The 490,106-nt window shown below is 36.4% G+C and overlaps 3 protein-coding genes, 2 long non-coding RNA genes and 1 pseudogene across 14 annotated transcripts; 5 read left to right on the plus strand and 1 right to left on the minus strand.

Moving 5' to 3' along the window:
- Positions 1-19,191: 19,191 nt before the first annotated feature.
- LOC148651328 (poly(rC)-binding protein 3) lies at positions 19,192-421,374 on the plus strand. Of its 10 annotated transcripts, none has more exons than XM_088601449.1 (16): positions 19,203-19,745; positions 169,962-170,070; positions 202,351-202,421; positions 329,090-329,185; positions 390,335-390,494; positions 393,058-393,081; positions 393,177-393,209; positions 393,972-394,088; positions 395,321-395,452; positions 399,233-399,361; positions 401,140-401,283; positions 410,893-410,934; positions 411,461-411,536; positions 413,915-413,967; positions 414,410-414,579; positions 417,044-421,374. In XM_088601449.1, exons 3-16 carry the CDS (start codon positions 202,393-202,395, stop codon positions 417,399-417,401), a joined length of 1,563 nt encoding a protein of 520 aa, XP_088457575.1. In that variant the 5' UTR covers positions 19,203-19,745; positions 169,962-170,070; positions 202,351-202,392; the 3' UTR covers positions 417,402-421,374. The 10 variants fall into 10 exon arrangements, with proteins under 10 accessions (XP_088457583.1, XP_088457582.1, XP_088457575.1 ...); XM_088601452.1 differs by lacking the exon at positions 202,351-202,421 and adding an exon at positions 370,351-370,381 and having other exon boundaries at positions 19,204-19,745; XM_088601459.1 differs by having other exon boundaries at positions 19,223-19,745; positions 420,913-421,374.
- On the plus strand, positions 194,702-195,515 carry LOC148651329 (uncharacterized; annotated as a pseudogene).
- Positions 421,375-423,910: 2,536 nt separating the features above from the next.
- Positions 423,911-437,378, minus strand: znf830 (zinc finger protein 830). Its single transcript, XM_088601460.1, has 10 exons — positions 437,206-437,378; positions 436,612-436,708; positions 436,292-436,394; positions 436,034-436,070; positions 435,698-435,897; positions 431,523-431,613; positions 429,667-429,730; positions 427,971-428,051; positions 424,956-425,032; positions 423,911-424,778 (listed from the first exon to the last, which is right to left on the minus strand). Exons 1-10 carry the CDS (start codon positions 437,331-437,333, stop codon positions 424,598-424,600), a joined length of 1,059 nt encoding a protein of 352 aa, XP_088457586.1. The 5' UTR covers positions 437,334-437,378; the 3' UTR covers positions 423,911-424,597.
- Positions 437,379-437,404: 26 nt separating this feature from the next.
- LOC148651331 (uncharacterized) lies at positions 437,405-442,165 on the plus strand. Its single transcript, XR_015925724.1, has 4 exons — positions 437,405-437,509; positions 440,535-440,709; positions 441,270-441,363; positions 441,892-442,165. It is a non-coding gene; the product is annotated as an uncharacterized LOC148651331 (long non-coding RNA).
- Positions 442,166-443,726: 1,561 nt separating this feature from the next.
- On the plus strand, positions 443,727-448,309 carry LOC148651332 (ATP-binding cassette sub-family A member 13-like). The gene is made up of 4 exons (XM_088600291.1): positions 443,727-443,894; positions 444,605-444,728; positions 445,210-445,343; positions 448,033-448,309. The coding sequence occupies exons 1-4, from the start codon at positions 443,796-443,798 to the stop codon at positions 448,219-448,221; spliced, it is 546 nt and encodes a 181-aa protein (XP_088456417.1). The 5' UTR covers positions 443,727-443,795; the 3' UTR covers positions 448,222-448,309.
- Positions 448,310-461,590: 13,281 nt separating this feature from the next.
- LOC148651333 (uncharacterized) lies at positions 461,591-463,012 on the plus strand. The gene is made up of 3 exons (XR_015925532.1): positions 461,591-461,724; positions 462,205-462,319; positions 462,415-463,012. It is a non-coding gene; the product is annotated as an uncharacterized LOC148651333 (long non-coding RNA).
- The last annotated feature ends 27,094 nt before the right edge of the window (positions 463,013-490,106 follow it).

Genomic DNA, 490,106 nt, shown 5'->3' on the forward strand with positions numbered 1-490,106 from the left:
CCTTAAAAACTATTAATCACATTTCCAGGGACACCCTGACACATTGAACCAGACTCATCCCTTAATAAATTGCCAGGCATCCCCTTAAATGGCAAGGTGCAGTTTATGTCCCTTGTCTCCCTGGAGACATACTGGCTTGCTTAATATGTTGCATCCCTGAGCATCCCATTTCAAACTATAATCTTAATTACTCAACATCTCTACGGAAACTATGGAAATGCAATTTAAATCCAGGCACACATACACTTTAGTGGAGAAAATTCTAAATTCACTATGGATCTATCATTCATTACCTAAATCAATTTCATGGCTTACTTGCATTTTCTTTCATTAACTCTTTAATCCTTCAGTCTTGGCTTTAGGACTACAGGCTAGCTGCTGATGCTAAAGCACAAGACTGAAACAATTACTGCTGTGCTCTCTAAACTCTTTACAGTTCATTTTTACTCCTAACTCTCTCCCAGAAGTGCAGGAGCTTAGACACTGCATCAGTGTCCTGCTCCTGACTGCTGTTATATCCTAATTGCAGATCCTGTGGAAAGTTCTATTATCCAAAGGGCCAATCAGATGAATCAATTTTTTACCTCTGAAATTTCATTCCACATGATTCTTATCAGCCAATTAAGACAAGTGGGTCCAATTTACCTCCAACATAAAGAGTTTTTCAACCAAGCCTCAGCTGGCACCATCACACACCAACAAAACTTTGGCCTGACTGTGAAGTTAAAAATGTTTTTAAGCATGAATCTTTTTTTCCAATCTTACTGTATGTCGGATTCCAGTCCAGGTTTCAACCAAATCATGTTGCTCAGTCAGTCTAACTTCAAAAAACAATTTCCATATCTTTCTCTTTAAGATCACTGTATTTCTAACTTCCTCCTCGACTCTCTTATGCTAGTCAGTTTGTTAATTTTCTTGGAAGGAATGTCCTCTTGCACATTTTCGGACATTTGTAGGTGTTAGAGGGAAGCACTCCGTCTGCCCTACTGTATATGCTCATTTTAATACAGCTGTCAAACTCACCATAACCCGCCTTTGTTCATTCCTTATTGGATGAATGTTTATTTGGGTTTTTGACAGGATTAACTGTTCTCCTCTCCCTCACATGAAACAATCTTCAGTCAACCTTGGTGATACAGTCAATTCTTTACTTTTGAAGGACGTTAGTCATGGTTTCAGGATGTGTCATTGGTGGGTTTTTTGGTGTAATTTCAGAGTAAATGGTTCGTGACAGGAAGAAGAAAGAAGAGATGAGCAGGCAGCATGAAAGACTACAGTGAATTCTGGATTGGATTGACCTTAAGGCTTTATTTATGGCCAGGAGTTTTTTTTAATCCTTAACATAGCAAAGAATGATTATTAACATCAAGAAATTATGTACACTGAATGTCCAATTTTCCACTGTGTACAGCTGTGGAGTTGCCTAGTGTACTTACTGTGCAACACATAATTTGCCAAAGAGGAAAATAGGGATTTGAGAATTTCACTGTGTTTCTCAGAGGTTACAGTAGTGTGATCAAGTGCTAAGCAACCACTAGTCTTTGTGTGAACGTTTCTGCTGTATTTTTATATGTGGCAGATAATTAACTTTCTTCAACATTTACTTCTATCACAGGTTATTCAATATGTGCAATTTTAGCTTTTTGCCATGGATTATAAACTGTTGTTATTGTTGTTTTGGTAATTGTAGTCTGTGATTTATCTCTATTTTCTCAATTGAGGACACAACTTCTTGTTGCTTCAGAAAAATTATGAAGAGATGTTGAAATGCAGTACAAGTTTTTTTATAGATCTTGTTCTTTTTATTTTTTCTATCATGGAACCAGTAATAAACTGTAATCTGCAATGAACACCAACAGTCCAATTGGAAGAGCAAAAGTGAAAAGTAAATAATGTGTCAGCATTACAATGCTGGAAATTAGAATTTCATGTAACTTATTATGAAAATAATTTAGTCTGAATTTGTTAAAGCTGTTTTTGGGTTGTTAAGTCTTGATAATTTCACATTGCAATATTCTTGGCAAAAACAGTCCCATACTATGGTTTCTAACTTCTTAATTCTTTCTTGACTTTTGATTAAAACCTGTGAACCTATGTGTTGTTTAAGCATGGAAACACTTTTGCACATATAGTACAAAATACAAACATGCATTTAATGGAAACCGATAGGTGGAGTTCTAGGGCAGTGGTTCTCAAAGTTCTATGATCTCAAAGTTTTAAAGATCTGTGGACCACTTACACCAAGTCACAGATGGGTGGACCATCTATGCCTACGTCTACTTCTTACCCTGTAAAAATCATCACCTATTAATGTACTAAAAATAACGAATATTAAATTAAATTTGATGAAAAGTACTAACATCACATGATAGAATCAACTCTCTGTCTGCAAAATAATGAACCAACACTTTTGCTAACTGGAGTAGTTCTTTAGATTTCTTGAAAGCTTTTTCTTGTCTTGAGGTCCACTTCCACTCAGCATCCTTTCTAAGGATCTCATGCAGTGTTGACAGCAGTGTGGAGAGATTTGGAAGATAGCAATTGTAATAACTGAGTAACCCTAGGTAAGCCTTGAGCTCTGTAACATTCCTGGGTGATGGGGCCTCCCCTATAGTTTTAACTTTCATTTCTAGAGGATGCAGTCCCTTGGCGTCCACTTTGTGTCCTAAATAATAGACTTCCTTCTCCAGCAGTGTGCATTTGCTTCTTTTCAGACGCAATCCGGATGCTCTTCTTCATTTGCTCCTGTTACGAGAATATCTTCTAAATATACTGCAACCTTTCGTATGCCCTGCAACAAGCCTTCCATCATTCTCTGGAATATTGCCGGCGCAGAGGATACCCCAAAAGGCAGTCAGTTATAAGTGAACATTCCCTTATGTGTGTGTATTATCAAGTATTTCTTCGATCCTTAATCCATAACTATTTGTTGATATGCATGACTCATGTCCAACTTTGAAAATTGCTGACCCCCTGACAAAACTTCAAATAAGTCCTCCACTCTTGGTATCGGGTACTGCTCTAGCGAAGAGACTCTATTGACAGTCAGTTTATAATATCCCCAAAGTCTAATTGAACCATCTGGCTTCAGAATGGGTACTATGGGTGCGGCCCACTCCAAATATTTAACAGGAGCAATAATTCCTTCTTTGAATAACCTGTTGATTTCAGCTTCTACTCTGGGGCGCATTGCGAAAGGAACTGATCTGGGGCGTAAAAACCTATGAGTAGCGTCGGGTGCAACATGAATTTTAGCAAGTTCCCAATTCGTCTTTAAATACTTCCTCGTTCTTTGCTAGAACTTGTTGTAAGGTCAACCTCTCAGCTTTCACATGTTTAATTTCTCCCCAGTTCAGCTTTATTTCTTCCAACCAACTTCTTCCTAGTTTGACCAGAACCTTCTACTACAAAGGGTGGTAGTATTTTCAGTTGCGCGTTGTATTGCACTTGCACTTCAGCTGCACCCAGCACCTTAAAGCTCTCCCCAGTGTATGTTTTCAATCTGAGAGATGTGCTTTTTAATGTGGGCCTTTCAGCACCTTTCCAGTTTTCTTTTAAATTTGTAAGATTCATTAATGTGACACTGCAACCCGTATCTAGTTCAAATGTAATCTGTTTTCCATTAATTTTCAAATCAACCATCAGTGGTTTCACTTTCGCATTTCTATCTTGCACATTGTACATGGAAAAGGCACCCTCTGCCCTGTCTGTGTCTGTGGTTACGTGGTGCAAGTGGTTTCCAGAAGTTTCACTGCGTGTGCTATTCTTTTGCTTTTGCTCTTGGTTTGTCTTTGTCCATTGTTTCTGCTTATTTAGGCATGCCTTCGCTATGTGACCTTTCTTCCCACACACATAACATTTTTCTTGCTTAAATCTGCACTCGTATGCAGCATGTTTTCCTGTACAGTGGTAGCATTCTTTATTTGGTGAAGCTGTCCACCTCTCGTGCTTCTTTTGGTATACTGCGGGCAGGCTGCGCTGCCCCCTTATACTGGTGCAGGCTGTAGTGGTAGCTTTAACTCGCAAATACTGCATATTTTTGTTAGTCTCTTCAATGACCTGCGCTATCTTTAGTGCATTTTTAAATGTTAAATCAGTCTTGGACAATAGCCTCCTTTGAGTCCGGTCATCATTTAATTCCACACACCAGTCTATCCCTGAGCATTTGTGAGAGGGTGCTGCCATACAGTAGTTGCAATCCTGTGCTATTTTACACAACTCTGTCACATACTCAGCTATGGTTTTATTTGGCCTCCTTGTGCGTGAATCAAATTTAAATCTGCACGATTTCACTCGGTTTGGGGTTAAAGTGATCTTTTAGTAGTATAACTAGATCTTCAAACGACTTACTAAATTCCTCATTAAACTGTACATCTGTGCACCGACTACGCTGATGAGAACTGCTCTTTTTTATCATTGTTTTCTATTCTGTTAGCAATAAAGAAATGCTCCACTATCTCACAGTACTCCTCCCATGTTTGAACATTCTGATCAAACGCAGCGAGCGAGCCTATTGTCCCCGCCTACCTGATTCTGCTGTCCACCTCGTCCGGAGAATGTTGTCAGTAGAAGCCGTTGTTTTTGTCTGAAATGCTTGGATTCACGCTTTAACTTCCATCCTCGTTGCCAAAATATGTTGTATCTTCACATGATGAAAAGAATGATACTGAGGCAGGTGTGGAACAATGAAATATACAGTATATTAAACTAAAGTTTGGTTTTACAGAACATGATCATTTCCGGTTCCGGTCGAGAGGGAACGCTGGCGCGTTTGGATGCCGCTCCTCTCACCAGTTTTTCATTTTTATCTACTTATTTATGTTTTTTTTTCCTTTCTCTTCTCGGTGACAGTGATTTCTAATTTATCTATTTTCATCCGCTTTGCGTTATCCGCTCCACGTTACAAATTCACAAATGCGACTTCCACTTGCATCGTGAATTTGCTCAACTGACGACCTTCACCACTTGCTACCACCTTCTCTGGATTTCCTTCCGTCTTGATTCATCGATCATGTCTCTGAGATACACTGCACTGCAACTTCTTCAACTAAAACAAAGCTACTTCCTGGTGAAAGACACATTCGATTATTGCCGTTTTACTAGGATTTTACGACTGAGTCGCTACATCCATTGCAGCACAGGACGCTTTTTTTTCGTTCGTCTGCCAGCGGAGTCTCTATCCCTGCCTTTCGGCGCACGACTGTAAGTCCATCACGTACCGGCGCTGTCCTCAAAAATTTCCTCTCACTACCGCACTTGGAGCGCACTCCGCTTCCCCCTGAATCCCCGAGACTGGCCAGAACAGCGCTACTCAACACCCGCTCCATAAACAACAAGGCTCTTCTCTTATGTGACATCATCAAAGAAAAAAAAAACTGGAGCTTCTGTGCTTAACCGAAACCTGGCACAAACAAAACGATGGACTCCTGTTCAAACAAATAGTTCCCCCTGGATATGGTTTGTTTGACCTTCCGCGTCTTTCAGGTAGAGGCGGGGGCATTATTGTTATTTACAACCTTTTTTACAGTCTAAGTCCTATTACTATACCTCCTCCCTCTTCTTTTGAGTGTCTTGTTTTAAATGTTTCTATCCCCCAATCTACTATTATTGCCACAGTTTATAGACCACCCAAACCCAGTGGAGCCTTCTTAGGTGAGTTTGCTGATTTTCTCTCATTCTTATGCCTTAAGTTTAAAAGGATCCTTATTCTAGGGGACTTTAATAAACACATCGATTCAACCTCTTCCAGTCTGGCTAAAGACTTCCTTTCTCTTTTGGGATGCTTGGATCTTACTCAGTTTGTTTGTACCCCTACACATAACAAAGGACACACCTTAGATCTAATTATTGCAAATGACTCCTTTGTCTCCCACTGCTCTCCCCTTGATCTAGGCCTCTCTGACCACTTAGCCATTCTCTTCAATCTGGAATTACCTGTTTCTAACACCTCCCCCACTCTGTAAATTTCCACAACTGGCGATCAATGGATCACCCAAGGTTTCAAATTCTGTTCTGTCCTCCTTATCCTGTTTCTCTTCCTCTGACCCTCTAGAGGACAAAATACAGTTACTTGACAGTGCTCATTTATCTACCCTTGAAACCTTTGCTCCTTTAAAAACTCGAACCATCTCTTTCTCTCGCCCTGCCCCCTGGTACAATGACCATCTGCGATCCATGAAAGCAGCCTCTCGCAAGCTTGAATGTAGGTGGCATCTTTCCGGCCTAAATGTACATTATCAGGCCTGGAGAGATTACTTATCTGATTATAAGGTTACTATAGAGTCTGCTAGATCCACCTACTTCTCTCACATAATTGAAAATCACCCCCAGACATCTTTTCACCACCATCAACAGACTGCTCAAGCCAAACTGCCCTACCACATTACCTGCCTCATCACAACTTTGCAACACATTCTTAGATTTCTTTAGTTCTAAGATTGACAACATCCGGCATCACATTCTCTCCACTACGCATATCATTTCCATACCTCCTCCCTCCTCATCCAACTTCCCTGGTTCCCTTCTCTCCAGCTTCTCTCTTCTTGACTCAGCATCCCTCAACAAACTAGTTACACGCAGGAAACCCACCACATCTATTTTAGATCCCATTCCCACCACTTTATTCCAGTCCTATTTCTCTTCTCTCTGTCCCATTGTCCTCAATATTTTACATGAATCCATGAGCACTGGCGTTGTACCAACGGTCCTCAAAACTGCTGCCATTATCCCCGTGCCAAAAAAGCCTAACATGGCTCTCGACAATCTTAACAATTTTCGCCCCATCTCCAACTTACCCTTTCTTTCTAAAATTCTAGAACAAGCTGTCACACTTCAGTTACATAACCACCTCATGTCAAGCAACCTTTTTGAACCTATCCAATCTGGCTTCCGTCAACTTCACAGCACAGAAACTGCCCTGATCAAAGTCACCAATGATCTTCTAATAGCTTCTGATTCTGGTTCTCTTTCTATACTCATCCTTCTTGATCTCAGTGCTGCTTTTGACACTGTTGAACATAACATCTTACTTTCTCTTCTTGAGACAGTGGAGTTTCTGACACTGCCCTCTTAATGGGTACAGGTCTGAAATTGGTCTTGTTAAGTCTGGTGTCCCTCAGGGCTCAATACTGGGCCCCTTGCTTCTTCAGCATTTACATGTTCCCTCGTGGTCAGCTTTTAAGATCACATGGCCTCAGGTTTCATTTTTACGCAGACGAAACTCACATATACATCGATACCAAACCTGACACTGATGTGGCTGTCTCTATTCTATCTAATTGTATCTCTGATATAAAATTTGGATGACTCAAAACTTCCTTAATCTTAACTGCGACAAGACTGAAGTCATGCTTATTGGTACCCCCCCATCAACTTCATAAAGCCAGTCCTGTAACCCTATCTGTAGATGGCTCTGTACTTGAGCTTCAATCAAAATTGAAAAACCTTGGGGTTATATTTGATTCTGGCTTAACATTCGACCCATATGTGCAGCATACTGTCAAAACATATTTTTTTCACCTTAGAAATATCTCAAGACTACGCCCTTTGCTATCATTAACTGTGGCTGAAAAGCTGATCGACACATTTGTATTCTCTCGAATTGACTACTGTAAAGCTCTACTCGCTGGGGTATCTAAATCTACTCTGAACAAACTGCAGTATGTCCAAAATTCAGCAGCCAGAATCCTGACCAGGTCTAGTGCAAGTGTTCACATTACTCCTATCCTGGAGTCCTTGCACTGGCTTCTGGTCAAATTCCGTGTAGACTTTAAAATTCTCATGCTCACCTACAAGGCTCTGCATGGCTTGGCACCTCAGTACCGGTCTGAACTATTATCGCCCTACTCCCCACCTCGCAACCTCCGCTCTTCAAATTTTGCCCTCCTTACTGTCCCCCAAGCCCATCTACATTGTATGGGTGACAGGGCCTTCTCCTGTTATGCCCTCAAGCTCTGGAACTCTTTGCCCAAGGATATCAGAGAGTCACCTTCTCTAAACTCCTTCAAATCCAGACTCAAAACCCTCCTTTTCAGACAAGCCTTTACTTAACTGGTTCCATTCTTCACCCCTCTGCTCTTCTTAGTACCACCATCCATGGTCTCCTCTATACAGTATATAGTGTCTTATCTTGTGTACTCTTCTTATTTATTATTATTGTCATCCTGTAAAGCGCTTTGAGAAGCCACCTTTAAAGGCGCTATATAAAACAAAGTTTATTATTATTATTATTATTATTATTATTATTATTATTATTATTATTATTAATTATTATTACACTACCGATCCAACATCTTACTCTCACGCTAGCTCTATTCAACTGTCCTGAAGCTCCCCAGTTCTTCCCGGTTTTTTCCTTCGCTTTCTGGTGCCAAAACTATAACAGCCGGGTCACTCCTACAACTTAGGAAAATGGGGTAGAGCCATCTGATTGACTATTACTTGTCATTCCAAATAATACTTATTTATATATATATATCACTTTACTACAATGGCAACCTCATTAGAGCAGATCAGGACACAACTCCAGAACAGTGAGATAAAAATAAAGAAGAGAGAGCGACAAAAGTGCCAGGTGGGAGACGTTTGGTGAACTAGTTAACACAACACAAGAAAAAAGCACAAGTTACATTATCTGTATCTATTGTGAAGCACTTTACAAAAATGACAGTCACAAGACTAGGCTACATTAGTCTGTTTATAACAAGGAATCTGGATATGCTGTTTCAAATAATGTAGATCAAATGAATGTTCGAATATTGTTTGGTGTAATTTCTAATGGAGGACGTGGTCCGCCATAACTCAGGGTTCTTTAAAACACAAAGGCAACAGAAGGGTCCAGCCCAGGAGAATGAATGGAAACTTTGCCCTTTCGGCAGACCCTCAAGCCAGCCAAGTCGACTAGACTGGTGTTCGCCCCATTACTGACATGCCCAGTCCCCTTAATGGCTGGTGAAACCCTGATACCTAGAATCAGCACACAACTCCCTCCACCCACATTTTACAGCTTGTAGTTCTTAACAGTGCTCCTAGGGGGAGCCCCTTCCTAGCGAACACTACAATATTCTGACCTCTGACTTAAACAGCGTAGACTTGCTTTTTAAGATGATTAGGTCAGCCTGCGGACCACCTTGCACATGCTCCGGACCACTGGTGGTCCGCGGGCCACACTTTGAGAACCACTGTTCTAAGGAAGAAGCTGGGGGTGCTCTGCCCTTCCCTCTATCATTCAATTTTCTCTTCCCTGTTTAAACCATAACCACACTAATGCACACGTCTAAAGTTTTGAATTCAAGTCTTTTGAGTTCGGAGCTCTAGACCTGTAATGGATCGCATACCTATTCTCTGCCATCCTCTGACCAACTTTCTTTCCTCCAGTACCTTGAAGATTCTCTAGTTGTTCGTTTTCTCGTTCGACCTTGGTTCCAAATTAATCCACCTCTCCAACATTTCTTCTCCCATCCAGCCTCCCACATTATGCCACTCCACTGCCAAGGATCCGCCGTCTCGTCTTTGAAAGGACCGGCCTCTTTCAAAGCTCGTCAAGTCGCTCTTCAACAGATCTATTTCTGTTTCATCTCAGTCCGACCGTTATGATATTTTTCTCTACTCTAATATGATTCCATCCCATACGAAACAGTTCTTCCTTCTCCCTCTACTGTTGTTTCCTCAGCTCTGCCTACTGCAAAACGGGCAGCTCCTACTCCTTCCCTCAGCTCTCCAGTTCCGCCTCCTCTTGCTCCTCGTCCATTGAGCTATCTAGTACATATTATTTCTAGTACATATTATTTCTCTTCAAATTTCCCAGCAGGTTTTTCAGATCCTCGAATCCCCTTCTCGCTCTCTTGCCGGCATGAAGTCCTATCTGCTTGAAACTTCCCTCCTTTCAGCTCCGCCTCCTGCTTCAGCCCTGCCTGTCTCTCCCTCTACCCGACCCCGTGTCAGATTTCATTCTCAGCACAGCTACCGCCATAGATTCTATGGTGATCTCAGGCCATCTTAGTTTCTGCTGCCGGATCCTTGATGGGCAAGATGTCTCATAGGAGGTAAATGAAATTGAGAGCACTGAATGCAATTACTCAATAGTGTAATCTGGAGATCTCGCCGTTGCTCTAAATCCTGGGACCCACGTCTTCTCAAGTTTAACTCTGGGCAAATTTATTCTCTGTTTTCAGGAATGTCAGCTGTTCTTTTCACCTTCTTGAGCACCAGGAGTGGACTACTACTCCTGATCTTTGTTAAGGTGGTTCTTTGTTTTATGCCCAATTAAAATTTAAGACTGAATGAATTTGTAATTTAACCACTCTTCCTGTCCTAAGGTATGGTCCTATTTGCATATTCATGACTTAGTGGTCTGGCCCACTCTAGACTCAGCTGTCCTGCTGCTCTTCTCTCTTCCATGTTCATGCACCCATTTGTATTCCCAACCTGGAACGTGCCCTTCAGGATCTTCCCTCACCTCTTGGCTTGTTTTAAATTCCATCTTATTCTTGTCCCAATCTTCCTTCCTCTACTACCAAGCCTAAGATGATTGCTGCCTTGATTCCAGCTAAGCTTTGAAAGGTTTTCTCATTGGCTCCTTCCTTGAGCCTCCTCTTAGTCATACTGGATCACCCCTTTTGGTATTGCTTCTCATAAACTTTCCAGCAGAAAGCCTTATCACTTTAGATAAGATTATATTTGCAGCTCACCTTCCTCCTGACAAGCTCTCTCACTTTCAGATTTCGAAATTATTACTAAATGCAACTTGCTATCCTAGTTACGGCATTAAAATTACACTATTCACATTATACCTCAAGGCAAATTTTTCTCCCATCTTCTTGCTTTCTACAACTTTCTGTCTCAATGCCCACATTACTTTATCATCTGACTCTCGGAAGGATATCATTAAGTGGGTTTTTTACTCGGCCACTGGAACTGCCTCTCTGTTGGTGACCTGTCTCTTTTCTGCAGTCTTGCAGTAATATTCAATGCTCAATGTTTTTTTGTAACTTCTGGCCCTCTCAAATCCAGGATCTACCTCCCCTTCACCAGATTCTCTGTATTCTGTTTTCCAGAATTGAATGTTTGACTCTGTGACCTCATATTCCAGCTTCTCACTTTCTTTTCTAGGCTTCTAACCTAATCCACTTTGCTGCGGATATTTCAGTAACCAGGTACATGTTTTCTCTTCAGCTATGAGTTTCGATCTCCAACGCCGGTCTCAACCCTCAGTTTTACTCTCCTTGTTCCTTCAAAATTGGAGCTGCCACCAAAATTGCCAGAGCCATCTTGGATATTCAACTTATTTAAGCAGTGGGCCATTCATTCTCATCTGCTCTCTACCTTCACATCAACACCACTCTCTCAGGAATTTCAGCTACTCATAATCTATTGCTAGTATGCCTAGAGTGGGGGTGTCTGTTACGCCGGGGCCACCAGAGGTTTTCCCCTCAATTGGCATGAAGGGTTTTTTTCCTCTCCACTGTGTGGTCAGGCTCACACATAGCCTCTTCACCTTCCTCTTCTCTTCTTTTATCTTGCATCTTTAATTATGCATTGGCACACACTTTGTTTGTCCTCACCGGTGGTGGGAGAGAAAGTGTTGGGCCAGGTCCCATCTTTGGGGGGTACTGTAAGTGAAGCTCACTTGCCCGACCTCAGGATGGCAGCTCCACCTTGACCCTTTCTGGGGAGGTTCTCAAGCGCGAGCCAGATGGTGTCCCTGGCCACATTATTCTCGGTAACTCTAACTTACTATTTCTCATTCCCTTGGTCCCCTGAGGGCTCATCCTGGTTGTGAGGTAACGCCTCAAAAGCGACTCTCAGCTAGTCAGGGGACTTCTTACGCTTCCTTCTCGAGCAGCTTTCTATTCATTCTCAACCTCTCGAGCAGTGCTTCTCAAAGTGATTCCTCCAGTCAGGGGTCCTTTCCCTTCCCCCTTGAGGGATTCATTCCCAGTCGTGAGGCAGCTCCTCTCATGCAACTCTCATCGAGTCAAGGGGGTATCTCCTCCTTTCTATCACCTGAAGGCATAGCCTGGATTTGAGGCAGCGCCTCTCAAAGCGACCCTCAAGGAGTCAGGAGAGTCTTCCTCTTCCTTCCCTACCCCCAAGGGCCTAGCTCCCGGTCGTGAGGCAGCGCATCTCAAGCGACTCTCCGCGTGTTAGGGCTGTTCATGTTTTCATGCCCCGGAGGCTGCTGAGTCAGCCAACCTACTAGGTCACTTGGGTTCCCTAGACGGTCTGGATGCTACTTTTCTTTATTTTACTATCCCCTGCTTTTCCCCTTGAATTACTATCCACATATCATTACACTGTTTATCATTTTATACTCAGCATATAAAGGAGGAATGTAAATATGTTCTAACATTATATACATATTTCACAGCCTCTAAAAATCTAGTGTGTGTTTCTAAAACTCTAGTGTGTTTTATTAGTTAATTAATAATTAGGACTTAAGATACAGTTTATTTATTCAGCACTTCAGTTTATCTACTTACAGAAAAACACATTAGAAAGAGCTGACTGTTTTACTGCAGGCTCCTTTTCTGTAGTGTAATTTACAAATTAAACAACAGATTTTGATGAAGGAAGAGAAGATGACTTAGAAACAGGAGAGTGAACAGAAAAACAGACCTGAAGAGGAAGAAGTGAAACACAAAGGCCACTGGCACAAAATCAAATAAACACAAGCTTTTCTGCAAAACTTTACTGTATGTGGGAGATTTTCAAAAACATAGTGAACATGTAATTCAGCAAAAGCAGCATCGGAAGCAGAGGATTTTCAAATGGAATCCACATAGTTGAAAATAAATCATTGAAGTCTTCAAAGAGCAAATTGTACAGAACAAATGCTTGATCCCTGCAGGTTGCTTACATCGCAATTGTTAAAAACTAAATAATAGGAATCAATTTCCGGAGAAAATAATCTGTGTACATTCTTCTGGTCATGTTGAATTGATTTTCCATCGTATTCAGCTCTGCTAGAACACCATGATAAATAATGTTAAAATATGTACTGTAGCTACTTTATACTTAACATTGTTACTTGGTAAAGCGCCAAACAAAATATAAGTTTATCCATTTCCCTTTCAACATCTAAATGTTTATTTATATCCCTAAGACACTTTACTTTATCCTTTACTGTTCTATTGTTGTTGTAATGTTGAGAGACTTAATTTATATTGGTCTCTAATGAAATATTATGCTTTATCTCTCTCTCCGCCTTGTGCTTGCAATGCATTGTATTCATTTTCTTTATTTGGGTCCTGTTTTTCTAATTGTTTGGCAAAGTGCTTTCTCCATATGTTTTTGTTAATCGGTATAGTAGCCTTTTTGGGCCACTGTTTTCGAGCTTTGGATTAGCTTATTCTAGGGATGAATCTTGCATTCTTCGGGTAAAACAAGCACACTTTTGTCACTCATTCTCTACTGATTCAATATGTCTCCTATCCATTTCTAGTTCTCTTAAGTTCTGTCTCACTCTTTGATTGCCTGCCCTATTGAAATAGTTTTTTTTGACACTGCAGAGTTTAAATCCATACACTAAAGCATAAACATATTATGATTATAGCTCCTTAATGATTCTCTTGCTTTTATTTCCCTTGTTCAATTTCAGTTGTTTGAAAAGAGTAAGCCAGCTTTTCCGCTTTTCCATTTCATTTTTATAGTCAATGTCAAAGTCAATCTTGCCAAACCAACCAGATATTTAGACATTATGTGGTACACTCAACATAAGAGATGGAAAAAAAGATACAAAAAGAGAAAGAAAAATCATACTGTAAATAATACACATTTCAAATACAAAATACAATATGATGCTACATTACACCTACTATACTGTAGAATCCACAAATTTACCAATAAATCATTTAACGAATACTTTACAGCAGTGTTAAGAGAATGAATAACCTTGGGGCACATGCTCTTCCAGAACGTCTCTGTTCTGTGTTTGATACATCCTAATCTTCTTCTCGCTGGAAGGAGCTCAAACAGGAAAAAAGCTAAGTTGGAGTGGTCACTGATTACCGTCAGAGTTTTTCTCTTTAAACGATGTTGAGTATATGGAAGCAACAGATGGTAAGTCACAGCAAGTTATTTAAGAAGCAGTGTGGACCACTCTATCCAGCTGTTTCCTCTCTTGACTAACACTTTTGCGACCAACAAGCCTATGCTACTAACACTTTTAGTAGCATCCTTGATGGTTTTCCCCAATCAGTATGAGTGAAATTAACATTGCCTATTATAACCACTTTTGCCTTTGGAAATACATCCCTGATTTAATTATACAGTATAAGACTGCTTTATAAATAATATCAGAATTAGGAAGTCTATAGATTGCTTCTAATTCTATGCTCTTTGAATGATTTTTTAATTTGATCCATATACTGTAGATTCTAAGACCCTTGATTCATTTAGTTCAACTTTCACATTTCAAAAAGTCCTTTTACATATATAGTGCTACACTTGCACCTCTTCCATCTATCCTGTCTCTTTAGAATGTAGTGTGTCAACTAATAAATGTAGTTGTCACCAGCACTCTAAGCACATACCCAACCGTCATGGTAAAAGGAAGCATGGACAAATTTGTGACAAAATTTAAACTTGCCTTTGACGCAAGAACAAAGAATTTATTGAGCAAGGGCTGTGAGCTCTTTCTTTACCAGACTACCCACTGACCCTTGCTCTGTGCAACGGAGCAGCATCCACAGAGCAAATTTTTTCCAACAGACAATTAAACTTGACATTTTACTGTAATCTTCAACTGAATGTTTCACTTTACCTCCAGGTTCTATGAACCATATTAACAATAAATGAATGTGAGTAATAACTGTACAACCCTACGGTGATACTTGAACACATTCTACTACTCTCTCAAAGTTTCTGTCTTTACTGGAATAAGAAAATAATAAAACAGCCCAAAGAACATTTTTAGAGTAAGCCCAGGTAAGAAATGTTAATAAAGACAAGACACATGTGGCTAAAATAACATCATAATAAAGGCAGTGCAATTAATTTTGTCTAATGCAAATTATGAGGGCACAACTGGTCCAGACCTAGAACTCAAGAACAAAGGAGAAATCGTTTGTGCTTGACTTTTGGGAGTCTGTATGACTCCAAAGCTTTTTTTTAAATTGATGTCAGTAAGCAGTAAAGCTCAGCTAGGCTTTTGTTTAGTTCATATTAGTTTGGTTTTGATGGTGACTGTGTAACCCCCGTTTGTAACTAAAAATTCACAGTTAAAGCTTAAAGCTTGTGTTTGGGGTGTGTCTATTTGCCAGGGACCAACCTAAAATGATTGCCTTGTTGTGACCCACCCCAGGTGGCATCAAAAAATATGCAGATTATTGTCCATCGCAGGGCAGACACATGGACACAGAGATGCATGCATCCATGCCTACGGACAATTTTCCCAGAACCCAGTTAACCTTCCAGATTTCAGACTGTAGGAGAAAACCAGAGCACCCAAAGCCAAGCAAACACAGGCAGAACATACAGTATACTGTAAACTCTATGCAGGATTGAACCCAGTGCTGCTAGGGACCAATGCTCATCACTGTTCTGCCGTGCTGCCCTCAAAATGAACAATATATCTTAAATGCAGAAAATGTACTTTAACTTCAGCTACCTTTGTTATTAATATTCGATACCTTCGGTATTGTAAAATGTTTGTACTCTATTGTACTGTATATCTCAATTTAGCTGTTTTGTTTATGTACCAGGGTTACATAGAATATTCAAGCTTGATGGTTAGCTGTTGTTTTCAAGTTGCTTTTTTCCCCACTGTACATTTTAGAAATATTAGATATTATAATATGATATATTATGTTTCAGGTACATTATGCAGAGCTGAAATGTGAGTCAATAAAGCCAATGTAACCTGAAAAGCCACCAGGTGTCTTTGTTTGAAAACACAACTAGGCAGAGAACTGGACGAAGCTGATACTGACAGTATAAAATGCACTCTGACACTTATCAGGAGCTGCTGTGTTAGCTACTGTAGCTTCATTTGTGGTCTGTAACAGTGTGCTTATAAAAATAAATCTACAGTGGTTTTTAGCGGCACTTAGTGGCTAAGGAAGAAACTGTAACACCTTGAGGGAGGGATAGTGTATTGTGAGGTTCCCAGTCCTGGTTCTGGAGGCCCAGACATTTAATTGCAACCGAGACTAATAACTAATAATATAATAGACTAATAATTCGACTGTAACTATACTAAGTCGAACATGTGCAAATGTTTGTTTCTACTGAGATGTTTCTGATTTTATTTCACTTGTGAAACACAATAGTTAAAAGGCAACCTCCAGCAGGTTAAAAGCCTGAAAACAGTCAAAAGAGTTCAAATTATTATGTTAATAAGTGGTTCAATTGCATAGTTGAGATCTTAGTAAGAACAAAACTAGCAGGTGTGTAAGCCTTCAGGATCTGCTGAGAACCCTTTTTATGTATAGTAGTTTATTGGCAGTCAGGACCTCAGTTTTCAGATCTCATCAATACTTGCAATACAGTGTCCCCAGTCACCATACTGACCAGACCCAGCCTCCTTGCTTAGCTTCTTAGGTCTGTCAAGATCAAGCTAAAAAGAAACAATACTGCTGCCAATTAAAATAAATAATATTACATGACCATTACATTTATTTTAAGTTTTAATTGTATTTTTCATAATTTCTGTATTTATTTTATAATTTGGACTCTAATAAATCAAATAGATTTATCACCCATCTTGAGTCATAACCATGCCTAGCACTTTTTTGAAAAAAAAAAATGCCTTAAAATAACTAATTGATTCACATAATGCTAAGCAGATGAAGCAAAAGGACCCATGCTACTGTTAGTGGTACAGTATGCACTACTGAACAGATAATGCATGAAATTGTGACCTGAGATCACCATGTTTACACCTTTTATAAATTAATTAGATTATCGTCATCCACCTGTGACAGATGGATCATCACTATATTTGAAGAGCAAAACCTTAGAAAAACAAGCTTTGTTATTGTTATGTAAAATTATTAAAAGAATATACAACACAACAGAGCTACTGGCAATACAGAGCACAAGCAGAAAAATGTAAAATGTGATGGATGAGAATGTCTGCTTCAGTATTGTTAAAATGAAAGCAAGGGTATACAGTAAGTATGGCAGTAAAAAAGGTAGAACTAACATTGTCTAATGATGATGCTGACGTGTGGCCTGAAGGGAATTCTTGTGTAACCTATAACCAGTATTGCAGATGTAGGGCAGTATGCACAAAATAGAAGACAGGAGACTGAAAGTAATTTGAGACAAAGCTTACTAGACCTGCTGTACAAGCAAATGGGGACTTGGTGCATTCTCACACACATATAGGTTATTGTGGGGAGAAAAGTCCTCTGAAAGGACTGGTTTCTCTCCAGTCAGCAGAACACCCCAGAAGATGAATTGTGAAGTGGCCAGTTACAGTACTGTTTCAGGATAAAACCAATATGGAAGACACTGAGTCAATATCAGGCACCAAATGTCAAAGCTTCTGACTTCAAATTTGTCTCATCATTCTCTAACGAAAGATTGTCTGCTGTATTTCAAAATATAGCAAAATACGATGGAGATTTGAGAAATTATTTTAATTTCAGGAATAGGTTTGAAAACCCATAGTCTAAAGTCTGAGAAGACTACAAAGTCTTACTCTAGCAGCTGCTAAATCAGTGGTATAATTTAAGCACTGCTTACTGTAAGTACGGAGTGGTTAATTAATGTCTAGCAAATAAATGAACAATCCTTCCCAAGTTTAATTTTCTGGGAGTCTAAACTCTAAATGTTCATAGGGGAAGTGGTTGTGTGTTAAAGATAAAGAAAAGGAATGCCTATAATAACTTTGTTTAGATAGTTCTTCCATTCAATGTATTTTCTTCTTGAATATTCCATTGCTTCTGCGTGTATCAAATGCAACCTACCAGAGTGGCATTGCAAATGACCCCTGAAAAGGTTCCTCGAAGTTTACCTGTAAGGAAATGTGATGACATGTGTTAGTGCTGACTGAGTATTCATTAGCATAGAACAAAGGCATTCTGTGGGCTCAGTACCTTTGTATGACACTGAATTCAGGTTTACAAAGACAACCGATGATTACTGTATTGTCTCGATCGATCAAACAATATACTGTACTGTAGAACGATGCAAAATGTACTAGTACTGTAGTAAGAATACCAACTACTTATTTAAATAATTCCACTATTTAAAAGCAGAATTACAAAAAATAGACTTCTTGTTTCAAAACTGTTGTTCCAATAACAGGGATTTTAGTCAGTGCTCAGTTTTCCCAGGTGAAATCCAGATACTTCATCCTAAGGAAAGATGTACAGTACCCGAAATCCAGCAGAGGGGGGCAGAGGTAACACGCCTGGGGTAGTTAATAAGAATGGTGTGGCAGGGCAATTTTGTGAAATTTTGCCATAGTGCGATGTGAAATATATAGAAATAATGCAGGAATACATGCATTCATTCATTTTCCTATTCAATCACTATAATCATTTCTTCCTCCTTTAAAATGATCAAGTGTTTTGTGATCTGAAGCCTTAGAAAAGTAGGTTATTCAGCATAGAAGAATAAGATGAACTACAGCAAGTACCAAGAAATTCGATTTAGAAACAGCTAAATAAATTAACCAATGACAAATATTCTCACATAGCTGGGAGAATATTAGTCACTGGTATATAAAAAGTCGCTCAGGGAAGGTTGGAAATGCATACACATAGACAATTTATTGGCAGGAACGTATGTTACAGTGGCATTTCTGCAAAAAAGGCTTCTAACCATCTTTCTAATGACTACTCCCTGTAAAAAATAGGAAGCAAAAATAGATACATACATTATCATTGACATTTTTAGAACTCAAGTCTTAGGACTGAACAGAATGAGAAAATCGCCACGCTTAGAGCGAGGAAAAGGCAGGGGACAAAGCCTATGAAAATGAATAATTAATTATCTGTAATTAATCGATTCCTGTTAGATCCCATCCGCTTTCTAATTACAAGGTGGAGAAGATTTTTTTTTTTTGCTTCTTTTGGTTGCAATTTTCTAGTTATTTTACACTGCACCACCGAAGTCTAGGTTTAGGGGAGGGGGAGGAACAGCATTTTGTGAAATTACATTGCTGGCGTCCTTTTCTATATCCAGTCACACTTGGTTTTTACCAGGCAAGCTTTATGAATGCAGCGGCCGGAAGGTGCTTCAGTGTGAGGAGAAAAGTAGCTGACAGGCGCTGCACCGTTCACAGCTCTCGGTCTCCGTGACGTCAGCGTGTAGTGTTGTGCCGTGGAGATGCAGCTGGGTGCTTTGGACCACTTTTGTGAGAAGGGAGAAGAAAGCGACAGTACACGCACGGAGAGCAGGAATAGCAAACACAGGCTTGGACAGCAACATCATTTTCTACCTTTATTCTGCTACGGCTACCACTGTCTCTACTACTGCTTCTGTCGTGGGCTTTCTTGTCAGCAGCAGGAGCTACTGGATATATATTCTCAGCAGACGACGCAAGACTTTGGATTACTCCTGTAATATTTTTAAACGAAACAAACCAACTCGTTTTTTATTATAATTATTATTATTTTCGTTTACTCTTAGATCCATTATCCCTGAACATTTTTTACTGACTGACTACTTCTACCCTTTTGATTTTTATCTCCCCGTTTTCCCTCCCGCTTCCAAACCCTTGTGTCTGTGTTTTAACAATATCACACCTTCGCTAAACCCTCCTCTTTGATCCCACCCAACATCCCCTGTTTAAGGTGAGTTTTGTCTTTTCATCACTTTTTTCCTTGTGTGTGTGGAGCAGCTTTTATGAGATGTTTTTAAAGCAGAAATCCCGTCATGTTTCTTGCAAGCCTTCCTTTTTTTGCGTTTGCAGCCTCAGCATCATTCAGTCCTTATCCATCAACCCCGGAGGTAGTTTTACTGTAGCGAAAACTCTCGAGTAATCTTACTACTGGAGCTCTAGCTAGCAGTACTCACATCTTTAATTATGCGAACATAGTAAGCATTTAATATACCGCAGTTTGTAGCTGCGAAAGAAAAATAACGGCGTTATGGAGTCATGTGCAGTATGTTTTCGGTAATGGTTAGCACTTAGTGCAGAAGTGTCAGGATGTCTTATTTACAAGGCTTAATGGTGCAGAACTGATTAAGTTTGTCTGAAAGGCACGTCGGATTAAACAAATACTGAGATTGAAAAACAATTTAAATCGTTGCCATATTAAGCTTGGAAACAGCCTTTTCAGACCATACACTTAGTCCATTGCAGCTTTAGGGTTTTCAGGAGGTGTTTTCATAGTAATAGAGGCTTGCTAAGTTTTTCACCAGTATTTTTGAATGCTGGAAGATACTTTACTTAGGTCCAGTCAAACCTCCCCTTTAAATGACTATCCCATATATATTTATATTACTTTGTGTTTATTAATGGAGGTCTCTCGCCGTATCAGATTGTACAATTGGTTAAATCTAATCAAAAGGTACAGTATGCTAATATGCATTGAAAAAACATTCTAGATTTACACATTTTTATTCTTCAGTTGCCAAAAGGTCCCACAATATGAAGTTTAAAACAACAATAATGTAGAGATACAAAAATTGTGTGGATTTTTCTTCGAGCATTGCTGCTGTTGCGCAGAATGAATTCTAGCAATCCAAAACCATCTCAAGTGCCGCACAAGTTACTCTTAGACTCGTCTAAAACCCTATTCTCAGATAAAATTACTGTTTTAAAAATCGTGAAATTATTTAACAGGATTCTATGTTCAACCAGATTCTAATGCATTTCAATATATTTTGCATGAAGATGTTTATTCTTATATAGTATAGTATAAGTGTAGTTACACTTTTTATGTCATTGCTCTAAGCACTTGAGAGATGTACTGTAACTGCAAGTATTTTACAAATTGTCAATGGGCTACTCAAAAACTAGTTAGTACTGTAGTAAATATGTATTGTGTTATGTATTTTATAGGTACATGTATATAAATAATGTTTTTGAAAATAATTATTTGTCATATTTTTAAAAAAGTATTGACAAGAGAGACGTACCTATTTCTCCTGGGTACAGTATAAACAATATTAGATTTTTTTAAAACATATCAGGATTGTTGAATAAATGCAGTAATCTATAAGCTTGTCACGTACAGGACAATCTAATGAACAAAATTACAATTAAACTCGGCGACGACCAACTGTACATCGCTGAACAATAAAGTAAGAGTTTAAAGCTAAAAGTATGAGTACAACACCTTGTGGTTAATGATGACGCGGTGAATGATCGCTCCGTGTACTTAAATGTAAAGTTTTTTTTAAAAAAAGGATCTGTGACATAGTACCACAATGGTAATTACTCTGTCCTAAGAACCATTAGATTACAGTTTCAATGAGGTGGGAGTGGGTGTGTGTGGGGTATATAGCCTTAAAGGAGTACTGCTTAAGGCAGCATTGAATGTATTCCAGTCAGTAATAACTAGCAATTATTCGGAAACTATTGGTATTGTTTCCTATGAGGGTTTGCCTGAGTATATTATTTTAAATTTAGTCCGCTATTCCTGCTGTTTTCTGTGCTTTAAAATCAAACCAGATAAGTGAGGGCGTAGCGAGGAACATTGTGGTGCATTACAATGAAAAACATTCATTATTTCTTCGAGGGACACAGAGTAAAACAGTTTGCATTTTAACGCAATTAAAAAAGTATTAATACTTGGCAAAAGTGTATTTTGTCACGTTGGGTGAAAGACAAACTATTCCATCAGACACATGTGAATTCAGGACTGTACACCTTAAACCCTTCATACTGACATGTTTCTTGAATTCTGCAATGTTTAGTGCTGAATAAGCTTTTCAATAGCTTTTTAAAATGACATTAATTTGACTGTCATTCAAAGATTACTAGCTACTAATTTATTTGGCAAATTTATCCAAAGCAACTTAACGTTTGCAACCCTTAGTACAGCTGTGTATTTTAATGAACCAATTTGAGTGAAGTACCTTGTTCAAAGTCATAACAGCAAAGCCTCACCTGAGATTTAAATCCACAACCTTCCAGTTATACAGTAAGTGTAGAACCTTAACCACTGATCCATTGTGCTGCCAAAGAACCTCATCGCCTTTGTATTACTTATAGAGCACTCTCAAACCCCTGTGGTAATATAGTTTTCCAGAATTTAGCATTGTTTTTTGTTGAGGATAACAGTTTCTGAAAGTTTGGGCCCTGGTGCTTTGTGTGACTATAATATTACACAGCTTGCATCTCTGTTTTTATGTTTTTAACATGAAGTCTATACTTTAACTACATTACCACTTCCAATAGTACTTTCCAAAATAACTACAAAGCTAGATTAAGGCACTTGAACTAAAAAGCAAACTGCTGAAGCAATTTTAATGATATCAGAGTCTGTCTATGGCACTGTTGTGATTGAAATCAGTAGTTGTAGGTATTATTATTAGAAAACAACAGTAGATGAACTTATTCCATGACATACATGTACTGAAATTCTACACTTTATTAGTCCTAAAGGGCTGATATTTGGCCTTGAAATGTTAGAAATTCATATTCAAAAATTTTCTCAAAATTGAACCGTGAATTACTGTAACAATTGATCTTCGAAACTACTGTACAGGTTTGGGGTGTTGGCATTTTGTGTTTCTTCTGTGATGTCAAGGGAATGGTATCAGGGGAATGTGAAAGAGCTTTTAAGTTCAGGGTATAGATAGATCCACCTTTGGCAGTAATCACAGCTTTGACCTTGTTTTTGACATCTACCTATAAATTTTGACAGTCATGTGGTCCCAGGTTGCATTGTTCTTCTGTAAGTACATGCTTTAGCTCAGTTCAAGGTTTCAAGGTTTTTTGGTCTTTCTAAATTCACACTTACAGTAGCTAATGCTTATTTGGACCTTTTTTTCTGGAACTGGTCTCTGCATGGACATGTTATACAAGACTGATGGGTTGCCGTCATAATAGTGCGTTGTCTTTCTAGAACAGCTGGAAAGGCATTCACTACTAAATTGTAATAATGCAGATTATAATCTATTGTCTTTATTTGGATTAAAAACTATGAAAGAAAGTGAAAGAAAATATTCCACGGCATTTCATTTATGATATGATTAATTACGTTCTTGGAGAAATGCAGCAGTGTTTTTGAAGTTTTTCCAAAAAGCTGCAAATACGGTATGTACAAGGTTTATTTAGGTTGATCTGTCGGGGTGATGCATCATAAGCAGTCTAACAAATGCATTGAGAAAACAGGCAAATATGATAATAAAATAAAGTGATACATTCTTAGACAGTTATGCTTCAGAGTAAAATAAAATAATGGATACATTGTAATACTACTATTATATTGAATACTGTATACTGATGAAGGTCTCAGTATTAAACTTTACAAATAAATGGTGTGATACCCATTTTTATTTTTTAATTTCAGATAAATCAAGGATCCACTTTCTAATATGTTTCTGTTAAAAATAACTATCTAAATTATTGTGCTTTTTTCATTCTTTTAGTCATTGCTAGGGTTTTAAAGGTTAATTTGGAACACTCCTAAGCATATGAGGTCTGAAAGAGACAGCTTGTAATTGTCTGGCACCTGTTTCAGACAGGAAATGGGCAGTGGTTCTGACCACAATGCTACGGTACCCACAATATAAATTATTTTATTGCCAAGTTACCAGAGTTACAAAGATTCCTACTGATCATAGCAGCAGTGGTGTGACAGCAATGTGTCAGTAGAAATCACCACAGGTACAAATTCACTACGGTGTCAAGAATATATGTTTGGGTTGAGTTAGATCTTTCAATATTTCTTATGATGTAGTGTTTAGCAACATTTATGCACTGCTGTTGTGATTATTCACATACAATGCCTTTGTATTCTTTTAATTAAGTCAAATTTTAAGATAGGGCATCAGTTTTCAAGGGAATTTTATATCTATTTTAAGCATATTGTACCAGCCAGAATGGCTTAGTGAGCTGGAAAAAATATAATGCCTTATAAGGGACAATTTTTTCCATTGTTCTGCAGGAGAGATCAAGTCTGTTCTGGTACTGTATATTAATTAAAATGCTGTTGATATATACTTAATATTCTGATTAAACATGTTTCAGGTACCAGAACTATTACTTTGGCCCATTTATTTATGAAAAACACTTAGCAGTTTACGCTGAGATGACATTTACTGTACATCTTCTAGAAATATATGAAGAAATTAAAAGGCAAAGAAAATGCTAAGGTATATAAATAAAACATCAGAATTTCAATCAAGGGATGCTATTTTACAATTGCATAATGCACTGGTATGGTCTCATTTACTGTATCTTATTTTGTACAATTGTGGTCATCAGATTACGGAAAAGATATTGCTGCACTGGAATCTGTTCAGACAAGAAGAACCAGATACATTTCAAGGCTTAAGGGAATTTCCTTCACAGACAGGCTGAAAGAACTGAACCTTTTTAGTCCTGAACAGAGAAGACTATGAAGGAACTTGATACCAGTATTCAGAATCCTCAAAGGCATTGACAAATTCAATCCAGTGAATTAGATCAATTTGAGCAGTGAAACAGGAACCAGAGAGCAAAAGTGGAAATTACGTGGAAGAGCATTTAAGACCAAGGACAAGAGGCACTTTACTCAAGTTGTTGTGCGAGTTATGGTTCAAACTACCCAGACATGTTGTTGAAGCTAATGCCCTGGTTTCTTTTGAGAAATAACTGGAAGAAATCCTTGGATTAACTAACTGCAAACTATCAAATGGGCTCAAATAGGCTAAATGGACTGAATGGCCTTCTGTCATTTGTAACTTTTGAGAACTTTGGAGTTCTCAGCTGGCCATCTTTTGCACTGCACTGTGCCCTTAGAAAAATGTTTAAAAAATTTAAAATACAGCAAGGAATGTTTATTTGTTTAAAGGAAAATATCAGCCAATGATTCCAGTTGCCCTGTTTGTTAATTCTTAAATAATTATTAAACTGACAAAAACAGAATATGTGAGTTGTAGTTCTAATAGTTGAGATCTTTTATCTCCAGATCATCATATTATTATACTGGTTTTATAAAGAACAATACCGTCATTGTACATTTTTCATTGGACTTAGTTAAAAAAACATACAATAAAATTATATCAGTCCCCATACAGGAGGGAGAATCATTCTCATATTTAATTTTGCTAGAAATTTGTTGTAGTTTGATATTGCATTATTGACATTTCTTGGCCTTAACAGTTCCAACTCAAAACTGACATTGTACAGGAAAACAAAATTCTAGTGTAGGTGAAATGTAGTGGAATCACCTTCCGGCCACATCTCTCCCAGCATGCTGAGCTATAGCTGGAAAACAGCTGTGGAAAGGATGGGGCATTTAATTAAATGTGATGTTGTGTTACTCATGTAATACAGTACCAAAGCACCCTTGCAGAGACTTATTTGCATTTCATTTGCATTGTACATTGTTTACCTGTTCAGTGCATTTATGAATAGACAATATGTACTGTAGATTAACGGGTAGAGGGAATTTTAGTAGGTAGAATATATATACTGTATATATCGGTAAGAAAGTGGCATTCCAAACTGATTGACATGAAAGTAAATGACACAATGTGGTTTACTCAATGACTAGTGTCTTATGTTCCTGTGACAGAGCTGTCAGTAGGTGAGTTCTTGCACTCTGAGGAATGATATGATAAAGCTTGTTCCAGTCAGGCTCACGAGCTGCTGCAGTAGTCATGGCTTTCTGTGAGGCCACTGCACTATCATTGTCCCACTTTAACCAGATTGTAACACCAGATTTAACACCAATCTCTACTCTAGACCATTGTGTGAATGAAGAGGTGAACTGATAAATCGCAAGAAAAAAAACATTGCTTCACATTTGCAGCTGTTGTTTAAAATTAATTTTAAATTCTGAAGATTCTGAAAAACCCACAGAAATGCAAATTCCTTGGTTTCTCTCATATACATTAGTTTATTTACATGTACAGTATGTAAAGTGTTACAAAATGCAAGATTAGCATCTCTGATGATAATTTCTAATCTTTTAAATATCAACCATATACACATATGAAATGCATGATATGGATATATTTTCCTTGGTTTTAAAAATTGATCTGTGAGATGGGTGTATTTATAGATTTAGTGAATGTCCTTGGTTATTTTGTAGACTAACAAAATGATACCACATATATTCCTGCATGTCCCGGTTTAATGTATATTTGCTTTTGCTAAGCAACCATTCTACAGTATATATATAAAGGTGCAGTAGTCAAGTTCAGCAGTATGGTCATGGAAATTACATGTATTAAAGAACAGTAAATTACATACTGTGAGTTAATAAGCTTGACTTTATTAGAAACATGCTTAGTATGAAATCAAGGTGCTTTGGGATTCTCTGTGCTACTGCATTATAATAAGGGTAGTTACTGAATAGTGAGTTCTGTACTATTAATTGTAGGTAATCAGAGTGTATTGACCTCTTTTGCAGCACTGGTGGTTTCTTAGAAATAATACTAGTTATTAGTTTCACTAATAATGATTATAGTGAAATCCAGTGCATTTTGTAACCTTAGCACTGTGTATAGAGAGATATGAATCCATTAAATATGATATTTCCAAAAGTGGAACATTCAGAAGAGTTTTATGCCAAGAGTATTACACTATTTTACAGCCATTCATGTACAATAACTCTTAAACATAATTTAAAGATGATGATACCATATGTTCTACCCTTAATTTTGCTTCAGGTTTAAGGCTGTATTTTTTATTCTCTGAACTGTATCCATTCATAGTATTTTCAAACACAAATGTGAAGCAATAATAGTTTGATTTGTCTGCATCAGAGGGCGCTTTCAAAGATAATTTTTCATGCATGTTAAAATCTTGTCATGTACTGTAATCATGATTACAATGTACCCATGTAATGTAAAGCACCAATGTAAAGCTACATTTTAAGGTTTAATCTGGAGTCTTTTAAAGGATTTCTCCCATCCTACTATTTTTTTCATTAGCCTTCCTTTATGTTTCAATTTGGAATATTATCCCTTCTCTTGAAGGCCTTGTGTCGGGCTCATAAAATATTTCCTTGAGAAAACTAAAATATTTGCGACACCTACATCAAATGTGTTCATACACAGACTCCATTTACCAAGAATGAAAACAGTGAAATGAAAAATTGTCTTTAATATTATGTTGTTTTACATTTACCCTAGTTATTGTGTTTATGAAGATCAATTTACAATAGTAAGAGAAAAAAGGTCTGAAAAGGCTAGCAAGCTTTTAAATGCCTTTTGCCTCCCTTGTGGGTGAGAGTAAATAATTTACAATCCTCCTGTCCTGAAGCACGTTGTTACTAAGACATGCATGAGTGACCTGCAGACAAGCAGCTTTCAGACTGTAGTGATGGAAGGAGAGGATGGCAGCCAATGTGTCCACAAAGCCTTGCACTTTGATAAGTTGGGGATGATATATTATTTTACCAGAGATGAAAGCAGTTAACAGTCACAGAGAATTTATATTGGTGGTATAAACAATGTATTTGCAAAGTATTGGCGAGTAGTATTGCAGACTTTGCATCAGTGATTCTGTAATATGATTTACTCTATAAGTCACACTACTAGAATCTGCAACAAAATAAATATTATCACTAACTCATAATAAATGCTATGTTTTCATTATTGGTTATAGTTCATCTGTGTATGTTTACTTAATCCACACAGTTATTCTATTATTATGTATTTCATCTCACAAAGTAATTGGTTCTTCTCAAGAAATTCATGTTTATCACAATGTGTGTGTTTTTTTTAAATATCTACACTTAGTGTTAGATTAAAATGTGGAAATGTCCATGATAACATCACAGTGTTGAGGGAAGAGGAGCTTTCCACTGCTATTTGACATGAAAACCCAAGGGACACATTCTCCCTCTGATTCTGAATGTGACCTCCTGCATTGGTCTAGAGCTGTAAGTGCACAGCTCAATAGGAAAGAAAGGAGGGTTATAGATTTAATATCCTGGGCCATTCATCACTGGGGTTTTGGCTTAATGAAGACATTCATTAATTCTGTATAGTCTTTTTTTTTAAAGACATGAGATTTGTGGGGATGCAACATTTTCATTTTAAAGTGCTGATCAAATCAACAAAACTTGATTACAATGGAAATTAATTTGACATTTCATCCACTACACTAGTACAGATAACTATTATATTTTAGTTATTTTCTTAAAATATTTTTTTACTCAGCATTAGCAGGACTACTTGGATCACACTGTCCCTTCCATCCATTGCTTAGGTAGGATATATAAAATATATGACAAATCCATTGTTCATAATAACTTACATTTTCTGACACACAAACATTAGGGTGCTAAATAAACTTAATAAAGCTTAATAAACACTATTATATCTGATTTGATCATTTTATCTGATTTTATCATTATCTGACAAAACTGCCATATAATTTTACTTAAATTCTTACACGTAAATCTCTTCCTTCATTTATGAAATTAAAAAGCCACATCACCATATTTTGTGCTGGCAGATTTTAGAAAGACAAAAAAGACATATTGAAGCTTTAAAGCCTAGAAATGTTTATTTAGTGTTTCATGGCGTGGAGTTAGATCTCAACACAGATACAGAACAATTCCATTCATTTTCTAACAGGGCAGGATACAATCTGGATGAGACTCCACTCTATTATATGTTTACTATTGCTGCCTTGCTGGCAGCCTGGGTTCAGTTCCAGACATGAGGTGTTATCTGTGTAGTTTGTAGGTTCTACCCATGTTCACATGGGTTTTCACCAGGTGCTCTAGCTTCCTCCTACAGTCCAAAGACATACAGTGCATGGTATGTTAATTGGCTTCTGGGAAGATTGCTTCTGGTGTCATTGTGTACGTGTCTGTGTCTGTGTGTATCATGTGAGGGATTCAGGGTGTACTCTGCCTTGTGATGTTGTAGGCTCCAGCTCCCCTGCAACCCAGTATTGGATAAAGTGGTTAGGAAATGGATGCATGGACGAACATAGTAGGTATCTGCATTTTAAAATTAATTTTGTGCATCAGCTCTTCAAAACCATCTCTCTGACCTTGCCACATAATACTGTATATAACCATGATATCCTCAGCAGCCCAGGAATTAAATCTTTGATCAATGTGAATTGGATGACAGTGTGAGTCAAACGCAGTCCATGTTAACAATGCCTGTTCCCCACCAGATGGTAATGTACAGTATGTCATGAAGAGTATAAAACTGCAGGTTAAAAGGCAATATGACACATGGCACTTCATTCCTGTATTGAGCTTTTGACAATTATGTTTGCTCCAAAGGTGCTTGTATTGGAAATTTGTCTGTAACTGAAGTTTCTATATCTTTCCATCCATTTAAGTGTTTGATGAAGGCATAGAATTCTCAACTCAGCAGAAGAAGATTTCAGAACTGTGTGATATCAGTCAACTCTTTTCTAAGCAAAGGTGAAATATTTTGAATCTGATTCTAATTATATCTTGAAGTGAGTCTGTCCATTAAACTTTCTGGATAGATCCCTACAAATAATGCCATCTTGGTAAAATTTATAAAAAGCCACCACTTAGAGAAAGAACCAATACCATGTTACGGCATCTTTGACTCTCTTATGTTTTAGTTCTGAATACAGTATTACATATTGCAGTGATGCCTCATAATTTCCCTTGCAGAGGTGGTGGTGCAGGAAGACAGGCAGGAGATGGTAACTGGAACTCACTAGTTTTATTGCCCCTTTCTTGGTACTGCAATGTCACGGCTGAATACAGCCACACACATGGTGATTTGTCAGAACCCAAGCGCAAGAGACCAGAGAGTGAAAGGTGAAAGGTGGTAATGAAATAATTCATTACTGGCTGGTGGGGCTTAATCAGCCAAGGCTGGACAGTAATGGGAAAGAAAAGAGAGGAGTGACGGTCCCAGAAGAAGCCGGCTTACTACTGTACATCCCTGGCGAAAAGAAGGGAACAAAGCCCATCAGTCGGAAAAGGGGAATCTTGTGTAGTGAAAGAAACCAAACAGCAAGATCCCTGAAAAGGGAACCCGACGGGCTTGAAGGGCAGCGCTTTGGATTTCCAGGGGTACACGTTGGCAATGCGGTGACCAGTGAAAAGAATATGTACAGAATGGAGAGCAGGCTTGAATCTGACATTACTGCATCACACAATGCAGACAGCAGGCAAGGAGCTGAGGCTGGTGCACTGGGCAACATTGGAGCTAAGTCTGCTGTGCAGAGCGAAGGCTCTTAGAGAAGAAAATGTGAGCCCTCGTGAAAATGCAACCGTTTCCCAGGACAACTGTCATAACAGGTACACAGCATGCTTGTCACTGAGAGAGGAGAGGTAGGCACGAAAAAAAGAAGAGGAAGAAAGTTACAGGTGCTACTCCTCAGCTTAGAGGTTTGGTTCAAAACAGTGGGAGAGGGAAAGGGGCCCTACCTATTTCTAGAGGCAGGGAGAGGGGAAATGAGTCTGCAAAAAGAGGGGAAGGAGGTCAGGCTTCAGAGGCATGGAGACAGACAGCTTCCAGGGGTGGAATACTATACTGCCCCCCCCCCCCCCCCTCAGCTCCCTTCTCCCTGAGAGTGACTTCAAATTTGCAGCAGTGGGATGGCAGTCTCCTCTGTCAGTGGGGATGGTTTAAGTGCTGAGGCAGTGGAAACATTGAAGACCAGGAACACAGCAAAAGGAGAGGCTTCTCACTCAGTGCCAGCGGTCTGGGCTGCAGGTGGTGGTGCATTTCTGGTGCTGGTGCTGTCTGGCAGATGAATTAAGACTACAAAACGAACTGTGGGGCACACCTGCATGAACTGCCCCTGGTAAGGGGCCTTCCAGTTCTGGAGAGGACAACTAGATGGCCCCAGGGCTACAGACAGACATGGTAGCTGGTCTGGGATACAGACAATGGACTCTTGTACGACTGACTGGCAACCCAGGAGGACCAGTGGAAGCTGAATATTCCAGTCCTTTTGATGTGCCTCCATGATCAGGGACAGTAGTTGAAACACTTGATCAGGCTGTTGCCCTGTGGGTGTGGTAAGGACTGAGTCTTCCAAATTTCAAGGCATTTGCACATGGCCTAGAATAAATGGGACTGCTTTTTCAGAATGCAACTTCTGGGGGATCCTTATGCTTCCTGGTCTGGTAAAGTATATGTTTCTGGCCAGCATGTGAAATGATCCACTGCAACCAGCACAAAGCATTTCTCTCTGGGGGTTCTCGGGAGACCTGAGCGAACAGTTCCAAGGACTCATCAATCCAGGGTGATGGATAGTAGTCCTTCCTGCTGACTGCATTCAGCTTGCAGTAGTCCACACAAAACCCTCAGCCGCCATCTTTCTTCGGAACCAGCACTAAAGGTGATTTCCATGAGCTGTATGATCTATCATCCCGTGCTCTATAATCTCAGTCTCTTGCATCTCTGTTATGGTGCACTTTACTGCGGTTCTCTTTGCTGGTATCAGGTGGCAAGTTCGTTGTGAGATTGGGCGTATGTCTGCAGTCTCAATGTGGTGCTGTACCATGTTGGTGTGGCTTTGGTCCTGCGGTGTCACTGCAAATACATGGTGAAACTTCTGCAGAAGCTCCTAGACTCACTCTGTTGCAGATTTTAGGTCAGTATTCTTCTTCCAGACTGCCATGATCACTGACCTTCTGGTGTGGTCACGTGGTGGTGGCGGCTCCATTGCTCACTCTCTTCCAGGCTGGTATTGGGTGGCCAAATGGGAGGCCTCTTGCAGTCAGTCAAGTCAAGTTTGTAGCTTTCACATCCAGAGCTGAAGGATGGGGGAGGTCTGAGGTACTGTACATGGCACCAGTGGGACTGTTGCAGGCAGGGGGAAAGAGACCACTCCTCAATGAAGAAACAATCACACTTGGGCCCTGTGGAGGAAGTCCAACCCCAAAATGCAAGCTTCCTGGACCCAGCTCCACATCCGCTCATACATGTACTCTTCCTCTTCTGTTGCTGTACAGAAAGGAGCTCTGGGTGTACTGTGGTGGCTCTGGAGTCCATGTCCAGCAAGGCCTGGCATGGCTTCCCCTCTACAAGGACAGATAGATGATAATAGAGCTGGGTGTCAGGGGTCTCTCTTGGGGCAGAGCTTAGTTTGGCAACCACACAGGCCTCTGGATCAGCTGGCCTCTGGTGAAAGTGCAGTATGCTTACTGAAAATCACTGCCTCTAGGCCTACTGGGGCTGCTAAATGCTTCTGGTACTCAGATGGTCAGGGGGTTAGGCTATATACAAACAGGTGAGTCTCCAGATGTACTGTGCTTCCCTGGGAAACTGAGAATAAGCTCTGCGGTTGAGGTACAGTAACAGGTCAGTTGCTAGTCTCTCCCCTCTATGATGGACTCAGTGGTCAAGCTGCTCCCAAGCCACCAGTGCAGGCACTGTGCCTCAAAACCACCAATGCTAAGACTGCCTGACATCTTCAGGTGATATGTCTAGGTACGGTATATACCGTGGGCCTCCCCTTCTGCACATAGGGCCAGCTGGACTGCCATCTCCGTTTTGGGCCAGGTATTTAAGTGAGTGGCCAGCTCAAACTTGGTTTTAAGGGCTTGCTACATACAGTAATTTGTCTGCAGTAACGTTCAACCATGAGCTGCGTTGCTCTGCTTCTAGAGTCACTTGGGAACCCCAGAAACAGGGCCTGCTCTCCTGCTTTCACAGTAAGACCTGGCAAATCATTTTTGCTGTGGCGACTGTCACCATGCTCTTGTCCGAGCTGTGCCAAATTTTGCTCTTTCCCTGCTTTGGTTACTCTAGGTCTTGGTTCGTCTACTAATCCGTGCAGTACCTCAGTTATCAGCAACCTAGATAACTCCTGAACCTTTGCTTCTGGGCTTCTTTTATTCAGCTTATCTTTTGCATTCAGCTCTTCCATTAACTCTGCTATTGCTATCTTGCACTCCAGTCAATAAAAGACAGCTGTTCCTGTCCTTCTGGGTTCTTGTTGTTAGATAACTCCTTTCCATTATTTTCTTCTCTTGCACACAGCCACTTCTCATTCTTGCATCAGGTGAGGCAATGGGAATCCCACTTATCTGACACCAATGCAACAATCCTCCCTAATTTCACTTGCAAAGGCAGTAGTGTAGAAAGACAGGTAGGAGATGATAACTACAGCTCACTAGTTTAATTGCCCTTTTCTTGGTACATAGGCTTGCTTGTTACTGAAAGAGGAGGTATAGGCAGGAGGCAAAAAGAGAGGAAGAGAGTAACGGCTGCAACTTCCCAGCTTGGGGTTTTGGCACAAGAGCGGGAAAGGGAAAGGGGCCTTGCCTATTTCTTGAGGAAGGTAAAAGGGAAATGAGAGGCTCCTAGTCAAACTGCTTCTGGGGATGGGATGCTGCAATATGTTTAACCGAACACAGGTCTATCTCATAGTGTAAACAGAACTTTTTCCTTCACTTAAAATTATGCTGAATGGATGTTTAATAGTTATTTTAATTAATGAAATGAAAAATGCTACGTGTGCGAAGTGCTCCAATTCCTCATTAATGTCTACATAGAACACTGCTCATAAGTTCATAGTACTTAAAACATTAAATCACTTGAAGGGGGATTAATCGTGTGTGAAATTTTGTATATTAAAAAATGCTCACATGATGGAGTAGCAAAAATATGTCATAAAAATTGCAAGAATTATGTACTCAGTTCTATAGATAATAAATCAATTTATTTAGATTTAAGAAATATATTGTATGCTTGGCTGCCACCTGTGTATATACTGTACTGCCTCTTCCTCCAATTTAGCTTATCACTAACACACCCACTTCCAGCTGCCTGCTGTTTTGCTTTTGACACCAATGCAATGCTCATGGGGTGGTAGAGAGGGTCTGACTCTGGCCCAGTGATAGCCCAATCACTGAGTCCCGAGTATTTGGAGTTACCTAATTAAAAGGTCAAAAGGTCAGGAAGAAGGGAAACTTTTGGAAGAAGCTCTTCTGACTGACAGGTGAAAGATATTTTAGATGTCATGCTAACTAACCATCCTGCCCTGTCAGTATTAAATTTGTATCTTAACAATCTACTATTGTCAAATTAACTGGCAAATTACATTTATTTTTACTGTGAAGTAAAAGCACAAAATCGTTGTGTAGATTGTGTAGACTAGGGCCTTGTTTAAATGTGAATACGTGATGAGGTGGTTGGGAGTTAATGGAAGAGCAGTTGGAGCAGTTTGGAATCTTGTGAGGAAAGAATTTGGAGAAACCAGCGTACTTCCTAATCTCTTCCCAATCTTCTGTAGTCTCTTGCTATTCAAGCAATTACCATACAAATTTTCATTTATACAAAATTTAGTAATTCCTACCTGTTTTTTCATTTTCATGAGCTGGGCTCTTGTAAAACATCGTCGATATTCTTCTTGTCCTGTGTCCTCTCGGATAATGATATAACTACTGTACTGTAAATGAGCAAGAGCGTTATTGATTTCCAAGCTTTTGTTTGTGCATCAGCTAATGACTTTAAGCATGTTGCTCAAATAATTAATCAGGAATGTTATTATTTTCATACTTAGATATATTCTGTGCTGTATGAAAGTGAGGTTTTTGTATCTGAGTGAAAAGTTTGGGGTTCTGGAGCCAATTGAAGATTATATCATGAGAAGTAATGGAAATTTAATTTCCATTTAGATTAATTTTCCAAGCAGTTTTTGAGGAACAAATTAAACTTGTAGGACAAAGTTTTACTGTATATTGTTTTTCTTTGGTACTTCAACTTGTTTGTATCATCCTTGCATTGTGCCTCTAATATCTATCACACTCTATTTTTTGTTTGGATGTCTTTGTATTTTTGGGTTTTGTTTGGGGAATTTGTGTCTTCTTTCCACTTGAAGTCTACTTTGTAAGTAAATGACACTTATACAGTACCTTTCACTGTATTTTTAAGACTTGTGTTGTTTTTGTCAATGCTGACTGTCACATGCATTTATTGTACCCTAGATGATTCTGTTAAATATGACAAATTTCATTTAGAATTTCTCCCCAGAATTCAGTGACTTTTTGTTTAGGTGCTGTTGGACAGACCATTTTAAACTGTTGAGATAGCATGCTGTATACATTACCTTCAGGCTTGTAATTATTGTTTAAAAAGTGGAATGCTGTAAATGTTAACAGACTATTTTCATTAAAATTACATACCTTAATATCCCCCGAGAGTGTACTTATTAAATTTGAATCCTAGAAAACAATGTGATATAGTACAGTAGATCTACAGTAAATGTTTTTTTTTACTCTTCTTCACTGTTAATTCCTTACATAAGAATACTAATTTCTACTAATACTAATACTAATACTACTAATACTAATAATAATAATCATGAAGTGATTCAAGCACATGGAATATCTTCAATGTCTTAATTAACACAAAAGAACTGAAATAGTTCTTCTGTCATTATTAATAAGATAGGTTTACACTAGCATGTGTTATTACATTTTATTAATATCACATTGTATATTACAAAAATGGCAACTGCGTGGAATAACAAGTATCATAGACTAAATTAATAGCAGTCTAAAACAAGATTTGAGGGAGGAGAGCATGTGTTCTCCAGGAGACCTATAAGGTAGAGAGGAGTACGAAAATTGCTGAAGTTGAAAACACAAAGCTGGACTCTAGAGTTTCTCCCCCATTTGGGAAATTCGGTATTTTCATTTTGACACTGTACTTATCAGAATAATAAGCAGAATAATAAGCAGTAGGGGCCTGTGTATCTGCTCTAGAAATAAACAGAAGTAATATTTGCACAGAGCTAAGTGCTTGTCATTTAAAGAGCTTGTAAATATTTCCTGTCACCTTTTAAGACATTTATTTTGCTAAATTGGGTCTTTAATTGCACCAGTCTATTAGAGTGATCTATGAATGCACAAGGTGTGACGAGAGGAAATGCCATTTCTCTTGTCCTTCACGTCAAGAAATGTGTCAGAGTGTCCTGTGACACATTAAAATCAAATTGCGTTTATTTAATTGGGAGCTTACACTTTCTGGAGTACAGTGGTTGTGCCACTAGCCAATGTGGCTTGAATTTCAATTACTAGGCTTCTGTCTTTTCTTTTTTTACTGTGATTCACTACACGGACACTGCAGATGTGTACCTATTACAAAGAGTGCAATAACATAAGCTTGACAGGATAAGGCATGCAGTAATGCAGTTATGTATCACCTATAGTAAGTCCATTAGCTTAATGGTAAGCTAAAAAAAGACATAAAATTTAAAATGGATCCATTAGCAAATGAGTGAAAGGGCACTGTAGTTATTTTTCTTTTGTGAATGTGAAATGCAAAGGTGACAGACAGTCCAGTCTGAGCTTCTTAGCTTGTATGCTGTTCAGTACTTTTCTAAAGTGTATAACATGATCCTTTTTTACATGAACTTTTGGCCATACTGGCTGAAACAGTTGTATTTGTTATATGTTTAAGGTTCAAGAATATGTACTGTACAGCATGTACTTTTAAAGGATAAACAAGTATTAATGGCAGAAATGCAATATATTGAAGAATTTCCCACTACCATTACAGTCTGGATTTTTATTGAACATGCTACGGCTATGCACTACTTTGATTCTGGTGTAATGCAATCCAGTAGAATAGGTGGGAGCTGTTGACTTGATCAAATGAGGTGAAAGGATACAATATTATCCTCTGAGGGACATCAAAAAGTTACAAATGTAATTGGTTCGCATACTCAATTGCCACATCTTAATGCTTTTAAGTACTGTATATATTATATAATTAAGTAATAAATTAAAAAGACTATATGATGTTTCAGATGGTTTCTCCTTTTGAGAAAGAGATGAACTTGAGTTGAATCTTAATAGCATCTGTTGCTGTGATACAGACAGCCCCTGCTGTTTTCAAACTTTTTAATGTGCAATGCTATAACACTTTTATAAACTGTACACCTCCTTATTTTGGAGCTGTAGAACCACAAATGTCTGGAAACCAATTTTTATCCAGAATGTATTTTTACTTGTCAGTTTCTACTGGTATCTTGAATCTTGAATTTCAAAATCAGAAAATCAGGATGCAGAATAGGTACTGTAGCTCATACATCAAAACATCACCAGTGCCCAGAATGCATGATAAATTGATAAGCTCTGGAAGCAGATTTGCTCAAAAGCCAGCACTGACACAAGAGTTTCTCTTATTTTTTTTGTTTTTTTCCACTCCTGTAAAGTGCTCCTGTCACTAACAATACTGAGCCTACTTAGTTTACTTTTGAATTGTGCAATGAAACTGGTGTCTGGGTTATTCACAGCTTTGACATTCTTTAGATTAGCTGTGATTTTTTCAGAATGCACCCAGAGAACTACTTGTCTAAGTTAAACCATTGCCCATCAAGGCGGCAGGTCTATGCCTGGGCTTTGGAAACCCAACTGGCATGTGGAAGGTTACAACAGCTGACAAATATCAGTGCTGATGTCAAATGCAGGCAATTCCATCACCTACTTCAAGCAAAGTCATACTATTAAACATATGTTGTAATCAGTTCCATAACAAAATGCATGATTTAAAAAATCAAAAGCAAATCATATGTCTATTATAAATCCTAACCCTAACTCTAATCCCCCCTTTATACATGAGCAAAAATAACTTGTCAATATGTGTTTATTCATCTTTTAAGAAACTGGAATACAACTCGTTGGTTTAATGGAGAAACTAATTGCTGCTTGGTTGAACACAGAAAAAGAGTCTAGATATGTACTCAGGTCAACATTCTTATGTTGATCTATTTCAAGATGCAATCACTGTAACCTTGTTTCTTTGATATGAGAGTTTCCACTTTCCAGAATTATTGCACTGCTTCTTAAAACCGTAGGTTTCTGCCTTGTAGAAATAAGACTCTAGGTGTAGACTACACTAATAGTTCATCCTTATTTACTGTAGCTGTTTTAAAGTACTTACTGTATATATACAGTACCTTACAATTTAATATTAAGTACTTTAACTTAATTCACATTGATTTTTAAAGCTCCTGAGTACATAAAATTTATTAAAACTTATAAAATTCATAATAAAGGCTACCAAATGTTTCAATTTGTCTAATTTTTATCTAAATGTTATGTTCTACTAGGCAACTTTACACAATTTAAAAACATAAATGTTATTTAACAGGTAGTTTAGGAACTTAACTTTAAGACTTCTGGTTTGGACAGAATTATAATCATGTTCCATTAATTATAGTAATCTTGACAAATGTACTCAAAGAAAACTAATGACAACTACCCAGATCTGTGCACATAACTAGATGGACTGCATCAAGGCATTATTTCTTTCTTTCTCTAATTCTTGCTCGAATATTCAATGAACTTTCATGGCTGGTTCACATTCAGTGAAGTGGTTCACTTTTTTAAGGAAGGAGTGCGTTTTGCTTTCAAATTGATTCATGCTTGCTCACATTTTATAAATCATTTAAAATTGCCCTCCACAATGTAATGTTTTGAAAAGCAATCAAATCATATAAAAGTATGTGTGAATCCTAACATAAACTGAAATTAATTTAATATTACTGTATATTGACTGGTATATGTGATCCTGTGAATTATATTGTATTTTTGGTTCAGATTGTTTTCATGTTGAATTTGTCTGCTATTATCAACATCACAACTAATAATAGAATAACAGAGTAATTAATATTCTAACAGAATATTAGAATATTGTAAGGTGCAACACTAAAAACCCTTGTTAATTTTTTCCAATCATTGTGAGAGAATACAGTGGAGTTCTTTACCATTGTTACTCAGGCTGGAGTGTTTCACTGCTAGTCTCCCTTGCAGGAAAAAATCAGAAGTCTTTACAGAAGCTGATTCTCTTGGGAATGTTGGTAAGCATGGCAACAAACAATATGAGCAGAAAAAAGTCATACACAACATTTGTACTATCTGTAATAGGATGGGAAAATACTGTAGTAGAACATGTAATAATCTGAACACAGTGGATGTGAATTACTTTAAACATCTCTACTAAATTACATTATTTAAATGCAGAACTTACTCATTTTCTTATACATTTCTCTTATTCCCAAAACATTTCAGTGTTCATTTCTTAACCATCTGATGCAGAACCTCTCCTTATTGGCTTCACAACAGGGAATTAATCCCATAGTCACAGTGTATCGAAAAGTAATTTGATTGCACACTGAATACAGCATGAGACAGTAAACTAGATTCCATTTCAACTGCACATGAATATACTGTAGACCATAGAAATCTAAAGACTGGATTATGCAGGCAGGGAGAGGGAGTTGTGCAATGCAGTATTGTCACATAGCAAAAACCTTTATTATACTGTATGTAAAATATTAAATGATTCCCCACTGGCATTCACCTCATCACTGACATGAATCCCAGATCACCTTAACCTTATCATCTTTCCAATGTTATGATCAGTCTATGCAAACTATTATGTGCATAGTTTTGTGGTACCCCCAGCACCCTACAACTCACAACTGGCAGCCTAGTGAAACTAAGTAGGTATGGACCTGGTCAGTACCTGGATGGGAGACCTCCTGGGAAAATCTAAGGTTGCTGCTGGAAGTGGTTTTAGTGGGGCCAGTAGGGGTTGCTCACTCTGCAGTCTGTGTGGGTCCTAATACCTCAGTATAGTGACGGGGACACTATACTGTAAAACGAGTGCCGTCTTTCGGATGAGATATAAAACTGAGGTCCTGACTCTCCGTGGTCATTAAAAATCCCAGGACATTTCTCGAAAAGAGGAGGGGTTTCACCCCGGCGTCCTAGCCAAATTTCCTATTGGTGGCCTGTGACCAATGACCAATCATGGCCTCCTAATAATCCCCATCTCTGAGTTGTCTTCATCACTCTGTTCTCCTCCCCACTGATACCTGATGTGTGGTGAGAGTACTAGTGCACTATGGCTGCTGTTGCATCATCCAGGTGGTGCTGCACATTGGTGGCGGTGGAGGGGAGTCCCAATTAACTGTAAAGCACTTTGAGAAGAGCTTCCAGAAAAGCACTATATACTGTAAGTGTAAGCAATTGCAATTATTATTATTATATTATTTCATTCAGCTATTTGGAATATTAACTTTCTTTCAGAACCTTAATAATATCCTCAAAAAGACACCCCCTGAGACTGTTTCTTGTTCCTTGTATTGCGGACACATGCTCGAAGCATTCTCAACCCTCTGCATGCCACAGAAATAAATGCTGGTGAATAGCAAAGTGAAACTACCAAGGGAAAAGACTGGTCACTGCCTTAGTTTGCCATATTTCTGCAGCGGTAGAGATAACAAGTGACAGAATGTAATGTAACATTCCAGGGCACAGAGTTAACTCTAAGAAACAGGTAGGTCTTTCTCTACTGTGGATGTATTTTTGTGGGTTCTCAAGCTATTTCCCCTTTCTTCCTATTTCTTTTATCAATCTTCTTTTTTTTTCTATTTCATATTCTACTTCTTCTTCAGCAGTGCTTTATGCTAAGCATCATTATGTTTATTGAAATATTACAATTGAATATAAAGAATGTGAAGGATTATGGGCATATGGAACAAGCTACCCAGTCATTTTGTTGAAGCTACTACTCTGGCTTCTTTCAAGAAACAGCTGGATGATATCCTCAGATCAATTAAACTTACTACCTAACAAGTCAAAAGGGCTGTATTGCCTCCTCTTATTTGTAACCATATGTTTAAAAATTAAAGAAAGGTTACAAATGACAAGATGCCATTTGGCCCTTTTATTTTCATTGGTCATAGGTTGATGATATTACATTCCTCTATATTTTTTTAAGATTCAAGACTCCCACAGTCCTCTGTAAAAAAAGTGTCTCCTATTTTCTGTCTTGAATGGTCCTAATTGCTACTGTATATTCACTTGTGTGCCTGGATCCATGCCTAGTTGCTGATCTTAGTCTGAGTATGACATTGGCTTTAGACCAAGAATACGTGTAGTTCCTATCCTTTGTTTAGCTTCTTTCTTGTGTTGCAGAGAAAATCAAAACTGAACACAGCATTCCAGGTGTTTTCTAGTTAATGCGTTATAAAATTTTATAACGTGGCTTTCCCGTGATTTAAATTCTACACTCTTAACTTTGTATTAATACATTTTTTGGCCCTTTTTAGTGCTTTCTCCATACTGTTCAGCAGAAAAAAGTGATGAATTAATATTAATTCCCAGATTTTTCTCATATTTTTCCTTTTCCAGTTCAATACCACCCACTTGATAAATGAAATGCATGGTTTCCTTCCTGCATGCAGTACCTCATACTTATCCTTGTTAAATTTCACTTCTTGGGTGTCCTCCCAGTCCTGAATATTGTCAATAATTCCTCTATTTGTCTATCCAATTTTTCTAAAATGACCCCTTTTATTGTTTGCTCTGCTAATACAATTTGTCACTCTATGTGACTATGTGACAACTTTTATATCATCTGCAAATGGCGTAACTACTTGTGGTCATTAAAAAAATAAGCATTTTTTTACAAAACAGCAGGGGTGTTAATGATGTTCTGGCTACATTCCCATTCCCTATAGTATAGCTTTTTCATAATGGTATACCTGAGCTGATGTGAGTTCGGCTCTTTTCACACAGCTCAAAATGCAAAATGCGCTGTAGGCATGATCAGTAAACACAGGCGGACAGGGACATGGTGTACATTTATAATCTAGACCATAGAGAAAGAATTCCATGGTCCCATTTTTGTTTAGAGAAGAAATTGGTATATGTTTTAATTTTAAAATAGAAAAGGCTCAATGTAGCATACCACACTACCAAAATGTAGAGTGCCACACAATACCACACTACAAATGCAGAGCAGTCACTTGGAATTTCACAAATACAAATAAGTTAACACTTGCTCCATATGAATTAGTGCAATACAGTATGTGCTGTGGGACAAGCAAGCCATGAATTCCATGTTTTGAACTTGCAGCGTTATTGTGTTTAATGTTAATTGCCAAAACTACATAGGCATCACATATCAAATGATCATGTTAGCCACAGTACACAGTAAATAATCAACACCTCACCACAGCTCAGTTTTACAGAAAGGCTTGCTCTACCATGAAGACTTGGCTCATTTCTGACATTCAGCATGAAAAGGCCACTAGAGTCCAGATGATTATTACAGATTAGGACGAGCTGTGGTTCTAGAACTAATTTGGATGGTACCTCAATAATAATTGATCGTTAAGTAGTTCGTTCATACCCTAATTACAGCAGAGAAGAGTTGGATCTGAATTACAAAGCTGTTTTAAGTTAACTTAACTCGTTGAGGAAAATGACTACCCATCTTTAAAGATAAACATTGGAGGAGCCATCATTTTAAAGAGGAATGAGCATATGAGCTGCTGCAAGGGTGAAGGAGGGTGGGATATGAAAATAATATTTATATGTAGGCAAGCAAAAGTGAGCGGGACTAGGGATCAGCCTCCTCCCAAACTTTTGTTTTAAATTCAATATATTCTATAATTACAAAATCCATCCATGTTGGAACAACTTTATCCAGTCCCGTGCCATGGGGTATGTCAGATCATCGCTGGCAAGCAACTGGTGACAAGGTGGATCCTGGCAAGGCCAACAGGTGCGAGGCCATCACAGGGTACACACAGACACAAACAAACACACCAGGGCCTATTTTCCCAGACATCAGAACATGCAAACCCCACATAGGTAGCACCCAGGAATTAACCCCGGAACCCCAGCACTCCAAGGCGGCAGTTCTAACCATTATGCTACTCTGGCCCTGTTTCCATAATCTTAATTTTATATTTTTTATAATTATATTTTCATACTGTTTTATATACTAAAGGTATATCTGTGCCTTCAGACTGATGAGCTTTTAATGCTTACTTCTAGTAAGGTCTGGTTATTATTTAGCAATAATTTATCCATCTCTTTTAATCACGCTGATCTGATTGTCACGTACGAAGGAGTATTTTCTTCTTCAGGAATCAGCTTGTTCCAGTCTGAATCTTTAATTGAAATTTTCAGTGGATACAAGATATCCACACCCAGAAATATCCTTTGTAGCACTATAGGCATTAGAATAAATACATTATATGCACAATTCTATTTTTGTATCTTTATTTATTTTTCAGATCTGTTTTTAATGAATGAAGCGTAGAGTAAACAGAGCAGCTTGCTGTTTAAGCTTTTGAATTCAAATGACTTTGATCTGCAGTGGATAGAAGTAATATACTAATGCATAGTTATTTCTGCCTTTGGAAAAATAAATTTATTTTTGATAGATACTAAATTAGGCAGAGACTGGCATTTATAGGTGAGCCTTTTTTATATTAATGAATAAAATATTTATGACATGTGATCATTGGACAGGCAGTAAATTAAGGCATTAATTTGGTTAGAAAGGAGCAGGATTCTTATTATTCAAAATTTAAAGAGCTACTCCTTTCAAAATTCATGTGGATACTTGGGGATTTCAATATTTCATGAAACCTGAAAATATAATACTGCCACACACACAATTGTAGGAATCTTTTACTTGCCTAGAAATATATATTTAAGAACCTTTTATTTATTTATTATTTATTATTTAAGACACCTGAAGAGACCCAACAGTCTCCTGTATGGAGGGAAAGTAAAATGAAAGACAGGGGTTAAAGAATAATAGATTACTGGCCCCCGAGGCTAATCAGCTCTAGTCTGTCAGTAAAGAAAGAGACACAAGACAAAAGCGTCAAAAGAAATGTCTGTCCACATCAAAGACAAAAAAAGGGAGAAAGGCTGGGAGAAAAGACTTCAGAGAAACTGATCACCTTAGCCTGTCGATCAGAACAGAGGAGCTCCGGCTCTCGGGGTGTCGCTCTGTCAGCTTCAGAGTGAATTCGTAATGCCAAGCTCCCGGAAAGAGGGGGCCACATGGCAGAGCCTCGCTAAATAGTCTGTAGTCCAGGCAGATGGACTAACAGACTAACATGGAAGGAAATTACAAGGGGAAAAATTAGAAATACTATACGATGATCGACAGAGAAAAGGGGGACAGTGGATAGAGTCCAGGGTTCCAGGACGAAAGCCATGAGACAGCATGTAGAGTTCAGTACAGGACAGAGTGAAGACGTGGAATGGGAGCTGCAGTGCAGGCTGGGGTGGCGCTGCAGGCTGTTTGAAGGTGCAGGCTGTTTCAGGAGAACGGTAGGTGACAATGAGTCCTGGAGTTTGGGAGCCTCGGCTCTCAGGTGTAACGGACACGGACTGGAATCCGTGTCAGATCTTATAGAAGACCCTATGCGATGCGGTAAGAGCTGGAGAAAACAGGAGGCGTGGTAAAAGGGAACACACAGGGGTTTAATAGTGCACAAAATAATAGTGACAGTCCGTGAGACAGTGTACAGGGGAAGACAAAACGGCATCCAAATCCAAACAGGTCCAAGGGGAGGTCAAAGCACAGTCCAGGAGTCCATCAACTAGAAATCCATCCTGGGACGCGACAAAGTTAAAATCCCTGGGAGGGGGGAGCACACGGACAAACGAAACATGGAGGTCCAAGGGTGACGGGGTGAGATCCTCCAGACCCCGGGCTCAGGAAACGGGAGGTGTCGGGGATGAGGCCTATGCCCTCAGGAGACGGACGTAGGGTTTCCTGGTGCTAGGTGGGCCTCGCGACATCTTACCCTAATGATGAGCCCCGAGGACTGGAGGAGCTGGTCTTTAAATAATAACACTAAAAGGGTACACCTGGAGAGCTAAATCACACGAACAATGAGAGCAGTGGAGCGCCCTCTAGGGAGGGATGTCGGGCGTGACATCAGGGTGTCACCCTCTCTGCTTCAGAGTGGACTCCTGCTGCTGAGATCCCAGGAAAAGTGGGCCGAACGGGTCTGCCATTCTAGGGAGGGATGACAGCCCATGAAAAGCCACTGAAGCTTAAGCCCTACAGCCTGGAAAATAATGGAGAGAGTGGAGGCAGTACCGCAACTGCGGAGAACAGTGGAGTCAGGAATAAATAATAACGAAGGCCCACCAAAGTGGTGCCTCATCATTAAATAGAGAAACAAAGCAATTGAATATCAGTAGATCAGTAGAAGGAGATCCTGAAAACCCTTAGCCCTCCCGAGAATGTAGATGTTTCCCAGGGCAACCATGGGCCAAGAGACACTGCGGGACAGTGATCATAACACTTCGCTGCTGTATTGGTGAAAATTATGAGAATCTGTACAAAAGCAAAAACAATTTGTTCACTTACCTGCCATAGCTTCATTTTAGCAAAGCTCATATTATTCTTTTAAATATTAATATAGTTTTAATACAGTTTTAACATTTATTGTTACACAATTATAAAGAATCACTTTAGACCTCTAAATTAGTGCTACTCAAGTCTTTGGTTATTGTTATTTGGTAGCCATGTTGTTGAAACTAATACCCTGGTTTCTTTCAAGAAACAGCTGGATGAGATCCTTGGATCAATTAACTACAAACTACCAAATTGGCTAGATGGGCCTCATCATGTCTGTAACCATTCTGTTATTCTATTTTATTTTCTCTGCTGTCTTAACCAAACATACTGTAGCATTGTTCTGTTTGAATCTGGCATTGTTAGTTTGTTCTGTGCAGCACACCAAAATACAATCCAACAATATTTACTGTACATATGAAGTGATGCTGGACATGGCGGTTTATGTTAGGGTTGTCAGAAGACTTGATGGCTCTACTAATTCATATAGCATTTTGCTTGTCTGCTGTCACACTGTATTTCTCCTTGTCTTAAATTCTGGAGTCAATGGGATTGTGAGACTCTACAGGAGGTTTCGTATGTGTAAGAATCAAACTTATCGTGGGTGATTTCAAATTTTATATTAATGTCAAGAATCCATACCTGATTTTTGACCACACTAACCACTCTTAGTTTGTTTTGTATAATAATGATCCAGTACTGTTGCAGTAAAGCTACTGGTAAAAAAAAAAAAAACATACTGCAGCATACAGTACATGCAATGCAGGTGCACATCCCGAAACAGCTGTAGAAGTAAAATGAACTTGCTTAGGAAGAAACATTTATCAGAGCATGGTTGGAAGATGTGTGTTGGGAGGGGTGATAACTGATCTTCTGGAAGAGCAGAAATATATAACACCCAGGGGAAAACTATATACCATATACTGTATATTGCTTCATATTCATTCATGTAATATATAAAGTAATGTCTCATGAACTAATTTCAGCATCAACCAAATTCAAAGGGATTTGTTTTGTTGTAAAATGAAGAATGCTTTTCATGGATCCAGTGCAGTAAACACCTTCTATTCCTCCCTGCCATCACTACAGTAACTGAAACTGTCTGGCTCTTGAGCTCTGACAAGACAAGGCTCTGAGGTGGTATGACTGAAGACATGCCTTCTGATTTGAGTGCAATTGACTGTAAGAAATGGAGGAAAGTAATCTAATTCTCCCCAGTTGGGTCTCCAGAGTGTAAAAGACCTCTGCTGATTAAAAACCACAGTGTTAACTGATTGCCTTATCAAAGCTGTTGTGAAAGAAGCCTCTGCTTAAGTTAAGGTCAATACATACCTTCCTGCAGTTGTCAGGTGTTTGTGTGGGTTTTTGGTAATCCAGACTTTCTTTGGGGATTTCTCTATGTTCGCTTGAAAAGGAGTATTGTAAAACTATTATTTCCTTAGATTCAGTATTTTATGACTATTATTCTGGTGTATTATTATGGCGGTGCTCGATGGGGCAAGCTAACATTGGCATGGCAGCCGGCCTCTGTTCCACCCACTTGTCTCTTAGAGCTGGTTGCTATGGACACCGATTGAAAGAAGACCCAAATCACCTGGAGGCAATTACCATCTCACCTGTCTGGGTGAATCGGTGGGACTGCTCAGACTGTGCTCTGGGCTCTATTATAGAATTTTGCTTTTGAGGCTCTTGAGCTTTGTAGTCCCTTATCCGTACCTTTGATTTGTCTTCTGTGCCTTGCTTTGGATTCCTGACCTCACTTTGTTCTCTTGACCATGATTCCTGGATCTCCCCTTGGCTTTGTTTACTTCTCCCTGTGTTCGACCAGAATCGCCTGATTCCTCAGATTGAACTCTCCAGCGCTACTACTTCACACCTGTCTGACCATCCCATCTGGTTTGTCCCGTGTGCCTTCACTTGTCTCCACCACAGCAGTGTGCCTACAGCTCCTTAAATGCTGTCTGGCTTACTCATACTGCAGCCCCTGTCAGTGTGCTGCTCACAGTTCCCCTGGGTTTCACCTGCCTTTCATCCAGCAAGTGGGTTCTACCATACAACACACAATCCATTGCTAGGCCGTCGAGCAGTGGAAGTTACACTAATCTTACAAGATTTGATTGCTGTTTGAAACCGGAGTGTCTGATAAGTCTTGTGGCAGTTTCTAATCTGACACCAGAACCTCAACAGAGAGGCAACTCTCTACAGTATAATGGAATCTTGGAAGTAGCAATGTCAGCACCTGTATACTAAATATGAATTCTTCCACCTTTATCTCTGATTAAATTAAACATACAACTCTCAGTTTATCTCAGTCAAGCTTTTTCAGAACAAAAACAAAAAATCTGTGTTATTTTTGCCAGGGTGGAGAGGTGGCTCTTTGGATAAGGATCTCCTGAGCAAGGCCCTTAACCCCAGCTGCTCCAGGGGTGCCGTACAATGGCAGACCCTGCGCTTGGACCCCAGGCTCTCTCCCTACTGTGTGTCGTGTCTGTGTCTCATGGAGAGCAAGCTGGGGTATGCAAAAAGACAATTCCTAATGCAAGAAATTGTAAAGGGTTAATAAAGTGTTGTTATTATTATTATAATGCTGTGCATTGTAGCAGTTGCAATTATTTTTTTTTTAAAAGTCTTTATAATCACTGATCAGTGTGAAAGTCACAAGCTAGGGGTGTGTCTAATCATCATTAGAAGCATTTAAAGGTGGACATCCACAGTGCATGATGTTCACCTGGGGCAAACCCACACAAAAATCAGGAGAACATACAAACTCAGCCAGCAGTCCAGGAACTGAACTTAGACTTCTACCCCTGAAAGGCAGCAATGCTAGCCACTGTGCCACCATTCCACCCTACATTGTTTTTTAAATTTCTGTTACTTGTAACATGAAATCAGTGGTCCAATGTGATTTTTTTCCAAACACATTTCCTTTGAAACCTATAATTTGAAGTTGAAATTGAGCATATAAATGCATTCACCTTTATCTCTAGGAGTGTGTTCTTTCCACAGCTGTTTTCCCTAAATAGTTATTTCTTGTGTCCACTGACTACACTGTAAAAAAGCAGGTAGTGTTTTATATTTTTAGAAATAACACCTTCCAATTTTTGTGAAATAAATTAGGATATACATACTGTTATATAAGAGTGCAGCATTATGGCACAGTAACAATTAATAGGTTTATTCCATGCTGAAAAAAAGAAGAAAGAGAACACAACATTTCGGCTGTGGAGCCTTCTTCAGGTGTGAGAGAGACAGGGCAGTAGGCAAAGGTAAAGTAGCGGTTGAACAAAGGTTGGGAGGGAGGAGGATTGAGAGGCGGGAGCAGGGGACAGAAAGAGAGGCCAATCAAGAGGTGTGAAGTCAGAATGGGTGCGGAGAGGTGTGAAATGAAACTTCCATTGAATGGAGAAAATTTAAAAGAACTGTAGTCTGTCGTTAAGAGAAGGGAGAATGTGTGATCCTAGCCACCGAAACTAAAATTATTCTGCAGCTAGGATCACACATTCTCCCTTCTCTTAACGACAGACTACTGTTCTTTTAAATTTTCTCCATTCATTGGAAGTTTCATTTCACACCTCTCTGCACCCATTATGACTTCACATCTCTTAATTGGCCTCTCTTTCTGTCCCCTGCTCCTGCCTCTCACTCCTCCTCCCTCCCAACCTTTGTTCTCCTGCTACTTTACCTTTGCCTACTGCCCTGTCTCTCTCACACCTGAAGAAGGCTCCACAGCCGAAACGTTGTGTTCTCTTTCTTCTTTTTTTCAGCATGGAATAAACCTATTACTTGTTCCTTTGTAGCCTACGCATGCTGACGCAGCTACCCACCTGAACTATTATGGCACAGTGGCTGGCATTGCTGAATTGCAGCGATGGAGCCCTGGGTCCAATTCCAGGACAGGGGCCATATCTGCTTGGAATTTGTATATTCTCCCTGTGTCCATTTGGTTTTTGTCTTGGTGTGCTGGTTTCCTCCCAAAGGCTTAAGACAAACTAATAGTTTAATTGGCTTCTAAGTAAATTGGCCCTGGCATGATTTTGCCTTTGTGTGCCCTGCAATGCACTGAAGTCCTGTCTAAGGTGTATAATGTAATGCTTTCCAGGATAGGCTCTAGCTTCCCTGTGACCCTGAATTGAATTGAAATGGTTAGAGAATGGATGGATTTAATAAAGCAGAGTAAAAAAAAGAACAGCAAAATAGTGCAATGCTGCACTGCTTGAAACAGCAAATAAAAACATAATTTAAACTATATATCTATATAAACACTCAGGAGAAAGCAAAATAAGATTAATAATTTGAAAGCTTATTGTTATTAATTCAAAGCCCTTTTATATAGTATAGTTAGGTGGAGGTGTAATATATAATATTGCGTGTTATAATTTGTATTTCTTTAGAATAATTGTTTTTGTAATTGCAGAACTTGTTTTCAGTGTATACATGTACTTTTGTCATCAGTATGCTCAGGCTCAGTGCTCACATTGAAGGACAAGGGACAGTTTGGAGCATGCTGGAGGACTGTCAGAATGGCTGGTCATGAAATTCCCATAGTTCCATTCATCCAGTGTTTTCATTTGCCTTCAGGACTGCTGCAGTACATTTCTCTTCATGTGCCTTTCCATCCTGGTAACATGGCATCATTCCCAGGTAGACTGGCTCTCTTTGCCCAGTGGCAATATACTGTATGAAAGGCTTTGGCTGTACTGTGCTAATTAGATGCTTACAGTCAGCTTGCAGCTTTTTTCCTAAATTAAACATTTATATTCCTTTAAGAAGCTCCCAAAAATAGATGATTTAGCACACCATATGGTGCCAGACCCAGGAATAGTTCCTGTGTAGTTCTGTGCCATTTTCTGCCATCGTGTGTGTAATTAGCAAGTAGTAAGGTGTGGACCACATTCCACTGTAAAGTGTTTCAAAGGCTCAGTGAATCTCCACTGGAGGAGAGTTCAGATGGAAGAATCACAAGACAGACTTTTGATCTAGGCTGCTTCTAGTCTGCTTCTTTTTCTGTTGCTGTTCTATCAATAATCCATTTGTGGACTGCTGTAAAAATTTAATAAATGTGCAGTTCTTATATCAGCACACATGCCCATGCACCATGTGTTAATAAACACAAGAGAGACTATTTACAGCATTAATGATATCTTTCTTAGCAGTAAAAGGTTGTCTTAGTCATCATCATCCCTATAATATCTCCTACTATTTTTATTATGTAACGTTAGTGATAGTTGTATAAACATAATGTTCCAGATAGATAACCTCTAAAGCATTGCTTGGCTGTGTTTAGGGCCAACCAGTTGCTGCTAACCTTTTTGGTACTATAAGCAATGCTTGGAAGATGTCAAGAATGCTTTGGCACGACCTGAATACTTTTGGGTGGGATCCCCTATGAAATTAGCTCCTGCTGTTTACAATCTGAGCCATGATTATTTGTGGGAATTGCCATTAAGGGTAAGACCAGATTCATACTGCTAAGTTGGTTTTGAAATTAAACTGAATGCATGCAGTAAAACTTAATAGTAAATGTAATACAGATATGTCTGCTTTTCTGTAACCCTACGTGATGGGAAATGCTATAGGATAGGGTGCATAGGGTATTTCACACATTATGATGTGAGTCCTTTGTCTATGAAGAACAAAAAGTAGTGAATTGCAATACAGTAGCATCTTGACATTTGCAATGGTTCTCTGCACCAAAACCTCGTGAATGGCCAAATTGAGATAGAACCAAGTCCACCTCTGTAACATGTTTGATTAACAGACATAAGAAATCAGCAGCCATATAGCCCTGCAACTCACAACTGGTGGCCCACTGAAACTAAGCAGACATGAGCCTGGTCAATATCTGGATGGGAGACCTCCTGGTAAAAACTAAGGTTACTGCTGGAAAAGGTGTTAGTGAGACCAGCAGGGGGTGGTCAACCTGTGGTCTATGTGTGTCCTAATTCCACCGTATAGTGAGGGGGACACTATACTGTAAAAGGTGCTGTCCTTCGTATAAGATGTAAAACTGAGGTCTTGGCTCCCTGTGGTCATTACAAATCCCAGGGCATTTCTTGAAAACAGTAGGGGTGTAACCCCGGCGTCATGGCCAAATTTAACAATCACGGCCTTCTAATAATCTCCATCTATGAATTGGCTTCATTACTCTGTTCTCCTCCCCACTGAGAGCTGGTGTGTGGTGAGTGTTCTGGTGCACTATGGCTGTCGTCTCATCATCCAAGTGGATACTGCACATTGGTGGTGGTGGAGGGGAGTCCCCATTACCTGTAAAGCGCTTTGAGTGGAGTGTACAGAAAAGCACTATATATGTGTAAGCAATTATTATTATTATTATAATTAACCCTCCCCCACTGATTAAAGCACTAATGCCTTGCCTTTAACTACACTACATCAAACAACAGTGATTACAGATATAGGACTCAGCTTAAATAAACAACATAAATTTGTCCTCTGTGTCCAGCAGATGCTTGCACGTTCTCTCTCTCTGTCACTCCCCAATCCACCTACACAGAAACTGGAGTGTTTGTTGCAATACAGAAATGAGATGCTGGGTATTTGGGTACTTGGGCAGGGGGCAGGGAAAGGCTCACTAGCTACATTTGTCTTGCAGTCTTGGTCTGATGTGCGTCTAATTTGAAAGTTGTGCCTAACTGTCTTCGGCTCAGTTTCATCCTGCTCTGCCGTTCTTCTATCCAAGACCCCATCGGCCAGAACGAATCACAAATAAGCACATTTGCGAATGTTAACAGATGACGAGACCCTACTGTATAGTATTGTATACTGGATGCAGCAAGGCTTGAAAATGTGTCCAGTAAGTTGCCATTGTTATTATTACTAGTGACAGTTGCACTGATAATACAGTTACAGAAATGGAATCCATATGTTTAAAGCTTTTATTTAATTTGTTGAATGTTTTCTTGCTGCAAAATAGAAAATCTTTCATAGGTGTAAAGAAATGTACACAAAATAAACAGACATGGCATAGTGATAGTAACTTAACTCCTCAGCTGCCAGTCCTGTTACAGATCATGGCAGTCAGTAAGGTAGCTTATCTGAGCTCCTATGGAGGTACAGTATTATAATCTTTAAATGTTCCTTTTCATTCCTGCAAATACTGTATGAATGGGACTTTATTTCATCAGAGACATAAAATGAATTATAGAAGGCAATCTGAAAGAATCATAAAGAATTATATTGAGCATTAGATCAGAGTTTTAGTAGTGAATGTACATTTGACATTAATGATGTAATGAATGATTGAATTTCTTTATAAAGGGATTAATGGCTAGAAGTGAAGCTGGCTAAACTGCTGGCAAACTGGACTGACAGGATCTAGGCCAAAATGACCTCTAAACAAACACCAATGCATTCCACTGCTTTTAAACAGTATCTGTATTGTGTTGTTGATATGATTTAGTCATATGTTAATTGATTTATTTTTATTTATAGTATGAGGCTGTCATGAAAAACAGTGAAGACATTTAAATATTTTTATTGTCTAGGCTAAATCAATATGAAGTTAGAGTACTCCATAGGGGAACTGTAATGTTTAAACAGCCCTCTAGATAACAAGTGGTGGATATATGTTTTGTTCTGAAAATGAAAAATACACTGTTGTGGAAAAGAGTGTAGTTATATTTAAGAAAGCAGGCGAATATTGGTTCAACATAATATTGGTTCACAATATTCTGTTCAAATTTCAATTTTATTATTAAAAATGTTTGACTGTGTGAAACCATGTTTGTTAACCTTAATACAATATTTGTAGGTGATTTTTTTAATTTTAGAACATCCAGTTTGCATTCTGTTTTGGGATCATTCGACTTCTGAGAAATTGTATGAATTGTATAAATTGTACTTTTCTCAGACTGTTGTCAGAGGTGCAGCAAGTAAAGAAAGTTAATTGCCCAAGTTGAGTTCTGTGATCTATGTATTGCCTTGTTATTAGACAGATTTAAAAACACCATCTTTTATACTGTAATGTAGTTTTCATAGTACATCATCTCATGGAGCTGTACAATAAAGTAATGAAAGAAAAGAGATAAAGGTTCATACAAATTAAAACAGTAAATTAATATTAAAGTATTAAATCATATTAATATATAAAGCTAGAGCAGAAAAGTACATTTAAAGACAGGATTTTTAGGGTGCTAACTGACTTTCAAAACCTGATATAGGCAGTCCTGCACCATCATAACTGAAAGTCTGGTTTCCAAGTGTTCTGAGCCTTCTACAAGAAACTGAAGGAAAGCCAGAGCCCAAAGGGTGCAAACAGGGTATAGGAGTATAGGGAGTTACAAGTTCACTAGTGTAGTCAGGAGCCAAGCTGTTCAAACCCTTAAAGGTGAGCAGTATTTACAATACTTTTCTGAAATCCACAGGGAGCCAGTACCAAGTGACATACTGTATACTCTTTTTAGTTTGTTTAAACGATGATGCCCCATGTGGCTGGGAATGATTGTTCCAGCACTATCAAGTAATGGGTAACCACCACAGACCCACACGTGCTGGGTTTCCTACACAATTGCAGTGTTGCCAGCAAGGGATCCACTGCATGATGAATTGGATTATGCATGCATTCGTGCAAACACTACAGGCAACTGAAAGAGTGGATGATCAAAGAAAAGCATGCAAGGGTCATACAGTAGCTGTGCTTGGTTAGATGATTCCAAACTGGGAAAAAATAAAATGAGATTAATATCATGTCTTTTGTTTAATAACAAGATACTAACCAAAACCACTTTAATATAGCTCTAATTAATTGACATATTAACCTAGGTTAGCTAATTTTGTTTGTTTTAGCTGCCAAAGCATTACAATATCACAAGTCAGAGACATACCATAAACCCATAGATTAATTTCTGAGATTGTCAGAAATAATTCCAGATGAAAAAATGAAAGAACATATCTAATCATCGAAGCAAAACTTGAATGTGATTCTTGCTTGTACTGTATATATCCAGCTTCTTGGATATAAATGTATATATCAGTTCTTTAACATTGCGTAAAAAGCTTTTGTAGTCCAAAACACTGAAAGAAAATTAATTTAAAAGCCTTGGAAAGTCACCTACAACATTGTTCTGTGCATACTTCCTACTTTACATAATTAACTAAGTGTTTTGAATTCTATATTTTGCAGACATACCTTTACTGTAAAATATATGAGTTTTCTAACCAAACTGATAGTGGTTACAATTAGACTCCATTTCAATTCAGCCTTTGAGGTATGCAGTGTGTTAATCTACAGTCATGCCCTAATTCTTTGTTATATCTTTTTCTTCAAATCACAGAAAAGTCAAGTTTCAAAGTCTTCTATTTTGTCTCTCCTCCCTTTGGGTACAGTACATCTGTGGCTAAAGATCAGAACATCCCTCATGTGTCACAAGTTGAGGACTGGCCTAAACTCATCTATGGTTTCACATATATCATAGTTTTTCAGTGCAAAGGGCTATCTGCACCCACCCCCCATCTTAAGTAACATAAGTGTTTGGTTCCTCGAGTCTTTAGGTAACCAGAATCTTCTAAAAGTCACAAGTGATCCTTTCTTGCGTGAAAGAAAGGAATTACTATTCATGATATTGCAGCAATCCACTCTTTTTTGCCCTGGAGAAGGGACAGGGGAGCAGAATTGCAGGCTCACCAGAGTTGATTGTCATTTAATGCTTAACAGGTACAGTATGTGTGCTAATCATAAAGGGAAGTAGACATTAAGGGAGAATATAGCAGCAGAAGCTACAGTAGCTTCTGAGGCAGAAAAAAAAGGAAAACACCTTTCAGATAAAAGGAGAGAAATAAAATAATGATGAATGGAAATAAAATAAACAATATTATTAAAATAATTTAAAAAACAAATACATCATACACTTGAAAATATACGGTAAATAAATTAGAGGATGACCTTTTCGCAAATTTTTAATGAAATCACTGTACATTGTAGTATTCAGTAATAAAATGTACAACAAGTAAGAAAAATAATGAAAGCACTTCATACGAATTACAATTTTCAATTAAAAAGCGCAAGATGATATGCAGAATTTGCGACTCGTGAGCGAAAGCAAAGTGAGGCTTGAAATGTAAAACCGACTCCTGATAGAGACTGCATTACGCTCACTCCTCTTACGTTACCTCGAAACTTTTATAATGGGACACACAGGAGGTTTTTACTTAAGGGGAAGTGCAGTATGTATGAAGTATGTGGTTTGATTTATCTACTTTAGCTAAGGGAATGTTAACCTATTCGAGAACACGCTACTTACGCACGGTAACCCCCCTGACTGACAATTGCGAGTCATACGCGGAGGGAAGGCCTGGGTGCAAGACTTGTTGTAAGGTACATATTTAGGTGAGTGAAATGTAGGAGATTAGCATCTCCCTTGCTGCAACAGGAAGATACTCCTCCCTTGCGACTGTACATTACAGTTGTGTAGTAAGGGGAAATGAGCTTTATGGCATTGTATACTTTGGATTGCTGCTAAATATTCCCAGGTTTGGGGCATTAAATGGATTCATAGGCAAAAGGGAGTATTAGCATGGATTAAGATGGTTGTACTAGTGAAATCTACTAATTACATTTCTCACTTGTGGCATTTCACATTAGGTTCTTCTTTCCTCAAACCTTCCAAAGCTGTTAGATTCTGAGCTTGTTAAAAGTGATGGTGGCAGGGCAGAAAGTGATCAAGGTGATGTACCAGCGGACTAATGATGTGTGTTTTATGATATGAATTTCAGCAAAATGGTCAATTGGAAGACAGCGGCTAATTGACAATATGGCACCTAAACAGAAAAAAAATGTTTATGAAATTAAGCAAATTAAGTATATTTGCTTAATTAACTTGGCACCTTTCAAAGCATCAGAGTAACAAGACAATTCATTAAATGTGATACATGTATATTGTGGCAAAGGTCATCTAAAACTTTAAAATGGTACAATTAAGTTATTTTTGTTTGTTTCTGGGTAGAATTCATACCACATTTGTTTCCCCTGTTCTTTTATTCTTCAAAAAACTCCAGAAAAATGCATCTCATTTTTTCTTAGTGTCTGAAAAAATTCTCTTTCTTCTATGACCCAAATCTGTCTATATTTTATTTATTTATTTTTTACCAGATAAAAGCACCAAACAAGAGCTCTATTGTACAGCAGACAACACTTTCAAGCAGATCAAGTGAGTTTGCCTCAGTAAGCAATTCTGTAAATTTTAATGAGCTCCACATGTCATTTGAACTCTGTAGGGTACAGTCAGAAGCAAAATTGGCTATACCTGAAGTGCTGTTGTATGCTTTAATGTAACAGTGAAAACTGCAGACACGAAGCTCACACTGGTACCACCGGCACATATTTGCAACAGCCGAATTCTCTCAAGTGCTTGATTTTCAAAAGCTGCAACAAGAAGCAACCGGTTTTAACTGGAAAACTATGGGATGGCTGTTAGATGGCCTGGCAAAACATTTGGTTTCCACAGAAATTCTTTTGCACATAAGTTGACATTGGTTATGTTTTTCTTTCTTTTGCTCTCTGTCATCTCAGCTTAAATTCTCATCAGAAAATTTAAGGGTTTTTAAAGGTAAAGTACTGTAACTGACAAGTCCTGTCAATCTTTACAGGATCATATACTGTATATATACTTTACTGTAGTACTGTAAACAGCAATTGTAAAGTAAGATTTATCAGATCAAGGCACTGTATTTCATGAGGACAGAACAATCAGCTCTAAAACTGTTAGCATAGTATGAGTGCTGGTGCAAGTTTCATTCTTGTTGAATCATAGCATGCTTTATTTTTTTATTTGAATGGAAGTGATACATCTTCAAAGCTTTTCTGCCTTGCTGCTCTGGCTTGGGTATAATGTGCCCAAAATGGGGCCTCCTGAGTGTCTCAGCTGATAGAATTTTTTGCTGAAGTACAGGTTGAATAGCTTGCCTGGGGCCTTGGGCCTGGGACATGTGACTAGCTGACTGAGAACAGGGTTCCCCAAGTGGTAGCATGCAATTGGCTGAGTGCCACTAAGGGTGATGTGGGATTAATTGACCATGGCTCTCATGGCAGCACAGCAACCCTTGCAGCATCCCAGGTGCTTGCAGGATTGTAGTGCTGTTGGTGAAGGAAATATATCTCTTCTAGATGGCACTGAACCTCAAGTACAGCGCTGTGTTGGTTGTAAAGCCTTACAAGATATACACCTCCAAGGTGGGAGGGTCAGTCTACATTTCTTCATTATAATTAATAACAATTGCTTACACTTACATAGTGCTTTTCTGGACACTCCACTCAAAGCACCTGGATGATGGAACGGCAGCCATAGTGCACCAGTACTCTCACCACACATCAGCTATCAGTGGGGAAGGGAACAGAGTGATGTAGCCAATTCATAGATGGGGATTATTAGGAGGACATGATTGGTAAAGGCCAAAATTTGGCCAGGATGCTAGCATTACACCCCTACTCTTTTTGAGAAACACCCTGGGATTTTTAATGAGCATAGAGAGTCAATACCTTGATTTAACACCTCATCCAAAGGGCGGCACCTTTTTACAGTACAGTGTCCCTGTCACTATACTGGTGCATTAGGACCCACATAGACCTCAGGGTGAGTGCCCTCTGCAGGCCCCACTAACATGTCTACCAGCAGCAACCTTAGTTTTTTCCCAGGAGGTATCCCATCTAGGTACTGACCAGGCTCATACCTTAGCTTCAGTGGGGTGTCAGTTGTGAGTTGCAGGGTGATATGGTTGCTGCTGGGATTCATTCATTGTCTACTGTGTGTGGCTGCCAGGTTCATGTCGAGCTAAGATGTGAAAAACAAATGATCAGCAATTCCAAATCCGGTAAAAATATAACATGCCAAATCATAGAAAACATAAAATGATTTGTGATTCAAAATTTATGAAATGCACAAAGCATCCTTAATTTAATAAATAGACAACAAAATGTTGTGTCTGAATAGAAAGAAAACGCCCAACCACCTTGTCAATACTTATAAAATAAACAGACCATACCAAACTATCCCTACCAAATAGTTTGTAACCACCATTTCTAGCAATTTAATGTGAGCAAAAATCTCTAAAGTTTATTTTTAATTAAAATCCTATTAACACATGAAAAAGCAACAACAAAATCCTTAATCATTTTCAAATAGGATGAACTTCGTGTGACAAAATGAAAATATAACACTTTACAGTTGTCTCACAAAAAAAGAAAAATATGTGAACATTTTTTTTTACCTTTCTATTTGTGCTTCCTGCGTGCCTACTTATTCTCTATTGGTCCTGGTACATGTATAGTGATAACTTTTAGGAAGAGAACTTATTTACTAGTTGCCTAGAATCTCTCTGTAATCCTTTTCTCAATGCAATAATGACAAATTTGAAATGTATTCCTTGTGAGAGCATTCTGAGCAACTCATGCAAGACATACAAACTCATACATTTTAAAGCAAGATATTTGAAAGGGGGTAAGGAAAAGATTGAATGCCTGCCTTAGATAAAGCGTGTTATCTTTTTATTGATCTAAGTGTCTTGCATATCCCTTTGTGTGGTCTCTGACTCTAAAGCCTTATTCAAGAAGTGCCCTTTCTCAAGAACCAGAATTGGAGCTATTATTTCCCACAACTCCAAAATTGAAAGGTGCTGACGCCAGTGCTATCACACTCATTTTCAGCTGTGGTAATCGGAAGGTACTTGTCTAGGATATAGTTGCTGTAGAGCAGAGTTTGTCAGGGTGAGTCGGATGTTAGATTACCTGGGGATTTCCGCTGCCTACATTTTATTGATTATTTTATCTGTACCTGCAGATCAGTGTCCTCTAGTATGGTTGCGCCTTACTTCTTGATTAAAAGGAATCTGTGTAATTCCCTTGTAGCAATAAATTAATTAGCACTGTATCCAATTGTTGCTCACTTTGTGCTGTGCTACTTTTGAGTCTTGTATTATGGCATGAGTTTATTGTTAATTCTAATCAAACAATTGTTTCAACTAGGTTGTGGCATCTTAAAAGTCTGTTGTACAACTAAATAATGCATTTTTATGGCTCAGCATACAAATGTAACAGATATCCCATAAGTCTTTGTGTTAGCAGATGGGAGATATTATTGCTATAAACTAGCATTTCAAAATGGTAAATTCCAGGCATTTATGCAACCTCTTTGTGAAGAAGATTGCATGTTTTAAAGTATTTTAAAGCATGTTATGATACAGAATAGCAAAGCAGCCATTATAAATAGTCTGTCACATCTTGCAAGACATTCTTTAATAAAATCAGTAGCAGAAAGAGGAAATAAAAGCTTATCCAAAAGCTTTAATGCATATAGTTAATTATTTGTCCTTATGTGAATAGTAAATTTAGGTAGAAGATGATGCTGTCTATTGGAGACACATGAGTTGCTGGACAGAGAAGAAAAGAACACAATCATAATCTGTATCAATTAAGTATACTGCACACATATTGTAGTTAAACAGGGAAGAGACAGAATCAAGATGATATGCGGTCATTTTGTTTCTTCCCAGCATTCTAGTTCCAGTGGATCTCAGTAAGAGGGTGAAGTGATGTACTGTATGCTACAGTATTTGAGCCAGCTTTGATTGTATCATACAGTACCTTGCCTTGTGAGCAAATGAATGCTCTTTCTTGGTCCCACCTCCACCCTGCCCCCTCCCCAACACACTCCCCCCTTTCTCCTTTACTACTCTCCTCCTACTCTTCTATCCTTCTGCTGCCAAAGCCATTACCATTTGAACTCAGTCCTGTCCCACCATCCATTAGCCACTAATGCTTCATTAGTGTGGGCCAGCTGAATTTGATCCTCCCCCGTGTCCGAACCTAAGCTCTCATGGCATGAGACTGGCCCTCTCATTTACCCTTAATGTACTCACCCACCCTGCCCACTTTCTAATCAATACCCTCCTTTGCAACACAAATTCAATGGCTGCATTATGACATTCGAGATGGAGACATGAATTATTGAACATTCTGACTCTGAAGGGAACGGAAGTGAGCTACACGTGAAGCTGTCACCAAGGACGTGCTGATCTAAGGAATTGCAGTCTCCTTTTCTTCTATTTTAAGGTTGGATGGTTTCTCAGTAAAATCACTTATCAATAAAAAGAACTGTATCTCACGTTTTCTGTTTCCATGCCTTTTTGGGGGGAGGGATTCAAAAAGGAAAATGCCAGTTTGTTGAAGCTGTTACTGTTCTTCAGAGACTGCAGCAGTAAGAGCACCAGCAGTGACAATAAACAACGGTGTCTTTATATACACTTTTTCCTACTTGTATTTTGCATGGGTACAGCTTTTTCAATGAGGATCTCGAAAACATCAGAATCCAAATTGCTTTAATTTGTCAGCTTGACTCAACTTTGCCATTTAATAAAGGCTGTTTTACTTAGAAAAATAATAATGGCCTTTTAAGCCTTTACTTGCAAACCAGCCATTTGGTGTGGCTTTTTTACTGGGATGTGTTAATGCTTTATACTCCATTATTGGTGCTGTTTGACATTCTCAAACAAGATTTCATTTGAGTTTAGTACTAACCTTAAGGCTATTAATTTCCCTGCTGTTCAGCTTAAAGGTTACACCCCCTTTAATAAGTGATTCCTCATAAAAGAACCTCTTTTTGCTGCAGCTTCTGCTTCAAGGTCAAGGCAGAGAGCTGACCTCCTGATAAGGTGTTGAATCTGACAAAAGAAAAAGGAAATTTGGTGGCCACAGCTGTTTTGAGAGCTTAGAGAAAGTTCCTTGCAAGTGTCATACAGAAAAAAATATACATTAGCATCTGGCTTATAGATTGTTACCCTTTGTTTTTTTTAAATAATTTTAAGTGTTTGAACTTTCGAACGTGGCTCTCCCTAAAAGCATCCTGACACTGGAATGTAAAGGAGGTTATTCAGCTGTCCCGCTGTCACTGGATGGTTAGCATTGCTGCCTTCCACCTTGTGAATGTCATCCCCCCTCTTAGGCTGCCAGGACAAAGGAACAGATGGCACAGTCCTTCAGCATCTCTCTAATTGTAGGGTTTACCATTGCATATTAACAGAGATTAATGCAGATAAGAAGGGTGTTACCCACAAACACACTCATGCTTTTGTCTATCAAATGAATGAAGCAGGAGTAGTTATTTGATAGATTTTCTTACCTTGCACAGTAAAAAAAGCATTTGTGTATGTGATTGTCTTAACATTCATTATAGCACAGTGTGATTTTCCTCGTGGAACATGCTAGAGAGAGCACGGCAAGGCGAAATGTGTCAGCATGAACTGCAAATGATTTCTGCAAATCCATGCAACTAATACTATACATTACGTGCACTTTGTATATGCAATACTTTATGTATTCAGAATATAAACTTAATTTGAATTTAAGTGCTGTGTCTTGGCTACAGTGCACTTACAGAATAATAACATGGTATTAACGAATGTGATCTTTTTCAGCTGGTGTTGTGCAAACATTTCTTTTCATGTTCTTTATTTATAGAGATAGAGTAGTGTAGCATAGTAATATAATAACAAGGCTGGAGACAGGTGAACTCTTTTAAAATGGTTTACTTCTGACATAACATTTGAACAGTGTTCAAAAACCATAATAAATCACTAGAATGCAAACTATTTACTGGAAGTTCAACTAAGAAACACATGGGAGTAAGCAGACTTTTGCTGTTTATTTATTAATTATTTTAGTTAATAAAGAAAGGACAGTTTGCACTCAAATTTGACTGTTTCTACAAAATATCAACAGATAAAAAAACAGAAAAGGTCTTAATGATTGAAAAGTACAGACGTGTGTTTACATAAAGTATTTTAACTATGAATAGAGAAAGCCTTTAAAATATGCATGGGATAAAATAGACTGGCTGAATGTTTTAAAGATATTTTAAAAGCAGACATATAGTTCTGTACTACAGGTACTAGGAAACATTTTTTGCACATGACTGGTAATAACAGATTACCAAGTCATATTTCAAAAGTAGGCACACTGGGATCTTTCAAAATCACCTATATTCTATGTAGAATCATTACAAACAGGTTCTGATAAACTGAGGGGTCGGTTCTTGACCTTGATTGTTCTTCTGTTCGTATCCTGGCCTGACAGTATTAACACAGCCAGAATTCTTGGTACATGTTTGAATTCTACAGTTGTATTGTGGAACATTATAACGTTAATCACTTTTCTGTGGCATAGAATTTTTCTGAGAAAACCCAGCACTAACAGGGACGGACAGTACTGGCCATAATTGATGAAAATATGCTTTTTTTTACAGTGTGATATTGGTGATATTGATCACAATACATAATTCATAATGCATTTCTCATCATAATGCATTTTGTGTCTACTTGTTTGGCATTCAAGATCATGGGACACAACTGAGGGAAAATCAAAGTGAAAGAAAAAAGTTAAGCCATTGAACAGAACAATAAAAAATCCTCACTATTAAAATCAAATGTGATATGAAAACATTTAAAATTATTGGAGTATAACAGGCACTGGTGCAGGTTTGGTCCTCATGGTTGCTGCTGATTGTCATTCTTGGGATGTGAAACTTCAGTTCCACATCAACTGAATATGCAATCATTCCAAATGAGCTGTCCTGTCAGACATTAAGATGCTGATGATTGGGATTTCTTAGCACTGTGTTTAGAAGCAACACCTATTTGTATTACAGAATTTAGTACAGCCTGCCTGATGAGTAGTTTTATCACAACATGACATCCAAATTGTCAAAATATTGCAATTGAAATATTAGTAGATGTTAGAAATACACAGTTATTCCATTCTGCAGATTTGTGTTGATTGTAGTAACTTGGTCAAAAAAACTGGTTGTACATTTTCTTGGATCAAGCTCATATAACATTACAGGTAATTTCCATATATTAGCCACATCAGCTCATTAGGTCAACACTTATTGTTTTTTTCCATGGCATAAAATGGACAAGAGTGTATCAGACTCCACTCACCCCCCACCATATGGAACACCAGTCCATCTCAGAGATAACCCCAAGCAATGCTCGTCCCCATTTATACAGCTATGTTATACGAGCATGGAGCCACTGAGTAAAGTACTTTCCAAACCCAGAGACATATGCAGTACAATACACACCGTGACATATCCTTCCAGTCATCTGAAAACAGGTTTTTGTCAGATTACTTTCCACGAAAGAATAAATACAAAGTAAAGTAATTATTAATCACCTAAAGCATCGGTGCAGCCATCTTGTCCAGTACAACAACAGCTGCTAACACAGTATAAGGCTTTTGTGGCATTGAACGTCAGTCTTACATTTCATTGCATTAGGGTTATCATGGAAATGTGTCATGCAGCAAGTGTGAAAAAGAAAAGATTTTGGAGGAAAAATATTTTTTACTTTTGGGAATCACAAACATTTTTTATTATATTGTTTTTTGTAAAAGTCAATGCTTTTATCCGTATTCTTTAAGCTTGACTTATTATCCCTGCCATTGAAAAGACAAAAAGAAATTCCCCACAGATTATGATTTAAGTTCATTTTGTTCAATGCACTAACAAGCTTAACCTTTGTATTATCCCCTATATTGGCATTCTTGCTCCTGCATATCCTCATTATATTGTGATGCATTGTGACCTTCAGAGAATTAACCACAACCACAAAGGCCTGGCTTAAACCACAATTTGCATTTCTTCACCATCTGAGAACTAACCTGAAAAATGTATCTGTCTGTGTGTGAGTTCATGTATTGCATGCCATACCCAGTAAAGCAAAGCATTAATAGTAGTAATAATAGTAAAATGTGAAGTGATAATAAAGATGATAATCAATCATGCTCTTTTTTCTTGTGGATTTCTTATTACACAGTTCAGTTGCATTGTAATCCCAAGATGCTGGATGTTGCATTTTCAGAAAAGCCTCAGATATCCACTTCCTAAACATAAATTTAAGGTTTGCTCCATTAACTAAAAAAACACATGAAAGGATTATGTTGGTGAAATTGACCAGAGAAACAGATCAGAGTTTCTCTGGTCAACTACATCTCTTGCTTGTACAGTAAATAATGTACACAGTATGCTTACACCTGCAGACACTAAAAGTCATTTTTATGTATGATATTAGAGTTTTAATAACTTATCTTGTTATGTAACCTACCAATCATTCCTATAAGATGTCATCACCTACAGTACCTTCCCTTTGGCTAGAATAATCCCTGATACCCAGTGCTGTTTCATCCTCTATCTCCTGTTGTGCATTCAAGAGGAGGAACAATGACATCAGAGTTCAAATGTGAATGAATTTAAAATGAATTAAAGCTCAGATGGATTTTGAAAACAATCACAAATCACACATAACAATACTATGTTTTGTGTATGTTTTTGTTTCTTCTCGTCTTGCATTTTTTGCTTCATGTGAGACCAATTTTTACTTGGCAGCAAGGTAAGACAACATTATTTAGAGCAAAATCCTGCATAATACAGACCACTTGATATCTCATCTACTCACTTTGTGGAATTATGGACATAAAATACCTTGTGTTGTTTTTTCCACAGAGGTATAAAAATATATTTATAATTCATATACAGTACTTTTGCAAAATCATTCAAATGGTATCCCAATTTTAAATGGAAATGCATATACAGGCATATACATTTTTAAACCTAATATTCCAAACCTGAATGATCAAAGTCTTCTAATGGTAAGATAGGTTACAGTAACTTTCACCAAAAATTAAAGAGAAAAATGTTAAATACATTGATTGCATAAGTATGCAGACACGAGAACATGAGAATATTTGGCTGAAGCACCATTGACAGCAATTACACCTTACTTTGGGTAAGTTTTTACCAACTTTGTACTGAGCTTTCTGCACATTTTGTCCAATCTTAGCAGTTTTGCTCGATCTCTCTGAGTTTGCTTGGGGATTGGTTATGAACTTCAGTTCTCAAGACGTTCCACAGATTTTCAGTAGGATATCCCTTTTTATATTCTTATTCATGAAGTACCAATTTTATCTTGTCTGACCAAAACACCTTTTGCTTTTGCATGCAGTGTCAGTAAGTGTTTTGTTGTAAACCCCATGTAGGATTTGAGATGTTTTTTATTCAGTTCCATTGAAGTCCCTTTTGATATTCTTGATTCTTGACTTAATGGACATTATCTTCCATCCCAGCCACTGTAACGTCACCTTATGCTGCCATTTCTAAACAGTTTCCTCTATGTTTGGAGGGACAGACCAATCTATGCAGTGTCCTGAAAACTTTATTTTCTTAATGATTGATTTCACAATGCTTAAAGAGATGTACAGTATTTGAGACGTTTTGTACCCTTTTCCTGATCTGTGTCTTTACACAACTTTATGTCTAACCTCTTTCGAAAGCACCTTGGTCTTCATGCTTGAATCTTCACTTGAAATCTACTACCTGACTAAGGGACCTTACAGAGATGGGTGTATTTGTTCTGAAATCATGTGAATCACTATTTCTGCACACAAACAGAGGCCATTCAGCTGATTGTGTGGCTTATTAATGTGATTTGGTGCATCTACATTATTTTTGCTTTTTCACTGCAAAGGGTTTGAATACATATGTAGTCATGACTTTTGTTTTTAATAAAATATCAATTATCTTTTTAAAATATATTTTTTATTGTAATTACTAGATGTACAGTAATTGTAATGATTTGGATTGTTTTCTTAAGATGTCTCAGGAATGATAATGAATATGGGTTTTTCAGGTCAGGATAATTTGCAATATTAACTTCATTAGTTTTAGACACAGATATTCAAGTTTAATTGACATTAATATTGTCCTTTTATAAAATGTATGTATTATAAAATGAGAATGTCAGTTTAATATTATGAAGTGAAGTCTTACAGTCTCCTTTATACTATCTGTATATTGCAGGTAGTGCAGTGGTTAGCATTGCTGCCTCATAGCACTGGGGGTCTGGGCTGAATTCTGGATCTGGTGTGCTTTCTTCTTGAAGTATGTATGTTTGCAAGGGGTTTTGCTTGGTGCTCTTGTTTCTTCTCACACTCCAAAGACATTGTGATAGGTTAATTGGCTTCTAGGAAATTTGGCCCTGGTGTGAGTGTGTGCATTTTTATATCTTTGTGTGCCCTGAGATGGACTAGTCCCGGGCGTACCCTGGCTTGCACCCATTGCTTTCTGGGATAGGCTCCCCTGTGACTCTGTGTTGGATAAAGTGCTTAGAAAATGGTGAATTTATTTGTCCATCTATCTGAATTGACAGCAGCATGACCATCTTGAAGCCTGCTGTCATGAGATCTTAGAGACTTAGGGCTTAGAGACTAACAAGTTTTCCAATATAACTTGGTAGACAAGTATGTACAGTAGCACTCTCCCCTCTGGACCAAAATGTCAAAACCAGTACTGTGAAAGAGGACACGGAACTGTAGTAGGTTTAATCCTTTAGATGAACTGATAAGCTAAGGCCCTGATTAGTTGGTTATTAAAATCTCATGGCACTGTGCATGAATATAGTTAACCCTATGGTCCTGGTTAAATATAACTCTGAACTTGTACAATCAGGCCTTGCTAAAGTTCCTCCTTAATTCCATTGAAGAAATTAGTCACTTTTCTGCCTGAACAGCTATGTTATGTAACTGCTTGTGTAGAATGACTTTTTACATTATACACAAATCCTGTACAGTATGTGCCAATCAGGTGAGAGTTGCACTTAAATGGTGGCTTCCTCCCTATATGTGAAGAGCTGAGAAATCCTTTGAGATGAAAAACACTACAATGTATCAATACAATTAATAAAAATGTGTAGAGTATACAGATGAGATCTTAACAGCTGCTACGAGAGGCATTACGATAACTACTGAGAGCTAGCCCCATCCTGATTCATAACTGAATCAAAAAGCAAATGATACTGAAAACTGAGCATGTTTCTGAGAATATTAGCTACAGCATGTTGAGATGGCAGCTTTGCACACATGCAGAGATGGTAATGCTATTCCTGTTTATTCAAAATATACCATCCGCAAAGGTTCACAGGAGAGAGATTCACTGCTCTAACAGGCTACTGAATCAGAAACCCAGAACCGATGATCCAGTCTCCACCATCCCAGATGAAGACAATATCTCCAGGTATGGCACAATGCTTTACGACATACAGTAGTTCCACCAGGAGCTTACAATGTCATTTGCCAGTAATATGCAAGTCAGAGCGTGTTCCCAAAAAAGCATTAATCTATGAGTAGCAACGCCATGAAACCACAACATAGTCACTTTAGAAGATTGCAGTACAATGGCATGAACCCATAAATAGACTTGGCCCACAGCACAATAGTAATATAAGAATGATACCTTAGTTAGGATTTGAACCCACAACCATCCCATTATAGCCCAAAAGCTCTGAATCCTACTCCATACTGTTGCTTCTAAAAGCAAATGAAAAAATTTTACGGAGAAGTCCAAGTAAGGCCCTTTGGCTTGTCCAGGCCCTGCTGAAACCGCAGTCCCTGCTGTTATATTGTATGGGCATTGTTTCAACTTCCTTTGCAGACATTTACTAACAGTGCTCCCAAGGATGCTTGTTTAGCAAGATACTTCCTTCCTTCCTGCACAATCTCAGTAATCACCTTGACAAGTATACACGACCAACCTGGTCTGGGATAGTCAAAAAAGCTTACAACAACTTTTTTTCGTGCTTAAAACAACTGTTCACTGTTTGCAGCTTTGGAACCTCAGACAGTGAACAGTTGACAGGCTATAGGGATCAGCAAATTCTCTCAGCACTGAGAGAGTATCATTATCTACCTGGTTGTAAATATATAAAAACATATACAGGCTTTATCCTGAGGTGTCATTACTGTAAGTACTCCTGTTACTATGAGACTACATTCCTGGTACAGTACACAGTGATGGGTTCAGCACCACCTAGTATAAGTGTTTTTTCCATTGCCATACACATGCTGATGGTCCCACTTGCGTACTCTATCATTTTTAACAAATGGTATGAACTGATATTAAATTTTTTTTGGTATAGTTGAGTGCAAGACTTTATAACTACCAGGAATGTGTTAATCTTTAAAATATTGGACTGAATTTAGCAAATTATTAGTCATATTTAGTTTATTTTGCAGCAATCAATTGCCATTAAAGTAGTATAATAAGTGTAATAGTAAACTGAATTGCTTATTTTAAATGGATTAAGTGGATTTTGAAATGAGATTTCTAAACTTACAACTACATTTCTTTGCGTCTTAAACATTTAATTATCGTAGGCCACATTTCATTTTTGACAGCAGGAGGTCAGGCTGGCTTGATAGATGTGCATCAGTCTGCAGTGGACAAAATTATTTTGAAAAGAAAAAGCTTTATTTGATGGGTGTGGAGATTATGCTGCTTCATCATCTCTTGAGGCAGGGTTGAGCCATGTTGATTCACAGAAACCCACAACATGTGCTTTGTTCTCTCTCTGGGTTGCTGAGATTTAATGTTAGTTTGAGGCAAGGTTATATGAATTGTTCTTTTAATTCACATGTGATGCCCAAAGTGTAATTGGTTTCCAAAACCAGTTTATTGTTGACAGGTTAAGAGAACATTAGAAATGATCATTTCACTTGACAAAGCTAGAATTTATAAATGTAAATTTCTATTTAAAATACGTTTGGACCGACACTACTTTGTGAGGAATCCTTCAGAGGACACCTTGGGCTTGAAGGATGAATGCATTAATATTTATATGAAAATTAAAATAATTTGGAAAAACATTAAAACAGTATTTAAGTATAAAAACACAAGCAATTTAAAATGTATGTTCTTTTCAAGCCTAAGGATCTACAATTTTATGTTCCATCCCTCAAAAAAAGTTCAAAATAAACTACATACATCTTTCCAAGCTCACTTACTGTACTTGAATACTTTATCTGAATTATGCCCATTTATTCATGTACTTTATTGACAGTGTTTATTTACAACTCAGTGATACTTAGCAGTTTTGTGAATTTTAAAAACAACATATCAACTGAACTGGAGACTAGAGTTCAGTGAATCTACTGTATGACCACAACAGGAGGAGATGGAATGAATCTTGCATCTAGTCAGTTAAAGCGGAGTAAAATGACAACATCTAAACATTGTCCTGCTTATGCTGGAATTGTGAATGCTAATAAGATGCTACATCTCAGAGGAGACTTCTGAATTGTACTGCTGCTCAAAACAAAGAGTCATGGTAAACATAATGGGAAGAACTGTAATACGACTAAAGAAAGAGTGGGAGCAGGAAATTATTTTATAAGCTTTTCTTGCTTGGTAACCTGAGCTCTTGAGGGAATAGTCAAATTAGTCAGTAAGTCTAATGACCCAGTTCATGATTGGTTCACTTCACAAAAGTCTTAGCATTGTCTGGGACACAGTGGAAATTTTATGGGTGGGGCAGGCAGTGGTGTGTGTATGGTAAAATTACAGACAAAAAAGAAGAGTTTTTTATGCTGATTGGCAATGTGTATTGCTTTGTACCTTACCTTTGTGCATTGGCCTTAACTAAACAACTAAAGGCAGGTTTAGAGTCTATTGATTAGAACCTGTAACACCCTAGGGTCCTGGATGTATTTTCTTGGGCATCTTTTTGGAAGCATGATTTACCATCAGAAACACTATTGTGTCTATGAAGTCACAATTGCAAGTGCAAAAAATAACTTATTTCCCTTTTTTATCTACTTTATATCTGTCCAAGGTTTTTGCTACAGCCAAATCGTTTTGCTCAGGCAGTCTTAGTGTGTTTTCTAGTTCCCCCTCCAAAAAGATCTGTTTTCCAGACAGAATCATTTCCTTAAGGTCCTGTAATTAAATACTTGAATCTGGTGTTTTCCTCCAGAAGTGTCTGATCCCATCAGTTTACTCTTTCCACAGTTGTGTTAAGGCATTCAAGCTGGCCCTCAATATTTCTTTTTCATTTAACATTATATTAGTGATATCTCTATTTACCCTGCTCCTCGGGGTGTTACAAAGTACAAATAGAATACATGTGAGTAGCCAAACTAAAAAAACACAAATGAATGCATCTGTCTAAATAGGAAATGCTGGCCCAGAGATTTAGTTTTGATCACTAGGATGGGACCCTGTCTGCCACAGGGCAACATACAGTACATAGCATAGTATGGTAACAGTATGGCTGCTACTTTTATCAAACTCACTTCAAAAGTCGATTTACCTTGTGTTTTGTCACCTTGTTAAGTAGATAATTAATATCTAAGCTATGTGATACAGAAAGAAATTTAGAGTGTGACTGAGCTACAGTATAATACGTTTCCCAATTGTTGTTTTTGACATGTGGTATCATATTGACATACTGTATGCTTTATTTTTAAATAATTCATGCACTAGCTGTGAAAATTGGTCTTGTTATCTGAAAGGGAAACTAAAATTAAACTTGAGCCTAATTTGTTTAAGAAGCAGTCTGACCATCGGGAAACCATCTGATGGTTTCTTGCTTTATTAATCTCTGAGAGCAGTGAATGTCTGTGGAGGAGTTCATGGAATTCTACTGGAATGGGGCTCATCCTCCATGAAGGCCTTTCAATTGGATTGATATTTGACAACTTTAAAGGCTAGTCCATATTATTAATTTCTTTGTCACAGAAGAAGCCAGTCAAATAGCAGCTTTAAGCAGAATGTAGAGTGTAATTGTAGAATGCAATTTGTATATTCTGGAGCAATTCCTGAGTGTCTGTTGAAAATATGGTGATTGTTACACTACATTTGAGCATATATGGTCTTGTCTGGGATGCGTGCAAATAATCATTTGTATCTTGGAAGTATTCCCCTCTTTCCTGCTTATCTTATAACACTTAATGCTTCACCTATCTTTGAGTTTAAATTTAAATAAAAGTTTCTTCAATTTGTCCTTACAGTCTCAAAGTGACATCTATTATACCATCAGATTTTACTTCATATGGGGATTTTATATCCTCCTGAACCTATTGTGATGTGAGTAATGTAAAGTCTTTGAAGGTTGTCCTTGAGGAAGTGAACTAGTGCAGAAGAAGGTAACTTAGGTTAGAAGAAACTTTCCTTGTAGTGTAATGAGCAGTATTGTATCTGAGAATGAGCTGTCAGGATAGAGAATATTTATTACTAACTCCTGTCAGGATGGCTATCATGCAATATCTCTTTTTACTGTGAGAAAAGAAATTGAGAAGATTTGATGCCTGATAATCTGTATTGCTTTTTTCCCTCTATACATTTTTTGTTACCAGCAATGAGAAAATCATATTTTAGCATTTTATTCCAGAACATTTTGTCACTTGTGATCTCCTCAGTAATTACTTTTATCACAGTTGTCACTGCTGAAAATCTCCTGTAATCTCAATTTATCTTGGTATTTGATATCAATGTGTCTTATCTTGAGTTACATACCACCCAGTAGATTCTGCCCACAGTGGAAATGAAGTACAACAAGCATTGTCGATCAAGTCCGTACTAACCATGTTGGTTTAATATGAGAACAATGTGGAATGTGGAATGTGTTTGTTTTTATGTGTCTTTAAAAATTCTATTATTCAGGAAGCTTACAGAAGTCTTGAGCCTCAAAACACAATGATTCATAAACAGAGTTACATTTATGTCAAGTTAAAATATGTCAGGTGCATTTGTTTTCTTCCATGAGGATGTCATCGAGTATCTTTCACAAATGTAAGATATTTTTCAAGTTATGTATACATCCAATAAGCTGTCCAAAACCGTATAACAGTTGTACTGTATATAATACACCAGTCAAAAACGTATGAGAGGGTTACATTAAAGTGGCATAGTCCTCCTCCCTTTGGTGGCAATAGAGTATTGAAATTTTGGCTTCTCTTCTTTGTTTTACAAGAACAGCCATTATACAATAAGGATTTTCAATCAAACAGGAGACCATGTCACATCTTTTTTTAACAAAACGTGAACGAAGGCCTCCTGAAATTAAAAGGAAATATAAATATTAAACATCCCTTAAATATTGATATTTGTTTCCTCTATACACAGTAGCCTGACGATAGGTGGTATTTAAGAACAATCCAGATAACAAGTACTGTAAATGAAATCTTCAGTATCTGTAGATAAATACAATAATGTAAATTTGTTGATTAAAGAAGACTGTTATATACAGTAATATATACATACAATATTAATTAAAGCCAGAATTTCAAATAGAAATAGCTACTTTTAAAAAATAAAAATATGATCCAATTACTGCTTCAAAAACCTATACTTTTTATAACTATGGTTCTGGATCAATCAGATTTAATTTGCTTTAGCAGTTATGATGATCTTATAATTCTAAATGCTTTCTGGAATATCATAGATATAATTTCTGCATATCACGTTTTTGGATGATACATCAGTCCAAACGACAGACAATACACTTTGTATCGGGTACATACGGCTTAAGTATCCAGTTTTATTCTTAGTCTGGATTTCATAATGTTCTTTAATTATGAATTATTCTGTGGAAACATGGTTTATCTTGGGAACTGCTTCTCTTAAATGGATGTCTACTGTGCCACAGTGTCTATGTATGTTTTCCCATAATAAGGAAAGATATCCAAAAAGAAATACATTAAGGACCTACAAATTGGATTTCAAAACAAAGTTAATGTGATTGGAAGACAACTGTTCAATCATTGACCCTTTTTTGTAATGCTATGACAATTTATAGTAACAGATTGCATAACATGTTAGTTCAGTTATTATTGATTTTTTCCTTTACTCAATTTACACTTATTGCTCCTTATTGTGTGCTATAATGCATGAAAGTGGTAGCTTGAAAGTGTATGACTCCTGTCACAAATAATCCCTGACTGTGAGCACAAATAAAAAGTCTATATGAACACATGATCTTTAAAATGCTGTATATAGCAGGCATTTGTCATAGCTTTCTTCAATGTGTGTTTTGAAGCAACTTCTTGCTTGGATAATGTTATAGTTATCTTAATTTGGCCTTTTAAAATACAGTTATTGCCATACATGATGATATTCTTTTGTAATTAATCCTGAATATTCTTTTAGAAGATTTTCTGAGTGTCGTTGACACTTATTGTAATATGTCACAATCAAAATTGCATTTCATTTTTACATATAAACACATAAGAGTGTTCATTTTTCTGTTTCCCAAAACTGTCAAAACTAAATTTGGAAATGCTTGTAATGACTATATGGTGATGGTTGTGGCAACAGCAGTTTTCTATTGACTGTAGTTTTGTTCTTTATCTAATTTTCACATACACTTTTCCTAGAATTTGCTTCCCAGATATTCCCTTCTCTCCTCCAGTGCCCATTCTCATGTTCTTTCTTTTGTCCTCATTACCTACTGTACCACTTGGCCTCACCTTACTGCTCTCACCCTCATTCTCCCCACACACTTGGAGAAAACAAGTTATTTTGTTATTTATTATGTTATTTTTCTTTATTCTACTTTTCAGCATGGAATTTAGCTCTACTTTTTTGTATGCATGGCCTGTTGGTCATACTGCCATAAATGAAATATTGTACTGAACTACATTATGTTTACATTATTTTTCTTTATTATAGTTCCCAATAAAACAGAAACAGTCACCTGCATTACACATTGATATTTTTGTTATCTCTTTGGCTTATAATGTTCATATTTCACCCAAATGTTCACACTGAAAAAGCACTAGGATTACGAATATCATCCTAATTCATACAATGTACAGTAAATACAAATAAATACATGAATATTACTAGTGAACTTTGTACTGAATGTGGAAATTTATGGGTGCATAGCTTGATACTTCAAAAGCTTTTGAAGCTGATCTTGTTTGTATGATGATCAGAGAAAGGCATCTTCTTCCCCCCTGGGAAAACACTGAAGAAGTTTTGCTTTTAAAGCATGCATACTGAACTAACTTAGCTCTGGTGAATACACTCAGTATTTAGTCTACAAAGACACAAACACAAACTACAAAGACACAGACACCAAAATCTCAGAAATAAGGAATGTACAGTCAAGTAAAGTCAAAATTAATGTTAATTAAACAAATTCCTATTAGAATTTCTGTTAAAGTAAATGCCCATAACAATACAATTTGGGTGAAGTTATAGCCTTTATAAAAATGTACACCTTGAATGCACACAAAATGCCACAATTCGTATGCTAATAAACCTAAACCTACACAGAAATATTCTAATGTTTTTTAAAAAGAGAAAATGCCCTTTGTGTATAAAAAGCTCAGAACTGAGCCTTCAGAAATGCAACTCATTAGCACGGTGGATCTGCTGAAAGACATAACAATGGCTAATTAATAATGAAATCAGGCATCACAGTGTTTGCAAAATTTGTTTAAGTTTAAGGATTCAGTGTGGGCTTTACTAATGAAGAGATTGTGTTTATTTTTATTTTGTATTTCAGAGTTTCTCAAAATGTCTTATGTTTTGAGCAGGGCTTTTTTCTCACACTCTCTTTTTTTTATAAATTATTCTGATTTACATATGAAAGGATCCCAGAAAAGCTCATCACTCATAAATACTGCCACATCAAAAGCCTGAATGAATATATCATTTCAGGGTTGCTTCAGTAATTTATACACCATTTCCTATGGGTTTGAATGGAATAATAACATGTGAGTTTTTATTTAGCAGACTTAACACTTCAAAGGAAGTAAGTAACATGATAACCTTTCTAAAGGTTATAATGATGCCCATGTATTATCCTCAGAAAGGTCTGGTTTAGCTTTATTAGCGTAAAAAAGAGAGTTTGGTACGGACAGAGAAAGTCCCTGTAGAGCTTATACAAATGGAAGACAATATATTTAATATTTGTAAATATGTCAAAATGTGCTAATACACTGTATAGTGGCTATGAAAAGTATTTACCCACCTTGGACTCTGTCACATTTTATTGTGGTACAATATGGAATCCTAATGTAAATAATTGGAATTTTTTGCCATTTATCAACACATAACACTCTATAATGTCAAAGTGAAAACAAAACTCTAAGGTCCTCCGTAATTAATTAGAAAGATAAAAAAACAATTGCATAAGTATTGCTATGAAACACATACTGTAAATAGGCTAAAAATAGGCTATGGTTCAACCAATTGTCTTTAGAATTCAAATCATTCATTGAATGGTGTCCACTTGTTTGAAATTAATGTGTTTCACCTGGGTTCAGGTTAAATACATCTACATTATCTCTGGGAGGTCCCACAGTTGATGAGCACAGCTCCCAATAAAAACTACATTATGAAGACAAAGGAACATTCATAACAAATCCAAGATAGAGTTATGTAAAAGCACTAATCAGGGGAAGGGTATAAGACAATTTTCAAGGAATTTAATATCCCCCAAAGCACAGTAAAAGTAATAAAGTTGAGTAAAGTCCATTATCTAAAGAAATTGAGAAAATATGTCACAGCAATGAATCTGTGCAAAATGGGGCATCATCAAAAACTGAGTATCCAGGTGAGAAGAGCATTAATATAACACCAAGAGGCCAATGAGATCTCTAAAGAAATTACAGTCTTCCACGGCTGACATAGGATAATGCAATTGATGTACTGTACTGTCTATGGCATCAACAGGCCAGGTTAAACACAAATCTCTGCTTCATGGCAGAGTGGCAAAATGAAAACTGTTGTTGAAAAAAATGCACGTCAGATCTTGACTGAAATTTACTAGAAGGCATGTGGGTCATTCTGAGACCAAGTGGAAGAAGGTTCTATGGTCTAATAAGACCATAGTTGACCTATTTGGCTTCAACACTAAGCTCTGTGTTTGGTGCAAGTGTAACATCGCACATCATCAAGATACAAAGCAAAATGGATGCAGCAAAGTACAGAGGAATACTGGAGAAAACTTGCTGTAGTCTGCAACAGGGATGTAAGAGAAGATTCATCTTCTAGCAGGACAATAACCCAAAACATACAGCCAAAGCCACACAAGAGTGGTTTAAAAACAAAAAAAGTCCTACAGTAGCGCATTAAGTGCCTCAGTGAAAGCCTGAACCTCAATCTAAATGAGAATCTGTGTCAAAAGTTGAAAATTGCTGTTCGCAAATGGTCTCTATACAACTTAAAGGAGTTTGAGCAATTTGGAAAAGAAGAAAAGTGCAAAAAATGCAATGTCCAGATGTGCAAATCTGGTAGAGACTCACAGCTGCAATTTCTGCCAAAGCTGTATCTCCCAAATTTAACTCAAGGAGGCTGAATGCTTATGCAATCATTTACAGTATTTTCTGTTTTATATTTATAATTAATATACTGTAGGAGGATCTGTAGAATTGTATTTTCACTCTGACATTATAGAATGTACCGTATTGTGTTGACCAATGGCAACAAATACCAATTAAATACACTATGATTCCATATTGTAACACAATAAAATGTGAAAAAGTCCAAGGAGGTGAATACTGTACTTTTGATAGCCATTGTATTAATTGTGAAAATGACAGAAATTAAGGACAAAAATATCTGAAACATCATACAATTTAAAAAATAAACCTACAAATAGAAAATGATTTTTTTTCAAACACCACAAAAAACATTATCCTTGGACAAGCATGAGAATACTGAGATGAAAGGCTTTATTGTTCATCGGAGACAAATGCATATCAAATCCTGTCAGTAAGAACAGGAAGCAAAATTTGAAATTGATGTTTTATGACCATAATCTTACAAGTAGTCACTGTTTTCTTGAAGCATAATTTCTGCGTTCTCTGCTTAATGTCCTCAAGTATTAGAAAGAAGATGAATGACTGATGATACAAAGTTCTTTGCTTGTGTTATGATCTCCGTACTGTAAATAAAAACAAGCAACCTACCGCATCATTGTTTTTTACCAAAATGATTTTCAAAGGTTTTATTCTCTGCATGTTGTGGTCTGTGTAGTCATTATCTGCAGTCAAAAGGATTTGTAAATTCCCAACAGAATATGGTTCCTGTCAAAGAGGAATACATGTTAGAAGTTATTGGCATGTCATTATCTTTCCTCGTGTTCTAGGCATGAACAGATTTGCTAAGGCATCAAGAACTCAGTCAGGGATGCTATTCTACCAAGAAACTACCAAGCATGTTTTCATGAGAATCACTTTAGTCCTTTAGGAAAGGGTCTGAAAAGATCAATAAGTAACATAGTTTCAGACAGAGCAGTGTGGTCTGAAAGGCAACTTTTAATTTAAGATCCTAGTTTCTTAAATGCATCAGTATTTGAAAATATGATTTATATAGTTATGCACGGTTCCTCTACATTGTATTTAATACAAAGTAAAGAAAGAAGAATAAGTATACAATAAAGCTTTTATAAACTATTTTGGCAGTTCTTAAATTCACATTGTATCAATTCTATACATACATACAATACTGTACTGTACTATACTGTACATGAACACCAGACACAGAATAAAATGGAAATTTCTAGAAGTCAGAAATACTTTAGGTAACAGTAATCAACCAATGCTTTGCCAAATATAGATACCTCTATAAATTTAGATACCTCTATAAGTTTTAAGTATATTTCTTGATATTTTAGTACAAACATAATTATGCTTTTTTAAGTACTGTACATGGTTTGGTGCTGTTTTGCCTGTCATCTCCCAACCACTTTTAATTCTTGTAATGTGCCCAGTGATAACCAGGTGTGTCTTTCTCCAATCTGATGTCAAAACCTCAAAATCCTAACACCAGTACATATACAGTAGATTGTAAAAGTCTGGGGAAAACTGAGGAAAGTGCAAATGTACTGTACTAATTGATTGCGCCTAGTTTCATTGCCTTATACCATTGGTGTTGGGATTTCAAAATTTAATGTTATGCAGGATCAAGGGACTGTGAAACGAACCTATTTTTTATTGCACACAATTGTGTAATTTAAAAGCATATCATGCATTTTGTTATGAATTACATTTGTCAGGCAAAAGCCTTAAGATAAGGCAGAAAACACCTGTATTAGGCACATCCCTAACTACAGTTTGAGATTAAATGGGACATACTGTACCGTAGAACATGTGTCATACCTTGATTGTCACATAAACAGCATATATACTGTATATATTTACACTGCATTCAATTCACACAGCAAATACAATCAAATATCAATTAAATTAGAATCAAACTGAATTAAAAAATGAATTAATTAAAAAGATGCCAGCAGGAGACTTCTAATGCATGTCAATAGCTCAATTAATCAATTTTGGCTTATTTAGTCACTTTACACTATTACACTATTAATATTACACTATGATACATACAGTATGGTAGAAACATGGTTTAGTAAGTAGAATGGCTACGCGGAATTTAAAGAAATACTGCCAATGCTGTATTACTTACATTAACAGTACAAACAAGTGCTCCAACTTTGTTCCAAAACCCTTTTGCCACTTGTACAAGTTATTCTAGTCAGCTAGCCATCTCTCATGGATAATGTAACTTACTGTATGATGGCAGCAGCCGAATGAGTTCTGAGGTTCAGAAATACTCAGAGTTCAGGTTTCAGAAATATTTTGTCCCTTACTGGGCAGCACTTCCCTTCCCACCACCCTGCAGCATCACAATGGCTCAAAACGTTCTGGATTAACTCCATCTCCAGTTTTAAATCCAAGTGAGATGCTTTTTACATGCTGAAAAAAATTATGCCAAAATACCCAAGAATAGACAATATCTCAAATTATTATACAAAGACTTTGGTCAGCTGAATGGGTGGATGTCTTCACATACTGTAGACTCAAAAGGATATACTGTACAACCAAACACTTACATTTATACTCTGAAATGTACTTGAAGTGAATAGTTCCCAGGCCTTATGGTCACTTCACATCACTGAGATGAACACAAAGCATGTTTATGTTCTAATATGATGAAATCTTTACAGTAATGACCCAAAAATAAACCCTATATTTTAACTTTATTTATTCATTTTGATCTCATGGGAACAAATACAAATTGCTCTACTATAAAACAAAAATAACAGTTTTTGTTACGCATTCCACACAAGCACTGTGTTTAACAAACACTCACGCATCACTATTTTAGTTCCCCTCTTTCCTCACTTCCCCGCTCACTATTGCAGATTCTCCTTGAGTCTACATTTCGTATTTGACCTTCTAGCTTGCCCCTCGTTTTCGATTTCATCTTGCGTTTTGGATTGTTGCTCTCTAGTAGTCTTTCTCATTTTCTGACCTTCTTGCTTGTTTCCCGGTATATGTTTTGCTTAGCGATTTGGATTGGTGTTCTCTCTCTCTCCTGAGTCCTGCACAGGACCCATACTTCCTAACTGCCCTTTGTAACAGTTTTGATTTAGCCGTGTCAATAATTTTGGAGATTGCTGTACTACTTCCAATCCAATAGTAAAGGATGCAACATCTATTTAACCACTATATTAAATATGAATTGTTTAAACATCAGTGGTACAGTAGGTGTAACGGATCAGAAAATTTCAAGTAAACTGGGCAGCATTACATCCCATCCTACTTTTCTGAGACTGCTACTGAAGATATAAGCCTATGACACTTTTAAAGCCCTTAATTTCAATTAAAGGCCAAAGTGTAAAAATACATCCTTATCTGGGCCTAAAATAGCCATAGATTTAGGATCACAGACAAATGGAGTTAAGAACTTTGCCTCTTTAGTGCATGGAATAAGCATGTTCTCTTGTAGTTCTCTACTACAAGTACTACTATAGGGTCTGATAAGACAGCATCATCTAGTAAATTAAGCTTTCATAAACTAACAAGTTTTTTTCAGTTCAAAATTGTGGTAATCACCTACCTGACTAAATAATGTTTTAGTACCATTCAACAGTATTGCACTTTGGTTGAGCCAAAAGAAAAATACAACATTGAGGTGACAAATTTGCAAACTTCAGGGGATATGGTCAAAATAACATGGTAATAATTTTCTTAGAGAACAACCAAAACCACAACCACATGATCATATTAGTGGTAAATACTGGCAATATCACAACAGCAATGCACTTTTGTGATGACAGCAGAACAACAAAGTATTGTGTCAAGGACAAATTTGTAGACAAAGAATTGCAAAATAAAACTGTAAAGTTTATAACACTTCAGTAAAAATTGTACTCAGATGCTTAAATATAGAGATAAAAAGTTGTGATCTCTCAACTATGAATTTTATGCCAAATTGTGCTGCAATTGAATGACCACATTATTATACAGAATTCCAAATGATTAAAGATCCATGAGAAAAGTTTAGAGCTCAAATTCAGTGTAACGTGTCTCTTAAATAATAAAGTCCAAACAATGATGCACAAGTTGCAGAAAATGAAAAATGTAAGTAATTATTTTTCATTTCCCCATAATGAAAATTCATTAAGCAATCTATGTTTTGATAATTGTATGATATACATAATATTTTAGAACCACTAAATGGAAAAAACAGTCAACTCAGTATTTTCTTTGTAATTAAAAAAAATATCTTATTATCTTTCCATCCAGATTAAAATGGATGCTAAAAATATTTTTTAGAACCTCTTGTACATGAATAGTATTTTTTCTAGAAATCGTATGAAGCTTTAATATTATTTTTCCCAAGCTAAGGTTCTGAAAGAATGAGGACAGCCAGCACCACTGCTTACCTTTACATAAATCTACTGTATACAGTACATATATCAGGTTTGTTAATATTGTGCAAACATCTTCAACTCCTATTGTTTTTTCTAACTTTTATTTGCTTGCTGGGTAAAATAAATGGTAAAAGTTCAGTAATAATTTTGATCTGGCATCAGATCATTTGTATCTTGAGATGAAAATTATAGTCTTCTGGTGTCTAAGTAGCATTACATACTGTAAGCCCACATTTGTAGGTATTGAGTTCCATTTGTTTAGTTCATTAATTATACTCCTAATTGATTTTTGGGGGTTTTGCTTTGTGTTTAAAAAAATATTCAGCAGTTTATCAATGATGAACAAATAGTCTGTGAAACATGTTCAGTCAAATATACTTACAATGCAGTGTCCTGTTTTAAGGGTTGAATATTACAGTTTTAAAGTAAATTAAGCAGTTGTTTTTTTATCAAATGCACCCAGTAGGTTATGACAAATACATACTATAGACAGTGGTTAATAAGACAAAACACAAAAAATAAATTGTAATTAAATGTGTGTTGTGTATTTTCAAACTTCAACTTGTTATTTAAATAAAAGCTGTGAAAGGAATAGCAGTTATTAATAAAAAATGAAAAATAGTTTCATGGTAAAGAATATATCAGCACATAGCCTCTAAATTTCTTCATGCCATAAATGAACAATTAACTGAAAGTTCATTTAGACAAGACAATGCTGGTATACTGTACATTAACATTTCGCAGCAATTCTGAATTACAATGTGATAACGTATATGAAAAGGAATACTGAACATAGCAATAGCATAACTGTTAAGGACAATTACTGTACATATACAGTATTTATACTGTAAATATCAATGTTCAAATGTATTCATGTCTTGAAAATCAATGCTGGAAATGTAATCCTCTCATCATTTGGTCACAAAGCCTTTAAAATGTAGAAGCTTCAGAATGTCACCTTGATTACCACTATTTATTAAAGGAGCTGAACACAGAAACAGTACCATTTCATTATAAGCAGTATCAGAGAGGTAACTATGTGAAGATCAAATGTATGTCAGGGAATTGTGCTGTCCTGATTGGTGTGATCACTATAAAAATTGTAAACATTATTCCTGTTTTGACTGTGGTGTTTATGTTCAAGATACTCATAGCTAATGGGATGATTGGCACTTCCCTAGAAATATATTTTTTCTTCAAGTAGTATTTTTCTTGCCAAATGTAAATCAAAATAATATAGCGGCTTACATCCAAGGACAACAATTGGAAATATTTAAAAAATGGCATCTTCAGTTTTTCCAGTGCTACCATTTGTGGCTGACTTCATCCATGACAACACAAAAAAATGTGAAGATACCAAATAGCAATGAATTGACTCCAAACGGGACCACATAAGGTGGTTGGATACAACACAAATTTAGTCTTATTAGCGATTTGTAGTATGATTATTATAGGAAAATGAATGTTATGTTGAAATAAATGTGATCCCATCTGTGCAGAATAGAAATGGGTCTGTTCTGCTTTAGATTTAGTTTGCATCTTACTGAGTTACTGTAGATCTACATTAATCTCTATAGCTAGAACTGAGGGATAGACTGAGACCAAAGTTTACCAGTGCATTTCATTCAAAACTAGTGCTTTCTTTCAAGAATCTTGGTTGTAAATGGATTAGAATAGAATAATACAATCGCATAATAATAAAAACCATGAAATGCAACTTATTGACCAAATAGTTAGGCAAAAAAACCCTAATGCTGACTTGTTTGTTCATCAAAGTACTCTAGAACATTTATATTATGAACTGAAAGAACGCAAGTCACAAATGCAGTCCAGAGAAGTTCTGCGTGAAGGGAGAATTGAATATGCCTCATGAGAAGCTTAAAAACCTGTTAAAAGGTTACAGAAATTCAATCTTCAATGTTTTTAAAGCCAAGGGAGAGTTCACAAAATACAAATTGCCAAGATAAATAAAGAGTTTTTTTTAACATCATACATTTTGAAATATGCATAACTGTTTCACAAATTGTATATTAATACACATAAATATTAAAGATATACAGTAGATGTCTTTAGATTTCTGAATTGAAAAATATGGAATACACTTGCATTTTCAGCCTAAATACTTATAGTGCATGAAGGATAGGAATGAGTTTGGAGGTCACTGTATCTGCAAAGGATCATGCTAAACTGTCTGTGCATTGCAAAATGTACAGTAGATGAAAACAAAGATAAAATAATATAGGATTATTAATATGTGTATAAAAATACTATATATCGCCAAGATCGTTTACACAGAACACAGGGTATAGACCTCAGTCCTGATCAGTAAGAGTTAGTTAGTTCAAATAACCTTGTGTTGGTTGAGTGAAAGGTAGTTAGGCAGTGTAAAGTTAGAGACATAGATCATTAATTTTAGTTTGGAAAAGGAGACTGAAGGGTACTGTGTAATAGTAAATGTAGAATTTTCATGGGGGTGCAACAACTGGTGAATACCCTTATTTTAATATAATATAATATAATATAATATAATATAATATAATATAATATAATATAATATAATAGAACACACAAAAACAAAGAGTAAAACAAAGAGTGAAAGCTGGATGGAACAAGTGGAGAGAAATAACTGGAATAATCTGTGACAGGAAAATTCCTAGAAAGTTAAAGTGCAAAATGTACAAGACTGTGATTAGACCTGTACTACTATATGGAGCTGAATCCTTGGCAGTTGGAAAGAGGGAAGAGAACTTGATGAGAAGAACTGAAATGAGGATGTTGAGATGGATTCTGCAGATTTCAATGAAGGATAAGATCAGAAATGAAGAAATCCGTAGACGATGTAGGGTGGTGGATGTAGTTGAGAAGATGCGAGAGGTGAGGTTACGGTGGGATGGACATATCATGAGGAGGGACGTTGAGGAAGTAACAAAGAGGGTAATGGAATTTGAGGTGGAAGGTAACAGGGGAAGAGGCGGGCCTAGAAAGAGATGGATAGATTGTGTGAGAAAAGATATGGAGGTATGTGAAGTGAGTGAGGAAGATGTGCTCGACAGAGACAAGTGGAGAAGAGCAACCGAAGCAGCTGACCCCAGGACAGTCTGGGACTAAGGCTGTGAAAAAGAAGAAGAAGATAATATAACACACAAAATGCCTTCTGCTTTCCAGCAACATCTGGTTTTGGATCACACTAATTATTTTGATCACTATCTTGTGTTTTAGAATTAAACACTATCTCACAAAATCACCACAAGAGTACTTCTTTTACACAATTAGTGTTGGAAGAATTTCTCTGGTTCTTTCCTATTCTCAAATTACTAAAAATGTGAAAGGAAACATTAAATAAATTTGTTCTTAAAATTAAAATATGTAAGTGGTATGTGTGAAATATTTTCTAAAGATTTTTAAAATAGTAATAAATAAATATTTTGTATTGCTTTAAACTAAGACTTAATTAAGAGTTAATTCATTTGCTATCTTTTGCAGTCTTGGGGTTGGACAATTGTTGTCTTGGAAGATATCCAGTCTTTTCTGGAGACTCATTTAATTCAAAGCAAACTGTGTATGCTATCTAGTCTGTTCATTGAAAGTTCTCTTCAATGCTCTCCATTTTTCTTTCTTGCTCTTATACCTGGATCCTAAAGTGCTAGATTTCATCTCCAAGATATTCTCTTTCCATCTGGTTTGAGTGAAGGCTATTATTTTCTAAGAGCTGATATTGATATTGCATTTCTTAATTGTTTTTATCATATCTTTGAAATACTGCTTCTGTTCTTTTCTTGAGTGATTATTTTGGATAAGCTGGAAGAAGAGAACCTTCTATGAGAGTCCAGAGTCTGACATCTGGACATCATGAACCTACCCAGTGGAGGTGATGAGGAGGTTTAATGCCTTTTGTACCTGCTCGAGAAAGATACTGATAGTAAGGCATCTTTCCTTCCGCTTGATATGGAATCTCAAACAGTTTGTGCAACCGCAGCACTGTTCAATATCTCTTGTATGTTGTTCGTGTTTCCACCCCACGTAGGAATTTTGTGAATTTACTGGCACAATGTTTAGATGGAACAGTAAATTGTATGAGTTTTCGTTGATTATTAGGAATAAATCAGCAGAATGACAAGGAGTCTTCACAAGGATTCACAACACCCAGAATACATTTATTGATACATAGACTGTACAGTAAAAACAACAAGTACATAAAAGCATTAAAAATATCACGATACAGAAAAGATACATAAAAACATAAAAACAAGGAAACTACAGTACGTTTAGTATACCATTGGTTACACTTAGTTCCTAATCAGTCTAATTTACATAATCAACATAGAGGTGCTTCTAAGTAACTACTGCTACTTAATTTAATTGATATTAATGTGTTAATACACCATTTTTTATAATTGTGGAATCATAACTCCCCTGCAAAAGGATAGGGAACAGCTGACTGGATCCATTGCAGCACCGTCTAATCCATGCTTTACTGACTTGGTGCCACTCCAGTCTTTAGGCAACTCAAGGTATCGGGGAGAAGGAGAGATCTGCTGTAGACTCATGCTGGTTGTTTGATCCAGGCACACAAAGATTGTTAAAAATATTTAATATCACTTAATTCTAAGTGAAATAATAGCTCTTATAGACCTTGTCTCTACACCCCATATGATCATGGTAGTAATGACTGCATGACAGACAATCATGTATGGTAATTTTTTAATGTTGTACTCTGTAAAAACCTCTACATTAATATAGGGATGCAAGGAGTCAAAGCATAGTTCACTAAAAGTTTGAGATTAATTTAATTTGTGATGAAAATGGCCAAGGTGCATTCCCTTGTTATTCCAACCTTTCTGCTTTTCCTGAGATGTCACATGCAACAGCAGGTGTCTAAAATTCACTCAAGCCAGATTAGAAGTAATAAACCCAGACCAGAGTCAGATTTCTACACTGAAGTTTGAGTTTGACACAGATTTTAGATTACAGGCTGCATCTGTATGTTAACAATTGTCTGCACATCAATTCCTGTCAAGGCACATACTGTACTACAGCATCAGCAGCATACTAGAGTTTGATTTTAGTTTAAGACCTGAGGTCTTCAGAGGTGCTTAGGGCCGCTGCCCTCTAGCAGGAAGATTTTCATTTTAGTTTTCTTTTATAGAATTTGTATAGAGAATTTTTATAAAGAAATATTGAATATAGAATTAGGACACAGCTTTCTTTGACTCCTGTTTGCACATCAAAGGAATCCATTTAATGGTGAATGGATCCATTACAATGGGTTACTACTTGCATATCATCATAAAACAGACAACATACGGTGATGATTTCTGGAAGACATCCTTTCTTCAGGACGACCCTGCAGAGTGCCTTATGATTCACATGAGGTTAACACCTTTGTCAAGTCAAATAATGCTGAGTAGAGAGATAGGCATTGCTCCTGAAATCTTCCTTGTGCTTGGATTGTAATGATCGTCTTGGTCATGAATGCAGCTGTCCTATCACTAATGATGAGGCAAACTGTTTTTAGGGCAATGTGACCTTTATCGAATGCCATGAAGACTAACATTAATAGAGGTCCCATACTGGAGCAGCTTTCATATTCCTAAACAACTCTTTAGATATTTGAGGTGATGCATCTTCTTCAGCCTGTTCTGCCAATGAGAACTTGATGGCCAAAGTGCTGATTCTCAGTATGGAGGATGTAGGAATCCTAACAGGCCTTCGCAGTAACCAGATCAGCTCTAGGATTGAAGGAGCCCTTCCATATTTCACCCTTTCAATGTTCACCTGAAATCATTCTTTGTTCAGGTTTCATGACAAGAACATTGGAAGGGACTTTAGAACCCTAATGTGAGCTATGCCAACTATAAACTTGTAAATATTTTGGCTCTGTGGCTAAGGATCTGAGCCCGAGGCTGGAAGGTTGCTGGTTTGTATCCCGCGGGCGGCAGAAGAATCCTACTCCTTTGGGCCCCTGTTCAAGGCCCTTTACCCCAGCTGCTCCACAAGTGCCGTATAAATGGCTGACCCTGCACTCTGACCCCAAGCTTGTTTCCCTGTCTGTGTCTCATGGAGAGCAAGTTGGGGTATGCCAAAACAGACAAATTCCTAATACAAGAAACTGTATATGGCCAATAAAGAGATCTCATCTTATCTTATATAGAGCAAACAGGGACAGGTTGAGGCTTAATCATGAATTATCTTGCTTACATACGGTACTAAAGTGTAAATAACTTTAGAAGAATTTAACAAAAAGTCTTGAAAATTATTTTCTCATGGCTGAAAGCCTCATTGACTCCTTATATGAAGTTTAAAGTAACATGCCATGTTGTTTTTCTAAATATATTAACAAAACGTCTGTACCATAGTTGTATAGGACAGTGGTTCTCAAACTGGTACGCGGAGCGCCGCCAGGTGATACATGATATGACCCTGGAACTTTGTTGTGTGCACTAAAAAACTGGGACAGGTTTTTATATTTTCTATTTTAAGAAAATTAGTTTGTGTCGAATACGCAGCCTACTGTGCGTACAACGATACAGCGCGCGCTAATACTTGAGTGGACACAAGAGCTACTATGTAATTCTACACCATTCTATAGGAATGCATGCTACGAACGTAAGTGACCAATTGTATTTTAAAAAAGTTATCTCCAGCAAACGGGGAGACAGAATAGTCTGCGTGATTTTGAAACAATGCCAATGAGGTAAGCACAGGAAAGCATAGAAATGCGTACTACTAATGCTGGCAATCTTGTGAGCACAGGAACGCGTGATAACAGAAAAATATGTAATAACTGTTCTAGGGTAATTTGAGAAAAATACACCGAGCGTCTGTTTCGCTCCCATGCGCATGAAATACAGACTTATTTTAACTTCAGAGACGTACTCCTGAAACGGAAACTGGGAAAATGCAAGCTTTTGCGGATTGCTAAAGCAGGTAAGCCCCACACTACTTGTGAAGAACTTTGTTTGCCATTGGCAAAAGAGCTGACACGTATTATGTGTGGAGAAAAAGCTGCTAAACAGCTCGACCTGCTGCCCCCTCCGAATGACACAATGACTCATAGAATTATTGATATGGCGGATGATATCGAAAGTACGCTGATAGAGCGCGTTAAGATGAGCAGATGCTTTTCACTGCAATTAGATGAGTCTGTGGATGTCGTTGATTTGGCCAATTTGCTCGTTTATGTTAGATACGAGTTTGAGGGTACTGTACGTCCCATGAGGACTTTCTGTTCTGTAAGCCGCTACCAACAGGAACTACAGGAGAGCACATATTTCAGCTTCTGAATGAATTTATCGAAGAGAATGGCATCAACTGGATAAAATGCGTCGGAGTTTGTACAGACGGTGCTAGAGCGATGACAAGCCGACACAGCGGTGTAGTTGCATGAATTAGGTTGCTCCAGAAATGAAGTGGACGCACTGCAGCATCCACCTTTGCTGTCAAGAAAATGCCTGACGATTTAAAAACTGTTAAGACTCTTTTGTGAATTGTATCAAGGCTCGACCAATGAATTCACATCTGTTTTGCTCGACTAAACAGGCTCACTCCTCTCACTGAAATAGTGCTTTTTTATTATTTTTAATAATAAAATTCTGTCAAGTGCTTTGAGAAGCCACCTTTAAAAGTGCTATATCAAATAAAGTTTATTATTATAATATTTATTATATGTGTATGTGAGTGTGTGCTCATGCTGGTCATGACTTGTAGATGACTTGTAGGTGGTACTTAGATGCTTTGGATTGATCAGGGATGGTACTTGGTCCATAAATTTTGAGAACCACTGGTATAGGATGTTTGTTTGAAAAGTACATTCACAAGGAAGCACTAAATTTAAATCCCTGAGATAATATGTAAGACTTTTGTTTTAAATGTAAATCCCACTGCAAAATTAAGAGATTTAAGTTTCAGTTTTATTCTTTTGTCTGAGTTGTCACTAAAAAGTGAGGTTGCGATAAAAATAGAAAAATACATAAACCTATAAACTGTTTGAAATGGAAATTTGACAGAAGATAGAGTATTGTATTGGCTGTGTGATTGCAGTACAGTATGTAAATAGTGATTGTGTTTATGTTATGCAGAACTGTACCGTTTTGCCTTCAATTACATTAATTTGATCATTTTATGTTTTTATGATGTTTTTATTCTACTTTATTATATTTACAGTAAAAGTAATCTAATATACTGTATGCACCAATACACACAGCAGAAATTTTCAAAAAGCTGGTTACACACAAACATATTGTTCTATTTTGTTCTATTCTATCTTTCACATCATTATATTTGTTCTTATGAAATCTCTTTTGATGTTTGTCCTTAATTTATTTGAAATATGTTAAAATGACAAAAATGTTTCTTAATGCATATTTTTTAGATGGGAAGCAAACTGGTGTTGCATAGGCCTCAGTGTAAAATGCTTTATGGATGTTAATAATCATTATAATTGCTTGAATTCTAAGGACTTTGAATCCCAAAGGATTCCAAAGCACTTTACATGTGGGAGGGGGCCTACTTCATTCACTACTGCTGTGCCACACCTAGCTGGGTGCCTCACAGAAGCCATTATACATAAGCATATCCATTATGCAGCAGATCAGATGGAAATGTGAGAAATTAATTCCGCAGTTGAATTAAGGATCCAATTAGGCTGATGTTGGATGAAACACGGGTGGTTTCCTTTTTTAATTTTAAAGGATAACACAGAACTTAATTCCAAATGTAAAAAGTAAAAACACCATTTTACTTCTTCAGGTGTAAGTGTTAGGCTAGGTTGAAGCTTTGTCAACTGCTGTTGGATGAGCAATGTCATATCTCCGTAGACATCAATCAATGTGTAGAGAAATCTATACCAAAAAGTATTGCACTAACAATCACTGCAAGAGCCCTATTATTAGGAGAATTATTTAACGGTTTGGTAGGATATGCAGTATCTTATACTAATCATCAGATATTATCAGATATGTATTTGTCTAAATAAAGTATTTTAGTAGCATACAGTACATAAAGCATTTGTTATTTTCTCTCACTGTGTTCATTCTGTGACAAAATGTTTTTGTAAACTTCAGAATATTGAATATATCAATAAATATGGGTGAGACAGTTCCTGAGGTGGCTATGCATGCCCAGGCCATTATATTACATCTATCAAAGTTTCTGCTTTGTAGTATTCTTCAGATTTGTGACCAGTAGCATAGTGCTTTTTCTTCTTTTTTTATTTTTTAGAGTGGAATTACTGTAACTTTTGCTTGTTCTTTTGCAACTCATATCCTGGCCCAACACTAACCTGATCATAATGTTTTCAGACCTGTATGTAGATTTTCGTAACTAATAATAAAACGACTGCCATCTCTTGGGGAATCCCAGTCACAGTCAGCCAATGATATGACCCAAAGAAAGTCTTCACTTTCTGTATTCACTTCCTCCTTATTTCAAAACTCATTATCTTTGCAAGTGTTTGATTTTGTGGATGACACCCTTTGGAACTCAAAATTTCAGTCACTTAAAGTAATTAATTTGTTTTGAGCTTGAATTGTTAAAATTGTTTCAAGTGGAATAGTACCTCTTCCCTGATTATTTTCTGTATAACCATCAGTGCTATTTAATAAAATCTACATTTGTTTTGCATGTTTTATAATACTGTACTATAAAACATAGATCTCAGGTTTGGGTTCTTGTTTTATGTTTTTGTGTAGAAAATATAGAGGATTTGTTTTTCTACATTACATGCTATGCAAGTAACATAAATATGTTTTTACATATTTTCATATTTTTTGTTTTAAAAAAATGTTTGAGGTTGTGGCATTGCCATGGGTGTCACGCCCTCTGCAGCCAGAGGGCGCTCCTTCTCTGTCCTGTCCCTAGTTTCCGGTCTGCTGTCCTTCCTGTCCCTCTCTTTCCCTTGGGCTATATATTTCCGGGTCTTGCACTCTGTCCTCGCTCAGCATTGACGTTCGGATGTCCTGAGACCCGCCTAGCACCAGGGCGCCCCACGTCCGCTCCCTGAGGGCATAGGTTTCTATACGGCATTCCTGAACTCCTATTTGCACTATGAGCCCGGGCCTTTTTCCCGTCTCGCCGCTACGCATATGGGTCTTTTTCCGCTCTCCTGCTCCCCACGGTTAGTCCCTTTGGACGTCCGTGACAATGGGTGCCTTTAGCTTAAAGACACAAAGGGACAATGGTTGGATAACAGTGTGCAAAGCATTTATCTCTACTTTGAGATACACAGATTAAATACAATCCTTCTCAGGAAACACGTTTTCAATGTATCACATCAAGGCTGTAATTTCCTAATAGATATGTTGTATCTTAAATACTTTTAATGTCAGTAGGTATTACATTGAAGGACACTTTGGCTGAAGCATACAAGAAAAGGGATCAGAAACTGAGTTCACTCTTAGGCCCTGATTTCAAAAGGAAAGCAAGCAGAAAAAAACCTTAGTTCTAAAAGGGTTTTTGTCATGGTTTTTCTGGCACAAATCTCTCAAGTCTTTTTGAATGTAATGAAAACAAACAGTGCAGGAACTGAGACCTTTTAATCCTGTCAAAAATAATGTACTCTCTTAATGAAAATGATAGAAATTGACTGATTCTATGTTATTAATGTAATCACTTCTAAATCCTCTTGCATTAAAATATTACAATTGTCAATATTCCTATAATTATCAAATGAATAAAATTTATTTAATAAATATTAGGATGGATAATTACCCCTATACATGTCTGTAGATATATATACTCAGATAAGAGTCTGATTTTCTAGAGGTATGTTACAGATACCTTGCTTTGACTTGCAGCATGTACAAGGTTGTGCATATCTGTCATTTCTATAATAAGATAATGATTAATAAACATTTTGTTGCATCCCAGGGTCTTGAAAGTCATTCCCCAATAGCTACCAAACCAAAAAAATCAGGACCATAGCATCAGTTTGCTTATGGAAAGCATCTTTGTAAATTCCTATAGCTGTAATTGTGTTATTTCATAATGATGCTTTCTTTTTTACTGTGTAATGAGGTACTGTACCTGTCATGTAACCCATGATAGGTTCAGTACTGAGGAAGAGAGGAGACCTCCAGACTGTCTGCTTGTGTTAAGAGATCCTGACAACTCCATGAACTGCATACTGCCTAGGAAACACTGCTTGTGTGGGTGTCTATGCTCTAAAGACCATAATATGCTTTTCTTTTGGTGCTGCCATCACCATTAGAAAGTACCTCTGCCACACTGTCATGACAAGTAAGTAGAAAGCTTCTGTCAGTCCATTAACTAGTGCAGTATAGGGATAATTTGTGGCTGAGAGGGAGGCAGTATAAGATACTGTATACACTGATGCAGATTTGAAGAAACACTGGGCAACAAGCCACTGCTTTACCAAGCAGTCTGGGTCTTCTGGTGATACTGTATGTCAACTCTGTTTCAGTGTCAAATACCCAGTATTGATACTTGATACAGATGCAGCCATTCAAAATGCGTGAGGTATTTCTCGGCATACCCCGGTGGGCGTGTCGCGGTATCACGCGGTATCACGCAGTGTCACGTGGTTAATCGCGCGTCATTTGACGCTCTGCCGGAAACTATCCGGCGTCACCTTGTAAAACCGCCAGGGGGAGCTTAACCTCTCATGTACAGCATTTGAGCCTTTAATTTTGAACTGTGTATTACAGCATGTTAATCATCAGTCATTAAAATGTTGGTATATTTTATGAAAGCAAGATTGCTCAGTTGGACAAAAGTACACAACCTACCTTTATCAGAAATATTTATGCATCAAAGCCTTTACTGAAGATATTACTAATAGTATTAATAATGGATGACTTTGGACAAGCTGTATACTCAAAGTATAACTTCTTTAGCACATTTGTACAAGCACTTGGAATCTGTACAAGCCATACTTTGTCAGGCATTTTGTTTTACTTCAACGGGCATAAAAACTTCCTTGCTTTTAACAGGGCGTTTCATAATTTCTAACTACGAAAATGATTTAAAATGCGACACTTATCATTCAACTAGAGCTCAAAATATCACAAGGATCCTCAAGAGCACAGCAAAGAGTGTATTAAAAGACACTTGTATTTATCAACGCTTTCTTTTCCATATACCAGATTTTATGGAACCACTTCAGAAGGGTGTCAGCCAGTCAGATTCCAGGAATCGGTACTTTAAAGGAAAAATACACACCGGTATTCCATTTCCCCCTAACGATTTTAAGCATCGAAGTATTTAACTAGCATGTGAAATAGCGTGTGAAAAAGTGGTAGTTTTAAGCTTTTCTGCCAATATAATATGGAATCGCGTATCTAAAGAATTTAATAACAGTATGATTATATTCGTGTACTGCGACATGGCTGTGTAGGGCTGTTTCGCCTCCCTGTTCATGCGAGTTGTCTTGTAGCCTACTGGTCTACGTGCCTGACTAAAAACTGGCAGGTTGTGTGTTTGAATCCAGCTGGTGCTGGACTTTTCTTTTAACAAACATTTCTTCGAAAAAATAGAATAGCGATATTATGGACAATCAATTGACTTTTATATTTCAAAATATCACAACATGATCGATTTTAAGTCATTTTTGATAACAATGAATAGTCACCTTCTTCCCTTCTGACAGCGGTTCCTGCTTCTATTGTGTGTGTGTGTGCAATAGAATAAATTTTTATAGAGAAATGGAGGCTGGACAGTATGCGTTACAATATAAACATTTATATTGATTTAAATCGTGTTCTGATTTAAATCGCAAACGCATGTTTAATTATGTGTTTTTTAATCATAATCAGGCTAATGCATTTCTACATTTTCTGTATGAACCAGCTTAGAGGTTCATACAGAAAGACAGCTTGTGTTTAAATTGAGTGTAAGGTAATTTATGCTTCTAAAGTCATGGTCAGCATTTATTATTGTACTGTGCTGTAAACTTGTTCTGTGCCTAGTCACATTATTTTATAGCGTTGTTATTGCGTTATTAAATCCGGTGGCCCTGTGTGTTAGTTTCCTGACTCCCATGTCACATGGTCTGTGATTGAATCCCATGGAACTATGACTTTATTTTTTAACAAACATTTCTTTGAAAAAATGAAACGTTTCCCTTGGTCAGAGATTAAATAAAACCTCACTCACACCAAACAAATTTATATTTCTAAATATCACAACATGATCGAATTTAAGTCTTTTTAATAACAATGAATAGTAACCTATGCGTTACAAAATATACATTTATATTGATTTGAATCGCGTTTTGATTTAAATCGTAAACGCGTGTTTAAATATATGTGTTTAAAGGCGATATACTGTATAAAAGCGCTGATTCCTATGGAGTGTGTTCCGCCGGGGATTCAAAAAATTTATTTTAAATAAGCTGATAAAGCTTAGACTAACTGTATTCTAGCCTGTATTACAACAGAACATTGGACAATGCAACGTAAATTGCAAAAATGCACTTGGAATCTGTCCAAGCCCTCCTACAAAAATTATTTAAACTGCGACACTGATCATTCATCTCTAAATAAACTTTATTTTATGTAGCGTTTTAAGCGAATAGGTAATTAGATTGCTCATAAACCTAAAACAACTAATAATTTAACTATATGTGCAAACGTTTTATGATATGTTTCTGTTGTGAATGTCTGTGGACACGTGCTGGCTGGACAGGAGGCTCCACTGCACACAGAGAGGGGCGGGAGGAGGGGACAAGCCGATATGTACTCTTAGAGTTTGATTAATAGGGAATATAATACAAAAATATAGTACTAGAAATAAGATGCACTCTACAGACATTCACAACGGCGACTGTCAGAAGATAGGACACCCGCTCAGGCACCCGCTGAATGGAAAAGGGGCACTTTAATGTTCTGTATGGCTAATACTAAAGCCAATACTGGCTCAATACCCTCAATGGGCTTTGACGTGCTAATGCGTTGGTTTAACAGTCCGGGAGTGGCAAGCTTCCAATGTCAACTCGACTCGATTGGAAGACAATGAACGTATTTTAGCCCTAAATGAATTAATAGCAAACATGGTTTACATAAAATACATTTTTCCAAGAAAGTTTATAATAATACGATCTATAGTTGAAATCTGAGCCTAAATATAAAGGAAAAGCATTTTCAGAGAGCAATCACGCTGTGTTTATGTAGAAAAAGCGATTAGGTTTATGAGCAATCTAATTACCTATTCGCTTAAAACGCTATATAAAATAAAGTTTATTTAGAGATGAATGATCAGTGTCGCAGTTTAAATAATTTTCGTAGGAGGGCTTGGACAATTGCATTTTTGCAATTTACGTTGCAATTTAGAGCTTTCTGGCAAGAGGAGACACCCAAATTATAATGTAACATAACAACATAAAAACAATAACAACAATAGTGGCTGGGCAAACGATTTTTTTTATCGAAATACAAAATGAGATACTGTATAATGATGTGCATGAACAAAGGTGTAATCATAGCCAAATTAAATGTAATGTAGCTCTCTGAAGGCACCAGTTCTGTAGGGTTTGGGCATTTACTGGGACAATTATTAATTGTAGCAGTAAATCACAAAGTTGATTCTTTTGATGGCTTTAGAATCCAACCATGCGACATAACTCAAACAACGCACACACACAGGTACTAATACACGAGGATACATTTATTAATACATAGAATATGCATGTAAACCTAACAGATCTTATCGAGAGGGTTATCAGAAAACAAAAGGTATATATTCAGTCAGTTACAAAGAGTTACACATCAAGAGGACATACGTTCAGTATATCATTCATTTAGACCGTTTCATAAATGAACTTGGTTATAACTTCTACATTAGATACTCAAAACAAGTACATAACTCTTAGGAATTAAACTGATATCAACTGGTTGGGATAACAATTGAATTCTCGAGCTGTAATGCATTGAAGTTAAATACTCATCCAATCTCTGGGGATTCAGATCTCCTGCGGGCACAAAGAAACAGTTGCAGGCTGTTGCTGTCCAGTCGCGCTCTCTGGCTCGGTGCCAGGCTGTGCTGTGCGGCTTGCGACGGTGCGCTGCAGATGCTCACTGGCCGGCTAGTTAGTGTTGGCTTTAACTAGCAAAGTTTGTGCACAGGAGAAAAGATGACTGTGGGTCCCAGCAAGTCAGGAAGAGGACCGGTTCGTTCCTGATGAAGAGCTAGTTCTGAATAGTGATTCAGCTGTCCACAGTTCCAACCTGTTCACGAGGCCTGCTGCTGATGCTAACCTCGGGTGGATCCTCTGGTTACTCTCTGGCAACCTCCGCTCTAGACTCTTAGAACAAAGGAAAGTTCTGGCACTCGGACACACTGGCCGTTCCGTGGTTGTCTGGGTTGAGTCTCAGGATGGTCAGGAGGCGCACTGCGAGAATGTCCTGCTCCTGGGCCGTCCTGCCCTGGAATTCTCCTTTGAATTCCCTTTAGAAAAGTCCACAGAATTCTCCACTGAATCTTACTGAATCTCTCAGGCTCTCTGTGTTGCCTGTTTTTACCTGGAGGAACTTCAGCTCATTGATTGGCTAAAAGTTCCATGGGCATCAGAGTCCCACGTGGGTTACTCGTCCCTACCAGTCCCTGATTGGTTGATCAAGGTGAGATATGAGTCACTTACTCCTGACACTTAGGAATGCAATCCAGATGTCCATCTGGCACTCCCTAGACAGATAGGCGCCAATGGATGACCATTGATCATGATAGCCAGGCTTAGCTAAGTGCATCCCCCTTTGGGAGCTGTCCCTTATCAGAGGAAACCTTAAATCAGCCTGCATGAATAGTTTCTCTGTGGCTGCACCACAGAGATGAACAGAGATGGGGCCTCTTTGGGAAAGCTCAGAACACTTAATTCTTTCTTATTAATAAGCCTCGCCGCTACAAAGGTATACTGCAATTTTCCTTAGATACGCGATTAATGCTTCGTAGGAGGAGGCACTCTTTTCCTCTAGTCTAACAGTCTGTCCACAAACAAAACATTCCTGTTAGACAAGAGGAATTGAAAAAAAACAATTTTGTCAATGAAAACCGGTGTGTGTGTCTCTCTCTGCTGGATGTCCCTCTCACTCTCTGCTGAATGAATAAAATAAATAATATTGAAAACGCGTTTGCGATTGTCTGGTATTTAATTTGGTCCCTTTTAACTGTTTTTCGATCTACTGTATTGCTTTGAGATGCCACTTTTAAAGGCGATATGTAAAATAAAGTTTTTTATTATTGTTATAGAAAAACATGATCAGATTTTCCCTGGTTCAAAAAAAAGATCTAAAGTGCTACACATAACTTTCTTAATTCGATGTATTTAAAGCAGTGAACTACTGTAGGTGTCACATAACATTCAGAAATACAATCACGTATTTGACAAATAAAAACGATTACAATCTAATCCTTCCACGTTTGATCCCAAAATCCCAAGAAATATAAATCTTGACGGGTAGAAAGCTATGCTAGAAGTTTATTAAGATACTTAGAAGACAAAGATACTGTATCAATTTATGTTGCATTAGCCTGATTATGATTAAAAAACACATATAATTAAACGCGTTTGCGATTTAAATCAGAACACGATTTAAATCAATATAAATGTTTGTATTGTAACGCATACTGTCCAGCCTCCATTTCTCTATAAAAATTTACTCTGTTGCACACACACACACAATAGAAGCAGGAAGCAGAAGCAGGGACCGTTGTCAGAAGGGAAGAAGGTGACTATTCATTGTTATCAAAAATGACTTAGAATCGATCATGTTGCGATATTTTGAAATATAAAAGTCAATTGATTGTCCATAATATCGCTATTCTATTTTTTCGAAGAAATGTTTGTTAAAAGAAAAGTCCAGCACCAGCTAGATTCAAACACACAATCTGCCAGTTGTTAATCAGGCACGTAGACCAGTAGGCTACAAGACAACTCGCATGAACAGGGAGGCGAAAAAGCCCTACACAGCCCTGTCACAGTACACGAATATAATCATACCGTTATTAAATTCTTTAGATACGCGATTCCATATTATATTCCTTATTCATCAAATTCTAAAAGTATGCTTGTTGACTCCGGTATCACGTTAGTTAAAGACTTCGATGCTTAAAATGTTTAGGGAGAAATGGAATACTGGTGTGTATTTTTTTCTTTAAAGTACCAAGACCAGCTATATACTGTATGTTTATGTTCCAAAATTAATATCGTTTATGGCCTTCACACGCGTTACAGTATGCTCCTATTCTATTTATGCTCAGCTACTAAGATTTCCCTTCAGTGGTAAAATTCAATATCTACAACGGGCACAGTAAAGACGTTTACAATATGTCTTTCTACGACAGACCAGCGGACCACGAGTGCCCCTGTCGGTCAACCAATCACGTACCGCGGTACCCAACGTCATCTTGCATCATGATACGCGACACCGCAGCCAATTACCTGCGGTACGTGTCTGTACCGCGCACTTTGAATGGCTGCATCTGTTCATACTGTCTGCTCCTTTAACCTTGCATTATAATGCCTTTAATGTAGAAAACTCTGATATAGAGTTACAACGAGATCTAGATAATTCAATATGTCTACTTAAAAATGCCAAAAACATTTCACATTATCAACTGTCCATACAAATTAAATGTATTATCTTATTTGAATTACAATAGTAATCTCAACGAACAAAGGGTGTAGTTCTAAAATGATATACCAATTATCTTGGTTTTTGTACTTTGAATGTACTTATCCTACCTATACAGTATATACAAATCATGCATGGCTTTACAGACAAACTTTTGCTAAGCATAAATTATTAATGTAAATATACTGTAGCAGTTGCATACCCTGGCCTGGACATTTGGCACACAGAGATGCTGGAGCTGGGTGGGTGGTATGAGGGCTAATACTGTATGTACAAGATAGCACACAGGAGTACTTTGTAGCTAGGAAATGAAGGCTTTGCCTCAGTTGGTGAGTATTTTGGCATCTGGCTACCTCCTGCAAAGCGTCTCTCATGCCATCTTTTGCTACTTCCTTCAGTTGCTCTGTAAATGGTAGAGCCCTGTGTCCTACCCTAAGCGATTTACACTAAGCGATTTACACTTATATTGTACCTACAGTATTTATAACAAATATTATGGAGGGAAATACCCTCCTTTGTGAAATGATCTTTTTGGTGTAGGAGTATTACCAAAACTGTTCCTCCCTGTTTAAAGACCTATTGTGTTGTAGGCTCTTTATTTCCCCTGGGATTTACACTGTGCCTAGAGCTAAGCAGTATCGCTAGCCTTAGTGTTTCCAGAACATCTTGAGAACCTACTGAAACTGCTAGTTTCATTACAATGCCATTATTATATGGACAGTAGATACAGTGGCATTTAAAGTCTTCCCCTTGGACTTTATTGTGTTACAATATGGACATATAATTTATTTAATTGGGATTTTTTGCCATTGATTAACACAAAACATTATATAAGTGAACAATTCTACAGATACATAAGTATTAATCCCCCCTGAGTCGATATTTGGTAGAACCACATTTGGCAGACATTACAGCCATGAGTCTCTATTAGCTTTGCACAACTGGACACTACAGGTTTTGCTCATTCTTATTTTAAAAATTGTAGAAGTAGCTACAACTGATTGTAGATTTGTAATGCACCCCTAGCTTTCCAAACTGCTGTATACTGCTATTGCTGTTGTATCCTGCACAGTATACAGTACAACAGTTGTGTGTTGAATGTTGATGGTGCAATGGGGTTTCTTTGAACAAAAGAATAAGGTGAGGAAGAAGTCTCTCAGTCTAAACCACTTCATCTTCCTTCTGAAGAAGACTCCAGGGCACAACCAAGAAAAAGAGGCAACAATTAATTGACATATGTTTGTTAACCTCTTTGTAAGTACTGTATACTCATACATACATTTGAAAGCATATAAAATATTATATAACAGGTATTTGGTAAGTACTAATTTGGTAGCCACTTATCTAGTAATGAAATTCAGTTTATCACAGTGGTGCCAGCTGAGCTGAGAATGAGAGAGTCCATTCAACATGATCCGAGGCATTTACTAAATTAATTTCTCTGGTAACAAATTCCTGTTATACAGTCACTGATAAAGTGACTTGCAATGATAAAGGATTTTTCTGGTCAATGTTTCTGTAAGGAACTCAGCAGATTATTTGCAAAGCATTATCAAACTGTGTTGATAAAGAAGTTTAAAGAAGTGCGTGAAAATCTCTCACTAATAGCCAGCTCCCTGGCCAAGGAATGAGGACTTAACCGAGCAGCTGGAAAGGTAGAGGAAGGATGCATGAAGTGAAATGTGTGAACAAAAATGATTTGGGTATTATATACAGTATATATTGTATATACAGTATATCGTTCAAGAAATGACATTGGGAATGATTATGATTTAAAATAGTTGGGGAGAAAGGCATGGTTGTCATTATCCCTCTCAAACTTTAGTTTAGAACTTTTGTTACTACAATCAGTAGTTTACAATGTTAGAGAACACATTTCCGATTTGTTTCTGCAGATCAGTCAGGTAATTAAGATTTATATGTGGTAGAAAAAAAGACTTCCTTTCATACAAAGTTGTCATTAAAGCTGATTAGTCAAGTAATGGCCTATATTAATTTTTAATGGCTGGTAATTTGCAGAATTTGATTGTTTGCCTTGACAAAGATGACTATAATATCATTTGCTTCAACAGTAGTTTAATTATGTCTGAAGTAATCTAATGTTTAGTTTTAATGCTTTTTTATTTTGTATTATTAGATCTGAAAAACCTTATTAGACCCATTTAAAGCAGGCCTGTGTAAAAGCACTATTCCCTACAAGACTCCTTTATCTTATGGTATTGAGATAATATACATTTCAACTTCTTGCCGATAAGAAAGCAACTAACATAAAAAATTAATTCATGTATTTCCATTAAATATACTTTGTTGTGAAATATCTTAAGTGTCCCTTAATAAGTTTAATGCTCTATGTGAAGAGGCAGTAAAGCATATATTTGTATACCTTATTGTATAAACAGATTACCACATAGACATTTTCATATCTGACAGGTCACTGAACAGTTCAGTTTTCTAACCAAAACTGGTCCTGCATCAACTAAGGTGGTTGTCTAACTTATATATTTGATAACCCTTTTAGAATCCTTTTTTTCTGGGAATCACTGCACCAACTGAATTAATTTTTTTTAGTTTCATTTGTTGATGTCTTAAACAGGGTGGCACAGTGGTTAATAATAATAATAATTGCTTACACTTATATAGCGCTTTTCTGGACACTCCACTCAAAGCGCTTTACAGGTAATGGGGACTCCCCTCCACCACCACCACCAATGTGCAGCATCCACCTGGATGATGCGACGGCAGTCATAGTGCGCCATAACGCTCACCACACATCAGCTATTAGTGGGGAGGAGAGCAGAGTAATGAAGCCAATTCATAGAGGGGGATTATTAGGAGGCCATGATTGATAAGGGCCAATGGGAAATTTGACCAGGACGCCGGGGTTACACCCCTAATCTTTTCGAGAAACGCCCTGGGATTTTTATTGACCACAGAGAGTCAGGACCTCGGTTTTACGTCTCATCCTAAGGACGGCGCCTGTTTACAGTATAGTGTCCCCGTCACTACACTGGGGCATTAGGACCCACATGGGCCGCAGGGTGAGCGCCCCCTGCTGGCCCCACTAACACCTCTTCCAGCAGCAACCTTAGCTTTTCCCAGGAGGTCTCCCATCCAGGTACTGACCAGGCTCACACCTGCTTAGCTTCAGTTGTGAGTTGCAGGGTGATATGGCTGCTGGTTAGTACTGGTGTTTCACAGTGCTAGGGTACATGGTTCAAATTTGGACCTGGGGTGCTATCTGCATGGACTTTATATGTTCTCCCCGTGTTCAGGTGGGCCTCTTCAGAGCACTTCAGTTTCTATGCAGAGTTCCAAGATATACTGGTAGGTTAATTGGCTTCTGGGAATATTGACTGGGTGTGTTTGCCTGTGTTTGTGCCTGTGTATGCCTTATGATGAGCTGGCATCCTGTTCAGGGTGTACCCTGCTTTGAGCCTGTTGAAGCTGTTAGAAAATGAATGGATTTCTTAAAAAAATGTGAATTATATTTTCCCCTGAGGAGCTGCTGCAATAATATTTATTGCAATAATATAACCCTCATCGGGTCACTAACCACTATTTGAACGTTGACATATAATGCAAACTGCTTCAGTTGAAAATCTACTATGCTGATTAACTCTAAACGTAATACAATAGCTATACCAAAAAGATGCAAAGAAGTCAAAAGGGACTCTTGTTAAAATTAAAATGGCCCCCTGAATGCCATCTAATTTTGTTGTCAACACATATTTAGTACTGCATTTCTTCAAAAAAAGTTTAGAAAATTGGGGCTCTTAGTTCTCTTAGCTCTTAGCTCTAAGTTGCAAAAATTAATTATCTTTATTTACAGTGCAGGGAACATAAACCAATACAAACAAAAGCCTAGTTCCTGTTTGAGTTGCAGTTAGATGTCTTGTGGTCCCTCTCTATCACACCTAGACAGACTCAAAACAAACAACTCTTGAAATACATTTTCTCCCAGAGACTCTTCACAAAAACTCTTCCAAACATACAGATCTCCCTCTGAGACTACTTTCAAAAAGCTTTCCAAAGATTCCCAAAACCCGCAGCTCCAAAGCTCCTTGGTCAGTCACCCGTCTTCCTCAGGTAAATCATGCACTACAGAGGATCTGATCTCTGCCCCCCAAACAGTAGATGATACCACCCGTTGGAATCTTTTGCTTCCTGCTTTTTAAACTGTCACCTGACCAATTTTCTTCTAGTAACTGGTCGGATGGCTAAGATCAACTTGATTATGAGCAGTGTAGTCCCGAGAAGGGCTATTATTTGTTTGAGCCTACTGCCCTCTCACATTAGCAAGAAAAAAACATTTTGGACAATTAATTCCTTACTTGATAGTATCATTATAGTAACCATGCGTTTAATATCTATTAACTGACATTCCTTTGTGTACCACGATGCCTGGCTGACTGCCATTATATTCTCAAAATACAAGCTGCCACTATCTTGGGAACTGTTCTACCAACTGACCTGGAACATGGTAAGTTTAATCAACAACCACAGCTGTTTCTGTTTTGCACCTCATAAGATGTTGCAATAATTTTCCTGCCCACACAGCATCATGAAGTGTTTGGCAAAATGTGACCCATAATTTAGATTACTCCTTTTCAAAATCTTTTGTCTAGTTTGGTCCTAACGTGATTGACATCATCAACATAAATAGGTGATAATCCAAATATGACAATGTGGAGATTCTGCACAAGCCAAGTTTGCAACTTGACTGCCCTTTTATTATCTGGTCAGTATGCAACCTGTATCACAAACTGTTCTTGTTCAAAAACTGTTAGTCCAGCTATATACAAATTTCATAGGTACTGTATCATCCTGGGAAAATTGCAGGTATACAGTAGAATGGTGCTTGGGAAGCTATCTGACCTGACTGATGTTCTTTACACTATTTTTCAATTCAATTCAGTTTTATTTGTATAGCACTTTTTACAATGGACATTGTTACAAAGCAGCTTTACAGATTTCCGGGCCTGAACCCTCAGAGGAAAGTAAAAATCTCCCTAGACTAAAGTAGGAAGAAACCTTGAGAGGAACCAAGGCTCAAAAGGGGTTGCCTATCCTCCTCTGGCCCTCACCAGGTTAAATCAGAATTAACACATACTGTATGAGAGTCGTCTGTATTCTATTACATGGTGGGAAAAGTACAATCATGTATAGTAATGTCCAATAGTGTCCCGAATGTTCAATTGGTTTCCTTCAGTTGGGATTTCTCTGGGAAGGGCTTTGTAGAGGATCAGCTGTTGATTTTACGACCAGCAAAAGGAGCTGGATTCTATTTAATTCTGAACCATAAAACTGGTTGTACTCAAAAACTGTCGCTTAACGTCAAACTACGTACAATATCACAATTATAAGTATCATCCTAGGCATTTTATAACTGCCTCTAACAATAATGTGGAAAAAACTAACTGTTTTACCGAGATATTTTATAACAGACTCCTTTGCTGGTTCTTTACATATAATTGAAAATACAAATCATTATTATACTGTATATTCTTTCATTGCCACTAATAAGTGCTCCATAACTACCGTACTGCCACATTGTAAATATCACTCTAGTAACAAAGCATTTAATAACTGTTAACAGACATCCCTTTGTGTACTACCATACCAGGATGATTGCTATCTTAAAATAAAATCTGCCACTATCTTGAGAACTATTGTACTGTAGACTGGCAGCAAAGCTAAACATGCTGATCAGTGCTCAGAACTTATTTACCTTTTTTATTTCTATATAGGATAAAATCAAGACAGGTTTGGCCACAGAGTAATATCATATATTTTAATATGTTGTACAACTTTTAAAATGTGGAGAATTTACTTGAAAAAAAGACTGTCAAGGCACTTACAGTATATATACACTTCTGTGTTATTTTTTTTACTTGTTGCAGAGTCTGGTCACTTCTGTTTCAAAAGACTCTCTTAATGGTCATGCTTGAAATGCCCTGTGACATATGATGATTTTATTTAAAAACAGATTTTGAAAAACATTAAGTTGATTGCAAATACATGCACCACAGAAGAAAATACACATCAAAGAAAGTGGACAAAACATCCTATAATACCAGCAACATAAATAATCACAAATCCTAAAAGAATTGAAGCAGGGGAGTACTGTACAGTACTAGTGTAACGTACTGTAAATGTGGCAGAGTCAACACTTGTAACCAACGTGAGTGCTATGGCAACCTTCCCTCTTGCTAGTCTACTCATTTTGCTTTAATGTGAATGGATTCTCTTCTTCCCTAGTGGCAGCTGATAACATATCCTAACAAGATCTATTCAGTACCTCCATACAAACCCTTAGAGCAAACCAGAATTCCTAACCTTTGGACATACTGTCCTCTCCTCCTGGTCCTACCTTCCATAATTCAGATGGAGCAAATCGGTTCCTTGGAGAGTTCCTCCTGGGTGGTGGCAATCATATGTGAAAGCTAACCATGCTGATCCTCTCACATGTCTAAACCAACCACAGTGTCCAAACCTAACCAGCAGCCACATCACTCTGCAACTCACAACTGGCAACCCACTGAAGCTCAGCAGGTGTGAGTCTGGTCAGTACCTGGATGGGAGACCTCCTGGGAAAAACTAAGGTTGCTGCTGGAAGAGGTGTTAGTGGAACCAGTAGAGCGTGCTCACCCTGTGGTCTGTGTGGGTCCTAATGCCCCAGTATAGTGATGGGGCATATGGAGGCGCCATCCTTAAAATGAGACGTAAAACCAAGGTCCTGACTCACTGTGGTCATTAAAAATCCCAGGGCATTTCTCGAAAAGAGAAATCTCTTATGGCCCTTACCAATGATGGCCTCCTAATAATCCCCATCTATGAATTGACTTCATTACTCTGCTCTCCTCACCACTGATAGCTGATGTTTGGTGAGCGTTCTGGCGCACTATGGCTGCCCTTGCATCATCCAGGTGGATGCTGCACATTGGTGGTAGTGGAGGGGAGTCCCCATTACCTGTAAAGTACTTTGAGTGGAGTGTCTAGAAAAGCGTTATATACGTATAAGCAATTATTATTATTAATTAACCTAATGTATCTACTGTAGACTGCAAACAAGAGACTTGTTTACCAACTAATGGGAAGCTCTAAAGAGATAGGAATTAACCGGGCAACTCTTTGAGCCTATTTAAAGAGGTTGCTAGCCAGCAACAACCTCAGCAGAGTGATATGTTGCTACCATATTCAAATGGCGCACTTTTCTGCACAGAGCTTTTCCGATCATTCTAAAAGCATGACTAGTATGATCAGAAAAACTTTTTCTCTTAAAAAGAGCAGTTTCACGACAATGAGTGAAGTAATCAGTCTTTTATTTCTCCAGTCAGCTTTGACCAGAGGTTTTTGTACTGTAATAGATAGTAAAGGAACAAGTAGTAGGTTTATTCTATGCTGAAAAAAAGAAGAAAGAGAACACAACGTTTAGGCCGTGGAGCCTTCTTAGTGTAGATGATGATGTTTGAAGCAGACATCTTCAACTTCTCTTTTAGTCATGTGTTTGCATTGTAGGTTTGAGGTTTGCCATGTTTTTTCATGCTCTATATCGACAGATCACCATGTGTCCCCATGCATCATGCTGTTTTTACCACTAAGTTCCATTACATTTGGCAATATTTTAATGAAGGTGAGATATTAGCATATTTCTTGCTAAATTTATATTCTAATATTTCAAAAACTTTCTGACAGAGTGGACACGAGACGTTTGGCCACATACTGTATGATCAGATGAATCTCTTTTACACAGGGACATTTTCACATGAAAAGCTACATTGCATTTGAAAATGTTAAGAAAGTATTTCTGTAATACCACAGGGACAAGAGAAATTACCTCTATGTCATTTTTCAATCATTATGTTCTGTAATATTTGGAATTGACAATGTGATTATCACAAGTTCATTATCAAGGTATGAGTTGTGAGATAAAACATCTAATTTTCAACTAATCTGGTACTATATATGAATATTTTTATTTGACTGCAATATTTGAGGCTGTTTTCAAAACAAAGTTTTAGGGTTGCAGAAGTACAGTACCACAGTGCAAACTGCACTGTATTTTTGTTTGTCAAGAACCCAATCTTCCTTCCTCAGTGATTGAATTTATTAATTTATATGGGAACAAAAGGAACATGATCAAGTCCATTACTTTTTCATGTTAATAAGGTAGCTCTTGATGAAATTCCAAGGGTTTTAGATATTGTGTATAAGATTTAAGTTTAAAAAAACAAGATGATGACCTCTATTTCATTAAAACATTTAAGTGTGTTAATTCTCTCAAGTTTCTTTAGAACACATTTAATTTAATCAAGTGTACTTGTATTATGACCTCAAATGTATTTTCAAACAACAGACTACAAACTTTCTTGGTATATTCTATTATTTTATGATTTTAAAGTTTATCAATATAATATACATGGGGTAAACAAAATAATGGAAAGACTACGAAAAAAGGCTCATATTGGGAAGTAACTAAATCACTATTAAAAATGATTTTCTATACGTTTCATATTAATCTTAATACTAATTACCAATGTTTTTCCACTATAGAAGATGTCTTAAAAGCAATACTTATCAATTATAAAGCAACAGAGATCTACCAGATTTTCAGAGGTTAAATTGTTGGTGCTTGAATTACAGGTGCATAAGTAATGCCACATTTGCCACAGAAATGTCAAAATTATTTAATGTGTTAAAGGGAAACAGTGCTGAAAACCATAATGGAATATTGCCAACCAAGGGAAAACAGTATAAGAAAAGAGGAACAGTGGTCACAAGTTAAAGCTCACCAACAGGGATAGATGGACATTTGTAGGCTGCAAAGGAACAAGTAGAGGTTTATTCCATGCTGAAAAGAGAAGAAAAGAAACACAACATGTCGGCTGTGGAGCCTTCTTTGCGTGTGGACACGGCTATTGTGTTTTTTTTCTTTTCTTTTCAGCATGGAATGAACCTTTACTTGTTCCATTTAATTAGATGACATTTATCAGGATAGCTGATAAAATCAACAGCCTCAGTAATTAACACAGAACTGAATCTAGAACACAGAACCTCCTCACAAACTGTACACACAAGCCTCACAAACAAAAACTGTATGTTTTGAGCTCCACAAAGCTCATATTTATAGTAGGGCTGCTATTCAGAAACTGTTTGTACACGTACACCAGGTTATGTACAGTAATGCAAAACCTGGTGTAGTGAAAACTTGACATAAGCAGTGGAAGAAAGTAATATGGTCTGGTGAATTTTCTTTTACTCTTTTTCTTACATCTGGATGGGTTTAAGCTTGGAGAAAGCCAAAGAAAACTTTCAACCAACACTGTTCCCAACTATTAAACATGGTGGTGGAGCAGGTATGGTAGGGACAACCATCTCATGGGACTCAATGGATCTGATTATTACTTTGCTTGGTAGAATTAAGCCCAAGGAATATGTAACCATTTTCGATGACCAGGTGCACCCTATGATGCAAACATTGTTTCCTCAAGATATTCCCATATTCCAATATGATAAAGCCCCTACTGTATAAACACTGCTAAACTGATTCAAGATTTAAGTCAAACACCTCCCGTGGCCTCTCCAATCACCACATCTAAACATTATGGGTACCTTTATGGGAATTTCTAGAACACAGAGTTCCAGAGTAGATTTCTACCTTCTTCATCACTCAATGAACTGGAGGCTTTCTTTCTTGAAAAATGGTCCAGTATCCCACTAGAAACAATGCAAAATTTCTATAGCAGTATTCCAAGAAGGACTGAAACTATTCTGAAGACAAAGGGTGGCTTCACTCTTTAATAGTTGATGAATGTTCATAGTTGATGTTTCCTTTACTGTTTCCACCCCCTATATTTTCATTATTTTAGGTTGTGGTATTTTATATTATGGTATAAATTCAATGTAAACATACACATCATGCCCCTCAAAAGAAAGAGGTTTTTTGAAATACTGTTCATTATCATCTCGTGTGGGTTTAGGAGAATTATTGAGATTTGCACTTTCTGTAAGGTAGTACATGTCAATACAATCATTTGATCGGATAGTTCTAGGAGATGTATAGTAGGGTTTGATTAGTGGTGCATTTGATGGTATTCCCTATTGTTTAAGGAATCTTTACATTTTTGTACTTAAGCTCTTATTTGTGCCACTTCATCTGAGATTTCTATACTTTTTTATGAACATACACTTTAGTGCAGATCACCAGACCTAAGGTGGTACTGTTTGTATTATTATCAATCTGTCAACTGCAAAGAAAACTGCATACCTAAAGGACATTACATTTAAATGTTTGCAAGTAGATTAATAGATTATCACAGGGATAGTTGAATAATTGTTTTCTACATTTATATTTCACGTAAAAGACAGATTGTGATATATTTAGCAAGACTGTGGGTGTAGTCACCAAACATGTGGTGGCTAAGGAAATCCAAAAGGATTCGGGCCAGTTACAGTATTTGGCAGATGAGTAGCAGAGACCATTTATTAACAAATTAAAACAAAGAAGACAGGCCTATGGAAGCATGGACAAGCCAGCCACATAAATAGTGAGCAAAGAAAGGGAGTGTGAGTCCATCAAACAGGAAAATAACAAAATACCACAATGCTCATTCTCATGTGGTCATCACATACATTATCTTTGCCCTAAATTGTGTATTTTCCATAGTAAAACTGCCTTATCAGAGTCTGCAGAAAGAAACTTTGCTGTTGCAGTATTTTATCTTGTTCAGAAAAAGCAGATTCACATTAATTCAGAACAATGCTGTTAGCACAACCCTGTTATCTCCTAAGTAGACATCACAGTAATAGCAGAGCCTCTTGAATGAAATCTTCCATTAGAAAAGTCAGAAAACCATATCATTCAGTAGTGTTGCTTACAACTCTTGGCATCTTGGTACTGAATACTGTTTTCTCCTGTCTCTGAAAATACAGAAACACATGCAGAATATCACAGTGTTATTTGTTGAGTAATGTCTTGGTAATCAAATGTAAAACAGCTGTACCTTGCTTTGATAGGTATGGTATTATGTGTATCTGGTCTGATGGGAGTTTGGAATGAAGTTCTAATGATTGTCTTGTAGCTGAGATGGCAACAGAGGAAAGGAACTAATCCAAAAAGTGTTAAATCCTTGTGGATATAATTGGCCTGTTTTAATAGAGACAATATTTGAGCTGCATTGTCGGCAGCACTCATTACTTGTTAGAGTCTTGGTCCGATGGATTCACTGTAGTTAGTGGAGAGCTGTAAAACCTAATGTTGTCTGCAATGCAAGTTTCATCATATTTTAAAACATTTTAGCCAAAGGGAATGCACTAGGAACGACTAACCATGAACATAGGCCCAGATCTATAATTCTATGTTTGGAAGTTCAGTTAGATCCTAATAAATGTGAGAGCGTGCTAAAACATGCAGAGTATATTTGGTGTAGCTATTTGGCTAAGGAATTTGACAGCCTCAACCTAAGGATCACTGAGATAGGGGGTTGCTGCAGAAGTATAGTTGGGGTGGTGGTAAGGGTGGTAAGAGAAATGGACTACAATATGGGAAGCCCTGGGTGTGAGACTTACTGTAACTGTATATAAGCAAGTGAGGGGTTATACAGTGTATATCTATAGTCTGTATATAAGACATTTGAGAAGTTAGGACCTACCCTTCTTTCCATATTTCTATTATAACTTTTTATAATTCCCAGTTATTGCTTCATTTTTGACTATGGTTTTGCCATTCTAACTACAGTAGCAAAAATGTATTGGAGAAGTAAATTGGCTGAATAATTAATGTAAAGTTCTACACTAGTAATCATCCACTGACAAAGCAGGGCAGAACAGAAGTGATAAAATGCTTCTGCTCCTGTCTTTGAATAGCTGATTTTTATTCTCAAGACATACTTTTAAATATTCATAAATCCTTCAAAACTTTGACTTAGAACATATTTTTCCAAACAATATAGAATGTGAAAAGAACATGTACAGACAACATTTTTTTTATAAAATAGTTTAGTTTTTAATAATCAAAGAGATTGTAAGGGTTTCCTGACTATTAATCAACAAAACTTTTATCTGCTCTGCATTATGTCGTACTCATTCATTTACACTGACATTTGTGATCACCATCAAATGCATTTGTAGCATTTACTGTACTGTAGATCTACTCACAAATGGCATTGCTACTTAAACCGAATCAAATGCAGTTGATGCATTTGATTATGATGGAATAAATGCTTGCAGGATCAATTTGCCAACAAGCATTTCCTTACAGTGGTACTGTATATGGAGTTATTGAACAGAAGTTTGACAGGATGTAAAACTGTAATCTCACACATCTGATCCCTTACATAAACATATTCACCCGCTGAGCACCTCGTTGTACACATCTTTTCTTGCATTCTGTCTCTCACTCCTGTGTTTCCTTGAGGAAACAATGTTTTCTATAACTTATTTTTCTCTCTCCTGTGCTTGTCCCAATCCTCATTTATGCTGTTACCTTTAGGAAGCCCTCTGGCCATGGATGCACACTCTGCCAAGATAGTGTGAGCACAAAGCATGAGTATCTCGGCTGATACAGCCACAGGTTCCCAACACGGGTGCAGTGTTGGCCTTTGTTTTCCCCACCACTACAACTTACAAGGGTCATCGATTTAGATGTTATTTTTCGTTAGAATCCTTACTTTAAGAACATTCATTTAACTAATATTTTTTTCATTTGGGGGTTCTCAGGGGAGGCTGACAAGTCTGAAGGGTATTCATAAAGAAATCCGTAGGGAGGCAAATGTCCTGAGCCGGGTGGTCCATCCTTGACAAAGACTAGACAGAGTTAAAAGCAGGAGCGGGATCCGGCGAAGTGTCGGGGGCATAAAGAAGGGTAACGGGGGCCAGGCGCTCCAAGCCCTGGACCCAGATAGTCGGGACGCCATTGTGAAGCCTATGCTGTTGAGCACCTCCTGGACTCGCTGGCAGGCAGGCTTCCAGGCGTTCATCTTCCAAAGCTGAGCCTGGAATAATGGGAGCGTCTGGGTTTTAAAGGGGAGACTGGAACAGGAGGCAGGTGCAGGAGATCAGGTAAACAAGGAATTGCTGGAGTGTCCTTAAAAGGAGAGGTTTACGATCATGACACTCACTGCTGATTCCTATTCTACTTCGTTAGTGCAGACAACTTCAGACTGCTCTTTCTGGGTCAGTGCAGTGTCTTCAATATCCCACCACATTCAAGGCTGTTATTTCCACAGTATGGCAAGTTAATGCCAAACATTAAAATATAAGGTATGCTATCCCTTAATATTTGTTGACTTTTTATATTAATTAGAATTTGAATTTGACTTAACTGCTGAATTTTTAATAGGCTATAAAAATGCATTCCAGAATGCAGCATCAAGCAATCGAGAAATTGGTTTAAATACTTTTTTCGATTACATATTTGTTTTTTGTCAAAACAAATTTATTCCCCTTCTACAGGATGTTGTATTTTTCATTGGTATGACTTAAGATAGCACATAATCACATCTGATTAACTGCTGTATACATGCAAAGCTCTCAGGTTTATTCAAAGTTCATCACGCTGAAGTGGCAAGTTAATGCAACACTGTTGATCAGGATAAAATGTTCCTGATGTGATCAGAAAATGCAATGTATTGTGCTTGTATTTTAATTTAATTTCTTTAGTATATTTCATTTCTTTTCTATATAACAAACTTCTTACTTATAGATATGCTGAATTGTATGCTGCCTACCTTGTTAAACAGTGGAAATCCTTGAAATGATGCATAAAGACGATTTATATTTTAGTGTGTACAGGGTCCATAAAGTGACAATATCCATGATAAGAAATGTCATTGGTACACAATTATGAAAATGTGTATTGATTGCGAGTTTTTCCTGATCCCTTGAGCAATGTAAAATAGTTTGTGCACCTAATACTTCTCTATTCGTCCATGTCATTGTGTTTTTTAACTTTTCTAAAAATATTTTTCTCATTTTTCTGGGAATATCTGATACAGTAGTGTCTCAAATTATAATTTTCTGATTGATTTGATGTTGAATGACTCATGCTTTAAAATATTAAGTTATAATATTATATTAACTTGTAAATTGATTGTAATTATTTTTATATTCGAAAAGCTTTAACTTATTCATTAAACTTATTTCTAAAAAACAACTACAGCCATAGACACTTAGTTGAGCTGAACAATATTGTAATACCAAATCTATGCAAGTTAATTATCTCAAATATAATTTTTTTTAACTAGTTGAAAATACTCTTCTTTTTAAAACTGCTGTGCTGGAGACCTCTTCTGTGAAAAGATTGGAGTCCAGCTGGGTTTTAGATCAAGCTACAAATTTCCTTGAGTCGACTTCTTTATTTTAAAAAGGAAAGTCTTTTTTAGGATTGACATGAGCTTTTGAAAAGAAGAAAAGCGTCTTGGGCTACACAAGCCCTGATTAATTTCCTTAAATTTTGCTTGAGGTTCCCGGAGTAACTTTGATAAAAGCTTGTCTATGATTAATTAATTGAGTGGTGAGTTATGTGGCTGTTCTGCCAAAGACTGCCAGCGGTTATGTGGAGGCGTTTTTCATACAACCATTGACATGAGGGATGGTCCCTTTGGATGTCTGGGGCACTTGCATTATTTGGCTTTAAGCAGGGAGATTCGTTGTGCATTTTAAGCTCTACGTACAGTTTAAGAAACAAATGCCCTCAGGAGGCTTGGACACTTTATAATTCTATTTAGTTTAAGAGTGAAGAAGGGAATCTTCCTGGAATGATTGTACTATAGTTCATTTTCACTGAAAAATGGGTAAATGTTTCTGGCTATAATTCTGAAGTCATACTGTATGTCAGTGGATGGATGTTCTATTACAAAAAGCACTCCTATCACGGGCTGTGAAATTCAAACAAGTCTGTGAGGCTTTTAATACATACAGTATTGTTTCATATCAGTGGATTGCGATAGTAGTGTGATTCAAGATCAGTTGAATCCATTTTTTATTAAAAGATATATTTCCTAAAATCTATGAAGCACTGTTCATCCCAAAGGATGTAAACTGTTCTTCATATTGGAGAGGAAACATTTTTTCACTGCTGCAGTGCAGCACCCATCTGTGTGATGCATGGTAGTCATTATGCACCAACAACAATGCTATCTGCACATCAGTAGGTCAGGTGAAAAAATGAGAAATTACTTCATTAATTGAATTAGTGCAGAATTGTAGGTGGAACAGATTTTTCAGGACCACAGTGGAATTTACTGAGGACATTAGGGTAACATCCCTACTTATACAAATAGGGCCACTGTTTTTTTATGACAAAGTTGTCAGGACAGTTTAGTGTTTTATCCCAAGGTCTACATGATCTACAGCACAGTGTTTCTTGTTACCATACAGGCACATCTGTTTGATACATTTGGTCAAGCGGGAAGGTTCTATGAGAACCACATACAGAAACAATTTGGTTTTCCTGTAAGTGGTATAAGAACAACCTGGCATTAAAGCTTCTAAGATGTCATGAGATGAGACTATAAGGCAGTTAATCTTCTGTTTACTGTACTTTTAACTGCATTGTAAAGTGTTGGGCCAAGCTGGAAAAGCCTTTTTCTTCTTTGAAGAGTCTGAACCATACTAGCCATACCAGCCTTAGTATTCTGAACTCTTCAGATGCTGGTCTGGGATATTCTGCATGGAGTTTTAAAAATAAAAAAGCTAGGGAGAAGGTCAAGCCCATATTTATATATGAACATCACAATTCTTAGCTTATTCACGTCTGCATTTTATTTTGCTTGATACTATTTCCCTTGCAAGAGACAAATATTACTGTACACATCGCAAGACTCATTTCTCTTTCAACCTTCTCGAAAAGGAAACTAAAACATAATTCTTCCTTCAATGAGCTAGCCATGGAATTCCAGCCTGATTCAGATGCTAAATATCTTCTGGAATTCTGTACTCCTCAGAACTCAATCTACAATCCACTATTGCCTCATTCTCAAGCAATTGTAACTCTATAAGTCTGGCCATGACCTACATCTCTTTTCCAGGTATGTTTTTTCTCTATGTTAGCCACAGTCCAGCCTTTGCTTCACTGACTCTCAAAACAACTCCCGCAGCTCCCGGAGCTCCCTCCCAGAGCTTCAGTGCAAGCATAACCCTGTAATCACAGCTGTTTTATTTGATAAGATGGTTAGAGAATGGACAGATGGAAAAATAAAAAGGAAAAGAGAACCTGTTTCAAGAGACAAGTTTTTGCTCTCTATTTCTTCACAGTCCGTAGAAGACAATTTGATTGATGATGGTTACCATGACTTTCTCCCTTTGCCCATCCTGATGATGTTGCACGACTCTAGGCAAACAGAGTTGGGCTACAAGTTCCCTCTAACTTCACTCTTGCTTGTGTTGTGCCACCTTTGGCCATGACATACAAATGATCAAAGTGTGAAATGCCTGGCTGATTTTCCTATTTCTATTAATTTTTCTTATACTGTATGACTCATCAATCCTATCCCAATAATTGTTGATCAAGAAGAATTAAAAGATAGTTACTGGCTACTGGTTTTTGAAACATCCTCCGAGATGTGCTAAGACTTTAGTGCCAAGCACACCTCTTATTATACGTGTAGAATCGGAGTAGCGTCCTCCTCTGCTTACTGTATTAATGAATCCTCATCATTTCAATAAAATTCCTGAGATACTGATTTTCTAAACCCTATTACCAAGGATACAAAAGACCACCTAAATACGAGTTTTCTATACACTCTGAATAGTGTGCAGCCTCTTGGCTTTGAAAAATGTCTCAGATTCTCCTTTGGACTTTTCACGGCTACTTAGTGATGAATAATTTATAATCATCGCCAATATGTGTGTGGAACCTAAATCAGAAATGTAGCTTCCATGCAGCACTGATGCTGACTCCTCACCACCTTCACTCAAAACAATATTCTTCAGAGCACCTCTGTCACGGGTGTCTGAAAAATGGGACAAACCGTGGAGAGGCAGGAGAGCAAAAATGACCCTATGCGTAGCGGCAGAACAGGAAAAAGGCCCGGCTCGAAAGTGCAAAGAGTTCAGGAGTGCCGTATAGAAACCTATGCCCTCAGGTAGCGGACGTGGGGCGACCTGCTAGGGTGGGTCTCTAGACATCCAAACATCAATGCTGACCGAGGGGAGAGAGCAAGACCCAGAGATATATAGCCCAAGGGAAAGAGAGGGACCGGAAGGGCAGCAGGCAGGAAACTAGGGAGAGGACAGAGTAGGAATTATTTTATATTTTATAATATACTGTAGTATAATATAGGTAAATATAATTATCTGGTTTCTATGGTTACTTTTTCACGTTTTAAAGTTTTACAGTTTATGTAAACCTATTTTTTTGTTTCATTTAATTGCTGATAATACAGTAAAATATACTGTTTGATTAAAATCCACTACATTTTTTAGACTGTATTCCATACAGTATGTATAATATGTATTACTTTTTTGTTGTTTTTGTAAAAAAATAATTTAGTATGCCACCTTAATACGAAATTATACTGAAACAAACAGAAAAAAATGCAGCATAAACTAAAATTAATGTTGAAAACATACAACCTGGAACAAATTCTCTTTGCTCTTGGAAATAAAACCAATATTAAAGCCAAATGCTTTCACAGAAAACAGGCTTTTCTTGAGTGATTATTATGAGAAAACAGTTTTCAAATGCAATCTAATTAAAAAAGCAAAAATAATGATCACAATCATGAAAACTTAATTTAAAAAAGAATAATGTACTGTAGTAGACACACAGAAAAAACATATTTGGTAGTGCTTGTTCATCATTTTTGCACAATTCACTGTCATGTCAAAGTGGAGGTATTTATATCTTCTATGCTGTACATCTATCCAATAACATAGGAAGAAACAATTACATGCTTCCAGATGTTTTGTTATTTGAATAATGATGACTGAGGAAATGTAGCTCTAGAATTAGCATATATATTTTTTAAATTGCTCTGTAAACATATTTAATTAATTTAATTAATTTAATTCACTGGCCAGAACAAAAAAGTTGTATTATATTAAACTAGCTGTAGCCTTCCACATTTATTTTTGGTACTAAATTATTAAGACATTTAAAATTAGAATAAAAAAAGAATTGTATATTATTATACACTTACAGTAACCATGTATTTTGCTTGGACAACATGACTGAAATTACCTGATAACTAATAGACAAGGAAATCAATACTAATCAAAACACAGGTCCTTTACCTGAAGTACAGTACATGGGAAATCCAGTATTGGTATTTTGTTTAGCAGTAAAAATATCATAATTTTTTCAGTTTAGAAAAAAAAATTAAAACAAAAATAAAACCCACATGCATATGAACATAACCTGTTTGCATTTCTATACTACAGAAAATAACAGTTCCCCTTGGCTGTTTTTACTAGTTCAGTAATATTTGTGCCAAAGGGAAATGTCCTGTCACAATAAACAAGAGTGAGACAAGAGTGTTTCACATCAATACCAGCCATAAAAAAGACACATACATTTATTTTGCAACAGTAACACAGAATGTAAATGATTCCAAAAAGGGCATGTACGAAATGTGCTAATTGTGTTTTGTACTGTAGCTATCTTTCATAAAACTGTGGGATTGTTTTGTCCAATGTGAATTTAAGTCAAGCTGTCACCCTGGAAAATGTAAAGCATGAATTACTGTCATACTGGGAAGGGTGAAGGACAGCTCTGTTCTGAAGTTGTAAAAATTTCCAGACAATCTTAAAATATATTTTACATCAAAAGCAATGCATTGAATCTGCTATTCCCCTATTTTTGTAAATTAACCCTAATTGAATTATTCTATTAATTCTATATTATCTTGCTAACAAATTGGAGAAAAAAGGATAGTATAAAGATTTTATTAATCATGATTGTACTTGTGCCTTGAGTAATTAAAACATTAGTATTTTATCCAAGTTTTGTGTGACATAAAATTCTATCCTTAATTACATTAATTTTCATCTTGCTTAGTGGGCCTATTGCCTATTTACTTGGGTACCCGTAAGTTTTAACGTATCACATCGTCTTGGTCTCCTAATATGACTGAATCATCTTCTATATCACAAAGTACACAATCTTTGTTGACTAATCCCACCGTTCCTGCTTGGGAATGGTTAGCTGTTTGACGTGTCAAACCCATGACCCATTGAGCTCAACCTGTACTTATCCACCTACATGTAATTGAAGTACTAGTGAGGCTCCAATAAAGAAAGGGATTTAATTCCAACCTTGGCCAAGTCCCTCATGGCAATTATGAAAGGCAGAAAAAACAAAAAATATAAAGACTATGATCCTAGAGTGTATCAATTTAAGACTTTAAAATATTAATACATTTTTTAAAAAATATTTACAGATTCAGAGTTCAGAAATGGACAAAGCGAAGACCTCCACATAAGCGTGTATAGTATAAAATGACAAAGGGTACTTTAAAAGCAATTGAATTTGAAGTTTGTGTAAGTTTACATTAAGATTGTGTGATCCATTCTGTATTTTATAGATAACCACTGGAGTGATTGCTGTAGAGTTAACATGAAAGATGTCAGCCACTGACTAACATTACACTAGTCAGTATAAGATAATGCAAAGGCATAGACAAGTTTCTGAAGATTAGACAGACAAGAAGGATCTGGTTAACACAATACAGTATGTGAATATAAAAACATGTTTAAATAGCACTGTGAATATGATGTTCAAAGCTATGGGCTAAATTGTAAAGCATGCCAATGTTTCTTACTAGAGTGAAGTTAATAATGGTTGTTAAGTGATAAACCTCACATTTAACAATCTGATGCTGAAAACCCTCTTTATAACCTCTGTTTTATTAGAAAATACTATGCTATAAAACACAAATGTTTCAGTATCTTAGTTAGAGGAAAGCTATATTTGAGTATTGTCAGCTTTGAAATGAAATCAAGTGCAATGATTATGACGTACTGTATATGAACAAATACTGTAGTTTGTAAATGAGTGGAACAAATATAACCCCTGAGACCATATGATCAGTGATAAAACTGTGCCTTATTGCAAAAGAAAGACTAAAATCAATGGAGATAAGTGACAGAAATTGCAAGAATATATGATTAACAGTGTGAAATGTGATTAACAGTTTCAAAGGCAGGGCTCAGATCAACCAATACAAGAATGGCCAGGGCACCAGAATACAAAGATAACAAATCATTCATTTTTGTATGGTGCTTTGAATGTTATATAAATTGAAATGTTTTATACAGTATAATTTAATGCTACAGTATACACTTTTGTAACCCAGGGATTGTAACACCATCCAGAATCAGAATTGAAAATGTTTTATAGATAGAAAGGTCATTCTGAGCTGTTTGTTTTTTCAATAATGGTTTGGAAGCAGAGGAGACCACACCAGAGTTGGTTTATCACCTCAGAAAAAGGTTGAGAGCTACAGTACAGCACATGATCAAAGATAACAAAGCACTCAAAGATAATAAAATCCATTAGCATTCCAAAAGCTTTGCTTAATTTCAAGAGTAGACATATTTGATCTAATTGCACAAATTTTTCACTGAAAAAAACTCATGAAGTTATTGTTATTTTAGTTGTAATCAATGATAATTATAGATATTCAATTATATTTAACTAATGTCTTAGATTATGCTATTCACTACCAATTGATTTGGAATAGTATGCATTTTTAGCATTTCATAAAGATGGTCTATATAGGATAGATATGGTTTCCAGGCCTCAGTAAATACAGTTGACTCAATTTCCACTTGTGTTCAAGTGGATAACCTACAGACATCATAGACTGCAGCTCATCATTATAACATGGATAAGGTCAGGAAAAAGATACACAGCATGCTTACATACTGTAGGTGCTACTGTACATGGTTTAGAATTTCTTACAATGTAATATTACTCAACTCCATCAATTCATCCAATGTAAATCAATCATTGTTGAGATGTGGTTGTAAACTGCTCATAAATCTCCCCTAAATGTACAAAGTTTTACGTTTGTAAAGGTGATCTGATGTCTGGATTTAACAATGGGAAACCAACATTGAATAACACAGCCAGATTATCAGAAAAGGTTCAAGCAGAGTAAAGTCCAAGACTGAGATAAAATAAATTGATTGGAGACTAAAATTATTAACAGAAGTCAGAATTACAACTGCAAAGGAACAAAAGGGAAAAAGATGATGTATTAAATTAATATTTTACTCAGGGTTTATCCATTCACTTTTAACAAAACTCTTACAGCTGTCTAGCAAGATAGGGTTAAATTAATTCCTATTGATAAAACTGTTCATATAACACCCATCCATACATCAATAATAAAATGAAAAACCAAATAATCCTAGAACAGTATATCTTACTTCAATTACGTGCAAGGCTATAGAAAAATAATTTGAAGAAAAACAGATTTATATGTTAAAAAAGATTCTAAGGTATAATCCACATGAATTCAGAAATGGAAGGTCTTGCTTAACTAACTTGTTAGAATTCTTCCATATGAACAGAGCATATGATATGGTATGTTTAAAGTTTCAGAAGGTATTTATACATTTCCTCATAAAAGATCAATTCTAAAATTGCAGCATTCAAGATAATACTTTTACTTGGATTTAGAACTTTTTTAATTGAGAGGAAACAGAGAATACAGATAATAATACTATAATAAAATTCAAGTTTTGATGGAATTAGTTGGAAACCACAAGGATCGGTATACTTTAGTACCACTGCTCTTTCTAATTTATCAATGACTATTTTTTGTCAACAGTAAACTAATGAAATTACCAAAATATGAGGACTGGCAAATGCTATATAAATGTGGTATGTCTGTTCTGTATAAGTATGCTAAGATTTTTGTTAAGCTGAGACTTAATTTCAATACTGGACAAAATCCTGGCAGATGACTTTTAATGGTGTGTTGACAAGTTCAGAGTTTTGAATATTAAGCATGGTACTGTATGAATTTAACCTCAGCCAATTCCATTCCAGAACAAAGGTCATCCCATCTTCAGTCAACCAGCTGCATCTCATGAGATGCTGTACATGTAGATTGTACTTACTCAGATCTTTGACATCCTTACTAAGGCATACAAAAATATGGGCTTAATACTCAAAAGACTAATGAACAGTTCCCAGCTCTGGTAAATCAGATTTATGGGGAGATTCTGGAGAACATACATCTCTCACAGGTAAATGATATCATGATATCAGCAAAGAGATAAATGTGCAAGTGCAGACTTTGACTGGGGAATTAGGTGTTTGCACATTACAGTATTAAATCCAAACCTAAACTAAAGCTCTATCAAGTCTTGATTGCCACCCTACTCTTCAAAGCTGAGACATGGACAACATGTTAAAGGCATCTCAAAGTTCTTCACTACAGAAGAAGGGAGATGCACTAATATTACTGTTGTCTCTAAGCAAACACAGAGAGCATCAAGCCAGTGACAATCAAACAACAACTTCACTCATCTTGCCTTGTACACCACATGTTCAACTCTAGGCTGCAAAAAGATGTTTTTTCTTTGAACTCAGATGTGGTGTACATTCAACAGGAAGGCAGAGAAAGTGCTTCAATCATGCCCTCAAGGACACCATGAGAAAGGGTAAGATCACTATTTACTAATGGGACACTACCTCTCAGGAGTGCTGTGTGTGGAGGAAAAGTCTGTAGCAAGGACCTCAGCACTTGAAATGATACAGAAGATGGAAAAGCTGATGAAAAAGCATGTCATAGGCCGGATCAACAACCTGGGACCATCCATCTACTTGGGACATGTGCAAAGTGCCACACAATCTGTCTATTTGGAATGGCCTTATCAGCTAACACAAGACCCATACAGTAGATAAGACAATCATTGAAGACAATCGTCCTTGTTTAAGAAGGATGTCAAAAGAGTTGGATAAATTTAATGTTTGTATCATCCCCCCCCCCCCCCCCTTTGTATATCCCAATCAGGAAAGGGCTAAACTAAACAAAAAATTCCATACATGCTTAACAATGCTTTCTCTGGGTATTAGCATTCAAATTAGAATATCAATTCTGGAAGATCCTCTACACCAAATTTGGGTTCTGCTACTTCTCACATTCTAAGTGTCCCACATGACTGTGTCTAAAGTAGTTTTCAATTTGGATTGCATCCAATACTGCAGAGGCTTGAAAAAGAAAGTGAAAGACAGTGCTTTTCAAAAAATTTTACTGGAGATACAAAAAGAAAAGAAGCAAATGTCCTTAATGAATAACTTGTTTCTTAAACTTGAACATTTCACATACTAAAAGTTTGTACTTATAATTAAGGGCTTACATGTTTAAAATATTGATGTTTTACCGGTTTAATATTTTAAATAAATGATGTGAACTTAAAACATATAAAATTAATATGCTCTTAAAAAGGTTTGACTATAAAAAAACTCAGATGTACTGTAGTAACATCTCCACTAAATTTGAATAATATGGATACTTGTAAGGCACCTTTGTCTATTTTAAAAATAAATGCTAGTTTCCTCCTCAAAATGAAACATAAAAACTATGTTTGCTATAGTCCAAAGCATCATAAATGTAGGAATGTTCCAAGGCAACTAAATTGGATCTTATTTAAAATGTGAGGCTGTTGCTCACTGCTAAGCTTCAAAAGGCAAGAGTAAATGTCAGTTATGCTTGCACACAGATTACTGTCTCAAAGAAGCCCATGTCTGTATTTTGTAGTTTTTTTTGTGTAAATCTCAATTAGACTGATAATGTGGATTATTCTCCTTTCCAATATACAAAAATTGTAGTTTAAATAATAGTGCACATAATGATGACACATTTATTTGCTTTTTACATATTTAAGTCAGATACTCCATTAAAGATAATGTAAAACGAAAAATTTAGATGGTGCAGTTGATGAAATTAATGTATTCTACCCTATATAGAATTAATATCTGTCATTTATTTCTTTAAAGTACTAACTTAAAAAAACGTATATAAACGTATATAATATACGTCTAATAAAAACGCATACCTTAGACATATAAATGTGGTCAGCAATTCGTCTAGAATGAAATTCTAATATACGTCCATTGTTATACGTCAATTATACGTCTATGATTAGATGTTCATTATACATAAATGGTTGGAGTTTAGAGGTCTATTATACGGATAACTTTAGAGGTCTATTATACGTATATGGTTAGAGGTCTATTATACGGATAACTTTAGAAGACAATTATACATACAATATATGGTTAGAGGTCTATTATACGGATAACTTTAGAGGTCTATTATACGTATATGGTTAGAGGTCTATTATACATATATGGTTAGAGGTCTATTATACGGATAACTTTAGAGGTCTATTATATGTATATGGTTAGAGGTCTATTATACAGATAACTTTAGAAGACAATTATACATACAATATATGGTTAGAGGTCTATTATAAATCAAAGATAGGTTTTACAGGTGTAGAAACTAGTAAATCAAGCCAATGATTTGGTTTAGAAATTAATTCTGAAAATACACATTCACACCTGAAAAATATGTATTTCAAATTATACATTGTATACAATCAATCAACAATCAACATATGGGCAGTAATCATAAAAAACACAACTAGTCTTAAACTTCAGCTACAAATTCTGGTAACATGGCAATATACAGTATAGTAATGACAAACACAAACTAATTAACACACTAACTCAAAACCACATTTTGATTTAAATCTAAATTTTAAAATGTACAACTTCTATATTTCGAAGAAAAAAAATATTACAATGGAAGTTAAGATGAGTTTTGTCCACCATTTACAAACCCTGTCTAATTGTCCTAACAGTTAGAATCAGAAACCTATTATTTTCAGTGTCCAGATCTCCTGGCCCCCTGCCTTGCATATGCATTCTTCAAGTAACGCATTGCGTGCTCCTTTATTTCTTTTTCTGTCGATGTAGTGTGGGACTTCAGCACCGCAGCTAGGAGAAAATTATATAATATTACTACCCAAATAAATGATGATTAATATCTTCTTTAGTATAATCTAAAAAATGAACTATTAAGGTTTACTCAGCTCAAAGCTAAAATAAACGTATAAAATTTGGCTTGCATCATAGCAGTTGAGCAAGTCTGTCCTAATTAAAGAGTACCCAAAGTTTGAAACTACAACATAGAATAAGAATAATTAGAGAAATGGAAAAACTATTTTGTGTCATCTTCCCCATTCACACTATTTTTATGTGCAATTTTTTGCATATTCACATACTATTTTAATCAAAATAATATTAAGTAAGATCTGTATGTATTCAGATAGTATTATTATTATTTATACTTACTCGTCAAAAGAGGATTGCTGAGATATTTGCGGATAAATACTTCAATCTTCTACGATTGAAAAACGTGTCCAAAATGGTGACCAACAAATACTAGCAATGCATTGTGGTATATAACCGGAAAATATGCTGGGTTAGATATTTTCTCAACATTTATTAATGTTGTCAATATTATGGTTGAAATTTATGATTGATAATACATCGCGGCTATGTGCCCCCTGCTATGTGCTGATGTGCAATTTTAACTCATGCAGTTAGTAAGGATCGGTCACTGTTGTATGGTATTTTATATAATGATATTATGGAAAAGGATGGGGACAGGTCTGGCATCACGGGGGGAGGGAGGAGTGTCGCCCCTTCAGTTTTGGGCAAAAGGATTTACTTAACTTAACTTGCGCCCTAAAAAAAATAGTTGTACTTTGTCAATGGTCAGACAACACTAATTGACACTAACAGTCACTTGGACTGTTTGATGTGCAGGATGGCTATCCGTCCAGGAACGGCACATATCAGTGTCATTAGTGAGTGTCAACATTACGATCCTGTTTGCTCAGGTGGACTGATTCCTTGCAGTAGTTTATCCTTATACTTAAAATCGTTATATAACTAGGACTAGTTATGGCAGTCTGTGCTTTTGTTAGTTTTACAACTATTTTTTCTTAACGATTCAGAACCTCCGTCAATGTAGCTGCAAAAATTAACGCTTGTGGTACTTTTCGCTCCAGGCAATACAAACCGCGAGTGACGAAAAATGTGAAACTGAACTTCATCGCAAATACCAGATTGCTAGTCGTTATCTTCCATCATGAAGCACTAATCAATGGCATAGCTGCAAGATTTCATTTGGGTAGCTGCACCGTACAGCTCCGTTTCAACCGAAATATCACCCCCCCCTCAGAATTTCAGACACCCCCCTACAGATTTTTCCCCGGGCACTGCGCACTGATGGGGGACGGGGTGTCCAGGAAATGATATCAACTTTTATCAAGAAAATAAAAATAGAAAATCTATAGGCACGCAAACATTTTACAGGCAGGTGGCAAGACCCCCTCCGCAAAACCCTTGTATGCAAAGCTGTCCCTGTGGGCAGTGATTCGTTGAATATACGTATATATACGTCGCCGCGACGTATAATCAACGTCAAATTGCAACCGTAAAATCGACGACATTAATAAACGCATATATACCATCGAAAACACATCTAACACAGTGCCTGAGGCTTTTTACTGTATATATTGTGTGTGCCTCAACTAGGAGTAAACGGCAATCTGCATAGTGTACGAAGTAAATTATTTTCACAGTAATTCATTTATTTACTATATTTATTACTATATTATACACGTGTAAATAAAGTAATTACTGCGAAAATAACGTATATATACGTATAGCCGTATTTTTGTCGTGATATATACGTATATTCGACGAATCACTGCCCACTGGGCAATTAACTTACCAGCATGTTATTGGACCATGGGACCTGAGCACACGGAGGAAGCCCACATGAACAAGGAAGAACATGCAAACTCTAAAAATATAGCACACCAGGTCTGAAATTAAACCCATAGCACAAGCGCTGAGAGACAGAATACTAACCACAGTGTCACTGTACTGTTCACTAGTGAGGTGGAAGCATTGGAATGATACGAAGGTCAACACTGCACCAGTTGGACACCAATGGTGAAGAGGAATGGAGAAACCCATCACTGTAATAGCCAGGGTGACTGGGATATGGGCACTATGAAATGCAAGGGCTGTGAATGCAAAGATTAGCAACTTGAAGTTGGAATAGGGGCAGCACCTATAGTATGGGGTCAGTGAAAAAGAAAATTGGGGAAGGGTAGAGGACAGAAACCTACAGGAGCTGGGGCCATAGGTACAATGGTTTGAATCCTCAACCAGTAACAACAGGAAATGGGGTGGGGGAGAATAAAGGGAGTGGGTTGAGGAGAAAAGAGAAGGGGGGGACAAAGTGTCCACAGATTATTAGAGTTCTAGGGATGGTAAACAACATCAGAAGAACTGAAAGAAAAAAGCAGACAGCATGTCAGAAGTAGACCTGTTTGTTTTCCATACAGAATTTGAGATTGAAGAATTGCTTGTTCAAGAAAAGCTGAATGTATGAATTGTATGAGATTTTAGTAACGTTGAGTTTGAGAGTTATCGGAAACCGATAATTATTTATATACAGTATATGGGAGATTAGAATTGGACTTTTTTTAACTGGTTAAATACCACCATTAGTCCTATAATCGAGGATAGTTCAATTCATGTTAAGTCATATAAAAAAAGAAAACACCTTAATGATGCTGTCCTTGAAGTAATTTTTACATTTATTTTTATTTTTTGCTAGATTACCTATTTAAGTCCAGAAACTAGTTTCTTATATGGAGTTCTACTTTTTTACATTTTCATAATTAAAACAAATAGATAAAAATAAAAGCTCTCTATTTGAATGTTGATTCACGTGTTTAAATAAGAGATTTTGTATGAATGTCACTATTAACTACTATGTAACTATTTTTAACTATTTTATAATCAGCAGTATCTATAGTAAAAATTTAAGTACAGAATCTCTTGTCTTATTTTCTGTTGGTACAAATGCTACTGACAAGAACTAATTTTATTTTTAAAATCACAATTTTAAATTGATGTTTCAGAGTAAGGAAACTGTTCTGTGTTTTGAGTTTATATATTAGTCTTTTATTCAACTTGCTTAGACGCTTGCACATCCTTTTAAAGTAAGTAAATTATCTTAAGATAGATAGAATTACCTAAGGATAAGTTAGAAGTATCCATAAGATGTGAGAGATGATGCATATTAAATGAATCCCAGAGTCTGATGTAGGATTTTACTCATTTGTATAATTATCCATAGGCACCACTAGAGAAAGAATTGACGTCAAGTGTCTTCAATATATTTAAATTCCAGGGGAATTCACAGTAATAGACTGCAGTTGCTTGTATTGTATTTAATCAATCCCCTCTGTAAGACCATTTATTAACAGCGGAAGGTTTTTTTCTTTAAAGAGAATGGTTGAATCGCTCCATGATTTCTGCAGGCTGAGGTGCTGTGATTTCACTCATACTGTAACTAATGAGAAGCAGTGCCTAAGATCATGTCCTGCATTAATAATCTTATTTGTTCCATATTGCATCCATAAACAAAAAAGAAACAAATATATAACAATTTATATTATAACATGAGAAAAGAATACTCACTTTATTGTCCCACAAATTAGTGTGATAGTATAATAGTTATAAGTCATGACAGAGCTCCCAGAGATCTTCATTGACATCCCAGGCATGCAGGAAAGAGGTCACTTATTCTACTACTTTCCAAAATGCAGATTAATTATAAGGTATTTCCTAGCTAATGACTATGTTTTCAATTACAGAGAACTTGAACATTTACTCAAAAACAAAATATCTGAACATCTTCAGTGTCAATATTTGAACGTTTTACTTTGATATGTACGACAATTCAATGGAAGCCCATTTCCGCCAGGGAGTAAAAAAAAACGTGCTATGGTATCTTGCAATTCCGACATTGTATCTCAGAATAACAAATTTATATCTCTCAATTGCGACTTCAAAACTCAGAATTATGACTTCATATCTCACAACTGCGACTTCAAATCTCAGAATTACGACTTTATTTCTCGCAATTGCAACTTCAAATCTCAAAATTATGACTTCATATCTCACAACTGCAACTTCATATCTCACAATTGCAGCTTCAGATCTCCTCATTCCGACTTCATTTCTCATATTTATGACTTTATATCTCGCAATTTTGACGTCACTTCTGGTGGCAGCAATGAACGTAACCAGGCCAGGTTGCTCATCTGGCAAAAGAAGCCCACCATGGCGTTATAAAGTACCTTCTTGTGTCTCCTTTTGGAATGCTATGTTTAGAAATATAAATTGGAAATTAGTTTGGACAATTGCTGATAGATACTGTCTTACAAACAAAGTTAAATAAATTTTTATTTAAGATCATAGATTTTATCCTGTTAAATGGACACTTTCTAGATTTAAACATAAACAAGATTACGTGTATTTTGTAATAATGAAAATGAATCTTACATTTGTTTGTTTGTATATATACAAAAATTTTTGGATAGATTTTCAAAATGTTGTTGTTAAACATTTAAAGGTAAATGTTAAATTGAAAGTTTGATATTTTATATTTTGTTAGATCTGATTTGGATAAAGGAATTTTAATCTGTTAATTATTTTGGCTAAATACTTAATCCACAAAAGTGAATGGTCTACTACTGCTCCCTCTATTAATGCTTTTAAAGTAGAATACCCTTTTTACTTAAATTCTATTAGAAATTTAACGAATCAAAAGGTGAGACATACAATGGAAAAATGTAAAAAGTATAATTTTCAGCTTTAATATAAAGTTTAAATAAAACCTTTTTAACAGCCCACTATCCACTATGGACGTACTATGGAAGCCTCCTTGGCGGAAATGGGATACCATAAAAATTAGTGTAATTGATTTTTATCAGGGCACTTAACAAGTCTTTAGGCCTATATCTCCTTTACTATTTATGAATATAGTGTAATGGGATGGCTGACATACAGGTTGTACGATCCGGTTGTAATGCAGTAACCACAGCCCTCCTCTGCGCATAACAGGGATGTTGGCTGCTGGAGCTAAAGAAGGTCTTTTTTAGCTCAGCAGCCAAGACCCAGGTTCAAGCCCATGCAGTGAGGGATGAACGAGGGTGGGAGCGGCAAGGACACAAGCCCTAGAAACCGAATCCGTTACAATAACAAAAGGAGAGAGAATGCGGGCTATTTGGAAGTTGCAAATGTGAGATAAAAAGTAGTAATTCTGAGATAAAAAAGACGCAATTGCAAGATATGAAGTCGAAATTCTGAGATTTTAAATCACAATTGCAAGATATAAAGTCGTAATTATGAAAAATAAAGTCATAATTCTGAGATACAATGTCTCAATTGCAAGATATAAACTCGGAACTCTGAGATAGAATGTCGCAATTCTGAGATACCATAGTGAGGTTTTTTTTTCACCCTGGCGGAAAAGGGCTTGCATACATTTCTAATAACAATTTAAACAAAAATATCAAGGTTGACTATAACACTTCCCAAATAGTTTTCATTCCGTGAAGATGATTATAGCATTATAATCATAAACAAAAATGTGTTATTTTCTATGAAAATAAATTATCTCATCTGAGGATTACAATACAAAACTATGTATTTCTGTTTTTTTCTTTACACATATTGATTTTAACAATAGTGAACAACTGACTTAAGCTTGTCATTCATTAGAAGAAATCAATTTGTAAAACCCTGTTCCTAAACGCTTTTAATGAAGGTTTAGAATCACTGTTGTGTTCTGTATTGAGAGTTTCTCTATATATTATGAAATAATTATGAAATAATGGCAGATATGTAAAACACTCCATTGTCAAGGGGCTTGTTAAAATATGTTCTGTGATAGTTGTTGATTGCTTCTTACTTTCAAATGTTTTAGGAATTTCTAATACATTTTTATGGTTTCCGAGCTGTGAAGAAGATACTCTATTGATTGTATGCTAGTGTTACTTGCTTTAACACAGAAGTGATCTAGAACTCTGCTGAGAGAGATCAGCTTCCTCAAAACTGTTGTAGTACATTTGTAGTACTTAATTAAAAATCATGTTCTAACAAATTTAGCCTGTTCTAAAAAATTACGAAGGAGTGTGTTTTAATGTTTTTTTTTCATACCTTTTACCTAAAATTATAATTGATGGTGAGAACTGTATATCCCAGTATTTAATTAAAGTCTTTAAAAAGACTTGACATCTTGTAAGACTCTGTGGTGGCCTGGGACTGGGCTCCTCAACCCAGTTACTGATACAGCTATGGGTCCCCAACACTCTTACCCCACCCCCCCCCCCTTCAGAGTGATCGTTTGAAAAATGTCCCTTTAGTTCATGTTTTTTTTCTTATCTGGGGCTTCCTTGCGGAATTTTTCATCACCCGTTCAGTTGTACCACACATCAGCAAATACTAGCTCACTTCTGGTTCTATGTCTGTGCTAGTGCAGATGACCTTAGAAATTCAGTCTTCTAATCTGCACCTGCTTGCCTCTACTGCCAAATATTTGCTGAATTATATTCTATCATCTGCACCATTCACACTTTTCATCCACACCAAGTTACACCTTGCATGTACAGAACTAAAAGCTACAGAGCTCTCTTCCAAATAGCTCGACCATTAAAGAAATATCCATTGTGTTTTGGTGCTACTTTAATCCTTTTTGAGGATTTGACCTTACAACCTCAGCCAAGCATGGTAACTGTTACACCGCAGAAAACCAGGGACCGAGGCAGACAGGTTTCACAGACATCTGCTCTTTACTGTGCATAACTCTCAACTGACACAGAACTGCAAAAATCTGCCAAGGCACCTAAGTGGCCTAAAGTGATAACCCCCAAACCAAAAGTGCAACAACATCGTAAACGCCAGACGAATGCTGTGTGAGACATAACATTTCTCCCTCTTCAGAAAACACAGTTCTTCCAGACAATGAAAAGGACTGCTGGAAAAAGGACTGGCAAAAACAATAAAAGCAACTAAAGGTCAGTTATAAAGTCTTTAAGCAAGACTAGTCTGGACCTGACTCTGGTTGGCTGTGAAGAAGGGGCTATGGGCTGCTCTCCCACAGGAATGGATTGCTCCATGGAGAAGTCGACCTTGCCTGGGAGTCCAGCAGGGGCAGCCTCAACCTCAACAACAGGGTGTGTGGGTGATGTCACTCTGCTGAGGCAGCCGGCATGCAATCGTGACCCATCATAGAGACAGAATGTGGTGGGACCCAACTGCTCTGTAACCTGTAAAGGAGAAGCCCAAAAAGACTAGAGCTTGGGCTCCCGATTGTCAGTGGCGATGACCGCCTGAGTTGTGACTGATCCTGTTGAGGCTACTCCTGGCCATTTTGAATGTAGGTTATAGGCCACTATGAGGAAGCACTGATGGGACAGGACACGGTGTAGTTCCACACAGATTCCCAGCTGGAGGTGATCTCAAGGTTTGGCTGGCCAGTTTAGGGGCTGAAGGGGAGGCAGAGGAGGCCCTCCTGTTTTCCTGCTAAGGAGGCAGGCCTCACAGTTTGTGACCAGTGCCTCTGTCGTGGTCGATTCCTGGCCACCACACCAGATCCCGGCACTGTTGCTTGATTTGAACAATGCCCAGATGGCCTTCATGTGCCATCTGCAGAACAGATGCTTGGAGACTGGTTTGAACACCCATGCAGGTCCCCGGGGCAACACAGGAGTCATTCCAGCAAGAGAGCTAATCTCTGATGCAATGGAAGAGGCTCAGTTCTGCAGGGTTCTGTTCTGAGCCCTTCTGTAGTTCCTGGAGAGTGACTGTGGCCTGAAGTGGAGTGTGGAGCATCTGAATGAGGTCGGGCTCGAGTGTGTCTGAATCAGGGCCTCCAGGCAGGTTAGGAAAGGAGTGGGACAGTAGATCTGCAACTACATCCTGGAGTGAACTTTATTGTAAAATTGTATTTCTTGAGCCTCTCAGACCAGCAGTCTGAGTGGTCGATGCCCTGTTCCTGAAGTGGCAAGCAGTGTGGTGAGGGCCTGGTGGTCTGTCCGTAGCGTGAATGCTTGACCATACGCAGGCCATCTCGCTCCTCCATTGTGTACTTCTGTTCAGTTGGACTGAGAGCCCAGGAGGCGAAAGCGATAGGTCGCGCCGCCCCATTGTAAAGCTGGGACAGTACAGCTCCCACGGTGGTGCTGGAGGCGTCACAGGTAACAAAGGTGAGGCTGGAGAGGTCAAAGTGCACTAGGACAGGCGGGGAGGTGAGCTGAGCCCTCAGGAGATGGATGACATCAGAGCAGGCAGGAGTCCAAACCCAAGGGGCATTCTTTTGCAATAGCTGACGCAACAGCGCTGTATTGGCTGAGTAGTGTGGCAGAAACCAGAGATAGTAGGCAGTCATCCCAAGGAAGGAGGCAACCTGAGCTGGTGTGGTAGGTTCTGGGATGTGCCGAATGGCCTCAATTTTGGACTGTAGCGAGGTGAGGCTGGCAGCTGTAAGGCAAACACACATTTCACTCCATTGAGAGTGAGGTGGTGGTGGAGCACCTTGTAGAGGCAATCATCATAGCTGGTAAGGGTTGGGCCATGAACCACAATGTCATCAAGGTAGATGACTGCCCCAGGGATTCTGGCGAAGATAGTGGACATCACTTTCTGGAAACAGCTGGGGGAGGAGCTCAATCTGAAGGGCATCCTTGTGTAGCGGAAGACACTGATGTGTGTGACGACAGCTGTCAAGTTCCAGCTATCAGGGTGGAGAGGAATCTGGAGGTACTCTAGCCCTGTCGAAGGTCCAATTTCATAACTGGGACTGGGAGAGTTGAGAGTGGCTGAGCTCCTGTTATCAAGCAGAGCGAATCTTAGGCAAGTAAAAAAGGTCCAGTCCCAGGAGGTTGGTGCCGTGGCAGGATGCATGGAGTTTGAAGGCAGAGAGAGAGCTGGAGCCATATTGCACTGGTAACAATATCAATTTTAGAACAGCCATAACTGCAGAAGATGGTGGACAGTGCTGAGAGAGGCAGGTGAGAGAAAAACTGCTCCACTGTTGAGAGATTCAGAATAGAGACTGCAGCCCCAGTGTCCAGCAGCAGGGGAATACACATACTGTCCAACTCAACAGTGCACGAACTTTGAAAGCTCTGGACACTGTGTGAACTGTGGTGGGAGCAGAGGACAGTGAAGCTGAAGTTGAGTGCCAAGAGAGGGCCGGCGCCAAACAGCAGACCTTGACAAAGTGATTATACTTGCTGCATCGTTGACACTGATGCCCTTGAGCAGGGTAGTTCTGAACCCTGGTGTCATGAGAGGGTGAACTGCAATTTCTGCAGAGCCTGGGAAGCACCTAGCCTCCATGTGTGCAGCACGTCTGTGTCTTGTGTGAGAGAATCTGGGCTGCTCGGCCGCTCCACATGGCCGGTGGTGAGTGTGGGAGAGGGAGCTGGGGAGCACACTAGTGTAGAGGACAAGGCAGCAGCGCCCTCCATTTGAAACACTATTTGAATAACCTTGCATTTGCTGTTTTATTACTTTAATGAGAATTTCACCAATTACTGCAAGGACGTTGTTAGAAGTGTGAGAAGTTCTGCTCTGTTCTGTAAATAATGCCTGAGCACACCGTTGTTTTTTTGCACTCTTGTCAGAGACAGACGTCTCTCATTCTTGATGTTGCTAAAACTTACCTTTCTTGTGTCATTCTTGTACCTTTCTTGTATCATCCCTCATCAGTAAGGCAGTATTTTGGCAGTATTGGCCTTATAGACAGGGCTGTCATTTCCACAACCAGGTGAGTTAATGCCAAGCACTAAAATAAAAGTACACTATCCATTTGTATTTCTTGTAGAATTTAACTGACCTATTGAAATGTTAAAACCAAAAACATTTTTGGTTAAAACCAAAAAACATCTGTAAAGCAGACTGAGTGAGAAAAAAAGTAAACCATGTAAACAGTATGTATTCAGTAAGATCAACAACCTATAGTTATAAGAAGCCCTTTATGCATAACCATAATTTAATATTAAGGGAAGGAGTCACTAAAACAATATTATCGGCACCCAGAATCTTACAAATGTCATATTGTTATTTTATTGGAATAAAATGAATTGTGAAATATATAGCAAAATGGTAAAATTGTATTAATTTACATATTATTTTAATTGGTCTACTGTATAATGTTAGTCCATTGTGGTATCTGATATTATGCTGGAATCACATATCCCTTGGTACCATCTCAGAGTTGTCAAATCCGCTTTGTATAAGCATGCCCTAAGTGAAAAGGGATTGGTTTTGCCTCATTACTTTTTAAATTCAGGTCTCCTTTTTCCTGTATCCCCCCTTTTGTACCCTGTTTAAAGTTGGGCTGAATGTCTTACAAAACTCTATAAAAAATGAATTAAAATAAGGTGATGGGTCTGAAAGAACATTAGGCCATATTAATGAGTGTAGCTGCTGAAGGAGAAGGGAATTTAAGAGATGATCCATGACGCTGTCTCTTTTGATTTGATTTTGTGGGTTCTGGAAGTGACGTTTTGCTTTTAGAATAAAATTACCGGAATACTTTAAAGAAAAGACACAAGGCATACTGCTTGAGAAAGACATAAACAGTGTCTATGCCATGACTAATGTTTACTAGGGAAAATCAAATTAGACTTACAGGGCCCATCTGTTGTACTCCTGCCCTGCCTTTATCACAAGCCTTCTGTTTTACAAGAGTGTTTCTACTGTAGAATTAGAATCCAGCGATTATAGAGGCAAGACTGTTTCACCAATAAAAGGTTAGAGTTTAGTACAAGCTGTCTGTTGCTCCAAAGTGTGTGGTGTTGAGCTGTGTTTATTGATTAAATCTAGAAGAGGAATATATTGTAGGCTATAGATTCATACTTGCAGGGGATTAACATCAGCTGATTACAGTGCCTTGCGAAAGTATTCGGCCCCCTTGAACTTTTCAACCTTTTGCCACATTTCAGGCTTCAAACATAAAGATATAAATTTTTTATTTTATGTGAAGAATCACCAACAAGTGGGACACAATTGTGAAGTGGAACGAAATCTATTGGATTTTTGAAACTTTTTTAACTAATAAAAAAATGAAAAGTGGGGCGTGCAAAAGTATTCGGCCCCTTTACTTTCAGTGCAGCAAACTCACTCCAGAAGTTCAGCGAGGATCTCTGAATGATCCAATGTTGTCCTAAATGACTGATGGTGATAAATACAATCCACCTGTGTGTAATCAAGTCTCTGTATAAATGCACCTGCTCTGTGATAGTCTCAAGGTTCTGTTGAAAGCGCAGAGAGCATCATGAAGACCAAGGAACACACCAGGCAGGTCCGTAATACTGTTGTGGAGAAGTTTAAAGCCGGATTTGGATACAAAAAGATTTCCCAAGCTTCAAACATCCCAAGGAGCACTGTGCAAGCGATCATCTTGAAATGGAAGGAGTATCAGACCACTGCAAATCTACCAAGACCTGGCCGTCCCTCTAAACTTTCAGCTCAGACAAGGAGAAGACTGATCAGAGATGCAGCCAAGAGGCCCATGATCACTCTGGATGAACTGCAGAGAACTACAGCTGAGGTGGGAGAGTCTGTCCATAGGACAACAATCAGTCTTACACTGCACAAATCTGGCCTTTATGGAAGAGTGGCAAGAAGAAAGCCATTTCTCAAAGATATCCATTAAAAATCTCGTCTAAAGTTTGCCACAAGCCACCTGGGAGACACCCCAAACATGTGGAAGAAGGTGCTCTGGTCAGATGAAACCAAAATCGAACTTTTTGGCCACAATGCAAAACGATATGTTTGGCGTAAAAGCAACACAGCTCATCACCCTCAACACACCATCCCCACTGTCAAACATGGTGGTGGCAGCATCATGGTTTGGGCCTGCTTTTCTTCAGCAGGGACAGGGAAGATGGTTAAAATTGAGGGGAAGATGGATGCAGCCAAATACAGGACCATTCTGGATGAAAACCTGTTGGAGTCTGCAAAAGACCTGAAACTGGGACGGAGATTTATCTTCCAACAAGACAATGATCCCAAACATACAGCAAAATCTACAAAGGAATGGTTCACAAATAAACGTATCCAGGTGTTTGAATGGCCAAGTCAAAGTCCAGACCTGAATCCAATCGAGAATCTGTGGAAAGAGCTGAAAACTGCTGTTCACAAACGCTCTCCATCCAACCTCACTGAGCTCGAGCTGTTTTGCAAGGAAGAATGGGCAAGAATTTCAGTCTCTCGATGTGCAAAACTGATAGAGACATACCCCAAGCGACTTGCAGCTGTAATCGCAGCAAAAGGTGGCTCTACAAAGTATTAACGCAAGGGGGCCGAATAATTTTGCACGCCCCACTTTTCATTTTTTTATTAGTTAAAAAAGTTTCAAAAATCCAATAGATTTCGTTCCACTTCACAATTGTGTCCCACTTGTTAATGATTCTTCGCATAAAATAAAAAATTTATATCTTTATGTTTGAAGCCTGAAATGTGGCAAAAGGTTGAAAAGTTCAAGGGGGCCGAATACTTTCGCAAGGCACTGTAAGTACTCACCTAACAATTAGATGTAATGTGTCTGATTAAGGTAAATACAATACTTTTATGATTATTACATAATACATATTCAGCCTGTAGTATATGCTATAGTGATAAGTATTAATTGAAGAAGAATTTTCTTTATTTTATATTACCCCTGTTATGGTACATCATTTCAAAGAACTGTAAATGTCATCTAGATTATGTTTGGTGGAATATACTCTGAACTAAAAGTAAAACATCTGGTATTCTGGAAATAGCACCAATGTTGAGAAACATGTTAAAAGAAAAAAATCTTAAAGAAGAACAAAATTGGTGTAATGTAAATTGCACTTAGTTTAAAAAACACATCTGTGTGCTACAAAATCAAAAGAAAATGTTTAAACACCATTTAAGCCTCCTAAATTCGCATCTTCTTCATAACATCTTAAAACTTAATTTTACTGTTTTCTTATTCAGATAAAAGAGGTGCAAGGTATGTTTAGAATGCTGATAAATGCTTCCTGGTCTGTGTTGTACATTCCACATTCCAACATCTTCCTGTGTTGGAAGGTGGAATTGTAGTTGTTAAAAACAGAGGTGTGAATTATAACGATAATAATATTTTGCATGTGGTGCCTTTAAAATGAATCATTTTGAAACAGCTGATGATACAAATTAAGCATTTCACAATAAAATGTGAAAATTACAAAGCCAAAAAACAAAGGTGATACAAAAACAAAAAATTAGAAATAAAAGTCTGTTTTCAGACTAGATTTAGCAGCACCGTATGTGGCAGAGTCTCTGATTTATTTTGGGATCATGTTCCAGAGCTCTGGGGCACAATGACATGGGCTCTGCAACCCACAGAGTGCAGAGAAATAATGGTAGCACTTACTAAACCAGAATTAGCTGAGCAAAGGTTACGTGGAGGGCAGTAAACAGAAAACATATGGCTAGATACTGAGGAGCCACACCACATACCACATGGTCCTGAAGCTATAGTAGGAAGAAGGATTTTAACATCTGCTTGAAACCTGACAGGAACGCATTGCAAGAAGTCCAAGACAAGACTGATGTGATCACTTGTGAGTGACCTAGTCAGTATTGCAGAATTAATCAAACTGTAAATTATGTATACTGTACTTTTTTAGAGATTTCTGCATGAAAGCCATTATAATGTAAATATTATCAGTCTCCAAGTAAGCAAACACATGAATGCCTGGAGATAATTATAAGATGAAAAACTTTTCTCTTTACAGTATTCTGCACCTGAGGTTCAAGAGGCAATTCAGGAAATCAGGTCATCCCAACTCTTTCTTCTGAATTCATACTTTTGGATTAAATTTGAACAATTTAACATAATCTGTAAATTGTAAAAGTACTAGCTTTCTATCACTGATAGGAGGAATCAAATATCATAGTTTCAGACTAATCATAATAAAACATGCAAAATATTTTGATTTAGGAGATGTATCAGAGGCATTATGCACTTTCCAAAACTAGTCAACAGTTGTGATTTAAATTTAATACATTCCCCATACATCTTTTGAGAAAAGATCTCTTCATAAATGCTACATAAATAATCTCTTCATAACTGCTAAACAATACATTATAATCATATGAATAATGTTTATATATAGAATTTATAGTATGTATATATAGTATATATAGTACATAGTTATGTATATACAGTATGTATAAAGTATGTATGTCTAGTAAAAAAAGTAGTGCGTTGTAAAAATAAGACTTGCAGTTTTCAGTAATTCAGTAAATAACAGTATATTTTGTAAGCTAATAGTTGTGAGACTTTGAGGTAACAGTTAATATTTTTATGTATACAACCTACACTACACACATTCAAAACAAATAATAAAAAAGACTAAAATGGAGAAAAAAAACATTTTAATCATTAAGTTCTTTAAAATTTTTGCTGTGACAAACCTAATTTAATTATAATAAGTGCACAAAATTAACTCAACAAGGTACACAATAAGTTAAGTGGCCTTTGTGTGCAAAATAGTTACTTAATTTCAGAATACACCTAACTCTGTAAGGCCCATCAAGTACTGAATTTCAAGCAAAGATTCAAACATGAAGAACCAAGAGCTTTCAAAATGTTTGTATAAACACACAGATCAGGAGAAGGGTATAAGAAAAACCCTATATACAGTATCTGAGAATTGTGAATTAAATTATTAAGAAGTGGAAGACAACCAGACACTGCCTATTTCAGGCAGTTCTTTCAAACTGAATAGACGGGCAAGGAGGATACTTGTTAGACATGCCATCATAAGGTTAACAATGACTTTGAAAGAGTTAGATACAGTAGTTCAGTGGCTGAGATTGAGGATCACTCAGACAACACTATCCCTACTGTCAAGCATAGTGGTCGCAAACGTAGGTTATACTGTAGTTCAGCTTCTCATCAGCAGGGACTGGGAACCTTGTCAAGACTATGGGAACATAGATGGAGTACTGTCAAGAAAGCCTGCTTCAGACTTCAAACTGGGACAAAAATTCACCTTTCAGCAGGACAATTCACAAAAACTACAATGGAGTGGATTAAGAATAAGAAAGTGAATGTCCTTAAATGGACCTGACTTGAATCCTATTGAGAATCTGTGGAAAGACTTGAAAACTGCAGTTTCATAAGCAATCCTCAAGGAACTTGAGAACCCTTAAGCAAATCAAGCAAGATGAATAGCCAAACATTGCATTAAACAAGTGTACAACTTCAGTAGAGATTTGCCCTTAAAGGCCTGTAATTTCTGCCAAAGATGCTTTTACCAGATATTGAGTTCATTGATCTGAATATTTATGCAATCAACATATTTAGTTTTTTATTACATTTACTGTAACATTTCTTACAGTACGTGTCTTATAAGTCTTTAGTTTGAGCATTTGGGTATTTAATAAAATATTAAATTTAAAAAGATGTGTACAGTACAGTATGTACTGTATCATTATACAATTTAACAATATAGGATGCCACAGGAGGGTTCTGTTTACTTATTGTATTGTGTCTAACTTTACTCCCATGCAAGTACCTTTAAGAGGTTCAACAAAAAAGCATGTTGCATTATTCACCAATTGCCCCATAGAACAGCCTAAATGATCAGTGACCTGTAGTTAAACAGATGGTGCTTAATGAACTGTAGTTAAAGTGTTCAAAAAGTCACTGGGCTCATTGAAGAAAAAAATTCAATGAGAGGTTCACTATAAATTATGAGCACAACAAGACCACCAACATGAAATAATTTAGAGAGGCCAGTAAACTCTACAATTGTGTGGATGTCTGCATGCCAGAATGTGGTATAGTAAATTGTTATGGAGCCTGTCCTGGAATCACAGGGTGTGTGAAGGCACTTCATCTTGGATGGGACTCCAATCCATTGCATGGCACAGACATGCACAAAGTAGTCACCTACATAGAGACAATAATTAATCAAGCCCAAGAGCTACCACACAAGTAAGCTACCTTCCATCTAAACAGGTCCTTATATTTCTAACATTGTCCCTTAAATTGGTTGATGACAACATATAAAATAGACACAAGGCATGACACAAAGATACAATATGACTGAACAATTTAAATTATTGTCAATTCAAACATTTTATATGTGCAAATGATAATGGAAATGAGTGATGTATATGCAGAAGTCTGATTTTTGATTTATGCACATCTAACATTTTTATAATGTATTTTTTAACATTGAAGTGATTATATTATATTTTAGAGTCAATATAAAAAGTCCTTTTCATATAGAATCTTGAAGCACTTCTCACAATATAAAATATGGCAAAACTGTTATATTTAGGTCTGTATACATCTATAAATTAAATTAGGCTAGTAATCGTTCCCCACCACTTTATTACTATGTGTATATTACATATTAGATAACCAAACTGTTGATTTAATCCTATCATCAGAGGGTACTTTCATCTTTATGATAGTGTAGGAGCTGTTTAATAAAACAATGCACCTTTATTTAGTACTTTGGAAAAGTAAATGTATACAGTTGTTAAAAAACAGACAACTGATTTGAAACAAGTGTGCACAGCAATGTACAGTTTGATTTTTTAAACCAGCCACTATGTGGCCTTTAAAACAAACACAACAGTAAACTTTTGAACAGTGATCTTAAACTTGGAACATAAAAAAGCAACACTGGAAAGAGCAGCTGGAATTAGTTTTTAAAAAATTGTCCTAATGGTTTATTTTCATGCATGGATTCTCTTCCTTTTTTATCTTATTACACCATTTTAGGAATATCAGCTTTGTAAAGTCATTAGGAAGGAGGATAAAGACAGTGTAATAAATACCCGCCATATGCAGCAATGGTTTTGCCATTTTGTAGATAGCTTTTTATTCCAAAGAGCCTGCTGTGATGCACCCGTTTCTTTTAAGTGGGTTCCTGCCACTGACTGCAGGAGGCAGGAAAACACAATCAAAAACCTCAAATAAAGCCATAGAAATTAAAGTTTCCAGTTAAAATGCAGAAATAAAAAGACAACAACAACAAAATGATCATACAAAAATGACTCTGAGGTATGCTAAGCTGCTAAATGTTTCTCATTGACAAGCTTCAAATATTCCTGTCAGTTCTTTTCCAAATCATAGCAATAGTCCCAGGCTACTATATCAGAAGTAGTACAGTATTGCATATTATCTTACACAAATACTAAATGTTGAGTATTAAATATTGAACAAATTAAAATTTATGTAGCAGACGTCTATAGATTCACCTTTATACATGTTAAGCTGAGTGAGCATTGTTTTTTTCTAGTCTGAATTTCTAAAAAGTTTCTTTCTCTTTTTATTCAATGTTATACTATAATAAACTAAACATTATAATAACTTTTGATGGATTTTTTTTTTATTTTCATATATAAAGAGACATTAATAATAAATTTACTCAATAACCCAGACAAATTAAGGACAACAAAATTGTTGTAGTTAAACAGGACATGTTTTATGCATCATGCCACCTTTGTTTACCGAACATTTCAGTTATTCAAGCACATCTTTGAATTTTTACACAATATTTTTAATAACAGCTGAATGCACACATAACACATTACGCATTCTATAGGTGTCTGCAGAAGGCCTCATTGGTTTAAATGTGTATTCAATCTTTAATTTATTTTGAAATTATGTATTTTTTATTTACTAAATAAGGAAATTATTGTATTATTTTATAGCATTCACATTATCAGTGAAATTATGAGTGTGTTATATTTGGATATTTCATCTTAGTAAGCCTTTTAATGCTAATTGTTATCACTTGGCATAGGTATTTAACCTTTTCTTCATATTCAAAACTTTCAATATAACTTTCATTATATGCAGATAAGCTTTTCTATATCACTTCTTCACATATCCTTCTAGTTCTCTTCATAGCATGCTAATTCCTGTAGTTTGGCAAAAATTTAAAATCATTAATATATTTTATTCATACAGTATATCTACAGTAATACATATTGCCTTACCCATTTATTTAAATGTATCTTCTCCATTGCATAAGGTGTCATCATAGTCCTATAGCTATACCTCCTCCCTCTTCTTTTGAGTGTCTTGTTTTAAATGTTTCTATCCCCCAATCTACTATTATTGCCACAGTTTACAGACCACCCAAACCCAGTGGAGTCTTCTTAGGTGAGTTTGCTGATTTTCTCTCATTCTTATCCCTTACATTTAAAAGGATCCTTATTCTAGGGGACTTTAATATACACATTGATTCAACTTCCTCCAGTCTGGCTAAAGACTTCCTTTCTCTTTTGGGATGCTTTGACCTTGCTCAGTTTGTTTGTACCCCTACACATAACAAAGGACACACCTTAGATCTAATTATTGCAAATGACTCCTTTGTCTCCCACTGCTCCCCCCTTGATCTAGGCCTCTCTGACCACTTAGCCATTCTCTTCAATCTGGAATTACCTGTTTCTAACACTTCCCCCTCACGCTCTGTAAATTTCCGCAACTGGCGATCAATTGATCACCCAAGGTTTGCAAATTCTGTTCTGTCCTCCTTATCCTGTTTCTCTTCCTCTGACCCTCTAGAGGACAAAATACAGTTACTTGACAATGCTCTTTTATCTACCCTCGACACCTTTGCTCCTTTAAAAACTCGAACCATCTCCTTCTCTCGCCCTGCCCCCTGGTACAATGACCATCTGCGTTTCATGAAGGCAGCCTCTCGCAAACTTGAGCGTAGGTGGCGTCTTTCCGGCCTAAATGTACATTATCAGGCCTGGAGAGATTACTTATCTGATTATAAGGTTACTATAGAGTCTACTAGATCCACCTACTTCTCTCACATCATTGAAAATCACCAAAACAATCCCAGACATCTTTTCTCCACCATCAACAGACTGCTCAAGCCAAACTGCCCCACCACATTACCTGCCTCATCACAACTTTGCAACACATTCTTAGATTTCTTTAGTTCTAAGATTGACAACATCCGGCATCACATTCTCTCCACTACGGATATAATTTCCACACCTCCTCCCTCCTCATCCAACTTCTCTGGTTCCCGTCTCTCCAGCTTCTCTCTTCTTGACTCAGCATCCCTAAACAAACTAGTTACGCGCATGAAACCCACCACATCTATTTTAGATCCCATTCCCACCACTTTATTCCAGTCCTGTTTCTCTTCTTTCTGTCCCATTGTCCTCAATATAATACATGAATCCTTGAGCACCGGCATTGTACCAACGGTCCTCAAAACTGCTGCTATTACCCCAGTGCCAAAGAAGCCTAACATGGCTCTCGACAATCTTAACAACTTTCGCCCCATCTCCAACTTACCCTTTCTCTCTAAAATTCTAGAACGTGCTGTCACACTTCAGTTACATAACCACCTCATGACAAACAACCTTTTCGAACCCCTCCAATCTGGCTTCCGTCAACTTCACAGCACAGAAACCGCCCTAGTCAAAGTCACCAACGATCTCCTAATAGCTTCTGATTCTGGTTCTCTTTCCATACTCATCCTTCTTGATCTCAGTGCTGCCTTTGACACTGTTGACCATAACATCTTGCTTTCTCGTCTCGAGACTGTGTTTGGAGTCTCTGACACTGCCCTCAAATGGTTTAAGTCTTACCTCACTGATCGCTGTCACTTTGTCTCTCTCAATGGGTACAGGTCTGAAATTGGTCTTGTCAAGTCTGGTGTCCCTCAGGGCTCAATACTGGGCCCCTTGCTCTTCAGCATTTACATGTTCCCACTTGGTCAGCTTTTAAGATCACATGGCCTCAGCTTTCATTTTTACGCTGACGATACTCAAATATACATCCATACCAAACCCGACACTGATGTGGCTGTCTCTATTCTATCTAATTGCATCTCTGACATAAAAATTTGGATGACTCAAAACTTCCTTCATCTTAACTGTGACAAGACTGAAGTCATGCTTATTGGTACCCCCCATCAACTTCGTAAAGCCAGTCCTGTAACCCTGTCTGTAGATGGCTCTGTACTTGAGCTCCAATCAAAATTGAAAAACCTTGGGGTTATATTCGATTCTGGCTTAACATTCGACCCACATGTACAGCATACTGTCAAAACATCTTTTTTTCACCTTAGAAATATCGCAAGACTACGCCCTATGCTATCATTAACTGTGGCTGAAAAGCTGATCAACATATTTGTATTCTCTCGAATTGACTACTGCAATGCTCTGCTCCCTGGGGTATCTAAATCTACTCTGAACAAGCTGCAGTATGTCCAAAATTCAGCAGCCAGAATCCTGACCAGATCTAGTGCAAGTGTTCACATTACTCCTATCCTGGAGTCCTTGCACTGGCTTCCGGTCAAATTCCGCGTAGACTTTAAAATCCTCATGCTCACCTACAAGGCTTTACATGGCTTGGCACCTCAATACCTGTCTGAACTTTTATCGCCCTACTCCCCACCTCGCAACCTCCGCTCTTCAAATTCTGCCCTCCTTACTGTCCCCCAAGCCCGTCTACATTGTATGGGCGACAGGGCCTTCTCCTGCTATGCCCCCAAGCTCTGGAACTCCTTGCCCAAGGATATTAGAGAGTCACCTTCTCTAAACTCCTTCAAATCCAGACTCAAAACCCTCCTTTTCAGAAAAGCCTTTACTTAACTGGTTCCATTCTTCACCCCTCTGCTCTTCTTAATACCATCTTCCACGGTCTCCTCTATTGTTATTGTTGTATTGCTGTAATTATAATTGTGTCCTGTCTTGTGAAATTTTCTTATTTATTGTTGTAGTCTTCTTATTTATTGTTATTGTCATCCTGTAAAGCGCTTTGAGAAGCCACCTTTAAAGGCGCTATATAAAATAAAGTTTATTATTATTATTATTATTATCACCACCATGATGACAGGATTGAAAATTGACCGCCATTAAACATGCGTTCATGCAACAAGAATAATATTTTAGAAAATAATACAACATTCATTAAAAAGTAAAAAAAAAGAGAATATCATAAGAAAACAAGAGGATTAATCATTCTTATTGTGGTAGGTGATAAATACATTTACCTTCATTAAATTTCTTTTTTGGGTAAATTGCCTTATGCATATGCATAATGTTGCTTTGAAGTAGCAGTCATCTTATGCCTTTCCCCCATAGAAACTTTGATTACACATTTGCACTATAAAGAACTTTATTAGCTCATTAGCTGTTACATGTGGCTTAGGATAGTGAGTCAGACTTTTAATTTCTTTAAAGTTGAAAATTAGTCTTCATGATTAGGTACTGTAGGTACAGTAGGTCCCTTTTCAGGCCATGGGGAAAGGGAGGCAAGGGCCATGATTTTTCTTTGACCATCCGACACTGGAGGTGGAGGTGATGTAGACTTCATGATTAATAAACTCAGAATTGCTGTTTAGATGTAAATGGTACAATATGTACTGTATGCTCTACACATTCACCATGTTTTCAAATAGCATATTAAATTTTAGCATCTTACTGTTGCCCCTATGAACTAAAAGCCTATTGTAGCCTAATAATAGTCAGCAATATCCATACAATTTCCAATATACTCTATAGTGCCTTGTGTAAATATTTAGACTAATTAACTCAATGTTTGGTTGAAGCACCTGTGACACCAATTACTGTCGCAAAACCTATCTGGTAAATCTGAACCAAAAATAATTTTAACAGGCCTGCTCAAGACAATTCACTTTCTTTAGCTTAAACTAATTCTCTTGTGTGTTTTGTCTTGTGGTTTGGATCATTGTCCTGCTTCAGTTCTTTATTCAGTTCTCTTCAGTCTTCAGTCATTTAAGTCTTTAAAAGACTGAAACAGGATTTCCTCTAGTACTTGCTCCTCCTGAATGTTTCCTTCAGTCCTAATAAGCTGCTGAGGAGAAGCATCCCCAGAGCATGATGCAGCTACCATCATTCTTTACTGTATGGATGGTATTGACTGAGTGATGCACTATGTTGGGTTTACGCCAGATAAATACAGTGTAATTACACCCAAAATTTCCAATTTTGTTTCATCTAACCACAAACCTATCACCACATGTTTGCAATATCATTTAAATGCTTGGTCACAAAATACATGTGGGATGTGAAATGAGTTTAACACACAGGGCAGCTTTGTGGAGTGACGAAGATCTTGTTAACTCATGTTCAATTTCTCAGCCATTGTATGCTCTTTAAAAAATGTTGTTGGCCTCACAGAGGCATCTCTCACCAGTTTCCTCCTTGTCTTGCTGCTCAATTTTGTAGGGATACCTGGTCTAGGCAGTGTCTGGGTTGTGCGATGTGCCTTCCTTCTCATAGACTTTAATATTTTTATATTTATTGTATTCTCCTGATCCGTGTTTTTCAATTATTTTATGTCTAATTTTTTTAAAGCTCTTTGGTCTACATCGTTGAATTTTTGCTTGAAATTTACTTCCAGCATAAGAAACCTTACTGAGATAGGTACATTTATTCTGACTTACTAAAGGGTTTTGAATATTTACTGTATGCAAATGTGACTTTCCCATTTTTCTTTTATATTAATTTTCAGTTAACTTCTTTTTTCTTTCTATGGTAAATTCTGACCTTGGGTGCCTATCTGTGCAGGCATAGCTTGTTTTCTCGGTGTTGCACAAGTTTTCTCCAGTTACACCCAAAGTCATGTGGTATACGTTTGATTGATTAAATTGTCCAGGAGTTTGATCCCTATTCTTAAAGATGCAGCAAACTCTGTACCTTATCTCTTTACTCTGCCCAACAGTGGCTATGGTGTCTTTTTTCCTTACTCCCATAATTGGTTGTGTTTTATATAGATTTTCACCAGTTAGAAAGAAATACTTTTATGCAATTACCATTTCAGGAATGTGGATAAAGGATTAAGTAGATCTCATAATCCATTTGTGACTCTTTTCTTTTTTCTTGAAAGCAAAAACTTTAATTAAAAAATATACATTGGAACCTATGTAGTGAAAGAAGCACTTTTATAAAGCTGTACTGATATTCTGAAGCTTTACATCTACTGTGAACTTCCTGCTTTGACAGATTAGGAGCAATCAATGGAGGATTGAAGTAATCAAAACGTACAACAAAAATCAGAACTTTAATTGGCGAAGAACGTTTGAAAACAGCAAGGATTTGAGAGAAAACAAAGAAAGATAAATTACATTTAAATTCAGTTATTGAATAATCTTCTCATCTTTTCAGTCACACAAACATGACTGTTTATCAAGAGTGTATTTGTATTTTGTAGCATGGACTCATATGAATGGATAATATCCATTTGTGTCTTTCTTCCGACTACTACTTCAGCATTGCTTTTCCAGTCTTAGTTTTAGCAATTCATACTCACGACAATAAACTAAGAATTTATTTGAGCATCACCTCTTCTCTGTTATCCTGGAATAATCCCTTAAAAAGACAAGTTCTGACAATTTTCAAGAGAAAGTTTCTCAGACTCACAATTCAGATGTGAAAGTTATGCAGCACTTAAAGTCTGATTATAAAAATAAATATAAAACCAAAAACTTGATCTTTATTTTCTGATGCTTTAGTTATTACTCAATTGTGCTAAAATGGTGAATTGCTTTATCTACAGTATACTGCACCTTAAAAGCATCTTAATTTATCTTAATTTCTGTTTTATCCTGGCATAAGGAATATTGTGGCCATTCTAGATTGCTTGAAGCACTTGTGATGTATTTTGTGTAGTTTAATGTAATATAGTATTTTAAGGTCTGGTCACACTTTATCTTAAATAATCCTTGTGTGATGTAGCATCCTTGTGTTGCAATTTGACACTGATTTTCAGTGATGCAGGGTTTCGTCGGCCTGATTTGGCACTCTGTCATTCTGCTTTGACCTTGGAACCCTGCCTGATCTGCCTGCCTGTCCGTCTTGGTCAGTTCTGAAATGTGGTCTGGTTGCTCCTATGCATTCTGGTCAGTCTATTATTCTCTCTGACTCTCATCAGCCTTGTAAACTGTCTCGGATTCCAGACAGATTCGTATAGATTCCCGGCAACGGAATACTTTCTTGGAGCCCTTTTAGTCTGGTATGCTCATTTGGGTTCTCTCAGACCCCTGTCAGCCAGATTTGGTTTCTCATCAGCCTGTTATTTTCTCTCAGATACCTGTCAGCTTGCCATACCGATATTCTGAAGCTTGGTAAACTATCTCAGATTCCCTTTGGCTTGACCCCCCCTGTGTCTGCCTGGCCCTGAATTCTAATTGAATTGCTCATTAGATTTTGCTTTTCCTCTGTATAATTGCATACAAGTATATGACAGGTCAGGTTATATTTTTAACATGCCATATATCACACAAAGATCGGCTGGAATTTTAATTGCGCATGAATTGATTAGATTTGTGTATCACTGTGATTGCATAATGAAAACACACGTTTCTCACAGTGCAGTTAAAACCTTTCTATAGGGATAGATAAAGAAAATATTACTGACAACATTGTAGATCTTTTTGTAAATTTGGTTAATTTCTTTTGAAAATCAAGCAGTTTTTACTTCAAGATATAATTAAAAGAAATTATACATTGTCTGGCTGTTATATAAAAAATGCAAGTGTGCACACTTCTTGTTTTACTGTGAAGGTGCAGTGTTGGCACAGCTCTCTAACATCTGCATTCAACTTACAAAATTAATGAACAGTGTTAGGCCACCTGAGAAACTAGATTGGCTAGCTGAAGTCAACCCTGCTGTTAAAATACTGCATAAAGCATTACTTAAGCTCTATAGAAAATAATGGAGAAACGCAAGGCAGTCTCCCCTTCAAAACACTAACATTCTACAGCTAATGAATGAAAAATAACAATGGGATGAAACAAAATAAAATTTGGAGCTAAGAGATGCTGGAGATCGACCTGTTTTTTACCTAATTTGATGGGGATCTGAACCGACAAGCCAAAGTGCAGGACTGGCAAAGGTTTTCAGTAAAGACTACCCTAAAGACTAGATCTAAATGTAATGTAAGGGCAGTGTCCATGTACAGGAACTACTGACCAAATGAGCCTCACACATTATTCTTTGTCATACTGTATGTGGAGTTCTCCACAAGGTGACCTTGCATGTGCGCATCTTCACTGTGCAACTCCCAACCAAAGCTGTTTAGGTTGGAAACTGTTGAAAAACAGGCAGAGTAAGGAGAGGAAAAAGAAAGGTGAGACAACTTAATAAGAACTGAAATATTTGCTTTGAAAATCAGCCCTCCCAAGTGTAGGACAAATGATCTGGTCTTGTTTTTCATAATACTACAGAACTGTTTCAGAGCTCCATTAAAAAATACAAATATAAGGGAAGATTGATTTCTTTCTACATCATAGTATTGTGCTATAATTTGTTCTTTGTCTTGGTTTCTGTATGCTTCATTTTCAGATAAAAAGTGCCTTTGTTGAAATTGTTAATTGGATGGCAGGGTATCAGGAAGTAATTAATACGGATAGGAACATGAGATCCTTTTGGGTATTAAAATTACAGTCTTCCTAGTCTTCCTACTACCAAAGATTCTGTGTGTAGTTTGAGCTTTGTATCCCAGAAAATCCAAATTAGCTGACTGTTTCTATGACTCCCATAGTAATTGCTCAGTTTTTGGTTTCTGGCTTTGGTTGGCCAGGCTTGCCTTAGGTTTCCATGATGTAGCTCCAAACACTTCTTTAGACGTCTTCTTTAGACATTTAAGTGTTTCCAGTGTATCAGTTTAGAGCAGCATCATTCCTATAATCAATGTTATTGGGGCACAGGGGTTGGAGGCTTGGAGTGTTGCTGTTGATGCACTCAGTGGGGGTGAATTAATTGGCTGCTTCTACAGTGTTTGCAAATCAGGAGGGCTGGCAATCACTGTAGAAGCAGCAAATGAAATAAAAAAAATTTAGATAAAATTCAAGACTGAACAAACACCTGGCAGATGACTTTTAATGTGTGTAAGTGTAGGGATTTTCATGCAGGTAGCAATAACATACTGTATATTAGAAACACCTAAAAGAACACACAGAGAAGAAGAGGCCACTGATGAAAAAGACTTGATTGTTTATGTTGACATATCATTTACATCTTTTAGAAAATGTGGGGAAGTAAATCAAAAGACAAATTATGACTATAAATATAATTTAAAGTGTATAATCTGTCCAGACAAGAGCAAACAGATACACTCTGGGGCTTAAGGGAACATTCTACACTGATAGGCTGAAGGAAGTGGTTCTTTTTAGTCTCGAACAGAAAGGTTTGCAAGGGTGCTTGGTGCAAGTATTGAAAATCCTCAAGGGTATTGGCAAAATCAGCCCCAGAATGATATACAAATCAGAGGACACAAGTAGAAACTTTGTGCATTTAATTCCAAGAACACAAGGCACATTTTTACCCAAAATGTTGTGGGTGTATGGAACAAGCTAATCATTCACTTTCGTTAATGTCAATAACCTGACTTCAAGCAATGGCTGAAAGAGATCATTGGATAAATTAATCCCAAATACCAAAAAATATTAGATAGGCAGAATGACCTCGTAGACCATTTGTTGTTACTTGCTAACGAAAAATTATACTTTTTTGTACTAATCTACAAAATTGGCATCTGGCTGGAAACTATTTTAAACAGTGTGCCTGTTGTCTGATGAAAATCAGGAGCTGGATGAATTTCCTTCCATGTGATAAACAAAACCCACAGTGCCAGCTCTTCAAAACAATTAAAACTAAATGTTTTAACATGAAACTGTAAATCTTAAAATACTGCATACACTACATTGTTTTTGTGTTTTGAACTTTTGCTAACTATAACTGAAGCTACTGTATGTGCCTCACAAGACAGTTGCAAGAAAAACATTCTCATTGCATGACAGTTAGGTGTATAAAATATAAAAATGTATTTTTATTTCTCTGACATACAGTATTGTCCAGTGCAATAATAAGCTCTTACACATAGAAGAGTAATGGAAGCCTTTCTCTGAGCAAGCTGTGTTTAGAGTATGCTTTAAAGTGCTTAATGAGATAAACTCTGTCATTATCAGCAGCTCCATAGCAAAGAACCCATAACCCACAATTAAGGGTTGGGTGATATATTTTGTTTTCCTGTAGGCTATATCACAATAATTTAGATGTTACAGAAGGTATATGATAGATACAGTATCACAGTGTTGTATTATTTTGATCTACAGTAGGTTTATTATATTAACAGTATATACTGTATGTAACATTATTGTAACTGTGAACTGTGTGCAGAGGGTGACCAGAACAACATTCTTAAGTACTTTTGTAAGGTATGAGAAGTATATCTTAAATTATTCATAAGGAATTAATGTAACATAATGCCATATATCTGTTACAAAACACTGACATTGGTAGAGAGCTGAGGTGCTAAAAAGGGCAGTATACAGGAACACAGTTATACATTGGAACAAACCTATTCCAAAGGAAACACTGGCATTTTGCAGGGACTACATTATAAAGGCAGGAAATGTACGATACAGTATATGTTTTTATTTATAGGACCATTGTTGCTTCCAGTCAGAAATTTTATTTTATAAATAAAATGGTTAGGACACAGTACTAATACCATATAGTTGTGATACATAATACAGATGGTAATTATCAATGTTATTTTTTGTCATACAGTAGATCATAGACACAATTCACAGCAAAGTATTTTTAAAATGTTAGCAATTACACAAAACAATGCTTGAGAGATTCTTAGATCTTCGCACACGTAAGACTAGATAAATCGCAAGCAAACCTAATCTGCACAAATATTAAAATGAATTCTACTTATTTATCAGTCCTACTGGTATCTTCAGTGATGTTTCATGTTCTGTTATTGCCATATCGTGAAAATATGTTGCCCCATGATATTAAGATCAGCAAAACAAATGACATATCATAAATGTATGACCATTTCACTGCTACTCACAGATAAGACAGTTATTAAAAAAGTTTGGTAGAATGTGAGAATTAGATAATCTTTTCTTGTATTTTTTCCCTCTTATTGTATTCTTCTCTCCCTTATAAAAAATGTTTTTTTTCTTCTATAGACTAACAATTCCTAAAAAAACTGCACATCTCCTGATTTGATTGAAGTAATTATTGGCTTAACTAAAGCAATTTAACAGTGTTCCAGCTTTGCAGATGATGCTAATTTAAAGAGACCTACATGTATAAAACCTACAGGAATATAGGGTCTATATCAAAGAAACCTAAAAGATAGTATTGGCTATATGATTATAATGCCATAGTTTGTTTCTTTCATAGGTCCCACAGTAACTCATTATAGTACTTCAAGATGACATATGTTTTAAATTTAAGCACTGGCCTTGCCGGTCACTTGACCTTAAGCCACTGAAATGCTACATAATGATATATAATACAATTGTTATAATACCATAAATGTCACGACCGCCAGGCAGTTAAGACCAACTCTTAAGCGATCTAATCAGCACCAGCAGCGGGTGATTATTAACAAACGCCGCCGCACGAGTTAACCCACCTGCACACACTCCACCGTGCGGTACGCAGTGCTATTTATACCATCTTAACCTGCTTCCCACTGCTCGGTATTGAGTCTACTCCTTGAGAGCTCTACCTGGCGTTTTTCCCGTATCTCGTTTATTCTGGTTATTGGACTCCCCTTCTGCCTTTTCGACTTTGGACCTCGCCTCTCACCTCGGACTGTTTGCCACCAGTGTACTCCCTGGATTCCGACTTACCTTACACCTTTTGACCACGACCTTGCCTCTCGTTTTGTATTGTTCACCTGCCTCATCTACTACCCGTGCCTGCGTCTGCACAGGATCCTTGTATCTTCCCACCAGGGATTCCTAACAGAATACCGAGCCCAAAGATGGATCCCACGGACGCACAAGCCTTTCGCTCACTTTTCAATCGCCATTCCCAACCTCTCACCCAGCTTCAATCTTCGCTCCACATTCTCTCCAACCACGTCGCTAGCCTTCCGCCCTCCCCTGTCTCTTCGCCTCTAGCACCGACCACTGCTCCGATCCCCGTGACCCCGCCCACCACTCCCGTAACCTCACCGTTTGTTCTTCCGGAAAGATATGACGGCAACGCCGCGGGCTGTAGGGGTTTTATTCCGCAATGCTCCTTGGCTTTCCAGTTGCATCCTGAGCGTTTTTTTTTTCTCCCCGGGAGCAGATCGGTTTAGCCCTTTCCTTGCTCACCGGCAAGGCTCTGGACTGGGCAGCTGTGTTGCTTGCTAGGGGAGATTTTCAGTTTGTTGATTTCCGGCTTTTTGCTGACCGGCTCCAGGCATGTTTTTCTCCAGTCAACCCGGACCTGACTAATCTCTTGCTCGCCTCACTTCATCAGGGTGATGGATCTCTGAATGATTATGTGGCTGAATTCCAAGCCCTCGCCACGGAGTCTGACTGGAACCCTGAAGCCCTGATTTGCCTTTTTTCTAAGGGTCTCTTTGAAGAACTAAAAGACCACCTGGTGCTCTTGCCACTTCACAGCCGCTCTCTCAAGGCAGCGATTGCTCAGGTTGCTGAACTGGACACCCGCATTCGGCTGCAGAGAGCAGAGAGTCATGCTGGAAGCAGTCCTGGCCGTCCCGAAGGTACTACCCCCACAGTGCCCACTCTGCATCATGCACCCCTTTCCTTGGAGGAAAAGGAAAGGCGCCGTCGGGAGGGACTGTGTCTGTATTGCGCTGCACCTGATCACCTTCTCTCTGCTTGTCCCTTGAGACCCCCGTTTCCCTCTCGAACCCTTCCGCAGCCTACTGTTAGAGTCAGTAGTGCTGTTTTTTCTCAAACCTCGTCTGGGCCTTTATTCCCAGCTGAAATTTCTTGGACTGACTTACACCTTCCCCTTTTGGTTTTTGTTGACTCGGGGGCAGCAGGGAACTTTATAGACGCCACTTTTGCTAAGAAGTGGGATATCCCCCTGGCTCCGGTCTCACCCCCGATCTGTATTCAAGCTCTGGATAGATCCCCGATTGCGCCTGGACAGATTACCTGGCATACCGTTGCTCTGTCTCTAACAGTTGGTGCCACTCATGTTGAGGAAATTTCACTCCTTCTCCTGGACTCACCTGCCTACCCGGTAATCCTGGGTCTTCCCTGGCTCAACAAGCACGATCCCCACATCTCCTGGGACAAGAATGAGCTCATTGCCTTGAGCCACGCACGTCATGTCAACTGTTGTCGTCAGCCGGTTAAGGTTGCTGCTGCAGTAACCTCTATGGAGGAGCACTCTACCATCCCACCCCAATACAGGCATCTGAAACAAGCCTTTGATAAGCAGAAGGCTCTTTCGCTTCCACCCCACCATACCTGCGACTGTGCTATAGAGTTGCTCCCTGCAACCCTTCCACCCAAAGGACGGATCTACCCTCTCACTCAGGCAGAGAATCAGGCTTTGCAAGATTATATTAAGGAGGCTCTGGAGTCAGGATTCATTCGTCCCTCCTCTTCTCCAGCCTGTGCGGGTTTTTTCTTTATTGGGAAGAAGGACAGCTCCTTGCGGCCATGTATTGATTACAGAGGACTGAACTCCATTACGGTCAAACATCGTTACCCCCTGGCTTTAATTCCAGCCTCTTTGGAGTCCGTACGGAGAGCCTCCATCTTCTCGAAGTTAGATCTACGGGGGGCTTACAACCTAATCAGGATACATGAAGGGGACGAGTGGAAGACGGCCTTTATGACCACCCATGGACATTATGAATATCAGGTGATGCCTTTTGGTCTTGTTAATGCCCTGGCGGTCTTCCAGTCATTCATGAATGACATCTTTAGGGACATTATTGGGAATTTTGTTTTGGTTTACCTGGATGATATCCTCGTCTTTTCTGCCAACCCTAGGGATCATGTCCACCACGTCCAGGAGGTGCTGACTAGACTCATTGACAACAAATTGTACACCAAGCTTGAGAAGTGCATTTTTCACGCCTCTAAGATTCACTTTCTGGGTTACATCATTTCCCCCCTTGGTGTAGAGATGGACGCTGCTAAGGTGGCGGTCATCAATGACTGGCCAGCTCCTCGTAATTTAAAGCAAATTCAACGATTTCTAGGTTTTGCCAACTTCTATAGACGTTTCATCCGGAACTTTAGCTCCGTCGTGGCGCCTATCACAGCTCTAACCCACAATCGACCAGGCTTGGGTAAATGGAACCCGGAGGATAACCAGGCTTTTTACGCTTAAAACAACTCTTCAGTTCGGCACCACTTCTACAACACCCGGATCCCTCTCAGCCATTCATTGTGGAGGTTGACGCCTCAGCCTATGGGGTTGGGGCAGTCCTCTCCCAGCTCCACGGGGATAAGCACATTCCACATCCCTGTGCCTTCTTTTTGAGGAAGCTCTCCCCCGCCAAGGTTAACTATGATGTCGGTAATCGTGAACTCCTAGCTATCAAGGTGGCCCTGGAGGAATGGAGACACTGGTTGGAGGGGGCTCATCACCCCTTTGTCATTATCACGGCCCATAAGAACCTGGCGTACATTCAGTCTGCCAAACGCCTCAATTCCCGTCAGCCCCGTTGGTCTCTTTTCTTTTCTCGCTTTAGTTTTGTTATCACCTATACGCCTGGCTCTAAGAATGGGAGGGCTGATGCCCTCTCTTGGCTCCATGATCCCCCGGATCTGGACTGCACACCTGAACCAATCATTTCATCTAACAGAATCCTCGGGGCGATCCACTGCTCTATTGAGGATCAGGTCAGACGTGCCCTCAACGGAACTACAGTTCCTTTGTGCTGTCCCCCGGATAAGCTTTTTGTACCGGACAACTTGCGTTCTGCTGTTCTGCAATGGGGGCATGACTCCCGGTTTGCAGGCCATCCCGGATGCAGACGCACTATGGACATGCTCACCAGGGATTTCTGGTGGCCGGGTTATCATCCTGAGGCCAATGGTCAGGTGGAATGGACCAACCAAAGCCTCCTTACCTTTTTGAGAGCCTTCACCTCTAACTCGCAGGATGACTGGTCATCACTACTTCCCTGGGCAGAGTATGCCCATAATTCTCTTACCTCCTCCTCCACAGGTCTCTCTCCCTTCCTCTGTTCACTAGGTTATCAACCCACTCTCATCCCTGTCACCCCTCCGGACACGGCTGTGCCGTCGGTGCGTCAATGTATTTCCAAGCTGCGGAGGACCTGGAGAATGGTGAGGACAGCTCTCACCAAGTCAACCCAGCGCCAGGCCAAATTCGCAAACCGACACCGCAGACCAACCCCCCGTTTTCGGAGAGGACAGTTTGTTTGGCTATCAACAAGGAACCTACCTCTACGTCTGCCTTCGAGGAAGCTGGGGCCTAGGTATATCGGCCCCTTCAGGATACTCTCCCGGATCACCCCGGTTACCTTCCGTCTTGCACTTCCCCCCAACCTCAAAATCCACCCGTCTTTCCACGTCTCCCTCCTGAAACCCTTCTACCGCTCACCTCTTGCGGCTCCCCAACGTCTCCCGCCACCCCCGCGTCGCGGTACCCTTCAGTATCTGGCCAACTGGGAGGGTTATGGTCCCGAAGAAAGATCTTGGGTTCCGGAAAAAGGATATTTTGGACCCTACATTAATCAGTGACTTCCACAGGGACGCCATGAAGGGGGGGTACTGTCACGACCGCCAGGCAGTTAAGACCAACTCTTAAGCGATCTAATCAGCACCAGCAGCAGGTGATTATTAACAAACGCCACCACACGAGTTAACCCACCTGCACACACTCCACCGTGCGGTACGCAGTGCTATTTATACCATCTTAACCTGCTTCCTACTGCTCAGTATGGAGTCTACTCCTTGAGAGCTCTACCTGGCGTTTTTCCCGTACCTCGTTTATTCTGGTTATTGGACTCCCCTTCTGCCTTTTCGACTTTGGACCTCGCCTCTCGCCTCGGACTGTTTGCCACTGGTGTACTCCCTGGATTCTGACTTACCTTACACCTTTTGACCACGACCTTGCCTCTCGTTTTGGATTGTTCGCCTGCCTCATCTACTACCCGTGCCTGCGTCTGCACTTTCCCACCAGGGATTCCTAACAATAAAAGAGATGAAGGAAGTGATGTGCTACCAAGATACTACTAAACTTGTGTGGCAGAATGGCCATAGTCTGTGACAGCTGAGCATAGGGGAAGATGTGATGGGAAAAGTTTGCTTGAAAATGATACCAGAGCATATCCTGTAGAGTTTTCTATGTAGAGTTAAAATATTTTATATGAGAAGGATTAAAACGCAATAATGTTTTCTTGCTAATTTAAAGTCTACTAATGTGGAAAATTAATAGATTCCCAAAGTCATGTATAAGTATCTAGTCTATTTCTTGATACAATGCATTATAAAACCATTGCCGTTCACTAGCGGAATTCTAAGTGCAAGTTAAAAGTAATTATGGAGTATCCGTTGCTGTTAAACACAATGCCTTTCTTTCCATTTAAATTTTATTTGACATTTGTAATGTATACTGCACTTGTGAAAAAATCACATGCCATCAAGTAAATTACAGAGGAGAAAAATCGAAACGAAACAACCTTTTGATCCATTGTTTTGATGCTTCTGAATGGGTTTAATAGAAAAATTAAGAACACATTCTTTAGTAAAAGTTACTTTGAGACTCATAAAATAAATAAAAAAATAATTTTCAGCATGAATACGAACTGAGAAAACAGAAAAGTTACCACTCACTAGTAGCAGCCAAGTGTTCTTAATGCTGTCTTTTTTTGATCCTAGTGTGTTTGCTCTGCCTACCATTGTGAAGCTGAATTCACCAAGTCTTGGATCGTTCACTCACTAATAAAGAATGTCAGTTGAGATCAGACCATTGTGAGGGTTTCTACTCTACTGTTAATGTACTGTTGCAATAGTAGTAAGCTACCTCTTTGAGCCAGTACTACTACCATTTCCTAGAATGGCCTGTTCTATTTATAGCCTATATAAATATTGTGTAAAACTAGCCTGGCTTTAGGTTTTAAAATCTGACAAATATGTGCATGGAGAAATACGGATAAAGACTCTCTTTTTTTGTTACCTTGCATTTTTAGTGTCTCTTTGCCATTGACATTGCAAATTCTTTTGTGTTTTCTTTTTCTTTTTCATGGCTGAGTCATTGGTTACCAACATTGGGAGGTGTAATTCTGCCTTAATGCACTTATGCCTGTACTGGGAATATTGATCTGTGCAGAAATGTTGGCGCCAGGCTGCCTCCATTTCAGCTTCTGTATTAGGAAAAGGAACAGAGTGTCCCAGAGAGAACAGGACTGTGTGGGTAAAGAAAGTGATTGTTAATCCAATTTCATGATTGCATATTATACAGACACTGCCTGCTTCTGATAGTAATAGCTCAGAGGTATGATTTCAGGGCCACTAAAGTCTCGAAAGTCATATTGTGAGGACATTGTTCCACAAGTGAGATTACTTTTTAAATACTGTATTGTTGCCAAAAAATTTTTGGGAATACTGTTCTAAATATAGATTTTTTTTTGTATTGTATCAATATTGTATTTTGTTTTTAGGTTTTGTTTTTGATTATGTTTTAAAACAGTCAAGGAATTGAGTCAAATGTGAATCCAAATACATACAAAGATTTGTGATGGTGTTGAACAAAGTGTCAAATTATAAGAGGGGCGCTTTGTGATAATCATTTAAATCATAAAGCTACTATCAAATGGATGAGGGGGATGAGATGGATGATCTCATTCTTAATATTTTTACATCTTTTTTTTATTTTCCCATTTGATCGGAAAAAGAAAAAATACAATTTATTTTATACTGCTCTTGAGAAAGGTGGTGCTACTGTTAAAGTAGCACAGGGGATTATGAGTGGCTCATCTGGTGTATCCAGTCCTAGTGCCTTGAAATTGTAAGATCACTTAAGATGCCCCATAAAATATTCCCGGAGGGATTAAGCACTGTGTACCTTGAGCCCAGAAAATCACCAAAATTCATCCAACAACATATCAATAGATGGAAAAGAGCAAATGTTAAGTCACTGTGTGTGGAGTGCACACTATACAAATTAAGAACATGTTTCCATCATTTGGGTGATAACATGTTGTGACACCTGTTTGTACTAAGATGGATGAAATATCTATATACAGTAGTTTTAAATGCTAGAGTAAAATACACAGTTTTTTTTCTAATGATAATCTGTTGTTAAATCTTTTCAGCATCATTGGTTTGTGTGTGGCATTTTGTCTCCCTTTTTCCTGTGGGAAGAAGGAATAGAAACCATTGTAAACAGTGCCTCTCATTATGATGGGAAAGCACTTGAACTAACTTTTCTAATTAGTTTACCTTTCTCTCCACGTCCTCATGCACAAATGTCTCATAATACAGTTAGGAATTGGAGGAAAAGTCAGTAATACATTAAAAATAATCACCTAAAAATAAACACTAAATTAAATGATATTTTACTCTTTTATTAGCCTTGAGTTTAGAAAAATCATGTCTTAAATCTAACCAGTGCAGATTTTAACTTTCACTATGCTATCTAAGGGTATTGACAGAGGTTAACTTGTGCTGCTTATTCCATCATAACATGGTTTGCATTTAATAAGTTTCACATATCTTAATAAAGAATAGAGAAATATAACACACACAAGTCAAAATGGAAAGGCAACAGGACCAACAGGACAGTACCTACAGCACATGTATTTTTTCTCCTTCTTCAATGGTGTGTACAACATACTGTATACTGTAACACACAATGTTTAGAACAATGAACATTGGTGTGAAATAAGTAATAGTGTGGTTGTGACCTTAAGACTGAAAAATCAGAAGGCATCTCAATCAAGATTTGATTAATTTAAACAATCTAACAAGTTAAACCTCATTGCATATTGGCGTAGTGTGTTTTAGATCTGTGATGTAGGCTGCAGATGACTTGGGTGGCAGTGGGGGTGTCTTTATTAACTATTAATATCAAAAGTAAAAAGCATTTACTATATTTACAATAATTTACCATTTGAACTGAACACACAAAAAAAAAACTGAGCCAAAGTTCCTAGTTCTCCTAAATACAAAGAGAGTAGCAGAAAACTGTAAGGTTCACTTGACCACTGAACAACCCCAGATCTCATTTATCCTCACAGATTAGATTGGAACGGATTGATTTGTGTGACAATATAAAGCATTGATTTGTTGAATTTCATGTAAAAGGCCAGGAGATGCAGCTGAAAAGCTCTATAATGCAGTCTGTTACTTTAGCAGCTTTCACTTTGTAGGCTATTGGTAGGACTGAACAACACAATGCATTCAGTTTTATATATTCTTTATAACAGAACATCATATCAGTCTTGGGTTACAGATGAATTTCACATTGAAAGGATCATTGGGTATTCAATTGTAGAAAATGGAAAACTGCTAAGATGCCTAATTTGTAAATGCTGAGCTCTGCTCTCTTTTCTTGCACAGCCATCTATACGTGATATTAAGTTGCCTTATCTAACTCAGCAGGTCCAATATCTATAAATAGTGTATAAAGACATCATAAGCAGTTCAAAGGCTCAATGCTTCCAATTTCTATATGCATGTCATGTTTGTTATTATAACAAAACAGTGTCATCATCTGAAAGCCTTATATAATAATTTATACTCACTGCAAAGCACAAGCATACAGTTTACAGTTTCACCTATTTTAGCTTCCTCACATTGGTCTCCCTGTGGATTTTAGAAAATACTGTTTCTCACTTTTAAGATGAATGATTAGGTTCTCTCTCATCCTAGCATTAATCCCGCATCAGCAGGGTCCGCTTGTCAGCACGCCCGTCTCCATTTGGTGGTTTGAACCAAATCTTTGAGCTGACGTTGCCATTAAATGCGACTGAGAATACTCCATCCGGCGCGTTGCTCCACCTGCCGTTGGAGGGATGGGGGGAGGGTGGGTGGAGAACGAAGTAATGTAGCCAATTCATAGACGGGGATTATTAAGAGGTATGGGAAATTTGGCCAGGACACCGTGGTTACACCCCTACTATTTTCAAAAAACACTCTGGGATTTTTCATGACCACAGAGAGTCAGGACCTCGGTTTTACGTCTTATCCGCTCATTTTACCTGTCACTATACGGGGGCATTATGACCCACATGGACCGCATGGACCCCTGCTGGCCTCACTAACACCTTTTTCAGCAGCAACCTTAGTTTTTCCCAGGAGGTCTCCCATCCAGGTACTGACCAGGCTCACACCTGCTTAGCTTCAGTGGGTTGCCAATTGTAAGTTGCAGGGTGACATGACTGCTGGCTTGAATGATTATGTTCTGACTAATGTTAATGTCTTAATCACCTACAGGTGGTTTGTGTTTTTTGGTACTGTCCTTCTTTTCCAATATGAAGGTCCGAAATACTGGATGATCTTTCGTTTTTTCTTCTGTTCTTTTCTGTTGCTTGAAGTCTATGGCATAATTTCACAGCCCATGTTAAATCTTGCAAATTAATCAGTGCTTTAAAATCTTAAAACTTACTTTGTTACATTAGCTTTTAATTATGATATTTACTATATTAAATGGCATATTTTACTTTTATGTTTCATTGTTTTTTATTGCTAAGTAAAAAACAGTAAACGGTGGTAAAACACCTAGAGATTATGTATTACGAAAGGTGCTATATAAACTAAATGGAACAGGTAATAGGTTTATTCCATGCTGAAAAGAGAAGAAAGAAAACACAACATTTCGACTGTGGAGCCTTCTTCGGGTGTGTGATCTAAGTAAACACCCAAAGAAGGCTCCAGAGCCAAATCATTGTGTTTTCTTCCTTCTGTTTTCAGCATGGAATAAACCTATTACTTGTTCCTTTTCAGCCTACGCATGCTTACGGATTAGATTGGAACGGATTGATTTGTGTGACAATATAAAGCATTGATTTGTTGAATTTCATGTAAAAGGCCAGGAGATGCAGCTACCTACCTGAACTACTTAAACTAAATGCTGTTGCTCTTAATTTTCTTCTTTTAATTATGATTCTCGAACAACAGGCAGTGGGACTCTAGAGCAATCTGCTAAGCCATATCGTTGAACCTGATATACCAGGGAATTATTTGGAAATGTTTGAGTTAGGCCTTTGTGATATTCATAAATTTTAAATTCCTCTTGAGAGGTTTAATGCTGCCCAAGATAGTGAACCTCCCACTCTCTGCTGAATTAGATTATTCTGAAAACTCCATGAAGCTTGGAAACACTTATGTGGTTGATTATTTCTCACTCTTGTCATAATTAAACGTAATATTTGTGCTTATTTGTAATGCTTATATTATCTTATAATAAAAAGTTTATTTAAAACTTTTGAAAGTTTGAAATAAAAGTTTTAGTAGTTTAGTAGTACTTTTGAAAGTTTGAAAACTACAGGTAAGAGACATTTTCTGATAAAATCTGGAACTAATATTAAAAAAAAACATTTAGACAAGCCACATGGTTTACAGTGTACAGTTTAAAATCATCATTTTAATATCCATCCACTTATTTTTTAACTGCTTCATCTGATTCAAGGTCTCGGTGAGTCAGACCCTATCCGAGCAAGCAATGGGCAGAAGGCGGTGTACTGTACACTTTGGACAAGATCCCAGTCCATTGCAGTGCACACACAGACACAAACACACCATGCACTCATTTAATTTTCCCAGAAGCCAATTAACGTACTAGTATGTCTTTGGAATGTAAGAGAAAACAGGGCCATCCAGAGGAAACCCACGTGAAAAGTAGAGAAGATACAAAACAAACTCCAAACAGATAGCACTCTAGGTCCAGAATAGAAACAGGGCCCCAGTGCTGGGAGGCAGCAAAACCAACCATAGAGCCACCATGGTGCTCCATGTTTATATGATTTATTTTTAATTATTAAGAGAAAAAGTGCTTTTCTAGCTTAACTACCAGAAAATTCACTGCTTCTTTATAGTGACTTGAGAAATCATATTCATCCTAAGGGTGCAAGAAATATTAAAGGGAGACAGTAGGCTTATGAAGACTGTGCTTATGACTTGCAGCTGCATTTATTGTCATTAATATTTTATAATGTTTTTTGTAATCATTCCCTCCCTGCTTCAGTGCCTGCATGTAGCCTGGCTGCTCACCACAGGAAATATCCGTTTGTCATTTGGTCTAAACCCCTGAGGTGCATCTTCAGTGTGGTCTACTGATAGATAAACTCATGCTAATTGTTGGTCTTAATTAGTGAGTTGGCTTTTGACTGTGTAGAGAAACAAAACAGAAGGTATGGCAAGATCTGGAGGCAGGAGCCAGGGTTCACAATTCTTGAAGTATTTTGAAAATTCTGATTCCAAACGTGACAGGGTGCTATCTTGTTTCAGTAAATTCTTTCTGTATAAGGGCTTCAATATATTTCTTTTGACTGGTCCTCATTAGTAGTTTTAACCTCTTTGTTTGTTTTCCCATTTCCTTTGGGTTCTTCATCAATAGCAAACATTCTTATCAAGCAATAGACTCGATTACATTATTCTGAAACATCCCAGGGACATACTCCAACAAGTTATTTTAATAATATTTGCTCAAATTTCTTTTAAGCTAATGAATTATCTCAAATTATCTGCATCATACTATGTTCACCCACTGTATTAATTAAAGGCCTTACAATAGTAACACACTATACAGTACTACAGTATGGCCCATAGGGTACATACTTCACAAGCAGAGGTAATGGAAACCTTTGCTTGTCTTGTAAGCTAATGTGTAAAGATACTGCCTATGAACCTGTTTAATGAGACCATCATTTTAGAATATGTATATCATGCTTGACTTACAAGCAGAAGGTCGAATGACCAGCACAGATGGGGAGTATGTAATTTCCAGTACCACAGAAACTTAGAATTTGGGATCTTGAGTTTTGGTTAGGTTTAGGTTTTATTACAAAGAACATTGGGGTTCTTATATATAATGGGAATTGTCAAACGGATATAAAAGTTGACTATTCACACTTCCCCTGTCATTCACTGGGAGGACACTCTGCATTTAAGTGCAAGATTAAAAAATAGCAGAAAATTCACAACAGTAAAAGCATGGACCTGTTCTACTGACTCTTACAAGTACCATTTTTTCACTATCATCAAAAGAACATAATGTAAGGATGTTTGAATGTTTTGGTCTTAAGGAAAGGACTATAGTGATTAATGCAATTGATATCTGAAAGCGATAGTCCTTCATCTGGTTCCAGTGCATCTGGGTTCTTGTTGAATGGGGATGAATGTCTGCTCAGTTAATCCTTTATCTACTCATCTGAGTGAAGACCACAGACAGATTAGACACATTTTAGGAACCCCAGGAATGACCAGACGTTACTACTAGTAGTAGTGGTGACCAGTAGTTTTCTTTAGAAACAACAAAGAAGTATGTGGAAGAGAAATTTTATGTATGAGGGGCAGGAGAGAGCAATAGTTATCTAAGAACTGAAGGGACCTGTATTTATATATTAGTAGAAGTACAGTATTTGACTTTTACTTTATAAATATTCAATGTATTGTTTAACTCTTGTCAAATTATATTTTACAGGCAGGCTCGCCACCTGTGGGGGGTTATTGGGTTTATGAAAACAGCCCTGTTTACTCCTACAGAGTTTTATACCTACTTTAGAGTAATCAGGGTTAGAATCCAGTGAAATAATCTAGAAAGTATCATGGCTGGTCTCTGAGAGCACAAATAATCATAAAATATACAGTAGTAGATTTTGAGAGACTTTGTATCATAGATACAGAAGCGCATTACTGCCACCAAAAAGAGCATGTGCATTATTACGTAATTACATGATACAACATATTTATAATTTGACTGCATGAACAACTTACATTACATTGTTGAATGATAGCACGAACAAAATACCAATATAGCTCAACTGCACCTTTCACTTTATTATTTGTGAGGATGGCCAACACTGGGGAATTTGTGAAGGTTTACTTCTGATTGGGTTTAGCCATAATTAAATTTATCACTTTTTAGCTCATACAAACAGAATCATTATAAGAATAAGGACACTAACTCGTAACCTTAAACATGAAACAATCTACTGAAGGAAGCGCTATGATTATTCACTGAATGTGACACTTTCATGCATTCAGATAATTTTTTATCACATAATTACAAGATAATCATCAATAATTACATGATAATTTTAATGTACAGTAAATATGTCATAGAGAAATATTTTTTCTTTGTGGAAGCAGTGTGCTTCTGTACTTAAAGGTGTGTAATTGTTTTGCTATAAGCTACAGTATTGCCTGTTTATTTTGTTTCTGTACAACCAAATTGTAGAAATTAACTAGCCGCATGACCATGCTTAGAATACCCTGGCCATGGGATTGTGTGATTTAACTTGAAGCTTAATTGCTTCTATTCCTAATTGCTTATATTCATTCTTGTGTCAGGAACTGATTTCTAACTCATATTTTACAATATGTGATTTTACACCCAATATCTATTATTATATTTATCACAAGCTCCTATTTCCAGGTCTCGGTATCATGTGAAAAACAAATTTCTCATTTATGTTGTGTAAAAGCAGACCAAGCTATCAAAATAAATAATATGTGAGTTAGAAAAGGCTGTTCTGAAGCTTTGCTGTAGAACATTAATTTATTTTTTTATCCATCACTTTGTATATTATCCTTCCCAGTGAGCTCAAATTTCCTTTGCAATAAAATAAATGAAAACTCTTTGTAATTGGTACTGGGAATGTTAAGGCCACAAGCTACATATGGGACTAACACTATACAAATCTATTGTATGTGTCTAATAATAGTCTCTATTGTTCCTGTTCCAAAACACATTGCTCTCAGAAGCATTTTTCTGTCCCTGACATACAGGTTGAATGAAATAAGGAGTTTAAGTTAATCTGCTTGTAACTAAAGCAGAGGTCAAAATACATCAGGCCAGTACTTCCTTTTATTTGTTTGGAGTCAAATGCTATTCATCATCTGTAATTTATTATCCAATACATGTGTTTGTTTCTTTGATTCAGTACTGAGCAGATCTCCTGCATTCACTGATTGATGCTTGCTGTGTTGCAGGATGGATTTTGATTCCAAAGTTTCTGTAGCAAGGCAATAGCTTTATTTATCTGTTCATTCATGCTTTAAGCATAACTGAATTGGCTTTCCTCTTACACTATTGTATTACATTGTTATGTCCTGGTCAAGATTTTAAATCTTTCGGTCCCCACTCTCTTATCCTTTTTTCTCACAAATGCATTGGTGAGTTTGGTAATAATTATTACGGTAAAGTATTTGAAGAAATGTTCTTAGCTAAAATTTAATTTCATTATTTGTTTACTGCATGTGTGTAGCATAGAGGCAGAACAAATACCCTGTGTTTAAATATGACCAAATCTACACAAGCACAAATATGACTTACTGTATATGTTGAGCTTTGAATGGATCGTAGTATATTGCATATACAGTACTAGTAGGTGGGCATTTGACGTTCAGTGGCATGCAGTTCTCTACGAGTTAAATCACAGTAATGCATGTGGAATATGTTTGCATATTTATACATGTTTGTATGTGGAATATGTTGAGAGAGTTTTTAGCTTCCAATAGTCTTAAAAGACTTCTTGCACCTTCACTATGGCTACATCTTCAGTAACATTTTATGAATACAGGAATGATGAAGTTTGTCTATTCAGGCAATGTCTGCACATCACTTATAGGCTCCTTTTTAACAGAGCTACATATTCCAAACATAGATAAATACTGTGTGATGTCTTTTTCATAAATTAATAAAAAATCTGGGATACATAATAAGTCTTTCCTGTGATAGGGATACTTCCAGTCATCCTATGGAATTGTTCATTGTGCTTTGTTTATCTAATGTACTTCCCTTTGATAAAATTCAAATGTGCTTAGAATTAATCTGTTAAGAATCCATCATGTGCAGTGTATGCAGGAGAATCATGGGGAAATAATTTTAATTTGTTTGCATCTGGTCTGCAATTAGAGTGGCATGGTGGTGCAGTGGTTAGTATTGCTGTTTTGCATTGCAAGGACGCTGTGTTCAGTTCTGGACCTGGGGTGCTATCTGAGTTTGTATGTTCTCCCTGTGTTCTGGTAGAAAAATTGGCTTCTGGGAAAACTGGCCCTGATGAGAGTGTGTATACTTGTATGTATTAGAAAACAGATGTATTGGTGGAAGTGTAATGAAACGTTCTTTCACAATCCGGGGAAGAGTGAGGAAAACAAGGTGGAAAAAGTATGCAAGGGGGCTGGAAGGGAGCAGGTGCACAAAATCACCTCAAATGTGAAAGAGCCGGAGCGCCCTTAAGGGGGAGGGGCTACAATCATGACAGGAAGGTTTTCAGCTACAAGCATCTTTTACTTTCAGTCTATGAAGTTTATCACTTTCCTTTATACTGACAATCCTGGGGTTTATATGCACAGTAAGGACTTTGTTTCATATCAGGTGCATACAGTATCTAACACATTTCTGTTGCTAAAGCAAAAATCTGAATATACAGGTAGCACAACTTTAAAGGCTCAGTCAATCATTTTCTCACTATAAAAAATACCATGCATACTGAAGGTAGGAATATGTTTGCCCCAGGATTTCAGCATTCAAGAAAGTGTTTGAAAATAATTCACTTTACTTCTCAGTACAGAAACAAATTGTGTTTATGTAGAAGTATACAAATGCATGTCTGTACAGTACATACAGTATATAGCACATTCATCCATTTTCTAACCGCATTAACCAAACAGGGATGCTAGAGCCTATCCCAGCAAGCAACAGGAGCAAGGCAGGATGTACAGTACAGTACAGTACAGTACTCATATCTGTTTATATATATTTTAAAAGGGTCTAACTATGGTATCTTAAATTATCATCGCATTTTATGAATATAGACAATTATTGAATTATTATTATAGCATGAACTATTCAATACAATATAAACTGCCTTACAGTTTATAACAAACAGATATTCATACTGCCACCCACCATATAAATGTTTATCTCAAAATTTCCATTCACATACATTGTTTATTTTCCTAAACCAGAACTGCCTACAGTAGTATGCATTTCCAGAAACAGACACACAAAACTTGTATTATAGAGAAAATACATTATGACATGTCCGTGTAAACCCTGACAATGTTAAATTAGAAGAATTAGTTTGTATCATCTGCTGTTTATGGTTGTTTAATTTTGTACTTGATTTTTATTCAGTTATGCATGTTCTCAGTAGGCAATATGTTCAACTGACATCCCTAATCAGTTTTGCAGCACATAAATTATTCTGGAAGATTCTGAAAGGCTGACTGTGAGGAAATGAGGTTGGGAAGTGGTGGACTTCAGAGCATTGTGTGGTGTTAATTTACCTCTTCACTGGACTTCATAATTCAGATCTGACAAGTCTCTTCAGATGATACTCTTGTTTAAGTGCTGAAGCAACATATCAAACACCAAGCTGGATGTACTGTACATAACAGCCAAGAACTACAAAAATATTCAAAGCAGGAGTAAGAAATTGAATCCAAATAAGTTAAACCAACTTCTTTAATTTCTGTTGTGACTGCTAGCTTTCTTAGTAATAATTATCCTTCACTTTCTTTATTCAGTTGATGAACTTTTGCTTCAGCTGTTCCAAAAAGCCTTATTGTTATTTGTAATAGGTTTATTATTGCATTTATTCTCTATTGATAAAACTATTTGAGACTTGTTTGTGTTTGCACAAGTGTATTTCCTTAGGTCTTTAAATACATTGATTTCATCTGCATTAAAAAACAACAAAGAAAAGGGGCACACTTGATAATGTGCTTTTCAGGCATCATTTTAATTTAACCACCAGGAAATTTAGGCTATAAAATCATTTTTGGCTCATTGAGTTTCTATTAATTTTCCTCATCTGATTGTTGAAGCCACATTTCAATTGATGGTAATTCCCGGTTCTGCCAGCCTATTCTAAACAAGTGTTTCTGCATACAAATCTGTAATCAGGTTTCTTTGAATTTTTACATCAACTATTGTTGAATTTTAAATTGTCCTTTTGTGTGAAATTTATTGAGGAAAACTAAATTACAGATACTTAGTGGGCTTTTATCTTGGGAATGTAACCAGGGCGGTCTCAAAGGATGGGCGGGGCCTTGGGTGGTTGTTGTGTGTAGTAGTGGTGGCATACTCTACTAATCATCGTTGTAGCTAATGCTACCTGTTCGGTACCTTCAGGTGTCTCAATGCTAGCACCCTTGTCGTCGTCGAGATCACCACCTGTGTCCGTTTCTTCTTCGCTCCTGGTTTTTACCATGAACCTTTCCACAGCCCCTTTAAGATCCACATTTGCATCCTCCCTCTTCTGCTTCCTTTTTCTTTTCTCGCACCCACTGTAGTATTTTTTAAATCTGTCCCTATCTCTATTTGTGGTCACCCATTTTTCCACCAGCTAACCGTTTTTCAAAGCTAGTTTAATTATGCCACAATAACTTTTAGCTTGCAACTCATGGCCTATAATGTAGTTAGTGCCGGACTTGCCTCCATTTCTGAATAAAGCATCTGCTCTCCCACTAACTTTAGAGATTCATCTTGAGTTTAAATAAGAGTTTTGTGTGTCGCTTTACTAAAATATCTAAACATGTATTTATTTATATTTTTATTTATGTGTGAAACAGGATTGGGTATTGGGTATTGGGTAAGCACGGGGCCCTGGTTGGCCACCCCATTCACCCCCCCACCCCACCCTTTGAGATGGCCCTGAATGTAACAATGCCAACCCTTTCTCTATCACAAGTTGTACTTTTTTTAGTCACTGCCACCTGACAGTTCAGCATTTTAAGTGGTTCGTCTCTGCTCTCTTTTGCTGTCTGTATGCTCCTAGGGATCCTAGTTCTTTTCCTATGGTTCTTTCCCAAGAATACTGAGCAGACTCCATTCACCTTCATGTCTTCATTGATCTCTTTTCTGATTTACAACTCTTGCTACTCATCATGCTACTTATACAGCACATCTCTAACTCTCTTTACTAGGTAGAGGAGTATTCATATTCATACTGACTCAGTCCATGGTGTCCTGCTGTCTCCTTATAGTATCTGTTCTTACACCACCAGGCATAGAGTAAAAATGCAGTGCCAGTTCTATTCACTAGATTTTAGTTATGCATGTTCTCGTTTTCTTAGATCAGTAAGTATAGATGTATGCATGCTAACTCTGTGTTGCCTGGCTTTTCTCTTTCATCTTACATTCTCTCTTTTCACTTATCGTCAATTCTCAGTTACTTCTTTTATCAACCTTAAACTTCCATGTTCTGCATTCTCTGACTCACCCCACTGCTCCTATACTGCTAATTACGCCTCTCTCTAACAAATGTTGGCGTCTCTGACACAGCAGCAGCCAGTCTGTCATTTCCTTTCTTCTCTCTCAGGGAGTGCCCTTTAGTCTTCAGTTCTTAAGGCACAGAATGGACTAAGGACTCAATCTGCGGTGTGTAGACTCCTTCTCTTCTCTGTGGGAAGAAGACGTGCTGCTGTTTTACCTAACACTGCCTCACTCCTCTAGCTACTAATGTCTCCAGTCAGATTTGGTTCAACACACCAACCCTATTCCTTAAAAGCTCCTTCTCCCCCGTTATGCCTGGCAAATGATCAAGCAACCCACCTGTCCAAGATCTTTGATGCCTCTCAGTACAATATTCTCCATATCTTTTGCAACCTTTCTAGGTCTCTAATTCCTACAGACCTGATAGTCAGCCCAATCCAGTACTCACACTCCATCTCCGCTTCTGTAATGACAAAATATTTACTTAGGAATACTGAAGGCTTAACAAAGTATGGAAATTTAAATAATAACCTTTCTCAGTTGATTTCTCCAGTTCATTTTAATTAATATATCTCGGCTATATAGAGTATATTTTTCTCTGTGGGGTTCTTGTTGGACATGTTAAAATTTTCTGGGTTCATTTTTCTGAAATTGCTACTGTATTTGTTGTTTGTAGAATCAACAAGCAAGGAAAATGCTCCAGAAAGAAGGATTATTTTTGCACCAGTGGATTTAACATAACAATTCTGGACAACTTGACTACATCACAGCTCAGCCAACATCTGGTAAAAAAATTAAAATCTGTTTCTTTATTTCATTCTGTAAGGACATGCCTTTTCATTTTATAATTAAGCTAATGAGAAATTGGAATATGTATTTCTTACATATTAGGTTGATGATTATGTAGTACGAATGCATGACATTGCCAGGTATTCACAGACAAATTCTGCCTTTTTCTGTGTATTACTCAGTTTTAGCAAATGTGTTCTGTTTTAGGAACAGAAACAACATGTGAAAATGATGGAAATTACTTGATTTAAAGTGAGCATCAAAAGAAACCGCTTATGATTGCAACAAATGTGCAATTTATCATCAGGAAAGTGACAAAATCATTTTTATAGCAAATGCCCTGGCATTTTAATGCACACACATGACATGAATTTGGTAGGCTGATTAATATTTGTCATCAGTAGGGTTAATCAACAGGGGGTGTTCTGTGAGAGTCAGAAGCTACAGTCACTGGAAGCTACATTTCTGAGATTTGTGCTTTGCACCCAGCTACAGTTGATGTCTTTTGGGATTCTGTCCCATTCCTCTTGTAAAGCATGGACAAGCATATGCCTAGATGCCACTTGTCAAACTGTCACATTTTCATCTTTAAAGAAAGCTTTAGTAATACCAGAAGCATGGGGACATGAGTTATCTTGCTGTATCACATTGGAAACAGCCCAAACATTACAGGTCCCAGAACTTCATCAATGTACTGTAGCGCCATGCAGTCATGTTGTCAACAATTACTGCAAGTGACGTTCTGTAGTTATTACACTCCTACCTAGATCGTCATACCTGGACATCTCCATTAATTGTCCCGTAATCAATTAATTTGTCATACTCAACAAAAAAAGACATGGCACCAGGGCTGGCAAGTCTATCTGAAACATATCTATAGCACAAAGCTGTGTTCCTTTTTTTTAAGTATGTGTTGTTCTGTATGTTTCTTTATTATCATGAAGCTTGACATCCCAGTGTCCAGCCAAAGCTCACATTAATTATATTTTAATTGAAATAATTCCAAAACACTCAACAAATAACCAAAATACTGTAACGACCGAGGGTTTCGGTACGGAATGGAGCAGGCATGGGACTCAGGGACTCAGGGTTGAACAACACAGTTATTAACTCGATCAACACATTTATTAACTCGAACCAGGGAAAGGTACACACACAGGGACAGGGGTTACAGTGCTGCACCTACACTAACACACACACGAAGGGAAGAGGTTGTCTCCCAGCCTCCACCCCACTATATACAGTCCCGTAGTCCCTCCCTCAGGCACTGTTCTCAGCCTGCCTTAAGTGCGCATGGCTAAAGCGCCCTGTGTGGCGCTACATTGCCCCCGGCTGAAGAGTCGAGCGTCCTGCAGACCCCAAACCATCCCTGCAGGCTGCACACGCAAGGCAGGCTGCTCCACGGGCTCCTCCTGCTAGCCTCTCCGTCTGGGCCAGGGACCTCCGTCTGAGCCAGGACCCTCCGTCTCGGCTAGGGCTCTCTCTCCACGTGCTGGACCTCTCACCATGCCGCTCCATCCCGCTCCTAACACCAATGTAATGACTGTGGGTTTCGGTACGGAATGGAGCAGGCGTGGGACTCAGGGAATGGGGTTGAACAACACAGTTATTAACTCAAACCTGGGAAAGGTACATGCACAGGGACAGGGCTTACAGCACTGCACCTACACTAACACACACACTAAGGGAAGAGGCTGTCTCCCAGCCTCCGTACCACTATATACAGTCCCGTAGTCCCGCCCTCAGGCACTGTTCTCAGCCTGCCTTAAGTGCGCATGGCTAAGTGCCCCGCATGGAGCTACAATACATATACATATACATATACATATATTTATTTTCCTAAAATATTGAATGTACAAAATGTGATAAGCTTCATCTGATGCTCAGTATGAAAGAAAAACTATTTAAATATCAGTCTGATATAAAGAATGATGGTTTCTATCCTGATAAGTGTCCATGCATTGCTATGTTGATGTTTAGTGGCCAAGAAAAATCAGCAGAATTTGTCTTTTAAATAATACTATTTTAATAAGATTTTAAAAGATACCCCCTGATCTCAAATACTTTAAAAAACACTGAAAAGCAAATGACAATGGTTACTTTTTAAGTAAACATAACTGAAGATTTTAAAATGAATCTTATATTTTGTACCATTTGAGGAAATATGGATTCTTTTAAGATGTGCCAAAACGAAAGCAAAATGCATTTCACCATCTCGTATTGGCTACAACAGGACATGTGTAATTACGGAACAATTTGAACAACCTCAAGCTAATTTAACCAGAGTTGCAAGAGTTAAAAGAATGCAGAAAATACATGTACAATATCTTTGTTACTTCATTGGTAAGTGTAGCCTCTCTTCAGTTGTAATATTACAGGATAGATAGGCATACTCGTTAAGAGTGGAATTAGAAGCCTTTAGGCAGTATTGTTATTTAGCAGTGAAAAACAGATAAGGTTATTCAATTTATATTTATACCCTTGATAAATAAACATAATTTTGTGTGAATAATGAGGAAAGGTTCAACTTACCATTGCTTATGCTTTTATATCCTAGGTATTTGTTTTATAGTATGGGTTTTGTGCTGTGTAGTACAGAAAATGTATGAGACTCAAATGAGTTTCTAGCTCCAGTTTTAATCTGTTGTAAGTGTGAGAAAGCTCTTCCTTTGTAATTGCAAAATCTTAAAACCAGCATATCCCTTTTGCAAGAGGAATGAATGTGCCATGCATGTGCTTCAGGTGCAGTGCAGGTAAGCCCCAAGTAACTTTATCAATCAGGTTATATAATAAGCCCTACTTGTATTAATTCCCTATTCACTCTTACAATGCATTACTATACTATGCTAAGGTAAAAACAAATTGTAGTTTAGCAGAACGGTAAGTGATATTAACTCAATATATTATGATAACTGTTGGAGAACATACAGTAGCAAACCATTCCCACAGTTTTAGTAAAACTGAAAGAAAATTGAAAATGTCCTGTGGTAAACTTATTCATTATCCAAACACAGGTTTTCAGCTAGTGGAGTCTATAAAACTAGCATAAGCTTGCAGAAATAATGAAGAATTTAGTAAAGAAATTTTAAATTAGCTGAACTGTTAACTTGGATTTAGTCGTTCTTTCTGCTGGTGTTTGAAACTTGCTAATGGACACACTGTTTTAAACATACTGCAGACACAACCGAGAGGTATAACATATTTTTTATTCAGCCTATTTTCTAGTACAGATATAGTATTAGAATTCAAAACCCAGCTCTTATATTTATGATGTTATATGTAAAAATTATATTTAATAAAAATAATTCAATGAGACTCAATTGTCATTTTCAAATATGAAGTCAATAATATTTTAACAGTAATCCCCCTTTTTATTGGACTACACTTTAATGGACTTCGGATTTAACAGACAAAATGTGCTAAAGGGAATTTTTTCTGTAAAATCAGAAATGCTGGACTTTTCCTGCAATACCATTGAAATGCACATATAATAAATCAAAGTTAAAATAAGTATCACATCCATTTAAAATTAAGGAATATAAAAAATACACTATAGGGACAGATCTGTTGTTTAAAATGGATGCTGTTTGTGTTTCATATGCTTTAGCTAATTTTATACAGCATATTTACAATTCATTAAATAAGAGCTTGCATACAATATGTATGATTAAAAAACAATTTTCATGGAGTTGATTGCAATTGTTAAAAAATGTCAAAAGATATATTTTTTTCTTTTAAAATACTGTCGGACAGCACAGTGGTATAATGGTTAGCATTGGTTCCTCGCATTTCTGGATCAGGGATGCTACAGTATCTGCTTGGAGTTTTTGTGTTCTCCCTTTTTTCACATGTATTTCCTCTGGATGTTCTGGTTTCCTCCCTCAGACCAAAAACATACTAGTAGGTTATTCCGCATCTAAACTGGCCCTGGTGTGAGTGTGTGCTTGCACATGTTTGTGTCTGTGTGTGCCCTGCGATGGACTTGTGTCATGTCCAAGGTGTACCCTGCATTGTACCCATTGCTTGCCAGTATAGGCTCCGGCTCCCCTGTAACCCTGTATTGGATAAAAATGTTAGAAAATGAATAGTGTGTTTTTTGGATGAAGAACATAATTTGCGATTTAATGGACATTCAGCAATAATGATTCACCTTCTCCCATATTAGTACATTAAACTGACTGTGGGTTTTCTGTATTTAGCGTCAACACCACTCAATGCTTAATTCACAGTAGCTGCCAACTGACATACTTCCATAGTCTGTACAGTACCTACATCCTTACTTCTTTTTGTATTTCTCTGCCTTCACATATATAGTATTTATATTTAAGATTGCAAATGTAATAAAAACATGGTTATAGGCCTTTCCATTTGAACTAGTAATTTGGGTTACAGGTTTTAATTATATTAGAATTTAAAGTACAGTATTTGCCTATTTTCAAAAATAGAAATCACAATTTCGCTTTTTTTGTACTGGTTCTTTCATTTTGCTTTCCTATGTTAATACTTTAAAGTTAAGCACATTATAAAAACTGTTATTTATGAGTTTGTATAAGAATGTGAATTTGATGTCTTAAAGTTAAATTAATAATAAATGGGAAGTGTTTGTCTATAGTGCATTTCCATTGTTTCTCTAAAGCACTGACTAATGGCTATGACATTGATCAGTACTGTGGGTAAATTATCAACATCCCAGAGGATGTCTCCTTTTTTCATTTCACCTCTCCTTAACAGGAATAGACTTGCCAGTCATTTTGACAGAAAAATCAGATTTGCAAATGGAATGTATTTTGAAAATCGAATTTTTCCTTTTCCTGGTTAGTTGATCTGATTAGTCTGTTTCATGCAGGTGGAAAAGAATGCGCTCTGAGCACTCCAATTTTCTTTTTGAGGTATTCAGACAAATGACTGATTTTCTCATTTTAAAAGATAAAAATTGTTTCCAAACACCATGTATGTGTTCCTGCAAATTACCCATACTTTTGTATTTGTATACACTATTAATTATTATCCTTCCTAATTAGGATGATCAAAACTTGTATGAACTTTTAATATGATGCTATAATAATAACAATTATAATAGCTGTACTGTATATATTGCAATCAATTCCAAACACTTTTTTATGTGCTGTGGAGAATCTTGAGTATAGTAATATAAGACTAGTAAAAATCTTTTCTTTAGAGTTCAGGATGGGTTTGGAGCCCAGCTTGGTAGTTTTAATCCACTATTTGTATCTGGGAGATTCCCAACCATGGAGCAAAGTAGGCTGAGCTTTGCTTGTGATCAACAGAATTGATAGAAATGAGAAGTCCTTGACTCCAAATCACTGGTTAAGTGCTGGTATAACTGAAAATTCTCAGTAGAAGCTGTATTTGCCCTCCAGTAGTCACCAATCCCTACTGTCTGCATTTCAAGGTCTCATTAAGGAAAATTAACAGATGGCTGGGAATGCAATTATGCGCATGTCTGGGAGGAGGAGGAGGTGCCTGTGTGGTCTTCATCTATCCCACGGTAATGAGTATATTATGGCTGTTCATGTCAGGCTGCGTAGAAGTTGCCTATTTCAAATGTTATAGTAAAAAATGAGAAAGAACAATTGTAGATTTGAAGTTTAAGGAAGACATTATGTAAAAACGAATACTGTTATCGTGCCACAGCCAAGAGAAAGGTTTCTGTTAGCCAGAATGGCCTATAGAATGTATCAGTGTGTAACTGCATACTGTAAGTGCCCGCTTTTGGAAGTGCAAATACAGTAAAAATTGTAAAAGTGACAGCATAAGATAAAACAAACCCAATGTTAAAGCATTTAATTCCTCACAAGGTAAATTATGGTATTTTTCACTTCTTTTTTGTAAAACTGTAGTCAATTGTAATTAATTGTTCTGTACATACTGTATGTCAGATCATATAACTTACTTCATTCAATGGCAGCAATTTCATTAAAAAATATATTTTCACTTCTCACACATTTACAGTATGTATGTTTGTAGAATAATATGGATTTTTAACATTAATTAAATGTTTTTTTTGGCATTTTAATGAATTAGTAAAACTAGGGGTAAAGGGGTGTAAAATTTAGGATGCACCTAAGTACATATCAACTTCCGTCTCCCGGTATAGAGGAACTAAAAAACATACAGTAATGGCAACCTCGTTGGAGCAGACAGGACACAACTCCAGGTCAGTGAGATAAAAATAAAGAAGAGAGCTAGTCAGCACAACAGAAGAAAAAAGCACAGGTTACATTATCTGCATCGATTGTGAAGCACTTACAAAAATGGCAGTAACAAGACTAGGCTACTTTAGTCTGTTTAAAATAAGGAATCTGGATATGCCATTTCAATAAATGTTGATCAAATGAATGTTCGAATATTGTTCGGTGTAATTTCTAATGGAGCGGTTCGGACCTAAAAACTAAAACACTGAAGCGATAGGTGCTGATGGGGACAATGAAGAGGAGGTGGTCCCCTTAACGGCTGGTGAAACCCCAAAACCTATAATCAACACACAAGTCCCTCCTTCCACTTTTTACAGCTTGCAGTTCTTAACAGTGCTCCTAGGGTGAGCCCCTTCATAGCGAACACTACAATATTTTTTCCTCTGACTTAAACAGCTTTGAGAGCTTTTTAAGAAAGATGATTAGCTCAGCCCGCGGACCACTGGTGGTCCTCAGACATCACTTTGAGAACCGCTGTGCTAGGATATTTCCACAAATGAGACGTATAGGAAAAACTTGGTTCGTCTTGGCTATAATTTTTTGCTGAATATACCTCGATATTCGCGATAGTCAGAATGTTGTCAGTAAGAGTCCAACTGTCTTAATTTTGTTAATTAGGTGAAATAGTAATTGGTTCACAAACACAAACGTTTTGTTATTTACTGACTCACTCTTTCATCCTGGCATCTTGCAAAAAGCTAGAATTTTCATCTACTTGATTCCTGCCAGTAAAAGTGTCACGGTTTGGTGAACCCTAAATACAAGACTCTTGCATTGTGGATGGCTATGCTGCCAAGCGATTATAAAGGACCCTTTTTCCCCTGCCATAAGTTCTGTTTATCTCACCAGTATATGCACAGATCAGCAACAGACACTAGTATCATTTAAGTGCCCTTTTTTATTTTCTGTCTATACAAAAGTTAACAGACCAGCAGCCATATCACCCTGCAGCTCTCAACTGGCTACCCACTGAAGACAAGCAGAGTTGAGACTGGTCAGTACCTGGATGGGTGACCTTAGGGGAAGCTATGGTTGCTGCTGGAAGTGGTGTTAGTGGGACCAGCGGAGGCGCCCACCCTGCTGTCTGTGTGGGTCCTAATACCCGGCCATAGTGGCGGAGACACTATACTGTAGTGGTCGCCGTCTTTAAAAATGAGACATTAAACTGAGGTCCTGACTCTCAGTGGTCATTAAAGATCCCCGGGCATTTCTTAATAAGAGTAGGGAGTTATCCCAGTGTTTTCCCCCCTTGGCCTTTACTGTGGTCTCCAAATTGTCCCAATGTATGACTGGCTTGCACTTGTCCTGCGATGGACATGTGCGCTGTCCAGGGTGTACCCTGCCAAGTGCTTGTTGCTTGCCGGGTAGGCTCCAGCTTCCTGTGACATCCTATGGTATAAAGTGGTTTTGTCAAATGACATGACAAAAGTTAACACTGTCTATCCAATGCCCAGGGCACAAAATCGGCTCCAAAAGACATACATTCCAAACCAGCACAAATATCCAACTGGTGTTATTAAAGCAAATATCCCAAAATATTGCAGTCCAGCAGTTTTTTCCTCCATGTAGTTCCTTTTGTGGTTCTTAAGCATCTTTCCTGGTCCTGACCATCGCAAACAACATGGTTCCTCCATACCCCCCCCCCCCCCCCCCCGCATCCACCTTGATTTCTCCAAGTCTCTCCAAGTAGAGAAGGAGGAAGATGACACCGGAGCCTTCCTCAACTGCTGTAATGAATTGTCCTGTTTAATAAAATGTCAGTCTAGTACTGTTATGTCCATACCTTTATATGCATACTTTATAAAAAAGAAAAAAAATCGACTTTGTAATTGCATAGTGCACCCTTCTCCCTCCCTCCTTTAAATAACTGCATTTTAAAAATGAGATTTTAGACCTGAATTATGTGTTCTAGAAGAATATAAATTATTAATGGATGGAAATGAATTCATAATCTTTTTCCCATTAAAGAAGCTTTATGGGGTCAATAATTCAGATATCATTAGTCCTTTAAATCTAGTTTTTGCTTGTTATCAAGGACGTGCACTTTACACATCTTATCGAGCTTTTATCACTAATTACATAACCATTTAAGGAATAGTTAGCACGGGCCGTATGGAGTGGAATACACTGCTACTTAAGCTTATTGTGGTTGACAATTGCAATTTTTCATTTGGTAAAATAATTAATTTCTAATTATATTTACTGACTGAATGATGCCAGTGTCACACAATGTGCATTTCAATTCCATATGTAAAATCTAGTTAGGTAAAACATGATACCCTATTTAATTACCTTTTTAATTACCTTTTCTAACTTGATACACTATTTTTACCTTTTTTTAAATACCCAGTATGCCATATCCTTGTGCTTTACTTATCAAATATAGAACTTTTTTTAATACATTAATGCGGTGAAATATTGACATATTGAATATATGACTTATTCTTAAATCTGCCTCATAAAGTGTACATTATACAGTTTTTGAGCAAATATGAATTAAATTTGAGGTATGCGAGACCCCAGTTTATTAGACAACCTTTACTTAACTGAGTTGTTAAGCTTTTATCATTTTTAAATTCAACTTGAATAATCACCTCACTTAGAGGTTATTTAATAATTTTAACTAATTTTCTACTTTGAAACATAACATTGCAATTTGCATATACTTTTTAAACATCTTGTAGCTCTCTCTAAGAAAGTTTAGGAATGAAAGTAGGCTTGAAGAAAAGAGATGTGCACACCAAAGCCTCTGGGCTCAATGGGGCAATCAATCATTAATATGAATCATTTCCTGTTCCAGTGATAGCCTATTAAAGAGACTGCAAGCTGTGAAAACACAAATTCTGTCGCCAGAGTAATAACCACAAGGTGTAGTGCTAATAATAGCAGCAGTAAGGGATCTTGGCTTGTTCGAAGTCATACCACACAGTACTTACAGAGCACAATATTGTAGCAGTTGAATCAGGAAATTACACTGAGTGTGTTGAAAAAACTGAAAGATAGGCTGAATAAAACAGATGTTTTGACATTTATTTCACTAGAATGTATGTTCTAATATTGTGGAGCCCGAAGTCAAGCTGCCTTTTTACAGGTATTCTTATATCATGTCATTTGCCAAACCATGTACACCATATGGTGTCGCAGGAAGCCGGAGCCTACCTGGTAAGCAAGGAGCGCTAGACAGGCTACACCCTGAGCTGGACGCCAGTCCATCGCAGGGCAAGTGCAAGCCAATCGTACATGGGGACAATTTGGAGTACACTAAAATGAACAGTTTAGTTGATTAATATTTGAAACTGGACAACAGATTTTTTAAAGTCTTTTAAAGATTTCTAAAGCCATTGTTGCATTACTGTCATTATGTTTAAGTTGTTTAAGTTCTCTATTAGATTTTCATAAGTGTTTCAACTGTATTGTAATTGCATTATATATATACAGAAACACGAACATGTAGTACTGAGCTTTTCAGTGTAAAATGGAGCTGAAAATGGCAATCAAAATGGTATTAGTCCTAATAATATTAACTATCATTCAAGTTTATTATACATTGAGTGTTTGACATCAGCCAGAGACTAAAGACTGAGAATCTAGGGTTAATTTACTGGACTCTTTATTTATTAAAATGTTTAGCATTTCACAATTTTAAACATGATTCATACATAGGAATTCCTTTTTCACTATTTACTTTTGTCTCAGTTTATAACCAAACATGTTGGAGATGAAAACATCAGTTTATGATTATATCTTTATTATACATTTGATTGCATTTTAATTTGTTTTAGATTGCTAAATAAAAAGGAAATAATTTATGTCATCATAACAATTTATGATGTTTGGGATCTAGAGAGTGGTGGTTTAGATATTAATATATTTGTATGGAGGTACGATACATGAATGACCAGAAGCCATATCACCCTGCAGCACACAACTGGCAAACCACTAAAGCTAAGCAGGTGTGAACCTAGTCAGTACCTGGATGGGAGACCTCCTGGGAAAAACTAAGGTTGCTGCTGGAAGAGGTGTTAGTGGGGTCAGCAGGGGGTGCTTACCCTGTGGTCCATGTGGGTCCAAATGCCCCAGTATAGTGACGGGGACACTATAGTGTAAACAGGTGCTGTCCTTTGGATGAGACATAAAACTGAGGTCCTGACTCTCTGCAGTCATTAAAAATCCCAGGGTGGTTCTCGAAAAGAGTAGGGGTGTAACCCCAGTGTCCTGGCCAAATTTCCCATTGGCCCTTACCAATCATGGCCATCTATGAATTGGCTTCATTACTCTGCTCTCCTCCCCACTAATTGCTCATGTGTCCAGAAAAGCGCTATATAAGTGTAAGCAATTATTATTATTATTAATTATAATATGAATTAATTAAATGTTAATTTATTTATTTTTTCAACTGACACTTTAGTAACATCTGCTCTAACATTATACAGCTTTTAATGGAACTTAAAAGCATAAAGTGGTATTTTATATTGACACTTCTTTGTGTCAATCGGTCTCTGTAGATCTGCAAATCAATAGGTTTTGTTTTTAAAGCATGTATGCTTTAATTTTGGCATTTAATTTTAAGTTTTATTTATTTAAAAGGGAACTGGAATCCCAATTTCTTAGATCAGTTATTAAATCTCAGAAACGTTTTTGAGATCCATCAAACTGATTGATAGTATTGCAACATTTTACAAATTCACAAAATCCTGAAATTTGTGAAAGTACTGTATTGTCGCCATGTTGTCACAAACCTCTAGTCACCATGGACAACATAAAACTGTCCCATCCTTCTCACTAATCATCCTGCTCACTGTAAAAACAAATGTAATGCTATGTAAAAGCGAATAAGTACAGGTTGTGCAGTAAACATTTCATTGAAGAAATGTTCCAATGTGATCTGAATGCAGAGTTAACAAGTAAATTGTATTTAAGAAATTTATGGAATAAATGTTAAGACTGTAAAATTGTTATTAACTTATGTAAATAAACTTAAAAGCCTCTTGCCATTTCACAACAATGGAAGGCAGAACCATCTTAACAGACTTCTAATGCTGCTTATTGTATATAGAAAGTCACATTGAGTAGTCACAGACAGCCGTTTCTTCCTACTTAGGATCCATCATACCCTACCTGACATGCTTAACTCTGGCTTGTGAAACAGGGATGCAGTGACTTGCCAAATGTATTCAACCCCTTGTACAGTTTTTACACTTGTTACTTTAATGTTTTCAGCATGTGAAATAGAAATGGAAAAGTTCAATTTGCTAAGTTCTTACATCAATTTTGGTGCACATAATTACCTTAACAAGCCACAAACATAGTTCCTCTGATACCTGTCTATATAAGGTCCCTCAGTCAGGCAATGAATTTCAAATAAGAATTCGTCCACAAATACCACAGAGTTTTTAGAACAACTCATGCATGAAGTTGTATCAAGGTACAGATCAGGAATAGGGTGTAAAACAACTACATTTATGAGCCTTAATATCTGTCTGAGCATTGTAAAGAAGTGGAAAATCATTCAGACACAGCCTTGATCATGTTGTCCCTCTAAGATGAGCAGCCATGCAAGGCGGAAAATTGGTTAGGGATGTCACGTGAGACCAACAGAGCCACGGAGTTCAATGGCTGAGATGGGAGAAATAGTGCCTGAGTCAACAGTATTCTAGTCACTACACAAAGATGATTTATATTATGACATAAAGATGGCAGAGTTGAAAACTGATCTCAAATACAACATGGGGTTTACAAAAAAACATTTAAGTGACACTGAAAACAAGTGGCAAAGACAAAAATGGGACTATTCTCTCTTTATGCAAAGCATTACATCTGAGGCAAACCCAACATACTGCATTACTCAGTCAGCACATACTGTTAAGCATGGTGGTGGTAGCAGCATTATGTTATAGTTTTGCTTCTTATCAGTAGGGACTGGAGAACTTGTCAAGGCTGATGAAAGCATAGATGGAAAGTACTGACAAATTATAGAGTTAAACTTGCTTTTTTCCAAAAACTGACCCACCCTTCAACATAACAATGAGTTAAACCACATGGCCAAAGTTATACTTGAGTGGCTTTACACATGGCGCCGCCCAAGCAGGCAGCAGCCCAGCGAGCTCTCTTAAACGGATCTTTTTATCATTGTTTTTTTCTTCGTTTTTTCTTTTGTTACTGTTCTTAGTCCTCAGTTTCCCTCTCCACAATGTTCATGTACATAACCTATGATCCACAAACACTTTTAGACATCGGAACAAGATCCACAGGACTATCACTTAGTCTGGAAGATCTGGACTGCATCAGCTCACACGGACTTCTCCGACAAGGCCTGGAAACCACGGTATCACCTGAACAAGGTAACCAAGCCAGGAAGCATCACAAACGATGTGAACGAAAACAGAAACGCGGTAAGCGAGCTGGGCTACAAACAAGACTAAAGACCAAACATCCTTTGGTCCTTTAGTCTTGTCCATCCTTTACCAACCATTTTACTCGCCAATGTCAGATCCCTCGACAACAAACTCGATGATCTCAGACTGAGACTCTCCACACAACGAAAAATTAAAGAATGCTGCGCTTTTATTTTTACTGAAACATGGCTAACAGACAGTATTACGGACTTGGTGATACACCTAGACAGGTTCTCTGCCTTCCGCATGGACAGAACTACAGAGTTTGGTAAAACCAGGGGTGGGGGAGTGTGCATTTTTATTAACAACGTGTGGTGCAACAATGTATCTACCATCACGAAACACTGCTCACCTGCTCTGGAATTGTTAATGATCAAGTGCCGTCCCTTCTATCTGCCGGGGGAATTTACATCTGTTATTATCACCACCGTCTACATCCCCCCTGACGCTAATGGCAAAGAAGCGCTAGAGGTAGAGCACACTGCAATAAACAAACAGGAATCTGCACATCCTGACGCAACCTTTATCGTTGCGGGTTACTTTAATCAAACAAATCTCAAATCCGTTCTCCCAAAATACCATCAGCATGTCTCCTTCCCAAGGAGAGGAGAAAACACTCTGGACCATGTTTACACCAAGATTCAGAACGCTTTCAAGTCAGTACCTCTCCCCCACAGTGGAAACTCAGACCACATCACTCTCCTCCCAGCATACAGACAGCTGCACAGGCAAGTGAAACCAGTGGTCAGAATGATGAAAGTGTGGCCTGAAGGAGCTGAATCAGTCCTGCAGGACTGTTTTGAATGCACTGACTGGAGTGTGTTTAAAGAGGCTGCCACACAGGGATCATACACATACACCGACATACAGGAATATGCATTTTCAGTCAGGTAATGTGCTGACAATGTCACACTCACAAAAGAAATAAGAACTTTTCCTAACCAGAAACCATGGATGAACAGTGAGGTTCACATCCTAATCAAAGCAAGGGATGCAGTATTCAAAATCAGGCAATAAATCAGAACTAAGGTCAGCCAGGATCAATGTAAACAATGGTATTAAACATGCAAAAAACACACTCAAATAGGAATTAGAGGAACACTTCACCACCAATGACCCAAGGCGCATGTGGCAAGGTATACAGGCCCTCACAGACTACAAGAGGAAGAACATCTGTGCACCTGCCCATGATGCCTCCCTGCCTAACGAACTCAACACCTTCTATGCTCGGTTTGAAGCCAGCAACACAGAACCAGCCATCAGAGCTGCACCCTCCGCAGCTGATCTGCTGCTCCCACTCTCTGCAGATGAGGTGAGGAGATCTCTGCAAAAAGAGAACACACGCAAGGCTGCAGGACCTGACGGCATACCCAGTCGCGTCCTCAGAGCCTGCGCCAATCAACTGGCAGGTGTATTCACAGACATTTTCAATATGTCTCTGGCCCAAGCCATAGTCCCCACCTGCTTCAAGACAACCACAATCATCCCAATACCGAAGAAAACCACAGTGACATGTCTTAATGACTACCGACTGGTGGCACTAACATCTGTCATCATGAAGTACTTCGAGAGGCTGGTCATGAAGCACATTAAGGACACCATCCCAAACACACTGGACCGATACCAATTTGCCTACCGGTCCAACAGATCCACAGATGACGCAGTCTCCATTGCCATACACACTGCCCTATCTCATCTGGATAAAAAGAACACATACGCAAGACTACTATTCATCGACTTCAGCTCAGCTTTTAACACTATCATTCCAGAGAAACTAGTCAAGAAACTCAGTGCACTGGGTCTCAACACCACCCTCTCCAACTGGATTCGGGACTTTCTGACAGGCAGACCTCAGGCTGTCAGGCTTGGAAACCACACCTCCGGCACACTAACTGAGAACACTGGGGTCCCCCAGGAGTGTGTGCTAAGTCCATTACTCTACTCCATCTACACCCAAGACTGTAAGGCCAAACACAACACCAACCCCATCATCAAGTTTGCCGATGACACCACAGTTGTAGGTCTGATCACAGACAATGATGAGAGGGCCTACAGGGAGGAGATCAATCTCCTTACAACGTGGTGTGAAGACAACAACCTCACCCTCAACGTCAGCAAAACCAAGGAGCTGATCTTGATTTCAGGAAACTGCAAAACGGACATGCCCCTATCCACATCAACGGGACTGGCAATGGCAGTATTGCTGACCGCAAAGCCCTACAGCGGGTGGTGAAAACTGCCCAGTCCATCACTGGGGTTGCCCTGCCATCTATACAGGACATTTATGACAGACGGTGCTTGAGGAAAGCTCTAGCATCATCAAAGACCCCACACATCCCAGCTACAGACTGTATGACCCTTTACCATCTGGAAAACGGTACCGGAGCATTCGGGCCCAGACTACCAGACTCAGAGACAGTTTTTACACCCGCACTATCAAACTATTAAACTCCCAGCCTCTCTCACTCTCACCTCACCTCTCACCTATGATCTGAACCTCACAGTGCTTTCTTTCTTACCAAAAACTCACACATTGAAATCTACCTCTACCTTACATGTCAAAAAGCTCACTCCCCATAATTTCTATCCTTTCATTCTGTTGATGCATGTTTTTGCACATCTGATGTTGTTTTTGCACATTACTTGTTACCTTTTTGTTGTTTTGCACATTGCCTGTTGTTGTTTTGCACACTGCCTGTTGTCTCTGTCTTTCTTTTATTATACAATTGTATTGTTGTTGTTGGTTTTTTGTACTATGTATCATCCGAGAGCTAGCTAAATAGCATTTCATTATACCATATACCTGTATATGAGTATAATGACAATAAACTTGAACTTGAACTTGAACTTTAGAAAATTAATGTTCTTGAGTGTCATAGTCAACGTTCTGACTTGAGAGGTTGATCAAATCTGTCAGGAAGAATAGGCAAAAATTGTACCAAGCCAGTGTGCAACATTGGTTGGGAGCTCTCAAAAATGATGTTTGGTGCTAAAGCTGCTTTCTCAAAACATTGAGTTCATGGGTCTGAAAAGCTATGCAACCTATTTATTAATTTTTTTTTTCTAATATTTACTGTAAGTTATCTTATCCTTAGGTGTCGTTGGCTTCACTGAGTGTTTGAATACAATTTTAAGTTTTAAAAACTTGTGTATGCATCTTTGTAATTTCCCAAATTGGCACACCATAGTGAGGGTTTGAATACTTTTACGAGGCACTTGTAATATGTCTAATCAGTCACTCAGCATATGTCTAATGCTTGTAAGCCCAGATAGGTGTAGCAAAACATGATATGATAGTACCTTTACAACATAACGTCATAAAATATGTCTGTATACATTAAAGTAATATTTACTTTTATTATTTGTAGAAATATTTAGAAAAACATAATATTATAATTAATTGTTGGTTTAATTGATAAATGATGACGTAAAAAACAGGCTGGTCACTCTTCTTGTCTGTACTGTACATTGAACATGCAAATTCATCATTGTATATGGCTACTATATTTCTCCATGTGAAAGATAGGTTGGTCCGAGGACTTTTCAATGAACATATAACATAGTAGAGTTTGAATCTATTTTCACAAAGTTCCGTAAATATAAGTAGATGCAGATTCTTCAAGAAAGAAGAAATATCCATCAGCTTGAATTTGCATTGCCCCAACTATCCTGCACAATGTGTGCCTTTGGTCCTATTTTGGTAGCTTCAGCACTATACTCGATTACCCTAAACCATGGTATGTAATGCATTATAGACATCTAGTATGCCTAGTGTGAACTGGGCAAGTCAGCTGACCAGCGTCAAAGATTGATTTGCTTTCACAATGCATGACAGGAATGCATTGTTGTCTCGTCCAACGTCTTCTAGTCAAAACATGTTAAACCAGCAGCTCGAAACCTGATGTCAGAGTTATATTTAACTTGATATATCATTATCTCATTGTCAGAATACCTTGGCAGTCTGCTATGGACTTTATAGTAAGTTTCCAATAACACACTTCTGTTGTTTTATTTGTCTGCAACTCATTGTGATGATTCTTTTTACTTTAATTATCTTGTGTTCTCTTTTTAAGATGAACTCTGACTCTCGTAACAACTGCTACCTAAAAAACAATTTTAGAGCTAAAGTCATAAGGAAACATACACAATTACAAAATAATTATGTTCTAAATCATGACTGTAAATACAGACCTCTACCGCATTTAAACTGGGTCAATGGAATATCCATAATGGTATAACATGCTGTACTTTAATTAAAAACGCATTTTAATCCACTTGGTGGATAATTAATGAATGGACCATGCCTTGTGCATGTTTAAGAATAATTCATACCTATGCTTATTCTAGAAGGCTAATTTGCATCAGATTCACTGATGATAAAGTGGATGTAACTGTAAATGAATTCCTAGTATAACATGTAGATGTTCATTTTGACTAATTAGAAGCTAGATAATTTTAAGAAATCAGAATATATCAAAACAAGAGACCTTGTTGTTGCTATGAAATACATCATACCTACTGTAACATATTTCAGTGAAGAGGCACAACCTTGAAGGTTTTACTGTATATGTGATTTAAAAAAATGACATTTTCTGTAAAAAAATGAAATGAAATCATAAAGACATGTTTACACAATAATTATAAATATAAATTATAAAATAATTACCATTTTCAAAGTTCTTGCTCATTTTGATACTAATAAATGTCAGATAATGAGGGCATTTTAGAATCTTGTGGTGTATATTGCTTTTCTATATATCATTGTCTTTTTAAAAGTAATTAACAGGCCAAGGTATGGGTACATGCTGTACAGTATACAGTATATACTGTATATACGATCACAGTTATATAATCATTCTAGATTATGATTTCCAAAGCTGTTAAATTGAGATTTAATTTCTGAATTCAGATAGATTATACTAGGTTGAAGGGTGGCATGGTGGCACATTGGTTAGCACTGCTGCCTCCAAGCACTGGGTGTTACGCTTTCCACACGCGTCTCTGTCCCATCTTGCATTCCCACGTGTGCTGTGTTTAACAAACGCTCACGCCACAAGTAATTTACCTATCACCATTAACTCCCGTCACTATTTTTGTTCCCCTCTTTTCTCACTTCCCTCCCTGCTCACTATTGCAGATTCTCCTCGAGCTCCCGAGTACATGTTATTTCATTACTAGTTTGTATTCGGTATTTGACCTTTTAGCTTTCCCCTAGTTTTTGATTTCGTCTTGCATTTTGGATTGTTGCTCTCTAGTAGTCTTTCTCATTTTCTGACCTTCTTGCTCGTTTCCTGGAATACATTTTTGCTTAGCGATTTGGATTGGTGTTCTCTCTCTCCTGATTATTGCACAGGATCCATACCTCCTACCTGCCCATTGTTACACTGGGGTTCAATTCTGGACCTGTGGTGCAAACCGTGTGGAGTTTGTGGTTTGGTTTCCTCCCACAGTCCAAAAACATTTTTAAATTGGCCCTGACCCTTCTAGTGTGTGCATGCCTGTGTGAGCCCTGCTATTTAATTAATATTTAAGATATATTCTTTATAGTAATATTTGTAATATTTGTACAGCATTTTGTGAAAATACTGCAACATAAACCCATTTGTCAAAAAGGTCTCAACTAAATGCATCACATGACAAAAAAAAAGTCATCTTGTGCCTCTTGTCAAGCAGTTCATACAACTGCAGACTTTACAGTCTCCTTGATCTATATGGTGTAATGAAGTGCTATATTTTTATCAAAAAGGGGGGAGAAATCATCTGATTGCTGTCAGTATAACACCTAAAGCTAATGCTGGAACTGGCAGAGCGAGGGTTAGTTACAGTAGAGAGTGAGAGAGTGTGTATGAAGAAGATGGTACTGGGAACTGTACTGTATTTGACAATTGATGGAATACTTTCAGAAATTCTTGGGCAGAATTTGAAAGATGGAAGAGGGGCCATGTGCAAAGTGGTGATGATCATTCATTAGGATGAAAAAGAAATACTGTACATTTTGTAGGAAATCTCTGTGTTGTAAATAATTTGCATAGCATTGTATTTTTATTAAAAATATACACAGATACATGATACTTAAATAATAGACACTGTGTAATTGCATTTTAAGTTAAGTACAAAGATGTTCAGAAAATGTTCTTATTAAATTAAATTTCTAATAAAAATTAATATTAATCTTATTATTAATTATGTCTTCCTTTTGCCAGATGGCAGGTTTTGATGCGTGTTCCAAAAAACAGCAAAGAACTAGGACTGTATGGAACTATGTGGTTCCATACCGTATATTAAGAGAAACCTTTGCAGCATTTTAAATATATGCTGTATGCTGTGCTTATAATAACTCCCAGAACTTCAAACAGAATTTTACAGCTTCTAAATTTCTTTATACGCTGAGCAAGGAAAAAATGCCCCTTAAGTTGCAGAAAAATTATACTATATTTTCACAGATCGTGTCCAACTGGAGTACCGTAGATGTTATCAGTTAGCTAATGAGGGTTTAGACTTGTAATCTATCAAATACTGTTTCTGTCTTGCAGGTGCAGTGTAATTAAAATCATTCTGAAAAAGTGTAGCATCAATTACTTTAAAAAAAACAGCCTACATTGGCTTTTAGGAATAGGTAATTATTTAACATACAATACTGTAGGTCACATAAGTGATATACAAGTACACATACAGTACAGTATAATCTGAAAAATGTAGTAAAAGATATGTACAGTACATTTTCCATTTCTGAGATCATACTAAATCAAATATACTAACAATGAAGGACACTTACCTATAGTAAGTGAAGCAAACCATTCTACCAAATATGAACTGTACAGTACACCTTGTTTTGTTTGTTGTGTCATCATATCACAGGAGTAGAATTAAAGTACTCTTTTAATTTTACATGTGTATCTACCTACCTGTACTTGTACCAGTAAATGTAACTGTTATGTTAGTCCCTTATATAGTACACTACAGGTGAATGTATACCCCCGATGAAATGGGAACAAAAAATGATGTCTTGCTTAAAACAAAATCCTAAAAATGTCATGGTGAAATCATAGTAACATTACAAAGAGCAAAGGCATATTTGTTATTAATTATTGTTTAGTTCATTATTAATTCAGAAATATTAGTTTTAATTTGAGTCACATTTATTTACACTTCTATGTGTTCCTTTAAATAAAATCCACACAATTAAATACAAATCTTCAATAAACCTCTACTCTTTGGAAGTGCAATGGACTTCACTCCTTACCTCCTCTGAAGGTTCCCTGCTATCCTGGGGTAAAAATGGAGGGGACATAAGGTACAGACGTACAATATTGGCATGATCACAAAGGTTAAGCTTAGAGTGTTTTCTGTAGACCGATGGTCATTGCCCTTCATATACAGTATTGTAGAAAGGGTATAGAAGAATCTGCTGAATCTACCACTTTCCAATGTAGTGTCCATTATTAAGAAATGTAAGGATACTCTTATAGTGGCCACTCTGCCTGGAGGAGAACTAAAGGATCTTGCTATTGCGGGCTGTGAGACAAAGGGTTCAGGAGGCGAGATTCAGGAGATAAGGACTGCACCACAGTCACATTCATGACATGACTGGGGTATGTACACTTCCATGTGTTGGAGCTTAATTTCAGCCAGTGCCCTTTGCACACATAAATCAAATCTTGTAGCACAACCCATCTTGAACTTTCTATAAACACAAGCTTGATGTATACGTATTGCCTAATGATTAAGCATATTGATATTAGAGCTCTTAACTGTTCGAGTGCCGTGGTGTAACTAATTTTCTATTGTAAGAAATACCTTATTAATTTTTTAAACAGAGATGTAAAATGCACTTGAGCAGTACTGATACCGTATATTCTGTATATCTTTTGGATTATTTTATCTGCAGGTAAAAACATTATAACAAGAAAGTGACTTCTCCCAGATTTGCCAACAATAAATGGTTTGATTGAATTAATAAATGAAATTTACGTAATAAAAAAATAAACATTTTCACTTAAATTACAGATGAACAAATTTGTCAGATCTAGAACTAGGTGGGTTAAGTATTGTACATTAAAACCTTGGTCTGAGTTTGTTGAGATACAATATAACTGAAACTAGAATAAAGAATTTATATCTACAGTATATACTTTTTGCTTCCTTTGAATATAAATATTTAGGTTAGAAGTAAAATAAGTCTAACATATTAGGGCAACAGCATAGAATAGATTTTCATGTGTGATGTATACTGGTAAATTATAAAAGGATTATGTAATGTCATCTGTATTTAAAATTGTTTTATCTGTTCTAAAAAAAACTTAAAATGTAAATTACATGGATTCTGTTGTTTCAGGTAATCTTTTTGTTCAAATTTGAAATTGTAAGATGACTAAAACATTAATAGTTAAATATGTGCTTTAGTAGTTCATGCATATAACTTACAAAAAACATGTACTTTACAGTAAACCTTGTTCCCTTGCTTTCTGTTTCTAATTAAGAATAGGAAGAGAGAAAACAAAGCTTGTATTTTACTTGGTTGAAAAACTGTTTAGTTTATTTTGAATGCTGTTAGGGCTTAAGCCTTAAATACACATAGCTTCCTAATCACTAAGGGACATGTGAATGCATTATAAATAAGAGATTATTAGTGGTTTGAATTCCACAGCTTTAATTTAACTCATTAGAATATGGCCTAAGGTTTAAGGTTTATGCCCAACCTTTATTCTGCCTATACATGTCATATTCTTACAATTGTCACGAAATCATAACCACAACCAGAATTAAACATAAAGTGTTAAGTCCCCAACAAAAATTAATGGTCCCACTTACTGGTGTTTAAAGCAATGTGCCAAGTATGCACTAGAACCACAGCAAACATAAACTCCTTGGGAATTATAGATGAGAAGCTCTAATGAAAAAATTCAGCTTTTTAGCTGAATGTACTGTATGTGGCCATGTCTGTCTGTTTTGCTAATGGAGTCAGGGAACATAGCGCCTCATCCCTTTGTATGACGTGATCACACCTAGAGTGTTGTTTTACTATTAAGTTGAAGACAGCCATAAGTTCAGATATTTTGTTCCACAAACATCTAAAATTTCGCTGTATGTTAAAATCCCTGACCAACATATAAATTCAATTGTATTTAATTAAAGACACCATAACAACTACTTGAAGAATCAGTGATTTAAACTCAAGGTTAATTCTTTTGGCTATATTTTCCACTACATAGATTATAGTTGTGCATACACACAGGCATATTTTTGTCACTGATTAGAAATCATTCAATGATGAATAATAAGAAAAGGGTTTAATGGCTCAACACTGAAGTGCCAACAGGATCCTAGAGGTTAAAATTTTAATGTTCATCTGGAGTGAAGTACTGGTCTAACTCCAGGCTGAACTGCTTTGTAACTAGGAGTGAAAAATTAGAGAGTACACTATGTATCCATTTGAGCCAAGAAGAAATAAACCGAGAATCCTCAGTTTATGCAACGGCTACCCCTGATGGTGATTGACAGCCTGCAGACCTGATTGTTATCATTATTACAGTAACTGTACACATGAAATAGAGGTTTTGTTTATTAAGATAAGTGCAGTTTTTTTTTTCATTTTTTGGAGGTAGACGCATTCAGATAGTGTTATGAACTTCTGGCCTTTCCTTTTTAATGTGTCATCATTTATCAGCCATAATGATATGCACAACAATTTAGATTAACCAAGTAATTATATCGGGATTTTCTTTTTTTTTCATTTTTTAATTTGAAAAGTTTATATTTTTAAAGTATATTTCATAGAATTAGTGGGAATCAGCATTTTATCTGATGTGTCACATTTAACTTGTGTAGAAAGTAAGTTCTGAACTCTGCACTGTTTTTCTTGCTGTGATGCACTGTCAGGCACCTGTGTATTAAAGACAGCACAGTGTCAGCACTAGTGTATCACCACTGCTGTAAGATGGGCAGTCTCATATCAGCCTCTAGTGGATTGTTACTAAAAAACACAATTACATGAATATTAGGTCTGAATGAGGTGGGAAGTGGTGAGGGAGGGTTGAATAGGCTAATTTATTTTTGTGGAATTCTCATTCTTTTGCAACCGTTTGAGACTAAGCTAGAAAGTTTGGTGCTTGACAACTTTTCATAGCAGCTATCAACCAGTCTTGATGCTGTAGTGCTGCATCAACATAACCAGCTGTTAGTTCTAAACAGAAGCCTGCATGTACAGCTCAGTAAGAGCCATAGGGAGACCAAACTGTAACATTCTGTTGTACTGAATCTGAACTTAAATTAGTCAAGTTCTGTAACCTTTAGGCGTAACTTTTATAAGGCTCTGAATTAATAGAGACAGGCTAACAATTGAGGTTTAAGTGGCATAGTTTGTTGAAGACAGCTTTAAGACATCCTCCTCAAACCTTGTACTAGAATTGTGAGACTTAAATAAATGAACTGATCTTACTCTCAGCTCAAAAAAGTCCACACAAATAAAAGAACCCCCCAATTAATGCAGTATATGAAAATGTTCCTTGTTTTCTAATCCTTTTCATTGCCAGACCCTCAAGATGTAGCAGAGTATTAAGATGGTAAGTGCTGCCTCCTCAGAGCTCCAGTGTCCTTGGTTTGAACCTCAGGTATCTGGCTGCATTACAGTACATTTACATGCTCTCCCTAAATCTCCCAGAGCTAGGTTTGATTGACTATTTGAAATTATCCTCGTCTCTGATTCCCATTGTGTTTCATCAATGGTGAAAACATTTGTGTGCTCTGAGGTTGACCTTGGGCTCCATGTTTCTGGCTTGTTGTGACTCCCCCAGGAAAAGTGTCTTTCTGATAATGGTGGAATGGATAAACACCACAACACACCACTGTAAAATTTCTGATTCAAGTCACCGATAAATGTCTTGTCCCCTTCACAGCACATTCATTACAGTATAAAGTATAAGAGTATTGCTGTTCTATCTCTAAGCTTCAGGTTTTAAGTCTTTCCAGCTTGTTAAAGCTCTTTCTTTCACTGCATGGCTGTGCTGGGAAGAAGAGGCAGAGGTGCTAATTATGAATAGCTTGTGGGAGAAGGGTTTTTAAAGGTCTGTGAAACTGTCAAAATATGTAGACAAAGTGTACGAAAAAAAAATAATACAGCTAGGCTCTTTTTAAGAATATTTTCTCCTGTTGGTGCTGTACTTGAATGGATTGACTATTTTGTGATTTTTTGCTTATTACATCACATAAAACAAATATTATAGGAAGATGTTGTTTTCTAAAAAATATGATTATATATAACATATTACCTACTGTAGTTCATCTTTGTAAACTGAAACCTATTTTTTTGTTTTTCTGTCTTGATGGTATTGTGTCTAGTCTCTAGTCACCTCCTCTTTTGATAAAGTGCACCAACTGGCCTATAGCCACATTAATCTACAGCTGTTGGGGAAGTTGTCACAAAGTAATTTTCTTTGTTGGTTCATTGCAGGCAGCAGTAAAGTCATAACTGACTGCCAAATCATTCATCCACATTTGCAAAATTAGCATATAGCTTTGCTTACTGTATCCTAACAATATTAGAGATGTAGTGTTTCAGTGTCATCACTTGGGATTCCTGGACCATGGTTGTTATCTCAGTTGATGGATCTGTATTTTTTCAAGCCATTGCTATTCCAAATCCGCAACATGACACCAGTTTGTATATATGACTCTTTAATTGGTGATGTTTAGCCAATGCTGATACGGCTATAGTTAGCTTATCTGGATGACTGATCTGGCCTAAGAAATGTCTAGAGCTTATATTAAATAAGTCTTTCATTCTGAGAGCCTTGGAGGTCTGCCAGCTTTAAGTGTTTTCAGGCCATGTTGCTGAGGCAAGATTTGTTTCTTTTATATCCCAGTGTCATCTAAAGTAGCCAGAGAAGAAAGAATAAGAAACAATAGTTTATCTTCCTTGTACTTTCTTTTCAGTCAAGAGATATAGTTTGTCTCTCAGAATGATTTATTCTATATCTTATATAACATGTCCAAAGAAGGACATAAAATGAATAGGCTCAGCCTTGTCTCCTCTGCTATTCATACTTTGCATGGATATGGTGACCAAAGATATCCAAACGAGGCATCCATGGACGCTATTGTATGCCGACGATGTTATGATAGCAAGTGAAATGCGACACGGCCTCGAACAGCAAGTACAGGAGTGGAAGACGCGCCATGAACAATTCAGGATGAAACTGAACATCAAGAAGACAGAGTACCTGGAATGTGGTGATCAAACCAATGGCAAAATCTCAGCTGGTGGGGTCCAACTGAACAAAGTGACCCAGTTTAAGTATCTAGGCTCATGTGTCAACTCCGACTGCACTACCCTCCAAGACACCAAGACGCGAGTCAGCGCCGCTTGGATGAAATGGCGGCAGGTCACTGGAGTACTGTGCGACAAGAAGATCCCTTTGCGCCTAAAATCCAAAGTCTACCGCTCAGTGGTCAGACCAGTGGCCCTATACGGAACTGAATGCTGGCCAACATGAACAGGCACTCCATACGATGGAAACGAAAATGCTGCGATGGACCTTCGGCTTGACAAGACTAGACCATGTCATGAATGAAGAGGTGCAAAAAATACTAAAAGTCGCCCAAATCACTGAGAAAATGAGAGAATCATGCCTGCGATGGTATGGACACGTGCTCTACAGCAATGACACATCAATGGAAAAGACCACCCTCAAATTGAATGTGGAAGGCCGCCGGCCCCGTGGACGACCATTTACCCGCTGGCTGGATCGGACATGCACCTCGCAAGTCACTTGCCGAGACGCCGCAGGCGGTACGAAGTGGAAAAATCAGTGCAAACACACAGACCCCACATAAGTGGATAAATACGAAGAAGAAGAAGAAGAAAGAAGGACATAAAAATCAATTTTTCTCATGGGGTGATGCATATGTATGGAAATACAGATGCTTTATGTTTACATTATAATTTCACCTAAAACAAGAAAAAATTTGATTCTCTTGTCTTCATGAAAAATGTGGGCTTGCATAGTGCAGGTCTGTTATTGAAATTATAACAGTATAAAACCTATTTTTCTTTGTTCTTCCTGCTGTTCATGTGGTCACAACAAGCCATCCCAAAGGATTTCCTCTCAAATTTCCATTTATGTGATCAAACTAATCATTGAAAGAAAATGGACCGACGATAACAATTGATTGAAGCCTGTGGCACATTCATTAAACAAAAGTAGAGCATGGAGTTCCCTATATTAAAGAATGAAATAATTTTCCACAGGATGGTGGGGTGGATCACTGAACGGGATGTTTTGAAATGGAAATGCAAGCTACTGTGTTGTATTCATGTTTATTTCAGTTTTATTTTTTAATGAGAATCAGTACCTCATATACTCTTTGTTGCAGCACAGCTAATTTAGTTTCAAATTTCTATGTCATAGAATTAGTAAAAAAAAAATCTAAAAGATACAGTATCCATTATTTCAATTTCAATGCTTGAGGCATTTGTGTCAGATGTAACCCACTGAGGCTAAGCAGGTGTGAGCCTGGTCAGTACCTGGATGGGAGACCTCCTGGGAAAAAACTAAGGTTGTTGCTGGAAGAGGTGTTAGTGGGGCCAGCAGGGGGTGCTCAACCTGCAGTCCATGTGGGTCCTAACGCCCCAATAAAGTGACGGGGACACTATACTGTAAACAGGCCCCATCCTTCGGATTAGACATAAAACCGAGGTCCTGACTCTCTGTGGTCATTAATAATCCCAGGCTGTCTCTCGAAAAGAGTAGGGGTGTAACCCTGGTGTCCTGGCCAAATTTCCCATCGGCTCTTACCAAACATAGCCTCCTAATAATCCTGATCTATGAATTGGCTTCATTACACTGCTCTCCTCCTCACTGATAGCTGATGTGTGGTGAGTGTTCTGGTGCTGCACATTGGTGGTGGTGGAGGGGAGTCCCCATTACCCGTAAAGCTCTTTGAGTGGAGTGTCCAGAAAAGCGCTATAAAAGTGTAAGAAATTATTATTATTATTTATTCATTTCTCTCTGACACGGCTTTGATTAAAAGAATAATAATTCAGGCACACTGGGTTAAACAACCATTTCTTAACAATGACAATACACACACTGAACAACATGCAACATAAACATTCAAAATACAAATTACACTACTTATAAACCTTCTCAAAAGGTGTCCCAAAGGTCTACGTCGTGACCACCCAGAGAAACCCCAGACTGCTGCCAATTATTCAACTCTTAAATAATGCCTACAAAGGCAAAGATAAGATCAAGTTGCCTTCTAAACTAAACAAAATATGACTTAAAGATATATATCTCTCTCTGTAAACCCAGATGCTACAAAATGATTGAGAACCTACTATATTTCCCTATTCTAAAAATGCATTCACTAACCAGGAGAGGAATTCTTTATACAGAAAATCAGTTTCCTAAAAACAACAAAACAGCAGGTTCAAATAACTCGAATCTGAGTGGTCTGGATAAGGAACTCTTGTGTTCTATCTTCCTTTCCTTTCCGTGTCCTTCTATTTATGTATTTCTGTCTCCATTTTCCTCACTCTATAACAGCATGGTTTATACTGTGTTCCTAGACGGTTGATGACACTCTTAATTATTTACCATGAACTGAATTAACTAAGATAAACCAAAGTCAATTTTTATGACTGCTTCATCACTCAGTCTCACACCTCTACATCTCAGCAAACATCTCCTTGCTTTGAAGCTCCAGAGAACAGGACATGTTGACAATCGCCAGGTGTTACCCATTGTTACCCTCAAGATTCTGACAATATCTGTAACTACATATATATAATTTTGTAATGGTGGTAATAACTTGATTTGTCATTGTTATCACTCCCAAACCTCAGTTAATTACTTCCATTTCGGGTGTAATACACTCTGCAGCCTTTGAAAGTCTGTCTAGGCCAATTAGATGATGAGGCCATGAGTAATAAAATAATAAAAAAAAACTCTTGGTGTCATTGTGCCAAAACAACCCTATTAAGTTGATAACAAATAAATGCTGCAAAACAGAACAGCAGATAGTATTGGTGTGGGTGATATGGAGGATAAATTAATATATATATATAAATTCAAGTTGACAGACTTTTAAATGAGACAAACATATCATCTGTCCATATACTTTTATAAACATCAAGAATATAAAATATTAATATTATATTTCAGTATTTAACAGTTGACTTATATTACGTAAATCTGTTTGATTCAATTAACCTGAAGAGCAATCCTTTGTTCCGCAAATATCCTTTTTTAAGGGTGTGTTGTCAAAGGACCAGCATTGGCACATTGTCGAATGTAAATAAATGTATTCTACATTCTTACACATGGCGGAATAAGAAAGAACAAAAATCCCGTGGTGCTTCCATTTACACGTCACCAAATATGCGATACGAAAGGGAGCTAACAAATCCCCTTTCAACATTTAAAGTATTACACAGTATTCTCAGATGATTTCTCTAAAAAGATTCATCTTCTCATACCAAAATAAATGTTGGGGGCTACCTAATGGCCTTCTATTTTCAGCATGTGTTTTTGTTCTACAGCTGCTACACTAGCTCATCTGTTGAGATCCCTTCTGTCAGATGCTCAGCATTCTTTGCATTTACAATTGTTGGGTGATTCCATGGATTCACAGATGCTCATACAGAAATACAAGGTTCTGCCAGAATCCAGAGGGTATTTTCTAGAGAAAAGAGCTGAAAACATAGATAATTCATGGAGATGACTTCAAGCTGATTTGTAAATTAGGATTGTGGTTATATATTAATTTTCAGCCACTTTTGCCTCTGAAGTGATATTTAGCATCTTGTTGAACAGGATCTATAATTAAATCTTTACTAAAGATTTACTTGTATAGTGATTGATTGGTTTTTCTAGATGTCTGAGGTAAAAATAAAATATTGTTCTAAAGTCAGTTAATATACAGTATTTCTTGGACAATGTGAGATATTTTCTTACACAATCTAACACAATGCCTCTAGTACAATTCTGAACATGAGTATGTACCTAATCTAGTATTACTGGGTACATGATGGATTAATTTTAGCACACACAGGGAAAATGAACAGAAATGTTATACTGTTCAGAAATCCCCTTGCGATAATAGGAAGAAAAAACATCCAAGTAAGAGATTTACAGAGACAATTCAGTTTCCATTTGTGGTTTACTCTGGTTTGAACTGAGAAGGTGAATGGAATGAGTTTGTAAAGGTTTGAAAAGAGTTGCTCTTCAGAGGATTAAAAGTACTACTGCTTAACATCTAGCATGAACAAAAACGGACTATAAAATCCTCTGTAACTTTATTTTGTTGTATTTTAGTAAAAATGTAAGATTTGTATTATTTTGCTTTCCTTGTTACCATCACAATTTGACATGAATTTTCACTTTATTAACTCAGTTGGTGCAGTACTGTACATTTCTCTGTAGTTATTATCTGTGAATCTGTAATGTTGAAGAACAATGTGCTCTTCAACAAGTCAAACACCCATTTTAATATTTCATTATTAGTCCCTGACTCTCTTTTTTTGTTGTTATGCCACTAAATCTTTAAATTGAACTAAAGCCCAAGACAAACTTTTTTCATCTGCATGTGTAACAGGCACAGTTCTGCTCCTCTCTTGTGGGGATTTGATCACAGTAGCTCAGTGCATACACAGAACCACTTAGAAGCAATCTCCATTACACCAAAACACTGGATCTTTTGCTGTTGGAAATCTCTACTTTTAAGTTTCAAAAGGATGACATCACTTGTGTAACAATAGTGCCAACATTTATACTCACCCACTCTGTAATACCCAGCAGGGAAACACAGAAATACAATAAGAATCTATTCTCATAAGCTCTTCTCCACCTTCTTTACTCTTTTCAATGCTTTTCTTCTTTCAGCTCTGTGGATCCAACCATCACTTTTCCTCTTGGCTCCACCACTAACCTATCCTCCTCCTCCACCAAAATCTTGAACCTCATGCCTTACTCCTCTCTGTCTTACTCCTATTATATTTCTTCTTGAACATGCTCCAGTTCTTTTTGAGAAGCATTTGCATAATTTGTTGCTTCCTTTTTAGCTTCGCCATTCACTTTCTTGTCCAGGCAAAAGTCCTCTTTTGCCCAGACTGTTCTAACTCCCTCTTGGCCAATCTCCCTGCCAGTAGCTAACCAACGCCAGCAGAATTTTGATAGTAACCTTCCATTTTCCCTTCTTCAGTTTTCTCATGCAACACTATTGTTCCAGTGCCTCCACTAGTTCTCTATAGCTACTGTACACACATTCTTTACAGAACCCTTGTTAGAGCCTGCCAGTATTTGAATAATTCTCATCTTGTCTACCCTAAGTCTCTTAACTCTCCTTATAATCCTATCTCACCCCCTCTACTCCTTCTTTTCCATCTGACTTTCTGTATCTTCTCTTGGTTCTCCAGCTACAGTAGTCTATTCTGCACCTTTGTTCTTCAGCTTGGAATGAACTAACCACAGAAATCAGAACTGCTCATCACCTGCTCAAGGCACATCTGTTCTGAGTTGTGATCAATTAGTTCTCAATTGCATGCTTTAATAACTTGTACACTATGTTGCATAATTGCGCTTATCCATTGTAAACATGAAATGCATATCAATGTGGTGTTTACATTGCTGCTGTTTAACAACACTATCTCTATGCTGTTTCTTATTAATTCATTGTGTTTGCGCTGCTCTTCCATTACTCTGCTTGTGTTAGTCTTATTGTTATTTAAGTAATTTAATTTATTTTTTGTACTGTAAGTGTATGATTATGTCTTGTACTTACATTTAATGTAAATTGTTTAACAGATTGTACGGTTCCCTCAATAATGGAATATGGTAGGCAAATAAAAATAATCTATCAAATTACAGGAATGATTATTAGATTTAGCCAATTTATAGAACTGGCAGGGGTAGAACAGTTAAAAGAGACTTTCTAGCTGTTTATCTTTTTATGGCTTATCAGCGAGACATTATTGACTATGACCACTGCAATAAGCATAAAGGAAAAGTGAGGTAATTAAGCAGTAATGTAAAGACCTGCAAGGTAAATAAATCTGAAAAGCAATGCTGTTGAAAAAGTAGTGTTTAACATATATAGTATGTATATATAACATATAAAAATGTATCAGATAAATATTGCAACAGAAGGCATTTCTTTTTACTGATCAAAGTTAGCTATGTCATGCAGATGAGCCCTAATAAAAGAGAATCAGTTGTCCAGGCTGCTAACTTTATTTTTGCCAATAAAATAATTACTCTTTTAAAAGATCCATTCACATCAGCATTATGAATATGGAACAATTCACTCCCAATATTAATAATAACTACATTCTTTTAAAAACAAATAATAAACTAGAGAGGTGTTTCTTGTAAGACAGCTAAATATCAAAATATTTCAGCTTGCTGATTCACAGCTGGTATGTAAATTTTCCATATGTACTGTACAGTAGATATCCCTGCAGCACTCTATTACTAGGGCTACATCTTGTATTACATGGAACCAAACCTCCCTCAGATTTTTTGGAAACACAATAGATTATAAAATGTTATAATTACTGTATGACTGCTGTAATTGAGGGTCACAAGGCTTAAATTTAATAAACTGTTATTTGGTAATCATTGCATTAAAGCCTCATTAAATGCAGATTTATCAAGAAAATAAAAGCTTATTTGCCCAGTAGGAAAGGATGTGTAGTGACATTTTTTCATGCTCTGGATAGGATAAGATGTACATTTGTAAGAGACTGACAAATCAATTAAAGAAATGCATTGCTGAGTAAGTCTTAATGGGAAAATAACTAGCATGGTCCCTCCACAGTTTGTGAAGATTGAAAAATGTGGTTAAGTTTAATGATGTGTCCAGTTACTGTTCAGGTGCTGTTTTATTTCATTTTATTGCTCCTAAGAAATACACTTTTGGCTTGTCTGTTTAGACAGTTTGAGGATATTTCTACAGGATTATGATGACGATATCCTAGCTGATAGTGAAATTTGTGAATGGAATATTACCCATAATCAGCGGTTTGTTAAAATAGTTGTTCCTTTATTCTCAACTGTTCTTTAAATACTTTTTTTTTATGGGGAATTATGTCATCTGTTATTGCAGTTATCCAAATTAGGATAGTTTCAGTTTCAATTACTAATCTTATTTTCTAGCTTATGACATTTACAGCTGATATCAGTTGTGTGAATGTACACAAATCATATAAGTCACGTTTCTGAAAGGGAAAATTCTCAGGTTTTACTCAATATGTCTTTAGCTCAATTAATATTTGCCAGCACAGGGAAACACCCAGGTTTAACACTGGAAATACAATACAATTAATGTGGTTTGCTGAAATTGAGAGAAGAAAACTGCTCTTCATGCTTTTCTAAGATTCTCTTCCTGACTCAATCCCCTAGGAATTTTCAGCCTGAGGATTTAACACAGGAGGTCACAATTCAGTAGTAAGGTTGATTCTATAGACCTTTTTAAACTGCTAACAGCAACAGTCTTAAGAAAAGAGTTTAACTGTTCCAGTGTATTTTAAATAGCCTATTTAAAGTTCAGATGAATTGTAAACCAAAAGGCCCATGGTCCTCCAGGACTGGCTGTGCACTTGAGTTACAGTACTAATACTGTAGGTAGAATATTATGTCACCAAGAAATGGTTTTGTTTCACATATAGGTCTGGAATCTGGAGTCTTGTATCACAGAGAAGGGGCACTGTATGAAGTTCTGCACAGAGACCTGCTCTTGGTGAGTGAAAACTGTCTTTTTAAAGGCTGGTCTGAGTTTTCATCATGATGAAGAGAACTGAAGACTGGAAAAAAAAAGTTTACTGTTACATTTTGTTAGATCTATCTGGAAGTCTTATAAGGTGCACCTAAAATATATTAGTAATTGGTAATCATTATTCATTTTACTTATAAAATTATTTTTATTTTATTAAGATTTAAAACAAAAGTGGTTTGGGGAAAACAGGTTTACAGTATCTTCTTAACAGAGTTTACTGAATATCTCTGAAATTACTTTTAAAGACTTCTGTCATTATGATTCCAGATTATTTTCAAATAGCTCAGTATTATTTTGAGTTTTTTTATTTTGATTATTTATTAACCATAAGCTGGTAAGAAAAAAAACAATGTGTGCCAGTTTAAGCCATAAGGTCTGTACTTGTACTGTAATAAAACATTATCACCTCTCATTGCAGATGACTGGATTACATTTACTGGTACAGTACATTGTCTGAGCAATTCTTTAATTAGTTGCTAAATAGATTAAATTTTATCTTTGAGACTTTTGTATTTAATTTTTTATTTGATTATTTGATTTTTCCTAATTTTGTCCAATAGGTTGTAATCAGACCTTCAAGAGTGAAACATTCGATTTTAGAAGTAAAAAGTGAATTCTATTTCTTTTTTCATCAAACTTTTGGTGGACTGAAGATCTGCTCACTTGAGATTTTACTCTTTGTTTCACAAACATGTGTTGATTTTTTAAAATTGCAGATGCAGATCAGCTTCATACTTTGTGTTGTTTTGAAGAATGGTTTACAAATGTAGGTCATGTTTTCTAAAATGAGATTATTTCATGCAGGGAGCTGGAGTGCTTAGTCATTTTTATGTCCATTCATTTATATTCATTAAGCAATAAAAAGCTGATTTGTTCTACAAGAGGAAAACTGTGTTGCCCATACTGATGCCAGATCAAAGCTCTGAAAGCACTGTGCAGGAATGAATAAACATTTTTGGAGATGCCTAAATTGGAAATCTTTTTTATCCAAAGCTTTAATCTGTAGTGTAGCTTGTTCAGAAATATTTGGGATTTTGTTTAGCAATAACAAACAACAACACAAGATTAAAAATGTCATGAAGTCTTTCTAATATAGGATTGACAATAATATCCAAGTGAATCTTATTTTGAAACTAAAACAAACCAGGCATTTTACTGTATGGTATGTGTTTTCTTTTTGTTTTCAATTTTCATAATTGAGGCAAAATTGTTGCATTTTGTGACAGTATGCCATTAATCTAACTGCCATGGAACACTATATTCATTGTTTTGTAACAATATAAAATGCAATTGTTAAACAGAAGGCCTTGAGTTAGCATTTTTGCAGAAGGATTTGTAAAGCAACACAGACCAGCGAGGTCTATGGTTCTTTAAGGTATAATGAGGTCTGAAAGGCAGCAATATTGTGACAAACAGTGCTTTATTTGAAAGAGAACATTTTAACAAAACAAAAAAACATGAACCCTTTCTTCTGAACCCTCCCTCATCTGAACTTTCATTCCTCCTACTAAATAAAAAAGAAACTTAGACTCCTCAGTGTAACTGTACTGTACATTCAGTCTCTCTGACTGGCTCCCTTCCCTGGGTTGCAAAGGTAAAGATCTGAGCCCTGCTCCCAGACTGCAAAGTGAAGCATTTGCTTCCAGGTATTATATCGTTACCAGACTACACCAATGGCGTAATTAATGGAGTACCACAGGGACCTGTACTAGAATTTAATTGTAAAATCTGGAACACTGGTTTTTTAAAACATGGCTGTATGAAACCCTCATATCAATATATCAATTATCTACTAACTACCAAATGGCCTTCTTGTTTGTAACTTTTGTTAGATCAGACTGGTCAGTGGATGGTATACTGCACCCATTCTCCTGCAGTGATTTGTCATTTGTACAATACTGAAAAGTTGAAATCAGGTATTGTGCCTGTATCTACAGATAATAGTACTGACACACCCATTTCCAGAAGTGTTCTTCTTTCATTACTTAAATGTAATAACATATGTGACATTTGTAATAGCATATGTGACATTTGTAATAACATATTTGACAATTATATCTTTTAGATGTTTATTAAATGTACATTTTTCCTACCAAGCTGTCATTACTTATTATACTCCATAGATCTTTCACAAAGTTACTGCCAGTTTGTAGATTTAGATAAGCATAGTTTAAAATGATTATTTCAAAAATAACCCTTGACCTGAAATGACATGACATGTATGGTCTAACGTACTATAGTGAGCTTTTTTATCGTAAAACAGTACAGTAAGTAATCTAGTTAAAAATATTAAATGTAGCCAAGTCACATTACACAGATTTCTACAACAACAATAACTTCTTTTTTAAAATAAAATGTCTTGTGCAAAAATATTAATTATTTTCAACAATACTATTGTATAAAGAGACAAACCTGAGCAATAATTGATCAAAGACCAGATCTAGCATTGCTATAAGGCTGTCCTCAAACTGAGCTCAAACTAGCTCATATAGCCAATTTTAGGACATTGAAGAATTCAATTCTAATTACAAATCGTAAAATAAATTACCTTAAATGTAAGATGTTGCAATTAGAGTAAAAACCTAAAAAAACAACAAAGTGTTCTAATTTTATCTAAAAAGTTTAATTTTCCAAAATTTACAATATTGTTACTTGTATTACAGCTGCATTAAATGAAAACAGGATAGGTTACAATATTTTCCACAGTGTATACAATATATGAAAATCTTTTGATTACACTAAATACTTCAGTATTGTATTGATGTTTAAGCAGGACAATACTATTAATATGATTTTAGTAATCTTTCAGTTTAACTGTAGAACTTGAAATATCTGTGTATGAATAGTACGGATTTAACACATTGTGTTAGCCATAAAATATGGTGGAAATTGAAAATCTTGCATCTGGTGGATAAATATGTAATCAAAGATTCATATGGAATGAAATTGACTTACACATACAGTACAAATAAATGAATTGATGACATGACAATGAATGGATGGCTGGGACTAAGAGGGATTCATGCTTATTATAGCTCTGTGTCTCAGGTAGTATTTTGCAGTGCTGTCGACTGCTGTGAGAATAATTAGTGTGTGTGATGTGGGAAAACGAATGCTGGTGAGACTCTGGGGACTTCTGCAATGCCACTCAAGCACATGAACTGTGGGAGAGTTGTGTGTGAAGGAACAGGTCCTGTCTGACTCAGAGAGAATAAAAGAGATGCATTGTAAATGTTACTGGCACAAGGAAAAGGAAGAGGAAAATAGCAGCAGCAAAAAAAAAGAGGTTTTGCTTGCCTGTGAAAGATGAGAGTCAGAAAGCTAGGAAACACATAGTTCTTTATAGGTTTTCATCTGGTTAAGTATATTAAAATTTGAGACCCACTGTTAAGTAATAATTCTCTTGGTAATGTTAAACACCCAGAAAGCCTAATTGAAACTTTAGGCCAATCCAAAAAATTATGAAAGGGACAATGCCTTGGGACAATGACAAATATATCTGCACACACAATAGGGAGTGTGAATGTAATGTTATTTCAGATTTGCGGGACTTAAGCAGTCAAAGTGGTTTTGCAAAAAAAAATATCTGATAGTGGAAAATGATTAACAAGTATTAAGTCTAAGACAATGTATTTTTACAATGCTCTCAATTCCTGCTGTTCCCTTTTTATTTTGCATTGTTATTAATGGAAATGAAAATGCCTGTATATTGCTGAAATCAGGATAATCCCTCACTGTCTAGTCCTAGCATTGTTCAGTGACCTCCACTGAGTAATGGAAGGACTCATGTGTTATTCATTGTAACTTACAGTATGTTTATAGAAAACTGCATCTTGGAATTCTGAACTGCAGTAAAAATATAACCAATCATTAAACAATATGTGACATTTTTATTACCGAGACCAAAACAGATGGAAAAAAAATCATGAAACTCCAAACATTTAAATCCATGTACCTTTTCTTTCTTTACAATTTCAGTCCTAGAATGGAAAAAAAATTGGTGATCTTTCTTTCTACTTTAGTTTATTTCTTAATTTGCTTTTTGGTGCAGTATACCAGTTCCATTTTATGTTGATCCAATAACTCCAGTACTCATAAATGTGGCCCTGAATGTAATAGGCACTATTGAAAAAGAGATGAACCAAGTTTACTCTCAAATTGTTCTAACATGGTGGTTATTTTCAATGGCTCCACTTTAAATGATTGGGGTACTTAGTAAATTGGCTATTTTTCATATTACCAACATTTAGCCACAGCGGTAAAGCATCAGTTTACTCGAGAAAAAAGCAGCTTGATGCCTATGGCACCGGATTACATTTTAAGAGCAACAAGAGTGAATTCCCAAAGAATGTAAAGATAAAGGAGGACATGTCATTAATAAATATAAAAAATGGCATATATTCTCACATTTTATTCATTATGATTTGTTTTCATTTTGCTTTTATTTCAAAATATTATATTTCATTTAAAATATTTCATTTAAAATATAATCATTTTCATTAATTAAATTTAGAATTTGGATATAAAAAAAATGGCTATGATACACTGTCGCAGGCTTCCATCTTTGCTTGTTTTAAGTGTGTCTGGAGGGAAGCTGGAACACAATTCTTAGTGCAAAACAGGATGCTCTAAGATCTTTACTCTTAGCTCTTTAAATCCAAAAAATCTGACAGACGAATGTGATTCAGTCAGAACATCTTGTGGCTGTGAAAGTATGTGAACAGGTTTTAATGACTGAAAGATCTTGGACATGAACAGCCCTTTTTTTCAGATAAATATTTACTTTTCATACATCGTAAAAATGATTCACAAAAAATATTAATCCTGTCTCTCTCAACCTAGCATTAATCCCGCATCAGGAGGACTGCTTGTCGGCACGCCCGTCTCCATTTGGTGGTTTGAACCAAATCTTTGAGCTGACATCGCATTAAATGCGACTGTGAATGCTCTAACCGGCACGTCGCTCCGCCTGCCGTTGGAGTGGGGGGGGGAGAACAAAGTAATGTAGCTAATTCATAGATGGGGATTATTAGGAGGCATAGGAAATTTGGCCAGGATGCCGGGGTTACACCCCTACTCTTTTCAAGAAACACTCTGGGATTTTTAATGACCACAGAGAGTCAGGACCTCAGTTTTACATCTCATCGAAAAAGACGGCACTTGTTTACAGTATAGTGTCCCCGTCACTATACTGGGGCATTAGGACCCAAATGGACCGCAGGGTGAGCGCCCCCTGCTGACCTCACTAACACCTCTTCCAGCAGTAACCTTAGTTTTTCCTAGGAGGTCTCCCATCCAGGTACTGACCAGGCTCACACCTACTTACAGATGCAGCCTTTAAAGTGCGCGGTACAGACACGTACCGGAGGTAATTGGCTACGGCGTCTCCCATCGTGACGTGCGATGACGCAAAATACCGCGGTACGTGATTGGTTGACCGACAGGGGCACTCGTGGTCCGTTGGTCGGTCGTAGAAAGATTTACAGTAAATGTCTTTACTGTGCCTGTTTTAGCATTGAATATTTATATGGAATTTTACCACTGAAGGGAAATCTTAGTAGCTGAGCATAAAAAGAATAGGAGCATACTGTAACGCGTGTGAAGGCCATAAACGATATTAATTTTGGAACATAAACATACAGTATATAGCTGGTCTCGGTACTTTAAAGGAAAAATACACACCGGTATTCCATTTCTCCCTAAACATTGTAAGCTTCGAAGTCTTTAACTAACGTGATACCGGAGTCAACAAGCATACTTTTAGAATTTGATTAAAAGGGAATATAATATGGAATCGCGTATCTAAAGAATTTAATAACGGTATGATTATATCCGTGTACTGCGACAGGGCTGTGTAGGGCTGTTTCGCCTGCCTGTTCATGCGAGCTGTCTTGTAGTCTACTGGTCTAGGTGCGTGACTACCAACTGGCAGGTTGTGTGTTTGAATCCAGCTGGTGCTGGACTTTTCTTTTAACAAACATTTCTTCGAAAAAATAGGTAAGCGATATTATGGACAATCAATTGTCTTTTATATTTCAAAATATCGCAACATGATCGATATTTGCGATATTTTGAACATATCTTCCCTTCTGACAGCGGTTCCTCCTTCTATTGTGTGTGTGTGTGCAACAGAGTAAATTTTTATAGAGAAATGGAGGCTGGACAGTATGCGTTACAATATAAACATTTATATTGATTTAAATCGTGTTCTGATTTAAATCGCAAATGCGTGTTTAATTATGTGTTTTTTAATCATAATCAGGCTTATGCATTTCTACATTTTCTGTATGAACCAGCTTAGAGGTTCATACAGAAAGACAGCTTGTGTTTAAATTGAGTGTAAGGTAATTTATGCTTCTAAAGTCATGGTCAGCATTTTTTATTGTACTGTGCTGTAAACTTTTTCTGTGCCTAGTCACATTATTTTATAGCGTTTTTATTGCGTTATTAAATCCGGTGGCGCTGTGTGTTAGTTTCCTGACTCCCATTATTTAAACTGCGACACTGATCATTCATCTCTAAATAAACTTTATTTTATATAGCGTTTTAAGCGAATAGGTAATTAGATTGCTCATAAACCTAATCGCTTTTTCTACATAAACACAGCGTGATTGCTCTCTGAAAATGCTTTTCCTTTATTTTTAAAGTAGGCTCAGATTTCAACTATAGATCGTATTATTATAAACTTTCTTGGAAAAATTTATTTTATGTAAACCATGTTTGCTATTAATTCATTTAGGGCTAAAATACGTTCATTGTCTTCCAATCGAGTCAAGTTGACATTGGAAGCCTGCCACACCCGGACTGTTAAACCAATGCATTAGCACGTCAAAGCCCATTGAGCCAGTATTGGCTTTAGTATTCCCCCCCTCTCCCCTCAATTCAATTCAATTCAAGGTGTTTTATTTGCATGACAGATGGGTACAAGCAGTGTTGGGTATGTATATTGTAACGCTTACGGCAGACAGGCACTGTGTAAGAGCCGGCGCACCAGAGCAGCGCACCGAGGGAGCGTCTGCATATATAACTTAGTTTTTAAAAGTATTCAAGCAATATGAAGCATCTCCTTTTACTTAGTGCCTGAGCATAAAAAGAATAGGAGCATACTGCAACGCGTGTGAAGTCCATAAACGATATTAATTTTGGAAATTAAACATACAGTATATGGCTGGTCTCGGTACTTTAAAGAAAACATACACACCAGTATTCCATTTCTCCCTAAAAATTTTAAGCATCGAGGTCTTTAACTAACACGATACCGGAGTCAACAAGCATACTTTTAGAATTTGATTAAAAGGGAATATAATATGGAATGGCGTATCTCAAGAAATTAATAACGATATAATTATATTCATGTTGCAAAAGAACTGCAACGGACATAAAAACTCCCTTGCTTTTAACAGAGCGTTCCATAATTTCTAACTACGAAAATGCCAGGTGAAAGGATTTGTAAACATATTTTGTTAAAGCAAGTCACTAATGAAACCACTAAATAAAGACATAAATATAGAAATCTTAAGATTTGTTTTATTTAATGTTGGTAGCAGGATGAACTGTCAGAGTGTATATTTTGTTGCAGAGTTGCTGCAATATGTTAACAGTGAAAAAGGTATTTAGAAATGAGTTATTTCAAGATGAAAATTTTCAGAATAATTGCAAATCTAGCAGGATAGAGAAAGCACAGAAAACTGGCAGTTCGATTGATCAGATTAGTATGAAAAGTCATTTAGCAAAGGGAATGAGAAGAGTGACAAACTAGTATACTTTAGATCTTTTTTTCTGAACCAGGGAAAATCTGATCATGTTTCCCCATAACAATAATAAAAAACTTTATTTGATATATCAACATTAAAGGTGGCATCTCAAAGCAATACAGTAGATGTAAAAACAGATAAAAGGACCACAGATTACAAAGTAAATGCATATAAGAAAGACAAGCAGTTAGAGGTGCTACCAAAATTAGAAAATGAAGCAGATACAGACACTAAGTCTTCTGAAAAGAAAGGTTCTGAGGTTAGATTTAAACTGGCCCTGGTGTGTGTGTGTTTGTGTCTGTCTGTCCTGTAATGGACTGGCGCTATGTCCAGGGTGTATTCTGCCTTGTGTCCGTCGCTTACTGGGATAGGCTCCAAATCCTCTGTACTGGATAAAGAGATTAGAAATGGATGGAAGTAAAGGCACTGTGTGGATGGAACTATACACAGTGTTAGAAACCCACTATGAAATGGCAGCATCTCACTGAGAATAAAACATTTTATAGTGCTGGCTTAAGGAAACAGCCTTTCCACCTCTCTTGCACATTAGTATCCATACCTAGTTATTTAAACAAATTGCCTCTAATTATAAACATCTTAATATGCTGGCTCTGTGGATCCGCATCAGCTATGTTTGCCCATTCCTTCAATTCATGTGCATCCAACACACAGTTCAACGCTAGCAACTACACAAAATCTAAAATATGAGCTCTACTTGCCACTTACAATACCAACAGTACCAGCTAACTTTAGTAGTGACATTTTCATGGATCTTTTTAACAATAAAATTTACAACATCAGACTTCAGACACAATTAAACAGGCCTCAAAAAAGTCTGGTACAAACATTTTCAGCATGGAATAAACCGTTACTTTAATGGTATAAACCTTAAATGGATTCATATTCTCAATAAGATTTGGTGCTCAGTAACATGACTTAGAAAATGACAGAAGACATACGTATCATGCTTATCCTTCTATTTTTCATAATCGTAAACTCCTTAAGGCAGTTACATTTTCTCTGTTCTGACCTGGAGTTACAGAGAAATTTAAATTATAATAAGAGATTTGTAATGAGGAAAGTCATACCAATCACTCATACAGTACCAGGATTTGCAATTACAATACAATACTTTCTTTCTGTATGTGTTTATTTTGCAGTTTGAGTCTATGGCATTCCTCTGGGGGTCTATACTCCAAGGCATGACTTTTTTATGGGAACATGACATTTTTTTAAACATATATTTTTGTGGTAGGAGGGCGCAAAACATCAGTATTTACTCCTATTAATTACTGTACGATTTATAGTTGAAATCTGAGCCTAGATATAAAGTTAGATATAAAGTTAAAATCTCGACAAAGCAATGTAGGAAATACAGAGAAAATAAATCCTTTCTGACATCTAAAATCAGTTTCGATCAAGGTCTCTTAAACAAACAAGAAAAAGAGGATTTTCGGAGGGCAATTACGCTGTGTTTATATAGAATAAGTGATTTATGAGCAATCTAATTTCTTGTTCGTTTAAAACAGTGAAATGTCAGCTGCAAAAGATCGCACCAGAAACAGCACTCTCTCTGCCTGTCATAGACGTTCAGGAAAGGCTGAATGAAGTCATGTCAAGTACAATAATTCGGTGATCAATAATAACAGTTGTAGGACAGTATATAAGGAGGATAAGGATTTTGAAGTTGACCCGAAATCTGATAGGTAACCAGTGCAAGGACTTGAAAACAGGTGTAATGCATCCCTGATAGGATTCTTGCTGTCATATTCTGAACATATTGAAGATTGCTCAGTGTGGATTTAATTTCCCCAGTGAACAGGATGTGCATTTATTAATTCTAGAAAAAAAGTCTTTCTTGATTTCTCTAGTTCTTAGTTTCTGCACATGAATTGAAGGAATGGGCAAACATAGCTGATGCGGATCCACAGAGCCAGCATATTAAGATGTTTATAATTAGAGGCAATTTGTTTAAATAACTAGGTATGGATACTGATGTGCAAGAGAGGTGGAAAGGCTGTTTCCTTAAGCCAGCACTATAAAATATTTTATTCTCAGTAAGATGCTGCCATTTCATAGTGGGTTTCTAACACTGTGTATAGTTCCATCCACACAGTGCCTTTACTTCCATTTCTAATCTCTTTATCCAGTACAGAGGATTTGGAGCCTATCCCAGTAAGCAACGGACACAAGGCAGAATACACCCTGGACATAGCGCCAGTCCATCACAGGACAGACAGACACAAACACACACACACCAGGGCCAGTTTTCCCATAAACCAATTAACTTACCAGTATGTTTTGGAGTGCGAGAGGGAGTCATATCACACATATGGAGAAAAACCATGTAACCCAGAGAGAACATGTAAACCCCACACACACAGGATGGCAGGAATTGAACCTAGGACCCCAGTGCTGCAAGATAGCAATGCTAACCACTTTGCCACCATTATAAATGGATGGATATCTTAGTTATCTTTCTAGTTCACAGGTTTGCATGCATAATTTAATTTTGAAAGCCACTGACACATCAGGTACTACTGTTGTATTTATGAAAAAGAAACAAAACAAAAAACATACTAACAACTGTGCCATCCTACTCCTTAGTTAATACATTTTATTATTCATAAACAGTTAACATTGTTAGCAAAATATTTTGAATTATATTTAACCCTATTTTTTCTTTAGTTTTGTATTTAACTTATTATATGATAGTCAGACTTAATGTATATTTGAACAATGAAAATATATTTTTACAAGATTTTACATTAAGCACTTAAAATTAATATGGTTAATAATAGTAAACTGTAACATGCTGTAACAAGATAGGTTAAACTGCGAAGAAAATGCTTTCAGAGAAAATGTTTCAGGTGTGAAGAACATAGATCTCCAATGCAATTTCAACCAAACCTGTTCCCACACACCCTGCCCCACTACCATTAGAATATACACAAAGCACTCAAATCTTTCAAGCTAATGATCAGGTGACCCGAGAGAGAGCGAGAGAAACACCAAGGGGTGCGGAACCAGGGAACTATTTACATGGAAAACGGGCGATCTCCCCAGACTGTCCGCCCGTTTCACTGTTACCTGGATACCTCTTTATTTAGAACTCACTAACACTGAGTTTTAGTTTAGAAGGATTCAAGTAGGGTTTTAGATGAAAGGCAGCGACCTTAATCAAGCCCAAATCATAATTGAACCCATTCAGAGCCTACATTACATTTTAGCGTTTCATTCTGAGCAGAAGACCCTCACACCTGAAGAAGGGGGGGGGGTGTTTTTCGCTGGAAATCTCGCCTGCTTCTACTTTACAACCGGAGTGCTGGCTGTGACGAATTAAACCGGTTTTACAGGTTTCAATCACAGACCATGTGACATGGGAGTCAGGAAACTAACACACAGCGCCACCGGATTTGATAACGCTATAAAAACGCTATAAAATAATGTGACTTGGCACAGAACAAGTTTACAGCACAGTACAATAATAAATGCTGACCATGACTTTAGAAGCATAAATTGCCTTACACTCAATTTAAACACAAGCTGTCTTTAGCCCTCTTAGCTGGTTCATACAGAAATGTAGAGATCCAGGCTCAGAACACACAGCTTCATTAGCGAATACATATGCAGGACAACTAGAGAAGACGTTTTACAGAGGATGGATTTTTAGAAACATCCCATCAGTGACATCACTGAAGTCAACTCCTAGGTACTATAACTGTCGTGTGGATAGTTTCACAAGAATCAGACAAAGGTTTAAGCATCGCTTGTTCTAGATAAAACTGCAAAAAAAAAAAACAACAACCCATAATGTACTTCTTTGCGGCTCTGTTTGCCCAAATCATATATTCACAACGTGAAATCTAGAAAATAATATTACGTAACCAAAATCCGCAATATGGAAACAGAACCTATGTAATTGTTGATAGATGATGTACTCGTAACATTTTTTCAAGACGAACTACAACATTTAAAAAATGACTTGTATGTACTTGATATCTCTAATCAATCCACGGGTCCCAGCACAAAACGAAACTAAAACGCATACCGTTTCGCGCTTCTTATTAGTTGCTCAAAAGTAATTTGACCATATGAAATGCATAATATAAACCTAGAAACATATACGTGAGCAGTACTTAAGCACTGTAGTATCGGTGTTAAGACATACCTCTCAAATACTGTAAATCAAGTTAACAATATCTCAAGACCGATTCTGGTCATAATGAAACCATGTTTCGTGTATGTTTTCTTTAAAGTACCGAGACAAGCCATATACTGTATGTTTATGTTCCAAAATTAATATCGTTTATGGCCTTCACACGCGTTGCAGTATGCTCCTATTCTTTTAATGCTCAGCTACTAAGATTTCCCTTCAGTGGTAAAATTAGATATGAATATTCAATACTTAAACGGACACAGTTAAGACATTAAATATACATATACATACTGTATACAGTACAGTTTGCATACGGTAATATGTTTATGTTACGCGATTAAAAAATAAATAAATAAAAAAAGTCCAGCACCAGCTGGATTCAAACACAGATCCTGCCAGTTGGTAGTCACGCACCTATGGCAGTAGGCTACAAGACAGCTCGCATGAACAGGCAGGCGAAACAGCCCTACACAGCCCTGTCTCAGCACATGAATTCTTTAGATACGCGATTCCATATTATATTAGCAGAAAAGCTTAAAACTACCACTTTTTCACACGCTATTTCACATGCTAGTTAAATACTTCGATGCTTAAAATCGTTAGGAAGAAATGGAATACCGGTGTGTATTTTTCCTTTAAAGTGCTGATTCCTGGAATCTGACTGGCTGACACCCCTCTGAAGTGGTTCCATAAAATCTGGTATACGGAAAAGAAAGCGTTGATAAATACAAGTGTCTTTTAATACACTCTTTGCTGTGCTCTTGAGGATCCTTGTGATATTTTAAGCTCTAGTTGAATGATAGGTGTCGCATTTTAAATCATTTTCGTAGTTAGAAATTATGAAACGCCCTGTTAAATGCAAGGAAGTTTTTATGCCCGTTGAAGTAAAACAAAATGCCTGACAAAGTATGGCTTGTACAGATTCCAAGTGCTTGTACAAATGTGCTAAAGAAATTATACTTTGAGTATACAGCTTGTCCAAAGTCATCCATTATTAATACTATTAGTAATATCTTCAGTAAAGGCTTTGATGCATAAATATTTCTGATAAAGGTAGGTTGTGTACTTTTGTCCAACTGAGCAATCTTGCTTTCATAAAATATACCAACATTTTAATGACTGATGATTAACATGCTGTAATACACAGTTCAAAATTAAAGGCTCAAATGCTGTACATGAGAGGTTAAGCTCCCCCTGGCGGTTTTACAAGGCGACGCCGGATAGTTAGCCACGTGACACACGTGATCTGCGTGATACCGCGACACGCCCACCGGGGTATGCCGCGAAATACCTCACCCATTTTGAATGGCTGCATCTGTAGCTTCAGTGGGCTGCCAGTTGTGAGTTGCAGGGTGACATGGCTGCTGGCTACAAAAAATATTAATTCTGTAAATAATATAAATATGATTTTCATAAAAATATTATTATATTAGATTATATGAACAGAATGCCTCATTCCTCTGTTGTTTTTCTTGGTGTGTTAAAAGCTATGAGTGGTACAGTACATGCTCTTTTACATATTGTAAATACTGTATGCTCATTAAAATCTGACTGCACAGCAAAAAAATACAGAAAATAGATTTAGTTGAACACAAAATGCAATAAAACTGATGGATAAATCCATGTAATTGTAGTCCCCCCACTGCCTATTTATTTATATATTTATTTATGTATCACATACTGTACAGTTATTATGATTCCATGTGCTTTTATGTGACTCTTACTGTATGTTTTGCTTGTGTGTTTAATACTTCTATAGGAGAACCCCAAGACAAAATCCATAATAGTGGACAATAAAGTATTTATGTATGTCTTTTAAATCGTACATAAATACAGCATTCATGCACTTGCTTACATTGTTATTATTAACCAAGTACAATAATATTAAAATTGCATGTTGTGTAAGACAGACAATTACAATGTGTACTTTGTAACAAGTATTGACATCAGAAATTTCTGCCAGTGTTTATTAAATGGGAGACAGTGCTTCTGGGTGATATAGTTTGACTTCAGCAATGCAGTAAAAACAGCTAAACTGTACCTTCTTTTTGTAAACTTGCAGTGGGACTATCATCCTTCTTAATGATAGATATTATCTAATTTACTTTACTGTATGTGGTTTTTATTAATGGTTGCTGCTTAATTTATCAAAGCCCACCCAAATTAAGATAACAATATATTTCTAGTGTCAATATTGGGACTACACACTGCTAAGATATTTGCACTTTTGCCTGGTGGCTGTCTTTATTACTTTTGATGACTATAGTACAGTACATCAGTTAACATAATAGTTAAATGCTCTTCAATATATTTATTGTCCTTAGTAATGTTTTTTTATTACTCAGTAGCTTTAAGAATGCATTTAAGTGTTTTTCAATAGTTCCAGCTTTACATTTTGGCAATTCCTTTCAATATGTGTTTGTAGTATTAAAAAAATCTTGGTCAGGTGCCATTGTTATACTGGGATATGGTGTCCATCACCGGCTTATGAGCAGCAGTGCCTTTGTCAAGGCTTAGTCTAGAATAACAGAAAGGATATTTGGAATAAACCACAGGAACAAGGGTTTTATCAATAATTCTTCCTTCCTGTTCCTTTTTTAAAGAAAAAAAACTTTAAGAATGTGAGTGCTTATACAGTATAACCACATACAAAAAATAGAAGCTATGGTAGATTTTAGGCTCAGCTTTCAGAAAACACAAAGAGAGCAGACGTTTTTTCAAGGACATCTCCAGGAAGATGATGGAGAGTAGGAAAGAATAACATTGTGGGTATAAATTCTGTATGTTGAAGTCTTTTTTTCAGGGGTACTTAATAATTGAATTGCAGGTCTTTCTGCAATTCTGCTAATCCTTGATCATAGAAATCTTCAGCACCTAGGTTAATTTAGGATCAGTTCAATAATTCATTTATTGGGAGGTTTAACGTGCTATAATTGTATGGAATAGAAGTGTCAACATTGACTATTGATGCTATATTATATAAACTATCCTTTTGAGATTACATATATACATTAAAAAGAAAATTCAGATTAAATAGATTAAAAAGTAACATTGGCAGATAGTGCCATGCAGATGTAATATGCAGTGCAGTACATTCTTCTTCCTGTACGATCCCTATACTTTCAAAGCAAGTCATAGTAAGTGGTTAATTTAAAATAACTTTGTTATCTAAAAATAGATACAGACAAGGATCAAATTACATTTTCTTCAATTTATTTTTTTATGTTTATTTACAAAACATTTCATTGAATGTTCCATTTCTCCAATGAATGTATTAGGAAAATAAGTTGTACAATCTTTATTTGAGTATCATATTAATAATAATAGTAAGAAACTTTATTTTATATAGCACCTTTATAGGTGACTTCTTAAAGCGCTTTACAGAATGACAACAACTATAAATAAGAAGAATACACAAGATAAAACACAATTACAATATAAAGAGGAGACTGTGGATGGTGGTACTAAGAAAAGCAGAGGGGTGAAGAATTAAACCAGTTAAGTAAAGGCTTTTCTGAAGAAGAGGGTTTTGAGTCTGGATTTGAAGGAGTTTAGAGAAGGTGACTCTCTGATATCCTTGGGGAGAGAGTTCCAGAGCTTGGGGGCATAACAGGAGAAGGCCCTGCGAGGTGGGGAGTAGGGCGGTGATAGTTCAGACAGGTACTGAAGAGCCACCCATGCAGAGCCTTATAGGTGAGCATGTGGATTTTACGGAATTTGACCGGAAGCCAGTGCAAGGACTCCAGGATAGGAGTAATGTGAACACTTGCACTAGACCCGGTCAGGATTCTGGGTGCTGAATTTTGGACATACTGCAGTTTGTTCAGAGTAGACTTAGATACCCCAGCGAGTAGAGCATTACAGTAGTCAATTCGAGAGAACACAAATGTGTTGATCAGCTTTTCAGCCACAGTTAGTGATAGCATATGGCGTAGTCTAGTGATATTTCTGAGGTGAAAAAAGATGTTTTGCCAGTATGCTGCACATGTGGGTCGAATGTTAAGCCAGAATCGAATATAACCCCAAGGTTTTTCAATTTTGATTGAAGCTCAAGTACAGAACCATCTACAGATAGGGTTACAGGACTGGCTTTACGAAGTTGATGGGGGTGTCAATAAGCATGACTTCGGTCTTGTCGCGGTTAAGATGAAGGAAGTTTTGAATCATCCAAATTTTTGTCAGAGATGCAATTAGATAGAACAGAGACAGCCAAATCAGTGTCAGGTTTGGTATGGATTTGAGTATCGTCAGCGTAAAAATGAAAGCTGAAGCCAAACATGTAAATGCTGAAGAGCAAGGGGCCCAGTATTGAGCCCTGAGGAACACCAGACTTAACAAGACCAATTTCAGACCTTTACCCATTGAGAGAGACAAAGTGACAGCGATCAGTGAAGTAAGATTTGAACAATTTGAGAGCAGTGTCATGGTATTCTTTTGATGGAGGCCTAATAAAAAGCACTTCGCATTGTCCATGTCCCACTGAGATCAAGAGATCCCTGTATGACTGTATTTATTTTATTACATTGTAGAATATTGCACTTTATGCAATATTCTGCATTGTAGTGCGCAGTCTTATAATGTATTGAGTATGTTCATGGTGGTTCTATGGTGCTGTTAAGATTTTTTTAGTTTTTTCACTGTATGAAAGCATTAAAGAAAACATTACTTCAGAAAACATAAACATAGGTCAATCGTAAAAATAAGGTGGTGTTTTGTGCATGGTATGCCACTCTGAGAGGTTTATCTGAGATGGGTTATCGCAGTGATCCTTTACCTTAATGAATTTTGAGTTAAGCACAAATAGCAGAAAAAGACAACATGAAAAAAAAACAGGAACATTATACAAAAAAGTACACAAAATAACAAAGTAATTATGATTAAACTGTGATTTATAACACATGTACCTGTATACTACAATGAACAACACTTATATTTGGAAGTTTAAATATTATTAATATTTGCAAAGGATTTGTGTATGGTATTCTTTTGATGGAGGCCTAATAAAAAGCACTTTGCATTGTCCATGTCCCACTGAGATCAAGAGATCCCTGTATGACTGTATTTATTTTATTACATTGTAGAATATTGCACTCTATTCAATATTCTGCATTGTAGTGTGCAGTCTTATAATGTATTGCAGTGTGTTTCTAGAACTTGTTTTTTGTAATTCTTAAATAAATGTGAATTGTAAGAATGTAAAGGGGATCAGAACAAAACATTACCAACCATTTTTAGATTGATCAGAAGATTTACTTCCTCTAGAAATAATTTAAGATCATGAACTTTTTTTTGGTGCCCCTTCAAGAGCACATCTGTGAACCTGGTACAATTAGACCCTGAACAAGTTTTTCAAAGGTGCTTATGTTTGGAGCAGAACAAATATGTTTTTTTTTCTGGTATCAAAAACCTGATAGATCTCACAGACTGAACAGCAGAGAACAAAAATGCTGATACAAATGCAGGTGTTTAGAGAGTGTCAAATTTCGCATCAGTTAAAAGTGCACTGCTATGGTTCTGTTTATCACGCAAAATTCAGCCCTTTACTTCTTAAAGAAGATTAATAAGTGGCATCTTGCGTTGCATTTGATTTTACTGAAAGTGTAGCTTAATTTAATATTTTCATCTTAGTCTAAAATCATATACCTTAAAAATATACAGTAACGCGTTTTATATGTGCCAGAAGCCATATCACCCTACAGCCCTCAGCTGGCTGCCCACTGAAGATAAGCAGATTTAAGCCTGGTCAGTAAGTGGATGGAGACCTCCTGGGAAGCTATGGTTGCTGCTGGAAGTGGTGTTAGTGGGACCAGCAGGGGACGCCCACCCTGCGGTCTGTGTGGGTCCTAATGGCCCGGTAGAGTAGCGAGGACACTATACTGTAGTCAGTGCCGTTTAAGTCATGTACTTAAAAAGCAGTATACATTTCTTCTTACGTTGCTTCTTTTTTGCTGAACCAACATGACTGTTAAATAACAAAACCACATGACTGGACAATTGTTGTCTAAGCTTTCAAATTTTCGCGTTTTGCTCAAAGAGCCCAGTTAGAGAAGGCCATGTGTAAAGACAGAATTATGCCCAAGGTCTAGCCTGCAGCAAGGACCTCATGACCAGGCTGCCTGGTGTCCGTTTGATCACCAGAGCAATGTGGTTGGACTTTTACTGTCACACCTGAATCTCTTATTATCCAGCAGTAGCCGGTACACCAGCAGCAAACCAAGTTTGTCCTCTTTTTTAGTGAATTGCCCTGAGCAAACAGTCACCCCTGTGCACAGACTTTGTCCTGGTTCAGCTCACCACTAACCCAGATATCCCATTGGGGAGAACTGACTGTTCAGCTGTTCGTTCTCCTTCTTTACAGGAGAAACAAATAAATGGCTGTGGATGAGGATAATTTAATATTCAACTTACTCGAGAATTCATTTATTATGCAATAACATCATACATGATATCTGGAACACACTGGCCGTTCCGTGGTTGTCCGGGCTGAGTCTCAGGATGGTCAGGAGGCGCGCTGCGAGAATGTCCTGCCCTTGGGAGCCTTTCTGCTCCTGGGCCGTCCTGCCCTGGAATTCTCCTTTGAGATTCTCCCCTTCAGAATAGTCTTTCGAATTTCCGAAAAGTCTTGGAGCTCTGTGTTGCCTGTTTTTACCTGGAGGAACTTCAGCTCGTTCATTGGCTGAAAGTTTCATGGGCATCAGAATTCCACGTGGGTTACTCGGCCCTACCAGTCCCTGATTGGTTGATCAAGGTGAGATATGAGTCACTTACTCCTGACACTTGCAGGAATGCAGTCCAGATGTCCATCTGGCACTCCCTAGACAGATAGGCGCCAATGGATGACCATTGATCATGATAGCCAGGCTTAGCTAAGTGCATCTCCATTTGGGAGCTGTCCCTTATCAAAAGAAAACATCTTTAAATCAGCCTGCATGAATAGCTTCTCTGTGGCTGCACTACAGAGATGAAGAGAGTGATGGGGCCTCATTTGGGAAAGCACAGCAACACTTAATTCTGTCTTATTAATAAGCCTCGCCGCTACAACTATATCCATGCACAAACAGTAGCATGTTACATTATTAATTTGGGTGTCTCCTCTTGCCAGAAAGCGCTAAATTGCATTTTGAGTACGATTTTTGACTTTTTTAAAGTACAACCCATACATAAGCCGATACTGTTTAGACTTTTAATTATTTTAAACTGTATTACAGCAGCAAAATGTGCTTTTTCATGAAACCTAGAGTAACGAAATGTCTTGCGTTGTACAGCTTTTCAGCTAAATATATTTATCGTTTACACCTGACACTTGAGGTGCCCGACAAAACCGGTTGAACAGCTCTGTTGGAGGTTTGCAGATCAGATCAGAACAAGATCAGATCCCTTCCCCCCACAGAAAGACAGACTTATTAGTCGCTATTCACTGCGCGGCGAGCAGCTCCAATTTCAGGCGTAAGCGATAGTTCCCAGTTTAGCTGATCTTGTTACAGCATGTTACAGTTTACTCTTATTAACCATATTCATTTTAAGTGCTTAATGCCATTTTTTGACCACGCACGAATATTCTTATGTCCATATCTTCGCAAGGGAATTAGTGCGAATTGTGATACTAATTAAATGACCGCGGGCACTTTCCACCCCCTCTGACAGCAGGAACATAACCCATTCTCAGCTCAGCAGCTCATTACAATATAGGGTGTTCGAATCTTTTGCTGCCTTTTGCTGCCTCACAAAGCTTTAGAGAACTTAACATTTCTATTATCAACAAATTGTAAATATGACATTTACATTGGCATTACTAATTTTTCACTTGAGTGTATGGAGGATTGTCAGCTGTCACTGAGAGCAGTTAACTTTAGAAAGCCTTGTCTTGGAACAGATCGCTGTGAAGAGATGAAATGCTGATTAGTGAGAACGTACCCAAAGAAAGCTCCACAGCTGAAACATTTTATTTCCTTTCTTCTCTTTTCATCATGGAATAAACCTTTACTTGTTCCTAAGTTAAATATTGATTTAGTTATATTAAGTATGCTTCAATGAAATAATACTTCCAAGTACATTTTTATTGCAACTTGCAACACTTTTATTTATAATGAATTACATCACATAAAATAATGTTATTTAAATGTTTATTGCAATTATCAAAATGTATATCCCAGCAAATCTGAAACTTGTATTTTTAGTTTCTGAAGAGTAGGTATACTGCTTTTTTCCACACCAAGTATAATGTAAGTGGGTGATTTCAAGGTTTGATTAACACAAAACGAAAATATAACAGATGTTATTCCCATTTGCTGACATGGTGATAAATGTTTAGTAGTGGTATACCAGGACTATTAATGAATTTACTCAGGAAAAAAATGCATATGCTCATTTTTTCTTTGTTATTGGGATCCATAGTATATTATTTTTATATTGTATATGATAGTTTTGAAAAATAAAATAACATGTACAGTATATACAGTATATTGTATTATAATACATTTCTTTTTAGGTTTTATGAAAGTTTTTACATTCAGAAATGGTTTATAAAATAGCTGCAGTGCAAAAGAAATATGTTTATTTTTCAGATAGGACAAAATGCTTATGTGGGAATAGGAGACTGAAAGTGAGCAGTTTTTTGTATAATTTTGCTGAATGCCAGTCAAATTGTTCTGAACTGCTGATACAGCTGAAATTCTTTTCCTTAAATCTGACATTCATATCAGTCAGAAGCATAAAGATGTATCCTGGGCATACAGTATAAGACTATGGTGGATTCAAGTTAATATTAAACCCACCAAGATAACTGTCAAAATAAATAAATAAGAAAATAGCCAGGCTTTTCACAATAAACTAACTTTATGTAGAAGTTCCAATGTACATTCTGTCAGATTCAGTTTAATAGTTAACATTAAAATATAAATTAAGTAAGAACTGTATGTAGTTAAAAGGTGATGGCCAAATACCAAGTGAATGTTAATATTAGTAGTAATGTGTTTTAACATTTCAAATTGGCCAGTCTGCTAAACTGTGCTCCTGAGTTTTTGAGAATAGTATAAATCTAAAATATTATGTTGAGTTTGATGTTTAAACATAAAATATAATATTATATACAGTATGATGTACCAGTACAGGTGTAAATAAAGATTCAGGTCTGTCCAACCATATTGCTTTGCTGGTCAAGCGGGCACATGTTGGCAGCTAGCTGATCATGAGGTCCTGGCTGCAGACTAGACCTTGGGCATAATATTGCCTTTACACACGAGCTTCAACTACTGTAAGTACTTAGCTAGGTACTAGTAGCTAAGCTAAGTACTTAAAATATAATATTATATATTATATATAATAAAATTTTACAGTATATGTTATGCTTGAATATCAATATTGTTTGTGGATAATGTCACAGATTATTTTCAGTGATCTCTAGTTCACTTCTAAAATCCTATATTTACAGTGAATATGACCAGAAACTGTGCAGTATGCATCCTGATGATGCTTTAAATCTGATTTAGTTTTAAATGAATTAAAATTTCAATAAAGCTCAATACTGAGAAGAAAAACAGGACACCATAGAGTCAGACACACATTCATATGGACAGTTTAATGACAACAAATAGCATAGACTATAAATCTTAGGGATGTGAAATTGCAAACTCCACACATAAGGTAACAGTCCAGAATAAAACATAGGGCACCAGTGCTGTCCCAAGTTCAACCATAGGTATCAAAATGTTAGTTATTGCATTTTTAATTTGGTTTCAGTTTGTCTGGATAAGTAACACTAAAGGTTTTTAATTTTTTAAACTTTTTAATTTTTGAAGTCAGATGAAACTCCCTACATTAATAAAATTTTGAATTTAAGCTTTTGAAGATTAGTTTCTGCTGGGAATGATTGATGGTCTTCAAGCTTAATAGAATCAATCAGTATTATGTAAACAAAGATGAAAAAGAAAAATAATTAAAATGCTCTTGTTATTAAAAAATCAATATAAAATGCAATACTTCATTAGTTCAAGAATATCAGTTTTCAATAAAGTTAGTTTTTGCTCTTTTGAGACAAATGTCTTCTGCATCTTCTCACAGTAAATTTCTTGTGAATGCAAATAATAAATTTAATTCCATTCATTTTGTGGGTAGCAACTCAAATATATATATATACTGTATATATAAAGACTTTCCTTTTTATATTATTGCAAAACTATTTTTTACCATTTTAAGAGATTACATTGGTTTTACTATGCTTTAGCATATTTTTCTAGCTGATGACATATACAGTATATTGATCGACATGTTTCTACATCAAGGATTTAGGATTAAACATCCTAAATTACTAAATATGTTTTCCTTCATTATGGCATTTGCTGACTCCTCCTGTTACATCGTTCAAAGACAGGAATTATGATTGTTTCATGAAAACGTCTAGAAAAAAAACTATTCAATTTTCTAAACATTAGATCAGTTTAGGAGCAATATCAAATATTATTTTTAATTTCATTGCAGGAGTTGGGATAGATATTTTTGGTTGAGTTAAACTTGTTTGAATTTATTTTTATAGAACCATACCTTTTAACTTGAAAATGATATTGATGTACCTTTATTAAAAGTAATGTATCTAAAAGGAAGAAAAATGTGGTTTACATCTTGAGTTGACTCTTCTATCAGAGGTCTGTAAGCCAATGCTAATTGTTATTTTTCTTAATTGGGTGATTACTTGTTTGTACTTCATATCTGCTTTTTTCACAATACTGCCATTGTATTCAGATGATGCTTTCCAGCAGTTTTTTTAAACATTTTGCTTGGAATTGCATATCTCGATATTACATATCATGTTAGCACAGACAGGACATACTGTAGGTGATTGCAGGATTTTTTTTGTTGATGATTATTAAGACTGTTTTAAGATTCTCAATTTGAGGTAAAATATAAATCAACTTTGCTCCTGGAACTTTTTTCTGTTTGCAAAAGAGGAATTGTTACCCAGGATTTTTTCTTCCATTACTATTTTTTATCCCTGGATTTTTTCTGCGTTTTTAAGCGGGTAGACAGCCATAAGTAATTACAATGATTTTCAATCACTGTTGCAAGGTATTATTTAAGAATAAGATTATCATTAACATTTGTTTTGAAAACTTTAAGCTGCAGAGCAGTTGCTTTATATTCTTCACATAGTGAAACATACCGTACTGTATATCACATGTAAATATACTCCCTCTTACAATCAATTTCTACCATCCAGAATACTGTATATTAAATAATATACAGTAAAAACAGAAAATAAAAAAATCTAAAATTGTCCTTGAATCACATCTTGCATTAATTAAGTACATACATTCTAGTCAAAATAAATATTGTTTCAAATTTAAGCCTACTTTATTTGTCAGGCTGGGTAATAAGTACCTGTATATTAATTATTTAAATATTGTAAGTGTACATAAAAAATAGGTAAAACAGTTTGCAATATGGCTTACAACATGTCCAGCTTTCTTGGTGGCAATAGTCCTGGAGTGTTCATCTATGAAATGTCAACAGTTAAGCATTTTGTGCAAGACCCATGGACTTCAGGCTCAACTTGCTTTCCTTGCTGTAGTGGATATTTGGCAAACTTCTAGGGACTACTTCACAAACCCAGTGCACATGCCATGATACTTCTGTTCTACACTGGAGAGATACCTGGGTGGCCCTGGGCAACAGCTTCAAGAAAGAACGTGCAAATTACACTGGGATGGTGTAATCAAAGTTTGCTGTGTACAACCACTTGCAGGATACTAGAAACAGAGCTCCATGGTGTGTTGCTTGCCTGGTGCCAGCAGCACTTTTAGTGCACCCCTTCTGCCAACCAGCCTACTCATCATTCATGCATACACATATACAATCATCTGGCCATTTACTCACTTCGCAAAATGGAAACAATGACAACACAGAACAAAACAATGCCACAAGAAAATGGACAAAATAAATACAACAACTGTGGTGCTTACAAATGTTTCACTCAAGCATATTTCTTGAGCTATGTATGCAAAATAGACCACAGGAATGCATCTGGATTACTTAAAAATGAAGTCCATCCTTCACTTCTTAGCAATGAAATGCTCAATCATTTCATTGTAAACTTTTTCTTCTCTCTTGAGTAAGATGAATAGATCCCTCTGGATTGTGGTGGGTGCCAAGGATAACAACCTGGCTTGTACTGTCAAGTTCTTTGCATACGTCTTTATCCTTTTCAGAGCACAGAAGCTCCGCTCAATGGAGGCAGTTTACACTGGAACACTGAGAACCAGGCACATCAGAGAGTAGAGCCAGGACAGGGTTTTGGTAAGTCCCTTCATCTAAAGGAAAAGAAAAAGGTTACTTGGGCTCTTCCCTTCAAAATCTACCAAAGAGTACATCACCATGAGCTCAGTCTAAAATGAGGTCAAATTGTTCTTCGTAGGCCTCTGCAAGGAATGCAAATGCAACTGCAGGTAATGCATTCCTGTTTGAGTTGAGGAAACAGTAAACCAATGAAGGAAGGCCTCTTGTGGTCCTCAAATCTAGTTGTGATGTGCATTAGAATATTGTCTATGATCACATTGTGCAGCTGTTGGTAGTGTCTGTGCATGTCTTCTGTGAGATTCCTCCTCCAGCCAGACACACTGGTCTCTCAATTTCCTTGTAGATTCGCATAAGGTTTGCTCTCCTTCTCAATCACATCATGGAACTCATCCAGTCTGGAGAGGCAAAATTGGACACCTAAGCTTTTGTTTTGGAGAATCCAAACAGAATATCAGTGAAGGTTGGAGATTTCTTTGAAGGTGGAGAGAAGAAAGTGGACATCAAAAGCTTTAAAGTTGAGAAAAGAAGCCATTGAAGTTTAGGGTGTTGTCAACAATGAACTGAAAGTTGCTTGACCTCCTCCCTTTTTTCAGACACAGTGCAGATGTGTTGCAATGTGAAATTCCATTGGCTATTAACAATTGCCTCTTCGGTGAAAAATGTGTTGGGGCCACACATGGCAGTCTTTGTTCAAAGATCTCATCCAGCAGTTGACTACACTTAGGGGAACATGAAAATAAGGCTGCCATATGTGCTTATACCCATCCCTTTACTTCATTTAGCCCCAAATCCCCTCGATGCTCGATCTAACTAATTTATCTTTACAGTCACTTAATCATCTCAGTGATTGCAGCAGCCGTTTTTTCAGTGACACAATTGAAAAAAATCTCTCCTTGAGTCCACTTATAGTCACACATCTTGAAATTTGAGCAGCATTGCTAATGTCTGTAGTTTAATCTACCATGAACATGACCCATGGTGCCTTCCTTACCTTGTCCTTCACAGTTATGGTATCAGCCATTGTAGCAATCAAATCATTATGAATACTGTTGGACACACCACAAAAACAGTTGATGTGGTCAGGTGATGGCGGTCACTGCCTCATTCAGCAAGTACAGAAAGTGATCTAGATAATCGCTAGTTAATAGCCAGCAGCCATATCATTTTGCAACTCACAACTGGCAACCCACTTAACCTAAGCAGGTGTGAGCCTGGTCAGTACCTGGATGTGAGACATCCTGGGAAAAACTAAGGTTGCTGCTGGAAGAGGTGTTAGTGGGGCCAGGTTGGGGCGCTCACCCTGTGGTCATTGCTCCAGTAAAGTGACAGGGACACTATACTATAAACAAGCGCTGTCTCTCAGATAAAACATAAATCCCAGGGCGTTTCTCGAAAGGACTAGGGGTGTAACCCCAGCATCCTGGCCAAATTTCCCATTGGCCCTTATCAACCATGGACTCCTAATAAACCCCATCTATGAATTGGCTTCATTACTCTGCTCTCCTTCCCACTGATAGCTGATGTGTGGTGAGCATTCTGGCACACTATGGCTGCCATCACATCATCCAGGTGGGGCTGCATATTGGTGGTGGTGGAGGGGAGTCCCCATTACCTGTAAAGTGCTTTGAGTAGAGTGTCCAGAAAAGTGCTATGTAAGTGTAAGCAATTATTATTATTGTACTTTACTTGAGCATTGTGTGTGTCAATCTCACATTTCCTCTGTTCATCTAGCATGAGATAAATCCTGGTGTCTCCAGATGTCTCCAAGTGCTTTCAAGTGCCCTGGTGAATCCTGGTGCAATTTATTCGCCTTTGTCAAATGGCTTAGATTATTGAAACCCGGGTGATTCCCTGATCCATAATCCATGCCGAAAAGCAGGCACACCCAAATAGGAGATCTTCTTTAATTGAGGATTAACTGTTAACCAGGCATACCATTGGAAGTTTGTCTCAATTATATGCCATAATTAATTGAGCTAAATAGCTAAATAGCAGCCCCACTGAACAAGACTTAATTTATTATTGAGTGACAGCCTTGAAAAAGTATATGGATGGGAACATAAACCCAAAGAATAAGCTTGAGCATGATTTTGATGTAAACACATACAACCCCTTCTCCAAGTCACAGTCACAGTCCAATTCAGATCTGATTGGACAATTTTACTGACATCTACTTAATATAGGAACACTGTGAGATCCTGGTATAGAAGGTGTACAAGTGGCTCTAAGCCAGAGCTGGGTAGATCCAGTTTTATTACATCCAAAGATAGATGATTGCCATACTACAAAAAAAAAGTATTTAGCTTGTGCGACACAGTGTGAAAGCAGAGGAAAGCTAGAATTTAAACATGTGGGTAAAAATACTGTTATAGAGAAGAAGAGTTTAGGTTAATGAGGCATTTTTCTTGAACAAATGAAATCTGTTCAAGCAGGATGGGATGCACTGAACCAGGATAGCAGCAAGGCATTAGGTATGTTTATGCACAGATTTGTTGAGTCGTATTTAACCAGGGAAACAGGGCATGAGGACCTATAACAGACAAATTCTAACTCTTTACGATCTCTTATTTGCAGTACAATTAATATTTCACACAGTTTTATACTTCTTCAGTAATCCATCTCTATAAACTACTGGGCAGTTATGCTGCTTGCCAGCATAACCCTCCAAAATCCAAAACAATTTACAGATGCAGCCATTCAAAGTGAGCGGTACAGACACGTACCGGAGGTAATTGGCTGCGGCATCGATCGCGCATCATGACGCGGGGTACCGCGGTACGTGATTGGTTGACCGACAGGGGCACTCGTGGTCCGTTGGTCTGTCGTAGAAAGATTTACTGTACAGTACAGTAAACGTCTTTACTGTGCCCGTTGTAGATATTGAATTTTACCACTGAAGGGAAATCTTAGTAGCTGAGCATAAAAAGAATAGGAGCATACTGTAACGCGTGTGAAGGCCATAAACGATATTAATTTTGGAACATAAACATACAGTACTGTATATGGCTGGTCTTGGTACTTTAAAGTAAAAAATACACACCAGTATTCCATTTCTCCCTAAACATTTTAAGCATCGAAGTCTTTAACTAAAGAGATACCGGAGTCAACAAGCATACTTTTAGAATTTGATTAATAGGGAATATAATATGGAATCGCGTATCTAAAGAATTTAATAACGATATGATTATATTCGTGTACTGCGACAGGGCTGTGTAGGGCTGTTTCGCCTCCCTCTTCATGTGACTTCCCCTGTAGCCTACTGGTCTGCGTGCCTGACTAACAGCTCACAGGTTGTGTGTTCAAATCCAGCTGGTGCTGGACTTTTCTTTTAACAAACATTTCTTCGAAATGTTGTGATATCATGTTGTGATATTTCACGTGTTTAATTATGTGTTTTTTAATCATAATCAGGCTAATGCAACATAAATTGATACAGTATCTGTCTTCTAAGTATCTTAATAAACTTTCAGCATAGCTTTCTACCCGTTAAGATTTATATTTCTTGGGATTTTGGGATCAAACGTGGAAGGATTAGATTGTAATCGTTTTTATTTGTCAAATACGTGATTGTATTTCTGAATGTTATGTTACACCTACAGTAGTTCACTGCTTTAAATACATCGAATTAAGAAAGTTATGTGTAGCACTTTAGATCTTTTTTTCTGAACCAGGGAAAATCTGATCATGTTTCTCTATAACAATAATAAAAAACTTTATTTTACATATCACCTTTAAAAGTGGCATCTCAAAGCAATACAGTAGATTGAAAAACAGTTAAAAGGGACCAAAGTAAATACCAGACAAACGCAAACGCGTTTTTAATAAAATGCTTTTATTCATTCAGCAGAGAGTGAGAGGGACATCCAGCAGAGAGAGACACACACACCGGTTTCCATTGACAAAATTGTTTTTTTTCAATTCCTCTTGTCTAACAGGAATGTTTTGTTTGTGGACAGACTGTTAGACTAGAGGAAAAGAGCGCCTCCTTCTACGAAGCATTTCGTTGATCCGATCACGAATTCTTTTCCAGTCGCACGAAGTAAGGGTAAACTTACACCATACCGATGAGCTAATGCCAGGGAAAGACACCATTTCCTTTTTCTGATCACTCGCTTTCTGGATACACATCTCACCTGTCCTGTTCTTTGTTTTCCTGGTTTGCTGATTATGCCTGCTGCGGTCCACTCCTACCCTCACACCTAAAGAATACTATTTTAAATTTCTTGGCGCAGTTCATTAACCCTTGTATGTGCTGTCCCTGCCCAAAATGCAATTTAAAAAAAGTCAAAAACCGCGCTCAAAATGCAATTTAGAGCTTTCTGGCAAGAGGAGACACCCAAATCAATGTAACATGCCACAGTTTGTGCATGAACAGGGTTATACTGCCTATTCCCTTCGATACCCGATTAAAAAAAAAAAATGTTTTGAATCCCCGGCAGAACCGGGCATCCATATGAATCAAGTAACAGGTTTATTCCATGCTGAAAAAAAGAAGAAAGAAAACACATTCCATAAGAATTGATTGAGCCACGCAGAGTGGTACCACTCTGTACCACGCAATGATCCCCCCGGAGTCTCTGCCCTGGGTTATTTGGGTTTTTAGACAGAGGGTAAAAAACTCTCTCTTTGGCTTGACCTCCCCCTCCATGGGTATTGTCTGTTTTTTTTTGTTAACAAGGCTCGCCAGCTAATGTGAATCGAAACCTGTCTTTCTAGCTTTTAAAGTCTTGCGATGTGTAAACCTCAATTCAAATAGAGAAAAAAGACCTGACTGACAAGCCGATACATACTCTTAGAGTTTGATTAATAGGGAATATAATACAAAAATATAGTACTAAAAAAGGTACTACCACTTTTAAAGGCGATATGTAAAATAAAGTTTTTTATTATTGTTATAGAGAAACATGATCAGATTTTCCCTGGTTCAGAAAAAAAGATCTAAAGTGCTACACATAACTTTCTTAATTCGATGTATTTATAGCAGTGAACTACTGTAGGTGTAACATAACATTCAGAAATACAATCGAGAATAGTTTTGTGGTGTTTGTTTAGATGAAACGTTCCTAAAACGTATAACGTAACAAAATTAAAGACGATTAAAATCTGTAATCTTTCCACTTGTACTGTAAGTCATCGGAAAGTTTCTGCTTTGTGTAAGGATGGTATCAAAAAGCAATCTTAAGTGGTGAGAAAGCTGTGCTCAATGTATTTAAGGGACTTAAAAGTAAAAGGAGATGCTTCATATTGCTTGACTAATTTTAAAAACTAAGTTATAAATGCAGACGCTCCCTCGGTGCCATGCCGGGTGTAAATATCAAAATATACATACCCAACACTGATTGTACCCATCTGTCATGCAAATAAAACACCTTGAATTGAATTGAATTGAGGGAGAGAGGGAGGAGGGGGAGAGAGATAACCAGGACTCAAGGCAAATAAGATACACTCCACAGGCATTCACAACAGCAACATATGAAACGTTTGCACGTATAGTTAAGTTATTACTTGGTTTTCAAAGTGCAATGAAATACAATATTGTTGTTGTTGCTGTTCTTGTTGTTTTTATCCTGTAAAGCGTTTTGAGAAGCCACCTTTAAAGGCGATATATACTGTAAAAGCATTGATTCTTATGGAATGTGTTCCGCCGGGGATTCAAATTTTTTTTTTAATCGCGTATCTAAGGAAATCTCAGTATAACTTTGGTCATGAACAAACAGTGGCATGTTACATTATTATTAGTTTTTTTGATAACAAGGCTCGCCAGCTAATGTGAATCGAAACCTGTCTTTCTAGCTTTTAAAGTCGTGCGATGTGTAAACCACAATTCAAATACAGAAAAAAAGACCTGACTGACAAGATTTAAGATGTGGCTGTCAATGTTGGATTAAAAAAAACACATTGCCCGACGTTTGTTGCATTGCTTGAAAAATAACTTTATTTCGAGAGACTGGATAAGTAATTCAAGTGTTTTTTTTTTACTTCCTGAAAAACAACTAATAATTTAACTATATGTGCAAACGTTTTATGATATGTCGCTGTTGTGTCTGTGGACATGTGCTGGCTGGACGGGAGGCTCCACTGTACACAGAGAGGGCCAGGAGGAGGGGACAAGCCGATACATACTCTTAGAGTTTGATTAATAGGGAATATAATACAAAAATATAGTACTAAAAATAAGATACACTCTACAGACATTCACAACGGCGACTGTCAGAAGATAGGACACAGCGGTTCAGGCACCTGCTGAATGGAAAAGGGGCACTTTAATGTTCTGTATGGCTAATACTACAGCCAATACTGGCTCAATACCCTCAATGGGCTTTGACGTGCTAATGCGTTGGTTTAACAGTCCGAGTGTAGCAAGCTTCCAATGTCAACTCGACTCGATTGGAAGACAATGAACGTATTTTAGCCCTAAATGAATTAATAGCAAACATGGTTTACATAAAATACATTTTAGAATACAGTTAGTCTAAGCTTTATCAGCTTATTTAAAATACATTTTTTGAATCCCCGGCGGAACACACTCCATAAGAAGCAGCGCTTTTATACAGTATATCACCTTTAAACACATATATTTAAACACGCGTTTGCGATTTAAATCAAAACGCGATTCAAATCAATATAAATGTTTATTTTGTAACGCATAGGTGACTATTCATTGTTATTAAAAGTACTTAAATTCGATCATGTTGTGATATTTAGAAATATTAATTTTTTCAAAGAAATGTTTGTTAAAAAATGAAGTCATAGTTCCATGGGATTCAATCACAGACCATGTGACATGGGAGTCAGGAAACTAACACACAGCGCCACCAGATTTGATAATGCTATAAAAACGCTATAAAATAATGTGACTAGGCACAGAACATGTTTACAGCACAGTACAATAATAAATGTTGACCATGACTTTAGAAGCATAAATTACCTTACACTCAATTTAAACACAAGCTGTCTTTAGCCCTCTAAGCTGGTTCATACAGAAATGTAGAAATGCATTAGCCTGATTATGATTAAAAAACACATAATTAAACACGCGTTTGCGATTTAAATCAGAACACGATTTAAATCAATATAAATGTTTATATTGTAACGCATACTGTCCAGCCTCCATTTCTCTATAAAAATTTACTCTGTTGCACACACACACACACAATAGAAGCAGGAAGCAGAAGCAGGGACCGTTGTCAGAAGGGAAGAAGGTGACTATTCATTGTTATCAAAAATGACTTAGAATCGATCATGTTGCGATATTTTGAAATATAAAAGTCAATTGATTGTCCATAATATCGCTATTCTATTTTTTCGAAGAAATGTTTGTTAAAAGAAAAGTCCAGCACCAGCTGGATTTGAACACACAACCCGTGAGCTGGTAGTCAGGCATGTAGACCAGTAGGCTACAGGGGAACTCGCATGAAGAGTGAGGTGAAACAGCCCTACACAGCCCTGTCGCAGTACACGAATATAATCATATCGTTATTAAATTCTTTAGATACGCGATTCCATATTAGCAGAAAAGCTTAAAACTACCACTTTTTCACACGCTATTTCACATGCTAGTTAAATACTTCGATGCTTAAAATCGTTAGGGAGAAATGGAATACCGGTGTGTATTTTTCCTTTAAAGTACCGATTCCTGGAATCTGACTGGCTGACACCCTTCTGAAGTGGTTCCATAAAATCTGGTATACGGAAAAGAAAGCGTTGATACATACAAGTATCTTTTAATACAGTCTTTGCTGTGCTCTTGAGGATCCTTGTGATATTTTGAGCTCTAGTTGAATGATAAGTGTCGCATTTTAAATAATTTTCGTAGTTAGAAATTATGAAACGCCCTGTTAAAAGAAAGGAAGTTTTTATGCCCGTTGAAGTAAAACAAAATGCCTGACAAAGTATGGCTTGGACAGACTCCAAGTGCTTGTACAAATGTGCTAAAGAAATTATACTTTGAGTATACAGCTTGTCCAAAGTCATCCATTATTAATACTATCAGTAATATCTTCGGTAAAGGCTTTGATGCATAAATATTTCTGATAAAGGTAGGTTGTGTACTTTTGTCCAACTGAGCAATCTTGCTTTCATAAAATATACCAACATTTTAATGACTGAGGATTAACATGCTGTAATACACAGTTCAAAATTAAAAGCTCAAATGCTGTACATGAGAGGTTAAGCTCCCCCTGGCGGTTTTACAAGGCGACGCCGGATAGTTTCCGGCATGACGTCAAATGAGGCGCGATTAACCACGTGATACTGCGTGACACCGCGTGATACCGCGACACGCCCATCGGGGTATGCCGCGAAATACCCCACCCATTTTGAATGGCTGCATCTGTAAGTGTCCACTGGCTTATCGGCCAGTTGGTTACTTCCTTCCTTACTTCCTTCTCCCTTTGATGCGGCACATAACAGATGCTCTGCACTAGCTGAAATTAATTGCCAGTGTGGAAGCCTCTGCTTCCTGTTTTAACTGTGACCTAACGACCTTCTTCCAATTGGTCTTGTGACTGATGAAGACATTCCCCATTGCTCTCTGGTAAAGACAAGAATCACCATCTTGTTTCCACCTTTCATACATTATAAATAATACATTACCTATGTTATTTTTGTGTTATACATTAACATTTTGAGGGATAAGCAGGAAAGATCATATATATATAATATTCACAATAATGGTAGCTCAAACCTTTTGAAAAGTCTAATATTTGGACTAATTAAATGTTGATGATGACAAGTAAAGCTAGGAAGAAAAAGTGAACAGAAAACACAACGTTTTGCCTCTAAAGTGTTCTTTAGATGTCTTACTAGTCCGTCTCCCTGGTGTCAGGGGGCTTCTTCACACCTTATGAAACACCTTTACTTGTTCTTTTGGAGCCAATTGACACAGCTACCCGTTTGAAATATTAATAATCCTATGAGTAGTATTCTTCTCTTAATACAGCAAAGTTTAAAACTGAGGCTAAAACATTTAAAACAGCAGGTGGCATTTCTTTGCACAGAGTGCTATCGGAGTCTGGAACAAACAATGAAGCATGCTGTCAAATCTGATACCCTGAATTCTTTCTGAAAATGGATGATTGATATCCTCAAATCAATTAGCTAGTAACTACTGTACAAAACAAGCCAGATAAGCCAAATGGCCTCTTCTCATTTATAACCTTTTTCATATTCTGAATGCTTCTAATACAAACACACTTATCTTAGCAAGCTGGAATGGAAGAAAATCGAGGTTGGAAAACATGCATTTAAAATATAGTGAAAATGCACTCATGAATTTTCATGGCAAATATATACCAAAATGTGTTATTGCACTGATTAAAGAGTATCTGACAAAATCTCATGGTCTATTATTGTTGTATCTTGTTAAGCCTGTGTAACCAGGCTGATATAACTCCTTGCATTGGTATTTGCAATGGGTAAGAAAAGACACTAAACAATTTAGTAAAATAATAATCACAAAAGTTATTCCAAACCCATTGTTGGAACAGTCAAGCTTGAATTGATCACCTAACCAGTCCACACTTAGAATGACATACAAAGAAAGACAAAAATGCAACATGTCACAAATGAATATAAAGGAAAATACATATGATATTAATTATCAAACCACAGGTGGTTTGAATTCTTATTCACTTCATTGGCTTTACTTTTCTACTACTTTTGTATCATTATATGACATCTCCCCCATGATGTTTTCAAAGTTTACTGTTGTAACTTTTTTAACTCTCAAACAGTGACAACAACACTTTAACACTCAACTTTTCCTTTCCCTGTATTGAACCAGATATAATTTAACAAAAAGAAACCATTTCAATATATAACATAACATATAACAGTCTCACTCTTAAGCAAATGGCAAGCAATGTAGTATCTCAATGAACCTTGAGTAATAATCTGGTAGACTAGGTAGTTATGTTTGTTATTTTCTCAGAGATCTAGTGTAATTGTCTTCCACTGCCAGTCAGAGAGTGGTGTTGAGATTAAAGGCTCCTTTGTTGTGCTCTTTACAGCTCACAACGTGACTGACATGATATGTCTTCGTTCTTGATCTAAGATGAGACCCCTAGCCACCATACCAAGACACTGGCCCTTTCTCTGCACTTAATTAGGTCTGATGCCCATTGTTTATCATTTCTAGAATGTCTGCACTCAAGGTGTGTGTACAACTATTCTACTTTCCCTAGTGAATATGCCATTGTTCTCTGACAGCTCACTTCTCATTGGGAAGAACTCTCTGACTGAGACTGGACTTTTACTCATGTGCTCTAGCCACCCAGACATGATTAACTTAATCACGACATGTACTGTAGCTTGTCATCTGCTGCTGTGGCTGTTCTGATACAATCGAAAGTAGAGTAGGTAGCTGGTTTAGCATGCATACAGTAGGCTGCAAAAGAACAAGTTATTCCATGCTGAAAAGAGAAGAAAAGAAACACAACGTTTCAGCTTTGGAGCCTTCCATGCTTTACTTGTGCCTTATACAGTGTATCTTCTGCAGAGTTGCAGGCATGACCTCCACGACTGCTGCAAAATAGCACTGCACATCTGTGTGTGTGTTAGCATATTTTGCAGTGCTACTCTGAAGGCTCTGTGACAGGATATCTGCCACTTTGAGGGTTTTACCTGGTGCGTGCCCTATTGTTGGCTTACTTTTCATGAGCCACATCCAAATCTGTGCTTTTTAATAAGAGGAAATAATAGTTCATTCCAAACCTTCCAGGCCATAGATGTATTTCTCAAGGTTCTTAAAGGCCCACACACTTGTCAAACATTTCCTTTCTATCTGCACCTGTGAGCTACCTGTACCAGTATGCCACCAGTTTTTACTCTTCTCCAAGGAGTTAAATTAACACTACAAATCCATAGCTGCTGGCCTGCAGTCCCATGTCTGCTGAAACAGCTGTGTCTCAGTTGATATCATGGTAGGCGTGAACTGGTGCTATCATCAAAAGTTCTTTGAGGTGCTTTAATGCTGCTTGCTGCATTGATTCCATGTCCATGCATGTTTGTTCTTCAAGAGCTCGAACAGTGGCTGGCCCACTGTGGAGACATTAGGGATATACCCCAGGTAATTCATCATACCAAAAATTCTCAGATTATCAGGTGGGGATAACTGCTTAATCGCTTCCACTTTTTGTGGATCTGACTGCACCCCTGACTGGTCAGTTATGTGACCCAGGAAGTGTAGTTGTCCTCGTTCAGATGTAGGCCAGTTTACTTAATATTCTGCAGGACCCTTTTGAGATGCACAACATGTTACTCCCATATACCAGGATGCCTTCCATGACCACTGCCAAATTCAGAACTTGCAATGTCTCTGTCATTTTTCTTCAAAGCTCTCTGGTGTGGCCATTACTCTGAATGGCAGTCTCCAGAAACAATATCTGGCAAATAGGATAATAAATGTGCTCAGCTTAATACTCTCAGGCATGGGTCGGCAAACTAAGGCCCGCTGAACTTTTCTGAGTGGCCCACAGCTCACTACTGTTTGAAACTCAAAGGTTACTTTTTGCATCTGCCAGTGGCTTCTACTTGTTACAGTAGTTCTGCTGCTCTCTCTCAGCACTAATGTTCAATTGCAGAACAACACCTATTGCACGATGCATTTTACTTTTAGCTTATCAGAAGTCTTTTAGCCTAGGTTACATACGCCTGTGCTACAAATGATTCTTACCGTAAATTCATTTGGATTTTTGTTGCCTACTGTGATTGGCTCAGTCATGCAAATGACATCTAGTGTATGTTGTCTTGTTTGAAAGCAGGTAATGATTTCATATGGTTTTAAAAGTTATAACTGACAAGAGGCTAACTGTAAATTATTCCTGCTATGTCAAAAAAAAGAGAGATCAATGCAGAGGGTCGAAAAATTCAACGATAGAATGGTCAGAAGAGTATTTTTGTGTCCCTTGGAAAGAAAAAGTAATGTGTCTTATCTGTCAGGAAAAAATCACCATGATTAAAGAATACAACATAAAAAAGCATTACGAGACAAAAAATCAGGCTAAGGTTTCGCAATACACAGGAGATGAATGGAGGGAAAAATTAGAACAGTTGAAAAAGTCGCTTCAGGGGTAGCAAAAACTGTTCAAGAGGAAATTAAAAGAAAATGTTGCAGCTAACCAAGCTAATTATTAGAGAATAGTATATAGTATAGAGTTAGTACAGCAGCAGCTGACAAACCCTTCATGGACAGTGTGTTTATAAAGCAGTGTATGCAAGAGGTCACAAAGGAGATGTGCCCGGAGAAATGTGACCTATTCCAGTCGGTTAGCTTATCAGCTAGATAGAGGATTTCACTCAGATGGCCTTGCAAGGTTAGTAAAAGATTTTTAGTGGCCCTTGTTCTAAAAGTTTGCTGACCCCTGCTCTCAGGAATTGGGGGTATATGCCAGAAACCACCTGCAGCATCCAATGAAGAGAATTTATTAGTTCCATTCAACTTTGCAATAATCTCCTCTGGGGTGGGAAGAATAATCTTTCCCTCTTGACAGCTTCAGTTAGTTTTTTTCAAGTCTATGCAAATTCACAAATGCCCATTTTTCTTTCGAATGGGCACCATAGGAACACACCAGTTTATTGGCTTCATCACTCTCCGAATGATGACATTGTCCTCCATCCTACAGAACTTCTCCTTAACCTTCTGCATCAGCAGTAACTCTGAAAAGCTGGGAACTCTGAAAGCTGTGTGTGCTGCATAGGGTTGTGCCTTCTCATTTAAATGAAATTTTTACAGGCTCTGTTGAGTTGCCATGCCTTCAAATGTATTGTAGACTTCTTCAATTAATGTTGCAAGCCCCATTTCAGCTGCTGCAGACCAGCTGAGTAACTGGCTTATCCTAAAGTATGTCCCCAAATAGCATAAACTAGTTAGGATTAATGATTATCTTTGTACTGTGTGCTGACCTGGAACATCCCTAGGCAATCTAGTTGACCCCCAGGGCTGAACAGTGAAATGTCAAATGGCTGCGGAGTTCTCTCTGGAACGAGCATCAGCCCCTGTGTCAATCTTAAATCTCACTGGAGTGGCATCAATTAGAAGTTGCACTGTCCAATCTAGAAGTCTGAGCCCAGGAAGTACAGTATGTAGCCTCTCATTGCAGAACACCTTTAATCCTTTCTGTGTTGTATTTTGCCATATTTGCCATATTTCCTATAGTTTTGTTTTGCTCGTGTCGTAATTTTGTTACCCTTTGGGTTCACAGGCCATTTTACTGTTTATTTGTCTGACCGTGCAATTTCATGCATGGCACCCAAAGCTTCCCCTTGCAGGCTAATTAATATGTGACCTCCTTCGAATGGTGAACTACTGTATATGTATTGCTTAAGCCAATGTCATTTCTGCCACTAACTGTAACCTGCGAGGAAGCTCATCATCCAAAATGCCCACTACAATGCAAACATGGATGTTCTCATCCCTGCTCTCCCCGAAGTCACACTTCTCCAACAGTTCATAAGGGCTCTAATAAAACTCTCTGCCTTCTCACCATGCCATTGCATTATTTGATGAAACCAGGTGCATTTGTGGATTACACTTCATCGATTTTCCGTAGCACTAAGTCAAAGTCTTCTTTTACACAGCTGGGTACCATTATTTCCTATTGATTACTATTGGTTGTTAGTGCAAACCACGGTGCACTCACAACACAGAACTACTTTCATACCATTATATAACAGCCTGGACAGCTCTCTATTTACTCTTCCTTTTTTGGCTAGTGTCTAACTGTTCCATATCAACCTTAAATTCTTCCCCCTTCAATTCTTCCCCCTCCCAAACTTCCAACTACATTCATAGCTGATATGCCTTCTCTCTTCAAGGATTCAGCTCAAAATTCATTCTCTCCATCTAGCTAAACTCAACAAGCTGCAGCTCTCTTCCACATTACATATAAGGTCACTCTTTCGGGCCACAGCAACTGTTCTGGTTGCTAGTGCCTTCTGCTGCCCACTACAGAGTTCCAATCTCAATCTAGCTAGCACAGCTACCTGCTAACTGGTAGCTCTCTTTCTGCTTCAGTTCATGTTATTCTTTTGGTCACTAGCATTATCCACTTTCCACAGCGGAGTTCCAATCCAAGGTTTTTGGTCCTACATCTACTGCTAGCCACTCGTGCCTGTAGCTGCTGCCTGTACTATGACTCACGTTCTGTCTCCCGCAGCATATGTGCTTCTTAGGTACTGCACCCAAATCCATGTGCAAGCCTGGATCACACATGATTCCCAATCTTTATGTGTACTTTCTCTTAGGTTTCAGCAAAACCACATCCGAAGTGGCATGCTATTAGCTCAGTGTGTGAAGCCTGTATCTGTGTTTTTAGGGATTATTTTTGGAGGTCTGGTCAGATTTGCTCTTCTGGCATGGCAGCTATTCCCTCAGCTAGGTAATTTATTTCAAATGCATTTTGAATATATCATCTCTCTTGCATTTATTAGGATCTATCTGAATGACTGAAATGGAGTTTATAACAGAAATTCAGCAGGATGATTAGATTCTGTTCTTGCACACCTTTGCACACCTAAGTATATACTGCAAGTCTCACTGGGAGTTGCTAACACGCATCTCTCTTGTACCACACCATCGATTCCCTGGCTCCATCCTTGCAAAACTTGCAATACTAGTCTCAGCTAGTCGAGCTATGCCAAATACAATCTGCATATTTTGTCTCTCTTGCATTTATTAGGATCTGATGAAAGTGGAGATGGCTATGAAAGGAGAGGTGCACTAGAGGAAATATAAAAAAGAGGAGTTTGTGTATGATATTTACTGTATTTATTTAGTTAATGAGAAATCATGTTTATGATTTAGAACAGCTCCAACTGAGGAAATGCTGCTTACATTTTACCATTTGGCTCATTTTCATTGTACAATGGAGAAATGCTGAGAAATATCTGTTAGAATAATCTTATTTAAAAAAAAAATTGATTATATTTTTAGAACAAAAAAGAGGAATTGAAAAATTACTTTCTGGTTATAAACTACCTTATTGCTTTATAGCCTTATCCACATACCGCATGTGCCAGATTATCAATTTTCTACAATGTGTGGATGTCGTGTTTCCGGACCTGAAAGGCCAGAGATTCATGGTCGTATTTTTTTCAAATGTGTGGCATTTGTATATTTCTAATACATTTGAACCAGGCTAATGTTGACAAAGTTGATAATCTAATCATTTTTAAGTAATTGTACTCCATCCATATTACAGTCAGCAACAATAACAAACATCAATGTAGGGCAAATCAGGCATTCTTACACAGTTGGCTTCATTATATTTGCTCATATTCACATTGGCAAACTCCATTTAATTAAAAAAATAACAGTTTGTCTGAATTCCATCGTATATTTTTTTCCAAATGTTACTATTGTAGGTTTCCATAGCTTATACTTTAGTACAAGTAGTTCTAATACAAAATATCCTGAAGGATACTTCTTTATGCATAGTAAAAATCAATTAAACTCTAAATGAATACAGTTATGATATTCAGTGCAAACTATAAAGCTTTTTACAAAAAACTTTTAAGGCAAATTGTCTTTCACACAAATTTCAATTGTGTTATAGCTTATTTGGCCTAGTCCCTAAGTATTGTGTAGAACCACCATGATATAAATGCATGTTTAGAGTCATGGCAGAATAAAAATAATAGAATTACTTAAGAAAATTGAGAAGGGCTTTTTGGGGGTTCATTTGCAAAAGACAATACTGTACATGTTGTCAGGTGTTTCTTGTTGAAATTGTTAAAAGAACAAAATTTGTATGCACAGTATTTGTCATGCCCTCTACAGCTAGAGGGCGCTCCTATTCTGTCCTGTCTCTAGTTTCCTGTGCTTTGCTTGTCCTTCTAGTGTGTCTCTGGCTGGGGCTATATATTTCCGGGTCACGCCTTCCTCATTGCTCAGCTTTGAGGCTTGGACCTAGCACCAGGTCGCCCCCACGTCCGTGGCCTGAGGGCATAGGTTTCTTTACGGCATTTCCTGAACAGCTGAGCCTGGGCTAACCTCCGTCCCGCCGCTACGCATGGGGTCTTTTTTCACTCTTCTGCCTTTCCACGGTTCGTCCCTTCCGAAATCCGTGACAGTATATGCATACATATATCATGGCTAAAATAGCCAACAGTGTTTGATTGATTGAACAATATCACATGGCCATGCAGTTCAGATAACATAAGCCACAGCCTTTACTAACAAATTCCAATTAATGCATATCATTTAGGTAGCCATGTTCTAATTGGTTTAGCTGTTTTTGGACCGTGTGTCTATGTCTTATATATTTATTGGCACACTGGTGGCAATCTTGTGTAGTACCAAATATTTTGACAGCTGCTTACTTATACAGTACTCTCAAGCTTACAATAGTCAAATACAATTTTGTTTTACATACAGTACAGCCCAGAATCAGGTGAATCTCTTTAAATGACATGTCCTCAGAGCACTGGTATAATTAATCAATCAATCAATCAATTAATAAATTATTAACTGTTAAGCATATTACTGTATAAGCTAATGTGTCAGAAACTAAATTTCTTCAGCATGTGTGATAATAGAAAAAATGTGAACATTTAATGTTCAAAGTGTATGTTAACATTCTATTATACTCTATAGTACTATTCTGTACTTTCATCTTATAGTAAACGAACGGTTTATCTCATTCATACACAGCCCTAAACGCCCTTGCATGTTGCCATAATGGTAATGGTAATGGTGTCATTGAGTGTACTTCATGAAAAAATAACACTAGTGTAACTTATATTTAAAAAGAATGAGATATATCCATCTTAGTCAACTCCTTCATCCAGAAGGATGCTGCACATTGGTGGTGGTGGAGGGGAGTTCCCATTACCTGTAAAGCGCTTTGAGTGGAGTGTCCAGAAAAACGCTATATAAGTGTAAGCAATGATTAATTATTATTATTGTTATTATTATTATTTATGAGCACTTTTTATGTTATTATTCAGTCTGTGCAAATAAAGTACATAAAATGTGCTGCCTAAGTTCGGGAGTACCTGGATCACAGCCAGTTCTGTAAATTAGAAAAGACTAATTTAATAACTTTGTTTAAATCTGCTACAGTATTTCAAGTTCAAAGGCATTGTTTTTTCCATTCACATTAGAAAAATGCACTCCCCTTAAACTGAAAAGAACTAAATTAGAAATAAAGACACACTCACTGCTGTTATACATCTTACTGTGTTGTTTCATTAGTTGCTATGAACTACAGTACATGACGTAGTTAAGAGTGTAATTTATAGTGGCATGCGCCAACTCAAACTTTATATTCTCAGTATGTTAAAACACTTGTTATATAAGGTACAGTATTTCAGTGTTTACCAGTTCTGGTCCTACAGTACACCTTATTTCTTCCAGGTTTTATCGAACCTGAAGTCTTTCTTAATTAAGTGTATTAAACCCTTACTTGGAACACGACTAGTAAGAATAGGTTAGGTCTGCTTAGAATCTGATTGTCTGACTCAGGGCCAATGCCATATCTGTACAGTATATCATCAAATGATAAAATTATTTAAAAAGCTACTGTATATGAAAGTAACTATTTTAAGCCTCTTTTAAGCCTCATTGACAGAAATATTGTATTATTCGTCGGAAGTAATACACATAAAAGAGATGAATTGTGAAACTAGTACATCAGTGAAAGAAACTGTATATCAAATAAAATCTTAATCTAAGGACTGAACGATTTTAACTAAAGAATTCCATTGGAAAAAAAAAACAGGGGTGCTCCAGGAACACTGGTATTTGAATTCATGAATTCATGTGTGATTCAATTTTCTAAATAGCTGAACTATCTACATTTCTTCAGCATATGTGGCCTTTGAAGAAATCTGAATGTTGAATGCAGAAGGTGTATGCTATTACTCTCCTCTTTGTAATAAAATGGCATATTCAGGACAGGATAAAGGTCTTTTTTTCCTTTTGTACCCAAGGTATTTAAAACATGCTTACAAAAATAACAATTGGAAGGTCTGAATTGACTTTTTACGAGGAATTAACTCAAGTACAGGTAGGTCAAATATCCATTTCCTGATTTTTTATGTTCTTTGCTTTCAAAGAATATCTTAAACCACCTGCACAATAGATTAGCATTAATTATTCATCTTACTTGTGAAATCATCCTCACAGCAGCATGGGGTTTAAGTAAACGTAAGTGTAATTATTCAGCAAATTCTATCAGCTGAGTTAGGAAAAAATAATTTATGTAATATGCAAATATACGAAACAGATATTTTCTTCGTGTTGTGTAAATATTCCTACAGTAGTTCTGTTTAAAAATGAAAATATGAACTAAAAAAGCTACAATATTTAGAATATGTGAATTATTGTCATTTTTTGACAGATACATTTTTTTTCACTGCAATCTAAGAAAGTGATAATGGGATCTTGGGTGTGCAAGACAAAGAACAGCCAATGAAAAGTCTTGTATGTGCCAAGTAAATCTTAAGATTCATTGTAGGTGTGCTTTGCTGGGCTTCTATAACAATTAATCAAGGTATTGATGGATCCTGATGGATGTCAGCAATGGCACTGATGTACAGAGCAATATGCTAATTGTTGTGCACAACATATCAACTGTTTAAGAAATTAATGGGCAGGACCATATGGTCTGAGTGCAAGTGCCTAGTAACTACAAAACTCCTCCTGTCATGATTGATGGAAACCTGACTGCACAGCACTGCAGTACATTGATCATCCTGGGACTTCACTTGCTGCCTTTCCTCTGGGCTCGTCCTGACATGACAAGTAGGATAACGCACATCCTCATACTACTAGTGTAAAAATGTCTTTATTGTGAAAGACCCAATATAACATCTGTGAGATGAACCAGGACAGATACACAGATAGTATTGCTTCCAGTGGTGGCCTCACACAATTCTAGCATGTGATATTCACAGTAGACCATCACTTGATTAATACACGTACTAATCAGCAATATTGAATCTTGGGTCTGTTCAATGAAATATAAGTGTACTTACTGTTACGCCACGGAAACCAGGGACTGAGACTGACAGGTTTTACATACATCTGATCCTTATTGTGCAAGTCCTAGAACTAACAGAGAATGGCAAAAATCTGCCAAAGTGCATACGTGTTATAACCCAGTAACTAAAACATAAGCCCAACAGCGTTGTAAACACAAACGAATGCTGAGTGCCGACATAACACTTTATACAATAACAATTTTCTCAATTTCCACATAAAAACGTATTTTGAAATTTATACACATGTAATAGTTTATATGAAATTAATAATGCTATCCCATGTTGGAAATAAAGTTACTAGAGCGGGAGTCTGGACACCTTGGGAGTCTATCCAACCTGAACATTTCATTATATCCTGTAGTCACTGAGTGCTTGTGACATCTACTCAGATTGTGTGAGTAGTTTCTTGGCATTGCCTCCCACCAGTAGCACTACTTTGTATGCTCTGTGTAGAATTATTTATCACAACACTAAGACTGTAGTCAGGTTCAGAGCAACATATTTGTTAGCCATCTGTGATCAGTCCTTCAAATATGCCTATTTTGAGTCTAGACAATAGTCTAATGGTTAATTCCCCTCAGATACACACAGTAACTGTAATTGGATAGGGTGATAGAATACGTTTCCTAAATTCTGCTCGTATCCTGTGACTGGTGGACTAAATAAACTTCTTTTCTTTATTATCCAATAAAATTATTTTCCTGTGGAATCTAATTTATTTTTAGTTTTTTGCTTTAATAATAAACATATGGGATTTTTTGTGATCATCTTTTTTAATTTTGAAATATACAAACAACAAAATGAACATACTGTACATAAAACGGATTTCCCCATAAACCCTTTCTCTTCTCCAATAAGGGAAATCTCAGGAAAATGATACGACACAGGCATGAAAGCGGTTACATACTATGTCTCTTTAGCAGAATAGAGATTTGTTCAATCTGCTGTCATTTAATGATAGCTGAATTAATTTTTCATTTTAATTAGCTTTAATAAAATCATCCTATTAATGATCCTTGCAAATGTACAATTACTTTAATAGGCAATTTTACTTTTCCAGAAGGGGAAATTTAATGACTTAATTGTCATTAAATTAGGCTCCTTATTGAAGAACATGTTTTCTTTGAGATAAAAAAGAAAATATTTAGAAAGAATGTCAATCTTTTTGTCAAATATTATATCTAATGAAGAATTATAGATGTAATAATTATTCTGCTTTTATTTACTATTAAGATGGGTCAACTAAACATTTTTTCAATTGTGTACTTTGTTATAGAATATGTCTGTTTAGCAGAGGTCAGCAAATGTGCACATGTTATCAGGCCTGTGTTAGTTGTCAATCAATCTGGACTGGAGCTGGTATTTTGTGTCACTTGGGAAATATTTAAATATTTCATAAGTTGTAACCATTGATTTTCTGTTCCACAAAAAAAATTCAATTGAAACCTTTTGTGCTTACCAAGCAATTTATCTTAACTGCATCACATGGTAAAATGCTGTACTCTGCATATTAATTGTAGCATAGATCATATGTAGTAATTACAGTATAATTTTTTTACCCTTCAATAAGATTAGTTAAGAAAGTGAATTTACTTGTACATTGAAATTTTATGATCCAGTACCTCTTGAGTGAATTTATCTAGCACCTAATTACAGCCCAGCTAGTTTCTTCAGCTAAAAACCTGTGTAGCTAGAAACCTCTGGGGAAATATCACTTTCTAAAAAGTCTTAAGTTTTATAACATAACTGTTGTTTTAAAATTCATGTTTTAATTTTCTGAAGCACAACAGAATGTGGCAATATCTCCAACTTAGTTCAGTGCTACTAACTTGTAACCTGACCTTGTCAGGTCTCAGAAACTAAGTAAAGATGGGCCTGGTAAATAACAGGTGACTGGGTGGAACACTAAGTGGTGTATTTTCCTTTGGACCAGAATTTTCAAACTACAGTATGATTATAGGGGAAATTGTTCTGTAGGTTGTACCAGAATCAGAATCACTTAGTTTGCCAAGGATTTTATATGTACAAGGAATTTGATCTGGTGTCTTGTACAATTCAATAATACAGTACATTTATACTTCACATACAAAAAAACATGAACAGGTTTACAATTATATACACACTTCATCCCATATTCATGTGTTTTGGTTAAACAAGGTGATGGCCACAAGGAAGAAGCTGTTCAGATGCAGGATGGTTTTGGTTTTGATTGACCAGTAGTGTCTCCCTAAGACATATTTTTGAAAGAGATGGTTTCCTGGTTGTCATTGACAAACTTCTCTGTACACATCTTTAGTTTGAGTTTTTATAGGTCTTCAATATATGGCAAATCGCAGCCAATGACTCTCTCTGAACAGCAGACAGTGCACTGCAATTTGATTCTAGAAAGGACAAACACGTTACCAAACCAAGCATTTATAGGAGCTTTGGGAACAATCTCAATAATAGCTTTATAAAACTGAATGATACTCATCTGGGCAACATTGAGATTTTTCATTTGACACAGAAAAAACACTGAAATGTTTTCTTCTGTACTTCATCTTGTCTCCATTGCTGATAAGACCCAACAGGGTATTGTCATTTTATGGATAGTAAACTGAGGTTATGGATTCCGTGGTAGTGTTTGTAAGATTATGGTGGGTTAACCTTGGCACCCTGGCTAAAAACCACTTTGAATTTGCACAATTTGTCCCACAAAAATTCTTATTAATTTAATTCATGTAGTAGTTACTAGGTTTTCAATCTGATCTACTGCTGGTGTATATTGGTAGTTGTGCATCACTCAGGTGATTGCTACACTTCAGTGGTGGATGAGGTGCATCCCACTTACTATATGTGTAAACTTGGGGATGAAATGCACTTTAGAAATTCAAGGGATTATTAGAATAACTTTAGAATGGTTAGGGAATGGAGGTTTTACACACAACCTTTTGTGTAAAAAATGGTCTCCTTTCTCAGTTATACAGGCACTTGCATGTAGTCTCTCCTTGTGTCCTCTGGTTTCTGGTTTGCTGATTTAGATTCTGAAGACATTCATGGTTTTCCAGACATCCTGGACATGGGCATGACAAGCAGTTAATTTTACAATTCCTTACATTTGACATTATCACAAACAATATATTTTTCGAACGTTTCAGAAAGTAGTGCACATTCAAGTGATCTCCAAATGTCCTCAAGATCCAACCATCATATTTTCACAGCAGCAATTCTATTTTTTTAAATGAAAACATTTAATTCAACCCATTGCTGAATGCCAACATAAAAACACATATAGCCTACATAAACACATAAAGTTCATCAGTTTTTAGCGGCAATTTGAAAACACAGCACATAAACTATATATTATACAAAACAATCTCTCCTTCAAATTGGTGTATAACTCAAATTCAACAACACAATTGTTTTTATAAGACCACAAACAGCTTATTTGCTATTTCTACACTTTCTAAACTGCAAAATATCAAAAACACAGTGTCCTTAGTGTATATTTAAGAAGTTTTCTTCCCAATATCCCAAGGATTAACCACAGAGAAAAAACAACTACTGTACATGAGTTCATAAAATAAAATTGAAAGGAGCACTTCTTTCTTTAGCTGCACTGATAGGTATTTATAAATATCATACTAATGAAATCTGACCATTCAGAGATTTAGGGGAGGTTTTTGCAGTAGGTGTTGAGAGCAAAGTCAGAGTTGTTATCTGCATTCACTTGATTGTGTACCTTTCAATCAAGCGATCAAACAAACAAACTGTTATCTGATGGTCTCCTACAGCTGGAAATGTTATTTACAGCAAACAATCTCTGTAGCATTTCCTTTTAGCTTAATGATAATAATAATAATAATAATAATGTCTATTCTTTTCCACATTTTTTCCTATTTTTTCCTTATTTTAGAAGAATAAGAAAAACGTGTCAGGACCTGTGAATGACCTGTATGAAAACAGTTTCATAGTCTATTGTACATGTGCAACTACTTGAAAATTTAACTTTACAGAAATAAAAGAATTGTTTGTTGTTTTTAAAACATATACAGATGCAGCCATTCAAACTTTGCGGTACAACCTGTACCGCATGCAACTACCCACATGCCACCGCGGCGTACCACGGTACGTAATTGGCTGGCGAAAATGATCGACAGGGGCACTCATGGTGCATTGGTCGGTAGTGAAAAGATTTAATCATTTAATCTCTTTACTGTGCACATTTTAATCCATTTAGTATTGAATATTTATATGGGATTTTACAAATAAAGGGAAATTTTAGTAGCTGAGCATAAAAAGAAGAGGAGCATAACGCATCTGAAGGTCATAAACAATATTAATTTAGGAACATAAACATATAATGTAAACTATACTGCATATGGCTGGTATTGGTAGTTCAATGAAAAAATACATACCAGTATTCCATTTCTCCCTAAGCATTTTAAGCATCAAAGTCTTACATGTGGTTATTTCGGAAACGTTTTTACGTGATCCTTCTGACCATATTACTGTATGTTTATATGCTTTGTGAGAAAACTGATAGTTTTTCTGCTAATACACTTGTTATTGGAGTAATCAAAAGCATACTTTTAGAATTTGATTAATAGGTAATATAATATGGAATCGCGTATCTAAAGAAATTAGTAATGATATAATTATATTAATGTACTGTAGCACAAACAGTAGTATAAGACTTTCTATTGATATGTGTATGGCTGTTTCAGTACTTGACACCTCACTGCGTCTGTGGTGTGATGGCTTAAGTGACTGACTTATAAGGCTGAGGGTGGATGTTCAAATCTAGCTATCACCATGAGTTTCCCTTTAACAAATAAACATTTCTTTGAAAAACTAAAATTGCAAATATTATGGACACTCTATTGACATTTTTTATATTTCTAAATATCACAACATGTTCGTACTGTATGTACAGATGCAGCCATTCAAAATGCGCGGGCGATACCGCATTATTTTGCGGTGCGCTTTACGCAGTCTACTGCGAGTTACCGTAAATTCTCCTATAATACCGCAAGTAAAATAATAGTATCCGGAATTTCCGCAAGGTGGAGCTAATAAAGCTCAACCTCTCATGTTTGAGCTGTCGCCATCAAAGTCTTTAACGAAGATATTACTAATAGTATTAATAATGAATGACCTTGGACAAGCTGTAAACTCAAAGTATTGCCCTGGTCCACATTCTTTTTTTCATTGACCGGCTTTGTAAAAGTAACACCACAGCATTTCGCAATCACGCATTTGTTTCCAATCATGCAAAGTACAGTAATTTTTGAGCATCGATTCACCTTGCCTTTCACATGCTCATAAAAGAGATTGATTTAGGAACATAAATATATTACCGTATGCAAACTGTACTGCTTACAGTATGTATATGTATATTTAATGTCTTAACTGTGCCCGTTTAAGTATTTTACCACTGAAGGGAAATCTTAGTACATGAGCATAAAAAGAATAGGAGCATACTGTAACGCGTGTGAAGGCCATAAACGATATTAATTTTGGAACTTAAACATACAGTATATGGCTGGTCTCGGTACTTTAAAGAAAACATACACACCAGTATTCCATTTCTCCCTAAACATTTTAAGCATCGAAGTCTTTAACTAACGTGATACCGGAGTCAACAAACATACTTTTAGAATTTGATTAAAAGGGAATATAATATGGAATCGCGTATCTAAAGAAATTAATAAAGATATAATTATATTCATGTACCGCAACACAAGAATAGTACACGCTGTACATTGTCTGTTGATAATGTTTCTGTAGTGCTTTTTCAGCTCTCTGCATGTGACCTTGCCGGTGGCGCTGTGGGTTAGGTTCCTGACTCCCATGTCACATGGTCTGTGATTGAATCCCGCTGGAGCCATGAATTTTTTTAACAAACATTTCTTTGAAAAAATGAAAAGTTTCCCTGAGTCAGAGATCAAATAAAACCTCACTCCCACCAAACAAATTTATATTTCTAAATATCACAACATGATCGAATTTAAGTCATTTTAATAACAATGAATAGTCACCTAGGCGTTACAATATAAACATTTATATTGATTTAATTTGGGTTTTGATTTAAATCGCAAACGCGGGTTTAAATATATGTGTTTTTTGATTCACAATCAGACAAATGAAACATAAATTGATATCTTTGTCTTCTAAGTATCTTAATAAACTTTCAGCATAGCTTTCTCCCCGTTTAGATTTATTTTTCTTGGGATCTTGGGATCAAACGTGGAAAGATTAGATTGTAATCATTTTTATTTTTTAAATACATTTTAGAAAAGTGTAATCTATACTAAAAAGCTGTACACCACCTGCTATAAAGATACATATTGTAATACTTTCGGGTTCAGATTGGACAGACACAAGAACTCAGACTTGCGGAGTTAAAGCAAGTTAAAGCCTTGATTTTATATATCACCTTTAAAAGTGGCATCTCAAAGCAAAGTAAATACCCAACACTGATTGTACCCATCTGTCATGCTAATAAAGCACCTTGAATTGAATTGAATTGAGAGAGAGAGACAGAGATTTAAACTGCGACACTTATCATTCAACCAGAGCTCGAAATATCACAAGGATCTCAAGAGCACAGCAAAGACTGTATTAAACGTATACTAGTGACAAACTAGTATACTTTAGATCTTTTTTTCTGAACCAGGGAAAATCTGATCATGGTTCTCTATAACAATAATAAAAAACATTATTCTACATATCACCTTTATGTGATATCACCTTAAGGACAGGACATACAAGGGTTAATTGCACAATGGACCGCGCAAAGAAATTTAAAATAGTCTTCTTTAGGTGTGAGGGCAGGAATGGATCGCAGAAGGCATAATCAGCAAATTAGGAAAACAAATACAGGACAGGCGAGACGTTTATCCAGAGAGCGAGTGATCAGAAAAAGGAACAGCTGTTACGCCCAGGTTTTACACTCTCTCTCTGCTGAATGAATAAAAGCATTTTATTAAAAACAAGTTTGCGTTTGTCTGGGTATTTACTTTGTAATCTGTGGTTTACATCTACTGTATTGCTTTGAGATGCCACTTTTAAAGGTGATATGTAAAATAAAGTTTTTTATTATTGTTATAGAGAAACATGATCAGATTTTCCCTGGTTCAGAAAAAAGACGATTAAAATCTGTAATCTCTCCACTTGTATGTCATTGGAAAATACAAAGCAAAGTTTCTGCTTTGTGTAAGGATGGTATCAAAAAGTAATCTAAGTGGTGAGAAAGCTGTGCTCCTCAAAGCGCTTTACAGGATAAAAACAATAACAACAATAGTGTTAGGCTGGGCAAACGATTTTTTTATAGAAATACAAAATGAAATATAATGATGTGTTCCGGCTTAGACATTAACGAGTACAACCCCCCTCTCTGGGGGAATGCTGGCTGTGACGAATTAAACCGGTTTCACAGGTATTTTCAAAGTAGAAGGGGGTGAGATTTCCAGCGAAAGACACCTCCCCCCTCCAAAACCAAGGAAGTACAGTACTTACTAGTTAAGAAAGCTAGGCTCCTCAATGAAATCGCTTTAACATCCTAATGCGATGGTGTAACAGTCCGGTAGAAATGTAACAGTCCGGTAGAAATTAAAATTCATTCTATACAGCAATCGCATATTTAGGTACCGTTTCATAAAACTTTAATGCTTAAAATGTTTAGGGAGAAATGGAAGACTGGTGTGTATTTTTTATTTAAACTACCAAGACCAGCCATACACAGTACAGTTTACGTACATACAGTAATGTTTATGTTCCTAAATTAACATCGTTTATGACCTTCAGATGCGTTATGCTCCTCTTCTTTTTATGCTCAGCTACTAAAATTTCCCTTTAGTGGTAAAATTCCATATAAATATTCAAAATGAAGCGGATTAAAATGTGCACAGTAAAGACATTAAATGACTAAATCTTTTCACTACCAACCAATGCACCACGAGTGCCCCTGTCGGTCATTTTGGCCAGCCAATCACTTGCCCTGCGATGCCCCGCGGTGGCTTGTGGGTAGTTTAACGTACCGCGGGTTTGTACCGTGCATTTTGAATGGCTGCATCTGTACACAGCGGTACCGCAGGGTGTAGGGCGCAAAGTCACGTGAGCCTGAAAGCCCTACAATAATGTAGAGCATTCGCCCCGCGCTGCTGCTGAAGAGCGCCCGGCTGGGGTACGTGGTGAGGGATAGGGTGGGGATTAGGAAAGCCGCTGACCAGTGCAGCTGACCCACTGTAAAATGGGCATACAGTCTGGGGAGATCGCCTGTTTTCGTGTAAATAGTTCTACTTGTTCCTTTGCAGGCTACACTACTTATTGGTTAAAGATTCGAAACACTTTTACTTATTAAAATTTAACACGCATTCCGTACAGAAATAAAATCATGTTTTCTACAATTGTTGAGCAGATTATCAGGTTACTGACAAAATAGTGCACCGCCCACCACAGCCCAGTGATATAACTTTAATATAAACAAGATCTAATACCTGGTGCAGTTTTTACAAAAAAATGTTTTTTTAATTCGAATTCGAATCCCAGGTGTGAGTTCATAAAACCTGAATTACATACTATGCTTATGTCTGTGAAACACCTGATCATCTACTCTAAAGATTTCTGTAGGCAGGGTGTGTAGGGACAGGTTAAGGCTGAGATTGAATTGGTGATCTGTATTCTTCACACCTGAAAGCATTTTCTTGCATGTTTAGCTGATTTTTTGCTGCCTGCACATGCTTACACAGCTCCCTGGGTGAATTATCATACTTGACTAAGAAAGCTTTAGAGAACTTAACATTTTTGTTATTAACAAATTGTAAAATTGACATTTACATTGGCGTTATTAATTTTTCACTTACTGTAAGTGTATGGAGGAGTGTCAGCTGTCAATAAAAGCAGACCCCCCTCTCCCTGCTGGGCAAACATTTTTTTTTTAATTAAGGCAAATTAAAATTAAGGATGTAAAAGTGCTAGAGGTGTTAAAAAAATACAAAAATGCACATGACCAAAAAGTTTTAGAAATAGAGCAGGTGAAAGGATTTGTAAATCCTTTTTTTTTAAAGCAACTCAGTTTTTTGCATCACATAAAATACATTTTTCCAAGAAAGTTTAGCCTTCGTCACTAATGAAACCACTTAATAAAGACATAAACTTAAAAAAAATGTATTCAATGTTGGTAGCAGGATGAACTGTCTGGTTGAGCTAAGTGTATATTTTGTCGAAGAGTTGCTGCAGGATGTTAACAGTGAAAACAGGAATTTAGAAATGAGTCATTTCAAGAAGAATTTTTTCAAAATAATTATAAATCTAGCGGGATAGAGAAAGCATTTAGCCATTTAGCAAAGAGGGTATGAGAAGAGTGACAAACTAGTATACTTTAGATCTTTTTTTCTGAACCAGGGAAAATCTGATCATGTTTCTCTATAACAATAATAAAAAATGTTATTTTATATAACACTTTTAAAAGTGGCATCTCAAAGCAATACAGTAGATGTAAAAACAGTTATAAGGACCACAGATTAAAAGTAAATACATATACTATAAGAAAGACAAGCAGTAAGAAGTGCTACCAAAATTATAATTAAAATGATGCAGATACAGACACTACGTTTTCTGAAAAGAGAGGTTTTGAGGTAAGATTTAAATGCACTCAGGGTAGGTGACTCTGATATCACTGGGGATACAAATTCAGAGCTCTGGGGTGCAGCTAGAGAAGGTCCTGTTACCCACAGAATGTAGATGTTCTCAAGGACAACTAGAAGACCAGAGCCAGACAGATTGAGAAATTTGAAGTTGACTCGAAACTTGAAACCTGATAGGAAGTCAGTGCAAGGACTTGAAGACAGGCATAATGCATCCCGATCAGGATTCTGGCTGTCCAATTACTTGGGCTTCTTTAAAAAAGCAGGATAAGGTCCTCAGATTAATATATCATTAACTAGTACATTAGCTAGAGTGAATGACCTCCTGTTGTTTGTAACCCTTCTAATGGTTTTAGATTCCAGGCACTATTGATAAGTAAAAAGCCACCACATACTGCACAGCATAGCATAATAGCTATGTTTGAAAATCAAGAAAACAGTAGAGAAAAGAACATATTTTCTCAGGATAACTCCCCTCAGAAAGAAAGCTAAGTAACAGTTTTAATATGCCCAAGAAACAGTATGTCTTGCATAAGTGTTAACTTTCAGAACCAATGTGAAACTGAAATAAAACAAAGGAAACCCAGAAATCACTGGAAGCACCCCCCCATCCCAGTGTATTGCCTGTCTAATGGTGCAGTAGTCCATACATTATAAAACATTACAGAAAAGATTCACAAATCAACACAAGGTTGTGAAAGGTCATAGGGCCTGCTTAGTGTGTAAAACACTTGGTTGCAGCATTTTGAATGTTGTGCTTGAAAAGCTATTGACTCGTGAATAGCAGCCCCCTATCCCCATGTACCGCCTCTCTAATAATTCCATATTGAAAAAATCATTAAAAATAAGGAAAGGTTTCACAACTCAAAGCAAGGTTTTATATGGTGAGGGGGGCTGTCTGGTGTGTAAAACACTTGGTTGCAGCATTGTGAATATTATGCTTAAAAAGCTATTGAGTCATTAGGAAGACCCTCCTATTCCAGTGTCTTATCTGTAGTGTAATCTTCAAAAAATCAGTTTCACAACCCAAAACAAAGCTGGGAAAGGTCAGAGGACCTGTCTAGTGTGTGAAACACTTAGTTGAAGCACTGTGGGTGTTATGCTTAAAAAGCTATTGAGTCATGAAGAAGACCCCACTATCCCAATGTATTGCATGTCTAATGGTGCTATATTGAAAAAATCATTTAAAAAAAATAAAAGAGGTTTCACAGGCCAAATCGAGGCTTGGAAAGGTCAGAGGACCTGCTTAGTGTGTAAAACACTTACTTGCAGCATTGTGGGTGCTGTGGTTTAAATGCTATTGGCTTGTTAACAGCATATCCCAGTGCGTAGTGCCACATTAAATAAAAGTATGAGAAAAAGAGATTCCTAACTTAAAGCTGTGTCAGTCTTCTGTGTAAAAAGTCGGTTTGAACATCATGGGTGCTGTTTTTAATAAGCTACTGAGTAAAGAATAGAAATTTTCCTGCTGTCAGCAGTATTGTATATATTTTGTATTTAGTTGACCTTTACCTGAATGAAATCAGGACATAAAGAAAGTGTTTTAGAAATCAAACAAAGATTTATTCCTGTGCTTACAGTCTGTGTAATTGGAGACTGTGCTATTCTGCTTCCTATGGTGATATACAGGTTTTTCGTATGAAGCCATATTGAGCAGTATTTCTCGCGTTATGAACGTGTGTACACATCGGTCCTCCAGGGTTCCAGTCAGTGCATAATTATGCATCTATGAAAAACTGGAAGTTTACAAAAAGTGAATTAGCTCACTGATAGTTTTATGTAGTGGCTGTGAAAATTTTCACAAGTAAAGATCTTTAAAATGCATTTGGTTTGAAGGCTTTTTGTGTTTTCCTTGCGAAGATATGAACATAAGAATATTCGTGCTTGGTAAAAAAAAAATGTAGGCACTTTTCCTCCCGCCTACATTCTCAGAGTAGAATAGGCGGACCTTCCAATGAAAGACAGTCCCCCTTCCCCCCACAGACAGACAGACAAATGTTTTCACTGCCTATTATCTGACTATCTATTCAGAGGGAAAGGCGGTGACATCACCGCGTTGGCTAGCATGGTTTTTAGATATACGATTCCATATTATATTCCCTGTTAATCAAATTCTAAAAGTATGCTTTTTTTACACCGATAATGAGCAAATTCGCAGAAATGGTTAAAACATTATCATTTTTCACAAAGTATATGTACAATATGGTCAGAAGGAGCACGTAAAAAAACGTTTCCAAAATAATTAAATTCTGAAAAGTATGAGTTTCTTTTACTGTGATAACGAGCGCAAGTATTCATGGAAAATGGTAATCACTTAACTTTGAATGTTTTGTGATATTTAGAAATACAAATTTCAAATACAAATTCAATATAGTGTCAATAATATTTATTGTCAGTAATAATATCAGTAGCAGTTTGAAATTATTTGTTGTTATTAATAAATGACTTAGCTTCGAACATGTTGTGATATTTACAAATATAAAAAATGTCAATATAGTGTCCATAATATTCGCTATTTTAGTTTTTCAAAGAAATGTTTATTTGTTAAAAGAAAACTCATGGCAATAACTGGATTTGAACACCTGACCTCAGGCTTATAAGGCACAAGCTTAAGCCATCGCACCACATGAAAAGCTGTGAAATAACTATACACATATCAATAGAAAGTCTTATCTAAAGTCTTTAAGTTAAACTGTTTCACCTAGATACGTCACTTTTATACATATTTACAGTATGTCTTATATTCTTGTGTCTGTTTAAGTTAATGATAACAGTTTAAAGTAACCTAGTAGCTTATCAAGTGTATTATCGACTATATTTCATTTATTTGGTGCCGGTTAATTCTTAAAAGCAAGCCTCTGGAATGACACCATATGTTTTTGTGTTAAAACATTATTATGTATGACACTGTATTATTATAAACCTTATATTTGGATATGTTTAATTTATTTTGATATTTGAATTGAAGTCTTTAATTGTTAAGTCCTATGATTGTTCTCAAAATACAGATTCAGCTCCTTAGAGGTATTACAGCACAGTGCAGTATACTTTGTTGTGTGGTTCACTGGCCAAAGACGATTAACTGATAGCACTTGTGGTGTGTTAGATGTTAGTGAAACGATTTTTTCATTTAATCTGCTTCCTACTATATTTCTTTAATTCCACTTAATATGGAATATTAATATGGAATTATGTACCTAAAGGGAAATTGTGTAGCTGACGTCAAAAATAATTTTAATGTATTCATATAAATATACATACTGTGTACAGCTGGTAATGGTAGGTAAGAATAAAATATAAAGTACAAAACAATATTCCACCTTATTCATAAACATGTTCTGCATCAAAGAAGTTACCTCAGTCACTTAATGTGGTTATTTTGGAAAACTTTTAACATGCTTGCTCATTTGTATATGAAGTTTGTATACTTTATAAAATGCTATTATATTTTGGGAAAGTGTGAAACACAAGGAAAACGAAACACAAAGCGGAGCGAAGCCTTAGTGGCTCAGTGGTAGAATTCTACACTATTGTTTAATAGGGCCTTGGTTTGATGCCAGTGAAAAAGTCATCTTTTTACAATTCTTCCTTTAGTATAATGAAGACACTCTCATATAATAAAATAATATATAAACTCATATTCACATTTCTGTTAGTTTTATATATCCATGGATTTAAAGAAGTAGTAAAACAATTTAAATGAAGCTTATGTTTTTACTAACATCTAACACAGTGGCCCTTTTGATCCGCTTTGGCCAGTGAAGATCCTTTCTTGGCGGTATGATGAATCACACTGCTGCACAGCAAAGTTAATTTACAGTGGCAATGTGTTTTAACACACAACCAGAGTGGCTGCATCAGTACATCATGCATAACTCTAATGTTTACTATAAAATCTAATAGTATGTTTGCCATTTGTATTGCTGCTCCAGATTGTCTGGAAGATGTTAAATGATATGTCAACACAAACATCCAAGTCTTATTTGTTATTATCCTCTTCTAGCTCATTGTTTCCAATTTTCTGTTTGTAGTTGTGTGTTTTTGCACCCTGTAGGAAAAACCTGGTTTTTGTCTACATTAAACTTCTAGGTGTTAACCAGTATTTTATTTTATCTAAATCTTTTTGAATATCAACTTCAACAAAATTGACTAATTTAGTAACTTTGCCAGAATCTAGATTACTAATACAGTACAAATTAAATAGAGCAGTGGTCCTTGTACAGATCCCAATGGTACTTTTAACTTTCCTGTTTCACACTTTTCTCACACTCCTTAAGTTTCTGCAACTGTCAATCAATTGACAAGACTAGTTTTGTGAATTTTGTGAACTCTCTAGAGAAACAAAATATACTAGTTTCATAGTTCTCCCTAATCTACTCTTGACACCTTAGCAGTTACTAAACATGAACCATCTGCTTTTCTCACTTTGCCCCATGGTACACTGACCAGCTTTACTCTATGAAGGCAGTTTCCCATAAACCTGAACACAGGTGCCGCCTTTCTGGCCTCATTTCACATGTTCAGGCTTGGAAGGATCACTTATCCGAATACAGGTATGCTATTGAGTCTGCTAGATCCAGTTACTTCTCACACCTCATTGAGAACAACCATAACAACCCTAGACACCTGTTCTCCACCATAAATAAATTGCTTAAGCCAAACTGCCCCTCCACATTACTTGTTTTTTCCCAACTTTGCAACACATTTTTAGAATTCTTTAGCTTCAAGATTGACAATATCCAGCATCACATTCTCTCCATAACGCATGTCACTTCCACACTGCCTCCCTGCTTGCCTAGCTTTACTGATCCCGTTTCTCTAGTTTCTCTGTACTTGACACTACTTGCCTCAGTAAACTCGTTTCCACCACCTACAGAACTTATTAGATTCTATCCCCACTGCTTTATTTTAATGCTGCTTCACTACCCTCTGCCCCATTGTCTTCAATATAATAAATGGGTCCTTGAGCACTGACTGGTGTGGTACCTACGGTCTTCAAATCGGCTGCTGTCACCCCTGTGTCAATATGGCTCTGGACAAACTGAGGGGAGAACTTATCTAGTGGTGGCATTTCATCTTTTCATTCCATTCACCTCCTCAATCTACCACTTTGATGTCCTGGGGAACTCAGCTATTCCAAGTAAATGCTGCCGTTGACTCAGAGGACTATTGATTTAGGCCTAGTTGAATCACTCAGCTAGGCCTAAATCACTCAGAAGTGTAGTGGCAGCACTATACCTCTGTTAAATGGTATGGATGGGCAACAGCTGGCCAATGATCTGCATGTGTTTTATACCCACTTTGAGTTAAAATCTACAACCACCTCAGCTCATAGTGCTATTCACCCTGTATCTGGAGAGGTTTTCTTTAATATTGACACAGCAGAGGAACGCAGACTTTTTAGGAAAATCAATAGTAGGAAAAGTGCAGGTCCAGATAATGTATGTGTGTGGTGGGGTCCTAGAATCTTGTGCAGATCAGCTTTGTAATATTTTTAGTTTTCTCTTCCGGATGTCCTTAAACTCACAGTTCATTCCCTCTCTGTGGAAGAAATCTATACTAATTCCAATTCCTAAAACTGCCAAGCCTAGTGGCCTTATCAGCTACAGGCCCGTAGCTCTCCCAATAAAAACTCTTGAGAGAATAGAGAAGCAACACATCACAAAGAGCACACAAGCCCTCATCGACCCCCTGCAGTTTGCATACAGGAAAAGAAGAGGAGTAGACGATGCAATACACACTTTGTTAAATCTGGTCTATCAACATCTGGACCAACCAGGGACCCTTGTAACGATTTTATTTCCTGACTTCTCCTCTGCTTTCAACACAATACAACCATTGTTGCTTGCACAGAAACTCTCAAAGCACTTCATTCTGAATGAGAACTTTATAAGGTGGGTGGCGAAACTTCCTAAGTAACAGGTCTCACCAGGTCAAATTGGTGGCCCTATCTAGTGGTGCATTATCAAGTGCTTATCTGACATTCGCTATACTTCAACTGGATCACCACAGGTCTGTGTCATGTCCCCTCTGCTGTACATTTTGTACACCAATGATTGCATAAGCAACCACACAGATAGACACCTCATTAAGCTTTTTGATTACACAGCTCTGGTGAGTTTATTAAAGAACACAGAATACCATCATGGGCCCATTCTTAATGATTTTTACTATGGTGCAATGAGTTCTCCCTAAAGTTAAAGGTTTCAAAAACAAAGGAATCGGTTATTGATTTTAGGAAAAATACCACACCCCTCAACCCACTATAATTGATGGTCAGTCTGTAGAAATTGTCGATGACTATAAGTACTTGGGACTGGTCATTGACAGTAACCTAAAATGGGACAAATGTTATGAAACGAGCTATAAAAAAGGGCAACAGAGAATCCTCTTCCTTAGAAAACTCAGGTACTTTAAGGTAGATAAAACTATCCTTACACTTTTCTACAAATCATTCATTGAAAGTGTCTTAACATATTGCTTCACTTGTTGGTTTGGCAACATAAGTACCGGTAATTGTAATAGGCTGGGTAAATTAGTGAATATAAGTGGCAAAATAATAATAGTAATCAAATCAACTTAAGCATCCTTCACAAACAGTGTGACTAAGAAAACCAAAAGTATCAGGGAGTGTATGTCTCAACCCCTCCATTGTGAACTCACTCTGTGCCCCCAGGTGTAAAACCAACATACTAAGGAAATCTTTCATCCCCACTGCAATCACACTCTTAAACAATGCAAAGTAACTACCTTGTCTCTTGTCTCTTGTTTCTTTCTCCTGTAACACTGCTGTATTCTCTTCTTTTGATAATGTGTATTGTCATTGTGTTGTGTTTGACTGTGCCTTAAAACAAATTTCCCCTAGGGGACATTAAAGCTTGAAATTGAATTGAATGTTTGAAGATTTTTCTGAAGACTTGCTCAGTTCCATTAAACATTCCATTGCTCTTCTAGTGTACATACGGCTACCAACCTTTGCGGCCTGGCAGAGATGCACCATACATCCCTTCTTGACAGGGCATAAGGTGTGGTTGTCATTCAAATAAATTTGCTTATGTGTTCCCTGCTACATAGGTCCCTTCCGGGTCCTTAATGGATCAACATGGTCACGTGCTGGCTGAATCTTCCTCGGCACCTAGTAAAGTGCCCATCCTCAAACTTCAATTTGTCACTACTGGAGCCTGTTACTGCACGCTTGTTGTCATCGTCTTTCTTGAGAACATTGGTTTACCCACTAGATGGTTTTCAGGAGCTGGTTCCCCATTGAATTCTGGATTCCTACCTGGTTCAGGATAATGTGAAGTACCTCATTCACTGGAAGGGCTGTGGGGCCGAAGAAAGATCATGTGTACCCAGCAGTATGCTCAGAGCCCCTTGCCTGTACACTCCCAGGCAAGCTTCATCCAGTGCCCTGAGATTGCCCTTTGAGGGAGGATTACTGAAATGCTTGCGCTCTGATAAGTGCAGTTTTCAGCTCCCGTAACACCATAGCCGATGGTCAATCACCCAGTGAATCTTACAATTTTCCAGTTCCCGTGGCAACACAGTTGGGCAGGTTGTTAATACCACTCATAATTACATGGCCCTTACAGTACCATTACCATTACCTTTTCTACTGGCAGGCTATGTATTCCTATTCCAGCAGCATTACAGTGCTAGGTCTCAACCTTTGCTTTGTGACCTGGTACTTGATTCTCCCATGCTTGCTCTCTTTTTGTATTTTGAACTACTCTCTGGCTCAACTTTCTGCTTGTTTTCTTAATCTTATTCCTAAATCTCCCTCTAGCTTAGTTTACAACTTCATTACTTGATCTGGATCAACCTTTTTTGTGAAATCTCTGCTTTTAGACCTCTCACCTGCTTGACCATTCTACTAGGATTTCGCTTTTGTACTTCTGCTTTACATGATTGCAGTGTCCTTGCAGATGTGTGACCACAGCATTCCTGGCGAGCTTCACAGCTGCATTCTGGCTGTGTCCTGCCTGTGTCTCTTCCTGCCATTGCTACTAGCATGCCTGCCCTGCCTGCTTACTCCTATAGCACTTCTTCCTGTCATTGGCTCTCCTCAATTCCTGTGCACCCCAGCACCTGTCTTCTTCTGCACATGGATTTTTTTTTCAACCCGGACAGCTGCCCAAATCAGGATTGTTCAGCGGTCCAATACGATGTTACATAGTGTAATTTTGCAGTGGCTTTATCTGGCTTACCTTAAATTGTGCCACTACAATTGTGCCACTATTGTGCAGTGGCTCCGTGGCTAAGGATCTGCGCCTGAGGCTGGAGGTTGCTGGTTCGTATCCAGTGGCCAGCAGAGGAATCCTACTCTGTTGGGGCCATGAGCAAGGCCCTTAACCCCTGAGCAAGGCCATATGTAACCAATACATGTACTGGTACAATTGAATTCTTACAGAAAGTCTCTAGATTGTTAAAACAAGTGTAAAAACATGAAGTGCAGACAGTGCATCAAGACAATATTCAAACAAACAGTAGACAATGTACAAGTACTGTAAACAGTTTGAATGTAAAGAATGCAGACATGTAAACCCATGACTGGAGATGTGCAATAAATAAGAAATCATAATGAGGTAGATGGTGTAAGTGTGGTCCAAGGGGCATGGCTAAATGTGTTCGCCAATCACACTGCTTGTGAATAGAAGCTATTGAAGAATCTAGTGGTAAGTGTCCGAATGCTTTTGTATCTCTTGCCTGAGGGCAGTGGGGTGAAGAGCTCATGCCCGGGGTGGTGACTGTCCTCTGTGATGGCCAGAATTCTACCACGGCAGCAGTCCTCATAGAACTGTTTAATCTCGGTGATCTAGGGTATGCGAAAAAAGACAAATTCTTAATTCAAGAAATTGTAAATGGCCAATAAGGTGATCTTATCTTATCTTAGTTAAAAGCTTCAGATACCTTGGTATGTGATTTATTCTTCTCTTTATATACAATCACAGTGAACAATTTAAAGAACATTTTATATAGGTTGACAGAGTTGAACAGAAACACAATTTCCCTGTTGTTGGGTATTCTACAAACTTATGGCTATTTTCTACATGTAAAAGTTGATCTGCGTAGTGCACATTCTTTTTATTCACAAAATTTTATAGCATATTGCTACTGTAACATTCATTATCGCTTGGTGTACTTAATAAACATTAAACACCTTTATTAAGTTTAAGAAACAGGAATAAATGTATTCATCTTTTTGGTTTTGTAAATTCACAAATTATATTAATGTTTATCTTGCCCAGATGTACTTTAGACAGAAGGTTGGAGAAGTGTACCACTGTTGGTGAGGAGAGGCATTTTATTCCATTTTGGAAAATGTGAAATTAATTAAATACTATTTTTCTTCTTTTAGATTCAGTATTTCATTTGCTTTTGAAGAGTTGCAGCTTGCATGAGTCACATGAATATATATTTTGAGATTTTTCATTTAGCCAGGCTGACACTGTAAATTTATACAACAAAAGCAATATTTTTTTAGTTTCCAAGTATTGATGAAACTGGGACTTAAAGTAAAAGTATCTGCTGATCTGATTATGTCAAACTCCACATTTGTATTGAGAATGATCACAAAATGTTTCTTCTGTTTATTTCACAGAGGAAAAAATAAGTGTTATTGTCTGTGAAACTACTAGATATTAAGTGGAAGACAGTGATAGTTGCTCAAAAAGAAAAGAAAAAATGAAATTCTGTGAAGCTCTTAGTCTTCTAGTGAATATTACACAATTTACATACTCATTGCATTTCAAAAGACATGCTTTGATGCAGTTCCAAAATGCTCTTATTAAGGGAGCTGCGAATTAAACCCAATCCAGCCACATAAAACAAGAGTTATTGGTTACAGTACAAAGCAAATTAAAAATATTAAAATGTAGTCATCCAGCATATTTATTTTTTTGTGATTCAAAACTCTCATCAATTTAAGAATTGTTGAGTACGTGCATTTCTTATTTCAAAAAGGATAGCTTTATATTTATGTATACTTTTTTGTCATAAGGATATACATATACATAGAATAACTCATTAGTTACACTGGACACTACTCTGTAATCCCGGGTAGTGTAAAAGAGGAAAATGAAAGTTTATTAAAAATATGTCCTCTAGTTAACAATTTTGAGATAGGAAATGAAGGCATTCCTACTTCTGTTTGTAATTGACTTTAAGAACTTTAGAAAGACCGCAAATGATAGGATTAAATTATCATTTAATTATATTTAAATTAGTTAAATAGCTAAGTGACTTTAATATTTTGGCAATATTATGTGATATATATTCAATATTTTCCATTATTTAAAAGTGCCCAGAGTTTGAGTCATGATTACTTAGCTAAGAAGGCTATTCCAGATGCCCACACCTCTTTAAGGCAGAGTTTTACAGATGCAGCCATTCAGAATGCACAGTATTTCTCCCAAATACGGTAAAAGTTGTGTAGTGCATTGCGGTATGTAATTCACTAGCCAAAGATGATCAACAGTTGGCACTTGTGGTGCATTAAATGTCAGTGAAACAATTCTTGTAATCCACTGTGCATGTTTAAATTCTCTTAATATGTAATATTAATATGGAATTTCAGAATTAAAGGGACATTTTAAAAATAAAATAAACAGGAGCATAATGTTTCTGAACATCATAAACAATATGGAATATGTTCAGGGAGGCTGCTACCTATGAGCATCTCAACAACTTAGAGGAGTATTCAGCATCTGTGACTGGCTACATCAGTAAGTATATAGATGACATCACTGTCTCCAAATCCACCATCACATGGGCCAACCAGACAAGTTTACCAGTTACGGGGTAAGATTGATTGGTCTGTAAATGGTCTTGTACCATTCCATAATTGTATATTTCCATTGTTTCTGACTGCTACTTTCCTTGGTTTGCATTAGTTCCTTGGTTTGGTGATGTATTGTTTTTTAGCTGCCCTAGCCCCTGTAGGTCTTCAGCGTCAGCATGTTAAGATATCTGATACTGTACTGTACCTGATGAAGCTTGTTGTAAAAAGAGAATCTATCCCAATAGACATATTAAATGTTTTTAAAGTCTTAAAAGCACACTTCAATACAAGTTACCATGTTTAAGTACCTCTCCTTGTGTAGTGTCTCTCACTGGAATTTTAGTTATTTTCTAAATATTGTGTTTAGTGATTAGTCAATTGATTTGCATTCACATGGTTTACAAGGATGCAGAGAATAGAGCCATGCTGCAAGTCCCGAAACCATTCTAAAGGTCATGCTGAGTGTGCCTCTGAAGGAATCTACTGTATAATAGGTGTGTTAATCACCAAAATAAGATGCATAATTACAATTTTAGGATTCACAGTTTTATAATGGCATACCATTTAATTTACACTTATGTTTGTTAATGGATAGGCATATTTCCATTATACCGCTCCATATCCTTGCTGTTTGTATGCTAGAGCTTGAATTGTTTGGGACTCTTGAGAATTTTAAAGCTGATACTGTACATGGAGATGAACAGAAAGAAACATTAATGGCAACTATTGTAAGTGTGTTTTTATATTTTTGTCTCAGGTAGAAGCAAATGCAGGCTGACAGAGAGGCCAGGGTGAATTTCTTTGTCTACTTCCACTCTTTCCCCTTGCAGCCCAGTATCCCGTAGCAACTTTTTTTCTTCTGGGAGTTTTAGATTTTGACATATCATTAATACATAAATTCGGGAATAGAACTGGAGGAGTGGAGATTGGTTCATGGATTTAGCTGAGGTAAACAACACGGAAATGGACAGACAGGCCAAATTCAATTTTATGGGACTTCCTCTGGGATTGCTGTGAGCCTCCATTTGCACTTTTCAGAAATGAAAAAAATATTGCAAGCACATACTTTATTTTATTAAACTTTCCTAAAACGGTTTAATAATTCAAAATAATTGATGTACACAATTTAGCAAAATTATTTGCCTTTCTTTGTACTTTATAATGCATTCTTTACATTCACATTCTTTAATGTTAAGAACAAGGCAAAGCAGATTAAATACAGTATGTATTATTTTTTACTTTATGAAAAGAACATTAAAAATTACCAATGTTATTTTAAAAAATGTTAGTGCATAATGCTGAGTGATATAGAATATTATTAATTAAATAATCTAATGACCAAAGTAAAACAATATACTGAAATATTTGCAATTATTTTTAAAATTATTTTAGATTCTTAAGTACAGTTTATGATACCTAAAAGAAAAATAGTACAAGGCAGAAAAATTTGTAATGCTAATGTTTAGGGAAAGTACAATCAGAGCAATGCTCCTATTTGTATGCTTTTGCATTTTAACTGAACTTAAAGGAATTTAAAACTGGGATATAAGGATTTTTCTGTGTCTGTGCTAACCATTCTTGTAATTATGAATGCTTTATTCCAGCATTCATAACATAAATCAAACTAAAATAAACATTTAATGAAATGTTAAAAGTAAAGCTGTTTTAATAAAGTATAAAATCATAAGGAAAATCGTGTTAATTATACACTATGCTATATATTTATACCTCCTTCTTTTTTAGCATACTTCTTAATAAACAGATGACCAGGACCTAAGAAACAGTGTGCACATTACAAATGAATAATAAAAATCATTATTTCTGAAATTACTGCTTACTGCTTTAATCAACCTGCACAGCTATGAACAGAGGTCAGACTGGTAGGGCAGAAAAACAAGTTACCTACTGATTTTATAATTATATTTAGAGCAATATGCTATAAAATAAAAAAAAACTCACAGGATGTGTGAGCAAAACGTGTTGACCTTTAAACTTGAGATGTAGACCAGTTTTGTTGCCATAACAAAGAATTAACAAAGGCTACACAGGGGTTCTGCAGGTTTTCAAATGGAAACATTTTGAATAAGCAATAAATTATTTGTCTCAAGCTGTAATTCTATTTCTTTACAAGAGTCTTAACCAGAGTGCACCTGTGTATCTTCTTGCATTTGGCCAGTGGTTTGCATGGCATATGTAACGGTTCTTCAGGTTTCCGCCCTTGTCACTCCTGCCCTGGGCGCGTACCCGGGTCTCCGGCGTCATGCAACAGGGAACTTGCCGGCTGAGCCTAAGGAGACCTGCCCTAGCCTGGGCGGCTGAGATCCCTGTTATATGCAGGGGCATATTCGTTACACATCCTCTACCTCCAAAACTTGTCACGCCCTCTGCAGCCAGAGGGCGCTCCTTCTCTGTCCTGTCCCTAGTTTCCGGTCTGCTGTCCTTCCGGTCTCTCTCTTTTCCTTGGGCTATATATTTCCAGGTCTTGCACTCTGTCCTCGCTCAGCATTGATGTTCGGATGTCCTGAGACCCACCTAGCACCAGGACGCCCCACGTCCGCTCCCTGAGGGCATAGGTTTCTATACGGCATTCCTGAACTCCTTGCACTGATGAGCCCGGGCCTTTTTCCCGTCTCGCCGCTACGCATATGGGTCTTTTTCCGCTCTCCTGCTCCCCACGGTTAGTCCCTTTGGACGTCCGTGACAAAACTGTTTACTCATATACTGTAACATAACTGTACATGTGATTGTCATCAACTGGCAAATGAATAGAAGTGAGATTTGTTTTGTTTAATTCAAACCCAGCAGAACCTAATCAGTTTAATTTACATTCCCTTTCATTATTTATTCTAATAAAACACATAAAGTTAGACTATCAGCATACCCAGTTTTGCACAGCAAGAAAACTCCAGGCTAAAATCTCTGAACAATGTTTTATGCAATTAGTTCACTTTTGATCCAAACTTATAAGGATTTAAGATTGTGTTTGAAATTTAAAGCTTGGGGTTAATAAAATGTAATTTTCTTTAAAAATATTATGTTAAGTCATAAACATGTTTAGAAGGGGGTACTCTGGAGCTGGAGATTGAGAAATTTAAAAGAGAATCACATTCAGTTGATGTACACTTGATCAAAGTTTGTGATATTTAAGGAAAATCTCACACTAAGATCTAACACTTTTTATACATTAAGATTATACATCAGATATTTTTTAAAAATATATATGTAAGTACTCCAGTACTTTCAGTAGATTTTTTTTTAATTTAGCAAACTTAATGTGTATGTGTTCTGATCATCTATGAACTAATTGATTAAGGATCAGAATTTGCAAGAAACTGTGTCAGGATTCAGATAAAGACTCATGTATTGTTGTCATGAGACTTATGTTCTTAAGCAGTGACACAGCAATGTGACTTTGCAAGGAATTATTGTGATTTAGGGGTTTGTCATAGACTGGGTATCATATTGTATTTCAATACCAGAACTTTAATGTTTAGGCTACTTAGGGTTATTTGGATAATTTAAGACAGAAAAGTTTTTTTATGGGTTCTTGAACAATCCATGACTCTCCTGCTAGTTCAAGCAAGTAAGGAGGTAGTTGTTTGATTCCAAAAAGATCAGAATATTCTTTATTTTCATAATATGGCCATATTCAGAGAGTCAGACTTATAAAATCCCCTATTTACTACATTTGAAATTGCTCTTCACATGAATGCCTGCGATTATATCCAATTGGCACAGAAGATTAAATTACACTGTAGTTACATACTGTATAATGTATGATATCAAGTTACAGTATAAGTAAAGGTTTCTTCCCTTTGCAACATGTTTGCAATATATTTGTCTAACCATAGAATTATTTCATTTTTTACATTTGTTAAATGCCTTATTTCTGTGCTTCCTTCCATCATTAAGCATCTTCTGCTCATGCCAGAGAATCTTGGGTAGAATAACTCTTCTTCCATGCTGTGTGACTGACTGGCACACATACAGTATAGTTCATACTACTGTATCTTTCACTTTCATCTTTACATGAAGACATTCAATTAAAATAATCTGATTTAACTAAATATGTCTATAATTAAAAATGTGTATCAAGAAAAAAGTGTATCTACAGTATAACTTGACATTTTTACACTGCAGTTATAATCCATACAATTAGAGTGACTCATCCATGAAGAGGACCTGATGCCACTGCTGATGGGTCCATCGCAGGCTTTATCTGGCCCAAGTCAGTTGGTTGTGACGTCTAGGAAGTGTGAGCAGAGGGCCTCTTATAGGTCGCCTTGCTCCATGCATGGAGCCTCACTGTCCTTAACTGATGCGGGCATTGTGTCTGACAACAGTTTCAGCAGCAGTACGCTTGGCAGATTTGAAAGATCTCTCAGATGGACCTGATGGACAGATGGTCTGATGTGTTGGTCCTGCTCTGGTGTGGTCACTCGAGGGCTACCGGATCTTGGATGGTCATCTGTCCTGCCAGTCTGCTGAAACCTTTTCTGCAGTTGGGACACAGTGGGACACTCCGTAGTGTCTGGCAACACTGGCACATGATATGCCTGCCTGCAGTATGTCAATGGCCCTCTCCCTTGCTTCTGGTGACATTCAAGGCATTATGGAATGCACAGAAAAGTATGGCCTTTTTCTTGCAGTGACCTAAACTTTGAATTAAGGCCTTTTTAAAGGTGACCTGATCAGTCATTGTTCCACTTGGACCTCATTGGGTAACAGTGCATCTGACAAGCTTTCGTGTGATTGGCAAGTTGCAATGCCTCATTGCATAAGCTGTATTGCTGGTCAGAGGGCTTAAGCTATAACTATAAGTATTCTCATTCCTATAGTATTCTGTATGGTGAATATACAGTATTTAAACAAACATTTGTTCCAGATTTTTAGCAAACTGTATGTACAGTAGGATTTGAAATGAGTTGACGCCAAGGAGTAGCCAGGATTTTGTTGACTCATGCATAGTCTATCCCATTTTAACAATCAAGCTCTGTAGCTCTTGCACAGTCTCTGTTGGCCTTATGGCATCCCTAATTTCGGCTGCTGAATTTGGTGGGACTGCCTCATCTAGTCAGTGGCTGGGTAACCTGATATACAGTACCTTCCACTTCTTATGATTGTCTTTACTGTGTTCAATGCAATATTCAGTTTATTTGAATTTTTTACACTTCTACTGATTTCTGCCTTAATACATTTTTTCCTTCCTTGAGTCTTGGAAGCTCCTTGTTATTCATGGTTGATTTCTGTTTTTAATTCACTATGTGACTGAGCTACCTTACAAAAATATACATTTAAGATGAAATCATAGGAATCATTATTAGTACACACAGAGAGACCACTCAACTAATTATTTGTTTACATAATTATGTGCACCTAAATTAATTTAGGTTTGCCAAAGCAAAAAATGTAATCCTTATGCAGTCATGGTTTTCCTTTTTTTCTTTCATATTAATTAGCTATTTTCTTTTTTCTTTATGTATTTGCTTTGAACGTGAGGAGTAGGTTGTGTATACAGTATAACATATTATTTCATATTAATTGCTAGTTAAAATGTAGAGTGTAAGCTTTAAATGCAAGCAAAAAAGACTACATGCTTTAAATCAACAAAATTTAAAAACTCATCAAGTGTCTGAATGCTTTTAAATAGCACTGTATTGTATTTCAAATTCATTTCAGCATAGATCTGAAGATGTTGAATCTATACACTTGTGTACGCAACCTCTTTTATGAGATTTGAGTGTTTTAATAGCTCTTTGAAAATCTGTATTTTAATCATCAGATAAATCTGTAGTCGCATAAATGCTGCGCAGTGTAATCTTTACATATGATTTATGATTTCAAACCACTAAATAAACTATTAAGATGATAATTTGAATAATTACCTTAATGATATTCTGAATATTTTTCAAGTTACCAGTGCATTAGCTGCAATTGTACAATATCATATTACTGTTTTTGTTGTAACACCGTGGATAGGACACCAGTCTATCATTAGAAAACACACAAACAGATACAAACATGCACATACTCTCACCAGGGCCAGTTGTCCCAGAATCAAATTAGCCTACACGTTTGTCTTGGATTGTGGGAGGAAACCAGAGCACCTGGAGGGCACCCACGTGAACAAAGGGAGAACATGCAAACTGTACCACAGACAGCACCCAATGTCCAGAATTGAACCCAGGTCCCCCGCAAGGCAATGCTAGCCACTGTGTCACCCATTATTAATATTCAACATGTGATATGTATCAAATGAAATCTCTTCATTTGTGGCCATATACCACATGGTAGAGCCAAAGTGAAGGGGTAGCAGTGTTTAATTAATATTAAAATATATTCAGTACTGGTAAAAATTGTATAAAGCACAATATTTTCTAAACATACAGTACCTAAGTGAAAGGATCTTACAAAATGGAGAAGTAATGTAAAATAAAGTACATATACTAAAACATGAATACTCAATTAGTGCAATAAAGTATTTGTACTTTTTAAATTTTCACCCCTGGTTTTTAATGGTTCACAGTAAATATAAAGAAATATATAATTTGATTTATTTTTCTCTTATCCTATTCTCATAAAAAAAAACAAAAAATGTATGTATTTAGACTACATACAGACTGGTTTCACTCTGATTGGAGCTGATTGCTGCTGTGTAGTGTAACAGGCCTCAGTGGCCCTGATTTAATTTAATATTTTCCTCATAATTTAAAATTCTGTAATTACAGTTCACACATTTACTCAGCAGTCAATACAGTTAGTACAGTGTGCTGTGTGAATGTTAAATTGACTAAAATCCATTTAAAAGAAGATGTGTTTTGTGATGTTGAGTTTGGTTGCAAAATTCAGAATTTGTAGTTGTCTTTGATACTATTGCACACTAAGATTTTCTTAATGGAAAAATGAAATTAATTATTCTGTACTAGATTTTGCATATTTTAAAGTATATTATATAATTATAAGTATATATTTTAAAGACACTTTAAGACAATGGTGAATTCTATAAAACATTCCCGTTTTCTCCAAAAAATGAGACTTTAAGGCAATTTCAATAATTGAAACATTGTAAAACAGGGCAGTTGTAGCAATCTTTCAAAGTAATTACTACATACAGTACCATTTAATTTGGTTTTATTTAAACAGAGGATTTTGAATTCACAGAAACATTTCAATTTCAAAATCTGTTTTTAAATATACCTTTTATGTCATTTGTTTCCCCTGCAAGCACTATCTCAAAACCACACAGGTGTTTCCACAAAGATTTTATAATGTACATAATGTATATACCCAAAACCCGATTGCGAATGAGTCTCTTTGTTTCAGTTTATGTCAGTACATTTTGAGATACTTGAAAAATAATTTTTGAATGCTGTCTGAAGGATGACATTTATTTATCATATTGGCACTGTGCCTCAATATACTGTAGGTGTTTTGAAACATTTAAACAATGAATAGGATAACAGTGGGCTAGGCTACCATATGTTTTATTTTTACTGTAGTCGCTATGTAGCATTTAAACTGCTAACAAAGTCATTTTTCAGTTATGACCTATATAGCAGTGGGAATCCTCTTTAAAATGTTTTTTGCTTCTCTTGAAATACATATATAAATACAGTATACCATATTGTGATACTCATTGCTAACTCTGTTAGCCATTCCCTTTTCTTTCATTGTACTTATTCTTTATTGCCACAAAACAATAGTTGGCAGAATTTGTTTTCAGTACAGTAAGAGAACACTGATAAAGCAGACATACAATACATACAATACTAAAAAATGAATAGAAATTGAAATGAAATGAAAAAAAGTGGGTGGTTCTTGAAAGGATTGATTTAAAGTGTTTCCCGAGGGGAGGGGCTGAAAAAGATTATGAGCTGGATGAAAGGGGTCTGAAATGATTTTGTAGGCATGTGTAAAGGAATGAAACGGAAGGGAGTTCTCAGCCTATTATTTTTGAGGCTCTACACAATCCTTTCCAGTTTTCCTTTTGTATTTCTGCCCAAATTCTCATACCAAACTGTATGGAAGCTGTCAAAATCTTTTAAATTATGGTTGTGTAAAACTGACGGAGAAGTTCACTCTATTACTTTAAGTTGCCTGAGAAAGTACATCCTCTGCTGCACCTACTTAACTATATGATATGTATTGGTGCTCCATTTAAGATTGTTCCTTATGTATGTTCCCAGAAGGGATTTGTAGTCACTAGATGATGATCATTAATATTGATGGGGAGTTTAGTGTTCTGGACATTCCTAAAATAAAAAATAATCAACAATAATCAATAATCATTGCCCTAGTTTTTGATAAATTAAGAACTTCATCATCAGAACACCAGCCAATAATAGTAGTATCATCTACATATTAAAAAATCTTATAAGTTCCGGAGAAGTAAAGTTATTTGTAAAAAGGGAAAAAAAGCCACGGAAATAGGTCACAGCCGTGGGGACTTCCTGTAATAAGAGTCAGAGGGCATGATGTACTGTTATTCCCCTTGACTGTTTGTTGGTGACATGCCAAAAAGTCCTGAATCCAATGACACATACACTGTAACAGAGGTGATGTTCAAATCCAGCAATTAAATAATTTAAATGGGTTAATAGTGGTGAAGGCTGAACTAAAATCCAAAAAAGCACATAAGCATAGGAAATTGGCTTCTCCAAATACTGTAGTGTACAGTGAAGAGTCAGATTAGCAGTGTCTTCAATGGACCTGTTGGTCTAGAAGGCAAACTGGTGAGAATCCAATGGGGGAGATATGCACACTTGAGGCATTTAAGTACTACACTCTCAGAGTTGCACAGACAGCAAAGTTAGAGCAATAGGCCTGTGATAGACTTTCTGCAAAAGAAGTAAAGACAGGAGCCTGTCGGTCAGCACAGTTACTGAAGTCCACAGCTGACAAATAGTCTGTACCCCGTGCCTTTTCTTTTCTTTTGATTTTCAAAAATTGCTCTCACTTCTTCAGTGTGGATGGACGGATCAGTTAAGTTTCTCAGAGCAAAAGTAAAACTGATTAAGTTTATCTCTGTGGCTGGAGTCATCATCCAGTAAAGTCACAGGGTTTTTTATAGCTGGTCATTTCTGATTGTTTTTTCAAATACAAGTACAAGTGTTTTTAAGAATACCATTATATTCATCCATGGGAGTGCAAGCCAAGCTAAATATGGTCCAATTTGTACGTTCAAAACACCCTCTAAGGCTCTCTACAACATCTGAGAACCACACCTTAACTAATCTCAATTTTGACTTGATATTTTTAATCTTTTGTTTGTACATCAGAATCACCAAAATTATTGTATAATCAAAATTACCTACTGGTGCTTTGGGAAAAGAAGAGTCCAATCTGCGGTAGCAGCTCTAGAAAGGCAATTGATTTGCTGTTTGTAATACGGCAATTCCTGTCAAGTCAGCATGATAAAAGTGCAGCCTGGGTTAGGTCTTTTCACTGTAGAGATAAGGTACACACATATGGCTCCACTAGCATTCACTTGTGGGGGAATGTAGACACCAATTAGCTCTTTAGGTAAACAATGGTCTACATTTGATGGAAAGATGTAGACTCAAGATCAAGGGAGCAAAAGTGATGTAATACCGAAGGGTATTTATAGTAGTGCTGATTTATTATAAAGCAAATGCTGCCACCTTTCAATTTACAGGATAAATTAACTGACTTATCTGCTCTGTGCACTGCAAAATCCAGTGGAGAGACAGCCAAATCTGGAATAGATATATCCACCCAAGTTTCAATCAGACATACATAACACAAAATATTTACTGTAATTTCGATTGGTTTATATAAGAAGCAGAAATTTGTCAATTTCATTCCTTATAGAGCTATAGTAACAGTACAGGCAAACAAGTGTTATAGCTCTCCAGCTCCAAACTACCTGTTCTTTTCTCCTATCTTAAATAAGTTAATAAAAAAACGAACAACACAAATTTCTATTAAATATAATATACTCTAATAAATAATTAATAGCATGTCACTGAAATGGTTTTTAAGCAACTAAAACTTTGAGAGAAACTGAATGGAAGGAGACAGGTCACAAAAGCATGTTTTTTAACTAGCTAAACAATTAGGCTATTTTAATTAAAATAATTAGTTTTTGTGTCTTTAAAGAATACATGTCAATACATTATGATTTATAGTTCAGTTAATGTGCTATGTATCTCAACACCCTTCCATTGTTGGCTGACAGATTTCATTGTATATTTATGCATTAGTGTGAAGCAAAGCAAGAGTTCAGGTTTGGTTGAATAAGACTCAAATGTTTTAGTTAAATGAGAACTGCTGTCTCAATTTTTCAGACCAGTTATTAAATCTCAGTTACAAAATAAAATCATTAACATTATAGAATATTTTTACAAATTTAGAATTAAGCACAATATCATGAACTTTGTGAAAGTACTCTAAGTTGCCATGTTGTCACAAACTTGCACTCTAGTTTCCAAGAATTGTGATATGATGTGGCCCTTGCTGCTCACTTGTAACTGTTGTGGCTAATGTAATACAATATATGAAGAATAAGTACAGTTTGTACAGCAGACATTTCTCCACAGAAATGTTACAAGGTGGTCTGCATGCAAAATTAACAAGTAAATAGTATTTGTCGGCAAAACCATAAAATATTAAGAGAAATATTTCCACTAGATTAAAAGAGATGTATTCACAAGCCTGCTTGTTTTCAATGTAAAAAGGATGCATCACGTCACTGTTTTGTTGCCTTGTTCAGAATTGCAGAATATGGCACTGTGCATACCTGGAAATTCAATTAATTTTGTGATGTAAATTGGAGGTTTTACAAGTTACTGTGTACATTTTACTTTTATTGTGGTTTGAAATGCACTCGTCAATGCTGATTCTTTCTAACCCCAAAATATAAAAATAGCTTTAAAGTTTCCCTTTATGGAGCAGATGTGTTCACATCTTTTTCACGTTTTTGAAAGAAAACATTTTTTTCAAATCATATAATTCTTATGTGCACTTAAGTGGAGTTATGAACCTGTATTGATTATACTTAAAGACCTCTCAAGAGATGTACTATATCCTGAAATGTTCATTCTTGAAGCATTTATAAAGTGGAGACAATTTAGATTTCCTTAGGTGTGTAAGGTATTCAGGATGATTTTTTTTCAGTTTATGTTTAATATGGTTAATATTTCACAACAGTCAACAGTAACATTGTCTTGAATGTTTTCTGGATGTTAAGAAGCCTAGACAAGGACTATTTCGTTCTAATAGTGTTTTCCAAAGGACTGTCTCCCAGCGGTGGGAATTATGGTCATAAATTCATATTGTCCTGGGCTACTGTCTCTCTTTAATAGAGTAATACTAATGGAAAAAATATCCCAAAACAAGATTTTTCAGTGACAATCCAAACTGAAATATTTTTAAATAACACAGGTGATGCAGCAGAGGAAAAGAGGTTATATGTGCAATGACATAGGTGAGGGCCTGCAGACAGACACCTAGAGGTAGTCAGTAGTTTAAAAGTGATTATCATTTATATAAAAATAATGGACAAATAAAATAACACACAAAAGAAAGAATAGTTTATAGTCTGAGCTCCTGACTAACTTTGTTTTCTGTCTAAATACCAGAGGCAGCCAAGCTGCCATTGGTATGCTTCCCTTGTAGAAAACAAACCTATTAGGCAAAAGAAATAAAAGTATTTTCAGACTCACACTCCATATACTGTCAATAGATTCATTTTGTATTCAATTGTCCATCTCTGGTCCTTAGACCTGCTTCATGTGCTTTAGATTTTTCGTACAGTCCTTTTCACTCTTCTCAAGTCCTCTAGTCATTATGGCGCTCTTTCCAACCTCAAGTGGTTGTTTTCCTTGTCTTTCCATTTTCTGTTATAAGATTTAAAAAAGTATAACATCTACAACAAAATGCCACACGAACCTTCTCTCACTCTGCAGTGCTTTCCCAGCTTCAAATGTACTTGGTACCAGTTTATTAGTCAATTTATATTGCCTGGAATAGGACCCACAGCTGTTCACTGTTTCAGCAATTACCTGTTGATGCCAATCTTGCATACTGGCATTCTCTCGAGGCCATCTTAGTGTGAGCGAAAGTATCCAAAAATTGCATGAAGCTTCAGGGAAAGTACTACCCTTCAAAGATGATGCCCCTGGTGGCATCACACACCGAAATGTATATAATCATTTAAAGTACTGAGAAAGGAAAAAATAAATAAATACAATAAAAGGAAACATCGCACTGGATTATTCTTCACTCCTGCACATAGTTTGCTTCTGACTATTCAATAAAAGCTATTTGATAGTGTAATGATTCTTGTCATTCATTTTTCAAACTAAATAATGTGATGGCTACTTTTTAGGTGTTGTCAAATTTCCCTTGGTCTTGGAGGCAACACAATGAACAAGAAAGGAGGTAACTGCATATGAAAACTACAAAAAAACAGCTTAATCAGCCTTCCCAGGAAAATTGCCTTCTGGTGCTTATTGACCTTATAGGCAAACATAAAAACAAAACTTTTCTCAGGTTCACATCTACTTTTTAAACCTGAATTTAATAACATCTCACTGTTTTGTTGCAGGATGCATCCCAGATTTTTGAGTACAGTTATAACATTTTTGGTCGTTTACAATTAATTAAATCAGTCTTTTTTTCCTAATATTATACTTGGCAATTGTGTCTTGTGATAATGATCATGAAAGAAAAACATAACAGCACCCCTCTAAGGCTTTATTAAATGCAACTGGGTAGTGTTCTTGTCTCCTTTTTTAATTGTTTTATAAAACATATTTTAAAATCTGGCAGTTTCTGTTGTAGCAGTCATTGACCAGTGCATCTTTTTTCAGAACAGAAAATGTTGCCAAACTTTATTATAGTTTTGCAAAATTATTACATTAAAACTCTGTGCGATCAGAATGTGTTCTTGACCTTGATAACACTTCATGATAATTGTTTTTCATAGGTTATTCAGGAAGTCATTTTAAATTATAATGATGCCTATACAGATTGTAGATTTTTCATCCTTCACAGAAAAGAAGTTGTATTATAACAAACAGAATTTCCAGAGTTCACCTAGGCAATAATCTTATAGTGCTGATTTCTGGCAGTTCTAAACAGCTTTGTATTCTAACATTGCTAATTGATGTCACAGCTATTTCAGCACAGGTCTGGGTAGATTCTCCAAAGCCCGGAACAGCTCTGTAATGTAATGCAGCCATGGATGATCAAATACAGCTGCAAACCAATGGATTAATAGAGAAGTAAAGTTTGATCTCACTGTTAAATAATTGTATTACTATTATTTTTACACATATAAGCACACGAATCACCCTCTGAAAATAAAATGAAAAAACTTACAGAGCTTTCAGTGAATGTTGTCCTTTGCTTCTCTTGTATATAGTACAATTTTGTAAAAGCTGCTTCCGGTTTGTGGGACATCACACAGCACAGCAATTCCTGTGCTTCAAGAAAACCAGATAATCCCACACTGACACCAATTATCACAAATAAAGGTTTGGAAAATAGTGAATATATGAAAAAGAACAAGTGGGTTAGTCAATACTGTAAGTAAATTAAATAATCATAAATGATTTTGTAAACTTGTAAAGGATTTTGCCAAGAATATACAGTACCTGAGTAGTTGATTTAATTGGGGACATCTGAGCTCTTTGTTCTCTAGCACAGCTTTGGTGAAATGAATAATGAGTCAAGCACACTAGGTTAAACAAGCATTTATTAACAATAACAATAACAAACTAAACAACACACAACATAAGTGTGCAGTACAACATACAAGTTACGCTTTTTACAAACTTGCAAACAATGTATCCCAGAGGCCTATGTCCTGAACGAACAGAAAAAAAAAACTGATTGCTACCAAATCTCCTATAACACAAGCCAACAGAAGAGACAACTCAAAATAAAATACTACAATGAAATCTATCTCTCTATATAAATCTGGATACTTCAATGTGAATGGGAACCCTATCTCCCTAGTCTTAAAATGAACCCAATAACCAGGAGAGGCCATTTTTAACTAAGGGACTCTCTATTTGGGAAATCAGTTTCCTAAAAACAACAAAATGACAAGCTCTCCTAACAAGTTTCAAATACTCAACTGGAATCTGGTTTTTATGGATTATCTGGACAAGGACCTTTCACCTTCTGTCTTTCTCTCCTGTCTTTTCTCTCGTCTCTCTATACTTGCCAGTTTTTGTGGTCCTGAACTGTTTTCACTTTTAATGATTTACCAACTATTTTGCTAAGGTAATCCAAGGTAAAGCTTATGATTGCTTATATCTGTGAATCTCAGACTCCTACATGTCATTTCCTTGTTTTGACAGGTGTCCCCTAGATAATGACACCTCAATAGCCACTTCCCAATCAATGCCTGTAAGATTATAAAAGCAGTGGTCCTAATACATATTCCTGAATGATTCCATATATTGAATCACCCCGATATGCATATTGACCCCTTATCTGTACCCTTCTGTTTCCAGTTCATTAACCACATCTTACTCTAATTACATGCATAACTGCAAGTGCTTATTATCTCCAATTTGAGAATTACTCTGTTCTGAAGACGTTTCTCCAAAGCCCACTGTCTAATCCATAAATTGATATATACACCATATCATATTCTCATATTAATAAAATATTATATTTTCCATTTGTAACCATAAATGCCATTGGTTGTTCAAAAAACACCATTAGATAAACAAGAACCTTTTGACTAACCAGTTGAATCTATCCAGATTGCTATATAGATGATCTTTTGTTTAGTTCTAATTATTATTTACATAACATTGCAAGAAAGAGGAATACATTATATAGATGTATAATTATTCTTTGTAAGTTAAAACGTGTTTTAACCCCTCATTTAGTAGATGATTTAATTGTCTCAATAGCCTTTACAAGGACTGTCTAGTTTCTTCTTTATATAACTTTTTTTCCCATTTGGAATTACTGAAGAGTGCCACAATGGCTTAGTTGTTAGTATTGCTGCCTCACAGCACTGGAGCCTTTGATTCAATTCCTGGGGTGCTGTCTGCATGGAGTTTGTATGTTCTCTTTGAGATCAGAAGTATTCGGGTGTATGATTGGTACTTATAATTATATGGTATTGGTCATATAATTAGACCAGTTATATAACTGAGATATGAGTAGTTTTACACCCAGAAGACAGTAAGCTACACAAGAAATGAGAATGCTGGAATTACTCTTACTTTATGATGTATTTGTTTGTCTTAATTTATAAATATTCATCTGGAAGTAAGGAAGTAAGGCTAAAGCTTAATTTAGTAACTGATTTTGTGATCAGATGGTTTTCTTTATTTTACAAAACCTGATTGATTTGACCTCTTCCTTTTCTGATTCTTTTTCAAATAATAATAATAATAAACTTTATTTTATATAGCGCTTTTAAAGGTGGCTTCTCAATGTGCTTTACAGGATGACAATAACAATAAATAGGAATACAACAATAAATAAGAAGAATACACAAATTAAGACACAGTTACAATATATAGAGGAGACCGTGGATGGTGGTACTAGGAAGAGCAGAGGGGTGAAGAATGGAACCAGTTAAGTAAAGGCTTTTCTGAAGAAGAGGGTTTTGAGTCTGGATTTAAAGGGGTTTATAGAAGGTGGCTCTATGATATCATTGGGCAAAGAGTTCCAGAGCTTGGGGCCATAACAGGAGAAGGCCCTGTCACCCATGCAATGTAGATGGGCTTGGGGGACAGTAAGGAGGGCAGAATTTGAAGAGCGGAGGTTGCAAGGTGGGGAGTAGGGCGATAATAGTTCAGACAGATACTGAGGTGCCAAGCCATGCAGAGACTTATACAGATGCAGCCATTCAAAACAAGCTGGCGATACCGCATTATTTTGCGGTGCACTTTACGCAGTCTACCGCGAGTTACCGTAAATTCTCCTATAAAACCACAAGTAAAATAATAGTATCTGGAACAAGGTGGATCTAATAAAGTTCAACCTCTCATGTTTGAGCTATCGCCATTGTAGCGGCAATGTTTGTTAATAAGACAGAATTAATTGTTGCTGTGCTTTCCCAGATGAGGCCCCATCTCTCTCTTCATCTCTGTGGTGCAGCCACAGAGAAGCTATTCATGCAGGCTGATTTAAACATGTTTTCTTTTGATAAGGGACAGCTCCCAAATGGGGATGCACTTAGCTAAGCCTGGCTATCATGATCAAGGGTCATCCATTGGCGCCTATCTGTCTAGGGAGTGCCAGATGGACATCTGGACTGCATTCCCAAAGTGTCAGGAGTAAGTGATTCATATCTCACCTTGATCAACCAATCAGGGACTGGTAGGGCCGAGTAACCCACGTGGGACTCTGATGCCCAGGAAACTTTCAGCCAATGAACGAGCTGAAGTTCCTCCAGGTAAAAACAGGCAACACAGGAGAACTATTCGTAGGACTATTCCGGTAGGAGAATTCTAAGGAGAATTCCAGGGGTACGAGGCAATTCCAGGGCAGGATGGCCCAGGAGCAGAAAGGCTCCCAAGGGCAAGACATTCTCGCAGCGCGCCTCCTGACCATCCTGAAACTCAGTCCGGACAACCACGGAACGGCAAGTGTGTCCGAGTGCCAGAACTTTCCTCTGTTCTAAAAGTCTAGAGCGAAGGTTGCCAGAGAGTAACCAGAGGATCCACCCAAGGTTAGCACCAGCAGCAAGCCTCGTGAACAGGTCGGAACTGTGGACAGCTGAATCACTATTCAGAACTAGCGCTTCATCAGGAACGAACCGGTCCTCTTCCTGACTTGCTGGGGCCCACAGTTATCTTTTCTCCTGGTAAATTATTGGTAAAATTCCATATAAATATTCAATACTAAAACGGGCACAGTAAAGACATTTACTGTAAATCTTTCTACTACCGACCAACGGACCACGAGTGCCCCTGTCGGTCAACCAATCACGTACCGCGGTATTTTGCATCATCGCGCGTCACGATGCGTGACGCCGTAGCCAATTACCTCTGGTACGTATCTGTACCACGCACTTTGAATGGCTGTATCTGTAGGTGAGCATGAGGATTTTAAAGTCTACACAGAATTTGACCGGAAGCCAGTGCAAGGACTCCAGGACAGGAGTAATGTGAACACTTGCACTAGACCTGGTCAGGATTCTGGCTGCTGAATTTTAGACATACTGCAGTTTGTTCGGAGTAGATTTAGATACCCCAGCGAGTAGAGCATGACAGTAGTCAATTCGAGAGAATACAAATGTGTTGATCAGCTTTTCAGCCACAGTTAATGATAGCATAGGGCATAGCCTTGCGATATTTCTAAGGTGAAAAAATGATGTTTTGACAGTATGCTGCACATGTGGGTCGAATGTTAAGCCATAATCGAATATAACCCCAGGGTTTTTCAATTTTGATTGAAGCTCCAGTACAGAGCCATCTACAGAAAGGGTTACAGGACTGGCTTTACGAAGTTGATGGGGGGTACCAATAAGCATGACTTCAGTCTTGTCGCAGTTAAGATGAAGGAAGTTTTGAGTCATCCAAATTTTTATGTCAGAGATGCAATTAGATAGAATAGAGACAGCCACATCAGTGTCAGGTTTGTTATGGATGTATATTTGAGTATCGTCAGCATACAAATGAAAGCTGAGGCCATGTGATCTTAAAAGCTGACCAAGTGGAAACATGTAAATGCTGAAGAGCAAGGGGCCCAGTATTGAGCCCTTAGGGACACCAGACTTAACAAGACCAATTTCAGACCTGTACCCATTAAGAGAGACAAAGTGACAGCGATCAGTGAGGTAAGATTTGAGGGCAGTGTCAGAAACTCCAAACACAGTCTCAAGACGAGAAAGTAAGATGTTATGGTCAACAGTGTCAAAAGCAGCACTGAGATCAAGAAGGATGAGTATAGAAAGAGAACCAGAATCAGAAGCTATTAGAAGATCGTTGGTGTCTTTGACCAGGGCAGTTTCTGTGCTGTGAAGTTGACGGAAGCCAGATTGGAGGGGTTCAAAGATGTTGTTTGTCATGAGGTGGTTATGTAACTGAAGTGTGACAGCACATTCTAGAATTTTAGAAAGAAAGGGTAAGTTGGAGATGGGCGAAAGTTGTTAAGATTGTCGAGAGCCATGTTAGGCTTTTTTGGCATGGGGGTAATGGCAACAGTTTTGAGGACCGTTGGTACAACGCCAGTGCTCATGGATTCATGTAAAATATTGGGGACAATGGGACATAGAGAAGAGAAACAGGACTGAAATAAAGTGGTGGGAATGGAATCTAAAATAGATGTGGTGGGTTTCATGCGTGTAACTAGTTTGTTGAGGGATGCTGAGTCAAGAAGAGAGAAGCTGGAGAGACGGGAACCAGAGAAGTTGGATCAGGAGGGAGGAGGTATGGAAATGATATGTGTAGCTGAGAGAATGTAATGTTGTCAATCTTAGAACTAAAGAAATCTAAGAATGTGTTACAAAGTTGTGATGAGGCAGGTAATGTGGTAGGGCAGTATGGCTTGAGCAATCTGTTGATGGTGGAGAAAAGATGTGTGGGGTTGTTTTGGTGATTTTCAATGATGTAAGAGAAGTAGGTGGATCTAGCAGACTCTATAGTAACCTTATAATTAGATAAGTTATCTCTCCAAGCCTGATAATGTACATTTAGGCCGGAAAGACGCCACCTATGCTCAAGTTTGCGAGAGGCTGCCTTCATGGATTGCAGATGGTCATTGCACCAGGGGGCAGGGCGAGAGAAAGAGATGGTTCGAGTTTTTAAAGGAGCAAAGGTGTCAAGGGTAGATAAAAGAGTGCTGTCAAGTAACTGTAATTTGTCCTCTAGAAGGTCAAGAGGAAGAGAAACAGGATAAGGAGGACAGAACAGAATTTGCAAACTTTGGGTGATCGATTGATTGCCAGTTGCAGAAATTTACAGAGAGTGGGGGGGGGGTGTTAGAAACAGGTAATTCCAGATTGAAGAGAATGGCTAAGTGGTCAGAGAGGCCTATATCAAGGGGAGAGCAATGGGAGACAAAGGAGTCATTTGCAATAAATAGATCTAAGGTGTGTCCTTTGTTATGTGTAGGGATACAAACAAACTGAGTAAGGTCAAAGCATCCCAAAAGAGGAAGGAAGTCTTTAGGCAGACTGGAAGAGGTTGAATCGATGTGTATATTAAAGTCCCCTAGAATAAGGATCCTTTTACACTTAAGGCATAAGAATGAGAGAAAATCAGCAAACTCACCTAAGAAGGCTCCACTGGGTTTGGGTGGTCCATAAACTGTGGCAATAATAGTAGATTGGGGGATAAGAAACATTTAAAACAAGACACTCAAAAGAAGAGGGAGGAGGTATAGTAATTTATATTAAGGTATATTTCCATATTATGTTTTTTTAATGATTTTACTGTATATATTATGTTGTTTACTTTCTTTTTGTTTTGTTGTTGTTTAGTGTTACTTTTTATGGTGTGTATATTTGTTATATTTGGTCAAGCTTTGTGGTTAGCAACTTAAAGAAAAATTATGTGTTTATTAAGTTAAAGTTAAAGATAGTAGGCATAACTGTTTTTTTTTAATATTATCAATTACCTGTACCAACTTCCAAATAATAACTAAACTTATTTTTTTTTATTGTTGCTCATGGCATAAGGGGTCACATTGAGACAAACAATTGATTAATTGGGTGGCCAAACAAAAATCTCCTCCCAGATATTCTGTCTGGAAAATCAATTAGACTCCTGACAGGCAGATACAGTACCAATTAGCCCTGCAATCAGATGTACAGTAGCATACTGTATATACTGTAGCCTGACAATATTTTTTCTTAGTAAAATAGAGGCTACTTAATCTGAAAAAAATATATTTAATTATGTTAGTAATTCTGTTTAAATTCTGCATCTGCATTACATTTATTCACTTTCCTTATCCAACTGGCTTTTTTAGAAGTGCTGTCATGAATACATTTTATGCTAAAGGAATTTCCTCCCTATACAACTGACACTTATGAGATGCTATCGTGTTTCATGGGGTGTGTCAAGTTTGTGGTTAGCATAAATTATGTCTTTAACAAAATTCTCTTGGAGAAAAGAGTACTGCTGTTTTATGGTTTTTCTTGAAACCCTCTGTTCCTTTCAGTTAAGGGGTCCTGAATGCCTTCTGATGGAAAAATGAAAAAAAATCAAAAGGTTGGAGAAATAGAATCAAGGGATGGTTAGTCTCAAAAACAGAAAATATTGCATTACATTAGAAATATTTTTAAACAGGTAATCATATAGCATTAGTTAGGAATCGCCCCACTTGTAATACTGACAGTACACATTATACTAGATGTTTTGCACTTTGATTTTTATCTATAAAAAGGTTCTGAATATCTGTCTGACTCTGGATACAGTAGGTCAGAAATCACTGGCACAGTATTTAAAGGTTTCTAGTACCTTCCACAGCCTTTAGACAAAGTAAGAAATAACAATAAATGGTGTTCTACAGTTTGCCTTCAAATATTTGTTGGTGGAAGGATATGGTATGTGAATCTTCTCATTGAATATAAAGCCTAGTCCATTCAAGTTAATGATTCTGGAATGAAACAACAGATAAACATCAAGACCTCCTGGGGATACTGGCACAATTTTCTATTGCACACTCTTCTATCAATCTTTGATTGAACAAGTAGGTGATTTGTGGCTTGCAGAATAGCGTAGGTTTGGAAACCAAGGGAAAAAGAAGAAAAAGATTGTGAATTAATGACACAGAGTGACAAAAGGAGGGTGTAGGGCAACGGCTTTGGGGCTATGTTTAGTTTAAGTATGCATCTAATGTCCAGTGTTTTCCTTTTTTCTATGCTGTCTGCTTTCATCCTTTAATCAAGGTCCCCAAGCCTTCCTAGCACAAACAGTAGGGCAGCTGAAAATCAACCAACAGTGAAAGGTATGTTATTTTTCTAGATGTCCCTTTGTTAGTGGTGACATGGGGTTGCAAACAGGCTTCATTGTACATGGGGGGGCAGAGAGGAAGCACAAGGCACAAAGGAAGAAGGGACAATACACACAAAGGGTGATTCAACAGAGCAGCGGAGAAAGATTCAAGCATGATGTCCCACCCCCTTCCTACTCTCTATTGGTTGCAGAGAGACTGGGTAAGGGGAGCATAATGAGACATACCATTTAAGACTACTGGGATTTAAGAAGGTACTTATGACAACAGACCTCATGGCATTTTGTTTTTCCTTTGTTACGGTAGAAAGAGCCATGCCAGGATACAGGACAGGTTGAATTTTGGGAGATTAATATTGCTGGATTTTCCTTTTGGGTCTTGTGTTTTTGTTTTCATGCTAATGTAGTCAATATGTTTGTTTTTGTGTGTATCTTTTGTGGATACATGTTCTGTCCTTTTATGGTGTAGATAGTGATATACTGTATTGTAATTGCTAGAGGAATTAAAGGAACTTATGTAGGATAATGGTGCTGGTCCGTGGGTGCACTGGCGATTCTGGGGTATACAACAAATTGGTTGAGGGAAGTGTCCTTGCACCATAAAAAGACTAGGTGGTAGTGTTGCCTACAGTTCCTGCAAATGTGTTCCTGCAAATGTCACCATATTTCTGTGGCACTCCATTATCTGTGACATTGGTGTCTCTGAAGATCATGACAGTTGTTGTAGAATTATATTCTGATATTAAACTACTTGTAATCTTTGCATAAATAACTTAAAAGGTCAAAATTAAAAAGAACTCCATAGTATTCATCTTTCTCAATCTCTGTAATAATCTAGCTCATTTCCTGATCATCAGACAGTAGAGCAGGAAGTGTGTTGTTTCATGTTTGCTTTAATGCCGCCTCTGGAGATATGCCAGTACTGTGCTAAAAGTCTACAGTTTTACTAAGACAGATCTATGGAGCTTAGGGGAGGAGTAGAAAGTGTTGTATACCACAGCAATCAGATACTTTAGAATCAGAGAAGTCATTTTAGTCTTCAGTGAAATTGTGTTTTTTTGTAGAAAACCGTCTAGCACAAGTCTAGCAAGAAACAAAGATTACACTTCAATAGTATAAGAATTTTGACATAGTTTTTAAAAGAAACAACACTAATCCATTAAAAACAGAATGAGAGTAACCCTCATATGATTCAATAAAGAATCACAGTTTAATACATCTGAGATGGCGTGCAATCTCGCCAAATGTACAGTACAGGCCCACGCGTTTCCCTTCCATCTGTAGCAAGATGGAACATGGGGGGTCCAGAGAGTAGAGGCACCATGAAGCTCATACACTGTCTGAGAAAGCTTAAGGTCCTTTCTTTTTCACTTCTCTAAATCAGAATGTTTTGTGTGGTAAAATGCTGTATGTCTGAGGCTGCTGATTGGAGCCACAGTCTCTTTGAATTCTTAGTCTTGCCTTGGAACCTGCAGGAATTGCTACATTGCACTTTTCATAGTGCAGTGAAGGAAAATTGCCTGGGGCTTATTCATCTCAGTATAAACTACAGCAACACCTATTAAATAAGCACCTAGTGAGACCCTGTAATTACCCAGGTTGATGTAATATCTTTGACTCAATGAATGATCAATGCCTTTGTGCAGTCTATGTCTACAGTATATTATGCATAGTTTTCACTGAATTTGTTTTGGGTTATAATTGACTATGTTAATTCCCTGAGCAGGAGTGAAGAGAAGCTGCTCAAATAAAATATTTCACTTAACATAGTACAAAAGCATTTTAAAGAAAACTGACTGCATAAAGCCCTGAACTGAATGCCTTATTTCATTGTGCTCTCAAACATTTTTCTTTGTACACCTGAAGACAGTGAAGCCCCTGAAAGGTGATCACATGACATAGTAGGATCCTACTGTTGATCAGGAGAGGAAACGCACTGGAAACAAAATACACAGAGACAGTTTTTCAACACTTAACAGAATGTGCTGTGTGACATGTTTGCCTCAGATATACAATACTGTGCTATATATCTAAGCTTGTTAGCTTGTCTTTAGAGGAGTACTAACAGCTGTTGAAATTAAATGTTTTAAAGAAGTATGGGTTCTATTTATATGCTGCTGTTGTATTTGTTCATCTTTTTCCCATTGTTTGAAAAAGCAAACAATTTCATGATTCTTTCGGACATACTTTTAAAAATATTACTGTTTAGTTATAATTAAATCAGATAATAGTTTCACATGGCTGAACGTGGCTTACCACATTAGGATTGAATGGATAGGTAGACTGCTGTACCATCATTGTTTCATTCACCAAGAGCCTCCAGGAGTACCACCTGTACACCAATCATTAAAATAGGCCTCGTGAAAATATGGTCATACTTCGAGATGTACATCATGAAAGTCTTTCTGAAACATTAGTGCTGGTTAAATTCCCTGCATTCTTATGTAATGTTGGAGGATTGAATTACTATTTACTGTATCTAATGTGTAATGTTCTATTATTTATAAGAAGCTAATATTGTTTTATTTTCTATGTCAGGGGAATTTCATTACCTTCTGAGAGTGGACATAAAATATACACAACTTATAAAAATATATAAATAGTAAGTGCCGTGTGATTTCAAATCTAGTAATGCACAATGAAGAAATAAAAATGTGCACAGAACAAATTGCCTCATATACTGTAAGCTGTTGTTTTATAACATTTTAAGTTTAAACAAAAATGTTTAAAACAGCATACTTTGAACACCTTCAGAAATAGTATAGAAAGAATTGAACTGGAAAGATTTTATTTTTTCTGTCTGAAAATGCATTTATGTGTATTTGTTGACCCAGTGTGGTTGACTGTGTTGTCTGTGTGTTTGCATATTCTTGCATTAGAAATTGGATATTGGGAAAATGTTCTTTAACTGTTCAAGCAGTAAAATAAGAACCATGTTATCTAAATGCATTATATTAGAAAAGTCCATTTAACAGGATAAAATAGTTCTGTAATAAGTCACTGGAGTTTTGTATCCAGTAAGAGTTTTTTTAAATACTAGGGGAATGTCTGTAAATCACATTCAAGTAATACACATCTCATATATGCCCTTTGTATGATGCTTGAAAAAAAAATCTTTGCTCAACTTACAAGTTAATCAAAAACTGAGACCTATGAAGGAAGAGCAACTCATATGATTGAAGTCAGCTCAGGGGTACCTCTTTCAGATATTAAAGAGGGCAATCTGTTCTTCATAAGGAATAAGCCAAGTCTCCTTTTTTAATTTTAGGCAGTATAAAACCTTGAATCCTGTTGACTGTAGATATGACCAGTCATTCAAAAAGTGATAAAAGCAGAATACTGAATGTTTTCAAAGCTGAACGCTGTCAGTTGCATTGAATGACAGCATCATAATGGGCTAAAATAAAAGTTTGCTTGAAAGGAAATGAAAATTGTTCAATATTTCCAAAATTAATATGATGTTTTTTTCTTGTGCTTCTGTCTTTGGGTTATTGCTTACTAATTTGCTTTTCTTTTCAGTTTGAAAAAGCAACCAATATTAATGTGAATAAAGGAGAAACAAGATTCTGATATATGCGTAATATAGTTTTAAATATCACAAGAGGCATTTGATACATCTTAACAAATTCTTTTTCCCACATAGAGGGTTTCAATTACATACTTATTTCATTACAAGAACCATGAAAGAACTTTTTTTAGTTAACATTAATGATGCTTGTTATTTTTGTAGTTAAACTCAATCTCAATAAGCTTAAGGGATTACTTTTATATATTTTGTTAAATATTTCAAAATAGCCTTTAGTTACATGATAGCCATAAAATGAAAGAGACTACTGAAAGAATGAACCTCATACATCAAGTTTCATTGGATTAGAACCAATTCCCAGATATCTTGTGTAAAACCATAACTTTGCAATCTTTCCTTCTATGATATTTTTGCTCCCAGGATTGAAACTTTTTTAATTGAAGTGCAATCAAACCGAGAGCTCAAAACAGTAACATCTAACTATAAAGAAAAAAAAATGCAATAGAATAAAAAGATAAGGACTATGATCTTTAATGAATGATTGCTGAATTTGTCCTAGTAGCATATCAAATAAAATCAAGTTTTGTTGTAAAGGATCGCTTTGTTCTGACATTATCTACTGCTGTAAAATATGTCATTTTAAACATGATTAATTGTATTTTTGAAACATAATTTGAAGTCAAAATAAAAGATACAGCAGAGAAATAAGGAAGAGGATTAGCAAGCAACAAAAAATAGTAATTTTTAATTTATTTCAGAAAAAAATAGCCACTGGGGATACATACTGTAGCAGGGTGCCTGTGTACCTGGGGAGTTTTCATCTGCAGCAGTTTGTTCCTGTGAAGAAGCAGCCAGATGGCAAGGGAGGTGAAAAACAGGGCCCAGTATAACAAGGAAGTACTGTTCTGACTAATTTATGTTTAGAACTCTGCTTCTCTGAACAGTGAATAGAATAGTACAATAGGCACCAGTATTTGAACTAAAAAGGCCAGAGTAGAATTGTACAGTCTGGCTGAGTAAAGTTTTAGCTCTAACAGCTGAATTATACGTGTATACTATTCAATTATGTAGCACATACTGTAGTACTTCCAAAACCTACTGTATATATAGTTTAATTTAAATTGCTTGAAGGTGGACAAAAGCTGTTTTGCTGTAATGTGTTTAATGTCTCAGTTACCTAAGCCAATTGCTTGTGGATACATCTATATTTCTATTGGAACCTTTCAATTTCATATACTTCATGTAACTAGTTCTATGAAAACTGTATGAACTTTAGTCTGCAACAGTAGAAAACACAACAATTTCTAATATCTTTGAGAGATTTTGAATTGATTGGTTTAAAAAAGTGTTGTCCCTGTTCACGTTTGTTATTTAAGTCACGGTCAGACAGCTGGATTGATTGAAGTACTATTTGCATCTGCAGTTTTAAGTGGAAGATACTGTATTGAAGACAAGCATGTTAAATGTGAGGGAGTTCAGTGTATAATTAATCCTCTTGTCACAGGATTTTAATGTAACAATCAAATGAATAGCTTGACAACACTATAAATACCATAACTGATGGATTACTGCAGTGCACTTAATGTGCCTACATTTTAAATGATTTTCACTCATTTTTCGGGATGTATCTTCTGCCTTGCATAGACGTTGTTTAGCAATTTCTCACCACATGCATGGATTATTGATAAAGTGAAATATGATTTGTAGAGAACAAATTTTGTGGTGTAGAGAGCAAGTATTTAGCAGAACAATAGAGAATCATATATCATATATCATATCATATCCTGTATATGCCATTAAACATTTAGGGTAATATTGTATTTTAAAAACTGCCTTTCTTAAAAAGCCATGCGATTTACATCAAGGTGTATATTATATTATATTATATTATATTATATTATATTATATTATATTATATTATATTATATTATATTATATTAGTAATCTTGTTTGCTTTGGCTTTGTATAATGCAATTTCCCCAGAATAAAAATGGCAGGAATAGTGGTGTTATTTTTATGTTATTAATTCTGACATTACTTCTAATTTAATTTATTTAGGCACAGTTACATTGATCTAGATTTGTTAAGTGCTGTACTGTATGTGCATAACATTTCAGTTAATATTTTTTTAAGACGGGTTTAAACTAGAGCATTCCCTGCTTTGTCTAGTTTGAATGAAAGTCAAAGAACTTTATAATTATAATTTAATTTTAAGTGATTATAACAGAGTAAGACATGTTTTTTGGGGATGATATAAAAAAAGACTGAATGACCTAATATATTGTTCTATTAAAAAAATGATAATGGTGATTTCTAAAGGGCAACTTAGCACCACTTCACAGAACTTTAAATATCTCCTTGTGAAGTGCCATTGCTCATGACACTTTATCCTCTATTGGCATCACTGTATGAGGATGCTGTAAACATTCACACTCCCCCTTCCCCTAGAAACAACTCACTGTCACACTATGTAAAGTATATAAGAATTGTGTGATCTGGTTCAAGACTTTTTTTCAAGACAGTTACAATGAAAGTGGACCAGGGTAATACTTTGAGCTTACAGCTTGTCCAAGGTTATTCATTATTAATACTATTAGTAATATCTTTGGTAAATACTTTGATGCATAAAATATTTCTGCATAATTAAAATATTTATGATAAAGGTGGTAGGTTGTATACTTTTGTCCGACTGAGCAATCTTGCTTTCATAAAATATACCAACTTTTTAATGTTTAATGATTAACATGCTGTAATACACAGTTTAAATTTAAAATTCTAAAGAGTATACAACTTAAATTCTTAATTGAATAAAGATTGTCCCTCAGCAGTGATCGGGATTTGAAACCGGGTGTTTTCTGTTGACAGCTCAAATGCTGTACATGAGAGGTTAAGCTTTATTAGCTCCACCTGGTGGTTTTACAAGGTGATTCCGGATACTATTAACATAATCTAATTTTCATGCTGTATAATGAAGTATGATGCAAAATGACGTGCTTTGACGTGTTTTGATGCGACACGCCCACCGTGTTGTACCGCAGCGTACCTCACTTATTTTCAATGGGTGCAGCTGTAGAAAAATTTTAAGGTAAAGAACTATTTTAAAGTCAGTCCTATATAACACTGGCAGCCACTGCAGAGAGGCTAGAACAGGAGTGATGTTCTGAACATACTGAAGTCTGTTGACACTGCAGTTAGAAACACTGGTACTATAAGTGGTGCATTACAACAGTCTAAAGAAAATAAAATCCAATCAAAATAAAATAAATACATTTAGTTTCTCTAAATATGATTGGAATAATATACTGTATGTCTTAAATAACCAATATTACTAAGGTGAAAGAAAAACACTCTTATAAGAATTCTAATAGGAGTATCAAATGTTACTGTTAAGCTGTAAAAAATAGTTTCCAGTTGTTAATATTTGATAAGCAGCCTGAAAAAAAGTGACTTCTAGATCTGTACATGCCTTAACATTGTACTGTACCAGCATAACAGTGGAAGTTAACTTCATGGCAACAAATGATCTGATCAAAGTGGTAACTTGAAGCTGCCAATAGTTTGTCAACCCCCTCAAAACCCCCTCATTTTGGGATTTAAAAATGATAGGAAAGAAAAGTGATGGTACTAGTGATTATGGAACCATTCTTTGTGTATCTAGTTTACAATCAACAGATTTTTTTCACTTGCTGCAGGAGTATTTGTCACGCCCTCTGCAGCCAGAGGGCGCTTCTTCTCTGTCCTGTCCCTAGTTTCCAGTCTGCTGTCCTTCCTGTCCCTCTCTTTCCCTTGGGCTATATATTTCCGGGTCTTACACTCTGTCCTTGCTCAGCATTGACGTTCGGATGTCCTGAGACCCGCCTAGCACCAGGGCGCCCCACGTCTGCTCCCTGAGGGCATAGGTTTCTATATGGCATTCCTGAACTCTTTGCACAATGAGCCCGGGCCTTTTTCCCGTCTCGACGCTACGCATATGGGTCTTTTTCCGCTCTCCTGCTCCCTTTGGACGTCCGTGATAGTATTCTACAGGCTGATCTTTGCCTTGAATCAAGTGTTGGTTATTGTTGAACTTAGGCTAGGTATTTCTAGTGACAGTGCAATATTCGCTGAATGTTGTTGAGACAGAAATGAAGCAGTCAACAGACGTAGTCAACGGCAGTCAACAGATATGATTTCTGGCTTGTTTATTTTACTGAAAGAAAGGGGATATGTCTGTTTCATGGAATGGTCAGACTGCAGTTTCTCAATTACAGTGCTTAAACCAAGTCTAAATATAACATGCACAATTAAACATATTAATTTTTCATTCACTCAAGTGGCAGAGGTTGACATGAAGTACTGAAAAAATAATTTGTGCAATTAGTTCCACATGTAAAATGATTTGTTCAAGATAATATGCTCATTTCACAGCTCACGGAATCCATAAAAACGTACTCTTTGGTGGTTGTCATGCCATATCCTGGTAACTTTAATTATAGAGAAAGGGGAATAAAAGCCTTAAAATGTTATTGAAATAACATTTAGTGAAATAAATTATAACTGTTCGGTATCAGCCATTATTGGAGTACTGCACGATTTTATATGCTTGCATGATTTGAACCTGACCTAATTGAAAATTCTGGTTTTACACATAAGAATATGTACCTTTGACTTTGACTTTTCTTGAACATAGGATGTATTTTAATGTTATTGTGTCCACCCCTGATTTCTACATCTTCCTCTGTGTCTAATTCAGGGGTCATTGCTTACTGTATATAGGTAACTGCAGGTTTTCAGTCAAGACAAGCTCTAAATCTGAATCTACACATTCACTTATTTAGACCAATTTACCAATTTCTCCCAGCTCATCACCTGCTGGTGTTTAAAGACATCTGGAAAACCTGCATACTTTATAGAGTACATCTCCCCTCCAGGAAACAATTGGGAACCTCAGATCTAGCACATTGTCTTTATTTTGTCTAGCCTCAATATAATGACTTATAAACTTGTATCTTTTATGTCAGTATTACTTTCTTACATCTACATCATTTGGATTGTACATTGTACATTCTGTATAATTATTTCATCAGTGTCTAGAATTCAAATCTACATTTCATTTGACAATGGTTAAAGATCTTAAAGGGTAAATCCGGTGCAAAACAAAATTCAAACAAACTACAAATCAAATGCTGGTGTAGAGCCTGAATCAAGAATCAAACTGCACCGTCTTGCAAGAATCACGCTGAACCAGGAGGTGCCATTTTTTGGATGAAATGTTAAACAGACATCCTGGCTTCTTGGGCATGTAAGATCCCACGACACTATTTACTGTAGGCACTGTTTGAGTGAATTCTTCTGAATTGCACACTTTGGAAACATGCACTTGGTGATATACTGTATTCACCTCTGTGATCTGTGTATAGAATGGTAGCTGGAGCATATGTATATATGTAATTCCCTATTACTGTATATGTAAATTCTGTAAAAGGATCATTTTGGATAATACAAATTTAATAATTAATTTGATTAACATTATTATCCAAAGACACTTTAATTTTTTGGAATGGACAAAGTACGGTGTCCCCAATCACCACATTGGGACATTGGTTTGGAAAGATATGGATCACAGGGATGATTACCAATCACTGGTCCACTAAAACCACTTGCAGAAGCAACTTGTGTTCTATTTAGCTCTACCTAGCTTCTGAAATCCGATAAGTCTACAACGTGGTAATAGAAACAATATAATTATTTCTATTGTTTTTCCTTGCACCATCATCACTGCATAATTTAAGTTCTTTTCATTATCAGTTCTTGGTTTCTGACTGTAGTCACATCTCTTTGATTGGGCCAAAAAGATGTGAGATTTTGACTGGCTTTTTCTGTGTTTTATATAGTCATCAGTGATATACTTCCCTAATGAGTTCAGTGTATTACTGCAAGTGTGCAAACTTTGTATAAGCATGTTTTCATTCATCTTCTTCTAGGAGTTTTGTGAATTTACTGGGACAATTTATTAATTGTAACAGTAAATTAAGAGGTGGTTCTTTATGGCTATTAGGGAATTAATCGTCAGAACAATCAGCAATACACACACGTGCAGGTTCAAATACATGAAATGCATTTATTAACATAAAATTGTGCATATAAAAACATATAACAGTGTGCCTGGATACAAATGGCAGATCTTATTGTGAAGGTTACCAAGATAAAATATATATATATAATGATGATGGAGAGATATAAAAAAAGAAATATGCATTTGCTATACCATTTGGCTATACTATCTTGTTAATCAGTCTCATTAATACAGATTCTACATTAGGTACTGATAAGTAAATACGTTACTTATAGGAATTAAATTGATATCAACCTGTGTTGAGATACAATTGAATTCTTGATCAGCTATGTAGAATATTGGATTTACTTATCCAGTACGGATTTATATCTCCCGCATGAACAACAAAGGATCAGCCGACAGACTCTGTCGAAGCAGTATCCAATTCGTCATTCCTTGGCTCCCGGCCAACCAGTCCTGGTTTTGTGCCCGAGTTGCAGGCCAGGCAAGAGTTGCAGACAGAGAGCATGTCCGTCTGTCAGCTGCGCTGGACCAGGGTTTACTCTCCAGGGACCGGCTAGTTAGCCTTGAACTGAACTAGGAATTCTCTGTGAACAGTGACTGCGTCGGTCAAGGCAAGTCACTCTTTAGGGTGAAGAAACTGGGTTTGTTCCCGGCATAGCGTCTACTTCTGAATAAAGTATTCAGATGTTGACAAGGGTCTAACCGCATGCTCCTTTGATCAGGCGGGCGTCCATTGTTGCCGCTAGTGGCTCATGAGGTCTGTGCTGCAGGCTTGACCCCAGGCAGAACTCTTTCTTTACATAAAGGCTTCCTCTGATTCGGCGCTTGGAACACAGTTGCACACTCAGACAACAGTGCTGGCAGCCACTGTGAATAAGTCAAAGACGGATGAGCAATTCTACAGACGTAGATCGCCTTTTAATGGGGAACAATATGGCTGGTGATTGGTCAAAAGTTTGCCGGACACACGGGGTTTCCACGCCCTGCAGGTTCCTGATTGGTTGGTCAACTGACCATGACCTCTGACCCTAGGGCCATAATCCAGATGTGCTTAGAGTCTCACTCAGACAATGAGGTGCCAGGAATGCCCGTCCATGATGACTAGTTGGTCGCATCCCCATCCTGGGAACAGGCAAACATTCCTGTAACAGTGCACAGCATTAATGACTTCTCTGTGGCTTAGACCACAGAGATGAGAGAAAGATGGTGCCTCACTGGGAAAAGCACGGCAACACTTAATTCTGTTTTATTAATTAAGCATTGCTGCTACATTGTTTTATTAGACTTTTAATCTTCATTGCTATTAGTGTCTGGTTTGCTACCTATCACTATTCCTGAAAGGTTGGAGTATAACATTTTAGTCAGATTTTGCTTCTCTTCAAAGAAATCTTCTACTTCTTCTTGTGGTCGAAGCATGTGATTGAACGATCTCTAGGTCATGCTTCTTTGTGAGCTTAATCGTGAGATTTACCACCCTGTATAAAATATATATTTTATAGTTCTATGATTGTATTCTTCAATACCTTGGAAATAATTAATCCTACACCTGCTGTTTGTCTCGAGTGGCTAGAGTGCCGTCACCATCGGCTCAGTTGTCCATTCTTGAGATCTAGTAATCTTTCTCTTTTGTACCTTTCCTTCTTGGCCACAACATCCCATTTAATTCTCCCCAGTGTTTTGATAAATTGTAGAAGCCTCACTACACTAGAAAGTGGTATAGCACTTTATGTCCATGTTAATAGCTTGTGCCTATTATTAACACCTTCTACTTTCATGTAAATTTAGTAATTTGGGTGCTTGTTTGGGCAGAAACCATGCAGCCTTTGGGCAACAAGAACATTAGTTTTATTTTTAACATGTAGTAGGGCTTGGCTTTGACTCACTACACTGGCCAAATGGATTGATGAATAACCCCTTCTACTTTAACCAATATATATAAACTTGGTATGTTTGAACATTCTATGGTATGAAAGTAAAAGTGAATATACCAAACAGTATGTGCACACATTGTCTTAGTTGAAAAGAATTGGTTAGGAATACAGCAGCACTTCATAAATCCTTTGTTCACAAGGTACTGTCCGATTAGTGGTAACCTGTAGGATCTTCCTCTCTTTGAACTAACTTTTCCTGTGCCTTTGAAGATTTTAACTCTAGCAAGACTGTTCAATATTATTTTTGTTTAAACTTTCATTACCTTTACCCTCACTAAGACAAGCGGGCTGAAAATCGATGATGGGTAAATAAACTTTATTACATACATAATGCAATAGTAATTTAAATGCATGGTACATGGCATTGAATTTCAATGCTGTGGGTGCTGCTAGGGGCAAAATTATATATTGTGGCTGAAGATTTCCCTTCAACATAAGCCTTCACAAAGATCTAAAAAGCACATTTTTTTATCTTGAACATATTTCAGAAAATAAGTAATCAAAAACATGTTAATATTACCTGGTTTGACTTACAGTATACAATCATTGTAATCTTTGTAATATTTATTTAGCTCCCACATCAGTGGGAAATAGACACAGTTTAGTTTTAATTTCAAGCTGTTCTGTCTTAACTAACAATTCAATTGTAATCACATACATGATTAGGCTCAAGTCTGACTAAGATCAGAAGAATAAGATTAGTATAAGCATTTTTCTAATTGCCATAGAAAATATTTTTATGGGCTGCCACTAGATGGTGCATTTTGTAATTATTTTTTTACTTAAAAGTGATTCAAGTGATAATGGTGTTAGTTTCAATAACCAAATTTATGACCATTGTTTCTATTTTTATAAATGTATTCTTCTTTTTGACATTTTTTTGCTGTATCTCCATTTCCAGTGTGTTAGTACTTCACAGCAGTGATCCTTAAGGGTTTGCAACTAAGCCAGTTAACAAAACCAGAACTCAATTGTTAGTGTGTGTAAAATCCAAGTCAAGCAGTGCACATTCTGCCTTGTCCTAGAAATGCAGATATATCGGTACAAAACAACTAAATCTTAGGCCTGTCATAAATAATATCACTCCAGAGAAATATGTACTTTTTTCTAACATGAGGAAATAAGCTATCAGTAAAGATAACTGGGAATGTTTTTAAAACCACGACTATTTCTTGTGTAATGAAGACTTTCCTATATATCCAACCTTTAAAAAATAAATAAATAAAAAATTACAGAGGTGATGAAATCTTAACATTACAGTATGTCAGTGTTCTTAAGAAGGGGCTACAATTACAACTTACCTGGCAATAGAGACTGCTTACAGCCTCTGAATAATTGTAAATAGCCACAGCAGGAGTAACTGACTTAATTATTGGTCAATTGGTAAAGGGTTAAGTACTGTACACATTACACATTCCCACGTGTGTATGATTAGACTCTGGTATTTAAAGGCTGTACATGGTACTAGTAGAGGCTAAGTGTGATTTTTGTTATGCTTATCTTAGAAAATGTAATAATATCCCCTGAACTTCACTTTCTTGGCCCTCATATGTGTATGTGTTTTTGTTTGCAGAGCTGTGGGATCACTATGCATGAAAGTAAGGTCTGTCATGGTCTGCATTTTTTTTATTTCAACCCCTGAACATATTATCAGCATTTAAAAACAATACTGCAGCAAAACTGCATACCTCAACATGTTTTTTGAAAGTAATTCCTGCAAGGGGTAACAAGGGATTCCAAAGTGGAAAACATGCAGTAATTGAGTTGCTAGTCTCACAGGTGAAGTGAGGTTTCAATTAAATCAGGTTGAATTAAGCAGACCAGTGGGGCCTTTTAAGTCAAATGCTACTTTATAACCTACTGTACATGAGGGGGCAAAGATAAGGTGATGAGAAATGAGGCCCTGTCACTTTTTTTTTATATCGCTTCAGCACTTTATGTACAGTACATGCATATATGACTTTTTACATCTGCAAATAGCTACACAAAACAGAATAAAAGGAAAAATCTCCAAGTTCCTCCTTTCCTATTGACCTCCTTTGCCTTTTTTGAACAGACGTGGAAAACATTCCATGGATTATTGTTGAAATATGTATGAGTTTTCTTGAATGGTATAAAAAGTAAATAATGCAAAGATCAACTTTTCTCTTTGCTCTAGAAATTGCACAATGAATGTACAGTATGGTACAGTATTTCTATTTCTAATGATGTGGGTGACATTAAAATAATTCATGGAGGATATGAACATGCAGTTTTTAAACAATTTCAGTCAAGCTGTATTTTTGATGGGCTTGGCACTAGCATCAATAGGGACTGAGCACATTGCAAAACTGTGCGCTGCAGTAATAGGTTCTATAGGCCTTTGGTGGTTCTATAATCTGACTTTGTAATTAAAGGATGTTTTGTCCTTACAAAACGACATAACTTTAAAAGTCTCTATAAAAAACTCTATTGGAAGGAGATTAAATGATAAATCTGAAGCACATTAATTGATTAAAAACAGATTATACTTATCCCTCTCTCCACTGAACCCTACATTTTCTGTGTGTGGCTTACTGTTGAGCCAGCCATCCACGTTAAAACAAATCCATAGATCCTCTGCTAATATGTACCGTAATGGATTCACTTAGCCACTTTCTTAGGCCCACTGATACAATTTACAAGAGACTGTCTTGCCACTTGGGTTTTATTGAAATAAAATGTGATCTGCAATGAAGCTGACAGCAGAGCATTTAGGTTACAAATTCAATCCCAGTGGCTGTGCAGCCAAAATGAACATTACCATCTAAGCTGTCAGGTTTGAGCAGAGGCTGAGGAGAATCAGGAAAAACACAAGCCCTGATAAATGGTGAGGGTCTGTCTGCCTGTAATGGTTCACCACTCTGCGGAGAGCTCTAAATGCTCACACTATATTCTGAGGATGAACAGTGAATGTGTAGGGCTATTACATGCAGGCACTCACAAACACAACCACACACAATGGCCTCAGCATTTTATGAATTTACAGTTTCACATCAGCCATTCAGGGATCATAAAACAGTGGAGCAGAGTTGAAATGGCACTTGGTATATTGCAAGATCAAGCCACAATCCTTGACCTGCTAATCTCTGCCACAAAAGGAGGTTATAGAAGCTCTGATCCACAAATCTTTATGGAGCAGAGCCCAAGGGTGAGCTTTCTTGGAAATGCAGCTGATTGATAATCAGTAAAGTGCAGGGGTCTAAAGTGTCTGTGTGTCTGATGTATAACGTAGTACAGTACATACTGTACTCTACTTCTCTTTTCTCCTGAATAATAAAGCAGAAAAGAGAAGTACAGTATCTACTATGTTAGACTCAAAAAGTCTAAATTCAGTAACACACTTGAGGAATTTGGGCAGGTTAGATCTTGTGTTTAAAACTAAGTTGTGATAAAAACTTGTGTTTACACTTGCAAATGCAAATATGCAACATCTGTATGAAACTGAAAGTTATCGGTTGCAGGTGTATTCAATAGTAACATTTTATTACTGGTTTGAGATACCCAGATCAATTATCTCAGCTAATAAACATGTTGAATGAACAAAATGGTCTCCTCATGTTTGTACCCTTTCTTTTATTATTCTGGTTGCTGTTCTTTTGAAACTTTCACAAGTGTGGCTACAACTGAACACAGTGTTTTGTGTTTATACAGGCACATTATATATATATATATTTTAATTATCTGCCTTGATTTGAATTAATCTATTTTTTCCATCAACTTTCTTTTATCAATTAGGCACTGTCTTAAGAAGGTATAAATAAATGAACATAATGACATGTCTTTTCATAAATTGCCTCTTAACATTCACTATCACCAATTTAATATTTAGAGTAATGTTAGACATTAAAAGTTATAATAAATTAAGTGTGGTGATGCATCTGTGAATCGCCACTTATGATATACCCCACACTGGTACCAGATATTATAAATTAAGAGTGGGACATAAGTTATAAAAAATTAAGTGGTGTCTTTGTTTTCCAGGCACAGTGTGACAGTGCGCTAAGGAAGCACAAACCTAAAATACAAATATTTATTTGAAACAATTACAAACGAACACATAAACACACAAAATGCTGTTTAGAAACTATTTCCAATTAGTCTCTGTACCTGAGTTCAAACATATTCCAAGTCTCTTCAAAGGTGGACCAACCTCATTGCACACCTACAGAGACATGAAAATTTATGAAGGTACTGCTGGTTTTTATACACGACACAGGACAGCCTGCTATCAGTAACTGGTGCTGAAACATGTTTATCTAAACAAATTAAGGCAGAAACACTACAGATACATGTTCTGCCTAGAGGGTACTAAAGCAAAGTAAATCTTCAATTAAATATAAAAAACACAACCATTTGTGCCTAAATCTAGTATTCTGTGCTAAGAACTACCTTTCACATTTCAGTTCTTCTTCAGCTCTGCAGTATAACAGCAAAAGAAGTTAGACACCAGTATTACTTTTGAAATGCAAAGCTGCTTTCCCAGAACTGACCATGACCACTCAAAGTTACTTTGTTTTGGCATGATTAACACATATCTTTCTAATTTTATCTCCCATTTCCAAGGAAAGAGGTTCAATATTTGAGGTTAGAGATTGTCAGGACCAATTTTCTATTCATACCCCACTACAACTGACCTCTTAAGCTCCAGTTCTGTTATGTTCCAGTTCTGCCTTAGAGTTAGTTTTCCTATTGGTGGGTAATTGAAGAGAATACACTAAGTAATCCACAACCTGAAATGTAGATCTTCACCCTGCATAGCTGTATAGACGTCGTGGAGTCACTCAGCAGGTGGCCTGAGAGAGGATTTGTTTAACCTGGGTTACAAGCTAGTGTGAGCAGAATGCTAAATGGCTGTGTCATAATTCATATTGATATAACTAGTATTATGCTAAGAAACAAGTAATAGGTTTATTCCATGCTGGAAAAAAAAGAAGAAAGAGAACACAACGTTTCGGCCGTGGAGCCTTCTTCAGGTGTGAAGAACCTGAAGAAGGCTCCACGGCCGAAACGTTGTGTTCTCTTTCTTCTTTTTTTCAGCATGGAATAAACCTATTACTTGTTCCTTTGCAGCCTACGCATGCTGACGCAGCTACCCACCTTAAATAGTATTACTATAAGCACATAAAAATATACATTCTGTTTGTCTGCTTGAAAAACATAAAATGTGCTTCTAGAAGTTATTTTCCTATGTACTTTCTTTTAAAGATAATCCTGCTTTACATGTATTCCAGTGATGTCTTTAATAAGACAGCCTTCCTGGCTCTTAATGCACTGTTCCGCTGAGAGTCTACCAAAGGATTATGGTGAAAGTAGATTCATGAACTCATGCTGTCATATAATTAAACTACACTGGATTACTTGCCTAATTGTGATTTCCATGGAAATGAAGTATGGGTCCAGAGCAAATTGGAATAGCAATGTTAAGACTATTCTTGTTGCCAGGCATGGAGCTCACAGCCAAAGTGTTTTAATTGTGCATAGGGTTAATGCTTTTAGGTGTCAGGCACTAAATTCCAAGATTGTTGAACAAGAGAAGCCTGAATTGCATTTTGTCAACAAAACAGAATGGCTTAACAATATGATGAGGATAGCAGGATTCCATTTAGTTGTATTTCTGTTTTTCTGAGCACATTTTGGTATTAAATACAGTATATTAGATGTTAGACATATTAGATAGTTATTAAATGATGTAAATGTGAATTAAAATACCATTCAAGCCCTCCACTGAAAAATGCTCCATTTAAATAAATATTTCTGAAATGCAACAATGCATCTTATCTACTTTATAAGTTTCTTTTTCCTTAATCATGCCATTTTCCTTTAATGCCATATAAGGCATTATTACATGCCACCATATACAGATGCAGCCATTCAAAATGGGTGAGGTATTTCGCGGCATACCGCGACACGCCCACCGAGGTATCACGCGGTATCACGTGTGTCACGTGACTAACTATCCGGCGTCGCCTTGTAAAACCGCCAGGGGGAGCTTAACCTCTCATGTACAGCATTCGAGCCTTTAATTTTGAACTGTGTATTACAGCATGTTAATCATCAGTCATTCAAATGTTGGTATATTTTATGAAAGCAAGATTGCTCAGTTGGACAAAAGTACACAACCTACCTTTATCAGAAATATTTATGCATCAAAGCCTTTACTGAAGATATTACTAATAGTATTAATAATGGATGACTTTGGACAAGCTGTATACTCAAAGTATAATTTCTTTAGCACATTTGTACAAGCACTTGGAATCTCTCCAAGCCATACTTTGTCAGGCATTTTGTTTTACTTCAACGGGCATAAAAACTTCCTTGCTTTTAACAGGGCGTTTCATAATTTCTAACTACGAAAATGATTTAAAATGCGACACCTATCATGAAAAGAAAAAAATACACACCAGTATTCCATTTCTCCCTAAACATTGTAAGCTTTGAAGTCTTTAACTAACGTGATACCGGAGTCAACAAGCATACTTTTAGAATTTGATTAAAAGGGAATATAATATGGAATCGCGTATCTCAAGAATTTAATAACGGTATGATTATATCCGTGTACTGCGGCAGGGCTGTGTAGGGCTGTTTCGCCTGCCTGCTTATGCGAGCTGTCTTGTAGCCTACTGGTCTAGGTGCATGACTACCAACTGGCAGATTGTGTGTTCGAATCCAGCTGGTGCTGGACCTTTCAGTTTTATTTATTTATTTTTTAATCGTGTAACATAAACATATTACCGTATGCAAACTGTACTGTATACAATATGTATATGTATATTTAATGTCTTAACTGTGTCCGTTTAAGTATTGAATATTCATATCTAATTTTACCACTGAAGGGAAATCTTAACATAAACATACAGTATATGGCTGGTCTCGGTACTTTAAAGAAAAAAATACACACCAGTATTCCATTTCTCCCTAAACATTGTAAGCTTCGAATGAAACCACTAAATAAAGACATAAATATAGAAATCTTAAGATTTGTTTTATTTAATGTTGGTAGCAGGATGAACTGTCAGAGTGTATATTTTGTCGCAAAGTTGCTACAAGATGTTAACAGTGAAAAAGGTATTTAGAAATGAGTTATTTCAAGATGAAAAAGAAAACATACACGAAACATGGTTGCATTACGACCAGAATCGGTCTTGAGATATTTTTAACTTGATTTACAGTATTTGAGAGGTATGTCTTAACACCGATACTACAGTGCTTAAGTACTGCTCACGTATATGTTTCTAGGTTTATATTATGCATTTCATACGGTCAAATTACTTTTGAGCAACTAATAAGAAGCGCGAAACGGTATGCGTTTTAGTTTCGTTTTGTGCTGGAACCCGTGGATTGATTAGAGATATCAAGTACATACAAGTCATTTTTTAAATGTTGTAGTTCGTCTTGAAAATATGTTACGAGTACATCGTCTATCAACAATTACACAGGTTCTGTTTCCATATTGCGGATTTTGGTTAAGTACAGTATTATCAAATCCAGTGGCGCTGTGTGTTACTTTACTGAGTTCCAATCTGTGATTGAAACCTGTAAAACCGGTTTAATTCGTCACAGCCAGCACTCTTCAGGTGTGAGGGTCTTCTGCTCAGAATGAAACACTAAAATGTTTGTGTATATTCTAATGGTAGTGGGGGCAGGGTGTGTGGGAACAGGTTTGTTCTTCACACCTGAAACATTTTCTCTGAAAGGATTTTCTTCGCAGTTTAACAGATCTTGTTACAGCATGTTACAGTTTACTATTATTAACCATATTAATTTTAAGTGCTTAATGTAAAATCTTGTAAAAATATATTTTCATTGTTCAAATATACATTAATATACATTAAGTCTGACTATCATATAATAAGTTAAATACAAAACTAAAGAAAAAATAGGGTTAAATATAATTCAAAACATTTTGCTAACAATGTTAACTGTTTATGAATAATAAAATGTATTAACTAAGGAGTAGGATGGCACAGTTGTTAGTATGTTTTTTGTTTTGTTTCTTTTTCATAAATACAACAGTAGTACCTGATGTCTGAGTGGCTTTCAAAATTAAATTATGCATGCAAACCTGTGAACTAGAAAGATAACTAAGATTTTAATACTAATTAAATGACCGCGGGCACTTTCCACCCCCTCTACATTCTCAGAGTAGAACAGACTAACCTTCTAATGAAAGACGGTCCACCCCCCATGGACAGGAAAAGTGCCCACAGGCACTTAAACTTAATATGGTCAGTAACAGTAAACAGTAACATGGTAAGAAGGAGCACGTACAAACGTTTTCGAAATAACCACATGTAAGACTCTGATGCTTAAAATGTTTAGGGAGAAAGTGGAATACTGGTGTGTATATTTTCTTTAAACTACCAATACCAGCCATATACAGTCTGTAACGTAGGGATTTCTATATGTCTTTATTTAGTGTTTACATTAGTGACAAAGGCTAAACTTTTAGCTTCAGTAACGTGTATATATCTCCCCTTTTTATAAAACGACTTGGTTGAAAACTGTTCCAGAGCCACTGTTGTTTCATCAGTGAAAAGTACATCATGAAATGCCTCTCCCTGTTCAATCCACTGGAAAAAAGAAAAGGAGCATAAAGCTTCTGATGGTCATAAACGATATTCATTTAGGAGCAGCATCAGAGGTATGTTTTTAACTGCACTGCATTGGAGAGAATACCATAGTGTGTTTTTTTTTTTTTACTCCCTGGCGGAAACTGGCTTCCAGAAGAATCAGTATGGCTCAGAGATTAAATAAAACTTCACAGACATTAACGAAGAGCATAACGCGTGTACTGTATACACTGCAAGTACAACCCAACTCTCTGCAGGAGTGCTGGCTGTGACGAATTGAACCGGTTTCACGGGTATTTTCAAAGTAGGAGGCGAGATTTCCAGCGAAAGACACCCCCCCCTCAAAAACCCAGTAAATACAGTACTTACTAGTTAAAGGCTAGGCTCCCGACTACGGTGAAAGGAACCCTTCTTTCATTAGAAGACAATGAACATATTTTAGCCCTGAATGAATTAATAGCAAACATGGTTTACATAAAAGACATTTTTCCAAGAAAGTTTAGCCTTTGTCACTAATGAAACCACTAAATAAAGACATAAATATAAAAATCTTAAGATTTTTAAAATACATGACTTTGCTAAAATTTATTTGAAAATAAAAACAATTACAACCGCCAGGGGAGAGAGAGAACAGGGGAGGGATGTTGGTTTTGCATAAGGGGCTATGGAAATTAGGTATGTTTGGGAATGTGTAGTTACATGTTCTGGCTGTTTGTGAATTATCGTTGTTGAGTATGGAGTGTTGAGGTATTGATTTTGTGTAATGCTTTATGTTGAAAATTGAGGTGGATTTTGTTTATGATAAACAGGATAAACTGGGATGGGAGGAAGGTTTGGTTTTGCATAAGGGGCGGGATTATGATAATTGGAGGACTTTGCGAGTGTAAAATGGTTTGATTATTTGATTTTGTATTGTGGTTGTTATCTATGTTTTTGGTTGGTATTATGTTTATATGGTTGTTTTTGTTGGTTGGTTGTTATTATGGTTATTAATAATACGATCTATAGTTGAAATCTGAGCCTAAATAAAAAGAACAAGCAAGTGATTAGGTTTATGAGCAATCTAATTACTTATTCGTTTAAAAAGCTATATAAAATAAAGTTTATTATTAATTTGCTGGACAGAGCGGTGAACATTATTATGCATAAGACAAAGATAACGATCCTGATCAGTTTAGAAATCTGTGTACGCTGTAAGGTTTTTACTTCTTAAACTTTTAAAATACACGTTTAGAATTGAAAGAAATCCTCTTCCTGGTATAGCAAACCAGCACGTCTTTTTTCTCCAATCAGAGGGGTGTCAGATGGTGTCAGCCAATCACCATTCTGCGTTGGGTAGCAACGGGTGACTGTTCTCAGGCGGAAGATGTAAACAGCTTAATGTTCGTGTTAAATAATTTTTTTAAATTAAAATTCATTCTATACAGCACTCGCATATTTGGGTACCGTTTCATAAAACTTTCATGCTTAAAATGTTTAGGGAGAAATGGAAGACTGGTGTGTATTTTTTCTTTAAACTACCAAGACCAGCCATACACAGTACAGTTTACATACATACAGTAATGTTTATGTTCCTAAATTAATATCGTTTATGACCTTCAGATGCGTTATGTTCCTCTTCTTTTTATGCTCAGCTACTAAAATTTCCCTTTAGTGGTAAAATCCATATAAATATTCAAAACTAAGCGGATTAAAATGTGCACAGTAAAGACATTAAATGATTAAATCTTTGCACTACCAACCAATGCACCACGAGTGCCCCTGTCGGTCATTTTGGCCAGCCAATCACTTGCCCTGCGGTACCCTCCGGTGCCCCGCGGTGGCTTGTGGGTAGGTTACCGTACTGCGGGTTTTTACCGCGCATTTTGAATGGCTGCATCTGTACACAATACACAGTACTATACAGGTCTGTCTATGTGTTTATATAAAGCTTTAATTGTTCTTTTGAAATATTTAACCATGTCTTACTGCATCACAATCCAAAGAATTACCTATTTAATTATCAATTATTTTTTATGATACTTTTCCTTTTTATGTCTACAGTAAACATCTCTTTTACTTACTATTAGTGAATATTGCATGTTGTGTAACCCACTGTAAGTTATTCCAGGAGACATGTTTCTCTGTAAATTGACCTATCTGAGAGTGTGACACAAAAATGTATGAAAAACACAAGTATGACAGGAAGGAACACAATAACTGCTGTACTATTCTTCAAAGAATGGGACATCAAGCAATGCTGTGATTTTTTGCTTTGGTCCTTGCACTGCTAAACTCTTAATATCACCTATAAGAAAATTAAGTTTTAAAACAACATATATACCCGATGTTATGATGTCTAACAGCTTTTACACATAAAAGCTAACCATTACTGGGATGGGAGATCTCCAAAGAAAACTAAGTTACTGCTGTAAGTGACGTTAGTAGACCAGTAGGTGGTACACTTCCCTCTTGAACAGAATTTCCAAAATCTTCCAAAAACTTGTCATCCTGACCTGCAGTGCTGGAGGTCGGCTGGAACAGAAGAGGAAGATCTTTGGCACCCTTTAGGATGAAAAGCATAATTATTATTAGAAGATAATACTGTTGAGTTTAATATAATAATATTAATAACAGACACATTGTATGTCACTGTTATAGATTTCTTTTTAATTACATTTGTTTCACTTTGGTTGAACAACTTAAAAAAGAGCTCGACGATGCAGTCGTTTAAAGTCCCATGCTTTGCAAATACTTAAAATATTGTACATCAAATGAAATGAGAAAATGTGGAAGGTAAGAATATGATTAATAGCATACAATTTCCTAAAATACCACCTTTATCAAAATAAAAATTGACTTGATTGAAAACCAAACAGTGATGCTTAATTGCATTTCATTGAGATCATTAATAGAACCTCCTCTTTCGGGAAAATGCCAACACTGATCCATGTTGAGCCAAATGTAATTAGGGAAGGGAAAATAACTACTGGGGAATAATATTAATAATTCCAATTTGAAGCTCAAAATTAGAAATCGAGAGCTCAGATGCAAATTCTTTGTCTTAAGAGTGAAGAAATAGGTTTCTTTAAAAAGGAATGGAATGAAGAACAGTACATTGTATTAAATCTTCTCAGAAATAATAGTATATATATATTTAGACCTCCAAAGATAAATCTTGTAAATCATTTGATGTGGTAATTTATTATTAACAACAGTAATATCAACAAAGCAGTCTTAAGGTAGTATTGCACATCACTAAAGCACAGTGATATTAGGCTGGGCAAACGATTTTTAAATTTTTTTAAAAAGAAATAAAAAATGAGATATAATGATGTGTTCCTGCTTAACTTAGACATTGCACGACTTTAAAACCTATAAAAATGGGTTACGAGAGTTAAAAACCACTTTTTATGCGCGAAAAATGGGTGATTTTTCTTCCTCGTGATCAGCTCAGAATCTCTGTGTACGCTGTAAGGTTTTTACTTCTTAATTAAACGTTTAAAATACACGAATTTCATAAAGACAACACACGTTTCGAAGAGAAAAAATCCAATTCTTTTCTATTCCTGTTGTGTGAAACTCATCAGCAGGTCTTTTTTTCCCAATCAGAGGCTCTGAAAATAGCGTACCGCCCACTGCGCTCCGTCAGAGAGGGGCGCGGCACCGAGAGAGGGAGGAGGCGCGGAGCTCAGCAGTACAGAACGAACCTTCTGCTGCCTGGAGCGCTTATGGCAGCGATCGCGTCTGCATTTATAACTTAGTTTTTAAAATTAATCAAGCAATATGAAGCATCTCTTTTTACTTTTAAGTCACTTAATTATCATTAAGCACAGCTTTCTCACCACCTAGACTACTTTTTGATACCATCCTTAGACAAAGCAGAAACTTCTTGTTCTGTCTAATGACATTACAAGTGGAAAGATTACAGAATTTAATCGTCTTTAAATTTGTTACGTTATACATTTTAGAAACGTTTCATCCATACAAACACCACAAAACTATTCTCGATTGTATTTCTGAATGGTATGTTATCACTTAGTTCACTGTTTTAATTACACCTAATTAAGAAAGTTAGGTGTTAGCATAAACTATTAGCAATCAATATTAAATTTAGCACTGTAATAAGTTGTTGCACTTTCCCCCGCATCTTGTAAAAATATATTTTCATTGTTCAAATATACATTAAATCTGACTAATTAAATATAATTCAAAATATTTTGCTAACAATGTTAACTGTTTATAAATAATAAATTGTATTAACTAAAGAGTAGGATGGCACAGTTGTTAGTATGCTTTTTGTTTTGTTTCTTTTTCATAAATACAACAGTAGTACCTGATGTCTCAGCGCCTTTCAAAATTAAATTATGCATGCAAACCTGTGAACTAGAAAGATAACTAAGATATCCATCCATTTATAATGGTGGCAAAGTGGTTAGCATTGCTATCTTGGAGCACTGGGGTCCTAGATTCAATTCCTGCCATCCTGTGTGTGTGGGGTTTGCATGTTCTCTCTGGGTTACATGGTTTTTCTCCATATGTGTGATATGACTCCCTCTCGCACTCCAAAACATACTGGTAAGTTAATTGGTTTATGGGAAAACTGGCCCTGGTGTGTGTGTGTTTGTGTCTGTCTGTCCTGTGATGGACTGGCGCTATGTCCAGGGTGTATTCTGCCTTGTGTCCGTTGCTTACTGGGATAGGCTCCTAATCCTCTGTACTGGATAAAGAGATTAGAAATGGATGGAAGTAAAGGCACTGTGTGGATTGAACTATACTCAGTGTTAGAAACCCACTATGAAATGGCAGCATCTCACTGAGAATAAAATATTTTATAGTGCTGGCTTAAGTAAACAGCCTTTCCACCTCTCTTGCACATCAGTATCCATACCTAGTTATTTAAACAAATTGCCTCTAATTATAAACATCTTAATATGCTGGCTCTGTGGATCCGCATCAGCGATGTTTGCCCATTCCTTCAATTCATGTGCATCCAACACACAGTTCAATGCTAGCAACTACACAAAATCTAAAATACAATCCTCATTCCAGTATCTATGTAAACATACAGTCTGTTAACTTCATCATCTTCATCAAAAGTATGCCTAACCCCATTAGGAAGTGTTCTTGTTATCAGTGTATTCCTCAGCTATCCCAAAATTATCTTCTTACCAACATCTCTAGTTTTTTATCCTGCAATAACTCAGCCAACACTTAAATCTCGAAAAGCTGCTTGTGTTCATTTCTTTAAATCACAATATCATGTGTAAATACTGTCCATATAATACTCTGCATTGTGGCATAATAGTTTATTTTAAAGGGAACTAGTGAAACTAAGAACTAGAGAAATCAAGAAAGGCTTTTTTTTCTAGAATTAATAAATGCACATCCTGTTCACTGGGGAAATTAAATCCACACTGAGCAATCTTCAATATGTTAAGAATATGACAGCGAGAATCCTATCAGGGATGCATTACACCTGTTTTCAAGTCCTTGCATTGGTTACCTATCAGGTTTCGAGTCAACTTCAAAATCCTCATCCTCATTCAGTACCTACAGTATATGGCTTATTATCTGTCTACTCCCCACCTTTGTCCGTCTGACTCTGGTCTTCTAGCTGTCCTCAAGAACATCTACATTCTGTGGGTGACAGGGTCTTCTCTAGCTGCACCCCAGAGCTCTCAATTTGTATTCCCAGTGATATCAGTCACGTACCCTGAGTGCATTTAAATCTAACCTCAGAACCTTTCTTTTCAGAAGACTTAGTGTCTGTATCTGCTTCATTTTCTAATTTTGGTAGCACCTCTAACTGCTTGTCTTTCTTATATGTATTTACTTTGTAATCTGTGGTCCTTTTATCTGTTTTTACATCTACTGTATTGCTTTGAGATGCCACCTTTAATGTTGATATATCAAATAAAGTTTTTTATTATTGTTATAGAGAAACATGATCAGTTTTCCCTGGTCCAGATAAAAAGTTCTAAAGCATACTAGTTTGTCACTCTTCTCATTCCCTTTGCTAAATAACTTTTCATACTAATCTGATCAATCTAACTGCCTGTTTTCTGTGCTTTCTCTATCCTGCTAGATTTGCAATTATTCTGAACATTTTCTTCTTGAAATAACTCATTTCTAAATACCTTTTTTCACTGTTAACATCTTGCAGCAAAGCTGCGACAAAATATACACTTAGCACAGTTCATCCTGCTACCAACATTGAATAACAAAATCTTAAGATTTCTATATTTATGTCTTTATTTAGTGGTTTCATTAGTGACAAAGGCTAAACTTTCTTGGAAAAATGTATTTTATGTGTTGCAGAAAAAACTGACTTGCTTTAACAAAGTATGTTTACAAATCCTTTCACCTGGCAATCTACCTGAATGCCCAACTATCTGAGAAGCCCTCCATGAAACCATGGTTGCTATTAATTCATTTAGGGCTTATTGACAGAATTGCTGTTTTTTATGCAGGCTAATTTTCTGATTCCTCACTCTGTTTCATGTTTATAGATAAGACTTTATTGATTGTGAAGGGAAATTGATGTACATGATGAACATGTTTGCATGTTCTTTTGTAACATACACCTTTTTGTGATTTTTTTTGTATATCTAAGCAAGTGTTCCTGCATCCCTCTTCTGCACTTTAGTCATGGCTTTTTTTCTGTTTGCTTTTTTCAAAGCAACACCTGCTCCATTTCTAAAACTTTTTACTCATGTGCATTTTTGTATTTTTTACACCTCTAGCACTTTAACATCCTGAATTTTCATTTGCCTTAATTTGTAGAATGAACTTGAGTTTTAGCCTAAAGAAGTTTTCATTATCTTTTGTTTCTTGTCCTACAACTGTTATTATTGATCACCGAATTATTGTTCTTAACATGACTTCATTCAGCCTTTCCTGAACGTCATGACAGGCAGAGAGAGTGCTGTTTCTGGTGCGATCTTTTGCAGCTGACATTTCACTGTTTTAAACGAACAAGAAATTAGATTGCTCATAGATCACTTATCCTATATAAACACAGCGTAATTGCCCTCCGAAAATCCTCTTTTTCTTGTTAGTTTTAGAGACCTTGATCGAAACTGATTTTAGATGTCAGAAAGGATTTCTTTTCTCTGTATTTCCTACATTGCTTTGTCGAGATTTTAACTTTATATCTAGGCTCAGATTTCAACTATAAATCGTTCAGTAATTAATAGCAGTAAATACTGATGTTTTGCGCCCTCTTACCACAAAAATATATATGTTTTGTAGCTGGGATGAACTTTATTTCATACGCGTAGCTACTGCGATTCGGACACGGACGGTTAAACATGGCGGCAAATCAGACACCCAGAGAGGGGGGGGGGCGTTTTCTCGCCTCCATAACTAAAATGCCAAATAGGAGTGGCTTAAGCGACATACACAGTCGTGTAACTGACAGTTTGAGGTAGCCTATCGTGTAAATTTCGCTTTGTTCGCTTTCGAAACTCTGCCCCAAAGTCATGTGACTGATTTTTCGCCCTGTTTCGTTGGTTAAACGCAATGATCACAAGCACCACCATGGTAACTGGGATGTGTAGTTTTTAATTCCGTTTGAATTATAACTGTACGTACTGTCTTCGTATTTGGCCAGGGCTTTAAAGAGAGGGCGCGCCAAAAATTTTCGGTGCCGTCGTCTCCGCTTTAAAGGTACCCCCGTCGCGGAAGAATTCGATCTCGGGACGTTTGCCCAGCGTAGTGATATAGCACAGGAATATACTGTACTGTAGTACATCACTGAAGTATAAGAGTTGCCTTTCTGCAGAAGATGAAGATCTTTGCATGTATCATGTAGTCAGGCACTTAGTTGCTGGTTCTGTCTGAATTCACTGTTCAGTGTATCAGATGGTATGTACAGCTTAGTAGACACAAATTCAGAAATGTTATTCTTCCTTCTCCAGAAGTGTTAAGAGTTTAAATGGAGCGTTTATGCTGAAGTACCTTTTCTTAATGTGATTTTAGTTATGTACTCATTTTAATCATCTTTCCTTCAGAAAGTAGAAGAAAACTTTCAGGAAATGTGATGTGATCCAGTGTTAGATTATCAATATAAGTTATATATCATACTTGATTAATACCTTGATATATGCATATGCCATCCTAAGATTTATAGAACAGTTTTCTCACAGTTATCGTGTTTCTAATTACATTTTGAATACTTAAAATCCAGACATAAAGCAGACCTCAGCTAGGTTCTCTTGTGGATAATTTACAAAGAATTGTCAGACTTATGAGTATTTATATATTTAGTACTTCCAAAGTATTTGTCACAGACTAACAAAAATGGGGGATGGGTAGTAGCTTGAGGACAATATTGACTTTAAGTACAATAGAAGAAGTAAAAGTTTATTCCATGCTGAAAAGAGAAGAAGAGAGACGCAACATTTCAGTTGTGGAGCCTTCTTGGGTGTGACACACCTGAAAAAGGCTCCACAGCTGAAACGTTGTGTTACTTTTCTTCTCTTTTCAGCATGGAATAAACTTTTACTTGTTCCTTTGCAGCCTATGCATGCTGACTCAGCTACCTACTTTTTTTTTACAATATGCTTGCAATAGCAGGGCTGTCTTTGGGTCTTTGTCAAGATTGGATTGTTCCTTTTTCTTTCTTCTTCTCTCTGATTGTCTAATTCAACAAACAGTAGTATAATTAGCAATCAACAATGTTTGCATATGCACTGTTTATCCAGGCACCACTCAATAACTATACAATAAATAATGGCCCATTGAGGTGTGTGGACTGTGTAGCGGAGAGGCTTATTAATAAGAAAGAATTAAGTGTTCTGAGCCTTCCCAAATGAGGCCCCATTTCTCTGTTCATCTCTGTGGTGCAGCCACAGAGAAACTATTCATGCAGGCTGATTTAAGGTTCCTTTGAAAAGGACAGCTCCCAAAGGGGGATGCACTTAGCTAAGCCTGGCTATCATGATCAATGGTCATCCATTGGCGCCTATCTGTCTAGGGAGTGCCAGATGGACATCTGGATTGCATTCCTAAGTGTCAGGAGTAAGTGACTCATATCTCACCTTGATCAACCAATCAGGGACTGGTAGGGCCGAGTAACCCACGTGGGACTCTGATGCCCATGGAACTTTCAGCCAATCAACGAGCTGAAGTTCCTCCAGGTAAAAACAGGCAACAAAGAGAGCCTGAGAGATTCAGTAAGATTCAGAGGGAATTCTGTGGACTATTCTAAAGGGAATTCAAAGGAGAATTCCAGGGCAGGACGGCCCAGGAGCAGAAGGCTCCCAAGGGCAGGACATTCTCGCAGCGCGCCTCCTGACCATCCTGAGACTCAGCCCGGACAACCACGGAACGGCCAGTGTGTCCGAGTGCCAGAACTTTCCTTTGTTCTAATAGTCTAGAGCGGAGGTTGCCAGAGAGTAACCAGAGGATCCACTCGAGGTTAGCACCAGCAGCAGGCCTCGTGAACAGGTCGGAACTGTGGACAGCTGAATCACTATTCAGAACTAGCTCTTCATCAGGAACGAACCGGTCCTCTTCCTGACTTGCTGGGACCCACAGTCATCTTTTCTCCTGTGCGCAAACTTTGCTAGTTAAAGCCAACACTAACTAGCCGGTCAGTGAGCATCAGCAGCGAACCGTCGCAAGCCGCACAGCACAGCCTGGCACACAGCCAGAGAGCGCGGATTGGACAGCAACAGCCTGCAACTGTTTCTTTGTGCCCGCAGGAGATCTGAATCCCCAGAGATTGGATGAGTATTCAACTTCAATGCATTACAGCTCGAGAATTCAATTGTTATCCCAACCAGTTGATATCAATTTAATTCCTAAGAGTTATGTACTTGTTTTGAGTATCTAATGTAGAAGTTGTAACCAAGTTCACTTTACGAAACAGTCTTAATGAATGATATACTGAACGTATGTCCTCTTGATATATGTAACTCTTTGTAACTGACTGAATATATACCTTTTGTATTCTGATAACCCTATCGATAAGATCTGTTAGGTTTATATGCATATTTTATGTATTAATAAATGTATCCTCGTGTATTAGTACCTGTGTGTGTGCGTTGTTTGAGTTATGTCGCATGGTTGGATTCTAAAGCCATCAAAAGAATCAACTTTGTGATTTACTGCTACAATTAATAATTGTCTCAGTAAATGCCCAAACCCTACAGAACTGGTGCCTTCAGAGAGCACACAACATTACAACTGTGACATGGGGCAGAGAAGGGCAAGATGGAAACAAAGAGAAACAGAGCTCCACAACAGCAGGCAATCCATATATTGTACATTTAGTTAAAAAGTGTTATTGAAGAATCTGATTTGTCAGATGTGTTGTTTAGGATTACTGTTGAAATAAAATAGTATTTATACCATGAAATCCACCTGCATGGTGTTTACTGTACCTTGACCTATTCCCAAATTAACTTAACTTATTAAATTTAATAAATCTGGTTTCACAGTAGTAAAGAAATATGTCTAAATTACATTTAAGATTGTGTATTCTGATATTTTGGAGATCTGACCTTGGTTTCAGTGGTGTAAAATCCTGTGTTTTATGTTTTTCCTTTCTACTCACCTCTTCATGCTTGATTTGAAGAACAGTTAATTTGCTTAACTTAATCAACTTTTGTAAGTAAGGAAGTTTGACATGAGTATGATTAATAAAAACATAATTCATTGTTGCATCATCCATTATACAGATGCAGCGATTCAAAGTTCACCGTACAAACCCGTACAGCACGCAATTACGCACGAACCACCGCGCCGTACCACCGTACGTGATTGGCTGGCCAAAATGACCGACAGGGGCACTTGTGGTGCATTGGTCTGTAGTGAAAACATTTAATCATTTAATCTCTTTACTGTGCACATTTTAATCTGCTTAGTGTGGTACCGCTGTGTGCATACAATACGAACATGTTGTGATATTTACAGATGCAGCCATTCAAAATGGGTGAGGTATTTCGCGGCATACCGCGACACGCCCACCGGGGTATCACGCAGTTCATGTGTGTCACGTGACTAACTATCCGGCGTCGCCTTGTAAAACCGCCAGGGGGAGCTTAACCTCTCATGTACAGCATTCGAGCCTTTAATTTTGAACTGTGTATTACAGCATGTTAATCATCAGTCATTCAAATGTTGGTATATTTTATGAAAGCAAGATTGCTCAGTTGGACAAAAGTACACAACCTACCTTTATCAGAAATATTTATGCATCAAAGCCTTTACTGAAGATATTACTAATAGTATTAATAATGGATGACTTTGGACAAGCTGTATACTCAAAGTATAATTTCTTTAGCACATTTGTACAAGCGCTTGGAATCTGTCCAAGCCATACTTTGTCAGGCATTTTGTTTTACTTCAACGGGCATAAAAACGTCCTTGCTTTTAACAGGGCGTTTCATAATTTCTAACTACGAAAATGATTTAAAATGCAACACCTATCATTCAACTAGAGCTTAAAATATCACAAGGATCCTCAAGAGCACAGCAAAGAGTGTATTAAAAGACACTTGTATTTATCAACGCTTTCTTTTCCGTATACCAGATTTTATGGAACCACTTCAGAGGGGTGTTCCAGGAATCAGCACTTTAAAGAAAAAAATACACACCAGTATTCCATTTCTCCCTAAACATTGTAAGCTTCGAAGTCTTTAACTAACGTGATACCGGAGTGAACAAGCATACTTTTAGAATTTGATTAAAAGGGAATATAATATGGAATCGCTTATCTCAAGAATTTAATAACATTATGATTATATCCGTGTACTGCGACAGGGCTGAGTAGGGCTGTTTCGGCTGCCTGTTCATGCAAGCTGTCTTGTAGCCTACTGGTCTAGGTGCGTGACTACCAACTGGCAGGTTGTGTGTTTGAATCCAGCTGGTGCTGGACTTTTCATTTTTATTTATTTATTTTTTAATCGCGTAACATAAACATATTACCGTATGCAAACTGTACTGTATACAGTATGTATATGTATATTTAATGTCTTAACTGTGCCCGTTTAATTGAATTTAAAAAAAATATTTAACACGAACATTAAGCTGCTTACATCTTCCGCCAGAGAACAGTCACCCGTTGCTACCCAACGCAGAATGGTGATTGGCTGACACCATCTGACACCCCTCTGATTGGAGAAAAAAGACGTGCTGGTGTGCTATACCAGGAAGAGGATTTCTTTCAATTCTAAACGTGTATTTTAAAAGTTTAAGAAGTAAAAACCTTACAGCGTACACAGATTTCTAAACTGATCAGGATCGTTATCTTTGTCTCATGCATAATAATGTTCACCGCTCTGTCCAGCAAATTAATAATAAACTTTATTTTATATAGCTTTTTAAACGAATAAGTAATTAGATTGCTCATAAACCTAATCACTTGATTTTCTTTTTATTTAGGCTCAGATTTCAACTATAGATCGTATTATTAATAACCATAATAACAACCAACCAACAAAAACAACCATATAAACATAATACCAACCAAAAACATAGATAACAACCACAATACAAAATCAAATAATCAAACCATTTTACACTCGCAAAGTCCTCCAATTACCATAATCCCGCCCCTTATGCAAAACCAAACCTTCCTCCCATCCCAGTTTATCCTGTTTATCATAAACAAAATCCACCTCAATTTTCAACATAAAGCATTACACAAAATCAATACCTCAACACTCCATACTCAACAACGATAATTCACAAACAGCCAGAACATGTAACTACACATTCCCAAACATACCTACTTTCCATAGCCCCGCCCCTTATGCAAAACCAACATCCCTTTCCTGTTCTCTCTCTCCCCTGGCGGTTGTAATTGTTTTTATTTTCAAATAAATTTTAGCAAAGTCATGTATTTTAAAAATCTTAAGATTTTTATATTTATGTCTTTATTTAGTGGTTTCATTAGTGACAAAGGCTAAACTTTCTTGGAAAAATGTCTTTTATGTAAACCATGTTTGCTATTAATTCATTCAGGGCTAAAATATGTTCATTGTCTTCTAATGAAAGAAGGGTTCCTTTCGCCGTAGTCGGGAGCCTAGCCTTTAACTAGTAAGTACTGTATTTACTGGGTTTTTGAGGGGGTGTCTTTCGCTGGAAATCTCGCCTGCTACTTTGAAAATACCCGTGAAACCGGTTCAATTCGTCACAGCCAGCACTCCTGCAGAGAGTTGGGTTGTACTTGCAGTGTATACAGTACACGCGTTATGCTCTTCGTTAATGTCTGTGAAGTTTTATTTAATCTCTGAGCCATACTGATTCTTCTGGAAGCACACCAGTATTCCACTTTCTCCCTAAACATTTTTAGGATCAGAGTCTTACATGTGGTTATTTCGAAAACGTTTGTACGTGCTCCTTCTTACCATGCTACTGTTTACCGTTACTGACCATATTAAGTTTAAGTGCCTGTGGGCACTTTTCCTGTCCGTGGGGGGTGGACCGTCTTTCATTAGAAGGTTAGTCTGTTCTACTCTGAGAATGTAGGGGGGGTGGAAAGTGCCCGCGGTCATTTAATTAGTATTAAAATCTTAGTTATCTTTCTAGTTCACAGGTTTGCATGCATAATTTAATTTTGAAAGCCACTGAGACATCAGGTACTACTGTTGTATTTATGAAAAAGAAACAAAACAAAAAACATACTAACAACTGTGCCATCCTACTCCTTAGTTAATACATTTTATTATTCATAAACAGTTAACATTGTTAGCAACATATTTTGAATTATATTTAACCCTATTTTTTCTTTAGTTTTGTATTTAACTTATTATATGATAGTCAGACTTAATGTATATTAATGTATATTTGAACAATGAAAATATATTTTTACAAGATTTTACATTAAGCACTTAAAATTAATATGGTTAATAATAGTAAACTGTAACATGCTGTAACAAGATCGGTTAAACTTCGAAGAAAATCCTTTCAGAGAAAATGTTTCAGGTGTGAAGAACAAACCTGTTCCCACACACCCTGCCCCCACTACCATTAGAATATACACAAACATTTTAGCGTTTCATTCTGAGCAGAAGACCCTCACACCTGAAGAGTGCTGGCTGTGACGAATTAAACCGGTTTTACAGGTTTCAATCACAGATTGGGACTCAGTAAAGTAACACACAGCGCCACTGGATTTGATAATACTGTACCTAACCAAAATCCGCAATATGGAAACAGAACCTGTGTAATTGTTGATAGATGATGTACTCGTAACATTTTTTCAAGACGAACTACAACATTTAAAAAATGACTTGTATGTACTTGATATCTCTAATCAATCCACGGGTTCCAGCACAAAACGAAACTAAAACGCATACCGTTTAGCGCTTCTTATTAGTTGCTCAAAAGTAATTTGACCGTATGAAATGCATAATATAAACCTAGAAACATATACGTGAGCAGTACTTAAGCACTGTAGTATCGGTGTTAAGACATACCTCTCAAATACTGTAAATCAAGTTAAAAATATCTCAAGACCGATTCTGGTCGTAATGAAACCATGTTTCGTGTATGTTTTCTTTTTCATCTTGAAATAACTCATTTCTAAATACCTTTTTCACTGTTAACATCTTGTAGCAACTTTGCGACAAAATATACACTCTGACAGTTCATCCTGCTACCAACATTAAATAAAACAAATCTTAAGATTTCTATATTTATGTCTTTATTTAGTGGTTTCATTCGAAGCTTACAATGTTTAGGGAGAAATGGAATACTGGTGCGTATTTTTTTCTTTAAAGTACCGAGACCAGCCATATACTGTATGTTTATGTTAAGATTTCCCTTCAGTGGTAAAATTAGATATGAATATTCAATACTTAAACGGGCACAGTTAAGACATTAAATATACATATACATATTGTATACAGTACAGTTTGCATACGGTAATATGTTTATGTTACGCGATTAAAAAATAAATAAATAAAACTGGAAGGTCCAGCACCACCATTATGTTTATATGGTTGTTTTTGTTGGTTGGTTGTTATTATGGTTATTAATAATACGATCTATAGTTGAAATCTGAGCCTAAATAAAAAGAAAAAGCAAGTGATTAGGTTTATGAGCAATCTAATTACTTATTCGTTTAAAAAGCTATATAAAATAAAGTTTATTATTAATTTGCTGGACAGAGCGGTGAACATTATTATGCATGAGACAAAGATAACGATCCTGATCAGTTTAGAAATCTGTGTACGCTGTAAGGTTTTTACTTCTTAAACTTTTAAAATACACGTTTAGAATTGAAAGAAATCCTCTTCCTGGTATAGCACACCAGCACGTCTTTTTTCTCCAATCAGAGGGGTGTCAGATGGTGTCAGCCAATCACCATTCTGCGTTGGGTAGCAACGGGTGACTGTTCTCAGGCGGAAGATGTAAGCGGCTTAATGTTCGTGTTAAATATTTTTTTTAAATTCAATTAAACGGGCACAGTTAAGACATTAAATATACATATACATACTGTATACAGTACAGTTTGCATACGGTAATATGTTTATGTTACGCGATTAAAAAATAAATAAATAAAAATGAAAAGTCCAGCACCAGCTGGATTCAAACACACAACCTGCCAGCTGGTAGTCACGCACCTAGACCAGTAGGCTACAAGACAGCTCGCATGATCAGGCAGGCGAAACAGCCCTACATAGCTCTGCCGCAGTACACGGATATAATCATACCGTTATTAAATTCTTTAGATACGCGATTCCATATTATATTCCCTTTTAATCAAATTCTAAAAGTATGCTTTTTGACTCCGGTATCACGTTAGTTAAAGATTTCGAAGCTTACAATGTTTAGGGAGAAATGGAATACCGGTGTGTATTTTTCCTTGTGATATTTTAAGCTCTAGTTGAATGATAGGTGTCGCATTTTAAATCATTTTCGTAGCTAGAAATTATGAAACGCCCTGTTAAAAGCAAGGAAGTTTTTATGCCCCGTTGAAGTAAAACAAAATGCCTGACAAAGTATGGCTTGGACAGATTCCAAGTGTTTGTACAAATGTGCTAAAGAAATTATACTTTGAGTATACAGCTTGTCCAAAGTCATCCATTATCAATACTATTAGTAATATCTTCAGTAAAGGCTTTGATGCATAAATATTTCTGATGAAGGTAGGTTGTGTACTTCTGTCCAACTGAGCAATCTTGCTTTCATAATATATACCAACATTTTAATGACTGATGATTAACATGCTGTAATACACAGTTCAAAATTAAAGGCTCAAATGCTGTACATGAGAGGTTAAGCTCCCCCTGGCGGTTTTACAAGGCGACGCCGGATAGTTAGTCACGTGACACACGTGATACCGCGTGATACTGCGTGATACTGTGACACGCCCACCGCGGTATGCCGCGAAATACCTCACCCATTTTGTATGGCTGCATCTGTAGATGATGTACTCGTAACATTTTTTCAAGACGAACTACAACATTTAAAAAATGACTTGTATGTACTTGATATCTCTAATCAATCCACGGGTCCCAGCACAAAACGAAACTAAAACGCATACCGTTTCGCGCTTCTTATTAGTTGCTCAAAAGTAATTTGACCGTATGAAATGCATAATATAAACCTAGAAACATGTAGGTGAGCAGTACTTAAGCACTGTATACAGTACAGTTTGCATACGGTAATATGTTTATGTTACGCGATTAAAAAATAAATAAATAAAAATGAAAAGTCCAGCACCAGCTGGATTCAAACACACAACCTGCCAGTTGGTAGTCACGCACCTAGACCAGTGGGCTACAAGACAGCTCGCATGAACAGGCAGGCGAAACAGCCCTACACAGCCCTGTCGCAGTACACGGATATAATCATACCGTTATTAAATTCTTGAGATACGCGATTCCATATTATATTCCCTTTTAATCAAATTCTAAAAGTATGCTTGTTGACTCCAGTATCACGTTAGTTAAAGACTTCGAAGCTTACAATGTTTAGGGAGAAATGGAATACTGGTGTGTATTTTTTTCTTTAAAGTACCAAGACCAGCTATATACTGTATGTTTATGTTCCAAAATTAATATCGTTTATGGCCTTCACACGCGTTACAGTATGCTTCTATTCTTTTTATGCTCAGCTACTAAGATTTCCCTTCAGTGGTAAAATTCAATATCTACAACGGGCACAGTAAAGACGTTTACAGTAAGTCTTTCTACGACAGACCAACGGACCACGAGTGCCCCTGTCGGTCAACCAATCACGCACCACGGTATTTTGCGTCATCGCCCGTCACGATGCACGACGCCGTAGCCAATTACCTCCGGTACGTGTCTGTACTGCGCACTTTGAATGGCTGCATCTGTAGAAATATAAAAAATGTCAATAAAGTTATAGTTATATAGTTTTATACTACTGTTTGTGCTACAGTACCTGAATATAATTATATCGTTATTAATTTCTTTAGATACACAATTCCATATTATATTCCCTATTAATCAAATTCTAAAAGTCTGCTTTTGTTTACTCTGATAACGAGCGTATTTGCAGAAAAGGTTAAAACGATCAATTTTCACAAAGTATATAAACATACAGTAATATGGTCAGAAGGAGCAAGTAAAAATGTTTCGGAAATAACCTCACGTAAGGCTTTGATGCTTAAAATGTTTAGGGAGAAATGGAATACTGGTGTGTATTTTTTCTTTAAACTACCAAGACCAGCCATATACAGTCATGTATTTATGTTCCTAAATTAATATCTTTTATGAGCATGTGAAAGGCATGCTTTGTATGATTGGAAACAAATGTGTGATTCATTATTAATACTATTAGTAATATCTTCGGTAAAGACTTTGATGCATAAAATATTTCTGCATAATTAAAATATTTATGATAAAGGTGGTAGGTTGTATACTTTTGTCCGACTGAGCAATCTTGCTTTCATAAAATATACCAACTTTTTAATATATAATGATTAACATGCTGTAATACACAGTTTAAATTTAAAATTCTAAAGAGTATAGAACTTAAATTCTTAATTGAATAAAGATTGTCCCTCAGCAGTGATCAGGATTTGAAACCGGGTGTTTTCTGGTGACAGCTCAAATGCTGTACAGGAGAGGTTAACCTTTTTTAGCTCCCCCTGTCGGTTTTACAAGGTGATTCCGGATATTATTAACATAATCTATTTTGCAGATGGTATATTGCGGTGATTGCGACACGCCCACCGCGTTGTACCGCAGCGTACCTCGCTCATTTTGAATGGCTGAATCTGTATATTCACATTGAAATTATTTTTTAATGTATGGAAACTTACACATTTCACTTACTCAACCATAAATAGCACTTAAGGTCAAAAAGAACCAAGGGTTTATCTTCTTATTAAATATCTTAGTATTGATTTATGAATTTTCACAAAAAAACTCAATCTAATATCCAGTTACAGTGGAAATTGAGTCAAAGCATGTTCATTTATAAATACACTTTAAATCTTGTTCCATTTATTTGTGGCATGGCATTACAGGATTGGTAGGACTATGAAAACCATTTATTTACAACAGAGATCATTATTAGTATACAGTATGTGCATTATGTGCATTTTATTGCATAAAGTGTATTTTTCAGCATGTCACAGCATGTGGTGATTGTCAAGACATTGGATTAGTAAAGAAATTCAGGAAAGAAGGGATATTTTAGAATAAAACAAAGATATAAAGATTATGCTCAAAATTGATTGTATATATGGCTATACTACTCTGATACAGTCCAAAAACAGAATGTAATATGTGATTTAGAACCATCAAGATATGTTACTGAAGTTCAGTAATAACAGCAGTAAAATATGTAAAATATGAAAGAAAAACATTCTAAAACTACAAGGCCTAACTTCCACAACATTTTATAATCAGATTTGTACATATTCAGGAAGCATTAAAGGATCAAGGCAAGCTCAGTGTATATTGAATGTATCTCTCAGAACCATGTCAATGTAATCTAAAGAAAATAACTTGATTTAGGACTTAAAATCTGCCAGTTTTCAGTCAATACTTTAAAAAGATCAGTAATGCACTTTTTAATTGTTTGCCCATTTCGCAATAATTCAATTTTACAGTTTTGAACTCACAAACTATACCATGCAAGGATTTTTTAAGTGCTGTGAAAAGCCCTGCTAGGAGTATGTACTGTACTTGCCATGCAGCTTTTCTCAGAGCCTGAGTATTGGAGTCTTGAGGCTTTCTATTGTCATTCCATCTAAGCCAAATTTCAATACATATCTGTAGAACTTCTAATTTTGTGACAATTTAGTGTAAATTTAGAGTATTAAATACTATTTAGTACTCCATCAGACAATTTCCAAATATGATATCAGGTTTTGATGAGTACTTTTTGTTTTTGCTCCTGATAATTTTTTATTTGTTTTAATGTAGGGGACTACTGCTAATAAAAATAAATGTTGCCCTTTAATTTGGAACCTCTATGTATCTGTTGTATCAATGTATCTGTTTTTTTTCACATATCTGTAACAATAGTTTCTGAGGCTTATACAATTGAATAATTTGGCATACATAATGTTCTCCTCCAAAGCTTAGAAAGGCAAATGGTCTTCCATCTTTCAGTTTCCAAAGCTTTCGATTTTGTGCAACCTGTAAAGTACTCCACATAAGAGTACTTTAAAACCTGAAAGAAAACCAAACTTTTACTGTACCTGCAGAGGGAACTGAATTAAGTGCAGCACTAAAGAAAACAAACAGGGTGCTAACAATGACAGGGTTTTTGGTAGTGACCGTTATGATTCAGTAATTTTCTGGTGAAAAGGTTTTTACATGAAGAGGTAATCTGAACATTCAGAAAATTCTTGCTAGCATGTATAGAGATAATTACAATTATAACTCAAACGTCCATTTCACGTGCGTTTATTAATCGTGGTGTTTGCAGCTTAATTTTTGTTTGAGGACAATAAATTGCAACAGCCTTTGAAAGACCAAGTGTGAACATGTGATATTGTGCAGGGCCAGCCCTAGCCTTCTGGGGACCCTAGACAAGATCTTAGAATGGAACCCCTCCAGATCATGATTTACACATGAAGCACACTGCTATTATCAGCTCTGCAAAATTATTTTACTACTTAGAACAATAAATTAATTATATAACTAGAAAACTATTAACAAGTTCTGAAGAACACATAATAGCTTACAATCAAGAAAAAGAAGCACATTTTACACAGATATATTTTTAACATTAAAAGTGATACATACTGTAGGAATGTAGATAACAATAAATAATGATAAATAGGATCTCTGTAACTGAAATATTACAGCAGATCATAACTTGCAAATTCCTGCACTGTAACCTCTGTAGAAAAGAATTGTAGAATCAATTATGCAAATAAGAAAAAAACAACTGCACTCAACAACAGGGGAGGTGAGATCAGTAAGGATGAGCAGATGGGAACATTTTATAAAAACGTTCAATACATCATTTCAACTAGGTTTTGGTTTTGGAGGCAAATTCTTCATCAATTACTGTACATCTTTATATGATAGTAGTCAATCTACTGCATGACTGATGCTCATGATAGCAAGTCCACTAAGATGCTCTTGTGCCATGGTTGGCCTCGGTTTCAGTAAACTTGAGCTCTGAAAACTCTGCTCCTGCTACTGTCACTAGGAGAAAGAATGCAATCCGAAAAGCTACAGGTTGGGTTCATATTTAATTAAGTACAGGAGAAACCACATGGAAAACAAAGCGTTTTAGGTCGATTATGTATAATTGCTGAACAGTTATTGAACTGTTTAGCAAGGCGACTCACACAGCGTTTTCAAGCTACCCGATTGCAGGAAGCGTTAAACTGTTAACTTTAATAAAGCACCTCAAGTAGTCAATGTGTCTAGCTTGAAAATGTGGCTTGTCTACCGTTCGCTACTTACATGTACCTGACACACTCAAAACCAAATAGAGTAAAATTTATTACATTTTATGCATATTATGCATTATTCCAATGACTTGATTTGGCATGCCTCTGTTCTGAAATCGCTAATCCAGGTCTTCTTTTCTGCGCTTCAGAAATGTATTGCATGCTCAATTCTGATTGCTCATTTTTTGACTGGGCTTCTGTAAAGATAATCAGCTGTAACAGAAAGAACCACTATAGGATTTTTTCACTCACATTTGAATGTACCATTTAAAAAATATAGTACTGTATGTTATGTTGCACATTGAGGGCGCCCCCTAGTGTGGAGCCCTAGGCAGTCAAATAGTTTGCCGATGTCCAGGGCCAGCCCTGATATTGTATTGTATACTATACATCTGAATAAGAATATTGTTCTTTCCGCATAATTCTTAAATCTTATTTCTTTTTGAAAGATTTAGACATTCAATGGCAATGATGTTTTGAAATAACGTTTGGAGTGAAAACCTTCTGTTGTGACATGCTTCCTTCTCATTTTGCAAAGGTTTTTGAGGTTTTGCACCTGTACTGTATATACAGTGTTATACTGTATAACTCAATTAAAGATAAATAAATATTTAAATACAGTACAACATCATAGAAGACAGCATAAACATTCAGTGGCAGAGGCACTCTGACAATGAGTATGGTCTTTCTAATATTGACAGTGGTGGCACAGTCTTAGTTGATCTGTGACTTGATTTTTTTGTGCTGATTTAAAGGCAGAAGAACACAAGGGTAACTTTTAAAATAATAACATGGATTCCTATGGTTCACATGCTCCATCTTGTGGCAAATTAAATGTATATGTTCTGTTTATTATTAACATAATTTACAAAAGTAGATGTAGATATTCAATGCAAGCTTCATTATCCCCTGGGAAAAATTTGTCATACCTCCCAGTCCAATACAAAAAGATCACTTGGAAAGACAGATGTTACCAACAAAGAGAGTACAATATTGTATAAGCATCAAAAATAAGAAATTGACATAAATAATGAAAAATAGAATAAAAAAAAGACATCTAAACAAGAAACCAAGCATGGAAAATGATGTATCACAGGTCACTATAGAACGGTGTCCAAATCACAAATCACATTGAATTGTATTTCTGTGGATTTTATGTTTCTGTGCTAAGTATTAAGTGCTTTGCTATGTGTCTGTTTCAGCATACAGCCAAGCTATTGTCTAGCTGTGAAAAGGACTGGAGAACTGCAGGAACACAGACAAGACAGGACATTCTGCCAGCAGTATAAACTGACACAGTGAGTGGCTGTTTTTTTTATGAATTGAATAACAGATTTAGCTTTTCTTGTTCATATCATAGTGCTGATTAGGGAGACAGAATGGGAGATTTTGTAAACAGTAAGTGAAAACCGGTCTTCTACTAATTTTAAGCAGCACCACCTGCTGGTGAGTTATAATTATTGTCAAATACACTGCAATACATTGTATTAAATTGTATTAAAAGGAAGAATTGTTCAACCATTAAATTAATTTTAACACAGCATTAGTTAAGTTAATAATAAAGTAGTTAGCTACCTTAGGCTTTAGAAAAAATAATGTCTTAACTAGAATATCTAGGATTAGAACATCTAGGATTATAGCACAAAAGTCAGGTTCTATTTCAAAATAAGGTCCTGAAAGCCTGAAAGAATATCCCAAAAAGTGAAAAATTTTTTTTACCATTCTTGGTATTATGAGAGTTTGGGGTGTATGTACAAGCCAATATTGTGAACAAATTTGAGAGAATAAAACAGTATTTCATTTTAAATCATTTTCCTCTATTTTGAAGAAACTGATTTATTTAGATATATTTACAAATATGTGGTGAATTTCTACAGTGAATTTGAAAAAAACCTACGTTGTGCCACTGCATGCTTCCAAAAAACATTGAAGGGAAATAGCATTAACCCCCCGAATGAATGAGCCTGAGCATTACACAGCATTATGTACCTGAGTCTATAAAAACCACCTGCCAGTCCTAAAAATGAAAAGCCAGTGCTTAATGTTATCACTCCACTGGGTAGAAGGAAGAAGAATCAACAACTACTTACCTTTAAGTACTCAGTTTGCAGTTTTTTATTGTTGAGTGGGTTGATCTGATGTGATCCTATACCTCTAAACAAAGGTTCTGAGTCTGGAACAAAAGCATGCAGTAACACGAACATGTTATGACATGCATCTGTGGCTGTTACTCAAGGTGTAACATTGTCTTATTACATATGATTTCATGTATTATTGAAATAGCTATCAAAATGTGTTTTTCCACAACAATCACCAAGAGATGTGGTCATTGAGAAAGATGTTAGAGTTGTATGCAGTAGACAGTAATGAAGACTCTTTTGACAGGTCTGTTTAGACTTGAATAGAATGCGGTAATGGTTCATTGGAGAGCCAGAAAACATGTCAGAATAATTCAGATTGAGCATGTAGGTAAAGGCTGCAAAGCTTAATTAGGTGCTCAAGCTCAAATAAGATTGGTCAGGATTGGCATTATTGTATGTTCAATAGCAGCACAAAGAAAGCAGCTAATTTATGGGATATACAGTATGCTACTATCAAAGCAAACAGAAGATGATATGCTTACTTTTGTATTATGGCAGATTTTTTAAGACATCACTTCCCTATTAAATTACTGAAGATAGTGACTAGGTATCAAGCTGATATTTTCCTGTATAAAGGGCAGATAATGAGTTTACAGAGACAAAGGAGCTGAGCTTCACTGGCAGGGCAAATGTTAATGTGAACAACTCAGGCAACTGCTTAAGATTCTATTGCATAAAATTAAATGTTTAATGTCTAGAATGCATACTTTCATGTTTGTTCACTGTGATCAAATCCTCTTCTGGTATTCAGGATTCCTGGTGATAATGTTAGATTTTAAAGAGCATCTGAGGGAATGGCATTGAAGGTAAAAGGAAGTGTCACAGCAATTTAATTACTTTCTCTGAGCTGTGGGAGCTGTTGTTTAATAAAAGAGTTCCCCAGAGAGTAATGAAGGTAAATTGAATGAAAAGCTATGGATTTCTCCCTGTACCCATTAATGTCACGCATATTTCAAACCTTCTACGGAGACATATATAGGGGAACCAATCAGAAAGCTTAAATCTTCTCTAACCTTGGTGACTTTAATTTATAGCATGTCCAAACCCATACCAAGAAGCACACTGTAAGACAGTGTGGCAAGAATATTTAATATTCTCATGGTTAATGCACATGCATTCAAATACGTGTTGTGTTTTTCCACCCAAATTAGACCTTTCAGGCCCAAGTATTTAATGCTGTAATTTTTAGAAGCCATGTGATGGAGTAATTGGTGCTGTAATTAAAAGCCCATGCAAATCAAAATTCATATGCATTTTTTCTTTTCTTTTTTTCATTATAATTTCTTTGGAACAGAACCCCCTTCCACTAAAACTTTATTAGTTTGATGTGATGATAAAGACTACCATACTACATTTTTTCTTATCATTTGTACTGTATGTTCTCACTGAATGTCATTTAGCCATAGTTACATTAAATTTGTTATCACTTATCACTGTGATTAAATGAATCTATGCAAACAGAAAGCTCTGTGTACAATGATGATTTTTCAGTTCAGCAGCTCCATTTTAATTTAAATGTATGATATTTCCATTGCATCTTGCAGCATTGTTACTGATGTTTTATTTTTTTATTTGCTTAAGTATACAACATGGGACTAATCCAGAGATGGAAAAGATTTGTCTTTTATTGGTTTTTCACTTTGCATCAGACCTTCCCTGAGCAATCATAATATGATACTGAGACTATTAAAAATATTGACAGGAGTGCATGTGAGTTTTTGCTTTCCTACATTTTGAAATTAATGAAAATATTTATTGGATACAACTGTGAGTTTTATGTGAACCGGTCTGAGACCAATGTAGCAATGCAGCTTTGACCATCAGATTGAATATTAAGAGCCAGATAAACTGGGTGTGCCTGAGACATGTTCAATTATTCATAAACAAATTAAAAATTGTCGGCAAGAATTTGATTGCTGATCACATCGCTGTCCAGGGTGCTGAATCTTGTGAGACGTGTCTCAATAATGAATATAATATTATCAAATATTTTTTTTAAAAAAAGAGTGTGATGAAAGTAATTTTAAGCACAATAGTTGGAAATATGTCGCTTTTCTTAATATTTTTAGTTCTAAAACAGGAGACACTGTTTGTAAGTATTACATAAGAAATGTTGTTATAGCATTTGTTTTTAATTTTGTATATAGCCACACACATACTGTATCATAATTAGTGCTTTTTGTTTTGTATTTAGTTTTAATCTCATGACATCCCTTTACATTTTGTTTACATAGTTAAAAACAAACAAAAAAATTAAATAAAGAATAACTAACTACTTTTCACTTGGCATCACAGGTACTGAGTGTTTGACTCATCAATCCCTCAATCAAAGTCCTCAGATGATGGTGATTACTCAGGAGTCAATTTAACTTACATTTCAGTCTTGTGGTTTTGCAATTTATAGTGCATAGTGAGGATCCATTATCGTTTAAGATGTATTCAGTAGTTAAATGAAACATCCAGGCAGATATTTTTTTTCAGTATCTTTAATAATGGAATTTTTTTGTGTAAAAAATCATAATCACAAACTTCCAAAATCACTTTATTTAATACTAATATGTGACTTTGGTATAATCATTGGACAATAAATAATTTTTACTAAACTGGAAACTAGAGAAAATTAAATGGCTCCTAAATACCATTTTAAGGAAAGCAGATAGAGAGCCTTAGGCATAATAGTCTAAATATAACATATAAATAAAATATATTAACAGATATAGAATGAATTTAAAAATGTCATACTATTCCTATCAAATACGTATTATATTATTGACAACTTTCCCCACAAATACAACTGCAATAAGCATTACTTATGTTTCAGCGTTGTTACTTATTTAATTTCAGAGTTTTGTCTCAAGACATTTTCCATGCTATGACAAATATACAGTATCTGAATAAATTACAAATATGTAGGAAAGATTCTCTGCAGTATTTGGACAAAGTCTCACAAAGCAGACTGAGATTGGGTTATGCTATACTTCTGTTGTCTGACAACACCCCCCCCCCCAACTCAAGTTGACTGCCAGTATGTTGTATGAGGGGGAAAGTGGGAGGTAAGCTCAGCTGTGCAAAATGTATTCCAAGAGAGGTCCAGAGGGAGACATATTTCCATACATTAAACTATTTACAAGAGTGATCCGGCATAACTGAAATCGGAATAAGGACAATTTTGCATAAAGATTTGTTGTATTATTAAAGCTGTTTAACTTAAAGCAAATTTATACTTCATGTACAGCTAAATAAGTTTCGATGGCCCAAATATGTCATGCTGACAATAAGAAACTGCCGAAAAGTGTGCATGTTAAATAACTGTAACACAGCTGTGTTTTCCTGATAAGGACAAAATGTGAAGAAATGTTTAACGGCATTAAATATAACATTAGAAAAAGTAATCCTTGGTTTTCTATTTTATAACAAAAAGACAGCTTTCAAAATACAGTAGGCACTCATACACAGCTGAATTGATGAATGCTACTGTACCTATTAATTTAAGTTTGTTTGCAGCCTTTGAGTATGTAACTTTATTTTGTATTTTAGAGAACAATCTTTGCCTTTTGGGGTGTTCAAATGCTTTCACAATGTCAAAAGAAACCACAGGTGTTTGAGACGATCTTACACATGTAATAACGTCATAAAAAGCAGGACAAAGAAACTACAGACTGATAGCGTTAGTGGTAAAATACAATCAGAGCTAAATTAGGAATATATTTACAAAATAATCACATTTTCAAAGACATATAGCATGGATTTTGAAACAGTGTCTTAGTTTACTAGTCTTCTTTTAACCAACAAAAAGATGTCTTAATTTACTAGTCTTCTTTTAACCAAACAAAAAGAACAGTTTATTTATTTTAAGCAAGCAACAATATATGGAGATGGAAAGACTAGAAATATATTGTAATGTGTGCACATGGACTGAAAACTAGTTAATAAATAAGAACACACATGCTAAATTGGGTGGCCTCTAATTGTCAGGTGTAAGCAGTGTTGTACACCAAAGATCTGTTTTGGTTTATTGCTCTTCCGTGTCCGTATCAATAATGTAGTTTTATGGTAAAGTTAGCAAACTAGTCAAAATAACAGTAGTGGACAACAAAGAAGCAGCAACAAGAAATTTAAATTATTGTAATTTATTAGAGTATAAAAACATGTCTTAAGATTTAAAACTAATCATGAGCTGGACAGACACATGAAAAATGATATTTCACATTGACAAGAGCAAAGTGCTCCATGCAGAAAGTAGGAACAGGAGCTTCAGGAAGCTACAAATGAAATTAATATAGGTGTTTATGAGGATTATTCTATAACTTCATCAAGGCAATGTGGGATGTAATAAAAAATCAGACTAAATGCCTGGATATATAACAAAAATATATGTACATTGCTTTAGTGAAACAAAATTTAAAATATTGTCTTCAGTTTTGGTTACTGTACAGTATATCAAAAACATACCAAAGGTAAATTTTAACTTTAGAAACAGATCAAAAACAACAAGAATAATTTATTATCTTAGGGGATCAGCATATACAATCAGGATATCTGACAACTGAACTACTGTAAATCTCATCACTGTAGAACAGAGAACATTTAAAAGAGAGTTGATCCAAGTTTCTAAAACCTTTAGAAGTATATACAGTATAAGTGGTTCAGGTTGGTAGCTGCGTCTCCATGTGTATGCTGCAAAGGAACAAGCAGTAGGTTTATTCCATGCTGAAAAGAGAAGAAAGAAAACACAATGTTGTGTTTTCTTTCTTCTCTTTTCAGCATGGAATAAACCTATTACTTGTTCCTATACAGTATATGGTTGTCCAGGGACTATTACAGACTCTGTAGGCAAAACATGCATGGTGTGACACGACATCACAATCATAAACTGAAAAGAAATTGATATAGCATTGTGAATAAACAACACTTTTACACAAAGAGTTGTGTATGTCTGGAACAGACTTCCTGGTCAAGTGCATAAGGCCCAAATTCTGGGGTTCTTCAAGAAGCAGCTAAACATGATCTAAATTAAGTTGACTCATCTTCTCTCTCATGGAGTCTCAACAGTTATTATTTTCTTATGCCAGTAGGACATTGTGTGGTATACTCTCTGTGTGTTTAAGTCACATTGTTGTTTGACTTGGGAATTCAGTGGCCCCACTAGAGGGCATGATGTATTAAGTGGATCATTTTTTTTGCATTTGAGATTGCCTGTACTTAAAAAAAAAAACCTTCAGAACAACCATTGCAATATTAGAAATAAAATAATTCAAAAACATATTTTTTTTGTATATACTTTTATATAAATCCACACCTTTATTTTTTATATGAATTATCAAGGTTCCAGGATTAACAGATACTTTTTCTGGACTTTGTATGCATTTCTGGAACTGTTTAAATCAAGCAGAATTTGTTCTTTGTAATGTGATGGGACAGAAATTGCTGATTTCATTAATGTTTTGCCCTAAAGGGTCTCATCTTGTCCAAAGGTTTGAATGTTGCATTTTTCCTTTACCATTGTTTTTCCTAAATTGTTATGCTACTGTAAGATCACCTGAGGTAGAGTCATCAGCAATAGATGTTTTTTAAACAACATTCTTAAAATCTTTTAAATGAATCTAGATCTGAGCAATATGGCTGCAAGGGGAGGTCAGATGACCCACCGACAGGAAACGCCCTAACTCGACAACTCAATACGAAACAGGTGAACTACATCAGGGGCGCAATATATATGACCCGGAACGAGTCAACGGCGCTTAAGCCACCTAGGCAGAAGCAACAAAAGAAAACAAGTGGGATTGTAGTGGAATTGAAGAGGCGTCTTAATAAGGATTAGGTTAGGAACTAAAAGACAGAAACCCTGAAGAGAAACGTTTGATGAGTTACAGATTCGGATTAGATAAAGTTGTACGGGCCAAATAAAATAACATGTGAGCACAGATCATAGAGAGAGAGTAAGAGTGTTAGTGAAAGATGAGACTAACAAACTAGGAAAGGGACTCCTTAGTGTGAGTATTTCCTACAATTTATTGCTGTATCATATATTTATGGTTTCTTTCATCACCACCTATAACATTTTATTAGGAACAATGAAAATAAGTGGAATATTTACTATAATTCATAGAAAAAATAATCAGGACCCCAGAAGGTTGCTTGCTTTCTTTTTGCAGTAGCAAGTCTATAAATTGGTAAAAAATGAATCCCACCAGCATTTAAGAGTATTTTTTATTAAAATGTATTAAAATAAAGAAGGATTACAATTTAAAATTCGGTCATAAGTCACTTTAATTGCATATTAAAATGCAATCAGAAGGTTTAATGTTTAGTTTGTACACATAGAAATATAATCTACTTTTAAAGCAGAAGAAAAATCCAAGTCTTTTACTCTTATGATTTGTATATTTCATATATACATTATTTTATTATTATTATATTAATTATTAAATTATTTATTATATTAATTTTAAATATAACAATTATATTATAATGCCATTATTACTTGGTTGTAGGTCTATAGTTAATCACACTGAGTTTTCTATATTATGAGTTTCTATATTCCCTTATAAGCATTATATACTGTATACATATGTCACTTCTGCGCAACTCATTTCTGATTAAGAATCATGCTAAAAAACATAACTTCGGCATTTATGGTATGAATCTGAGCTCCTTTCCTGTATCTGTTTGCTAAATACAAAGCATTTTTGGGGTTCTGATATGTATTACCATAGCTATACTGTATGTCTTTAGATACAGTGGATGTATCTGAAATGGAAGACGTGCTGAAGACAGACACTTCACTGAACAGACTGAACAGACAGCACAGACATTGTGTTGAAGTGAGTCCAAAGTCCACATGCACATTCACACATATACAAAAGGGGTCAAAGGCTTGCTACTTGCATTGTTTGGGATTACACAAATGAGAGTTAGCTGCCTTGAATAAGGTAGCGCACATTTAAAAGTGGTTAAATCGATGTGTTTCTTTAAGTACAGAGGCTTAACTTGTAAGCTTGTGAAGAACCATTAAAAGGCCAGACCCCCACTTCTACTGGCTCTTTTCTATTTAAGTGGCCCTTTATCTTTCTAGCCTTCATCCTTACAGGCTTTTTTCTTCAGTTCCCCAGAAAACATACACACACAGACACACAATAACTGTAGATCCAGAAGAATCAGAGCACATGGTTTGGGGAGGAGTGACATGTGGTTCATAGACCCCATAATTAGTTCCCCTTCCTAGCACTGAGCAGTAATTAAATGTGCCACTTCTGCTCTGCTGATTCATTTGTTTAGTCATTTAGTTGCTCGACTGAATGCATCTTTATCTCCAGAACAGCAACATTTTATTCACAAGGCTGTGGCATAATTCAGCTGTAGGGAGAGCTGTGTTGTGTGTGTACCGGGAAGAGATGTGTGGAAGGAACGTGAATACTTCCTTGTGTATTTGTACTGGACTGTCAGTAGGCACAATTTACCCAGATAAAAGGAATCAACAGGAGTGAGAATTAGAGTTGAGTTAACCTCCTGTCACTCACTGTTCCTGGTTAAATTTTTCCAGTTTCAATGTTTTTCAGGCCTTTGTTCCGAAGTGAAAACTGATCAGAAGAATGCTTAAAACAATAAGCACATTTTTTTAATAAAGGAATTAAATACTGCAGTAAATCAGGCAGTAAATTTATTAGGGGCTGATGAAGCGATGAAGCTACAGTTCATCATAGTTAATCATCATAATGATTGTGTGATGCAATGCCATTATCTCATTTATCTAATGGTATGAATCATAAGAATCCTATGAATAATACATTTTTTAAAATAAACCACCAAGGATGCAACAAATAGTGTCATTAAATTAAAAAAATACTACAAATAATTATGCTGTTATTTGATTGTTTGTTCTGGAATTTGATATAGAACACATTATTAGAGATGATAAGCATTTGCTTCATCTTTCTTTTTACAACTCTTTGTCAACTTATGACAGCGGAGGTGATGCCTTGTAGCATTATTCAATTTCTTCAATTAATTATTCCAGAATAAAACTAATAAAGTCAAATTCATTATAATGAGTGGTCATTTCACTTTTGTTTACTAGAGTAATTAATTGTGCTTTTTTCATTCTAATATCACTATTTGTATTCTGTGGTCTAACCTTTTGTTTTATTTCTAGTACCACAGTAGGTGTTTTTTTATTCATGTCTATTTTATGGTAGCTCACAGTCATTATCAAGCAAGGCAAAGGAGAGTGTTGCTGCCCTGCCCTCTGGCCCTTCAACTAAGCAGATTTTTTGGGCAGAAGCTCCTCTCATGTGTTACTAATTGAAACGATTGGTGGAGGGGGCTGTGAGCTCACTTTGCTTGATTCAGGCTTATCTGCCAAGGGCTAAGCTAGAGAGGAAAAAAAAAGCAAAGCTTGCCTCATTCCAGCAGGGCTTAGGGCTCATGGCCATCTGTCCACACTGTGGATTCGACTGACAAATAGGGGAACCACACTTATCTGGAACTGTGCACGGAAGAAATTGTACAAAACATTTGCGGGATTATTTACAGCGGGGAGCCAAAACAGCACACCAGCCCAGCAGGTCAGTATTACAGCTACAGTAGCTTCTTGTCACAGTTCTTGTAAAAAATATCCTTTCAGGAGAGACAAGCATGTTCAGTAGTAGGTCTGAGTTCTCCTTTTGCTCCCCTAGAGAGTCCTGGAGCTGGGAGTGAGAGTGGGAGAGGGAGAAGTTATCAAGAAAATCACTCTCTGATACTCCTGCTAGTCTATTGAAATCAGAAATGCGCCTTATGTAATTTATAAATACTCACTGGAGACCACTTAATGTAAGTGGACAGAGATTTTTTGTGTTTGTCAGCTTATTTGTTTATTGATTTAGCTGAATGCCACACGCCATAGTTGTACTCTTTAGCAAGGAATTAAAAGAAAGTTCCTACTATTGACTTATTTTATTGTTTTGTTTGGTAATATCATTAAAGCAAGAGCAATGAAGAAGTGCATTTTCTTCTTATTCATTTACTTATTTTTTTTTGTTTCCAACCTGTTAACATTGATAAGACATTCAGGGATTTGTTTATTTGCACTGATGCAATAAGATGCAGTAAAATTAAGACTTAAAACAGTTTTATTAGTTTGGTGACATTTTAGTTGCTCTGCTATTTAGTTTCTAAAGGAGTGGATACTACAAAATAGTTTGAGATATTAACAAATATTGTCTTATTTTGTGTGTGAGTGAGTTTTTTTTTCCATTTAGTTTTATTTATGGTGTATTATCTGCAGGTTTGACACAACTTACGTCAAGAAGACGTGTCTGTAGTCTGGAAAAGTCTGGAATATCTGACACTGGAAATATGTATTTTAAATATTTTATAAATTGTGAAAAAATTTAAATCCTGAAAACAAAGCATAGTATTCAATATAGGAAGTGTGCTTGTCCATCATACATCAAGTACTTTGTTAATGCTTTAATACAGTAGCTACGATATGAGGATCATACCTAATATATTACTAATACGCAGCACATGTAACAATAAAGGTGAAACATTTGTGATGTTTTTGTAAAATACTCATTTAGCAGATGTGGTATATGATGTTTTAAGTTAATTGTAAACTTAATTATTATAATAATAAACAGAATAAAGTACAAACGTTTAAAAATATACAGTAAGCAAGGGTATTTAAGTTTCAAGTTTATTACTTCAGCATTTATTGCTACATTTAGTAGAAAAAATATATATAGTAATAAATTACTAAATCTGTACTTTACTGTATTATGTGTCTATATGAAATTAAACTATATGTGTTTTTAGATCTATATTATGAATAATATGAAAAAATTCAATATACACATGCATGCAAATTTCACTTTGACTTCAAATGACAAGGAACTGGCAAATACCTTGTACAATGTGCATGAGAAGTTTCCGTTTATATTTCAATTGCATGTCTTCATTTTCTTCTGAAGTGTTTCATTTAAAATAATAAATTCCTGTATATTTCTCAGAATGTATCAATTTTGCACATAAGACATTTTTTCCATTTTTCATGGAAATAATCCTAGTCATATTTGAGTTTTTTTTGTTTTTGTAAATAGGTGTGGGATGGTGTATTTTTCAATCATGTTTGTTTTTAAATTAAGACCTTCATGATGAGGAATAAGTCACTTTTGTTCTAAAATAATAGTTGACAGTCTAAACATTATGTGCCATCTCTTTTTAGTGCTTATGGAGGTTTGCCTCGTTCAGAATGTCAGAAGATGTACTGCAGCTTTGTCTATGTGCTTTGTCTGTCTTTGGGCCACAACAAGCACTCACATTATAAAGACAAGCCTTTCATTCCAAATCAGTGTTACCCTAAACTAAAGTCAAAATAAAGTATTGCCAATTGTCCTTTGTTAAACCAGAAAGGACAAAATAGAAATAATGGAAAAATACAAGTGAAATGACTCATTTGCCCTCTTTCAGCTCTTAGATTTATACAATTAAACAGCCGACATGATGCTAATACCACTTTATGTAGTCCTTCTTAAGTCAAAAATTTTATATTATTGATTTTGTAAAAACATAGAGAAATAAGAGAAATAAGTTCTATGTTCTCATGGTGCAAATTATTTAAAGGTTATTATAGGGCAGTTTATATATAACAGTAATGTAAAGAGCTGAGTGGATATACTTTAACATGAATTTAGAAAAATGTAAAACATGCTGTTTTCCATGTTCCTATGATTCCATCATTCCTAAATGAAAAGTGTTGTCAAACGTACTGTAAGTTATATCATCTTATGCCTGCTAAAGACTACTGTAAGTATTTCTTGTGTATGACAGTTTGTTTTTACCTTTCACTATACAGTTTCAGTTTTAATCTATTTAGATGGGCTTATACTTATCAACGATATTCTTCACGCTGTGATAAAATAAATGGGAGATGAAAAGGAAAACCATAATAACATTTACATATACAGTATGTACTTTTGGACATATACGCATGTACTTCCACTGGACTGTATCTATACCTTTATGCCCTATTTGAGTATTGATGTGTAAGGGAAGAAGAAAATAGGTCATATGGGTTTTAGTATTAACCAACAAATCCTGGCCTACAGGATTTAGCTGAGATGTTCGGGTTTGTTCAATGCATTTAATTAATGAACCAGGAAGAATGGCCTCCTGCAAGGTGCTATCCTACTGTAGATCTCTCCCTATTGATAGATATTCAACAGGTCAAAATGAGCTGACCAGGTTTTCAATAAAAACTCTAGCAGAAGGCCAAAAATACCAACACCCCATGACAATCATTTGTTTAATTACAGAAATATTTGAAAACAGTTAACTGTTTATCATTATCTTTAGCTCCATTTACATAAACAAGATGTTTTTGTTTTCTGATGATATCCACTATAAACTGTTTTTTTTGTAAAACCTTACTTTCCTGGTTCACATTAAACTAACAAGTAAAGCTGAATGCAATTCCTTAAAACTTCACCTGTAGTATCTGTAACAATTGGAATCTCTAATGGTAGCCTTGTACCAATTATAAAAAGGTTTAAAAGTAGAAAGTAAGGTAAGTACTCTGATACCCATCTATTTAAACAAAATGAAAAAGTGTCTTAGTTTAAGACTATTTTATAACATCTAACTATCCTGATTCCACCTTAAGGAAATATTATTCACTGTTTTTTTATTACTTTACGCATTTTATTTTGTACTCATTTGCACTAATAATTTACCAAATTTAGAGTTTGAAGATCATAGTGATTTGTATGTTCTCATCATTCTCAGTTGCAGCTCCAGTGGAGTTGAGAAATAGAATTAATATAGTTTACTGCACACTCAGCTAATGCTGTTGATGAGCTAGATCAAAGGTTTTCAAACAGGGGTCCTCAATGACTGCTCCCAGGGGCAAGTGGAAGCTTTTTATTCCCAAAACTAATGGTGTAATATTAGGCATGTGTGAACCATAATATGTACGCAATGGAACTGCTCTGACAGCATTTACGTACAGCTTTATTGATAATGTTAGATTTTAATTAGTTGTATGCTGAAATTGTGAACTCTTACTGAAAGTAGGTAGTTGAAAGAGATTGGGAAACCCACCCCATGATAGTTTGAAGTACATGTATATAATGAAAAAAAGTTTGTCTTTAAAATTACACCAGCAATAATAGATAATATTCATATTACGGGTTAAAGCAGAAGTAGAGGATGATGATGTTGAACATAGGTGTTTAAGGACTTAAAAACATTTGAACACTTCTTGGCTCCACAGAGTGTGTTGTGCAAGATGGCTGTTTCGTGTGTTCTGTCACTCACTCTAATCTTGTAAAGTCACTATGCTGTAAAGTTTAATTCCCAGAACTATGTTCTCCATGAGCGGTCTGTGATCCTCAGCTTGAGTATTTGAAATATTGAACATGTTTTCACGTATATTTTGATGTATATTCCTTATAGATGTATATTGTGCCTACCGAATAGATAGATACAAATCAGACACTGTAGTTTAAAGTGATGAATGATCTGGGAAAACCTTTTCTTTGCCTGAGGTTTTATATTTCTTTAGTGTATTTTACAATACTGGAACTTTTTTTGCTCACAAATTCCTGTGCTAAAAAAAATTGTTATACTTTTGGTTTTTTTTGTATTTGAACAAGTGAGTTTATTGACATTTAGGGAAAAAGTTGTAACATATGGGTTTCTAAATGTTGAACTTTCAAAACAAAATGTTCATATTTTGTTTATTATATGAATAGGAAGTCTGACAGCATTAAGAGTTGACTGTTATTGTTTGAATCATTCAGAAATGCTTTTTCATGTAATCATTTTATCAAAACTTAACACTGACAAACTGGAATAATGTACCCAGAGTCAACATTTATACTTGAATAGCACATGAAGTTTCCATGTTGGGGACACAAGCCCCCAGTGACATGAAGGGCTATCTGCGGAAGTGTCCATCTGTCAATATACAGTGCATAACAATACAGCATTGTGTGCATGTACAGTAGATGATGCTCTCATATATATTACAGTAGTTGATATATTTATCTGCAGCACTAAAGGAGGAGGTTGTCATGATGTTTGTAAGGCTCTTCTTCTGCTGCAGATTTTCAGGCTAATTATTGTTACGTAGGTATTCAATAGCACTCAGTTTTATTTATTCAATTCATATATACATAAATCAAAGAAGAATCAGGAAATAGTGTTAATTATTAACTGCATTTACTGAGGGAATGTTTTTGTGTGTTAGTATTTCTGTGACAATGTCCGGGTGATTTATATTAAGCAATGCTAGAAACTGTTTTAATACAACCATAGAGAACATTATAAATGGCAAATATGGAAAAGACTGGATGGAGGATTCCTTGCATTGAAAAGTACTGTCATTTAGACTCTTGGTCAGTAGTTCTTCAGGACAAGGCTGACAAGCAGTCTTCTTCCTCTGACCATCATCTAAATGTTTTAGATCTTTTCTCCTGGCAGTCATTCTTTTAGCCATTGCTTATTCAGTCTAATGACAAATGGAACAGAGCCCTTAAGAGGGTTATCCTTGCTTGTTTTTTAACTGTTTTTTAAATCCACGCTGCCATGACTCTTTAGATTTCTGGTTAGCTTTTTACAATTGTTGAGACACAATTGCTAGAACAATGTTATGTCAGATGAAAAAAATAATTTGCATCTGTTGACCAATACAGTAACAATTATTTTAGCCCAGTATTTCGTCCCTGCTTTAGAATAAATCTATTAATTTGAAAGGGATTGTTATCTGTGCTGGACAGTCTTTTTTAAGTTCTGCACGTCAAATACCTACACTGTATGAGTCAATCATGCAAAATCTTACTTGCAGCATCCCAAAAACAACAAAAAGAGCATCTTATTATATAGGAGAGCTCTTGAATTATTTTTCCGAAAATGTAAAGCATTTCAGAAGACAGATACTAGGCATCCCCTTCTGTTTTCTTTACTCACAGTGCTCTTATTAATTAAACAGAGAACAAGAACAAAACACAGGTACTCTTACACCAAGGAGATCAAATGATTTTGAAATGAAAATTGACCATATGATAAAAAGAGACATGCTCAAATTAAACTTCTAAGACATTGACAATTATTGGATTAATATAAATTTAGTCCCATGTCTATGTATTGATTTATTTTTGCAAATGCTTTATGCCTGCTTTAATGAATCAGATCTCATTTGAACTTCATAAAATTATTGCAGAACCTTGTGTATCTAAAATTATATTCGCTCTTGTTTTTTATAAATGCTAATTTATATGTACATTTATATCTGTCAATATGACAATATAAAAAAATGCTTTTAAATTTGAACATTCAAAAGGCTACATTCATTAAAATATATAGCAAGACAAAATAATTCATAATTATATTATTTAACTTGGATAGGAAATGATTCTCTTGTGCCAAATTACATAAAATAACTCACAAGAGCCGGGTCAGACGCCCTTGAAATGCGTTGTTAAAGACCCTATGCATGACAATATAATCCGGAAGTGGCTGGAGAACGAATTCAGGGAAGGCACAGCGAGGTAAGGTCAGGATGACAGACAGGGGGCAGTGACTAAGGTGATCCTGTGCATGGGGGAGCGCAGACGAACAAGCCCAAAGGAAGTCCAAAGGAGTAATAAGTCATAGTCCAAAATCCAGAAACCGGGAGATCCATCGGAGAAGCAGACAGTTTAAAACAGGAACAGGGAACTGGGACCAGGAATATGAAAGTTAAAAGTATAACGGGGCAAGGTGCCTAATATAATACCTATGAAAATAAGATGAGATGAGTGCTAAATGTTATCCACCAGGAATATACCCTTTATAAGGGTATTACTTGGATTACATAGTGCAATATGCTAAATAGCGATTGATAAAATAATAAAATAGTGGACCAAACAGCTGCTACATGTTGTTATGGTCAGATCAGCTACACAGCTACATTCTGTGAATATGTTGTGAAACGTGACTAAGAGAAAAAGGAAAGCATGAAAGCTGCTATTAAATATGGAATCAATTTCTTTGAATGAGCATTACATACACCTTTTAAAATCAGAATTCATAAGATTTCCATTTTGTATTATTCTTTCTATGGTAAGTTCTTTCATATCTGTCTGTTCAGTTCTACTGTAAATGAAGAAAGGTCTTGCCACATTGCAATGGAAAAAAACAAGCTGTTCCAATCAATGGTATTCTTTACCCTAAGATGCTGATCCTATGTTTGTGCATCTTTAGAAACTTTCAAAATAAATTTTAAAAGTCCTAAAAATAAGTTCTTTATTGGTATTGGAATGCATTATTCTTTCTCGGGTCTGTGCTTGATTTGTGTTGTGAAAAATTATTCTTGAAGGATTATAATCGAAAATGATTATAGGTCTTGAAATGTGTTATAATGTTGCTTTAATCACATGAGACCACTTAAAAAAAATTCAGTTCAGTACCACTCACAATCCTACATACTCTGTACATAGTACTTTACTTCAAGATACTGCCACTAAATAGGAATGAGTGATATTTGCATGCATCTTTATTTTATGTTTTTTAAAGACATATACAGTATAGTTAGTGTATAATCAGGCAACCTTAATACAAAAGCAAATGTCAGTTTCTACCTGAATAATGATAACAGCACACCTAGATTAAAATGTTTTAATCAAATTAGATAAAATGTTTTAAAATGTTTAAGTTTAATTGATTTGTACATTTCAAATTTAATACATTTTGTTGCCAACACTATGTACTGTATTTATACAGTAGTAAATGAGTGACAAAAGAACTGGAAATCATATAATTCTATTCTATAAGTCATATAATTATTTTAGACTTATAATCTGTCAATAAATTTGCATCTATAGTATCTGCTATGTAAATAGTAATTATTGATTAACACTCAGCATTGCGCACTCTAACCACACCTTAACCCTGAAAGGTGTTCCGTGTAAGAGACATATTCCACTGCTCAACATTAACTAGCTACATGTATGCTGTGCTAATCAGTCCTAAGGAGTGACCAGTAAAGGTGTGTGCATTCAGGCAGGTTATGTTCTTAGATCCAGGCATCACATGTTTGTATCTGAATAATTTCATTACCTCTTCCATTATCTGTCGTGCCATTAGTGAAGAACACACCTTTCAATCCTCCAATCAGCACTGAACCACCTGCATAGGGTTGTGTAGCTGGGAATGTAGTTGGTAGTTCAAAAGCGGGTGGGTCAGGAGACAGTTATTCTCCTTATTCTCCCTGGTGTAAGGCTTCAGTGTTCATAGCTGAACTCCAACATGTGATAAAAACACAATTGGCTATTCCAAATCATGTATGCTGTCAGAAAACAATTGGTGATTCTAAATTTATAACAAAAATATTGAGAGGGCAAAATGGAAGGTTAATTCCAAGAAGTTCCTAATTTTCAATTTGAAGATTAATCCTCATTCATCTTGTTCGTAGGATACATGTCCTCCATAATATTGATTCACTGCACACATGGTAATATTTTTAGAGGTGTCAGGCAAACTGAAAAAAAGAAAGTATTAATTTTTTGCACCTGTTCTGCTTAAGAGTCAACTAAACATCCATGAATTTATCCAATACACAAGTTGTATTTATTAAAGTTAGTGCAGTACATTACTCTTTCTGTCGTGTACATAAACGTTTGGTGAATGGCAACTGATAATTTAGAGCCTCTGATATCTGTGCAGGGATTATTGCATTTGCAGCTGGTACAGTACATATTGGTCTACTGAAATGAAAAGAGTCATTAAAAATATCCCGGAAGGACAAGTCTCATTGTGGATCTAGTATTCTCTTAGGTTTGTATCTTGTTTTATGAAAATACTGTAGGTCTGTTGTAGAAAACAGTAAAGTTATATTGGCACCATTTGTTTATTTGTTTATTCCGCAAAAAGGATCATACTGTATAATCTTAGATAAAGTTAAAAGAAGAGCACCAAAAATGATTCCTAATAACAGGTGATTGTCGTACATGGACAGGTTAAAGGCACTAAATCTTTTCAATCCAGAACAAGGAGATTGAAAGGAGATTCAATCCAAGTACAGTATATACAGTACAATCCTAAAGGACATAAATAATTGTTGTCCAATTAGACGGTTATGCTCAGTAGTAAAACAAGGACACAGGATTACAACTGGAAACTAAAAGAAAAATCATTTCAGACTAAGTCTACTAAACTTTGAAGCAAGGAAGATGGGCTGAATGATCTCTCATTGGTAAGTGTTGTGTTTACCACCGAATAATGTTCAGGTTTAACAGGCAGTGTCACTATTTTAAGAACTAAACTGAATAATTGCTGTTGTTTTAAGTTGGGTTGCATTCCCACTTGGTTCTCCCAGAGGAAGTGGAATCTCAGGTGTTTGGCTTTTCTGCAGCATTGACAGTTTTGAACATTTAGCCTATTAATGTCGCTTGACTTGACTCTTTAAAGTCACATCAATATTTTTACATCCCCTTAGGTGTTGTGCACCTGTGTTGATGAATTAAGTCACAATATTTTCATCAGAACACATCTCAGGAGTGGGTAGTGCTCTAGACTGCAATTTTCTTTAACAAAATCTTCCATCCTGGGTACATTTTCTATTTTTAATGCAAAGAAAGATATGAATGTGGTTCATAACTTTGTGGTTCAGATATATACATAGTTTATTTATGTAATTAGAAAATTTGGTATAAGCAGTGTTTGAGGAATCTTCAAAAGAAACTATACACATAATGGCTGTTCAATTTTTAGTTTCAAAACATTGTACCATTAGAATTAAAAAATAGAAAGAAAAGACAAGCAGCTTAGTATTTTTTAATCTGGTGCCGAGGTTCCACGTGGTAGTCTGGGAGACTGATTGCTGAGCTCATCCTCCCTGACCTCATGCTGTCCACACAATAAAGACGGCTTGTAGCTCTCCCCTGCCCCCAGTTACAAGCACTGCAAAGACAAATAATAAACCACTCATCTGCTAGGTTGCCTTTATTTAAGACAAATTTGAGTTCCATTAATATATCTTGGTTATTAATTCAATGCAGATGGAAAGCCTTAAAATCAGATTATCCAACAGCAGAATACTGTGCCATATGTTACAGGGGAAAACAACACCCCCACACATACAGTATGTATACATATCTGTATGTGAGGGTGTGCTATTGTCAAACCCCAATACTAGACACACTGTGATGTGTCTGATGAAACTTCAAAACCTTCGGCATTAAATAATCCTTTCATTTAAAAAGAAATGTCACATTCCAAAGTTACTAAAGCTATTGCATTAGCCTAGATTTAAAATGTAAACATTCCTACAAGCTTCTTCCAAAAATCCAGTGTACAATTTTAGGAAAATAATAAATGTTGCAAATGAGAGAAGGCCATCTTGTTCATTTGTTAGTTAATTTGTTAGTAGATAAGTAAAACTCAAATTCCATCTAAATATTAATTTTATTTCTAATTGTGACCCCATTTCCTTCTTCCAATACCTAGTGTGAAATAGTACTCTTGGTAAACCCTGTTTATAACCCTTATAGTTTATGTGTACTGTGTATTTTATACATTTGGATCAAATCTCCTCGTTGTCCTTTTTGTTGTAGACTGAAAAGATTTAGTTCCTGTAAACTGTTTATAAATGACAATACCCTGAGACTAAGAATAAATCTTCTTTCTTGTCTTTTAAAAGTAGAAATTAGTGACCAATACTGAGCACAGTATTCTAAATGGGGTCTTATAAAACTTGACCTTAAAATCTTTTTGTGTAGTTATAAAAGTCCACATAAGCCATAAATTAGTGGTAGATTGTCATGCACGATATCTTTGAAATAATGTATGATCTGTTACAAGTTTTGTTTGACATTTTGTACTTTCTACCTGTAAGAACACATTGTGAATTGTGTGAAGTAAATTTATATTTGTGCCATAAGTGAATATACAGTAGGCAAAATGTCTAGACACTCATATTTGTTAAACAGCCATAGAAAACTCTTGAATGAGCTCTTTAATCATACTTTTTCTGTCTGGTACAGTACAGATTGCCACAGTGTTTCAGTGGAAGCCAATTAGAACAATCAGACAGTACCTGATTCCATTGGTGTCTGCTAGTCAAGATTTATTTCTGGATGTTTGTGGCACATATACAAGCAATTCTAAAACAATAGATCTATAATCTATAAGTAGTGCAGTGCCTCCCTACCTCTAAGCACAGCTGAATTACAGAGAAAATATGGAAGCACTTGAACACTCATACTGAAGAATGATGGTTGCACTCCTTCTCCTACAGAAGCAGCTGTAAATGGTTGACCCTTTTACATACAGTACCTCCCTCAGAGCAGTAAAAAAATGTGGGTTCCAGGTACAAATCTTGCCACCACTAGAGACAAACTTGTCTTTCAAGTATGTCTTGTACCATCTTGCACAGATAACCAGCTTTACTGCCTTCTCAGACCCAGAGTCTCAGTGATCCAGAGTCCCAGGCCTGACTGCAAGGGGAAAAGCTTGTTATACAATAATCAGTGTAATAAAATGGGCCCTGACCATGTATTCATTTTCCTTCCATTTAGTCTTTAGTTTAGACTCTGTAATTCAGAGGGCAAGGTCAGAGGGCAAGGTCTTGAAGTCAACCTAAGCTTTATTATTAAGGTTATTTAATTAAGGTTTTCAAATAAATTGACATAATATATACATGAATTGGCAGTGCCGACTTTTAAAGACGGTTATGCTTCTAAATTAATTTTTTCATCAACAAAACATCTTTAGTACAAAACTGTGAAAATATATGCTATTATCTAAACCTATTTAGTATAATAGGATTGTGGTTTTAAGGCATAACAGAAAATCACCATAGTTCCTTCTGGTACTGCATATCATTTTCTCAATGTGTCATTGAGTCATATTTTTCTGCCTACTTCTAATAAATGGCAGTTTGCAGTAAGATATGGTTAGTTTAATCTTTACATGCATTTGTCTTAAAGTATTAAAGAACATATGTCAAAGCCAGCTGTTTTTTGTCTGTCAGATAATTGCACTCCTTAGATCTTGCTTGACAGCAGCAGAGTTGTTGAGATGACCAAACACTTTGTATTAAGATAATATTTAGGAGGTGCAGACCACAAAAATGTGATTGCAATAAAAAAGGTGCATTTATAATTATGTTGAGCTTTAAACCACTTAGAGGGATGAGAGCCATATTGGTAGAGCACAGATGGAACACCCATACATTAATTACAGAATTACTGTATTTTCAGTGCCACTGAGGATGGGGGAGTGTCTTGAACACTGGGATAAAGTGTTCTGGTGACCTGTATTTGTACACTAGTGAGCAGGTAATTAGCAGGAAGTGGGGTTTGTCTATCTCCATATCTTTCATAATGAACTGAAATTAAAACAACAATAAACAAACACATGAAAGATCTGTTATTCTACAGAGTATGCATTACATTACATAATCCTAGATGGATGATTGTTTAGAGGGGGCCAAGCCAAGACTTTATCTAATACCCTCAGTGGGACAACAGACAATGGAAGGAGCAAGTTCAGGATTACAGTTCTTACAGGGATCTGAGAGCAAAGGATTACAATTACAGAGATTCCAAAGTTTTGAGAACCGATTTTCTTTTCTAGGAAACTATAAATCATTGATTGATATTTTAGCTCTAAGCAAACATGAGCAGTGGATTTCATTGAGCGTGCTTATTAATATTTATTCCCTCTCCTGTAAAGTCTCCTCTAAACTCAAAAAGAAAACCAAAGAAACGAAAAAAGCACTGATTATAACATGTCACATGATACTTTAAATGAAAAAACAGGTGAGTACTGTGCTCCAGTTTACGTGTGATGTTTTCCTGGATGATTTTGCTTTTTAATATGTAGTGAAGGACCAGGATTCAGTTGCATGTGGCACAGTGACTCCCCCTCTAAGGGTGAAGGAATTAATTGTTGACTAGCACAGGAGGCAATCAAATTAATTGATGCTACTGGTTTGACAGGACTACTATGGAGGATGTTGGCCATAGGCCAAACTTTGCCATTAGAAGACTGTGGTAGATCCGAAACATTTACACGTTCTAAAGATGGTGAAAGTGATAGATATAAAAAGGAATATATCTGAAAAACAAAGTAAAGAGCACACAATATTTTCTTTATATAATAAATATTTTTATCATTAAATTATTCTTTATAAATTCTTTAGTGTAGCAATTGCCAAATCATGATAGATTTAAAACTAAATAATTTAAAAAACAAAACTAAAAGGAAATTACAAAAATAATGAAATCACCTGTTATTTGTCATTGCTGCTTTTTTTAATTGACAGTTGTTAACTATATTTGTTCTACTATTATAACTGTCAATTACACCAAGTGGTGGTGAGATGGGCAAAGTAAACCATTTACATCTCCTGAAAAGCTCCCATCTTAAAGTTGTCGGCTGTTTATCAAATTGGCAGATTTGCAGTATTTTTACAGCAGAGTAAGCATTGATTTAAGGTTTAAAAAATGTAACATCTGAATTATGTAAAATCTTGTAATTTTAAGTCTACAAATGCAATTTGAAATCTGCAAAAGAAAACATATTAACTTAACTTTCGGATATAGAAAAAAACTATACTGCTAAACTGCTGGTCAGCAAGCTTTCATATTAAAGTTAAAATTTCTACTTTTTCAAAGACTGGATTTTTTCTGACTGTAAGATTTAGATAGATAAGTTGACAAATGTACTGAGGATGTGATTTCTGTTAGACTTAATTAGAATTTGAAATTCTTTCCTTAGTTCTTTTGGACTACAGAAATGAAAGTGGGTGTAAAAAGAAACATAGATCACGTTTCACTGTTATTTTCACTCTAAAGAAGGCTACTGGGCTGACTGTCAGTGGCTTTGAGGATCCTGATTACTTGAAATAGGTACCCTCATAATATTAGCTATCGAGGACTAAAAAGGTTCAGTTCTTTTATCCAGTAAGGACAGGACGCTCCTTTGAGCCCAGAAATATATATGGCTCTGGACTTGAGACAAATGTCTTTCTAAATTTCTAAATGACTAAAATCGTACACATTCTAAATTAAGTCTTACTAGTGTATAATAACAATAACAATAATTAAATTCTGCATTTTTTTCTATGTATTGTTTCTCCACATTGTCTAGAAAAAGGAAATGTTGTGTCAGCATATGAAAAAGAGGTGTTTATTTAAGTATCTAATTTAAGCTTGGTGTTTTCAATCAGTCATACTGTATAGTTTATATGTCTGCTACCAACCTGTAACATTCTGAATTTTGAGCTTTCCTTACAGTATTCTGATAGCATGCTGCAACATTCTGAGTGTTGAACTTTTACAGTGTTTGCTCATCCTGCCGTTTTGGGATCTTTGAACTTGATTAGTTTACTATCTATAACAGGATCTAGGTCATATAGTGTATATCAATTGGAAGAACTGTGATCCTAATATGCATCCTTATGATATTCCACAGATTACATCCAATTGAGTATTTACACCCTAACCTTACTCTCTATTTTGTAATTTTTTAAGGATTTTATTGAATGTCTTCTGAAATTCTAAATATACTGTGTCATAAATTCTGTATCTACCTGTCATTACTGTTGTTTGTTCAGGGAACTGTAATGAGTTAAACAAGACTTGGCTCTAAATTTTCATTATTACAATAACAATCAAATTTTAAAATCCATAAAATCCCTTTATACCATGCAACTATTGTTTCTGTATCATATACTGTATATAACCTTAAAAGTAATTGGAGTAGGGCTCAGTTTTATCACCCTTTTTAAGGATGGGTGCTTTATTAGCAATTTTCCAGTCAAAAGATGATGCCCTTGTCTTGAATGACTGTTTGAAAAGTTTTGTTAATCCCCTATGAATAACATCTCTTGTTTGCTTGAGAGCAATTGATAGAATACCTCCAGGCAATCGAGATTTGTTTATCTCAAGTGCTTTTAATACCTGCAACATTTCTGACACTTCTATGCTAATACTATTAAAGAAGTTTGTCTCTGTTCAGCCTGAGGCATGCTGTTAATTTCTTCCTTGGTAAACATTTGAGTAAAATATTCATTTAATATACTGGGAGACATTGAAAAGTCAACACATGTTATTGGTTTTAATAGTTATTTGTTGCATTTCAATGCCTTTCAGTATATATTTACCATTTACCTTTCTATGCATAAAAGGTTACCAGATTCATGTCCCAGACTCTTTACTTTTCTGTTGTATACTAAAAATTTGTATTATTAATTTAGTTAATTAGTTCAGTTAAATATGCTTTTCTATCTTTATTAGACTTTGTATGTGCTTTGAATTCATTGTACACTTTTTGTTGAAATGAATGTTGTTCTTTCTTAATCATTTGATGAAGAATATGCTCTACCCTTCATGTCAGGAGTATTTTCTGCTGTTCCTGTTGTGTCCCATTCTATTTTTCTTTATTTGTCTCCTATTCTTTCATAGTCTGTTTTCTTGAAATTAAAGAAATATGTTCTGGATTTTACCTGTACAGTTTCAAAATATTCTTCAAAGCATTAAATATAATGCAGTTTGCTAATGATTCCCTCTTCTCTTGATTGAAGTGTTTAAAAAGACTATGTCAGTTCCTCTCAGAAAGTGTTCTGACAACCCAAAGTAAAAAAGCTATTTCCGTGCAATTCAGTTGCAACTGCTGATGGTTCTTCCCAATGTATGTGAAGTAAATTCTCCCATAATCATCACTTTTTCCTCTACAGATATGTTCTTGATATCACTATGTAAAGATGTACAGTATTATTACTCATATTTGAATTTGGTCTATACTACTGTATACTCCTAACACTACTCTTACTTTTTGTAAACCATGACACTTAGTTAATACAGTAGGTTCTAAGATTTGATTCATTTAACATCTTGGATCTAAACACTCTTTATGTTGTGCAGTACTCAACTCTTTCATCAATCCTCACTGCTTATGTTGTAAGTATTCTTCATTATCACCCTCTGAGAGCTTTGTTTCTGTTATTCCAAGTACATAATAACTGCCCACTAATGCAGTAGATTCTGTTACATTTCTTCACAAAATTCCACCCAGTAATGTTAAAACTTTATTACCTGGTCTTTTACCTAGTCTGTCCCCTTGGAGTGTGAGGTTGTCTCCATGATCAATGCATAATCAGCTGGGGGTAAAAGAAAGGGATTTGCTTCCTCTACTCTATGTTCTTCTTAAGAGGCTTCATTTGAACACTATTTTAAACAGAGATCTTATTTTCACAGGTTAAAAACAAAATCCTGGCAAAAAATAAATTTGACTACAAATTCTGATCATCAAATGATCCAAATATATTTTCCTAATAGAGTGTACTTGCCACCTTGTAGATGCTGTTACTGTATATGAGACTTTTCTTTTATGCGTGCTCTGTCCTTGAGTTAAGGTACCTTTTGCCCTTATTTCGAGAGTATCCAAAAATGGTAAACTGTACTGTTCTAAACAAGGAAATTATTCACTCTTACATAGCAGTTTTGCTAAATGATAACTCCAGTCTTGGCCACTTACAGTAGCAGAGTGTGGTTGGCTGGTCTGAGCACAGCTAAAAGGATGAAGACATTACACTGGGAGCTTCTAATGTCTCCCCACGCCATTATTGGATTCTGGCATTGTTTGTATGAAGCCATCTACTGCTCATATCCATGGTGCAGTGGGGCTTGGAGTGCTGTTGCTGAAGTGGTCAATCCCTCATTGCATGACACCACCAGTAAATTGTTGATGTCTAATCTGTTTTCGAGGTCATTTGGTAGGAAACCTGAAAGAGGGGAAAGGGTGTTGAAATGTTATACATTTTTGTGTAGTTTTTGATAAATGACATATGAATAACAATATTGGTTAAATCATGTAGTGCCAGGATAAGCATCATCCTTGTTTCTTTTTGGATATTTCATGTAACATGTTTGACTGCTGGATAGTTTTATTATTTCAAGTAGCCAAATATACATTTGCAAACTGAAAATTTGCATGATAAAACGTTTTCCCTTTGGATTTTTATCTACATAAAATGATTAGCATTCTTTTTGTAAGCTATTTTAGTACAGGTACATCTTTTTCCATCTTCCCCTCTCAATAGATAAATATATCCTAATTGCCATTTATATCTTTAACCTTTTCCTCAAAGTTTTTGTATTTTTTATTAATTGTATTAGTATAATACAGACGATTTTTGAAAGTACACAGCCAAGCGTTTTTTAGCTTTTATCATCAATTTTTGTTTCACATCAAAAGTGTCTGAGGTCTATGATAGCATTGTAATTATAGAAAGCTGAATTTCAAGTGCCCTGTAATCATGCGCTCATGTAATGATTATTTTACCTGCTAACAGATCCTCAGTTATATAACTTCTTCACGGGCCCTCCATTATCCGTTTCAATTCTTTCCACATTGTTAATCATTTCACAAGAGGAAATTGAATCAAGAGTTTCCATAACATGTAATTCTCTGAAACCTACAGTACATGATTTTTGTACTGCCTTGAAACACATTGTCCCTTAAGAATATGTTTGAGCTGTACTAATTGTACTAATTTCTCCACTGAAAATCTTCTTTAGACAAGGTCCAGAGCTAGAATACACTAGACCAGTAGAATGAATGCTTTCACTTTGAGCTCTTTTGTAGTAAGGCTCAGCTTAGGTACACAGGAACCCAATAAAGGACTTAGAGAGTCAGTACCTAACAATAAGACAGTGGTATGTGTTTCTGCTTTATTTATATCCCCTTACAGCACTGTTGATAACAAAGTCCTAGAGGGATTGCTTGGGACCTGTGCTGCTTTTAGTCACATTGTCAGAGAGAGAATAGCTGAGCATTTTTATACCTTCTTATCTGAGTGACTCAGAGAGATTAGCCTCAGCTGGCTTGTTATAGTATCTGTCAAATGCAGACAGTCCCTCCAAATACTTTGGTCATTTGGCAGTCTGGGACCTATCATATAAACAAATGAATCATTCGAATATAATCTTGATTTGGTCATTGGGAACGAAAGCACTTTCATTCTACTGTATGAATCCAACTTCTCCACCTCTAGGCCTCAGGGACCCATATCCTGATGAAGTATCTTACATTTAGATTAAAGCAGCTAAAAATCCTTCAGGGATAGTGATCCTATCTGTTTTGTAGTTGTGAACTATCACTGAATTGCAGTGTAATGAAATACTTTTGTCGATTACTTTTATTTCCATTCATGCACAACACAGGCGTATCCTAATTATGGTTTGACAATGTGTACTTTTAACCACCCCATACAACAGCTGTGAATTGATTGCAATGGAACTCTTTAAGATAATTCCCCCGATGTTTAATTCAATTAGAACACATTTGAATATTTCTTATAAATATAATTATGAGAATGTGTGTGTGAGATCCTTTATCATCACCCTTTCTCCTCCACTATTAATTTTTCATAGAGACAAATGTTGTAAGGCCTTTGTAGATTGAGACAGACACCCTCTGTGTGTCTGTGTTATAACATGGCAGCAGCAACAAGAGGTTCTGAAAACTGCCCTGCAGATGTCAGTCCCTGAGAGCTGATTTTCAGGACGTAATCTTCAACAGCTTAGCAAATCAGGTGTTATTTGTATAAATAAAGCAGTTGCCCATGACAGCAGTCACAGCATGCAATGTGTAAACAACAGTATACAGTATGCCCCTAAGCAGAATCACACAACTCTTAATTGGAAATAAATCCCAAGGTATAGCCTTTATAAGCTCGTCTAAATTAAATTCAAAATATGCATTGATAGAATTGCTTAATGTGACAAATTTTATTATTGTGTTTCCAATAAGTTTTTAATGGAAAGTTGTTATCCCAGACATTTTTATCATTGAAAATAGTACTGAAAACAAGTGACATAATAAGTGACAGAAAAACATCATTCATAAGTGTAACTGTTTAAAAGCATCCTGTCTCAACCTTCACATTTTACCTTTAGTTTAAAATACTGTATACATTTCTTCATGAACCCTGAATACATACAGTAATATTAAAGTTGTTCTTGTAACAAAATAAAGGTCCATCTTGTATCTCTTAAACCTTTTGACTTTTAGACATTGGTAAATCATTGCTTATTGTAATTATTAAAAAAATGGCAGATAAAAATTCTGCGTCAAAAGAGGACATTAAATATGCTTCAGTAATCATATTAAAAATAATGGTAAATGTCCATTTTAAAGTAAGACATTTGACAAACCTATGTTTTAAAAACTGGTGTTTAACCGTTACTGTGTATTTTAATTTCAGATCATGCTTCTCTTGTTCACTTTCTCTGCGTTCTGTATTTTCAGTCTCATATTTAGCTGACCTCAATTTGATAGTCATTAATTTTCAGCTGGTATTTCAGTATTTTGCTTGAATACTGTTTCCTGGTGCACTCATCTAATTGTTTGTTAAAACCACTTCATGTTTTAAGCTTTCTAAAAGTACAAACTTTGAACATTTAAAATTTTTAAATTAGATATAATATCTTGTTGAAATTACATGCAGAAGAAACCTTTCAATAAGCAATAGTAAAAATAATAAAATACACACATATTTTATTGAGGGGGCATCCTAATCCTTTGGATATAGACATTTAAAATATATATGTAAAGTTATAGAATGATATTATTATATAATATAAAGTATATAATAATATATAGAAATAAATACATTATTATAGAAAAATATATTTTAACATACTTAATAAACCATATGTATTTCTTTTAATACAGTATCTCAACCTAATTAAGCTAAGAAATAAATATGTGAAATGGTTATCTCAAATTTGTCAAAGGTTTCTGTAGTTTCTAGTTTTCTAGTACATATTTATGCTTTGTTGTTAAAACTGTTAAAACTTAAAAGTGCAGCTTTGCTGAGCTTCAGGAATGGCAGATCATTTCCATAACAATAAATTATTTGTCAATGAGCAAAACCTGTTACAGCATCCTCCACTCCCTATGGACAGATGGTTGTTGGTATTGTTGTCTTCTGGAAGAGTTCAGTCAGCAAGGCTAAAATTTATTTCTGCTTTCCCCGTGTCACACGGGGGTCAGATTTCAGCTTTTCACCTTACAAAGTAACCCTGGCACATGTTGAAACATGTTTAATAGCAACAGATTATCTTGGACTTAAGACTTGAGCAATGTTTTTTTCTGCATGGATAGTGTTAATTTCAGTATAACATCACAAAAAAAACATCAAAATTTGGATTTGAAATTATAAATAGACTGTTTGCCGATATTTTTTATCTGAAAAGTGGTTTCACAGAAAGAACTGATATTCCACACATACTGTACATAAAACAGTTGCACATTGAATTTGAAGTATGTCATTTGTTTTCATTAATATTTTCTTTTTAACAAATTGGCCATTTGAATTTTTTTTTCAGAACCTGATTTTGGTTTTTGTATCTGTTTTAGTGGTTAATGAGTGGGAAGACAAAACACTCATTTTGCAATTTAGTTAACAAAAGGATACTTAAAATATTTTACAAATCACACATGGAATAGCCCTACATTTTTCAGCTTTAAAATCTAATAAATCTGTAAAAAAATGCTTATATTTTTGTAATACATTGCCCAAAAATCATCTGAACCCATGCAGCATGTAATAACAGGGTATTTTTTCAGTTGATGATTTTTTGTGTCAGATGAAGTAAGCTGCTGCATACTTAACTGGGTAGCATGTTATTTGAGGCACAACTCAATGGTCTGTGTTGGAGTGAAACTAAATCAAGATATTGAGAACAGAGTTAGACAATTTAATGCAGTCATAAAACATTACATTCTGAAATATTACAGTCACTTTTTCCCACAAACATCTAAATAGTGTGTGTATAAATAAATATATACAGTACATATACCATCTTCTATCACAGTTTGGTGTTTCCTATAGAGAAGAAATACAGCTTTTTTACATTTGCAAAGGTATCTACAGAATTATTTAGTTTAAGGTTTACAGTGCATGCTTTCAACACGATCCCATGTGGCTATATTCATTTGTAGGGTAAATATATAATATACAGTATCGCGGAACAAACAGAGGTCAATTCCATACTGCAAAATATGCAGAATGAAGAAAAAAAATGTGTGGCTGTGAAAAGGTTTTTCTTGTTTCTTTTAACTTTTCAGAGTGGAATTAACCTCTGCTTGTTCCTTTGCAGCTCTCAACTCAAAATTCCATTACATATACAGTACTATATATATATATTTTGCTGGAGGGTATTGTTTGGTGTAAATACAAAATGACCTAACTTGCAGTAAGTTTTTTTTTAAATCTTGTTAAAATGCAGACTGGCCCATTAGAGAAAACTTGATCTGATTAGCAATCTTAGAAGAATCCACTCAGCCTTTTTTTCTTCCTTTGCCAGAACCAATTCTGACTTAGATCATTAGTTCTTGTCAATGCAGCCACTGCACCTATCACTTTGCAAATAGCCCAGTCATTAACCTAGTGGGCAGAAACTGAGTGGAGAAATGTGCTGAGCAATTATAGGGATTGAGTCACATCCATTTATCTTTGGTATACACACACACCATCAGCCAGGGAATAACTTAACTCTGCCAAATCACAGAATCAGCCCTATCTTTCTAAGCACACCAGCAAAGCAACTTATCAGCACCTTTCTGTAAATTTGTGTTATTGCCAATAACCTCAACAGGGTGATACATATGCCTCCTCTTATCTTCATCTGAGTAATGGGTTTTACAGTGCGGCAGGTCAAACCACAATACTCCTACAAAAGTGCAGGGAACCAATGAAAAACAAACGTCCATACAATTTTGTTTTTCACATTGAATTGCTTTATGATATTTATTGTAGAGAACAGGATTTTTCAAGAGAAGAATTGAAATGGACAATGCTTAGTAGATTCATTTGAATAAATGCATAAACTCCCATTGTACATTTAATCATTGACAATGTTATACTCTTCCAGAATCATTAAAACTACAAAAAATAACTTTTTATTATTTTTATGCCCAAGAAAGTCTACTGAAAATAATACTGAAATGAATAATACTAAATATACTAAACAAATTGCACTATTTAGTCAAACAATCAGGCATGGCTAAAAAAGCCATTTATGGCCAATCCTGTTTTAAGGTGGATGCTGCATATTGGTGGTGGAGGGGAGTCCCCATTACCTGTAAAGCGCTTTGAGTGGAGTGTACAGAAAAGCGCTATGCTGTATAAGTGTAAGCAATTATTATTATTATTATTATTATTATTATTATTATTATTATTATTATTATTATTTTAGTGTAATTTACATAACATATTTACAGTACATGGTCCTCTTTGTCTTAAATAGACAAACATATTTACAGTATACTGTATATGAACACTTACTACAATTTTAGATTTCATAAGCACCATTTAGTATAGTGATACTCATACTAAAGTACCAAGTACTTTAGTAAAAGTATCATCCACACCTTTTTTTCCAATGCAATCCCCGCATCCCAACAGAGCATCTCAGAGTCTGCCATTCCCATAATGCTTTACTGTACTATCTTTCAAGCCATTTTAAAATATAGTTGAAGTTAAAATAACCATTAAAAGCATTGTTTAGCCTTGAAAGCAGTGTTAAAGCTTTTATAATCAAATAATTAACATGCCACTTGTGGTCCTCTTTATCCTGAGCCTTGTGGCCAAGACTGTATATTCAGATAGCATTTGAATTAAATTATTTTCTGTTGTTCAAACTTAGTGTTAAAAAGCATTAAACTGGTGTCTGATTTTTCTAATCTTTATATGTATGCAAATACCAAATGTCTCTGTCATGTGAAGTGACGAATGTGAAGTAGTAGATAAAATGAGGGTAGAGTAAATATAGTACTCCTCTGTCCCAGAGCTATTTGCATTCAGGAACTGATGCAAAAAGAAATGTAGGATGTAAATTATCAGATGTGGAAGGGTCCAAACTCCCCCTCCTGATAACTCCAGTCATTTGCTGATGGCATTCCTAACCTCAGTAACTATAGTTCACTTAGTAATTGATGAGGAGAAAAAGGCTTTAAAATTTCTATCCCTGCCTGATCAATTGGTATTAAATTTCAATCATTCAGATATTCTGTAAGAATTTTGAACTTGCATCACAAACGTGCTAGAGTTCACACTTAGTTGTGGGAGTTATTCATTTTTGTTTATTTTTTCAGTTTAAATACGTTTCAGACTTGAGTAAAGAAATGCAATTTTTCATTTGTGGAAAAACAAATGTAAATGAACACTATGACCTAAAAGTCATCAGCAAATAGTTATAGTATGCTGTATTACTTCAGTTATAATTTTATCATGAAAGTCAGAAAATGAACAGATTAAATCTTATCCCATCTACAAAAGTGGAAAGTGCTCATAAATGGTTGCTGACACAGAAGAATTCAGTCTTGAATTTCAAAAGATAAAGGAAACTGTTCTTGATAATATATACAACAAACAACAGAAACAAAGGATTTTCAAGAACTTCAGTTGACATGTTTATGCTGCAGTATGTGTGTTTATTTTTAGCTTAATGAAGGTGCAAACATCTGAAAAGTGTGAATACACCTTGCATTGTTGGTCGTTATTGAGATGTAAGGCAGTCACAGAACCTTTAATGACTGCTGAGGACCAGGAGATTTTGTTAAGAATCATTTTGTTCATTTGCAGAATACAAGTGCATGAGCAGGACAGAACACTAGTGCTCACTTAAATTCAGGTTAGCTTCCAGTGCATTGTCAGAATCTTTTTGATGTACAAAGTGTGTATTCTCAATATGTAATGCAATATGCATTATTTAGTTGTTAATGTGAATATTCTTAAAAACATTAGTATGATCTTGACTAATATTGATATTATTCTGAATTCTATTTCTAGAAAAAATGGAACTAGTGGCCTTGGGCATGCTGTACATTTCCCATTAGAAACACCATAGTTCCAAAGAACATGACCTTTGAAAAAAATCATGCATGCTCCAATTGCTTTAAAAGCATTAAAAAGAGAAACATTTTAACAATGAATAATTACAAACTGGGTCACTACTGTACACACATAGCAGAACTGCCATGTCAGGCTTATCTTCTTGTAGCACTTTGCCTATGGCAGATAAACTACACACAGCCAGGTCAGTGAAATACCCCCTGCCACTGTCCAGGCCTGCAGCCTTGTTCCGTCTATATTGCCAACTATGAGACTGGTATTTTAGGCTAAAACAACAGTGCACTATTTCTTTTCAGTTATTATTAAAATCTATCACAGAGAAATATCACATAATATTAAAATCATTCTTAAAACAGTACTTTACCAAGTACCCCCAATGAAGGGTACAATATAGAGCTGCTGGTTTCACAACCATAGTGGAACATAATCATAACATAAGGAAATTAAAAGCAATTGACTATCGTTTTTTCTGCTTTAGAAGTCATTATTTTAAAAAACACATGCTTAGGTTTCCTTTACAAAATATATATATATAGGTCAGTGAAAATCTATTTAGTAATCTGGGTTGTAATCTCATAAATCTTCCAATGCCCTACATTGTTTAACCTTTATTGACAATGCATTGCAGCATTATTAAACTCAATCAGGATCAAGCAGCAATAACAAGCTCAAGCTAGAGCGAATCAGCCACTTGCTAATTTTGATTTGTCTGCTGCTCTCCCACTAATTAGCAAAGAAATTCAGAGGACTGCTAATTGATTTGCAACAAAGAGACAGCTGCGTGCCCCAGATGTCTGTGATCCGCATGTGCTACTGTGGTATGGGGGAGGCCTGCTCAGGCACAGACAGAATTGATTTAACTACAGCACTGAGCCTGGAGGGAGCCATGCACAAGGGCTGTCATTGCCTATGATTACAGGCCTGTGCACACCGCTCTTCTTCTGCCTCCTCATTCACATCCCCTGCAGCACATCCGGCCCAGCTTTCATTTTCAAACGTTGTCAAACCTTATTTGCGTCCGGAAATGAAGGGGACATTTTAGATGCCAGTGGATGTTTTGCTTATCTAAGATACCATGCTCACGACCATGTAAAGTTACTGTGAGGTTTTTCAGATAAATTAAAATTTCATCCTCAGTTTGTAAAATCTCTAGTTATTTACTACTGTTGTAATGTTGCACATCACATCATGTAATAATTCATCACTAAATATTATTGTTAGATAATCTTAAAGCATTTACAATTAATGTAAAAATTACTGAAACACACTACAGAATCTGTCATCACTAAAATGAAACACATCATTGTCAAAGGGAGTGCTACCAAACTAAGCAGAAATTGACTGGAGTAACATGGTTATTATGTAGCAATGTAATTAGAACAAAACCACAGGATTGTATGTATGAAAAAAGGGCTTTGGGGAATAAATAACATAGATTTTATAAAGGCAGGTTTATACTGTATATAGATGGTTAGCATTGCTGCCTTGTATCACTGGGGCATTGGGTTCAGTTCTCAGGTGCTGTTTGTTTGTAGTTAGTAGTAAGCGGATATGTTCTTCCTGTTTGTGTGGGTTTTCGCCAGGTGCTCCAGTTTCCTCCCACAATCCAAAGACATACTGGAAGGTTAATTGGCTTCTGGGAGAACTGGCCTTAGTGTGAGTGTGTCTGTGCCTACTGTATATACTGTATTTGTCTGTGCTTATGTCTGTGTCTGTCCTTTGATAGACTGGCATCCCATCCATGTTTTGCACCCATTCCTATTTGGATGGACTGGATCCGCCTACCCCGCAGTCCTGTATTGAATTAAGCAGTTAGGATATGGATGGAAGGTCTATGTCTCTTAACTGTTATACTCAATATAACTTGCTGGAGGTCTTTGAATAAGCAAGTCAGCAACAGCAGTAGTGGATAGAAACAAAGTATATATTGTGGTATATTTAGTTTTTTTAAAAAGCTAGTGTTAAAATTAATCATACATTCCAGGCAGTAGGCATTAAAAATAATGGTTTTCTTTTGGTGAAGAATTGACAATGGATACAGTACAACATATTAGTTAGATCTAGAATATCGTGTATAGTTTTGGTCAACATGTTACAACAACATTACGCTGCTCCAGAATCAGTCCAGAAAAGAGCAACAGAATACAAATGCAACTACGAAGAGACCCGATTCACATACTCAAAATCTACAGAAGTATTGACAAACAGGATCAATTCAGAACAAACTGTGACACACTCACAGGATAACAACTGCAAACTAAAGGTAAATGCATTTTGAATCTAGAACGGGAGGCCAGTTTCTTATGTTTTCAATTCATCAATCAGTTATCTTGCTTGATCTGACACATTATTGTAAACGGTAATACCTGCACATGGTATTCCCATTTCCTCTTTGTCTTCTGTAATGAACAGATTTGAGTGGCAAAGAAAAAAAGTAGATATTGTGGGAAGGTTTGTTTTTAACTGTTCTAACAATCATTGTTCTCATCTTCTTGTACTGCTAGCATTTCAGTCAGTTACTCAGATCAGTTTCTGTGGTGGTTAGGAAATGCTCAGTGCTTTTAAACCTGCTCTTATTAAAAAGTATACACTTGAGACTTGAACCAAGAATATTGTTTTGATGCCCTTTAATGTGTACATGCATTATATAGTTGAAGAATTGAGAAAACATTACACTACAAATAATAAGTAATAGGCTTATTCCATGCTGAAAAAAAGAAGAAAGAGAACACAACGTTTCATCCGTGGAGCCTTCTTCAGGTGTGGGATCACCAGGATCACCTGGTTCACCTTCAGGATCACCTTCAGGATCACCTGAAGAAGGCTCCACAGCCGAAACGTTGTGTTCTCTTTCTTCTTTTTTTCAGCATGGAATAAACCTATTACTTGTTCCTTTGCAGCCTACACATGCTGATGCAGCTACCCACCTGAACTACTACCCACTACAAATAATGTAGATCTCTTTCTAATTTTTTTAGCTGTCCAGACAAGAGTGGCATTTTATCATTATATGAATCTCAGGTAATGTGTTCTGCATACTGAAAATACATCAAGAAATATTTAGTCAATAGGTATAAACATCATGTTACGTGTTTTATACATTTACATAGAAGGCAGATAAGCTTATTTATGGACTATTACTGTTTAACAGGATAACAAAAAGCTGAACTCAAGTCATGTCATTTCATAAAATGCCATACCCTACTTGAGTAATGATGTTCACCTGCTTGCTATCAGCATGATTGAAAATTGCTTGCAGCCCAAAGAATGAGATGTTCTCCTACAACAATCAGCAGGAACAACCAGGAAACAGGTTCTGTGATGGGGCAGACCATGTCCTGAAAGGGTAAGAGTCACCAGGCCAGTCTAGAGTTGTCATTCCTATTTGGGGCATCTGTGTAACAGTTTTCAGATGGCAAAGTTTAGGAATAACATATTGACACAAAAGAGATGAAAGTGCCATCTTCTGAGGGACAAAACTTCTAAAATTGTAGCTGGGAGTGTTTTATTCACCAATACAAACAATTCTGACCTTGACAGAACACAATGTGCTGGTTGTTGTTGAAGCATGCCATGTGGCCATGGAAAAGTGAGGATATGGGCAGGAATCTCCTTAAACACAGGAATACCTTTGATTCTAGACACTCCACCTTAAGTAAACCATGTTGAGTTTTGCAGTGGTCAACCTCTTTATCCTGACCTGTCAACTGAAGACTACAATGAGTAACTAACCTTTGCCACCTAGTTTAAGACACATACTGTAGGAAAAGAAATGAGTAATACATTACAGCACTACTAGGATTGAAATAATTACTTTGGATAATTATACCAGATAATAAAGTTTGTAAATTATTTCTATTTTGTGATAGTTTTGTTTAAAATTATTTATTTAATCAAGTATGTGTTTCTGCTAATAAAACTTCCAATTTTATATTTCCAAAATAAAAATTCTTACCTGAAATTAGTTTTATTTGATTGTCACACCATGCCACAGCATGAGGAATATAATTTTGAGTTTAAACTTGTTAATAAAAAGAATGTTATAAATTTAGAGAATTTATCAAAGATCAATATTATCTTCTAACTTATGTTTCATCGATACTATGGTCAATTTGCAGAATCTGACAGAATCTTTGAATAAAACAAAATTTCAAAAAAGTTACTGTAACTATAACTTTTATGTTTATTACAGGCTATAGACTGCTAATTATAGCTTTAATCTGTCCAATTCCTATGTACAGTGTGCATATAGTTTTTCCAAAAATCCAGTTGCCCCATAATTCAAATTTATAATAATTATACTGAATGTAACAATTCTCAGAATGTCACATAGTATTACAGGTCATATATATTATAGGTGTTTCTTTGCTGTTAAGCTGGAGGTTCTCTTGCACAGTAGTCAACTATAATGGTTCATTTCAAAAGTGCTGGTTATGTATATGCATGACAGGTCTGATAGGGGTTTTAAGGATTATAATCTATTGTCTGGTGATTAAAGTAAATCGCTGATACAGAACTACAGTATATTATTATATCAGGTATTGATGACATTCACAGCTGTAATGGAGTGGGAGCTTTTGCTGTACAGATTTACTCATTTTATAGAAAAAGAAAGGAAAGGCTGATGTTAACCTGACTTGTAGATCATTAAAAAATATGTGTCCATATATGGTGAATAAATATAAATATTGATCTTTATTATGTTGGCAGGAAGTAGACACTGGGATGAGCAGCACTAGGAAGCAATCTGCATGTTCATTTAGTTTTACTTCACATAAACAAATTAAAGAAAAATCAGCTCCCTAAATGATATTCTACACTAAAGCATTTACCATTTTTAAAGATACTGTATAGCCTAAGATCTGAAGCTAGTATGACACATTTTTACGGAGAATTAAAAATTATCCTGAGTAAAAAGAAATTTGTATACAGTATAACAAAAAAGGCAGTTCTTCACTTTTACAGGCAAATGACACATACAGGTACATGACATATTAGTGTCACAATTAATTTTCCCGTAACAAAATATTCCTGTGTTAGAGTAATCTTACTTTTGTTCATAATCATGCAATTAATCATTAGCATAATTCAGTTCCTACCTGTTTTTTTCACATTTCTCAAATGTTCTTTTAATCTTTTACAGGTCCAAAAGAATTCCTGAAATATTGAAATGAAGTATTCAATGTAAATTGTTATCAAATTAACAAGTCACCTACGAAACTGATGAATACTGGGGAGGGGGAGGGGGTTGGGCTATGGGATTAAACTACTTGAGCATCTGTTTTTATGGGTTTTGACTACACAAAACCCCTTGGACAAATGACAGTTCTGTGCACATTAAAATTAATGTATTGACTATTTATTGATTACTTTAAAAGTAATTAATTACATGTACAATAAGTAAGAATGAAAATATGTAAACTATTTTAGACAATGGAATCTCCAATAATACAACATCATCATATTATTCTATACAGTATATACAGTATATCATTTGTCCAAAGATAGCCTTCCATCATGTATAATTTGTCTTGTTTGTTTTCAGGGTGTATACACTATTGTCAAACATTGAAACTAAAAACAGCAGTCTATTAAACATTCATCTTTCATAATATCTGAAATCACAAATGAAAGTAAGTAGTCTGATCTGGCCCTTTGGCAGTTAACCCATGTTGATATAATATTTCAGTAAGAAGGGAAAGTTCATGAGTGCTTTACACTGTTGTAACCTAAATAAGAGGCTACTCTGCAGCCTGGCCATTGAGGCCTTTTGTTGTGATAGTGTGAGTCTGAAAGCAAGATTAGTCACTGGGGTTTAATCTGCAGAAGTTTATAAATACATCAGAATAATTAACAGGCACTAGAAACATTCAAATAATATTTTTTTTTCTTTAGAGTGCATTGATGCATTAAAATATAGTACTATCACCTTTCATAGTACTGTACGTCTTAGAAAAAAGATTATCTCCTCAACGAGGGCATTTGACAGCTTGGGATGTCTGTTGTTTAAAAATAACAAGTAGCTTATTTTTGTGTGTACTTAATTTATTTTTTTATTTCTACTGAATTAAAAGAAAGATGGTAATTAAAATGTGTTCTGTAATGCTTGAAGGGGTAAAGACAAAATAGAGTTCTATTAAGTTATTTTTTGTCTAGTGCATGCATTTCAGCTTTGTTACATGCAGAGTGAACCCCAGGATTGAGGTATTATATGCATTATAGGCTGTTGCTTGCATATAATAGAAGAAAGTTGCGGTTCAGATTATTCTTCATATGGCATAAATAAAATGACTGATACACTGTAACTTAGGTCAATCAGATCAGCAAAACTAATAATCAGTTTTTTTCACTTAGAGCAGTTGATGCACTGGGCAGAACAGATGACACAACTACGGTATAGTACAATGACTGACTTTAATTGTAATTGCCCACCAAATTGCCTGACATTTGCATTAACAAAAGAGACTTTGCTGGTGATTAGAAAATACTAGAGCTGTTAGGAATACATCAATGAGTAACAAAAAGATTATTTTAAGTTTTAAAAAATTATCATACAAACTAATTACTTGCATGGTGTTTCTCTTTTTCTGTTTTGTTTAAGTTCCACTGCAGCTGTGGAAATGCTCATGATATGTGCAATAGCACTTCTAAACAATTTCAAATGAGGGCCATTTTTGACAATGTTTTACTAATTACACTAATTATTAGACTCAGTGATGGGCTTGTCTGGAATTTAATACTGCTGATGTTGGCTTTTGTCCATAGAGTTAACATCTAAGTTAGAAATCACAGATTAGAGCACATCTGAAAAGGCAAATTTAAAAAGGCAAAGTAATGATTTTTTTCTGTGCAATACTGAAGTAAAAAGATTTTTAAAAAGCAAGACAAGTGTGGTCACCTAAACCCTGCCACCAAAAAAACAGCTTTAAATTGTTATATATACATACTGCATAGCTCAGTCTTTTTGCCAGGCAATTATGAATGTAAATTATATTTACACATTTTGTTGATTTAATAGGTATATGCAAGGAAATAAAGAAATATTGTAGTAGTTCAGTCAACTTCTAATAATGAGGAAACAAGCTGGTGAATATAAAGAGATAGCATACTTAATACTCTGTGTTAACTCACCTTGCTGAGGAAGATGAGTGCTGTCACAACTCCCCTGGCTTAAAAGGAATGACCCAGGATGCTACAACAGTGAAGACAACGTGGGGGGAGTGGTATTAGAAATGATGCACATAGATTTGTGGGTAACCAGGGCATGTTTATATAAAGGAGAGTAGAAATGCTAAATTAGAATTTGACCTCCACTTGAACTTCTGTTAAATAAAACCATACAGTATATCAAAACACAATAAAAAACAGCAGCAGAAAACAGAAAAAAAACAACAGATGAAAAGCTTTGGAATGTGTAATGTATAGAACACCATAGGAAATGTCAGCAAAGGGGCATATCATCTAATAAATTCTCCTGGGGACTTTATCAGTAGTATCATTACTAAGGTAGTGAAAAATTAATCTTTGTAATATACTGTACAGTAGGTAACTTTCTGCAGTGTCCTGTTTCCTTTTTAATACTCAGAGGAAGACCTACTGTATGTTTGCTCCCTTGAGAGCAGTGAAGCTTGGAATCAGTTTATTTCTGCCTTTTCTTTCTGTGTCAAGTGTAACTGCTGTGGATCAGCAAAACAGCCACAAACAGCAGCTGACCCCTGCACACCTCAGGCTGGGCCCTGGCAGGAAGAGCAGGGAGAGCGGCATTTAGACAGCTGCCATGTTCTATTTGCATTTGGGGCTCCTAGTGGATTAAGCTGGACTTGGAGAGCATGCACCTGATTACAGTGCATAAACCGATTCTTATCACCAGATTCATCCCTCTATCACAATCTATCTAGCTAAGTTACTGGAGCCTAGCTTTGGGTACAAAGCGTGTGCCAGAATATGGGCCAGGAGAATGAAAGTATTAGTCTTTCTGGTTGTTGTTATTGGGGGTTGTCCAAATAAAATAAATCCTTAATCCTGAAATAATTTGGAGTGAATGATCTTGAGAGAAGAAAAAAAAAACTAGAGCTAGAAGGTTTTCAGGTATATGGACCACTCTGAATAGCAGGAATACATCTGGATTCTTTTGGCCTCCTGCTTTTTTTCTTTTTAAAGGGTGAGGAACTAATCCTGGTAGGAGGGTTCAAGATAATTAAGTATATCAAATATATTTGTTCCAGAACTGATTTCCTATGATTTCTAAAGTAAAAGGCTATGTGAAAATATTTATTTTCACTTTTTTGTATGTGCATCACATAAACATTTGTCCCTATAAATCCTATATTTGAATTGCATTTCTAAAATATTTATTGAGTCCTGTACATAGTACAATAATGAAAAAAAGAACACATGTATCAATCAGCTATTAATTCCCACATTTATTTTACAGGACAAATGGCACTGACTCTCTGGAATGAAGGGTAGGTGGCCTCTAATAAGTATTAGTTATCATGGTTCACTTGCTCTTTTGAAAGGATCGTGAATAAAAATGAAGAATTAATGGAATTAAACTGATTTCATGGGCTTATTATTGCAATATACTGAACAGCTTTAATAAGGCACCACATGATGATCAGGATGATTAATGTGTACATGTGCATCACATACTGTATATTGTAAATGTAATGAACCTTATCCAATTTAAAAAAATAATGACATACAAAATGTTGTTTAGCATTGAATTTGCTGATTATCTGATACATTAAGGCGGCAGCTTTCTTATTACATAAACAGGTTTGGTGGATGTTTGTAAAACAGGTTTGAGTGTTTGTAAAAAATACCTACAGTAGTCCATCCTCCGTTCTGAATTAGAAAAGCTAAGGTTCTCTCTTCAGCATACTGAAATTACAGTCAGCATCCTCCTTCATTACAAAGTTGTAAAGTCAATGTCCTATGAGTTAAGGCCAGGCCAGAGAAAAATGGTTCTATCCTGTAACACCAATCTGATCTCCAGGATTTCTAGAGCCTTTTTTCAATAATTTTGGTCATTCAGAGCCACCTTCAGATCTGAGAGCAGAAAAATGTTTTCAACCTCTCATACAACAAAAAGTATATGACTATACATATTGCCTAGTACAAACGATGATAGTGTGCTTGACCAACATGAATGTTGACCAACAGGAATGTTGCATACAATTGTATTGCATTTTTTTATAATTGAGAACCAAATTGTAGGCATGGCATATCACGCATGTAATACAGTATGTATATGTAAAAGTTGTAAGAAATAACTTATTAGTGATGCATAATTAAAGCTGGTCATTATATTTCATTCTTTAGCTTGTAGAGGTAGAGCAATTCTTCACTTAATGCTCATCCTTTAAGACCAACCCATACACATTTAGATATTGGTCATTTCTGTGATGTTGTTTCTCTATTGCTTCTTCACCTATCACCGCCTTTGCATATGGCTTTCTCCCTATTGCTTCAGGGGGTGGAGACCTAACCCCTCCATTCTTGCTGACTCAGCAAACTGGTCAAAGCTCAGTTTTGAGGATCCCCAGTGCATGACTCCTGGCATGCAGTAAATTTTCTGTACCTACAGTAACTTCAGAAGAGGTACTACCACACCTCAGATCGTAGGGTATGCATATCCATATAATTGCATGACTTTAACTGAGCGATTGCATATGCTGAACATTAGAGTGATATGACCTAAGAACCTTGGATTGAAGCATGAAATTCATATGTTAAAGCTGCCTGGAAGAATGTGCTGTTTTACTCTGGTTGGTGGCAATAAGTCCCACTCACTGATTTGAGACACAAGTGTTACTTGCTTTGATATTATGAATCTCCCTACTAACAAAAGTGTAGCAGATATACAGATGCTGTTTTATGTGTTAGCAAGTACAGTGCATAAAACTTCCTAAGAAAAATGAAAGAATGAATGAATGCAGTGCAGTGTTAAATGCAATTGCTTGTATGGAAACAAAGGGATGAAGAAGCCCTGAATAATCATGTATTCCGTATACAAAGGCTCTTTGTCTGTGGTTCGTCTCAGACATTATTTATGCATAGCAATGAAGGAATATGACTGGAACATGGGAACAGAAAAGCTTTGTACTCCTCTGTTTGATATTAATGGGGGTCTTATTAGCAACAGTCACACAGACATCACTTGATTTGTGGCCCAGCAGAAAACAAATAACCCCTCTTTGTGTCTTATTTAATTATGTACTGTCACGCAAGCTCTATTTAGCTGGAACAAATGTCAAGGAACCTCAGTGGTAGAGCAGGAAGTGTCTGAGCATGTGCATCAGACGTCACGAGAAGTGGCAGTAGTATGGTGGTATCATTGTTTGGACAGATTCATATATATTGTATATACAATAATATGTGTTTTGTTTGCAGAATGAATGTTGCTTCAGCTGCAACTGTACTCTTTCTGCATTTTAGAAGCACATTTTGTTTGCAGTTCAGTAACTAAAACTGAGTTTCACGGTGTGTTTGTTTAAGTCACTGTTTTAACAACAAATATCGTTATTCTTTCAATTCTAGTAATGTACAGTATGTGCTATTTTTGCACAGTAATGCATGATTTGAAAGCAAGCATTGTATAACTAAAAAAAGCAATAGTTTAATTTCAGTTATCTTTACTTTTATTATTTGTTCCTTTCTGTTGTAAGAAGATCAGGAGTGCTCCAGAGAGAAAACCTGTGTAATCTGGAAATTGTCTATAGTTGTGATCCAGGGCGGGTAATGAGGTGGTATTGGAAATGTATACTTATTAAAATTCAAATTAAATACAGAATTTGAATTTTAATAAGTATACCACCATTTGGTGTTGGATACATTGAAATGGAAAATCACTTTAATTACGCAAAAGGAGGTGACTTGCAGATGTTTTTTTAAAGGACTGAATTGATCTTATTATTCTTTGTTGAATGCATTTAATCGACAAAACACTATATGAAAAAAGGCTAACATTTTTAAAAAATAAACATACCTTACAGTCAAAATCTATTTTTACTCACTAGTTCTATTCTTATTTACTTGGAATAACACTTTTTATGTCCAATTGATTTAACAAAGCTTTTCATCTATTTTTTAAACACAAATAGGAAAACAAGATAAGGTGCACATGTAGATGCTTTGTAATTTAAATTCCAGGGTGTGGGTGAGAGAAAATCAGAAAGGTATTAATTAATTCATGGGACAGTGGTAATCAAGAGCCTAATTACAGGTTTGATGATCTTTTAAAAGTGCTCTCTAAAAATATATGTTACAGTCTTTCTGAAGGCCTGTATAGACTTTGCAGGTTCACAGAACAGTGGGGCTTAAAGTGACATGTTGTTACTCAAGGGTTCAGGCAGCGAATGATTACGCCAAGACTCCATTTACTTTAAGAGTTTTGGTAAGTGGTTTTGTCAGTTAAGGACAAAAACATTGTGCTAGTGCTCAAACCCAATTTTCCTCTGCTACGCAGTAAATTCTGAGCTGCTTAAATCAACGGCCTTTCAGTCAAGACTGTAGTCCAGACAGGTGTGCCAAAAGTTCAAGCAGAGCAAGACAACAAACTCTTTAGCAATTTGAAATGGATTAGGATATATCCTTCTTTAATCTGTCTTGATCACCCTGTTAACTTCTGTCTTTCTGGTCCCTCAGGCCTTTTTGCTGTTTTGCTCTTGTCTTCACAAAAAGAATATGCTTTTATGTGTTTAAATCCTTTATGGGTTTTGTATTTAAGGAGCTATTTTATTACATCTGAGCCTGCATTGTGTATAAAAGGAAATAATGACATTTCAAATTTAGTGGGGGTGTTCATCCTGGTGTCCTGCCTAAATTCCACTTTGGGCACAATTCAGCTTCCCTATATTTTCCCCCCAATTCAGTTGTTGAACTAATATCTCACTTCTTAATCTGTGTAGTTGGGCTGCTGGAGCAGAAAGGCTGTTTCCACTTCAGTTGTAGATGATGTGGGTCCCCTCACAGTATATGTAAAGCTCTTTAATATCCTTAGTGGTTCAATATCTTAAAATTCCAATAATTTATTTTACTATAATATGTATATAAATAAAGAAAATTGCTCATAAATTAACTGTTTATGAAAGATAATTTAAAGTATATGAAATGTTGAATACAAGCAGTCCGAGCTCTGTTGATCATTTTATTTTGTCTTCATTAGAAGGCCATGACTTCTATTACATGTGACAATGTTCATATATGTTTACTAATGAAAACATTAAGAAGTACAAAGACAGTTAACATAAATAAAATTAACAGAGTCAGTCAGTTACTCCAATAAATTTTTAATTATGTTTATTAGGGTATGCACAATAATTAAATCAATTCTCTTTGAAAAGAATATTTGAAATCTCTACTCAAATAGTACCTGGAAGCAACAAACTGTAGATATCTTCAATATGACTGGGATATTAAATGGTTAACGATGAATGGAGTGTACTGTATGGAGGATACACAGAAAAATATTTCTGGCTAAACTGAAGAATAAAATATGCAATATGTGACTAGTTATGTATTTGTTTAGCTTATAATTGACTAAATTGAATTGTTTTTTTTAATGTGTGTAAAATAACAGCCTTGAGCAGGATGTAAGTTCGAACAAAGAATAATTTTATATGAACTACACAGCACAATTATTGCTGGAAGACATACAAAACCATTGTTCCTCAGTTGTCGATTTCATTCTTTGCGCTTCATTTATTGGACATAGGTTTAATTAATTGAAAGTTGTGAGGCGGAACTTTTTCAATAATCCCAGTAATTTACTCCAGAATGTATTTGGACACTTTATTGACAAAAGCAGAGGTTCATTAATTAATTAAGATGTAGATTTTTATTATGGTTCCCTTGAGGTCCAATCTCTAACCTTTCAACCTTTCTCACAGAGTACTGCATATACAGCACAAATGTCTGCTCTATGTGAGTTTTCTGGGTTGTGCCCACACTAAGTGCTCATAAACCTCTTGAGAGGAGCAGTCTTTTTTGATGTACAGGTATACTGGAGAAATTACACCAGTGTGCTACGGTTAATTGCTTTATCGTTCATTTAGAGGCAACACAAAACAAACTCTGGATAACTGCATTTTTTACCTGCACAGTATATACAGTATCCTGTTTTTAAATTTTCTGCTGTTTTAGAATTTGCTATATTTTTTATCTCATTGAACCTTGGTGTTTCATCTTTTTTTCAAGCAGATGTTTTTTAATACCAAAGAAATCAATTGCATACTGTACATATTGTTTTATACACTGTTTCTGAATGCTCTTGTTTAGAATTAGAAATCAATGAGAGAGACATTGCAATGTTTTTGCTTTTCTTAGTGTACAGTATGTAGAGGACAATTTGAGCTCTATGTGGAATGCAAAGAGCCATCAAAAACTGTTCACCAGAAAAACAGGAAAACACAACTAGGCTAATAGATGGTATAACAGATAAGAAATGTAGGTATGTGTTTAGCTTGATGAACCTAATAGTCAAATTGTGTCCACACAATTTGAAACTTATAAATTTTAAAATGTAGCGATTTGTTGTACACATTTTCTTTTACAGTATGTTTAAATAAAGCATTTTATACTTAATAGCCTTAACATTTATGAGTCATTGTATGTATCTTAAATGCATTCCGCTAATAATATTTATCAGAGATGGCATTGAGGGGAGCTCAATGACGCCTGAGGGGGTTGGGCTGGTGCATAGAAATTCTGATTGTCTGGACAGCCTCTTCAGGGCTTGGAGAATGTGGGTACATATTTATACTCACTCCACTGATTCTACTGGATTAGGCCAGCCTCTGATTATTCCCTCTGCCACCCTGAATAAAAGTCACCAAGTCTGTTGGCATAGGGGTGGGTAGATGCAAATGCCTCTTGTAAAGCCATTAGGCACATGGCCCCACCAGCACACAGAGCCATCATGGTAGCAAGCTGTCTTGTCTGCTGCTGGGGGAGAACGTAACTAATTCATTTTTCCACTGTTTCTGCCCTTCCCTTTAATAAAATGGCAAGAGAAAGCAAAACTAAGAATGCTCTTTAGCTGTCTTTTATTAACTACTGCTGAAGGTCACATCCAGTTTTTTATGTTAATTGAGCTTGACTAACAAGAGATGAAAAGCCACAAAGGGAGTGTAGACGTTTTGCCAAAGATGTATACTCTACAGAGCAGTTCCAGAGTTTAAAAAGTACACAACTTAAAATTAAAATATTACTAATGCATATAGTGACACATTAAATTAAGTAACCTAAATTAAGGATTAAGTGGAATCACACTTCAAATTAATTTTCCATCAATATGTCATGTTCATTGGTTAAGAACTATAATCACTTCTGCCTTGGAAAACTGTTTTGACAGATAGCTACAAAGATTCTGTCACCAACAATGTTTTCATTTGTGACTTAAATATAAAAATAAACAGGCAGACAGACCTTATCCAGAAAATGTTCATATTTAAGACACACATTCTTTTGGCACTATAAAAATTGATGAGAAGTCCAGTACTTCCCACATGGCCTTAAAAAAAAGAAGGGTCAAGGGAGATGAGAATATGTTTAAAGAATTATTTCAAAGGCAATAGGATTTTAGGAGATCAACAAAGATTTAGAACAGATAGATTTTGCTTTACAAACCTGAATCACTGAAATGATAGGGTATATTTAAATTTTCAGAAGGCCTTTAATATCATTCCTTAAAAAAAAAAAAATTACAAACAGGTGATAAAAATTCATCTGTGTTTGGGTTGAGAACTAGATAATTAATAGAAAACAGATAACAGATAAATAGTGAATTGATTGGGATGATGTAGTTAGTGGAGAACAACTGGAATCTGTTCCAGGATGGCTGATTTTTGCAATTGATAAAAATGATTTAAATATTTTTTATAAATTGCAAAAATCAATAAAGGTGAGCAGTTTTTCAACTAGAATACTTTACATGGAAATGGAAATAGTACAGCAGGTCACAGCTACAGATTATATAGGGTTAATAAATCAGAGTTTTATTGTTAATTAATATTACTCTAAGGTGGACAGATCAATTTAACACTAAAGAGAAAATATGTATATACTGTATAATACATTTTGATTCTTAACAATGCACTAAAAAAATCTTTTAAAGCCACTTAATGATTTTGTTCTCCTTGTTTAAAGAGAACAAGGCTGAATTTGTTCATTTCTACCACACAAATTAAAAGCTGTGCTGTGTCCTTGATGTCTATGTCTCCAGATAGCAAAAATATTGGTAAAATGCTTTCTTCAACTCAGAAGCCATCTTCATTAATTAATTCTACACTGTGCGTGTACACAACTAAAGTTCCCAAACATTTTTTCAGGCACAGCATGCCAGCAGCCTCAATGGCACATTCTTTCAAAAAGCAAATGAATTATTCTGTTTAGTGATTGTAAATGCCAGAACATAACTCGCCTTTGTAGCTTCTTTTTGAGCTCTTGTTTCAGAAAAAAAAAAACATTTTGCTGAGCTTTTAGGTTAGAAGCAGGTTTCTCAGCTTTCCTTGCTCTTTCCTCAGCAGTTAAGTAGTTGCCATAATTATGATGTTTTGTTGTAAAATTGTCATTTTGATTGTATTCATGAACACTGCAATGTTCTCCCAACAGTACACAATCTTAGTAACCACATATGTGAAAACGTATATGCCACCATTGCTTTCCAGTTTTCTATTTTATGCAGTGCTCATCATGGCCATACAATGGTAAATAAGAAAATGACCACCATTATATTGTGGTTTCACAAGAGTGGATGCAATATATATGTATAAATTCAATGTATACTGCATCCTACAAAGAAAAGTGGAACATTATTATCATCAATTTTAATACATTTCAAAATACACTGTATAGTATGTGGAAAAGATCAATTGAATGTGTCTATATATTTTGCTATTTATAGCATTGGGATACTAAAATAACTGTTATAACTCAAAATAGTTATAAAAAAGTTAAATGTCCAGATGTCACCCTTTTGTCTATATTCCTAAGCCAGGTCTAGATTTGAAATATCTTCCAAAATATTATATGAAAGTATAGAGGCTACCAAGGAATGTGGAGAGGCAATTCAAAAGGTAAACATTATATTATGATACTGTATATAGTTAAATTATGTGTTATTTAAATCAAGTAATGTTCGGTTAAAATTACACAATGGACCACTAAGGCTTCATTTAGGATATTACTTACATTTTTGGTCAGTACAAAAAGGATAATACTGCTTTGGAATCAGACCAGAAAAGATCAAGAATTTGCATTCCCAGGATCCTAGGAATATACTACACTGCTGGTCTTAAATAACCTTACCTTTTTTAATAAAGAAATTTACAAAGGTACCTGGCTTCAATCCTCAAAGGAATTGATAAGGTCAACCCAACTGACTTCTTTTTCAGTGGTGATCCAGAAACTAGGGGGATGCTATTGCTTTTGATGTTGACACACTGTCTCCTTATAAGAAATGTAAATGGGAAATAAACTGAGATGTCATCCTCTTATTTGTAGCATTTCTTTATCCTTATATTATGTAATTTATTTAAGGAACAAAAAACAAACAAATTGAAGAGATGTTTGTCTCAAATACGGATCAGAGACAAAGAAGAGTTGCAAAATGACCCAAAAATATGTTCCCAAATTTTGTACAGTCACTAATAGAATCTGCTATTAGTACTCTTTAGTGTCTTTCAAAATGTTGAAAGTGATGGCTCTGTATATGAATAAGCTCCTCAGAAAGTAAATAAAAAAACATTTAATAGACTTTGTAATAAAGTTTATGTTCTACAAGCAAGAGAAGCTCCAAGCATCAAGAGAGGGTTTTATCCATGATACATGCAAATCACTGTTTGATTTGTTAGACTCTGTTAGACTCCTATGACACTCTGCACAGAAAGTCCATAAATAACAGAATCAAAGAAATGAAAAGTAGGCTCAGGAGGAGAAACAGGAGAACCTGATATTTTCCACAGTATGTCATCAAAACTGTGCTGTGGAAACATGCTGTGAAAAGACAGGAACACAGCTTATTAATGTGATCTTTAATGTTTCTGTCCTGAAAATATAAAACAAATCATAAAGTCTTATTCTACTGCATAGAACATAAAACAAACAATCTAGCCAACAACTTTTTTTGTACCAGACTACAACCATACCAGTAAGATTTATCAACAAATGTTTAGGTCTTTTTAGGAAGTAAAGATACCAGGAGCTGAAGGGAAAAAGAAAGTAATATTTCAAGTAAAATATAATAAATAATGTAGTGCATTTAATTAAGACTAGTACAGTATCAAGGTAGGCAGGTGCAGTTGTGGACTTAAACTTTACTGAAACTTTACTGTTTTTTTTTTTATATGAACTTGCCTGAACAACAAGACGGGCTTATTGATTTTATTGGAAACTGTTGCTAGGCTAATATCCCTTAGGTCACTCCTTTTCTGCTTCTTTATGGCAGATCATTCTAAGCATTTTTAGTGCATCTGATTTTTCATAATGATGATTGTAAACAGGTAGGATGCAATCTAAATTTGGTCAAGGAATGACATTTGCTATAGTATAAATCTTCATCTATATAATTCCACATGTGCTTTTCAATCTGTTGCTGGAAATGCGGGTTAACAAAAGTATGCATTGTGTATACACTAGTATTTAATCATTGCAATTTTAATAATTGTTTCTGATGGTGTTGCTTTTTTCATTTTTAGATTTTAGGTGGAGACAGAAAGAAAGGAACAAGTAATAGGTTTATTCCATGCTGAAAAAAAGAAGAAAGAAAACACAACGTTTCGGTTGTGACACCTGAAGAAGGCTCCACGGCCGAAACGTTGTGTTTTCTTTCTTCTTTTTTTTAGCATGGAATAAACCTATTACTTTTTCCTATTACTGTTTTATGCTTATCAGCATCCCCTATCAACTTTGTAAAGCCAATGCAGTAACCCTATCTGTGCACGATACTCTACTTGAGTTTAGTCGAGACTGAAAAATGTGGGGGTGATATTTAATTCAGGCCTTATGTTTGACCCGAGCAAAGGTTCAACATAATGTCAACATATTGTCAAAACATCATTCTTTCACCTCAGAAATATCGCCAGACTATGTCCTATGTTATCACTAACTGTTGCTGAAAAGCTGGTCAATACATGTGTCTGATCCCGAATTGACTACTGTAACATGTTCATACTGTAACGCTCTACTCACTAAGATACAGATGCCGCCATTCAAAATGCACGGTACAAACCCGTACCGCATGCAACTACCCACAAACCACTGCGGCATACCGCAGTATGTGATTGGCTGGCCAAAATGACCGACAGGGGCACTCGTGGTGCATTGGTCGGTAGTGAAAAGATTTAATCATTTAATCTCCTTACTGTGCACATTTTAATCCGCTTAGTATTGAATATTTATATGGAATTTTATAACTTAAGGGAAATTTTAGTAGCTGAGCATAAAAAGAAGAGGAGCATAATGCATCTGAAGGTCATAAATGATATTAATTTAGGAACATAAACATATTATGTTATCTGTACTGTATATGGCTGGTATTGGTAGTTTAAAGAAAAAAATACACACCAGTATTCCATTTCTCCCTAAATATTTTAAGCATCAAAGTCTTACATGTGGTTATTTCGGTAACGTTTTTATGTGTTCCTTCTGACCATATTACTGGACGTTTATATACTTTGTGAAAATTGATTGTTTTCACCTTTTCTGCAAATACGCTCGTTATCGGAGTAAACAAAAGCATACTTTTAGAATTTGATTAATAGGGAATATAATATGGAATCGCGTATCTAAAGAAATTAATAACGATATAATTATATTCAGGTACTGTAGCACAAACAGTAGTATAAAACTTTCTATTGATATGTGTAGGGCTGTTTCATTAAATGTCACGTGACTGGATCAGTGGCATGACAGTTTAAGTAACTGACTTATAAGCGTGAGGTCAGGTGTTCAAATCCAGAAATCGCTGAGTTTTCTTTTAACAAATAAACATTTCTTTGAAATGCTAAAATAGCAAATATTATGGACACTACAGTATATTGACATTTTTTATATTTCCAAATATCACAACATGTTCATACTGTATGTACACAGCGGAACCGCAGGGTGTAGGGAGCAAATCCACGTGAGCCGAAAACGCAACATCATTAATACAGTAATATCTTCCGTGTCGCATTAACAAGTTTGAAAGGAGGAGACACTTTACACTTTAACTCTTCAGTTCACAGTGAAATTTAATCAGTCTCTTTTCTTCTTGTGTCTAATTTTTATTTTAGCAGGATTCAAGCAGGATTTCAGATAAAAGGCAGTGACATCATGCAAGCCCAAATCAAAGTTTAACCCGTTCAGAGCCTACATTACATTTTAGCGTTTCATTTTGAGCTGAAGACCCTCACACCTGAAGAAGGCTTCACAGACGAAACGTTGTGTTTTCTCTCTTCTCTTTTCAGCATGGAATAAAGCTATTACTTGTTCCTTTCCACACTACGCAGGCTGAAGTAGTCACCGGGGTAAAGTTAGCTTGAAGTTCGAAAATGATTTTGGCCTGTACCGTTTTCACTAAACCTCCTAGAGTTACGAAAACACTTGCTGTGTTTACAAAGTACATTGTGAATGTTTTCACAGCCTTCACTATGTTGTTTTAAAGCCATTTTTTTGACCACGCACGAATATTCTTTTGTCCATATCTTCGCAAGGGAAACACAGAAAGCCTTCAATCCAAATGCATTTTAAAGACCACGACTTGTGAACATTTTCACAGCCTCCACATAAAACTATCAGTGAGCTAATTCTCTTTTTTTAAACCTCCGGTTTTTCATCGATGTGTATTTACGCACTAACTGGAACCCGGGGGGACCGCTGCGTACAGAGATTCACATCGTGAGAAAAACTGCTCAATATGGCTTAGTGTGAAAAACCCACATATCACCATAGGAAGCAGAACAGCGCAGTCTCCAATTACCCAGACTGTAAGCACGGGGATAAAGCTTTGTTTGATTTCTGAAACCCTTTCTTTATGTCCTGTTTTCATTAAGATAAGGGTTAACTATATTCACCATACTCCTGACATCAGGAAAATTCAAATTATTACTCAGCAGCTAATTAAAAACAGCTCCCATGATGTTCAAACCGATTTTTTACACAGAAAGCTGACACAGCTTTGCGTAATGAATCTCTTTTTCTCGGCTTTTATTTAATGTGGCACTCTGCACTCTGATAGGGGAATGCTGTTCACAAGCCAATAACATTTAAACCACAGCACTCACAATGCTGCAAATAAGTGTTTTACACACTAAGCAGGTCCTCTGACTTTTCCAAGCCTTCATTTGGGTTATCTTTTATTTTTTATGATTTTTTCAATATGGCACCATTAGATATGCAATACACTGGGTTAGGGGGGCCTTCTTAATGACTCAATAGCTTTTTAAGCATAACATTCACAATGCTACAACCAAGTGTTTTACACACTAGGCAGACCCCCTCACTTTATCCAACCTTGCCTTGGGTTGTATACAGTAACTGTTCTTTATTTTTTTATGATTTTTTTAAGATAACACTACAGGTAATACACTTGGATAGGGGGGTCTTCTTCATGACTCAATAACTTTTGAAGGTATTGTCAATATTGTAGCAATAGACAAAATGAAACGCTTGGAGTTTGTAATGTAGGGATTTCTAAATGTCTTTATCTAGTGGTTTCATTAGTGACAAAGGCTAAACCTGCCTGCCACACACACACAAGACTCAGGATGGTGACGTCACTGCCTTTCATATGAATCTTTTTATATGGAAACATTTTGACACTGCACTTAACAATCTTAGGAAGATCACAAAGCAAGCCTGTTAGCCTGGTTTTTGCCTAAACAAATCACGCCGGAGAAAGTGAAGTAGCATTAACTAGCAAAGGTGTTTCGCAGACTTTATTAACTCTAATAATTAATAAACCTAATTAATCGAATCCCAGGTGTGAGTTCATAAAGCCTGAATTACGTACTACGCCTACGTCTGCAAAACACCTTATGCAAAAATCCTTTCACCTGGCAATCTACCTGAATGCCCAACGTTCCGAGAAGCCCTCCATGAAACCATGTTCGCCGATATTATTACTGACAATAAATATTATCGACACTATATTGTTAATACAAACATGTATGCCATACGGCGTACGTGTTACTGAAGCTAAAAGTTTAGCCTTTGTCACTAATGTAACCACTAAATAAAGACAAATATAGAAATTCCTACATTACAAACTGTATATGGCTGTTACTGGTATTTTAAAGATAAAAAAATACACCAGTATTCCACTTTCTCCCTAAACATTTTAAGCATCAAGGTCTTACATGTGGTTATTTCGGAAAACGTTCTTACGTGCTCCTTCTGACTATATTAAGTTTCTATTAAGTTTAAGTGCCTGCGGGCACTTTTCCTGTCCGTGGGGGAAGGGTAGACTGTCTTTCATTAGAAGGTTAGCCTATTCTTCTCTGAGAATGAAGAGGGGGTGGAAAGTGCCCGCGGTCATTTAATTAATATTAAAATTCGCACTGATTCCCTTGCGAAGATAGGGACATTAGAATATTCGTGCATGGTCAAAAATGGCATAAAAACGACAAAGTGAAGGCTGTGAAAACATTCACAGTGTACTTTATACACAAAGCAAGTGTTCTCACAACTCTAGGAGGTTTTGTGAAAATGCTACAGGTGTGCCAAAATCGTTTTTGAATTTCAAGCTAACTTTACCCCAGTTTGAATTGTCAGATTATGAATCAAAAAAGGCATTTAATTAAACACGTGTGTCACGACCACCAGCCAGCGGAGATCAACACGTAAGCGAGCCAATCAGCACCAGCAGCGGATTACTACTAACAAGCGCCGCCGCACGAGTTAACACACCTGCAATTGCTCTACCGTGCGGCACGCCGGGTTATTTATACCATTCGCACCTGATTCCCGTTGCTCGGTATTGGGTTCTCTTCTTGTTGCTCAGCCTAGCGTTCTCACCCCTCTTTTGCCTTCCTGGAATTCTGCCTGCACCTTTTGCCTTCGGACTTCGGATCTCGTCTCGCCCTTTGGATTGTTTGCTATCATTGCCTGTTTTGGATTTGACCCTGAAGCTCTCCTTTCGACTACGATTCTGTCTCACGTTTTGGATTGTTCGCCACCAGTGCCTTTACCGGATTTCGACTTACCTTCGCCTTCGGACTACGGCTCAGCTCCTGGATTTGCTCGGTACGTTTACTTACCTCCCTGCAACTCCTGCATCTGCATCGGATCCTTTTCACCTCTACAGAGCATCGTTACAGAATACCGAGCCTGATTATGGATCCCGCAGACTCACAGACCCTTCGTTCCCTTCTCCCGCAGCAATCCCAGACCATCGCCCAGCTTCAATCTTCTCTCCAACTGCTCACTAACCAAGTCGCCTGGCTTTTTTCTTCCCCTGTTTCGCCGGCTCCCGCACCGATTCCTACAACGCCTTTTTTACAAACACCTGCTCCAACCACCGCGGCCCCGCCCACCACTCCCTCAACTTTACCATTTGTTCTCCCGGAGAAGTATGACGGCAATCCTGCAGGCTGCAGGGGCTTTATTGCCCAGTGCTCCCTGGCTTTTCAGCTGCAGCCTGAGCGTTTTTCTACTTCTCGACAGAGGATCGGATTCGCACTTTCCTTGCTCACAGGCAAAGCATTGGATTGGGCTGCAGTATTGCTTGCTAGAGGAGAGCAGCTGTTCTCTGACTTTCAGCTGTTCGCTGACCGTCTCCAGGCGCGTTTTTCTCAAAGCAACCCGGATTTGACTTGCCTTCGGCTTTCCTCTCTTCGCCAGGGCAACAGACCACTGCAAGATTATGTGGCTGAATTCCAAGCCCTCGCCACGGAGTCTGCTTGGAACCCGGAAGCTTTGGTTTGCCTCTTCGCTAAGGGTCTCTCGGAGGATCTAAAGGACCACCTGGTGCTCATGTCCTTACCAACCTGGTCTCTAGAGGCGGCTATCGCTGCGGTAGTTGAATTGGACACTCGCATTCGGCTGCGGAGAGCGGAGAGACACCCAGGAAGCAGACCTGTGCGGCCCATGGGTCCTCCCCTCGTGGCGCCCACCCTGCCACATGCACCCCTGTCCTTGGAGGAAAAGGAAAGGCGCCGTCAGGAGGGGCTGTGTCTGTACTGCTCTGCGTCGGGTCACCTGCTCGCTACTTGTCCTTTGAGACCCCCACATCCACCTCGAGCTCCCCCACTGCCTACTGTTAGTGTCAGTAGTGCTGTTTTTTCACAATCCTCTTCAGGGCCTTTATTCCCAGCTGAGATTTCCTGGACGACACACCTGAACCAATCATCTCTCCTAACAGAATCGTGGCAGCGATTCATTGCTCCATTGAAGATCAGGTCAGGCGTGCCCTCAACGGAACTACAGTTCCTCTGTGCTGCCCCCCGGATAAGCTTTTCGTCCCGAACAACTTGCGTTCTGCGGTTTTGCAGTGGGGACATGATTCCCGGTTTGCCGGCCACCCGGGATGCAGACGCACTCTGGGCCTCCTGACCTTTTTGAGAGCCTTCACCTCCAGCTCACAGGATGATTGGTCATCACTACTTCCCTGGGCAGAATATGCCCACAATTCTCTTACCTCCTCCTCCACAGGTCTCTCTCCCTTCCTTTGTTCTTTAGGTTATCAGCCCACTCTCATCCCTGTCACACCTCCACTCACGGCAGTGCCGTCCGTGCAACAATATATTGCCAAACTGCGAAGGACCTGGAAAATGGCGAGGACAGCTCTTATTAAGTCAACCCAGCGCCACGCCAAATTCGCCAACCGACACCGCAGACCAGCCCCTCGTTTTCGGAAAGGACAGTTTGTTTGGTTATCTACACGGAACCTACCTATACATCAGCCTTCCAAAAAGCTTGGGCCTAGATATATTGGTCCCTTCCGGATTCGTTCCCGGATCACCCCGGTTACCTTCCGTCTTGCTCTCCCCCCTACCCTCAGAATCCACCCCTCATTTCATGTCTCCCTCCTGAAACCTGTTTACCGCTCGCCCCTTGCGGCTCCCCAACATCGCCCGCCACCTCCTCGTCGCATTCAGGGGCGCCCGGCTTATACAGTCCACAAGATCATTGACTCCAGATGGAACCGCGGTACCCTGCAGTATTTTGTCGACTGGGAAGGTTTTGGTGCCGAGGAGAGATCTTGGGTTCCAGAGAAGGATATTTTGGACCCTACACTAATCAGTGACTTTCACAGGGACTATCCTAATCGGCCGTCTCGGGCGTCGGGAGCCGCCCGTGAAGGGGGGGGTACTGTCACGACCACCAGCCAGCGGAGATCAACACGTAAGCGAGCCAATCAGCACCAGCAGCGGATTACTACTAACAAGCGCCGCCGCACGAGTTAACACACCTGCAATTGCTCTACCGTGCGGCACGCCGGGTTATTTATACCATTCGCACCTGATTCCCGTTGCTCGGTATTGGGTTCTCTTCTTGTTGCTCAGCCTAGCGTTCTCACCCCTCTTTTGCCTTCCTGGAATTCTGCCTGCACCTTTTGCCTTCGGACTTCGGATCTCGTCTCGCCCTTTGGATTGTTTGCTATCATTGCCTGTTTTGGATTTGACCCTGAAGCTCTCCTTTCGACTACGATTCTGTCTCACGTTTTGGATTGTTCGCCACCAGTGCCTTTACCGGATTTCGACTTACCTTCGCCTTCGGACTACGGCTCAGCTCCTGGATTTGCTCGGTACGTTTACTTACCTCCCTGCAACTCCTGCATCTGCATCGGATCCTTTTCACCTCTACAGAGCATCGTTACAACGTGTTTGCGATTTTAATCAAAATGGGGTTAGACCATTAGACTTGCAATACACTTCCTTGTGATCGTCTTAGAATATTAACCTTTAAGTTTTTTTTTTACTTTTTAATTATACACTTTAAACACTTTAATTTTGTAAATGCTACACATGTAGCGGCGAGGCTTATTAATAAGGCAGAATTAAGTGTTTCTGTGCTTTCCCAAATGAGGCCTCATCTCTCTGTTCATCTCTGTGGTGCAGCCACAGAGAAACTATTCATGCAGGCTGATTTAAAGATGTTTTCTTTTGATAAGGAACAGCTCCCAAAGGGGGATGCACTTAGCTAAGCCTGGCTATCATGATCAATGGTCATCCATTGGCGTCTATCTGTCTAGGGAGTGCCAGACGGACATCTGGACTGCATTCCTAAGTGTCTCATATCTCACCTTGATCAACCAATCAGGGACTGGTAGGGCCGAGTAACCCACTTGGGACTCTGATGCCCATGGAACTTTCAGCCAATGAACGAGCTGAAGTTCCTCCAGGTAAAAACAGGCAACACAGAGGGCCTGAGAGACCTTCTGAGACTTTTCTAAAGGGAATTCGAAGGAGAATTCCAGGGCAGGACGGCCCAGGAGCAGAAGGCTCCCAAGGGCACGACATTCTCGCAGCGTGTCTCCTGACCATCCTGACATTCAGCCCGGACAACCACGGAACGGCCAGTGTTTCGGAGTGCCAGAACTTTCCTTTGTTCTAAGAGTCTAGAGCGGAGGTTGCCAGAGAGTAACCAGAGGATCCACCCGAGGTTAGCACCAGCAGCAGGCCTCGTGAACAGGTCAGAACTGTGGATAGCTGAATCACTATTCAGAACTAGCTCTTCATCAGGAACGAACCGGTCCTCTTCCTGACTTGCTGGGACCCACGAACATCTTTTCTCCGGTGCACAAACTTTGCTAGTTAAAGCCAACACTAACTAGCCGGTCAGTGAGCATCAGCAGCGAACCGTCGCAAGCCGCACAGCACAGCCTGGCACCGAGCCAGAGAGCGCGGATTGGACAGCAACAGCCTGAAACTGTTTCTTTGTGCCCGCAGGAGATCTGAATCACCAGAGATTGGATGAGTATTCAACTTCAATGCATTACAGCTCAAGAATTCAATTGTTATCCCAACCAGTTGATATCAATTTAATTCCTAAGAGTTATGTACTTGTTTTGAGTATCTAATGTAGAAGTTATAACCAAGTGCATTTTACGAAACGGTCTAAATGAATGATATACTGAACGTATGTCCTCTTGATATATGTAACACTTAGTAACTGACTGAATATATACCTTTTGTATTCTGATAACCCTCTCGATAAGATCTGTTAGGTTTACATGCATATTCTATGTATTAATAAATGTATCCTCGTGTATTAGTACCTGTGTGTGTGCGTTGTTTGAGTTATATCGCATGGTTGGATTCTAAAGCCATCAAAAGAATCAATTTTGTGATTTACTGCTACAATTAATAATTGTCCCAGTAAATGCCCAAACCCTACAGAACTGGTGCCTTCAGAGAGCACACTATACACATATACAGATACAGTAAAATTACATTCTCCTGTCTTCCCGTGGTGTTAAACGAATTAGCAGGTGATTGAGATAACAGTGCATCGCCCACTGAGTGGAATGTTCTCATTTGTTCTCAAGTGTAAAAAGAGGTGATAATTCTTAATAATTCCGTGTCACATTAACTAACTCTTCATTTTATTCTGCCAGACAGTACACGAATATAATTATATTATTAATTTGTTTAGATACACGATTCAATATTATATTCCCTGTTAAACAAATTCTAAAAGTATGCTTTTGTTTATGCCGATAATGAGCGAATTCACAGAAAAGGTTAAAAGACTATGACTTTTCACAAAGTATATAATCTTAATATAGTCAGAAGGAGCAAGTAAAAACGTTTCCAAAATAACCACATGTAAGACTTTGATGCTTAAAATGTTTATGAAGAAAGTGGAATACTGGTGTGTATTTTTTCTTTACAATACCAGTACCAGCCATATACAGTTTACATGATATGTTTATGTTCCTAAATGAATATTGTTTATGAGCATGTGAAAGGCATGGTAAATTGGAGATTGTCAAAACTTACTTTGTATGATTGGAAATGATAATGTGACCAGATCAACGAAATGCTGTGGTGTTACTTTTTGTCAATGAAAACGTATTTTCGTTTACAAAGACGGTTACAAAGTAAGTGGACCAGGGTAATACTTTGAGCTTACAGCTTGTCCAAGGTCAGTCATTAATAATACTATTAGTAATATCTTCGGTAAATACATTGATGCATAAAGTATTTCTGCATAATTAAAATATTTATGATAAAGGTGGTAGGTTGTGTACTTTTGTCCAATATTTTACTTTTACTTTTATAAAATATACCAACTTTTTAATGTTTAATGATTAACATGCTGTAATACACAGTTTAAAATTAAAAGTATTAAGAGTATACAACTTCAATTCTTAATTGAAAAAAGATTGTCAGCAGTGATCGGGATTCGAAACCAGGTGTTTTCTGGTGACAGCTCAAATGCTGTACATGAGAGTTTAAACTTTATTAGCGCCACCTGGTGGTGATTCCGGATACTATTAACATAATCTAATTTGCATAACGGTATGACGCAAAATGACGCGTTATGACGCATTTAATTGCGATACGCCTACCGCGTTGTACCACAGCATATTCCACTCATTTTGAATGGCTGTATCTGTATCTAAATCCACATTGAACAAACTCCAGTATGTCCACTATTCGGCTTCCAGAATCCTGAACAGGTTAAACATTACTCCTGGAATCCTTGTACTGGATTCTTGTCAGGATTCGTGTTGACTTCAAAATGCTAATACTCATCCATAAGGCTGTGCATGGTTTGGCACCTCAGTACCTGTCTGAGCTACTATCATTCTACTCCCCAATTCGCAACCATTGCTTTTCTAATTCTGGTCTCCTGTCTTTCCCCTTAGCCCATCTAGACTTTATGGGTGACAGGGCCTTCTCCTGTTGTGCCCCAAAGATCTGGAACTATATCCCTAAAGATATTACAGAGTCATCTTGCGTTGAAAGTTCTTTCAAATCTAGCCTCAAAATATTCTTCTTTATAATGTGCTTTATCTTAGCTGGTTCTGTTATATACCACTTTGCTCCTACCATATTCGGTACTCCCACCTACCGTCTCCTCTCATTGTGTATTTTCATTGTTTTTATATTGTGTACTTTTTTAGTGTTGTTATCATTCTGTAAAGTGCTTTGAGAGGCCATCTTTAAAGGCACTATCTAAATAATGTTTAGAAAATTAACTTAAAAGGATTTAAAGGATATTAGGATAAGAGAAAATTGTAATTCATTCTGATTTTTGTATTCTATTTTGCCATTTAATTATAGACTAACTATACTGTACCTTCACCTTGTTTAAGTCTCAATTTTAAAATATGTACATTTTGAAATCTTTGGTTACCATAGATTAAATTTTCCATTTTATGTTTATTTTTTCTTCCAATTCCAATTCCAATTCCCTGTCGGTTCATTGAATTCACTCTAGTACATATATTACTTAATTAATACCTAAAAATCTTGCTTCCACAGGGTGTTTCTGTGTGAACCTGAAGACCAGCAGTTCTGTGGAGCCCCAGCAAGCATGAATATGAATATGAACTTGACAATGAATATGAACACAAAGGATGGGAAGGTGTCAGAAGGGGGTCTAAACGTCACACTGACAATAAGACTACTAATGCATGGAAAGGTACCTATATCATGGAGCTATAAAGCTACTGAAAATGCTGTCTGTTTTTTTTTTTTTGGGGGGGGGGTTAATAAATAGACAGAGTAAAATTGGTGTTATTTTTCACACAAGATTAGATTTATTTACTCTTAGGACTTGGAGGACTAGATGAAGGTAAGATACGTCTCAATATGTAAATCCACAGATTCATAAGTGGGTGTACTTTCTTTTTTACATCACTATACATATTATTTAACCATGTAAAAGTAACCATTAAATAAGTAAACCTCTTAAACTAGACATGGGAACTGTGATGCTGCTTGTTCAGAACGTCTATTATAGAAAAAATCTAATTTCATTAATATTTTTTTTTACTGCTTTCATGTTATCTCCTGGATAATAATTTGATAAATAAAACAGAAACATAATCTATAATACAAATATTTCTGAGAAATTGACAACCCTTAGCTCAATCACTATAGAAACAGAATGTCAGGAAGAATTGCTTTGATCTGAGAATTTTTTATACAGTACTTGCAAAAATGTAGCTGCCTGCCAAACATAATATTTATCAGCACAGTCCATAGCAAAAGGTCACTAGAGCTTAAAATAGGCTTTTCTATATACAGTACTATTCAAAAACTGTGTTTTATTGTGTTGAAAACTGTACTCAGAAATATACAGCATATTAGTTTTTCTTCTGTGTAATCCCTAGATACTCCAATTCTTTGTATTCCTAAACACGCATCTCCTCTTCAATAGAATACTACATGTATTGTTGTATAAATTTATTGGCAACATATTGTAGGAAATCTCAAAAGCTGTACAGTGAGTGTGTATTGTCTGTTCCATAAAATATACTAGATTCTCTGACCAAAGAATTGCTTTTCTAAAAATGCCTTCAAAGTTTAAAAGTACATTCTGTACACGATTTAACAGGTAACACACGCACCATCCCCAGTTAGTATATAGGTTTGTATTATAAGAAGAACAAACCTGGCTGACTTAAAACTTTCACAGCAGTGTCTTTATTACATTAATAATGGCAGTGCATATATATTCAAGTTATTAACAAGTGATTATTTTAACATTTGTAATGGATTCGGGTTCTAAGGGCTTGTGCCCTTGCTGCTCCCTGTCCCAGTTCATCCCTCCACTGCACGGGTGCAAACACAGGTCTCCAACATCACTCAGCAGGGGTCTTGCAGGCATAGCTAAAGAAGACCTTCTTCTGCCTGGGCGGTCAAGATCCCTGTTATGCGCAGGGGCATATTCGTTACAATATCCAGCAGCCATATCATTCTCACTCACAACTGGCAACCCACTGAACCGAAGCAGGTGTGTGCCTTGTCAGTACCTGGATGGGGGACCTCCTGGGAAAACTAAGGTTGCTGCTGGAAGAGGTGTTAGTGGGGCCAGCAGGGAGTGCTCACCCTGCGGTCCATGTGGGTCCTAATGCCCCAGTATAGTGATGGGGACACTATACTGTAAAAACAGGCGCCGTCCTTCGGATGAGACGTAAAACAGAGGTCCTGACTCTCTGTGGTCATTAAATATCCTAGGGCGTTTCTTGAAAAGAGTAGGGGTGTAACCCCGGCGTCCTGGCCAAATTTCCCATTGGCCCTTACCAGTCATAGCCTCCTAATAATCCCCATCTATGAATTGGCTTCGTTACTCTGCTCTCCTACCCACTGATAGCTAATGTGTGGTGAGCGTTCTGGCACACTATGGCTGCCGTCGCATCATCCAGGTGGGGCTGCACATTGGTGGTGGTGGAGGGAGTCCCCATTACCTGTAAAGCGCTTTGAGTGAAGTGTCCAGAAAAGCGCTATATAAGTGTAAGCAATTGTTAATTAATTATTATTATTAATATATTGAATGTATAGAATTCACTTTCTGTTCAAGCACTCATCTTAAATCTTTCTTCAAGCATAGGAAAAATATTTATTACAATTTTTTTTTCGGTATTTAAGTTGAAAAGGAAACATGAATTTTTTAGTTTTTTTTTCTGTTGTCAGATATTCCATGACTAAACCATGGCCAGCATGACGTCTGAACACTAAAAGCATGGTCAAGCAAATCCTTACTATAAAATAGCCTAGAGACAGATCTCTAATGTTTGATGTAACATGAAGAAAAGGTGGAAAGCCTGCAGATGTGCTATTGTAATTCTATTTAGAAAAAAAGTAGCTTATTTCTAAAGTGCATTCTGTTGATCTTTACTGAAGCTTTTAAAACAGTGTTAGCAAGAGTCTGTGGATATGTGTATACTGTATATAAAATATGGTCTATGAAATTAGCTTAAGCCTTTTCGGATGCATTTTTAAAATCCGTTTTTATCTGCAAGTTGCATACACATAGATTTTCACAGTTATAAGAACTTTTAGAAAACCAGTAATTAAATACAGTATGCCATATGTATGCAGTTCAGTAACACACCACCAGTTTCCTTGAATAACTCATGTAATCCTGGTCATTTGCTAAAAAATGTAGTATGTTATCACCAACATTCTGTGAATTGTTTTATGCAACAATATTGGTTGTACTGAACCATACAAAAATATTTTCCTTCTTTTTCCTTTAGGAAGTCGGCAGCATAATTGGGAAGGTATGTCTACTTTTATATATGATGATGCCTTTTCTGAATTTAAAGTTTTTGTTTAAAATTTGTTGTGTTTCTGATTCCATATTTGTTTGTTTTAGAAAGGAGAAACAGTGAAAAAGATGAGGGAAGAGGTAAGTAATACTTTTGATTGAATTATTTCATGTCAAAGTAAATGTGCAGTAAAAATACTTTTGTATTTATCCTTCTTTTTATTGCTGTGCTGCAGTCCCTACAGAGTAGGAATCATCAGCTGTTTTGCTCCAAAGATGTAAAATGTTGTCGTTCATGCAAAGTACTGCACATAAAGATAAAATAAAAATATATGGTCGTAGAAAGCTCATCTTTACTGGATTTTGACACATGCTTGTGATAATAGAAAACAAGGGATAATGATGTGCAAGTATTTAAAGATGCCATAAGCATGGGCCATAAAAACTAGCAATAACTTTTGAATATACAGGAAAATGATGTGCATCTAAAAATCAAAAGGTTCATAAAGAACTGCACTGAAAGCAAAGTATGTGTCACTTCGTAAAAGCATATAACTTGTATCCCACTAAACATAACCAGTGTAGGTAGGTCAGACCAAGCAACCTGTATTTATTGCAGTATCTATTAGTTCTAGTGTAAATCAGTGTTGTTTTGGCTTAATGCAGAATGACTGGTTCAGTGAAAAGGTTTCAAAACAATGACAACTAAACACAAACAAGAAAAGAATTAATTGGAATGGTGGTTAGAATTCAACCAATTCATCCTACAAATTAGGAAAGACCCATATTAATTTGTCATATTAGCCTTCATATGTTCCACCTTCCATACAAATGCACCTGCGAGCTTGTTTAAAAGAGCAGGTGAGTGCAATGAATGTTAGCCCCTGCCCTTCGTTCTTCCAGAGTGGTGCTCGAATCAACATTTCAGAAGGCTCCTGCCCAGAGAGGATTGTCACAATCACAGGCCCCACAGACGCCATATTCAAAGCCTTCTCCATGATTGCACTTAAGTTTGAAGAGGTCGGTGAATACTCACTCGTTCTTTGGATTTTTAAGCAATTGGATTTTTTAGAATTTTACCTTAATTCAGGATGAACAGCAAAAAAATAAATAAATAAATGTACAGTATGCATTTACTTTTCATGAACATGTAACTTTTCTACTATTTTTGTACTATTTAATTATTTATTTTAAAATAATAATTAAACAATATAATGATTTTATATACAAGTATGTACAATAAATGGTACAGTATGTACTGCATACACATACAACATTATGCATTTGACAAATGTGATATGTAATCTGCAAACACACCTTTTTAAAACATATCTAATGATCTATAGCACACCACCCCTAAAGCACTGTCAGAACTGGCAAAAAAATATCTTTTTATCAACTTTTTTATAAACTTGTTAGTTTGGAGTCTTCCTGTAGAATAATTGAAATGGAAAAGGTCAGGCTGATGAATGTCAGTACTCTCAGATCACTGTGTTACTGCTCTCCTGTGTTTGCATCAAATTTATTTTCTGCTTGTTTTCACGTGTTGTCCAACTAAACGTACCACATAACTCCTTAAGAAAATTGTCTTGCAATAGAATATACTTTCTTTGTAATCCATATTGAATTCTCTTTTGGTGTATAGTAAACAAAGGAGTTCTTGTACAGACAATTAGTTTAAAAATAGTTTTGAAATAAATCGTTTTCTCTTTACATTAAAAAAGAAGAAAAGGGAATACAGGCTATTTTCCAGATTGCTACACACCTTGTTGTTTTAAGGGTTATTCTACATTTAAAACATAAAGCATTTGTTTTCAAGATTTCAATTATAAATTAAAATACAAATCCAACCATCCATGACCTTTCAATATTTTCGTTAGTGCGCATGCTTGGAAACTATTATACCCAACCAGGTCATAGGTAGCCACACGTACCCGTGAAATTTATAAATGAAATGCATTTATAAAAATTGTTCATTTCTAAAATCTTCTAAGTACAGCCCTTTAAATCTTTTATTTTGTTCTAGGGCCCGAATACTAAAATCTGATTACAAATAGAATCGCCTGTCTTGCATTAAAATCAGATTTTTTGTATTGATGTGAAGTTACAGTATGTCTTTATGTTTTGTTCAGAAACCGCTCTTTAGACCTGTCTGGAAAATTTGCTTTGATCCATGCATTGTGTGCAGGGGATTAGGGTGTTAAGCAGAATGACAAATCTCTTGTTAACTGTTATTGACTATGTTATTACAGGATATAAATGCCTCAATGACAAACAGTACAGTGACAAGTAAACCACCCGTAACACTGAGGCTGGTGGTCCCAGCAAGCCAGTGTGGCTCATTGATAGGAAAAGGAGGGTCCAAGATCAAAGAAATCAGAGAGGTAAATTACTATTTTCTTTGCCTTTTCTAACTCTAAGTGCCTTATAGAGTGCATAATGATGGTGTTGATAAACCAATGTATTTCTGGGTACTCTCTACATACATGATGCATTAAACATCTTATTGCTCCCATGAAAATATTAAATACCATTCTTTACCAGTCCCTTTTCCTAGTTTTTTTCTATGTTATATTGCTTGTACATTTTTTACATTCAGGTTTGACACATTTAAAAATGTGCAAATATGTTTGTCTTTATATGGGTCGGTATTCATGTTACATAAAACAATACATTGTTTCTGAAGTGTGAACTGTTGTGCATGTGCAATTAAATCACTGTAACTTAAAATTGTAAAAAACTTCCATGTCTAAATCACATTTTTACACACAGCTAATAATGTACATTTACATTTTTTTAAATTGAATACATGCTGTTGAAAATGAATATATTTTGTGTTGAAATTACCATTAATTACATTTTAAGGTATTAAAATAAATTTGCACCCTACACTGTACTGTATGCTCTGAGTATCCTAAATTCAGCTTCTAAACATTGATATGAATATGCTCGTACTGAACTGCTTAACTATGTTTCCTTAGAAAATACCTTGAGCTTTTCCTGTATATTTGATCTTTTGTTCTTTATCTTACATGTTTCATTTTCTAACTTTTTATTTAATAATGAAAGCATTTACAAATATAACATACTGTTCACAGTGCAGAGTATAATTTATACATTTCATCTTTCATATTTTGATTATATTATTTTTTAAATGATCCCATTATGCCAGCGTGGATGGGAGGTTACATGTAGAAATATAATCAGCAAAAACACAAGAAATAACCAACTATCTAGATAAAACGCTCTTTCTGGTCTTAATGGGGGGCACAAAACCAATTGTTTTACAAAGTTTCCCCTAACAGACAACTAAATGAACTATTGAATTCTCTCAGCCATTTATATTTATTTTTTCTTCTACACTTTGTTATAGAGACCAAATACAACACTAACTTTGCATAAAAACAGCCTTCTGGCTTACATCAGTAGCTTTGCAAACCATGAACAGAACAAGCAATTCCCTTGCAATTGCTACATTATGGCTACATACACACTTATTATTCTGTTCATAACCTGATATTGTTTTTTGCATCAGGACTGTGAAGAAGAAAATGCAAAGCTTATTCATCATTATGACAGGATATCTGAATAAATGCTATGATTGGGAAAATTTTATTGTGTGTGCTTTAATTATAGGAAGCATAATGTGCTGTAATCATGAATGACATTTAGTTAATTTCTCATTATCTAATTAAATGAAATATGGAGGCACATAAAATACCTGAAAAACAGTGTAGCAACCAAAAATGCTTTTTTATAGTACATGTACAGTACCTGTAAAAGACAATTGAGGGCTATTGTCATCAGGATAGAATACATTCAGTGAGAATTCCAAGATGTTTATGCTTGTTTCATGTGTTTCTATGTATTTGTTTTGAAGTTGACCTAATTAAAATCTGTAATCCAGTATTTCTCAACTAGCTCGAAATAGTGCCTGCAGTCATTAACTGGTGTGGTGTAGAAGTTTGAAATAATTGCATATGAGAAAATATTTTTATATGATGCTTTTGTGAAGTAACCAAAGTGGAGTGCTGCACATTTGGTATATGCACAGGAGACAGAGACTATGCTATAAGATGAGTTTTTCAATTTTGATGGACATAAAGAAACAAAACCAGAGAAAGTCTTAGAGTGGTTAAGAAAAAGCTCTGTGTTTCACTGGCATCAGCTCATGCCAGGATAAGGCAACTACTGTATGCACTTTGAGGTAAACTCTGATCAAACACTGATAATATTTTTGTTTGTAATTCTGTATTCAGGGAAGCATTTGTATGGGGAGGAGGGTAGTGTCCTGCAAACATTTTTATATTTATATACTGTAAGTATAAAGATGGAACCAGTTGCCGTGATCTAAGGCAGCTCACATTCCTTGTTTTGCAGCACATACTGTACCTGTGTATCCCAGTGTCATATTTCCAATCTGAAGAGTCTAATCACTCTACCATCTACAGCCTTCAGTTTGGCAAAGTGTGAAAGGTCAATGAGTGTCTTTCAGGGACACTTTAACCTAAACACAATGGCAGCACACATGGCCCACAGAAGAGTCTGTGTTGCTTCTTTTAAAGGCTTTATGATTTTTCTTCCCTGTACCATCCAATTTATATATTCATATCTTCAAGAATACCTCTTATGCACAAGATGTAGGTTCTTGTATGTACGTGTCTATGTGCCCAGCCCTGTGCCGGTTCTCGTCAAAATTGGTTTCGGCTCACCTGTGTACCTGAATTGGAAGAAGCTGTTACAAATGATGGATGGATTCATGAACACATGCATTTTTTTAGAAAATAAGCACTGATCTGGTTTGCTGAAATGCACAGCACTGCACATCTTTTCTCTCTGGCTGGGGAAGGAGAGGGTACACAAGCCCAGCAACCCTTCCCTAAGCCAGCTGAGTCATTACACTGGCAGATGGGGTGACACTGTCTTATCTGTTTAGCCTAGTGCCCTGGAGGCTTCCATTCAGCAGTGCATGAGGAAACTCAAAATGACAGTTGCTTTGAATGCTAATACACTTAGGGCTGTGGCCCTAGGGACCCGTAAGAAATACCTCAGAGGGTTGGTACAAATGGCTACTATTGTCAAATCCGATAAGACACATACAGACCTTATAAGAAGAGAAGAATTCTGCAGTGGTTATGAACACATACATATGTTCTGAAACACAAATTGCTCTGTCCTTTGAATATAAATAAAACAAATTCACACCCTAAGTGCTTCAAATTACACTTGGTTTAACAGTCTAGTAGGGGGGAGGTGTGTCCATTATTGCCAAATGTCCATTAAATCACAAATTAATTTTTTCAGCACATACACACTATTATATGAGAAAACTATATACAGTATATATAATATACCGTATACAGTATATATTGTATGCTTTCTGAATCTATGCTTATTTTTCAAAAACTGCAATCAACAGTTAATGAAAAGTATTCCTGTATCTTATGTTGTAATAAATATATTATATTGTGTTGTAAATATGCAGTATAAATGAAACACAATCACAACTTATAAGCAATTGACCTACCCCTGTAGGGCACCATTGACATTCCTTAATTTTAAACATATGTAGTATTTATTTTTGCCTTGTTTTTACACATAAGTACCATAAGACCAATTAAAAAAATCCAGTATGTTGTATAAACTAACTATGGGAAAAGTATTTTCCCTCTATTCTCCTTTTACAGATTTTGTCTGTAAATCCAAAGTCTGTAAGAGTAAAATCCATTAAACCAAGGGTGTTCTGTAATGTGACTATTTTAAATTCCATAATTCTGATTAAATATTGAATTTCAGTTCAGAAGAGAAGTGTGTAAGCTTACAAAAAAAAGAAACACAAACTGAAACTTATGGATATTTTTGTACTTTTGAATTGTTAAAAATGTTGTTCATTGTGTTCTGTTTCTAGGTTTCCTAATTATTCATTGTTTCTATTAATCCGATTCAAATGTTTAGAGTGTGTCTTCCTATATGATATATTTTTTGTATTTAATAAATATTACCTGAATGCACATACAGTACTCTCTGGATAATAAACTAGTAACAAGTAACAATATTTTTATTTCCCGTTACACTTTTTGTTTGTGCTACAGTTTTGTTTAGCATTGTCATGTTTTTATCTCTTGTTTCCCTGTCGATGACTCTTGCTTCTTAATGTTTTACAGACCACAGGGGCTCAGGTACAAGTAGCAGGTGACATGCTTCCAAATTCTACAGAGAGAGCTGTCACAATCTCAGGCACCCCAGATGCCATCATTCAGTGTGTAAAGCAGATATGTGTGGTGATGCTTGAGGTGAGAAGATCATTCAGAGGATATGTTATCAGGTTTGGTATTCACACCATATTTGTACCACAAGAAGGTTTACTCCATCTATAGTCTTATTTTTAGACAAAATGAATGGTTAATAAATCACCTTTAATAAATAACCCTCTAACCTTACATTTTTATATAATGTTGCCTGGCAACATCAAGAATAATGATGCCTTGTGCTTACAGTTTGTCATTTATTTCTGATTCAAATTTGAGGTGAATACCAGATTACTTCTTATATTTCTACTACAATGTTATTGCAGAATGGGCCTTATAAAGGCACAAAAAATAACTGAGCTCAGGGCAAGGTTACATGCAAGTGCATTTGTATTAAAATATGACAAGAAACATACACATAATTTCCAACTGTATCCAAGTCCATGCATTCATGTTTAATAAAATTAATTGTATCCATTTATCCAACAAATGCAAGCAGGTATTATCTTAAGTAAGTGTAATTAACTCCAAAAACTGACTACAGTAGTGGACGGATACAGAGCATACAATATTTAGTATACTTGCTTAGATTTTTAAAAGGCTTTTTTCTTTTCCTGTTTCTAATTTCAAATGATGGTTTACATATGAAAAACAAATTGACTAAATGTATTTACTGTTTATATACACCATATATATATAACTTTACTATATGGTCTTAATCTTAATATATCATCTTCTAGCAAATTGAGGCAACAAAAAAGGCAAACAAAGTTATAGTTAAAAAAAGGTTATAGTTAAAAGTGTAGATTTTATTAAGGGAAGTTATGTATAAATTTTATAAGACACTTGTAAGACTTATTTTAGAACATTGAGTACAAATTTGGTCACCATGTTACAATAAGATATTGCCACTCTAGAATGAGTCTAGAGTGCAAACACCACATACTGTACATTCCCCAGAAGGGTTAGATTAGAATTTGTATTCGTAGAATATAATTACATGACATGACACCAACAGTATAAAAACAAAAACTGTCCATGGTGTTATTTAAAAGAAGTCTGCAAGGACTTGTAAATGGACTGTCCACAACTCTGAGTGCATCTTTTCTAGCTCCCTTACACCCTAACTTCACCGTTGCAGTCACCTCCCTGTTTCATTCCATGTAAGTGAGGGGGGTTGTGACAGCTCTGACTTTAGGTTAGCTCTGTCATTTCCTCAGCCAGGTGAATGGACACCAGAGTATTAAGTACACCATCCTTTTATATTTGTTGGCTTGTTTCATTCATTCCTTAGAATCTGACTAAATTACTGAATATAGGGTTATGGGTTTTTAAAATTACTGTGGTTTCATGTTTCAAATAATACTAAAATTATTTTGAAAGTATTTGTTTCACAGTCTTGAAGAAGACAAGTAAAAATACATTACTGACACAAAATTAAAACTTTGTCTTTGTCAGCCTGAACACACAAGCAAAACCTTCACATTACTTTTTAGTCTTATCCCTAAGTTAAGGACCCATTAGCTGTAGAATATGGGATGTATGGGATTTTCCTCATTTTCTGAACTATTCAACTCTACTTATAATCTGCTATGTTGAATGTAAAAAATACTGGCACTCTTGATGTCAGATTTCTAAAATCACTCTGAATCTCATTTCATTTTTCCCTTGTGAATAATGCATGTCGATTCTGCTCTTGATAAGCATTCTCTGATAATCAATTGCTCATTTTTGTGCCATCACATTCTGTGATGTGGTATTTAGAACTAGGAATGCACTGTTTTTAATTATATTTTCTGTCATCATATCCGTTGTGTACCTAGTCTCCACCCAAAGGTGCAACAATTCCCTATCGCCCTAAACCCACTTCAACCCCCATTATCTTCGCTGGTGGTCAGGTCAGAGCAGATACCATCTTGGCATCAGCAGGGAACCATACTGTTCTGGCACAGCCACAACCAACACCAGTAAGTATATTGTCATTGCATGCTGGAGAAAGTGACAGTTACTCTGAAGTCCATTAGAGTATTGTAGCAACCATTTTCCAAACTCAGTACAATTTCAATAGACTTCGAAAATAAGTCAATCATTGGAAAATCAGTACTTTTTAGCATTCAATATTCACTAACTTAACTATTAACATAGTATTGCTTAACACAGTAGCATTGTTTCAGATACAGTGAGAAAAAGTGAACTTCCTTTTTGGTTCTGAAAATTGTGAATACAGAATAAGGACACCCCCACCACACACACATAAAAACATGTATCCCATTATAAATATATATATACATAATATACGACACATAATTAAACTGCTAGTAATAATGGAATTGACACATAAACATCTCTGACATAAAGACACAAAATCTCTGAAATATAAAAAACACACACAAAAAGTAGGACTGAACGTTTCTGAAGGTGATAAAAGACATTTCAGTGAAATAACTCACTTTACTCATAGAGAATAGAGTATTTGTGATGCACTTATAAATATGGTTGTTACATGCCTGTGTTGATAATGCAATTTGCAACGGGCTTGGCAAAACATGCCAAAGAATGTTGAAAATCCGGAAACAAGCTTTCAAAAAGGTACCCTAGTTGAGTAAAGAAAGATAATAATAGCACTGGTAGTTTTTTCAAAACAATACTCTTAAACAAGTCTCACTCTTCCAACATTAAAATTGGTGTGACTTGGATGGTAATCAAGCTGAGACTGCAGTGAATGATGTTGGTAACTGTACTCTGCAACACAAGTGAACTTGTATTGTTAAATTGCTGTTTTTAATGATTAAGTTCTTTGAAAAGTTCACTGATGTACAATAGTTAGGCATTTGTAATTATTGTTTAAATCAGACACATGAATGAAAGTTTTAGAGCTCTCCCTAGAACTAGGTTCTGAACCAAAGAGTGTTTTCTGTGTACAGTTTACTTAGTAAAAAGGATGCTGCTATTCCTTTTTGAATTTTTATAGTTTCTCTTGAGTTAACACAGTGGTTCTCAAACTGTGGTACGCATAATGGCAGTGGTACGTGGCGTGCCGTCAGGTGGTACGCCAAATGACCCTGGAATTGTGTTGTGTGCGCTGAAAAAATCGGGACGGGTTTTCATATTTTGTATTTTTATACGTGTCGAATACGCAGCCTACGTACTACGATACAGTGCGCGCTAATACTTCAGTGGACACAAGAGATACTCTGTAATTCTATACCACTCTATAGGAATGCGTGCTACGGACGGAAGTGACCAAAATTGTATTTAAAAAAGCTACTGTATCTCCAGCAAATAGGGAGAAAGGAGAATGTGCGTGATTTTGGAACAATGCCAACGTTGTAAACACAGGAATGCATAGAAATGCGTGCTATGAACGCCGGTAATCTTGTGAGCACAGGAAAGCGTGAAAAATAACAGAAAAATATTTAAGAACTGTTCTAAGTTAATTTGAGAAAAATACACCGAGCGTCTCTGTGTTTCTCTCCCATGCGCATGAAATAAATACTTAAAATAAAGACTGAAATAAAAACAGAAACGTGGAAAAATGCACGCTTGCGGATTGCTAAAGCAGGTAAGCCCCACACTATTACAGGTATGTGTGGAGAAAAAGCTGCTGAACAGCTCGACCTGCTGCCCCCCCCGAAAGACATAGTCATTCATAGAATTATTGAAATGAAGGATTATATCAAAAGTACGCTGACAGCGCGCGTTAAGATGATGTTTTTCACTGCAATTAGATGAGTCTGTAGTCGATTTGGCCAATTTGCTCGTTTACGTTAGATACGAGTTTGAGGGTACGTCCCGTGAGGACTTTCTGTTCTGTAAGCCGCTACCAACAGGAACTACAGGAGAGCACGTATTTCAGCTTCTGAATGAATTTATCGAAGAGAATGGCATCAACTGGATAAAATGTGTCGGAGTTTGTACAGACGGTGCTAGAGCAATGACAAGCCGACACAGCGGTGTAGTTGCACGAATTAGAGAGGTTGCTCCAGAAATTAATGGTTTCATTGCAACATCCACCGCGAGACCTTTGCCGTCAAGAAAATGCCTGACGATTTAAAATCTGTTAGACTGTTGTGAATTGTACAAAGGTTCGAAAAATTAATTCACATCTGCTTTGCTCAACTAAACAGGCTCACCCCTCTCACTGAAATGGTGCTTTTTTATTTTTGTGTGTTGTTTTTTTTTCTGTAAAACACTTTGAGAAGCCACATTTTAATATATCAAACAAAGTTTATTATTATAATATTTATTATATGTATGTGTGAGTGTGTGTGCACATGCACTCATGTTGGTCATTGATAATTTCTGGGGTTCCTATGAGATGATGACTTGTAGGTGGTACTTGGATGCTTTGGTTGGATTAGGGGTGGTACTTGGTCCAAAAAGTTTGAGAACCACTGAGTTAACAGATTCATTGTTGACTGAAATTAATTTGTCTCACAGTTTATGTTCCTGATGCTAATTTCTAAGGACAAAAAACAAACTTTGTAAAGGGAGTCTGTCATAAACCTCTGTTAACTAATGCAGTACAGACCAATCTAACTATGTCAAACCTTATGTTCTATAAAATTTATGTTTTAATACCACAAAAAATGCAACAATGTAATACAGATATTTATTTTTTAATAAAAAGGTGGTGCTATTCTTTGAATCTATAGATGGTATAGCCTCAAAGGTTGACCAGAAAATAGCGTAAAATAAAAGTCCTGGTTTTCGCTAAATATGTATTATAAAAATGTACTTTGGCACTACCTCTTATTAGTACTTTTTTTGGCAATTTGGCATTAGTTTTCCTTCTGCATGACAGAAATCCATATAGCCCTTGAGGCCTGTGCCTTGGAAGATCCTCCAATAAACAAAATGAAGGTGACATAATCCACTGATCTCCAGTTGCATTCAAGATGAGATTTTGCGCTCCAGTTACCAGATTATTAGTATATGACACTAATGGCAATCCAAAGCAGTTTAAGTGGCTGATTTTATTAAATACACACTAAAGTGTTTTATGGTTTTTCTGCAAGATTTATTACATTTTTATGTTTCAATGAAAATTACCCTTTGATTTCTCTTAGCCATGTCACTTAGTTTATAAACTGACAATATTAAATTGATAAAAATTACAATAATGGCTCACTGAATTAAAGGTTTAAAGCTGAAATGCATGCTACACTGAAGTGCTCTTCAAACAAGAGTTAACATTGATTCTGAATCTGTGAGAAGGAGGTTATTATTCACTTTGGAATATGTTGCTTTTTAACAAAATTGGTAACAAATATTTTTTTTTAAATGCAAGCGTTACCCTTAAAGCCCTCCTAAAGGACTACTTATCTATTTTGTACAGATTTATAGCAATGATATTTTGTAAAATCATAGATCATTAGAGGAATAACTCCTATATTTTATACCATCGTGCTAAAATATAGACCTAGATTTTGGTGATCTGTCTCTTGGTGTACTGTAAATGCTCTGCAATTGCATTCTGTTGATCTGTCGATCTTAATCGAGGCTCAGCAGACTGTAGAATGCAAGACAGTATTATATTTTAATTAAAGACAGTGGTTTAGAAATACTATAATTTGTTAAAGGTCTAACTTTATTTCTTAAAAGTTAAATATTTTCAGTATATCTGACAAAGGATTTTTGAAACATCTGTAAAATATTGAACCTATTTTAGAATCCTATAGACTTTGTAATATAGACTGTAATATTTCTAAGAAACATATCTCTCCCACAAAGAAAACATAATAGGGGATGGATTCTGTTTTGTGATATTGTTGTGATGTGTGCTTGATTTAAAGTTCAACAGATAAATAAATATCATGAGACACAAGTGGAAATTTAAGTCTTTTTAGGAATGTGAAATAAGTAGGGCATACAGTGTTTTTTTTATTTTACATCATGCATAGAGAACCTGAGGGTGAATTGAAGAAGGACTCTAACCAAATTGTTCATTAGGATCCTTAAGAATCATACCTGAATCATTGGGAGAAGGAAGAAATCAATTTCTTCTATTTCCCTGCTATTAGTAAATTAACTATTAGGTCATATTTAAAACAATATATTTTGCTTTTGTACTTAATAATTGTGCTCACTATTGATCAAGAGCACAATACAATTTGAAATACCAATCCTGAAAAAACCCTGTAGACTTTATCAGAATTAACAGTGAAACTAACCACAGGACACAAGTAGAAACCATAGTGCATTTAAACCTGAAAATAGGAGGGACTTCCTTACACAAAGGGTTGTGGGAGAATAAAAGAAGTTTCACAGCCATTTTGGTAATTCCGATGCCTTGGCATCTTTCAAGGAATTACAGAGATATCATTTGATAAACTAGCTTTGAAAAAGCAAATGGTCCCCTCATTTTTTAACCTTTATTTTCTAGGTATTTTCTAAAGGTAATTATTTTCAGTGGCAATTCCATTCAACTACAAATATAAATGTTAGAAAAATGTACAATATTTTGGTAATATCAGTGTAAATTAAAAACTGTGAAAATACATGTTAAACATTTTATGAACAGCTATATGTACTCAGAATGGAGTGCTCTCCAAATGTAATGAAGTCTAAAATATTACAATCACTTTGAATTGTTTGACCCATTTTGACAATAACTTCTCAAAAAACAAGACTCATAAGTCTTATTTTTAATAGTCAATCCAAATGACTCATTATAGTTTTACACAATAAAAGAGATTTATAATGTTGAATCTCTTTTTAGATGGAGCAAATTTGTAAAACTGATTGTCAGGTTTTCAACCTAACTCACTTTCACTTCACGGTCCAGGGTCTGTAGTCAAAGTAAAAATGAAAGCCAGAGAAGTTAAAGGGAATCAGGAAATCATAACACAGAGTTTAACAATTTGGAATATACTGAGACTGAAAAAAACAACAGATATAATTATAATCATCCAAGACTGGGTCTTTATGTCAGACAAGAAACACATCGACAGATTATGCCAGAAAAATTACCAGAGCTGTCAAGGAAAACCCCAAACAACTGTCAGTGAGATCAACAACACCCTCTGAGGTGCAAGAAGACATCAAAAACCACAGTTCGTAGACAAAAGACACAGCAGAATTACAAAGCCTACATTGCAAGACTCTCATCAGCACCATGAACAGAAAGCACAGATCAGAATTTGCTCAGAAGTACGGAGATGAGCCAGGAGTATCTTGAAACAAAGATTTACAGACAGATGAGGCCAAGATAAACCTTTACCAAAAGGCCTAACATCCTAATTACACAGAAAACCCCAGACTGCTACTAAATATTGAACTATTAATAATGTCTACAGTGGACAAAATAAGAGATAAGCTGCCTTCTTTATGAATGCAATACAACCAGCAGTTAAATCTCTCTCTCTGCAAACCCGGATGCCACAAAATAAATGGGAGCCTATCTCCCTATTCTAAAAATGCACCCACAATCAGGAAAGACTGTCTCTAACCAAGATATCATTTACTCGGGAAACCCAGGTTCCCTAAAATCACAGAGTAGCAAGCTCTCTCTCGAAAGGTTTAAATACTTAGCTCCAATCAGATTTTGATTGGATGATCATGAAGTACGAGTTCTCACCTGGCACAAACTAACTAATTTAGTAAACTAATTTCCCACTCCTCCTGACTCCCCTCTTGTGGTCTGGCCTTCCTTATCTTCTGTCTTCTCTTCCTCTTTCCTCTGTCATTTTATATGGTGTATGATGATCTTATATGGTGTGTTTCTGGACAGCTCATTGTCAATTATTAATTAATTTAATTAACTAGGTAAACCAAGGTAAACATTACAATTGTTTTTGATCAGGGGACCCCCTACACCTCAGCAAAGATCCCCTCTGCTTTGAAGCTAAAGTTACACACTTTATCTAAACTCTTAGAGACATTGTTGGACTGTATATAAATAAGTTCACTTCAGTAACTCAGCACTTGTGGAGGATACTGTAGTGCTAACAAAATACAGTATTTAAGTAAAGTAATCATCATTTTGGTCTTATATAAAATAATTACTAGTAAAGGACATATTATGTTATTTTACTGAGGTACTTGTACAGTATGTCATGGCGTGAAAGATATTAGACTGGTGCACTAAAGAGACCATGAATGTTTATATCAAATAGAATAGCATGCAGAGGTTAAATGGTTGGAATGCCATCTTCTAATTTAGAACCTTTTTATGTTCTGCTTCAGGATGATAATATATACTGTACCACTAGAGACCTCTAACAATACCCTTCTTAATTAATATGAGTTACTTAAGAATTTCCTTAGCTTTTTCAATTTCTCACCAAAAATATCTGTTCTTTGGCGCTCAATCATTTGACTGCTAACAAGTGATTGATTCAACAATCTTACACAGCCATTTCTTGGAGGAAGTGCAGGTATCAGTTTCAACAGCCTGATTGTGTAGCTTGTTCTATACTCCCACAACCCATTGCACCCACCCCTTGCCCCCAACAATATTCACACTTGTAACACTTACTGTACATGACCCTAAGTTTCAGCCTCAGTTCTATGTTTCATGTTTCACTGTTGATCCTGTACTAAGTTAAGGATGATCTTGCTTTGCAATCATTTAAAATGCTAGTGTAATCTGTAGAGACAGTTAAAAACAGTTATGGTTTTTCATTTTTTAAATTAAGTTAAAAATGACCTACTATATAAGTATTGCTTGGATAACTTTAAAGTCACCCTTGCATGAATGGCTGCAGATGTGATTCTGTTTGAATATGCTGACCACCCAAAAGATCATGACTGTTGTTACATTGTTACTGTTCATATCTTCATTATGTTAAAATGTATAATTTGTTTCTGAGTTTACTTTGATTTTGTTTTCTCATATAGAATAAGCTTTGCTTCAGAAATATAAAATGTGGGGTCATGTTCTATACATGCTAAGATCACATACTGTATAACAAAGTTTGAGCATTTCATTTTGAAAGGTTGAGTAAATCTAAGACCACAGGCAGGAGTTTTAGCTATTTTTTGGTTTTATTTGACCCCAAAGTGCATTGATGTACTGTAGCACTTTTAATCCCAAAGAAGTTTATATATAGTACAGTAAAGACTTACTTCATTCATCTATGTAGTTTTTTTATGCGCTAAAGAGCCATTATGGTGCCAGCTGCCCCGCTACACAGAAGATAAAGTTGAGCAGTGAGTAATTGCTTTAGCAGTTAAATTAAGTGGAAACTTTAGGAAGGCAATGTAACACAAACCCAGAGTGGAAATTAGCCAAGATACTAAGGGACCTATTCTTTTAAAACTTTTCAGAGAATCTCTTGATTACCAAGTAGTCAGGCCCTTGTTTTAATGACTCTTTTGAAGGATGGCACTTCTTCCGGCACAGTGTCCCCAGTTACCATACTGGGGCATTGGTTTGGAAATTATGCTCCAGGGGGGAAAGTACTGCATACTAGTTCAGCAACATCACCTACAGCAGCAACCTGTGTTTCCTTGAAGGTTTCCCATCCTAGCACTCATTAGACCAGGCTTTGCTTTGCTACTGTGATCTGACAAGATAAAATTTGGTAGTGCTGCTGCCACAGCAGGCACTGAAAACTGAAGTGTGTACTTTTGATAGTTCAGTTAATTTAGGCTTATGAAAATACGCACGAAGACATATATATATATATATCATTTATTTGGAAAAAAAAACCCAAGATAACGTCGCATGTGTTGTAATTAATGAAAGCCTAATAAATTCTACAGCTATTACCATCTTCTTTCCACTGCATTGCAATTTTAGTTTACTTCACTTCGCATGGTTTTGGCGTCCCCTATTGTTGGAAAAGAAGGAATGCAACAAAAAGTTCAAACGTAGGGAAAAGCAGTTTTCATATTAAAAATGAATGAGTGGAGGTTATGTCTATCCTAAAAGTAATAGGAGAATACCACAACATTTTGTCTGTGGAGCCATCTTTTTCTGTGTGACACTTTGTTGAAAATAACATTCTTGCTTGGATCTCAAAATTTTGTTCAGTTAAATGTTTAAACATTTCTTGAATTTAAATTTAATTTATAAATACATACATGAAAACAATTGCATCGTCTTGAATCTAACATGAAATTTTGTACTTTTTTGGCACATCTAGTATATACAGTATGAAAGTATATTGTTGTGCTGTAATTTATTTGTAAAACCTCCTACACTTAAGGTACAGTACACTGCAGACCAGAATTTAATACATTGCGTGTACGGAATTTAAGAACTGTAAGTACTTCCCTGTAAAACTGGTAAATTTTTATATTGAATTTCTAGAGCAGATACTCCCATTCCTGATCTTGGAGGATCTTTGTCTCTCCAGGTCTCTTTAAGCACCAGCACCTGAATAGTTGAGACAATCTGTTAAACTGAAGCAATTTAAGTCAAAGGAGAGATGGGTCAGGTTTTAGGAGACCAGTTGGGCTGAACACCGATAGACATACCAGTCTTCCAGGACTAGAACTGGGTATCCATGTTCTAAATACTAACCCAGGTTCTGGAGTAAAACTGTCTTTTTGGGTTTTACTCCAGAGTTCATATTAAAATACGAATTAATTGTAGTTTCTAAATGAGATGTATGTGTAAATTTGCTTTTAGCCATTAATAGCTCAGATGGGATTTGCAGTTAGTATTAAATTTGTACCAATTTCTGAGTTTCTTCTGGGACCATGGTTGCAACCACTTTTATAAAGTCTTTTTTTTTCTTCCATTGAACCTACTGTATAGCTGGATATTAATGTGACAAAGAAAACATGATATTCGTGTTTCTGTGTGAATCCAGTGGAGAATAACAGGGGTTCCTGGAGCCTATCCCAGCGTGCAAAGGGTGCAAAGCAAGATACACCCTAGAAAGGATGCAGGTCCATCAGTGGACATACACAGGGACAGTCTTTGGACTGTGGGAGGAAAACAGAGCACCCAGAGGAAACCCACATGAACATGAGGAGAATATATAAACTGCACACACATACCGTAGCACCCTAGGAATTGAACTCAGACTGCCAGCGCTGCAAGGCAGCAATGACAACCACAGTGCCAATTTTCATACATTTTAAGGAAAAAATAATTTTAATTATACATCTATAATTGTACATTGTGACTTCCAGTAAAGGACTATTTAACCTAGGTGTTCAAGACACAGATGACAAATTCAGGTCAATTACTTTACAACTTTCTCAAAAAGATATAGTAACCTTTTTGTCCATAGAAATATGACCCCTTCAAATGTACCCTTGGCTAACATTGTTTTAAAATAATAGGCACAATTTATCATGTTAAAATGTTACATGTAAAACAAACGAAACGTTAAATACTTTTTTGTCTTTTGTATGAAATATTATTATTTACCCAAGACAGTAGAATTTACAGGTTTTATTTTGCTGTCTCTATTTCTTTCTGTGCTGTCTCAAGCAAGAAAAAAAAAGATAATCCACTAAGGAAAATATTATACAGTAACTTTTTTGCTTCCTTTTGCTTACAGCATTACGTTATTTAAAAAGAACACTGACCAGTCCTTTACCTTTCTTTTTCTTTGTGGCATGGTTTTCTTCAGGACACTAACCTTCCTTTCCTTGCATTCCCTTATGTTTTGCAGACCTTCACAATTCAGGGGCAGTACGCTATTCCTCATCCAGATGTGAGTCCTGCGCATGTAAATCACTGTCTTGTCTTCCCCACCTATTCCGGACAACTGTTGCCTTCTGCTTCAATCAAGCTTTTAGATTCCAAATACTAGCATGGATTAACATTAATAATGGAAAGATATTAATAATACATACAGAACTAACATAACAGCTTGATCCTTGTACATGATATAGCTGGAACATTCGGACAGGCACAGACACGTATCCCTATCATGCATGCTAAATGAGTAGCAACATTTCACATAATCATATAAAGTCCAAAAAATATTTTATTTCATTAGTATAACATATTTCTTCTAACACACATTTATTATTCTAACACTTTGTTTTTAACTGGTTTTGAATGTTTACTGACATGTTCATTAGACTAGACTGCATGTTGTAAAGAATAATAAATATATTAATTATACTTTTATTAACCCTGAAAAGCAGAAAAAGAAAGCAGTGTAATATGGTTGTCTTTACTCTGAAATAATTCCATTTGATTGGTTAGTTCTAATTTCCCATCCTGCCCTGCAGTTGACCAAGCTTCACCAGTTGGCTATGCAGCATACCCCCTTTACTCCCCTTGGGCAGAACAACCCTGCCTTCCCTGGTACGTACCCAAGACTCCCTGGGGAAGTCCTTCTTTCCGCCTCTTCTTTTCCCCATGGTCATTACACTATTTTACTAAATGTGCTCAATGACCATTTCCTTTTCTGTTTGATCTTAACACAGCTGGCTTTTATGTTACTTTATTCTGTGTGTGTGCTTGTGTCTTTAATATAGCATGGTCCCAATTCAGAAAGCTTTAGCTTGTGAAAAAAAATATTTCAGTACAATTTGTTTTCTGTTGCTATTTTTTTTCAAAGTCTGTTATAAATAAAACTCCATTATTTGAGTATTGTACTTTTTTTTTTAAAGATGTCGGTATTCATGAAAACAGAATTTGGAAAAAAAAGTTTTCAGAGCATTCGCGGTGATTATACATTTTAAAATTATTTGAACATACTGGGATTTATTTGACCTAACTTTGACTTTGTTTTCAATTCATGAAACACATTGCTGGTGATGGCACAGGCTTTTTTGTGTGTTTGGTGAAGTTGTTAATTTTTTCTGCCACATCTTCCTTATTCAAAAAGAAGTTTCTAAAGAAAGCATAATCTCTGGATGCAAAATATATTATTCATTTCTCCATACATTTTCTTCATGCAATAGTGAATGTACACATTATTATATTAAAGCTGTCTGAATATGGTGTACTGGAATTGTATATTGAAGTTATATTCTGATAATATTATTTATATTTATACTGTATATACTGTAGCACACTCAAGTTCACAGTTAAAAATTGTTGATATAGTTCAGTTACATGCAACTTTAAAATAGGCAATAGTGTTCATTCATTATTTTCTTTTATATTGCTCATACCAATATCTTAGTCTCAAAATAGTTGCATTTTTTATACACTAATTATATAGCTAGTATGCAGGTTCTATACAGTATATTTGCAATACTTAACAAACACTGTCAGGAACTACGATGTCTTGTGGTAAGGGTGTTTTGTTAATGGAGCTCTAGTATATCAGAGGAAAAGAAGAAATATCACTCTTTTTTTCTAATTAAACCTTTGTTTGTTATCTAATATTCCCTTCAAACTAAGTGTACCCATTTTTTTTTGTTCTGGAAAGGGAGATGTAAACAATGAACTGTAAAGCAATTATTTTCTTCTTTTAAACTTGACTTTTTCTTTATTATTTTATACAAAAATATTTTTCTCTGAGTCTTTTTCTTCTCAAAATTTAAGTATGAAACTCAGAAAAGTCAAATACAGTTTTCACCCTTAAGTCATTTTACAACACACTGAAGTTTACGCTAATACAGTGATTCCCAATCCTGGTCCCGGAAGATTACGCACCTATTTTTCTTCCAGCTGAGTCTAATCATGTAATTGAAGCCATAATTGAACTACTGTACCTAATGATTAAAATTGACTATTTTTGCTTGAATGGAATATTAGATTTTTTTCTACTCAAACATTTACAATTTAATCATACTTATCTAATGTGATAGATAAAAGGGAACCCCCAACATGTTTAAGAGCTGAGAACAGAGTCAATTAAGGATTTGGTTATGTAACTGAAAGCTTAGCTGGAACAGAAACCAGGACACACGGTGTCCTACAGGACTATAATTGCTTTATATCTGCTTTATATCCAAATAAAATATTTTAATTGTTTCAGACCATAATATCCAGATTTTACTGGAAGGCTTCAATAATGAGACTCATTGTATTATTCATAAAACACATGACAATATAATTCCTAAATGTAAATAAAATTTAATTTTAATTTTGAACATGGTCCTGACAATTTCAAGTGCCTTCAGTGTCACTCCAGTTTAAGGGTTACAAAAATGATGACTCATCATTATTTTCAGTTGTTTTTAAAATCTCTTATTAAATTATGATTCACATTGATTCCTCTTGATGATATACTACAGTTTTAGTTTGCTTGTTTGTTTCAGTAGCTGTAGCTGATCCTTTTTTCTGACCTTAAATATCCCTGCTTCTTTCTCCAGACTGTACTGCAATTCACTAATTAAAGCCAGAATTTAACACAGATGTTTTTAAAATGAATCATTTTTTTATTCAATTGAAATTGGCAAAGCATGTCTCCAAACCACCCTTCCATGAACACAATTACTGTACCTCATTATCTTTATCTTCAACACCTTACTTTTTTTAAAGAAATAAAGGGGTCCATGCTTTCATTTTGTTCCACAGCAATTCACTTTCTGCTCACCACCCTCCCTCCCTTTCCTTCTATTTCTTTACCATTCCTTTTCTTCTTTTCCATGCTCCCAGCTCTTACCATCCCCTCCTCCTCCCACCTATGCTAATGCCTCTCAAGTGTGAGAATCAGTATATTTCATAACCTCAGGCTTGGTGAAGGAGCTAGTGCTAACAGACACTTTTCCATTTCCCTGCTGCAGGACTGGATGCCACCACTCCTACTAGTTCCCATGAGCTAACAATCCCAAATGATGTAAGTCTTCCTCTGTATTTCATACAGTACGGACTGCACATCCAGTCTTGAACTGTATGCAGCAGATTCACTGCAGAACAAGTAATGGCCAGTTATCACATGTTCCTCTGCTTATGTCCCTACTCAGGTTACCAGTTTTCAATTTTTAGTTTTAGCCTAATATCTAAAGGTTATGAATAAATTATAATGAGAATAACAAGGGAAAACCATATAATCAAAGAGACCAACCACCCGAAATGTTTCATAAATTTTACTTTGTTTTCTCAAATAATTCCAAGACTATTTGGCAATATGACAGTATTATAAATGTTAACTGGAGGTAAAACTACTATTAAGATGATACAGTGAGAAAACAGTGACTTAAAAGCAACAGAAAAGATCATGTCCAGTAGCTTCCTCCATGTACTTTAACAAATCCTTGACTTGTTCTCTTTCAAACCAGTTGATAGGTTGCATTATCGGCAGACAAGGCAGTAAGATTAATGAAATCAGGCAGATGTCAGGAGCACAGATCAAGATCGCCAATGCCATTGAAGGCTCTGCGGAAAGGCAGGTCACAATCACAGGATCCCCAGCGAACATCAGCTTAGCACAGTACCTCATTAATGCCAGGTAAGCTTCCTTCTTTTCTCCTCCTAACCTTTGACTTTGGGAATAACAGGATTTCTTCAGTGAATTCAAAGTGGTTCCAAGGTGACTTGGCCTGAAGAGTTCACAAAAATTCCAGGGAAGAGACATAAACTGCAAAAATAAACACTTTCCAAGAATAAGAGGTGGAAGCAGTATAAACCATGCACCATTCTTCACAGAGGCTAATTTCATTATTCGGTGTCCACTTTGACAGGACGGACCTAACATTCACAACTGTACGTTTTGGTGCAGACTTTACATAAAAAGTTCTATTTTTGTTTTTTTTTCAGTTTCTATAAATGTCTTGGTCCATGAAAACTGATCATTCAAGTCTACCAGATTTCTTTGAGAGATTCTGAGTAAGTTCCAAGGTGTCTGCTTCTTTTAGAGATAAGGAAAATGAGGACTTTTATTCCTGCCGATTTGATAGAAGACAATACTCTCCTGTTCCATTTTTGTTTGACTATATTACATCATCAACAACAAATTCACACAAAGTGTGTGTGTGAATGGCTTTGAAAATTATTATTTTCCACCTATAAAACAGGAGTACTGTAACAATGGAGGAAGAAGAATCAAAGTTTGAGGACCAGACTATATAAAAGACCATATGCATAATAAAATGCAAAATACATTATTTCTTATTTAAGTAGGTTCCAAAATTCAAACTAAAGTCCAATTTTTAAGATGGATACATTTTGAACATAAATGTGTATCTCTTTAAGACTATTGCATATTCTGTAAGTAACCACTGAAGAAGCCAGGAGGTCAGCCTACTGTAGGTTCAGTGACTAACAGCATATAATGATATTCAGGATGGCACCATTACAAGAAAACAAAGGGCTATGTTTAGTAAATTACACCTGTCAGAAATCTATGAAACCCAGAAGCACAGCACCTGCCCCATCATTCAGCTTAGTACTAGTAAATTATCCATTATGCAAATGAGCACTAACAATATATAAACGACAACATTTTTGACACTGCAAAGAAACTGAAGTACTGTTACTATTGACATCTCTGACCACTATATCTATATAACTATTTCTGGATTTCTGATTATCATGACCAAAAGCAGGCAAGAATGTAAAGTAAATAAACCTCTGAATGATCGTCACATGGAATAGGAATAAATACATGCTGTTGGAAATTAATAAGGATGCAGTTTCTGGACATAGTACATTTGTTTTCTTTCCTATTCCAAGGAATCTGATACTTAGGTTTTGTCATTTGCTTTGGGTAAAAACTGTAATGACTTGATTAAACACCTAAAGTACTGTTTATAAAGTACTGTCTATACCGTTTATAGACCAACTGTGAAGTAGCAAAAATTACAGAATGTGTGATTTGAGTGTTTTGTTATTTTTTAAAATTGTTTCTTGTTTTCATTCTTCCAAAGGTGTATTTATTCCCTTCGTGAAACACTCATAGAGGGAATGCAGTATACAGTATATTGAATGTACTGTAAAATATAGCTTGTAGTTTGAATATACTTGTTTTGTGCACTATACTGTATCTCTTTTCAAAATGTTTTAGCATTCTTTGAAATTGGTCCTTAAAACTGTGCTCAAAACAGAAACACAGACCAACAAACCCCATTTGTAAACCTATTTTGTTTACCTTCAGTATTATTGGGTTGTAGTGTATTCTTTTTGTGTAAATTCCAACAGGTAAGTTCACTCCTCCAGTCTATTTGGATATGAATTTGAACATTGTATTGTATCTCCGCCTAAATGCAGCACAACCAGATAAGGCACAAACTTACACAAGCATTAGACATTTTTATAATTTCATGATAAATGGCTTTTTACATCTTCTATGCCCTGATCATTGTTTTGAATTGAGGAATAATTTGAAGTACTGTAATGGACTGTATAGTTGGGACTTTAATGGACTTCCATACATTTATTTTAATGAGAGCAAATAAGGTAATACAACCCCTGGTTACGATTATTGAAAACAATAGTGTTGGAAATCTAAGATGGAGAAGGTACTTGGATAGAGTGCACTGCAACAGTGACTTAGCACTGGGGAGTTAACATCATTGTTACTTTTTGAGTTCTTTTTTTAAGTTTGCTTGTCTGTCATCTTGCCATTTTCTGCATTCCTTAAATTTTTGTTTCATCAGTGTAAAAAAAAAGCAAAACCTTTTTTTTACTTCTTAATAAGAAGCTTTGTAGTATTTTATTAATGTTTTCATCATCAAATCATGAAATACCCTTTTGTTATTTCTCTTCTTTAACACATAACATGTTCCCCCTTTGACCCTCATTTTTCCCTTTTTTTCTCTTTTTCTCTTTCTCTCTCCTCCCCGCCTGTGTGACCCTTGTGTTGACCAATCTAATCCCTCCCTCTGTGTTTGATCCCTTTCCCCCTCCCTTCCTCGGTCCTTGGCTGAACCTCCCGACCCAACCTCTTCTGTTCCTCTTCCTCTCTTCGTTTGCAGCTTAGAGATGGCTAAAGTCAGCACCCAGACTGCTTCCGTCACGAACCCTGTTGACCTCAACATGAACCTCTCTCAGTCCGCCACCCCTACCTCCACCCCTACCTCTATGGCTGTCCTGGCAGCCGCAGCAGCTTCTGCCGCGGTTAACGTCAATTCCCCCCCCCCTTTACCAACTTTACCGACCGCCCACTATGCCGTTCCTGTCTCCAGTCTGCTTGGCATGAAAACTGTCCCACTCCTGGCGTTAAATGCCGCGGCCGCTACGGGGGCCACGGGGAGTTTATCAGCTTATACTGCTAAAATCCCAACGACCACCGGGGTTAAGAAATCAGACCGGCAGAAGTTTGCTCCATATTGAGAAAGGATGAAACGATGCAAGTTTTTTTTTCCTCTTCACAAGCTCGTTACCAACATTCTGGAGTAGATTGTAGTATAATAGCATACAGATGAGAAATAGACGAAAATGACAATTTGTGTTCTTTTCTTAAAAAAAAAACAGAACTAAGCAAAACAACAACAAAAAAATCCTGGTAGTTTATACAGTACATGTTGGCACCTCAAACTGTCTTCCGTTCTCCATCGTGACCTAACAAAACAGAAGGAATTATTTCCAACAGCAACAACTAAATATAAAATCATCCCCCTCAGAAATTAAAATCTTTCCATTGTTTTGTGGAGTTTTGTATTTATTTTGACTCAAAAGAGTTTTGTTCTGGCTGTAACAGCTCTTACACAAGATGAGTTAGAAGGGATGCACCATCTGTCAGTAAATTAAATTGCATACAAAAACAGATCTGAGTTTTGGTCATGATGCAGGTCTAATATTATATCCTGAAGTTGTGTAATAGCACTGAACTCTGGCTTTGATTCATCATACTGTACTTTTCTCGTTGTTATCCTCTTCGAAGCACATTTACAAATACAGTTTATGCAGTTAAGGGGAAAAACACATGAAACAATCCAGTTCTGTAGTCACTCTGTTCCATGGCAATGCAGGAATCAAAATGGCTGTCTTAGTACAGGTATAAAATGACAATATAATAGAAATATTTAACTTAAATAAATGTGCAAGATGAGGTATGAATAACTTCTATTCATAAATGAGAGCTAGAAAGCCTTTACTATCAATGAACATGTAGCAACACTTAGTGACCTGAATCTATATTAAATCTAATTTTTTGTCCCTTATTGGTGCATCCTTTATAATCCAGTCTCTGTTCAGATTTATTCGATTTGTAACAAAAAAATACATAAAATATACTATAATAATCCAATGCAATTTCGGTATTAAAATACCTTATTAAAGCATATAATTTTAATAATGTTAATTTTAAATTACACTTGTAAACTTGTACATTTGAGGATTATGATGATATTTTCATCCCTGCCATCGTCTTTATCTCAGCATTAAACAGGAAGAGATTTTTCTTACTGCATAGAAATGCCGCAAACTACTAACAACAATGCATCAGAAATTTTGCCTTAAATTTCTGTTTTTATGACTATGACTATTTACACATTTGAAACTTGAAAATCTTGTTAAAATATCTTCCATCATATTCTGTCAGTAATTAGCCAATATTGAATTAAATATGAAAGAATTAAATATGATTTTTTTCTGAACCTGAATTGGATGCTAGTACTGTTTCTAGCTGGATAAAAAAGTATTTTCTGTAAATATAAGTGAAACAAGAATGAAACAAAAAAGGTTAATCTAGGAATAAATCCATGCATGAAAAGCATAGATCCTCATTTTTAATCACTAAGCCTAGAAATGAATTGTATGGACTAGAACAATGAAATTAACTTACAGCAAAAGAGAGATGTCCCTGAAAAACATTTAAGGAAATCTTTTTTTCATACAACTACTCCACTCCAGACTGAAATCACATGCCCAAAAGAAAACAACTTATTTTAAAGGAATCTTAAAAATTCACTAATTTGTAATTTGCAAGTAATTACAATGACTCATTTCTGTTGTACTGTAACCTGAACAATAATTCCATTAAGATGTTTTTTTTTGGTTTAAAATTAGAGTTTGGTATTTAATGTTTCGTGATATATGGATCCCTAGTATTACGTTTAGCTAATGTTTTAATTTATTCTCTATTTCACCTTAATTGCACAGTCTTGGTATTTAATACTATTGCACATTTGCCTCAATACTTTGTCAGTTTGAATGCTCACTTGGCTCTGACTTGCATGGTAACACCTCTTCGTTTTATTTTGCTAGCATGACTAACCCTCCCTGGCTTCTTGCTCCACTAAATAACATCATTGAAGAATATAGAAAGAAGACAATTCTAAATGTATTTCTCTTGTAGTTAGTCAAACACTAGTTTCATAGTAACTGGAAGAAATGAGTGGAAAGTCCACAATTTACCATATTTGTAGCTGCTATGTCTATTGCAGTTAGAGTGATACCTGCAAAATGTTATGTATGATTCTTAATAGTTAATCTAGATATTTGAAAAATCCTACTTAAATTATTGTTGTCTTGTTTTAACCAGTTTAACCAGGATTAAAGTGCCATACTTATTTTAGTTGTATGGAACAGTGACTAAATCAGGACAGCCTGGGCATTAACAGTTCATCACAAGGCCCATTGAAAGGTTCAGTCAAAGCAAAATACATCAGATTAGCCCTGAGAGAAAATGCTATTGAAGTAAAAAAGTTAAGGTTGCAGGTTATTGTGCCTGAGGATTAGCAAAACTCTACAGATTACGGGACAAATACATTTATTATTCTTGATGTAAAAAATAATAAAATATTTCACCATTATTTGTGGCAGAAAAAGGAAATATATTTGATTCTTCATTGACTCCATTTTAATGAAATATTGTTTTGATTCTGCTGTACTATTAATTTCCAGGACTGTGATTTTTAACTATTTCTTAAAAATAATTTTACTTTAAATACTATAAATTAAATGTATACATTTTGTAACTTGCTCTGAATTTGCATTCTAAAGCATATTCTATAAAATAGGGACTACAAAACTGCACAAACAAAACAAAAGACTCCTGGGAGTCTAGTCTTATTTAATGAGAATAAAGAGCCTTGTTGAAGCCAGAACACTTGAACTAGAACTGAAATGTTGACCCGAGAGTGATTATAGCTGTTGACAGTTCAAAACAATGGGGCTTCAAATAAAACTGTAAAGCAACTTTGATATTATATCAAAGTGTTTGAAGTCTGGTTCCAAGCTGTTGGAAGTAGTTTTGTTTTTTCTTGTATCCCATTCACCTTTTTTTTTGTTCTGCACTGCACCTGATGATATCATGTTTCCCTGACTCCTGTTGAATGCAACATTCTCTATTAGACATCTCCATTTGCATTGCACTCCTTGAACACAAAGCTTTTCAAATGAATGAACGGTACTATAAAAGTGCTTTTTATTTAAAAAGCATTTTGAACTAAAACACAGATTGCAAATGCAATACTTTCTAGACAAAAATATGATGTGTTGCAGTATATTAAATAGGGCTATGTGCCACTTCAGTATTATATATTGTCCATTCTAAACACATTTCACCACTTTGACTACTTTTAGTGAGATTGCACTAAATGTCATTGTTAAAATTGTAGTACTGCCATTCTTATAGTATTTCAAAAAAGTTTTTGTTTGTATATAATGGAAGATAAAGGCGAAATTGAAAATAACGTCAAAAGGTTACCTCAAGTATTTAACAACCCTAGAACTTTGCTGTGGAAATGTTCCAGAATATTGTAACTGTTTTAATAAATCTAAAGAATATTATTGCAAACAAACATCTGCAAAATGTAATTTATTGTTATTTAAGTGATATTTTTAATGGTAAGAAGTGTTCTGCTTTTTTGTTTCCTTTCTGATTTGTTCCTAATTTTAGGCTGTCTTCAGAAGTTACTGGCCTGGGAGCTCTGTAATATTTCCGATAATGCACTAGTGCATTAGTCACCTGACAGGACAATTCCAAAGCCCCATGTGACAATGATTCCTATGGACTATATACTACAGAGGAATTCCCAACATTTATATAACAAAATATAAAAACATCAACGACTTTCTTATACTCATGAATAAAGTCCCTACTACTTTTTAACTCTGAACAAATGTGCTTCCTAACTTTTGTGTTGCTTCATTGCTGTACCAGTTTTAACACTGTTTGTGGTTCATACATGGTTAGAATTCTTACTTTTGTTTTTTGTTTTAGTTGATATTCATGCTCAGTCTCGTCTATGTAACGGCATGAGCTTTTAGTGCTTCAAATCATTGTACTCAATTATATTATATGTTACTGAGGTAAATTAAATAATGATAGCTTTTTATAAGTAAAAGATTCCTGATACAATGTTTGTTGTCTCTTTCATTTTTTAGAAGTTCATGTCAAATATTATTTATTACATGATGTATGGACCAATTTGCATACACAAACACAGAATATGTTTGTCAATCTGCATCTGATTCCATCAGAAAATGCCTGCACAACTTTTGTATAAAACCTGTATTGTCATCTGTCATGCTATAAACACAATATATTTAATAAGCTTCAGGGATCTTTCAAATACTTGTACAGCTGTGCTGTAAAAATTGATAAGCTTAATAAATCTCAAACCAGTGTTATGTAATCGAATTTGCAGATGTTCAGTCATTTTTTCCTCCTTGATTGTCTTTGGATATTTATGAAATTTGAAAAAAAGGAAAAATATATAAACACAAAAAATGAATATACTTAAAATTGTCTTGCTTATTTAGCAACACAAAGTGACCAGAGGAAGGGTGTCCATCATAAAAAGGCAATTTAAGTTTTTGCAAATAATATACTTGTTTTAATACTTGTGATGCTAACTTGTGATACCATTCACATATACGAATGTTCACCTTGTGTTGTTCTGCCATGACCATTAGGAAAGAACTTTACATCACCAATGCAAGTACAATTGCACAACTCTTATGTAAACATTTTTTTACAGATATCAAAGATTGCCTCTTTTAGCTTAAGTTAGTGCAAAGAACAAAACTGTAAAGTTTTAAGCATAATTTCCATAAGTACAATGTTTGCCATTCTTCAGGTGGGCCTTTAAACAAATCTACAAACTTTTGTATTTCTGAAAAAGAAACAACTACATTAAAATTAAAAAGTGTTACACTGAATTGCATTAGGAGCCACCAAAAAATGATGAGATCATTTAAATGTACACAACTTCTACTAAACCTGCTTTAAATTTTAATCAAGGGGTTTGATGTGCAAAGCAGTCTTGGGAGAGACCATATTCAGTTTATTGCACATTGATGTACAATTTCCTTATCATCCTTCAAACCATGACGACCTAGCATCTAGAAATGGCTGAGCCACACATGTTAAACTGAAAGCAAAATCAACACATGATTGCATCCCTTAGCTCTCTTCTGGCATTGAAGATTGCTTTAAATTACTTTTTTATGGGTTATTTCCAACCTATCTGATATTTTTCCCAGTTTTCAATTGATTTTAAGTGTGCCCCAATCACCCACAGATATTTGTCTCACTCCTCAAACACCAGACACTTTCAGGATCCTTTTCTAAATACATTTTCACTGATAACTAGGACCCTGCTAAAATAGTTCCTTAAAATTTCCTATTAATGCCTTATAAAGTCAATGCTGTGGTGTAGGAAATAAACTTATGTTTGAAGTTTTAATATGCATTACAGAGAGCAATGGACATTTTTTAAAGGATTGTTAATCCTTTAATAGGAATTTCTTTGAAATGTTTAACTGTAATTTCTTGCTGCATTAAACTTGAAAATGTGCTTTCTCATTTAGAACTGAACAGGTACAGGGGAAATACAAACTAAAAAACTCAACACATAATTCTCACTTCCTTGATTTATACTGTCTGATTTTTTGTTACTTTTCTTAAATTGTTTCCTTTTAATTGTTACCTTGTTTGTATGATCAGCAGCCACAGATTCCTATATGTTACCTAAGACTAATCTGACTTTTTCTGTTATACCCTGGAGTTTTAAAAACAAGAACAACACTGGGAAAAATGGCATCTATTGTACACAGAGTACCTGAGAATCACAACTGAACTGAAATTTCCATTTCTGTATTCTGTGGTTTACCACAGCAACAAGATTACAAACACATCAAGCTGTTCAGGAAGGAGAAATGACAAACTGGGCAAGCAGATGTACAAACACTGAATCTCTTGTATTTCAGCCTTTCTATTCACAGGTGATACCCATTAGCAAATGCCAAAATCCATTTAATATGGTTGAGACTAATACCATCTGTCTGCTTGACTGGTAGAGATGTATCTATGATACATGACTTGGGACAATTAATGAAACTACTCCTATTGCACAATGTGGTGTGGTAAATCTGTCAATTCCAGTTGTAGTCTATACCCTCTATCTAAACAAGCATCTTCCTCACACACAAAAAAAACAGCTTATTGCTGTGAGGACCAACAGTCAATCTGTACTAATACAAGGGTTCCAGAACACAAAGCATCATGCTCCTAAATCATAAAGAACAAAGTACAGAAAGAGATGTAAAATTCCTTATTCAGGGTGAAGGTATATAAAGGTCAAAAGTACAACTGGCATGCCACTCTTACGCATCCTTAATTTTTGCTGTCACAATACGTCTGTGAATTTCTCATCACAATAGTCATTAGTAAGACAAGAGTGACATTGGGAAAGAGCAGCAATGTGTCAAGTCCCTAACAGCAAAGTCCCACATCTGCAAAGGTCCTGTTGACATGGCAATGAAAATGTCAAAATGTGACATGTTAAAAAGCCTTACATAACAAATCATTTAAGATGACCTCAGCCTGTCGCTTTAAAGACGTATGCAAACATGCAGTATATACATAAATAAGGATTTAAAAACACAACAAATCAGTGTTGGAACCAATACCATTTATTGTGTTTTTTTTAAATGTTTCTCAGCGTGCAAAATTAATTCACACCATATTGTTTGTCATAGCTCAGTAAAAGCGTCATCAACCCTTTAAAAATGAAGAGTATTTCCCAGGTCACTGGTTGTAGTTGGAGGCCACATACCTCAACATTAAAGCAAGAGCTCAAGTGGAGGATTCCAATAATATATTATCCCACCTTCTTTATTACAATACACTGCAAATTTAGTTTACCTCTTTAAGGGTAACGTCATAATTTCCTCAGCTGAACCTTATCCAAAACCATTCAACAGAAATAAATATTTCTAAGCAGAACAACAATAAAAATCAATTAGAAGATCATTAAATGAAAAACTGACTACTTTATTTAAATTAATTTGGTTTTTGTTATAGACTTACAGCACAAACCTAGCAGAACAGATAAAGATTAGAAGACTTGGTACAAATTTAGTACAATAAGCCCTACTTAAACATGACAAGTAACTGACTTTAAAAATAAATGCAAATACTAAGATGATATTTTTTACTCAACATTAACTTTTATTTTGACACCTTACTGCATTTTTGAGAATCAGTGGATATAGGTTGAGCTAGACCCTTGCTTGCTGCATTCTCTGCAGTTGCTTCATATAACAAAACAATCTGCAGTTAAGAAGTTTAAAGTTTGTTATAAAATTGCTCCCTTTGCTCTCCAATCACTTGACAGCAGGTCCAGAAGCTCTTCCTCTTCCTCGTCGGTGTTCATTTCTTCTGTGCTGTGCTTTGGCATGGCCTCCAATCGTTTCCTCACCTTTTCCTTTATAATGTCTTGCCTGTCCCTGAGCACTTCAATGCGACGGTAGCACTCACTAGAGACCCCAAAAAATATATGGCATATTTTACTTCAAATTAAATCTATTTCACACTTCACATTTGTTCTATGACTATATATCACTATATTTTCAGCAATTGTTTTGTCATTTTCTTATAGCAAATTCCCATTTATTATCACTAAAAACAGCTGGTTTAAGACCAAATTCACTCACATTTGTTCATCAATCTCCCCAATTTGTCGGTCTATGCGTCCTTCCTCATCGTCCTCTGCCACTATTGCTTCTGATGCCTACAAAAAAACAAAGTGTGTGTTTAATTTAGATAAAAAATATAAAGAAAAACATTTAAAAACACATTCATAATTAAATGTAAGCTTGGTTATTTTCTAGTGCATAGCAAGTAAAACAACCATTATTTTTTTCTCTGCTGAAATGAAAATGGAAGAACCAACAGATACAGCCATTCAAAATGAGCGAGGTATGCTGCGGTAAATCAATGTGGAAGTTCCGCAAGGAACGCAAATGACAAAAATGTTTTATTTTTAAATAGGCTGAAATACCTTGCAAAACTGCCAGCTGGGAAAGCTTAACGTCTCATGCAGCAATCGGCTTGTTGGCAGTAAATGCCCAGTTTGAATCCTGGTCAATGCTAAGGGACAGTCTTTTGCCAATTACAGAATTTACGTTGTATACCGTTTAGACTTTCAATAATTTTAAACAATGTATTACAGCATGTTAAACACTAAATTGATTAAAAAGTAGGTATACTGTATTTTATAAAAGCAAGATTGCTCAGTTGGACAAAAGTACACAACCTTTCACCTTCTTCATACTGTAAATGTTTTAATTATTTATAAATATTTTATGCATCAAAGTCTTTAACTTGGTAACTTACAGTGGTATTTGTGTAGATGAAACTTTTATAAAATGGATATTTAAAATGATTAAAGTGTATAATCTTTCCACGTGTCATTAGAAAGTCATTAATTAGAAAAGTCATTAGAAAGTACAATAAGCCCCTGCTTTGTTTAACGATGGTTTCTAATATAAAACTAACTGGTGAGAAAGCTATGTGTAATGATAATGAAAAAATTTCAAGTTAAAAGAAATGATTTACATCTATTATTAAGTTTTAAAGACACGCTCAGTGCCATAAACACTACAAGCTGCAGAACTGTCTCCTTACGGCACCGCCTCCTCTCTGACTGAGTTCAGTGGGCAGTGCGCTATTTTCTCAGCCACCTGCTAAGTTGCTTCACACCACGGCAAGACAGGAGAATGTGACTGTACTGTATCTGTATGAAATGCATGTTGCATTTACAAAATTAAAGCGTTTAAAATGTTTAATTAAAAACACGTGGATTTCGTGTTTTTAACTATCTAAATACATTTTTATGGGTTTTAAAGTCATGCAATGTTTATTTTAGGCAGACACATTATTCTTTATTTTTGATTTTCTGAAGAATCAGTTGCCCATTATGCCACATAATATTCTGTTACATTTTTATGTTTTTGATAGTCTTCAGAAGGCTTCAACTATTGACATCTGAAACACTGAGTCTCATAAATAGGCGTTTTAATAAGCAAAGGTTATGAAAAATGAAGAAAAAAAGACTGAAAAAGATACAAGAAGCTTGAAATTATTTTTATTATTAAATTAATACTGTGAATAATGACCAGACACAATTATAATTTCAGTGGTATTTTTAATACTGCTTTCTTATCCTTTATTCTAATTATAATATATACGATTTCGTTTTAAGGCTTGTTGTAAAGGCGTCTGTGAAATTCCCACTGAATAAACTATTTTGAATTGATCTGAATTAAACCGGTTGAACTGGTTTTTACTCCAACTGTTGACAGTATTCACGTTTGCTAATTCATTATTAATATCACTCAACATTAAATATGTTATAATATATAAAAACAAAATAAATGTTAATATAGTGTACATAATATTTACTATTTTATTTTTTGTTAGAAGAAAAACTTGGGCCCTAAGCTGGTATTGAACTCGGATCGCCTAGACAAACCCGCTGTACCAATGGGCTGCTCAGAAACACAGCTGAGACAAACAGCTTAAAAATGTTTTGAAAGTAATCATGTGTGAATGAGTCAAATTAAAAATAAAACATATTTACAAAGAAAGTGGACTACAGTAATACTACCAGCTATATAAATAAATATATTCTATGTAGATCCTTTAATTAATATCGTTATTAATTTCTTTAGATAAGCAATTCCATATTATATTCCCTATTTAGTGGATTCTAATAAGTACCCATTTTTTTTACTGTGATAACCAGCACAAGTATTCATAGAAAAAAAAAGATATAGCTTTTTAAAGTATATAAACTTAATGTAGTCTGAATGAGCACGTCAAAACTTTTCTAAAATTACCACAGTAAGCGACTGAGTGAAAGACTTTGATGCATAAAATGTTTATGAAGAAAGTGGAATACTGTTGTGTTTTATTTTAACTACCACTACCAGCTATATATAGTTTGTATAAAATATTTATGTACATTAAAGTAATATAGTTTATGACGTTCAGAGACGTTATGCTCCTCTTATTTGTATGCTCAGCTACCAAATTTCCCTTTAGTTGTAAAATCCCACATTAATATTCCATATTAAGCGGATTTAAACAGGCATGGTAAAGAGATCAAATGAAGCAATCACTTCACTCACAACCAATGCACCACAAGTACCACCTGTCGGTCATTTTGGCCAGCTAATCACGTACTGCAGTATTCCACACTATTTTGCAGATAATTTACTGCGGTACTGGGTTTTACCGCACATTTTGAGTGGCAAGCAGTACGGCAAAGCAATCCAGAATGTCCTATAACCTAAAATAATGTGTTTTTTTAATTACAAAAAAATGCATTACCTCCTCATTGGTGAAACCTTATACTGTAAGTCAGTTTTTTCTTAGTTCACATAAACATTGTCATGTTGTAACCTCAATTTCATGTTACCTTTAACAAAAGTTGTTTTCCAAAAGTTGGCAGAAACAGAAGTGACCTGCCGATGTTATGCCTCATGGCAAAAACCAAAGTAACCAATAACTTGAGTTCTTAGTTGACCTTGGTATCAGCTCACTAATTTTTAAAATACAAAACAACTTGCATGGATGGCTCTGCAAATAATAAGTCAAGATTAATGTTTAGGTTTTCCATGACTATCTGTATGAGACGGCATGATGATGGAATTACCAAGACTTACATTGTTAACCTGTCGCATCTCTTTTTGAAACTCCTCCCACTCCTTGTCCATTTGGTCCTTAGGTGCATCAACTTTGCGGACCTCAAAAAAGAGATAAAAATAATTGCAAACTCACTGCAGGTATAGTTACAGATGTGATAAATGTCATTGGATTACTGAAGGGTTTCATGCTTATTACTCAACAGTTTTTCTGTACTGTTGTATATATCATCATTAAATGAAACGGATAACTACTGCAGTATCCTGTGATATTTCTTTTGACCATACACACCAGCATATACACAAAAATCCTGCTAAATTTTTAACATAATAAATATACAAAAACATGGGAACATGTGCTTTAGCAGAGGGCTGAAAACATCTGGGAGCATCCAGAGTATGAAAAGATAACTTATGAGATCTGGGGCGAATTGTACCTTCAAATGTTCAAGGCTAAATGAGGAAATTAATACATTAACATGTTACATATACACAGATACACAGGGTGTATGAAAGTATTCAGACTCCTGCACAATTTTTAAACATTTTGATTCTTTAAAGATGTTATATATATATACAACCTGCTCCTTACATTCGAAGCAAAAAAACAAAAATAAGTAATGATTGCAATAATATTCAAACATTTTGCTGTGGCAAACCTAAATTTTTATTAAAGCACAGTATCTTACCAAGCCACACTAGTTGAGTGGCATGCCTGTGTGCAAAAATAGTGGTTAACATGATTTCAGTATACAGTAAAAGCTTTATGATCCTACATCTATGGGAAATGAGCCATGCCGGATAGTCGAGACTTATGCCAAATGCCAACACATTCAATAATTCTAACCTTCAGCACAACACCATGTAAGCTGAAATTTACTCAAGTTGAAACACACTCTTTTATCACATATTACTAATGTTGGCTTGGTTTTCACAGTACTAGAGTGCTTTTCAGCCATGGCTAAAGGCTGCTTCACTCCAGACAGAGAGCGGAAATTATTCCAGAAAACACACATATAAGAGAAGATACTCAGATTATGCAATGTGGAACAGAAAGAGGCAGCAATTAGAATGACAAATGGGTCAAATGGTGTAAATATTTTTAGATAAATCTAGGCATCGATATGGCTGTCTGTGATATGGCAGATGTTCATAGTAACATAGTACTGAAAGATGACAATGCCAGAGTTTGCAAGCCACAAAGAAACAGAAATGTTCTTAGGACAGTAAAGGATTGTTTTATTTTGACTATTTGAAAAACTGCCGGCTAGCAGAACATTTGCGTTAGTAAACAGACAAATAAAGCTTTTCCAATAAATTCAGCTATACACGTAAGGTCCCTCTGTCAGGAAGTGAATTTATGTTAAAAATTAGGGATAATGTTGTGTAAAGGAACCATCCAAAGAACAATATTAAAATAGTTAAAAGACTATTAATATCTCTTTCAGCATCATGAAGTAAATCAATAAGAAATGGAAGACACCCAGACAATGCTGTGATTTGGCTCTCCCTCCACACTAAGCAGATGGGCAAGTAGGAATCTGGATAGGGATGCCAGAGTTCAGTGGCTAAGATAACAGAAAATGTCAATTTGTCGCAAATAACCTGGTCTCTCCAAAAGGCAACTTATACTGAATTATATTTTATAAATCACAATAATCTCGAAAAACATGCTGCTTTCACAAAAAGGCAAGTAACAAAGTAAAACAAAACTTACCTTAGCATCTCTGACAGGGTCATCAAAAAATCCCTCAGGTAAAGCCTCTGCTGTGTTATCCTTTCTGTAGAAAAATCAGTTAAGACTTCATTGTAGGAAACCCATTCACATCTTCAATATTTCAACAATTTTAGACGTCATGAGCTTCTTAATGTATTTTTCGATGCATTTATTTATTTATCCAATCAATCTGTGCATGTTCATTTAGATATTTACCTTATCAATACAAAAATCCATTTTTTAAAACATATACAGTGCTTACAGAGAGTCTACACACCCTTTACAAAGTAACATACTGTATCTGGTGGCCGACCAGCCTGAAATCAAGACTTAAAGGTAAAATAAACTGATTTTATTTTTATTTACAAATTGTAACACACCTACAAGTGAAAAATAAATGCTCTAACATTCTGAACAGTAATTACAAATGAAAATCTAGAAAAATCAGTTGGATCATTGTATGCAACTCTTAAAAACAGCCATTGTAAATTAGATGTGGCGTAACCAATTGCCTTAAAAATCACACAACAAGCTAATTAGCCTCCACCTGTGTTCAACTGTAGCTATTCTGATCATTTGAGAATAAAATAATGTTTTCCTGTATGTCTGCTCTGATGCATAGTGCATCTCAAAGAAACAGTTGTGGAGATGGACAGAAAAAGTTTTCAAAGTCCATAAATATCCTTTCAAGCACAGTCCAGACAATAAAGTGGAAGGTGTATGGCACCCCCAAGGCCCTGCCTAGATCAAACCATCCATTAAAACTGGACGACCAGTCAGTAACCAGAGAAACTACCAAGAGGCAAATGGCAACTCTGAAAGAGTTACAGGCTTTTATGTCCACGAATGGTCAAAACCTGCATCTGAAAACAACACCCAAGCACTCCATAGATTTGGTCTGTATGGCAGGAGGGAAAGAAGGAAGCAATTACTGGAAAAAAAGGCAGCAACAAAGCATTATAGTGGTACTGTGAACAAAATGTGGCAAAATGTTCCATGTTCTAACAAAACTACAAACAAAACTTAACATTTGGCACAAAACCCAGCACAACACATCACCCTAGGAACAACATCCCTAGTTGTGGTAGCATCACTGGGATGTTTCTCATTGGCAGGGACTGGGACACTTATCAAGATAGAAGGGAAAATGAATGGAACAAAATACAGAAACATTCTTGAGGTAAACCTGCTGCCTTCTGCAAGAAAGCTGAAACTCGGACAGGAAGTTACCTTTCAGCATGACCATGATCCAAAGCACACAGCCAAAGCAAAACTGGAGTTACTAAATAACAAAAAGGTAAATGTCCTTTAGTGGCCCAGAGTCCTGACCTCAATGCAACTGAACATTTGTGGAATGACTTGAAGGTTGAGGTCCATCAGCAGTCCCCTCACAATCCGACTTAGCTTTCACAGTTCCAAAAGGAGCAATGGGCAAACAATGCCAAGTCTGGATGCTATGTTGGAACAGACATATCCAAACAGAACAATCGCTTTAATTCAAGCAAAAGGTGCTTCCACCAAGTACTAACTCAATGGTGTGCACCCTTATCCAATCTATTTTTCTAGGCTAACATTTGTAATTACTTTTCAGTATGTCTGAGTATTTGTTTTTTACTTGGCGACTGTGTTACAAAGTGTAAATAAAGGTAAATGATTACATTTTTCTAGATTTCAGGCAGTTAGACTTAAAAATGTGTTACTTTATAAAGAACTATACACTTTCTAAAGGCAAAGTATTTCAAATATTTAAAACGCAGACAGCATCTCATGGCTTGTATATGCAAAAACTTGGAATACTTTCCATTATTATTTCAAAAAGGTGCTCGTGTTATTAGTAGTTAATTCCGAAACCTTACCTTTCAATAGGCTTCTCCGGTTCATCTGCCTTTTGAATAGATCCAGAATGTGAAACTATCGGAGCTGGTGGAATACTGCAATCAAAGAAATCTGATGCACAAAAAATACATATAATCAAGTTATCCATTGTAACATGCCTTCACACACTGATAATTTTGGCAGTGAAAAGACTTTATTTAATGTAAGATTGCATTAACATTGCATTGCCTAATGTTCTAATATTTCATCCCTTGGTCGAAACCAGGTATGGTCATAATAGTCTCAGTAAAAATATCAGGCCTGCAGGAAATACCTGGAAATTAAGCAGCAGAACTGAAAACACAGTAAGAATTGTACATTTATTGAAAAAATTAAAGCAATGCACATTACAGGATCCAAATCATTCAATTTTTTTCTCTAAGAAATGTTTCAAAGGTATTCTTGAATCAATAACAGAACAGGTATCAAATAGGGACAAAACTCTCAATGGCTTATTTTTCCAATCTATCAACAAACACAGTAACCAGTTTTACTCTGAAAAATTAAAGTATTATTGCATGCTAAGATAATTATTTATAATTAATGTCTAAGAACAAATCATACAATAATAAAATAGGGTGATAAATACAGCAAAGGTTAAAATTTCTACAAGCATGGGCTGCTATTCCTGAGGTACAAAATTTACTTCGGGTCTCTATATATTAGTTAGTGCAGTTCCTGATTAGATTTACTTTTTACTTTTAAATAACATTTAAACTATTTTTCCCCAAATTAAAACAAAAATCCTGTTTATTCAAGATTCATTCACTTATGTCCTTTTGTAATTATTAGAAATTTGCTGAAAATGCCCTCAGGTACCATTTGCATTTCCATCTTGCTCTGGATATGCTGCAAATTCAAAGTGTACAAAATTATGTTATGATATTAATGCAAAATGCTATGCAACTTGATATTGGCTAAGATAAGCAAACCAAAAATGTTCCCAACATGTTGCACAACAGAAATTAACAATCTGACAGGCCATTTGCAAAAACGTCTGTATCACTGACCACAGCTGCACCTGACCACAACATGATGTAGACCAGGGGTGGGCAAACTTTTTTGTCCCAAGGGCAACATAAAATGTTGAAACTGTATAGCGGGCCACTTCAGGCTGCTGTTACAGATAGCCTATGCCTTATATAAGTTTAGAATCCAACGTAGGCTTTTTAGTTCAAGGTTAACGATAACCTGAGAGAAAAAAATATTTTAAATATAAAAAAATAAAAATGGAATAAAACTTGACGTTCAATTCACAAGCCAAGTCTTCACCGATTACCTCAACCTGACGGGTAACTATTCTGCGTGATAAACTTATTTTCTCAAATTTTGTCTTTCTCTCTGGACAAAGAATATCTACGGTTTCTATCATACACTCCTTCAAAAGCTCCCCTTCAGAGAGCAGTTTGCTTTGTTTAGCAATTTTATATGCACACTCTGCACTATCAACTTTCTGCATCTTCAATCCACTCATTTTGGCGCAGGTTCCCTCACAGTACGATGGACCCACTCTAACCAGTGACTCAAATTGGTAAAGCAGGGGTTCCCGAACTTTTTGAGTCCATGCCTCCCTTGACCTGTCAGATTTTCCTCACGCCTCCCCTGTGTCAAAAATATGTTCTATAGCAGTGCGATATTTTACAAAAAAGTATAAATTTGAAAAAGAAATGATGGGTCAAAATAAAAACAAAGTTGATCCAATATTTATTATTTTTAATCATCTTCAAAACCAATAGGCTTGATCAAAAAAGTAAAAGTACTTGACAACACATTTTATTGAAATTATTTGAATGTGGAAACAATTTGAAAAAAATTAAAAAGTCAACATCTGTGTAAAATGCAAATAAAATGACTAAATAAAAATGTAAAAATTTAACATCAATGTTTTTTAAAAAAGGGGGAGAAATACAATGTCTTTTTGTTTGTGCCTCTTAATGGGTAGGTGGCCTTGTTTAATAAATTATGTTATCATAATTCACCAAAAAGACTGAGTAGTATTTTTGAAATGACAACGTGCATCTCCTTCTCAACATCGACTCTTGATCTGAACTTGGATTTGGTAACCAACCCAACCCAGCTTCACAAAAACAGGATATTGCAAAGGGAAGCAGAATTAACAGAGCTCTGTTGGTTATTTCTTGGTACTCCAATAGTATGAGGTTTTTTGCATTGTGCTACTCGGTACGGTACTTTGTATGATGAAAAAATAACTTTGCTTGGGACTGTAGTTTGGTTAGAAAAAGCAGCTTTCTGTTCATTCATTAAACTTGCGCGAAAATACTCACGGGGCTTGCTTATCAAACTACTGTGAACAGTTTCCAAACGACGTTTCAATTTATTGGGGAGCATGCTCTCAGCAGCCAACACTTTAAGGCAGACAACACACTGAGGACATTCTTCAGTGTCTACAATTGTGCATGTGAAACTGAAATTCAAGAAACTGTCGTCTTACTTTCTGTATGCCTTTCCGTTTCTCTTTAGAACTAGGCTCCATGTCCTTCACGTGTTTTACTCATATTTAAAAACCCCTCAATTGCGATTGTGTGACAAAAAACACAAAATGACCACTCATAGAAACATGAAACATCGAAACCGCAGTCAACTGGTACGCTGCTTACAGATTGATGACTCTTGTGGCCAGTGGCATGTGGCACAATCTAGCTAGGTAGCGTGCGACTCGTACATTCTGTGTGCACGAACAGCGGGTTTTGCTTGTAATAAAAGTTTTGACTGGTGATACCTGAGTTGCCCCTGACCAACAATGGCACATTCCCTAGGTGGCGCGATGCATAGTTTGGAATCACTGTGGTAAAACGTTTGTGCGCCATCTAACGGCACAAATAATAAAATTTAAGAAAAAACGGCAACAAACAAAGTGTAATATGGTGAATATATTTAGAATACAGAATATAGTTGGTCTTAGTTTGCCAACAGGTGATGTAGACTAAGGGTATCAAATTACCCATTGGATGGAGATGTTGGTTCTTTTTTTTTTTAAAAAAAAAAAGCACTGTTATTCTAACACCCTCACAGACAAAAACGTTACCAACCTAAAAAATAAGGCTATAATACCCTACCACAAGAAAATAGTAAAGTGGCCAATACTTGCACATTTAGATGTGTATATGCACACGACATGGTGACAAAACATTTTCATGTAGTCCCTTTTGGTTAATAATATGTACCAAGTTAACAAACATATAGCAAATATCCAAAGGGTTCCTGAGACACTGAACATGTGTTTGAAAGTTTAACATCGTGTGTTTAACAGTTAGACACTTAAGTATTTATGCAAAATCCAACATAGCTGCCACATTGTGTGACCTAGCCATTTTATCTTGAGTAGAATCAATTGCAGAACGAGAAGATTTATGTACAAAGCTTCACAGCTGTTATTATTTACTATTGTGACAAGCACTCAATTGGCCAGCAACAGGGTGACAAGTACACACCCTGAATCTCCATGAAAGGTGCTTTGTGAAGCATGAAGGCAGTAGCTGCAATGGTTACAGTAATTATGGTGACTCAATATTTGTCCTTTTTGATGGCAGAAGAAAAATGATCATCTTAATTATTAATCAACTGGCCAGTTAATCATTAAAAGCAGTATACAGCACAAGGAGTATGAGGTCCTTTTCTCACACTTGTACAAACCCACTACTTTGTAGTGTAATCAATTTGCATTTGCCATGGTGAAAGATCTGAGACTAGCTAAAAAGTACACCTCTCACTGACAAAACTCCAACCTGCAAAGCACCCAGCAAATCACAGGGGTTGCTTTTATGAAAAGATGAGCATGCTATGACTGACGCCACAATAAGATATTAGCTGTACATTAGCAGAAGCAGTGTTAAAACACTGTACCCTGATCTTGTCATATCTTAGAAACTGGGAGAAGGGATTGCTCAGCACTGGAATTGGAAAAAAACTTGTTACTGTAAACGGTGTTTGTAAACCGACAAGCAGTACAGTTTCCTCTAGACCAAAATCTGCAATACAATTCCCCTATACGGGATCCACCCGTTATACAAATGCAAGCAAATTCTATTAAAAAGGTGCACTGCTCTACTGTAAATAGACAACTGTATTGTCCCTGTGATTTTTTTTCTGAAAGCAAAGCACAAGATCATCATATATGAACCATGCTTGTCTCTACCTGCTGGAAGTCCAGTAGCAGCTGGAGGTGGTAAATCTTTTTTCATTACTACAGAATTCCCAGCATTTTGACTGGAATCCTCTTGGTCTGCTTCATCATCTTCCTCATCATAGTTCCCAACCAGCAAGCCAGGCCCTGACTTCTGAATGGGGCTTGTAGTCTTCTTGCCACCTTTACTGTCAAAGAAGTCTGCAGGAAGCCTAGAACCAGCAGCAAAATAAGTGTGAAAAACCCTAAAAGGTTAAATTGTCAATTTATAGCAAGTACGTATGCAATTAAAAAATGAAACAGTTTATTGTATTTATTTTTCCCTTAACTTTGTTTTACACAGCTTACCCAGCCGACTGTGAACTCTCTTTACCATCGGAGGCTGCTGTAAAAACAAATAAAAGAGAACAAAATGTGTTTTTTTGTTTCAGAAAACCTGTTTAAATGTATTCATAATTACCATGAGTCAATTAAACAATAAGGAACATTCTGCATGAATTCAAAAGATTTGGAATTTAATTGCTCAAATGGGAAAATCAAATTATTCATACTACAGTATAGGAAACTAGAACAGTATAAGTATAGGCAGCAATTTATTCAGAATACCTCTGACTTTTTTCACTTCCAGCTTTTCAGTGTCTGGAGCTTTCCTCTTGAGCACTGAAGCACTGGAGTCTGCCAGCTTTGCTCCTTTCAATTCTTCAACTTTCTGGAATAATTAAGAAAACTCACAATGTCATTTACTGTCAATGCGACTCCACACATATAATAATATATAAAGTCCAAGACCCAATAACCAATAAAATTTAACTTCACAAATTGTGATATAGAACACACAAACATACAGCTCTTTTAATATTATCAAAATGTTTTAATTAAATGTATTAATAATAATTATCATCTACCACATCTGCAAGACAACTTACTTCTTTATGCTGTTTTCCTAGAATGTGTGTTTGCCATAATATTTCGGATTTTATTGGTGTATTACAGAGTACACAACTTAGATGGCCCAAGCTGTTGTATGTGGAATCGGGCAATTAAGGAAGACAACTGGATGACAATCTATCAGTTTCTGCATCGCTGTCTGAGAACAGTTGAAAGCACATCGAAATGAATAATGATTTTTTAAAATAAAAAAATCATACTATCGGAGGACACCAATGTTAATTTACGAGGAGCATAAAGACCTAACTTAATGGAGAAGAATCCTGAACAAATTTAGTATTTAAATATCTTTATATTTTCGCTTAAATATTCCCGATTACCTAAAACGAAATAATTTCTCAAAGAAGCTATGGTTTGCATTACGTAAATTCGGTGCTCGTTTGTGAACTCGTTGAATCCGTGGTCATGTTATTCAACTTTAGAAGTATGAATAAAACAAAGTCTGATGCATGTACTTAATAGAGCTAATAACCACGGAACGGTCAAGCACCTACTGATGGAGAAGATCCTGTTAATGAATACGCTTAAACCACACACCGTACTCTTTTAAATAAACAAAAGACAAGTAAGGATATTTAGCAAAGGGGGATTCAATCCGCTTCTTCCTGTCTGCAGTTTCCCTTTGTTTTTCCCTCATTAACCGCCGCAGCTCCTCCTGATTAACAACTTTCTTTCCCTTGCCCGTTCTGGAGGCAGCCATTCTGTCGTCGCTCGGGTGTAAACAAGACTTAGTGCTACCGGTGTGGTTCAAGTAAGCGCTTCCGGCTTTGCAGACGTAGTCTTCCCCGTAATGGGTGCCCTCTGCTGTTGTTATAGTGTCTTGACACGTTATTTGTGGTCGTCGTCTGCTAAAAATCCACTTTGGTAAAAGTGAAAGTAAGTTATAGTGTTGAACGTCATTGTGTCCACGATTAAGTCGAGGTTTTTAATGGCAAAGGGTATTTATTGACTAATGTCTGGTGCAAAACAGTGTAACATAAAGTATATTCTTCTGTATAGGTCTTGACTACCATTGAGGGTTACACTGGGCTTTTACAAAAAGAAAAAGAAAAGAAAACAGGTTTTTCACTAGATCAAGATCTGAGAGCAGTTTTACAAAATACTTATGAAATTCTCTAGATGGCGCTAGTGCAACATTTAAGATGATCTTGGTGGCCGTCTATATAATCGGATCACTAACACTGTATTAGTTTTTTTTCTTTCTAAAGATACGGGTGAAATGTTTGCACATTCACAATAATCATTAAATGCCATTGCGTAGAATTGTGCGTTGCAAAACCGATAAAAAATGAACTAATTTGTTCATTTCATTTGTTGATTTTAAACGTTAAATAAACATCTCTTTAATGTCGTGCATACGGTACGAATACATTAACTCTTTCTTTGAAAAGCTTTTACAGGGGAAGGTTTTTTTAGCCCAAAGGATGAGGCTTTTAACCTTACCTACAATGTTACAGAATGCCAAATTTACAGAAATATATCCATTCTATAACTGCTTTATCCAAAACAGTGTTGCAGAGGACCTAACCCGGCAAGCAACGGGTAATAATAATAATAATAATAATAATAATAATAATAATAATAACTTTATTTTATATAGCGCCTTTAAAGGTGGCTTCTCAAAGCGCTTTACAGGATGACAATAACAATAAATAAGAAGACTACAACAATAAATAAGAAAATTTCACAAGACAGGACACAATTATAATTACAACAATACAACAATAACAATAGAGGAGACCGTGGAAGATGGTATTAAGAAGAGCAGAGGGGTGAAGAATGGAACCAGTTAAGTAAAGGCTTTTCTGAAAAGGAGGGTTTTGAGTCTGGATTTGAAGGAGTTTAGAGAAGGTGACTCTCTAATATCCTTGGGCAAGGAGTTCCAGAGCTTGGGGGCATAGCAGGAGAAGGCCCTGTCGCCCATACAATGTAGACGGGCTTGGGGGACAGTAAGGAGGGCAGAATTTGAAGAGCGGAGGTTGCGAGGTGGGGAGTAGGGCGATAAAAGTTCAGACAGGTATTGAGGTGCCAAGCCATGTAAAGCCTTGTAGGTGAGCATGAGGGTACAAAGCATTCACAGAAATACATTTTACAGAAAATGTTTCATATTTACAGTATATAAACTAAACAAAAACAGATTAAAAGTGCATGACTTTTGTATTACATGTTTGCACTTTACAAGAAAGTAAAAAAAAAAGGTTCGCAACTCATTTCCAATAAAGTGCTGTAGAAGAGACAAACATACAGTATAAAGGACCTTATGAGACGATTGTCCATCACAGAGTAAAGGCCAGTTTTTTTGCCAGAAATAATTAACCTACCACTGTGTCAAGAGACATACTAGTAGGAATTTAGAGCATCCTGAGGAAAAAAAAACGTGAGCACAGGGAGAACATACAAAAACTCCACACAGATAGCACCCCAGGAATTGAACACGGGGCCTTGGTGCATGCTAACATGTTAGTAACTTCACAGTTCAACACAGTTAATTCTCTAAAGTAGAATAGCATTTCACAAGCAAAGAAAAATCTCAAAACAGATGGCGAATGTTAAATAATGATGCAAACACAAGGTTCATTTCAACTGATTTTTTCACATTGATGCATTCTAGGTACAATAGATTGTTACCTATTCTCAGGAGGAATGTCTAGTGCTTATTCAGACATTGTTGTTGATTGAATGTAGAATTACCAAGCAGGCTAAAAAAATTCACTTGTGTAGGTTATTACAAAATAACTTCGTGCACCAGATATCTGAAATATTTCCTTTTGTTTTTTTTTTGTTGTTGTAATGTAATGTTTCATAGAGTGAAACTCTGAATGTAAAATACATTACTATTTATGCAGAATGATGTTTATTATCATCCACTTGTAATCAAAATTGGTTGATTGGCACAGTGGTGCAATGGTTAGTATTGCTGCCACACAGTGCGCTGGGATTCTGGGTTCAATTGTTGGGGTGCTATGTGCATGAAGTTTGTACAGTATGTTCTCCTTGTCTTCAGTTGGGTTTCCTCCAGGTGCTCCAGTTTCTTCCCACAGTCTAAAGACATGCTGGTAGATTCATTGCCTTCTTAATAAAATTAGCCCTGGTGTTAGTGTCCCCAGGCATGGACTGGCATCCTGTCCAGGGTGTATCCTGACTTGTGCCCGTTGCTTCCTGGGTTAGCCTCTCACTCCCCCACGACTGTGTATTGGAAAAGTGGTTAGAAAATGGTTGGATGGATGAATTGTTTTAAAAATATATATTTCACACTCTTGCTATAAACAATAACATTTTAATTACATATATTTTTTAAACATACTGTAGCACACTGCATTTTTACTTTATTTCATTGAGAAACTGTATTATTTTAAAGAGTGGTGGCAGAGACACTGTGGCACAGTGGTTAGTATTGCTCCCTCACAGTACTGGGGCCCTGGGTTTAATTTGAGGGGTGTTATCTGCATCAAGTTTTTATGTTCCCTCCCTTGAATATATATATAGAGGTATGCAAAAAGACAAATTCCTAATGCAAGAAATTGTATATGGCTAATAAAGTGATCTTATAAAGCAGTTAGAAAATGAATGAATGGAATATTGGCAGTGAATTAATATAGTCTTTGTAGTATCTACCTTTGATAACTCACTGCGGATAGAAGAAAATCACTTGGTATTCCTAGGGAAATTGAAAACTTTGATTGACTAATTAATTATCTTTCCTTAGAAAGTGGGCAGAGGGAATGAAAGACAAGTTCTGTATCCCGAATAAATTTTAACTTATAGAGAAAACAAAGTGAAACTGATCTTCTGGAAAAGATCCCATGACTTTCTTTTCACCGCATTGACCACAGATTCAATGAGTATGATGTTCAGTGGAGATAAGTTTGAATCTTGCCTTCTCTAATTCAATTTGCTTAAGAAACCAGCTCTTCACAAGACTGGTCCATAAACCTGGAGAGATGTAAAAGCTGCTTGTTGGAATCCTATCAACGCCAACAGTACTAAGGAGAAAATAACTCAGAAACAAGATGACTTTTATACACCAGTTTAAAGCCTTATTTTGGAAAAACTGGATATATCGCCTCAGACAACCGGTATGTACAGAAATATAACTGAATAGTATATTGGTGCACTTACTTTGTTGACTACCTATTCATGGCTTTGTGTATAGTAATATGTAATATTATAATTGTGTATTATATGTATTATGTAATATGTTTGTCTACAAACCAGCTATTTTATAAGAGCACAAAAAGTAGAAAGTGGACAAAATCCAGAACTCAGTTGTTTTAAAATATTATTGATTCTAAATATTTTAGTTTTCTACTTGTAGTTTTGTATTATGAAAACACAGGACTGATTTTTCTTAAAAGACGTACTGTATATGCGGAAGTAAAGACAGATTTTTTTTTCTGAAAGAATCGTTTAAAGAGGAAATATATCAATGCCATTACAGTAATGTAATTGCAATATATCATTTAGGTATTTCATAAAAAATAGACGCACCAATGTTTTTTAATGAAAAAAATGGCTAATAATAGAATTTGCATTAATTTTATACTTCTGTTATGTTTAAATATTTAAAAATTCAAGTAACCAATGTGATTTTTGTGTAGTGCATGATTTCTCTCTGGAATTATCTCCTTTTTTGCAGGTTCAAACACTTTCAGAAATTCTCTGGCCTTGTTTTCTCTTCCTCATTCTTGCAGCTGTGTGATACCATGAGCGTCCTGCATATCGTACCAACTGTAAGTCCTGGTAGATAGAAAGGGACTTTGTAAAAGACCCTTATGTACAGTATATAATGTAGGGGTTTTCATTTTCAGCATATAGTGCAGATCAATATATGTTTATGCTTTATTTAAAATTGTAATGCTATAACTGTTTGGGGAGAGAAAGGTCTTTTTTTATTATTTTTCTGCCTACAATACCTAAGACTCCAATGGTAAATGCAGATTCATAAGCTCCCCCTAGACTATTTTCCTATAGTTAATTTAACTGCCAGAAATTCTTCACATTGTTGTGCCAATAAAAATGCTTCAGTAATCCATAAAAAAGGTTCTATTTGTAGATAATGACAAATAATATATTGTAGGCATAAGGCTTGTTAAATAAAACAAACAGTTAGTCAGTAGGTAGCCTTAGGTAAGTGATTATGAAATGCAGTTGCCCAAAATCAACATGAAATAACCCTACTTCATATAATCAGACAGGCTAGCTGGATTGTTAACAAGAACCTTTAATTTCAAATCTGATTTTCACATCTGATTTTCCAGGCTACCTGGATGCACGCAACCTTCCAAACACTGGCTTTTACCCTTTTCTTCAGAGTCTGTTGTGTGATGTGGGCTCACAATGTCGTAATGAGAGCTATTTTTCTGAAAACTTTGGCACATCAAAACAGAGGTAGTATATTACACCTGCAAGCCAACCTGCTGTTATTTTGAATACACCTGTTTTTGAAACCAGGTTTGGGCAATACACTCGGACGTTACATATCTCCAAGTCTGTGTCCTCTTTGTGTAGAAAAGCACCATAGGAAATGCAAAAAAAAAACACCTATCACAACACTAATGAAATTTTGTCATTTAATTTTCTTGACTGCTTTTATATTTGTATTAAATAAAAATAATCTAATTTATACAATCCCTGAAAGTACTAAACTCTGCTAAGCCAAAAATGCATTGCTTGGTAAAACATACAGTACTTGTAAAAATAGAAAAAAACAGTGTAATGTTTCTTGGTACTTATTAAATCACTCATGTACAGATGCATTGTATGAATTCACGTCACTTCTTCACATTCAAGCAGTTAGTTTTATGACCCATGAAGGAAGGGAAAAGCTAAAACTTTTTTATGATAATATGATTCATCATTGCACCTGTAAATTGAGTAATAATCAGTATACAGTAATATGCATACAAATGGCTGAAATTACAAACAGAAAGTTGGTTTAAGAGTCTTTAAGACACAGTACTGACAGAGAGAATAATAGTGAGAGAAATAAATGACAGAAAATGTTTGCCAAAGTCACATCTTTCGGTACAAAATACAGTGTAGGCATCATATAAAAAGTCAAATGCAAGCAGTCTCTAATGTGTCCTCTTTCTTTAACCTTAAACTTAGCATCTGTGATTAATCCTGTGTTGCCCGTTTTGCCAGCAGACGTTCTCCTCTTGGCAGCCAGTACAGCCAATGGCAGGAGGGACCCAGCTTCATTGACGGTATATTGGACTTGACCAATGATATTTCAGAAATCACAAAAAAGGCTATTGTATTGGAAAGAGATTGGGTAGAGTTATCAGGTAATACACTTCCATATCCATTTCTCGCACAAACCGAATTCCGATTTGAGCACTTTAAACTTACTGCTTACATTTATGCTGAGAAGACACATTTTTAAACGATGCTGGATATTTTATGTTCTTTCCTTCAGAATTGGCAGCAGACACAACAGAAAATCGTTGTTCCCCTAATTTTAAATAGTGCATTTTTTTCTGCAAACATCAATGAAACTATTAAAACTATTTTTAATTCCTCCATCAAAATCAATCGTGTTCACAAATTTGCATTAAAGGTAAACACTGAGTGTTTTCATATAATTGTCTGTCTTTACTGTAGATCAGATGACTCAGTTAATCACTTTATTTATTGATTTGAATGGTTCATAACACTCCTTTCACTCCATGCGTTTTTCTCTTGTTTTGCTCTAATCAGTTTATACATTGATTTCTGATGTTACTTTCAGTTGTAAGACCATGAAAAGATTAAATAAGGGTTATTCAAAAATTGAATTAAACATGTCAGGTGTGCTGTGACACATTAGGATTTCACAAAATTATTGAAGGAGATTTTAATTTTCTTTATTGAATTTATTTTTTAACAGATTCTTCTGAATCTTCATCATTTTTTAAAGTAAGTGTTTTTAACCTTCTGAATGCCTGTTAGATAATTGACCAAGACCCAAGAAAAAGGCCTACATGAAGCACATAGATTAAATATTTTAAGATTGTACTTTTTACAGTTAAATGTAGAAAGAATGAAACAGATTTTGTGTTTTGAAGTTTTCATTATATAATGTAACCCATTCTTTTCTGTTTTCACAAAGCTGGATTTAAATGCAGTGGAGGAAATCATATACAAATTGGAAAGACTACATAGTCATTCCTTCATTTGGAAAATGCTTTACTCTCTACCCCATATACTCACTATATCAGGAGGTGATTTTCTCAACACAGACCTTAACACTATAAAGCAATGCATGTTGGACTTTCAAAGGTAAGAAATGTGGAAGAAAGTGTTTCTTAATAAGTCAATATAAATTATTCATAATATTTTTTTTCTATTTAAAACGTGCGCTAGTGCCAAAGAGCCCCAATCTGGGAGAGTTTAATGTACTGTCAGAAAAGAGTTGAAAAATCACACAAAATTGGAAATAAACTTGATCTATATGAATATAACAATCAGTAAGAATGCATTTGCACATATCCTGTGTATTACATATGCAAAATGTTTCTTTAAATCTTTTGATATAAAAATAGTTGTTTTTTGCATCTGGAGTTTCCAAAAGTTCTTCACATTCACAAGAAATGAATGTCCCTGGAAATGCTCCACCTTACTGATTTCAAAGAAAAGTAATTTAAACACTCTTTGAACCAGAGTTTAAAGCTGTTATGTTCTTTTTTTTCAGGCTACACAGTAAAATATTCTGAATCTCACTGACTGCCTTTACGTCTGATTCTATTTTTTCCTGGTTGAACTACTTTAGAAACAATTTAATATACTATATATTATACGTTATTGTAAAAGCCTCAAGACATGTTTGAAGGCACTTCAGGATGTAAGAATAAATTCCATTGGATAACTTCACATTAAATCGCCTGATTATGAGTTTATTATTCTTATTATTTTTTGAGTTAGTTAAATTATATTAAATTGAAATAAGAAGACAAAATAATATGTTAAATTTCCTATATTATTATTTCAGGTTTTTTTTTATTTATGGAAGATCTGGGTGTCCTGAACCCCAGCTACAGCTTTTTCCAAACAATACATGCTGTGCTTAATTCCTCTGTATCTTCTCTGAACACTTTCATTAAATGGAATAATTCAGGTAAGGATCTAAAAACTAAACACTACCCACCACCTCAATTCTGGACCTCAGTTGCTATCTGTATGGAATTTATACTGTATGTTCTTCCAGAGTGTGGGTGGTTTTTCACTGGGTGCTCTGGTTTCCAGTTAATTGGCTTCTGGGAAAATCTAGCCCTGATGTGAGTGTTTGCATGTCTGTGTTTGTGCTTGAGTCTGCCCTGCGATGGACTGGCATCCCGTTCAGGGTATATCCTGCTTTAGACCTGTTGTTTGCCAGGATAAGCGTCGGCTTCCCTTCGACCCTGAATTGGATTAGAAAATGGATGGATGGAAGAAAGAAAAATCTCCATAAAGATTACAATTTAAAGACTTTACATGTAGGCAGTTCTTTGTTTGATTTCTTCTGTGTGTAACATTCATCAATTTTTGGAATATAATGCAGTGTGATTTTTATTAGTCCAGTATACATACACCAATGAGCAATGCTATATGTTTTGCAGGAGATGAATATGGTGTTCTTTTATGGAACATAGTGTGGGATCCTGTCTTCATTCAAGAGCAGTTAGAAGTAAGATTTGGTCTGGATTCTCAGTCCATCCAGCAGCCCTTAAATGTTTCTGTCCCCTGGAAAAAGGTAAAGCACCCATACAGACACCGTCCTCCTAAAAACAAAAAATGAAAACAGTCTTTAACACATACAGTATGTATGTGACTTAGTGACTTCTAAAGCTTTCCTGAAATGTACTCCAGTATAAATGTTAGAATGCTACAATGCTAAACCAACAAAAAATAATAACTGAATATGATTGAAATTAAAACAAATTTATACACTCCAAGTTATTCCTTTCTAAGTCAAGAAAAATACGTGTTGTTGATTTTCAAATGGATAACTTTGTGTATCACTTAATAAACTATAAGAACATGGTGTAAATGAAAATATTTTGCATATAAGGATGTGTACTGTACAGTAAATGGGGAGACTAATAACTAACTGCAAAACATACGGTTAAGGATTCAGAAACCTCAAAGCTTTGTTTTTGCAAGTACTGGTGAGTCGGAGCCTGGTTGCCTTACTATGCCACACTGATCACCTCTAAACAGGTTCCTTTTATGGCAGACCATGGTTTCTGCGCAGTAATTTTCATTTCTGCATCTGTTTCATGAGAGAACCTTATTCACAAGCTGCCAAGCCGTGAAAATTGAATTTTCAGTGAGATGGGGCAACATTAGGAGTCTACTTAATGGAATAACTGATTGAATTTTAGAAAGGCAGTACAAGTTAGAAAGTTTCAGAAAATATATATATATTTTTGTAATTTACATAAATTGAAACCATGTACAGTAGCAATTGAAAACAGCAATGCAACTAGGGGTGTTTTCATTTTTTTCCCATCTTTTTCAGCTATAATTACTGTTTTGAAGAGGATCCAATAAGTATTTTAAAAAGTATTAATTCTATTCATAAGAACAAATCTGATTATTGAAAGAATACGTACATACAGTACTTCTTTGGCAATATATCAAGACTAGTGGAAATGTTAGATAGACAGATTAGGAAACACAGCCCCATTGTACCAAATAATCTTTTTGCTTGTATCTACTATAACTTCCTGGATGCTAAAAACAGCCTATCGCATATTATTGCATATTACATACAGTAGCCAATTGTATGCAAAATATTAGAAATTGGAATTTGATTTGATTTGAGATTCTTTATATATTCTGATGGAAAAAAGAAACGCAACACCTCCTCCTCCACACTCTGGCCCTCCCGTCTGCGTGGAACAGGCTGAAGAGTGACTCATCCATGAAGAGGACCTGATGCCACTGCTGACGAGTCCATTGTAGCTTTTATCTGGCCCAAGCCAGTCGGGTGTGATGTGTAGGAGGTGTGAGCAGAGGGCCTCTGCTCAGAGGACAGGCCGCCTTGCTCTAAGGCCAGCAGCATGCTCCATCCCACTGATGCGGGCATTGTATGTCAGCAGTTTCAGCAGATCTGAAATGATCTCTCAGATGGACCAGTGTGATGTGTAGGTCCTGCTCTGGTGTGGTCACTCGAGGGCGACCAGATCTTGGACGGTCATCTGTCCTGGCGGTCTGCTGAAACTTCCTCTGCAATCGGGACACAGTGGAGCGGCTTACTCCATAGTGTCTGGCAACTCTGGCACATGACATACCTGACTGCAGCATTATGAGGCATTATGGAATGCACAGAAAACTGACTAAGTGTGGCCTTTTTCTTGCAGTGACCTAAGCTTTGAATTAAGGCCTTTTCAAAGGTGACCTGATCAGGCATTGTTCCACCTGGACCTCGTTGGGCAAAAGTGCACCTAACGAGCTTTCATGTAATTGGCAAGTTGCAATGCCTCACTGCACAAGCTGTATTGCTGGTCAGAGTGCTTAAAACAAATTGACAACTTTTTGTGAAAGTACATAAGCTATACTGTAACTACTGTATATTATTCTCATTGCAGAAAATGTTGCGTTTCTTTTTTCCATCAGTATATATTCATAAATTAAATACCATCATTTCTGCAGATCTTATCTGATATAATTTAATAAAAACTGAATTGATTTTGTTCCTATGACTTAGGTCAAAATACCTATGACTAAAAAATCTACTATTTTCATTAGGTCTATCTGATGTCATGTAATGCACTGCTCCTGTAGGAAACTCTCATTAGGGAGATGATTCTTAATCACTGGTCTTTTTGGGTAACTGGAATTACCGTCCCACTAAAAAGCCTTAAGCAGTATACACACTTGACATTGCAGTTTCAGGGCATGGGGGTACTAAAGCTAATTATCTCTCCCTTAAGGCTGTAATACAAGATCAACAGCAATTCCAGTGTCTTACCTGCCCATTGTGATATTCTTTAAGCAACTTGAGACTTTTATTTTTGTTATGAGTACATGTACAGTACACATGAGTACAGACTCTCACAATTGTAATAGCAGATCTAGTCTAGACTAATCAGTAGCTTTACATTGTTAGATTTTGTTTGCTAAATTGGGCAAAAAATGTCTTCTTATCATGTAAAGTGAGATACTGTAAGTATGTTATCAAAGTAATTTCACTATCTTTCTTTTTGTTAATTTCTTTTAACCATTATCCAAATGGGTCTGAGAAAAGAGAAAAGATGAGAAAATTGTGCAGATTAAGGAAGCAGATGGTATATTGCCTCTTTTGCTTGGCTACAGCCAGAAATGGATATATTTTTCAGACTGTGGTATTGTAAGCATTGGTAAACTGATACGTGAAAATCAGTCTGAGGGTCTGAGAGTCAAAACAAAAGGGCCTTGATCATTTGTTCCCCTTGTAGGTTCTCATAGAAGAAGAGCTGGCGAGGGCTGTTTGTTCAACAGTGTCTCGTGTGTGTGAGAATAAATCATCGTCTATGGATTTGAAACCAGCCTGTGACAATCAATACAAGCAATTGGTAGAGTTTGTCATCCTCTCTGTGGATAAGATCAGACTTGGGAAAGAGGTACAGTATTGTGCAGCTGAATAAGTGCAGTTTAATGTCCAAACCAAACTGTCTGCTGCTCAGCATATAAAGTGTGATGAAATTAATATATCAAAGTGGAATGATGCCACAATGTACTGTAATTAATGTTTTCTTCTCCATTTGGAACAACAGACTTTGTTGTATACACAGCAGGAAAACCAGATGGCTTTGGTTGCTAGTAAGTTTAATGACCAGCACAGTTTAAAAATATACTCAATATAGTAAGTAAAATAAGCTATTGAAAATAACTATTCCCTCTCACGTTTTTCTTGTATTTTTAATTTATAATTTTCATGTTTGATTTATATTTATAGAATAATTTTATTATTATCTCATATTATACCCTTATTCTCTCAATTCTCACATCCTTACACCCAAAACCTTCTTTCTCAACAAGCAATACTGTTTTTTTTTTACTACGGAGTGTGAATAATAGTGTTAATGATCAGTCTTCTGGTGAGTTATTTGGTTTGATCATTTGAATACTCATGTCCATTTTAGATTTTAAAACTGTGGCACAGCAGCGGATTGGCTGACAGTATGCTGACCACTCTTGAGAAAGGCTTGACATTTGTGCTCGCTCAAATAACTGAGCAAGGAAAGGATCTGAAATTGTTCTCAACAGCACAGAAAGTCCTGCACATTCTAGAAGATGGTGCTCGCGTTCACAAGCTGGATTTGACCAGCAATATTCAGGAAGAGTAAGCAAGTCTATTTTCAAGAAAAGCCTCTTGACATTGTCCTTCTTCCTGCAGAAACAACACAACATACATTTAAAACAGTGAACAGTTAAAATAATAGGTTGCCTGCAGTGTGAAATGCAAGTGGTAACAAAACGTTGTTTTCTTAAAAAAAGGTAAATTCAGGAAATTTGCAAGGACACTAGCCTCCTGCGAGAGGACAACTAGAGGGCAACTAGATCTGAAATATCAGAGGGGGCTGGTGAGACACTCCAGATACACGCAGGAAAGCTCAAGAGCACATGTGCATTATTAATATATAATTAATATAAATAGGTCATTAGAGAAATGGCCTCACCAGTGTGAAGGCAGACTTCCAATATTAGGATATTCAGTCCAGGAGGCTGTTTCACTAAGCGAGATTACTCAGTTAACTGGATAACATTTTTAAACATGTTGAAAAAAGTCAGGATTTTCAGTTTCACAAAGCAGGATTGAATTGTATCCAGTTAAATTAACCTGAGGTTAAGAGCGAAACTCACAAGCGAAACAGTCCACTGAAAATAATGTCTTCTTTCTTCAGGGATCCAGTTGACAGTTTAGAGTTCATCATTCACTTCATTCACACCATTCAGTTCGCTGATAATTTTTATTTGAAAGATACCGTTTCAGCAGAGTATACTTATACGATCTCTTAAGCCCATATTTTGTTAATACTGCTTGTCGTAGCTAAGATTTAAAACTCAAACTCTGGTGATAGGGCTGATATTTTCTGTTGTCTTGGTAACCTACAGAATTTCAGTAAAGCAACAGTGTGTTGTATAAAAAGTAAAGTGGTGTTTCCACTAAATTTGTTACTTGCAATCATAACAGTTCCCAGCCATACATAAGTGATTTATTAAGGGCTTCATGAAATAACTGGTAATATTCCCATATTTAATTCTATCTACTGTAAATGAGCTTCTGTTCCCTGTAGCTACAGTATGCACCATGATTTAAACACTTCTTGCAACATTCCCTAATATAATAGGTTCTCTAGACTGCACAGGCATCCTCATTAAAGCCCCCACAGGGCCAAACAAGGCTTATTTTTTAGCAAAAAATCAATCCACAGCATCAACGTACAGTTAAAAAATAAAACTCTTGCCTTTAAAATATAGACAGTTTTACTGGGCTAAAGACATTCTGCAACTCTCCTGTACTACTTGATTCACTTCACAAAAATATTGTGAAAAAGACAATATCCCAATAAATGAATACCTTCGATACTGTGTTAATGATGAAGATTCCTCCTCCCCCATACTTTTGTTGGCAAGAATTAATTCTAGCCAAAGAAAAAATTGTTTTAGAGGATTTGACTATGTTATATTGTACAGGACCATGTGGATGACTTTCTTGAATGTTGTGATGACCTGCTGCCAGGTCCTCCCACTATGGTCCAGCTACTGTAATTGCATACATTACTGCTATATTGTACAACTACACAAAAGCTTAAGGAGGAGCTCCACTTCAATGTCATAGTAATGTAAATTAACTAATGCCAACACATGCATGCTCACATAATTGTGTTTGTTTTATCTTAAAATATGTCATTGGATTACATATTTAACTCCCACATTCATTTTTAAAGGTGATTCTTTACCAGACATCTTCTCTGGCTTTTGCAGTTCCTACATTATAGCTCCTCACCACAACAGATTTAATCCTTACAGTTTTTCCTAAGGAGCCTTAATTCATGGTGACTGGATTAAAATGCAAATTCTTTTGTCGTAGTTTTACTAATACAGAAGAAGGATTCAATGCTCAACCCCTCTTGTCAACTGAAGTGTGTCTTTAATACACAGTTAGTCAGATAGTTTTATCCCAAGTTGCTTTAACCAGAAAACTTACATTTGAGTTTGCCTTTGTGAAACAGAGTAAACCTGAAGTTAGTTATCATACTGGTTAAATTAGTCTGGATAATTTGAGAAAACCCTGAATTAGTTAATCTGATTCATTAAATATCCCCAAGGTTGATTCAGAGGAGTCAGACCCTTCCCATTAGGTACTGTATGGTAGTGAGTAACAGAGTCTCAGAGGGATGCCTGAAGATGGGATTGGGATCTAGATTGGGATTGGGATCTAGACCTCACTGTCACGGAGACAGTGAGAAACCAGGTCTCAAGGTGAGACACCGGATTAGCGGGTCGACTCAGGGGAGTCAGACCCTTAATTCAGGGGTGGCACACAGGGTGAGACACAGAGCATGGGAAGACTCTGAGGTTTGGCTCAGTAGGAGCTAGACCTCACTGTCACAGTGACAGTGAGAAACTGGGTATTGCGGCAAGTGCCAGCATAAATTAGATCCTAAGTGTCAGGAGGACAGCGAGAAACCAGGTTTAGACACTGGATGAGCAGGTTGACTTAGAAGAGTCAGACCCTCATTGTCAGGGGTGGCAGTGAGACACAGAGCATCATGGGAACACTCTGAGGGTTGGCTCAGGGGGAACTAAACCTTACTGACATGGGGACAGTGAAAAACTGGGTCTGGAAGTAAGATGCCAGGAGAAGCATCTAAACCCTGGAAGGGGCAGGCTACAACACCATCCCAGAGGGGTGGGAACAAGGTTACACACTACCTATTCTAGGGAATATGGCTGTCTGAAAAAAAAATCAATGATCTCATGGTTAGATGTCTGACCATGTCCTCTCAGGTGAGTGAGACAGATTTAACACTTCAGGGGAAGATCTTTCTATTAGTGAGATAACTAAGACTAATGGTTAGTAGTGGAAGGTTGAAAGCTACCATAGTTAGGAGTGAACAGTCTGGCAGTAGGGAGACTCCTAGACCTACTGTACATGTACTGTATATGGTTATTGAGAACATTACCCCACACTTGGCTACCATTGAGGGCGATAGCAAATGGATTTGTTTTAAAAATGAAGAACATTTTTTAGATCTAGGTCAAATCACTTTGAAATTAATGGTTTTTAAGTTACAGTACCATATAAAATAAAGTTTATTATTATTATTACAATATAAGAACAAACAATCAAACAGCAGGAGGCTATCTGGCTCATTTACAGTAGTTTGCTTGGTTGTCTCAAATTGCTTTCCTTGCAATTCTATCCAAAGTTAAGTGATAATAATTTATTGTTTTAAACATTATTTGTAGATTACATAAATATTAGAAAAAACAAAAATGCTCACTGGATACAATTCAATGCCATAATTGAATTGACATTTATCCTTTTTTTTAAGTTTTAATATACTGTAAATGTACCCATCATGTACCAATAATCAAAATTATTCAGTTAAGACTTTATATTTACCGAGTCTGTAAAGATACAGTATGTACTTACTGAAATGTTTCATGTCTAGGACAGAGAAATACCTAAATTCCATGCAGGACACACTTGAAAGTCAACAGCTATGGCCTTCTGTAAGGCACCACCTCCAGAAAGAAAAGGCTGTGAGGATAATTATGATGCAAGCTGTGAGATTCTTCAATGGTAAGAATTAATTTAAATTGGTAAGGTTGTAAAATGGTAAGAATAGTTTAAATTTTGTTTAAAACTGTGACCAGCCACAGAAATAAGCAATATGGATGCACTTTAAATACAATATTGAACAAACCATATGTATTTTATTGGTAAAGAAAAAAAGTTTATGATTACAGAGTATACTTACAGAATTCATTAAGAAAAGGTAATAAATATTGCCTTACCTTATTGTCAGATTTTATATATGGATTTGGTAGTGAGAATTGTAACAGTAAATTTCATTTTTGAATATACTTTATTGAATTGAATATACAATAACTGTTTCTGCTTATATCACATAAACCTAATCAATAGCACATCCAGGCAGTGTCATAAATCTTTCTGTCATCTATTACTTCCAGGCTGGAGTGAAGGACCAAACATTATATCTGTTTCTTTAATGCAAAATAACTGAGTCCTTTTTTATGTTATGCCATCCATCTCCTGTCAAGATATCAAGTCTTGTTTCTCACATGACTGATACAGTAGTTTAAAAACCTGATCATGTCCCCATGAGCAAGATTGTGTTTTTTAGAGTTCCCAGACTCTGAAATTGTATAGTTATGGATTGCAACTCTCTAAATCTGGTATTTACAACAAAGACTAATGCTATAATGTTGATCAGTATAACGATGGAATGATACAGTACTCTATAGATTTTAAACAGTGTGAGTTTTAAATAAACAAATGTAATACTTAAGAGAAGAGGAAGAGGAAAGCAGCTTTGTGAAGCATCAGTTTGATCTGCTTTTTAAAAATGTAATTACTAAACTTGCTAAATACTGGATGTTATGTCATGTAACAACTAAACAACTGAGTGGTGACAATGCTGAAAATGCTGTGTTGTTTTTGTGAAGATGTTGTAGCTTTCCTGCAAAAAGTTACACCTGGATGGACTACGGATGCAATTGATCAATTTATTGTAAACCTGGACATCTTGATAACAGAGATAAAACTGGTACAGTAAATGAGAATATATTTTTATAAAGTCTCATGAATACATTAAATATTTCTCAAATTCTTAAGCTTATTAGCACAGTGTGTTTACAGTATGATCAATTTTTTCTGTATATTTAATTGGCTTAGTCATAGTGGAAATCTGAATCACTTACATCTGACCTAAAAGTAATGGCTCACCATTAGTTTGCTCAGACAATATGAAAGCCACAAAAAATGCTTAACTGAGAGAGGGTGTCACACACACATAAAAAATAACAAACATTTAGTTTAGATAAGCTGCTTTTATAGGCTTTGGGGGTTATTCATGGAAATAGAGAGCATGTCCTTATTGTTCTGTGAAAAAACGTAACTTTAACCTCATTCATAAAACCACCATTGGGATTAAAACTTGATTAAAACATGTGTCAAGCTTGTGTCAATTAACCAATTAATCAATTAACCAATTTAATTAATTAAAAGATAAGATAAGATCATTTTGTTGGCCATATACAATTTCTTGTATTAGGAATTTGTCTTTTCACATACCCCAACTTGCTCTCCATGAAACACACAGACAGGGAGAGAAACTTGGGGTCAGAGCACAGGATCAGCCATTTATACAGCACCGCTGGAGCAGTTGGGGTTAATGGTCCAACAGAATACAACTCCTCTGCCAGCCGCGGGATACAAACCAGCAACTTTCCAGCCACAGGAGCAGATCCTTAGCCACAGAGCCACTGCACCGCCACCACATACAAACATATGCGAGTCTGATGATGGAGCTAATGAAGTCACATCTTGTGGAATTCAAGTTAATATGATAGAAAGAAAAAATAAAATTTCTGCTAAATAATTAATCTGAAAACAGTGGCTTGTGAAAAAGATAAATTTTCTGAAACTTAGAGCATGTAAAAAAGAGAAAACCCTATTGGCACAATGTCACAATAGTTATAACCAGCCATCTTCATAAGGTTTAAAATATGAATAAACATTTTCAGTTATTTACAAAAATGTATAATTAATCTTTGTTCACTGTATGAAACAAATAACAGTTAACAACTGTATTTAAATCTTACAGTTAGCTGCACATTAAAATAATGCAGTGCTGCACTCTGAAATTTTTATTTTAGATCAGAAACGGAGGTGGTTTTCAGTTATACTCTTGTGTCATTATGGCAAAATATGAAACTGGCGGATTTTTGAATCATAGATTAAAATGTCTGTATTGTTAAAACAAGGCCATTGATATTTGAATGATACAATTACAAAAGTTAATTACAAACTTAAGAAGGTCATTAAGACTGTCAAGATAATTTTCACACAGACACACAAGACCCACACTCTCGGGGCCAGTTTTCCCAGAAGCCGATTAACCTACCAGTATGTTTTTAAAAGCAGGAGGCAGCCGGAGCTCCCAGAGAAAACCCACTCGAGCATATGATAACATACAAACTCCACGCAGATAGCACCCCAGGGCTCCAGTGCTGCAAACTTAGATTAAATGTCTAAATAAAGTTTGTTTAGACTATTTATAATAACATGCTTGGGCCAGTGACATGTACAGTATGTGTGTGGGAAAGGACAGTGATGTGCTGCAAAACTTGATGTCAATTTGCAGGATTATGGAAAAGGTTGAGAAACACTGGTCTAGCAGATGAAAAGAAATATACTGTAAGACATTCACCTATTACTTCTACTCTCTATGGTTTTGTGAATAACCCCTTTAGTATGTACTGTATTATTATTATTATCAATGTGTTTCAGTATTTACAAACAGAAACGTGTGGATGGTAAAGGAATTACCCTGGGGATGGCTCAGGATCCTGTCTTCTTTATGAAACTTGATGACCTGGTTTGCCATCAGCTTGGGTCTAGCAATGTCTCAGACTGGTCTGACCACTTCCCATCTCCAAAGGGTTTGGCACACTCGGTAATGTTGTATAATCTAGATGTCTTTGGTTAGTGTTTGTATAGAACAGTACTTGAAGAAAATTGGGTGTGCCATCTTATAAAACAAACATATGAAAACTCCGGAATTCTTAAAATGCAGAAGTAAAAGTGAGCAAAAGCAGCACAATGCAAATTATGAAACAAAACAACAGAAAAACCGAATTGGAAAAAAAAAATCAAAAGTAGAATGTAAAGTAAATTTACAATACAAATTGTAATTGCCATGATTAGAAGAGCACCTTTAGGGTGAGGTTGGGATTAGTGAGCCAGGGCTTTCCTGCTATGTGAAACTCACTTGACTTTCCAGGCACCTGCAGGTCAGCTGTGTTGTTAGAGAAAGACAGACTCACTGTTGTTGCTAACTCTGCCGTAATATGCTAAGGAACTTGCAAATAACAAAACAATTAATTGCTCTGTAGTTGGGCGTGCAAGAGAAACATGTTCCATTGTCTCATTCTCTCCCAAGTGATAGAAAATCACTGCCACTGAGTTACAGTAATCAAATCATAGTAAAATCAATATACTATTAATTATGGATTCCAAATTGGATTGGTGAATCATAAGAACACAATGATTGTGTTCTTCAGTTATTTAAAAAATGCATGCAGTGAAATTGCTCAGTTATTTTCAAACTTAAAGGTAGCTCTTTGGAGATCATATTTCTTCACAAACTGTTGGTATTAAATAGATTTTTTATGCATTTACTGTATATAAGTTGTAAAGAAATTCTGGAACCTTGATTATCGGTTAAGTTCTAAACAAATGCCAGAAATGTGCTATCATTTAAGAATTCAATTTATTTCTTAATCAAATGAAAGGCACCGAATCCTACAGTATAAAGAAATTCAGATCAGGCACTAGATCTTCAGAAACCATGGATATGTGCTCAAATACCAGCAGTACAAACTTTTGAAGTATAGAAGGCATAGGTGGAGGCTGCATTTGTAAATCTTAATCTGGTGTAAACAACTTTTCCCTATCTACTATATTATAGACTGCAGCATTTTTGGATATTGTATACAGTAAGTTCCATGTGTTCGTCACCTCATCACTTCACAGAGCATGTATTGTAAGCTGTCTCTCACAGATCTCACACATTTCTACAAAGGAAGCTTATTGACTTCACAACACCTACAGTACATATTTCTACTGTCCTCAATAACTGCACTCATCAAAAATGCAATACCATAAGAAAGGTTTCGTAAATAGTGTTTTTAACCTGTCTGTTAATTACATGTCTATTTTTCTAAATCAAGGCTAGGGTAGCTCATTGGTGAGACAAATGTGAAATACATGATTTTTTGGTAAATTTATTCAAAATTTAGTTTTACATTTAATTTTCTGTTTGACATTGATTTTGTAATAGATGTATTGCTTTCTTTCTCTGTGTTAAAGATTGAGCTTATGGCGGAAGTCCTGGATGGACGTGCAGAAATGGAGATATCCTTGATAGATATATTTAAAGGGTGGAAGGATTTGAACCAGGAACTGAGCACCTGCTCTGTTTCTTACTACAGCTTAGTGCAAATGATTGGAAGGAATGCTACCTTAGACTTCTACTTCAGCACATTCCAGGAACACTTGATGTTGGCATTGTAAGTGCAAAACGTCATACAGTAAATACAAATTTTGCCTCTTGTATGGCTATTTACAAGTATAAGTGACCTCTAGTGACGGGTCAGCTGCAATTACAACTCTTTCCATGGCTGGCCTGCAACAGCTGAGCAACAGGCTCATTACAAGAGCCCAACTCTTTACTGAACCTGGAAACAGAGCTCAACCCTGCAAATGAGGTACACACACTGTACCATAAAATGACTCCCTAATTGGAGGCAAGACAAAAAGAAACATTCTCTCTTTTCCAAATTGTCCATCTTAAGAGTTTTATTTATAATAACTCAAAATGAAGTAAATATTTCCACAATTATAAAGCAGCAGTCCCTTACCTAGTGTAAATCCTAAAATTAGTCTCTTTAGTACTTTAGATTACTTGAATGTGTTTTGTAGTCGTAAGTGTTTTTTCTGCTCATTTGTTACCACATCTTCCTTTTCATATTTTATGTTTTGTATTTTTGTTCATTTTCTGCTTATACTGCTTTAGGATTCATTTTTAAGTGACAAACATTTAACTTCTACTGTATAGTATATAGTGTTTCTTAGGCTTACATACCAGAAAGTGCAATACAATGTACTGTAACAATGTTTTGGAAAGCTTGGATCTCAGAGATCTGGCATTTTATCATCATTGGTTCCATTCTAATACCCTAAGGCTTTTTGGGTCCTAGACAATGTCTTGGAAAGGGAACCCTCTAGATCACAATTTGACCATACACTATATTATCAGCTCCCACACAAAGTTATCTAATTATATAAAATTAATTATATAACTAGAAAACCAGCTTTGAAAAACACAGAATAAATAACTTATAAACAAGAACACAAGGACACATTTTACAAAGATAATCTGTTTTAAAGGAGAACTGCAGTCCCAATTTTTTAGACCAGTTATAAAATCTCAGTAACAAAATAAATTAATTGACATTATAGAAAAACTTTACAAATTTTGAATTAAGCACAAAATCATGAATTTTTGTAGGGATCCTCTGTCAGTCTCGAGGCCCTAGGCAGTCGCATAGTTCACCTATGCCCAGGGCAAGTCCTGCTCATATCATCCCAGGGCCATCTTTTGGTGGGTGAGCGTTTCACAGTGAGTGGGGCCCCTATTCCCTGGACCATTGTCTACCATCAGTAGATCACATTTGCCTTGCAGGTCCTATAGGGCCTGTGTGTAACGAACAGTTCTTTCCGGACCCTATGCGGACGACACAATGCGAAGAAGTGGGGAAACACTAGGAAAAGGTCATGCAGGGATACGGGGCTGAAAACAGGGGGGCGTGTCCAAAGTGCGCTGGTGCACGGGGGAAGGTGTGGCCGAGGCAAACAATCCAAAAGTAATCCATAGAGGGAATCCAAAACACAAGAATAAGTCCATTGCCAGGTGATCCATCCAAACAAGGAATTAAAACCATGAACCGGGTCGGAACCGGCGGACAGGGAACGGGAACAGAGATTAAAACCTTAACGGGACCAGGCGCTTCCAGGTCCCGGACTCGCACGGTGCGGAAACCAGATGCAGAGCCAGGATGAACGTCAGCGCCTGGCTTTTAAGGTGGGCTGGGAAAAGGGGTCAGGTGCACAGAATTAAATCTAAAGTGAAAGGGCTGGATCACCCTTAAGGAGGGGGGACTATAATCGTGACACTGTGTCAGACACAGACACACACATATTCACACCAAGGCCAGTTTTTCCAGAAGCCAGTTAATCTACCAATATACCTGGAATTTGAGAGGAAAGTGAAGAAAACTCATACAATCACAGGGAGGACATACAAACTCCACACAATTAGAACCTTATGTCCAGAATTGAAAGGCAGCAACACTAAATACAGCAACACCATGTCACCGTATTTTGATAATTGTTTTAAATGAAACATGTACTATAGTACAAATATAAGTGTCCGTAAACTGTTTAGGTGTGGAATGTACAGTATATCTACAAACTTGCATGTACAGCCTTTGCATGCCTTGCATCTAAATTTTGCTATGTGGGGCCACCTATAGTGTGGGTGATATTTTGGTTCATCATACCAAAGGAATGGCCTGAACACCACTGCCAAAGGTTTTTCTTGTTAAGTTTATTGCAATGTTCGGTATTGGAATTAACCCCAAATCTAATATTTGAGTGACTACGGTTCTCTTAAAAATCAGGTATTATTGTACAAAGCAAGAAATGGAAACAAACTAGAGAACAGAAATATGCAATAAGCATATTTATTATGATTGTGATTAGAATTACAATTTTGATTATGCTTATTATTTATTACAAAGCACATTATTTATTATCATTGTTATTTATTATTTGGTCATAAGACTGTTAAGGGTTTCAAATTTCTTCAGAGATTTAGTCAGATTTTTAGAAAAAAATGCTTTTCATTTCCATTAGAATGTAAATTACAGTGCCCTCCAGAATTATTGGCACCCTTGGTAAAGATGAGCAAAAAAGGCTATGAAAAAATGTCTTTGTTGTTCATCAGCTTGATCTTACACTGAAATTGTGAGAGAAATCTAACCCTTCAATAAGGTAAAATTGTTCAAAGAAAAAAAAACCTTATAAAAAATATTTTTTTTCTCAAAAACACGTGTCACAATTATTGGCACCCCTGCATTTAACACTTTGCGTAGCCTCCCTTTGCCAAAATAACAGCACTGAGTCTTCTCTTATAATGCTGGATGAGGTGGGAGAACACACCAGGTATTTGAGACCATTCCTCCATACAAAATCTCTCCAGATCCTTCAGAGTCCTTGGTCCTCGCTTGTGGACTCTCCTCTTCAGCTCACCCCACAGGTTTTCAATGGGGTTTAGGTCAGGTGACTGGGATGGCCAATGCAAAAGCTTGATTCTGTGGTCAGTGAACCATTTCAGTGTGGATTTGGAGGTATGCATTGGACCATTGTCCTGCTGAAAGATCCAACCGCTACCCAGTCTTAGCCTCCTGGCAGAGGCAGCCAGATTTTGATCTAAAATTTCCTGGTATTTGATGGAGTCCCTGATGCCCTGTATACTAACAAGATTCCCAGGTCCTGTAGAAGATAAACAGCCCCACAACATCACAGATCCACCATCATACTTCACAGTGGGGATGAGGTTCTTTTCTGCATGAACTTGACAGTTTTTGCGCCAAACCCATTTCTGGTGTTTGTTGCCAAAAAGCTCTATTTTTGTCTCATCTGACCATAGAATCCGGTTCCAATCAAAGTTCCAGTGATGTTTAGTGAACTCAAGGCACACGTTTGTGGTTTGACAAAAGCAGAGGCTTTCTTCTGGTAAGCCTTCCAAATAGTTGGCATGGAAGTGGTGTCTAATTGTAGTTTTGGAGACTTGGTGACTCCAGGATACAACAAACTCCTGCAATTGTCCAACTGTGATCCTTGAAGAAAGTTTTGTCTCTCGAACCATCTTCCTCACTGTGCATGGTGCCAAAATACACTTGCGTCCTCTTCCAGGCAGTTTCATCACAGCACCAGTTGTTTGAAAGTTCTTAATTATTACCCTAATAGTGGAGATGGGTATTTTCAGGTGTGAAGCTATTTTTATAGTCATTGCCTGATTTATGAAGGTCAACAACCTTTTGTCTCATTTCAATTTTGTATTCTCTGATCATGTTGATGGGTGTTTGGCCTGCATGTCACCTCATATTTATACCCCAGTGAAACAGGAAGTCATGGATGAGCACTTAAGAGTTCCTAAAGACTCAGGTGTGTTTAAAAAAGGTAAAATATGAATGGGAATGTATGTCAATTAGATATTGTTCATAGGAATTTCTAGGGGTGCCAATAATTGTGACATGTTTTTTAGAAAAAAAAAATATTTGCAGAATTTTACCTCACTGAAAGGTTAGATTTCTCATATTTTCAGTGTAAGATCAAGCTGATGAAAAACAAAGACATTTTTTCATAGACTTTTTTGCTCATCTTTACCAAGAGTGCCAATAATTCTGTAGGGTACTGTAGTTATAATAATAATAATAATAATAATAATAATAATAATAATAATAATAATAATAATTGCTTACACTTATATAGTGCTTTTCTGGACACTCCACTCAAAGCGCTTTACAGGTAATGGGGACTCCCCTCCACCACCACCAATGTGCAGCATCCACCTGGATGATGCGACGGCAGCCATAGTGCGCCAGAACGCTCACCACACATCAGCTATCAGTGGGGAGGAGAGCAGAGTAATGTAGCCAATTCATAGAGGGGGATTATTAGGAGGCCATGATTGGTAAGGGCCAATGGGAAATTTGGCCAGGACACTGGGGTTACGCCCCCTACTCTTTTCGAAAAGCGTCCTGGGATGTCAGTACTGTTTTTGTTAGTAGCCGTAAAGAGTATTTTAGGCAGTCACTGGTGAGAAAGAACTTGCACACATGGATTACTAGAACAGTTGCGGAACCAAGTAAATGCACAAGTCAGTGGATAAAGAAATAAAGGGTTAGCTTTTCTGTAGGATTGGATTACTTAGGGTTTATTGAAATTTCGCCCTTTTCCGTAATGCTGGTCAAAGCTGAATGTTAATTAAATCAGAATAAAATGGAATAAAGTAAAAAGATTTCTGTGCTGTTTGACTGGTAAACCTATTTATTTATTTTATGTTTTGTGATGGCTTCAAGTTGACTTTTAATTATTCTTAAACAGCTTTCCGTTTTTTTCAGGGCATTCGATGTCTCTGATACTATAGGCTACGAAATAGAAATAAGTGAGTATTGGTTAACATTGGAACCAGTCATCAGAAGAATTTGCTGTGTCATTGTCAGTATCAATCAACAAAGCAGCTTCTTAACTGGGACTACAAGTAAGTGATGTTCATGCAAAATTTCAGGTCCATTTAATATTAAGGATAATTTTCACAAGTTCAACAATAACTAAAAGTGCAGCCATTTTAGATAATGGTTTTCAACTTGAGTTGAATTTTACAATTTACTGCACAGCATGAGCATTCAGCCTGTGTTTTTGGATGATATCTAATACAGGAATTATAAATACTATCTTGACACAAATTATATTTTGGCAAAAGCTATGTTAAATTCTGAAGGGTTCAATTTAAATTTGAATTTCTAATTGTCAAACACCCCATCCTTTGTATATTCCAGGGTAAAACTAATTATAAAATTTAATTTCCTGTGCATAAAGACATTTCTGTTATATAAAAATACATTTCTTATTGGAACACGTGTAAACTAACCTTGACAAAATCATGAAAATTCTCTAGGTTTATAGAGGAAATGCAACTTCTTTCTCTAACTTATATATTATGGACTTTTTTAACACTCAGATGATGCTTTCATAACTAACTGTGCCTCAACAAATCTGAAGTGGCGAGATTTGTTTATCAACAATGTAATATTTCTGCAAAGTGTCTTCACTGACATTAAAGCAGGAAAAAGTTGGTAAGTGATAAGCAGAAAATCAAAACCATTTTACATGTTTCTTGTTGTTTATTTCTCCCCTTTTCAATATTTTAACCTGTTTTTATTTTTGCTAGGGTTCTGAAAGCTGTGGTGGAGCTCTTCAGGAATGAAAACCTTCTCTGGTTGAGTAAGGAAGAACTGAAGTTCCTGTTAGGCTACAGCTCTAAATATTTCATTGAAAAAGTTGGTGGAATCAATGCACATGATCTTATTTTTTTTACTGATATAATCATAAAAAATGCAGATTTGTGGGTAAAGGGTTTCACCAATGTATCATTGTATACTTTTTTCCCAATAATGAAGAGCCTACAAAAGATGCCGCAGATAACCAAGACATCTAGACTACTTCTTCTAGCTAATGTCCTTTCAAAACTTTGGCAGAAAAATCAGATGCCAACAATGCTTGATTTAACACAGTTTCTACATAAAGTTGAGAAAATACCACATTTTTTCAGATGGTTTGCCACTAAGTGGAAAAACCTTCAGAAACTTATAATTTCACATTTTTCTGATGCATTAAATCCTGAATTCAGATTGAATAATACTTTACCCACCATTGGTTTTGTTTCAGGACAGACAAAAAAATATTTTTTTACCTATTTAACAGATTTTATTTTGTCTTTTCCTAATTTGACAAATATAACCATGCACAATAAATCTTTGTCAATGGAGGATTCTGCTTTTGGACTAAAAAATGAAACACTTCAGCATTATTTCAAGGATATGCCCTCACAAGTGACCCATAATAGTTTAAAGGATGAAGAAGAAAAACATGTTTTCCTGGCTTTGTCTGCCTTGTATCAGTCCACTTCTGCTCTCTCCCAGCAAGACTCAATTCTTGGCATTACAACGCTAAGCAATACTGTTGAATATTTCATTGCTATTCTTAAGATGGATTTGATCTTTTGTTTCACACACTGGTATTTTTGCAAAATATATCAAAGGGAAACATTTGTGATAATGCATTACAACTGTACAATTTCATTGATAATCAAACATACTTTGAAAAAAAAAACAGGAAATAGCAAGATATATTTGGTAAATGCATCTATGGAGCAACTAAAAGACAAACTCCTGGAACACAAAAATACTTTATATTACATGTTGGAAATGGACCTACAGCCTATCTTTGATAACTGTCCAATGCAGCAATGTGCAGAAGATAACAGCAATATCACACAGAGATCTCAAACAGAGAAAGGCAATTCATTAGTTATCCAAATATCTAAAGGCAATTTTTTCAAAGCCTTGGAAACATTGGTTTTCAACAATACAGATGTCCATCACGTCCAGTGCACCATACAATTGTTTTAATCTTGGACTCAGTTTCTAAAGGATGTATCAGAAATGTTTGCAGTGAATGTCCAGGCTATAAACTGTGTTCACAAGCTTTTCTCCCATTTTGCAATGGAAGACTTAAAAGTTGATGAAATATGTACAAAACCTTTCCTCAGCATCTTCCCCCTGCCAGTACTTAAGTTAATGAGAAATAACACTTTCAATTCTCAGATAGCTTTTGATGATGTGAACCAGTGTAGTGTGCTCTCTGAAGGCACCAGTTTTGTAGGGTTTGGGCATTTACTTGGACAATTATTAATTGTAGCAGTAAATCACAAAATGATTCTTTTGATGGCCTTAGAATCCAACCATGCGATATAACTCAAACAACGCACACACAGGTACTAATACACGAGGATACATTTATTAATCAATAGAATATGCATGTAAACCTAACAGATCTTATCGAGAGGGTTATCAGAATACAAAAGGTATATATTCAGTCAGTTACAAAGAGTTACATATATCAAGAGGACATACGTTCAGTATATCATTCATTTAGACCGTTTCGTAAATGCACTTGGTTATAACTTCTACATTAGATACTCAAAACAAGTACAGATGCAGCCATTCAAAGTGCGCGGTACAGACACGGCAGTACAGATACCGCAGGTATGATGACACGCGATACCGCGGTGCGTGATTGGTTGACCGACAGGGGCACTCGTGGTCCGTTGGTCTGTCGTAGAAAGACTTACTGTAAACGTCTTTACTGTGCCCGTTGTAGATATTGAATTTTACCACTGAAGGGAAATCTTAGTACCTGAGCATAAAAAGAATAGGAGCATACTGTAACGCGTGTGAAGGCCATAAACGATATTAATTTTGGAACGTAAACATACAGTATATGGCTGGTCTTGGTACTTTAAAGAAAAAAATACACACCAGTATTCCATTTCTCCCTAAACATTGTAAGCTTCGAAGTCTTTAACTAACGTGATACCGGAGTCAACAAGCATACTTTTAGAATTTGATTAAAATGGAATATAATATGGAATCGCGTATCTAAAGAATTTAATAACGGTATGATTACATCTGTGTAGTGCGGCAGGACTGTGTAAGGCTGTTTCGCCTACCTGATCATGCGAGCTGTCTTGTAGCCTACTGGTCTAGGTGCGTGACTAACAACTGGCTGGTTGTGTGTTCGAATCCCGCTGGTGTTGGACTTTTCATTTGTATTTATTTATTTTTTAATCGCGTAACATAAACATATTACCATATGCAAACTGTACTGTATACAGTATGTATATGTATATTTGATGTCTTAACTGTGCCCGTTTAATTGAATTAAAAAAAAAATATTTAACACGAACATTAAGCTGTTTACATCTTCCGCCTGAGAACAGTCACCCGTTGCTACCCAACGCAGAATGGTGATTGGCTGACACTATCTGACACCCCTCTGATTGGAGAAAAAAGACGTGCTGGCGTGCTATACACACTACCAGGAAGAGGATTTCTTTCTATTCAAAACGTGTATTTTAAAAGTTTAAGAAGTAAAAACCTTACAGCGTACACAGATTTCTAAACTGATCAGGATCGTTATCTTTGTCTTATGCATAATAATGTTCACCGCTCTGTCCAGCAAATTAATAATAAACTTTATTTTATATAGCGTTTTAAACGAATAAGTAATTAGATTGCTCATAAACCTAATCACTTGCTTTTTCTTTTTATTTAGGCTCAGATTTCATCTATAGATCGTATTATTAATAACCATAATAACAACCAACCAACAAAAACAACCATATAAACATAATGGTGGTGCTGGACCTTCCAGTTTTATTTATTTATTTTTTAATCGCGTAACATAAACATATTACCGTATGCAAACTGTACTGTATACAATATGTATATGTATATTTAATGTCTTAACTGTGCTCGTTTAAGTATTGAATATTCATATCTAATTTTACCACTGAAGGGAAATCTTAACATAAACATACAGTATATGGCTGGTCTCGGTACTTTAAAGAAAAAAGTACACACCGGTATTCCATTTCTCCCTAAACATTGTAAGCTTCGAAGTCTTTAACTAACGTGATACCGGAGTCAACAAGCATACTTTTAGAATTTGATTAAAAGGGAATATAATATGGAATCGCGTATCTCAAGAAATTAATAACGATATAATTATATTCATGTTGCAAAAGAACTGCAACGGACATAAAAACTCCCTTGCATGGTTTCATTACGATCAGAATCGGTCTTGAGATATTTTTAACTTGATTTACAGTATTTGAGAGGTATGTCTTAACACCGATACTACAGTGCTTAAGTACTGCTCACGTATATGTTTCTAGGTTTATATTATGCATTTCATACGGTCAAATTACTTTTGAGCAATAAGAAGCGAGAAACGGTATGCGTTTTACTTTCGTTTTGTTCTGAGCCTAGATCTCTACATTTCTGTATGAACCAGCTTAGAGGGCTAAAGACAGCTTGTGTTTAAATTGAGTGTAAGGCAATTTATGCTTCTAAAGTCATGGTCAGCATTTATCTTTGTACTGTGCTGTAAACTTGTTCTGTGCCAAGTCACATTATTTTATAGCGTTTTTAAAGCATTATCAAATACGGTGTTACTGTAGTTTACTGAGTCCCATGTCACATGGTCTGTGATTGAAACCTGTAAAACCGGTTTAATTCGTCACAGCCAGCACTCTTCAGGTGTGAGGGTCTTCTGCTCAGAATGAAACGCTAAAATGTTTGTGTATATTCTAATGGTAGTGGGGGCGGGGTGTGTGGGAACAGGTTTGGTTGAAACATTTTCTCTGAAAGCATTTTCTTCTTGTAACCGATCTTGTTACAGCATGTTACAGTTTACTATTATTAACCATATTAATTTTAAGTGCTTAATGTAAAATCTTGTAAAAATATATTTTCATTGTTCAAATATACATTAAGTCTGACTATCATATAATAAGTTAAATACAAAACTAAAGAAAAAATAGGGTTAAATATAATTCAAAATATTTTGCTAACAATGTTAACTGTTTATGAATAATAAAATGTATTAACTAAGGAGTAGGATGGCACAGTTGTTAGTATGTTTTTTTTTTTTTTTTAACCCAATCTCCGGGAAACCATTAGTACGATGGTGAATCGGAGATTCTCAACCCTTGCTGCGTACGACTGGAAAAGAATTCGTGATCGGATCAACGAAATGCTTCGTAGGAGGAGGCGGTCTTTTCCTCTTGTCTAACAGTCTGTCCACAAACAAAACATTCCTGTTAGACAAGAGGAATTGAAAAAAAAAACAATGTTGTCAATGAAAACCGGGGTGTGTGTCTCTCCCTGCTGGATGTCCCTCTCACAAACTGCTGAATGAATAAAATAATTTTATTGAAAACGAGTTTGCGATTGTCTGGTCTTTCAATTCTGGAGATACGCGATTCCATATTATATTCCCTTTTAATCAAATTCTAAAAGTATGCTTGTTGACTCCGGTATCGCGTTAGTTAAAGACTTCGATGCTTAAAATGTTTAGGGAGAAATGGAATACTGGTGTGTATGTTTTCTTTAAAGTACCGAGACCAGCCATATACTGTATGTTTAAGTTCCAAAATTAATATCGTTTATGGGCTTCACACGCGTTGCAGTATGCTCAGGCACTAAGTAAAAGGAGATGCTTCGTATTGCTTGACTAATTTTAAAAACGAAGTTATAAATATAAAAATTGCAGGCGCTGCTCTGGTGCGTCGGCTCCTACACAGTGCCTGTCTGCCGTAAGCGTTACAATATACATACAGTACCCAACACTGCTTGTACCCATCTGTCATGCAAATAAAACACCTTGAATTGAATTGAATTGAGGGGAGAAGGGGGGGATACTAAAGCCAATACTGGCTCAATGGGCTTTGACGTGCTAATGCGTTGGTTTAACGGTCCGGGTGTGGCAGGCTTCCAATGTCAACTCGACTCGATTAGAAGACAATGAACGTATTTTAGCCCTAAATGAATTAATAGCAAACATGGTTTACATAAAATACATTTTTCCAAGAAAGTTTATAATAATACGATCTATAGTTGAAATCTGAGCCTACTTTAAAAATAAAGGAAAAGCATTTTCAGAGAGCAATCACGCTGTGTTTATGTAGAAAAAGTGATTAGGTTTATGAGCAATCTAATTACCTATTCGCTTAAAACGCTATATAAAATAAAGTTTATTTAGAGATGAATGATCAGTGTCGCAGTTTAAATAATGTGAGTCAGGAAACTAACACAGCGCCACCAGATTTAATAACGCAATAAAAACGCTATAAAATAATGTGACACAGTACAGCAATACTGACCATGACTTTAGAAGCATAAATTACCTTACACTCAATTTAAACACAAGCTGTCTTTCTGTATGAACCTCTAAGCTGGTTCATACAGAAAATGTAGAAATGCATTAGCCTGATCATGATTAAAAAACACATAATTAAACACGCGTTTGCGATTTAAATCAGAACACGATTTATATCAATATAAATGTTTATATTGTAACGCATACTGTCCAGCCTCCATTTCTCTATAAAAATTTACTGTTGCACACACACACACAATAGAAGCAGGAACCGCTGTCAGAAGGGAAGATATATTCAAAATATCGCAAATATCGATCATGTTGCGATATTTTGAAATATAAAAGTCAATTGATTGTCCATAATATCGCTTACCTATTTTTTCGAAGAAATGTTTGTTAAAATAAAAGTCCAGCACCAGCTGGATTCGAACACACAACCTGCCAGTTGGTAGTCACGCACCTAGACCAGTAGGCTACAAGACAGCTCGCATGATCAGGTAGGCGAAACAGCCTTACACAGTCCTGCCGCAGTACACGGATATAATCATACCGTTATTAAATTCTTTAGATACGCGATTCCATATTATATTCCCTTTTAATCAAATTCTAAAAGTATGCTTGTTGACTCCGGTATCACGTTAGTTAAAGACTTCGAAGCTTACAATGTTTAGGGAGAAATGGAATACCGGTGTGTATTTTTCCTTGTGATATTTTAAGCTCTAGTTGAATGATAGGTGTCGCATTTTGAATCATTTTCGTAGCTAGAAATTATGAAACGCCCTGTTAAAAGCAAGGAAGTTTTTATGCCCCGTTGAAGTAAAACAAAATGCCTGACAAAGTATGGCTTGGACAGATTCCAAGTGCTTGTACAAATGTGCTAAAGAAATTATACTTTGAGTATACAGCTTGTCCAAAGTCATCCATTATTAATACTATTAGTAATATCTTCAGTAAAGGCTTTGATGCATAAATATTTCTGATAAAGGTAGGTTGTGTACTTCTGTCCAACTGAGCAATCTTGCTTTCATAATATATACCAACATTTTAATGACTGATGATTAACATGCTGTAATACACAGTTCAAAATTAAAGGCTCAAATGCTGTACATGAGAGGTTAAGCTCCCCCTGGCGGTTTTACAAGGCGACGCCGGATAGTTAGTCACGTGACACGCGTGACACGCGTGATACCGCGTGATACTGCGTGATACTGTGACACGCCCACCGGGGTATGCCGCGAAATACCTCACCCATTTTGAATGGCTGCATCTGTATATAACTCTTAGGAATTAAATTGATATCAACTGGTTGGGATAACAATTGAATTCTCAAGCAGTAATGCAGTGAAGTTGAATACTCATCCAATCTCTGGGGATTCAGATCTCCTGCGGGCTCAAAGAAACAGTTTCAGGCTGTTGCTGTCCAACCCGCGCCGTCTGGCTAGGTGCCAGGCTGTGCTGTGCGGTTTGCGACGGTGCGCTGCAGATGCTTACTGACCGGCTAGTTAGTGTTGGCTTTAACTAGCAAAGTTTGCGCACAGGAGAAAAGATGACTGTGGGTCCCAGCAAGTCAGGAAGAGGACCGGTTCGTTCCTGATGAAGAGCTAGTTCTGAATAGTGATTCAGCTGTCCACAGTTCTGACCTGTTCACGAGGCTTGCTGCTGGTGCTAACCTCGGGTGGATCCTCTGGTTACTCTCTGGCAACCTCCGCTCTAGACTCTTAGAACAAAGGAAAGTTCTCGCACTCGGGCACAGTGGCCGTTCCGTGGTTGTCCGGGCTGAGTCTCAGGATGGTCAGGAGGCCCTCTGTGAGAATGTCCTGCCCTTGGGAGCCTTCTGCTCCTGGGCCGTCCTGCCCTGGAATTCTCCTTTGAATTCCCTTTAGAAAAGTCCACAGAATTCTCCACTGAATCTCACTGAATCTCTCAGGCTCTCTGTGTTGCCTGTTTTTACCTGGAGGAACTTCAGCTCGTTGGTTGGCTGAAAGTTCCATGGGCATCACAGTCCCACGTGGGATACTCGGCCCTACCAGTCCCTGATTGGTTGATCAAGGTGAGATATGAGTCACTTACTCCTGACACTTAGGAATGCAGTCCAGATGTCCATCTGGCACTCCCTAGACAGATAGGCGCCAATGGATGACCATTGATCATGATAGCCAGGCTTAGCTAAGTGCATCCCCCTTTGGGAGCTGTCCCTTATCAAAGGAAACCTTAAATCAGCCTGCATGAATAGTTTCTCTGTGGCTGCACCACAGAGATGAACAGAGATGGGGCCTCATTTGGGAAAGCTCAGAACACTTAATTCTTTCTTATTAATAAGCCTCGCCGCTACACCAGTTAATCAATGCAGCCTTGTTTACACTTTCTGCTTTCTCAAGAAATGAAAATGCATTTCAACAAATATAACAAGTAATGAAAGAAAATCTTGTATTGCTTCACTCCTCAGTCTTGTCCAGTTATAACCAAAAGGAAATACGCAATATGTCCATTTTTTTTGTGATTTTTTTTTTCTTCTTGTGTAGAAGTTTGCAACATGGATGCAAATCCATTATTACTGGCTAATTATCTCAAATACCTTTATCTTCCCAATGGTTCGATATATTTTTTAAAAGAAATTGCACAGTTATTTTCAGATTGTAACAAGAAAGGGTTACATTTGCTTAATAATAAAACAGTTTTCCTAATTCATGACTTCCTTAGTTCAAATCACCTTCTTTCTTCATTAGAAACATTTCAAAAATGGATAAATGTTGCTGTTAACTTGACAAAAAAAAGATCTTTGGACTTACCTCAGTTTGAGATGATACGATTTCTTGCTGCTCTGCCACGGAATACTTTGAGATGTGCTGAGAGAGTTACTTCCAAAGTCCTGAACTTAATGGGATTTTCTCACAAAGCCAACCAAACGGATGCAGTTTTGCCTTTAAGTGTTTTGTGCAGAGATATGTTAGTCTTAGAAAGACTGGGGAGCTTAAAGAGTTTTGAAAATGAGACAATTTTAGTAAATGTTCTTTCTGGTATCCTGAAACAGCAATTAATCCAAAACACTGTAGCTATTTTTGAAGATTGCATTAAATTGTGCACTGTTTTAAATTTCAAGAAAGGTTTTATCAAACATATAAACACTAGCGCTTATTTACAGTCTATTAGTGTCATCAGAACAGCTTGTGACAAAACAAAGAAACTTCAGAACAAGCTGTTGAATGATCTTCATTATCAGATTGTCCAGAACTCCCTGACAAAATTGTTGAACGTCTCTGAAAAAACTCTTAAGGATTTGAGTAAGACTCTTGAAAACACCTTGTATTTCTTGACAGACGCACTTGGCAGCAATATTCCATGTCAAGAAGTGCTCCGCTGTGTTTTGTTAGCTCTACAAATGAAGCAGACAACTGCTAAAGAGAATGTAAGCAGCCATTTGACATCTCTTTTCTCTAGTTTAACACAAAAAAGTAATAATGGTTCTTTTTTTCTGAAGTTCGATAGATGCTCCAATAAGAGCCACACATCTGAGTTTTGTTATAAAAGTTTGGAATGCATTTTTTGGGAACACTTGCCTTATTTAATTACCATGACCATGAAGAAACAAGCATATCCTGAGGACATCTTGAAGCACTTAAAAGCTGTCTTTCATTTAGTATCAGATGGAATTGCTGTAGTGAATGATTTAGCTGAGGATTATAATAGGACTATAATGCTGCAAAAAATGTATATGTTCTCCTTATCACATGTTACATCCGACATTCATTTTTTCTCAAACAACTGTCCTCATGGTGAAAATCACATTTTAAGCATGTTGGATGTAGCTTTTGGATTGATGGACAACCATTTGAATATCTCAGACTCCATCTTGAGAACAATTTGCATTGGTTTCACAAAAAATAAAACTAACCTGGACCACAAACTAAAGGACTGCATTGTCAAAAAAGACATTATTTTTCCTACACTAAAGACAGAGCAAACTGGTTCAGATCAGTCTCTTAGTGTTGCACATAAAACAAAGACCAATTGTTTTAACAACTCAGATTTAGCAAATCCCATTCAAAATGTTTCATGTTTTTTACATTTGCTTGAAACCGGAAATACATGGCTTCTCAAAATTGCCAGATCTATGGAAGTAAATTTATATAATCTACAGCAACTACATGAGTGGATCACCCAGTTTTTGGATTATTTTCTCCTAGAAAACAATGACACAATCCAATGTCCCGATGTAGTGACACATTTATATAAGTCAGTGACAGATACAGCCACAGATTTGAATTTATTTTCTGGACTGCATTCAAAAGACTTCAGAAATTCTATTCATGCTGTGAATAATAAGTTGTCTAATTTAAACAACAGTGCTCAAGAGACATTGTTTGATAATGTCCAGATTCTGATGAGAATATTGGAGATTTTATCATTGTTGCCAAAAATGCAATTGCTTTCTGAAATTCAAAATGCAAATGAAACCTTTACGCTTATTTTTGATGATTTCAATAAGACTGGGAAATTGCTTGAAGGAACAGAGCATTTTGAATTTTTGATGAATGCATCTCTAGAGACAATCTCGTACAATAAAGTTTTGAAGTTGTATGAGACATGGTCACAGGAAACTAAGCTAAATTTAGTTCTCACTGCCCTTTATAAAATAAGGATTACTTCTTTGCTGTTTCATCATCTAATCTTTGCAAATATGAATAGTAATACTTCAGCTGAAGAGCTGCATAACTCAAGTAAGACTGAGGAAATCCACTTAGATGATAATGTAATGGACATGCTTTTCAATATTACTTTATTTAAAACAAGTGACTTATTAAATATTAGCCATGATAAAGAAACTTTACATGATGGGTTTAAAATGGTACTTAATACTGCCTATACACTGTGTGACACAAACAAATGTGTCAAAGATTATTTGTTGAATGACTTGGGCAAGAATTACTTGACAATCGAGAAATTTATAAAATTGCTCTCAGCTGTAAACAACATAAATGACACAGAAGTGAAATTACACAGGAGGAAAATTGCCAATGACAATTATTTTTTAAAGCACTATACTGAATTTATTTTCCAATTTTACATGACAAAATTTATAGGTGAAAAAGGCATTCTCAATTTAGTTAGCAATTTTACATCAGAAGAACAACTGAGACAATTTTTTTATGACTTAGACAATTGTCTAGGAATATATCATGGGACAGACATGACAACCACAAACAGTGTGGAAGGTGTATTCTGTGCTTTAATTAATGACTTAACCTCTGAGTCTGTCATTAGTCTCTCTTTATTTGCATCAGTTTTGAAGTCACTGACCTGGAAGGAAAAGGAGGCGAAAACAGCTCTTAAATTGTATAAAATTGTATTGGACCTCATAAGAAAAGACAAATGTGTGGTAGATACCATGAGACACTTGGCTGCTATTACAAAGCAAGTTGTTTTAAACCTGGAATCTAACTATACCTTTTCTAATAAGGCAAAACAAGATTTTCTAAGAAATATAACTGTAATAGTTAAAAACACTTTAAAATACCCCATTATGTTAGAAATGGAAAGTCTATCCAATGTCACCAAAACCTTTAGCAGATCTAAGCTAATATTACTTCCCATACTTTTTGAAACCATTGAAAAAATAACAAAGTTAACCAATCATCTCAGTGGATCCAATGACATGGATTTTTCGGCATCAACCATTGGTACATTTACTAAATTCCTGTGCAACAAGACATCTGATCATGAGAAATGCCAGATTGCTCTTATGTTACAAGATATCTTTCAGAATGCACCCTTTGAACTAAAGACATCAATAATTGAGGTGCTTTGCAATAGACAGGTGAAGATTGAAAAACCTATACAGTCCCTAGCAGATTCTCTAATTGAAGTACTGCCAGATCGACTTACAGCTGTGAATACTACAAGCCAATTGAAGAATGCAACAGTGGAATTCACAAAAGAGTCTGAAATGTTCCATGAAGCTTCCAGCATATCTGTTTGTTCAGAAGAATACATATATGACATTTTCATGTTTGTGATGCAAGTCGGTTTGGACCAAGAGCTGTCTGAAGAAATACTCAGGTAAATTCTTTGGCAATTGCTCATTTTATTTCAATTAGAATTTTTTGTGTCCTATTCCCTGGTTTTTTAAATGTTTGATTTTGTAAAGATAAAGCTATTCAGTCATCTCCCAGAATCATATCCATACAAATATGTGATCTACAAGAACAGCTACAATAATAGCAAAACATTATTTTAGTTAGCAAGCCATTATTATGATATTTATTTTGATATATATTACATTGAATAAACTGTGAATTATGGTAAATATAGTAAAAGTTTTTTTTCCTCCTTATTTTTATCTAGAAACCTGCTATGCCAACAAGTCTGGCAATACATTGAACCAGTGGAAGCAGAAGACTGTCAGGAAATCCAAATGATTCTACTTCACATATTTAAAACCTTATCAGGTTGGTTGGCATATTTTAGTTTGCATCCTAGCATTGGACAGTTTCTGGGAATTTCCTGAAAGATACAACATCTCCTATATTTACAGTAAATATGTTGTGAAGTGTTTATCATTTCTTTTCCCTCTATTTCCATCTATGAAGTAATTGAGAAATGTTCATCTGCTCAGGCACACCATTATTACTGCTAGGTTATAGATTCCTGGCCCAGAATACTTAATATCAAATCAAATATCAAAACGAAATACAAATAAAAAGACAAGTTTGGACCATGTAACAGTTTTACTTTCAAAGTCTAATTACATTGTTTTACATATGAGAGGTGAGCAATCAATCTCTAACAAACTGACTACTTGTGGACAAAGGGCAAGTGACATGATTCACCCCATTTATTCCTCCCTCTGGCACTTTCTGACTCTTGCTCTACCATATACAAACAGTATATAGTATAAATGTTCAGATTTTCATTGATCAGATCACAGATCAGATCCACAGCAGCTTGGATATCTTGCACAAGATTTTCAGCTGTAATGTTCACTAAGAAAGCTGGACGTTTTACTTTTGTCCCACTTTTACTCCAATTGAGCTAATGTAATAATAAATAGGAGTGTTATAAACATGTTCAAGTAGGTACAGTAGCTGTGTCAGTATGCTTAGGCTGCAAAATAATACATTAAGTTAAGGTTTATTCCATGCTGAAAACAGAAGAAAAGAAACACAACTTTTCAGCTGTGGAGCCTTCTTCAGGTCTTGTAAACATAACTATGACACCAAACAGTATTTCTAAAATATCTAATGGGCTGAAATGTCAGTATTTGGATGGAATTATTTTATGTGCTAAATAGAGTTGTTGGTGGGAGGTAGTGTTGTGATCAAATTGATATCTGTCTTCTACTCTTCATTAAATATAAATTATGGCCAGCTGTGCATCTTTTCTAGAAGCCCTCTCTCCACCTTTGCAACTGAGTCATTCCTCACAAGTGAGGGTGATTTTGGTAGACCTGTGACTTTCTCATTTTCATGCTATTTAATGCCCAACATCAAAATGTTAATATTACTGAATTATATTAGGATATTATTCTGATATATAATGTATAATATTACAAGATATAACCCTGTTTTCAAATTAATTTAGACACTGTATGTGGCTTTACATTTCATTTTCATGCACTGTTTCTTGCAAAGTTTTTTAAATGTGACTGCAATTGTGATCAAGTAATTAAAAAACAGTTCTGAATTTGTTTTAAAAATCTATTTAAAACACCACCCATTAATGTTTTGGGTAGAAAAAATACTGCTCTTACGTAGGTAAACACCTACCTAAGAGTTTTTAACTAAACTCTAAAAAAATATATTATCTTTCTAATCTAATGGCTATATATATATAATAATGTTATTAATTTTACAGGAAGGAAACATTTGCTTGAGGAAATTTCATGTACTTTCAATTGCAACACAGGTTCATTGAAAAATATTGCTCTCTCCATCCTTCAAATACTAGATTTGACAGTTGATATATACAAGGTAAGAAATTATTTTTGTTCTTGTTCTATATTAATACCACAATTTTATGAGAAGCAGATATGTGATATATATACAGTATATAAAATGGTGTCCCAAATGCATAAACATTTAAAGTTAACTTTTTTTCAAAACCTGAATACTCAAACTGAAGATATCTAAGGGTAAGATAAGCTACTGTATGACAGCATGTCAGCAAAAACCAAAGAGAAAATATGAATTATGTTAACTGTATACCTTTAATTAGAGTTGCATGTCTTTTTGGATCAGTCTCTATCAACCTTGTGCAGTAGTTTGGTTTTCAAGCTCTTGAATATTGGTTGAATATCACTTATGCACAGAAGTTTATTAGTTGATTCTCAATAGGATTAAGGTCAGGACTTTGAGTGGGCCACTGTAAAGACATTCAGTTTTTTATTCTATAGCCACTTTGTCCTTGGACTTTCTATCATTGTTCTACTGAAACGAGAATTTATGTCCAAGTTTTATGTCTGAAGAAAAATAAATCAGAAGGTCTTCTAAAGTTTTCCTGTATTTTCCTCCATTTACTTGCTCCTCACTCTTGACAAGGTGACCATTTTCATTGTACTGCCACTATCATGCTTTTACAGAAGGGATGGTGCTGACTGGTTGTTGCACTATGCTGCTTTTGCACCAGACGTAACATTTTGTATTTAGACCAAAAAGTTCCAATTTTGTCTTGTCTGACCACAAAACCTTTATGCAAAATATCTGCAGTGCCACTAAATGCTTTTTGCAGACTCCATGTAGGACATGAGATGACTTTGCCACTCTGCAATGTACAGTAGGTCAGTTTTGTGGAGTAATATTGTTGACTCAATGACATATACTACCATCTCTTCCTTTGAACTAGTTCTTTCAACTACCTCATGTAACTGTTGACCTCATGGCATCCCTAACCAGTTTAATCTCCTGCTTGAGTTCAAAGCTCAGTTTCTAAAGAATACTTTGAGTTAGGCAGTGTACAGATGTTATAGTACGCTTTCCACTTTTTGGTGATTGTGTAGACTGTGCTAGAATATTCAGAGACTGACATTTATGTACCTTTCCCTTGATCTGTGCTTTTCAATTACTTTATCCTAGAGCAGCTTTAAAACCTTGAAATTCACTACCTGACCGAGAACCTCAAAGACTGTGGAGATGTTATTTCAAAATCATAATAACCACTCTTTTTTTACAAAGACACCATTCAGCTAACTGTGTGCCTCTTTAAAGAAATTTTTAGTGCACCTTAATATAGGCGTGCCACAGAAAAGAGTCTGGTTACTGGTGCAATCACAATTTGTCCTTTTTTTTGCTTTCAATGTGTGAAGTAAAAATTACTACTTCAATGTGTCACAACTACTTTAAAGCAGCACAATGTGAAAACTGCAAGGGTCTGAATATGTTTTCTAGGCAATATACTGCATATGCCAAATTATTTGAAATAATATTACAGAAATTAGCACAGAACTCTGTATGTTTGTATATGTTTTGTCTTGATTTAGAACAAGGTTTTCAATTAAATATTTTTAGGTTTTCAATTAATAATAATAAACTTTATTTTATATAGTGCCTTTAAAGATGGCTTCTCAAAGCGCTTTACAGGATGACAACAACAATAAATAAGAAGAATACACAAGATAAAACAAAATGACAATATATAGAGGTGACCGTGGATAGTGGTACTAAGAAAAGCAGAGGGGTGAAGAATGGAACCAGTTAAGTAAAGGGTTTTCTGAAGAAGATGGTTTTGAGTCTGGATTTGAAGGAGTTTAGAGAAGGTGACTCTCTGACATCCTTGGGGAGAGAGTTCCAGAGCTTGGGGGCAGGGCACTCCAAACAGGAGAAGGCCCTGTCACCCATACAATGTAGATGGGCTTGGGGGACAGTAAGGAGAGCAGAATTAGAAGAACGAAGGTTGCGAGGTGAGGAGTAGGGCGATAATAGTTCAGACAGGTACTGAGGTGCCAAGTCATGCAGAGCCTTATAGGAGAGCATGAGGATTTTAAAGTCTACACGGAATTTGACCTGTACCCATTGCAAGGACTCCAGGATAGGGGTAATGTGAACACTTGCACTAGACCTGGTCAGGATTCTGGCTGCTGAATTTTGGACATACTGCAATTTGTTCAGAGTAGATTTAGATATCCCAGGGAGTAGAGCATTACAGTAGTCAATTCGAGTGAACACAAATGTGTTGATCAGCATTTCAGCCACAGTTGGTGATAACATAGGGCGTAGTCTAGTGATATTTCTGAGGTGAAAAAAATATGTTTTGACAGTATGCTGCACATGTGGGTCGAATGTTAAGCCAGAATCGAATATAACCCCAAGGTTTTTCAATTTTATTGAAGCTCAAGTACAGAACCATCTACAGATAGGGTTACAGGACTGGCTTTATGAAGTTGATGGGGGGTACCAATAAGCATGACTTCTGTCTTGTCACAGTTAAGATGAAGGAAGTTTTGAGTCTTCCAAATTTTTATGTCAGAGATGCAATTAGATAGAATAGAGACAGCCACATCAGAGTCAGGTTTGGTATGGATGTATATTTGAGTATCGTCAGCATAAAAATTAAAGCTGAGGCCGTGTGATCTTAAAAGCTGACCAAGTGGAAAAATGTAAATGCTGAAGAGCAAGGGGCCCAGTATTGAGCCCTGAGGAACACCAGACTTAACAAGACCAATTTCAGACCTGTACCCATTAAGAGAGACAAAGTGACAGCGATCAGTGAGGCAAGATTTGAACCATTTGAGAGCAGTGTCAGAAACTCCAAACTCAGTCTCAAGATGAGAAAGTAAGATGTTATGGTCAACAGTGACTTTGACCAGGGCAGCTTCTGTGCTGTGAAGCTGATGAAAGCCAGATTGGAGGGGTTCGAAAAGGTTGTTTGTCATGGGGTGGTTATGTAACTGAAGTGTGACAGCACATTCTAGAATTTTAGCAAGAAAGGGTAAGTTGGAGATGGGGCGAAAATTGTTAAGATTGTCGAGAGCCATGTTAGGCTTTTTTTGCATGGGGGTATGGCAGCAGTTTTGAGGACCTTTGGTACAATGTCAGTGCTCATGGATTCATGTATAATATTGAGGACAATGGGACAGAGAGAAGAGAAATAGGACTGAAATAAAGTGGTGGGAATGGGATCTAAAATAGATGTGGTGGGTTTCATGTGTGTAACTAGTTTATTGAGGGATGCTGAGTCAAGAAGAGAGAAGCTGGAGAGACGGGAACCAGAGAAGTTGGATCAGGAGGGAGGAGGTATGGAAATGATATGAGTAGTGGAGAGAATGTGATGCCAGATGTTGTCAATCTTAGAACTAAAGAAATCTAAGAATGTGTTGCAAAGTTGCGATGAGGCAGGTAATGTGGTGGGGCAGTTTGGCTTGAGCGGTCTATGATGGTGGAGTAAAGATGTCTGGGGTTGTCTTGGTGATTTTCAATGATGTGAGAGAAGTAGGTGGATCTAGCAGACTCTATAGTAACCTTATATTCAGATTAAATATCTTAGCAAGCTTGAGACCTGCAATGCTGAACACAATAGAAAATTGTATATGTCTAGGTCCACTACCCTGATATACTGTACATTAAGTACCCTAAATGGAAGAGGATTGAAGTACATATTATTTTGTTTTTTCATCTCAGATCATGATTTGGCAGTGTTATAGATTTTATGTGTGTTATACAGTGTAAAGCACAGGCTCATGTGTATTTTCTTTAATAAGGCAACAATTTACTTAATTTCTGTAAATATTGATTTTATGAAATGGAAAAAAAGACTCTGGATCTATACAATTTTTATCCTACTGGGTGGTGCAGTGTTCTGCAGAACTCAGAAAAAGTACCTTTTGATGGTTGCACAGCTTCTTTCATTCTGAAACTGATTCAAAATTCAGACCTGGGTGAGTTCACATTTTCCCTCCATTTAAATATGACAAAAAGTGAGGTAATGAGCTTAAATCCCAGGGAAGTTATATCTCATTTATTGAATTCCCTACAGCTTGGACAAACTAGCTTCAAATTTGCCTTACTCTGAGAAATACGTTGTTCTTGTTTGATCCTGGGTTCTGTTTTATGCTCAAATAAAAGACAGCTGTAAAGTTTCTTAATTTCACTTTAGAAGCATTGCCTGCATTCTGTCTTTCCTTGATTACACTGCTGCAGAAAACCTGATTCATGCCTTCATCTCATCTCGGCTGGATTTACAGTGGTCTCCTTACTCTCCTTAAACAAACTCCAAATCCAAACTACTTCTAGCATGTTCAAGGCTCTGTGACCACATCACCCCAGTTCTGATTCTGTATAATCTTCACTGTCTGCCCTTTAACTAGCACATTCAGCTCAAAATTGTACTTTTAACTATAGTACATGCCAAATCTCCTCAATACTTGGCATCTCTCATTACTCCCTATGTGTCAAGCAGAGCTTTACACTCTGCTTAGGCACATGTTTTAGTAATACCTTTTCATAACTACAAGCATCTTAGGGTTGCGTTTTCAGATTCCTTTCTCCATAATTGTGGAACTCATTCCCTGCCAATCTGAGAAATATAATCTCTGATACTGTTTTTTAATCTAGGCTAAAAACCTATCTGCTTAGTCGGGCATTTAATTAGTGTTGGACTAATTTTTTCATGGTTTTTTTTTCAATTTCTGTTTTTGTTTCAACCTGTAAAGTATCCCAAACACAGTTGGTGTATGAAATAAATCCTTGTAATAGCTTTCTAGATGAAAGGTAATTTTCTACCGGTGCTTGCATTTTATGTGGACAGGCGTTCATTTCATATTTGAATTCAGGTTTATACATCAGTTACACTTTATTTTTTACCACTTTTACCATTTTTTACCACTTTTACCATTTTTTACCACAGTTACCACTGTATTTTATATTTAACAGACCATTAGTGTATAAACTTGAAAAAACAAAATGCTCGGTCCTGCCTATGGATATGTGTGTTCAGCACAGATCAATTAAAATATATTTCCTTTTGCAGAAGATAGATATTCAGAGTTACATATTTTAAAATAATAATTATATACTGAGAACATACAGATGCAGCCATTCAAAACGAGCAGGGTACGCTGTGGTACAACGTGGTGGGCGTGTCGCATCAGAACCCGTTTTACGTATGAAAAGTAGATTTTGTTAATAGTATCCGGAATCACCTTGTAAAACCGTCAGGTGGAGCTAATTAAGCTTAACCTCTCATGTACAGCATTTGAACTGTCACCAGAAAACACCTTGTTTTGAATCCCAATCACTGCTGAGGGACAATCTTTATTCAATTAAGAATTTAAGCTGTATGATCTTTAGACTTTTAAATTTAAACTGTGTATTACAGTATGTTAATCATTATACATTAAAAAGTTGGTATATTTTATGAAAGCAAGATTGCTCAGTTGGACAAAAGTACACAACTTTCCACCTTCTTCATACTGTAAATGTTTTAATTATGCATAAATATTTTGTGAAAATTGATCATTTTAACCTTTTCTGCGAATAAGCTCGTTATCGGAGTAAACAAAAGCAAACTTTTAGAATTGGATTAATAGGGAATATAATATGGAATCACGTATCTAAAGAAATTAATAATGATATAATTATATTCATGTACTGTAGCACAAACTGTAGTATAAGACTTTCTAATGTGTACGGCTGTTTCACTACTTGTCATGTGACTGCATCTGTGGTGTAATGGCTTAAGTGACTGACTTATAAGGGTGAGTGTTCAAATTTAGCTGTCGCCATGAGTTTTCTCTTAACACATAAACATTTATTTGAAAAACTAAAATAGCAAATATTATGGGCACTATATTTACCTTTTTTATATTTCTAAATATCACAACATGTTCATACTGTATGTACACAGCGGTACCGCAGGGTGTAGGGCACAAACACACATGAGCCCGAAAGCCCTACATTAATGTAGCGCATTCGCCCAGCGCTGCGGCCGAAGAGCGTCCGGTTGGGGTATGCGGCGAAGGTCAGGACGGGAGTGGTAGTGGTCAGGTCGGGGATTAGGAAAGCTGCTGACCAGTGCAGCTGACCCACTGTGAAACGGGCGTACAGTCTGGGGAGATCGCCCGTTTTCATGTAAATAGTTCCCTGGTGTCGCACACCTGTGTCTCTCTCCTCTCTCGGCTGACGCACGGGAGTGCTGGCTGGCTGATTGTGCCGAAAAGAAATAAAGCGTTGTTTTTCACTCCACAAAGTCTGAGTCTCTGTGTCCGTCCTCATCAAATAGTAGCGTGAAGCAAGCTACATTAAGCGACACTGGCTTGGCAGCACCTTTCAAAATAAAAGACCCCTAGAACCTACCTCAGAAAAAATAATCCTGGACCAGGTAAAATCACATTTATAGCACAACAACAATTTGTACATCCTCAAAACTAGGTGGAATGTGATAAATAGACCCACAGGTAATAGGAAATTGCCTTTCTACATTAATTGTTTGCTTTCTTGCAATCTTATTGGTGTTTTTATATCACTTCCTCCTTGCAAATTGACACAGAGCTGTGCACAACTAGACAGGAAAAAGTCTCATTCCTGATACAAAAAAAAATTGTGCCTCTCCAAAAGTAGTTCAAATCTATTCTACAGACCCACAGGTAATATAAAATCACCATGGTTTTCTCAGATAAGTGTCTCTGTCAAAACTCCTGGGGGTTATAGAGCACCTCCCATTCCCAGACTGGGACCGTGCAGTCACCCCCCTCCTGACCAAACAAACATTTGTGCCTCTCCAAAAATACCTCAAATCTACTCTACAGACCCTCAGCTAATAGAAAATCACCATGTTTTTGTCAGATAAGTGTCTTAGCTAAAGTTGCTGGGGTTTATACTGTTAAATTGCCCCACTGGAGAAATTGCTTGTAAAAAAAAACGGTTTTACAACTTTTTTTTCCTTGTCATTTTCAAATTAGAATAGGCACGCTTTCCAATGAAAGACAGCCCCCCTTCCCCCCACAGATAGACTGACAAATGTTTGATTAGAAACTGTGTCAGTCTTCTGTGTAAAAAAATCGGTTTGAACATCCTGGGAGCTGTTTTTAAGAAGCTGCTGAGTAAAGAATATTTGAATTTTCCTGCTGTCAGCAGTATTGTGTATATAGTTGACCCTTACCTGAATGAAAACAGGACATAAAGAAAGGGTTTCAGAAATCAAACAAAGCTTTATTCCCGTGCTTACAGTTTTGGTAATTGGAGGCTGCGCTGTTCTGCTTCCTATGGTGATATACAGGTTTTTCGCACGAAGCCGTATTGAGCAGTATTTCTTGCGCTGTAAACGTGTGTACACAGCGGTCCCCCCGGGTTCCTGTTAGTGCGTAATTACGCATCGATGAAAAACAGGAGGTTTAAAAAAAGAGAATTAGCTCACTGATAGTTTTATGTGGAGGCTGTGACCAGAAGTCGTGGTCTTTAAAATGCATTTGGTTTGAAGGCTATCCGTGTTTCACTTGCGAAGATATGGACAAAAGAATATCCGAAAGACCAACAAATTCAATATAGTGTAGATAATATTTATTGTCAGTAATAATATCAGTAGCAGTTTGAAATTATTCGTTGTTATTAATAAATGACTTAGCTTCGAACATGTTGTGATATTTAGAAATATAAAAAATGTCAATATAGTGTCCATAATATTTTCTATTTTAGTTTTTCAAAGAAATGTTTATTTATTAAAACAAAACACACAGCAATAGCTGGATTTGAACACCCACCCTCAAGCTTATAAGACACAGGCTTAAGCCATCACACCACAGACATATGAGTAATACTGAAACAGTCATACGCATATCAATAGAAAGTCTTATACTACAGTTTTTGCTACAGTACTGTACATTAATATAATTATATCGTTTTTACTTTTCTTTAGATACGCGATTCCATATTATATTACCTATTAATCCAATTCTAAAAGTATGCTTTTGTTTACTCCAATAACGAGTGTATTCGCAGAAAAGATTGAAACGATCAATTTTCACAAAGTATATAAATGTACAATAATATGGTCAGAAGGAGCACGCAAAAGCATTTACAAAATAACCACATCTAAGACTTTGATGCTTTAAATGTTTAGGGAGAAATGGAATACTGGTGTGTATTTTTTTCCAAAACCAGCAATATACAGTTTTCATAATATGTTTATTTTCCTAAATTAATATCGTTTATGACCTTCGGATGCATTATGCTCGTCTACGTTTTATGCTCCGCTACTAACATTTCCCTTTAGTTGTAAAATTCCATATAAATATTCAATATTAAGCTGATTAAAATGTGCATGGTAAAGAGATTAAATGATAAAATCTAACCGACCAATGCAACACGAGTGCCCGTCGTTCATTTTGGCCAGCCAGCCGCGGTATGACATAGGTCGTTGCGTGCAGTACGGATTTGTACTGCGTTTGAATGGCTGCATCTGTACTTGTATGTTTTCAACAACACTAAGTACATACCTTTTGCATATTGCTTAATTTGCCATATCCAACTCACTATCATACACTTGGCTTCATCTACATAACTTTATTAGAGAGAGGTGAATGAGCACAGGTAATGGGGTGTTTGAATTGCATTGAATATCACTCCTAGTGAAAACCAAGAAAGAGGAACCAACATAACCTGCTTATCAAGAGGCTAAACTGTAAAAGGCAGTATGAAGCTAGACTAAGTTACCTCATGTAGACTTACCAGCATTGTGAGTTCTCTTTAACAATGATCCTGTGATTTGTTCAGTCTACCTTGGGTGATGTGCAGAACAATACACTAATTGCTACTGTATGTACAACAGATTTATGTAATGATGCGTAGGTCAGGACCCTATGCAGACAGTAAAATCCGGAAGAGATTAGAGAAGGGTAACAGGGAAACACAACAGGATCAGGATGGGATGACTAACAGGGGGGTGGCAGTGTTCCGGTGCTCGGGGGGCGTGACACAGGCGAACAAGTCCAAAACTGTTCAGATGGGGAAGCCAGGAAGCAGTCCAAAAGTTCATAGCCAAGTCCATCCAAAACAGAAACTAGACAAGAATAAAAAACAGAACGGGATCCGGTGCAGGGAGAGGGAATAAAAAAGGGATCACAAGGCCATGAGCTCTGAGCCCTGGACTCAGCAGGGTCAGGACACAGATAGGAGGCCTATGCCCTCAAGTCACGGACGTAGGGAGACTTGGCAGTAGGCGGGCCTCCAGGGGTCCATCTTTCAATGCAGAGCCGGGAGTTGTGAGAGTGCCCACCTTAAATAAGGAGGGGCAGGATTGGCAGCAGGTGCACATGATCAACTAAAATGTGAAATAGCCGGAGAGCTCTTAAGAGGAGGGATTACGATCGTGACATTTATCAATAAGAAGGTCTAAACATGATGGTTTGGTAAACAATAACTTGTTACTACAGAACTCCACTGTCATTGATGTGATTAATGGCAGCCTGTCAGCTACATCGATCAAGTCTAGGGACTACACCCGTTGCTCTTCACACATCTTCATGCCCTTATATGATAAATGGTGTTTATTACAGAAGTCTGGGAGGAAGGAAGGATCAAATCTACAGTATTACACTTATGATGTTTGCCTACGTATATACAGTAGGTCTTGTACCCAACACTTACTTTCTCATATTCCTTTCTCATCCCCTTCTCCACTCCATCTACATCCTTGCAGTAAACTCCCTACTGTAGCTCACTCCTCACCATAGTGAAAGGAGAGGTTTGGGTCTATCCCTTGGATAAGGTGAACAACCTTTGAGCAAAATAAAAAGGTGCAACTAAAGCTATGGGAGATTTTCTCCCCAGACTTGAGCCATACTTTGTGGGACATGCTGGGTTGATGTGTGGCATCTTGGACACAGAGACCAGTGAAAAAACTGAGAGAAAATGCTTTGACTTTACTAGGAGTTCTCTAGATAATAAACTCTATTGATTACTTTAATGGCAGGCACTATGTTATATTTTGATAGTATCTGAATGTGAATAACTATGTGCATGACTTTACATTTTTAATGAGTGATTTCTTTTCAGTTACTCCATCACTTCTGTAATGTCTCATGTCACTCCAAAACATTTTGGTTTTAATACATTGATAAAACAAATAACACATAGTTTCTTTATTCATGTTACAAAATAAACATTGATCATCTAAGTTGAGTTTAAATCTGGATAATGTTTATTTAACAGAACAAACTTCATGAATAATATTATATGACACTTCTTTAATTTTACTGGTAAGGTAATACATATTTGTCATTTTCATACTTTCCATACTTTCTAATTCTATTAAATTTAGAATTCCAATAAATCTTTGCAGGTGGAATGTATGTTGGTAAACATATGTTCTTTATATAATTATAATTATTACATTTCGTTGCTAAAATGGTTTCACCACCCAATAAAACAATATATGTTAATTGATTGGTTATTTATTATATGTTCCGATATTGCCCCTAAGAAGAGTAATACCCTCCTAGGGATAGCATCAAACATTATTACATATTCTTTGGGCGTAACTGGAATCTTAAAGGTCTCCAAAAATTCTGCAAAGTTAATAATTTGTCATTCTCATTTAGTTATTGTCTCACCAATATAAAACCAATATAACACCAATATAATTAAATAATATATATATTTTTATAAGGTATGTTACATCCCAGTGTGTGGTCTGTGTGTTTTTGTTGTTATGTTCCACACTGCTGACCTTTAATTGTTCTCCCTTCCCCATTGGTCCACCATTACACCATTGTTCCGTATGACATCAAAATCAATCAGCCTCTCAGCCAATCAGACTGCATCTTATTCACTATGTAACATGGAGGTTTTCAGGAAGGAGAGGCCTTTTGTTTGACTTTGGTCCCATTTGGTTTTTGCTTTGCTTTACTTTGCTTCGTTTCGCTTTGGTTATCACTTCGTTTAGCTTTTGCTTCGGCTTTGTTGGTGTGTTGTTTTGTTCTCTATGTGTGTATTTTCGTATAGCTTCGGCTTTGTTTTTGTTGGTTTCTGTTGGTTTCTTTGTACTTTCGTTTGTTTGTGTTTATCCTAGTTTTGCCATTACCTTACCCTAATGTGTTACATGTTCAACCTTTGTGTTCTTTTGTACCCTGTTCCTGTTGATTATTCTCGTTTTCCCTTATTTGTATTCCTAGTTCACTTGTGTTTTGTGTGAACTTTTGTGTATAAGGTTAGTTTAGGTTGTTGGGTACATTCTACACACTTAGCTGATTTTAGTACGGGTGAGTGCCGTTTGTCTTGTATGGTTTTGGGTAGTCAGTGGAGGTTAGCTAGGGTGTCGAAGACGCTGAAGACCCATGTGTTTTGGGTTTTCTTTTGTAGTCAGGTTAGCTTTCCCTCACTTTCCTAGCCAGCTCCATTTTGTTTATTTTCTTTTCTTTGGCACCACTCTAGTTCCTTACCCTTTGTGTTATCGTGTCTTACCAGTCACTTATTCAATTTAAAATAATCACTTTTGCACCCACCTTTGTTATCACACTTCCTAGTCCCACACCAGAACTCACATGCTTCCAAAAGAATTATCCTAAATGTTACACCTCTTTACACCTAGACACTTGGTGCTGTAACAGGTATATCCTTGTTATTCCAAATAGTACCGGATATGTATGTGGGGAAAATTGTGTTTAATTCTGATAATCATTTTTGCGTCTGAATATGAGCCATAAGTAAATTCTTGATTGTCTTGATATATCTTTACTGCACCAAAAAACAGAACTCAGTTACTAACATATGATCCCAATGAGAAGTCAGCAGCTGTTTTCTCTGAAACCAGCTACGTTCAGCAACCTGGTGGGGCTTCTTCCATCACACCAAGGAACAAGAATGAAACTCTGTGTAGTCCTTCGGTGGCTCTTAGGCAACTTCTCCCATCCTTGTATTTGTGAACAACATGGTTCTCTACTCTCTCCCCTCTTAATTTATCCAAGTCCAAGCATGTGGCCATTTAAACTGCTGTGCTACACTACCACTTGGGTGCAACACGCACAGGGGTATAAAAAGTACTCAAATATGTTACTTGAGTAAAAGTACTGTTATTTCCAAAAATAAGTAATTCGGTAAAATTTTCCATTTCAGAAAACAACTGAAGTAAACGTACAAAAGTATCATCTCTTGTCAGTACCTAAGTATTAGAAAGTAAAAAGAAGCCAACCATGATGTTGCCAAGACTTTATTATTTACCTACAGTACTTAATTTCACTAATTTTCCCAACCTTTTAGAATTAACACAACTGATGTTGCCAAACCAACCACCGAGACAGTATGTTAAAAAACTTCCAATATAAAACTTCAACTTATAGAAAAGTGTGAAAATACTGTAGTTCTATGTATCTTGAAATATCTGAGTTTCCTAAGAAAAAGAGTCACTGGTGGCCATTTTATAATCTTAGAGCATTGGTTACATCTTAGGTTTGTGTATGAGTCCAGTTCCAAGTAATTGTTAGTAATTTCTACAGTCTGACCATTAATACAGTAGATCTGAAGGGTGTTGGATGTTTCCTTAAGTATTCCATTCTTTTAAAATCAGTTAGAATTTGCCCTTGGTTGTTTGGGCATTTTAATAAGATGACCAGGGTTGTGTTGCTGTATAAACAAACAAAATGAGATGTCTTTGTGTTTACTATTACACTTATTAGTGTACAAAATATACAGGAGGGGGGTAAGATACAGTCCTGTGGTTATCCAGTGGAAGTGTAGTGAATGTCATACCTGTATGTTAATTTAAGAAGTCTAGGACCCATTTTATAAAGTTATGATTTAAATTAAAGTTCTTTGAGAGTTTGTGTAAACTGCAAGCTTTTGTGAAATGGTGGTTGTTAGCCTGGCAGTTTTTGAAATGAGAATAGATTTCTTCCATAGAAAAGCTATGGTTTGTAAAATAAGGGCATCTGAAAAGGCAAGTTAAAAATGTCACAAAACTGATCTGCACAAGATTGTAGGAACTCTTAATTGTCTGCACCTGTGCTTTCCCTTACATTAGTTTTCCTAAATTATCTTTGCACCTCTACAGATCAGCTGAAGTAATTGTAGGTTTTAATTCAAAACGGGGTTTAAAACAAATTTAAATTAATTGCATCAATTAAAATATAGTAAATTGTTTAAATTAAAACTACAATTTGTGGTTGATGTAAGCTAAAACATCTACCACTCACACTCATTGCATTAATAAACAGGGATATATTACGGACTGTGGACATAAGTTCTCTCACTTTAACGTAAATGCACCATCCAAAATGACAAGTATAGAGTAAAATCATTACTATATATTTTATAAAGGTATATATTATTACTGTATTATAATAACTGTATATTACTACTGTATTTATTACTGTATTATAATAAAATTCAATCTAATGTTCTTTTGCTTTAACTTACCCTTACATTTTAAGACAACTTATTCTCTATAACCCTGAATTATTCAAAATTCATGCTTTCTACTGAGAACCAAAAGTGCCATCAAAATAAAAATATACAACAAATCTATTAAATTGACACCCAGATGTGACAGATCACATTTAAGACTTATGCTCTATTTAAATATGTATTTCTTTAATTTCAGTTAATTTCAGTTCTTTTCACTCCCCAAATCTAAAAATATCTTAAAAAATCTTATCTTAAAAGTCACTAATGCATATTAAAAGCTTTACATGCATTAGCTGTAATACAACTACTAATAAACATAGACATTAAACTTCATTATAAATAAATGACACTTTTTAATAAACACATGTATTAATAAACTTAATTGTTAAAAAATGTGGTTTGACTGGAACATATACCATGATTTTCCAAGGGACACATACACAAATTCATTACATTGTGATGATATTAATTTAACAGTATTCGGAGACATTTTAATGTGATCCAGTGATCCTCTTAGTACGTTACTAAGTTGATTAAACCATGTGAAGAGGTGGTTTTACTGGTGTTTAACTTGTGGTTAGCACACAGCTCAGTGATAAATTAGTCTACTACCTTAAGACCATTTGCAATTAACTTGGCTGGTTAAATTAGTCCGCAGCACCATACTAAATCCAAAGTATAGCTTCTGAGGTTACTAAAGTAATAATAATAATAATAATAATAATAATAATATCACTTTATTAACCCTTTACAATTTCTTGCATTAGGAATGATCTTTTCACATACCCCAGCTTGCTCTCCATGAGACACACAGACA

This window comes from Lepisosteus platostomus, chromosome 12 (assembly GCF_059453375.1).
Source record: "Lepisosteus platostomus isolate fLepPlt1 chromosome 12, fLepPlt1.hap1, whole genome shotgun sequence".
Taxonomy (NCBI): Eukaryota; Metazoa; Chordata; class Actinopteri; order Semionotiformes; family Lepisosteidae; genus Lepisosteus; species Lepisosteus platostomus.

Excerpts from the sequence above, each read along its gene's own strand:
- LOC148651328 (XM_088601449.1), top strand. The coding sequence starts at position 202,393 with ATGAAGTTCTGCACAGAGACCTGCTCTTG. Across the intron at positions 395,453-399,232 it reads AGATCAAAGAAATCAGAGAG|ACCACAGGGGCTCAGGTACA; the intron begins GTAAATTACTAT and ends AATGTTTTACAG. Across the intron at positions 414,580-417,043 it reads CAGTACCTCATTAATGCCAG|CTTAGAGATGGCTAAAGTCA; the intron begins GTAAGCTTCCTT and ends CTTCGTTTGCAG.
- znf830 (XM_088601460.1), bottom strand. The coding sequence starts at position 437,333 with ATGGCTGCCTCCAGAACGGGCAAGGGAAAGAAAGTTGTTAATCAGGAG. Across the intron at positions 436,709-437,205 it reads GAATCCCCCTTTGCTAAATA|CAACAGCTTGGGCCATCTAA; the intron begins TCCTTACTTGTC and ends CGATTCCACATA. Across the intron at positions 436,071-436,291 it reads GGAAGTGAAAAAAGTCAGAG|CAGCCTCCGATGGTAAAGAG; the intron begins GTATTCTGAATA and ends TTGTTTTTACAG.
- LOC148651332 (XM_088600291.1), top strand. The coding sequence starts at position 443,796 with ATGCTTTACTCTCTACCCCATATACTCACTATATCAGGAGGTGATTTT. Across the intron at positions 443,895-444,604 it reads GCATGTTGGACTTTCAAAGG|TTTTTTTTATTTATGGAAGA; the intron begins TAAGAAATGTGG and ends ATTATTTCAGGT. Across the intron at positions 444,729-445,209 it reads CATTAAATGGAATAATTCAG|GAGATGAATATGGTGTTCTT; the intron begins GTAAGGATCTAA and ends TATGTTTTGCAG.